The sequence below is a fragment of the Pagrus major genome, chromosome 11, assembly GCF_040436345.1.
Source record: "Pagrus major chromosome 11, Pma_NU_1.0".
NCBI classification, from domain to species: domain Eukaryota; kingdom Metazoa; phylum Chordata; class Actinopteri; order Spariformes; family Sparidae; genus Pagrus; species Pagrus major.
The window spans coordinates 7,416,581-7,973,418 of record NC_133225.1 but is presented as its reverse complement, the minus strand read 5'-3'; the positions used below and the strand labels follow the sequence as shown (position 1 = coordinate 7,973,418).

The 556,838-nt window shown below is 41.7% G+C and overlaps 26 protein-coding genes and 1 long non-coding RNA gene across 35 annotated transcripts; 14 read left to right on the top strand and 13 right to left on the bottom strand.

Moving 5' to 3' along the window:
* The first annotated feature begins 17,610 nt into the window (after positions 1–17,610).
* Positions 17,611–28,565, top strand: ndnf (neuron-derived neurotrophic factor). Its single transcript, XM_073476838.1, has 4 exons — positions 17,611–17,862; positions 24,115–24,309; positions 24,738–24,862; positions 26,466–28,565. The coding sequence occupies exons 2-4, from the start codon at positions 24,116–24,118 to the stop codon at positions 27,860–27,862; spliced, it is 1,716 nt and encodes a 571-aa protein (XP_073332939.1). The 5' UTR covers positions 17,611–17,862; position 24,115; the 3' UTR covers positions 27,863–28,565.
* A 10,214-nt stretch (positions 28,566–38,779) lies between these two features.
* Positions 38,780–72,351, top strand: prdm5 (PR domain containing 5). Of its 4 annotated transcripts, none has more exons than XM_073476823.1 (16): positions 38,780–38,933; positions 39,631–39,714; positions 40,906–41,028; positions 42,886–43,054; positions 43,180–43,357; positions 44,188–44,280; positions 44,407–44,528; positions 45,198–45,277; positions 47,398–47,482; positions 47,576–47,733; positions 48,240–48,333; positions 51,880–52,040; positions 55,681–55,774; positions 64,824–64,909; positions 68,988–69,092; positions 71,652–72,351. In XM_073476823.1, exons 1-16 carry the CDS (start codon positions 38,835–38,837, stop codon positions 71,814–71,816), a joined length of 1,896 nt encoding a protein of 631 aa, XP_073332924.1. In that variant the 5' UTR covers positions 38,780–38,834; the 3' UTR covers positions 71,817–72,351. The 4 variants fall into 4 exon arrangements, with proteins under 4 accessions (XP_073332924.1, XP_073332925.1, XP_073332926.1 ...); XM_073476824.1 differs by having other exon boundaries at positions 42,886–43,059; positions 43,194–43,357; XM_073476825.1 differs by lacking the exon at positions 44,188–44,280 and having other exon boundaries at positions 42,886–43,059; positions 43,194–43,357.
* A 69,154-nt stretch (positions 72,352–141,505) lies between these two features.
* On the top strand, positions 141,506–144,131 carry LOC141004434 (proproteinase E-like). Its single transcript, XM_073475918.1, has 8 exons — positions 141,506–141,645; positions 141,764–141,855; positions 141,952–142,049; positions 142,134–142,262; positions 142,340–142,476; positions 143,448–143,590; positions 143,682–143,834; positions 143,942–144,131. Exons 1-8 carry the CDS (start codon positions 141,600–141,602, stop codon positions 143,957–143,959), a joined length of 816 nt encoding a protein of 271 aa, XP_073332019.1. The 5' UTR covers positions 141,506–141,599; the 3' UTR covers positions 143,960–144,131.
* Positions 144,132–152,165: 8,034 nt separating this feature from the next.
* slc34a2b (solute carrier family 34 member 2b) lies at positions 152,166–157,960 on the top strand. The gene is made up of 13 exons (XM_073476724.1): positions 152,166–152,203; positions 152,600–152,651; positions 152,742–152,885; positions 152,982–153,110; positions 153,273–153,416; positions 153,502–153,613; positions 154,127–154,322; positions 154,416–154,511; positions 154,809–154,908; positions 155,469–155,636; positions 155,914–156,030; positions 156,236–156,360; positions 156,954–157,960. The coding sequence occupies exons 2-13, from the start codon at positions 152,606–152,608 to the stop codon at positions 157,500–157,502; spliced, it is 1,926 nt and encodes a 641-aa protein (XP_073332825.1). The 5' UTR covers positions 152,166–152,203; positions 152,600–152,605; the 3' UTR covers positions 157,503–157,960.
* Positions 157,961–169,396: 11,436 nt separating this feature from the next.
* Positions 169,397–181,010, bottom strand: LOC141004738 (protein sel-1 homolog 3). Its single transcript, XM_073476396.1, has 24 exons — positions 180,957–181,010; positions 179,717–180,251; positions 179,484–179,610; positions 178,826–178,947; positions 178,528–178,643; positions 178,190–178,239; positions 177,902–178,025; positions 177,684–177,810; positions 176,453–176,593; positions 176,156–176,361; positions 175,876–176,055; positions 173,711–173,833; positions 173,473–173,613; positions 173,286–173,348; positions 173,037–173,213; positions 172,822–172,949; positions 172,373–172,456; positions 172,181–172,262; positions 171,858–171,933; positions 171,651–171,769; positions 171,347–171,468; positions 170,141–170,255; positions 169,840–169,903; positions 169,397–169,644 (listed from the first exon to the last, which is right to left on the bottom strand). Exons 1-24 carry the CDS (start codon positions 181,008–181,010, stop codon positions 169,397–169,399), a joined length of 3,324 nt encoding a protein of 1,107 aa, XP_073332497.1.
* Positions 181,011–181,656: 646 nt separating this feature from the next.
* Positions 181,657–182,808, top strand: LOC141004737 (proteasome subunit beta type-11-like). Its single transcript, XM_073476395.1, has 2 exons — positions 181,657–182,300; positions 182,478–182,808. The coding sequence occupies exons 1-2, from the start codon at positions 181,657–181,659 to the stop codon at positions 182,806–182,808; spliced, it is 975 nt and encodes a 324-aa protein (XP_073332496.1).
* A 3,911-nt stretch (positions 182,809–186,719) lies between these two features.
* cdh24a (cadherin 24, type 2a) lies at positions 186,720–207,153 on the top strand. Its single transcript, XM_073476394.1, has 15 exons — positions 186,720–186,814; positions 190,368–190,614; positions 195,076–195,370; positions 196,280–196,399; positions 196,735–196,902; positions 200,082–200,263; positions 200,865–201,121; positions 201,211–201,347; positions 201,512–201,633; positions 203,372–203,489; positions 203,608–203,916; positions 204,061–204,253; positions 204,369–204,768; positions 206,134–206,844; positions 207,127–207,153. The coding sequence occupies exons 1-15, from the start codon at positions 186,720–186,722 to the stop codon at positions 207,151–207,153; spliced, it is 3,381 nt and encodes a 1,126-aa protein (XP_073332495.1).
* A 2,911-nt stretch (positions 207,154–210,064) lies between these two features.
* cltrn (collectrin, amino acid transport regulator) lies at positions 210,065–214,115 on the bottom strand. Its single transcript, XM_073476556.1, has 6 exons — positions 214,049–214,115; positions 213,645–213,706; positions 213,312–213,397; positions 213,045–213,161; positions 211,394–211,588; positions 210,065–211,305 (listed from the first exon to the last, which is right to left on the bottom strand). The coding sequence occupies exons 1-6, from the start codon at positions 214,113–214,115 to the stop codon at positions 211,173–211,175; spliced, it is 660 nt and encodes a 219-aa protein (XP_073332657.1). The 3' UTR covers positions 210,065–211,172.
* Positions 214,116–217,570: 3,455 nt separating this feature from the next.
* Positions 217,571–239,127, top strand: reps2 (RALBP1 associated Eps domain containing 2). 2 transcript variants are annotated; one of them, XM_073476741.1, is made up of 19 exons: positions 217,571–217,944; positions 222,928–223,051; positions 223,506–223,675; positions 225,858–225,966; positions 226,323–226,429; positions 226,506–226,647; positions 226,740–226,803; positions 227,926–228,094; positions 228,182–228,235; positions 228,509–228,587; positions 228,796–228,864; positions 229,264–229,312; positions 229,412–229,548; positions 229,852–229,913; positions 230,022–230,111; positions 233,388–233,474; positions 233,597–233,730; positions 235,376–235,481; positions 237,975–239,127. In XM_073476741.1, the coding sequence occupies exons 1-19, from the start codon at positions 217,765–217,767 to the stop codon at positions 238,041–238,043; spliced, it is 2,001 nt and encodes a 666-aa protein (XP_073332842.1). In that variant the 5' UTR covers positions 217,571–217,764; the 3' UTR covers positions 238,044–239,127. The 2 variants fall into 2 exon arrangements, with proteins under 2 accessions (XP_073332842.1, XP_073332841.1); XM_073476740.1 differs by having other exon boundaries at positions 228,790–228,864.
* Positions 239,128–243,715: 4,588 nt separating this feature from the next.
* On the top strand, positions 243,716–300,573 carry nhsa (Nance-Horan syndrome a (congenital cataracts and dental anomalies)). The gene is made up of 9 exons (XM_073476814.1): positions 243,716–243,995; positions 289,242–289,394; positions 290,544–290,677; positions 291,296–291,358; positions 293,165–293,357; positions 295,279–295,410; positions 295,997–298,804; positions 299,445–299,568; positions 299,645–300,573. Exons 1-9 carry the CDS (start codon positions 243,716–243,718, stop codon positions 300,264–300,266), a joined length of 4,509 nt encoding a protein of 1,502 aa, XP_073332915.1. The 3' UTR covers positions 300,267–300,573.
* Positions 300,574–315,991: 15,418 nt separating this feature from the next.
* Positions 315,992–317,693, top strand: rai2 (retinoic acid induced 2). The gene has a single exon (XM_073476836.1). The coding sequence runs from the start codon at positions 315,992–315,994 to the stop codon at positions 317,615–317,617; it is 1,626 nt and encodes a 541-aa protein (XP_073332937.1). The 3' UTR covers positions 317,618–317,693.
* A 3,372-nt stretch (positions 317,694–321,065) lies between these two features.
* On the bottom strand, positions 321,066–332,886 carry LOC141005445 (sex comb on midleg-like protein 2). 2 transcript variants are annotated; one of them, XM_073477302.1, is made up of 15 exons: positions 332,802–332,886; positions 330,742–330,844; positions 329,781–329,831; positions 329,467–329,537; positions 328,782–329,016; positions 328,344–328,432; positions 327,991–328,234; positions 325,394–325,659; positions 325,204–325,297; positions 324,910–325,113; positions 324,646–324,807; positions 324,004–324,132; positions 323,172–323,393; positions 322,918–323,081; positions 321,066–322,750 (listed from the first exon to the last, which is right to left on the bottom strand). In XM_073477302.1, exons 2-15 carry the CDS (start codon positions 330,761–330,763, stop codon positions 322,625–322,627), a joined length of 2,079 nt encoding a protein of 692 aa, XP_073333403.1. In that variant the 5' UTR covers positions 330,764–330,844; positions 332,802–332,886; the 3' UTR covers positions 321,066–322,624. The 2 variants fall into 2 exon arrangements, with proteins under 2 accessions (XP_073333403.1, XP_073333401.1); XM_073477300.1 differs by having other exon boundaries at positions 329,757–329,831; positions 332,802–332,866.
* A 4,098-nt stretch (positions 332,887–336,984) lies between these two features.
* LOC141005444 (cyclin-dependent kinase-like 5) lies at positions 336,985–383,280 on the top strand. Of its 2 annotated transcripts, none has more exons than XM_073477299.1 (19): positions 336,985–337,153; positions 340,142–340,363; positions 343,089–343,123; positions 364,271–364,316; positions 364,437–364,573; positions 364,672–364,792; positions 365,310–365,369; positions 367,402–367,492; positions 367,609–367,798; positions 370,093–370,173; positions 371,005–371,171; positions 372,766–373,807; positions 374,223–374,324; positions 374,730–374,835; positions 376,534–376,618; positions 376,856–376,961; positions 377,176–377,298; positions 379,579–379,746; positions 379,839–383,280. In XM_073477299.1, the coding sequence occupies exons 2-19, from the start codon at positions 340,300–340,302 to the stop codon at positions 380,196–380,198; spliced, it is 3,084 nt and encodes a 1,027-aa protein (XP_073333400.1). In that variant the 5' UTR covers positions 336,985–337,153; positions 340,142–340,299; the 3' UTR covers positions 380,199–383,280. The 2 variants fall into 2 exon arrangements, with proteins under 2 accessions (XP_073333400.1, XP_073333399.1); XM_073477298.1 differs by having other exon boundaries at positions 336,998–337,153; positions 376,516–376,618.
* Positions 383,281–383,657: 377 nt separating this feature from the next.
* Positions 383,658–387,911, bottom strand: LOC141004269 (retinoschisin-like). The gene is made up of 6 exons (XM_073475693.1): positions 387,857–387,911; positions 387,513–387,538; positions 387,197–387,392; positions 385,469–385,610; positions 385,189–385,384; positions 383,658–383,810 (listed from the first exon to the last, which is right to left on the bottom strand). The coding sequence occupies exons 1-6, from the start codon at positions 387,909–387,911 to the stop codon at positions 383,658–383,660; spliced, it is 768 nt and encodes a 255-aa protein (XP_073331794.1).
* A 1,914-nt stretch (positions 387,912–389,825) lies between these two features.
* LOC141005024 (AP-1 complex subunit sigma-2-like) lies at positions 389,826–402,229 on the top strand. Its single transcript, XM_073476757.1, has 5 exons — positions 389,826–389,867; positions 390,551–390,729; positions 393,482–393,590; positions 393,726–393,863; positions 400,870–402,229. Exons 2-5 carry the CDS (start codon positions 390,551–390,553, stop codon positions 400,903–400,905), a joined length of 462 nt encoding a protein of 153 aa, XP_073332858.1. The 5' UTR covers positions 389,826–389,867; the 3' UTR covers positions 400,906–402,229.
* A 6,115-nt stretch (positions 402,230–408,344) lies between these two features.
* LOC141005392 (synapse-associated protein 1-like) lies at positions 408,345–412,676 on the bottom strand. The gene is made up of 9 exons (XM_073477232.1): positions 412,375–412,676; positions 412,133–412,251; positions 411,980–412,046; positions 411,817–411,890; positions 411,555–411,694; positions 411,256–411,407; positions 410,292–410,350; positions 410,015–410,162; positions 408,345–409,939 (listed from the first exon to the last, which is right to left on the bottom strand). The coding sequence occupies exons 1-9, from the start codon at positions 412,547–412,549 to the stop codon at positions 409,812–409,814; spliced, it is 1,062 nt and encodes a 353-aa protein (XP_073333333.1). The 5' UTR covers positions 412,550–412,676; the 3' UTR covers positions 408,345–409,811.
* Positions 412,677–413,080: 404 nt separating this feature from the next.
* Positions 413,081–452,026, top strand: shroom2a (shroom family member 2a). Of its 2 annotated transcripts, XM_073475814.1 has the most exons (11): positions 413,081–413,331; positions 415,218–415,428; positions 427,197–427,345; positions 437,444–437,566; positions 438,252–440,688; positions 441,528–441,610; positions 446,544–447,110; positions 447,654–448,214; positions 449,964–450,129; positions 450,255–450,527; positions 450,615–452,026. In XM_073475814.1, the coding sequence occupies exons 2-11, from the start codon at positions 415,222–415,224 to the stop codon at positions 450,885–450,887; spliced, it is 4,839 nt and encodes a 1,612-aa protein (XP_073331915.1). In that variant the 5' UTR covers positions 413,081–413,331; positions 415,218–415,221; the 3' UTR covers positions 450,888–452,026. The 2 variants fall into 2 exon arrangements, with proteins under 2 accessions (XP_073331915.1, XP_073331916.1); XM_073475815.1 differs by lacking the exons at positions 413,081–413,331; positions 415,218–415,428 and adding an exon at positions 417,414–417,713.
* Positions 452,027–454,264: 2,238 nt separating this feature from the next.
* cldn34a (claudin 34a) lies at positions 454,265–455,020 on the top strand. The gene has a single exon (XM_073475776.1). The coding sequence runs from the start codon at positions 454,265–454,267 to the stop codon at positions 455,018–455,020; it is 756 nt and encodes a 251-aa protein (XP_073331877.1).
* A 5,232-nt stretch (positions 455,021–460,252) lies between these two features.
* Positions 460,253–460,906, bottom strand: LOC141005433 (putative claudin-24). The gene has a single exon (XM_073477286.1). The coding sequence runs from the start codon at positions 460,904–460,906 to the stop codon at positions 460,253–460,255; it is 654 nt and encodes a 217-aa protein (XP_073333387.1).
* A 3,441-nt stretch (positions 460,907–464,347) lies between these two features.
* On the top strand, positions 464,348–498,056 carry wwc3 (WWC family member 3). Of its 2 annotated transcripts, XM_073476635.1 has the most exons (23): positions 464,350–464,784; positions 476,361–476,470; positions 476,642–476,842; positions 477,285–477,361; positions 478,879–478,958; positions 482,172–482,301; positions 482,818–482,967; positions 483,859–483,932; positions 486,683–486,931; positions 488,521–488,610; positions 488,989–489,560; positions 489,639–489,759; positions 490,116–490,196; positions 490,283–490,369; positions 491,110–491,305; positions 491,487–491,657; positions 493,303–493,433; positions 493,552–493,699; positions 495,184–495,348; positions 495,455–495,547; positions 495,646–495,876; positions 495,964–496,091; positions 497,240–498,056. In XM_073476635.1, exons 1-23 carry the CDS (start codon positions 464,639–464,641, stop codon positions 497,304–497,306), a joined length of 3,498 nt encoding a protein of 1,165 aa, XP_073332736.1. In that variant the 5' UTR covers positions 464,350–464,638; the 3' UTR covers positions 497,307–498,056. The 2 variants fall into 2 exon arrangements, with proteins under 2 accessions (XP_073332735.1, XP_073332736.1); XM_073476634.1 differs by having other exon boundaries at positions 464,348–464,784; positions 495,646–496,091.
* Positions 498,057–499,827: 1,771 nt separating this feature from the next.
* traf3ip2l (TRAF3 interacting protein 2-like) lies at positions 499,828–504,937 on the bottom strand. Its single transcript, XM_073476529.1, has 10 exons — positions 504,801–504,937; positions 503,634–503,722; positions 502,848–503,527; positions 502,672–502,714; positions 502,522–502,586; positions 502,337–502,434; positions 501,365–501,433; positions 501,052–501,168; positions 500,881–500,955; positions 499,828–500,724 (listed from the first exon to the last, which is right to left on the bottom strand). Exons 2-10 carry the CDS (start codon positions 503,687–503,689, stop codon positions 500,578–500,580), a joined length of 1,350 nt encoding a protein of 449 aa, XP_073332630.1. The 5' UTR covers positions 503,690–503,722; positions 504,801–504,937; the 3' UTR covers positions 499,828–500,577.
* Positions 504,938–507,052: 2,115 nt separating this feature from the next.
* On the bottom strand, positions 507,053–518,040 carry chd1l (chromodomain helicase DNA binding protein 1-like). Its single transcript, XM_073476899.1, has 25 exons — positions 517,915–518,040; positions 517,600–517,712; positions 516,129–516,235; positions 515,909–516,020; positions 515,790–515,821; positions 515,603–515,684; positions 515,338–515,500; positions 514,903–515,058; positions 514,414–514,500; positions 514,191–514,287; positions 513,982–514,055; positions 513,780–513,890; positions 513,002–513,116; positions 511,993–512,146; positions 511,652–511,838; positions 511,347–511,492; positions 510,642–510,805; positions 510,340–510,548; positions 510,125–510,223; positions 509,939–510,009; positions 509,595–509,709; positions 508,359–508,467; positions 508,012–508,266; positions 507,597–507,681; positions 507,053–507,348 (listed from the first exon to the last, which is right to left on the bottom strand). The coding sequence occupies exons 1-25, from the start codon at positions 518,006–518,008 to the stop codon at positions 507,226–507,228; spliced, it is 3,060 nt and encodes a 1,019-aa protein (XP_073333000.1). The 5' UTR covers positions 518,009–518,040; the 3' UTR covers positions 507,053–507,225.
* A 695-nt stretch (positions 518,041–518,735) lies between these two features.
* Positions 518,736–524,704, bottom strand: LOC141005084 (uncharacterized). The gene is made up of 20 exons (XM_073476840.1): positions 524,649–524,704; positions 524,457–524,546; positions 523,548–523,633; positions 523,316–523,397; positions 523,115–523,150; positions 522,959–523,017; positions 522,856–522,885; positions 522,720–522,755; positions 522,192–522,279; positions 521,996–522,031; positions 521,828–521,889; positions 521,719–521,748; positions 521,579–521,614; positions 520,605–520,692; positions 520,363–520,398; positions 520,198–520,256; positions 519,689–519,776; positions 519,551–519,586; positions 519,132–519,190; positions 518,736–519,046 (listed from the first exon to the last, which is right to left on the bottom strand). The coding sequence occupies exons 1-20, from the start codon at positions 524,673–524,675 to the stop codon at positions 519,043–519,045; spliced, it is 1,068 nt and encodes a 355-aa protein (XP_073332941.1). The 5' UTR covers positions 524,676–524,704; the 3' UTR covers positions 518,736–519,042.
* Positions 524,705–526,002: 1,298 nt separating this feature from the next.
* Positions 526,003–526,464, bottom strand: LOC141005085 (uncharacterized). Its single transcript, XR_012179842.1, has 3 exons — positions 526,410–526,464; positions 526,174–526,209; positions 526,003–526,067 (listed from the first exon to the last, which is right to left on the bottom strand). It is a non-coding gene; the product is annotated as an uncharacterized lncRNA (long non-coding RNA).
* Positions 526,465–536,789: 10,325 nt separating this feature from the next.
* On the bottom strand, positions 536,790–539,403 carry LOC141005279 (vesicle transport protein SFT2B-like). The gene is made up of 8 exons (XM_073477086.1): positions 539,208–539,403; positions 539,032–539,121; positions 538,676–538,761; positions 538,453–538,534; positions 537,497–537,532; positions 537,330–537,388; positions 537,222–537,251; positions 536,790–537,123 (listed from the first exon to the last, which is right to left on the bottom strand). Exons 1-8 carry the CDS (start codon positions 539,271–539,273, stop codon positions 537,084–537,086), a joined length of 489 nt encoding a protein of 162 aa, XP_073333187.1. The 5' UTR covers positions 539,274–539,403; the 3' UTR covers positions 536,790–537,083.
* A 962-nt stretch (positions 539,404–540,365) lies between these two features.
* Positions 540,366–545,116, bottom strand: tmem45a (transmembrane protein 45a). The gene is made up of 6 exons (XM_073476783.1): positions 544,983–545,116; positions 542,057–542,264; positions 541,695–541,907; positions 541,420–541,604; positions 541,194–541,336; positions 540,366–541,057 (listed from the first exon to the last, which is right to left on the bottom strand). The coding sequence occupies exons 2-6, from the start codon at positions 542,250–542,252 to the stop codon at positions 540,961–540,963; spliced, it is 834 nt and encodes a 277-aa protein (XP_073332884.1). The 5' UTR covers positions 542,253–542,264; positions 544,983–545,116; the 3' UTR covers positions 540,366–540,960.
* Positions 545,117–551,110: 5,994 nt separating this feature from the next.
* lnp1 (leukemia NUP98 fusion partner 1) lies at positions 551,111–555,863 on the bottom strand. The gene is made up of 4 exons (XM_073476393.1): positions 555,678–555,863; positions 552,863–553,105; positions 551,581–551,679; positions 551,111–551,278 (listed from the first exon to the last, which is right to left on the bottom strand). Exons 1-4 carry the CDS (start codon positions 555,861–555,863, stop codon positions 551,111–551,113), a joined length of 696 nt encoding a protein of 231 aa, XP_073332494.1.
* Positions 555,864–556,838: the final 975 nt, after the last annotated feature.

Below are 556,838 nucleotides of genomic sequence, written 5' to 3'. Positions count from 1 at the left end.
CAGTATAGTGTCATATGCGGAGAACCGAGCCATTATGTGGGCGAGAAATCTTGAATAATTGTGTTTATGCTGTCCATTTGGGACAGTTAATGTAAAGTTAAGTATTTCATGAATCCATTTAAGACATTTCCTGATTTTTTCCCCTATCAAACTCGTAGATCACTTCAGAAAACCAGAGGCAATCCAGGCCCTCCAAACTGGAAAAGAAAAGAAAAGAAAAGAAAAGAAAAGAAAAGAAAAGAAAAGAAAAGAAAAGAGAAAAATAATTAAAAATTAAATCATTGACTTCGTATTCAAGATCATAATGAATACATCTGAAAAAAAAATGCTTCCTCAAAAACTCTCACATCACCAGACTACACAACGTGGCACAGTTTGCTTCGCCTTGTGCCCATCAGTATTCAGTCCACAACTCGTCGTGCGTGCGTCTGCGCCGGCGTCACTTTACGCACAGACGCCAACAGCTAAATATAGTTTTTTTTATGTCAGCGCGTGTCAGGGGAGATGAATCTTCATCGCCTGTTCTGAACTCAAAGCTGACAAGCCAGCCTACCATATGATCTGCCACCAGCAGCACTGTATGGCTGCTGGCAAATTATATCATTTATAGTGGGAAAGGGTGAGTGTGTGTGTGTGTGTGTGTGTGTGTGTGTGTGTGTGTGTGTGTGTGTGTCAGTCCTCTGTACGTCACCATCTGACTGTGCTCATTGGAGAATTGAAGAGGGGTTGAGGCAGATGGACAGAAGATGTCTTTTATCACTTTTAAACAACACAAAACAAGCATCCGCTGGGAATTAGGGAGATATTATATGAGCAACCTCCAGCTTCACTCTCTTGTTTGTACAAATAGGCCCAGTTAAAGCTGCAGTTATAGATTTTTAGTGTGTTAGTCCAGTGCCTTTGGTGTGAACCAGTGTTTGTTGTGTAACATAAACAGACACGGGTCATTTCTCTTCCTCCAGATTGAGGCTGAATAAATCATCACAGTCTCTCTCTGTGTGTGAATGTGGCCTCTAATGAGGAAGACAGATACCAGAGAAGCAAAGCAATGTGCATGATCAACCTACCATCTGGTCGCTGCTAATGATGAGGGCTTATCACGGCACATACTACACAGCAGCTTTCCGGTCTGCATTGTCACCTATACAATACCTATTTTAAACCATAAGCACCAGATTACACAACACGGCAATTTCATAACCCCACCTAAAACTCAGGAAATATTGTTGGACTGTATGTTAGGAAGTTGGTTATGTTATACACATATACATTATTGTTATCATTGTTTTGTTAATTAGTGCAACAAAACATTTCCTGCACGTACAAAAGTTTGAGCGATGAGAACTTGAACACAACAGGAAGCTCATCAATGTCAATCTGACTCCAATCACTGACGTCTTGATTTTCTCCTCGCTTTTCACAGCACCTTTTTGGGAAGTAAGACGACACCCCCCCCTCCACCCCTCCCCAGAAATGCCCCCATCATAAGGTCCCAGATGGGACAGTCCCACCAGCGAGGGGGCAGGTGTGGTGGCCACGGATGGTGCTGAGCACCAGTGATTACCCAGGCCCAGTAAGTGCTGGAGGGAGTTAAATGGGGCAGGCTGCCAGCTGCTGGTGTCTGATGATGATGGGCTGGGGGGAGGGGGTCAGCCGGGGTGGTTGGGGTGGTGGTGGGGGTGGTGTTAAGGGTATGGAGGGGTTGGAGGGGGGGTACATTCTCTGATTCCCAGCTGCCCTGCACCATTCAGAAAGTGTCACATCAATCCAAACTTGAGCATAGTTCTGCACATATTCACCTTTACATTTAGCCGTATCCTCTGCACACTGGGGCAAAGGGTGCACATGGAGAACAAATGTAAACACGAGAACATAAATATCAGTATTAATCATGTGATCATGCATGTGGCTGTATCATATTAAACTGAATATGAGCACCGCAGCACACACAGCCCCTTATTTAACCAGGTTAAGTTGCTACTGTTGGTTATTAGGAAGCACCTGGCCCACTAAGCAATATCAAATTTCACTGTGCTTGTAGAGCTCGCTCTATTTAGGTCTCTGTCAGAGTGGCTGTCACACACTGCAGCTGCAGTCGTCATAGCAACAGGTAATCTGCATTTCCTTTTGTGTGGCTGATTACTCTGTTTGACTCAGGGCTCAGTCTCGCCCAGTGTATGTTTGAAGGGGTAGGCGGAGAGGATTGATCAGCTCGTACTGTTTGACAGACCCATCCATCAGTTGTGATGACTGTATTCTGGGATTTGCGGGGTGTGTTCCATCTCTTTTTAATCCCATCACAGCACACAGGAAGTGTGCCTCCTCTGTGCCACTTGACAGTGGTTTCGTATTTCAAAGATGTCATCGGGCAGAGGTGGCATCGACCTTTTGCCAGTGGAAACTAAATGATTCAGACGTAATAAAATCAGATATGTACAGTCGATCATGTTTCCTTTTGATTAAAGGGCCAGTTCACCCTGATTATTAAAAACATATTTTGTCATGTACCTACAGTGGTATTAACCTATGCAGACAGAGATAACTGTCTTTGAGATTTCTGCATCTATGAAGTTAAGTGGAATTAAGTTTGTTCAGAAACAAACGGTCTAGAGAGCTCAGGAAGTTCAAACAACATGTGATGAAGGTGCTCGTTTGTAGGGGAGAAATTCAAAAAAAGAGAACAATCCATGGCACTCTTCAAGTGAAAAGGTTAAAAAGCCTTTATTCAGATGGCTATTTCATGCTGAAATTCTTCACTGGAACTACTTTCTACCTTAGAAATAGTCCCTAAGAAAACATTTTATGCAGGGCGATGCCGCACTGATTCTGGAGAGAGATATATTTCTAAGTACTACTTGTCATTTCATGTCTCCAAACCCAGGCAAGCACAACCAAAGCATTTCTAGATGTCACTCGAGGAACAAACATGTTATTTTTTTGTACTCTGAGTGCTCTGACCGCTTCCATAACTGAATAAACAAGCTGTTCTCAGAGGAAAATAAGGTCCCCAGAACACTGTTTGAAGCTATAAACGTGGCAGGGTCCGCCACATATAAACTAAGTACAACAGTATGAAATTGCATTATCCTTTAAAGGGGCAATATGTAGTTTTGGGGAAGAAATTGTAATCAGAAGAGAAAGATCCTCATTGACTGATTTATTATGCCTAAACAAACTAAATAAACAACCTTTACTCTAATCATACTGTTTTACTTCTCTTCTTCTCTAAAACTACACAGTGCCCCTTTGAGGTCAGTTTGTTTATTCAGTCATGAAAACAAAGAGTTTGTTTATTTAGTTTGTTCAGACATAAAAAAAAAAAAAATCAATCAAGGAAGATCTCTTGAGATTAAAATTTCTTCCCCAAAACTACATAGTGCTCCTTTAACTTTGCCATCGTTCACCATATAACAAGGAGCTATGGACACCGAGGCTCGTGCCACCTGAGGTTATGATTTTGCATGGCGGTCTGCGGTTTCTAATTCCAGCTCATCGGATGGTTTTTGTTCCGATTTGCACCCAGCATGGCCTCCAGGACGGAGGTGTCTTTGTTGCTCTAAATTGTCCCTTTGTTGTGTCTCTCTGGGAGACTGAATAGCTCTTTGTGTTGCTGACTGATAAAGCTTCTGCAAACAGTCATCTCACTCACACAGATGCACACACACAAACACAAACTAGAAGTGTTGGTAACGATGTTATACCCACATTAGATCACAAACTTAGAAACGGATTGAAATACAGTTCGACAGGACGACGCCTGGATGAGCTTATCTCTTATCTCTAATCTCCGGTCACACCTACCGGTCACACTTTAGGACACTACTGCTTCAGAATCAATCAAAAGGGCCCTCCCATCTATGATTGGTATTATTCTGTGAGACTGAATGAGCATAGGTCGGTATCAGAGTGGCACATATTTGCATTTTATGGCCCACTGCAGACGGCTTCGGAGGACTGATTAGGTGGTCGCTTTCTCCGAGGCTGGAGGCACATCTGTCACGCTTCACACATCTTGAAAAGTGTGTCAGGGTTTGATTCTCCTCATCAGACTGAGCTGTATGTGGCCTTACAGCGGTACAGTTAACCCAAAGCATCAACCCTCTGCATGACTTACATTATCTCTCATCATCTTTGATCAACCCGTTGTCTTTGTCTTAGAGCTCTCCTGACTAGTGCTCTTACCGCTAATCCCATTCCCAATATTCCCATGAGTGCTCTCCAGTGATTGTGTCCACATTACATCTGTCTACTCTCTTAGCTTCAGCCCATGTGTGTGTATGTGTGTGTGTGTGTGAGGGAGAGAGAGATGGCGTTATCTTAATGTCAGAGTAAATCCTCCGTGGTTGTTGCACAGAAGCCAGGGCTCTGTTGTTACAGCAAACAGTCACATGAACAGATAACAGCCTGCAGCCTCCTGCTTTCCATAGGACGTTTATTTACACACAAATATATGAATGGCACACACACACACACACACACACACACACACACACACACACACACAGACCATAATGTCGGGCAACGACAGGGATCTCAGACATATGGGGATGCATTTAATGCTGTTTAAAGGAGAAACAAAGAGAAAACTCGCTTAGCCACACACACACACACACACACACACACACACACACACACACACACACACACACACACACACACACAGGCAGTGTGTTCTCTGATTCAGTCTGCGGGAGCACCTGTCTGTCACTGTATTGCATTATTGCAGGTAATGCAATTAGGTGTGTGTCTCGCCGTGTGTGTACATGTGTGCCTGTTTGTTTGTGTGTGTGCATCTGCATGTGTGCTCCAGACATTGTCAGAGGGCATCTCAAGTGTCCCCCAGCACAGAGCTGCAGCTGGGGGTCAGAGGTCAACGATGACAGGTGTCCCTGGCCCTCCAGATGCCTTGTGGGAAGCCAGCAGGTGTGGGAAGAACATGAATGTTAATGAGAATGATCATTTCTACTTCTGTTTACTTCCTTCATGAAAACTGATCATTAGTTTAAACATCTTCGGGCGGACTCCTCTCTTAAATCTTGTCGTGTGTAATTCTCCAGCTCTTCTTATTCCTCAGATGCTCCTAAAATGCTAAAGGCAAATTCATAACCTTCATTGCTGCATATAATAATATTCTATAAAAACACTCAATCATTGATCAAACTAGGATCACTATAAATTACAATCAATCACACCAACCCACCATTGTTCCTTTCTTGTTTGTTAAACTTCCAATAAAATGTGATAAAGGCCAAACTTGCTGTCTCTCAGTTTGCTGGGGGCTCCCTACAACCCACTCAACGGCCCTGTTGGTCCCCTAAACCCAGTTTAAATAAAGTGTATGAACTGAAATAACCAATATGAGAATCCCTGATCATGAATCATTCAGATCTCTGCGTATCATACGTATCTTCATGAGTATGTTTATGCAGACATTCTTTTCCTTTTTTAAAAAAGCTGATTGTGTGGAGATCATCGTTGTGGGGAGCTTTTGTTTTTGCTCGTATGGACAAAATTGCATTCCTATTCATGTCTCTTTACTGTGAATCCTGCCAGCATAGAGGATGTGAACCCAAGTGACTTCTGTTCTACCCACAGGACAACACTACATCTACTTTGAACAGTGCATGTTACACATTACTGCCGCTCAGTGGTGAGAACAGCACCTGCATGACATCTTGAGAATAAGACTCTTCTTATCTCAATGTTTGTTTTTTTGTTTTTTAATGAATGCAACATGAAAAAAAGGCTTCAATTAACAGATTTAACAGGTTCACATCATATTTTTTCTTGAGCAGCACATTCCTGGTAAAGTGCAATCACCCTGAGTGGATAAAAAGTTTTTAAAATATCGTATATATCCAATTCAGTTTGGTTTAAGCTGCGTGAACCAGTGATTAATACAGGAGTATAAGAATCCTCTGTATAATATGAAAAATATAAGATCTGTTTAAGAGTCCTGCGAGGTTTATTCACACGAGCTCTCTTATTCAACCATAACTTGAATAAGCTCCCAGGTAGGAGGGGAGGCATCATTTGCAAACACCAGATTCTCTTCAGTACTAACAAACTCACTTGAATGTAATATTTCTGAACTGCCCAAAATTTAAATATCCTCCATCCAGGTGACGGTAATGGAAGAACAAACACACTAAACAGGCCTTATCTGACATATAGTAAACAGTCCCTTCCCCCGGCCGGGCCGACCCTCCTCTGGCTTTGTTGACTCGTCTGCAGCTCAGCTTGACAGTTTGTCCATTGAGAAGGTTGGAGAAGGTGAATGGAGGCAGGCAGCTGGTCCAGATGGCGCCCTGAGCAGGTTTATGGAAGGGTTTGTTTAAGATGCTGACAAAGGAAGTGAAAACTACCTTAGTGATACAGTGATTAAACCTTTGTCAGGTGAGCCAGTCTTGGGTTTTAGGTTTGTCCATCACTGACATACATGAACAGCCATTCTAGTCCTTCAGCAAGAATTGCTAATACTGCACGATAAAGTTTGATTCATCGTTCATAATATCATTTTCCCTCGTGTTGCATAAATTGAATGTGTATGAACTTGGTGATTACAGCCAATGCTACATCCTAGCTTATCCTTAAAATGAGACAGGAACAAGCTTCTTAAACATGATACAGTCTTTAAAAACAGTTGAATCAGTCGCTCGATAGTTACTGTAAATGTGAAGTTAAAAGATAGGTTCACATTTATACAGTATTATATATCACAGTCTTCATGTACATTGAAAGCAATGTTTGGTTGCAGTAATCACTCCTCCTGCCATAATGGTTGTGAAGAGATTCCTTCTTAAAGGAACAGTTCACCCAAAAATGAAAATTCAGTCTTTAACTACTTGCCTCCATGCTGATGGAGAGTCGGGTTAAGTTTCATAGTCGACATAACACGTCTGCAACTTAGCAAAGCAGCATTCTAGTAGTAGATGGGGACCGTTTTTAAAATGTAAAAAAAACAAAAACAAAACATAAAATGGCTTCAAACAGCTAGTCCAGCATTATCCAAGTCTCCAGAGGCCCCGGTAGCTTTAATTGATTTGAAAATATATGATATTTACACCATTTTTAAAGCCGAAATCTTCACTGCTGAGCTAAAAGCGTTTGCGTGCACACCTTCTGAAGTGGGTTAAATTACGCTGGACAAGTTTCATGGAGCTGTTCTATGTTTGTGTCTTTGTTTTTGTTGAAAGATAGAAATAAAAGCATCCTCTCTGATAAATGTCTCTGGTTTGAATTTATTTATTACATATTTCATTTTAAACTCATGAAGATGGTCATCATCATTAATTTAATAAACCTGGTGTTACACACAATTATGTACAAGTGCACTAACTTAAGATACGATAGTTTACTTATCGGCATATTTAATCATATTTGTAGGAGACAAGTCAAACTCTTCTTCAGCCTTCACAGTATCCAATTCTTGGTTTTTGCAATGTTAAGGTAAATATGTGAAAGTAGTCTTTATTGGTTTACCAGATGTAAATGAAAGTTTCAAAAATAAGTTATTAAGATAGGTGCTATTATTATATTTACTTTACTGTTATTCATATGGATTTCAGACTATTTTTTCCATGAACTGAAACAGATAAATGAAGCTTTAACTGACATTAGTTATGTGTCCAAACTTTGTATCAAATTAGACAAAAACTAGATTAAATGTTCTTTATTAGACAATAAACAAACACAGTTATTATATTATATTATTATTATAAACCATACACCCAAATCATGCTTTAATTAGATACCACATATTGTGCCTTATTAGACCTAAAATATAATACAGTATACTGATGGAGTTAATTTAAAAAAAAAAACTAATAGAAGATCCTAATATACCATAAAACACAATTTTACAAGATCATTCAATAAGAAATCAAATACAATGTCATATATTGGACACTGACAACATTAATATCGATATAATGTACATTATTACTGGAAATGTCACATTCAATACTACTCTCAGTATCAGGTGCAACATATCTGATATCATATGCAATATCACCTTTCATTACTTCTCAATATCATTATATATACTACCTTTTATATTTAATTATTTAGTAGTTGTAGTTATTTACTTATTTCATATTTATTGTTATGATTCTATTGTGTTTTTTGTGTATTTTATTCTGATTTTACTGTATTTCTGGGCACCAAGAATTTCCTTAGTTATATATTATCTTACATCAGATCAAAAACATGAATTCAAGACTATTTTACCATTGTCTACCAAACAATACTGTAATGTGACACCACATTTAGTGCATTCTTTATGTGGTTACAATTCTGACACTGCCTACACACCAGAGTATTGTGTTGCAAAGCTAGATGTGACAGACTGAGGACTATTTTTTATGTTGCAGTGCACCTCTCTGGCCAGCAGGGCGCAGTGTTTCCATTCCTAATGCCTCATTAGTCCCAGATAGCCTAAACAGACCTGACACTTGGGAGTGAAGCACTGAATTCTTGGAACCGCTCTAATACCACTCTGACTCTCATGTGCTCGTAATAAAGTCGATGAAAAATCTTTTTATTATAATACATTTAATTTATATGTGTTTCAGTCCAGTAAACTGGGGTTTCATGTCCCTGAATGTCTCTCCAGGGCTGTGTGTGTGTGTGTGTGTGTGTGTGTGTGTGTGTGTGTGTCGGTGTGTGTGTGTGTGTGTGTGTGTGTGTGTGCTGGGTAAATTCGTTCATCTCCCACATTTCATATCAGAGCTATAAACTTGGCTTGCTCCAGCAGACTGTGATATTGTTGCTGGAATGTTCTCTGAAAGGATTTTATGGTCTTTTCCTGTAAAGTCTCTTTTGGGACCGACTGAAAATCTTCCTCAACAGACAGTCAGGACGTTCCAGTATTTTTGTAGAAATTCCCCCTGACAACCACAGAACAAATCTAATAAAGTCTGAGCACCTCGCTGGGCTTTCTCAAGTCTCTGTGATGATTGCAACACTCTCTCCTCCGCGTGATGGAAACTCTTAATCTGTTTGACACTGTGGTTCTTGCATTAATAGACCTTTTGCATCATCATCATTATTATGTGCTCAACGTTATGATGCGTTCAAAAGTTCAAGTTGGATGTATCTGCATTGTATTTTTCTTTATATACGGCTGTTATGCTCCAAATGTATCCACTTTTGGAGTTTATGATTTACATTTCATGTTAGTTTCCAGTTTGATCTTTTGCTGTATCATAAAATATCACAGTAAATCCTGTGTCTTTGAAACTCTGGCAGAGAAATGAGAAACACAGGCTGTACATTGCAATGTCACACGAAGGATCGACCCTCTGTTTACCAGATTATCGTGAGAAAGCTGGAAATGCAAAACTATTCTGTCCATGTCATTGTCTATTAAAGATCAAATGTTTGTATCATTAGTATAAATATTAACAGACACAAACTCTGTGTCTGGATAAAAGCAGGAGCGGTTTAGTTCACAACCTCAGTCTTTTTTGTGTGAAATAAGAAACAATCTGTTCACTAAAGCCTGAAATACAGTAGAGGAGTGTCTGTGGATTTGTGCCACAGGCTAAATTTATTGTGTGAATTCTTTCACGTAGATGAATTGAATCAAATACAGGCAAATGTATTATGCATTATGATTTATTACCAGTATAATATAAGATAATGACATTTCTGTAGAGAGAAAATTTGCTGTAAAAAAACGCATTCTGAAAGGAAATTGGACTGAATTTATGTTTGATCTGAAGGGAATGAATTGAATTTAATGAATCTGTGGAGTGAATCAAATAAAGTTGTGTTGGCCTTTGGAAGGAATGCATGACATTATAGATGTGGACTAATGAATTGTAATCCTGGTTAAAGATATAAAATGTAATGCTCTGTCTTTAAACGACTAGACTTTATATTTTGTTGAGGTGTGTACTTATATTATCCCAAATGTTTCCCTTCAAAACCAGAGAAATCCATGATTGAAACATTGTGAGGAAGAAAGTTGGCAAATGTAACTAAATGTAACATGAATAAAACTGTAATACATTATCTTTCCTGCAAATAATTCAAAGTCTTCTCATCTTTTTATCAGAGAGACGCCAAGAAATGACATACTGTGTGTTTAATCCTGTAATAACTCAGTTTTTTGGCCACTTGGGGGCAGTAGAGACAAGCTGAGAACACAACATTGACCTTTTCACTCATCAAGTTAATATGATACAGCAAACAAATGCTTATTAACACATCCAGTGGTTACAAGGCAACATTATCATTTACTTGGAGTCCAATATTTACTCTCTTTATGCTCTGGTTTTGGTCTCCGCCAGCTCCTGAGGGAAATATCTGGTTCTTTAGTGGCTTTTTTCATTGAACTCATAAATCTAAGCAAAAAAAAAAAAGGTTGTTTGTTGTGTCACAGAAATGTCATGTGAGGAATCTTTTCTTCACACATGAATTAGACTTTTCACATATGGAAACAAAACATGACTCAGAAAATCACATGAGATTTTGCTTCGTCACATGAAGACATTTTCACATTTTCACTAAATTTGAACCAAAATTTTATCATAAGAAAATAACATAAGTGTGTGTTTTTTCCACACATGAATGAAAATTACCACATAAGAAAGGTGTGTTCTGTTTTCACTTGTGTATTACATGCGTTCCTAAAGATTGGCTTTTTTTTCCACATGTGGGAATCTTGTTAGACAGATGTTTTTTGGTAGAACATACAGAACCTTGGGGTTCTATAGAAGCTTGATGTTTTATACAGAACCCAACAGAGTCTTTTTTTCTGTTGGTGTACTAAATGCTTTACTCTGGTATGAGAACGATGACAGTGAACCAAAACAGTAAAGTTTCTCAGCTAAACATTGAGCTAAAGTTAAAGCCTTGAAAAAAGTGTCTGTGATGGCAGCACATAATAAAACATTTTTAAGAGAGAGCTCATTGGTTTTGCCTCATTCTCAGCAACTTTATGTAGCTGTAATTTTATATAATTGTGATAAGTGGTCTCAGTTTTCAATGTGTTTTGTCTTCTTTATGTATTTAAATGTGAGATTCTATAAATTATAGGTCAAACACATGTTTTGTCCCTTCAGACTTGCTCATGGTTTGACATCTTTTAGCTCTGCAGCATCTGCCGAAGCATAAACATGCTCCTAACTGTCAAAGGTGGATAAGCATGTGTTGAGGCCGTTTGTTACACTGTCATGTGCAGTATGAACTGAGCTTCATGCTTCATGTAGGTGCAGCTGTTACATGCTGGAGCGCACCTCCTTGTCTCACAACAGGACAAATCCCAAAGATAGAGTCACATTATAAAACCATCAGGCCATAACTGTCACAGCAATAACAAGTGGTAATATAACTCCATCTATTTATGCGTTTGTAGCTAACCTGTCATTTGTAAGATTGCAGTCCTGGTTGATTTAGCAACTCTTGCGGTTACTGTCAACAACAGCAAGTGCTGTTAAATACTGTGGCCAACGCTAATGTAGCAGCTAATGTGTGAGAAATCAAACAGAAGAGCAACAGTATGTGTTAACGATGAAAACAAACATAAATGGCGGACCCCGCCACTAAAAATGAAAACAACCATCTAGAAAAGTCATAACAGAATGCAAATACATTGCTTGGCTAATACAGAAAAAATTATTACCTTACAAAGCCTCAAAAATTGGGGTTTGATGTGCTGAAAATCTCAAATATCATCACCTTAAATGTCTGTTTGGATAGTTTATGTGTGAATGTCAGCTGTGCAATATGTTACAGATGATGTAATGCTTCTGCTAGTTTGTTGTTAAGACAGACGGCAGTGTGGGGAGGGAGAGCAGATCCTCCTCTCCTTGTCTCCTCGCGGCTGTGTTTACAATCGGCATACCACGCCTGGAGCTGCAGCGCTCTAGAGTTTCACTAAAAAGGCCTGGGACAGACTCCTGTTTGAATCTGCCCGTGTGTGTGTGTGTGCGATCGTGAATCCAAACTTTGCTCTTTGTTTACGTCTCCCTGTCCCCTGAGTATTTCGGGCACCACCGACATGCCGCTCCCTGGCTGGATAAGAGGATGAAGTTGGACGCTGACACTGCTGCTCTCTTATTGGATAATGAGAGGAAGTTAGACGCTGACACGACATGCGCTCTTCACTCGTGCCCTCTTTCATCTGGTTTCAATTGTGGCTTTTAGACTTTTTTTTTCTTCCCCCTATCAAGAGCCAAAGGAGCTTTTGAAGAAAAAGTGCGGATGAGCGGATGAGTTAAAGGATAGCCTATAGAGTAATTTTAGAAAGGCTGAACCGCTCACATCACCGCTGTATGTTTGCCTGTATTTATCTCAAATCTCTCAACAAAACAGCAAAAACCTTTAAAGATGGTTTGAAGTAACAAACCCTTCAGGCCTGCCTTATCTCCACTCACAGGTTCATTTTGTATTAGCTGACAGGGGGAATCTGTTGGAGGCCAGGTGGGCACACGATGGGATGAAACTCGCACAGGATGTCCTGAACCACATCCTTCCCTCCCTCATTCTTTCCCTTGAACTGTAACCTTCTGCCCGTCCTCCCACTTTATTTTGCTTTTTTTTCCATCTGGGATGATGCCTTCATAGTCCGATCGGTGATATTCTGACCAGTGTATCTATTTGAGAAGACCGTTCCATCTCTATAGGTCAGAGGTCACACATTGTTTCTCCTCCCTTCCCCCGTCCATGAAGAGACAACAGGAAAAGAAAATGATGGGGAGAGATGTTTACAGAGTGGATGTTTGCCTGGAGGACGCTCTTAGCTCCGCCGAGTTAATGATGAACTCGGTATTAGCAGGCAGGCCCGCTAAAAGGCAGAACCTCATCCTCCTCTCCTGTAGCAGTGAAGGAAAGCCTCTCAGCGCAGCAGCGTTAAATGGATGTGAAGTGAGTGATGAAGATTACACCTCCCAGGCTCCGCTCAGCGTCGTATGAATGCATCCCGGCCCAATGACATATTACTTTCCATCCTCCCTGCATTAATGGATTACCTGAGCCGTCGGGGAAGTGTAAGGAGATCAGTTAGGTGAGGCCACAGTCAGCGACAGAGTTATTCCCCGAAGCAAACAGGCTGAGGCCGGCGGAGAATGACTCTCAGCCTGCATCCGCTGGCTAATTCTCATAAATCATAAACTCAAAAAAGGAGTTAGCTATTTTTCCTCACACATCACCGATATGATACGTGTAGCCCGAAATGCAAGAGAACACCAACCACTGACCTTTTCACTTCGAGCTGATGTTACATGCGAACAATCAGGAAGGAAAACAAGGTCAGTGAAACAAACGGGCGGCCTGTTATCCAAAAGGCAAACAAGTCATGCCCACGATCGGCGTGTTTCACACTGATAATAAACCATTAATCATTGCTGCGGTTCACTGGGTTAAATCCTCATAAGCTCACTTAGATAAAGGGCTGCTTCACACAAACCACTAAAAGCATTTTTCTTACTTACCACCAGAGCTGAGGCAGAGACACATGTTCTGTCTCATCTGAAGATTAAAGGATGTTAAAATGATGGTTAATTAAACTTTAGTTACAGTTATTACAATGAAATGCTTTATGAACCATTTATTAAGCAAATGATTATTGTAAAGTTGATACTAGTGTTTATAATGCTTGTAAAAGGTCAATAAACACTGTGTAGTTCATCTATAAACTTTAATGTGTGACCGTTATACAGCTGCAGCTGATGTTTAAATACCTTTACAATTGTTTAATCAATAAAAATAAAGGAGTTAAAAAAATAGTTTTATTAACTATGAATTTAACATCTATTAAAGGTGCAATATTAAGTGTCACCTTTACTTACTCAGGTTTTGGGCCATTCATGCAAACACTCATATAAAATGAAGATGGAGCTAATACATGATGAATTAATCCATGAATTCATGCAGGATGAATTCCTGTTGAATTGATCAATTCACTTTGGCTTTGATGACTGTGATTAGTTCATGCCTAATGGGCCATCAAACTATCAATGAATGTTCGCAGAGACTTCATACAGTAATTTACATAGAAAAGGGGCGTTTCAGTTGCTTGTGTCAGATCAGCCTCGCTGAAAAGTCCTATTCTCGTGGATATATGAAACTTTTTAAAGCAACACTGTGTAACTTTCTGCAGACTAGCTGACTGAGTCTCATCCATCCATCCAAGTCCACTTCACCTTTGCAGGGTCGCGGGGGGCTAACATTAGGCAAGTGGCGGGGTACGCCAGTCTCATGCCCAGATCGTCAAATACCAAACAAAATCAAAGAGCAAATCAGGTCTTCGGCATCAGACCCAAACCAGAGCGTTGGTATTTGACGATCTGGGAATGAGGCTCAACAACTAACCGTCTTTCTCCAGAAATACTTTAAAAGTTACATAGTGTTGCTTTAAATATAAAAATGAACTGGTTGTCAGATGCAAACATCTACGTGTTGCTGCATGGTCTACATTTAAAGCTAGGTTTGGGACAGTGTTACCTATGAAGACCATCTCTTGCCAGATACAGTGTCTGGGTAATCAACACACTGGTCATTTGAACTATTTCAGCGGCAGAGAGTAGTTGCTTTATGTTTGATATAACATTTGGCAGCTATCGTGATGCCACTGAGCAAGGCAGTTAGCTCAGTGAGCAACAGCAGAAACAAGCAGATGTGGATGTATGTAACCGTGAGAAGCAGGGCGTTGCTAGAAAAAGAGCATGTGTGACTCTCTCAAAAAGAAAAAAGGTCAACAATGTGGCTTTTGTGTCAATTTTCTGCAGTAAATGCGTTAAAATGAGATTTTATTTTGTCTCTGCAGTGGAGCTGAAATAGAGCAGAGGGATTATCGTTACAGGAGCGTTTTCCACCTCCTCCCTCCATCTGTACTAAACTGTCCCTGGTGTGGATACATTTTCAAGAATCTGGCATTTAGCTGCCGGGTCAGTGCATGTGTGGGTATGTGTGCATGTGTGTGTGTGTGTGGGCGTGTGCGGGTTATTGTGAGTATACACGTCCCCAGAGTGGATTCGTTTTCACAGCTTGGTGGTGTGGCTAATAGCAGATTCAATTTGGCATCTATTTTAATCCCAAGGATGTGAAAGTCACAGCAGCGCTAATCATGAACCCCGGACATCAATAACCCCAACACACACACACACATGCACCTGTGTGTAGGTTACATCTGGAAATACACCAGTAGTTCTTCTATGTTATAGAAAAATATAAACACTTCCACAGGCTCTGTGTTAAACAGATGTGCGATCTGCGATTCTGCTTCCAAACATCCTTGAAACTAGCAGAAGCATTACATCATCTGTAGCATATTGCACAGCTGACATTCACAAGTATATTATCCAGACAGACATTTAAAGTGAAGATCTTTAAGATTTTCATGAAATCTAACCCAGATTGTTGATACTATTTATGATTAGAATGCTTTCTGCATTAGCCACTGAATGAATTTACTTTCTGTAATTACTTTTCTATATGATGGTTTTCATACCTCAACACCAAACATATCAAAAATAAAGACAAGACAAAGTAAATATCAGTAAGGTGACTTCTATTTAATCTTAATATTGAGTGTGTCTTCTGGAAGAGTACACATTTGTGTTCCTGTAATCTAATTACATCTTTTATTGATGTAACCTTGTTACCTTCTCTGTATCCTAATTACGTAATCCAGTTACATGTACTCCTCCAACCCTCCAAACCTGTTTAAGTATTAAAGGTGCACTCTGTAGTTTTGGGGAAGAAATTTTAATCAGAAGAAAAAGATCTTTATTGACTGATTATTTTAATCCCTAAACAAACTAAATAAACAAACTGTTTTCGTGTCTGAATAAACAAACTGACTTTAAAGGTGCACTACGTAAGAATCGTCCACCTGTCAACTTCATACTCAAAACAGAGAGCAACATATCAGTAGAGTAACTGCTAACTGCTAATGAATGTAGCTGCCCTCAGCTAGTTAGCTCAGTTAGCCGCGCAGCTAACACAGTTTACACAGCTACCACAGGAGCTTTGGACTGGGACGGGATGGGGCTAGCTGGTTAGCATGCTAACTTCAGTAGTTATCTCTGCAATACAATACATAGATATCAACTTAAATTCTTACATATTGCCCCTTTAAAGGACAACACAACTTCATACTGTTTCACTTTGTTTATGTGTGGCGGACCCTGCCACCTTTCTAGCTTCAAACAGTGCTCTGGGTCCTTATTTTCCTCTGAGAACAGCTTATTTATTCACTTATGGAAAAGATAAATATTTCTGAGTTTGTATTATTACCTCATTAATATTGTAAATATTAAAATTCTGAGTTTGAATTTTTTTCTCCAAAACTACATACTGCCCCTTTAAGTGACCTTTTTTTTTCAAAATAAAACCTGAATGTTCTCAGTGAACATTACAAACTGTGTCCTCTAGATGACGCTGTTGTACCAACACTCTGTGCACCTTCTCACTCCAGCAGTCTGCTTTCCAACAAATCTGATATTACTGATAATGAATGTCCAGTCTCAGGCTTGTACATTTAAAACGACACATTTACTAAAAATCTCCTGAGATCAGGTAATCCATATTTGTCCCTCCCTGCTCTCTGTAGTCATCATGTCATGACTGAATGAATAACTTATCTTCAGTGTCAGTGTGAATGTATCCTGTAAGAAAACGAGCTGCCTGCTTTCTCTTGTAAATGAACATGTCATCTTGTCTCCAGCTCCTGCAGGAAGCTCAACCTGCAGCCGTTCATGCGTGAAAACCTGCAGCCCAGTGACATGAAAGAAAACACGGTCCTCCTGGGGAGGAAACGGCAGCATCCTCTAGATCTAGATTGCATGGGCCCCCCCTCCATCAAGCCATAAATTTAGGGGCAATTCAGCTCGGGAGACAGTCACTGGCTCTTATCTTGGATAAATATTTGCTTCCTCCAGGAATAGACAACAACACTGATGTCTCACTGGGAATTCCCACAGTTGATCAGCAACTTTTTGCACTTCACGGTGCCATCATCAAAGCTTCCCTGCAGATGGGGTGTATTATGATGGTTTTTGCGCACACCCAGGCACCAGGGCCCGTGATAAAACTTGCCTACACATTTAGCCCCGAGGGTTGCGTGACTCCCACCAGGCGCTGCTGCCCAAAGTAATAATTTCCAGGGAGCATCAGAGTAAACAGCTAGGAAATAAAACAAAGTAAGAGAGGGGGAACCCCGCTGTGTCGAGATTTATGACATCTCACTGTCTGTTTCATCAGCTGTGATTTAAAGTTTGAAATCAGCTCAAAACACAAAAGCATTCAGGAGATTCCTGCTCCAGATCTGCTCTCCTGGAGTCGATGCTCAGAGTTTAAGGGTTTGAGTCAATCTGTCTGGTCCCTGTTTAGTTTTTTTTTTTTTTTTTTTCCTCTCTCCTTGTGGTGTGCTGAAGCAGTGGGCTGGTTCTGTGTCTTGGAGTCTTCCTACGGAGAGCGCAGGGGAAGAAGTTCGCACCAGCTTTGCCTCCAATCCAGTGGAGGTTTCAATAGCAGCGGCGCGGCAGGGGAGGGACGCACTGCCAGAGCTCAGGATACCCACTCACTCACTCACTCACTCACTCACACACACACACACTCACACTCACAGACACTCCTGCCCACCAGAGACCAGTTAAATCCGCAAGAAAACTGCAAACACGCACCAGAGCAGCAGTCTGCCTAATCCGATTGATAGGCACCAACACTGAGGGAACTACTGGACACTGCAGAGGACAAACTTTTCATTTTCCTTTTTTTTTTCAATCGCTTTAGTTGTCAGCCACTTTTTTTTTTCTTTCTTTTTTTTGGTTTGAAAACCTTGGTGATATCAGAGTGGCTGTGAGAGCGAGAATCATCCCTCCAGAGAAACTTCGCCGTTGCGTATTCTTGAAGGTAAGACCGCCTCATGTTAAAGATCCGCTTCCTCGCATGCTCTTTCCTCCGGCGCGTCTCATCCAAAGCTTCCCTTTCTTTTTCTAACTTTTTCTTGTATTTTTTTTTATTTTTTAAATGTGCATACAAGCTCCATATAAATTCAGAGCCGGACTCCTTCGAGTTAAAGTGGTGCCTTTGAAACGTCTGCCAGCGGAGGGGAAAGAGAGGGGAAGAGGTTTTTGCGGTTTACAACTCCGGGAAGTTAAAAGTTTTCAAACACATTTCAATCAAGCCTCAACTCGCATGTTCTTTGAATCTCAGCTTATTTTGGTTTTGTTGGGATTGTATACGTGCATGCATATGGAGCCGTCAAAACGGATGAACTTTGGAGAAATCCTCTTTGCTTTTGTGCCTCTGAAGGGTTCCCATGCTCCCAGGGGTGACACAGCAGCACCCAGTAAAGGCGATTTATCAATACGAGCCTGTGCGCTAAAGTGTGCTGTTGTCTCCATCACACATTTTCATTTTCATTTAATACAAGAGTGCAATTTGGAGATATGTTTGGGTGCTTTTACGCACCTGTGAGAAGCCCGGACGCACACGAGAGGAGCGCTTTATTCTACCAAGAATTCACATTTAAATGATTTTTCCACTCACCGACGCGTCAGATGTCTAAAAAGTAAATGATTCAAGGCAGATTAATGACACTTTAGCTCATGTTGGGAGTTGTTTTTTTTCTCCCTCAGAGCCGTGCTTTTCTTTTAATGAGAGACATACCCGGAGTGGAGGATCTGAATAACTGTATTTAGCAGCCGGCTGAAGCCACACTGACTGCCTCCCTTCTCTCTTACTTTCTCAAGAGAATGAATCATGAACAAAAAAAAAAAGTCTTAAAATGGGAAGGTCTGCGTCGCATACCGTAACTAAACCGTGATTTGCATATGAAAACTCTCCGGCTGAAAGAATTCCGCCAGTGTTGCTCCAGCCGTCCTGCGTCCAGAGAGCAGTGACAGGCTGCGGTGTGTTATGTACTGTCCCCTCCTCTCTTGTGTCACACATCCAGAGTCACTGGTGGAAGATTAAGGACAAGTTTTTATTTCCTTGTTAAATTATTCATCATATCCACACACACCCCCCTCTGCCTGCTCACACTCCCACCCCTCCACCACCTCCTCCCCCCCCCCCCCCCCCCCCCCCGGGCGGGCACATCCATTTTGCAAAGCCCCCCATTATGCTCCCCTCAGATGGACAGACAGAAGCAGGGAGGCTCACACTTGCTGCTGAACAGGCTCCTTTTCTGTGTCCCTGCTTCCCCGAGCACAACATAACTGAGCATGATTGACTCATTTCCCACGATGCAGCCCCGGCCAGGCCTGGTGCATGATGGGCAGTGGGTGGATGACTTTCCCATGGGGGCATTTTCTCTTCTAATCTTTAATCACCCTTGCAGCCACAATGCCAGCGCATCAGTCAGAGCCACCACCACCACCACCACCACCACTCCCTCCCACCCTCACTCACTCCCATCTGAATGGGCGACCTGACCCTCCTCATAGAGACATTCCAGGATGCAGCTCAAGCTAAATGCAAGCTCCAGAGATGTGGACTATAAAGAGGCACGAGGGGAGGGGAATCGGGAATGGGAAGGGAGGGTGAGAAGGGAAAGGAAACTGGGCTCTCCTTCCCATCTTTGCTATTGTGCCAGCTTTCGTGGTTCTGGTGATGTGGAGGGTTCAGAAACTCAAACTGTGAGTGATGTTGTGGATGGCGAGGAGACAGCTCCTGCGTGATAGTTCACACACACATACACACACGTGGACATACACACGGCAGATAAAAATCTCCGTTATTGGACCCGAGCCCTCGCCACAGGCTCAACCAATCCATTAATGAGCTGTTTAGCTGTCCAAAAACACCAGACCTGCTTTAGTTTGGCCCGCCTATAGCGCAGGTCCAGGTCCTGTGCGGTTCCATCCTTGGCTCGGAGCCCCCCGCCCCTCATATACACTCCACTCACTCCAATCCCCCCACATTGGCCCTGAAGTGACAGCGGTGATGGAGCTCGCTACCGAGGGCCCACCATAAATCTGCCTTCAGACTCCCTTAAAGAAAACACACAGAGGCTTCAGGTCCCCGGCGGCGAGCGCTGCCTGCCAGGCGTCTTGTTGGGTGGAATCCGAAATGTCTCTTTATTTGTGTTGAAATTAAACTGTCTTTTTATTCCCCTCCCGTTCTGTTAATGAGCTCCATGTGGCAGCAGGCAGGAGGCTTATCCGTCCTGACAAGGAGCTGGAGGGGAGGAGGAGGAGGAGGAGAGGGAGAGCGGTTAAACAAAGTGAGGAGAGAGGAGAGAGGAGAGAGGAGAGGGGAGGTCAGGGGCAGTTTGGTGCACACATACATGCATGTGTCCTGCTCCACCTCCATGCATGGAAACACTGATAATCAGTGTGTGATCCTGCTGGAAAAGCTCGCTCACACACACGCAGGTGCCTAAATTGTTGCATGTTATGCGCTTTTTGCTTTAATCATGAGTGGATTGTGAATAATCTCGCAGTTGATGGATGTCAGTGAAAACGCCGCGTCCCTCGGGAGATGTAAAACATAGTGTGAACATTTTGTTTTGGCTTCGCACACGATTTGCTTGTAATGACCCCAAATTAGAGCGGGGTCGAAGCTGTTAGAGCTGTAATTCAAATGAGGGGATGACATTCCTCAGATCACACAGGAATAGAGAGCTGGGTCATTTTCTCGATACTGTACATGGGAAAATAAAATCATCACTATTTCTCCATTTTCGTGAAACCACTGCAGGCTGCATTCGTCCTTTAAAGGGGCAGTGTGCAGTTTTGGAGAAGAAATTCAAACTCAGAATTTTAATATTTACAATATTAGTGAAGTAATAATACAAACTCAGAAAAATGTATTTAGTCCATAACTGAATAAACAAGCTGTTCTCGGAGGAAAACACTGTTTGAAGCTAGAAAGGTGGCAGGGTCCGCCAAATAAACAAAGCGAAACAGCGTGAAGTTGTGTTGTCTTTTAAAGTCAGCTTGTTTATTTAGTTTAGTCAATGAAGATCTTTCTCTTCTGATGAAAACGTCTCCCGCAAAACTACTTAGTGCGGCTTTAATCCCGTCCCACAGCTTCCACAGCTCGCAAATTAGAAAACGCGTGATGTTTTCCACCCAAAAACGCTCAGCAGAATCCACTAAAAGTGAAACAAAAAACGACGAATGTAAAAATACGCTGATAAAAAGCACCAGCAAAACAAAGTTGACACGATTGCGGGTGACCTTGCCTTGAAATTATCCCTTCCTCAAATTGCGATCATACATTCTTCCCCGTTCTAATTAAACATCGGGGTTTATTTGTTCCAGATGCAGCCCGTTTTTGATGTGTTATTTTGGTGAGGGAACTCTGTGGCATGAGAATGGCGCGGGGCCCCGCATGTAAAAGCGGATCCAGCGAAGCCCTGTGTGACCATGTTGACTCTGCGCCGGTCCGTGCAACCGCGGTGACCCCAGCCGGCACCGCTGCTCTAATATTCAGATGTCATCTCTACTGCAATATATATGCTGTCAATACAGACTGAGTGGTTCTGGTGCTGGGGTTTAAATCAGTCGGTGTCACATGTGAGGAGCACTCTGAAGGCACACATCAAATGTGCTAATGACGGTGGTGATAAAACCCTTACTGTATGAGTGATAGCAGACATTATGTGTAATGACATCAGTGTGGTGGACAGAGCCGGTCGGGGGCCGGGGCCCTCACTGCGTCTGCGAAGTGTTTGGGGGGATGTTGGAATGAAAGACAGCTCTGAACGGCTCTGTACATACCACCTCAGCGCTGTCTTGAGTATTAATAGACATGTCTTTGTTCCAAGTGACACGCTTCTGAAGTGGAATGAGACAAGCCGAGGCGATAAGGATCTCCTCTCTCTGTGTGAGTCAAACCTCAAAGTACCACTTAGGCGGCTTTCCTTCTGCTCTCTGAAGTTTGGCGGTACGGCGGGAGGCTGGGCTCAGACAACGGCGGAGACGGAGACACTGACAGGAGCTGTCAAGGGCTTTTCCCCCCTGCTCATGTTCTTAGAGGAAGATAATGCAGAGATGAAGTTTGGTAGCGAGGAGGTTTGACTCTGAGTCCTCTGGTTCTACTTATCCGCCCTCTGTTGAGGAAAGCAAACGAGAGAGGAGGAAGCAGAGGGACAGAGAGCAAAGTGAAAAAGGCTATATTGTTTGTGTACAAGTGTGAAAGAGAGCGTCTGTGGATGAAAAAAGTGTGATCAAGAGAAAAGAGGCAGACAAGGGAGGGTGAGTGGAGAAGGGGGGAGAGGGAGAGGGGTCATTAAAAGGACACCATCTCGCTTGCAGTAAATGGCAGTAAAGTATCTGGCTAATCTGCCATCATTACACTGATTAAATCACCAGGGATTTGGCGTTCCCATCAGCTGCAATCAATGGGGCAAAATCAATAGACAGGGGATACGTGAGAGGCACTCAGCCACGGTCAGCTGCACCTCGTCCCGAAGCCACAGCTCCGTCTGTGCACTGCACCACTAAACATTTTTATAGTAGCATCAATAAAACTTAAATGACATGGATTTGGGGATTTTTATATTAAGCGTTTGATGAAATAGCGCGGTTCCCCGGAGTTTTCTCGCAATGTCTTTTCCCTCACACGTCTGTGTGTTTGAACCTAATCCCCTCTTTCCTCTTCTGTGGCCCGCGATACTCATTCACTCTCTTTTTTAGCCTCATTGATTGACTCAAAGCTGGTGCCTGCGCTGTCACACAGTTTTAATGTTAAATGTTAATTAAGGCTCAAACTAAAAGGAAGCGAAGGCAAGAAAACACATTTTAAACACAAAATAAAATATGTAGTGGAAAAAAGAGCCCACTGAAAACACTGTTAACGTCCGCTGCCAGAGCTCAGTGTTGCCAAATGGAACTCATTAAGAACAGTTTTGTGTTTTAAGCTAATGCCAGATTGCAGGAAAAAAGCCATTCAGAACTTCCATGGTAAAAATAGACATTTTGGCCACAGCTTGACTGCTGTGAGCCACCAACACTGATTGATAATGTGCATTAAAGAAACAGAGTTATAGGAGAAGATTTATACCAGTCTCATGTTTGTATGCAAAATATTAGCTTATGTTAACATAGCGTAAAGACTGGAACAGCTAATGTGGCTTAGTCCAAAGTTAACAAAATTCACCCACAAGCCCCTCTTTTCTTTTATCGTAAACTTATTTTTGGTTTTATTGGAAGTAATGTCTGTACATTAGCTAAATAAATGAAACCAGCAGTTTATTAGTTTAACTTAACATAGCATTTGCGCTAGAAACGAGGCAACAGCTTCCTTTGCTGTGTCCAAAGGCAAAAAAAAAGTCCCTTTTCATCAAGTTATGTTTAATTTTAAAGAAATAGTTTGACATTTCGGAAAATAAGCTTATTGGCTTTCTTGCTAAATGTTAGATGAGAAAATTGGCACCACTTTCAAGTTAAATATGAAGCAGGAGAAATTAGTTGATTAGCCTAGCATAAAGACTGGAAGTAGTGCAAAACAGCTAGGTCACCTACCAGCCAGACTAAAGTCTTCCTTTCATCACACATTTATGTTTGGTTTTACTCTGAGTAATATTTCGACATTTTGGGAACTAGGCTAATGGCAGATGAAAACTATTCTCATGTCTGTAGATAAGATAAATATTTAACTACAACCAGCAGTTGATTAGCTTAGCTTAACATAGCATAAAAAACAGAAACAAGGCAACAGCTACCCTTGCTAAAGTGTTTTACCATCGAGTTATGTTTAATTATAAAGAAATTGTTTGACATTTTGAAAAAATATGCTTACTGGCTTTCTTTCTGAGAGTTTGATGACAAAATTGATACCACTTTCATATTTTTTGTTCAATAAAAAAGCCAGAGACAGGAGTTGATTAGCTTAGCCTAGCAAATGGACTGGAACCGGGGGTAGCTAGCACCTCTTCAACACGTTATATCTCATTTGTTTTATTCACACAAGAAGTTAATGTAGAAATTGTTGTAAAGTTTTCTATTTCTTGAGCCGGGCTGGATGTTTTTGAGCTAAGCTAATCAAGTCTGCTGCTGGCTGTAGCTTAATATTCACTGCACCGACGTGACAGAGGAAAGAAGGGGGGGGAAAGCGTGTTTCCTCAACTATTCCTCTAAAAATCAAAAATAACTCAATGTTTCCAGGATGCACCGCACTATAAATTAAACACTATTTCCCCGTGTCTTTCAGAATGAGGCAGTGTAAAGGCGGGAGCGTGGTGCTGCTGGTGCTGCTGGGGCTGGGAGCTTTGGCGCAGAAGCTGCCCACGAGAGACGAAGGTCTCTTCCAGATGCAGATCAGAGACAAGTCGCTGTTCCACGACTCCTCCGTCATCCCGGACGGAGCTGAGATCAGCGGCTACCTGTTCAGGGACACTCCCAAAAGGTAAGACAAACAATGCATGAATTACATAATCCTAGTGATTCGAACTGTCTGCACGTTGTTACGAGCACAAAAAGGAGCCCGTTTCCACCTTCCGCTGCTGACTGAGCCGAAACAATCACCAAGGCAAACATTCACTCGCAGATGGCCGCTCACTGTAAATAGATAGGAAACATCAGATGTTGCTCTGTAACGTGATCTATTGTGTTGATGCAAAAACTAAATAATAGATGAGAAAGTCGTGTTTGTGTAATTGAGTGTCTGTTAGCCTCGAGCCAGACAGCCCAAGGTCAGTAGTACAATAATATCACGTTGTGCCTCGGTCTCAGTCTGCTCACGCATCTACCCGACACATTATTTTGGATAACGTCAAAACTGTGATGAAGCAATGTCAATATGAGTTCCCCTTTAACCTGTTATTTTTTTCCCAGGTACTACTTTGTGGTGGAGGAAGACAACACACCCCTGTCTGTGACTGTGACACCTTGTGACGCTCCTCTGGAGTGGAAACTCACCCTGCAGGAGCTGCCAGAAGAGGCCAGTGGAGAGGGATCAGGTATAATTGACATCAGAAAGCAGTGGAAGAGGTTAATGACACGTTATGTGGAAATATCACTATCCTCCACACACAATTAACCAAGGCAGTGATGTTAGGCTTTGTGTTTTTGGTGGGTTTTAATTAAGTCACAGTCGTAGCGTCTAGTCTGACCACTTATGATGTCTGACTCGGCCCAGGCTGACGTCTATAATTTCAGAGGAGGGCTCCACTCTACTGTAGTCGCCCCACTGAATCAAAGCCATTACATCCCTTTACTTAGGCTGTCTTGGTCTTCTTAAGGTAAATCCTTCTGTCTGTCTGTCCTCCTTCCTTCCTCTTTTCCTTTCCTTCTTTTTCACTCTTCATTTTTCTGCCCCACATTAAAACTTTCTCCATCTGGAAGTCGTCCTTTCAGCGCAGGAGAATCTCGCCAGATGACCAAAAGCTGTGGTTTGAGAGCGTAGACGTGTGATGTGAGCATATATTTGAATATAAATACACGAGCACCTGTGTCTGTGTCTGCGCTCCTGTCGGATCACATATCGCAAAATGATTTATTGGGTTGTCACACTGTTGTAGACGTGCACCTTGCCTCAAGAGAAAAGAATTCATCTGGAAGTAGAAGAATTATAACAGATTTGGACCCATTACCGGTGTCATTACTTTTTCGAGGCAGCTGGATGTGCGAGAAATCATGCGATCTCGCCAGGCTCCGAGCTGTGAGGACGACCAGCGTGAGAAGCGACTGCACGCTTGAAAACATCGGCGCCGCCTCAAGGGGTTAGCGTAGCTGCTAAAGCATCTGGTTTATCACAACTGGAGATTGTTCTTAATTGAAAGAAGAGCAAAAAACGGGACTGAAGTTTTCTCACTTTTCTCAGTGGAAAGGATATTTTTGTTCTTGTCTCGACTGGCTTAGGACTTTGATTGACGAACTGGCTCTGCTGGTGGTAGCGCTCCCCTACTGTTGATCTGAAGTTAGCCGTGATAGACGCTGATAGACAGAAGGTTTGTCCAATCACCTGCTGAGTATTTTTTGAAAGTGTCTGCCCCTTTTCCAAACAGTTTCTCAGGGATACTTCCCAGATGGTTTTTGAAAGTCTGACATCACAAGATGTGTCGGAGCAACAGTTCAACCCATGAACGTCTTCCTGTCTTTGCAGCTCTTTCTGCTAAACGTCTCTAGTGGGAGTAGATCTTTGAGCATTAATTTTTAGTACACCGCTGAGCACACTCTCTGGTTGACAAACATAATATTATGCTTGGGCTGTCTCTCTCACGTAGAAGCTACAAGGCGCCTCTTTGTAGCACAGCTTCCCCTGGAAAGGGAGAGTGAATGCTGGCCTGTGATCTTTGGGGATGTTTGGAGTGAAAACATGGCTGCCATGTGAGGGGCTAATCGTCCGTGAGGCTTGCGGAGCTTCATCATAAGCTCGCAGCGTCGACACGTTAAACATTTTTAGTAGGGGTGGAAATTATTTTTCATCAAAGCCAAAAATAAAGGAGGAGGAAAATACTGTAAAGGTCATGACAACAGATCTCTGTCAGAACTTGTAATATAAATTCGGATACTGTGTCAATCAAAGAGCTCACGTGGTGCCTATTTGTTTTTGACTTCCAGGAGAGCCTGAACCTCTGGACCAGCAGAAACAGCAGGTGACCGTCGACGAGGGGACGGAGCTTTTCACCTACAAGGGCAATGATGTGGAGTCCTACGTGGCCACCAGCACGCCTTCTGGCCTCTACCAGCTGGAGCTCCTGTCCACAGAGAAAGACAGCAACTTCAAGTTGTACGCCACCACGACTCCAGAGTCTGACCAGCCCTACCCGGAGCTGCCCTACGACCCTCGTGTGGATGTGACCGCGCTGGGCCGTACCACCATCACCCTGGCCTGGAAGCCGACACCAACGGGCTCTCTGATGGGCCAGCCCGTCCAGTACTGCGTAGTGATCAACAAAGAGCACAATTTCAAGAGCATGTGTGCAGCCGAGGCTAAGATAAGCGCTGATGATGCCTTCATGCTGGCTCCAAAACCTGGCAGAGACTTCAGCCCGTTTGACTTTGCGCACTTTGGCTTTGTTCCCTCTGACATTGGTTTTGGCAAAGACAGAGGCCTCACAAGTAACAAGATTTCACGGGCATACACAGCCAAGCCCAGAGCATCAGACATTCAGAAGGTGTGCATCGGCAATAAAAACATTTTCACCGTGTCAGACCTGAAGCCAGACACACAGTACTACTTCGACGTGTTCGCTGTGAATTCTGCAACCAACACCAGCACGGCATATGTGGGAACATTCGCCCGCACTAAAGAGGAAGCTCGTCAGAAGACAGTAGAGCTGAAGGACGGCAAAGTATCAGATGTTTTCATCAAGAGAAAGGGCAGCAAGTTTCTGCGATTTGCTCCGGTGTCTTCCCATCAGAGGGTCACTCTTTTTGTCCACACATGTCTGGACGCCGTGCAGGTGCAGGTGAGGCGCGACGGCAAGCTGCTGCTCTCCCAGAATGTGGAGGGGGTACGGCAGTTCCAGCTGCGGGGAAAGCCAAAAGCCAAGTATCTGATCCGCTTGCGGGGCAGCAGGAAAGGGGCCTCCACTTTGAAGGTGCTCGCCACCACACGACCCAGCAGCAAGCAGCCCTTCCCCTCGCTTCCGGAGGACACGCGCATCAAGGCCTTCGACAAGCTGCGCACCTGCTCCTCCGTCACCGTGGCCTGGCTGGGCACGCAGGACCGCAACAAATACTGCATTTACCGCAAGGAGGTGGCCGACAATTACGGCGAGGAGCAGCGACGCAGGGAACAAAACCAGTGTGCCGGGCCAGAGACCCGCAGGAAGTCAGAAAAGGTCCTGTGCAAGTACTTCCACAGCCCGAACCTGCAGAAAGCTGTGACCACAGAGACCATCACGGGTCTGGAGCCGGGCAAGACCTACCTGCTGGACGTTTACGTGGTGGGACACAGTGGTCACTCAGTGAAATACCAGAGCAAACTGGTGAAAACAAGGAAATACTGCTAAATGACTCTGCAAAGAATAAATCTATTATAAATATATATATTAAATAAGTTTATTTAACTCTAAGTGATATTCTACTAAGGAGTGTATACAGACTGACTACTCACACAGCGGATGGGCCTGTGGCAGTGACTGAACTGTTTGTAGAGAGAGATATCAACCTGTATATTTATGTTTACATTTCATCGAGCACCTCTGGGTGGCCCACAGCGTGAGGTGCTTCGTTACCAGGCGTGTCGTCTTGACATCATGTTGCCACTGGGGAGGCAGAACTACAAAGAAGATCATCTTTCATCTTGTACGTTTCTTTGTTGCTGCATGACAATTTTTGCGTTTTTGTCCGTCATATTTGTGTGTTTGCTTCAGTTTCAAAATCACGCCGTACCGGAGGAGATACAGTCGCTTCCCGCATTGTATAGATCTCTCACTGCATATTCACTACATGTTTTTAGGAGGAATTTAAATTATTTTATACTTTTGGTCTCTCTTTTTTGATTGTCTGTTTTTATTGATGACAATAATAACTGTTACGAGGAAAATTCCAGTTTTACGAGGAAGCTGTCGTAGTCCAGACATTCCCTTATGTATCTCAGCCAGTGTTTGCTCTAGAGCCCATCTTGTAAATGTGTTCTGTGCTGGAGATCTGTGTTATTATCACTGTATCGCTGTGTGTGTGTGTCACATGTACAGAGTTGTCCTGCCAATATTCATGTACATAAACACTAAATATAGAACAAGTAATCCCTCTGTCACCCCGGGTGTCATGTTCTTTTGCCAAGCAGTTAACATCACAGTCGTGGCTCCGAGATGAAAGAGAGCACTGCGCATTGTGTTTATGGACTCGGACACTTAAATTAGGGTCGCGTAAGCAGAACTCGATACTTGCGATAAGAAACGATAACGTGGTAGTAAAAGTGATTTGTGACCAGTGAAGCTCAACAGAGGATGAATTATTTGCTGGAAATAACTTTTAAGACTTCTTTTTCCCAGATGGTGCCTGAGCTCCACTGGAAAAATATCACCTCTTGACCATCGCTCGCCGTCAAACCGGCGTCTCTTTGACCTACATTCTCGTAGATGTGCAGGAATAAATCAGTGCATCTTAGCACACGTATGAGTGTTTTTCTTTGACTCTGTTGAAGAACCATTCACGAGGATTTTTTAAAAAAAACAAACAAACACAAAAGCACATTAAAGTCTGAGCAAAAATATAGTTTGAGGGAGTGCAGACCATCTACTTCACATGTTCATGTTGTAATCTTTGTTCTTGTATAAAAACACTTACTCTGCTGTTGCCGCTCTGTTCACTGATCTCCTCGATGATGAAATACAAATGTGGCCACACAGGATGTTGTCGATTAGGAAAATTTTAATTTCGTTCATGAAATTATTTATGATATCGACGGGTGAAGAACAGGCCTGATAAAATTCAGATTTCTGACTTAGGATTCAACGGCTAATACTCATATAACTCTCACCAGGATTTGTTGACATAATTTGTGTTTCTTCGATTTTGTGTTAGTTTGTGTGACACTAAATAATTTAATCCTCATTTTTAACCTGCAAATTAAACATTGTAAGCAATTAAACACATCGTTATTACTCATTTTAATACAGTCAGAGGTGTTGCTTGGTCTGTTTATATCTGTTAGCAGTGTCACATTAAAACGTGAAAAGTTTATAGTTGTAACAAGATGGTTTTTCATGTTATAATACGATTTTTCATGTTATTACGACAAAATTATCACATTAACAAGACATTTTTCTTGTTATTACAATTACTTGTTCTTTCTCTGGCATGGCGGCAACAAGCTTCTGCAGTACATAACTGACTCTATACTCTGTAATATTCTTGACTGCCATGCTAGCCTATGTTTTTAGCTTGTCACTGATAAACATTTAACACAGTTTGCTTACTTTTTGTTTTATCTTGCAGCAACAGCCTGTCCTTTATCCTCTAACATTAGCTAACATTAGCCACCATAAGCTACTGGCCGTACCAAACCAAGTATGATTGTAGCAGTGAAACCTCTGAGTGTATTAAAGTGAGCAATGATGTGTTTTATTGCTTAGGAATAAAACATTAAGAAGAGAACAAAATATTCTACTTTGAAAGTTACATAGTCTTAGAATAATACACATCAAATGGCACAGTTTTGCACTCGACTTAAGGATATTTTCTTTAAATGAATCTATTAAAAATATATATATATCAGATGATACTGAACATGCCGCCATCTTTACAGCAATCTTCCTGTTCACCTGCCCTCATTTAAGTGTACGCACTTAAAAAAACAGACTCCAAATTTGGGAGAATTGGGTGACTTGCAATACTATTTAACCATTAGACAGAGTTAACCACATGTATGCAAAGAGAAAAGCCAGACACACATCAGTGAACATATCCACACGTTCCAATTAAGAGTAGTCTCAGGTGAATGGAAATGCTCTCTCTTTTGTGGCCAAGAAAAGCAGCTGTTGCTCTTGAATTGCCATGTTTCCATCGCGACCCTGATTCTGGGTAGCTGCACTCCGATTCATCGCCACAACTCACTGTCAATCAGGCGCTCCTGGTCGGAGGAAATGCAGGGGAGGCTCCACCTGGCTTCCATTAACCTGCCGTTGCCCTGGAATAATGCGGAGGAGCTTCCAGAGAGCTGTGGGAGTGTCACGGATATCCCTGTAAACCGCCACTAATAAAAGCTGGCCAGCTCTGCTCTAATGTTATCGTGCACGTGTGAATAAAGATCCACCTTGAAGTCCTTGAAAGAATCTCCTGCTCTCTGGTCAGCTCAAGAGGTCTGAGGATGGAAAAAATGTACAGACACGTCTATTTTACAAGCATGCTTCTGGAGAGCTCCTCACAAACACTCGGGCAAACATACATATACAGAGAAACCTCTATCCGAGAGCTAACCATCTGCAGGGCTGCTCATGTTTATCTTCTGCGTGGTAATGAGCGCAGGGCTTTGATGTATGAGTTTTGTATATATGTGAGTACACGGAGCAGGGTAAGGAGTGGAGACAGACATGTAGTGCTCGGGTAAGTGGTGTAGTAATCACAGCAGCGCACGGAAGACCTGGCTCTGATTCCTGGTTTGGCTAGTTTGACTTTGACTCATGTGAGCTGTCAGTTAAAAACCAGTCTAAGCAAATAAAACAATCTCATAAAATCTCAATTGTCTGCTGTGGTTGACTAACTTACAGGGTCGGAAAATCTAAGTTGAGTTTTATACATTTTGCATGAATACTAGACCCCTGTTTTTCTGAAAAGTCAGATTTGTCTGGCCTCAGAGGGTCTTAAACAGTTCAACATTTTGGGATGTATTCACTTTCTTGCCGATAATGAGATGAAAAGTTTGCTACCACTCTCATATGGCAAAGACATCCTCCATCTAAGCTTAACATAAAGGCTGGAAACATGGGGAAACAGCTAGCCTGGCTCTGCCTGAAGGGAACCAAATCTGCCTGCTAGCACCAATAAAGACCATTAATAAACATATTTTAAAGAGGTCATATTATGCTTTTTGGGTTTTTGCCTTTCCTTTATTGTGTTATGTAGCATTTTTGTGCAAGTAAAAGGTCTGCAAAGTAAAACAAGGCCAAAGGGAGTTACTCTCTCCCACAGAAAACACGCCTGGTTTGGAGTCGAGCCTTTACCTCCGTAACTTATGTGCGTCACTATGTAACAGGCGTTATAAATATATATTTTTATATTTATTATAACATATATAAACTCCAGTCAGTCAGCAGAAATACAGTTGCTACTGCTGTAGCGGCGTTATTTTAGATCACACTACCTTGCTCGGCATGAGATTGAACAGAGGCAAGATGTCTCACTCTGTAGCTAAAACGGTGTGTTCAAGACACTGTGTGAAAAGGGCTGCTGCAGCAATGCACCACCGCTAATCAGAGAAGTGACTCATGAATATCATTATTAAAGGAATAGTTCAACATTTTATGAAATACACTTACTCACTTTCTTTCTGACAGTGGGGTAAAAAGACTGAAACACGGCATGTCCATATGTGAATAGTCAATTAGCTTAGCTTAGCATAAAGACTTAAAATAGGCAGACACAGCACTCTAAAGCTCCCTTACTAAGTGTTTACATTTTTAGGTTTATAGTTGCTGGTAGGCTGATTATTCTCTTCCTACAGAGCCAAGTTGTTTCCTACACCTTCCATTCTTCATGCTAAGCTAAGCTAACCTTCTCCTGATGCTAAATTCACAATTCACAGACAGATATGAGAATGATATCTTCTCATCTAACTCTCAGCAAGAATGCAAGGGTATTTCCCAAAAGTTTTATGACACTCACGCTGCCAGTTTCACTGAAGAAGTTGTGGAGCACTGTAAAAAAAATAGCTTTTGGTGAAACTGAACATGTTTTGGGGTAAATAATGTCACAAATGTGCTTCATAAACTTGCGGCATTTGCAATTTATAACAAAAGTAGAACTCCCACCACCAGCATCCCTTCATGAAGGACTTTAGAAAGTTGGCATGTGTGATTTTTTTGTGTTTGAATGCACTTGCTGCTCAACTTAGAGGTGAGTGACACTTTTGGACAGAGATCATGAAAAGGGAGGAGAGGCTCGAACATAATCCAAACAGAGACCGACAGCAAACAGACGGACCCGCTGAGAGGGCTTTAAGTGTAACTCTACTACGGCAGAGTAAAGCAGTGAAACATTGTTCTGTGGTAAAAGCTTCGTGCTGAATGAAAGGCTACTGCCATCTCTGGGGTTGGTACTATACTAGAGAGCAGTTAAATTAAATGATTCGGCCCTACACTGGTGCCACTGTCTTGGAAATCTCCAAAGTAAACAGTGTGAAATGAAATTATGGCGCTTTGAAATCTCACACACTCATACAGAGAGGGAGCCCCAGCTGCGAGGTAAAAAAGAGTCGGCCATGATGAAAATGATTCCACTTCAGCGGCTCCGGGGATAGATCATTGTTAAGGGCTCGGGTCCAAACCAGCTCTACATAACTCTGATTTAGCAGAGGGCCAGGCAGAAATCGGAGGCTTCCTTCCAAACCCATCCTGACCGAGAGCCCATTCCCAGTAAGGGTGGAGAGGGACCAGTGGCCCTTGGGCATTGCCCGTCTCAGCCGATCTCCATTAGGATAACTCAAGTAGTGAAAAAAAACAACCACTGGCTCCTGAACACGACTTTCATTTAATCCCACTGGATATTTAACTCTAATGTTAGTTTTATCATCGCACACAGATATGAGCAATACTGTACACATGATATGCATTTAAGGATCCTTGGATGGGGATTCTCTTATGGCTCTGATCTGCACTTGATTCTCTCTCTGAGTGTGTGTTTGGGTGTCTATTTGTGTGCAAGCATTAGCCGTGTGCACATGAAAAGCCTTGTGTGTTTGTGTGTTTGTGTACTCACTGCCATCGCTCCCTCTCTGCATAGGGGTGGTCCCCCTGCTCTCTTGTGCTCATGAAATCACTTCTAAGTGCCTGTAATTTCTCACGCTTCATCAGTACTGTAATTTCAAAAGGCTGCCTCTGAAGACCCTCCTTTAGTGGCAACCCGGGGTTGTCAAATGAAAACATCATTTATCCAGTGACCTCGGAGCTTCAGGAAATGGTTTGCTGGCTATTCAGCGACAGCCTTGAAATAGGGAGCTGTGGTGAGGGACTGCGGGGGTTTGTGAAACATGAAACAAAAGGTGGTCTGGCCCCTCAATCTACAGTATCAGGTTTGAGAGATTTGAGAAAAATGCACACATCCATTTGGAAAATCTTGTATGGAACCATTTGTATGTTTGCCAAACTGAGGTTTTCCTCCAGTGAAAATATTTACTTAGAAAAAAAGAAACTCAAAGTATTTATTTCAATGCAATCCTTTCCTTCACCATGTCCTAAATGTGGTTTCTGTAGTTTTTGGCCCTCGGAGATTCAACTGGCAGTCCAGCCACTGAGTGGCTCAGTTCCTTGGCTGGGTACTTTCAGGTCTAAAGTCTTGGTCCTGTGGGATTGATGATTCAAATTTCTTTGTTTAGTTAGAAAAAAACAAATCTTTATCAGGGTAGATCTTCAGGTTCTCAATGCATCTTTGTCTGCGAGGGCTGCTTTGCTCATGCGTAGGCTTTGTCATCACTTCATGAGGCCATTCATGGGAAGCTTCTTTCACTCAGACATGTCTGCATTAGTCAGAACTGATGAAAGACGTTTGGGAAGAAAGACTTCATGATCTGTGCTCCCACTGCATTGAATAGTCAGACTTTAGAATAATAGAGCTGGTGATGATTTTAAAGATTTTAAGATCTTACTTATAGTGTGTTCAAATGCCAAAGGAGATGCTGTCGATTAGTGTTGGTGGATCGGACACAGACCTTTAGCTGTGATGACGTTACTCTCTGAATGGCAATGTTAGTCTGTCAGTTGGTCGTCTTTGGTTGAGACTGAAATATCTCAACGAATAACGAATAGATTGCCATGATGTTCGGTAAAGACAGTCGCGATCCGCCTCAGGCTGAATTGTAACATCTTTATCAATTCCTTAACAGTTCATTGAGTTGATTTGTCAAATGCTTTGGTTTATGATGCCTGAAAACTGATGACATTCCCAGAAACCTACCCAGCTGTATTTCGTTTAAGTGCTAATTAGAAAATATTAGCATGCCATCATGCTAAACTAATAAGCTAAACATTTTCAATATTATATTATGGAATTATATTAGAACTATATTCTGAATCCATGATGGGGCCTATTCTGGCCAATAAGATAGCACTAGCATAGTTATAGTGAACATTTTAGAGTGCTAACATTAGCATTTTGCTCAAAACACCACCAAAACCTCACAGAACTGCTAGCATGGCTGTTGACTCTTAATTAATAATACATACATTTTGTTGTATTGTGTTTCTAGTTTCACAAGATTCCCAGTAAACTTCATGGAAAGTAATCATCTGTGTCCTGGAGTTTTAGGGGGTGTTTAAACTGAAATGGAAACTTAGCCCATGACAGTCGTAGTTGAATCCCATCCAACTGCAAACTTCTTTGCATCACACAGACTCTCTAAGATTAAAATCACAATAAAGCCTTCATTGATAACAAGCTCAAACTACAGGACTGTGTTGAGATTGTCAAAAATGTGAAGCCCCAGTTCGTCTCAATAATGAGCGAAAAGTCTTAATCCCCCACACCCAACAAAAGGTAGTGAGTCATCTGTGCAGACCAGCACAGACTGTCCATGATCTTAAAATGGCCGTATAGGGATTATCATCTTACTCGCTATCATCTTATTATGGGTCCCCAGCATTCGCAGAAGAGCTCCGTGTGTGCGTTTCTTTGTGTCTTTTGTGCAGGTGTTGGAGATCAGAGCTGGTGGGGATAACCCTGGGATCTTAGTGAAAGCTGAGTGAAAGTTAATGGGATGGAGGGTCCTCAGAGGGCAGGCAGGAAAAAAAAGGGGTCATGACATTTAATCGTCCTGCCCCGACAGGCCAAGGCCCTGACAGAGAGGTCAGGGGCGACAGAAATGGACCAGGGAGGACATGGGTGGGGCAGACGCACACAAAGGCCCTCTCAGTGCAGTGATCAGGCCTGTCACCCAATAAGTCTCTCCTATGGCTTAACTCTCTGAAAGACACCTGGAACATGACCCCAGGCCTCTGTTGACACCATCACAACTACAATACAGATCTAGGGGAAAAAAATCCCCATTGGACGACATGTTTACTTCAACTGTAAACGCTTTAAACAGTAAAGTCTGAGAAAACAGTCGAGCACCAGCTCATTGAGTCTGAGGTAAACATGTTCATCATGTATCAGTCACTGCTGTAATTCCCAAACCAACGCCGGTCGCCTGCACCAATCATGAAGCACACTGGCTCAGAGCCGCAACACAACAGGAAGGCATCGGCATAAACACGAGCTATACACACAGTAAACAAAACCAACATAACACTGACACACTGCTGATTAAAGGGGGAAGACGTTTGCTGAAGAGGTGTTCAAAAACAGAACATACACAAACAGTCAGTGATTAGAGATGATGCTAATCGCTGTGCAGGGTGAAAGTCAACAAATCAAGGTGAGATATAAAAAGAACATAATGTAGGTAATGTGAGGTCTGGTTGCACTTTCACACAAGTGTATCCGACAGTTCAGTGCAGTTGAAACCACATCCACTGCTCAGCGAAGGGTAAGTTGTTAGTCAGCGAGGAAAAGAAAGAAGTCATCTGGCTTTACTTTGGGAACTTTTATTTTGAAATTTCAAGTTTTTTTTTTAGCTTGAATCTATCTTCTCAGCCTTAACAACCAACTCCATGAGTCCATTTGAATATATAATGTATAAAAATAAGTTATCCAGTTCAGGTACATATCTAAACGTGAGCTCGGAGTACTTTTTCCAACTTCTTGGAGAAAAAGTAGTTTGTATGGATAACGATATAGGACTAAAGTGGCAATAATCATTATTGTGTAATACTACATTATGTCACTAACATAACAATAGCATTACACACACATTACAAAGATACGTAATCCTTCAAAGGTCTAAAAAGAAAATTGAAAAACATGAAAATGAAAATGTATTTGTAAAATGATGTGACCATTTTAAAGCAACATTATGTAGGAATTTGTATTTTGAGCGATTTGGTGCCACCACTTTTTCTAACACAACTGTTGTTAATGCAAATCCTAGCTTTCTGCAACAATCTGTCAGATGAAATATAACGTTACGTGCTACAATATACAAAACTCGGAACGTCATAACAATGTTACGTCTTGAAAACATGCGCCTTGAAGAAAATATGCATGCTCGCGCATTTTTGCAATACGACAGTGAATATTTGCACAAGCCTTGCACACAACTCAGAACAGTAACAGCTCGCCAAGCTAACGTAACGGACAACTGGAAGTAATCTACAACTGGCTAAACCTCTGCTGAAATGTGCTGACTTGGCTTGTGGTCAACAAACTAGCGAGCTGACAACTTTGCTAACACAGCCGATCATCAATCAAGTACAACAACAGACAAGCTTGAACTTGCCAGCTAATGTTACATACTATCAAACAGTCTAGCTCTGCGTCTGTCATGCAGCCTTTTATTTAGTGAAGCTGTCGCTAGTGGCTAAAAGCCAGTGGTGTCCATTCCCGCCCTGGACCTCCATCTCCCAGCAGTCCAGTCCGGTGCTTCTCTTAACAGAGTCAGCTAGCAGAGCTAACTTGCAGCTACAGTACGCAGTTGCTTTCAGGAAACTCCGTAAATCACAGAGAGTTGAGGCACAGCGGAGGGAAAACCACATTTTCTCCATAAAATTTTAATTCAGTTTCAAGAGTCTTCAAGTTCTTCCGAGTTACTAAACAAAAGTTTGGTAACAGACTTGTATAAGTTTAAATACCAGCAATGTGAAAGTAGTAATTATATAATCAATATGGTACCAGTCATCATTACCAGGGTTGGTATGATCATACTTGTGATTTTTGTTTCAGCCCGGAGGTTTTGATTGTTTGCGCAGTCGGCTTCGGGCCAGAGGAACCATCCGTCCCAGCAGCCTTTCACTGTTGGTAAATTGTGGTTGCTGGCGCGCTACGCTGACTGTTTTAAGCTGAAAGGGTCAGTCATACCTCTGGTCTGCTGCTTGTTGGTGCAGTGCGGTTTCCGAATTACAGACAACACAAGTTCAAGCCAAAACACACATCCATCACAATAATTTGTGGTTTGTTAGAGGTTAATGGTGAATGAAGAAAAAGAAACCTTAGTGTGTTTTCTGAGCCATGGGAAAAGCATGTGTATCAGCATAGTGTGGATAATGTCGCTCATGCAACAATTTACTGTGTAACAACCTTTAAAGGTGCAATATGTAAGAGTTTTAGTTGGAAATACAAAAGTGGAGTAAAATGATCAACAGACTGTAAAGAAATTATGATTTTGATGTTACGTAGATGTATTAGAGATAGAGATATCGACGTAAGTTAGCATGCTCACCAGCTAGCCCCAAGTGAAAGCACCTACACTCCCCCCTTCCCCTAGCTCATCGCACGGACAGCTAACTGCACTGCTAACCGAGCTAACTAGCTAATGGCAGCTACAGTTTTGAGTTACTCTGGTAATATGCTGCCCCCTATTTGTTCGTCCCTTTTTTGTCAACTATTTAATCAACAGTATCAAAGTATTTCATAATTAATTATCAGTTTGATGTATTTTTAAGAAGAGAAAGTTAAAATTCTTTGATTGCAGCTTCTTAAATTTGAATATTTTCTGGTTTCTCTTCTTTTCTACGAGTTTACTGAATATTTTATATATTTTTAAAATTCAAATCGCAAGGACAAGAAGGTAAAACGTGTCACAAAACAGGAGAAATGCCGTATTATCATTATTTTACAAGTTTTTCCAATGATAATGAAAATTGTGATGTAAAATCTAATCATCCATAATAATCATGAATATATAATAATAATATAATAAAAAATAATCGCAATACCACTTTTGACCATATCGTGCAGCCCTACATTAGAAGTTTACACAGAAGGTAGAGGCTCACAGAGTATATATAAACATTTTACTGCAACATATCACACATAAAACCATTTCCAGCAGCTCTCAGGTGAAGGCTTTTATGTTATTTATAATATGTTTTGTGGGGATTAATCACAAAGTCACAATGATGCATTGTGAGTTCATACAGTGGTGAAAAGCAGCAGTTGTCCATGCATTAGCAGTGTGTGCACAGTGTGGGCAGCCTGACTGGAAACAGGCTGCAGGACTGAAACAGGCTGCAGTGCTCACACACCACAGAGAAAAGGTAGCTTCTGGTTACAAACTTTGGACCAATCAGAGCGCCGCTTTGCTTTCCTGCAGCAGGAGCGACAGAAGTTCAACCTGGAGCTCTCCACGGAGAAACTATCTGCTCTGAATTCAAACTGACAATGATTATCCACTTCCGCTGACATATCTGGTAGCCAACAAGTTGTCATTGAAGGAAACGTTTCCGAGAAATGACAATGTTGGGCATGTACGTGCCAGACAGATTTTCCCTGAAATCGTCAAAGGTCCAGGATGGAATCGGTCTGTACACGGCGAGGCGAGTGAAAAAGGTTTGTTGTTTTCTGACTGCGCAGCTTTGTCACCGAGTTTACATGGCGGGAAGCGTCTTCTGTTACTTTTTAAAGTGTTCACACGGTTGTAGGGAAGTTTTTCTGTTCGCCTTTTATTCCTCCTAGTCTCTTGTCAAGAGTCTCAGCCTCAACCCAAGGCTGCTCTGACGTGAAGTGCCACGTAGCTACAGTGACTCTCCACTCGTCTCTCTACGCAACAATGTATTCATGTCGGCGAGGAAAAGACTCACATACTGTAACTGTGCGTGCGTGTGTTGTTCAGCTTTGTCGTGTCCAGCAAGAGTTTATGTTGGATGTTTCAGAGGATGTATTCACGTTCAGGAGGGATGTAGCTCTCTTTAAATCTGTGCTACTGTAGTGGAGCTGCTGGCTGAGGATGAACATGAACGCATCATGAAGACCACTTGGGCCACGCCCCCTGGATTTATTTTTTGGCACTTGTGTGAAGGTCAGAAGGAAAGAAATGTCCAGGATGCGTTCACATGTCACATTAAACAGCAGGCGTGCCCCTCTGCTACTGTAGCTATCCAACATTTACTCCACACAATGCAAAATGTCACAGGTTTGGACGCTCCACTGTGGCGCATAATGTTTTTCATGTAATTCATCTCGGCCGCCAGCGCGTTGTACGATGATGGTTTGACAAATGATCCTTGTGTTTTCTGCTTTTCTAAAGGGAGAAAAGTTTGGCCCCTTCGCAGGTGAGAAAAAGCTGCCCAACGAGCTGGATGAAAGCTCGGACACCAGGCTCATGTGGGAGGTGAATGCACGAACATCCTCATGTTTTTTTCCACCACTCTTACACAACTGATGATTACTGTCAGTGTTATACATTATTTTTATGATTAACTGAGGAAGAAATATGTTAAATGCTCATCATAATTTCCCCTGACCTATTCAAATTGATTTGTCTGTCCAACCAAATGTCAAAAAACCCAAAGACTCTTTATTTACAATCATTTATGACAAAGAAAAGCAGCAGATTCTTACATTTAAGAAGCTGGAACAAGCAAATGTTTAACATTTTTGCTTGAAAAATGACTTAAACGATCAATCGACTAAAGGTCTTGTCTTAAAGGTGCAATATGTAGGAATGTTTGTTGAAAACAGTCAAAAATAAACTAAAATCAACAATGAATGTGAATAAATAACAGTTTTGACATCTGTTGCAGACATATCTGATGAAGTTAGCATGCTAACGAGCTAGCCCCAGCGTGTCCTGGTCCAAAGCTCCTGTGCCAGCGATGTAAACACTAACCCTCCCTGTTGGTCCCTGAGCTCCCAGTCCGAACCACTAGCTGCACGGCTAACTGAGCTAACTAGCCGAGGGTAGCTACAATTAGCAGCAGTTAGCGGTGACTCTGGTGATATGCTGACCACTAATTGTTTTGAGCATGAATCTGACCGGTGGCCAACTCTTACATATTTCACCCTTAAAAGGTTTCAAGACTTGATGCTGTTTTGAGTAAAGAGGTGCGTGCAGCACAATGACACTAGCCTCACATCTGTAACAGCTGCATTAAATATGTAATGCAGTTATTAACAGAGTGCAGTAAATAATCTCCTTGCAGCCTGCAGTTCAACAAAAAAACACAAGCTTTTATCTCAGGACAGCTGTGAAAGAAAGACACAGCTGCCTGCAGTTCTGTCTAAATACGTTCGCAGTGTTTCTGTGATAAAGAGAACATTTAATTACACTGCAGATCCATTAACCATACTGGCTGATTTAAACCGTCTCACATCTCACATCGTGAGGAAGCCATTGATGGTAACCATTGAACTAAACGCTGTGATGTAGTTATCTGGAGCCGCCACATTGCGAGGTACAAGCCCGCACGTGATTCTGCGTGTATACGAAAGGCCAACACACTTTGATGCACAGAAGACAAACCGTGAAGAAGAATCAGTCTTTCTCTTCTGTCAACTCATGTGGTTACTGTTTTCTTTCCAGGTCCGTGGCAGTAAAGGAGATGTGCTGTATATTCTGGATGCTAGTAACCCGCGCTATGCCAACTGGCTGCGGTTTGTCCATCAGGCGCCTTCACAGGAGCAGAAGAACTTGGCAGCCATACAGGTACATTTCCTCTCAGTGGACACGAATCCCTCAGACATACCTAAAAAGACAGACTAGAAAGACAATGATACATTTTACAGGCAGTACAGATGTGATGGGACGGGGATAATGATTTAAGAGAAGGATTTTTCGACTAAGACAAGTCGAAGATGTTTGAATTTAGTAACAATCCTTTAAATTTAAAGTCTGAGGAGCGGACAGACTGTTTTCAGCCTGGAAAGTCTTCAAAGTAAGATCTGATCTTTTTTAAGTGCAGGTCAAATATGCCAGCGTTTTATTGTGTTTGTTCCAAGGTTACCACATGAGATATTAGTTTTACAGATGACATAAGTAATAGATATGTTACAATACGATGATCAGTGGAAGGAGTGAACATGATGAATAAAGCATGGAAAAGAAGGCTTCGAACTGAACCTTATAAGGAAGCTTTGTTGAGAATCATGATTTTTTTGAACAGATTAAAGATGTGAAGTGAAAAATCAACGTGATCAAATGTAGGGCTCAAGCCTTTACTTCAAAGATTATAAGCTTTTGCCATTACCGTAATATTTGATGTCCAAATCCTTAATCGAAAGTTTCTGGGTTTTTATTTCTTTTGAGAGGAAGGGGACGTTGCGTAGGCTGCACCGAAAAAAAGACTGATGAAGAAACGGAGCTCCTTTTGTCATAAAAACACACAAAACACAGAAACGTATCTCTGATTGGAAAACCATCCAACCTGGGAGAAAGCGCAGTCTCCCATTAGGCTCTTAATTTAGCAAAAGGTGTTCGGGACAGCCCGAGGTACATGCATGTTTGATATTTACATTATAAAAACAAATGTCTTTGGCTTAAACTCTCTAAAAAGTAGTGTAAATTGCATGTAAAACTGGACAAGAAGAGATGCATTCTTATTCAGTTTTCTGAATATGTTTCCGTACGTTAAGATCCAACGAGTTTATGCTGGTAAATCCAGATGTAAGACTACATGCGAGTGAAATGTGCTGAGCTGGAAAAGGGTTTAACAATAGCAGCCTCTCTCATGATTCTGCTGAGGGAATATTTCTCTGATTGCTGTTGAGTTATTGCAGCCACAGGGAACGATTCTTAGTCAATTTGTTATTTCCAAAAGACTCCAAGAACATTTTTTAAAGTTATTATATTGAAAAATTATGCATCAACAACAGTAGTGCGGCCTACAAACACAAAAACATCTGAAGAATTTGGAAAACACAACCATAGAAACACACATTCACACACACACACACACTTGTGAACTTAGCGCAGTGCATCTGGGAAACGTCACCTCTTACACTCCTGTGTAAAAGATAAAAACGATTGGTCTCTTCTGATGGAAGAAAAATAGAAGTTGAATGAAGAGGAGACTAACATTTCAGGTCTAAGGGCCAAGTTCCTGCCATTAATACACAAATGTCCACAGTGGTTTGGTCGTTTTAAGGTCATCCATGTGTGTTAAAGCTCTGTGTTCCATCAGCGGTGACATTTATTGTGTAGCTTTCCTCTTCTTAATCATTATTTATGTATATTTAGAATCCCATGGTTAAAACAGAATGACGCTTTGAGTTTATTAGCGTGACCTCTGAGGACAAGAAAGTTAATGACGTTTTTAAGGGGTTTGAGGTTCTGACCTGTGGCCTCAATCAGGCTTAACAGACTGTTGTCTTGGTGTAATGAGTTCAGCCGTCAGCCAGGCTCAACAGTTACTCACTGTTCATGACCATAAATGGTTATAAGTTTCGTTTAGCAGGAATGCTTTTCTCATTAGCGTCATTCTTCTCAAATTCAGGTACGATTCTGTTAGCGCTCCATGGCGTCGTTACTATCGTGTGAGGTTATAACCATGTTATTGTCTCCTAGGATGGAGAGAACATCTTCTACCTGGCTGTGGACGACATAGAGACGGACACAGAGCTCCTGATAGGCTACCTGGACAGCGATATGGAGGAGGAGGAGGAAGAAGAGGAGGAGGAGGACGTCAAAGATGAAGATGAAAACAGCAAAGACGCCAAACGTATAGTTGAAATGGGTACAGTGTTACAGAGTTATGTTTGTCATCCCAAACATATACATTTCAAAGAAAGTCACACAGAATTGGCCGAACATGTGCCTCTTAGATCATCCTCTCATTGTGTGTGTGCCACATCTTTACAGAACTGGTAATAAAGAAGGAGGACCACCCCTGCTTGCTGTGTGAGAGCAGTTTTCCCAGTGAGGAGATCCTGGCCGCCCACCTCCAGAGTCTGCACCAGAGGCCCTGCACGGAGGAGAAGGACTTCAAATGCAGAAACTGTGGCAAGAAGTTCCCCATCAAACAGGCTCTGCAGCGCCAGTGGGTTTTCTGTTCCATCACTTAACTGGTTATAGTGTAGTTTCATTTAACATTTTACTGTTTTAACAATGACTCTGCAGGTAATTAAAAAGTATCAAAGAGCATTAAATCATTTTGAGAGAAATCTTGGTTTTAGATTAAACGTTATGGGAAAGAAATGTTTCGTAACTTCCAATGTGAAAAAACATCGATTAATTCAGAATGAAGATGTTGCTGGTTCCACAAAAAAGAATACAGTTTTTAAAAAAAAGTAGTCACAGTCGACATCCTGGGAAATCCGCTTAATTGCTTTCTCGCTGCGAGTTAGATGAGAAGATTGGTACCACTCCCATGTCTGCCTGTTCAATGTGAAGCTGGAGCCAGCTGTCATTTAGCTTAGCTTAGCTTAAAGACTGAGAACAAGGGGAAACGGCTAACCCCGAACCCTGACCACAAATTGTTGCTTTTACACTACGTAATAAAAAAAGATACGATTTTAATTTGTGAGCTTTAGAGGTGATGGTGGGGTAAAGAGCAAGGCTACTTGTTTCCCTTTGCCTCCAGTGTTTATGCTGAGCTAAGCTAACTCTCTGCTGCTTGTGGCTTTATACTTAAATAACTTATAACGCACAGAAATGAGAGTGAGAGTGTAAGTCTCCTCATATAACTCTGGGCTAGAAATTGAATACAATTATTTCCCAAAATATGCAAATTAAATATATTCTTAAAATTAATTGATCCTGTATAGCTGCTCTTGACGATTTAGCCATCTAAGTTTGTTTAGCCATCACCCTGACATGTTTCATTTCTTATTTGGTGCCTAATTTGTTTTTTTTTCGACTCCTCCGCAGCGTTTTGCATTGTTCGGAGTCACTGGATCCTTCAGGTGACTCTAAAGTGCACCAGTGCTCCCTCTGCCACAACACATTCATCTCAGAGTCCAGGTAACATAAGGGAAAGTATAACCTGTATACAGTACAATGTACACAAGGTCACATGCCATTTATTTCCTAAGATGCACAGTCACATAGAGTCCTTTCTTCCTCTTCTTCTATATCCTTTGTTCACAGCTTTGAACAGCATAAGGAAGCCTGCAAAGGAGACGCCAGGTTCATCTGTAAAGCAGAGAGCTGCGGCAAAAGATTCAAAAGCAAGGACGCTCTGAAGAAGCATAAAGGAAATGTTCACACAGGTTGGCATCTCCGTCTCTCCCTGTACTGTGTGTCTCTTTCTTTCTTCAGCACACAAATTCACACGTGTAGCACTTTTTTTTTTCCAAACGTCATGTAATGAAGTTAATTGTCCATTAGCAGCCTCAGCACTCAAGGAACTGCAGTTACAGTACTTGACCTCGATCAGTTAAAAATCCCTGCAATGTTGAGACACATCTCTAATTACTTGTGCTACATAATTGCTGACCTGTGTGTTCTGGGGCGGCTCACTCCTTCGGATAATTGGACTTCCATAGCTATTTATGATGGGATGTAGGGCAGCGGGGATCTGCGCAGCCCTACATGTGAATCAAGTATCAACCCGAGATTAAGACTTTCATCTTCTCAGGCTGACGGAGTCGAGATCTGGGGCCTTTATGTTTTACCAACGTGGCCAGGACAAGTGGTGTGTGTGTGTGTGTGTGTGTGTGTGTGTGTGTGTGTGTGTGTGTGGGCGAGGGGGGAAGTGGATCAGACTCGTCAGATGTGGGGCATGATGTGATTCAGACGGGGATAAGGGGTTGGGTCCCAAAATGGTGGGATCGTCCGGCCTGTGATGATGTGACTGTGTGATGATTGTCTTGAAATTGTTGTCATGATTGCCCACTTTTGTCGGTTATTTTTCATCCACTTTTTCTTTTTCTTTACAGGAAGTGCACGTCGGAAACTCACGTGCACCATATGCAACAGAAAGTGCTCCTCCTCTCTGAATCTACAAGAACACAGAAAGGTGAGGCTCTACATCATCGACTGCACAGCTCAAAATATCCCAACCAGATACTTTCGCATCGGATCTGAAAGGATTAATTCAGCTTACTCAGTTTTGCATGATCCACTTCTACAGTGATGTCTCTTTTTAGCTGTTCCTCGCTGTACAGTGGGATCCATCACACTCTCCCTGTAACCCAGTCTAACCTCTTAATCGTGCAGTCGTCTCCACTTCCCCGAGCTTCTTGAGTTCACTTTGTGCGGTTCTTCCCTCTCCACGTGACGGTGTCTTTATGATCAAGTTGTTACAAATTTATCCTGGTGACAAAGAGCTGAGGGGTGGTTTCTTTTTCACTAGCTCATCCCACAGCTCCTTGTGAAATTTAAGAGGCTCTGTTGGCAGACAACAAGGTTTTAACCTTGGCGTCAGGATTCTCCCTCAAACTGATGGATTACAGATCTGAACTGGCCTGTTTAAATACTAATCTGAAATGTTTTCATACAAAATGGGTGTTTGTTTTGGTTCTGTGTATCGTCAGGACCGGCTTATGTGCAGACGTTTATGAGGTTATGCTAGTCTGTTGCGCACAAAGTAGGCTAACATGTCTTACAGTTAGAGATGTAATGTCAGTGTAAGTACATACATTGGTTTTAATTAAATGCAGAGCAGATGTATGTATTGGTATCAGCATATATGACAACTATTTTTTTCTACAGAGCATAAAGCAGAAAAGGATGGCTTCGGTAATTTATAACTTTGTCACATAGTAACCATATTTGAGGGATAATTACAAAAAATGTGTGTTCATGTACATAGTGTGTGTATCTATGTACTGTATATGTAATGTAAATAGGCCAATATATCTATATCAGAATTTTTTTTATCTGTATCAGCTTCAAAAATACAGTATCTGTTGGTCTGTAATTAAATAATCAGACATGAGACTGGTGAAGGAAAGTTCACAGATGCTCTCTCTGCCAGCAAACTGAAGCCGTTTTTGTATTTTCACATGAACAAGTAGCACATGTGTGATAGATATAGATTATTTGCAGTTATTTTTATTATTTTGTCATTCTAAGTCCTCATGGCTGAGTCACTTTGCTGAAAGGGTTGTTCCAGGTCAGGACAGCGTTTTTCGATGTTGTTGGGTGCTGGAGTATTAATCAAGTTGCCTCAAACAAATCGTCTTATTGGTTGTCATTCATTAACTAACACTCCTCATTAATTATCCCAGCTGGTAACTGTGACATTTCATTTTCTCTCGTCAACATCTATCATGCAGATTAATCAGCGGGCATTAATACACCGCAGCTGCCTTATTCATCACGGAGCCACTTCCCAACTGTCCAACATCTAAAGTCACCTGGAAGTTGTGACATAGTTCTGCTGCAGTGCATCATTTAACCTACTTCACCTGTCTATGAGTCAGTACTCTCCAGTTTCAGATCTCCCTGGGATTTTAAAATAGGCGTATGTAACGTGTGTGTAATGTGGCCTCCTTATGTGTGTATGTGCCAGTTCTGCCATTAAGTGGCTCATGGTAGCAGAAAGGATTTCCAATCATGCAGCGCCGTCTAAACCTTTGTCTGTTGTAAAATCGGAGAATATGTTTCTATAAATGTAGGTCAGGATTACATTAGTTTTTGACTTTTTCTCACATTTAATAAAGATGTCCTACTTAAACACAAACAATTCTGGCATAACAATATGTATTGTATTCTTATAGCTTCAATCGAATACTTGGGGGGCATTATTCTTGCAGAGGAGCAATCAAACTTTCCATAATGACACGTTAGCTCCAAAGCAGCTTAAAACTACCATTATCATCATTTAGCTGAACAAGCTTTTGCAGTAGCAGCTGTGACAAGAGGAGCCGCCTCGCATTAGCATATGCTATTGTAGCTGTACGCCGGGGAACTATTGAGTGTGCAATTATTGGAGCGATGCTCTGAAGCAGAAAAAGGATTGAAACTTTTCATCACTTTAATTGCTTTTCTGTCGGTAGACATCAGTCTAATGAAAACGGACAAGATTTAGCTTCAGTTGACCATCGCCGGCCGTGATCCTTCAACTTTAAGTTTTTAAGAGTTATCAGCAAGACCGAAAACTTAAACGCTCCCTTTTTAACTCTTCTGTCGCAGGTTCATGAAATATTCGACTGCCACGCGTGTGACAAGAAGTTCATCTCTACGAATCAGCTCAAGCGCCACATGATCACACACTCAGGTAAGAGAATGGTGCATTAAACACAGCGCTCCTCAACTTTCTGCATCATCTCTGTTTACCAAAATGCGTCTGTGTCAATATTTCAACGATCAGAGAAGCGACCGTATACCTGCGAGATCTGCAGTCGCTCGTTCAAGCGTCTGGACCAGGTGACGGCTCACAAGATCATCCACAGCGAGGACAAACCGTACAAATGTAAGCTGTGTGGGAAAGAGTTCGCTCACCGCAACGTCTACAAGAATCACAAGAAGGTGAGCAGATGTGGTGTTGCACATGATTATCAATTGTAATCAGGCTTTCACAGGAATGATTATTGTCTTTATACCGTTATATGTAGCTGATTGGTGTTTGCTGAGAGGCGATATTAATTGAAAGGCAGAGTCACTTCAAAGCCGGTGTTATTAGCGAGGCTGTAATCAATCAGGTCCTCGTTGGTGGCTGTTATCTGTGGGGTCTCTGGCCTGCTCCACCCCTGAGCTCCCCTGTGTTTACTTTTGGGATTGAGGTGTCACTCAGACAGATCGGTCGGGCACGGAGAGGAGAGGTGAGGTGGGGGGGGCCAGAAAAACAGAAGCACTTTGAACTTAAAGCCCCTCAAGCTGCTTGTCTTCATCAAGTCAACAAACCGGATTGGCTGCGGAGCCTTTTTTGCATGATCCTCTCGCATCGGTTTAGGAAGCTTCATCAACATCCTGACTGAGGCAGCCCTCTGCCCACACATGATAAACATGCTGATGCTGCTCTGCTCTCTCTGCAGACCCACTCGGAGGAAAGACCCTTCCAGTGTGAGGAGTGCAAAGCTCTGTTCCGCACCCCCTTCTCTCTACAGCGCCACTTACTTATACACAACAGTAAGTATGAGTGTTTGACTGTGTGCTCGTGTGACCCTGCCTACAACAGATACATACGCCCATGAGAAGAGCTGTAACGATCAGTCGATGTACCCATAAGATAAAGGTGCTACAAGGAACTTTCTTTTGTGTATATTCAGGCAGCCCATGTGGCTAACATGTGCATTTCTTTCCGAAGCAAGTGAAAGAAAGACGCAACATATTTTAAACTCAGCTAGGTTACGTTTAATCCTACAGCTGGAAGGTTCGGTTGCTTGGTAGTAGTAGTTTAGCTGTGAAAGTTTTGAAAAAGTTACCAACATTCCCTAAATGCCATGTCTTCATAATAATGAGCCAACAGTGAGAAATAGCTTGATAGATTAGGATGCATTTAAATGCTTCTGAATTCAACTTTTCACTGTTAGAGGATGAATCAGGATTAACTTTATTGGCCAAACATGTGAACACACACAAGAGATTACACTCTGATGTTTCCATCACTTTCAAATCAAATAGGAAAGAATTCAAAAAGACAAAACTAAAGACAAGAACACCAAAGCTGAACAAAGATAAGTCAGAATAAACAAGGAACCCTTATGTTCATACAAGTATGTGAAAACAAAGGTGTATGTATTAAAATATACATAACAAGAAACAAACAACATACTCAATACAATCGTTCATCTATGTTGTGTATATAGTGTGCAGGATTGTGTCTTACAGTTGCAGCCCTAACCATACATTTAAAGAGAGAGAAAGTCAAGAAAGCTAATCTTATTTTTTGTCCTCATTGTTTTGTATTGAATTTAGGGTTTTCACTAATTAGATTTCATGTTAGAATTCTGAAAACAAATCAAGTTATTGTTATACTTTATAGATTAAGTGCATTTACCAAATGAGCCCTGCGAAATGTGAGGTCGCTTTTTAGGAGAAATGACCTTGGAATAGATTATTTCATCTAGAATTGTAACCATCTTATTATCTCCTGAAAGAAAAGTTTTTAAGCAAAAAACACTATATTTTCCAATATTTTCTTGGCCTTCAGTTCATCCTTACCCCAGTGGATATAACCATTACGAATGGTAATCATAACCCTTTCTATATTTCTCTATAACATCACTAAGGAGATATTAGATTGTGTGTTCTGGGCACACGGTGGTCCCCGGGTGCTGCGGCCCAGCAGACAGTCAGCGCCGCTCCGCCAATTGAGCCAGATAACAAAGAGATTGTAAAGCTCAAGGCATTTCCTGCCGCTGTCTCAGGAGGCAGGCCATATAATACCAGGGCTCGTATTATGTATCAAGTTCTAGACAGTATGTGGGGCAGGAGGATCGAGTGTGTGATTTCACTGCAGGTGAGAGAATAGACGTGCCAGCGAATAAACGTGTCTGTCGTTGTGAGTTAACGTTCGGGCACCACGTCAGCTTCGTAGCGATTGTCTCACAGGGAGAAAATGAAGCACAGCTGTCGTAGCGTTTTCAGGTGAAATCAAATTTTTATTCAAACTCGATGGGCCTCGTGCAGGAACATTTTCAGGTTCTTATCCTGAATCTCTTGTGCTTTTTTCTGTGCACGAGTGTTCCAGGTTCACCAAACTCTCTCGATTGGACGAGTCGTAAATCGCTTGTTTCAATTTGATGAATGCCACCTGGTCTTGAGAAGGTGCAGGATTATTAGCGTAGTGGATTATAAGGCTACCTGCTCTGCTCTCGAGTAAAAACAAGACTTTCACACTGCAGCGCTCCGAGTCCTGCTGTCACAAATAATCAGAAGACAACAAGACACAACGTAACAGTGTCACTAATTGAATTAGAGGACCTTAAACCATTAGCAGCAAAATATGAAGACAGCTGCCGTCATACAGTAGATAATGTTACACTGTCAGGTGTTGTAACTGAGGATGATCCTGGAAAGCGATTCAGACTTACATATAGACCCTCAGGCAGCTGTCAGAGTGAGAGAACAGCTGCTGAACTTAAAAAAAAAAACAATGTAATGCCTGTCAGTGAATTTGCGAGCCAAGATGAATTTTGGATTATGTTTATATGAGGTAATTATTTTTATTTTAGTTGATTTCTGGAACATTTTTATACTCCAAATTCATTTAATTTAAGGCTTTTATGATTCTTACGTCCAACAATATTTTTTTCCCCATGCGGGCAATTAAAAGAGACATTTGATGCTCATTTTCAGGTTCATTATTTTAGTTTGGGTTTCTACTAGAACAGGTTTTCACACTTTAATGCTCAGTGCCCATCTGTCTGAAATGCTCTGTTTTAGCTCCCCTGAATAGTCTGCTCTGATTGGTCAGCTCACACATGCCTGAGCCAGGAACAACAAAGCAGCTGTGCTAAATCTATTCTTACATGCCAAACTAGCTGCTAACCATAAATTATGCAAATGTCTGACATGGTGATGTCACAAAGTCACAGAATTAAAGTTGGGACAACTGAGGAGGCGTTTCAGGAGCAGTGTTTTCTGTCGGAGAGAGGAGCTTCTTTTGGTGTTGACTTTGACCTTTTTAACTTTTAAGACTTAACATGCACAAGAAGATGTGAAACACTGAAAGAAAGGGAAAAAAGTATAAAAGGTTTTCTTTAAGAACAAATCTGTTAATCTTGAGTTATGCTTTCCACATGGATGGTCACACGGAGCTGAGGTGATATACTCCATGTGGGTTTCTCCTTGCGGCAAACCAATACTTTGGTAAACGACCAGCAGCTCTTCTAAGTTCTCCATTTTCTCCGTCCATACGCGTCCACGTCCAAATATCAGTTAACTACTATCTGTCCATGTCTGTGTTGGTTCACGCGTGGTTTCATACCAGACTGAAGCCGTGCTCCAAGTAGTAATGAAATCTTCATGCGAGGGTGTCGTTGACATTAATTATCATCAAGTGAACGGTTCGATTTGATTAAAAACACAATGGACCTCGGCTTTCACTGGTGTTCCGTTTTATTGAGCTGACCATCATCGGCCTTGGTAATCGGAGAATGAGCACAAGCTTGTAAGTGTTTGCTCGCCAAACACGCACACATACACACACTCACACTCTCTCTCCAAACTGCTCTGTGGAAATTGAATGATCTCCATATAATGGAAACAACTACACTTCAACAATAGAGGCTGTTGTATGGAGGCAGAGAGCAGAAGCGTGAAGGAAAACATCAGGCTGCACTCGGTGAACAGCTGAGATTGTGTCTGAGTACTGTCTGTCTGGAGTGGAGTGATTATTAAAATAAGGCATGTTTTTTTCACAGAGCCATTTGACGTTCAGATGAAACATATGGTGGAGTAGTTTGATTTACTGTTTCCCCTGAGATGACAGCTACAGATTCACAATAAAAGCCGACTTCTGTTAAGAAAAAAACAGAACCAGACCTTTCTAAAGACCATTGTTTGGGTTTGCCTGGTGCAGTGAAATGCCGCTCTTTTATTTTTCTGCCCACACAATCGCCCCGGTGAAATTGGTTCCCCTCTTGCTGTGCGTAAAGACCGTGTGTTTACAGGCACAACAATAGATAACTGGAAATGGCTCTCACAAATGTTCCTCTGTCCTTGCTGCAGGTGAGAGGACATTCAAGTGCGACCAGTGCGACAGCACCTTCAAGAGAAAGGACACGCTCAACGTCCATATCCAGGTGGTGCACGACGGCCATAAGAAGTACAAGTGTGACCTGTGTGAGAAGGCCTTTGTCACTCCGTCAGTCCTCAAGAGCCACAAGAAGGTGAATGAAAAGAGCTTGAGCCAGACAAACCTTAATCATAGATGCGGCTTGTGTGTCTGCAAGAGCTGTCACTTTGTCCCTGAATTGAGTTCAAGCTGCATTTTTGTTGTATTTATTTGAACATAACTCATGAAATCATCTGCATTTTGACTTAAAGGTAAAAGTAGTGGAAAAATACGCTTTTAAATCAGATTTTCCATCATCAGTCTTCTGCCCTCACACTGAATTTGAAAGGGAAGAAATGACAGCCGGGGCCATCTATTTCACCGAAATGTTTCCATTGTTTCAAATCCAGTCCGTCTCCTCGTCTCATGAATGTTACGCAGCTAACTCCACTAATATCTAAGACTGTCAAACCTGGCGGAGACATCCATGTTGACCGTTGCTGCCCATGAAGGCTTGCAAATCAATTCCTATGTTGATTAGAAATGGCAGTTAGTCCATTAGCTCCGCAGGGTTTCAAAGCCCCAAACAGATCTCGCTGCAGATTATGAGCCCTAAATCTGACAACGTCCGGTGTGGTTATGGATCAAGATTGAAACCAAACAGATTCTTGGCACGCGGCAAAAGAAAATGTCTCGGAGATTGTCTCTGAACAGTAGGGCCGAACACTGGCATGTTGAACTGTCTCGCTGCTTTCGGGGTCTGCAGGCTGCACAGCGATCTGGCCTTGATCAAAGCCAGGTTGCCGAGGAGACGACAACTTGCTGGCTGTGTTTACATGCGCAGAGTAACCCTGCTTCTGGCCATGCTATTGTTGAGGTCTTATTTTATGTACACCTTGATACTTTGGCCCCTAAAATAATCACAAATAGTTCTCGCAGCCATGTTTTGTTAGTATCAAAATCTAACTGTAGCTCTGTGCACCGTGTCTGACTCTAAACAGATGATGAAAATCAGAAGTAAATTGAGCAAGATAAGAAACTTTTTGAACATCATGAAGGCCAAAAATGCGATACAGGTTTCCATTATTCGAACAAAATGTTGATGCTTATAAACAGTTGCTTTTAATTATAGATCAATCTGCTGTTTACTTTTAGATCAATTAATCGTTAAGTCTTTCAGTTCAATGGCAAAGCAAGGAAATGTATTTATATCGCACATTTCATACGAAAATACAACCCAAAGTGCTTTACAGATTACACAAGCAAAACAAAAGAAAGAAACCATAAAAACAGTAAAAGCAAGCTAACAAAATAGTTACAGATGTACTGCAGATGATCTACTTTCGAACGACCAGGTTGCTCCTCTGTCAGCACATATACAGTTGCAGATGTAGCAACTGAGCCTGAATGGCTTTACTCCTTGACTGACAACGTTAGTGGAGGCTTTGTTGTCAAACCAAAAAGCAAAAGTGCCTTTTTGTCAATATTTTGGATTTAAACCTGATGCTAATAAGGAACCTGATAACGCTAATGAGAGAAAAGGAGTTGGTTACCTTACTGAGAAGTTGAAGGTGTGCAGCGTGTCGCCTACAACTCTTCATCTAAACAGCTCCTTCTTGTTCCTGAATAAAACTACTCCTTGACATATTTAAAACTGATCCGCTGTCAACTAATGCAGAAAATGACATTTCTTTGGTCGGTAGATGCATTTTTGATGAACGATAGCGGTGCTAAACTCAGTGAACACATTGTATTTCCTGTGACAAGCCTACTTCAAAGTAAAAGTCATCTTGCGTTGCCTTAATGTGAAGCTGCAGCTGTAGGAAATGTTCAGTTTTCATTAGCATTAAATAAACACAGTGCTCTACAGATAGTGAGCAGCTTTTCTTGTAAAAAACTGGTGTACTGGTTATTTCTGATGTTGTCACAAGCTTATTAGCAGCAACATTTTGTCACCGCAGCAACCTTGAACAACACTGAATGACTTCCTTCTGGAAGTGATAAAGAATCAACTTTCTTTCTTCTTCGACAGAATGGATGGACAGCACATGTTCGTGTCTGTCTTTGTTTCCCTGAGCTTCAGTCATATGTGCTGTCGCAGCACTTGCTTATGTAAATGAACAGTAATGCTGTCCATATCTGGCAGAACAGGCCTGTGTTATTGTGTTACAGTCGATGCCTTTCTCCTCAGTGAGCCTGGATTTGTGTTACATGATAGGGCATGTGTGTCAGCATGTATGTGCATGTATTGTATGTTTTTGCGCATTGTACAAGATAGTCTCACCTCTGTCAGTGCCATTCGGGAAGAATTCACTCCTGAATGAAAATTACAGGGTTGGCTTTGAGTGGTTATACAGACATGCCGATCATTTATATGTGAAAATGTTGGATAATTACCTACCAATAAATTCCACACTTATAATTTGAAACGTTCCCGAGAGAAATGGCTCACGTTCCCCTGTGGCTGTCTGCTCATGAAGGTAGAAAACAAGCGATGTTTTCTCTGCTATGCAAACAACAATCTAAATAATGCAGCATGTGTCCATCTGGGACACATGTGTTCATATATGTGGATTTGTTTGTGCACAGTTGTGTGTGAGTGAGCGTGTGCATGTGTTTTGTAATGTGCATGTGCGCATGTGTGTGTGTGTGTGTGTGTGAGAGAGTGTGTGTGTGTGTGTTGATGGAGCCTTTGTAACGAAACACCCGAGGTGTCAGAGGGACACAGTGGGGTGATGGAGGAAAGGATGGGGGCCCAGAGAGGAGGTGTTCCTGTATTGTTGTACTGCTGTTGAAACTGTCGCTCTGAGTTTGAGCCTTTCATACTCACGATTATTCTCGGGGAATTTACAGCAGGCCGGGAGCAGGAACTCAGAGCGATACTTTTCAACAAGGAGAGAGTGAAGGAGAGAGGAGCGAGGGGAGGAGGGGCGGAGAGAAAGGTAGAGGAGGTGGTACGCTCTTTCCACATGCTCTTCTTCCCCCATCTGCATGTGCAGCCCTTATGAGCCCGCAGAGCTCAACACTGTGGACTGCTGGGAGGTGAAGGGAGAGGAAGAGGAGGGAGGAGAAGGAGATGAATGCATACGTGCACCCTGGCCTTTAGTCCCCCGGGCTTTGGACCCTGGCAAATCTGCATCGTCTGTGTTCTTTGATCCGGCCTTCGGGGCAGCTCAGTGGATCCACTGTCAAGTGAACATGTGCATCTCCATTCTCTGAGTCTACTGCATGTTAGTGGTGCACTTCAGGAGGAAAATACATTTGGTAACGCTTTATGTTATGGTCCTTGTGCTATACTTGTACAACTAATAAGCATTATAGGTCCTTCTGAGATGCTTATTATCATTAATAACACAATGTAAATGTTAATAATAGCATCATAACCATGTTATGTTAGATAATAAGACATCAACACAAGAAGAAAACACATTCTTCAAACTGAGGGGGATTTTAAGTAAACTTTAGTTAATAGTTATTTCACTGTTACGAACAATAAACTGCTTTACAAACCATTGATTAAGAGATTGTTTATTGTAAAGTTACAACTGATGTGTACTGTATAAACCATTACAATTGCTTAATAAATTATTTCCAGAGCATTGCTTATTTGTTAACAGTGAAATAACTATTAACTTTAATCCAGCTTTCACCGTCGATCACATTTCACTTTGAAATGTAGGAAGGATGTGAGGATGAATGCTACAAATGTTTTTCATAACATCAACCACATGTCTGTGTTGTCATGTCTCTGCCAGACACACACGGGGGAGAAAGAGAAGATCTGCCCGTACTGCGGACAGAAGTTCGCCAGCAACGGCACGCTGAGGGTCCACATCCGCAGCCACACAGGTCAGTGGCCCTCCACGCTTCAACACATCAGCCGCCATTAAGGTCACAAACTATAGTAAAAGATGTATCGACTGTCAACTGTATGATGTTGCATCAGAAGCAGAAATGTGCAGATTTAAGAGTTGTTATTGATGTAAGTCACCTCGTTGTCAGGTAGCTAACTTAAGTGATGTAAAAAGATGACGTCCCCACTTTTAATCGTGCATGAAAAAGCTCTGATTGGTCGCCTGTTTCTCCAACTGGAGGAGCGAGCTGTCAATGAGATCAACAACCACCCTTTTTGAATTTAAAATCAAAAATGTGTGTGGTGATTAGAGGTTTGGAAGCAGCGCACCAAACACCAGCATATTTTAATAAGAGAAAATTCCAACATGATGGAGCTCTGCTCGCTCCAGTCTTTGCACTGCCACAGAAATAGAGCCCTGGATGTTCATTAAACTGCCTTAAACTGGAAAGCTACACATTCCTGTGCGTCTCCTTACCAACAGACTGGTGCAGAGACCTGGCACGGCCACACACACACTTCTTGGCCTCCAAACTCCTTCACTCACTCTCCCTTTTTCTCTGTCTCTCTGCCCGCTCCTGGCTGTCTCCGACTGAACTTCATCTCCTCCTCTCTCTCATGTTGTCTTCTCGTTGTCCTCTTGTTTTTTTGAATACGTCACTTTGCTTGCTTTAGCGCTTCAGACCGGCCTGCTGAAAGCCACTTAAAATCAGTAGATTTCACAAAAATGGCAGTTACAATCTTCCCCATGTATCTGCTTCTGATCTTCCTGAATCCAGGTAGAGCCATGTAGTCATCACCATCAGAGCTTGTGAAACCTAGAGAACTGGAGGCCTGAGTTTTTCTATCTTGACGATTGCCTCTTGAGGTATAGTTGGTATTATGCTAGCTGGTTCGCACGCTTACTTAGTTATCTCAGCATCACACTACCTAGAATAATTTCAAGATAGTTTTTGAATGTTTTGAATCAAAATTCTTAAGTATTGCACCTTTATTAAGCAAAAAAATAACTAAAGGTGCACTATGTAGTTTAGAGGAAGAGATTCTGATCAGAAGAGAAAGATTTTCATTGACTGAATTGAACTGAATAAACAAACTGACCTTAAAGGACAACACAAGTTTATATGTGGCGGACCCTGCCACCTTTCTAGCTTCAAACAGTGTTCTGGGGACCTTATTTTCCTCTGAGAGCAGCTTTTATTTTATTCATTTTTGGAAGAAATAAATATTTCTTTGTAGACTTTGTATTATTACCTCATTAATATGTAAATATACATTTTTTGGGGGAATTTCATCTCCAAAACTACAAAGTGCCCCTTTAATTTAATCAGTGTTTAAATCATGCTTCAGTCTGCTTTTTCTCCTGGTTTTCTTTGCTGTTGGATCCCTACCACACATTAAATCAAAATGTGTTCTGCATAAATCATACGTCTAACTTTTCAAACAATCCCTGCAGATTTTGACAAGACTATAGTGTGTCAAAATGTGTGTGTGTGTGTTTCAATGGTGGCAGGACGACGGTCGTTTGACAAGCCTACCACACTTTGTCAACAGCTCCCTTTGTATCCGTGTGTGCGCGAGCTGTGTATGTGTGTGTTTTCGTACATGTGTATGTGTGAAGGACAAACCAACAGAGAGAAAGAGAATGTATATGTGTGTGTGCGGCGGCCTGGTCTGATTGTATTTATATAGAATAAACAAAAGAGAGGAATGCTGGGGGAGGGGTGGGAGCCGAGGGGACACCTCAAAGAAAGAAAGGAGGGGAGAAAGAAAAGACCACTCCAAGAAAGCATCCAGCCGGATGACCCTTGACCCTGACTGGCTGTAAATCTGTCCCCTCATTCTATAGACTGGGTGTTTTTTTTTTGTTTGTTGTGTTTTTGTGTGAGGGGGAAAAAATAAGCTTTGGTGAGAAGTGAGAGTCGTTCCCCGAGCGACAATCCCGACAAGACTCATCTTGTTCTCAGACAGTGAGGAGTAATTTCGTGGGCACACAAGGCTCATGTAAACCATCTGTGGATGATGTGTGATGAATGAGGAATGTGTAAATCATAAAACAGCACTGTTAATGTAAGTAAAACTTTAAAGGCGGCTAGTTTTTCTGTAAGTAATGTCTTAAAGAAGAACTCCAGCTGGGGGTAAAGACCTTTAAATCGACGGTTTTTCTGGATGGCAGACAGGAAAGCCTCATCTTGTTTGTCTTCCTGCTTCACAGGAACAAGTCAGCATTGATTATTTACCTGCTAAACACAGAGGACTTTGTAAGGATTCCTTGGAGATTTCCTTCCCCTATCACTTTACCAGCAAACACTGGGGAGCATTATGGGAGAAAGGGCTAAAGTGAGAAGCGGATAAAAGAGAAATTCAAAAAGAGAGTGTTAAGTAGCTGGCAGGACATGTACTGTATATTTGGCTTGGATTTTGTTTCAGTTTGATTTGGTTAAAACATCGTGTCGAGCTCAAAGGAATTAGTTGTAGCACCACAGAGGCAGGCGTCTTCTCCGAGAGCAGACTTTATGAGATCACAGACGACCAATAAAAATGTGAGCTGTCAAAAAACTTGGACGGGGATGTTGAAGACGTCGTGGAACTCGGTAGTCATGATGGATGTTTCTATCATTTTCAAAAAATTATTCTCTTTGGCCCCGTTCTGGTACAAATGTGTCCTTCTCCACATCACAGCTCAGTGAGAGTACATTTTCCCACCATGCGCGCCATGATGTGGTAAATAACCAGAGTGGGGTCATGAAAATTATTCGTGCCAGGGGAAACGTTGACAGAACGCAGTGCCTCGCTGTCACACTGACATCATAGGACGTGTCATGTTGGGCACAGGGATCAGTGTAAGCCCATGAGCTGTGTATCGACTAATTGCTGTGGCATTTTAACCCATTTTAAAGTGCTGATTTAGTGTTTATGTTGGATTATGAATCAAGCTTCAATATTTGGTCTTTTTCTCGCATACTCAGTCAGGCTAACTGTGTTTGCACATGATCATTCCTAACAAATTAAAGCCTTTTCTGCTCTAAATTTAAACAAATAATAACACGAGACAGCATGAAAACAAAAAGCAGCTACCACTACAATGTGACAACTCTACACAGCTGTCTGAGATGGACTATATTAAAGCCAGGGATTCAGTTGAATGGTTTGAAAGGAACACACAAACCACGCCAGTTTTCAGATACATCTTGATTCTCTCTTGAAAGATTGTGCCTCGATGCAGAAAATTCAATAGTGGGACATTTAAAACCCAGTTCTCAACATTATAATCACCTGTAACAGTTTTGTAAGACTGAGCGGGATGTTGCTTTTGCCTGAAACTATCGGACTGGGAAACATAATGGACGTAAACGTGTGTTGTGTTTACATTGTAAGCGAGGCTCCTTTTGTTTGAGTTTTGGTGAGGATGGCTGAGATTAAGCAGAGATAAAGAGAAGTAAATTCATCTGTTTCGTTTCATTTTGGATCATTCATCATAAACACACTGTTTTAAAGTAGCAAGTAGTCACACAGTGAGAAAAAAATCAAACATGTCTAGAAACAGGGCTCCAGGGTCCGACTGTTTTGGTTGCACATGTACCCAAAGATCTGTCAAGTACGACTAAACACTTTCATCGGTCGCACTGCTGCCCCTGAGGTTTAGTTTAACAATTGAGGTTATTGCAGTTCTTTGTTGTTTTATGGGGTGCAACTATATTATGAGCTGTGCATTTAAATGAAAAAGTTAGGAAGACTGGGCAAATCTCTATGGCAGTGCAAACAGGTAGGGAGAGATATCCTCACTTTTAGGCTTTGTTCAGCTTGAATGGCTGCAGCAAACACACACAAGCTCACATTCCAGATAGCTTACTTTTTAACGAGAATGCTGTATTTGCCTCTTTGCCGCTGTGCAGCATTTTGGCATCTGATAAGCTTTTAAACTCATGGATCTGCCAGTTAAACTGGGATTGCTGGATCAACATTGATTCATGTCTCATCAGTACAGCCCCCAGTGCATTGTTTTGGTTTGACTGGTCTGAATGCCCACCAAGTCAAAAATCCCCCAAAACACTGGTGGATACAAAACAGTGTTTTTTTGTTCGACTCTCCCTGTTTAAATGCTCACGTCTTTTTAAGTTTATAGTCTCCAGACTGAGATAAGTATGACGAATCAACAAGCACAAGTTCTCACTAGTCCAAACCACTGGGTATTCATTATTGTCAAACCCTATATTCTGTTATTATCAGGCTATATGCATACATACATACATACAGGCCAAAACCCAGTGTCTGGTTTTCCTCAGAGACTTGGAGTGAGGAGTGGTCACTCTCACTGTTGGACTTCAGATGACAAGAAAAGTAGAGCTGCCTCACTGAACTGTGAGCTTGTGTTACAGTTGTGTAACACGTGAACATATTTTCACAAATTACATATTTGTATAATTCATTTTTATTTAATTGTTTTATGTTGAATAGCGGTAATATGTGTTTCTCAATCAAAATTTTTGTAGTGACGTAAAAGAGAGACAAAAACATGTGAGGTGACTTGTTCTTGTTGAAACACTCACTGGATACAAACGCTGGCACTGGACAGAGGTTACTAATTGTGTCGATCATTTGTTATGGTAATTATACACAGCTATATTTTGATGTTTTAAAGAGCTGCACATTGCAGCTTTAAGTGATCTCACGACAGAACAACTGGCCTCAGACGGACATCTGGCAGAACTCTGGAATCACTGAGCCTATTTACGTACAGATGATTTTGTTTGTCTTGACTGTGGCCATGGTTACAATCTTGTAAAGTCAAATCACCCTGTACTGAATTATTATCTGTCGCTCTGATTAACAGAGCCTCGCTATCACGGCTTTTTGGTTGCCATGCAGATGCTTGATTTGGATTGAGGATTGTGTTTTGGAGACCTGTGTGCGGCGAGTCGTGTCTGTCTGATACACCTTCACATTTGGCAAGTTCAAGAGAATTGTTTGAGGAAGTGGAGAAATCTGTGGAGACCTCGGTTTTAATGGAAAGGTCAAGTGTAAAAGTTGTCGGGGCGTTCCAGCTGCTCATCAAAGGCAATTTCTTATCATCTCCAACACACTGATATCACATTACCTCCGTGGCCCCTGTCGGCATGTGACACGGGGCAGGGAGAAGGACAGTGGAGGGCCACTGTCTGGCTGAACCGGAGGAAGCCAGGAATTAATTTCTGACGGACAGGGCTAATGTCTTTCAGACCGGAGCCCCGAAGCTACAAAGCGTTCTCCATAACACGAAGGCTGCGCGGCAGGCAAGACGACAAAGCCGACCATCTGCTAACCAGACACGCGGCCGTACGCACACAACACACGAGGGGTGCCAAACGGATCGATTAGCAGACAAGGAGTGTGAGGGCCACAGCAGGGGCCGGGAGAGACACCCAGGGTCAAAGAGATGGTGTACTGTTTCAGCACATGCTAAATCAGTTACCATCTCCACACACGTAAAGCCCCGGCTCAGTGGTGCAGCCACCCCTCATAATCCCCAAACAATCTGGCTCAATCCGGAGAATAAGTGGAGGGTTTCTAGTTACAGTAACACTCAGTAGAACAGACACCGAGCCTCTCGCACGGATAACACAGAGCAGCGTCGCAAGAATGTTACTACTTATGTTTCCAAGTAGCGTTTGTTTATTTCCTGTTTCGCTATGGGATTGAGTTACTCTTGTTTCGCTCTGAGCAGGTCCAACATGTGGAGAAGCTGTGACTGTTGGATGTAATTATGTGATCTATAAGTGACCGTATTTAAGAACGACCTCTTTTAAAATATCGAATACCATCATTTTCTCTGTGTGCATTTTCCAGATGAGGCCCACATGTCCAGAACCGTAGAGAGTATAGGTTAAGTAGGTGAATTGGTGGCTTATTGCCTCCGTGTTCGCAGGGTGTGGTTGTCTGTGCCGTGTATTAACTGACAATAGCCAGCTCCTGGGAGGGATGTGATCCAAGCCGCAGAAGTACACTGGCACACTGTGCTCCAGTGCTATTAGCACACTAATGCCTTCCCCAGGACTCCCCAAGGCTAGCGCCGGGCCTTAACCCGATACCACACATGCTACATAAGCCATAGGATCTGCTCTCCTCTTTCTCAAAACACATCTGGGATTCAGATTTTCTTGTTTGTCAACAAAAGGCCTCCTATAGGCTGACACTGAACCAGAGGGGGAGTTTGGGACCGAGTGGCAAGCTGCCCTGTCGCACATGTTTCAGTATGTATTCACATATGTCACATTAACCCTCTCCACGCCAACGCGAGGTCACATATTTTATTACTGGGTGTCGCGCCGCTCCTCCTTGTGCACCTCTGAAGCCCTCTTGTGGGGGGTTTATGGTTGGTTCGGAGCCCGACTCGTACATCTGCCACATGACAGCTGTCGCAGCTTCTCTGTTGACAGACGCAGGATTTGTGGGATGTGAACGATTTATGTTTAACCATTGTAGTCTTCTGACAACCGACAGTTGGAATAATAAAAATGTGCAAAGACAAAGTACCAGTCGGACCCCACAAACTGATACAAATGAGTTAAAGGACAAGTTCACCCTAAAATGACAATTCAGTCATAACTTCTCTCTCCTATGCTGATGGAAAGTCAGTCCACAAAACATTTCTGGAGCTTCACAACAAAACAGAGTTGCAGCATTTTCTTAAACAACTGAAGTAGATCGGGACTTTGTTGTTGCTTCTACGGCAGCCCTGAGGTACCAAATTGGTTTGTCAAGACAGTATTTACACCCTGAATGTGCAGTCGAACTCATGCATCCACCTCAAACAGGGTACGCTAATGATTTAAGCTTAGCAGCTACAGTGAAGACTTCAGCTTTAAAAATGGTAGATATGGTTAATAATGTCTTTTCAAATCAATTTGGGATCATGGGGGCTTCCAGAGACTTGGATTACGCTGGACGAGCTGAATGGAGCCATTTTCTAGTAGTCCCCATCTACTTCAGTTGTTTAGGAAAATGCTGCAACTCTGTTTTGCTGTGAAGCTCCAGAAATGTTTTGTGGACTACAACACTTCACCTGACTTTCCATCAGCATGAGGGTGAGTAGATAGTGACTGGATGTTCTGTTTTTGTTGAACGTATCCTTTAATCTTTCTAGTCTCTTGAGTCAGGAAAAAAAAGGCATTAAAATCAAATGAAATCATATAGATATACATTTCCTCAAAAAGCATTTGTCTCTTGAAGGCCCTTGAACATTTACTTCTTGTAAATGACCATTAAATATTTCCTGCGCATCTCAATCAAGCCGTCTTCACTCACTGTAAGGACCAGAGGAGAAACGTTCCTTCAGCACAGTCGTGTTTATAGCAGTGGGATAATATTACTCTTCTGATATATTCCCGAGATGGATTTTCTGATTTAATAAGCATCTTTGCATTTTGAATCCCAAGGAAACACAGCTAATTAACCTTATTACTTAAAGGGGCAAACCATCTCCCCCATCAATAAAATTACTTGCTTGCCTGTCCAACACATAGTCACTAAAGAGAGATTACTACGAAGCCGATAAGAAATGAGATCGTACTGAAGGAGCCGACACATGTGTAGCTGTAGGTATCTATTTTTAGCCGTGTTTCATTAAGATGTGCTGTGTACACTCGCAGGCATTTGTATTAATTCGGAAAAGAAAATATAGACCTGTTTAAGATTTATTCCTTGCTCTATTTTCAGTTTTCTGAACAGGAGATGTCGTTTTCACTACTTCCAGATTAAGGGCACATTTATGAATTAAATCAAGCTAATACTGAACCCAGAATTCCTTCTCATCAGTTTCATACTGTATTTTCCTGTCGGAGACTTTAATTTCAGTGCGGTTCTATAGGTTACCTCATATCCCTTCTATAGATTAGTAATCAGCTCTGGTGCTCCTATCTGGCCTGTGGATCAGTAGCGGTAAACAGATCCATGTGTCAGCAGACTGTTTGACTGACAGCCTGTCACTTTCTCTTTGTCATCATCGCTGTGTGCCCAGATAGGATCTGCACGAGTTTGGCTGGACTGCTTTTGATCCAACTAGGATAAGCCACACTGCCTCTGATGTGCTCCTAAACTGTTGGCCAGTTGTGGCTCAGATAGCGAGCCATGAAGTATAGCCAATATAAGCTTTGCAGTGGAAAGTCAACGTGCATCAGGAGTGAATGCGTCTGAGTGGAAGATATCTATCTAGTGATAGAGCAGATCAGGAGGGGACAGGCCACAGGCAGCAATACAGATACCCAAACTAGAGCCTGACCGATATTAGTGAGTAAAATGTCCAGGCCAATATCGGACAATTATATCGGTCAACCAGTACATCGATCAGACTCTGAACCCTCTGTGAATAACCACATTTGTTTTGTCTAGAGCTGTACTGAATGTCATTTTTGTACATTTGAAGCTTGTGTTACTGTGGCACACAGTTCTCACAGTCATGTTCTCTGTAGATGACACATGAGGTGACTGAACTCAACCCAAAACTGGACATCATTTCTAAATTGTTGTCCGTCGGGTCGTGTATCCATGCTCTAGTACATATATACATACATATGTTTACATTTAGACTACTTGTTCTTGAAAGGTGTTAGGACCAGGGCCTATGGGAAACCCTGACTCCCCTCTTCCCATCTCCCAAGCACCACCAGCAGTAAAGTATTTTTAAAGGTTTTATTTCAAAACAGATCCAGCACACAAACAGACCTGCTGGCATTCTGGCTGAGAGTGGAGACCAGAGAGAGCGGGAGGAGCCGGCCTTTAAACTTCTGGCTTCGAGGCAGGAACCAATCAGCTCCCTCGGACAACCTACACCCACACGTCATTCACTCAATTAACCAAACACACCTGCTACCAATCACGCACACACTCAGGTAACACAACAGAGGGGCATTACAGCACAGAGGGAAATTAAAGCACATACAATAGAAAGGTTTACACGACCTCTGGGGCCGTAACAAAAGGCTCAACGCCAACTGAAGAATACATTATTCGATAATAACATGTCATTCATATGTGAATGACGTTGTCTGATGCTTTTTTGTTCTCTAGGTGAGCGTCCATACCAGTGTCCCTACTGTGACAAAGCATTCAGCAAGAACGACGGCCTGAAGATGCACATCCGCACACACACACGAGTAAGTGTCCCCTCCTTTGAAAGGACTTTTCAAACTTGTCTGTGTATAGAATATTTTGTATTCTCCACTGCTACTAACTGCTACTCTGTACAATCATAAATGTGTTAGTTGAACTTGATTGGATACATATTGATGGTTCGGATGGCTCTAGTGCCAAACAACGAGTGTGAATAGAAGCAGAAAGAGAGAAAGGGATGCTAACCCAGTGTCAGGTGTCCTGTCCCACTGACTTTATCATCCAATCTGTAGCACTACGCTTCAGGTTCTCTGTTTAACCTTTGTCTGAACCGCAGAGTGCTCATAAAGAACTTCTCACACATCTCGCCTGGTGAGAAAAGTCCCGTCTCCTCTGTGTCTAACATACGTGACACTCCCTGCCCATTTAATCGTGAGGTAATTTGCAGGTTGTTTCATAAATCATGCAGTAATGTCCACAGACACAAAAGGTGCGGCTTGGTACTGCAGCACACTCAAGACGCAGACATGGGAAACATTGTTTTGATGGTCTGAACATGTAAATGTTAAGTGAGTCAAAGGTGGGTTTCTCACTGCACGTCATGAGGTCATTTCCTGGGTTGGGACAGCGCTCATGTCCTTGCGTCACGTCTCGACACGTTGAAGTTCTTTCCATGAGCTCTTTGTGAGCATCTGGCTCCTGTGTTAGTGCCACTTTTGATAAATGAGACTTAATATGTGTTTCATCATAGATCTCCATCGTCAGTTTATACAGCTATGACTATGACAGTTGTAGCCTGTCAACACAGTTAATTTCAAAGATTTGTCCTCGTGTAATGCAGTCCAGAGCACAGCGCTCTGCCGGTACAGTGTGTTGATAATGGAGGTATCCTGCCCAGGTCGACGTCTCTCAATAGAAACAGGCAGGTATAATTTTCTAGTGATGTGAGCGACTGATTAAACTGACTGATGTTTGGTTACTAATGTTCCCAGATCTGCCTTTGCTCACAGTGCTCTGAAATATGGGCTGAACAGTTACAAACAGCAGAGCCAGATGAAGTCACTGTCGAGCAAAACAAATGTCATTTGGCAGAGAGAGCTGCAGCTCACTGTTAATGTACAGACGAGCTGAGATGGATGTTTGTGTGTTTGTACCACAAACCACATCAGCGGCACGCTAAAAAGAAACACATTTGATGGCGATATGAACTGCTGACATTCTGGATATTAAGAGATTTTTTATAATATTGTTTTGATGTCTGATGTAAATGGATGTGGCTGCGCGTTGTGCGATTACAAACACACTTTTTATGTGAAAGGTTCCATGTTGTGTTCTCTGGCATGAAGGAAGGCTGTTTCATTTTTTAATTAGGGCAATTAAAAAACCCAGAAAGGGTATCAAGGTTAAACTTTTCTTTCCATGAGGAAATTAAAGTGGAATATTAGTGGTAGTGCTGTAACTTAAAAAAAAAACAAAAGCAATAAAAACCCCATCGAATGAACTGACATGCACTCTGATTTTTTTAATAAAGGGACGTACTGAATCAACTTTTCCTCTCCTGATACTGGGCCTGCAACTGATGATTATTTTCATTATCGATTATTCTGCAGATTATTTTCACACTTTATTGATAAATTGTTTTGTCTAGAAAATATCAAAAATTGCAGCTTTTGTCCAACCCAGTTTGAAACACAAAGACTCGTCATTTCATCATTAAAGCAGCGACTGTTTAACGTTTCTGCCCGAGAATCGACTGAAACAATGAATCGATTATCAAAGCAGTTGGCAACTAATTTCGTTTTGATCAAATAATTAAATAATCAACTAATCTTTACAGCTCTACCCAATACAGATTACTGTGTTGTGTGTGCTCTCAAGTAGAAGATGAGACGGCCACACTCCAACATTAGATATCATGTTCAACTCATCTAACACACACACACACACACACACACACACACACACACACCTTTCAAAATAATCTCTTGACCAAAAAAAATGCCGAAACCTTCTGAATCTAGTGTTTCAAAAACTAAATGGAGTAATATGTGTTAGTTTGTTAGCAAACAAAAATGCATTTTTATTGTGAAAGGAGGCAGCTTATTACTCACGCATTACTCGCGCATTAACTCACCAAAGCAAATGAACAGACACAGAAAACTGTTTAATGCGGATCTGTCACGTCTTTTTGACCTCAGTTAATGAGGTCGCAATCAATGCTGATACGATCCAGTGGATCAAATCTGTGCACGATTAATTTGTTGGAATATTTCAAATGCAACCCATTTGTCTCTGTGGCCTCCTTCTGCTGGCGAGCTGACAGGTGACTCAGATTTGTGGCAGTCGTAACCAGCCTTAGTTTTATGCACCATTTTTCCAGCGATGGTTTTGCATCGCCAGTGTTTCCATTTATTTATTCTTGGATGATCTGGTGTCGTGATTTTTCAGTCACCATAGCTTTCTGGTTCTATTATGAGCCCAAGTGGATTGTAGGAACGCTACCACATTCTGACATTAGCTAAGATTTCCAAACAGAAGGTCCCAGCCATCGTTAGCGGTGAGTTGGTAGCTCTTTGCATGATTCACACTATATGTTTCAGACCGTGTTGACATGAGTCGTTTGTTGATTCCTAGCTGCACCCTGAAGCCAAATAGCGCACCCTGACTTCCTGTCAGCGTGCTGCTTTACAAAATACCAACATATTTAACATGACACATGAGACGAGAGGCTCTTTTGGAGTAAATAAACCGAACTACATCTCTGCACTCGAGAGTGGTCAGACTCAGAGGAAAGATCGGGTCAAAGGTCAGTGGGTGAACAGCTGCTGGAGAATGAAGGTCACCAGGTACAGATGTTCGATGTTACCGGGGTCACAGTGATGCATTCTGGGTACACCGCATCACCTAAGCCCATCCATGTGTTTCCTGACCTCTGAGCCTTGACCTCTCATAGATTTTTTTTTCCCTTTTTCATACAAGAACATGCCTTACGGAAAAAGACGTGATCCTCGTTAAAGCCGAAGATTTAAGTGGAAATTTGCATTACACACATCATCACAGTCACAGAGGGTTTCACACACACACACCCACACACACACACACGCTGCTTTATTTCCATTCTCATTGAGCCGCATGCACACAAACAGTTGCATACTTAAACACGCGCACATGCAGTGAACCTGATCTTTACCTCCTTTTGTATCCTGTGTCAGTGGGCACTCCTTGCCCCGCCCACATGATAGCGCCTTTCCCAGGACCCTTACTTCCTGCATTCACCCTGTTCCCATGACAACTAAGCTTTAAATGGGTAGAGCCTTTTGCTATCAGGCCGACTTGTCAAAAGCAGCTTCCCAAAGAGTGACACTGGGAACGGGGCTGCCACTATCTCCACCCTTCTCACTTCTCCTTGAGTCTTTTAGGTGTCACCGCTGTTTCCCCTCAGACTGTACGACACGCCTTCTCTTCAAGGCTGTCCACCCTGCTGTACATGCACACACACACACACTCACACACTTGGAGTTTTTTTTTTTGCACAAACACACCCACAGTGAGATAGCTGCTTTGACTGACACTGAGACAGGCCTCCAAAAGGCACAGAGGAAATGTTCTTTGGTAAACTGATGAGGTGTGGAGACGGAGGAGTGATATTCTACAGCCCCACAGTGCCAGGGCACTGATACATGTTCAAAGGGATTTTCTGTGCCATGTTTTCCTTTCTCTTTTGAGGGATCCATGTGTTTTTGATGGCCCCTACGCCGGTCATTTCCTCCCTTACTGCAGGGGCTGTACAATCTTTCATTTCATATCTTCATAAACTCACAGGGAGAACGCACAGGGGTGTGAGGAGAGAGGGTATCAGTGTGTGAACATGTGTGTGTGTGTGTTACTGGGATATTTCCACATCTTCTTGTGTTTTCCACTCTGCTGTGTCTGTTTGTCTTTCTGTGTGTGTGTGTGCGTGCGTGCCCATGTGTGTGTCATTACACTCGTGTACACCATAATGGACACGAATCCCTCTCCAGGTTTCGGCCATATGTGTCCAACCTGGGGAAGTATTGTTTTATGTATTGTTCTGCCCTCTTTAATTTCAATGTGTGTGTGTGTGTGTGTGTGTTGTTGCAGGAGAAGCCGTATAAGTGCAGCGAGTGCAACAAGGCCTTCAGCCAGAAAAGAGGACTGGACGAGCACATGAGGACCCACACAGGAGAGAAACCTTTCCAATGTGACGTGAGTGTCCCCTCTACCTCCTGAACCAACCGCTGCCGTCTCCTGATGTGTTTGTCTGCGTGTGATGGAACAAGGCCAGATGTGGGGAAGAGTTGGGGGGATGGGGGGGGGGGGCCTCAGTAAGAGGCAGATAGCGATCTTGCTTCTCTGGAGGGGCCGAGTGGGCTGATCTCACGTAAACACATTGAGAGGATCAGAGGGAGAAATTACCCTCTGCTTATAATACCGTAGGAATAATAATTATCCTCAGAGACTGGGGAGGGAACACGCTACAGAAGATGTTGTCCGTGTTAGGAAGAAAACTTTTTGGATGCTCCGTTTTATTACTGAAAGTTGGAAACATATAATGATTTACTCTATACAGAAAGTATAGAGCTTTTTGTTTAGAAAGCCACAACTGTATCTTGGGAATCTCTTCAATTCAAAATTCTATCTTATTCTCAAAACTTTTTAATGTGACTGGATAAAAATGAAGCCCAAAGATTCAGGGACACAAGACACCAAACAGAAATAAGATCATGTTTTTTTTTTTTTAAATATTATTTTATTAGTATTGTTGTAAGGCAAAGATGCTTTGTGAGGGGATAGGTGCACATCGGTGGTCTAAAAACAGCAAAAGTTAGTTCATGTAGTTTGGCCCTCTCAAGCTACTTCTTCCTCCGACTATATCTCGGTCAAACATGATACACATATTTTTATATCATGAATCAAAGTCCATAAATCAGCTTTGAAATCATAGAAAAAAGACAAATGTTATAATACAGAATTGGCCTGAAAAGATAAGATAAGATAAGTACACAACTCAGCAAACTATATAACAAAGGTCTCGTCATTTTTAGACATTTTAATGCAGAAATGTTGCATATTGTATCTTCTTTTATGATGCCCTGTGTTGAAAACTCGTGGACAATTTAAAAATGGGGGATGTGCAGTTGATTTTGTCATAGGGGGGTCCACAGCCTCAGACTTTGTTCTAGACAGCTCTGTCATGAACAGTACTCGTAAGTAAGATCCAAATATCTCTTAATTCTTTGATGAACATCCAAAATCAATCTTGCCTCTAATCCATCACCCAACTCTGGATTCTCAGATTCTCTTTTGAGCTTTAACACCCTAATAAGCCTCAATCCGTGGTATCGCCTTCAGTTCTAAACCCAGAAAATATACCGCGGAGAAGACGCTATAGCTGTTGTTGAAGAACCGCAGACTCAGTATCCTATTCATCGTCAGCGGAGCATCACCAGAAAAGTGTCTCCCACCGACATCCAACATTCATCTGGATTCTTTTTCCCAGCTGTGGAAGAGCGATTTTCATGTAAATAATTCTATACATAACTATTAAGGATAATAGAAATAACATGTGGATTTTATTTCGGGGTGGATTTTCGAGGCAGACAAAAGGATCGCTCGGTTCCAGGAACATTTTCCAGACAAGCTGGAGGGGCTCTGTAAGCAGCGTCTGTCATAACAGCATTAAAAATGTTGTAGAAGCATCCAGTAACATCTGGGTTACGATGAGACGAGGAGGCCCCTCTCTCATCAACTCCCGTCACCGCTTCACTTTATAAAATTCCTAATATTATACTGACACTGGATCAGATTTGTAGATTGTTTGAAGGATATTTAATTCCACTTGGACAGTAAAGCTAGAACATGATCAATAAGCTGCCTGATGAACTAATGATAGACTGTGTGATTATGAACATATAACCACACAATAGCTGGAAAACAGAAATGCTTTGACTGAATACATATTAAAATGACAGGAATCTCCTGACCCAAAATGAATTTTATCATATCTCTTCGCGCTTTTTTTGCCATTTAGCCACAGATGTAAACTGTCTGTGAGATTTTCTGAATGTAATTCATCGCTCTGAAGTTCTTCACAGATGGATTGAGGAGGACACATGCTGTGATTCTCGAAGCAGTATGTTAAACTGCAGCTGAACGCCAGCCAGTGGTGGATTATCATGATTGATAGAGGACGATGGAGTCATTTGTACAGTGTAAAATGGCTCATTTATGATGGATGTTAAGTTGCATGCATTCCCTCTCGCTACTGGTGGGAAAAAAAAGGATTTCTGTCGCCAATGTCCGCCGCGTGTGATTTACAAATCACTCTCTGTGTCTCCGGCTGCGTCTGTGTAGAGACTGAACTCTACAGAGAAGAAACAAAAACTTAAAGGAGACCTGTCGTGCTTCTTGTGCATGTAAAAGATCTTGAAAGTTAAAAAGGTCAAAGTCACAGTAGCTATTTTGGCATGTAAGAATTAATTTAGCACAGCTGCTCTGCTGTTGTTAGCTCAGGTGTGTGTGAGCTGACCAATCAGAGGAGACTGGGTGTTCAGGAGGGGCGGCCTTAAAGAGACAGGGGCTAAAACAGAGCGTCTTCAATTTCATGACAGAATAAACGGAATAAACAAACTGACCTTAAAGGACAACACAATTTTGTCAAACAGTGTTCTGGAGACAAAAAAAAAAAACAGCATTGAATTGCTTCTCCAAAACTACATAGTGCCCCTTTAATCATTAAGTTTCTTTTCTCTGTGTGTGTCCTAGGTGTGTGACCTGTCATTCAGCTTGAAGAAGATGCTCAGCAGGCACAAGCTCACGCACAACCCGAACCGGCCCATGGCAGAGTGCCAGCTGTGCCATAAGAAGTTCACCAGGAACGACTACCTCAAAGTACATATGGAGAATGTCCACGGGGAGACGGAGAGCTAGAGCCAATTATGGAACCACTGGCTACATGAAAATGATATCTGATTCCTCAGATAAAGTTCGGCCTCATGCTTCATGCAAGCAGCATGGCCTTTACATACTGTACTGTATACACAGATGGATAGATAGCAGGAATGTTGTTATTAAAGATACATACATGTAGGATATGGGGAACATTTGGCCGAGTGTTTTGAACACAGGATGTACATTTGTATCTTTTCTGTCATACTGTTTAGATATTGTTCTGGATATCTGAACATACAAAATCCTTCCAGAGCCGCCATGTTTGATATTTCAGTTCTAGTTTCTTGGACTTCTAAGCAGTGTTACTGTTCATACTGTTACAGCCTGACCTCTGACCAACTGTCTGAACACCTTACTGTACGTCTCTGACCAGTCGCCATGACTAAGAGAACACTTGTGACCAAAGACCTGTTGGTGCACTTTTTTAAAGGGTAACTCCACCATTTTTTGTTTGTTTACAGGTCCTGGGGAGTAATACTGCATATGTGAAAAAATTAGTATCAAGCCTTTTGTGGCTCCAGAGGAAGCTGCATGTAATCTAATAATTGCCTCCAGTGATGTCACTTAGTGGCTAAGTTGCATTGTGGGTAATGTAGGCAAAGGGTTTTGAAAATCAGTCCATTGGTCTCGCATTGCACTGCTAAAACACTGTTGGACTCATAGAGAATTTAAAAACATATGACTGAAATCGATACAGCAGAACCAGATATCACCTTTCTTCATGCATTCTCGTGGTGCCTATGTTACCCACAATGCAGCTTAGCCACTGAGTGACATCCCTGGAGGAAATTAAATGTAGTTTCCTCTGGAGCCACAAAAGACATTATAGGACTTTTTCCACATATACAGTCTTACCTGTAAACACACTTTAATGTGTAAAATTGTCGGAGTTACCCTTTAAGTCTTACCTGCACGTTTTTCTACTTGTTTACACCTTTCTCTTACACTTTGCACCTGCTCTTTGATGTCTTAATATTTAGACTCTGTCCGGCCTCAGAGCTGACGTCAAAAACCATGTTGCTTTATTTATTTTTTTCAAAATAAAACGTATTGAAACAGGATGGGCCGGACAGGAGACAGAGAAGCGGAGCTCTGAAAAACAGAAATCCGACCAGCAACAAAATGTGAAACAGCTCACAAGTGGAGGTTTTTATTTACATGATAGCCAGAGAGTATAAACAAACTGTCGTCGGTCTTTCATGCACCTTCTTCTGATGTACTCGGGCCCTCATTTTTAAAAAAAGTTATAAACGGCCCCGAGAAAACTGGCTGGTTGGATCGACGTCGTACAAGACCTCCATTTCATATTTTCTCCTAATTTGAAGATCCTGTTAAACCAGTTTTCTGTTTCTAGGTATAAACTTTAAAACTGTTGGATTGTCATTATTAACTGAAGATGAATGAGCTCCTTCCTTTCCCACGGCCTCTTGGTGCTTCAAGTGTTACTGTTTCTGCGTCCCAAACTGTATTAGGGACAACCAGAAAATCCAAAGTACTGTGTGTGCCTTCACTCCTCGTAATGAATTATTTTCATATGAACGGCCCAGGGTTATTGTGCCTTACAGTATGTTTACGTTGTTCTTTATTAATCATTGTTCAATACAGTATTTGTAGAAGTGCGCTTCTGTCCTGTTTCATTTTCACACTCATTTGCTTCCTCGTTCACCTTGATGAATGCACATTTCCCTGCTGTTCGCTCTGCATCTGTAGACTGTGAATTGTCACTTCACACGTTTGTATTTTGAAATGTATAAAACCTCATCACCTACTAAACATCCATTTCCTCCGCTCCATCTAATTATGTGTTTGTGAACTGTTGACGTTAGGAGGGGGGTAGATGGTGGTACGAGGAAACACTTTGAGAGTTGATTAAAAGTGTTCGGTTCTCGTTGTTAATCTAACCCCTATTCTTGGGTTGGCAGTCTGCTGGGAGCGAAGGCTAATTAAGGCTCTTTTTTTCCCCCCCTTCTTTCTGAGGCCACAGTCACCGCTCGCCTGATCTGTAAAGCCACACACCAAAGAGCGCCTCTGATGGTTTCTCTTTGTGGATGCGGAGACTCTTTCTCACGTCCGTCCCCTGCAGAGGCGCTCTGGTATCTCAGGATTGAGCTGCGAGTCCTTCTCATCATCCTCCGGGCGGCTGTTCAAACTCAATAAATCTTGCCGTGTGTGGTTTTGGCTTAAAAACACATAACTGTTACAGTATGTCTATCTTCACGTCTTTGAGTGTGCGCTGTTTATTTAACAATTAACTAATTACTGGTGTTCACGTTGGACTGCAGTTTGGCCCACAGGAGGGAAATCAGAATGTGTAGGATGTGTCAGGGCACCTATCTGCCTCTGTCAGGCTTCCTGAGGAGTGTGGTTAACCTGCCCTCCCCCTGGAGTTCGGTTCACCGCCTGGCCATGCAGGGCGTAGTTCGAGGTAGCCCGGGCCACGCCGAGGACCACGCTGCCCGCCGAGCTTGCGCTGCCCTCCGCCTGCTTGTTAGTGGTGAGGCCTCCAGGGCCATACTGACGCACTCTCAAATACGCTGGCATTTATGCTGCATCTTGTAAACAGTCGTAGTAGAAGGTGGAGAATTATTGTCTGCCGAGTGTTTTGTCTGGCTGACGGGTCAGACTGGGTGTTGAGATCTCCCTGCTTCTGATTATCTCGATGTCTCCCGTCTGTCAACGTCCGTGTTTCTGCTTTTCCATTTTCGTCTTACAACCTTTGATTTTTCTCATGGGATTTTCCCAGTGACCCACTGATCTTGTCCTCCACTTCACTCAAAACTTTTTTTTTTTTTTTCCTCCCGTGCATCCCTGCCTGCATGTGTCTCTCCCTTCCTGCTGGGTGTATCATGCAAGAGCTCCCAGTCAATGTGTTTCTAATTACATGTTTTTACTGGAAGCCCCAGTTTCCTGTGTTGCCTCCCCATTTGTGAGTGCGGCCAGACTGGGCCCCGACCAGCGTCCACAGAGCCGAACGCCAGCCCCGCCCACTGCGCAGGAGTATCATTACCACGCCGGCCCGGGTTTATGGCAAACCGCTGTCACGTTAGGAATGACACGGACACGCTTGTCTGACCTCTGTGTTTTGGCCAGCGTTGCCACAGCAACAGGTAGCCGTCCCCTCCACCTCCCCTGACCGGAGTAAAGTGTGTGTGCCCAGCGGAGAGTGCCATGCCGAGGAATTTTAATACGAGTGGGCAGGGTGTGTTTGGGTATTCTGGGTCGGCCTTTCAGCAGTGATGGATGTTCCTTTACAGCCACATTTCCATGGAAACAGACTGTGGCACTTGGGCACCTAAAGAGCCTTGACACTGAAAACCAGCCAGAGGTCAAATGCTTGACACAAGGCCACAGGGCTCGAGTCAGAAAACTGGCCTGTCTGAGGAAAACACACACACGCACACACACACACACACACATGCCATTCTCACGATATTTCTGTCTCGCTCGCTGATTCACAAGGTGGTTCTAATTTAATCTGTGGACTCGACTGTGGGCAGGAGAGCGGTGCATCAGGTCGGGTCGACAGGCATTATTTCATTAGGAGGAAATTGGGAGAGGAACTATCATTAAACTGCACACAGCTACTCCCCACCCCCAAAACTTTATTAATACACAATCATTTAAGAGAGACAACACAACATGTAAGCATTATTTTTTATAAACTGGAATGGTACTCAGTAGATTGATACCACTGCTAAGGCACAACAGTCATCTTTATTTGCATCAAATCTCACTCAGAGATGCCAAACAACCTAATCCGCCGGCGTGTTTTCATCAGGATCTGTGCATTATTCCCTGAGAAAGGTCCCTATCTCCCAAAGAAAATGTTAAACTCACATCTTTTGGACTGTCGTAGAAAATCCGACCCGACTCCTTCACAAAGAAATCCACAGTCCAGTAGCAATAAACAACTAAAACAATCATCGTCCACAGGCTTGTATAGACAACCGAGAGAGACGGGGAAGGTCTCATTTATCACGTCACATTACAATCCGCTCACATACGGCCAATATAAAAAATGATTAGTATGTTAATTGCTACAAATTGTTACACAGAGCCTCTTTAAAGAAAGTGGGAAACAATTCCTGGATCCGTCTCCTGCACCAGAAGTTAATGGAGTATTATTCTGGCCATCCTCCATCCAGGTTTCGTGGAAATCTGTTGTGTAGTTTTTGTGTAATACCCCTGCGACTTGACATTAGTCATGCATGAAAATTTAAAGCTGGTATAATCGCTAAAAGGAGAGTGAGTACTGGACTTATTTTCACGAGGTGATCAGAAACAGGACTCCAAATTAATGCTAATGTTGCCACATGTCTGCTAGATGTCTACACAGCCGACTGTTTGCTAACAAATTTTCAAAAATCAACTTCAGAAGTTGTCAATATACGTCAATGTCGTGTTGACAGCTTCTTTCCGCTGCCTGCAATCTGGTTTGAATAACAATAGCATGCCTCAAACCAAAAGTTGTTTCGCTTCTAGCCAAAAAAAAAAAAAAAAAATTGGAAGTACATCTTGCCATTTTACATCAAATTTCGTTTCCCTTGTGGAAAGACCCTTCAGAATCAAAATAGATGTATATTGATGGGGAAACAGCGTGCCCCGATTGTTTATGTTTAAAGTGCTTGCAGGAAATGGAACCACATTTGAAGCACTGGAGCACAATGGTGCCTTGGACACAGACTCGTGAGAAAGACGAGAACACGACGCTATACAGAGGCTAGAAAAGCTGGCCAGGAAGCGCTCCAGAAGAATGATGGAGGATTGTCTCCTTTTCCCAGTTTTGTCCTCTTTGGGGAGGTTAAACCCTGTACGAATGGCTCAGCTGATGCCAAGTATAGCTGCTAATTCCAATAAACAAGACTTTTTTTTTTTAACGGTGAAGAAATACAGGAGATGAAAGGCCCCTGGAGTGGAGGGTATTTCTGAGAGGCTGGAGGGTTAAAGACGTCAGTCAGTGTGCCGGTCCGCCTCTGGAGCTTTGGCGTTGGTCAGTTCTGTCAGCACGTTGTTGCTGTGTGCCGTCACTCCTCAGCCTCATTAGGAACTACAGCGCTGTCCTCACTTCACTCGCGCCGGGTCGACGTCTCGTGTCTCTTTTTGTGAACAGATACGAGTCAGACAATGTGGGATCCTAGAAAAATGCGCCACAACAGCAGCTTGTAAAAGAAACAATGCCGATGTTGTGCTCAAGTTCATCCCTCGAAACGGAAATTCAACTCGGCAGAAAACATCAACAAACTTTTAACCTTTGCAATGAGACCCACAACAGGGAAAATATCTATGATGAGCTGCCAGGAAACCAAATTCAACCCATCCTTTTTTATTAGCCTGAATATTTTTGGAGATGCTGCGTTTAAGGCTGCCTCTCCTGCAACCAGACTTTCTGGTTCGTTCCTCCTTCTGCTGCTCAGGGATTTATTGTTAGGTGATTAGTGATGACAGAGAAGACTCAACCGGTCTAGCCAAAACATTTGTGCGAGTGTGATGATAGACACGCCATAATTCCTCCTCTTTTCTCTTTGGGTGAGTGTTGCTCATCCTCCCCCCTCCCTGTGCTGTTATTGTGTCAGCCCCCATAATCTTGGTGTTGTGGGAGAGCTGCGTTAACGCACACGGCCCGACGCAAATAACACCAAAACTCCTGCTGGGTCTGCCGGTGGAGCCAGGGGTAACGACTGCAAATGTTTCCCTGCGAGGACACACACAGAGACGACACCAAGAGGAGGATTTACTCTGCATCGAGCGAAGCAGAGCAAAATTAAATTATTAAAACCGTGCTTAGAAGTAAATACGAAACATCGGTGCGTTTGGACGAAGGCTGATTTCAATACGTGCATAATATCTTGATTTTTTTCACTCACGCTAAATTGATATATTTGGAACAGCAGTGAGCAATCTGTGGAATTAAACTTAACTAGTGACATAACATTGGCCTTATTGTCCCCACTCATGCTACATTTCTGTTTCGAATTTTGTCCCATGTTTGAAATCGAGTCCTGTGTGAGTTTGGAGAAACCAAATACCACAGCCAGGGTCTGTTTCCTGTCAGAGAAGCAGGAGAAGCAACACTGAGATACACACCTTTCATGTGCTGATTTAGGTTTCGGTCCAACGAACAGTCCAACACACACATACACACAGTGAGACGCACACATATGTGCGCAGCTGAACATGCACAGGGGCGCTAACTTCATGGAGAAAGGCCTCCAGTGTCTGTGGCCCTTCTGAAAAGTGTGAGGTGGGACCGGGTTTTCTGTCTGGGCCCTGTGAATTAGCCACGCTGAACCTGTTAACCCAGACCACACACACGCACAGGCAGACACACACACATATGTACGTGCACTGAATGATAATTCCTCTGCCATACAGGGACATCATGCGAGGGGAGTGACTGTTGTCAGAGCGAACAGCTGCTCGGGCCAAAACACATCTATCTTCCACAGGAAGTTATTGGTCAAACAAATGTAATGAATCTGTTGTTCTTGTCTTGTTGACCGTGACCATATCTGTCTCCTCCTCTCTCACACACACAGACACACACGATGTACATACACTGGGAAACAAGCGCACATGTTTGTGTGTTCACTTTCCCCACACAGACACAGTAGAGTTGAAAGAGAATCGAGGTCATGGACCTTTTGAATAAAAGAAGGCTGGTTCACTCCCCACCCACCCCTGTGGTTTAGTGGTTAAATTAAATGAAAATCCAAGAACGTCACACAAATGAAATGTTCATGTATTACTTGAAAAATGTAACTCTTTTTGTATCTAACATTTGAAAAGTGTAGAGAAGAGAGAAAAGGATCCAACTTAACTCTGACTTCAAAGGTTTTTTTTCAAGATTAGCTTGATGAGTTTGTTAATGTTGTGATGTTTCTGTTTTATCCTGAGCAGAGTTAAAAATACTGAAATATGTTTTATTTTCTATGTTATGTATGACACCGACATTATATTATATGAGCCTAGCAACCTGTCTCACATTAGGGCTAACTCAAATGTTAGCTTTTCCAGCAGGAGGTTTGTTTTTCTTGTTTTTTTTTTCTGGTGATTTAGCAGGGATCATCCCTATGTTCCCCGGGTCCTATGTTCCCCGCTTTGTATGTGACCGGGGAACATAGGACCCTTTTTTAGAAAAAGGGTCCTATGTTCCCCGCTTTCCCCCAAAAGGGTTAGGGTTAGGGTTACTTACTTAGGACCCTTTCTTAGAAAAAAGGTCCTATGTTCCCCGGCAACAGTACACAACAGAATACTCACCTAGCGAGAGCTGAAGCTAAAAAAGCCGCTAATCGTAGCACAGCTAATGCGCAGTCATTTAGTCCTCACACTCTGCAGGTGTAGGCTGCTACACCCACACAGGAGGCACGAGGAGAGCCCAGTCTGTCATGCTACATTTCTTCCAAGAGAAGAAGAAAGATGGCACACATGTACGACATCAGACGATGCTCTGCCTTGCTGCCTCTGGGCTGTCATCAGAAGCAAATGATTTATAGGGGCCCTTGTTCATGTTCACTTGTTGGAGAGCTGATAAAATAAGGAAGTGCAGATACCTGTTCCCCAGAGCGGTGTTCTGTAAGACATCAGCCTTGATCCCATAACTCCAGGAGCCCGGCCCTGTCAGGCTGAAGAATGAGTGAGTCTGACCTGGGTTATGGAGCAGTCAGGGCCTTCAGATTCTCATAAATTACACCCTTGTTATAAATAAAATCCTGTCCGCAGAGGGAATCAGGGGGAAGAAGTGGTGAGATCCAGCTGCTATTCACTACGATGAAAATCGAGGCAGGGTACGCTCCAGAAAATAATGCTTTTGTTTCAGATACAGTACGGTCATATTGACTTTTCAAAACAAAAAGAGGAGGAAAAAAAAGCAGCTTTTCTTTGTTTAAAATGAAAATAACCACATTGTGATTGCAGAAAGACCTCATTCTCAAGTTTCAGCCTGTGTCGGGTCTGAGACAGTTTACCTCCATGTCCTTCAATGAGTCTTTGATGCACTATCCCTTAGTCTTTGTGCCTCAGTAGCAGACAATGATGTTTGTGTAGGACTTTCCGCTTGTTTCTCCTGGCAAATGTGGGCAACCCGTATATTTAACCTCTGCTCCAAACCTTTACAGTCGTCGCTCTCACATCTCCCTTTTTTTTCATGGTTTAAACTGATACCATCTCAAGGTTATCCATGCACACCAGAGCTGCAGACCGCTCACACTACGAAGCGCTATTGTGCTATAAGTCATTTCAAACCTTCTGTTCATTGCAGTAAATGAGCGAGGCCACTCTTAAGCTCCATTAAGCAGAGAGGCAGTTATGTACCGCACTTATTTTCTTTTCCTCAGCTGTGGACGTACTGTAGCCGGCCACAGGTGCAGGCTGAGCTCAGAGACCTCAGGGCAGTGGACCACCAAACATCGCGGTCTCTGCGGGGAAAAGTAATGAACCTTCCCCCTGGTCTGACTTCAGATCACCTCTGGGACGTTGATATGGACCATTTGAATGAGATTTGTGTGCTCAGTGTAGTCCTGTGTGCAGAGTTGTTGTACAAAGGATGAAGCAATTTTCAGAAACGGTTTTAATTCCACAAATAGCAGCATTACACTGTTGGATGGAAGCGTTTTTAGGTTGACGTCAACAGGCTTTGCTCTTTCGGGATGAGCATGTCTGTAGAAAGAAATCTACTGCCAGTATTCAGCTAGCTTAGCTTACCACAAAGAGTGGAAACAGCCACGTTATTGTTTATTTCCTACAAAAAACAGAAATGTAACGGTAAACACAACTAATTGCTGTTTTATTGGGCTTCGTGTGTGAGAGTATTTTTCTAGACCTGATTTCAACTTCCCATGAAATGGCTCATGGAGAGCTGTGTAGTTAGGTGTTTCCTGTAAAAACAGACAGCTCAGGAGGGACGTGTCGAGAATATTAATTGGCGTTTACTGTAGGCTACAGCCAACAGCGCTAAATATGTGTTACGCCCCTCCACCATGGGGCTAATGGTCCACCGACTCTGGTGAATGGCCAGATAATCTCTGGCTAAGTTAGTCGGACCTTGACGGAACAACGCAACCTCCAAGACGACGGATCCCAGTTTGATGACGGGGAATACAGCACCGAGGTTTTTTTCTTGGAGTCAGCAAATAGGACCGCTAGCCTAGCTGCATGGCTAACAGAGCTGGCGTTAGCTAATGACAGCTACATTTAGCAGCAGTTAGCGGTTACTTTAGAAATAAAGCTATCAGGAAACTCATTACTGAGGTGCTCATTATTGGGCTGTTAGCAGTAGTTAGCAGTTACTTTAGCAACACGTAGCTAAAGCTAACTGTTCAATGTTGAGTCAGAGCACAGGGAAAGTCAGAACATATTTTCTCTTGAAGTATGTTACAGTTTCACTAAAATCCGTGATGTTAGCTATTAGCATTTTTTTCCAGTCTTTATGCTAAGCTAAGCTAACTTAGCTAATGTAGCTTGTGTGCAGACTGACGTTAGTTTCCAGGCTTGCTGTAGATGTATGTTGACCACACAGACATGAGAGTGGTGTCAATGTTTTTATTTAACTTTTGGCAAGAAAACGTGTATTTCCCAAAATGTCAAACTATTTAGAAATCTTTCACTTCATATCTTACATGTATAAAATTGGTTTAACCTTATTTAAAATCTGCTTGAAGAATTTCTTATGAGCAAAAAAAACAGTCTTTTATTCATGATGTGTGCTTTTCACGAATGTGCTGCGCGAGGCGACATGTGTTTGAGATTGCTGTTCATTCGACTGGTTTCTGAAATGTTTCTCGTCTTCAAAGCTTCCCGAGGTTTCAGTAGCCTCAGCTTTTGGCCTTTACATCTCTGGAAGTCATAAGCAACCTAAATTGTAGTTTATCCATGTGTCACAGAGTTTTCAAAACAAACTGTAATTCTAGATAGCAGCGGTATCAAGTCTGGCTCCGTTTGTCAGGCGTTACAGGAACAGGATGCTCAGGAGGGGCCTTGTTTGGAGTTGCCGTTTTTTGCGCGGAGCTGGTGTTTAGAGCTGTGAGCACGCTTTAGCCCAGGTCACCTCTGCAACAGCTTTTGATTCTCGCCCTTTGTTCTCCAATCAGAAACGTGTTTCAGTTTGAGTTTCATTAAAAGCATGTCCTGAAATTGGATCCATCTCTTTGTACACTCGCCGAACAGGAACAGTGTGCGACCTAACTGGAAGCAGATCATCCTACCCTTCATCAATGGACTGGGCTACATGTGTGTGTGTGTGTGTGTGTGTTTGAGTGCGTGTGGTGTGTGGGTACACCTACGTTGTTGTGTGCAGTGTATGTTACAGTGTGTAACGTATCTGTGCTTGTGAAACAATATAGCCCAAAGTGTCACTCTCTCTGCAGACGTCTCATATCACCCGACAGCTACATTTATTCACTGTGTATGACATCATTTACCCTTCAGACGTATTAATGATTATTTCATTTTCTCCTCCTGCCAAGAGAACACCCTCGCCTGTAACAGAGCACAGCAGCACACTTAGCATATATTTTCCACAGGAAACAGTGGCCTGAAGTGGCTCCGTTGCCTCCTGCTGAGCCAACAAGTGTCGAGTGTCCAACAACACATGTAAAGGAGACCTACTATGCGTTCTTCTTTTACTTAAGTGTTTTATAAAGTTTCTTCTGCATGTGAAAGATCTTGAAAGTCAAAAAAGCCGAAGTCCAAACCAACAGGAGCTCCTCTCTCCCACAGAAAACACTGCTCCTGAAACGCCTCGTCAGTAGTCCCACCTTTAATTCCGTGACTTTGTGACATCACACTACATCACCATGTCACACATTTGTGTAATTTATGCCTCGCAGCCAGTTTGCCACGTAAGAATTGATGTAGCACGGCTGCTCTGGTATTGTAAACGGGGCTGGCTCAGGCATGTTTGAGCTAACCAATCAGTGGAGACTCTTAAAGAGACAGGAGCTAAAACAGAGCATTTCAGACAGAGGGGGAATACAGAGCTGCAGTGTTGTTTTTAACATTAAAGCATGTAAACCTGTTCTAGTAGGAACCCAAAATAATATTATGAACTTGAAAATGAGCATAATGTCTCCTTTAACATTTCATGCTTTGTTTACAGATGCTAGTATGCTATCACACAAACCACAAAGCGTCTCATCCCAATTTAAAAATAGGTTTCACTTCTCTGACCTGACGCCACGAGCCCCTCAGAGCAAACAAGGTGTTAAAGACTCCGAAGCAGCAAATTGCTCCCATTTCTCCTTTTATTCTCCACCTATTGAGGAAACCGATCCGGTAACACCGGAGGAAGGAATGTGTCCAGAATGCATTCATTAGCCCAGAGCTGTTGTTGAGGAATCTCAGTCTCCTTTTTCACATCGTTACAGGAGCTTCACAATCAGGCCTCCTGGGAAAGGGAAAGTGAGTAGAGAAATGTCTATGCAGCACATGTAGGGAAGAGCTTCCAGATGTGACATGTCAGCATCAACGACACTCAGTGACGAGGTGGGGATGTATGCAGGGGTGGGTGAGGGGGGGGGGGGGGGTTTGACTGACTGACAGGCTCTCAGCGTGAATGAGAATATCACTCAAGGAGAGAAGGAGAAAAATAATCAGCTCTTCAATGGCGACCTGTGTTTGTATCTCCAGATGCTGCTGGGGAAGGTTATGTTTACATGGCAGTGACTGCACTCAGGTTTGTGTGCATGTTTCGGTGACAACAAACGCCTTGTAGTCAGTGTGGGAGTGTGAAGAAGAAAGACAGAGAAACACACGCACAGCGATGCATCCTTAAGACACAGAGGAGCTGCGAGTTTATGAGCCTGGCTGTACATGTTTTTCGATGTGTATGTAAAATATGGTTTTGGCAAAGGAAACGTAGGTATCACTTTATAATAACGGTGCAAATCATATGCTTACTGTAAGCAATGCCGAACTAAGACAAAGACGTATGTGATGTATTGTGTTGCAGATATATGTATGAAGGTTAACATGCTAACCAGCTAGCCCTGGGCCCGAAAACCTCTTTTTTTCCCAGCAGTCCAAATCTCCTGTGCTAGCAGTGTAATCCAGCTAGCTGCATGGCTAACAAGCTAACAGTAGCTACATGCATGGATGTTACTCTGGTGAAACGCTGCCCTTTGTTGGGAGTATAACTTCATGAGGTGGCCAATTCTTACATATTGCATCTTTAAAGCAACATTATGTAGAAATTGGCCCCCACAGTTTCTGTTAATACAGTTTTTCTAAATACAAATCCATGTCTGTAACAGTTTGTAGGATGTAATGTAGGTGCTAACTACAAACAAAACTCATGACATCATAACAACGTTATGTGTCTAAAACTTGTATGTTGAAGTAAACGTGTGTAACGCTGTGATCCGACCCTCTCACTGAAGTTACATAGTGCAACACAAACAAGTGATAGGAGGGTGGAGTGGCTGAGACAGAGACACTGTACCATCAGCATGGTTTTGAAGCTGTTATTTTAATATGAAAAAAGTTACATAATGTCGCTTTGACTGATGATCTATGAAGTGTGAATTAATAACGTCATGGTTACTTCACAGCATCAGGGATTCATGATACATCCCACATTGATTCATGTGTGAAATCATCATGAGTCATGCATGAGTTAAAGATTACCGTTAACTCTAGCGGATCATTGCTGTTTTTGTGCAAAGGAGTAATGTAATAAGACGGAGCAGCCACAGTAAGCTTCACTCCACACCTTCAGCTTTCATGTTGTTGCATAAAGGGCGCACTTTTTCCTGCACTGGCACTGAACGTTTGGCAGCAGATGTAAGCAGAGAGGTGCAGAATCATCCATAATGAAGGTAATTCTGTGGATTCTGGCCCATGAGAGTGTGTGTATCTTTGTGCGTTCATTACCGCACAGCTAAAGTAAAGTGCAGTATGTGTGTTTGTGCATACCTTCACAGGTCTGTAGGCCATATGGACTGTACAGTGCAACCAGAAGGGGGAAGCCCAGCTGGACAAGAAGAGGCTGCTGAGCTACTAAAGAGAAGAACATTTGCCAAACCTGGCGACGGCACACCTTGAGAGCGGTTCAAACACATGCACTTAGACACCTCGTCCGGCTCAGTCACGGGGTCGGCTTCATTTACCTCAGAAGCACGGGCTTGGACTCAGGCTCATTCGGGCTAAATGGACGATAGAGAGCCGATAGCGCCCACGCTTTCCTGCTGGGCACAAAGTCGCTCTCTCAAGCATCGAGCCATATGTCAGCCAGATGCTGCCGGCCTCGGTCCCCTTCAAAGAAACAATTAGGCACAATTATCGCAACATATAAATGAATTTCATCCATGATTAAAATGTTTAGGGTAGGGGGCGAGCAGGACGCACAGCCAGGTGGTTGTAATCTCGACGGCGGTCGCAGTGGGGCTTCGCTCAAAGAGGGCGAAAGAAAGAAAAACCTGCCGAGCTGTTTATTCAGGCACTTGTACGTCTGGTCAAGTGCTCCCACCCCCCTCTTGCTGCATGTTCAACCCCACCAGCGAAAGCATCTGTCCCTTAATACCGCTTTAATGAAGGTCATTCATTTTAATGGAGCCTCATTTCAAACTCCAGTAATTAAAGCTTGCGGTGCACTTGACTGGGAGGTTGTTGAGACAGTGCGAGTGCCAGTTCTGCAAATAAACAGTCCCGCTTGCAAACCGACGGGCATCTGAGCACCATAATCCACTTCACAGTGGGCCGGCTCACAGTCATGGAGCGGAGTAGAAATCTAAACCATGTTAGAGAGATGAAAACCACATTTAGTTAAGTGGAGAGGAGGATGACAGGTGGCTCGAGCCCGTTCAGAGGATAACAGAACAATCACAGATAATCGGGTTTGAGAGGTTGAGAACACAAGGAGGCAACTGAGGAGCGATACAGTCACATTCTGATGTCAAGTGTTTGTCAGACCGCGACTGAAAACTGCTCCGGATCAAACTCGGTGCAACTGTGAGCTATAATGTGTGTGTTTACGGCGTTCAGGGGGGAGAAATGAAGATACAGAATCTGCAGAGAAAGAGAAAAATGGCGTCCTAAGCCACGGTGAAAGATGAAGACCTTTACTGCAATTCTTCTGCGTCTCCTCCGCGCAGGTCATCAAGGTTTCTTGATAAATCACCGCACAGTCGATCTTACAGAGATTTTCCCCTCGCAGGGCCCTGCAGAATCCAGGAGAGACACGAGGATGATGTGTTTCCACTCCCAGATGAAGAGTGTGACGATGTAAGCTGCTATAGATGGTACGTGTCAGGCTCTACAGCCCCGGAGGGAGAGTGAGGCAGCGCCATGTCACTGTCAAACACACCAGCATGAATTTCAACAAGGTTAAAAGATGATCTGACATTTATCTTTTGAAGTTCGCCATAGAATAAAATCAAAATACATTTTTCAAACATGGGATAAAAATCTCTCTCAACTTCCCATGCACATGCTTAAATATACCCCAGGATAATTTATGTGTTTACTCCACAGATTAGAGAGATCCATCTTTCTAGGTGTGTCATCTACCCGGCATGCTTTGCTGCATCCTGGCGTCAGATGGTATAATGTTGATGTATGATCTGTGAAGAGGAGCCTTGTTTTATCTCATGCGCGGTGACATGGGACGGTTGTTTTATCTCCCGCGCCGAGGCACGGGATGCTCGCCCCGCTCCTCCGGCCTATCTGCCTGCCTGCCTGCTGAGGGCCTGATGAAAGCGCAGGGACACCTTGTCCAGATGGCAAACATCCATCAGAGGAGCAACATGTCAAACGGCGAGGGCAGAGGAGAGTCATCCGCAGGGCGGAGGAAGGGTATCGGCTCGGTCAGACTGGGTTCGAGCCTGACAAACACATCAGCGTGGGTCCTGTCGGTAAAGACGTTTGGTTGGCAGCAGTCACTTTTTATGTATTAGTAGGCAGATGTATAATGATGCAAACACAACAGTGATTCAGGGTTTGAGCCAAATGGCGCCACTGACCTCTTTAAAACAGAAAATGTCCTATCACAACAACTGCCCAGCACCAAGTGTAGGATCAATGTTAGCAGGCTTATCATGTTTAAATGTTATAAGCTTTATCAACATTTATTTTTGTGCGTTAGTAAAGTCCAACTTAACACATACTACTTTATGCTGCAGAGGTTTTCTCCCCTTTTCCAGAGAAAACCTGATCATTCTGTCCTTTTGACCCCCCAAAAACTAACATGACCTTCACCTGCCCATCCCAAACATGATATCTAAGTGCAGCAGCCAACTGTCAGTGATGTGGACAGCATGGATTATGAAAGACTGTGAGCATGAAACTGAGATTAGCAGTGGTAGTAAAAAGTGTTCACTATTTGTAAGCTAGTGTATCACTCTCAGCCTCCGCTTCCTCTGCTAACATTCATTCCTGCATCGTCATTAGGTGGTCGAAACGGCTCTGGATGCAGCACTGGATGCAAGGCCCCATTCGTCCGTAAAGTTAAGTACAGTTGCCGGCCGAGCTGGCAAACGTCCAGTTTAGCCGTCTGCTAACTTAAATGGGGACAAAATTATTTAACTGTGCAGCCCTTTTAGATTGCGATAAGTTTTAGGAATGAAAGGGTCAAATCATGAGAGAATTTGCGACGATTTCACAGCAGCTTCTTTCACAACGTAAACTAATGGCTTTTTACGCCTGTGTCCATGTTGGTTGGTTTATAGGCAGGATTACACAAAAACAAGTGAACAGATTTCCTGAAACTTTGACGGAGGATGGGTCTCGGCCCAGAAGAGTTCAAGGAATATTTTCTAACTAAACATATTTAGGTGGCTAAGTGAGTAGAAAAGAGGATCGTTGTGCCTTGGCAGAGGTATGCGCTCTCACAGTACTGTGTATTGTCTTCTCCGATGGAGCACCAACCTGTTAGAGAAGCACAGGCCTATCTGACCCTCTAACCAGGCAATGCTGGCTCAAACACTGGTGATCATGACACAGCACGGAAAGTCTGGCTCCTCTTTCTGTCCCTTGATTCCCAACACAGCTAAAGACACACGACAGCACAACAAAAACATGACTGAACGAGCAACAACACTATTAAAATGTATAAATGCCTGCAGCAAGGCGGGATAATTTCAGGCACATGGTAGTGAGACAACACTTGATAAATGAAACCAAACGGATACAAAGACACGAGAACGATCTGAGCTTTTTCTTGTATTTCTGTGCTCAGCAGCTGACAGGCCGGTTCTTTGAAGTGGCTTTTGAGGGCTAATGATCGGCATGTTGCCTGGTCTCGAACCGAACATGTCTATTTCTACAGTTTGACCCTCTCTTTAGCAAATAAAAACAAAATGCGACATCCATTTGGAGGCAATTGCCCGAGCAGTCTGATCAGAACTCGTCTCAATGGGGTCTTTATACATTTCTGCACTTTATCCTCGAGGCTTAGTGACATTTGAATCTGTGAACATAATTTCTCTCTCTCTCTCTCTCTCTCTCTCTCTCTCTCGCTCTGTGTGTTTCCTGATTGCTTCCACACACTCGAAGCACGTCCAGCTGGAGACTGTAAAAATAAACTTCATGTTTAAAAATGGGTAGATTAGCCCTTTTAAATTGGTTTCTTTTCATGTTTTTCGCGTCCCTGTGTGTCCAACCTGGCAGGAGCCGGCAGGTTGAGAACAGAGACTGAGAATGTGTGTGTGTGTGTGTGCTGCATGGGAACCTAGAGGAGTGCAGAGAAACTCTAATTGGCAGGAGAGTGGAGAATAAGACCTGTCGCCCGCCAGATGTTTCTGTAAAAGCCGTTAGCGCGTTGCAGGTCCACAGCGAGGTGTCGGAGGCCTACACATGCATCAGAGGGAGCCGTCAGGATCCTGGACCGCTCTCCTGCTGGACACCTGGCTTCCTGCCTCAGCGCACAGCTGTGCACCTCCACATGCTACATCATGTTCGGCTCGTTCCATCTCGCTCTTCAGGTTTGCATGTTGTCAGATTCTGTTTACTGTTAAACAAAAATACCGTGCAGGATCTCTCTTGTGGTCGAGTCAAACAAAAGAGCAATAAGTCAGAGCGAAACCTTTATCTTGTTCCCAGTTCTGTTACATAATGATTGTGCCTTTGGAGATCCTGTTTGCACGTTGACTTTGTATGGATAAAGAGATAAACACTCTGGAAGATGGTATTTTCAGTCTTTATGTGCAGACAGAGCTGTAATTAGATTGTGTAACCCGCTGGTTACGTTATATTGTGTTTGGAACTGGATTTTCGACTCGCGGCACTCGAGGGGGGGTAAGTTCAGGACACTTACTTGGGTTTTTCGGGCACACGCTCTCACGGCCGCCTCTCGTTTTTCAACAGTCTGTCATTTTTCTACGGCAATATGACTCTTCACTCATCAGTTTTTCGGGGGACAGACGGAGAGAGAGAGAGGCTGGAAGTGAACCTCAAGCAAAACCCATCTGGGAGGCTTAATTACAAGTAAGCTCTGTTTAATAAGCACTGGATCATATATCCCAGCTCAGCGTGTGGAGGAGAGAGGAACCTCCAGAGGCTCAGGAATGTCAGTGTTTGTGTATGAACGTACACGGTCGCATGCCAGCACTGCTGCACCGAGGAGCTGTTTCAGGCTGGCACTGTAATCGACTCTGGCGGGGGAAATTTGGCTGCGGAAAGTGAATGAGTAACTCTCTCCCTGCCCTCGGTGGCTGCTGATGAGGTGCTCATGGGCAAGGCACTTAACCTTTGACTCACCGACACAGCACACAGGAATGTGTGGAACTGAGAGAATGAGAAGTCTCGCCACAAAGAAATACGTTTATACGTTAATTTGACTTGACTACAGCCATCTATCCAGCTAATGTTCCTGGGAGATTACTTTGTGACGGAGGCCTAAATGGCTTTCTTCTACATTTTACCATGACTGCAAAAGATGATATAATTCCCGATATTAAATCCTGGGTCAGAGTATATGAGCCGTTGTGAGGAGTTTTGGTGTCTGACTAGCCTTTAAAGTCACACATCTGTGACTGTTTTCAGTCTGAACCTCTGTTAATGTTTACATGTTAGTTAAACATTAACATGTAAGTTAAGTTAATCACCAAAGTTATTACAATTCATCATGAGGGGAGACGACTGGAATGAATGTCTGGAACAATTTTCATAGTAATCCATCCGACACGTGAGACGTTACAGTCTGGAGCAGAGCGTTGGTCCGACCCGCAGACCAACAGACACTGCCACGACCCTAACCCAAAAGTGGGCGGTGCTTATGCCAGATGTGGGGCTAACAGGTAATTCCTAATATAAAGGAGAAATACGGTATTTTCTCAACCTGGGCCCTATATTTACATGTATTGGTAAGCAAATAATTCATACTTACAGACATTATTGGAATCCGTCTGGTAGATCACCTCAGCTTGCAGCCACGACACGGCTGCAATGTAATCCTTCGGGGCAACTCTGTCTGACAATGTTGTGTCCATGAAAAGTGCTTGTTTTTAACTAACTAACTAACTGGCCGAGGTCGTGTTTCTAGTAACAAAACGGATCTTATTATTCAACAAACAGGTCTATCTCCACAGGAATTGTTTTGCGTAATGTTGCTAGACACTTAGAATAACAACCATAGCCTGTCAATGGCAAAAACACTTTCAGCGGACGTAGCTTTGACAGTTGCAGTTGCCCCAAAGGATTGCATTGCAGCCATGTTGTCGCTGCCAGCTGAGGCGATCTAATGGACCGATTCCAAAACTTTTGGAAAGTATTAATCATTTACACACCCAAACATGGAAATATAGGTCCCAGAATTTTCCTTTCAACCTGAAATTGATATGAGTTAATGAGAAGTTGCTGCATTTCTTGTTTACTGGAAAACTATTTAGACGGCAGAACAACCTCAGATTTGAGCTTCAGTTCAAAGATTTTGATCACAAGAGTATGAGAACTGTTTACAGAACAAGTTTTTATAATCTTGAATGAATAAACTTCAGTCCGCTTCCCAATGAGGATTTTCCTTCGGTACAGATATTGACACACTTTAGTCCGATCATACTTTGAGCCGTGTACTCGCACAAACACCTGATAAATGTTAAGTACAACAAATATGAGACAACTGTTTTCCTGTTTCCACCTCAGATTCTGTTCCTTAAATCTACTTGGCCACCTTCACACTGTGGATCACACTTCCGTCTCAGATGAAGCTGTTAAAAGAGATTTCCAAACCGGTATTGGCTCCTCCAGCAAATCGTCAAGTTACACAATAAAATCCTCCTCAGAGAGAAGCTGCATTTACAAGTGTCACCGGAGTGCAACCTATAAATACATAACGTAGGTGATGTCACTTTCTTCAAAATTCCCTCCAAGCTCCAGCCAAAGGATCTGCAAAAACTGAGCTCTGCAATCTGACAATAGGAATCACATGTGCACGTTCAGCCCGACACTCCACCTCACTCTCCACCTCACTGTCTTACATGGAGGTTGTTAGTTTATGCTCCAAACCACCTTTGTTTTCAAAGACAATCAAAATAATCGAGTGAAATCTGACTTCCCTTGATTATTTAGTTTGTGTGGACACAGATATGGTTCCTGTGGTCGTGGCTGCTGCGATGACATCATCCACACGGTGGTTTAGCGGTGCACCCAGCGAAACACGAATGTTTTGAGTCACTCTTCCTCACAATCATACCTCCGCTGACAATTACAGAGGTCGCGAACGTCACATTACTCTGACACGAGCGAGATAAAGCCTTTCTACAACCACCAGCATGAAGTCAGAGCAAAACATGGGAACCATCTAATCTGGCGGTCAGATTAAACTACTGAGGGCTGAAATGCAGCGTAGCAATCACAGAGGGGGAATTACCCAGGAAAACAAAAGCATGGAGGTTTTATAAACTTTAGAGGATGTGATGTGTGACAAGATGAGAGAATCACCTCTTCTGTCAAATGACATCACCCTCGTCTTCTCTTTCTCTGTGTGTCTTTCTCACTCATCTGATTCAGTAGTAAGACAGAACACCAGTTCGAGGCTGTAGACTTCACCTTCTTTCAGGACCGGAGACAACCATGACTGCCCTACAAAAGTACTGAATGGTAATTCATTCATTCAGTCTCTACTCCATGGCTGTCAGTCTCTTAAGAGAGGCAAGTCTTGGCACTTGTATAAAAACACCTGGTGTATGGCAGCGTGGATCCCAGAGAGTCTCAGGAGAATCACTGAAGACAGTCAGACATCGAGAGCAGCACACAGACCAGATGTTTATCACAGCAACCAAACCATCTCATTGTCCTGATTTTATCCCAGACGAAACACAAAGGGACCCAAATGTCATTGTTTACACATGCAAAACAAATAAAAGATTCAAGTAACTGATTTTTTACCATTGACAATCCTTCCTGCCAAAGCTAGAGTCTGTGTTTAGTGCTAATCAGCAAATGTTTGCAAACGAACACTAAACTAAGATGGTTGACATGACAAACATTTTAGAGCTTGGCGATCAGAGTCACTGCACAGTGCATTATGGGGGTAATATGGGAAAGAACCGCCACATTGTGAGGCCACAGACTTCAACAAACCAACAGGCAATGCTGGCATTACTTTGTGTTCTGCTCGCACTAATTATGCTCCGAAGTGGTTTGAAAGAAAGTTGGTCGTAAAGAGGCAAAGTCCTCCCAGACGCAAAGAAACACTTTATGGAAAAACTGTGGAAACATCGTGATTCAAACAAAGGTATGTAATGGTATGTTATCACAGCCCAAGCTTTCTTTTAACATTAGCTAAACATCTGGATGATCATAAAGTTAGCACTGTCAATGTGAGCTTGTCAGCATGCTGATGTTAGCATTTTAGCTATAATTCAAAGTGTGTTTAGCCAGGTTAGCCTCCAACTCGTCATTTTGAGTCGGACATTTTGGGAATTTCTGACAATTTCACTCCAGTGGTGAAAATAACTACATGTTTACACCAAAATGAATTTTTTTAAACATGGCTAATTTACAGTGGTTACCACTTTATATCTTTTACTTCAGTCTTTCTTTCAATCTCAACACCGACTGCAGGACGTTTGAGTGCTGCTTGAACGTAGACCGATGGAAAAGTATTTATGCACCAATGTCCATCATTTCAATGCACTGGAAAAGGGGCTAAAATTAGCGTGTCCACCCGGGACTCCCATTTTAATCACAGCCGATTGCGGAGTCATTTGACCTGGGAATGAATGCCAACTGTACTGCACCCTGTCCCAGTCGAGACAAATGCCAGATGTTAGTGGGGTTTTTTGTCCAGTGAAAAAGCGGTATTAGTGTCAACAATCCTGGGCCGAAATGGCGACCTACACTGGCTGTTACATCTTGATAAAATCCAATATTATCACAAATATAATCTAAAGCTAATTTTAAAGGAGCTATTCACTGCATGTTCGTATTTGACCAAACTGTGACTACCCCTGTATAAATATTCTGTCATCATCCACTCGGTGCAGTGATGGCTGTGAAAGTAAAGGCTATCTGCTCGGCCTTGGCCTGCTCTCTGCTGAGCGCTTTCTTGTTAAAACTTTTATCTCAAAGTTGTTTCAGCTCTACATCACCAGTGTCTCTGATAATCTGTCATAATTCAGGAGTTATCACTTTGTCGTCTGCGGGTCAATTCAGTCCGCCGACGCTTCAATTAGTGCGCCGAAGTTCTGTTGAAGGAGAGATGAAGGATTTCTGACTTGACTAATAGCCCGAGCTCTAATCTGGGGTGTTGATTGACACTGTCTTCAATGGGCGTGTTTACACAAGGTCCCGCCGTGAGCGTCTGTCATCCAGTCACCTCTCATACATGTCATGAGGTGCCCCGTGTCCCTCGCTGTCTCGCCCTGAGTCAGAGTCAGTTACACAAACACAGCTTCTGTCGTCGCTAACTAAATTTCCACGTGCTCCTAAAGTCAAAGGCAATAACATCGTGTACGTACTTCAGATTCTTTCTCCAGTTTGTGTCTGTTGTCCCCCTCTGCTTTACATTAGGCTCTTCTAACAGTGTCTGCGCTTTGTCCACATTGTTAAAGACAGGTGGGCTTGTTTTTCCTCTGTAACCTTTCAATCTTGTCAGTATGAAAACTTAAAGAGGCTTAGACGCTGTATTTATGAGCCAAATAAACCTTCACATTTAACACAAAGCCTTGATTTTGTTTCCCCAAAGTTTCTGTTTTATCTTTATTGTGCCTTTTTGAGTCCCATTATGTCACTCAGCTCATTTTATCACAAACATGCAGACGTAATATTTAAGAATGTAACCAGAAATTAAAGTGTAACTGTCTTTTATGCCTCATAATTCCCCCCCTATTTTTTTCCTATGACCTCATTTGTTTTCTCCCAGACTCCTTTGGTCTCGCCTTCGCTCATCTCTGCACAAATCAACACAGACTGACAAAGTGAAACACACACACACACACTCGTCTAGGCCAACATGTGTAAATCAACTCATTTCCTAATATTAATCTTAAGTCTTATGTAACGATTGAATAAAGTTGTCACTGCATTCAGAATTTAACTAGTCTTGCACGACAATAGGAGGAGCTGTGTGACTGACAGTGGTCCGGAGGAAGAGGTGTAGCTAGCACTAGGTACCTGGCCCTAGTGGGTCCCGCTGCAGTGATGGTAAACGAACAAACACCAATGATATATTCTGTGTACTGATTTCTAGTCAAAACTGAATTTTCTCTTCAGTTCAGGTTAATAGCTATTTCTCTTGTCCTTCAAAGTAAATGAACTAAAAATGACACTGCTGTACATTTCAAAATTGATTTACCTCCATGTGTATTTTAGAATGAACGTTAAAAATCTAATGAGTGTACACATGGTTTGTATTACAAACTGACTAAGGAACATGTTCTCTAGAAATACTGTAACTGTGAATGACACCTGTGTTGCTGTCCAGTAACAAACGTCAAACACACTCATGAATATAACACACAGTCAGATCCATTCACCTTCACAGTCTGCAGCTATTTTACAAATACTTCCTTCATTTGTCATTCACGATAAACGTCTCACGTTCTCATGTCTGTGGTGACTCTGATACAGTGTGTGGGGTCTGAGCCGTATAATGAACTCTGTATTTCAGTCCAGTAATTACACACCAGGAGGTGCTCCCTGCAACCCTCAGGATACATCGCCAGGCCTTTCTGACGAGATGGGAATTTCCCATTCCTTTACTCTGACTGCTATTTCAGGTGTTCAGACAAGCTTTAATATGGAATATCTCCCAGAAGCCTTTGCCTCAACTTTGCTTGTGTATTGTTCAGGATAGGTTATGGTTCTGCTGGAGGTCTTTGATGAATTATCGGAGCCCCCGAGAGACAATCACTGGCGCGGTTTGCTTCTGGCATCAAAGATGTTGTGCAGCAGAACCAGGAGGTGTACTTTATTACGGCTGTTTATGTGCGATACAGGAAAGCTTTCAAAGAGAAGGACTTTAAACTGAGTTGGCAGGATCAAATAAGACCGAACCGGAGTGACGATAGGGGAATAGATTGAGTTTCGTGCAGGAATAATTTAACACTTCTGGAACATTTCACGTCGAGCACACGGCCCGGGCAGCGCTCCTCCAGGGGAGAGTTTCATTTCACTGCCCTGTACCTGCGCTCAGAGCTCTGCCATCACTGTTTCCCTACTTCAACACCACACACGCCACAGGTTCAGTTCACCTTTGGGCACCACAAAATGCCTTTGTGCACTGTATATATTTTAGTCATAACGTTGGCAGGATATCCAGAAAGTCCCAGCTTTTTCCATGCTGGGGACCACGGCTGTGTCAAAGCTCACAGACGTGACATCATGCGGCAGACGGATGCGTGTAACCGGCAACACTTGGTGACAGCATTTTTCATCTCAGCCATCACGTTAAGTGTCTTTCACATTACCTGAGTTTTGGATTACTTCGACTCAATTTCTTGAATTCAAGCTCTCAGCACGACCGACCGAGCACAGGAGGGCTGTGTTCGAAGCATTTTCAGGAGTAGAGTGATGAGAAGTGCTGCGCCACTGCGAGGCAGTCGCAGGGAGAGTCAAAGGCTAAATGTTTGCCAAGTTATAGCGAGGCTTTTGGCGAGGGAATGTTACTTTCAGACGATTATGCCATTGCCATCAGCATTTTCCATGCCGGCGCTCTTATCAAAGCCTGATCAGTGTGATGATTCACAACGTCGAATTGTTTTTACAAGTACATGAAAGACAAATGCCTCCAACCATTCTGAGAGAAAGAGAGAGAAAAAATGTGATGATAGCAAGGAAGAAGTGTGGGTTTTGTTCTCCCGACTGGTGGATGGAAAACTTATTTTGCTGTTGAAGGCCTAATTGATGAGCATTGTGAGTGCAAGTGACACGGAAATTGTTTTTTTAGATTGATTTGGATGTGAGGAGTTTGATCTCTTCAACAATGTATACTCAGCTCTTTAATGTGAATTCAGTCGAGCAATGTCGAAAGTGATATACAACCGTTACCTGGTCTGATCCAATAAGACTGCCATCAAGACATTAGGACATGAGACATACTGGACGTACTGGATGAATGAATTTTTTTATCTGCTGGTGGCCCCAGAAGAAAGTCCAGACAGTCAACAAAGTTTGTAGGTTTTATTCTTTGTATAATATGAATATTTGTGCAAATTAATACAGTATCTGTTGGGAAACTTCAGTCTGGACAAGTGGCAGACTGACAACAAACTCACGTCACCATCTGGGATCTGAATATAGGTCTAAAAATGAGATGTTTTTGAAAAGAAAACCTGCAAAGTTGAGATTAAGTGCTACTTTTGAAAAATGGTTAATGGTTAGCTTTGAATCATGCAGATTCTGGGAGATGACGAGATGGAGTACAGTTGGCAGTAATCCCACTTGAAAACATTTCAAAGTCGCTCCAAAGAGAAAAACAGATTGAACGAGTGGGTCAGAGACGGAAACACAGACAGACAGAAGAGATGTACTTTTATCTTGATGAGTATAATTAATATCCAGAGCTTTCTTTAAAAGGAAATTGCATGTTTGTTCACTATACTTGAGAAATAAATAAACTCCTCTGTGTTTTTTTTTTTTTTTTACCATAATCTGCTTTCAGATTCGGCTTTGTGCTTCTTTTCTAACACGACTTTATTTAATACATTTGCTTCAGTTTTAAAGGTTGACACCTGATGACACCGTAAACTTTCTATCTTTTCTAATATCCTCTCTGCTCACCGTGAGTGATAGTTAAACTTCTTCTCCTCTTCCTCCACCAAAGTTCCTTTGGAGAGTCGCCCTCTCAGCCGTGAAAATCATTCCTATGTTTAGACGCAGCCCCTGTGACATGGGCTTTTAGCACTGTGAGGCCGATGAAGCGTTATCGACCGTCCAGCGTGGTCTTGGAGTTCACAGCTATTCAACGAAGACCACATTCGAAAGGAAGAAAATCAACAGAGATCGGTGAAATAAAGCAGTGATTAAACACAAAGCCTTTCTGGCAAAATTCTGGAGAGCACATTACGTCTCCACGAGTCCCTAGAGGACATGGGATGAAGGACGTGCTATGTAGCAGAGGCCGATCTCTCACAGAGCAGGTCATGATCCAAAATTCTTCTTCTTTTGAACACTGATCTCTCGTATAAAACTCCAGAAAGCCTCCAGACGAGAAGTAAAAGTGACTAAGTGTTTCTCTTTGAGTGCATGTGTCTTTGTGTGAGTCAGCAAGCGTCCCCAGGCTTTACAGTAGATAAGAAAGGGCAGCGAGAGCCACGAGGGTATCCATTACTCACTGGATGCCTATGGAGAGCACAAGAGGCAGCACCTGAATCCGGTTTAATGGTGGAAATGGATGCACAGTCTCCCTGCGGAGTAATCCACTTTATGGCCAGCGCTCACCTGTGATATATGGAAAGAAGACAGATGCCAGCGATGGAGGCAGTGGGACACAAAGGCGATTGGACAGATTCTTCTGGGTGATGCGGAGGCTGTGCATGGCTTTGAACTCATGCCATAGTCCAGGGTCACGCTGGAGGTGATTGAGTGCTGCGCTGCTCCCATAGGAGAGAAAAAGAACGAGGACTTATTTTCAGAGAGCCGACTGGAAGAAGATGATCTTAATGGCCGTACCTCCAGTTTGTTACAGTGTATTCAGACGCTGACTCGAGCTTATAAAAAACTCCAATGAGTCACACAGATCCATACAACTTTTGTAAAGTTTTATCAGAGTCAGTACTGGAATTGGAAAAATTTTACCTTTTTGATAATAGTGCGTGTACTGACAGGAATCAATCAATATTTATTACATTAAGAAATAAAATAAAGAGACCAAAGATAAGACATTTTCAAACATAAGTGTTTATAGCCACGCTAGCAGCTCTCTGAGGCAGTATAGTGGTGCTTTGAGCTAAATGCTAATGTAAGCAAGCTAACTGCTCATATGAACGTATTGATTTTTAGTCATGTTTACCCTATACACCATGTTAGTTAGGTGTGTTAGCATGCTAATTACCACCTAGAACAAAATACTTAGCCTGATGAGAATGACATTAGTTTGACAGTGACAGGTAATCAAAAGTATTACAAATTAAAGGTGCAGTATGTAAGAATTTTAGTTGAAACATTAAAAAAATCACTAAAATTATCAAATGAATGACAAGAAATAACAGTTTTCTAAGTTATGACAATGTAGTGACGATGGTTGGAAACATCACAGCCTGGTACGGCAGCTGCACTGCCCTCAAATGAAAAGTCCTGCAGACGGTGGTCAAATCAGCTCAGGGCATCACCAGGTCTGAGCTGCCAACCATCCAACACCTCTACAGTAAACGCCGCAGGAGGAAGGCACAGCGGATCCTCCATGACCCCAGTCAACCCCTGCCGACCAGCAGGTTCAGAGACAACTTCTAATCACAAGCCATCAGGCTACTGAACTGCTAACCCCCCTAGAAGAAATAAACCAGAAGCAGAAAAAGCAGTTCAGTCCAGGTAATAAACACATAAACAATGACACGAGGATAATGAATGTTTTGTTTTTTGAATAAATCCACAGTGTTTGGCCTCGGTGTCACACCTCTCCGTTACCTTAATAAACGCAGAAATGAATAAAACAGAGCTGCCTCCAGTTGTTTATATCAGTGTGTTTGTCAGTGTTTAAGCATTTCTGATCATATTATCTCATAAAGAATTTATAACAAAGCGATTAGATATCACAAGGCCAAGTGACTGTAAAGATATTTGCCTCCACACTTATTACACAATGAAAGACAGCAATAAAGACACAAAGGTAATATCGAAAGTGAGCGGCAGAGGTCCTACAGGCCAATTCCAATACTGTATATAATGAAGGCTGATGTCCACAGTCGGGCATTCACGTCTGTGTTGGCTTGTGTGTGTGTGTGTGCGCTGATGACACACGAGCCTGTTTAATAATTGATATGTTTATGCCATACCTGCTTTGCATTTGCGTCATGAAAAGCCTAAAAACTTCAATATTGGAGTTTCGCTCTGGGGATGTGATAATGTGTGAATTCTCAGCAGCACAGACGTGAATGAAACGCTCCTGCACACACAAACACACACACAGGCCCAGTTGTTGTTTGCGGTTATGATCTGTCACAGGGCCCCTTCTTTCACGCTGGAGCGTAGGGGGAGTCAGAGCACAGAGGACTCAACTACCAAGGCTTTTTTTTATTGCTTTATTGCTTCCTCCCAAAGAAAAGGGAGCACAAAGGACTGTAGAGCCCCCTCCCCGACCTCCCCGCAGCCCCCCCACGGACCCCCTCCTGCTGGGAAGAACAGGCCTGCGGTGGGCAGGAGGCCTCCCCCCTTTTGAAGGCCGGCCTCTGAATAGTTGGCTGCGGTCATCGTTATCCTCCCAATTAACACTCGTTTGTCTCCAGTGAATTCAATTAGAGCCATATTCATGAGTGACCAGCAGGGGAGGCGTGCGCGTGGGAGGGAGGGTCACTTCCCGACACCACATCAGAGCGTCGTAGGTCAGCTCTTGTTCAACCGAGGCAGCCATACATATGCGAGGTAGCTCCTTTTCTCTGGAGAACAGAACAGAGCAGTGAGGAGCAAAGGATCATGCAGAGTTTATGACCAATATGGATTAAAGAACATGAAAATACGCCTTTTTTACTACTTCCTTCTTTCTTTTACTAATGGCAATTGTTATTTTTATAAATGGCAGTGGACGAAAGGGGGATGGGAAATGTTTTCACCTAGAATCAGACTGACGTTACCATCTCCGTGGAGTCATGCTGTTAGTGTGGCTAAACATTTCACTTTTCAACCAGATTTGGTGAAAACCTAGACATTTTTTTGAGTGGAAAATGAGGCCTTGGTCAGTAAACACACTTTTTCAGAGAGGAAACACTCCTGAGGTGTTTTGCCTCTTCACGCTGAGTGATGTTACTGACTGTGGTGCAAGATGTCAGTGCAGAGGAAAATGTTCCTGGTTGTAGTTCGGGTTTCAGTCTGGTGTCTCAGCTTCTGCCTTTCGGTGCTGCTGTGTAATGCTGTCCTCGCATGCAACGCAGACAGGATGTGTCAACAGATAAAGCCAAATGAAACACATCTGTCCGGTAGTCTGGAGCGACTTCGCTGCGGTCAGCGCCATGTCAGCACGGGGGCACGCTGATCGCGCTAGCAGCTCCAACTCTAGACCTCCGTCTCCACAGGGAGAAGATGAGGACGTCTCAGCAGAATGAGTGAGGGGCTTCTCCCTCTGACACAGAAATCAGATAAGATGTCACTGATGTTGAGCCACTCTGACGGTTTAATTGGGAGGCCTGGGCTGCTGCTGCTGCTCTACATGATCCGTGAGACGGGATTGAGTTATGAGTTTTCACTTTCTGCTAAAATCTGCACTGCAGATGAGTAACATGGATTAAAACATGCAGGCAGTCGTGTTTTTGTGGGTTTGACCACTTCCTCAACTTCAACACCTCTTCTACAGCACCATATTTCTTTGCGTATGTGCCTTCTGTAAGATTATGTGTGGATGAACCAACACTTCTTTACTTTAAAGCTGCAGCTCCTGATTGTTTGGCCACAAAAAGAGTAATTTCAAAACTTTGCTTCAAATTCCCTTCACGGTTAGATGGAAACGAGGCTCCTGACACACTGAGCATACACAGGGGTTCACCTGGAGTTGTGTTTCCGACCACCTGGTGAATTCAACACTAATGTTTACTCTCCTTTTAGCTTGTTTTTGGTCTCCACCACTTCCTGAGGGAAATATCTGTCTCTGTAGCAGCTGAATGCTTTGCTACGTTCACCAACTTGCTGACCTTCTCTGACTGCTTGGTGCTCAGCAGGGTTCCTAAAGCTTTTTTGCTGGAAAACAGCTTCCTGCGGCTTAAAGCTATGGGAGGCGATTCTTGAGAAAGATAGTTGATTGTTGAATCTCATCCATAGATCGTCAAGTACCAATATTTTGGATCAGTATTTGGGCAAAAACTCTAACCCCAAAACGTCAGTATTTGACGACCTGGGAATGAGACTCCGCAATCAACTATCTTTCTCAAGAAACACCATAAAAAACACACTGATGAGAGGGTAAAAGTGACCCCGAATAGTAAAACTGCGAGCCAGAAAGTTAAAAAGTGCTAAAAAATCAAATCTGTTTTAAATCTCCATAGAGCCGTGATGAACTGCAGAGCTGGATGGTAATTCTCTGTGGGATATTGATTGTAGCAGCTTCAAACTGGATCCATTCGTCAGAAATCAGGCTGCAGAACAAGGGTGTGGTCACACTGTAAGGGCTGCTGGCTGAAGTGCTCCTCTCTGCTCAGCCACGCATTACTCCAGCACCTAACAGCACTTTCCTGTGCAGTGCATGTATGTGTGTGTGTGTGTGTGTGTCGAGGAGCAGGACCACGGGAATGATGTGTGGTGGTGTGGTGACTGGATCGAGCCTGGTGGCATTCTCTTTCCCAGCCCTCTCTGGGAGCTGTTATAGTGATCATCATGAATTTTACTCTATATTTCAATCGCATAATTTTAACCTTGTGACTGATCCATTGCCAAGTCATGTTTTCTCCAGTAACATGGGAAAAATACAAAAAATATTTTTAACTTTTTCGGGTTGGGTCTTGTTGTGCATCTGTCACTTTTTCTTTGCGTGATCGCTGTCGAACTTGAACTCGAAGCTGCATCTTCCAATGTAATTTGTAACTTTTAAGTTGTGAGTATTAAAATGCAGAGCTGTGTGCATGGTGTGTTTGGGCTACTGCCTAATGCCCTCATTCAGAGTGAAGGATAAGCGAGTTCACTTAATGTGACACTGAACCAAATCATCATGCTTCGCAAATCCTGAAGAGATGATGCACTAGTCTGCGATGTGTGTGTGCGGTCATGTCGTGTGTGTATTTAACCGCCTGTACATGTATCCATGCTTGAATGTTAAGCAGCCTTGGTGCACATTCATGTCATTAGCCCTCAGAGTTTCAGTGTGTGTGTGTGTGTGTGTGAGGTCCGCCCGCTTGGAGACCCCATCGGCCTGCAGCCAGGGCACACAGGCCCTTGCGTCTCCTGAAATCACCTTCATGTGGAGTGACTTTTTTGCTCCAACAGCGACAGGGCAATCCCACTCTTCATTTAATGGCTCATAATTACTTCAGAATAGTTTAACGGTTGCACTAAATTCAAGCTGAAGTGTTTAGGCCTCTTGTCTCCAGGATACAGGGCAAGCCTGGCGCTGAAGTGTCCCCACCGCGTCCAACACAACAGGCTGACGATCAAGAACGGGTCCTCGCCGGTGGAAATTATCTCAGCAAGAAGAAAAATCTGAAGAAATGATATTGATTTCGATGCTTATTTTGTTTTCCAGCAAAGGCCAAAATAAAGAAGATTGTTTTCCAGAAATGGGATCAGTTTGGCTTCGTTGCACTTGTGGCATTGAAAATCAGGACTTGCATCCAAAAAATGAAATAATTTTGCCCAGTGGAATATAACTGCCCACAGTCAGACAGTTTTAAGAGGCTGGAAAGTTTTATATTACGGCTCTTTTTATGAAAACAAATGTATTTCACTCTATGAGACGGGCCTCCTGTGATGTGTTTTTTTATCCTATAACCCCTGTATTCTTCTGCTCCTCAGATGTAACAAGGCCAGGAGGTTTTGTAAAAAAAGAAATAAGGAGAGAAACAGAGCAAAAGAATATTCTTACGATGTTATGCAACCCCTCTTGATGCTGAACATGCTGTTTCAAACTACCAGATGTGATTCTGCAGCAGAGAAAAGCCAGTCACGGTGTAAGGACTAAAGCCTGTCCTCTTGAACAATAGAGTTACACTGAGCTTTAATAAGCTCCGCTGATGAGTTCATTTATGTAAAAGAATGAGCTCACTCCATAGCTGGCACACATGCAGCCCAGTCAAAACACGAGGAAAACGGGGTCCGAAAAACAAAAACAAGCTTGTGCTCTGACTTTTGGGGGTGTTCATGGGATCACACACCGTTGCCGCTTTCTAAAGGTCACAAGGTTTTGGGAAAAAAAGTCCATCTGGAGGAACCTATGACACCGGGGTGCAGAATATCAGGTAACACTTAGGCTGTATTTTTTCCACAAGTGTCAACTTTGGAAATGTTAAGCTCTTGTACGTGCGTATGTGTCCGACAGGGTTTCATTTCTTAAAGTTCCCAACAGGGACGTCTTTGACTCTAACAACTCACTTTGCGGCTCCACTAGCGTCACACTAAAGAAAGTATTAGTATAATCTGCAGCTACCGTTGTTTTTTAAATGTTTTACGTCTTTCTGTCTTTCCTAAAAATGTCTTAAAAGGAGCACTATGTAGTTTTGGAGAAGAAATTCAAACTCAGAATTTTAATATTCACAATATTAATGAGGTAATAACACAAACTCGGAAGTATTTCCATATTTTCCATAACTGAATAAACAAGCTGTTCTTAGAGGAAAGTAACACTGTCAGAACACTGTTTGAAGCTAAAAAGGTGGCAGGGTCCGCCACATATAAACAAAGTAAAACAGCATGAATTGTGTTGTCCTTTAAGATCAGTTTGTTTATTCAGTTTATTCAGTCATGAAAACAAAGAAAGTTTGTTTATTTAGTTTGTTTAGGTATAAAAAAAAGGATCTTCCTTTTCTACAATTTCTTCCCCAAAACTACAGAGTGCACCTTTAACTCAGTGACACAACACGAGCAGTATCCTCACTGCTCATAAATGTTTCTTTTTATCTCTGTTGTGACAAATAGCTTTGGTAGCTGTGACAGCGAGCAGGGGAACAGGACACTTTGATTGTATGGAATTAAACGCAAGCAGCTGCGGGGCTAATCGAGGGGATATGCCATTTGGCTTTAATTACGGAAATGTCATGAAAGAAACAGTACCAACACGGCGGAGTTGAAAGAAAAAGGGAAAATAAAAGAGAACCTCGCAGAGGTCGTCTTATGGAGATTTGTAGGATGTAGGAAAAGAACAGAAATATATGACTGGAAATGAAAGAAACCATTCCTCTTATCTTTGACCCCAAACACACATGTTTTACGAGGTTACTGCATTCATTGTTCTCAGATATAAACCCTGCAATGTTTCACTTACAGCTTAGAAACATATAAGTATATTTTCATGAATCATTTCACTGAGCGATGGCCCTCACAGGAGAGACAGATCAGTTTTTGAAAAGTGCCGTGGGAAGGAACGCTTGAGGCTGGCCACAAATAAAAAAGCTCAGATATGAAACATTATAAATGTAGCGGCGTTCCTGTTCTGTGTTCCTGTGTTACCCCGAGATCCCCTCTCCATCAGAAGCTGATCAAACCCCTCAATTTCCTCCAATCTCTGCCAAAACACAGGATAGAATGATAGAAAAATTGTATGGGAAAGACAAAAAAAAACAACGTTTGGCGTGTGAAGTCAAACAAGCGAGGTTGTGGAATTACCCTTAAAAAGATGCAGTGGATCAGGGGTGGAGCGGGCCACACCCAGCCAGGCACAGACTCATTACACTTGATTGATTAGTGTGTAATTAAATTGGTCGCCAAGCGCCGGTTGACAAAAATAAGCATCGCATCCAGAGCGCAGTGCACCAGAGGGGCCGCAACAACAAATCCACACAGTAGCCTGCCGAACAGTTCAAGTCATCGCTCTAAACTTTCCCCTTTCCAGACGTGACATTTAAGCACGGGGGAATTCCATGTGGTTTTCTGTTGACAGCCTTTAAGTGGGCATGGATCACATAATGCCAAACAAAGCTGCTCACTGTTTCACGATGGTGACGCCAAAGGTAAAAGGGGTGTCAGATAGTAGATAGGGACTTCCACCGAGCTGGTCCGCAGATGAAAAGTATACGGAGGCTTGAATGCCCAGGTCAGGACACCACACCGAAAGTGATGCTGGAGTGTCAAGTGTAGGCAGCTGCGTCACAGCTGGTCACGGTTTCCTCTATAAGAGCTGCGGCTTTGGCAGCCACTTCTCCAGAATGGTTATTGCGAGGGGGGAAGTAGGAGGAAAGGTTGACCACCCTTCCCAGGCTGAAGCACAGAGCTCTTTTCTTACAAAATCAGCTTCTTTTTTCTTCTGCCGGTACTTACACGCCCAAGTCATCCCTCCTCTCTCGGCATTCACACGAAACCGAGCTGTCGTCACCAGCGTGAGTGTTCTTTCCTTTTTCCGTCCGTAACACATGGCCAGAGGTTAGCCGGTCTGGTCTGAGGGTTCCTGCTGAACCCAGACGGCAGGTGAGGTCCTGGTGGGCGCTGAAACCCTGGAATCCAACGTCATAAATAACAAAGTGTTTAAATGTGTTGGACTAACAAGACCACGTGACCAACTGGAGTTTTCCACATTCCTCCGCATAAACTGAATCCATATTTGCCATGAACAGGTCTCTCGCTTTTTACTGCTCAACATAAACCACAGTAATGGCAAACCGTTTTACGATACATTATATCCCCGATTTAAACATCTTCAAAATAAAGCTGTGTATATGTCTTTCATTGGATCCACCGGGCTAAAGTTACAAAAATGTTTCCATGAGTAGATTAAACTGTCAGCATCCACTCTCAGACTCTGGTGTGTTCAGAGTAAATGTTAGCCTGATGTTCAAAGGAAGACGTTCTTTACCTACTGTGAGCACAAATGTTGAAAAATATTGATTTAAAATATTTTGTCTTCATTTTATATATTAAAGGGGCAACGTGCAAGAAATCCAGTTGAAGACGAAAAATAATGTGAATAAATAGCAGTTTTGATCTTATGAGGTCTGTGTATTGTGTTGCTAAGAAGTTAGCATGCTTACCAGCTAGTAGCGGCTTGTCCTGGTCCGAAGCTCCCGTGCAACGCTCCACCGGCCTCCAAGCACCCAGTCCAAACTGCTAGCTGCACGGCTAACTGAGCTAACTAGCTAAGGGCAGCTACAGTTGGCAGCATGTTGCAGTTTGAGCATGTATTTGACAGGTGGCCAATTCCTACATATTGCACCTTTAAAAAAAAATCTGTTATTAATACTGGTCTTGTAAATGTAATGCACATCCCAGGACTCCCGGGGTACAGAAACCACTTCAAACTGTAGGTGTTCAGCAGCCAATCTGGAAGCTCTTAAGAAGCTCTATTACTGTGAATTTATAAGAATAGTTGCAGATTATTACTTCAACAGAAGTAACGCAAAGAACCAAAAGGTGCACAGAGGCTCATACATCTTTAATGTGCAGCTCTAGGTGGAGGAGCTTTGCGGCTTAAGTGTAAGAAGATAAAAGGAAAGGGGGCATAAGCCAAGCTCACAGTTCATCACGGGAAACCTCCGTTAATAGTTTCCTCCTTTCACGGGCCCGAAAGTCTCATCACCCTCCTGCACAACAGCAGCATCCCATAGTTAACATTATTTTTCTTGTGCATCGTGTGGCCAAAAAGTCCCATCTCAAATACCTTCATTCTCCCCAGCCTGAAGTTTGTAAATCTATCAGTGAACTATTTCAAGTGCATGCTTTGTTTTATGGCAGACGTATTCGAGAAGGCTCCCCGAGCTAACCTCACGCTCACTTCCTGTCAACCTCTAAAGCCCCCGTCTTCAGGTTTACAGACATTCCTCGTAACCCAAGGGGGTCCTGCTGCTGACACCGGCAGCACCTAACACACACAGGTCTGCACACAATGAGATCACATCAGTTGTGATGGGCATGTTGCTTAAAGACATAACATGTGGGAATTCTGCATTATGATGTCTAAAACGACGAGTTTACTTACTTTGTGTACCCGAAATCCACAAGTTTACTCAACGCGTTTTATGTGGCGGCCTGGCGCTGCTTCCGGGGATAGGGAAGTCGGTGAACGAGACTAAACTTAACGCGGATAAAACATTACTTCATCCGTGACCATGTGCCTGAGTCACATCAGATATATTTTCATCAGCAGCGGTGGTCGTTTAATTATGTATACATCAACGGTGAAGCGAGTTTGACGGCAGGAACTTTTGTGTTTATTTGTGTTACTCATGCGGTGTTTGTCTGCCCTAAACAGCCATCTTACGTTACTGTACACTAGCCATAAGCTAATGTTAGCGAGCAACAGCAACAAGGGTGTGTGTGTGTGTGTGTGTGTGTGGTTAAACTCAGGACAACTCTCAGTAAATCCAGTACTCACTAGCTACTCTGGTTCTCTCTCGTCTCTGTAACGTTATTTTCATGAGGTTAAGTGCTCAACTTACGCGTTACTCATTAAAGACATATATACATTACTTTGCTAATTACTCAAAAGCAAAAGTAACTAGGTAAATTACTTGTAACCTTACTTTGGTTACTCTATCCGTCTTGTCAAAGCCTTTAAACTCCAAAGACCCTCCAAATTTGAACAAAATGAGGTGATTTCTAAGTGTAGGCTTACCGACAGCAAATGTTAGCAAGCCAGCTAAAACCATATACAGTATGTACATATAGAGCATCTTTGGAGCTGCTGGGGGTCGTGTTTCTCCTCCTTTGGTATGCTAGCTGGCTCTAAACCAAACACCAAACAGAAGACGCCTCCACGAAGACGGCGAACAAGCCGACACCAAATTGCTGAAGTGTTACTGGGATTAGGATCCTTCAGACATTGCTGATACAACATATCTCACAGTTGCTTTACATGCGGTCAGGGCAGATACAAAAGCATTATAATACACCCAGTGGACAGTCAGCACATACTGAGTCAGTCAAACACGCAGATACACACATTCTCATGCACACACACACAAACACAACTGTCTGGAGGCTTTTTTTTGGCAGTAATTCAACAAATATGTTCCCTAATTCCAGCCTTAAATTGTTTCTAAGCCAGGAGTCAGCGTCTATAATGTTGAACCTCTTTGGTCATGCAGCCTATGGATGTAGATAAAAAAAACAGGGGGGATAAATCCACTGCATGTACTTCACCCTGCACATGTCCCGCGAGAAATACGATACTCACAAATCTCAGAGAGAAACAATGTGACACACGACTTTAATATCCACTCAGTGACAGCGCATGCGAGCGTGAGCCTCAGCGAGCCCCTTGCAACCCTGCACACTTTGCCACTGAAACCTTTGGCGGCTATTCTTGTCTCCGGCACCATGTAATTAAGTTCCTGTCGTTCTCCACTCTCAAACATTGCTTAACATAAACGGAGGCCTAGCTCGTTAATTAGTTCCAGTGTGCGATCACGAGCCGCTTGCTCTCAGACGCTGAGATGAACCCACTCCCTCTCTATGTACAGCGCGGCGGTGGAGAAGAGGAGGGCCGTAAATGAAAGTGGAACATCAATCCTGACGATGCGACGGGAGGGAGCCCGTGTCACGTTAATGAAGAGAGCGAGGCGAGATAGTTGTAACGCTGGACTTGACCGTGGACGTGGTTAGTCCCTCCCTTCAGTCTTTTATCTCTTCTTCTCTTTTTCTACAGTACAGATTTCATTTATTTATTAGTAATCCAGTGCAAAGGATTTCTATGATCGCTCCTTTGAATTTCTTAAATTCTAACACCAATAAAAGCAATGCAACATAATGTAATTTATCTAAAAGGGCTCCAAGCTTTAATACATTGTTGTGCTAACTAGTGCTAACGTTATCCCACGTGCCACTGCATGATACCACTAATGAGTAAGTAAGGTTGTAAAGTGTTATCTGTTCTCTCTCTCCATATATGGATGTCAGGAGGAGGATAGACGCCGTGTTGTTTCCATATTTGACATGAATCATATGTGACAAATCTGCGATGCGATGTACGGTACAGGTGGAAAGATGAAGTTCCTCGCCTTTCATCTTCAGATGCAATTACGGCGCTATGGATGGGCAGCGCTGATTAATGCAGCCCGGTGATGTACGGCGCCGCAAAATGGAAGGGCATATTTATGAAGTCCTTTAATCTCCCTTGACAACAGCCTCACATGAGCCAACAGGCTCATCTCCGATGGCCACATTAGGCCAACTGTTCTCCTCTCTGCCATGAATTACTGCTGTCACCTGTCGGAGATTTCACAGGACAGCGCCTCATTTGAGGTCAATTTCTGTCTTTTCCCAGCAGATCAGCGGGTCCAGCGGAGAGGCAAGCCGATAAAGTTTGGGATTTTGAGGAGTGCGGATTATAGGATCAAAAGGCAATGGTGCTAATCCCTCCCCGTTATTAAAGATGATAGCGCTATAAATGACAACACATGCAAAACTTCTCCCAACTCCAAAATCTTGCTAGCGTATGTAAGTACTTAACGGAACCAGGCTCAAGGGATGGGGCCGCCTCCGAGCTGGATTAACCAGGAGAGATGGGATGTTGATCCTATAGTTGCTCTCCCAGTTCCCTAAGTTTCTCTGTGAGGAAGTGCATGACTGTGTGTGGAATGGAGACAGGAATGCAGAAGCGGCAGCAGCGAGGTTTTTCGGAAGCTCCTGTCTCTGCACTGTACACTGCAATTATCTCCAGAAGCTCAGGAAGCTAATTGGAAGAGATGTGGGATAAATCCCAGCCTGGGGGAATTGTGCTAATTTTCCACTTTCAGCTGACCTAATAAGAGGGCCATCCACTGCCACTGGAATGATGGTGTAGTGGAGGAGAGAGGAGGAGAAGAGAGAAAGCAATGCCACTCTCATTCTCTGTTAACATGCATACTTAATGACCCTCACGCTGGGATCCGACTACACGGCACAGATTAAATTACATCTTCTTTCCCTTATACATGCATTCTGGTAATATCCATGTGCACGAGTGTGTTATTTCTGGGAATTGAGCCCAGTACCTCTCCAGCTGACACTGCCCTCATATTACTTTGTCCGATTGAACATCCCAAACAGCACGGACACTCGCTTCACGGATTCCTCCCGAGCAGTGAAGTGTGCACAACCACAGTCAGGGCTCCTCTGTGCATATGACAAACCTAATCCTCCTCCTTCCAACTTCTAACAGGGAAGTCTCTATTCAGACACGACCTTAATCACATTAACCCCCTTCTTTCCACTGTGTGCCAGACCTGCAGCTTGAACCGAGTTCCAGGGTTCCTGATAGTTTGGATGGCGGTCGGGTGAAGCCCACGCAGCGCTCGTCCAAGAATTTTCAAGTCCTGCTATACCCGCCAAGTTTATAAACCGCAGTGTGTCACAGGCGACCTTTGTTTGACGGACAGATAAAAGAGAAATAACAGTAAAGAGAAAGACTCGCCTTGTAAACTGACAATCATGCAGTAAATATAGAAAAACGTTTATATTTTGTGGTAACGCACACACAGTCCAAAGCCATATGTATTTGAAATCAATGTCCTGCTGTTATTTTACACGCACCAGTTGGTTTGTGGTTGTGTGGCAGACTAATGTTGTCCCCAGTAATGCGACTGGGGCGGAGCAACGGACCCGTTCAAACGCACATGCACACAAATGTCACAGAACTGGTTGCAGTCCTGCATCCACTTTAGGCTTATTAATCTTTTCCATGATTTGATTCCAGCCAGATGTTGGTCGTTGAAACTAAGCCTCGTTATGACACAAGTAAAAAGTAAGTTCAGGATTACGTTTCATTAGACCGGACAGCACAGCATGTAGAACTTTTTTCGTCAGCAGCTACCACACGGCTCGCTCCATCAGCGTTACGAGCGGTGTTGACTCAGGTGTGAGGGGATGTGTGATTATGAATTTAGAAAGTTGAGGACAGATTAATAGTTAATAATGAAGTTTTGAGACTGAAGTTGGTTTTGAATCCCAAATACATTCATTACACTGTCTGATTTTTACATGATGTCATTTTTTTCCTACGAGTACTTAGGAAAATGAGGTTTGCTAGCGGCAGTAAAGTTAAAATATTACCAGCCATCCATCTATATGTCAACTCCATCCACCTGTTTTAATGTACATAGGTGGAGCAACACTTAGTAGGAATATTGCTTTTGGCTGAGCTAGGAAAGTTTATCTATGTAAATTGCCATACCTGCTTCTGCTCTGCACTGATACAGGCCTCTGCTACACCAGGAAGAGCCCCTGCCCCAAATGTTTTGGGGCAGGGGCTTCATTTAGCATTAACATCATTGTTGAGAATAAGGCGAGCTAGGCCAGGGCTCGCCAGCACGGTGCAGGGAGCATATGAGTCGCCCGCGGTGAACCTTAAGCCTAGACTGTCCCCTAATACATGTAGATGTATAACAGTGTTTATATGATATGATTGGATGAAACAGCAGCTTCTTCATAGAAACTCAGGACTTCACTACGTGCAGCGATCCTTACAAGCGAGAAGTAGCTAAATGCCTGTTTAAAACTAACTAGTTATCTCTGAAAACATTCACTCAGGCTGAAGAACGTATCTACAAACACATTAAGCTGGAGAAACTCTGTCCGGAGTGCTTGACCCATAAAGGAACTGCACTGTGAGGCCACCAGACCCCTCCTCACCACTTGAACCTTAATCCCACCAGTGTAACCTGGAAAACATGTGATTATAGTCGGAGGTCTGACATGGCTTTGGATAGCTCAGATCATGGGATGTGGTGCATGTATGCAGACAGGAGCTTTGAAGTTTTTTCTCGTGTGTCACTTTTGATCATTTCTTTCCAGCCTTTGTTGAGTTGACACAGTTATGTTTTTATGAAGAGGCTTAAAACCTTCAGATTACTCCTTGTAGCGCTGCTGTGTACCATCGGAGTCCAACAGGAAAGCTTCGCTAATGCCGAGGACGCTTCATGTAGGTTGGACTGACTGATACGTGTCGTCCCCTCTTCACCGTTAGCCTCAGTGTCTCCACCAACTTCTCAGACACTTTGGAGCAGAATTATTATATTTTGGAATAATCAAAAGCAACAAGAGAGCCCAGAAACACCCTCGAACAGATGCAAGCAATGACACGCAAAAGCCTTTCCAGAGGCCAGCTCATAATGCCTTTTAATGGTCTTGTTTAACAAGCAAGGGAAGTGGTTTCCCCCCATTACCCACAAAACCCAGAAATCTTGCCCAGCCAAAGACAGGGATATCCCAGAGTTCAGTGGGAGCAGCATCAATCTTCTTGTCTCCAAAGACATGTGCTTATTCAATAGAGAAGGATCAACCGAGATCTGGACCGTGTCAGAACGCACTAAACACGCATCACACTGCCTTTGCTGTGCTGGTTTAGCCAAACCACTCGCACTAAACTGAAATGCCAACAGAACAATCTACTGTAATTGATGTTTTCTCGAGAGCAGTCTGAATAAATTCAACGAATCGTCTGCGTGCTGTCTGGATTACCACAAAGAAACTTCAAAACACTCGGATGGCATTGTTCCCATAATGTCGTCTGAATTTTCTCCACAGTCTGACAGCAAAATTTCACACTGTCATAGACTCAAAGCAACAAAAATGTCCGATGGAGTTATAAAAACATTTAGAAGAGCGGCAATCATATAGTTTTTTACGGGGTAGTGTTTTGAGTCCAAACTACAACTGTAAAAGCCTCCACAGACAAACTGAATCGCATGAGACGCTGGTAAGGAACGTGAGGTGAAGTGATTTATATTCATCCTGCATTGATACACTGGGTTCGATAGCGTTTCCACAGGTCAAAATACAGGCTGATTCACATATTCTCTCCAGCTACCTTTCAATACATATTTAGAGAAAATCCACCTGAATGCAGGTTTCTACCCACGACCATTATGACATTATTAGCAGGTGGTTCGTCGAGATAAACAGTTGGTGGCACTAATTTTCCAGCCGGGTGCCACTGGACCATTGCAGAAGAAGTAGTCTCTTCGATGGAGTGGAAGCTTCAGTGGAGGTTTAAGTCACATGTTTCATATGTCATGGTTTATTTGCTAATTATGTCTCCATCGCTCAGATCTTTTTTTTCTGTGCAAATGCTCGTAAAAACAGGTAATTGGAGACCCACCTTCTAACTGATAATGCAGCTTAACTTGCAACCTTCAATGCTGCTTGTGAACAGACACTCTGCAACCCCATTTACACCCGCTATTAAAATGCAATCTGTATTCGACGCTATCTGGATAATAAACAATCCCATCTTGCCTTTGCGTTTACACCTGCTATTTTCAATGCGTTATCATTTTCTTCATTAAGATCGGATCTCTGTGAGAAGTTTGAGGTGGTGGGAAATAATGCTAACAAGCACGATCTTGTTATGATAGTAGCCCAGTTACATTTTAATGTATGCGTTAGCAGGATTACTCTCATCATTTAAAGATGAGTTGTCAGTCCCTGGCTCCGCACCGTCTAACTTTGAAGCAGGTTGATACGTTGGATGGTCGGGTAGTATCTTGTCCAACTCCTTGACCAGCCTCTTTTCTTGTTATTATCTTCAGCTTTGTGATAAATGACTTTTAAATGCTCTACTTTCCGTTAGCATTGCGGCCATATCCGCTGCCAGGGATCCAAGTCCTCCATTTCTATGGGGTCCAATGTATCCAAATTTCAGTACAAGCTTCATAATACTTGTTTGATAAAATAATCCCAACTCACTGGCTACGAAGGCTCTGCAAAAAACGTTTTCGTTTCATTCGGTCAAACTTCATCAAGGTTTCACAAAACTTTTATTTTTACTGTACATTTTGCCACCCTTACACACATACACACTCACACAGACACACAGACACACAGTGTCAGACCTCGGCACATCAGATAAGGTCTGCCTGTAAGCAGACAGCCTCAGTTTGATCTCAGAGGTTCAGGTAGGGATGGTATTTTACTGTATCTGCACTTCAAAGATGGTTTTATAAAATTCCTCTGCTTCGTGCTAATCCTCCCTCAGCAGTGTTCTGACTAGACTGAGAGTTTAAGAAAAGAAGTCGAATAAAAAAACTCAACTGTCTAACCCCAGACTACCTTCACAGACAGGACACAGCAGCTCGGGTTTGAACTTCAACACTAACATTATGATAATACCTTGTTTTTTTTAGACCAAGCGTGTACTTCACTCTGCAAATACTACAAATACTACATGTAGTGAGATAATTCAGTGTCACAGGCAGGTGGGGCTGGCACCACACCACAGCACACCGTGGATACGCTTTGATGCTGACTGGCATTTATGAGTTCATACATTAAATGCTTGTGAGCACAAATCCTCCTGCTCATGTCCTGCCTGGCCCATCAGCTCCTTGCTCCGGGTCACGGTGCTAAAGTACATAAAGAAAATCCACCTGGAGAATCAGGGTGAAAAGGTCAATTCTGTTTCTTCACAGGTTTGTATTCCCCACTCTTAAAGCAACAGTGCACCAAAACGCTTCATGTAAGTTCCCCTCAGCTCTACATTTTAGCATCTTTCAGCTCATTGTTTTGCTTTTGTTTTGATTCACTCTCACCACCCTCATAGTGTCGTCTATCAACAGCAGGAAGCTGTTTTCAGTGTGTAAGCTCTAAAACTCAAAACGTGCCACACCCCAAGTCTCACAAGACGGACTGACAAACCTGGCAACAACCTGTCGAACACTGGAGCGTTATTACATACAACGACCTGATCAACTTTGTAGGGTTTTGTCAATGTTGCATCACAGCTCGTTTCTACTGCCCCCAAGTGGTCAAAAATCAATTATTGCAGATTTAAAGGAATAGTGCGACATTGTGGGAAAAAACACTTACAGTAAATATTTTCTACAGTCATTAGCTAATTAGCTTAGCTTAGCATTAAGACTTACCAGCACCTCAAATCTCACCAATTAATCTCACCAGTGCTAGGCTAACTGTTTCCCCCTGTTTCCAGTCGTAATGCTAAGCTAACTGGCTACTGACTGTAGCTGTCTGTTTACAATACAGACAGAGAGTGGAATCAATCTTCTCGTTTAACTCTCAAATCCGCCCAGTCGCCAGGATATAATGTAAGTGTTTAACGTTTCTGTAAACCACAGATACGTCCAAGGTTGACGTCACCTGGTTGTAAGTTTTTCTCACAAGAAGTCGGACCATCTCCATGCATGATTGTGGCGTCCAAAGCAAGTATTTAAAACCAAACCATGATTTTTTCCTAACCCCAACACGAGTACAAGCACAACATTGTGACGAGAGAGAAATATAAAGTTCGACCTGAACAAACGTAAAGTTGCTACATAAAGAAACGTTCACTTTTAACATATGTGTTGTTCTGCAGAAACGTACTCAGCATTATTAACAGTTATTCTGGTGATTGGGTTGCTCAAATAATCTTATTTCATTAAAAATGCCACACTATTGCTTTAAAGGCTTTGAGGCCTAATGAGTGACTGGAGATGGGAAAGTTGTTTTTGTGTGAATCAGCACCAGAGGCTGCTGCTCTGTTATTTTGGAGCCGGTGGCAGCAGCAAAGCAGTGAAGCCAAACCCAGCGTTCAATGCTTTGTCCCAAACTTAAACGTCCTGGATCAGCCTCACTGAACAAAATAATTTGAAAGCCAAGGGCTCACACTGCTCATAATCAGTGTGAGATTATATAAACTCGCTATATGCTCCAATCTGTAATATCCGCTCTGCTCCAAGAACGCAGAGGGAAGGAAACATTAAAGCAACCCCCTGAGGTTTCCTATAGGGTGCAGAGACACTCTGGACATTATTGCATTGTGTAACGTTTTTCTAGAGAAACTACTTAAATATGATCTAAGAGAAGCCGCACACACCCTCCCTTTGAAATTCCCATTTGAATATAAATTAAAAATGTTTTTTTTACTATTTGTGTACTGCTGTTTTATTTATGCGTGTCATTTTTATCAGGATATTTGGTAATTACAGCACCAGTGTGTTATTATTGCCACTATGCATGCTAATGCTAACACATTTTGTGGTTTTAAGTCATTTCCCGCTTGCTTTATTTTCCTCACTTTTTAACGAGTTGTTCTCTGACGTTGGAAAATGGATCCAGAGGATAAAATTCTGCTGAGCACCGAAAATGTTTTCAAGAAAACACTATTCTTCCATTACACCTGTGCGTTTCACATTTCACACGGGTAACAGCTCCCTCCTCTCCCCCTCTATCTGTCATGTTAACGATCCTCCCATTTGGGGTTCCTGATATCCCAGCTCCTCTCAGAGGATCCTGCTTGGCAGAAATAGAGTTTAGAGCAGCAGAGCTGTTTCCTCATTGATTTTGGATCTGACCTTCCTGTAACCTCGCGTAAAACAATCGCCTGTGTGCCCCCAAGTCCCCCCGCGGCAGGAGGAGACCGACGGGGCCGACTGCAGAGACAGTCAAACATAGAAGCAAGGGGGAAAGAAAAGGCCGACTTTATCACACTTCCCCTCCTGACAGCAGTGAAAACACAAGGGAGACAATAGGGTCACACAACCTGAGAATACTGAGGGCTGCTGCGTCCCAGGGCGGATGGATCGCTGTTAGGCATCAGTGAAAAACAGTCAGGGACAAGTTGAGTAGTTTTCTTCATTACATGGAGTCAAGATGTCCTGTATCCTCAAAGGAAATAGATAAATTAAGCAGCGGGTAAAGAGGTGAGCCAGGAATACCCAGCTGTGAATTGGCCTGAAAAGCGTGACTGTGCCACAGCAAAGATGACAGACAACCTGAGGGTCATTACTCTGTGATTAAATACTGTAGTGCTAGAAGTCAAATCTGGAGGGGACGAGGGTGGGGTGAATATAACTGTAGTTTAGTTGCAGTGTAGCTCTGCAGTGTGACCAGTGATTGCCCTTCCTCCTAAACTTCAAAAGTCCTCCTCTTCATGAAAACCCTGCGTGATAAATAAAGGTGTTTGTTCACCTTTTCCCATGTGCGGCGTGCACTCGGCTCACCTTTACACACATCTGTTTCTGCGCTGTCTTGTTATCACGGTCCTTGACCACGGTAGGGAGCTCGCTCCGTAATAGAGATCACAGTGATGGATGGGCTGGAGTTTGGAGAGACCTCTGGAAAGAACTCCCGCTCATGAAGCCTGACAGGACTCCAAAAAGTCCTGGAGAGAGGCGGGAAAGGTGAAAATCTCAGACACAAAGGTTATAATCACAACACTGCTAACTGCTCATTTTCCAAAACTTTTTAGGCATTAAGTACCGTCTCCTGCTATCCATGACCTATACTGTGATAGTCACTGAGCTTAGAGGAAGAACTACAACTACACGGGTGTGTCTTCGTAGAAAGTGCTTCAATTATACGTGATCACAAGGACAAAGCTTCCCTTTAAAAAAAAAAACAACACTCCTAAACTTAACTTTACTATCCTGTTGCTGAGGTGAGACATTTTTTCCTCCTAAACTTCTCCTCTGTGTGTTCACTTTAAGCTCGAGTGTGTGAGTGTGTGTGACATTCCTCTGGTTCAGCTCCGCTATTGTTGCAGTTTGTGGTTGTATGAACAGCAGTGAGACAATGAATGAGGCAGCTGTTCAGACTGTCAGCGGCGAAACAGCAGACGAGGCCCGCTACCTACTCGTTACCCACAGAGATGCTTTATTACAGTTATTATCGCTGAGTGTCATGTGTTGCCAGATACTGTCTTATTGAAATTGCATTAAGATGCATTAAGGATGCTGATGTACAATCTCTCATAAGGTCCAGTGGGGCTCACAGTAAATGGCGGTGCTTCACTTCTCTATAGGTGCAAATTAAAGTACTGATGGACAGTTTTGCACAGAACCTGGTGACGTAGAAATTCTTGTTTCACACTGTCACTATGTGTTTCTGTCAGGGTCTTTGGTCTGGTGATCAGTTTGACGAGAGATTAAAGTTTCAGTGTGACTGACAGAGATGCAGACTGACGTCTTTGGATAGAAGATCCATCATGTTTTTATGCTTCGTGAAGATTGGAGAAATAAATCAAACAGGTCTTTTTTCACGACCTTGTTTGGCTGATTATACAAGTTCACACAGTATGCTAACGTTTCTTTATGTTTCTAAGTTTCGCTAATGCTAATGTTACGTTTTCAGGCTAACATTCTTTTTTTAATGCGTTACACTTTAAGATACTTACGATACTTTCTAAAATGCTAACGTTAATTTTAACGTGCTAACATTACCTTCTTCAGTGCTAATGTTATTTTTCTAGACTTCTAATGTTACTTTCTAAATGCAAACATTTCTTTCTAAAGTGCAATCGTTACTTTCTAAAACGCTAACATCACCAGTATGACAGGCTGGACTTCTTGTAACCCGTGCTGGTTGATGTTTTGAAATGTAAGTCAGGTGTGTAGTAAAAACTTTGGAAAATATGGGCCTACAATTGACCTATAACAGTATAGTAACAGTATTTTTGACTGGCTTCCAGCAAGTTGCTTCATTTCTAAATATTGAAAAATGTCCATAATTATGCGATCATGAACTTATGGCTTTGTGTTTTCTACCTTTGTGCTGCGTGTGCATCCTGGATTATTTGTAAATGGAAAAGCTGTCTAATGCAAACTGGTGCAACAAAATCACAAACCACAGCCTCAGAACGACCAGAAATGAACACCTCACTGTCACAGGCTCGACAAAAAAGCCCACAGTCGTAGTATTTATTGCGTGGATATTGTGTTAGACTGCATTATATTTTACAGGTGTGCTTTTTATTGTGTTCGCGCTCCACAGAAAAGTTAATTTACATTGTAGTAGGTCCATAGACAGATCTGAAATAGCTACATCCTATAGCTGAGGTTCACATTTATTGCCTCTCTTCATCCACCCCAGTATAATTTCTCCTTTTGTACGGTGCTAAGGCTGTCAAAGGTCTGTAATGAGAAGTATTAGCCTCCTCACTGCTTGTTAATTGCTTTCCTTTGTCAAAAATAAAGAGACGGGAAATCGCTCACTCTGCACATTTTAGATAGCATCACCTCCTCCTGGTATGCTGTGCGTGCACTATATTGTCACTCTTTCTCTAAAAAGGACAGAAATGTAAAGATCTGCCCAGCCTGTAACCAGCAGACGGTGAACAACAACAACTACGAGCATTAATAAGGTGGTAAACCAATAACAGCTACACATAACCATGACCTGTCAAGGAGCTGGACAGCTGAGACATGACGGCTGGGAGTGGATCTAAACAAGACATTCCAGCGCTTTATCAAGGGCGGCTGCTCGGCTGTAATGAGTGTGGAGGGAGGGGTTGGACCTCGACACTGAGATGCCCTTACCCGTGGCATGTCGAATGTGAAAGTATGTCTCCAGCCTTATATAATGACAGCTCCGGGGTTAATGATGTCATGGGTGTTCATATCTGTCATAACTGAGTCTTGTCTCATACAGGCTGTATCATTAGTGACGGTGGATCCGTCAGCAGTGTGTTGATAGACGGTAATAAGTAGGTAGATACGTGTTATTAAAGAGAAAAACATACAGTCTGAGTTCAGTGTCTTTACAGTTTGTTTTCCAACCTCTGCTCCTTTAGAGGTATTAGCATGCTATCCTTAATACTTGTTATAAACCAAACTATTGGACAAATTAGTCCTTACAATGGTGCTGAATGACAAGTTGAGGGATCAGCAATGTTATTACAATTCCTGAGGGGAACGTGGACGTCTGTACTAAATTTCAACAGAAGTTATGTCACGACAATATTACACTGGAGCAGGTCTAGACCATTCTTTATTTAACTTACAGGGACCCAACGTTCTCCATGAGCAAGCACTTGGCGACAGTGGTGAGAAAAAACTGCCTTGTCAATTATGATCTTATCAATTTATCGATATATGGGCATGACCTTGGACATGACCTAATAAAAAAGGGCAATAACTGGATGGGCAGTATATTTTCTGTGATGGAATTAATAACTAACCCCTTTGCCAAATGTTTAATATTTAGCTAAGTGCATTTTTTGTTGACAAAAAATGTTGCAGAAGACATTAAATGGACAAAGTGACTCAGGCAGACTGTTGTGCCTGCATATTTGCAGAGACCTCAACCACAACATCTTGGATCAAGCTGTTGCTTGACTACAACATATATTGTCATTGTATCAGTGGCATAAAATGGTCTTAAAATGACAATAATATTCTTTATCGCAACTATTTCTGAGACAATATATCGACAAATTAAAGTAATCATTGTGATAGGCCACGTGGTGTGAAAGGGAAAGTCACGTCTGTACAAAAGTGTAGTAGATATTTCAGTCTGGACTAAAGTGGATCAACGCTGAGATTCCTCGAGCCACGTCGCCAACACGTCTGATATACAAAATATACATTAAAACAAAGTCTCACTGAGTGCATTGCCCTTCAAAATAAGAGTGATCACAGTCACCTAACATTTTTAAATATACACATTTTCAAAAATAAAAGAAGATATCAAGGTCATTTTAAGGTAAGTGACATCAGTCAAATATTAAAGTCAATCATTCTTGGAAGCATTTTATTGGGTTTCAAGTCTTCGAGGTTCATTGTTGGCTTCATTTTCCTTTTTATCTTATCTCTCCTGGGACTTGGAACCACGTCGAGCACTCAGGTGTCTCTGGCAAGAAGAAGATAAATACACTATCAGAGCCAACGATAACAGGTGCTGGCTGAAGCCGAGCTCCTGCTCATGCAGCCAAGCCGTGTCATTGGCTGGGAGTCGTTTGCTGTAGATCACTGATTAAAGGAATAAAGTGTAGTTGTATTTATTGCTGTGCTGTAACATCTGCTGTTACGGAGGCCACACACACACACACACACACACACACAAGGCATAACCGCAGAAGGCAAAGTTAACCAGGCTTTATTTAGAAAAGTGTGTTCTGTAGGTTTTTAGTCATTGGGCAAACAAACCTCAATTTGCTCATCTGAACTGGACCTCCCTGTCTGATGGATGAATTAATGAAAGCTGCTTTTAAATAGGAGCTCTGTGAGGAGCAGTTGCACTCATAATCAGGGGCCAGAAGAGAGGATTGTTCAACAGATTAGAGATGATTCAGTAATAGGACTCATATCCGCAAGTCAAGACCCCCGTGTTCTGCTCCAAATCACGACCAACTCTGGAATTACAAACACATCTCCTCTAATACTTGAATTGCAATAATACACTGAACCAAACCCCATTGTAGAAATCCTAACTTTTGTAAGTAAAACCCTCCGATCTTTCTCATCCTCTGCCATCAACATTACATTTTCTAATCCTTCTAATTCATCCATCTTCTCTTTCCCTTCGCTGCGCCACCACACCGACCTCCCCACCCTCCTGCTTCCTGCCACCCATTCTTTTTCCAGCCCTCCCTCCCTCCCTCCCTCACCCCAATCTGTTTTTCCCTCTCTTCTTACTCACCACCCCCTCTCTCTCTCTCTCTGTCCGGCCTGCTCCCTGTCTTCTTTTCCATCCTTTCCCTCTCTTTTCAAGACCTTTTCCACTGCAGCCGTATCACCTAACGCTAAGGAGGGTTTTAATCATTTATACGGAGGAAGAGAGGGCTCGCACCCGGCGGCACGAGATACTGTGTCTGCAGGAGGAAGAAGAGCGAGAGGCGGAGGGAGGGAAATGTGCAACATACTCATTTGCACTCTAGAAAAATCAGAAATGTACAATCATCTAGCCGCACCCTGTTTATGACTAAATACGCCTTGACACTTCACCTACAAAAGAGAGAAAATACAGCCAACCAAATAGCTGACTTTCAAACAGAACCCTTGCATTACGTAAATTCCCTCTGTCTACTTAGCTTAACAGCTTGCCAAATGAGACGACCTGAGGGCGCGATGGCAGATATCAGTTAAACGAACAGATGTCTGAGTGCAAGCGCAGCACCATGCTGCCGCACAATTTGGCTCTAGCTCGGCCTGGCCTGCACTATTTACACTGGATTGTGTGTGTGTGTGTGTGTGTGTGTGTGTGTGTGTGTGTGTGTGTGTGTGCGTGTGTGTGTGAGGCTCGGGTCCATGGAGTGCATCCAGGCTCAGACGCCATAGATCCAGAGCCAGAGCGGCTCTAGTGGCCCCTGGGCTCTTGTAAAATTAAAAGTAGTTGGAATGTCGATGCTTTGCCGAGCGAAAGCGCTGCGTCTATGAGGCGGCTCAGCTGGGACCGAGCTGTCGGGGAACACCTGTCTCTACGCTGGACGGGCCCACAATATCTGAGCCGACATCGTAAACAAGATTTTCCGCGTGCTATTGTGTGTGTGCATGCTCACTCAAACAGAAATAGATAATAAGCAGGAAAAATAACATCTGTTCAGGGTCATAAACTCTTGACTTGTTCCTGATATCTGGCTCGTTTTGGAGCGGAGGATTAAGATAGTCGAATATTTTTCTGTCTCAATGATGATTCATTTTCAGCACACGGAGCATCTGAGACATTTACTTGACTAAGATTTGGAAGGACTGTTTCTCCACTTGTTTACACCCATTTCAAGCTACTTTATATTTCTACTTACTTACTACAACTTGCAAATTAAGATTTTACACACAAAACATGATCATTTTAAAATCCTTTGACGCAATGTTTTAGATTAAACTACCCAATATTGAAACTAACGAAAATCTTGATCAGCTGATATTTATTTATTATAACAATGTCCATGTTCACGTGTTACGTATGTAATTGACCTTTCTGCATGAGTACTTTTATTTATATTTTACTTAAAGCTGTACCAGTCAACTAACCTGATGTGCCAGATGGTTTGTCACACAGAAACATCTGCAGAGGCACCGCTAGCAACTGTCAAAAAAATACTGGCAGGAGATCACGTACTTTCTATCACGTACTTTCTTCAACCAATCAGATTGACAGTAGGAGAGCGCAACTTAAGTCTCGGCACTTGGCAGCCATCTTAGTAACACACCTGGGCAGTTATTTCGGGCTAACAAGACCCAGCTCCTATATAAATAAATGGGAAGCGACCCAGAAGTTCACTTTGGAAGGTCACCAGGACATAAAAATGGCTTTAAAAGTTCAGTGACTTTGCCCCAAAAATGAAGTGTTTCAAATCAAGTTTTTGAAAAAATGCTATATCAACATCTACGCTAACCTTTAGAGGAGCTGCCATTGTTGTTGTAGTCTCAGTGCTAAACGGCAGACATAGTTAGCGACAAGCTGGTGGGCGCAACGGAGCATTTAGCAGCTAACCAGCCAGATATATTTATCTCAGGAGTTGGTGGAGACCAAAACAGAGCTAAAAGGAGTGCGAATATTGGACTTGACTTGAATCATGACTCCAAACAACTACTTATTTAATTGCTAAGGTGGTCATTTGCCAATCTTTTGCTAAGCACTCTTTTACACTGCGCCCAGGAGGCCGAACAAATCAATGAATACATTCATAAGTACATTTTTTAATGCAAGCCTTTCACATTGTGGTAAAAAAATATTTCTTCCATCCCTCTCTGTCATGATGAATGATAGAGTTATAGTAATGGATGAGCAGACTCAGTATATTGATGATCCCGGAAGCTGTGTAGACACAACTTTATGGGCCACAACAGAATTGACACATTTTCCACAGCTGCTGGGAGCTCTCCTGCCCCTCAGCAATTAATATTGATTCCTGCATCACTGTTTTTACTACTAGAGGGCACAACATTACTTATTAATGTCCCACAAATAATGACATGTGCACTCTGCCAAACGTCCCACACGGCAATCCCCCAATAATGATTTAAAGCTGTAACCAGGGCAGCAAATATTTAAACCTGGGTTTACGTCTGTTTTTCATGGAGGGGGGGTGCGGGTTGTGTTTATTATGTCACATTCTTTCACACGAAGTGAAAAGGCGGGAGTTTGGGAGTCCGTGCGTCCATTCAGTGGGGCATTACCATGTTCTTTGATGGACTTCATTGGGCCCAAAGGAGAAGGACGTAACCCTGTTTATTTAAATGCACAGCTTTGTGGGCCCTTAAATGCTGCTCTGTCTTCATTCCTCAGTCACTGTGCCTCCATTCAGTGCAAAAAACAAAAACCTTTGACCCCTTTTGTCTGCTCCATTTGTTGCTCCATTCGATTGCAATCTTTGTCCCTCATAGATTTCTCAATTTAACAATTTTCCAGCAAAACGAGGTTGTCTCTCTTTAGACCTGCCTTTGGCTTTCCTGGCTGGGTCTCTGTGCCTTTCTGTGGGAATCTGCACCTAAAGACCTCTTTCCGCCTTGATGTTCCGATGGGAATGCTCGCCCAAGTGACATTGGCATAATAGATTTCAGTCTTTTTGCAGCTTGTTACAATTAAAACCGTAAGCAAAGACACAAAACAGATTCCCAGCCAAGCAGTCGCTGGGTCTGGCCAGTTGTTCTTATTTCAGATAATAGCAGGATTAGCTAATTCAGAGCAGGCCATTATTGGAGCTTATATTGAGCCTTTGCTCAATACAGTGTGAGCTTGACAGGTCAATCTCAGCGTAGTCTGGAAGATTATAATATTTCATCTCACAAAAGAGGTTTTAAATGTCTTAATTCAGCCGTCCACTTACTCCCTTTTTTGCCAATTTGGAGCTCGCTCTCGGGTGATTCACGGGTCACCTCTTAAAGCAGTTACATTGTAAAAAGCAAAACTTTTTTTTAAAAAGGCAGTTTAATATAAAGTTTTAACGCAGTTAAGTTCAAACGTTTATCAGCGTAAAGCCTCGTTAATCGCGTGCACTCTGATGGCCCACGTTCAGGTGAGGAGTTGTTGCTCTGGACGGTCTATGTATCTGGGCAGAGCCGGCTCTGTTAGTGTCGGTTTATGAGCAGCTTTACGAGCTGGTCGCAGCTCTGCTCACACAGAATGATGGAGAGGCCTTGAACAGTGCCATTGACCGGGCTAACTGCAGTCCGTCTACAGCCGGCTAAAATCAACACCAGTATTATACGCTTTAGTGAAAGAGCTGCCAGTAAAACACTTTTCTGAGAAACAGTTGTGGGCCGTCCCTGTGTGACTTCTAACTTCCTTCTTTCTGCATCAGCAAAACACGCATCTAGTCTGAAACAACAATACGCGATGTGCTGAAAAAACGCCTAAAGAATATACGAACAATAACAGACAACTCCCCGTTTTAATGAGCAATACATCCGACAACTGCGCGTCTCATGCCAGTTTGGAGTTTTGGAAGAAAATATTTCCTCCTGCATGAAAGTGCCTTAAATTCTGACCCACCGCAGAGAGGGTGTAAAAAAAGGCGGCTGCAGGGACAGACAGGGAAGTGTGGTAATATGAGGTGTTTTATGATGCCGCCAGGGATAGCCTGATAATCGTGAAATATTGTAGCAGCGCTGGGGCCAGAAATTCAGCCTTCAAGATCCTGGGCAGTGTTTCTCTTAACTGGATCATAAATTAGTTTGGCAGGTGGGTTCTAAACTGCTGGGCCACACAAGACAAAGACCCGAACTAAAGTTGTGGTTACTTAAAGGAGACATATTATGCTCATTTTCTGGTTCATAATTTCATTTTGGGTTACTGCTAGAACAGGTTTACATGCTTTAATGCTAAAAAAAACCACATCAGTTTCTCATACTGTCCAGTGCTGCAGCTCTGTATTCCCCCTCTGTCTGAAACGCTCTGTTTTAGCTCCTGTCTCTTTAAGGCCCCTCCTGAATACCCAGTCTGCTCTGATTGGTCAGCTCACACACGCCTGACCCAGCACTGCGAACAACAACAGTGTAGCTGTGCTGAATCAATTCTTACGTGCTAAACTAGCCTCTAGGCATAAATTATGCAAATGTATGACATGGTGACGTAGTGTGATGTCACAGAATTAAAGGCGGGACTACTGACGAGGCGTTTCAGGAGCAGTGTTTTCTGTGGGAGAGAGGAGCTTCTGTTGATGCGGACTTTGACATTTTAAACTTAAAAACTTAAGACCTTTAACGTTCACAAGAACATATAAAACACTGAAGGAAAGGAAAAAAAACTAAAAACATAATGGGTCAATTTTTAATCATGCTGCAGCATTTACTCACCATGTTGGTACCAAAGTCTGCTGGTACGCTTTTTATCCTGAGGATCAACCCGTGTGGTGAGAATCTCAAGGTCCACTTGAAGAGAAAAATGTGTCCGTGCAGTGAGTCACTTTTGTGTTTTTTGCACTAAAAGACACATCTGAAGTCTTAAAATAAGGACGAGGTGTGTGACCTTCCCAGTATGGACCTGACTGGGCTGTGTGTGTGTATGTGTGTGCGTGAGTGTGAGTGTGAGTGTGAAGGGGACAGCTTTAGTAAACCAGGGGCTCATAAAACGAGCAGGATTTATATGGAGTGAACAGTATGTCCAAGAACCACTTCTGAGTTATGTGTCCAACAGAGACTTGTCCTCAGACACAGAGCAGGGAGGGGCACCGCCGAAATCCAATAATCCAGTCTGTGTTCACGTTTCCCAGTTAGAGCCTCCTAGTGGCAGTCTGCATCCACTTACAGAACATTTAACACTTAAAAAATGATGAATAGATATGCTCATGGGTTTAGGTCAAATTTTAGATTCACACACACCTTCACACATATATTATTCTGCACAAATATGTGCTGTTGTCAGACCAGACGGATTCATTTGAACTAATTCAGGCTTCAGAAAGAACAAGTTGCTTATTTTCTCCAGGACTGATTGAAATTGCATGAAACATATTGAACTTACACCTGAATAGTTTCGGTCAAAAAGCAGAAGAATGCCACTAGAATTGTACTCAGTAGAGAGCATACCTCCGCCCAGGCCCAACAGTCACCCTTTAATTCAATCAAGCCTGATCCAGCATCAAACTCACAAGCCCACCAAATTTAAACCACCCATAACTAAGCATAGCACATAGACATTAAAATGAATTAGTTAAGATCACGAATGAATGCTTAAATGAATAGATAGGCTACTTAAAATTAAGCTCCAGACATGATGTTTGTAAAACATCCAGATTCATTATAAGGTCTTATTGTGTGTATCAGACCTGTCACTTGTCTGCCTGCTGTCTACCCAACATAAGCTGGGATTCATCTTTAATACCATTAAACAGTCAAATAAAATGATTTAACTTTAACAATCAATAATTGTGATATTTAACCTGTTGTGTGTTTGTAGTTTCATCAATCTTAAAGTTTCCTTTGTCTTAGTGTATCATATTTCTAAAGCATGTAAGTTTTACATGGTCTTTATGTCCGTAAGTCTGCGAGCTGGTTTACATTTACTTTCCAATTATTTTTGTGCATCGATCCATTAATGGATAACATGTTACTGCAGTGATGGCACATGATGGTACATGATGGTACATGATGGTACATGATGGTACATGGAACCTCATGCGTATCTTGACACTTGCGGCTCACCAGTCGGGTTATTTGGGAGAGAGTCATGTTATGCTACAGGACCACTGTGCAGCTGTCAGCTGAAGTCCAGGTGAACTTTGACTTGAGGTCTGAGGCAGTGATGTTGATGCAGATCATGTGTGTGACCATGAATGGAAACACTTTTTATACTACATTATATTATGGAAACTGAGATCTGCTTTTGCATTTCAGTTGGTAAGAAATCAGGGTTCAGAAAGTACAGTCAACAAAAAATCAGGTTTATACCTCTGAACAAATACCATAAGTACAATTAAATCCAAAAAGACCTTTAAAAAATATACATCAACCACCAAAAAACTATTGAGATTAAGCAGACTACACTTGTTTCACCAAGTCACACAGTTAAATGGCTTTAAAAGTTTTACATACAAATGTTTTTGAATGTGATATTTGTATTTATTTTTTGCAGTTGGAGGTTGTGAAACTTTTAAAACATCAATAACAACGTACTAAACATGGATAGAACATTAAACTCACGGTATACGAGCCTGCGTTGGACAGATAGGTGGGTGTGTGGTGAGCAGAGTTCATGACAGTGAGGTGGAGCAGGTCACAGGGAGGTCAGGGGGACTAGCTTGGTGGTCTGCAGATGCCGAGAGTGACAGTTAAGGGCCGGCGATCTCTGAGGCCGAGGTTATCGCAGTCACCATCGCACACTTCTCAGGTTCTGGTGACATGTTATGGCTATCACTGACAGCAGCTTAGAAGCCAGTTACATCAAATAAAGAGCTGCAGCCATGCATGTAAGAGCCCTTTGCTGCAACATATGAGCTAAATTAAATCTCTGCCTGAGAGGCGCTGTGATGTTTTTGCACGCATTAGCGAAGGTTAGCAAAAATTATATGGTTTGCATGAGGTAAGTGATATCTGATCAGGAGTTATGTGATGTTTGGAGGTGAGTGGGCTAAATGAAGAGTTTGGTTTTTGGGGTCTATTCTCATTCAAAATCAGTGTACACACATGCAAATGCACACATACACATCAGCTGAAGCAAATCCAAGAGGTTTGTCCCCACTTTGTGAAATCCCTGGGACTTTTTTAAAGGTTGTTCCACGAGTAAGAATGAGTCATTGGCCTCACAATGGAGCCACAGTGACAGCCCGTCCTCCGCTGAGCTCTGATAGCAGGAGAATGCCACTCTGGGAGGGTTTTAGTCGCTTTATATTCTCTCCACGCCGAGGTCCTAACCCCCTGTGTCGGCCCCCTCACCCCTCACCTCCTGTCTCCTCTAATGTGGCTTTATTGACTGTGACACACTGAGCATGGAGACGATGACCAAACAATTAAAAGCGCCCCCAAAGGAAGGGCCATTAGAGTCACAAACCATTCCACCAGGCTTTGTGTCGCTTGAGTGTGTGTGTGTCTGTGTGTGCACGGGTGTGTGCGTGTCACCCAAAATGTGACAATACATAAGCAGTAGTGGACAAGTCGGGCGGGTAAAATTCCTCTCGCCACACCATCCCCTCCCCACGAGCCCATGAATATGAAGCAGAGTTTCTCCGGCTTCCTAACACCAACCGGAGACGACGCGCACCGCAAACACGTCTCTCATTATGGTTAAATTATCAGCAGAGCGGAAGAGATCAAGAGGATCACATGATCGCACGGCGCTATTGTTAGCTGATAACTGTAACTCAACCCTGAACTCTTTAAACCAGCCATTTCAAAGTGTTCTTTCCTAAGATTACTCCCCGACACATTCTGCTGCACATCTAAGCCTCCACAAACTGGGTTATCGGCGACATCAAGCTCGCTAAAGCTCGAGCAAACATCTCGGAGATCAACTGGATTATGATGAATTGTATGTATTCAGCTGCCACATAAAGCTCGCTCTCTGCAGAGATAGATCTCTAATGAAGTAGGGGGAAATGATGCCAAGTGGCTAATGCTCTTAAAGAAACACACACATGCACACATATAAATACTGGTGTGTTGTCCCCGACAGCTTCGAGGGCCCTAATCTCGCCTTTGTTTCAGTTCTGGCTCTGTCTGCAGCATGTAAATGTGAAGCGAAACCCCATAACGACGCCGCTAATGGCCTGCGTGACCTCTGACCTCTTGTCTCCGTGAGGGTCTTCACAGGGCCACAGGCCAGCCTAATAATCGCTTCCATGAACTACTCAAAGCCCTTTCAAATCTGACTTTTAGCCCCCGTCTGAGAGTTTAAACGTTAATTTTATGAAACGCAGCTAATGCCCCGCCTGTCACTTGTCGTCAGGTTTGATTATGTTCGTGAGCCGTTGTTTGTCCTCCTTTATTAGTTTACGCCGCGATGAAATGATCTGCGTTTCATTACGACCTCCTGGAAACGATCCTGTCGACAATTTAGACACAGGTTGTACACCCACGGACAGACGCACACACCCATACAGACACACGCAGCGGAGACAGTATTGAAAAGGCTAAAAGTTAAAGAGGAAATGGAATAATATCAACATAGTTTTCTTTTTCTGATTCATCCTGAATCCTGCTGTTAAAGGATCATCTGGCAGGAGTATGTTTAATATCTTACCTATTAAAAGGGCTGTTTTTTCATCAGAGGCCATCTGTTCCATAAATTTTTAAACCAGCATCTTTTGTATTCAGTCGGTAAATTTCATCTGTGTTAAACTTTTACCAGATCCCCCCCACTGACACAATTTCATTAGTTAGAGATGACATCAGGCCCAAACAACTGGCTCTTTTATCTTAGTTAGGAACAGTATCAATTAGATCTGCTGCCTTTAAAGAAAATTGGAAGAACATGAGCCTGAACAGGGTTAAGCTCGGAGAGGCATGTGTGCGCGGTAACAGGTATGAAGAATTCAGTTTTCCTGTGCGCGTGTTTTCGTTCACAGAGGAAATCATTAACTTATGAAAACATGCCGCTCTTTAGGTTCTCCACAGGAACATTCACAGGTGAGCCGCGGATATAAAGTCTGAGCTCAGCGAGAGAGGAGTCGTCTTTTGTCAGGCGAACCAAACTATGATTTCTAGTTGTTTTATGTACTTTACGCCAAGATGTTCACATGAAATGTAAAGTTATTCTGAATGCAAGGTTTTCAATTGTTTCTGTAACCAGAACCACTCAGAAACTGTGGGGGGCGCCAAATCGCACAAAATGCCAATTTCTACATAATGTTGCTTTAACTTTATAAGGTGATATAATGTCGGTGTTGCGTTTACAGCTTGTCTGCTGCCCCCTACTGGCCAAAAAAATCAGTCGATGCAGGTTTGAAACACTAATAAAAGTTAAATCGTCATCAGATTGTAGCAGATGGGTTCTGAAATTGCATTTCTGCCTCCACACGGACTGTTTACCTGCATGCAACCAAAATCTTGTTGTCTTGTCAATGATTGCTCTAATGTAGCACACTAACTGATGACTCTAACCTCGTGTAACTCATGCCACCTCGCTGTATGTCAAAATGTTAAGTACCCTACTACAGTTGGGTCACAATTTGTTTTTACAGACTGTTTCTCCACACAGTCATCCTGTGCAACAATGTTTTGTATTAAGTAAAACAAATATATTGTCGTTTTTTAGATTTGGTGTCTCACGTGTTTCAGGAACAAGTTTCACCAGATATGATCATTAATGTGTCACAGTGTGTCCTTCAAAACCAAAGTATTTGAATCACCTTGTTTAATGAATAAACTAACATCCTCTGCAGTGCTGAGACATCACTCAGGCTTACCCACTACTACCATCTACTGGAGACAGCTGTAGTATTTCACCAGTCACAGTCAGTCACAACCACCTGCAATGATGATCGAATAAAAGCAGGGTGACCTTCTTGGGTTTCAAGTGTTGGAACCACAATCTTCTCTAAACAAGAAATAGAAACCCTAAAAACGCAGCACAGACTGCTGAAATTCGGCTGACGTGAAAGAAAACTCCCAATTACATCCTCGACACGCTGCTCAGGAGGATTGTTACTCCGACATCCAAATATGATCTCAGAACACTTGTGTGAGTGCAGGCGGGTTTAGCCAAAAACCGAGCACAGACGGCCTATTAAACAGCAAATGTGAGCCACACGAACACAGGAGCTGCTAACTGTGATGAGGTCAGGCCTCTTTGGACCTTTGCCTATTGCCAATGTCATTAAAACGAAAAACCAAATACAAAAAAAGTCTTTCCTCAAGAGTCATAAATTAGGAATATGTCATTCAGATCAGATTTCTTCTCAGGCGGCAAAAATTAGGAGCTGCAAGGTCAGTGTTGAGACAGAAGTGTTATAAACCAATGGCTCGATATGGCAAATTTGAGGCCCTCGCATGTTAGAGATATACTTTGGTTTTATAAATTAGCTTCAAAATCTTGCAGGAGCACAATCTGTTTGCACCTGTGGTACATTTCAGTTGCTAATTAATTGTAGTCAAGGCTGCCTGTCTTCTCTAAAGTGGGTTTTTATTCTTTAACATGCATTATTTTAGCGATATATCCTGCACAGGGTTTACACAAAGCCACATTACACAGTATAAGTTGGTGGTGCTGTAAATCTTGATGCCCTTTGAGACAGTGCCCCCCTCTGGATCAACTTAGAGAAAACATCCCAAGACCTTCAAGTCCTCACAGGTCACACAAACACACGACACGCAGTCATTTACATGTGCACATGTATGTGGACAGTGTGTGATGGCGTCCGGTTAAACATTAGTGCATTATGACAGGTGCACATCTGTGGCTGGTAAATGTCAGTGCTCTGAATATGAGCAGCTATTAGAGAATGAATAGCTCTAGCTATCATAATAAATCCAGTGTTTTAGTGCAAGTTTCTGTTCGCACCTTCTCCCTCCGTGCTTACACAGAAGATTAATACCGCTCAGTCTGATTTGGAACATCTGCTTAGTGCTAAAGAGGATATGGAGCCTGTCATAACATTCCCCAGACCGACAGCGTGTCATTCACTAATCAGATGACTCCGTGTGCATCCACCGGGATTTGAGGAAATTTCCAGGCTCCTCTCTTCACACCCAGAGACTTACATAAGCTCAGAGGAATCCGACTGAAATTCGGATCTGTGTGCAGACAAATGGGCCACAACAGGTCTTATGTGAATTCTGTCTGGATGAGCCAGACAAACAGCAGAGACGCCTCGAGACAGACGGCAACATCCTGGACTCCAGAGGGCCAAGAGGAAGTCTGCACCTGCTTTCTGTAGTTGTTTAGGAAAACTGACTCATCTGATTGCATGATGGTACTTGAATTATACAGACTGAAATACACTGCAGGATAAAGGGGGGGTTAAAAGCATTAAATCTTTAAGGGGCACTCTGTAGTTTTGGAGAAGAAGAGCTCAGGCTCCTGCACCCACTTGATGGGTTGTTCGCTAGCGCTTTTAGCTCAGCAGCCAAGTTGTTTTTGCTGTGAAGCTCCAGAAAAGTTTTGTGGACTAAGAAACATTACCTGACTGTCCATTGGCATGGGGCTGAGTAAGTAATGACTGAATTTTCATTTTTGGGTAAACTTATCCTTTAAAGTGTGGGCGTTGACGTTTTGGGAAATACTTGGGAAATAATTTTTCCAATAAATATAAAGCATCAGCCAGCAGCTGTGTAGCTTAGCTTAGCATAAAGACCGGGAATCTCTGGCATAAACCTCAACTGGCTCCATTCGAAGGTCTTAAAATCAACCTACCAGCACATCTATAGCTCACTTATTAACACATTACATGGTGTTTGTGAGTCTGATTGGCTTACACTGATATTCTCACCCCATCCCTAACCAGTCTCACATCTCATACCTAAACCTTATAAACCCAACCAACGAATGCAACCAATCAGAGGCAAAGTAGGGCGGGTCTTAACAAGAACAGCAATAGGTTCGATAATAATGTGTCTCCACTGGTTGAACCTCTTGGTGATAGCATGAGTTTAGCTTTAGTTAGCTTTAGAGGTGCTGGTAGGATACCATTTGACAGAACCAGGCTCCTGTTTCCAGTTTGTATGCTAAGCTAAGCTAACCAGCTGCTGGTTATGTCCTATATATGACGAACAAACATAAGAGTGTTCTGGATGTTCTTGCTCACAAAGACTTGACAGAGTTGTCCTCAGCGTAACCTTTTCTGAGTCCGGGGAGAGCATGACGCGCTGTTCAGTGTATCACCTCTGCAAGGACGGCAGCCAATCAGCAACCAGCACACCTTCTCTTTTTCTCAACTGTTTGGGGTCCCTGTTGACAGTGGTGGTGCCGGCACCGGGCCGCCCGGACCTCAGCTCCTGTCAGCCCGGCGTACACAGAGGAGAGTGGTGAAATCACTTGCACATGGGCCCTAACACTCACACTCTCAGCTCGTGTTTGGAAAAATGGCATGCTCGGCGTAACACCGCTGACCCCTGACGCACCCACACGATCCTTTAAAAATAATAAAAATAAATCCACCTGGGAAACATGAGATGAACCTGGAGACATTTAAATATTTAGAGGAGAAATCGAAAGTCTGTTATTCAGATTATTGAAACAGCCATATCAGCATATACCAAATGTTAATGGCAGCGAGACTCTAACACAATGTGCATGTGTTTGTGTGTGTTTGAGTGTGAGAGCATGTGCGAATGCTTACACGCTCCACAGAGAGCTCTTTGTGCATCACCCTAAACTTGCGGAGGCTCCAGCAGTCGGCAGGCTCCAACTTTATGTCAACGACTTCGTGACAATATTTATATAATGTTTGCATAAGACTATAAACATACAGGTGTATTTACCTGTAGGAACGGGGCCTAACTGCTCTTTCCCATGTCGTCTGTGAGACCAGGTACTGTGGAGGCGGCGTTGGACACATCAGGGCAGTGATTTGTATGTATTTGTTTAAGCCTCAGGTTTCAGGTTGAGCTGAGTACGTGTCACTTTCATTAACACGTCGGTGCTGCCGGCCATGTGCCTGCAAGGTCATCTAGAGTTACAGTCTTTTACTTTGTGGTCACCAACAGGCTTTAATTTTACGGACAAGAAAATATATAGGTGTATACAGGATATCTCTGTGCGGAAAAGCCTGACATTTTCTAAATCGCATCGTATATCATGTCACTTCTTAGATTTATTTGCTGTTTTTAATTTGTCGTTCGTTTGGCTGCACCTTTTTTTAAATTAAAAAGTATTTCTGGTATTCTTTCCCTCACTCATCTGTGTATAAGTCTTATATATTTTCCTCATTAAACGCAGGATATGTGATAAATAAAAATATTATTTTTTGTGAGTAAAAAAACAACTGTGTGTCTGGAGAGGACTTGTCTCTTCAGTGGCCTCAAAGCTGCTATTAGCCAGTCTGCACGAGATTTATGAAGTCTTCACAGCTCAGTTTATTAAACCACTGACGCCTGCCAATTTGCAGGGGTGTTGCAGGTGTCAGTGGGAGTGTGAGGTGAGCTCAAGCTGGTCAATGGCCCCATTATGAACCTAACACGTCCAGAAAAAAATATCCTGAACATTAACCTCTTGCCATGATTCAACTATGTGTATTCAAGTGTACATGTATACTTGATAACCACCGAAGATACTGCAGTATACTTGATCTGAAAACCTAAACAAAATGAACAAATGTGCACATTTATTCTTAGATGTCAGCAGCAGTAAGACACTTGCGCATGCATATACAAACTTGCAGTGACAAACAAGGTGGCAGTGCTGTTACTATAATCATTTTTGACAGTTCAGACAGACTAGGATTGTATGTAAGCTTATGAAAATAATGTTTTCTATGGTAACTATCTTAGTTTAGCCTGCTTAATTGGCACCAAAAACAAAGCACAGCTGAAGCTGATGGGAATGTCATCAGTTTTAAATGTGCAATTTGTCAGAAAAATAGCTTAAAACATTAAAAAGTATGTTGTGTCAAATGTGTATGTCGGCCTATTGAGCTGCAGAGCTATCTACTAGCTATAGTTAGCATGCTAACCAGCAAACCTCTGCCAAAGCTCTTGTGCTAGTGGTCGAAACAAGACCAGCATTCCCCCACATGAGCTCCAAGCTCCCTGTCCGTACTGCTAGCTGCACTTCTAACTGAGCTAACTAGCAACGACAGCTACAGTTAGCGGGTTCTCTGGTGATATGCTGTGCCCCTATTAGTTTGGAGTGTGAATTAACAAGGCTCTTACACGTTGCACCTTCATAGTGCCGCTGGATGAAAAGTTAAGGAATCACTGAAGTTACTGCAATTCATCCTGAGAGGACCTTAAATGTGTGTACCACATTTGAAGGCGATTAATTCAACCTTGTGGTGGCGCTAAAGGAAAGGTCAGAGGTCACAAGAGTCGTTAGGGTTCATCATCTTGGAAACATGAATGTCTGTATCGCATTTCAGTAGTTATTGAGATATTTCATTCTGAACCAAAGTGGTGACAGACATTACCAATCCTGGAGCTCCTCTGTTAGCATGGCTCAAAATAAAACTATTCTTAAAAGAAATCTAGTCATAATGAGGTCTGATATCAGCATCTGAGACTTTACGAGAAGAAAAAGAGCACCATGATGACAACACATAACTATGAAATATGGAGGGTGGTGCGTAGGGAGGGCTTCCTTGTTACTGTCCATCAGTCACAGCCAAGAAACCTTAGCCTCTGTGGGAGACGAGACTAAAGAGGAGGACTGTCTCTCAGCTTTCCTAGTCTGGTGTTTCTCTGTCTCTAGCATCTCCAAATTCCTCCCCGACATCCCTTTGAAAGTAAAAAATTCAGTAGCATATTCATTTCAGCTCTGGTAGGTTAGTGTTAAGCACCGAGCGGTCTAATCTAACCCGACAGTCCATTTTGGGGTCATTAGCCATCAGAAAGTTAGCGATTACGCCTTATTATGTCGATTTGCTTTTGATGTCGCAGACCCTGAATTGTGGATCTGTTCGCTTCGATATAATCTCACAATAACCAGGTGGCACTTTGAGAAACCGCCGAACAGTTAGTGCCAGAAAGTGTTACTCCTAAATCTCACACATGAACGCAACTCATTTCCATCTGTCACCACAGTTTTTACTGTTGCATTGTCAAATTATGTTTCGTTGTCTCGCAGCGTCCCCCACAGCGACACAGATCTGTTTGAGATGCTCCTTCAATGTGATAAAATTAAGCTGGTTTCCACAATAAAACACTTGTTTTCACTCTCTTTAATACAACACTGCTATCATATCAAGGCCTGCAGCTGAACCCGCGTTTGATTTGCGAGTTAAAGGAGCAGAGATAATCACAGGGCCCTCCGTCTTACATGACCGAAGCACTCTGTGTTTATGGGCTCGTGATGCAAACCAGTGCAGCGGGCTAAACTGTGTTTAATTTGACCGACAAGGTTTTAGTTAGGCGGTGGTGGGGGGAGAAGAGGAGGTAGTAAGAAGGGGTCGGCAATGAATCAAACTGAAAAGTATCGCCACAGGAGCCTCGAGGTGCCCAAGTGGAGTCGATTACCAGTAAAAAAGTCACTGTTTCTGAACCGGCCGGCGGGGGTCCGAGGTGTTAAAGTAGCCGGATCGTCAGACGAGAGTGTGAAATAAAAGATGATGATGGTTAAAGACGCACACAGAGAAGGTAGATTCTCCTTGTAGAGCTCCAGCTGCAGCAACGTTTATTTTAGGTCTCCTTCATCTATCAATGCCAACTATGAAAATGGGATGTAATTGTTGTGTTATGGTTCTCCTCTTTCCTTCTGCTTTCTTGTTTGGCTGGCTCGAGGGTCAGACAACAAAGAGTTTAACTTTGTCCTTTCTTCTGACAATGACTTCATCGTTATTCTACAATCAGAACAAGACACTTGAGGGGCAAAACAAATCTAGCTTTGACTTCAGCCCTGACTTAAACCTTACAAAAACAGGCTTGGATATCACTTTCCATTTGTTAACAGCCCCGGGTGACCCCAACCTGAGAACTGTGGCCGAGTCGGTCCAAATGTAAAGTGACGTCTCAATCTATAACAGACAGATAACAGCGGTAATGTTTAACATTCTTCTAATTCTTCACGTATAACCTAAGAAATGAATTTGAAATTGGACACTCTGCCTCGTAAAGTCCCATTGAGCAAAGCGCTTAAGCACCGAGAAGCAGCGTCGAAGGGAGAAAGACTGTGCAGCAAAGTGTGAAATAGGCCATTGCTGAAAAAAAGATTACTCACTCAACTTTTCATGGCTGAGTAAATGTTTTAAAAAGTACTCAGAAGCAACATCTGCCGCAATAATTAGATTAAACCCATCCCATCTATCTTGACTGAGAAGTGGAGCAGCTATAAGGAGAGAGCAGACAGTCTCAGTCGTCAGAGAAACGGCTTTGCATGTTAAAAACCCACCTGAAGGCATCAGTTTGTGCAGAGCAACCAGCAGACATGATCGTCTCTGACTGGAGCCTTAAGGCAGACTTCACTCCGCTTCTCTATCACCAGCACCCATCCTCTGCAAACACAGGGAGAGGGGATGGTAACCAAAATAGCCAAAGGGTGCCAAAGAAAGGCATGGGTTTGATTGATCAGATTGAATCAAGACGTTAAGCATCACTGTAAAAAATAGCACCAAACATGTACTTCATTTACATTAAAGGATTACAAGGAGTTCTTATTCACTCTCTTGACAAGAGTTAGATGAGGAGATTGACACCACTCTCATGTTTGTCTGATAAATATGAAGCCTTGTGGTGACTGTTTCCAGGCCTTATGCTAAGCTAACTGGCTGCTGCTATACAGACAGACACACACATTAAGAAAAAAAACAGAATTTGACTGTAAAATTGAATTAAATCACTCAGCATTACTACGATTGATAGGTGTGTATGTGTACCATATCTGCTTTAAAGGGATATTTCAACATTTTGGGACAGAATTAGATGTTTATTTGCTTGTTGCTGGGTGTAAAATGAGGAGATCGATACCACTCACACACCAAATTGCCGTCAATTTCAACACAAAGTTATCTTAAGACAGTTTTCATAAAGAGAAAGTCTAGACTGTACTCTTTAATTTACTGAGACCCAACAATCCTCCATGAGTCAGCACTTGACGACAGCGGAGAGGAAAAACTGCCTTCACAGGCAAAAAACCTTCTCATCTTACCATCAGCAAGAAAGTGAACGAGCCTCCCCGAAATGTCAAACTATTCCGTTAATACAATCAAAATCTGCCCTTTTCCCAAAAAAATTATTAATCACTGGGAGACATATGGTATATTGCGTGCCTTCAACCAAATAATATCATGTTCACGCATCACGTTTTCCCTCTCATGTGGTGAGAGGTGATATCATGCACCAACTCATGAGAAGCTGCATGTGCTATGCATTTATTCAGCCTACTTTTTTTTTTTTTGCCTTCTATTAATGACTGATATTCTTCTTCTCGGTGACTGGAAACAGAATATTGGCCACTTGATGTGACAGAGCAGTAAAGTGTGATTTATGTTTCAAAGGTCTAATTGGCAGCATTTCCTCCGTCTCCAGGCTGCACTAGTCAGATTTTTGACATATCTGAAAACCTTGGGAGATATATACTTGGCCTTAAACGGCGCTGGCTGGTCTCGGATAATTTATCTCTGTCTAGAGCTACCACTGAATAAAGAGCAGGCCTGCTTCTGTGGCGAACTGTATTTCTCTCTGGAAATATCAATTTACGTAGTTCAGCAGAACAATGTCTTGATGGAAATTTTTTTGCAGAGTAAAAAAAAAAAAACAATAAAAAGGTTATAGATGCAGGCAGTTTAGGAAGAGCTCATATAACTTTACACCAAACTATATTTTTTCCAGCCATTTTATCATAAAATCCAAATATATTGTCCCTTAAAATTTTATGTACTGTCATACGATACATACGATCATTTTCCCAGGACAATTTTGATAAAGTAGACGTTGACTGGAGTTGTTTTTGACCGAGCTGTAACGCTGTGGCTCTATGGATGGCGTTGCCTTTTTGGTCTCAAATGTGTCAACAACTGAAATTTGGTCAGGATGAATCGTCACACATGCAAAAACAGGACGCAAATGCAGACACAGGAGCAGATTGAACACAAAAAGTGAGCTTTATCGAAAGCTGATCACCAATCCCCCCCCAAAAAGGAAGACATGGGACAGACTCAGACCTAATGAGGGGATGAGGTGCAGGTGGAGTGAGGGAAATGAACGGAAACAGGGAGAAGGGGCTGGAAAAGCTGGGAAACACTGGAAGGAGGGAAAGGCTAATGAGGGAGATGCAGTGCAGGTGATCAGGGAAATCAGACTGGGGAAGAACTGGGCTGGGCCAATTAATCAGATTGAGCACAGGTGTGGAGGGAAAATCAGGCCACAAGAAAACAGGAGGGAAGACACTGGAAAAGGGCAAAAGTCAACACAAAACCAGAAAACACACATAAAACAAACCCACAATGAACTAAAATGAGAGGACCGTGACAAAGAGGAAACCAAGTCACATTCATTTGATTTGATTCATTTAGATTTCACTGTAAAATGAGAAGAGTTATATAATGTTTGTTGCAATATGTTAAAAACTAAGCGTGTCTCTGTTCTTTCTCCTCCGTGATGACCTTAAACGTCTCTTTGTGATTGACGCTTCTGTAATAAAGTTGCACTGCTGTAAAATCCAATATTTACATTTTAAATAACATTAAAATGATTTAAACCTGATATTGATTTTTTTTCACACTGTTTAACGTTGCAGGATTTACGATGAATGACGACTCCCAGCTGAGTGACCTCCTGTAACCAGCATCGGTGCTTAATTCATTGTGAGCTGTAGCTTTTGCAGATTATTCACAGTTCTGTCACTGCTATGTTATGCAAACATACAGTCCACGCCTGCTTCATAAATCCTCATATAATGTCTGGTGTAGGGAATTATCTTAACAGGGTGAGAGAAACAAGCGAAGCCTTTTAGCTGTTGAGGCAATATTGATTTGATTTGCTCCCTAAAAAGGGGAAATTTATAGATGCACACTGTCATCTCCAGAGAGCGATATTAGTTTCCCTCCGGAGGAAAGGATACTGTCTGAGCGAGGCGTGAAGAACTGGGTCCAGATTCAGCAGGAGCGCGGGCCCCTCTGTGAATGTATAACATGTTATTAAAGGAGAGAAAGTTGTTACAGGACTGTTTTTCTTGAAGGTAACCCAAAGCCATCCCGTTCAGTGGTCGCAGGAAGAGAATTTATTTCTCGCAGTACGCCGAGACAGCTGACGACACTAAACCCTCGTCTCAGCTTCCCCGCCGTCCTCTCCTTCCTCCCTGCTTTTTCTTCTTCGCTCGCTCCGAGTTGCTGCCTCAGCTACTCTCACTTTCACAAACCTCACAGTTTCACTTCAGGAACAGTTTGTTCCGTGTGCTCACGCTGGAGGCTTTCTTCACGGTCAACTGCATTGTTTGTTTGCTAAAAATTGATTAAGCAGCAAACTGGGGAAAAAGCCAGCCGGAAGAGAAAACTAAACTGAAACATAAAATGAACACAGACAAGTCATTCGAATCAGTAGCTGTCGAGTCAAAGTCGAGTCTCAAGTCATTTATTTTCTGTCGAGTCAATCAAAACGGTGATTCAAGTCACTTAAGTCCAGGTTACAGTGACGAGAGTCCACATCTCTGGTCAAAGACGATTTTGCATCATTAGTTTTATCTAAGATTTAAAGGTGCACTCTGTAGTTTTGGGGAAGACATTTTAATCAGAAGAGAAAAAGCTTCATTGGCTCATTTATTATGCCGACACAAAGTAAATAAACAAACTGACCTTAAAGGGCCGACCCGTCCTACATCCCAAAGCGTCAGTTTTTGACGATTTGTGACACGAGACTAAAGAACTTTTCTCACAAATAGCACCTTTAAAGGACGACGCAATTTCATACTGTTTTCATACTGTTACTTTGTTTATATGTGGCGGACCCTGCCACCTCTCTAGCTTCAAACAGTGTTCTGGGGACCTTGTTTTCCTCTGAGAACAGCTTGTTTATTAACTTATGTAAAAAATAAACATTTCTGAGTTTGTTTTATTACCTCATTAATATTGTAAATATTAAAATTCATAGTTCCCCTTTAAGTTATTTTATTCTTTTCTATTTTATTCTGTTCTGTTGCAAAAAGGTGTCCTGGGAAATTTTACAGACACATCACATGTACGTGAGCACATGTATGTTGGCAGTCTTGCAGTAGCTAAGTTTGTCTCGCTCAAGTTTGATCAGTCTCACGTTTTTTTCCATTCGCGGACCGTTGTGTGTCCTGGCAGACCAGCTGATGCATCTGTGGGACAGGAAGTTCTTCCCAGCTACAATCTGCAGTGGACACTGATAACAAAGTTACACATGTTCGACATACTCTGTGCTGGCGGTGACAGACAGACAGACAGAGGAGGTATAAGAGCCCTGAAGTGAGCTGAGACAGTGTGTGTGTATCTACAGTCTGATCATGATGCAGACACTGACCCTCCTCCTGCTGCTTCAGGCAGCATATGGTGAGTAATATGCTGAAGACCAAGTGAGGAAAAATGTATTTATGTTCCAAAAATACAGATGTTTGACATTAAAATTAAGGAATTTAAAGATATCAGATTCATTATTACGTGTTGGTAGTTTTTGGATGTGGTACACCTGCTGTCCAGCCGAACACCAACAACAGGGTGGTGAATGGAGAGGATGCTCGTGCCCACAGCTGGCCATGGCAGGTACTGTAACCTTACTGTCTTATATTCACTTCTCATAGAGTAACTCTTCTCTTATTTAAAGTTATATTCTTTCTATAATTGTGTTTTTCTCCTCAGATCTCCCTGCAGGTGAAGCACGGCAGCCGTTGGCATCACACTTGTGGAGGGACTCTGGTTGGACCTCGCTGGGTGCTGACTGCCGGACACTGCATATGGTGACTAAGAACGAGACATGTTTTGCCACCGTGTGATTGAAGAGTTAACGAGCGGGACCTCAAGGAAAATATTCTGTCTTCCAGGCCAGGAGATGTGTACCGTGTGGTCCTGGGAGAATATGACATGACCCTGCAGGAGGGCACTGAGCAGATCAGAGATGTTCTGCGTATCATTGTCCACCCCAACTGGGACATTGACTTTGTGGCTGATGGGTGAGTTTATTTTGACTTGACAAAATGATGTGCACATACTAACTCAGTAAATCAAATTATTTATAATTCTCTAACAGTAATGATCTTACCCTGCTGAAACTGGATAAGAGCCCCATTATGAATGACAACGTTGGCGTGGCTTGTCTCCCAGCGGCTGGAGAGATCCTCACCCATGGGACATCCTGTTACATCTCCGGCTGGGGCAACCTCTACAGTAATGTCACCCCGTCCTCATCTGTCATCCTGCGTTTGCACTGATCGCTGCAGATCACTCCAGGGTTTCATATGTGTAGAAAAGGAATGAGTGATTTGTATTAGCATTAGCATTTGGGTCACACAGCTAACAATAAGTTTCTCTAAAAACACATAATGTCCTTTGATAATATTTTTATGTCGTTCAGACGACTTTAAGAATCTCCAAAGAATCTTCTAACCAGAATTTTTAAACCTATTTTTTAAAGTTTCTGTTTCCCATCCAGGTAGCGTTAGCCGGCTAGCTCATTGTTTTGATTCAGAAACAGAGTTTGTGTCATCAGTAGACAGAATATTTTTCACCCAGATGGATAGAAACATCTCTTAATGACCCACTGGGTTTTTCAAACGTCACCGGTTAATTATATTTTAGAGAAACTGATGGTTTCTTGATGCTAATGCATGGGAGGCACAAAGTTAGACAGTGTCGGTCAGTCACTTTTCATTTCTGGCAGCTTTTCCAGCGTTTAAAAAAAGAGCCATAGCCACCTAATGTTAGCATGTGGCTACCTAGTGTTGCTAACGGTGATCTATCTGTCTAGATATTCAAGGGTCAAAAATGTTAAAAACACTAATTACAGTAACGAACGGTAAATTATTAACAATATAAAGTGAACTGTGAAAAGTGAAGTATTTTAAGTAAGTTACAGATGAAAAAGCACTGAGATATCTACAGACATACACTGTAGGATCTGCACTACATTGTGCAAGTGGAGAACTTAGTTAGTTGAACAGATGCAGATGATTGTGTGGAGTATTGTGTTGTGTTATATTAAGAGCTTGTCTGAGAAATTTAACAAATAATATAAATACTTTTTAAACGAGTAATATAAGTGACTATAGTTTTCGAGTAAGTTTCCCAACATTGCTCTCTGCCTTGTATATTTAATGTATGTGTGTGTCACTGAGCAGCTGTGTCCTCTCTGTATGTAGCTCACGGTCCTATGCCTGACAAGCTGCAGCAGGCCTTGCTGCCTGTGGTGGAGCACAATGTGTGCAGTCGCAGCGACTGGTGGGGCACCACCGTCAAGAGCACCATGATCTGTGCAGGAGGAGACATCGTATCTGGATGCAATGTGCGTGAGGCAACAACAAATTGAAAACTTGTTCCTGTCAGAAATGAAGAAAGGTCAGCTACTTCATACAATGTTCCTGTCTCTCACTCAGGGTGACTCTGGAGGTCCTCTGAACTGTCTGGGTCAGGATGGTAGGTGGTACATCCACGGTGTAACCAGCTTTGTTTCCTCCCGCGTGTGCAATGAGGTGAAGAAGCCCACCGTCTTCACACGCTTGTCTGCATTCACCGACTGGCTCAGTGACGTGAGTTCATCTATAGACGCTATTTGATCACACAGGAATGTACCCCAACCACATGTTACTGGTGAATAAAACATTTCATGTGTCAATAAGTCATGTTGTCTCCTCAGGTCATGCTGCACTACTGAGGATCTGCTGGACACCGGCTGATCAGCTCCTAAAAAATAATGAGGTCCCAAGTCCCAGAATTTTCTCTGTTCATTTCAGATCAGACGCAGAGCAGCACGTCTGTCATCACTGAAAAACTTAAATAAGACAATAAAAAGATACAAAATATTTAAATCATTTTCATACACTAAAGCTTTGGTGTGTCTTTTATCAATGTGTCTAGTTATACACTGTTGGATGTTAATGTCTTTTAAAGATCAGAGAAATGTATGAAGTGCAAAGACTCACCGGCTCTGTAAAAATGCAGAGCAGCACTTCATATTTCACCCCACCCCCCTGTTGTGTGATAAGAAGAATGAGGAATGGCTGCCCATCAGTGTACGGGAGGACTTATGAATCAGTATTTCCTATCAATCATCACCAAGGTCGGCCAAGTGTCAGCGCCGCTGAAAGTACTGTCTGATACACCAGGTGGGAGCCGAGCTGCAGAGCAGCACTTCACATGAGATAAACTGCAGCAATAGGTTACCTTGATGCACGACCTCAGCTCTCTGCTGCAGCAGATAACACCAGCGTTTTGAGCCACTTTGACAAATATACATCCAGTTTGTGACAACAGACTTTGCTTTTTCTGGCGTAATAAAGTATGATGAACAAAAAGGGAAGATGAAACAACAAGCTCACAACTTTGTTTGAGTCCATCATGTTGAAAGGGTTTAACGATCAGAGTGATCAACGCAACGAAAGCTTAGAAATATCACAGTGAACTCATCAGTGTTCAGGTAAAAGAAGCAAAACCACAGTGTAGAAATACTCCTGTAGAAAAACCTGCATGGAGGACTGAAACGGCCAAAATCAGAAATATTTTACTTTATTAGATAGATTATTTTATACATTTAAACATTTAAAAGTTAATAAATAAAAAGTTAAATTAAATAGGAAAGTCAAAAAATGTGGAATGCAAAGGTAAATAACTACAATGGCAGACATATCAACTCATGTCACATTTTATAAATTAAGTAATGCCAACATGAATTTTCAATATTATTTTTGGTGCATTTAAGGCCATGTTAACTTATTTATTGAGCCATTTAATTGTTTTTTGTTTGTTTGTTTGTTTATGATTTTAGTAGTTTCAGTCCTCCATATACTAAAAGTAAAAGCACAGAAGTATCAGCATCAGACGTACTTAAAGAACCAAAAGTAAAACTTCTCATTTTGCAGAAGAGCCCATGTCAGAGTTGGCTTAAAGTTATTAGTGCGTTAATTTGATTAATGCATCAATTTCTCACACCAATGAATCCTGATGGATTTGGTGATTATATTCTGTATTAAGAAGCTGAATCTGAGTTAATTTCCACTGGAGGGTTTATATTTCTTCTTCTTTTTCTTATTTCTATCCCTGAACAGCTTTCAGTTGAGTATTGTTGTCCAGTGAGATGAGCTGCCTCACACACACACACACACACACACACACACACAGAGCAGAAGTGCAACTTAATCACCCGTCTACCTCATACAGACTCATTAATGCTTGATTTATTACCTTAACTACATTTGACACTTGCATTCATTAACAGCGCAGCAGCTCCAAGACATCAGTGTTTACACAAATAAACATTTGAGAGCTTCTGTTCCTCTTCGATTCTTTATTACCTAAAGGAGCACCGAGGATGGGATTTTAATCAGAAGAGACTGATTGATTATTTTGTATTATTGCTGAACAAACTAAATAAACAAACTCTCTTTGTGTTGTGTGTTTATATGTGGCGGACCCTGCCACCTTTCTGGCTTCAAACCTTATTTTCCTCTGAGAACAGCTTGTTTATTCAGGTATGGACAAAATAAATATTTCTGAGTTTGTATTATTACCTCATTAATATTGTAAATATTAAAATTCAGAGTTTGAATTTCTTTCACAGCGCCCCTTTAAACACTGTGTGAAACCAAGCAACTAGACCACACTGATGTGTGTGTGTACTTCAGGCCGTCACATGAACACAAACCTTTTGACATTTATCTGTCCCCATCTGCTGGTCCGTGTGGGAACCTGCTCGGTGCCGACAGCATCACAGCAGCTCCATCCAGTGGACGGAAAAAAGACGATAGAAAGACCAAAGTGCAACAGTGGCTGCTTGTGATCTGTAACACAAACATAAGGCTTCACAACTCTTGTGTTACATATACAGTATAACATTTAACTTAATGAAAAGAAGCTGTTTAATCTTTGATTAGAGTGAAATAGGGCGGTAATTCCCACTGGGGACTTAACTCCCCCTCGGGGACTGAAATCCTATTTTGTCCAGATGAGAGAAGAGGAGCTTTAAAGGAGACTTGAATTGCCTTCAGTTATTACAGCTTGTTCACAGCAATCAACTGCACAAGCAGAGCAGTGAGCTGACTTTTCTTCATGCCCAGGATTTGCCTCTCAGGCTACATCCAGTGCCTTCTTGCTAGAGGTTGTTGGAGACTAAAGCAAAGACCTGTAGACTCGACTCTGGGCTTAAAACGTTCTGCATCCCTGAACACCAGGAACAGCCACAGCTACAGGTATTATGTTTTCTGGATGTGTTGTATCTCAGGAATGCTTGAGGAATTTCTTCAAATTTGGCATAAACGTCGACTTGGACTCAAGGGTGAACTGATCCGATTTTGGTGTTCAAAGGTCAAAGGTCAAGAATTCATAAGCTGATTATGACAAGAAAATCACACAAAAGTCTGACAGGATAAAATGATGAAGTGACGACTTTTTATATCCAACAGGGTCAAAGGTCAACTTCACTGTGACATTATAATGTTTTGCAAAAACACTTTGCTGGACATTATTCAACACCATAACTAATCTTGGCTGGGCATCTTGAAACTGTGTTGAATGTAGAGAACTGCTGTGTTGCTGGAATGAAGATCTATCTATCTATCTATCTATCTATCTATCTATCTATCTATCTATCTATCTATCTATCTATCTATCTATCTATCTATCTATCTTCTCTTCTATCTGCTCAGGGTGCTCTGTAAATAAAGTTATTTTTATTATCCTGTCCTGCACAAGAAAGCAACAGAGCAGAAAACAAACCAAAACCAAAAAACCTAAAATATTTTTTATTTCAATTTTCAATTTAAAATAAATTAAAAGGATAAATCAAAATATAGGCAAGAAAACAAAACAATTGTAAGTAAATAATACTATACTTCACCTATAGTATAAAATGTATTATTTATTAATAATTCATTATTAAAAAAAGAAAGCTCATCTCTCCATGATACCCATCTCAGTAAATCAAACAACGACATCAGATTTGGCCAAAAAGCAAATTTGCTCATTGATTGATTGAATATTTACAATTATTTTGTTTGCTCAGTCAGACTTGAACAAACAAAATCGTCCATCTTATCTCCTTTGCAGTGATATTTTGCATTAGTCCTCTGTAAGCTAACCAGCTCTTCTGTATATTATCAGCATTCTGCTGCTGCAGTATTACCCCTGAGCTTGTCACTCTGAAAACTAGGTGAGATGCCTCATTGTTAAATTGTTAATGATTATTTCTCCAGTGGTTCAGTGTCTCAGGAGGGTCACGAGACCCCGACTGACACCACCTTTGTGCCTCGGTGCACAATAAACTACAGTACATGTAACATACGCTGCATGGCAGAGTGAGAGGACGCTTCTTCAGGAGCATTTTTCTGTGCTCCATCAATATTGTATGCTTCATATTCTAGCTGCCTTTGGTTAATTGATTGGGTATATTTGAAGTAATGCACTATAGCCTACAGTTTGTGAGATGACACTTTGGCCATGTGGAGGCAGCAGGGTCACACTCAACACGACGGGAGCATTACATCTAGAAGACACTGACACATATTGTCAGTGCACAGGAGCCAGAGGAGGGATTATGTTGCATTTCTCTCAGCAATAATTAACCACACTTTTATGTGAGCTGTGAGGGTATTCCCATGATTTCAACATAAACAAAAGGGGCTTTCTGTGCTGCTTAAGGTCAAGGTGGATGATGTGATATGACAGTTTGAAACATATTTGAGGAACAGGAAAAGTAAAATGCAGTCTTAGTGTTTCTTCTTCTGAAAACAAAGACCAAACCTGCAGAGAGACACACTCTCCATCACACAATCCTGCAGTGTTTGTAACCTTGACACTGTTGCTCCTCCGTCTCACCACCCGTGGAGGATCAATCAGTTTGGGCGAGTTCTAACAGCTGAGTTTTTTATGGTTTTATGGATCACAGCACGGCCTACTCACAGCGTAATACTACAGGGTGGCCCCCGGCTGTAACAAGGGGCCAAACAGTTTGACCCTGCGTGGACTGTGCCAGCATGGCAGGTAGGTGGCATCAACTCAGTGTCCTTCTAGGCAATCATTGACTCTGTTACCATAACAGATCGCTTAAGGACAAGACAACATTACAGATGATTTATAGGAGGCATGGGAGGATACAGTATACATTGGGGGTAAGATTGTGAAGGGGGTTTTGTATATAGCCTATAGGTCAAATAAGAAAAACATGTCACAATGTGTTTTCTTAAAAATAATAAAGGTCACTCTCTAAAGGGAAGACGAAGAATTGCTGCATAATTACAGGCATACGGTTTGATTAGTGTGTGTGTGGGTGGAGAGACAATGAAAGCAGCACTCCAAAGGTTAAAGGTAAGTCTCAGCTGATCTGCCCATCGTATGTGGGTCTCCCGGGTTTATTCCCACTGCTTCAAACCTAATGAGCTAGTCAATAAATAACCAGGAGAATTGTTAAAATAAAGCCACTCTCAGAAGCATCTCCACACTTCGCTGTGTGCCGCACTTGAGTTTCCCCGTGCCGTGGAGAAGTCAAGGTCAGAGCAAGACACACTGTTGGAACCAATGAAATACCTTTCACATGTAATTTCACTGGTCATAACTGCACAGGAGCTGCTGCGAGTCTGTGGGCGTGAGCACACAGAGTTATTTATCAGGACTCACGATAAACAGTTATTTAATCAATAATCAAATCATGTGCTGCGCCTGCTGTTTATGTCTTTTATCTGCAATTAATCAGCGGCTTATAATTACTCCTGCTGAAGTGCACTTATGTAATATCTGAAGAAATGATAACAAATGTAATTATTTTAGATAATTATTATTATTATTATATTTTGATTACAAACATTTAACACAATAAGTATATCGATACATTTTGATACAATACTGATATAAAAAAACTCTTTTGACACCACAGCAAAATAAAAAAAGTTGTAGACACACAAAATAGGATCATTTTTAACTAATTTTATTTAGATTTTTGTTCGCGGCCTGCACACAGACAAGTGACTGAAGTGACTTTTTTAATTATAAATAAAGATCATATCATTTTAAACACATGGTAGCATATATAACTATTTAAGTATTTATACTTTGGACAACCTTTTTTGTTTTAAAAAGACATTTAAGCTTTCAGATACAGAGTAGAAGAAATATGATGAAATACACTGAGAATAGGTACTTAACATATTTACATATTTCTGTAAATGATTTATATACACATACACATCTACACTTTGTTCAGGCACTTTGCCTGAACAAAGTGTAGAAAGAAAGAAAGAAAGAAAGAAAGAAAGAAAGAAAGAAAGAAAGAAAGAAAGAAAGAAAGAAAGAATAATTAATAAATCAAAATCATAAAAAATATGAGTTGAATTTGGAATTAATTTAAATTCTCATCCACATTCAGATTTTTGCAGGTTAATATACAGAAATGCTTCACAGAAAAACAACTTTAAATTTCATTTGTTCTGATGTTGTAGTTACACCCTAAATTGTAAAAGTTGAACTTACTTTTAAAAATCAAGGAATAAAACCTATTACCTCAAAATTACCAAGTAAAGTAGACTATTAGTTTTAAGTTAGCTAAAACAATTTAACAACTTTTTGCTTTTGCTTTTATTATTTGTCTTCTTTACCAGGTAATTTTGAGGTAATCGGTTTCCTCGATTATTTTGAGTAAAGTCAGATTTTCCGGTGTAGAAAGTAAAATTTCTCTAAAAAAATGTGTGAGATTTTGTGAATATTTGACTCTTTTGAGATTCTCATGTGATCAAATAATTACATTTTTAAAAGTATTTATAAATGTGTAAGTAATTATCACTTACAGTAATCATTCACAGATAGATTGTTTCACTATATTATGTTTGCAAATTTTCACACAGTGTTTTTGTGAGTGGGTTTGTTAAATGTGTTTTTGTCGGTGCAGTTGTTTTTGCTGATCGCTGTGTACGTGATCTTGCCTGAGCCGCCTGTGTAGTAAAGTGGTGCAGTGTAATGATTATTGGTTATGACCTGTTGTTTAGAAGCTGGATCAAATACAGCGCAGCTACAGTGTAGAATATCAGGCAGCTCATCCCTCTGAGAAAATATCTGACTTTAATAGAGATGACTGGGATGAGTTAAAGTGATAAAAGCTGGTCGAAGCAGAGTGTGACGGGCTTTTCAGACGTGAGGCTGAAGTCCTTAAAAATGATTTGAGAACATCCAGAGGGATCAAAATCTGAGGAGCAGATCACACATAAAACTGACTTTGGTGAGAAAAGTAGATTAAATGCATGATGAGGGACGCTTTAGAGTTGATTTTCAGAGACAGAAGTCATTGGACTTCAATTTCAGAAGATAGATAATGTGTGTGAATGTGTCTTCTGCTGAGACGCCCACACTTACCATAAAAATCAGAGAGCCCTCTCAGGTCTCACGTGGCTAATTGTATCAAGTATTTCATATCAAAGCATCACCATCATCATCACATCAATCACCATACTGTAAATCACTTACTGATCATTTATGTCACAAAAGGTTTAATTTGTATTTTCTTTAACTTGATTATCCTCAACGAACCCACTGAACTCCTTTTTATAAGTACAAGATTAAACCTGCAGTGATTCTTTTATTGCAGTTTGGGAGTAACTGAAAGATCATCACCGGCTTAATCATTTACTTACGATTTAATCTATTCACACCATTTATTTTAGATGTAATAAGCTGTGTTGTTACGGTCATATCACAGCCATATATCGCGCTATAAACCTCCACTATTAAGCAATAAAAAAGTGTGCGCGTACAAGTGGGTGTGTATGTGTTATATCTAAGGAGCTGTAAACGTGTGTGTGCATGTGTGACATGGCGAGAGGGAATGAGTGTTTGCTTGTGTGCAGAAAGAATATGGAATAAGTGTCTTTTCCATATTCCATATTATATGAGCACACAGCACAAAGACCAACAGAGGATCAGTACTATGTAGACCACTAATAATAATAATAATAATAATAATAATAATAATAATAATAATAATAATCAGAAGAAGATGAAAAAGTAGTAGCAGAAGAAAAAAGGCAAAGAAGAAGAGAAAGAAGGAGAAGAAGAAGAAGAAGATGAAGAAGAAGAAGGAGGATGAGGAAGAGAAGGAGAAGAAGAAAAGAGGAAAAGGAAAAAGAAGAAAAAGTAGTAGAAGAAGAAAAAAGACAAAGAAGAAGAAGAAATAAAGAAGAGGAAGAAAACGAAAAAGAAGAAAAAGTAGTAGAAGAAGAAAAAAGACAAATAAGAAGAAGGAGGAGGAGTACGAGGAGAAGAAAGAAGAAGAAGAAGAAGAAGAAGAAGAAAGAAGAATGTAAAGGCTTTTTCTCAGTATCTGATAAGAACATAAATTAAATATAACAGAATGAGAAAACTTGTGATTTCTAACATTGTGTCAACCCAAAGTGTTCCTCTTGTCTCCACTGGGGGGCAGCTTCATGTTCCCATTACTGTATTAAACACTGGTCCTCCACCTGTGGCTCCGACTAAAGCCTGGAGACACAATATGAACTTTATACATACTGAAGGACACTTTTATTTTCCAACCAACACGTCACTGTTCAAATAAGAAGAAGAAGAAGAAGATTTAAGGTGTGAGTCATCAGTATATGATCTGTGGCAGCTGCAGTCAGTCAGTGTATTAAACACTGTGCCACACATACAGGTGAACCTTACGGACACTTGTACTCTGCACATGTGCGACCTTTGAACTGAGAGCAGCACGGAGATGTGTGTGGTGTGAGTGTGTGTGTGTGTGTGTGTGTGTGTGAGTGTGTGTGTGTGTGAGTGTGTGTGAGGGTGGAGGAGGAGGAGGAGGAGGAGGAGGAGGGGTGGGGGTGGAGGGGTTGCTGCCGGTGCGCCGCTATAAAAGCCGCTCTCAGCCGGGAAGTGAGCAACAGGTGACCCAGGTGAAGCCTCCTACTCACCGCTGCTGCAGGTGCGTACACCGCCATCACCGCTCTGTTACAGAGAGGCCACATGGACAGATCACTGTAGCCGAGGATAATTCATTCGGATAATCTCGGACAGCCCTTATTTCTTCTTTATCTTCCGCTTTTTACGCCGTTTTTACTTTTTATGACTTTAGTTTGGAGATTTACTTTTACTTGATCAGCCATGAAAGTGGTCAAAACGAGGTTACTGTCGATGTAGAATTTCTTTATGTTATAATTAAGATGTTTACAAAATAAAATCTTTGCATTGAAAGAGACATTTTATTTTGAAAAGGTAACACAAGGAGATCATTTCCAGCTTGCTCCTTCTAATTGTATACATATTATAATTGCATGTATATATCGTGTAATGATCTTTGCTGTCACTGTTCCTCCCTCAGATCATCATGGCTCCAAGACCACAAGCGGGGACCGATTCCTCCCCGGCTCTCGGTATGTCTCCTCTCCCTCAAACCTCCTCATGCTGTGTGTGTGTCGTTGTCACCTTTCCTAACCATTCCTTCCTTACCTGCCCTCCGTCAGATGACAAAAACTCGAATAAAGATGTGGAAATCCCGCCGGCCTACTCCACCATGGATCTGGTGAATGAGGAGAACGAGGAGAAAGAGCAGGAGGAGGACCCGTGGGATCTGCCAGAGCTCACAGACACCGGGGTCAAGTGGTCAGGTGAGGCAGCAGGCCCTCTTCACCCTTGCACTGCACAGAGTGGATACCTTTTTCAGAAAACCTGACTCTGATTCAGCACTTTGTTTTTCTTTGCAGAGCTGGACACAAAAGGAAAGATTATAAGAGTCCTGACTGGTATTGTGAAGTTCTTCCTGCTGCTCGGACTCCTCTATCTGTTCATCTGCTCGCTGGATGTTCTCAGCTCTGCTTTCCAGCTGGTCGGAGGTAAAAAAAAAAAATCAATCACTGCACATTTACTTTACTGACTTTATAATGCCAGGCCTTATGTAACGTGTATGGAGTGCTGTGTTTTTGACCTAAGGCTGTTTTTGTGTGTGTGTGTGTGTGTGTGTGTGTGTGTGTGTGTGTGTGTGTGTGTGTGCGCAGGCAAAGCTGCCGGTGACATCTTCCAGGACAATGCTGTGTTGGGTAACCCTGTGGCTGGGCTGGTGATCGGGGTGTTAGTCACAGTGCTGGTGCAGAGCTCCAGCACCTCCTCCTCTATTGTGGTCAGCATGGTGTCCTCTGGATGTGAGTAGACACACACATGGCAGCAGCAGATGCATTCATTCATACGCTTTATTACACATTCAGTTTCACTACTTTTATTCTTCAGTGCTGGATGTTCAGTCTGCGGTGCCGATCATCATGGGCGCCAACATTGGGACGTCTGTCACCAACACTATTGTGGCTATGATGCAGGCAGGAGACCGAAATGAGTTCCGCAGGTGAGCTTCAAGGTTCATTTATTAGTCATTCTGGTATTAATGGACTTCCTGTCCCGGGCCGTACACGAACCACACCAGTTTTTGTCGTTTCCAGTCAGAATACTTTCTACTGCTCCTCGTAAAAATTGACGAGAACTTACTTAACAGGAATTTAACGTTCTTAAAGGTGCATTATGTAAGAATTGGCCCCCTGTGGACTTCATCAGAGTAACCGCTAACTGCTGCTAACTGTAGTTGACATTAGCTAGTCAGCTAATTAATCGTGGAGTTAGTTGTATTGGCTAAATCTGCACTGGGGGAGTGTTGGTGTTGTTTACTATCGGACTGTGGCCTCTTGATGTACAATGTGGCTAGCTTGTTAGCATGCTCACTTTAATAGATATCCCTGCAACACAATACATCTTTTAGATAATGTCACAACTATTATTCCTTCACATCCTTCACACAAAATAATGCTGCAGTCGAATAATAACGTCTGGTACATGTTCAAAACTGTGTTCCTTCCTTTCACAGGGCATTTGCCGGCGCCACGGTCCACGACTTCTTCAACTGGCTGTCTGTGCTGGTTCTTCTGCCCCTGGAAGTTGCCACAGGTGTTCTGTACAAACTCACCCAAGTTCTGATCGACTCCTTCAACATCCAGACTGGCGAGGACGCCCCCGACCTGCTCAACGTCATCACGGACCCTCTCACCGACTCCATCGTCGAGGTAGAGTCGGCGACATCGAAAAATCAAAAGCTTAATTAAACATTAAGTCTTTTGTAATTTGCTAAATGTGTTTAAATATGTGTTTTGTTGTAGTTGGACAAATCTGTCATCACTGGCATCGCCACTGGTGACCCAGCCGCCAGAAACATGAGCCTGATCAAAAGATGGTGCAAGAAAGAGGAAAACACGGTAAGAAATCAACAAGAGCTGCATGACATGCATAAATTATTAGTTTGCCGCACAGTGAACAGTGAAAACAGATGATAAAGCTATGGTTACCTCTGCTTATTCCTCTTAATGACTGATATTGTCCTTCTATTGTGACCACAGTCATTCTGTTGTTAGCTCATACTTTGAAGGTGTGTTATTTCATAAAAGGTGGAATCTAACATGTGATTATTAAAAGATTATCATTGGCTGCATTGAATTCTTAATTATCACACTTGCATTTAAAGTTGTTTTTGCCTTTGGTCTTTTTCCTCTCAGACCTTGTGGAATAACACGCTGGCGAGCTGCCCTACTGGTGCCGTATGCTTTGTGGAAGGAAACCAGACCTGGATAACTTTGACCGATTACCAACAGAAATGTAAGCGTGCCTCCATCAGTGAATGTCTGTGGTCGAAAAAAAAAAGAGTACATTTACAAAGCAATTAGGATTACCCGATCCACTGAAGCTCAGTGAAACATGAGACACAACAACCTCCTTCATCCAGACCCTCTGATGTCCGGACAATGACTACCTTTGAGCATTAACGGTGACTCAGCTCATACCCTCCCCTGACCCGTCTACCTGCTCAATAAGTCCATTCACGCTGTCTCGTTGAAGCACCTGAGGGCCATAAAATGGATCAGTTCTTCAAAGTATTCTGCCCCTAGCTTAACTAAATGTTTTTGTGCTTGGTTTTAAAAGTTAAAAACATTCAATTTTTACTTTAATCGGATCAGAAAGTGGTCTTGAGGGACAGACCTCAGTTTGTTTCCAAATTACAGGGAAAGACACCACAAAATGCTGCTTTATCAGCTCCATTTATCAAAGACAGTTTGCTCTAAAGTGAGTCATCAGCACAGGCTATTTTTAGCTGTCATATAATGCAAGCGTAGAGCCGACACTTAAATGCCAATCATCTCTTTGACCGTCCGTTGCAGGCAAACACATCTTCGCCAACACTTCTTTGTCAGACCTGGCAGTGGGCCTCATTCTGCTGGCTATGTCCCTGCTCGTCCTCTGCACCTGCCTCATCCTCATCGTCAAGCTGCTCAACTCCATGCTGAAGGGGCAGGTGGCCGTGGTCATCAAGAAGGTGCTCAACACAGGTGAGAGACTTTTCCTATTAAAACGGTCTCTGCAGCCTGTTTGATAGTCAGCACATCTGCCTCCGTGGTGATGCTTGATGAGCAACACAGGTACAGCCTCCCTGTTGCTTCCAGCTCACCTCCAGGTCCACCAGTCCTGTTGCGTGACAGAGAAAGCTCAGGAACAATCAACGCTTTGATAAAACTGCTCGCTTGCTCCGGGTATTATGTGTGCAGTCACACTGAGCTCCCTTCGTCAGGTTTATTGCTCACCCCCTGTCTTTATGTTTGACTACAGACTTTCCCTTCCCCTTCGGTTGGGTGACTGGCTACATTGCGATCTTGGTGGGAGCAGGGATGACCTTCATCGTTCAGAGCAGCTCCGTCTTCACCTCAGCTATAACTCCTCTTGTTGGTAAGTCGTCATTGACATTATAATTTGGCTGTTTTCTTTTTTCAATTTGACTTTTGAGTTTCATTCCGAACTCGTCAAAAGTTGCTGCTTTGAGGTTTTACGTCGGGTCATCCCAAAGCTTCAAAGAGACTCAAAGGTCAACTTTCTGACAAATTGGACCTTTAATCAAACCATGATTTTCATCCTATGAATTGTGTTTCACCAGGTATCGGTGTCATTAGCCTCGAGAGAGCCTATCCTCTGACACTGGGCTCAAATATTGGTACGACAACCACTGCCATACTTGCTGCTATGGCTAGTCCTGGAGAAACACTGGCCAACTCGCTGCAGGTAAGATTGCATAAAAAGTTTCTCTAGTGCGTTTTATCAGCTACGTTAGTGACGTGGCTCAAATGGATGGCAATGTTGGTCTCGATGTACCACTTTGATCCAAACTGAAATACCTCAGGAACTTTTGGATCGATTGCAATAAAAACATTCAAACATGGATGGATTGACATGAAACACAATGCAGATATTCATGGTCCCCAGAGGATCAATCCTGTTGACTTTGGTGATCACCATGCGGTTGAAGTTTGGGGTTTTTAGTGAAATATTTCAACCACTAATTGATGCATTGCCATGAAATTCATTCATGGTCCCCTTTAGGATAAAGTTTGATCCCCTTTTAGGGCACATACACAGTCTTCACTGATGTTTAAGCAGCGGTACCAGGTGCAGCAACTTTTTTATATTTTAGGTGTCACATGCCATCAAAGGGGGGATGAAACATTTAAATACGTAAAAACAAAAGCTGGACTGTCATGCAGAAATCAGCAATATCAATGTAACGTATCTAGCTAGCTACATTATTACTGATTGATAATGTCTTTGGGATCAAACGGTAATAACCTTGTCTGAATGTCATCTGTGTTTTTTTCTAGATTGCGCTCTGCCATTTCTTCTTCAACATCATGGGTATCTTACTGTGGTATCCAATCCCCTTCATGCGAGTGCCCATCAGGTTGGCCAGAGGGCTGGGGAACCATACGGCTAAATACCGTTGGTTCGCCGCCCTCTACCTCTTCCTGTGCTTCTTAGTTTTGCCTCTGTCTGTGTTCGGCCTGTCGCTGGCCGGCTGGAAGGTCCTGGTCGGCGTCGGCGTGCCCATCGTAGTGTTGGTCGTCTTTGTGATCATTGTCAACGTGATGCAGGCTCGCTGTCCCCGCTTCCTGCCCAAGATCCTGCGCACCTGGAACTTCTTGCCCCGGCCCCTGCACTCCATGGCGCCCTGGGACGCCGTGGTGACTTCGGGCATGGGCTTCTGTCGCAAACGCTGCTGCTGCTGCTGCAAGTGCTGCAAGTGCTGCCGAAAGCATGGCGAGGACGAAAAGATCAGGAGGAGCAGCGTGAAGAGTCTGGAGATGTACGATAATCCGGCCATGGCAAGAGATGAGGACACAAAGGGGTCTGATAGAGCGACACACTTTTAAATTATTAAGTTAAATTTGTATCTGTGGGCGATTCTCAATGCAATAATGTATTTGAAACACACTCGTAATTGTTCATCACTTCTCAGGTTGTGGTGTGTTGATCATTTCCCTTTGCCGGATGATGTACTGAGCACTGTCGTAAACACTGTATCACCATAATGCTGAAGAATATGAACAGAAGTGTTGGACATGTTATTATAAACCTGCTGTTTCTGGGCATGTGATGTTTATTTTATGATGTTTATTGCTCAGACTCACTATCTGCGTGAGTTAACAATGGGTGGTTCCCAATTTATTTTTGTATTTTTTATGTTATATGTAAGAGGCCTTCGGTTCTTCTTTCGACTTTGAACACTTTAAATTTTCAAATGTTTAATGTAGCATTTAAACTATATGTTATCCTTCAGTATTTAAGACTCTTGATTATTTGTAAATAAAAACAATTTACTATTTTTAAAGAGCGGTGTTGTCACTTTTTTTCACAGATTTCCATCTGTATTATGCACTCAGCACAGCCTTGCTATGTAGGGACATTAGTCAGAGTTATTTATAATTACTGACGAGTCTTTTTAATCAATTCATTTGATATTCAGCTCAGATATTGCTGCTCATGGATATGTTTCGCATGATCGATCAGATGACTCACTGGTTCCATGTGGGTGAACTTCCTGCAGCAAATAGATCCTCGCTTTCATATCTGATCTGCCTTTAAACACTTTCAGATTGATGCGCCAGGCAAAATCCAGTTTATAGTTAGAGCAATAATATCTGGATTGCTCTTCATTCCATTTGATGAACACTTTCTGAGAAGTTTGTGTGAAGAAAATGTTTGAATAAAATGTTTTGAAGTGGAAACGAACGACTAGATTCTGAAATACTTTATGCAGTTGGGGGTTGAGGGTAAAAATTACACTAGTGAGGGCCTTAATACAGCCTGTAACGGTTCAGCTTGTACTTCTCTGATCTTGTGAGTCCCATCAAAGTATCCTCCCACACCACCACCCACACTGCTGTCCGTGAACACTGCCCTTCCTGAGTTTATGAGGCCCGGGGGCACCGGTGGATTTCATGTACTGAACATTCAGATCAAAGGGAGACATTAACTTTTACTGTTATATTACTTAATTCATAATCACCATCATCATGGTGGACATGGTGGCTCAGTGGTCAATGCTGATACAGTAATGGAACTGAGTTCAGGGCCATACTTTCAGCCATAGTAGCTGAATAGAGTTTTTCCTTTTCCATGTCAAATGTCATCTTTATGATTTGTCACATTAGTAAAACATAATCCCAGCATTCGAGCTTCCCAGCCTGAGAATGATGTCAGAGGAAAGTGGCCGCTGTGTGAATACGGTCTATTGATCAGCAACTGAAAAGATGATGGATTGTGAAAATCTAGAGGCCCGTTCGCCCATATTTCAAGGTAAAACAACATATTTGATGTCACGTTAGCAGATGTTAGCATTCAACCACTTTCAAGCTTACATTACATTTGCTTGCATCCTGTATGTTTCACTTCCAGTTTTAAACAAATGTCTCCAAGATGTGTGTTGATATTCCTGAATTAATTTACGCCATTTCGTATCGCATCGAACAGAAAGAGTAGCTAGAATCTGGCTCAATGCTAACGTTAGCCGTTGTCTAATGGAAGCTAAGTTGTCAAACCTGTTGTTTTTACTTCTTACATTTTCTTTTCAGTTACTAATCATTCAAGAAGCAGTCATGCAGTCATTTAAGCTTATTCACATTATGTTGAACATTTCAATTAGATTTTGACTGTTTTAAAGCCCCATTTAACAGTGTGATAATTTAGTGAGTGCAGTGTCTATAATAAAACATATTAAATTGCAGAAGAAACTTCCGAGTCCTGATATTTTATCTTTCTGAGTCATCAGCTATGAGCAACATTTGAAAACTGAAACCTGACAAATGAGCAGAGACAGTTCTGATCCATGCACCGTACCGACAATGAAAAGAAAATAGTTTTACTCTGTTATCGGACTGTTAGATTCAGGAGTTCATGGAAAGTGTAATCTAGTTTTATCTTCAGTCCTCCTGAGTTTTGTCATATTTTACATCAGCCACAGACACGTAGCAGGAAGTTTCACAACTCTAAAGGCAAAGATGGAGAATAGTGGAGCGCTGGAAAGGTAGATTCTACTGATGATAAAATGCAATTCTGTACAAAACTGGGAATATAAATATTGAACCACGTCGTAGAGCAACACCAGTCTTTGGTTTAAGGCCTGTGTAGGTATGTTTAATTTCAGTTGTTCATTATGTATATGGAAGAAACTACGCCTCCAGTTTCACCATCCATCATAATCCTTCACCTACGAACCTTCACCCACAAAAGCGACAAAATGGCTCAGGATAGTTCACAAAGATATCGACAGCGTAAGAACAGCTGACTGGGCTTCGGCTTCCACTGGCTTACCACGGAGAAACTATTCTGGAGAAACTTTTATACACACAAGCCGAATAAAATGAAAACTAATATCTGTATGGGGAGCACGTCTTAGCTGTTTCAAGACCACTGAGCGTGCATGAGTTATTATTCTATTCCAGCATTTCTGAACAGAGTTCTATGTGAAGATTATTTCCCTCCACAGCAAAGTCCATTATCTGGCAATAACATTAAATTATTTTCACCTGCTCTACTTCAACTCTTTAGGCAAGTGTGCAAGTGCGATTATGGATTTGGTCGTGGTTGAATAAGAGAGTAAGAAAACTTCACTCCCCATAGAAATAAAGAAAAAAGAAGAAAAAATAAACTCTCACATTCAAAATGTAAATCTTATTATCTGGGAAAACAACAAATATTCATGAGTTTAAAACCTTTCTCTGTGGGCCTGCAAGCAATCTGTTGCTACACTCAACCTGCAATAAAGTGAATTACCCCACATTCAAGGTTTTATCAGTTATTATGCTATCAACTCATCTAAATCTTCACATGGCGACTCGAGGGATTAGCCAAGGATAATAAAAACATTCCAGCTCTAACTGTTGATTGCCGATCACAATGATTTTACTGTGAAATAAAAGCTTTGGAACAGATCCAAGTTCAGATGATGAACTGTCTTTTGTGTGTTTGGTGTGTATTATCTATGTGGTGACTGACATGACATGATAAAATTTAAACTTATCAGATTTCCATGAGACAAGATGAATGTTTCATGTTTGTTCCAAGAAGCAACTCATGACGAAAGTAACTACTGTTGATGATCTACTAGATCTAAGATTGGAGTGTCCATGCCAAACAAATGTGTATTTAGTTTCACAACCAAGTCGGCAAGGGGTGCACCTTTAATTTAAACCTGCTGTAGCTGATATTTTGGCCAGTTGCATGAAGGAACAAGGTGTAAACTTAAAGGGTAACACCGCCAATTTCACGTATTAAAGTGTGTTTACAGGTGTTGGGGAGTACTTCTGCACATGTGGAAAAAGTAGTACTGCATAAAGCCTTTTGTGGCTCCGGAAGAAGCTGCATGTAATCTGAAATAAATTGCCTCCGGTGATGTCACTCAGTGGCCAAGTTGCATTGTGGGTGCAAGGTTTTGGAAAGCAGTCAATTTTTCCAATAACAGTGTTGTAAAGTTTAAAAACAAGTGATCTAATTGTTACATCAGAACCACAGATCAGCTTTTTTATTCCACGCATTCTTCTTCTTATTCAAAACCTGGAGCCTACATTACCCACAATGCAACTTAGCAACTGAGTGACATCATTGGAGGCAGTTTATCAGATTACATGCAGCTTCCGAAGAAGCCTCAAAAGACTTTATACTACTTTTTTCACATATGCAGTAGTACTCCCCAAGACCTGTAGGCACACTTTAATGTGTAAAATTGGTGGAGTTACCTTTTAACACTGACATGTTTCACCTTTTAGCGCAGAAACATTAGTTTGATTCATTTGACATGAAAGGTTGTGTTTCTTTTGCCTTTTCTCAGCTCAGCTCTGGCAGTCACAAGGTTGCCATCAAAATGGCGCAGTAATATCTTTAGCGATGACTCAGGTGTGCTGTCGTGCTGATTTCAGCGCCTTCTAATTGTCTCGTTAACTAATCAGATTGCGCCCGCAAACTACTTGTTGTATAATTGAGTTTTAAGCACGAGGGAGCTCAGGGGAACAAACAAACACTTCACAGAGCTGAAGAGCTGGTTTGTCCTCAGCGTGATCTGCAGCATCGACCATTTTGCATCACACAGGGAGTCAATATCAAACGGACGCTTTAAAGTGACGGGGCCGCTGCTGGTTTGAATATGTGTGACAGCGGGACACTCAAACTGTCTATTTAGATGTATTTTCATAAAAATATGGCTCCATACGCAGCATAGTGGGCTTTTTTTGTTTAGTGGTCTGTCACACAAACAAATATAGTTGAAACACGACCCTATTATACTATCTGCAAATGGAAAATATATATAACCGTTTTCTGGCATATTTTGAGAAAAATATGGGTGTTTGTAACATATGCAGCACGTCAATGGAGGGAGGGGAAGTGGATTATTCTGCAGCAGTGGTTCCTATGGACATTTTGATGACTCCAGTCAATGTTCTCTATGAAGAATGAGACTGGACACTTCTTAAGCATACAGGAAGTGAGCATTTTCATACTAAAAACATTAATTTCGGGGTTTTTTTTATACTAAATGTGTTCCTAAAAGTTTATATTACTATGACTATAAATGATCTAATAAATAGCTCATTCAGCATGGAACAATGAAGAACAATGAACAGTGTCAGCATTGTCCACTGCACTGATAAATATCATCTGGTGACTGTTTAATAATTAAGTACTAAATAAAACAATAAAAGTCAAGGTTAAAGTTTCCCTTTGTACTTTGTGAGTGTGCAGAATGGACCTACCAACTTTTATTGACCACTTTTTTAAGCCGACAGAAGCATTTTCACACGTAAAACATTTCCTTGTCAGCTTTTCTTGGTCAAGAGTATCAGTTGAGCTTTGTTGCATAATAATTAAAGTCAAAAAGAGTCTTTATCAGACTTTTCATAGCAAAAAAAACACACGTTTTTAACATCAGTGATGGCTCTTTTTCATTAAAGTGTCCCTGTACGTCATATCAGTGACCCAACTTGCACAATACAAATGAAGTGGAACTGGAAAACCTAAACTGAATGCTGTCATTATTAATTCAAGATGGAGAAGCACTAAAAACACCACCGTGTGCTGCAAACTGAGCCACTGCTCAAGCTTAAATACAGACTTCACTCTGCATTCCAGCTGAAAAAAAGGGAGAGAGATTGAAGATCTGATTGCGTCCAACCGCACTCGCTCTGTGTCCTCACTTGTCGGTTGGCCGCTGTGGACCTTCACCCGTCAGCAGCCGGTAATTACACACTACCTGCCTCCTGCTGTAAAACCAATAATCAGATAATAATAGACAATGATAATCAGATTAACTGGGCCTTCAAACAAGCTGGTGGTGATGTGACTGTTAATGTTATACACTGTGTCAGCTGAGAGACACTTGTAGCTGCGCGTTCACGTGAAACCAACGCAGAAACGTAACAAATCCATTTATCTTTTAGACATGTCTGCTGAGGTTCCGTCTGACCTGCCTGACTCAAAAACATTGAAACTGAAACTGCAAATACTCAGTATGTGTGAAGACGGCAAGAGAATAACAAGGCTGCATCATCTGACCATCAGTATTTATTAAACTTCTAGGCTCTTGCATATTTTTGTATTGTCTCTGCTATTTCTATCTAATACTTTGTTTTGTATGAATATGAGAAGTTTCCCCTTAATTCTTATATTATTGGTTCTTGAAGTTTGGCGGCCAGATAATTACATCAGAGCTCCACCTGAGCAGCGGTCTAATCAGACCTCCAGTGGAAAGTTCTGCGTGGGTGTGCAGGACCTTTAATATGTGGTCATATATCTGGTTTATTGTACATCAGTATGCATCGGGTAGCACTGTTAATTATTGGTACAGTAGTTATAAAACAGAGGAGGCTGTTTTAACACACAGGGTAATTGCTATGGTGCGGCAACACAGAGCTGCTACAAATGGGAGAAGCTACAATGCATAGTGACCATACAGCGAACCTAAACATTTTATATTACGAGTAACTTAGATAAAAAGGTTTAATGTGAAACGGGTTGCTCATAGCGGCTAACTTAGAGATAATTATCACCTGCAAAGCTCCGTGAAGCTCCACGATGGTCTTCGGATTGTTTTAGTGTCTTTCAGCACATTGTTTTGGTTTCAAGCCCCTCTGTTTTTCAGTGTTTTGGTTAGTTCACCGGCTAGTTGGCGACTAGCTGGTGTACATAGTGGAGCATTTAGCAGCTAAAGAAACAAGACGATATCTCCATGAAGAGTTGGTGGCAAACTAAAAAAAAAAAATTTTTTTTAAATGCTCATGTTGCTCTGTGTCTGCTCCATGTGTAAATACAGTAACAGTTTGCAAACAAGTTCACAAACTTAATTAGCTTTAGAGAATAACTTAATACCAGGCTGAGAATTTGAATTTCACAAGCTCTTCTGGTCGACAGTTTCAAGGTTGCTGCGTCGCACTCGTAGCCAAACCCAACAGCGACGACGACCCCTGGAGTACACGTCTGCATCACTAAGTTAAATCTGTGGAGGTCATCCAAAACAAGAAATCACCATGTGTTGAGTTGCTCCTGGAAGCATTTTTTATTTCTTGAGCACATTTTTTAACAAATCTTTGACACCCAATCATAAAGATGACCTGAGTACACTGAATCATCACCGATTCACACCGAATCAGTACTTACTGTGCTTAGTTTAGGGAACAAGCTTATGAGAGACTACAAATCTTTGAACTGAACTGAAACAACTTGAATCAGTAAAGTAATTTAATATAATAGTCATTTTCACCACAGTGCCCCAGAGCTTGTTGGTATTGTGGGAACGTAAGATACAATATGTTAATGGTTAAAGTGGCAGTAAGCAACATCAACAGTCTATTGTAAATCCTTTTGCCTCTGTGATTGGCTGGATAGATGCTGGCTAACTAGCTGATTGGTTGGTTGAGGCAGACCTGACCTGCAGGCGCTTGCAGACAACAGAGAGCAAACATTTTTTTCAAAGGAAGCCTTCAGTTAAATATGTCTGTGACATGCAGCAGGGACACTTTATTTATAATGAATTACTGCACCTTAAAGGGGCTTTATGTAACTTCTGTGTTGTGCTGGAAGCCGGTTGTTTATGTTAAAGACTCCATAACTATCCACAGTTTAGCAGCATTAAAATTAAACAAATTGTCCACGGGGAAGGTCTCATTTTTCACATCATGTTACACTCTGCTCACATATGGCCAATAAAAAGAGTGATTAATACATGTAAATTGTTACACATTGTAACATAACGCCCCTTTAATATGTGATCATGGGTATTGTTATATCATATATATATATATTTTTTTTTTTTATTGTGAAATACAACCTTCAGTTGGTGCTTTCTTATGATTCCACTGATATCCTTACCTGACAGAAATGACATGAATATCCACACTTTTAATTTTGTGAAATGACAGAAGAGTGAAAATGAATGCAGGCTACAGTATTGTCAACACATTACCCAAAATAAGCAACCTCCTGTATCTACCAAGAAAGCTACATAATCCTTTGCTCACCAAACCCTGCAGGTACCATAAATGCAGGCTGTCATGACAAAATTACCAAGAATACTGAATCACAAAACAAAAAGAACAACACCTGAAGACGTACCAGCCCTGCGCTGGCACGTACTGGTTCCAGTTATTAAACACAGCCTCCCACTGTGTCCGGGAATAACTCTCCCTGACTAGTTGCCCAATACTCATTTTTTTTTATATTTCCATGTAAGATAATTACTGTGCGCAGTGCAGTGGAGGCATTACAACTTCAGTGTGGACAAAATCACTCTCAGTGGATGAGTTACTGTGACAAAGTGTAGCTTACTTTTAGGAATGTGGGTGGTGACATGTTTCCCCCTCGAGGTTTCCCGGACATACTCAGATGCTCAGATGCACTCAGTCTCAGCACAGTGCATCCTGACTGTGAGCGCTGCGAGAACATTCAGTACTTTTATTAGCTGATGACATTTTTAGGCTAAGTGGTATTCTGACCTTGAGTCAGTCATGGCTCAAGGTTTTTATCTTTTAAACTGTTGATATTGCGTAAAAGGAGCTTGTTCCACAGGACAACAGAAACCATGATAACAGTCCTGCTTCTTTTTTCATACACATTTGAGATTCATGATATTCAGCAGCCTCTGACCAGCCCTCTGGCTTCCTACCAAGGCAGAGGGCTCTTGGGCGTCTACCCCGTTGGCTGGCAGTGGACAATAATGCAATGTTGTTTATTAACATGGTCAGTGTGTGTGTGTGTGTGTGTGTGTGTGTGTTAAGCCCAGTACTGTGATTCCAATTATAAACACAGGAATAATAAAACAGCAGCATATCGGTGCATTACTGCTGACTGCGCCTGTAGCTGGTGTCACGTGAAGTGATCTTCACATTCATCACGTTCATTTAAAAAAAAAAAAAAATGTTTATGAATATCTGAAACTAAAATAAAAAAAAAACTAAAAATGCCCCTCAGCTATTAGGGTCACTTAGCTCCATGGCTAACTCGCTAATGGCAGTTTATCACTACAGCCGAAGAGAAGCTCGTCCAGTAAAGTGAGCAGCAGTTAGCGGTTATGCTGACCCTATAGTTTTGGAGCTACTGTCGAATTCTGTCGATTTCTTACAAATTGCACTCTAGTAGAATCAAATATGGATTATTTCATCAAAGACGGCTGTTTCATCACCTATCTTTTGTGCAACTTTTCCAAAAAAAAAAAAAAAAAAGTGATGAATTATGAAGTAGATAAACCTGAGCTCAAGGGAAAGTTTTTTACAATGTTACATCAGTAGCTGCTTGTTATATTTATGATTTGTTTTTTATTTTCCTTTTATCACCTTGGCAAGGTATCATTCCCCAGGTCATTAAATACAGATGCTGCCAAAGTCCAGCTGAGATACAAGTAAGGCGTTACTGAATACATGTCATCCCTTTATCTTGTCTCTTCAATTCTTCAGAGACTGGACAGCAGGTGGAAACTGATCCCATTTATTAACCGAATCACAAAAAAAATTATTTAGCCGCTGTTGTCTCTAGTTTCACTCATCAAGAAGCTGCGTGGCGCTAGATAGTCATGTCACTACAGGACCTCAAAAGCCTTATTGGGATGTGTGTGTGCATGTGTTTAAAGGTATCTGAGGTATAAAACCACAGACTAACAAAACTTCAAGTTCAAGTGTCAGGCTTCATGCAGCTATGTGCGCACACTTTGCTCAACTAACATGAAAAGGCCCTAATTAGGTTGTTGCAATGTTCATTGTGAACAGTGCAGAGTTTTTGAGTGAATTGTCGGTGTGGAGCTGAATTTAATTGCATGTTACAGCAGCCATTAGAAAAGAAGTGAAATTAAATTAGCTGACTGCAGCAGTATCATCAAACCCTTTGATTTACAATTGCTGCAGGGCAACTCAAATCGCACTCTACAGTTGTGGAAAATTAATAGTGTTAAGTCTGTCATGATTGTGTGTTTTTGTGACATTTGTGCACATGCCATGATCATGTGAGGCAAGACTTTGACACATCTGCAGATCAAATATTGGCTGTTTTAATCAAATACTCTGGGGAGTTCAGTGAGAGTTAAATTCAACCTGAACAGAAGGAATAGTGTGACACTTGAAAGTCAATTTGGAGCGTGTAGTAACGCTGGTCAAAGTCTGTTCATCATGACCTTAAGTATAGTAGGCTGTAATACAACATTTCAAGGTTGCATAAATCAAAGTGTTATCAACCCATTAAACAGTCCAATTAAAATCAAGGCTGTTAACAACATAATTTAAAACCACTTGAATAATTTCTACCGACTTCAGACATGTTCAGACATACAGCTTGTTGTACTGTTAGAGTGAGAATACTGAAGTCTGCCTGTGAGGTGTCCTGTAACAGACTAGTGAGTAGATGAGTCTCTGCAGGACGACGTTCAATGTCCCTGACAACTTGTAGTCTCATTTAGCAACCACCTTTTTTGAGACACATAAATATTTATAATTCAGACGCGTGGTATTTACTGGCATATTTTATGTTGTCGAACAACAAATCTCTTAAGCTTGTGTTAACCACAGATCTTATTTCAGGCATTTATCTGAAAACCCATTGACTTCAAGATGTGGGAACTGGAAGTGCAAAAATGTACTTATTTCTGGGTTTTATAACTCATTCCTGTGGCACAAAAAAGTTGTGTCCAGTCTTTATCCTTTTTTAAGCTAACCAGCTGATGGCTGTAGCTTTGCAGTTAGCATACAAGCAACTCCCAGCAATAAACTATTCCTTTCAAACGAAGCTTACCACATTGATAATTGTTTTAATACACTTTAAACATATCAGTGAAATGTATCAACTTTTATGTTGGGTAACAATATGGGTAATTCTCAAAGAGGTTGGAAGTCAGCCTGGACAAACAACGTTATCAAGTGTTGACACAGATTATGGTATCTAAAATGTTCATTCCATTTTCACAATCAGGATTCAGTGTTGAGCAATTTAAAACAGCAATAACAATAAAATGCTGCCGCATAAACTGCAGAAAACATCTAAAAAATGTGTGTAGGAGTAGGCAATGTGTTTTTTGTTCTGGTGAGCTGTCCCTTTAAAGAAAGAGCCAGACACAGACGACATAAGAGACAGAGATAGAAGAAGGAAGAGGGAGATCATTATTCCATCCCCAAATTATACACCGACATCACTTTAAACTGAAGGAGCTCCACATGGGGCTGTTTACACTGTGAAACTCCTTATTTAACTAATGACAGCTCCATGAATACCAGGCAACAACACTCACTGCTATAAACTGCACATCATTATAAGTCACCCAGAGCTGTAAATAACTGTTAAGAACTGAGTGACACCACCTATTCCTCATATTTGTTGGCGGCCATAGAAACAAAATCCCTCAAAGTTATTGCCCATTATGTTATCTTGAACACGGTGACAAAAGCAACACAAGAAGCAATATTTTCTAACTAATAGCCCGGCAAAGACTCTAAAGATGTGTTTGAGGTGTCTTCTATTTCTATAGCAACTTATCCCTCCGAGCCAAACTTTTCTTGTTGTCGTTTCCAAAAAAGCGATGGCTAAAGCTGATATGGTCTTATCTGATGTATCGACCGGGAGCAGAGACTGAGTCAATAATTTGTGAGCTTGCATTGCTCTGGCCTTGGACAAAATGTTTAAGAGCCCCTGCATGCTGCCGTTGCATGTCCAGTCTCCTGTGTGACACTTATCATCGACATGTCACTGATAGGGCATGGAACAAGTCTTAATAGTTGACCTATTAGCTTCTGGTATGACATCTTCCAATACATCCATCACTGAGGCTTTATGGCTTTTAATGGGCAGCCATCAGAGTATGTCTTTGTCAGTTTTACAAGATTTTTTTTGAATGAATAACTGAATTATCAGGAAAACACTCACTGTTGAAATATGCTTTACTGGACTTACGCATTGCATAAGAGAAGCTTCACTCCCCCCACTTGGCACCACATCCCCCAGACAATATAAACTGTGGCTCGGACTCAGCATTAATTAAATGAACCGCGTGATAATTTTTTTTTTATCTCCCACAAACAAAACTATTGAATAATGGTTGCTGAGGAAACATTATCACCTCTCTGATAAAGCAGAACACTCACATTCTCATCAGCACTTCACTTAAAAAATGACTCACATGCCTCGGAAACACAACTGTGTCACATGAATAGCTCCAACTCATCCGCTAAATGTATGCTCTTACAATGTGTAGTGTCTGGGGCTTTTGCTGTGGCTATTGGATCACTGTGCTGGGCATTTTATGTCATAAGAGATGATAGAGGAGTGTGGTCCAGAAAGCACACAGGCACACGCCCGACAGAGTCACAGCAAAATCTCCCGTCTGCCGGAGCCACTGCTTGCCATTCAGGATGGTAAGCCATTGATTCCCTGCTACTCTGTAGGTCTCTCCCATGATGCCATCTTGCTCTCTATTCAAGTTGACACCATCTTGGCTGACAGATGATGCCCTCGCCCTCAGTGCAACCGCACGCTGACGGGGAGGCCTTTGTTCTGTGTTAATTTGCAGGTGAAGAGGATGAAAAGAAGTAACTTGTCATGGCAAACAAACATGATTACATAGATTATCTTTTAATGTGCAAGTCAGAGCAAGAGGGATATGTAAGAGAGCTAATATGTGGGGAAATTGCACCATCTTGTGGCAAAAACATGCAAGTAGGTGCAGATGAAAAGAGCACAATTACTCACCGAGACAGCTCTGCAAAGCCACAATGACACTAACGACACTGACAGAGAGAAGAGATGCATATGCCTACGGAGAATTACAAAGAATGGTTTGAATTAATCATCACATTTTCTTTTAAAAATAGCAGCTTATAGTGCCTTTAATGTCTTATTGATGATCAAAACCCAATTATTATTTTCACATATTTCAATTATTAAAGGGCTGGTAGATCAAATAATCAAAGGGGGATAATAAACTGGAAGAGTGCAGCTTGCGTGTTGAAATTTTCTCAGACTACATACAGTAGTATTGCCTTATGCCTACCAAGAGGAGCTGTGCACCGTTCTGAGTCATTCTCCTCAAGGCTTTTCCCATCTGAACTCCGAGCAGAGCTAAAGAGCAAGGCATCGCTGCTCCTTCATCCTTAGTCTCCAGACATCTAAGGATATAATAAAACAACTGTGTTATACAGTCATAGTGTATACTTATATATACATATATATATATACTAATACTTAAATAACGGTAGAGGCACATCATTGAAATGATGTGAACATGAGGGTCGAACATATTGTAGATGTTTTTAGCAACAACAACAGCTGACATCAGCTAACTGACTTTGCCATTCCCTTTCTTGCCGAGGGTTAGAAGAGAGGATTGATATATGGAGCAGGCAGCGAGACTGGAAACAGGGGAAAACAGCTGGTCTGGCTCTGTCCAAAATGGGGTTGCAAAGGTATGAGATTTTCACGTTTGGAAAATCGTGTCAGAAAATGTTGGTGTAACTGTATCATGGTCTACGGATTGCCACAAAACTTGATGGAGGATGGTCTGAGCCTAAAGTAGATCACATTAAAGGTGTAATATGTAAGAATTCTAAAAATTAACTCAAATTATCAACAGAATGTGTAGAAAGAAAACTGCTTTGACAATCTGAGGTCTGTGTATTGTGTTGCAGAGATATCTACTGAAGATTGCATGCAAACCAACTAGCCCCGACCCATCCTGATCTAAAGCTCCTGTGCTCGTGTAAACACCAACACTGCCCCAGTTTTCCAAACTCCCAGTCCCAACCGCTAGCTGCATGGCTAACTGAGCTAACTTGCTAGTCAGCAGGAGGTATGCGCTCTACTGAGTGCCATTCTAGCTGTTCTGATAGACATGAAACTTGATATACACTTCAGTTTTTTAAATAATACTAGAATACAACCATCAATTATCAAACACGGTAAACCAGTATAGCCCACTGCTGCAACCCTAGTTCAAAGGTAACAATTCCACCTTCCAAACCCTCTGAAGTTCACTCATTAACACGTTAAATCTTTAAAAAACACACGCAAACACAAAAAAAAGAACAACCTGTTTCCACCTGTTCCTAGGCTTTTTGCTCAGGTAAGCTAACAGGCTGCTGGTAGAACTTTCGTATTCACACAAAGATCAGTGTTACAAATCTTCTCTTCTACGTCTTGGCAGAAAAGCTAATAAAAAAAAAAACAGTCATTATTCATGTCATAGGATTTTAAAAAGTACCTTTTTAAGATCTTCTCCACCACAGCGTCCTGCTCTTCATGATGTGACACATTAAACAAGTCGTAGATGCTCAATGGAAGAATGTGCCCTTGTTGTGCCAAAACGACCAGGTTGTACATTCCCTGCGAGTCCGTGTGAAAATAAAATCATAACAGGGGCTGATGGGTTATTCACTGAGAAAGTCTCCATATAATATCACTGCATAATGCTGTTTGTTGTTTTTATTGCAGTGGGCCTGAGCCCGTGGAAGTTTAATTAAGTTTATCAAAGGATGATGAGATTACAGCCCAAGTAAATCTGTCACCTGAGGGCTGCCTGCTACAGCTGCTCTGCCATACATCGATATGGCCCGAACGACCAAGGATAATGAGTCTTCTCGGGTGCTGGAGGAAAGGTAGTAGTAGTCTCCCATTTTCAGCAGAGCTATAAAAGAAGATAAATACTTCTGTTTATCGACCAGATTGACAGGCAGAGGGAGAGGTTAAAGCAAAATGAAATGAGAGGAACTCACCGGACGGATGGGGATCGTAGTTTAATATAGAGTAGTTGTGATATCTCCACTGACAATCATGACTGAGATTCAGTTCCTTCATTTAGGAGACAGAGTGCAGGGTGAGGAAAAGCAGAACAGTGATGAAGGTTATGTTATCACCTGCTTACAATTTCCCTCTGGCTTGGTTGTCTTATTTTAGTGTGTGACTGGAATTACGTGCAGTTTGTTCATCAGAACTCCAATTATGAGACATTGATTTTAGACTGGTGCTGAAAATCAGATTAAAAGAATGGTTATTGTCTCGTTGTAAGGGTTCAAACTAGATACACAACATCATTTACCTCACACAGGTGTGCAACGTTGCTCTGGGCAAAACCCAGACCGCTTTCAGCTGCCAAAACATACTTCACAAATGCCTCCTGCCTGTTTGCAACACAATGAAACAAATGTGAAGAAGCATGGACAAATAGTAAAGAGCAGAGAAAATGATTAAATGAGGACAATTGAAAAGTAATTGAAATTAATGTCCCCACCGAGAGCCCTGGAGGTAGGCCTGGAGCGCCTCTCTGATCATAAATCCAAGGTGTCCGTTCTGTTCACAGACCTTTTTTAGCATTCTGCACAGACAGTAAAGAATGGCTGATGAATTATGGAAGATAATTTTCTCCACATAAACGGAAAATATTTTAACATGATCTAAAAATAGTTACTGATTTGTTGAGGTCATTCTAAAAAAAAAGCGTCTTTGGCTGCAGCAGGAGCTTCTTTAAATTCATAAGATACCAGAGGAACAATGGTAAGCAGAATCTCTGTGTGCCAGACAATAATGCAGTGACAGGGACTCTTATTTTTAGATATGCAAATACTAGGTTCTGACCTTGAATTAGCCACTGTCATTGAAATTAGATGCCACTGAGCTGCAGGCTACAGTGCAACAGCCCATAACAAAGCTTTCTTCACCAAGCTAATGAAAGCCTCTTACATCACAGCCCTTTCCACATCCTGAGACACCCCTTCCAGGCTTCCTGTTGAAAGGTACCAAGCTGCCTCCACGGATGCAGCTATATGACCGAGCCGGGATGCATTCAGAAACTGCTGGAATGCAGCCGTCTGTGGATCATACAGAAAATATCTCAGTTCATCGATCCTGCCAGATCAGTGAGAAAATTAAATGTTGACAATGTGTGGGACTCAAACCTGATTCCTCCGAGGGCTGCCAGGGATTTGCCCATAGAGATGATAAATTCCCAGGTTAAACATGCCATCATAACTCCCATTCAGTGCGGCTTGTTGAAAATATTTCACTGCGCTTTCGTGGTCGTTCAGTTTAATCCCATGGTACCATCCCAAACCATTCAAGGCGTTAATTGAGCCCTAAAGCAAGAAATGCACACTGGTATAGTGAAGGCACGCACTGTAAACACACGGGCTGATTACTACACGTACCATTGCTGCAGCCTTCTTCAGCAGCCGAAAACCTCGAGTATAGTTTCTTTTCACTCCGTGGCCCTGGAGGAATCAACATCAATCAGTGAATCGATAACTGTCAAAACACAGACACACACGCACACACAACATATCCAGCATTCAATCTGATCATGAAATAGGCTGAGTATATAGAATCTCACAGAACCTTCATCAATAGGATGGAGTAGTCGTACATCGCTGAAGGATCCTTCATCTGCAGAGCACTTCTTTCAAGCCACTTCACCGCGCTCACTGTGTCTTTCACAAGTCCCCGTTGTCCCCAGTAAAGCATTGTTCCCAGAGTTTTCTTAAGATGAGAGAGTTTTTAATTGCCCTGCTCTGAGCACTGAGTACATCTATTGATCATGACGGAGGAATAAAAGTAGGATTTAACTCAAACGTACCTGAGACTCTATGTCTCCTCGCTCTGCGGTGTATTTCAGGTACTGGATGACGTCACTTGTGTCGTGTATGAGGCTATTTAAATCCTCTGGATTGCTTAGATAGACGGCTTCAGGTTGGTATTGCTTTAAGAAAGACAAATAGAAACATTATTATTATCATTATTATTATAAACTCTTAGTTCTTCTACTATAGAGAGCCAATCCTGCGCCTTCCAGTTTCCCTCATGGGACCTTATTTTGGAAAAAAAAATATGTATGGTAGTGAATGGAGAAGGACAAATAGTTTTTAGATATCATTTGAATTGTGCCATGAAACACACATTTGATGTTTGTCAATATAAAAGATAATTCTCAACTTGTGAAAGTCGCAGTTTGTCTTATAACTAATGAAATATAAGACTGTGATATGAAGACTACACCCCAACAGTCAGGTTAGTGACGTCTCACTGAACGGTCACCAAAACCCGTAACTTAAACTTTGTAGAACTGGTCCTGTATATTAGCTGGCTCGCAGAAGTGACAAACTCCCCCTTCACATAACTGTAGTTGTCAATATGGCCAGTGTAATTGTGATTTCCCTTAGAAACGTTAACTGAACTCCTGTTTCATAATGTAACTGTCTGCAAACCATTGCTTCTTTGTGGAACATTTCTGACTCCAACTGAGAAGTTAAAGGGTAATGGTGCAACACAGCTAATAAGCTTCAATAATGTCCTTTATTTTGGACTCCGGCTATCGGTAAGCATCACTAATTTGCATTTTAAAGTTCACCAAAGTTGAACTCTACATGCAACATTTGCATGGAGTCATTTCTGAAAATATGAATAAATAAATTCCCTTGGACTTGGTCAATTTACAGAACATTTCTGTACAGTCATGTAGGACCCTATCGCTTATAATAATAAGCTGACTGAGGAAATAGGTTTTCAGGGCCTTTAATTAAGATTGGATCCAGATGGATTACTGTGCTGTCATCTACTCAGAAAGTGTCCAAGATGGTAAAAATGCAGCACTGTAGCCAGACTTTTCTCTAATATACTTCCCCACAATTGTTTTGTCACTGCACTGGCTGCCTATTCAGACTGGAACGGACAGTACAGTCTCTCTGTTGTCTTTTTGAACCTCTATTCATTTGATGCAGCTTATTTAAATGTTCAAAGAATAAACAGGAAATCAGTCTGAAGTAGAATTTGGTCAGCGCGTGCTCCTTATCTTTGGAATGCTCTTTATCTATTCATCATGACAGCTAACTCATTCACATTTTTAAATTAAGATTTAAGACCCACCTTTTTCTCCATGAGTGGACCAACAAACACACTATTAATCATGTTTTGCCAACAGACTCTTTTGTATCACTGCTGTCATTTGCTGTGTATGAATTTCTGTGTCTATGAGCATGTGTATGTCCAGGTTTAAACTACTTTTGGGTTTACTCATTTTCCTTACATCTGTTTTACTGTACGTACTGTGCATTGGTATATTTATATGTGAGATTGACTGATATACAGTTCCTATTAATTTCATCATGTTATCATGCATCGATTGTTATTGTTTACTTATGGTCCTCATTTTCTTAACTTTTTAAAAAGTTATAGTTTGACAATCATGGAAACTCACAATCTTGCTGAGAATTAAAGAACAACACCATTCTTGCATCTGTCTGGTTAAACATTAGCCTGTTTGTGTCTCTAGCAAGTAACAAAATCTGCCTGAACCAACATCTCGTTTCTTTAATCCATATAAAATAAAAACGACAATGTGTTGTTTTCCGTGCCAGACTCATTCTTGGCCAGGTGCAGTGGTTACCAGACAGGGTCAAGCTAACAATTTCCACACAATTCCAGTATTTTTTGCTAACGAGCTTACCAGCTGTCAGCTCTAGTTTTTCTTTTTTCTAATGAGGAAGGCAATATGCATATTTCCTTAAATGTAAATGTCAACTATTCCTTTCAATTCCTTTCTACCACTTCCCCCATTAATACTACCACTATTTCTAGTTTAATAAAACTAATATTAATAAACAAGTCGAACCATGCTAGTGACACTGTGATGTCCTTTAGATTTAGGTACACTTCAGTCTGCACTGAAAGACTGACTGACACACCAATATTGCCATTCCTAAAAATAATAACATTTTCAAGTGATTTTTAGTTATTTAAACTTACATTATGTTCATATATCCTTAAACTGTCCATGCTAGTCTGTGCCCCAGCGTTGGAGTAGTAGCTGTAAGCCATGTCCAAGTCTTTTGGAAACCCATCAATTCCTTGTGAGTGCTTGTACCCTGCATGCATCAGGGCGAAACGGTTATCACCCGCTGCGCCAATCAAACTATAGACATGACCCTGAAACACAGTAGGAGTCAGTATTATCAGTCATCATTACACAGGTGGTGTTACATGTGATAAAGCAAGAATTAAGGGACAAGGAATGCATTGACTCTACCTGTTGTTTATCCACTGTGTGTCCAAGGCCAGAGAGGTGGATAGTGGCCAACAAGAGAGACGCTTTGTGATTTCCAAAGCAGGAGGATACTTGTAGTAGAGCTGTTGACTCAGAAGTGATATTATTTTCTGCCTGAATCACAGCGAACATTGTACTAACTGCCTGCTCAAACAAAGCACTCCTGAGGTCCTTCAAGCCCAAAGATCCTACAGAAAATGATACAAAAAAATGGTCAAAAACTGAAAATAATGATGCATTTGTACATATGTAGTCAAATACTGCAACAGTCTTTGACACCTGTTCTGATTTCCTCCTCATGTTTTTGCAAGAAATGAAAAAGTGTGCTGTATTTCAGTTGCTTTTCCCAGGTCCATGTCTGTGTGCTGATTTTCTCTCCAAACTGACAACACAGTCTTATGAAATGAGGGGTACAGACACCTGAAATAAAACAGAACCTGTCAACAGCAATCTTCCCATACTTAGTAGGCATGCAGTTTTTGTACTGACATCCCATATAAGAGGACAAGATCCATGGATGCAACAATTAAAATCTGGATACAGCTTCGGAGGCGGAGCCCCATTCATTCTATGAAAGCTGCTCAGTGGTGCATCAAGACAAAAATGCTCGATATAAAGTCCAATATAAAATTACCGGGATTCCGCGCTGTGGGCCCCATAGAGCGTGCGCACTAGAGACTTCCACCGACCAAGCTTGGATGGGAATAAAAGGATTTAATTGTGCGACTCTAATGATGGCAAAACAAGTAATTTCACAGGAGGTGTGGCCCCTAAAAAAACTGATTCATTGTTTCACAGCTGTTTCTTTAACAATGTAAGCTTATGGGAAAAAAGTATTTTTGGGCCCCAGTGCATCACGTGACATTCTGATTACACGGTTTGGCCACTGCAAAAGTTGGCTTCGAAGCCTTGTGCTCTTCCTGATGGCTTGGTATAGACATGGTAAAGACATCCCTCTCAATCACCACTTATGACCCACTAATAGTGTGTGGCAGCATCTGTATCTATTTCTTATTTTCTTAGTATTTTGCTGTTTGGTACATTTCTAGGTGTCAACCTCTGGGCAAAGGTGTGTCTCTCTAGACTCTATAGAAACATAGCGACCAGGTAACATCAGTGACTCCGTCTCAGGAGCTGCAGGCCTGTGTTTCGGTTTGACCGGGGACGGGGCTACACATGAACACACAGGTGGCAGAGCATGCACTTTAGCTGAATTCACTCAAAATCCAAAGGGCTATGCTTAGGTGTGAGCTGCTGAGAAACAATCAGAAAATAACGCCTTACTTCTCTGATTCACTGCTTTGTTATTGCCAATGCCGCTCCCTCTCTAGCTTGCTCTACCAGCTGCTCTCTCTCTCTGTCTAAACAGTTCAGCCAGGGAGGTGGGGCCAACTTTGAATGGTATGTTTACAAACAGCAACCGAAAAAAATCCTGCATAGCATGGCTCTAAGGAGGATCCCAGTAGAATGGTTGCGCTGCTTTAAAGGACTTGTCAAAATAACATTTCACCTTTGATCGTTGACGAGGGGTGACTCTCAGTTGCTTGCTTGAGGAACGCTCTTGCAAATGCTTTTATTTTCTGACACTCCTGATGAGTCTCATCCAGCTCATGTAATGTTGTCTTGGGGTTTTCTACCTGTGACACAGATAACATCGTATTTCAGTACACAGTAGCAAAACAACATGCAACACAATGAAATGAAACGTATGAGTTGAAATCACTTCACCTTTTCAGTCCCTAAACGATAGTATCTGATTGGCCCAAAATACCCATGGATGCCTGGCATGTACCTGCTTCCTCCGATCTCAAAGTATCCATCAGCATCATCGTAATGGATACTGTTGTGAAATCTATAAAATATTCAATACAACTCAAACCAGCTCTCATGATCATTGTGCATGTATCAGTTATTCCTTTTTTTTTGTTGGTAGTAACTGGACTGACAGGTGTTTTTAATGGCAACAGTTGTGTTTTTCTCATTTCACAACATATAAAATAGAAACATTAAGCATACTCATATACATATCTGCTGGTTTCATCATCCCACGTTGTATCCAGCAGCACCTGAAAGTCACACATAATGATGCATGAGATCATGACACAGAAAAAAACCCCACTCAGCTGTGAACGGCTCCAAATTGCAGTACACTGCAAACGCCTGGAGTTTCCCAGCTGGAAAGGAACCATCTTTCAGGATCTTACAGCTGTTCCGAAAGGAAATCAAACAATGCAAAGCAAGGGCACCAAACGAAACTCAGAAGAGAAAGGAGGACTATAAGATTTTGCCCCAAGCTGTATTTTAATTTCAATTCCTTATCCGACCTCCCAGTAGCACACACTGTGGTTTTTTACCTTTGAGTCCTGTATGTAACAGTCTAATCTAATCCATTTCCGCAGGGGCAACATGACAGTTGCTCGGAAAGCTTCATCTTTTCCTGTCTTCACACGTGCCTGAATTATGACGTCCCCTACACAGGAGATATGACACTCATATATTTCACCACAAGAGATCCAACACTCTTTATTAATACATAACACAGTCTGTTCCACAGTCTCATGAACACACATCATCACACACAATCATCTCATGATACCTCAATCAAATCCCCTAAACTGGTATCAGGTGTACCCACAAGCTGCTGTGACCCACCTGTGTCTGTTAGCTGTATCAGAATGGAGTCGTATGAATTGTTCTGGTTGATGTGATGGATGATCCCACAGTGCTCCTGGTGACACCATTTCAGTAGGTAGATCCACACAGATAAGGTGACGCTGAAAACCAAGCCACGAAACATGATTTGACAAATCATTTCCTCGGCCGCTGAAGCGTGTGGCTGACTTTAAAATGCAGCGCAATCTGCTAAAAATGACTGACCTCGCTGTCTGTCACTGACCGTAAATGAAAAGCTTATACATGCTCGGGTGAAGAGGCTTCGTGAAGCTTCTAAAGTCATTTGTAATGACAGTGAAGTAAAACTAAAAGTGGAGCGTGTTGTAACCGCTGCCAGCACTGAAAGGGAAACAATCACTGACCTGTAACCTGTTAATCTGCTGATATCAACACAAGCCACTGGTGTTATATCGCCTCATTTGAGGCAATATGTTGAAGTTTGTCAGGATTATTTGTTTTTATTGTACACCTTTATAGAATGTAACATCTGAAAACGCTGCTATTCTTATGTATTCGATACAACATTTGGAGTCCCTGCTGGAAATTCTTTTCATGCTGTGTCGTTGAACTTCACACAGAATGAGCTTCAGCTAAAATGAACTTAATGAGAAGTCAGTGAGTGAAGTTTATGTCCAACCTGGGCTGTGTCACAGCATGAAGACGGGCTCTCTCCAGGGTTCTGTCGATAAAAGGCTGGAACCTGCGGACAATTCCAAAGTGCTCACCGGTACTTGCCAGTGGGAACTTTAGCATATCGATTCTGTCTATGTACGAGGAAAACAGCAAAAGATCAGACACACAAACCACTAAAAGTTTTGTTCATAAAGCTGAAACATGGACAGTGCGAATAAATGTGATTAAGGTTCTGACCTGACTCATGTGGACAATGATTAATTCTGTCGCTGGTCAGCTGCCACATCAGTTGAGTGGACCATGAAGGACACTCAGCAGGAGGTTTAGTTGGACGCTCAGAGAGTGGCTTTATCTGCAGCACTTTATAAATCCTCAACATGGAGGCATGGTAAGTCCCCGGTTCACTGCCGTTATTAAGATGGTCTAACCAAGCACGAACTGTCACATTCTGGGCATCCAAAATGCGCCTGTTGAAAAAGTCATGTTGATATAAAATGGACGGAGGCCACCTGAGCAGCACCTGGTGGATCCTGTAAACTCCTGTTGTGTTGCCAATCCATTTCCTCCTGAAGACCACAAAATCTGTCTTCTTTAATGTAGACACCACCGCCTCCACTGCGAGCTGACACGGCCTGGAGCAGCGATACCGCACACGGACCAGTGAGCCATCCACCACTTTGTCAGGGGCTGAGTCAAACCCTATGAAATTGTCAGGCAGGCTCTCACCAGCCTCGGATGGGGATGGTGAAATGGCTTGTAACACACAGTGTCCCTGGGTGAAGTGAAAGATGTGTAAATAAAATTGAGTGAAAGTAAAGAGAGCATGCAGTCGTTTTCGCTCAAACAAATTAGGCCGGAAACAGAATATGTTGCCAGGGGTAACATTTTTAAGTGGATATTCATTTGCCTAAACGTGCATGATTTTTTTAGCCAGTAGAAAAATGTTATGAACACAACATTGACATATCATCACCTAGTCTCATTGGTAAGATCCCATAGAAAAGTTATTTTTAAATATGCCATCTCCTTCAGCTCATTGTGGTGCGCTTCTTCACTGCCCCCTGAAGCTAAAATATTTGTATCAGTGTAATGTTGTCTACGGATTCCAGCACGTTTTACGGATTGCATTTACATCTACTGTACCTAAAATCCCAACATGATCCCAATGTATTTACACCTTGCTTTAACATGGATTTTCCTTATCTGGATAACGTGTCCAGATTACAGATTGCAACAAATACAGTTCGCTTAAACTCAGTAGAAAGCTCTGTAAAGTCAAGGGGAAATGTCAGATTCAGGTGGTTATTATCTTCTTCTTCACGTTGAACGACCTCCTTCACATCAATGAATACATTGTAATCATAAAAATATTGAATTAAAGAACAAACAGATTATTAAAAATCAAAGGCCATGCTTCAGCCATTATTACAGTCAAGTACTGTAATGCAGTAACTGCAGCAGTGTAGTAGTTTCTTACCATTATAATAGCAGCAGTGAAGACGTATCCAAAACTGGCTTGCGACACAATCATTTTGAGGTTTTTGACTTATGATGAATTAAAATGTAAACATATAATCCTTGAATTCCTTATCAATCCATTCGACACATTAAACTAGTAACGTGTAAAGTAGTGTTGACAACTTAAAGCGTACTTCCCACTGGCAGCTGTGGGTATACACCCTGTGTAATGCAGGATTTCCTGATATTCTGGTGTAGCAAGTTCAGCAATTTGCATGAGTGGCCTTTTAACTGCTACCTAAGGGTTTGGCTACAATGACTCTGTTGTGTAACAAAAATATTGTTTTTCTTATTCTTTTAGGGAACCTTCCATGGGAGTGATGCATCAAAGCTCAGAGTCTACCCTAACTTAATTTAATGTGCTCGAGCCAAGGCCTTGCCATCACCCAGTGTCCTCGGTGGCTTTCGCCCACACAAGACTTTGAAGAAATCTGATATGAAAAACAAACTGATATCACAGCCAAAACTAATTACCCATGGGCTACTGGCTGTTCATGCTTCAAAGTCAAAGGAAGAGGCATCGGTAACTGTTGCTGATCAGACGTTTTTAGGTGAGTCTTGTTGCTATATAAAGGTGTGTCATGCTCCTAAAATACACAATCTAGAAAATCTTAATAGCATACAGACAACCAGTGGGAGAAAAAAGCTCATCATATTCAATGGCTCTACAGGACCTGTGCAATACCCAGGACTACTTTCTGGACAGCATAACCACTGAATGCCCTTCACTGCCTTTTGGAAAAAAGACTGGTCGCAACAATATGAGTGGTTTGCCCTTTAGAAATAGTACAAGTCAGTTTAATTTTTATATACCAGTTGCAGAGTACCTGGGTGAAAGTCCGATACAGTTTGGGCAAATCAGCACCGTCCAGAGCTCCAGCACCATCTCATCTGAAGACCCCATCTTATCTTCCCTTGCCTTGCCCACAAATTTTCCTTTGGCCTCCTCTCAGTCTGTCCCTCTGCCTTTTCCCATGTCTCATGGCACCACCACCTTGGCTTTCATTTTTCAGGGAGGTGTGTTGGCTGCAGCGGACACTCGTTCCAGTTGCTCTGGGCTTGTGGCGTGCCCAGCCGCCCAGAAGATCCTGCCCATTCACAGTCACCTGGTGGGGACCACTTCCGGTACTTCAGCCGACTGTGCCCTTTGGAAAAGGATCCTGGCTCGAGAGCTGCGGCTCTACCAGCTCCGTCACGGCCGACGGTTGTCCACATGTGGAGCTGCCAAATTGCTTTCACACATGCTTCACCCTTTTAAGGGGACTGAGCTGTGTGTGGCTGCCACGTTGTGTGGGTGGGATGGAGGAGAGGCAGATGGAGGTGCAGAGATTGATCTCAGTGGCCGTAGAGAAACAGCAAAGAGTCAAATGACTGATCTTGGAACGTCTGTGGATGCCACTCTCGAACAGGCATGTCTGGCAAAGAGCTCCTCTTCAGCAATTGGTAGTCAACAGTGCTTCACCAGAAAGACACTGAGTTTCTCTGGACCTAGTCTGTACTATGTGTGCAGTGATGGCACTCGCCTGCAGGGGAAGCTCTTCTCTGTAGGCTCAGGATCGCCGTACGCCTACTCAATCTTGGACCAAGGGGTTCAGTGGGGACTGACTGTGGACGAGGCCACATCAATAGCCAGAGAGGCTGTGTACAGAGCCACACACAGGGATGCATACTCAGGAAACTGTGTAGACGTCTTTCACATCTCTTCTAAAGGTTGGACTCGCAGGAGCAGGGAGGATTTGAAAGAGGAATATTATAGAGAAAAGGAAAGAGAAGAGAGAAGGAAGAGACAGGACAGGAATCTGTCTGGGTAAAAACATGAAACAAACAAGAACTGCACGAGAAAAGGAAAGCAAACATCGGGGAGTATTTTGGATAGACGTGATGGCAATCTTTGCAGCAGATACTAAATTAATGAACAGGACAGGCAGTTGTATCCTCCAGGCTATTTCTCAAATGACTTGGGCATGCATATCGTTCCCTCTAATAAACAGCTGATGTTTTGTTTGCGCTGATGATAAAAATGTATTATAACAGCACAGTGCTGCCTGGCATTTTGATTTAGATGTTAAGACATTATGAATCGTTTCAAGTATGAGAGTTAATTACAAGCCAGCCCTGCATGTATTTGAATCACATAAACACAGAGAGAAGCAGAAAAAAAGGAGCAGGGTGAACAAAACTCTAAATGCCTGGAGTCTGAAGGTCATAATGTACTGCTCAGTATAAGGGAACTAATTTAGCCATAGTAATAAACAGTAAGGAGTTGAAAAAACTGATTTGTGTCTGCTGTGGGAGTTCGCCTGACATTTCTTTGACACTTCAATAAATTAATGAATGAATGAAATTTTGCTGAACTTGCCTGTTCATTCTGTTTGAGCAGTCTGGTAGTAAATTAAGCATACTGGTAATTATTGAAGTGACAATGGCTACAAAGGATTTTTAGGCAAAAAGGTATAGAAGCTGTTCATCCTCCTCCTCACTGCATTTTTCAAACTTCAGTTAAGGCAGCCGAAGTATTGTGGTGAAAGTTTTCAAGGGTGAGACAATTCACCATATGTGAGGAAACTTTATAGCATATGGACTGTGCTACAACATGTCAAAATGCTGGAGTGCTGCTTTGGGATGTGATCTTACATGCTGATATGATGAGCTTATTTTCTTTAAAGTGACAGTTTTTCAAGGCTAATGTGTGCATTTGTGTAGCTGCCTGGATATGTATGTGTTATTCACTGTATGAATAAATTACAACAGATTTGCATGATGATGTTCCACACATCCCCAATGCTCCATCAGAGAGCCGAGTTTCTTCTTGAATCCACAATCGTACAACTGTACGACTGACTGTAGCCGTGATACTTAGAGGGGAAAGCCTCCCTTCTTCCCCAGCCTCATCCATAATTCCCATCTTCGGAAATTCATTAATGACAGAATTATTGAGAGGGTGGGAAACCGAAAAGAATGAGAGGAAACCAATTTGGTGGTCCGGATTTGAAAGCTTGCAGGGACAGACTTGTAAGTGCAGTTGTGAGAGTGAGCGAGGACAGAATCGAGATTGTAATCAAAGTTTGGAGCCTGTGAGAGAAGCTGTGACTCAGTGGGCGTTGGGGCTGCCTGTGCTTGCCCTCTTCAAATCTTTTTGTTCAGTTTTGACAGTTACTATTCCTTGCATGCAAACTCCAGCTGAGAGATGAGTGAACTCCACTGGATTTGACCAAGAAATGAAATGTCAGCGACCTTGCTTTCTAAGTTACATCAGTACATCTGTTTTTTTTTATTTCATTCGTGTAAAAGAACTTTGAAAACATATGACCCCCCACAGCTAGAAATTTGCCAAAAATTGTCTGACAGCCCCCTCTCACAGTCAGAACTCTGAAGATGTTTTGCACTTGTAAACACTGTGTGTGCTCTCACATCCTAACGAGTGTATTGATTACAGCTTGGCTTTGTTTTGTGCTTGCACAGTAGTTTTGGCATTAATAAACCTCCATACTGTAACCCACCCAGTTGGATACAAGGGATCTGAGGAGCGACCTTAGGGTTGCAATTTTTTGCTTTCTAGTCATGTCAGTGAACATTTGTCTCACCACCACTCGTTTAAAGGGCTCTCTTGTTTCTCTGCGAAGAGGCAGATCTCAAGACTGATCAAGAAGCATCGACGCACAAAGCAGGACTGCACTCTGTAGGCTCGATGAATGATCACTTTAGTTTTTACAGCACTGAGATGTTCAAAGCGTGCAAGTCTGCAGCTGTGCTGAAAGTACTGTTTTCATCAAAAAGATCAAATTCTCTTTTTTTTTTTCAAATTAAAAATATCCAAAACATTTGGTTGAGAAACAAACACATTCTACTCCAGGAGGCAAAGTCAAAATGGAAAAATATCCCATTACTTAAAGGTGCTCTATGTAACAATTTGTTGCAATTTACATGTGTTAATCACTTTTTTGGCCGTATGTGACATATATAGGCCATATGATATGTAACAAGAAGTGAAAAATTAGACCTTCCCCATCTCTCGGGTTGTCTATACAAGCCTGTGGATGATTTGTTTAAGGTGTTTAATGCTGCTGGACTGTGAAGGACTTTCTGCAAAAGTCCAAAGGATGTAACTTTATGCATGTCCTTGAGTGCCTCGTCTCAGAGCCTCTCTCTGCATCGCTAACAAAGAGCAAGAGTAGTTAACGTTAGTTTAGAAAAAAGGTCTGCTACCATAAACTAATGATTTAACGACACAGAGCCCCTTTACAGTAATATGTTTAGGGCAATGTCAGTGGTATACCCCATTTCCCCAACAGAAAAATGGGCTAAATACATCGGTGCCCCCATGTTCAAAAAATACAGTGAAAGTGCCCCTCTTGGATGCTTCTATGCCCTCTAGGGTGTCCTTCCAGTGTAGAAAATGTGATAAATTGCCATCTTGGATGCCCCTATGATAGATAAAACATGACAAAGTGTCCTCTACGGTGTCCTTCCAGTGGAGAAAACATGATAAAGTGCCGTCTTGGATGCCCCTATGGTAAATAAACATGATAAAATGCCGTTTTAGATGCCCTTATTGTAGATAAAACATGATAAAGTGCCCTCTAGGGTGCCCTTCTAGTGGAGAAAACATGATAAAGTGCCATTTTGGATGCCTCAATGGTAGATAAAACATGATAAAGTGCCCTCTAAGGTGCTCTTCCAGTGGAGAAAACAAGATAAAGTGCTGTCTTGGATGCCCCTATGGTAGATAAAACATGATAAAACAAGTTGCCATGTAGGGTGTCCTTCCAGTACCTCTCTGCGTGCTGGTGCCCCACCACCTACAGCCCATTTTATTTCTCCCACCCCGGCCCCTCAAACATCCTGAGTCAGCCACTGGCTAATATTTAGATGTTTGGCATCCAAATGACTTTACAACTATTTACAAACTATGAAACAATGCTGGGTTTGAGCATTCATCCTTGAAATGTGGATTAGCGGGTCCAAATATATATATTTTTTGAAGTCGTGTTTATTTCCTGAGACAAAGAATCGAAATTACTCATTAAAATCAGCTTAAAGTCGAGACTTAATGAGAGACTGCACTGCATAAACGTCCTGTATATTAAACTGATCATCAATTTCCCAGAAAAACCCATCACGATTCAACTCACTGGAGAAAATATCCTATCAAAGTGGGTGGGAAGAGGAGGAGGAGGGGGGGTAATTATAGTCATACATTGTAGACATGTTTTTATAGCTGGAGAACACTAATGGCAAAATTTCATCTCCTAATGCAGCAATTTTCTGGTCCGGCTTCAATCTGAGTGGAATAACTGGGGGAAAACATATTGAGGATGATTACGCAGACCGGCTATGTTTAAGCAGATTACAAAAACACTGCTTCGAGGGAATGATACAGCCTATAACAAGAAAATACTGAAGGGGCTTAAACGATTCGTGTGTTGTGTTGGACACAAACTGTGGTAAAAAAAAATGTGATGATGAGAAGAAGCCAGAGCTGTGATTCTGATTCATGTAAAAAAAAAAAAAAAAAATGGTGATTATCATTAATATCAATGTGGATATTACAGTATATTGTCACTGTGTATCCTTAAAAATAGTAGGCTTTTAGGGTGACCCTCGTCTACAAACTAATGGAGAGAGGGGAGGAGAAGGAGGGAGACAGAGAGGGAGGGAGGAGAGAGGAGAGAGGAGAGAGAGAGAGACTGGGCTAAGTGGACAGACCTCATGTTGAGCTCAGATGAACCTCGGCATCCTTTTCTTTCCCACGTTGGATCATTTCAGCTCCGTTAAACCAGAGGACCGGCGGAGCGGAGCGGAGCGGCAAAGCACACGGTAAGCTTTATTCTACTCTACTAAAGCACTTTTTTTATTTAATCTTCACGAGTCACTAGTTTATCGAAGTGAAGCCTCTTTACAGTCTCCCTCTCACACACACACACGGACGTGACAAGTTTCCTCTCCCCGGCTACCTAGCTTACTTTAACGGTTCAGTTTGTGGACGCGGCGCGGCGGTTTTCCAACTATTTCACCGGCACAGTTTGAAGGAAAACAAAAAATAACCTTTCGCCCCTTTTTGTCACCGAGAGAGAGGGGTGAGACAACATCAAGAGAGGAAACCTGACTGAAGCTGAAGCGCCGGGTTTTCTCTGACAGATGGTGCTTCGCATTTTTTGGCTATCGGTGCCGTTGGTGTGTGTGTGCGCGAGCGCTCGCTTTTGCGCGCCATCCTCACCTGCCGCGTGCGGGGAGGAGGGAGGGGGGTGGGGGGTCGCTGGACAACGGTTACTAGCCGACAGCCATGTTTTGTTTTTTTTGGGACGCTGCATTCATTATAATAGTTAGCCCAAGTGTGTAAATCACATTAATATACATCAACTAGGTCATTTTTCCTGCTTCCTCCAACAAGGCAAGGTCACGCTCCGGGCTGTTTAGTGTATCTCCACTGGATGGGCTAATAAGCAGTCCAGATGTGAGTCTGTGTTTGTGTGTGTGTGTGTGTGTGTGTGTTTGTGTGTCTGCACAGAGCCATCATGTGCTTGCTTTGAGAAATGTAATGTCTCTGTGTTTACAATGTTATGTGATGTCTAAGAGGGCATTATCATCTCATACATTTTATAGATAGATGAAGGAGCACCTTGTAGCCAACAGAGGCATTTTTCTCATGACATGGCCAAACACTTGCTCAGCGCAGTGCTTGTGCTGTTGAATCACTTAAGGTTAAGCTGTCTGGGTGTCAAACCTTGGCTACAGCGAGGTGACTGATGTGCTGAGTACAGTTGGCCTCTCCTGGCCAGTCCGATTCGGAGAGACTTCAGAGATTTCTAGTCGCAGGAGAGAATGGATGAGGGGTCTATAAGCATTAAGACGAATGGCAGGAGGAGAGAAAGCCAGAGGAGATCTGTCCACGTCTGTAAGGAGGAGGCTGCCCTCCTCTCAATGCAGTCCCACCACCTCCCCCCCTCAACCCATTCCCTCCCTGCCTCCATCTCCCATTTTTCCCTATGTAAAAGGCCTGACATGCACGGGCTATTTTTAATAAAAAACGAAGTAGCCTTGTTGCAGCAGAGCGACTCGATGCAGAGTGAAGTGAGACTGAAACAGCGATTTGCAATTTAGAGCTATGTCACCGCACATCATTCCATTCTGAGCCGGCAACAGCAAATCGTCCTCACGCTTTCATCCTCTATCCCTGCCTTACATTTCACACATATCTCATACGCACTCACACTCTAAAGACTTCAAACAACAGTGAATGACATGTACTGCTGGCAACGTGGTTTCAGAGCAAAGCTAGCAGGGGAGAAATGTAAGCTCAGAGCTCGGTCGATGCTAATACACAAGGAAGGAAGACAAAAGTGTTTTGGCTGAACCGCTGTCTTGTATTCTGCAAGATTTAAGATGAAGGCAAACAGATGCAAATGTTGAACATGAAGCATTACGCACAGAGAGCTGGAATTGGTGTAATTGGGGTGCTAAAGAAAAACATTTCAAGGATGAATTTCTTTTTAAGAAATAATGCCATGAAGATTAGTAATTACTATTACTTTTAACTGTGATCAAATGCTTAAATTCAGTTCTAAAGCCTACTTTTTAGAAAGTAGGTCAGTATCTGAAGTGTAAAAGAACATTGGTTTCATTTTCATGTGTCCTTCCTTTCATATGAAGCATATCAATTTGGATGTATCAGAAAATTTTATGGTCCATATTATTCAGTGCCATCAAAGGCTCTGTGCATTTCTACAGAGTAGGCCCACTCTGCTTATTTGCATCTAAATTAATCAAAGCATACGTTTCACTTTAGTTAGTCAGATATGAGGCCATGCACATTGTCACGGATGTCATAGCCACACAATATTGATCATCTGCACATAGCAGCTCACGCACTTAAATCTTTTCAAAAGAGATTCATGAAAACTTTATTTAAAAATGTGTGAAGAAGACCGCATCCATGCATATCTATGACTCATGCACTGTGTGCATGTGGGAGATAATGTGTGCCTCCATGCGTGCATAAAGGTGAAAAACAGATGTCAGGGAATCTACTCTCATTGCAGGCAGAGTGATGGATGCAGGTGAAACGTGCATGGAGATTACACAGTTTGAGTCTTGTTAAGCCGCTGACACTTTTCAGTACATCAAATTTCAAAGATCAATGGCCAGGATCTGACTCAAATACTAACGAAACTCAAGATCATTAAACTTTTGGGAAATGAGGACAAGTCATTGATTGAATTATTTATGAGTCTAATTAATCTCTTAAGGGGAACTTCTTTCACTACTGGGCATTGAGGCATGGGGAGACCATCTTTAGGGGTGACATCAATCACCTGATGTCCAGGCAATTGTGTGTGACGAGGAACAGTAAAGTACCCGAGCTCCACCTCATCGCCAGACCCTCAGGCTCTAAATTAATTGAAAAATTTTAGGACCAGACTTAACTGTCTGAGAATGCCTGAGTGATCAATAATAGGATTCACACATCACAGCGATGACAAAAGCAATGAGGATGATATGAATAACAACATCTGGTATAGAGGGAATTCTAGGTAATTTCTTATCAGACCGTGATGTTCATAATTTCAGAACAAAACTCACAGCTATTTTTACAGCCGCTGGCAGAGAGCTCAGATTAGCAAACAAAGCTGTTCGACAAACAGTAGAAAAAGACTCAATGTATCAAATTTCCTCTTTGTAAGATAATGAGTAAAATGTCAACTTATCTTTGTTTTTCACTTCTGTGTCTTGAAGCACTGAATTGATAATAAGTGTGTCTTCTCTCAGGTGATCCTGTGCAGCATGTGTGCTGCATGGGGTGACAAAATGAAGACTTGGGAGAAAAAACCTGAAGCAGGAGGTGACACACAGAACAACAGCACAAGATGGACCATCATGAAAACCTACTTCTGATCAACCTTTCTTCAGTTATTCTTTGAAACAGCCTGATCAGTTATATCCTAGCGATGGCAGCACATGTCGTGCTTCTTTTTCTTTTATTCTGTAAAGGGGGAAGAAGTGGCATTTCAGTGGCTGTTGGACTTTTAGAGGAAGAGCGGGACTTGCAAGCAGTATCAAGCAAAAAACAAGTTTTACCTCATCCAGAGTCTGCAAAAAACTTTTTTGTGAGTTTCAAAGAATCGCAGAGCCCGCTTCAGAATGCAAAGGATGGTGTAAGAACCCTGCCAAATGTGGCTTTTAGTCAAAATGACAGAAAAACGAATGATTTTGACTTGAAGGAAGAAATATCGAGGCAAAAAGACATGCTTAGTTATCCTATATCAGCTGCCAAATCCTTAATACCTAAACATAGCCCTGAACTCAGTCTGAACCACACGAAAAGAACCAATTTGACTAATGGAGAGGTTGAAGGTGTAATTAATGCTCACAGTCTAGAGCTGAGTTCAGAGGAGGAGTACGCTCTCCAGCCTGAGCTCCATTTGGAGACAGGTGTCGCTGACGTTCTGCCTGAGAGGACATGGGGCCAATCTAAATGGGTCACGGAGTCTGAAGACATCCGGCCTGGGCCTTACCTGCTGGGAACGGAGCCTCGTGCCCGTCGCCGGAGGAGCTGGCTCTGGAACCAGTTCTTTGTGATCGAGGAGTACAGAGGGCCAGAGCCTGTGCTTATTGGACGGGTAAGCTGTTGTCAGCCAATCAGCATGTGAATAACCTGTACCTTATTGTGTGGAGTTATATTTGTGCCTCATTGCTGAGAGCAAAATGGGATATTTTGAACATAGGAAAATGTTTTTTACAAGCACATGAACATTTTTTGTAGACAGAGTAATTTAATTCTGAGAAAACAAATTTGTTTTCTGCACAATATATTTATTTACGTGTTTCGTAAATGAATGTATTCGTGAGCCATAATCCAAAGAAGTACACAGTGAACCTCCTATAACTCAGTCAGGCTCATTTCCTCTCTCTATTTCCTGCACATTCCACAAATGTATTATAAAAACTAGATACCAGACTCAATGATAGCGCCCACTCATTTGAATTAAAATGACTTGCTGTGCGCATGAGACAAAGAAGTTTTATGGATTTCAAGTTCTCATGGCATTGTGCGGCTCGCTGCACATTCACACAAGTGTTTCTCTCACTGGCTGCTTGGCCCCACTTGTCCTGTAGGCTTTGCAATGGGACAGCCACATGCAAACAAAAATAGCTTTTCTTGGCTCTTTGAAAGTTTTACAAACATTCAAACCTCCATGGATTTGAAATCCATAATACAAAGAGTAACAGTTGACCGTGTATGTAGTTGAAGGTGTCCTGTCAAGTGTTTTGTCTCTCTTATGAAGGGTGCCCTATGGGGCAAATGTGGCACAATTCCAGCCAATCTGAATATTATAGTTGGTACTTTCTAAATGGCTGTTTTGTGTCCAATAGGATTGCTAGTAAAATTGTTTGTTATTAGGGGAGTAGCGAAGCACCGGAACAATGGAGAGACAAAGTCACTCCCCGACAAGTGGACCATCATGGGTCCATGAGTTTGTCAATTCAAAAAATAATTTTTCAACTCAAGAAACTCGCAGTTTGTCAGTATAAAGTACAGTATATACGTAAATATAAAGACTGAACACCCAACAGTTGCATTAGGGACACTCAACAAAACCCATACCGAAACTCTGTTGAACAGGTCAGAGGCTCAATCATCATTGTGTTACCTCATTCAGCAATAGATAGTGACTCAACAGATATTTATATACCTGAAAATCTTCGAGATTATTACTTTAACAAACCTAGTTTTGTGAAACTTAAATTGTATTTGTCAGTCTGTCTGTACTTTAATTAGTCTATTAGCAGGCTGACATATGTAATAGCTAATTAAGCTCTTTGGCTACCTTGACGATTGCCACAGTCAAGGCATTACAATCATCAATGAAGTTCCTTTTAAAAAAGTAACTGTTCCTTTAACTTTCTTAACTGAACCGAACCAGAAGTTAGCTGTCTCAGCCAACAGAAGTCTCTAGTGCACACGCTCTATGGGCCTCAACGTGGAAGATCTGTGTCACTCTGTACCTGTGTAGCTGAGCTTTTGCAGCTTTCATTGAATGAATGAACCAGGCCCTCCTCCTACGCTGTATCCAGATTGCCCTTGTTAGATCTATGATTTGACCCCGGGATCTTCTTGCTGTGAGGCAACAGTGGTTAGCATGAGATGTAACATGCTCTGTCCAACAAAATATCCTTGTTTTCAGATTTATTTAGTTATAGGCACAGTTTAAGCAAAATGTAGATTAATGATTGTAATGCCAGCAAGCATAAAGCTGGAATCATCAAGTTTGCTTACTATTTTAGACTATTTATTAGTTAGCTTTTGCTCTCAGGCTAATAGTACAGATAAAAAAAGCATGTGCAAATTTTCACTCAAATTGAAACATTTTAACTTGCCTCAGCCTCTGACTTACTTCAGAACTCAGCTTTACTTCCTGTTATTTTCCTCCAGTTTCTCTCTTTTTTTCCTTTGGTCTCCATGTCTATAAGGCAGATTCAAAAAGCAAGCAAATTCCCACTCCATTTTAAACTTCTGCAACTTAAATTCCATTATTTCAATTGTAATATATTATTTACATATCTTTATTGACTTTGAATGCCTCTGAAATTCACTCCATGTTCTGCCTGAACAAGTCCAGTTGAGTGTGCAAACTCGAGAGCGCAGCTGAGATGTAAAGAGCAAGAGAGATACTGTGAACACGCAGATCAATTTCTTGAAGACCAAATAGATTTATTTTGTTTGCCCGATAACGGTTTCTCTAAAAATCAAATGTATGTGCTTGCGGAAACTCTTCAGTTGTATCATTAATGAGGCACAAATATAACTCTGTGTAATTGCAGTGTTTGTGCAGCAGTCCCCCCACTTGTCGTGTCACATACTTGAGTCTTTACAGTCGCCACACCAGCAACCTTCAACTGCTGTCGGTGTCGCAACTCGAAATGTGTCTGAGATGATTTAATCCACTGCACACCTGAACCGTTGGGATCCCTGGGGTTTACTTGTAGCATTTCACAGTCAGGCGCGCCACACTAATGCAGCTGCTGGCAGCTACTGTATACTCAGAGTAGGATTATATCAGCTGTAACGCTAACATGGAATGCTGCCAGCCACTTTGTAGCTAGCAGTATACTTTATAGTGACAGTCTAGATTGGATTCTTACCAGTGCAGTATACACCTCATAAATGTTTAATCTTCTTCTCTGGTTGTTATTGGTACGGTCAGGGAGGGGTGTTAAAGCAATCAGGAGAGGCACGAGGCTGCTCATTTCTCGGCAAGCATAGTGTTGATGTTGATATTCATGTAATAAAGCAACCCTGCATTGCGAGGGGGTTGGAAGCATGTTTTCTCTCAGAGGCAGCCCAGTTTCTTTGCCAAAAATAGAGAGATTATCTTTTCAAACCCTTTGCCGGTACAAGGTTCGAGGTGAGTTATCAACTGTTCGAATCACAGGTGCTTCAACCCATGCAAAGGAGGAAGATTTTGGCTGCCAAAGAAAGCAGTAAAAACCCCAGAGGTGGATGCGCCGCATGAGCGAGAGGAGGGGAAAATTCAGATTACAGAGTAGGAGAGAAAGTGACAAAGCAATTGGAAGAGACAATTTCCTCTTTTTCCAGCTTTGTTTTGTACGGGGCGGATAAATTTCTTCCCCACCATGAGAGTGTTTTTCCATGCTGACTGAAGCACAGCGGGACTGAGCCAGCAATTAGACAGTGAGGAGAAGAGGACTAGAAGGATAGAAAGAGAGAGGATGGAGCGGAGGGGGTGAGCGGAGGGGGAGAGCAAAGAGCAGGGGAGCGAGATAGGAGCAGACTCTGACAAAGATGTCTCTCGTGGTGAAGTGTGGGCTCAAAATCGAAGCACGCTTTAAGGAAGAAAGGAAGGGAGAGGGATGTGGGTGGAGGGATGAATAAAAAACCCTGAGTCCCTTATCTAGCAATTTGTAGGGTATGCTATCATGAGTTTCTATAATCCCCAACTTTATCCTCCAAGACACACGCGCAGAATATACACTAATCTTATATGGTTTCCTGGTCTCTGCCTGCATGCCGTGCAGTGTGCACGATCATGTCGTTAACATGCATCATACTGGAATCCTATCCTAAACATCTGTCTTAAGCGCACAAATGATTCGACTAATTATACACATATCATTATGCAGGCAATTACATTTCTCTATTTCTCTGCGACAAAATTACTTCAAAAATCATTTTCTGTAAAATTGTAAACTGTCATTGTTGCAGCTGAATAAAAATTGAGGCTTTAGTTCTCATGAGTATCTGAGGTCCGCAGCAGAGGTTGTGAGTAAGCCTTATGGATTACGAACATGTGCAGATGCGCCTTAAGGGTAGAGAGATGTGAAGGTTCCTGGTCAGAAAGCTCAGTGTGATGAAGGCTGAGTAATCTCTTTAGCTTTCTATTTCTGTGTGTTTGGCCTTTTACCTACCTCGCTCGCACTAATATCCACTCTGCCATTAAATACCAAACGTGTATTCTGCACCAGAGAGCAAAACAGACAGTCAGAGAGAGAGAGGGGGGATGTGGTGATGGTGGTGGAGCTGGAGAAATGTGAGCAGATGGGCATTCTGTGTAACTGAGGTAACTTGATGAAAAGAGAGACACACAAGGACTGGAGAAAGAGGTGGTTTAAAAGGTACAGGAGAGTCTAGGCAGATGGATTTACAAGACGGGGAAGAAAGGGACAGATGGATAGAAGAGACAGAAGAGATTTGCAGCCTGTCTTAGCAGAATGCATCTGTGAACATACATGTAGGACATGTGCAGGACCACTGTCCACGTTGAAGTGGTTTTAACCTCAACAAACCCCCAATGGCATGTTTGGTCCAGTGAGTTAATTAGCTGTATGCATCAGTACTCATCCCGGTCCCATATGTATCTTCCACACCTGGTGCCATTCATTTCAGATTCACTGAGCGCATCCCTTCTTAACATAAATCACCCATTTCACACAGTCATGTTTGCGCTGCTTGCCAGACAAATAGATGAGTGTTAATGAGCGATACCTGCAAACTGTGTGTGAACTTGATGTTGCCTGTAGGCGTTGCAGTCATTTACTCCGCATGTTTTTTTATTTTCCAGCTGCACACAGATATGGACAAAGGAGACGGCCGCACTAAGTATCTGTTGGAGGGAGAGGGAGTGGGCTCTGTGTTTGTTATTGACAGCAACACGGGAAACATACATGTCACCAAGTCTTTAGACCGGGAGGAGAAGGACGAGTACCGTCTCATCGCAACAGCTACAGACCGTCAGACCGGCCGAGCCCTGGAGCCCTCCTCCGAGTTCATCATCAGGGTGCAGGACATCAATGACAACCCGCCCATCTTTCCCGATGAACCCTATGTTGCCATGGTGCCGGAAATGGCCAACATAGGTAGAGCATTTTTATAACATGAAAGTGATTCTCCACCCGGAACCTCTTGAAAGGGGTCGAGATGTGCTGTCCTTAATGCGGAGATGCAGCTGTGGTCTGTTTGAAATTAGGTTACACAAGATTCCAATAACGATGAGTTTTCACAGCAGAACTGGCAATTCATGCTGTAGTTGAGATATTTCAGTCTGGACCAAACTGACCAGGCAGACCAGCAACGGTCTCAGCAGAGCGACGCGGTTCACTAGACTGAAATAATTTAATGAAAAGAAAAAAACTTTGAGCATAATCTTTTTTTCAGAAAATAGTCAAAAATGCGCATCACAACTTCCCAGAGCCTGAGGAGAGTAAGTATTTAGATGTTTGTTTGTTTTTTAACAACAGAACAATCCCCCCCCCCTCATATATGTTAAAGAAAACCTTGACATCTTTGCTCGACAGTGACAGGCACCAGTAATTGATTATCAAAATAGATCCCATGATCCCCATCCCGTGTCAGTTATCAGGCAAATCACTGCAGTTCTAAGCCATTGTCAGAAGCGTAATCGACTTCCCTCTTGTCCAAACACATTCTTGGTATCTTGCAAACAATCATAGTTTTGCCAGAATGAGGCTAAACACGCTGCTTCTGGCACAGCTCCAGAGATTCAAGGGCAATTGCTCAACATGAAAACAGGCTGTTTAGTCATATTTTGTCTAAAAGATGAACGTTTTATAGATGCGGCACATACAGATAGACAGTGGAGGAGTGCATTATGCTTTTAATCCTACAGCTGTAAGTACTTGGTATTCAATAGACAGACATTGGGTGGAGTATCACTTAAAGCTTATGAACCAGCCACCAGCTTTAAGTGCTATACTTTCAAAAGGGCTGTTTGACTTATCACCTTTGTCGTCACTTCTCTTTCACAGGGACGTCGATAATCCAAGTCACAGCCAGAGATGCTGATGATCCGACATATGGAAACAGCGCCCGGCTGGTCTATGCGATTACACACGGCCAGGACTATTTCTCTGTGGACCCTCAAACAGGTTTGTGCCATACATCCCCTCACAGCTGTTTACCATAAAACACCTCGCCAGCTCATGATTACACTTTATACATAAATCCCAGTGGTGTGGTTAGAAATGATATGTTATATCTTTGCTACCATATGTCAAATGTAGATAAGAACATTTAACTTGCGTTTCATATGATCTGCTGAGAGACGGAAAGTAGCCTGGAGTCGTATGTTTTTTCGATGTCCTAATTCCAAAATGTATGCATCTGGCTCGCTTTGATGGTGATTTCCAGAGACGTTGTGTCACTGTGAAATCTGTTGCAGTTGTGATTTTTGCTCCGCGTCACGCTCTCCCCCCTCTACCAGGCGTCCTGCGGACAGCAGTACCTGACATGGACCGTGAGACTCGGGATGAATATCTGGTCGTCCTCCAGGCCAAAGACATGGGAGGTCATTTGGGTGGATTATCAGGCACTACAACCATCACCGTGCAGCTGACTGATGTCAACGACAACCCCCCTCACTTCAGAAGGAGTAAGCGCTGCTGTTATCAGATCACCACTTTACTGCTGGCTGCTTTCTATCTCTGCAGCAGTAGAATGTGTATGCGTGTGTGTGTGAGTAAGTAAAGATTAAAGTGATTAAACATCCTGTAACGGCGTTTGTGACAGCAGTCTGATATTTTTTGCCTCCTCTGGGTCCTGGTCGTCTTGACAGGTGAAAGATAAGATATAAGCTGTAAAGTAGCTTGTCAGTCGGGTATTCCACTTTTCATTTGACTCACTCACCCTAATCATTGTTGTTAACGTCAGTCTGAAGAACATAACCTTTGCCAGGATGAGTGGCATTAACATTCACTCCCGTTTGGTCCCTTAGATTCAAATGGACTGTGCCTTGACGAAAAGTGAAAGATCATGTCTGCTTTTTTCTTATCCAAGCTTTTCCCTGTTCCATGCTATTAATATTTCATCTTAAAGTTCAGTGCTTTCTGCTTCAATAGACAGTAAAATCACTGCAGAATGTGTCTAACACTTTGAGACATATACTGCATTTCTCTATATACTACCTCTCTCCCCTGTTCGCTTTTTCCCCCTCCTCGTCTCTACTTCTTCTTCTCCCTGACAGTCTCTGTTTACTGCCATTCATCTTCATGTTTAAAGCCCCCTTTCCTCCCGTTGATATATTGTGCTGCAATACAGAGCTTTATAGAAGCAATTTAATATTTCCAAATGCCAGCAGTGCGTTATTTATTTACTGATACCTGACCATATCTTTTCTACCTCTATTCAAGGTCATTATTTTCTGTTTGACAATAATGCCACAATTTAAGCAAATGGTTCATTTAGTATGCTCTTTGAATGCGAGGGGAGGGGCGGTGTGTTTTCAAATGATCTTCATAATGTGGAGGATTTAAATGATTAATAATCAGCGAGGTAGCGCTGCTCTGATTAAATGAAAGCATTTCTCTGAATTTGCAGCATCACAAGTGATCATGTGATGCCAAGTAAGTGACAGGACCCGCCACAGATCACTGACTTAAGAACAGATTAACTCAGCAAGCTTTAAGTAATAATCTGAAAGATGTTTATTGAAATACATTGCTGATAAGTCACTATCTATTGCCGATGAGTGACTGAGCCTTTGGCCTACTGATTAAAACCCTTGCATTTGCAGTATTACAGACAACGGGACTCCCTAAAAACCTTGTATTTCACCTGGGGTCGGCGCCTTACGTCCTGCCTCACACAGTGTGTTGTGTGCCTGATGTGTGTTCTCACCAGCTTGCATTGGGTGTCTCGTCACTTGTATCATCAAACAGAGATGATTTTCATTTTTTGTGATCGTTGCTGCTGTGAAACACCGAACCTAACCAAATCTTTTAAATACCACAGGACAAGAACCTTGACTGCAGCAATAGAGCATTTTATACTATATCACCAAAAGACAGTTTTCCAAAAGGTTTTCAGGCAGAAAACTTCTCAGAAACCACCCAAACAGTTTTACAACCCAGATTATCAACTCCATGCACATAGATCTGAGGTCAAATACATAAATTATTGAAAAACAAAGTGCACTCAGGGCACGAGCTGAGACTGTCACGGAGCTCGCTGAAGCGTGCACTGCCCTGTCCTACAAAACCACGCCCATCTGGGTGTAATTCAAAGTTTTAGTGAGACCCATTTGGCAACATTCCTGGAAAAAATCACAAGCAGCGCAAAGGTGGTGATGCTTTTGACATTACCCAGCAGTGGTTGGTCCACCAGACAGGGTAGGCTAAGCTAACGCAGTATACTCACTCTTCAGCTCACTTGTGTGTAAAGCAGCTTACTGTTTTTTACCGGCCTCTGTTAGCATTGCGAGTAAATTGATACTATGGCCGAACAAAAAAAAGATAAGATCGATGACCATAGACGATGAAACTTCAGAAACAAGTGCAAATCTAGAGACGAGGCAACAGTGTTTGAAGCGAGTACCACCAAAGAGAATGAAACGGAGATCTTCAAGATTGTTACTTTGAATTCACAGTTTAATGGCAGTTCCATTGAACAACTAATTATTGAGAAAATGTATCCTATAATAATAATAACTACCATTTTTATATTTAGCAGGTATAATATTGACCATGTTCACCACCTCTTTTTAGTGTGTAAGCATGCTAACATATACTAATTAGCGCTAAACACAGAATATAGCTGAGGCTGATGGGAATAAAGTTAGTTTTGTACACCAAAGTACTGGACAAAGTTTGGGCTGATGGTGGCGCTAGATGAAAGATCAGGGGATCAGAAAAGTCAGTAGGCTTTATCTTCCGAATGTCTATATTAAATGTCATGCCATATTTTAGTCTAGACCAAAGTAGTGAAACAGTGGACCAAATGCCATGCCACCAGCAATAAAATTATGACTGTAACTTATGAATACTTTCATTATCAGTTGTTTGGTTGATAAAATGGTAGAAAAATAGTGAGTAAAACCAATCCCAAGTTCCAGGAGACCAAAGTGATATCTTCAAATACCTTTTTTTGTCTGACCAACACTTCAAAACCCACAGATATTCAGTTTACAAATGATATATTCCTTTGATTCAGCTCAAAAAAATTTGAAAATGTCTAAAATAGACAGTATGTGGACAAAGTAATTTACAAATGCATTAGATTTGTAAAGAGAGGTGTTAATGAAAGACACTGAAAGGATGTTTTCACATTTTTATCTGTCTTAAAACATGCAAACGTTCCTCGTCTCTCTACTCGCTTACTTCCTGGCACAGTTCCAGTGTAAGGCGCGGGGTACAAACCCACAGTCCATATTATGTGCAAAAGTGCATTTAAAAGTTATCCAAATTTAATGTGAGGCTTCAACAGTCTGAGTTATTTATATTAAGTGGGTATCTTCAAAAGTCACAGTTTATTTTAGTAAAAAAAATCCCTCTTTGTGTTTCTGTCTTTACGCTGCAGCTCAACAAGGAAAAAATGTACATTCACGCAAATTTCCGATATGGAAAACACTTGATTTTATACTGAACAGTAGATGAAATTTACTATACGCTGACGTCTGCAGATGTAATCCATCATCTCTTACATTTGAATTGCGTTATGAGGGATCTTTTTAAAGCCAGTTTGGACAGGTGGAATGATTACTATGACCAAAAACTGAGAGTTTATTTTTTGCACCGAGCTCAGAACCATTATATTCATTGTTTTTCTTCTCTGCAGGTGCGTGGTCATTCTCTATATCTGAGCTCGCAGCACCAGGTGTGGAGGTGGGCCGCCTCACTGCCACCGATCCCGATCTGGGAGAAAACGCACTGCTGGAGTTTACGATCCTGGACAGTGAGGAGGCTGAGATATTCAATCTAACAGGGAGAGACAAGGAGGCTGTCATTGTTCTGAACAAGGTGAGCGACAAGAAGTCGTTCATTAAAAGTTTTCATAATAGCCAAGGTTGAAGCTACACGTAGGTGGTCCGATAATGAGAAAAAAACATCTAATGTGAGATGTTTCCAGAGATTAGATGAATTTGCTTTTGTCGAGTGTTGCAAATTAATTTGAGTAACGTTTCATTACGCCGCTCAAACGGGCTCTGTTGTCGACAGGTTCAGACTCCCAAGGCTCCACACGAGCAATTAATGAGTAACAATGAACTAATAAGCAGCTGGTGTGAAAAATTGTAGCTCGTTTGAAGTGATTTGGTCGCGTTAAAGGCAGCCGGTGTGAACTTTTCTTTTTGCTTTTAAGCATGGGGCATTCAAAAATAATTATTGCTCAGTGAAATCTTAAATTAAGAGGATGTGGAGGGTGAAGCAAGAAGAGGCTGATGATTAATAACTGAAATTTTAAAAGAGGAATAACTTCAAAATTGAATATTGTTCGTGAGTTATATAAAGAGTGAGACAAGTATCTAAAATGAATAATGAAACACTGCATGTGGGAAGATATATACAGCACATATACAGTATATATGAATCGTATATTGAAGCTTTATTCTTCACCCGGCAGCTGCTGGATTATGAGACCTGCAATTCTTACACTTTCTCTGTGGAAGTTGCCAACCCTTTCGTGGACGCCCGCTACATAAGGAAAGGCCCCTTTAAGGACCAGACGACAGTCCGGGTCATGGTCCTCAACGCTGATGAGCCTCCACAATTCTCTCAGGCTCGGTACCATCTGGACGTGTCCGAGAACTGCCCCCCTGTCTGCTCTGTTGGCCGGGTCTACGCTGTAGACCCAGACACAGGACAGAGCACCAACATCAGGTGGTTATTACACCATCACTCACTCATGTAGTCACCCACTCAGGGCTCTCTTCACTGTCCCTCTCCACATGTTACTTTCTGTATCCCAGGTACTCCATCGATCCCCAGTCAGACCCCGAGGCTCTGTTCCGCATCGCCTCTGACACAGGCTTTATCAGCACAGTGATGGAGTTGGACCGTGAGGAGGAGCAGTGGCATAATATCACAGTCATCGCCACACAGAGGGGTATGTCAGCCCCTCTGCCCTTGGGTGCAATGAGCAGCAGACCTTACCAGAGTCATATCTCAACGAGAGCACCGCCTTGAGTCGGAAATACAAAACTGGGAGTAAAAAAATGACTGAAAGTCAGTGGTAATTTCTCCATTAGTGTCGGTTTCCTTTTCTTTCAGACAATCCAAATCTTGTGTCAAGGGTTGTGGTTGCCATAGAGACACTAGACCAGAATGACAATGCACCGGAGTTGGACAGGCAGTACACAACGTCTGTATGTGACTCCAGTGGCCCCGGTCAGGTCTGTTCTTCTTTTGGTTTTGGGATGTTAAAATTTAAAACAGTAATGTTGGAATAAATTAATTATTGTTAACAGTTAAACTACTATACAGAGAGCAGTGTTGGGTAGCCTTACCTTTGAAAGTAACTTGTTATATTACAAGATTACTGCCATTTAAAAGTAACTCGCCACATTACAGCTTTACTGAGAAAAGTAACTCGTAAGAGTACTTTTGCATTATGAAAATCCCTTTAAGATTCCCAGCACATGTTGCTGTTTATATTTTATACTTTAAAGGTACAATATGTAAGAATTGTCCACCTGTCACATTCCTACTCCAAACCAATAGGGGGCAGCATATCACCAGGTCAACTGCTAACTGCTGCTTACTGTAATTGCCTCAAAGTACTTTGCTCAGTTAGCTGTGCAGCTAGCGATATTTATATATTTTTGTTTTGATATTTTCAGCAAAAGTTCTTACAAATTGCCCCTTTAAATATATTGACTCTACCTCAACTTTTATGTTTTATCACAAAACGTAAAATCGAGCAGGTAAAGGGGCACATACAGCCTGACAAGTTCATGTAGCATGTAATTTTGTTTTACAGTTCAGCTGCAATGAAAAAGGTAGAATTATTTTAAGTAGCAGATGTGCAGACTTTTGGCTGCTAATGATCAGACAGCCAACTTAGCCGAGCAGCTGCTTCTATGAAAACAAGAAAAACGCACATATATAGCCACAGTACATCACATTTCTACATGCGACTAATAAACCAGTTAATTAGGTCAGGGATTGCAGAATATAACAGTGCATGATGCAGAGGCCGTGTCCTGTCCACTCTGCTCTGCTCTGGCCGTCTTGCCAGCTACAGTTACACTGACACAACACAACCGCACTCAGGGCGATCACACAGAGACGAATTGCTAGAAAAGCATCTCCAGCAAAACTATTGTTTTTCTACGGTACATTGCACCTGGCAGGTGCTCCTCTCCTGCACTGCGGGTCGCTTATTTCTTAGAAGTTTAAATATGTTCAACTTTAAAGTGCAAGGCAGAGGCCTCGCATTTCCCAGTAATTACATATGATGGCAGGGTGTCATGCAGCCCTGCTCCACAGGCACTCCACGCTATTTTGTCCAAAACAGGCTTTTCTGTGGTGTCTGAGCCGCACCTGTAGCGACGACTCTGTGTGATCAGCCCCCGATACATCCACAGGTGGCTGCAAACTGCGAGCCAAGAAGTAGGAGAGAAACAGAAACAGTGCAGATGCATTTGGAATTTATTTTTTTGGCAACAAAAGAACAGAAAAAGGGAAATACAGCAAAATTCTTACAGTAACTTGTATTACTTGAAAACGTAACTAAATAACGTATAACTGCAAAACTGACCGGTTTACTCACAAAAAAGTAAGCTGAGTACTCTAATGTGTTACTTTGTAATACATTACCCCTAACACTGACAGAGAAGTAATAACAGAATGTATGTACATTGCCTGGCTATTGCATAAAATATAGTATCATAAAGGAGGGTTGGATTTAATTAAAACATAAGGGTTATAACTTTAAATCAGTTCCTGCAGTCAAACAGAGCAGTTTTTCCACTTGCAACTCCTCATCACATGATGCATAATTCAGCAGTTCCACCAAAGAGTGCTTTTCAGATGGCAGATTATTAATAGTGTTTAGATTACTGAAGGGGTAAAAATGAGAGAAATGTCAAAATATTTGAATATAATGCCATCCTGATCTGTGTTCTGCAGGTAGTTCAGGTCCTGCGAGCCATCGACAAGGACCAAGGAGGACAAGACACCCCGGTCCACTTCAGCATCCCTCCAGAGTCCAGCTCTGCACTCAACCTCACCGTCCGGGAAACTGGAGGTTAAACCCATTAGCACTGTTTTGCTTTCAATCCAGAAACACGGCTCCAGCCAAAACTGGTGCAATTCTGTTGTGCACTGACCATGTTTGATGTGTGTTTTTTTTGCTGCGTTATCAGGTGTGACAGCCAGCCTGGTGCTCCAGTCAGCCTTGGAGCCCCTCCCTGGCTTCTCCTCATCCTTACTCACCCTGTATGTGCCAGTTGTGCTGCGCGACGGAGCCTCCGGTCTGACCAACACTGGCACGGTCACCGTGACCATTTGTCCCTGTCTGCGAGGGGGCATGCAGACAGAGGATAGAGGGAGACAAAGGGACAAGAGATGGGAGAGACACATGGTTTGTCTCCCCGTGCCATCTGCCTCTACGTCACTCATTTTCAGTCTGGTCACTTTACTGGCCATGCTGGCGTGTGTCACCACTCTGCTGGGTAGGTTTGATCGGCTCTCAGAAGTCTCTGAAGCTCTATAAATGCAATGTTTATGACTTTTTGAAAGATGCTGAGCAGTTGTGTCAGGTCGCCTCTGTAACATCTGAAGAGTACGTGGTCATGTGTCTCCTCTTTGCCCTTTAGTGGTGTGTGCACTCTCGCTGTCATTGCGCCATCAGAAGCGAGACTCCCACTCACCCTTCGAGGAGGATGATGTCAGGGAGAACATCATATCCTACGATGACGAGGGGGGAGGGGAAGCGGACACCGCCGCCTTTGACATTACAGCGCTGCAGAGCATGCACAGAATACAGCACATGCACAACAACAGAAACATGTGAGCTGTTCCCCAAAATAAATAATACAATTTATCCTTGCGGTGGTGGCTTATGGGAGCGTGTGCATGTGTGTGTGCAACTGTGTGCGTCTCTGACATTTATCTTTTGGCACAGATGGTACACGCAGCCGAATCCGCCAAGGGCCAGGACGTACAGCTGGAGTCGTAACCCGCGCCCCGGTCTGGACCCTCAGCAGCGACCGGGCTCAGCTCCGCTCTACGGACGCCTCTGCTATGGTATCCACACGCTGCCTGTTCTCAGAGATTATCCAGCTGGGCCACTGGAGGCAGGTCTGCAGCTAACGCAGCTGACCCATGGGCTCACCGGAGGTCATATCGGCAATTCCCTTGTCATCCAGAACCAGAGCACCTTTGAGCCCCTGCTACGCTCTCCTGAGATGAGCCCTGGTTGTTACGAAGCGGAACACATGCTGGCGAAGAGCAAAATCACAGAGAGAAATGAAGGCAGTGAAGCAAACGCTGCTGAGAAAGAAGCGGATCAGGATCAGGCCAAGGTCAGATTAAAACACGCACAGATGAAAACAAGCAGCAGTCAGATGGAAGCAAAGAAAGGCCACTAGAATATGAATCGTATAACCAAGTGAATAATAGTATTTCTCTATAGCCTAAAGCAGTCATGACTAAATATGCAACAGTGTGACTCATCAGAAACTCGTGGGTGTGGTTTGGTCAGATTTGATTGACAGTCGCTGTAGCTGCTTCCTGAGTCATGCACATCAAACCAGTGAGAAGAGCTCAGACATAAACACAAATACAATAACCGGTCATGTGAAATAATCAAAACTGTTCCAACTTTGAAAGATAATAGTTATTTTAGGATCCCATCACTCAAAGTAAGAAGGTCATCGAGAAACATTTTAGCGCCTTGATTGCTGAAATTTCACTACTTTTAAATTGAACACATAAAAAGAAAAACAGTAATTTCAATAACTTGATTTAAAGATAATGATTTATGTGATGTTATTTGTCAGTTTGTTTTGTTCACAAATTCGAAAGGTTAGATGGAAAGTGTAAAATATTCCAAAAAGCTTTATTCAGTTTCAAATTAAAGTTGCCACTTCTGGATCCTAAAATTCTTGTTAGTTTAAAGTTAAACAAATAAATCTACAGAGATTGTACAAAGGTTCAGAATGAAAGTATCTCTTTTCCTTACAAAACATCATTATGTTTGTGAATTCCCTGGACAAGAATTCTTGTAGCTTCTAACAAGGTTTGTCGTCCAATAGTGTAACGCTGTTGGTATCACGTCATATCTGTGTTTCGTCAGCATCAAGAGGCTGGTAGTTGCCAGTTTGTGGAGAGAAGAGCGTAAAAGTGGCTGATTTCTACGGTATGCGTCCAGCATATTGTACTGCCCAAACGTTAGCTGACTGGTTAAGTTCAGACACTAATCTTTTTTTTTATTGTCTGTATCTGGTGTAAGTGTATTGATCTTCTGACCTAAAGGTTTCAAATTAATTTAAAAGAGACAACAAAATTTCAAGATGAAACATAAAACTTAACCATCCCGTCTATAGAGGGTATGAAAAGGAGTCGGGATGGAATCAATCAGACCTCAGTCCAACCAGGATAAGAGGAGCATGTTTTAATTTTCTTTGGAAAATTTTCTACTCCTTCAAAAACACTTTTTGCAGTTGCAGAACTTATCTCATTCAAATCACATAATTCAATACAAATGAATACAGTGACTTCATTAAATTTCAGCATTAAGTATTCAGAGGTGATTGAATGTCACGATTAGCAATTTTTTCAGTTGATTAAAAATTTAAATCATTACAGCCTGTCTTTGCTTCCATCCGATTATCTCTTCATGTGTCTGAATCATCTAACATCTCCCTTCTTCATCGTCTCTCTTACAGTTGAACCCAACGGAAACGGAGTCGACACCAGCCAGCAACACTGCTAGACTGACCAACTGTGACCCAACTGAGTCTTCATGCCAAAGTCACTCCAGCTCCTCGTCAAACCAGCAGGAGGGGCGACCGGGGTCATCGCAGACTCAGATCAGCACTGGAGCCACCAGCTGCACATTAGACGACATTGATACTGACTCCTCCATTCCCTCCGTTTCAGAGCAGAATTATTCAAACGGCACACAGATCAGCTCTGTGAACCCTCCTGTTTACCTGACCGGAGACACGTACAGCATTGTTGGCTCGCTGAACAGCAGAGGGACGTGTATGAACGGGACTAGCGGCAGCGGGTTGTACCCAACGGGAGTGCAGCTACTGAACATGTGCAGACTCCAGAGAAAGGATTTGACCCCACAGCCTTTGTCCTTACCTGGGGGGTTGTTTGGTAACAACAGAGGCTGGCTGAGCGGGGCGGAGCCTGCGAGAGCAGAAACCGGCAACCCGCAGCCACTCCGCATGGAAGACCTCCTGAATATCCGTCTGGATCAGGTCACCTTTGACCTGTCTCAACCGCCCTATGACTCACTGCAGACTTATGAATTCGAGGGCCGTGATTCAAGGGCTGAGTCACTGAGTTCTCTGGAGAGCGATGTAGAGAAGGACGATGGGCAAGTGGTGGGAGGGATGGAGGAGCTAAACCAGAAGTTTCAGCGGCTGGTGGAGATCATCAGAGAGAGGGAGAAGGAGAAGGAGAAGGAAGGAGGAGGAGGAGGAGGAGGAGGAGAGACACAAGTGACCGAGGGATGGGAGACTGCAGAGGCTAAGACTCATAAACAAGAGGGCAAAGAAAAAGAACAGCAGAAATGGGATTTCTAGATTGCGATGAAAGAACAGTCAGAGAGAGGAGAACTTTCTTTGACGGTGATGGATTTTAAACACAGCAGGGGTGGAAAAATACACAGCCTCTGACAGAAATCTCCTTGTTTCCCCCCCTGCCAGGAGAAATCCAGGAGGCTGACAGTATAGCTGAGATTTGTGGAATCAGTGCACAGCATATAGTTTTCACCTCCACTATGTTTATAAGATGCATATGGAATCTGTCACTTTTCACACTTCTCTTGTATCTCATATTAATAATGCACTTGGGCTTTCAAAGTGAAAGTTATGAAAAATTAACTTTTATTGAAATATTGATTCTGAGCCCTGAAAGCTGCATTGTTAGAAAATAGGCCTCATCAAATATTGACCAGAGTTGTGATATTTAATATTGATAGTTTAATAGGGGCACGCTCACTAGAAGTACTTGGAGATCTGAATGAGGGATTTGCATTTGAATTGGAGAGTTTTCAGACCACACAAGCGTACAGTAATGTAGGCCTACACTGCCACGAGCTCACTGAGCCTCTCCGACGAGTCTTAAGTATTTATATTCTGTAGGTCTGTAGAGAGAGTCCAACTCCAGCGAGTAGTCAGTAGTAAAAACCCGCTCACTATGCAATTTGCACACAGTTAGAAATGATTAGATTGTCACTGTCAAAGATGTTGTGAAAGTACAGTAAATGATGTCCATATGTAGATAAACATCAACTTCTGCTTTATTGCTCCAGAGTGGACAGTCTTTTGGGAGCGGGTGGGGGCTATTTAATGGAATCCACACAGGAAATTAAGCATCTGATGTTCAGTTATTAAACTGTTGCAGCCTTACAATATACAGTGCTCCACGTAATTTCACCCACACAAGATTATTTATAATTCACTATTGTGTTTGCGTCTGCTCGTCTGGAATTATCTCCAAAGGCTTATTTATCTCCCACGTTTTAAAGAGACAAAATTAGGCAAAAGCCATTATGCGATGCAGTACACACAGGCATTGTTCTCGTGACGAGCCCTGAACACAGAGGCAGCCGCAAAAAAAATCAGTATTTTAAGGACGTGTCATTCAGGCAATCTGTCACTCGACAGTGACTCATTTCTTCAGCTATTTCAAAGTTCATTTATTATTCAGAAGATATCAGGATTAGTTTTAACAACATTATTTTCAATAATATGATAAAATGTGTTTGACTTCCTGCAATTATTCTCACTTTTTGTCTACCTCTTCAGTGGGATTTCAGGTGTTAATCAGCCACCGCTCTAATAAGACTGCGATGCCTTCGAAACTAAATTTGACAGAAAATCTCTCGCGTCCTGACAAAAAAAATGAGGTGTAAAAAAGAGACGGGACTCCTCAGGCAAGAGAATGAAATGCAGAGGAAAAGGAGTGGGATATTACATGAAGTGCCAAATGATAACTAGTCATCAGCGCGCTGCATATTGTCGGCACACAGTGTGTATCCGGCATAATCCAGAAATATCATTGTACAAGTGATTAAGACATGAGACGCAAGACATGTCCTCACCTAGAGATCTGGAACAGATTTAATTTAACAATGAACTAAATATAGAAGCAAGTTAAGAGTGTGAGAATATTACCACTTCAAAAAAAAAAGTTAGACCGAAATAGAATAACAGAAAATTAAAATATGTTTGAAATTCAAATGTCCTAAAAGGCGTATTGCAATTCACACACTTTAAAGACTGCCAAGAAGAGTGCTGTGAAGTGGAGGACAGCAGCGTCTGTTCAGCCAACAACGGCTGACAGTACGATGGTGCCACCTACAGCTCAACAGATAAACTGCAGCTTTGCCTCATCTGTAAATGGTAATAAAAACAACACAGCAGCTGTAAATATTGGTCCAAAAAGCACAACAGAACTCATCTTAAAAATCAGAAAATGTATTTAGATATAGACCATAGTTCATATTGATTCATAGAGAAAAAAACAGTTTGATTCAGTTTGTTTTTTAAAAGGTTTAGTAGGCTTGCTGCTGTGGGACAACGTTCGAATTGCACATCTATTTTAAGACTTAATATGGAGCTAAGGGACAGTGTGAACATCACAGGTGAAAGAGACGAGTGTCAGAAAAGGGTGAGGAGGCGTTTGCTTGTTGATGAAGGGAGCGGGACTTTTTCTCATCCCAGAGTAAATTCTACTGTTTTCTACGAAAAAAACACAACAATCGGTGTCAGTTTCAAGCAACCGAATAGATGTGGATGTTAGTTGAGTGAGCATTACATCTCTGGAGAGCACAATATTTTTAACTAGCTCCTACTTTTACTCTTTTCAGAAAGCAGAACTACAGTGAAATAATGTCAAACATGTCATATAAAGTGACAGTCGCAGCTCTTATAAATACAGAATGGCTGCAGTGTTCTGTAAACAGGATATCACATTTTGTCATGTTTTCCCTCATTTTTGTGATTACGATGACAAAAAGTTATTTTCTAGTTTCTTATTGTCTGATTTGTATTCTGTGTAAACGTTATTATTCTTTTAAGGTTTATAGATGCTAAAAGGAGTTTTCACTGGTGATGAAACAGTCTCACTTTAATGTAATTTTACATGGATAACAAGACCATTATCCAAAATAACCATCACCAAGCAACCAAATCTGTTAGCTGTAGGATTACATGTAACCTAGTTTAATTTACATTGTTTCATAATCGTCATATTAGAGTTATAAATCTTAAATATCACCAATAGTGGCGTATTTTTCTGTATCTCCTTTCAAAACAAATGCAAACGCCAGCCAGATGGAGATCTTTATCATAGGAAGCTCTGGTAGTAATACCACTTTTGTCCACAGGGGTCGCCAGAATAAAAAAAAAATGAAAATCCTTGTAGCTGCTTTAAATTAGAGTGCAGCATCTCAAATCCTTTGTGCACTGTTAGTAATTAATAAGAGAGAGAGTTGTACCAATTCATTAGGGTCATATCATTTTAAAATACTGAAAAAAGTCCCACCTGCAATGGCGCCATGCAAAGACACGGGGCGGCAAGTCGGGATGGCTTTTCTTTTAAGGAATCATGAACAAAAATGTTTAAAAAAAACAAGTGTCACAGTAGAAAACACTTTAATTGCCTTATATGCATAGATAGTGATTCACAACACATCGTCCTCCGTGTGTACATTATGCAAGCAGAAATTCTTTAAGAGAATTAAATCCCCGGACTCATAATGGCCTGCAGGAGGCAGTATAGTCAAACATCAGCTATAAACTGAGCACACTTACACAGCAGTCTGAATATAATCTTGAAACTTTACAGAGTACAGATAAACCCTCATGAGAGCATTTTAATACACGTCACCATGAAACCTCCACCTTCACCAATGGCATATTACCAATGCCATAACTACTCATATAAATGTGTGCAGCCATCCTTATAATGAGCTTAAGCAAAGGAAAAAAAAGTATTTTGGAGCACTTCATTTTGGGATACTGCCACAACAGCTACTACTGACTGCCGGGGTTTTCCGCTGTCTCTCTGTTGTCTCGGAAAAGAAAGAGGATGGCAGCAAACGAGACAGTCGCAGACATGAAGCGACGAGTACAGACATCGCCGCTGGGCTTTTGTTTTCATTTGATCACATCAGAATCAATCAAATGTTGGAGGAAAAAGAAATGCAGGTTAAATATAGTAAGCAACTCGTCTGTAGCCTAGAAATCTTTCCCCATCAGAATAATACACCAATACATCTAGATATGTGTACTCTGTATCAAAGGCTTATAGATATCAAGATCGTTTCGCTATAAATCCCAGTTCTGCATAAACACGTTTGGCCGAGTTGAGCTGAGACTGAGCCTTTGTCTCTTTTCTTGTTTCGTCTCATTGTACTTAGTTAAAAAAAAAAAAGTTTACAGTTTCATTTTACAGGTCTGCAAATTTCATGGTAAGTGAAAATTTGAAATTACAGCTCCACAATAATTACCTCAGAATTGACTGAAAATAACCACATCATTATTTAATAATAATATACAGCTAATTTCTAATAAGCAGTCAATAACTGGTGACTGCTTTACTTCTGCTGATCATGCCATTTTAATATTTTCTAGTTTCTGTCTAACTTCTATGGAAGCCCTGAGGGGCCAATCTGAAATGTTTTATTTATTATTTCCCATCTTATAATCTTATTATACATGCAAGAGTTCTTTGTCGAAGTGTTTTACATCTGTGTGAATCTGTCATCATCTGAGAACGACATGTTGTAAACGCCGTCGCTTCCAGGTCCATTTTCCACCGTCTTCACCTGCGTCTCTTCTTCACTGTCCTCGTCGTCCATTTTCTGGTTCTTTTTGCTAGAACAGGAAGCCAGAGACAGGACTGACTCAGCTCAGTAATCACATGCACAAGCTGATAAATGTACTCCACCTACAGCCTGCTTACCGTTTCTTTTGGATTATGGGCAACACCAGCAGAACGACGATGCCAGCAAACACGGCGCCCATGACCACCCCGAACACAATGAGCCATGGAGGGGTGTCGGGGGCGACCGGTGCTGCCAGGGTGGGAGTGATGCCGATGAACTCCAGAGTTTGATCACTCAGCAGAAAGGCGCTGTTGATGCGATTCCTGGACTTTCTGTTGGAAAAATAAAAAAAGTAGATTATTTTTAGAATACTGACTATTTTCAGGTTAATATTCATCTGTCACAAGTCTGATTTTGCTGCAGTGATTTGCCACAGATGCTCTTATTTTGTGCCAAAACCCCGGGAGATGCAATGACTTCTCAATGTCCCAGGTCCACCCAGCATCAAAGGTAAGAGACCAGGAATCTTCATAAGTGCTCGAATAGTTGAAAGATGTGGCATCTTTAGTGGCATCTAACAATAGCAACCAAATATCCCTCTTTCCAAAAGAAGGGCTCTATTTGACACAAATATTACTAATTTCTTATTAAAACATCATTTTTTGCCAAAAGATCCTCGTAAATCCTGCACACTAAACCTGTAAACTGGCTCGATACCAATGTCCACCATGACATTCGAGATTCTTCATCAGTTTCAGAGATGCCTGAGGAAAACCTGGAAGTTGGCGAAGTAGGTGAGGCTTACAATAAAGATGCCCTACATCGTTTTAATATTTGCTTATAGCTCAGCACACCCTTCATTTAAATCTTTAAAGCAACAATATGTAACTCTATACGACTCTCTTTCCATCCGTCATCTATAAATCCATTTATCCTTTTGCAGGGGTTAGGGTTAGAGTCGATCCAAGATAACACTGGGCGAGTGGTGGGGTGAGCCAGTCATATGCCCGATCATCAAATACCATAGGTGTTTTTTACCTTCCCCTATAAATGTGACCCAAATCTGATCTCACATAGAGCTGATCTCTATAATAACCTTATGACTTTATAACATTTGTCCTGTTACGTGTTCCCTGATGAGCGGGGAAGCGCGTTTCAGCTTCAGCGTGTGCATGTGTGTCCGCTGATCTCTGACAAATAAACAGCCCTATGTTAAAACACAACCACAAACAGCAATGATGCTATTTCTAATAGATCTTCAGTGCGTTTTCTCACGGCACGCGGAATAAATGCTCTGATTGGTCCGCTCACGCATGCCTGAGCCAGCACCACTTACAACAACAGTGCAGCCGTTCTAAATCAATTCTTACGTGCCAAACTCGCCACTAGAAATAAATTATGTAACTGTGTGACATGGTGACGTGGTGTGATGTGACATGGTGACGTGGTGTGATGTCACAAAGTCACAGAATTCACGGCGAGACTACTGACGAGGCGTTTCAGGTGCAGTGTTTTCTGCAGGAGAGACGAGCTTCTGTTGGTTGTGGACTTTATTTGAGATCTTTTACATGCACAAGAATATAAAACACTGAAGGAAAGGGGGGAAAAACAAAAAAACATCATATCTATATACACCAAACAAAATAAAATGGCATCAAAACCAGATAAATGAAAAATAAAACATGGACTCTAAACGTCAGAGCTGAATGTGACCTCTGACCTCATGAGGAGAAATAAAATACGGGGATTTTAAGAAGGAGCTGCAGTCTCACTGTGTCATGTGATTACCTTATAGCCTGCGCCACGTTTCCTTTAGCAACAAGTTGTGAAGGGTCCTCCAGTGATGTCACAACGAACCAGAACGACACTCTGGGAGTCTCATCACAGACGATGATGTTTGACACACTGGTGAAGTTCCACAAGACAATAAAGACAAGTCAGTTTCCCAACCACGTTCATAAACCATGAGTCACTGCTTTCATTACGGTAAAAACAGATTATGTTATAGTTTTATAGCTTTTGGGCCTCTATAAACACACACAGAAGGGTTCTTACTTATATTCCTGGCCGCTGAACTCACTCCTCATGGCAAAGGCCAGAGTTGCTTGGAAAAGGAACATTTCATTATCATTCCAGACGTACTGCAATAACAAGCAGAGATCGTGTGTAGTTTTCAGAAAAAAATGGCTTTTAAGGTTAATTGATCACCAGATGGACCTTGTCCTCGTAGCAAGCAGTCGCACAATATTCAGCATATTAAAGATTAGCTCCAGGCAAGAACACGCAGCATACTATATATAAGTTACAGTATTTGAACATCACATGACGGATAAGACTTCAGTTTATTCATGATCTGATGGTTTGATGAAGATTTAAATATATACGTACAGCTTCATCTCCCAGAGCAGTTTTGATGCTGAGTCGCACATAGTAGGCCTCTGGAGGAGCATCTACACAGATAAAACATATTTCAATTCACTGCATTAAGGATTTAACAGCATTTCATGTTGAGTTTCTTCAGTTATTTCCCCATACAGTTAGAAATCATCGCATATAGGCCAGCATGTTATTCAGAACGGCTGTTGATGTCAAACGGAGGTCATTGTTAGGAGGCAAACATTTGAGTTATGCTTCTAATCCGACTTTGTCAGATTAGAAGCTGCATTCCTCGCCTGAGAGCTCGAACCAGACTCCACAAACACAATGCCTGTGTTTGCTGACAGTATCTTAGTAGAAATAGTATTCAACCACAGGTTTTTCACATTTTAAAGGTATAACATATGGTCACTTACCTTTTGGACAGAGGTCTTCTGCCGAAGCAGATGATAACCAGAGCAGGAATAAGATCTTTCCCAACATTTCCCCCAGAGAGCAGGAAGCAAAATGATGACAAATCCAAGTGGAACCTGCAGTGATCAGTGATTTGAGGAAGTCAGCAGGAACACCACTGGATGCACCCTGAGTTTAATGGTTAAGCCAGGACACGCCTGACTCCTAGACCATCCTCTTTTGTGAAAAAAAAAAAAAGATGTCAGGTGGGCCCTCAGCATGGAAACAGTAAAGTGTGTGCTACAGTGAAAGTCCCACTGTTTGTTCAAGCTTCCAGGGAGCAGGATAGGTTTGCTAATGTGAGAGAGGCAGACCACAACGCCTCAGCCTGCTTCTGTTTACTCAGCACAGTACAGTGTGCCTGGCACCTTTATATCAAGTAAAAAACAACAGGGCGAGAACCACGCTCCTGTTTGTTATTACATTTTAAGTAGTCATTACAGCGTTCCTCCAAAACTGTTCTCACTGTTCAGAACGGTCATTTATTATATCCACATTAAAGCTGCACTGTGTGAGAACTTTGGTTAAAAACATTAAAAACATTTAATTATCACCAGAATAAATAGAAGAAATAGCAAAACAGTTCTGACATTATGACGTCTGTGTGTTGTGTTGCAAACATATAAAGTCCACTTAGGTAACCCAGACCCAACACCCCCCTGGTTCTCTAAACTGAACTCCCAGTCCGGAACCACTAGCTGCACGGCTAACTGTGCTAACTAGGTGGCAGCAAATAATTTGAATTCAGGTGGTCAGTTCTTACATTTTGCCCAAGTACAAATGGTCTATAGATGGATAGATATCTACAACCTGTACTGGTCGAAACTAAATTTAAACTATCTGAAAATCCTTAAAAAGTATAAATGACCCTTTTGACATTTAATAGCCAGACTTGATGTATATTCAATACTTGCGTAATTTAGTTTTTACTAGTCAAAAGGAGCAATTCAGGTTTCCACAATGATATTCTTCCTATAGGATAAACAATGTCACTTTTGAATGTTGTTGCTTATTGAATCATGTGTACTAGAAAATAATAAATAGGTGAACGCACAGAAAATAGTGTCAGTTTTATGTTGAGACAGCAGAATATTTTTTAATTTTCAGAATCTTTCATTTAACTGAACAAGAAAGTGACAAATAAACAAACAACTGAGTAGGTGTTTGTTTTTTTCTTATCACTTTGTAAGGTCAAACGACTAATAAGATGTATACGTAGAGCACAATCTTAAAAGTTTTTATGTCATTTTGACAGTCTTGAACATTTGTGTGGAAAAACTCCCATCTCGGACGTCTACAATCAATTTTTACAAGTCAGAATACCAATCCGGGATATCTGTAGCGACATTTTTACTGGTCCCAATGGATTTATGTACATTCAGTATTAAATTATGGATATCTGGAATTGAAAATCTTCTTGTGGATATCTGAAATGTTCCTTTTGACTGGGAAGAATTGAATTACGGATATCTGCAACAGATTTCCCGTCGAGCTATTAAATGTTCAAACAGCTTTCACAGATTGAATGAAGCCAAACTGACTGGAAAACAGTGAATCATCCGACCATGTCAGCTGATTAGACAAGATAAGATCAGCAGCTGCATTCCTTGAAGGGCAAATGACCAAATTGGTATACAGACTGTAGGATATTGAGGGTATTCACCAAAATCAGCACATAGATTTTGATTTTCATGACTGGTTGTACTTTATTTGCTTCCTCTTCTCTCCTAAACATGGTTATCAGGGTTGACCGGGTCTTGAATGACAGGCAGACAATCAAATCCTCCACAGATCCAGGAAGCTGAGAACATTCCTCTGTCGGACAAAGATGAGAGAAGCTTGACGAGACAATAGAAACCTAGTAGAGAGAGATGTTTAAGGTTAATCATCCATTCTGCCCTGACAATCAGCCAGTGCTGTGGTTAATTGTTCAACCACTGTAACTGTGTGGTGTTTGGATCCTGACAAAGTCGTTTTTATGAGATATTACGTCGACACGGGGCCACTTGAGGCAAAGTCTGTTGCCAAGTTTGCTTTTTAAGTCTCTCCCTCATGATAACAGAGCGTTTCAAACCCACACCAGGGCTGATCACATTAAACTGGGCGCTGGGCCGACACTAAACGATCTTTTGCTCCCATAAAATGTCATAAGTGTTTTTCCATATAAACAGACCAACACCCATGCTGGAACAATATGAAGACGTCTTCATGAGAGGAACAGCACAGAAGACTTAAACCACTCCTCCGTCTCGGCATTTTTGATATAATAAAAGAAAAATAGGATAAAAAATACTATGTTGCTCTGTGTTGTGCTGTTCCTTTCTTCTTTTTCCAAATCAAAAGTCTGGTTGTGTATTAAAACATAAAGCTCTCAGAAGACTTTGGAGTTAACATATAATGTGAAGATGAGTTAATCATACACTAGAGGCTTCAGATCTCTTTCGCTCTTTTGGATTGATCCCAGTCACTTAAGTCGCTGCAAAACACTGATTTACAGAAATTGCTTTTGCTGCAGTAGCACAGACTGCAGGTACTTTACTGAACACATGGTGGCAGCAGAGGTACGACAGTGGAGGGGCATCAGGGCTCAGAATGAAGAAGTAGTATTTTATAAGTATGCATAAACATATCTATACTTGTATAGAAGATCTGCTGCTGACAGATCTCAGGGTTCCCACACCTACTTAAATATCGACTTTAATGACTTTCCTGGCTCAGTTCTCTCAAATTCAAGGACCGAACACTGCATAGTCTGAGACACAGATCAAGGTTAAAGGATCATTATCACCAAAAAATGAAAATCCAGTCATTATCTTCTGTAGAGGGTGAGTAGATAATGACTGAATTTTCCTTTTTGCGTGAACTGTTCCTTTAATTACTGCTACAATTTGTAAAAAGGACAGCACGGCAGTAAGTGCTGTTGTCCCACAAGAAGGTCCTGGGTTGGGCAGGGCCTTTCTGTGTGGAGATTGCATCTTCTCCACAGCTTCCGGCTTCCTCCCTGATTTTTATTCTTGTTCCTTCATCTTGTATTATAAAAAAGATATATGTTTTAAAAATGTTATACTAAGTTTAATTTCATATTAAGCTGTCAGAAAGTGATCCCCTTAAAAAAATTAATATTACAGATGCTCCTTTATTTATTTATTTTTATTTTCAAGAACTTCAAATACATACAAACAATCCGAACAAGTTCAAAATTAAATTAAAAGCAAATTTGAAATATCTACATAATCCAATTGGGGTTTTTTCAATTTCTGTATTTTTTTTTTATTTAAATTTTCAATGGAAGTCAAGTATGATTTCTGATGTGTAACTTTAAACAGACGCTCCTTTATTATGGGCTGCTGAGACAAAGCGGCCCCTCATCTCACAGACAATGCCTCCCTCTTCTTCCTGCGCTCTACCGCCCCCCGCAGGCGCACGTCGGCGCTGCTACAACCAGCTACAACAGGCAGTAGGAGTGGATGAGCCCGAGCCTGAGCCCGAGCCGAGCAGTCAGTCTGCCCTCACAAGGAGCACTCTTGTCGGAGGTGAACCGCCCCTCCGCCTGCCAAAAAAAAAAAAAAAAAAAAACCCTCCGCTTCCGACTGGAAACAGGAGCCGGCCCGGTGTCCGGAGCGGGGATGGATCGATCCGTCGGCTTGTAGCGGAGTCCCTCCATGCGTCAGCCCCGGGAATGGATCAGGAATCCGGTGTGGCGTCTGCGGGGAGTTTCATCCCCCTGAATGAGCACGAGCAGAGGTATTACTCAGGTCTGCACAGCCTGTGCCAAGCTGACACTTCAGGAAAACTGTCGTCCGGCAAAGTGGCGGAGCTGTTCAAGGCGTCTCAGCTACCTCCTGAATCCCTGCATAAAGTGAGTACAGCCGGGCACATCTGCGCCTGCCTGCCCGCCTGCCTGCTCATCACATGTTACCAAGTGTGAAGGAGCTGAGAGCTGCAGGCTGCTGATCACCAGACCTCAGTGATCTGCAGGACACACACACACACACACCATCATCATCAGGCTGTGGTCATCCTCACTATGTGATCATTATATTGTGTGTTGTACATGCATGTGTGTGATGAGAGGTTTTACACACCCCCTCTGCTGTGCTCTGTCTCACAGCAGGGTATTACCCCCCTTTACTCACTGCATTAGCTGTAAAATGTGGCTGTGTGTCTCCTCCCTGCATCTGTAGCCCAGCGTGCTGTGGGTGCTGGATGGTTTCTTCAGTGAGGGGCTCAGGCTTCAGGCTTCGGCTCTCAGAGATTTGATTTTCCACACATGTGGGCAGATGTTTTTCCACATTACAGGCTAAATCATTCTCTGCTCGGTTCAAGTCGTTTGTGTTGACTGTGTTTTTTTTGTACTGTGAGGAGGTCAGATTTTTATGTTTAAAGGGGCAGTATGTAGTAATTCAGACACTCACAAAGGTAATATTTACAATGTTAATAAGGTGGAAAACTCAGAAATGTTTATTTTTCCGTAAGCTGTTCTCAGAGGAAAATAAGGTCCCCAGAACACTGTTTGAAGCTAGAAAAGGTGGCAGGGTCCGCCACATACAAACAAAGTACAACAGCATGAAACTGTGTTGTCCTTTAAGGTCAGTTTGTTTATTTAGTTTGTTTAGACATAAAATAATCAGTCAATGGAGATCTTTCTCTTCTGATTAAAATGTCTTTTTAAATGTCCTTTAAGGGTTTGTATCAAGGTTGATGTTGTGTCACACTTCTTCACCTGCCTGTAAGACTGAGGTCTGCAAAATCTCCTCTATTTAAAGCACCGTGATGTGGCGTGGCATACAAATTACATCACAGCTAACGATTATTTTCATTCTAAGCTAAAGGAGCACGATGTGGTTTTGAGGAGAGAAAAATCTTAATTCTTATTGATTTTCATGACTCGATAACCTTATTCCCTTTGACGACGGCTTAAATAGATATTTCTGAGTTTTCTTTATTACCTTAATAATATTGTAATTGTTAGCTTTCTGAGTTCACAGTGCACCTTTTAAACAACCTTTAATTAATCTTTGTATCGTTTTGTCTATAAAATGTTGGAAAACAACAGTCTAATATCCTTAGAAACTGAATTTACAGAGATTTAAACTGAGTCCTCTCAGTTTACCTGGAACCTGTTTGTAAAAAAGGATCTAAACAATACTTTGATCGGTTATCAAAAGCCTAGTGACTGAATAATTGATTAATTTAGCTCTACAGATAACAATTCTGCAAACCATGCTGCTGTATTTTAAGTTTTGTAGTACTTAACATTATGATACATTAATATTAATAATACGATCTTATTGCAGACTTTTGAAACTTGCTCGAGTTGTGTGATCAGGAAGAAACAACACGGTCTGTTGAGTTCATCAGTAATATAACAAACCTTTGCTCGGCCTCACTTGGTCTGTTATGACCAGGGGTTTGTTTTGGCTAACGTTAGCAACATTAGCAAGATATTGCTGTATACAGGACATTAAAAGGTGCAGTAAGTGATTCTGGAGAAAGACAGCTGATTTTTTAATCTCATTCCCAGGTCGCCAAATACCGACACTGTGAGTTGGCGGGTCGGCCGGCCACCACTCTATCTTACATATTGCACCTTTAATGAGTCAGGTTTTCTTTTTTTCTTACTTTTCTCTCCACTTCTGCTACTTTTACACAATTTTTTAGCATCTATCATTATTCTGTATTTTCCACTCATGGCCACAGTGAACAACAGTTACACACCCTGGTGTGAGGTAATGCTGTGCAGTCTTTTACAAACATTTCAACTGTGTTACCACACAAAAATAACATGACTATGACAAAAATTAGAACAGACTTGATGTTCACTGTGATGGATTACACTCAGGGAATGTACCCTTTCACAGATTCATATTATTTATATTTAAGGGATGATACAACACGCTCACTTTAGCCGTTGTAGTGCTAAACTGTATTTAATTGGCTCCACGGCTCCGTCACTCTGCTGACCCACCGCAGGGATATAAACATATTTTTCCAGCTCAGATGAGCACAGCATGTTGCCGCCTCCATTCACGCCACTCACAGTCCCTTGTGGTCAGCTCCCGGCGATCGCAACCTATTGTGTGTCTGTGTGGGTGTCAGGAAGTTTGGCATTGAGCTCTGCTTCCTTCCTGTCCGGCCTGGATCGCCGCCACCACCAACGCAGGGGTGATTGACACAACAGTCCTGTGAGCTGTGTACGGCCTTGCTGCAGGATGCCTGCAGGATCACTCTTGGACTCAGTGGGTCATTGTGTCAAACAGTATCATGGGATCGTAAATGGTGTATTTCCTCCGTGATCCCCGATAACATAGAAGCTGTGCTGTGATTTGACGTGGTTTCGCTGTAAATGCGCTCTGTGCTATTTGTAAAAACAAGGGGGGGTTTTCCACCAGGCGCTGTGTGTAAAGGTGGGTTTTGTCGAGTCACGATTCGCCAGATTGGCCAAAGTCACAGAGGAAGGATCTTTGTGTCTGGCGTGTGTTGACAGCAGATAAGTAGTAAAAGCACGAGCCCTCTTCCTGCTGAGCTGTCAGTGCTGTTGTCTGTCAGAGAAAGGCTCAGCTTCCCACACATTAGTCTGCAATGAAATCAATTATTATGCTGATTTTATGGACTTGGAGTGCAGCAAATCTTTCCCATAACAATTATCACGGGCGCACGATGAATAGAGATTTTCATTTGGAGTGCACGAGTGTTTGATTGGATCCTTCCCCTGTGTGAGCACCGCACATTTAATTAAAACTCAGACCTTGCATGGATTATCCATTAGTGTCTCTGCCTGAGTCAGTTCTCAGGTTGAAGGTGAGGTCTCTGGTGACAGTGACATGTCGAGTTACATGTGTTGACAGACATTGCTGTGGAACCGGTCTGGTTAAGGTGTGGCCTTGTTCAAGGTAATCTTTCCGGATCTCAGCTCGCTGCTGCTCTCACATCCGGGACCGGTGCTGCCACACTGAGCTACATCAACAACGTGCTTGTGACGAGGCTCTAGCAAATGCAGTACGAGGCTGCTTGTTGACCACGTAGGCCCTGAAATATCTGAACAACTATCAGATGTTTTGTTGTGAACCTTTGTACACACATTCTTGGTCCCCAGAGGATGAATCTTCTTCTTTTTGGTGAAATATCTCTGCAGCTATTGGATGGATTGCTATGAAATTAGCTACATATGTGCATGATCCACAGAGGATGAATCCTTAAGACTTTCCTGGTACCCTGACTCTACTTCCAGTGCCTCCAGCAAGTTGACATTGTCGCCTTTTGGATTGGATGGACTGCTATACACATTTTTACAGACATTCTTGGTCCCCAGAGGAGATACGTGTGTGCTCTTTGCTTGTTTGTTATTTTGAATTCTTTAGTAACAGAAAAGTTTTAGTAATCTGCTACGGAGGAAAAATCTGTCAGACATGAGTGTCAGATATCAAGTATACTAACAGGCTGAAATTCAATCTGGACTTTCTCAGTCACGCTGTCAACAGGACATGTGATTTATTTAATATCCAGAAAGTAATACCAGTGATGACATTATCTGTGCTGAGATGTTTTTGGCATTCGTACATCCTCCTTAAATAACTTTCCCCCCCTCGGGCCGTAGATCAGACCTGCCTATCTGGTTCCTCAAGGCCCTCACTGGGGCTCCTGAAATGATCACGTCATTAATCTTTCTTTGCTGACCTCAGGCACACTCACGAGCACTGCAGACCTGACCTCCACTGTCTGCTCAGCCTCTCGCCGGCCTCCACTTGTTCTGGATCCGCCTGTGAACGCTGTTGAGTGAACACAATGCAGGTCACGCAGAAATAATGGTCTCATAAGGCGATGTGAGCCACATGCACTCCACCCGCCCTTCAACCTCATTAGACAATGGGTTTTACATTAGCAGTCAGTCATATTTCAAAAACACATACCAGCCAGTGTTCCCTTTGTTGTTGGACTTTTGGATCTTGTATGTTTATTTAAAAAAAAAAAAAGATAATCTTTTGTTGCCACAAGAAGAGCTTTTCTCTACAGTCACCTGTCGGTCACACCTTCCATGTTGAAACTAAAATAGTCCCTCAAACTGAGCTAACTAGCTAACGGCAACTACAGTAAGCAGCAGTTCTTATATATATTTAAGTACATTTGATATCACATAATTTAAGACTTTTGCTTAAGGGACTGGCTGATTTTAACTTTTACCAAAGTAATATTTCTGCATGATATCTTCTTTTACTTTTACTCGAGTGTGACGTTTGGGTACTTTTTACAACGCTGGGTTTTGCGTGGATGAGAGGCAACATATACATACAGTTTAAATATCTTCAATAATAAAGTTGATTATTATGTTTACATGCATAGTCTGAAACAAGTGTGCGTTATACCAGATAGCATTAAGACCACATTATTTCCAGTCACAGAGGAGCTCGTGTTCACACCAACACACTTCTGAACTCAGTTATAAACAGTCTCGCTTTTCAAGAACCTCTTTTTTTTCCCCCCAAATATAATTTCTTTCAGTTATATTTTGGAGAATTTTTTTCCTTGATTGTCGCACATAATCCTAATCTCCTTTGCTCCCCCAAAGCAGTCATTGTACCTCTAATCAAAAGAGTGCTGGATAAACAGATCCCACTGTGCTGCTGATCCCTTACATACTGTTTCTTCAAGTAGAGCCTGTAATTTTGTACTACACATTAACTTGATCACGGTGTAAAATAATCACATGGTTAAGATTACTCTGGTGCTGACTAGATTAGGGTTTCTGAATAGAGCAAAAGCAATAATTGAAAGATGAGATGTATCAGTGCAATGTGTTGTTAAAATCTGTCCACAAATTGATTCTGAACTCGTCTTTTTTCAGGTGACCGAGGTGTGTGGAGCGAAGCGTCTCGGCTACTTCGGTACGCCTCAGTTCTACGTGGCCCTGAAGCTGCTCGCGGCCGCCCAGTCTGGCCTGCCCATCCACCTGGAGAGCGTTACAGCCAGTAAGTCTGCTGCTCGGAGAGGAGGCGTCTTATGAGAGCAAAAGGGGATCAGGAGATTATCGTAACATGGCAGGATTTGGTCTAATCTGGATGAAAGGGGAGTCGCGTGGAAAGGGCTAAGTGGGTTTGCCCTTATTACAAGAGCACACAATCAGTCACACCCCGGCCGCAGAGAAAATCTGTTTTCTACACAGCACATTGTAGCATGATGGATTATTAGAAGAAGTATGTTCAGAGTTTTTATATTCACGGCCGTGTGATTCAGTAGCAGCTCAGAGTAAGACGTGTAAAGACGCTCATCCTGATTAATTCCCTCCGTCTGATTCTAGCTTTATCATAGAGGAAGAAAAAAGTCTTCTTTCGACACATGAAATACTTTAGTTCATGACTTATTTCCAAGGAAAATAACAAAAGTGTAGTACTAGAGGAAAAACTAATTTATGTCTCCCTTTAGATCTACCTCTGCCCAGATTTACTGGGCTGAAGAATGAACCAGAGATGCGATACTCAACCGTCCCTGCAGGTGTAGACGGGGCTCAGAGTGGAGCTGCACCTGCTTCAGTCCCCTGGACTCCTGCAGACAGGAGCGCCTTCAGACACCTGGAGGCCAACGCAGAGAAGAAGGTAAGCTCAGGAAGACATTTCCAAAGCCGACAAGTTACTGTCTGACATGTCTGATTTAAATAAATGATTTTGAGTTTAGAAGAGAGTTTATAATCAGGCGTTTATCACTGTTAAGATGTTCGAAGAAGTCGACAAAGAGTGAAGCACTGAGCACAAACATTCCAGTCAGCTGTATTCATCAGAGCAGAAAGGTTATGTTGATGAGAGATTAGAGAATGGCAGGACTCCTTGAAGGCACCAGACCGGCCACAAATCTGCAGACACTCATGCAGAAAGACATCTCAGAACACAAAACTATTTAAAGAATTTAAGATGCACAGAAAATGAACTCGTAGAGCCTCAGTATGAACAGGAGGAATGATAACAGCAGATAAAACCTTTTCCTGAATTCAACTGGGCACCTTGTTATTGCTTTAAAGGTGCAATATGTCAGAATTTTAGTTGAAAACATAAAAGAAATATCAAAAATGATCCACAGAATGTGAAGAAATAACAGTTTTGACGTGATGATGTTTATGTATTATGCTGAAGAGATATTTACTGAAGTTAGCATGCTAACCAGCTAGCCCCGGCCCTTCCCGGGCCAAAGCTCCTGTGCTAGTGGTGCAAACACTAACACACCCCCGGTGCTACCAGCTCGGTTGGTTAGCTGCATGGCTAACTAGCTAACGGCAGTTACAGTTAGCAGCTACTCTGGTGATAAGCTGCCTCCTGTTTGATTTGCATATGACTTTGACAGGTGAGCAGTTCTTTCATATTGCACCTTTAAGAAAGACTGTCATCATTGTAGCACAGTGGTAGCTTTGAGGTTAAAGGCAGCAGGCCATTTTTTGGGGATGAGGGGAGACGCCATCCCTCCTGTTAGCAAAATGACCATATGTGTCCCCCTTGTTAACCTGCAATCCCTCTCCATCCCCCCCGAGATCACTAATAGACGATAAATTATTGAGAAATATTACATTATTACATTTTAGAGCATCTGCCTGCATTGAAAATCAAGTACACGACACGACTCAGCCAATCACGTCATTGTATTTGTCGTGTATTGCATTAGGCATTGTAATTTGAGTCAGACAGATACTCAGAGGAGAGAACAGTTTGAGAAAATGGACAGCGACAACAGAGCTTTTAATCAAGGATGGACTAATCCGTGTTCATTTTTCCCACGGGCACTTTAAGGTCATTATGACTCATATCTGACACCATGCCGATTATTAAGAGCTGCGATGTGGAGCGCCACTACTAGACAGCACAGAGCATGCTCTGAGCAAACAAACCTACTCAAATCTGAGGGCACAGGAAATGAAATATTTTATATGTTACTGCATCATAATGCAAGTTAGAAACGATGATGTTCTGGATGTTCGCTCGACGACTTTGTCTCTAACTGCACCTCTTTAAGTTTAACTGACAGAACAAATCAAATCAAAATAGTGCCTGTTTCTTTAAGGTCCCCCCTCCCCAAAAGCCAGATCTGCTCTAATTGGTCAGCTCTCACAGGCCTGAGCAGGCACCACACACATCAGCTCTGCCGGTGCTTTAGCAACCACGGCTGTGCTGCGGGCGTTGACTGCACAGTTGTGACATCACGACCCTACAGAAGTCGTTTAAAGACACAGTTCATGAATATGAGCTGTGTGCATTTAGGATGGATTGATGGATCAGTGGGTTGAGTGTTTTAATACTTTCATTGTATCTGTTTATCTCCTTCACCTGCTTTGTAATAAAAGAAGACACGGAAATCCATCCTTTTTTACAATATGCGACCTTTAAGGTGCCCACCATGAATCCCACTGTCCCTGGTTTGAGTTCAGCCAGCGATCAAAATGAAATTCAGGAAGTGCGACCAAAAGTATCCTTCCATAATAATGAAATGAAAGAGTTGTACGAGGTCGGTACCACAAAACAGCAGTGCACTGTGTCATGAAAGAAACATTACAACGACTTATGATGAGGTTACATTTGCCTCCAACCTCACCAGACCTCAGTGTTACAGAGGAACGGGATGTTCGTAAAATGAATGTGCCTGTGATTATCTGGATGACCCAGCCACACTCTCATGCTAGTGGGCAACTTTCCAGCAACGTGTAAAAAGCTGTTCAAGGAGTAACTAGAAGTGTAGTCACAGAGGAAACTTATTGATCTGTGTGTGTGTGAAATCACAAATACTGTGTCCCTGAAGGAGCCCTGGTCTCCGCCACGATCGCCGAGCAGTTCACCGCCTCGCTCCCCGCTGACCTACCGCAGTTACACGTACAGCAAGCAGAGGAACGGGGCCGACTCGCAGATTGGTAAGCGAGTTTCTAGTCTTACGACAACAATACACTCTGAAACACTGGAATACTGCAGTGGACTGCAAGAAGCACATATATTGCGCTAGTCATGCATTATGAATTAGTATTGAAATGAGTACGATGAGGTTTTTACTGCATCTCTGACACCTGTTCAGTCCTCCAAGGTGGGAAGCTCTGATTTTCTCCCCTCGTGTTAAGTCTTCTGGTCCTCCTGACCTGTGAATCTCTCACTCTGTCAGGTCACATTGTACATTACACATTACATGGTGTAATCGGTAGGAACTCATCACATGTTTGTCCCAGGTTTCTCCTCCGCTGAAGCTCTGTTTTATTTTTTTTCTCCTGTCCTTCAGCCTATGAAAGCAAACATTCCTCACGCCCGATGGTTCAGCTGGAGCAGCACTCCTCGCCCAGCAACTACGGGACTAAACCCGCTGTGGAGCATCCTGCTATGGCTCGGGTGAATACAGATCCCTCATATCTTAACGATCATGTAAATAGTTCTGTATTATGATCCCTGTGTATCTCTTTCCCAGGCTTCCTCGTCAGAGAGGCTAGAGCAGCAGGGCGTAGTTGACTATTCTGACGATGACCCCTGGAGGATCACAGAGGAACAGCTGGAGTATTACACCAATCAGTTCAAGACCCTGCAGCCTGACCTGGGGGCTCTGATTCTAGGTATGATTGTCCCTCCCTCCCTCCCTCCTGCTGCAGCTATACATAAAAATACAAATTCAAACTATTTCACCACTTCATGACTCTTCTCCTAGGAGCCATTGCAAAGAACTTCTTCACAAAGTCCAAGCTGCCCATACCAGAGCTTTCCCACATTTGGTAAGTGCTGACTCACTGTGTCCTTGTTCTGCTCTGGGGTCAGTTGGATGTTTATCAGCCAAGTACAGAGGCCTCGTTTTAAAGGTGCAGACCTTTTTTTTTTTTTGTCTTCTCATCCCTGAACAAGAAAAGGCCTCGCTGCAGCTGATTTCAGGGCTGATTTATCATCTGTTAACAACAAAGGAGGCTGACTGAGTGGAAGACAGTGTCATTAGGAACATATAACATGGTGATCTGTATAAAAATATAAATGTTTTGATGAGATGTTACTCACAATTTGGAATAAATTGACACTTTGCTCTCCTTGCCAAGAGTTTTATGAGGAGATCAATACCACTCACATGAAGCTACAGCCTGGAGAGTTAGCTTAGCATGAAGGATGAAAATGGATGGAAACAGCGAGCTGTTCAGATGTGATACATACATTTTAATATACATTTTAAGAGTATACATTTTTACACTTTAATTTCTGTATTTTGTTACCTTGGTACAGAGCCAGGCTAGCTGTTACCCAGTGTTTACAGTCTCTGTGCTAAGCTAATCGGCTTCTGGTGGTTAGCTTAGTTAACAAGGCTCAACTGTCCCTTTTAATATTAGTGAGTTAATCAGTGTGCTATATATAGTTTGTTTACTCTTCTCAAAAACTAAGGTGTAAAAGCAACACTGGGGGCTATATGAGCTTCAAGCTGGTGATGCTAGGTGAAGCTAGCTGTTTCCCTCTGTCTTCAGGCAAAGCTGAGCTAACTGAGAATGGAATATGTATATTTTCCGACATGTTGAACTATTCCTTTAATGTTGATAACGCTATAATTAATTATATACCTTTTCACAATGTTTCTATGCTATATGATAATGTGGTATCATGTTGGTAAAATAATGGTAAAACTTTATTTTGTAGGTCTGTAATTTCAGAATAATTTGCCAGTTATTTCCTGTAAGGTTTCTGGAAAAGATCGATGTAATGTGGCATTATTATGAGGGAATTATTTTGAAATTATGGATATTATGGATCTGCAAAAATAAAGTTTATCATTACAGATAATCTGAATGTAATAATCTGGATTTGTAGTTTGAGACATAAGTCTTTTTATATTTTTTTGTTTCTTCATCTTACTCTTTCAGGGAGTTGAGTGACGTGGACAGAGACGGTGCTCTCACCTTCTCTGAGTTCTGCACAGCCTTTCACTTGATAGTGGCGCGCAAGAACGGCTACCCTCTCCCAGAGAGCCTTCCTCCGACCCTGCGACCGGGGTACATGCAGCAGGAAGAGGACATACCGGATACACCTGAGGTGAGGGGAAACGGCCATGAATCTGTGATCAGAGACATTCATCAGACTGCCCGTCAATTTAATCGTGCTTTTTTATTTTTTTTGCAGAGTGCAGGGCCTCTTATCGTCTTTGAGGATGCTGAACTGAGGCCTGGTCAGATGGTAAATCAATTCCTCATGAACTCTAAAACCAGTTGTAAAACAAAGTGAGTGTGGAGTCCCTCTTTGGAGCCTGTAGGGGGCACTGACGAGCTAATCATGACGCTGCTCCGAGTTGCTCCAACAGTCTCCCCATCATCACGTTGAGCTTAGAGCATAACCTTGTACTTTCCTAAAATGCACCAAACATTTGACATTATTTCAGTCTTTCCAGGCAGCGTTGTTGTTGAAATAAAGCAGATAATTCTGTGTTTTTGTTGTTTTTTTCTTTTGTAGGACCGGAGCATCATAGAGAGGCTCCAGCCGAGTCTGGCCACAACAAAGCAAGATTTGAAAGAGGAAGCATGTAAACAAGGTCAAATCAGATATTTATTTTATTTATTTAAGCAATTAAAAATACAGAAAAACAGTATATTCTAAAATTAGATGCAAGGAAAATGTATTTCCTCTGAGCATTTCCTTTGAAACTACACATCAGAACATTTTCTGCTAAACTGAAGTATCGTATTGTCTTTCTTCAAGTCTTCATGTATCTGATCCTGCTGCTGTGTCTGCAGACGTAGGTGTGATGAGGGTGAAGACATCTCAAGAGAAACCGACTCTGCAGCTTGGTGCTTTTCCTGAGAGGCCAGGTGAGGCTCAAAACTCCTCCTTTTTTTAACGTGGGAAAATGACAATGAATCTACGCACCGCAGATACCACGACACCCTCAGCACTTTCACTGTGTCGGGAGTCTTTCCTCTTTTGTCACATTTGCTGAAAATATGCGGTCGAGCTGAGATTTTAGCATTAAAGGAGGTCTAAGATTGAAATCTGCTGCATTCTGTGAGCACACTGCAGCGTTGAGGTGCGTCAGGATATGTTTTGATTCAGAAGATCGACCACAATGAGACTGAAATGATGTGTAGCGCTGATTGAGCTACTTTACACACATGCAATTACAGCTTGGTGGTTCCACAGGGAAGTAGTTGCTTCTCATTTACAACAACTCAAACTACTCTGATGCACATCTAACATATCCTTCCTCACAGAGCCACCTCATGACCTGGACACACAGATGAGGACTAAAACTAGACCCAGGTGAAAAAAAATACTATTATAACACATATTTTAACTCTCACGTTGCTCATTAATCTGATTCTACTTTTTGTTTTTCCACCTGTGTGACCTCCCCTCCAGGTCCTACTCCAGCACTTCTATCGAAGATGCGATGAAGAAAGCGGAGGAGCCCCCCACGCCTCCGCCTCGACCCCAGAAGACCCACTCCAGAGCCTCCTCGCTGGACCTCAACAAGCTCTTCCAGCAGGGCGCTCCAGGTACGAGTCACACAGCCACAAACTCTCCCTGTCTTCATTCTCACAATGCGCCCGGAGCTACGGTGAACTTCACAAGCCAGTTATTGTGTTTTGTTTATGACGGTTCTTCTTTCATGGAAGGACAAAAAGGGGAAATGGAGATCTGTGGGTTTTATTGTTCAGTGTGAAGGTTGAGAGTGTCTGCTTATGAAAATATGGCCGGTTTATTTCTTTGCTTCTTTCAGGAGTCACATCTCTCTCATTAAACCAAAGTAATATAGCCACGCTGGTTTATAGCTCAGTGATGTTTTGTCTGGGTTTCAGGAGTGAAAAGTGGGTGGTTGCCACCTCCTCCAGCCCTCCCGCCGAGACCAACAGCCTCACAGGTGAGCCGGTGAACGAAGCCTTTGTTGTTTCTCTGAACTCAAACTGTACAATAAATTAATGAAGAAAGAAATCTTTACTTGATCAGCGCCGATCGCCTTTCTTCACAGGTTCCTCATTTCATCAACGTCTCAGAGAAAACTCCCCAGACTAAAGTGCTGCAGCCGAACTTTGCTGACTTCAGTCGCTTTAGAGAAGAGGTGAGCATAAAATCTGATTTTCTGCTTCGATTTGTCTTGGTTTGGAGTTTCCTAAAATGTAGCGAGCAGCCGTAGGAATTCTGTCTGAAAAAGGGGGAAGAAAACACAAGAACTCAAAATCCCATCTTCAGACTGTCAGCGTTTTCCACTCCCCCATTTTCTGTCCTCCATCTCAGACATAAATGTGTCACTGAGGTCATGTTCGTCAAATATACGGACCTCTATTTCAAGGCACAAATGAACTTGAAGGGTTTTGACGGCGGCGTACATCAAACTGAGAGCGAGAGGATATATTTATGGCCGAAGTGACACGTGGCTCAACCTCATTCTCGTCGTCCTTCATTTGTCTTTCCTGACACTTTTTATCATTTCATTTTGGCTTATACTCTTATCCTGTTACACATGTTTCTCATTCATCGTCCTCACATGGAAACTACTGATAGAAAGTTGGTAGGAGGGATGTTTTAAAGTGTTCATCTTATATATTCTGATCCAGCATTAAGCGGTTCACTCCCAGTGTCTACGATCCAGGATCATATTATTGTCTCAAGAAGTTCTTCATAGTGTTTCACCAGCTTGACTCGGTCACACAGCCACAGTCCGTCCTCTGATAACAAGCTATGTCGGTCAAAGCGATCCTTGAAAGTTAATAGTTTTATTTCTTTAGCGCCAAATATCAACAGAAGTTATCTCGTGAGACTCTTCGTACAGAGCAGGTCTAGAACATACTCTTTGTATCCTTCTAAATGTATTTAAAGTTATCAAAGTAATGTGAAAAGTACTTTTTCAAACCCTCAATTTCTGTAATAAGCTGTATGCAAACAGAAATGATTAACAAAATGTGCAGATGCTCAACTTTTGTATTAACTGGACTCACGTTTAAGAGTTTCCTGATGATTCAGTGTGAAAGATTATCGGATGTAGTTCTGACGTCAAAGGGGCACTGCAGCTCCTCATTTTATTTGAACAGACTGGCTCAATCCTTCCTCTCTTATCTCGGATCTCTTGTGATCTCTAATCACTCATGGTTTGTACGTGTCGAACCCAGCGGACTCTCACTACTCGCTCGTTTCCTGTGCAGTATCACCATTACTTTGTCTTCCCACAGGATGTTTTACTTACTCTTAATTAAATCCAAAAAGACCGGACGGTCCCAGAGGTGGCCAATACCCTGCATGTTTATTTTTCACTTATACGTGAAACTGAAACTCACACCAGCCCGAATCCCTCAGAGAGACATGAGTGAACTACAGACATAGTTAAAAATAGCTTCCTTAAACATAAAACATGTCAATCTTAAGTTAAGGGTGAATATTTGATACCAGCTTTTACAGAGAACCCCTGGGAGCAGCTCAGTTAGCAGTTATGCAGAAACAGCCTCACATCTGCAGGCACATACTGTTTATTCTTTGTTTCAAATAATTATCTCAGAGTACTTCACTGATCTTCATGTCACTTAACCTCAGTTAACCTAACTTTACTTCACTTGATTTGACTTTACTTAACTCAAACTGGCAATAGACAAGTTTTTTTTTTTTTGCCTTAATGTATCAGAAGAAGAACCTGGCTATCACTATCATATTTAGTTTGATCGCTCTGGAAATGTTGATCCAGTCAGGGGGTTGTCTGTTTCCACTTTAAAGGAGACATATTCTGCTCATTTTCAGGCTCATAATTACATTTTTTATTACAACTAGAACAGGTTTACATGCTTTAATGCTCCAAAAACACATCAGTTTTCTCATACTGTCCAGTGCTGCGGCACCGTATTCGCCCTCTGTCTGAAACGCTCTGTTTTAGCTCCTGTCTCTTTAAGGCCCGCCTCCCGAATACCTAGTTTGCACTGATTCGTCAGCTCACACACGCCTGAGCCAGCACCGCTAACAACAACAGAGCAGCTGTGCTAAATCAATTCTTATGTGCCAGACTAGCTGCTAGGCATAAATTATGCAAATATGTGACATGGTGATGTAGTGTGATGTCACAGAGTCACAGAATTAAAGGCGGGACTACTGATGAGGCGTTTCAGGAGCAGGGTTTTCTGTGGGAGAGAGGAGCTTCTGTCGGTGCGGACTTTGACCTTTTTTTGACTTTCAAGATCTTTTACATGCACAAGAAGATTTATATATAATTTATAAAACACTAAGGGAAAGGAAATAAAGCAAAAAAGCATCATAGGTCTCCTTTAAAACCAACACTTATGCCATATCACGATGAAGATGACATATAGTCTGATATCAGGATAATGATATAATGTTGCCCAGTCCTGACCACAGCAGGGCCTGTAAGAAGAAACCACAATTGCAATCTTATTTACATCAGTTAAATGAGGCCAGTTGTAAAGATCCTGTCGTCTGAAGGTCGGTGTGACAGTGACAGTAACTCTTCAGCTTTCTTTACATTGCTGGAGTGAAACAGCCGTGACCTGCGGCTGATGTTGCCCACACATGCTGCTGATGGAGCTCCTGTGGTTTATTGCCGCTGCAGCAACTACTGCTGTAACCTTTTTTAAATGTTTCCATGCTGCGGTTGTGTTTCACATCAAATGGTGCAGTGAATCTTTGGGTCATTTATTTGTGTCTGCTCGCATGTGAGTTGCGTTGCTCAGCAAAATGGATTTTTAGGTTTCCTGGGTACAATTTACAGCGGTAGCATTAGCCTGTTGAAACGATCAGGAAAGCCCAGGAATTTTCTACTGCCACCACAATGGAGACGGCAGCCCGTAGAAATTAGTAGATCAGATTTACTAAATGCAACATTAACAGATGGGGAAACGGTGTAGCGCAGATAAAGCACAGCAGTAAGAAAATGCCTTCAACTTTCACAAGAGCTAAACTTAAAGAATTGACCTTCTGGTGTTGGACCTGTCTTCACACTCTTGCACTGTTAACCTCTCTGCTGAATGAAAGCAGGTGGTGCTACTTTATGCATTATGTCTAGAAGAGAATAATGGCTGAAATGCAGCAAGAAGATGCAATAAAAGCAAGTTAATCCATCATGACTGCCCCTGAGCAGGCAGGAAGCTGCGCCGGGAGAGCACTAGATCGTGGTCCCTGCAGGGAGGGTACTGATTTATCCTCGGTCAGGGCAGGGCAGGCACATTTCATCCTGCCTCTTTAGCAGATCCTTCACATTATTTAACCTCATCATGACATCTGTACTCTTATGCTTGGCCGTCTGTAGGAAGAGATCTGTTATTGTATAGCTTATGTGACCGATGTCGTACCCATTTTTTAGTGTAATTTAATTTTACTCGTGCTTTTGTCCTTGTTCCAGGAGGAGAGCAGTGTGAAACCTGACGAACAGGGTCCACGCTCCAGATTCGGTCGAAGTACTGAAGACTTGACAAATGCTTCAAAACAGGTCTGCACTGCCAACGTAGAAATGCAAGACCCATGCTGGTTTTATTGTATGAGTGTGTATATCTCTCATTAGGTGAGGAGGAACATTTCTAATTGATTTTTATGTCTGAAACTTTCCTTCAGGACGTGATTGGAGTATCTCACAGTCAGGCCCCACAGAAGCCGGTCCGCAGGAAATACCACCCAGACAGCCAGAACCTGGAGGCTGTACCTCCGCCCACCGTGCCATTTCCTACCCCCGCCAAACCTGCTCAAAAGTCAGTCAAACATGTGCTTCTTTAATTGAGATTTTAAGGTGCAATATGTAAGAATTTTGTTTAAAGCATTCAAAAATGAACTACATTGTCAACAGAATGTGAAGTAACGGGCCTGACGTCTATGTATCGTGTTGCAGAGACATCTATATAAGTTGCATATATATTAGCCAGCCACATTTGTTTGGAGTATGAAATTTGACAGTTGGCCAGTTCTTACATATATTATCATTCAGAAGGTGGTAGACAGCAAAGCAGACCTAAAAAGAGAGTTAATATTTGACTTGAACAGAAAGATGATTTCAAATTAATGCAAATATTGTGCGGCGTCTGTCTGATATATGAATAAGCCACTGTTTGCTGACATGCTAGCCAGGCACGATCTGATATCACCGTGTTGGTGTTGTTCCACAAACATTATAGTGTTGCTCTAGGAGCATCATTGCAACTGACCAATCACTTTTTTTGTAATGTCATATCACAGAAAAAGACCAAAAATAACAGACATGGGAGAAGTTATCCTTTGGGACACTTGGATGTACCTTAACCTAATCCATAAAGTCATTTTTGTTACCTAAATCTTACCAAACATTGACCGAAAACTGAAAAGAAACCAAAATTAATAAGTGAACTTAGTGTAAAAATAAGTGAACAGTATAATGATGTGTCCCAATCAGAATATGAAGCCTGCTCTCCTGGGTGAACGTTCTGTACTCAACCCACTCAACCACAACAACTTTCTCGATATGCAGACTCTGGAGCAACATAAATTATGATGTTCTCGGAACAACACCAACGCGGAAATATCAGGCAGACCCGTTAGCCATATCAACTTTATGGGGAGATATTATGCAAGTGTTGTGTTCCATGAAAAACGCGCAGGTTTAAGACGTTTTTGGACGTAAATACTGGAAGGTGATTATTAACCACTGAAAGCTATCCAGTTGGGGGGATTTAACAGACATTAAGACGCACCCTAACCAGCCATAATGAGTCCAGCATGTGTGTTCCTGTCTCCACTTTGAGCAGACAGCTCACTGAGATGGTCTGTCAGTGCTGGGGGAGGTGACCATCAATAACAGTAGTGACTGCCAGCTTTGGCTGGATGATTGATGAAAACCACTGTGCTTTCATCTGATCACTTCATATTTTCACTTTATCTGAAGGCTTTTTAATATCCAAACAGTGTTTAGACCCAAATAACACTGAAAGTAATGGAGATAGACAGTATGTAAGAATTGGCCACCTGTCAAATTCATACTCCGAACAAATAGAGGGCAGCATCACCAGAGGACCTGCTAACTGCTGCTAAGTGTAGCTGCCATTAGCTTGTTAGCTCAGTTGGCTGTGCAGCTAGCAGTCCTGTCAGTCAGTGCCCACCACCGGAGGCCTGAGCTGTACTGTCAGACTATCGTATCTTGAGGTACCAATGGGTACTTGGTGGTACGCTAGCTGATTAGCATGCTAACTTGAGTAGACATCTTTGACATAATGTCAAAACGGTTATTTCTTCACATTCTGTTGATCATTTTGACTAATTTTAATTCACATATTCCCTTAAGTTGTGCTCTGAATAAGGTTGGTTATGTTATATAATTTTATGTATCTAGAAAATGAATTTAAAGCTATCGATAAAATTCTCTCTCAGGTTGCTGTCCAAACAGAAGAGGGAGATCCAGATGGCGATCCGTAAAAACAAGGAAACCAACGCGGTGTTGACACGTCTCAACAGCGAGCTCCAACAGCAGCTCAAGGTCTGTCCGTCTTCCGTTTCAGAAAACACGACTTGCAGATGTAGCAGTCTGTGTACAGTATTCTGCTGGATGAGGGCGTGTTTGTCTATGTGAGCGGGTGTGGACTCCATTAGTGGCTGGCCGCAGTGACTTTTTGACATTCCCTGCCCTCCTCCTCCTCCTGTGGGACACTGAAATGGGGAAATACACAGCTCAATGAAAGGACGGGGACTTTGTGAGCTACATTGTCACCACAAGCATGAGTGTGTGGTAGTGTTCATGACAACACTGTGTAGAGCGTTCCTGATTGTGTGTCAAAAGTTTAATCGCAGCATTCTCACATGAGTTTGACAACAAATGCTCCTGCTGCTGGTCCAAGTTGGTGAAAAGCTCCGAGCCTCGACTGTCTGCTCGGCTCCCCATCAGTCATAGCTGAGCTAATGGCACAGACTTGGCTGTTTGCTTTGGGGATCTGCCTGTGGCACACGTATTCACATTTGGAACACATGCTGCATGCCTGTCATTCTCCTCGTAAACGATCCAGTAGCGAAACCTTCACGCTCACATGCAGCTACTTTTATAGCTTCCAATGCATCAGAGAGTTGAGGATAAAAAAAGAAAAAAAAGATCACTCAGAGTTCAAGTCGGCAGAATGATTGTAAAGCTACGTTTTCAACTTTGATTATTACATTCTTGCTCATTTAGTGCTTGGTAATTCAAGGTGTTTGCTCTAATTCCACTAGTTCCTCAAAGCATCTGTGGAATTTTGCAGAGAAAGGCATATGTGTCTTTATATAGGCCGAGGCCTTGTTCAAATACCAGATAGCCACTGGCATTCACAACTGTCTTCTTCAAAATAGAGCCTGGGCTGGTCAGCCGTCCAACTGCAACAGGGTGTGTGAGGGAGGACAGGAGGCTGCAGGGAAAGGGGTAGCTCTTCCTTGACTTTTTCGCTAAAGTTCAAGACATTGAATTTACCTTATGAACTTTTTTGTAGTGCAGTGGTAAATTGAAGGGGGGCACAAGATCATTAAATATATAAATGACAGATATAATAGTAATGTTTCTGAATTAAAATGTCTTTAAACAGCTACACCTCTGTTATATACTTGAGTTGAGAAATCCGTAATTGTCAGTTTCATTTGGTCACTATATCGTCCTGGAGAGAGTCAGGCAGTGAGGAAGGAAGTGGCGAGCGAGACTAAAGTAGCATAAATAGATTTTAAAACATTACCATCTGTGGTGACATTTTCTGACTCAGGCAACATTTCTTGCCTGAGTCACAGAGATAGATTTTCATTGGCAATAGTGGTTGTTTAACAATGAAGACAACTCCCATGATCCCACGCTACTTCCATTCTTTGTTTTGTTTTGGATTGAGAGAGCCTCAGTGGCAGAAATTACATACTGTGGGTTAAAAGATTAAAGACCCCAACACCCACCTAGGCCCATAAACTCTATCAAATGAAACAATCACAAATAAAAAACACAATAAGACAAAATGTAGTCACAACTAGCTAAATCCTCACCACAACTGATCTTAACCTTCAAATCTCAGTTGGATAAACCTTTTTAAATAAAGTCTAAATTAAATGAAATTTAAAGAAAATACAGACTTGAGGGGTCCCAAGAAGACATTGCTTAGTTTTAAGTGGTTACAACTCAAAAAGTTTGCAAATCACTAAGAAGAGAATAATCTTGTAATCTTGTATGCTGTTCATTCTGTCCAACTCTTTCATATTTTGGGGTGTAATGAAGATTTGGGGGCCACTTTAGGGCACTGGTCTTGTTATAGACCATAGTAGTTGCCATGGCAAACAAAACAAATAATGGCACAAAGCTTGTGAGCTAGTTAAGGCAGTCAACGTGAGTCTGCCTCAAACTGGCAAACTCTTCTCACCGTGTCAGTATTCCCCAAGAGATGAAGTCAGTACGGTCGCTCCGTCACTCCCCACAAGAAAGCTAAGCACATCAGGGAGTGGGGAGTGACCATACTAACTTCATCTCTTGGGGAATACTGACACAGTGAGAAGAAGTTGCCGGTTTGAGGCAGACACATGTTGAAGTTAGTATGGTCACTCCCCACTCCCTGCTGTGCTTAGCTTTCTTGTGGGGGGTGACGGAGTGCCTAAGAAAAATAATTTACATTCTGGCTCCATTATTGGTAAAACCCAGAGATTTGGGGAATCTTTGTGTGCTGTTCATTCCGTCCAACACCTTCATATTTTGGGGTGTACGAACATTAGGGCCCACTTTGAGGGATTATCTTGCTTTATAGACCATAGTTACCATAGCAAACACAAATAACAACATAGTACTGTATGGTGGGTGGCTTTCATGTGGGGAGTGACAAGGTCAGAGCGTAAATGCCAAATATCAACAAAACTTAGAGAATAGGCACATTAGGGGGATTAATCTGGTTCTAGACCATTGTTACCATGGCAAATAATTTAATTACTGTCTTGTTCAAAGTGTACTGATCTTTTTTTGTATGTTTTTGTTTTTTGACTGCAGGTGGTTCACCAGGAGAGGGTCACCTTGGAGTCCCAAGTGGAGCTTCTGCGGCCTCTGGCCTCAACGTGACTGAAGTCTGGTTAGACTTGCCTGCGTCACGTAAATACATCCCCATCAAACATGAATGTTTGAGCCAGGATGCAGAAAGTTGTTTTCCTTTTGTTATGAATACATAATAAATGTAAAAGGGTCGAGGATGGGGACAATCAGGGATGTGACTCTTGGATTTTCTTTGAACAACTCCGGCCCCACATCCAAATGTTACTGTTCTACTTTTAAAGATGTTTTGCAGGATTAAACCATTCATTTTTTTAACCACTGTATGATATGCATATGTTAAATATCCTGTTATTCACTGTGACATTCTAACTTATTTTTCCCTTTTGATTTTCCATCAATCTTACCTTGATTACAAGACATAACAGTTTGAACACATCTTGCCATGACTCAGTTATGTTCAGTTTCATGTGTATCCACATGTGGTCTAAAGCAGGTGATGGTGCTACAGATTAGTTTCTGAATCTGATTACTTCTTGCACTTCAGGTTTAAAAAAAAAAAAGTTGCACTTAACGCTTGAGAAAGCCACATTAGTTATGAGTTGGATTTAGCAAGATCTTCAGCCTGTATTCAAGATTTGATTGTCTTTTGTCTCAATGTAGCACAGGGACATGAGGCAATCGGGACACTGAGGAATGTGACACTGGATTTGTATGAAATATGGACATTTTACTTGAAAAATTTGCTCCATCCTTAATGTAAGCACTGTCTGACTGTTTCCCCCCTGATGTTTATTATATGCACCGCATCCATTGAAACCATTACAAGCAGTCAGGAAAAGAAAAGAGCACAATATTCTTCTAATGTTTTGCAAGATAGATTTCAAAACAGCTAAATTTCTCTTGACATGGAGATGTGGTTTTGATTTTATCTATGCAAAGATGAAGCTTGCTTTAGACCATTTCCCCCCCACACACACATCCTGATTGTACATGAGGGCAAAAGAAGTGTTTGAAATACATGATGGCATGCTTGATACTGCATGCTGGCTAAAATGATGTGAGCACTGGACTGTAAATTCACCTGAAATAATGCACAACTGAGCTCTGGGCTGAAGACAATAATCAACCTAATCAATAAAGTTGTCTATTTTTATTGATTGTAATTATTTGATCGTAACTATTCACACAAGACTTGTCCACTTTTTTTCTGGTATACTCAGAAAGCATGTTCTTCTCACTTCTAGCACTCGAAAGAAGGTGACATTGACATTCGGATACATGCAGATGTATCAGACGTCGTTATCGTATCGTTGGTATGAGGGGCAAAAGAGATCAAACAGACTGCAGTCAGAACCCTCCGGCTCTCACATAGCAGCTGTGCTTTCTCCGACACAGACATAACAACCAAGGGTCAAGCAGATCACCGCTGATGGCTGTATTCCCAGACCCTCCGCCACTGCCGTCCAAAAATATCCACCGACACGCTTTGCTCCCATTTAGACACCTCACACCTATTTCTTATTCATGTTGTATTCAAAATACACACTCACGTCACATCTTTCAACAAGCTGCTTGGATCACGATAAAGAACTTTGATATTCATCCAGACATTTTTACAACCTGCTAACATGTTATATCAATCCTTCTGATTTCGTTGATCCCCTGACTCTACCTTTAGGGCGACCAGCAGGTCAAACTTTTCACTTAACCTGTGAAATATTGCAACATCTACTGTATGTATTGGCACAAAAGTTGGTACAGACATGCATGGTCCCGTGAGGATGGATCCTAACGACGTTGGCGACCACTTGACTTTTCCTGTAGTGCAACCACGAGGTCGACATTTGTGGTTTTGATTGAAATTCCTTGGAAACTATTGGATAGATCGCCATGGAATGTGACGCAGACATTCACGTTCCCCTCAGGATGAATTGTAATAACTTTATTAATCCTCTGACTCTTCATCACATCACTCTTCACATTCTTCAGCACCAACATTAGAATAAAAGTGTCCATGCAAAAGTATCTGTAATGATATTCCCATCAGCCTCAGCTGCATTTTTAATGCTAATTAGTAAATGTCAACATGCTAGCATGCTATGTGCAAGTTGATAAACGTTACGCCTTACCAACATCAGCATGTTTGCATTGTCAAAGTGAGAATTTTAGCAGGCAAATATTAGCATTTCGCTCAAACCACCTCTTTGCCGAAGCACATCCTCACAAAGCTGCGAGTCTTGTTACAGACTGCACGGATGATTGGCTCTCATTGTTCCTGGAAACAGCAGCATATAACTCATTTTTTCAGGATGTGAAGGATTGTGCAAGACTTAATCGAGCCCAGCAGAGAAACACAGAAAAGTATGACCGAAGCAGTCCTATTAGGTGATTGAAATCGCAGGACGTGTTTTAAAGAAAATGAAACAGGTGATTAAATCCAAGGAAAACAGCGGCACACTGTTCGAGCCTGTGTGAAGGCATCCCTGAATAATGCGGCGCTCCCACATCTGAGAAAACTGAATGGAGAAAATGAATGAGCTGGAGAGAGTGAGTTCAGTCTGGGAGACAGACACAGGATGCCAGACGACAACAAGGCGCTCGCAACTGCTCTGTGCCATAACCAATATTTGGCACGGCCCTGCCTGTCAGTACCTGCTGCATCAACTCACAGTATCTCCTCCCGTGCTGTAGGTCTCATTTCATCTTATGCATCAGGAGAGGGGTGTGCGTATTCATTAAAGCTTAAAGGGGAGCAATTCTCACTGAACTATAAATACTACTTAAAAGTGTTTGGTTTGCATTTCAAGATGACAGCTGCACGTGATGAGGGAACTATATGTGTCAGCCATGTGTCGTCTCTTGAGTAAATGCCAGTTTGATATAATTGCCAACTAGCTATCTCACACAAAGTCAGCAACTGGCTTATTATTATCTACATGGTTAGGACTATTATTGATTCGTCTAGCTGGAGACAGTGATATTTAATGCTCTCATACACAAATAGAAAAAAATCTCTGTACCAGAATTGGGTCTCTGTAGACCTCCATATTAAACCAGGTTTCAGAAAGCATTGTGATGATCAAATCTTCATTGGAAAATAGTACAAACTCGAAGTGAATCTAATGAAATGAACTGACAAAGACATGAAGAGCTGTTTTTCAAGTTCAAACACACTGTAAATGTACAATCGGCTTCTCAATAACTTGTAACGACCCCGGTGGCTTAAAGTTAAAGCTGACCCATCTCACAACAAAGATTACCAGCCTTTGTCCGTTCAAGTTAGCCCTTTGTTTGCAGCACCATTACTCAAAGATGACGGCATACGCCGTTTCTCTCGTCTCCCCTTTGTCCCAGGCCGGGCTTTGCAAAGGTTGCACTTCTGGTGTGGACTTTAGTTAGGCCACAGGAAGGGCTTTTAGGCTGTCACCTCTGCTGATTCTGGCCCCGTCAGCTGGTGGGATTTAGCTAAACACTCATTCAGCAAATGTGAATGAAGCTCGGCGCAGGCTGTCAGGTCTACATACAGAGGTGAGAGCAAAGATTAACCTACACATGGAGACTATAAAACGGGAAACCTCACAGTTGCACCACAAATTAAGAATGAATAAAGCTCTAGTTGCAAAAAATGATGATGTGAAAGCTTTTACCTGGCTTGATACTGAGGGAATATCAGGTACAGACTAATCCTGATCTGAGAAGCTGTCAGTGCCCTCCATTTTCACCTATAACTCACCCATAATAGAGCCAAACCACCACAGTGTAAATAACAGAAGCCGTGTGATGCTTGTCCAGGATTTGTTACATAATCTCTGTGTTATACATTATCTACATTTTTCTCTGTTGTCAACTCTAAAAAATAAGATGACAGTTGAAGTAGGGCTGAAATAGTCATTATTTTCAATAGCTGATAATGTTTTGATTTATCAATGAATCGTTCGAGCTACAAACTAGTGAAAACTGTCCATCATAGTTTCCCAGAGCCCACAGAAACATATTTAAATGTCTTGTTTTGTCTGACCAACGATCTAAAACCCAAAGACATTCAGTTTATTATCATAGTGGACTAAGAAAACCAGCAAATATTCAAACTTCAAACCAGAATGGAGGCTGGAACCCGTAATTTATTTGTATCTTTGGTGGTGAATATTAAAAAGATGACTTAAACGACTAATCATTTGTCACATTTGTACTACATACTGCATTTTCTGCAGTCAATTAATTAACTTGATGATACACTTTGGATCTCCTGTAAGTGCATTTACTCAAGTACTGTACTTAAGTACAAATTCAAGGTACTTATTTCCATTGAATGCTACTTTACACTTCTCCTCCCTTACATTTCTGAGGCAAACATTGCATTTTTTTCCTCCACAACAGAATTAATCAGTAATTTCACAGTAAAAACCATTGTTTGTTTCTTTGTGTTCTCACTGCACAGCCACATGATATATACTGTAAAGTTGTTCAAATGTGCTCAACCCTAAACATCTACAGCAGTAAAATACAACATACACATTAATGCAGCAGTAATATTCATCCAAAAATATCATATTTAATAGTAGAGCACTGACCGGGAGCATTCTACCGCTCAGTGCAGAGTCCTTTTACTTTTGAGTCTACTTTAAAGGTGCAATATGTAAGAATTTTAGTTTATAAGATATATGAAGATATAAGAGTTTTGATGCCATATCAAAGACGTCTTTGTATTTCTAAGTGCTGTATCGTAGGCAACTGGACGTGTTTCAGTTTCTCCAAGACGTCTCACCTCTCATCCAAGAGGCTTCTTCAGTTCTAACTAACTGGAGAGGAGTTGCAGGCTTTTAAACCCTGTGTGGGAGTGTCCTTACAGAGTCTTTGTAATGCGTTAGCTGCATGGCTAACTGGGATAACAGCAGCTACAATTAGCGGCAATTAGCAGCTACAATTAGTGGCAGTTAGCGGTTATTCTGGTCATGTGCTGCCCCATATTTGTTTTGCATATGAATTCAAGAAGTGGCTATAATTCTTGTATATGGAAACCTTAAGTGCATTTTGCTGGTATTAGGCCTACCTACATACTTTTACTTAAATAAGGTTTGGAGTGCAGGACTTTTACTTGTAGTGGAGTATTCTTACAGTGTTATATTGGTACTTTTACTGAAGCAAATGATCAAAATACTTCGTCCACCACTGATATCCATTTGGTTAATTATGCTTCATATACAGACCAAGGAAAGTGTATACATGGTTAAAATATTAAAATGTGTAGTATTTAGTGTGTCATTTTCTCCTTTATGAATTAAACAGAATAATATTATAACAGACGCCTGAACTGAACTCACTTCATCATACACTGTATTTTACATCTATTCTCCTATTATATGATTTTAAAATTACCCATAATACCTTTGGTGTACGCAGTGCCCCTCCTGAGAGGACTGTGAAGCCAACAGGGCAGCTCAACAGTCCGGATCCAGTAAAAAAAAAAATCCTGGTTGATCCGCTCCACGTTTTCGCGCCGCCATTTTTTAAAAACCACCTCTACTCGGGAGCGAGTGAAAAACACACCAGCGTCAGGGGCAGCAGATGACCCGGCGCGGCGGCCAGGAGCACAACAGTCCCGTCTAACAAATGAAAGGATGGGGGGCATCGGCAGCAGCAGCTGAATTCAGAGAAACTGGATCAGGGGCCGAGGGGAGAGAACCGCTTTCTGCCCACTCTCGGGTGACTTTTGTTGGATTTATCCGCCGGTCCGCACCAACATGCCATTTGCCAAACGACTCGTGGAACCTCAGTTGCTTTGCAGGTATGAAATCCCAAACGAGGAGGGTCTGCTTTTCGAGGATCTGGTCTCCATCAGTAACGTGGCTCTGTCTCGGACCTTGCGGCAGCTGTCGGACCTGGCCAAACATGCCTGCTCCATTTTCCAGGAGCTGGAGAGCGAGCTCACGTCCACCAACCAGCGGGTCCGGGGGCTGCAGGGCAAGATCAGCCGGCTCCAGCAGGGCTGCTCCGAGCTGGACCCCAAGCAGGAGGCAGTGCGTGAGTACCACACCGTCCGCTATCGTGGAGGAAGACATCCTCTGAGTGAAGTTAGGCTTCAGTAACGACGTAGATGAAAAAAAAAAGTTAGCTAAGTTTAACACAAAGTTTACAGAAATGACAGAAATGATGCCACACTAGCTTAAAAGCTACCAGAAAGTGCGATAAAGTCGATGTGAAGTTGTAAAGTGTACAGTTGATAGTCAGACGTGTTTTTTCTCACAATATTAAGTTCATTTTTTTTTGTTGTGGAGACATTATTCGTCCTTTTGGGAGACTGAAGGCTGTTTTCATCCTCTTCCCACGCTGAGGGGCGTGTGACAGCCTGGTTGTAGCTTCATGCTAGTAGCCACTTAGCTATTACATCGCTATAAACCGCCCTGTGTGCTGGTTTACTTAACTACAGTGAAGCTACAGGTAACTTTTTATTATTTATTTATGGCGGGATGTGTTTCTTCCTCTAATTCAGTCAAAAGTTAGATTTTTATTTTATTTTTTAAAAGATGAATGAGTGTCAGTGTGTTTTATTTTGAAAAACTGTCAGCTTATATAGTTATAAGCTTGAGTCCTGGGTGTGTCCTCACCTCATGTGTTGAACTTTGCATGGCCATCAGTCAGAATTCATTACCCTGATAACACAGCAGGTGGCCATCGCCTGGCTCCTTTTTAGTCTCCCCCCCTCCCTCCCTCCTCAGTCACTGGGGGGTGATGTGAAATTGGTGTGTGTGTGTGTTTATGTATAAACTCTCCAGGAAGCACTTAACAAACCTGTGCACCCCTCTTTCCAACCTCGACAATTGTCCCGGGCCGGAACTGTTTCTCCAGCTCGGACATACCCCAGTGGATTTAGCCCGCTTTAGTTTGGGTTCAGCAAGTCCCTGCACGTTCCCCAGACCCTGCTTCCTGCGGTCGGTGAATGGGTTGGATTGCCTGAGGGTATTTTTCTGCAGACCCCTCTTAACCTGTGATGCCTGCAGAGATGTTTTGCCGGTGTTTATAACTCTTGTCATAGGTACACTTTGCTTGCTATTTTGTCCCAGTTCATGTTAAGTGCAGTCACAGTCAGCTGACCACTTGCAGTATGTCTTGCAAACCTCCATGAGTCATCTTGGAGGTTTCATATCTAGTTTTAGTAAGTCAAAGGAAACCGGATCTGCTGCTTGGTCTTGCAGACAGTTTGAGCCTGATTTAAAGAGGCTCCATCAGTTCATATTTGCAAGTACGCTCCTCTCTGAGCTGGGATGCAACATGCATTCCTAAGGGATGATGATAAGTGACAGTGTATCTTGTTTCTTTTGAGTTTATCTTAGTTTTCTGTGTCTATCCCGACTCCATGTAAGTTAATCTGGGAAGCTACTTTAAAGAAGAATAGGTTATTACAGCAGAATAAGTCATATTTTATGAATAAAGCACTCACAGCTCAGTTTAAGCTGCTGTAGTAAGTTGACACCAAACGGCAACATTAAAGTCGAATGATTTACTGTCTGATTCCTCCACGTCTGCACCGCTGAGTTAATATATTGGGATGGAGCTATCAAATCCCTTCCTGCTACATGTTGTTGCGCAGGAGGTCTCGCGTGCTTGGTAACCAAATAACCCCCTTTTGCCTGGAAAAGCCTAATTACTCTTAATTGTGCTTTTCACATTAATGGTGTCAGGGGCAGCCTTAAACAACAGAGCCCTCCCTCATCTGAATGACAATTAGTGTAAATGGAGCAGTTCAAGGCAGTGAGGGCTCGGCAGGCGGGGGTGGGCTTTTATGATGTGGCTGCGACTTGTCCCCAGATCGTCTGCCGAGGACCACAGCTGTGGAGATGCCGTGTTGGATTATGCAGAATCAGATATTGACTCATCAGCTGCTGTCCCGTGTGAGCCACCTTGCTGTTTGGAAGAAGGTTGTCTTGTGGTGCAGAAAAGTACCATGGGTGTGTAATCTTGTAGCTGTTTTCCCTCCCTCTCTGGTGATGTTTGTATTTGAGCATATTTTTAAATTCTTTGCGTGACACATTTAGGTCAGAGGACTTGGTTTGCTAGTTTCACTTTTGCTCCAGCTCATACCGAGCCTTTCATCCTCTATCAACAGCACCAGCTGTACAAGAGGCATCCATATATAGACACTCAAGTGATGCTTCCACTGTCTGTGATTGATTGACGTGGTTATTTATACAGTGGAATCCAACGAAATCATACCAGAGATCCTTTTAAACAAACATACAAATGTGTCTCTGAAGATGAAAAATAAAGAAAATCTATGCGAAAAGCACTCTCTGGACTCACACACAAATACACACCGGGAGCCTGGCATCTATCCTTCAGTCCAGTGTTTTGGACCGCTCTCCTGTGACACCCCATCATTGTCTGCGTTTGACTACCGACAGAGCTCCTCAGCCAGGCCGAGTCTCTGTTGTGCAGTCCCATCATGCAAAAGCACTCTGCTTGGTTTTAAGTTACACCAGCTCAATGTGGAGGGGGAGCCGTAATACTTGTGGTGGCAAGTGGCCCTCCGGCTTTTCTGGTCCGAGAGCACATGGCTGGCAGTTCACCCACATTCCTTGTGCAGACTGCACCGGAGACTGTGTCACAATAGCAAACAGAGAAAAGCGCATATCCAAGGAGAGGGACTTTAAACACGGCAGCACACAGGATTTTAATAATGCCTTTAATTCCTGGCGCTGTGTCATGCTCTCCCTGCTCATTATGGACAAAGGAGCAGGGCCTCGTTAAATCCATCATGCATTAGTGTTGATAACTGTGTGCACAGTCTTACATAATCTTGAGACTTGAGCTGAAAGTGATAAGACGTATTATCGGTTGTAGTATTTGCACATAAACTTTCAGCAAAACAGTAATTCAGAGACAACTCAAAAAGTGAGAAGTTTTATTTAACACATGTACACAATTTGGATAATTAAGTGCATAGAAATTAGAATTCAACGTTAAGAAACAGGATCTGTATGTTATCTTTTAGATTAGCACACTGCACTCACAGTTTCTTTATAGGCTATGAGATTTATTCTGAAAGTATCCATTATTTAACCAGCTGACTGATTAAGTTTGCTTTAATATTGAGGTGCAGTCGACTGAAATGATTGAACTCAAAGTAATCAGCTTATATAATACTTTGCCTGACACATACTACATGTGACATAACATTTAAGAAAAGACACGGGCCTGCAGCAGCTATGAATTCTCACTTGCTTAGAGGTGCTTTATGCTTTCCACTGTGCTACTTTCCCTGCTTGCTTAAACAACCCCTTGAGTAAGATTGCACACCATGTATTTATACTCTGCAGTTAGCGTCCTTTCTGTCTCTTGATTTCACTCCGGAGCCAGTCTTCCACTTCAGCTCTGTGAGCCTCGTTGCCTGGAGTGAAATTTTCAGTGGACGGCAGCAGTAGCACATCATCTACTCCACTAGAGAAGCGTAGAGAAGGAAAACACATTAGCCCGCTGACAGTCCGTGCCTTCTGCATTTCATTGACCCAGTCCGGCCATTACCCGGGCTTTGATTTACTAAGTGAGGCCACTACAACGAGTCAGTGCACACTCCATCAGAGGTCAATCCATGTTCGGATTGCACGATAGAATTTCAGATAATGTGGGTATGAAAAGATTTTAGCAGTGAGTGAAATCAAATGTTAGCAGTAGTGATTTCACTTTTAGTAATCATGTAGCTGAGTTAAATATATGTGGTGGGAACAGTTGTGGAAAGAAATAAATGCCACCATCATCAATCTCTTTCCACAAAAGCGAATACACACTTTCAGTCATTCACACAAAAGAAAGTCATCAGTAAATCGTGGATCGCATGCTGGAGGTCTCGAGAGCCTCTACTCGTCTTTCATTATCAGAACCGTGAGCATATTTGTGCAGGTCCAGACAACCTGCCGCTGATATAGTACCCCTGCTAATTATAGAGCAGATTTCAAAGAGTGGCTCATTTATTCCTGCACCTTCCCCCCTCTTCCCAGACAGGCACCGAGAAGGCCCAGACAGCCATGATGCTGTGCCCTGTTGTTTTCATTCAGCTGTCTTATAACTCATATCTTTCTTCTTCATCGCAGCTTTTTATTCAGCACTCTGACTTTGCAGTTTTGGGACCAGAGAATGAAACAAAGTGCCCGACTATGAACAAAACGACAGCTTTGTTCAGTGTTCCTACATTTGTAACTTGATAATGTGGTATAAACACTTCATTGTCAGCGAATTACTTTTACACCAGAGTCATTTTTTGACATTGAAACGAGAAGTGCGGTCTCTGTACCAAGTTGAACTCGAGGCTCCACTCGGCTCCATTAACTATGTGTGTGTCTCAGCACCTCAGCCCCCGGTGGATCGCTCGGCCTGTGTTTGAAGTGGTTTCTGCTGAACCGTTCTGTCAAGTCAAGCATTCCAAAAAGCCAGTGACCAGGAAACCACAGTGCTCGCCTCGCCTGCACTTCTGGGACCTTGCACCCCACACGTGCTCCCTAAATTGGCCCTGGATGGCTGGTGTGATTAGGGGAGATGGAGGGGGGGAAGAAGCAGGAGTGAGAGGTTGAGGCTGTGTTTGTTTATGAAAGGAGACGTTTTGTTAAAATGAAGGTGAAGGTTTTTCATTGCTTCGCTTGAGGGAAATGTGTGAGTGATTACACTTTACATTCCTGCGGTGGGACCCTCCGCGAGAGCAAGTGCTTCTGAGTGTGGGCTTCTATACACCTTAAATCCCTCTGCTGGTTTTCTGTATATTTTCAGGTATATAGAGCAACATTTGTGTTAAGTGTGTTGAGGGCTTCGGCACTGGAATGTATGTGTGTGAAAGATTCCTGTTTTTGTAGCGATAGGCTCCCTGAGAGGAAGTTAAGCTCCAGTTTGTTGTCGGCGAGACTGGATTGTTTCTTCTGCTGCAGGAACTTGGGACCGTGATAAGCTATCTCCCTGCCCTGAGGTGTATGTGCGTCTCTTTATTAAATAACATTCCCCAGCAGCAGCCATTACTCTTTATGGAGTTCTGAGTGTGGGGCTGAGGGGCTAGCAAGACAATTCAAGCCTATCCTGAAGAGGAGGAGGAGGTGGGGGGACAGAGTCATCTACCCCCTGACCTCAAAAGCCTGCTGACCTCGAAACCCCCCTCTCCTACACACCCCTTCAAAAACACAAAAGAGCAAACACAGCCGCCCCCATCTTGCTTATAACTCAGCCTCTAAAGACTTGACCAGCCAATTAGAGTGGATTTAATGTTTGACATGATACTGAATAGCCACAGGTCAGCGGACCGGCGAAAACCTACTGCAGGGCCAGGGATTATTAAACTGTCAAAGTCAACTCAATAACTCCAACAAAGTCTTCCGTCCGGGTCGTCACTCATAGCTGAAGAAGAACTGAGCCGTGAAAAGCTGCACGGCTGCTTCTGAATGTTTTTGCCATTTACTTCCTTCAGCTTCAACAAGGAGTTCTCTCAGTTTGAAATCGTATTTTTGATCTTTGAACACTTGGACTACATATAAAAAACTTTGTGCCACAGTGCCGATTGTATGTTGTAGTTCTTACTCTTCTCTACAAAATAGTGATCTGACTGTTTACTTCATTGTTTCTGCAGCAGTAGGTTGAAGGGTTTGTTGTATCTGGGCGCTCCACGTGTCGGAGTAGTGTCCGAAATTAAGTTTTTGATAATATATCAGGTATGATTTGAATGTAATTATTAAATAATGAAAACTTCGTAGCCATTTGAGGACACATTCCAAGTTTATGAGGACCTGAATGCACCTTGAAGTCCCTGTTTATTTGATTGTCATAAAGTCCTGTCACTGTTCCAGTTGCTCAGCCTCAAAGTGGACAAAGGGCGGATAAAAGTTATTTTTTTATTGCAAGCACTGCTTGTAATATTTGACACTAGGTTGCGACTAACATTTAGAAAGAAAAGCATAAAACCCTCACATTTAAGAAGCTGGAACCAGCAAATGTTTGACATTTTTGCTTGAAAAATTGTTTGAACGATTAATTGTCTATGAAAATAGTTGTCAGTTCATTTTTAGATCAATTAATTGATTCATCCACTAATGATTGCAGCTCTATCCGACAGAGAATACAGATCTGTGTCACCTCACCTTTATTTATTTAGGACAGATGGTGACTGTTCTCATCTCTTCAAAATCTGCTCAGCTCTCCGTCTGAAGCCACATGTGGCTATAATTCTTAATACTGCAGCAGAAACGACAAGGTTTTGCCCAAATATCAAATAAATACGCGTCTGACTTCAAGCTAAACTAACTTTACTGTAGCATGCAGTTTTACAACACCTCACCACATTCCTTTTCCTGGCAACCTGGAGAAATATTGACAGCTCACAGGGCTATAAAACTATTGTCGGCTGCTCTTTGTCTCGCCGCCACTAGCCAGAAGCGTTTCAGGCCACCTGCGTGGGTTTCCTCTCCCAACTCAGAATGTCTTTAAATGATATGATCTCCCACTCTGCTTTTGTGTTCCTCCAAGCTCCCTCCTCCCAGGCCACCACCGCCACAAAGACAGACTTAAATGTTATGCAATGGAATTATTCTTACAGATATGTTAGGACACATCTCGGGATCTTTGCAGGAAGAGAAGATAATAAAAGATGATAACGTCTAGCGAAATTCTCATGAACTCTTCATCTCTTACTCCAGTTTAATGAGTTGCTATCTGGTGAGAGAAATTAGTTGGAAGTGAGAGATAAAGGATCTGAGACACGCAGACTGTGACCTGCTTTTGTAAAAAGAACCTTATATGAACTGCCTCTGCTTTTTAAAAGACAATTGTCATCTCACGTTAAGACAAACGAAAGGTGTGAAAATACTGGGTGGTGGGGAAAATGATGGTATTTTAACAGGAAGGAAACACATGTGAGGCTGTAGTCTTTGCCGTGCAGGTGTTTAGACTGGGATTTGACTGGAATGTGAACTCCCCTCACCTCTCCTCTGTATACGAGCCAGTGGATCAGCCAGGCTGAGTCTTTAAAGTTGAAAGAGCCTTTTCATCAATCATCCCACCATCACACATGTGATGCAAAAAAAAAGCAGAAGCACCTGTGGATATGAGGGCGTGTGCAAACTCACCGGCTCAGGCAGTTAGTCTGTTGGATTTCTCTTCACATGGAAAATTGCTGGTATTGGGTTTTCCTCTCAGTTCGCTGGGACAGTTGGAATAATCTCATCCCCGCTGTGAGATATTCAGCAATATTGTTACAGTTTTTACAACATTATGGCTTTCACCATAACAGAATATTGAAAGCAACCTGGCGGCGGCTACTACTACGAGCTGTCTGTCTGTTGTCTGTTGAGTATACAACTACAGCCAAACAGTTACATTATATTTGCATAAAGACCGGAAACAGAGGCAGACAGCTAGCCTGGTTCTGCCAAAAGGAAGTCACTGCACCTGAGATACTATATACCATGCTGATAGGTGTATTTTTGTAAAAGGTTGGAAAGAGCCAGACTAGCCACCTCCTTATGTTTCCAGTCTTCCAGGCTGTAGATACATATTCAACAAACAGACAAGAGAGTGGTGTCAAAATGTTTTCCCAAAATGTCAAACTGTTACTTTAAAGGTCCCATATCATGCTAATTTTCAGGTTTATACTTGATGCTGTCTATTGCTGCAGCACCTCTATTCACCCTCTCCAGAAAAGCCCAATCTATTCTGATTGGTCAGCTTTCACAGGCCTGAGCAGGCACAACCCACCGTTACTTTCTAAGTGTCATCTCTTAAACTCAACACAAGAACCAGAAACTCAGCCTCCACATAATCAGACATCACTATTGATGAAGCCTCAGTCAGAAAGCCTCATCTGCCATTGTGTGTTTTCTGTGCTGTTTGCATTTCTGCAGTAACAGGCCATCCTCTGCTGTCCTCACAGTCCTGCCATGTTGGGCCAGACTCCCTCTTCATGTTCTTATCTGCTTCCTGCTGTGTTTTGTACCGTGCTGTGGGCCCTCACTTGTCACACTTATTTACACATTGAGTACAAGTGGTTGAAGGCGCCATGTAGCAGGCTGGTGCAGTGTTTGTGAACGAGCATCACTGACCTGGATACAGAGATCTCGGGTGCTCTGCTTCTCGTCACTTCAACACCTTTTTCACTAATGAACAGCGTCACTTTTGACACACAAAGTTTCTTTTCCCAAACATTTATCTTACCAAAACAAGTCCTGCATTAAGGAAGATGCCAAATCTCACCTAGAAAATGATTTATTATAGCAGAAAGGGACTTCTACTTAGTCCTTTCTTTCATTTCTTTCATAGTAAAGATTTCATGCCAGATGTGCTTCATTTTAATGCTCCAGATAGCACTAGTTGTGGCACTGAGAATGACCCGAGGCCTCCACACAGGCTTTCCTGGACAGGTCAGTGTGAGAGGACGGCTCTCCTCCGCCCGGCTCATTGTGCTTTGAAGCACACGCAAGTTCGCCCTCCTGCACTGGCTTTTGTTCCTCCGTCCTTTATACCCTTCTCCTCTGGGATATTTCCTCGCCATCCGGATTCATCTTTTATCCTTGCCAGTAATTTCTGTGCCTGCCCGCTCCCTCAGGCGTTTTGTATACTCCGTTTCCTCTCCTCTGACTGCTTTCTCTGAGCTTCTGGGTCTCTCTCTCGCACTCACTCATCTCTGTATCCCAGTTTCTTATTTTGAGATTCAGCCAGACCCGCTCCCAGCAGCCCCACTGGGGAGAGACCATCCTGCTAGGGCAGCAAAAAAGTGCTTTGCCACAAAAATGGATGACCTGCTCTCCATTATGTTCTGCTTTGTAGTTAAAAATTGTCTGGATTAAACATTTATTGACCACCGATCAACCTAGAATTGACGCTGTGTACTCTGTTCATTTGTATGAGTTAATATTTAATAGAGTTTCTGAATACTAATGTTTAAATCACTGCACTGTGAGTTCTAGTAAATGGCAGTGCTTCATTTATAAAACAAGGACTGGGCTCAATATTCTGTGGGTTTTCTGAACTTCACTACAGTCAAATGAGTAATCAAATATCCCTTGGCTCAGAATGATAGAGAAACAGGGTTCATTTCCAAGTAACTCCTTTTTAAATCCTTTTTATTGTGGACATTGATACAGACTCTACAGATACTTACTTTTGAGAAAACAGGAAATTCCTGCTTACCATCAGTCTTCACAAGAAATGGATTCTCACCCTGAAGAGAGATCCAGTTACCAATCTAAAGGTTGCACCCTCTGAGCTCACTTGGGAGTTTTGACTCGCAGGGAACTTCCACTGACATCCGAGTACTGAAAACATGTATTGAAGGAGACGCTGTATTGTTGCTTTTCCACAAAGAAGACTCAGAAATGGTTAAATCCTCCAACTCCACCTGTTTAGATTCAAACATACCGTGGCATTATGTCCCTGGAGCTCCCTAGTGAAACAATGGTGTAATTCTACCTTAACATGTTGACTGTACACATGAGAGGCCAAAAATAGTACAGCTCATCCAGGAGGGATGTGTTTTAGTGACGCAGTGTAGTCGACAGCTTTAGTGTGGGTCCATGCTCCCACAGCAGTGAACATGTTGGGAGGGAGTGACTTGGAAAAAAAATAATATTTGGGATAAACCCAGTTTTATATCCCCCATCATAGCTGCTGTTGGGCTTTTGTGATGATTTGCCCAGTCTTTTCTTGGCAACCACTCTCTACATCAGGCAGCACGCCATCACAGAGCAACTTACTCGAAGAGTTTAGGCCTCATTTTCAGTTATACAATGTTAGATAAATCAAATTAGCCTTTTCTGTGGTTTTCCACTCTTTTCCACTCAATAATATCGAGACGATTTGTTTGCTCTGTATGCTGTGGAGGACAAACCGAATATTCAGAAGGGACAACCAGAGAGCTACAGTATGGGATGGGAAGAAAATTGTCTGGAAAGCTTCTCGGCTTCCTCAGTTATTTTGGTGAAGTTATGAATGCTGTGGGCGACAGTAAAAACCAGGAATCGGCAGTGAATACCGAAGTGTAAACGCATCCAAAAAGAACAGAGATGACTTTAAACAGGAGGCAGTACTTGAATAATTCACTGATGCCACCATGCAAGGAGTATAACGTCACTATGTTACATCAGTACAGCTGGCACACGTTTAACTTTTGTTTTCATAATAGGAGAAATTTGCTAAACTGGCTTAAGCAAGAGTGTTGTAGTGTTGTTAGTCGCACATATTAATGACAGGATGTTAAAGACTAGTCTTAAACCAGATTTCCAGTTTAAGTGACTACACTTGTGGTTTTGACTTGTTTTCTCTGACAGACCCTGGAGAAATAGTTCCTGGAAATAGCTTTTTACAACGAGTCATTTATGGGAATTGCGAGGGCTTCTGGCCTCTGTTGCATCACAGCGCTGACGGAGGGTCAGCCTGCTGAGCATGTTCATATCAGTTTATCTGAACCGAGTACTTCCTCCTCCAGGCTGTGTATGAAATGGTAGCTGGACGCGACGCACGGGGGAAAGAACCTGAAGGTGCTGCTGTGTTGTTACCAGCTGATAAGCCCCATCTGTTGGACGTCAGCCCCAGAGCCCACAGCGCTGTGGAGAGAAGGCGTCTTTCATTAGAAGCACGGACTTTCATTTTCTCCTCCTGCAGGAACACTGCTAAACTGTAACCAGACATCAGGATTTGTTTGTGTGTGTTTGTGTGTGTGTAACTTTTTCCTTTAGTTGGGAAACTGAGACATTTTCATGTCATGAGTTTCCTTTCCAACTCGCTAACACACCCAAATAATTCCATACAGTGTGAGACGTGTGTTTTACAAGACTGTCTTTATACATTTTATAATAAAAAATATGAAAAACTAAAAGCACTAAACCTAGCATGATGAAGTTTGACTAGGTTTGAACCTGATTTCTTGGACGCTGAATGTTACTGGTGCTTGTTTTGCTTGATTTAGCAGTCAAATGGCTCGGTCTCATCCTCAGTCATGATATGCATCAGTCTGTGGGAAACTGCAACTGCTGAATTATAAGGATAATCACATTTCTTCTCAGTCGCAGAAATAGAGAGGTGGATTGTTGTGGTTGTCTGGTACCATGGCTCAGGTGCAAGCTTGTAAACCTTTTCTGTGGTTTGTCCTGCTGTTCACACGCAACAAATTTGATGAGATAGTCTTTCAAAGCAGCTGGAAAATGCATTCAAACTGGGCTACATATCTGGTCAAATATGTCTCAGACTACCTGCAAATGCAGCTTGACCAGTCCCATACCAGTGTGTCCTCAGTGCGGTCACACTTGTGACTCGAACATTTAAGGTTGATTTTAAGTCCAAAGACATTTATACACCAGGGACGTGAGTATTAAATGACACAGAAATGCAGAATACTCGCTTGCAAATACTTCACATCAGCTTGTTTTGACGGCGATGCAAATTTGCATGTTTGAATAGATTCATATCAGCTCATTCATCAGAGAGAATGATTGCACGCTGTGTTCTTATGACAAAAACAACAGTATTGACGTACCAGTTGATCCCATGAGCAAAATGCCTCCAGTGTGTAAGGTCCTAGGCATGAATGGGACCGGCTAGATCAAAGGCCCGATCCAGTTCTCAGAGTCTCCACCGACCATTAAACAAGAGCAAAGTGGAGGTGAGTCAGGCGATCCCTCTAGAAAAGAGAAACACATAGAGAGAGACACATGTCTGCCTGACATCCAGACATAAAAGCACTTGTGCAAATGAAATGGAAAGCAGGGCTTGAATGGCTGCCATGCTGAAACAGACCGGCGTTGGGCCGAAGGCCTACCCTCGCAGATCTCTTTGTGCAGGCGAGCTGCATGCCAGCTGGCCGGCTGCTGGGAAGTTTTGTGTGACTCATTACCTCTCTATTGAGGGACACAAAGCCGGGCCGCACTCGCCCATCAGAACTCGGAGTCTCCCAGCCTCCCGTTTGCACCTTAACGTGAGGTCAAGGTCACGGCTCCATGCTGGGATAACGCTCGGCAGCTTCATCGTTCAGCAGCCAATCAGCGATAGAGACGTAAGCCACGGGACCTGTTTGAATGAGGCTGTCAGTAGGAAATCTCTCCATTCACTCCGTGTCTGGACAGTTACCTCGGCAGCACTGTGCTTAAAGGAAGAAATGTAGCGGTTGAACCCATTTGGCAGGACACGTTGATGGCTATTGATTTGAATTCTTTCACTACATGTGTCCTTTAAGTGTGCCCCTGTTTCATTCCCTGCTTTATTGCCCGTCTGTTTGCTCACTATAACTAAATGCCACGGTGGCACCAGCTTGTGACAGAAATGTCTCATTTATCACCTTGATGATGTCTGTTCAGTCCTGTCATAAAGGCGTTGCGTTTTTGTTCAGCCAATGGAGCCTCTTGTTAGTTCGAACAGGGTGGACCCAGAGGTGTGGGAGCTTTACTAAGCAGTGTTTGGTTTTGAACATGTGCTGTTAGAGGTGCTGTTGTAAAGGGAGTGCAAAGAGGTGGATCAAAGCAACTTCATTCTGACATAGGAGAATAACACATTGTAATCAAAAGCATATGCACCGTGTTTCAGGAGATCCAGGTTGTAGCCGCAGAGCGATGATATAGGCGTAGATACGGCGTGAAAAATAGCTGCTGTGTTATTCCGGACTTAAAAACATAATAAACTGCATACCAAGGCTTATGGATGTGATGAGTTATGAAAAGCAGCAAGAGTTTCTCTGTTTTTCTTTGCGCTCACTCTCTGTGAGTGTGGATTTGTAAAGTGTATGGCTGGTATCAGGTTAACCCTCTATCTAAATGTGGGAACCTGTGAGACTTTGGACCATCTGTGACTCTGCAGATGGCCCTGCTTGTTAAAGTGGGCCATGGTAGGACCCTGCCGTCTACCCAGGATGGGACAATGGAGATTACGGGTGTCTGATCTCTTGGTTTAAACACAGTCTGAGGACGGCAGGACACGGGGAGGGGCACACTGCCCTGATCTTTGCATCGCACCACTGTTGTTTCATCCACATCAAGGAATTATAAGACGCAGGATTTGTCGGGCAAGGAAGAAGTCATTTAGTCTGTCACTGAGGGTGACATAGATGTGTTTACAGAACACAAGATATCTCGAGTTGAGTTTCTTGTTTGTAGGCCATTTGTCCTTCAATAGCACGCGTGCTGCCTTTTGTTGTGTCTTTTTATGGCCGCTTTAAGAGGAGTATTCAAGGAAATGGTAATCATTGACAGAGGTCAAGAAATGTTGGTTCTTCTACTTCTTTAATTCTTTAAAAGCATTGCTCTTGTCCATATGAATCCCACATTCCCACACCCTTTTTGGTGTGCTTTGTGTCATGATTGTTGTTGATGTTGGTGCCTTGCCAAAGAATGATCTGTGTGCTCAACCTGTAGGGCTGCGAGAGTGAAACCTAGTACTCGGGCAGATGGGGGAGTCTGCAGAAGATACAGTACTCTATAGACAGGAGAAGGAAGGAATTAACATTTCTTTAAGCTTGATTTATGTGGGAGAGTGAACTAAGAATACACACTGTTTTAAGTGACACATTTACATCTAGACAATACAATTTCTTGGCAATGAACAGGTGTCATGACAGTAGATATTGAGGGCGTGTTTCTTTTCTGTAAGTAGTTAAGGGAGTTAAACCAAATATTTGTTTTTGACGTATATGCATGTGTACATACATACTCACCTCCTGTTCTTGTTCCTCAGGGGGTCTACAAGTTAAAGGAGCACTGATCCTGATCTTATTAAAGAGGTGTCGGCCAGCTCACGAGTGAAAGTAACAGGCTGAGTCAGACTCACTTCGCGTGTGCTGCTCTTAATCCTTGGTCATTCATCAGGCTGGAAAGAAGACACTTTAAGTCTGAGAGGGATATAATGTGATCACGGAGTACGGATAATGTTTTGTAAGTGTGTATTTTGGCATTCAGGTTGAATAATGAGTTATTGCGCAACAATCACTTGACTGGTTCGTCTTCCCACAGCTTTTTGTTTTCATGACCTCTGCCATGAGAACGCCTTAGAAACCCGAGACGTTGGGAATGATCCGAGGCAAAGGTATCCAAGAGTGATTTACCTCTCATCCGTGAAACACCTTTAAATTTATGACTTCATGTGAGGGAGTGTAACCATCTCAGAGAACGTCTCTGCCAGATTGACTTTTGACTCTGAATGATGGAGGCTGCTCGTATTGTCTGGACTTGAATCAATGATTCATTCCATTGTCATTCCTGATCTATGTTTTTGTCCTTAGAACAGGATATTCACAATAACAACCAATGAGCATTAGGGTTTAACTGTAAAATATAGTCGAAGAAAATATCTTCAAGATGTTGCGAGGTAGCCTGAACGCTTGACCGAGGCTTTAAAAGCCTTTTGATCGTATAATGTTACATCACGTGCAAAGCCAAGCCAGATTTCATGCCAAGTAGTTGTGACAATGAAAGGCCACATAATTCAGACTATAAGAGAGATAATTCAGGGTTTAGTCCGTCATTCCCTACTCCATCCCTACTCATCCCATCTCAGTGCTTCTATTATGTTAGACTCGAGGCGTCAGACTCCTCTCAACAGACAACAATGTATTTCTAATAGCAATACACAGAGATACATGCCTTTCCGATGATGTCATGCGCAGCCAGTCATGCCATAAGTAAGAACTATGCCGAGCTTCTTCTTTGAAAGGCACTGACTGGGCAGCTGCCTCCTCATTCTCCATCTGTGAAATGTATACGTTCAACACGGGCCTTTGTTGCTCAGCGGCGATGGCACTGACCCAGGGTCAGGGGTTTGAGTCCCACTGTGGCTGCCTATTGTGAAAATATGCACGCTCATTGTATTTTAATTCAGTTTAATTTGGACCAGGTGTCATCCCGACGGCTTTATGAAGGAAGCTGCATTGTGGAAAGGGATTCGAGGGGAAGTGGAGGATGAGATGCAAGTGGAAATGTGGAAAAAAATAAGAAGTGTCGTCAACAAAGCAATCTGTCTGTTTTGAATGTGGGCAGAGGGAGTGTTAAGCACGCAATCTATGTTTTCGTGCTGCCTGTCAGTCTCTTTCACAAGAGTATGCTGGTTGTTTTTCCCTACTTTGCAAGCATCATCAAGCGATGGCTCATAAACATCAGCCTTTCAGTTATTGGTGCAGCCTGTGAAGCAGATTACAGTTATTTGCTTAGTTATAATTACTTTTCGCTACTTTTGACTGCAGAAACTCATAGTGTGAGCAAACCAAAGCCTGGTGAGAATGTTCGGAAAGTATTTTATCTCGTTGATTAGTAGGTTACAGTTGAAACAACATTCAGGTCATAAGTAACATCCACAAAATGGATATAATTTGTTACAAGGTTATGAACAAGTCGAAGAAAAACAAACCAAACTAAGCAGTTTTGCAGGTGAGGAAACTCAAGCTGTCGCTCTTTTCAGTTTTTGTATTTAAGAGTTTGTTCCCAATTGACTGGTGGAACATAACTTTTTAAACTAGAATAGAGCGCATTCCTCCACCAAGGTCCTACAGTCCCCTTTGTAATCACTCATAGATACCTGCCACCTATTTTTTTCATCAAGATCCATGCACTAGCCCCTGAGAAATGAACCCAAATGATGAAAAACACCCTAACTTGCAATGTTAAAGAAAGTGAGAATTCACAGAGTACAGCTTTTGCACACCTTAAGATCAACAGGTGCATAGGAGAAGACCGTAGGCCGACAAAATCAGGAAAAAGACTCCCGCACACTTTCCACTTCACTTGCAAATAAGTTTAATGATGACAGCGTTTCGGTACTTAGATCTTCATCAGGTTATCAGGAAGATAACCTGATGAAGGTTATCAGGTTATCAGGAAGATAACCTGATACCACCCTTCATTCATGTTTTGCAGAAATCCCTTTAGTAGTTTATGTGTAATCCTGCTGACCAACCAACCAACCAACCAACAAACAGAAACAGAAATATGAAAATGTAAATGACAGTTGTTAAGAATAAGAACCAATGATCTGCTGATCTCTACAAACCAAGCCTCGATAGTGGCTTAGCTGTCAGCACTGAAAAAAAGTTTCAATCAATTTAATAAAATCATGACCTTAAAAAGTTAAATTTAATAGGATTGGATTTGGAGAACTTTTGAAGACACAATTTCAAGGTGCTTTCATGTGCAGTATTTCCTCTGCTAGTTTATCACATAGGTTTGAAAGCGTAGGTCAATCTGAGCTGACCCGGAGGTGTCTTGGCTTGGTTGACCGTTACCATGGCAGCAGTAAACTCAGTAAAACTTGGATGCTTACATTATGTGGATCCATTGATCATGCTGCGTCATACAAGCCCAGATGTATGGAGCCGTTGAAGATAAATTGCTTTCTGGCTGAATGTGTGACGGTAATGGGTTTACAGCAGGTTTTATAGCCTCATTTGCTGTATCCCAATGTGGAGAAATACACCCTTCTTTAAAAGATCGAATAAAAACGGGTACGTTTGGCAGCTGCAGAATGATTCATGCAGTCAAAGTCGAGTTTGATTCCAAAGTTTTCCGTTTATTGACTCACATTTGCTGACGGCTGTTGATGGCCGCATAAGCGGAGCAAACTGAACACGACTTACAGTTGTTAATGTTGCATTAACTGGGGGTGTTTTTAGAGGATTTAATTTATAAGTGGTGACAGCGTGGATTGTTGGTGGCTAGTGTTGTAATCGTGTTGCTTGTGTTGACATGGAAGGACGCCTGTGGGAGGGGTGCTGATCGCCGACACAAAGAACCGTTTCACTAGATGTTTACGATAACGTGGAATTTCACATATGACTTAGGAAAATGTGAAGATGGTCCAATGTTTGTACAGGTTGAATCCTTATTTAAATATCAGATTTTTTTTAGCAAGAGGTAGAGCTCCTGGGTAACAGATGAGTCACTGTGATGAATTTGCATATTCCCCTGATCCCCTGGATTATGATGTTGAATTTAATCTGTTTTTTATGACGCCGTGGGATTCATCCACATAAGTAGCTTGAGGTCTGTTTGTATTTTGGGGGTGTGTCATCCTCATTTTTTTCTAATCTCTAATCTAAAACTTGTTTTGTTGTCGCTCACAGGCCTGCTCCTGTCGTTGCACATGGCTTTTGTTGGTCACGGTCATCAGTGCGAGTATAGAAAAACCAGAATGAGGAGTAGAGGGGAGAAAAACCTGACAGTCCTGACATTCCCAAAGCCCTCAGGGTGAAGGAGGATACATTCCTCTGAGCACAGATGTGACCCGTCCATCTGGACTTTTACTTTCTGTGAGGTCACAGAGCTGTAGTGTAACAGAGGAAACTGGAGGTGTGATTCTGTCATCCTCCTCATGTTTCTTGTCGGATATCACACCACAAATACACAGTTTTCACACCAAAAAGAGACTTAACCACCATCCATTGAGACCTCATTTCCCACCATAAACAAACTGTAGAGGAGCCTCCAGAGGGGACGTGTCTAGACCTCCATTACTCAATGTTCGTAATTACACTTGAGGTTCAGCGCTCACTCAACACACACACATCAGATCAGGGCTAGTTAGAGGCCTTACGTCAGTAGTTACGCAAAGGTAAGCCAGAGTAGTAAACCTCACTATGACCTTAAAACATGTCATCTGAGAGTTGTCCCAACAGGCTCCACTACAGATGGAGCAAAGCAGCATGGTGGATTAGACTTCCAACAATGCAATAATCAAATAGTGAAACTTTCCTGTGCTGTCACTCATTATTGTCATTTCAGAACAGGTTGCATCCTGCAGTTCAGCTGTTCAGAAGAGACGCTATTTTACTTTTTGAAACCCTTTGTGGTTGTGGAATAAACACTTGAATGTGACCAATCGCAAAACAGATGAGAGCAGCAGCAGACCGCGTGGTTGCTTGAGGCAGCAACTTGCCAGAACATCTGCAGCTCCACGTTTAACCTCGGCCATACAGATGTCTGATTCTCTGTATATCACTTCCTCCCATCCTGTTGCTCATCGGGATTTTAGGCTGACGGCCAGAGACATTAAAGGTCGCATGAGTTGTTGACCTGTTATTCATTAGCAGTGCTCACCACTTTCACTCTCTGTATTAGTTTTCTGTAAAGAGGAGATTTCTTCATACTTTACTGCTCAAAACCAGCAATTACATACCTTACACAATTCCAGTTTTGCATGATGACAAAAATGAGGTTATTTCAAGTAGATTCATAAGTATGATAATTTTTTTAATGTTATATTATCATTGATAATATCTGTCATACATTTTCTTGTGTGTTGATTTAAATGGACTTGAAGGACACTGAACTCTCCAAACCCTCCTGTAGTGAGATACCATGTCCATAACTGTATCGTAACAACGCTAAACTGCAGCATCATTTGTCATGCAATATTCCCTTTCTATAAATGACAAAAGATAATTTGGTGTATGTACCTGACCTCAGTCTGATCTCTTTAATCTGTGACAGCGCCCCTAATCTCCTGGTTGAAGGGGATCCCGTGTTAGGTGACACACTTCTGTCCCTGTGAAGTTCAGTGTCACTGCTGCTGACCCTTATTGGAGCAAAGACAAAGCATGTGGAAAAGCCTTCTTTCTTTTCATTAATATTCAGTCTCAATCACAGGCTCCTCCCACACAGGCGCAGTGACATCTGGTGCGTTGTGGGCCAATGTCGCTGACCCAAGCTGCCTTTTAATCACATATGTTTTTATTCAAATATCTGCCAACTTGCACTCAGATACAGGCCTGTCCGTGCTTCTGATTCATTTCAAATAGGTGTGGCTCATTTATTTTATCCAAGAGTTAAACGATTTTCAAAATAAGCACACAGGCTTAAAGGAATAGTTCAAGATTTTGGGAAATATGCTTTCTTTCCTTCTTGCTCAGACACACTCTTGTGTCTGTACAGTTAAAAGGAAACTACATTAGCTGGAAATTTCAGCTTAGCGGTAAAATTGGAAACAGAGGGAAAAAGCTACGTGGCTCTGTTAAAAGTAACACAATACACGTACTGACACCTGTAAAGCTCATTGATTAATATAGTATGTCTCACAACTTCCTGGAGGCTCTGCTGGTTCCTTGGAAATTTCACAGTCCAATGACCAAATTACAGGAAATAGTCCCACATAATCCCCCATAAAGCTGCAGCGTGTTGTTTTTACTTTGTTTTTTGTACAGATTTAACAAATGAGATATAATGTGCTAATTTAGTGAGCTTTAGAGGTGCTGGTTGGTGAATTTTGTTAACTTTGGACAGATACAGGCTAGCTGTTTCCAATCTTTGCACTAAGCTAATCTACCTCTCCGAGCTTCAGCTCTACATTTAGTGTACAGACATGAGTGCAGTTTTGTCATCTGACGCTGTCTTTGCAAAATGTTGAACTATCCCTTTATTGTTAAAGATTAGTTCCTCAGTGTCTGAACATACTGTATGACTTACTGTAGGAATAACTTAAATTTTTAATAACCTGGCTGGCGTCAGAAGTGATGTAATGATCCGTTAGCGCTAAGCGGGCCGCTGTTTAACGCCTTCAGCGTATTACTTGATATCTCACAATCCTCTTGTTCGTGATTAGAGGGTCTGCAGAGCTGCAGGGAAGCTTTGGACCCACAGACTGGTTCGTTCCACTGGGGCCTGCCAGTGCGGGATAAACTTGAAGCCTCGCAGTGATGTCACTCTGCCTCAGCTACAAAGTTGATGTGATTACCATCTTAGAAATCACCGTCAGACTGTGGAGAGGCCAAATTGCCATGCATGTTCTCTCGGCTTCTCTCTCTCTCTTTGTCTCTCCCTCGCTGCGTCTTCCTCGTCTCTCTGCGAGTGTTCCTGTTGAGCCAGGTTCACCCTGCTGTGATATCATGCCCAGTGGAGCCAGACTAATCACAGTCACTTCCCTGGATCATTCCCACACTGTGTAAGCCATTCATTTTCTAGACACGGGGTTGTCTCTACCGCTTAGTCAGAAAAGTGGAAAAAAGTTATTGTACTTCTTGCTGAATGTCTGGTTGCATTTTTTCTTCTTCAGTGCGGTTTGTCTTTTCTTTTTCTATTATTCCCACTCACCGAGGTCCTGACCCAACCCTTCAAAGTGACTCCGGAACCTGTGCCAATTAAAATCCCTTATCTCATTGTGCCTCTTCTTCAAAGGGAGATTATTCTGCACACACAGAGACACAGGAACTACACGAGTGGCTTGCGTACAAGATTTCGGTGGCTCTAAAAGCATTGTTGGCTTTCCTCTCTGCTCGCATTCCTGCAGCTCTCTTGAGCAGCCTCCTGACCACACAAGAAGGCTAACGTTCGTACAGTCGAGGAGCCGAGGACAGACTGAGGAGTTTGCCAGTTATCAAATATTTACTGTTTGCACACGCATTCTCGTGTTTGCTCGTTGGCAGAGTGTGAAGATTCGAGACATCGGGAAGCAGATTAATGAACGTCTGACAATCCGTTGGCTCTCGGAAGCAGAGTAATCAGAGTTTAATTCACAGTCGCTGATTAGTGGAGTTAAGATCTCATAGATATTGTTTGGAGGACTGAAGATGGAACCAGCCACACAAACAACCCGATGAGTCTTTTCACAAGATAAAAAGCTCATTTAATGGGAGGGGTTGGTGGTCACGCATAACTGAGTGGCGGCTGCTGAGTCTGGGGTCTTTCACATGTGGAGAAAGGACATCTTTTAACCCCCCCCACCCCACCCCCGCACTCACACACACAGACCAAAACACACACACACATACTCAAACCATATACACTTTTCTCCCTCTACTTAGTATGAAAGAAGCCTAATCCGTGGGTTTGGTAGATCCTTTCTTAAATCAGCCTTTCCCCAGAGTCTGCACCAATGCACTGTAGCTGCCACTTCTTCAAAGTGAGACTGGAGTTACAGATTGAATGGAAAATTTGAAGTCACTTGGCCTCATTTTGCCCACACATGTTGTGACAAAAAGAAAAATACCATGAGAATACAGGGAAACAGCTCTCAAAATAGCAAGATGCTGGTAAAATATGGAAGTGGCTGGTGGATTTGCTTTACTCTAGAGCTGCAATGATTAATTGTTTAATTGATTGGTTGTTGATTAATCATTTGAGGTCATTTTTGGGGGGGTGAAGTGAAACTTCACTGACACCTCGTCTTAAATGTGAATATTTTCTTGTTTCTCCTCGATGACATGAACTGAATATCTTTGGGCTGTGGGCAAAGTTTAGTTGCAGCCCTACTTCACTCACTAGCCAAACCGACAATGGTAATCTACTGAGTGGTTGGTAAAATGTTAACATTATCTAGCAAGTTGGCCAGTAGACAAAAAAGTAAATATTGCATCCTGCATGACCACATGACAATTTTCTCAATGAAGCACACAGTTTGAAAATTAAGCTTTATTCACCAATATAACAGAGTGGTCGACATTCAAAGTGTTTGCAAGATATTGAATCTTTCTTTGTTTCCTTCAAGCAACAGTTCAAACCCAACGGGGTTTAATTTACAATCATATAAAACAAAGAAAAGCAGCAAATCCTCACTTTGGAGAAAGATGATATTGGGGAAAAATCACTTCCAAATATTTGTCATTTATTTTTCTCTCTTATTTTTCTAATAGTTTAGGTAGCTCTAGTCTAGTCTCAATGTCTTGCATTTGGAGGCCCTCAGACAACAGTAGTCAGTGGGTCATATTTCATGGATAGACAGATATGTTCCTGTTGCATTTATATTGATATACATATAGAAAAGAGTCTGATTTTTACAAAAGGGTGTGGAGCACATTGCAAAGAAACTAGGACAAAACTGTAATGCGATACATCCAAGAGGTGAGTTTAAACACTAGATTTTACAGTGGATAAACACTCGATAGGATCCACGCAGCAGACCTTAGCAATCATATCGAGCTGGAAGGTCAGTCAAAATTACAGCTGTCCGTTAAAAAACACTCATTTTGAAATTAAGGTGGGTGTAATTGTACCCAGATTGCCCTAGCTGCTACTTTGGAGAACCTGCCTTTAGTTTAGTCTATAAGGTTGACTCTCTTACACAAGTTGCAGGAGAGTCCATGAGGGGAGAGGAGAGAAGGAAACTCCGGTCAGGATCCACGTGAGATCTGGAGCGGAGCGGAGCAGGAAAATCCTCAGAGCCGTGTGTGTTGCCAGGCAAGTTGAGCTAAAGCTGCCTGCTTGTATTTATACTGGCCAACTATTTGTGCTGAGAGAGGCAGATAATGAGTCTGTAACTGCAGATAGACTGAAACATGAACACTTACGCTGGTCTGTGCACATGAGACAGAAAAAAGTCTTCTGCTCGGCTGAGAAATATGAGAAAAATGTGCTGATTCACATTGTTTTCATCTTTCATAGTATCTGTTACTGTGTATGTGTGTGTGTCCTTCAGTATGTGCATGACAGATGGACACAAGGTTTAGGAGTGAGAGTGTTCATGTGATGTGCCACTGTAGAGGCTGTTTGCTTAACAAATTACATCCCTAAATGGGGAAGGGCAATGAAAGGAGAAGACAATGAAATCATCTTGCTTGGTTGGCTTCAGTATTGAGGTCGGCTCCTCGGCACCCCCCCTGCTCCCCCACACACACATACACACACCCCACAGCAGAAGGACGGGGAGCGCTGAACACACACACGGTAACAATACAGAGCAACGCCATTGGCTAGCAGACCACGCACTTCTGGCCAATGGCAGACATGATACTGTATTTGTACCCCCAGAGAGCATCATTACCTATACAGGCTGTGTTTTATTTGAACTTGTGTGAAGCAGGAGTCATGTTTGAGTGCACACTGTGCACGTGAGGAGCTGCAGTCATGTCTTTGTTCTGCTGGTTTTAAATGTAATCAGTGTGGTCGTGTTGAAATAACAAAACAAACACTATTCTTGGGGTTTTCTTGTCAGTAAAATGGACTTCCAAGTGCAGGAAACGTAATCTTTTGTAGGCAATCAATCAGCTGATAACGAACCGTCGGCTTGTTATTGATAACCTGCTGACATTTCACAGTGAGATCAAAAGAGCAAAGTGTCACCGGGATGTTTAAACTCTGCTGCACATCCGGGCTGATGTCATGTGAGTTTTACTCCAGCTTTTGGTTACATAACGTGAGCGTGTCAGGCAGGGCAGGGCCCGGAATGACTTCATAGTCTCTTGGCAGAGCGTGTCCACTTCTGAGGGGTTTTTTCTGCAAAGTTAAATGTGTGTTTGAAACATGAGAGCCCCTGAGAATGGCCAGCACGGGCTTGTTCGGAAAATATGCCCTAATTGACGAACATAACCCCTAATCCATTTCTTTAGTAACCTCATAGTGTTGAAGAATTCTCGTAATCCTTCACGACCCAGAAATAGAGCGAGGTGCAGCGCTTAAAGACAGAGCAGGGTTCAGTTGAGCCTGAGGGTAATTCAAACGTGCGTGCCTTTGTCCGTGTGGGGTTCACATGAAAATGATTAAATGCTGGTCAAGCTTATGTTCCGCCGTCCCTGGATGAAGCCAAATATGATTTTTATCGGGCGAAAGACGTTATATCAGATGGGATCAGTCTATAGTCGGGTTCACCGACAATGGTAATGTGGAAAGTTAAAAGTAAAAGTAATATAATGTAGTGTTTTTTCTATTTACTTAACTATTTACTAAATGTATGTATAGTATACATGCACATATATTCACATTTTATTTATTTTAGGATGGAGCTTACAATCCTGCATGTTTACTAAACTGCCTGCATAGTTTTTGTTGACATATTTTGCACTCCTCTATGCTGGCACAAACAAAACAATATTTTACCACCCAGATGGCTTGTTAGCTGGCCTTCTGGCATAGCAAGGTAGGTATGAGAGCGCGTCTTTCACATGATATTCCTCAGTACGTGAACACACAGGAGCACCCTGACAAATAAAAACTCGCAGAATAAAAAATCCTTCTGGTATTAATTCCCAAAACTAGAGCGGGCTTTCCAAAAATTCCCGGGAAATAACAGGATTTTTAGTTCCCAGCATCTTACTGCACCACCCCTATATGAAAGTATGGTGGATTGCATCATAACTGTGCATATACAGCTGCCCACAGGCGAGCATATTAAGTTTCCTTCCCGCCCATTATAGAGTCGGGCCATAAGGACCAATTTTCATGGACCTTGTTTGCTGCTTTGTGCAGCTCTCTCAGCCATTCTTATGCTCAGCAGACAAAGGGGGTACTAACCATGAAGCAGCTTGTACTTAAGTGAGGGAAATATTAAAGGAAGCAAGCACTTTGGATGTTTCCAGACCTTTAACAACTATTTTCCTATGTGGTTGTCACCAGGCCTTAAAGAGCTCTAATCTGTGATTCTTCAGTATTGGATGGAAACATTTCATGTATTGCTGCGAGTTTAAATGATCGGAAAGTCACTGTGTGAATATTTGAATGCTGTTATTTTGGGGATTTTATTGTTGATATAATTTTAAATGGATTGTGAGACTACGCAGATAAAATGATGCTGGGTTGTGCTGACATGTGGATTTGTTTTGAAAGTACATGATGCAACAGGATACAGTGATTGTGTGACTGTTGTTGTTTCCTGGCCGCAGCACTGTCTCAGTGTTGTCTCCGTTCCAGTAACAACTGGAATAGTCTGTGATCAGATAGATCAATGGGGAGAGGTCAGAACTCTGTTTCCTTGGCCGGACGTGGACCAGCGTGAATAAAACAGAAACCATCTGGGAAAAGGCTAACATCAACACAGCTCAACCTGAACCACAAGCCACTTGGAGGGTAAACTTTGCTCATCCCTACCTCAGAGGGAGACCATTTGCTGCTTTGCGGCCTCTGTTGTTTATAAAACTGCCCATCTCCGAAGGCTTTCAGGGCTGAACATCTTGAACGATGTTGAAAGCGAATAGCTCAGTGTTGTGACATTGCTTCTAGCAGCCTTGTGGCCTCCTCTCAGTCAGGGTTTGCCCTTTGGCTGGGCTCGTACTGCAGAAACCTGCGGTTAGACTGCTGCTGAGCGGTGCTGGCTCTGCCCAGTTGGCGTTAAATCCCAAGCCAAGGAATTCATTATAACACAGTGTGTGTTTTACGAGAATTCAGCTGTTTGTCAACAAAATGCTGTGTGGTTGAGAAATGCAAATTTACAGTGGTCTAAGTGGCAGTTTACACATTTGGGTTAATGTGTGAACGGGTACGCAGAGCCGCCACACATTGAGCTATGGAGAGTCAGAGAGGTCAGACAAGTGTGGGGACTTTCTTTGAGAGCAAAAAGATAATGCAGAGCAGAGCTTAAGAAGTTGGGGAAAGTAATGAAGAAATTCCACTCTCCCTGCTGATCCCTCCAGTCCTCTGCCTTTTGTAGATGCCCTCCTCCCCCTTTTACTGGCCCCCTGTGCCTAGTTTATCCTAATGCCCGTGTTATGGGAAGGGACAGGCGGGACTGCTGGGAGCGTCCTCCAAGCCAGAGCTCATGTGAAGGCGTGCTCTGAGCGGGCTCGAGTGTTTTCTATATAAGGTAATAAAGCCTCAGATCACAGATAGAGAGGGAGCAACTGATCGGCAGATGAAAAAAAAAAAGAAACATAAACACGAGTTCTGACGCCAATCTTTGATGTGAACATCCACGAATACTCCTCCTGCCCACTGCCTTTGCTGTGCATGAAGGATCATGGATCGGCTGACCTCTGGAGAGGGATTACTATAAAACTCTTTCTCACTGAGAGCAGCGTCTTTTTTTATTACTCCCTTACACACAGCTAGTTCACACACAAAGAAACACACTGTCTCTCCTCTTCATTGGTCTCTTTGAAATCTGGCTGTCCAATGAAATATGGCTGAATGAGTCAACTCTCAGATAACAACAGTCATCTCCATGGTGATGGGTTCACTTGTTCAAACAAGTGTCCTTTTCTTTCCTTTCATGTTCACACTATAATGCTATACAGTAAAATATTTAACAAGTATTTCTTCATTTCTCTCTCGTGAATCAGAGACAGAGACAGAGATAGCTTGAAATGATCATATCTCTTTTAAACAACAGAAGAGTTAGAGACTAGCAGGTGAACTTATTGGAGCATTTGGCTGCTAAAGTGTTTTGTCAGAAGTTGGTAGAGACCAAAAATGGAGCTAAAAGAGAGGCAGTTTTGGATTTAGATTAGTGGGTGTGGCAAATTCAATGTGTAATATTCAATGCTAAAATTGATGTGTGTCTGCTCTGTGTGTAAATAGGTAACCTTTTGCTAAATTTTTAGGATGATAATATAGCCGCGTTTCCACCGCAGGAACTCTCCCCAGGCATTAGGAGCCTTTGGAGGGACCAGGGTCTAAATTAAGTTCCAGGAGTACTTGTAGTACTTTTCAAAAGTACAGGAACCTGAGTACCTGCAGCATTTTATTTCAGTCACAATTTTTAATAACCTGCAGCTGCTAACTAATTAGTTTTCTGTTCAATGTGTGTCGACACATTTACGTGCGGTTACAGAAGAAACCATATGACAGATGGACTGACAACGTTGTTGTTGTATAGTTGCGTGCGAAAATGCCAAATATAAACAGCTGTCACTTTTTCATACGTCAGCGGACTAATTTGCCTAATCTTTGCGGGTCTTTAGACCGCAGTGGAAATGCAGATAACTGTGGGGCTGAAGGAACCTTTCCTTGAAAAGTAGTTCTTGAGACTAAACATTTGGGGTACTTTGGGTGGAAAAGTGACTTAAAGGTTGGTCTGCTTCCCTGAACAGGCCAAAAAATCAGTCAATGCTTCTTTAAATCAGCTAATGGCTATACTTGAATACTACTTAAACTACAATCATGGTGTTTATATGACGGTAATGGTGCATAAAGAGGACTGAGTCCGTTAGTGGATGACAGAGGACTTTCCACTGCAGCTGATGGATTTAGAAATTGATGCTGCCTGTCATGAAGCTCGCATTGGTGTAAAGTGTGATCAGTGCTTGCTAAAGGAAATGGACATGTCCCTCAGCCATACATTTAATTAGATGGAGCTTAACAAGTCACAAATGTAAACAAAAGGCGCAAGAACATGTAACTCCAAATGAAACACGACCCCTATGGGAATAAGCACCTCTGGAAACTCTATCTACTCCCTCTAGAAAGTACAATGCAGCTGCTCAGACAGGTTCACTGCTTCTTGACTCTCAGGCTTCCGGGTGACTTCTGATATTTAGTCAGAAGTCACCCGCCAGCATGCCAGGGGGTATGTCACAAGGATACCCAGTTGTTTGTGGGGGGGATTCAGTTTCACTATATGACAGACTGAACTGACAGCGTCGCTCTCAGCCACCAGAGGCCTGAATGGATCCAAAGTCGCTGCCTCAGCAGCTTCATGGAAATGTCTCCAGCTGAAGCATGTAATTGTAGTAGTGTAGGGAGCTCAGTAACTGAGTTAGTGTTTCCTTTCTGATATGATTTGTACATTTGATGGCAGTCAACTTTCTACACCCTCTGTATCACGGGAGAAGTGTTTGCCACAGCATGAAGCTGGCAGAGTGCCCTTCACATGTTCCCCGAGGGCAGATTTTAATTTAAGTTTCCGTGTAAATTTACCATCAGCCATTAATCAATGTGACCCTAGTGGTATCCATGTTATTCGTAAACAAACAGTAGTCCAGGTGTTGCTTCTGGTAATATCTTGCCTAATATTTGGCACATGTTCCCCTGAGTGCCTTGGGAAGCAGAATCAAATGACTCATCATTGTAAATATAGTTTTCATTCAGAATAATTGCTGTTTTATTGTTTGTATTCAAAACATCATTAAGTATGAACAATTTGTTTGATTTGATTTGAAGTGTGATTTGTTGTTGTTTGACAGATGAGTCAGTTGTGTTACCGATTGGTCCACAAGAATTTCACTTGAATTTGGTAATTTGGCATGAGGGGTCAGGTGTGTTTGGGAAGTTGAAGGTGTGTATCTGTTAATGCCAACTGGCAACAAAGGGGGCGTGGCAGTGCGAGGGGCCTATAACAGAAAGGCGCATAGCTTTTAAACGGATTCACGTAATATGATCAAACCAGCGGTCAGTCAGCTGTTTGTGGGTTGTGTGTGTACTGAATGCGTGGATGCATGTGTTTATAGCTATTGCAAATTTGAGCTTGTTTATTTAATGTTAGTGAATCTCATGAAAACTAAAACCAACAATAAATTATCCTAATAATCCTAATATACACACATTTTTGACACATGACCCTAAACCCCTAAAATACTTACTAAACTCGATATGAAATTAGAATAACGTGTATTAGATTGGTACAACAATCTGAACATATGTATTTTATCCTCCATAGTGTCTATCTGTGTCTGTGTCATATTTGTGTGTTATCAGTGGTGCTGGTATGCTGTAATGCAGAAGGTCAGGTTGAGGCTTACCTCCACACACACACACACACACACACTGTCTGACACACCCTCCCCAAACCTCTATATTGTGCAGGAGCTGTTTGTTCAGCTGCAGAGGGATCCTCCTCTTCTTTCAGCGGAGGAGAAGGGGAAGTTAAATTCCTTAGTTTCACCTAAAAAACTCCCCGGGGTCCAGGGCATCGATAGCTACATCGCACAGCAAACAGATGTTGTATTTTTCGGCCCTGATTTGCTCTTCGGGGGTTGGGACCTCGGGAGCGATGCAGAGCAGATTTAAGGGCTTGTGTGTTTTTATTACTTGGCTGCAGCTCCCACAGGTGCTTTAGGGGAGAGAGCCCAACTTGCTTGTTATGATTATGGCCGCACTCTTCCTGAAAATGAGCCTGTTTTTCTGTCTTTTTCCGCCTCGCTTTTGTTTTGGTTGTGTTTTTGGTCAAGATGAGACCCTGTGTAAAATTACAGGAAATATACTGTGTTTCCACTGCGAGCCCAGAGAGACTCCTGAATCAGTGATAACAGCTCAGCCTTACTCAGGGTCATTTATTATCTTTGCTACACACCCCTGCTTCACAGCTTGCTTTTAGTTTGAATTTCTGTGTCGTTGCTGGAAAATGTAATTGCACAGCTCTGCGTTCATGCTGACTTTGCAGCACTGTGAGTGAGGATGTGAGCTGTTTTGAAAGTGAAGTTTGAAATTTGTTCTCAGTGTGATTTGGGGATTTGTGAAGGCGGGTTTAGCCTCAGTCTGACTCGTCCTGTGGTCTGCAGTTCCTGACTGCAATCTGTTGAGAAAAGCCATCTGGTGGAACTGGGACACCATTAGAAACAGCTTGACTGGATGAAGATAACTTTTCCCTTCGCCACTTCTACTGTGTGCCGGTGGTCTCATGTGTGCAACCACCCAAACTGACAGGAGAGCACACACCCAAAACTCTGAGCAGGGAAGGAAAACAGTCTTCAGTCCACTTCTTACATCTAGAAAAGATACATTCATAAATTAAAAACATGACGGTTTACTGTCAGCTTTTTTAAGCCTGGTGTAAGATGGTTGTACCAGCAGCACAAGTAATAGTATGGTAAATTACTTCAGAGTGATTTCCCCTTAAGGGCCAGATGACTGATGTGTGTATTCATGCATTTAATTTCCTCTGGTGACGTTTGTCAGGTGAGCGGCAGCTTGTGGGTTTTATAAAGTGCTCTTGAATTATGTTGGCCTGCTACTTAGTGTTTGCTTTGGTAAGCGGTCTGTTGTCTTATGTCACTCAAATTGACTTTTACACTGATCCGTTGGTGTTTTCATTCACATCAATCTCTCATGTTTATTTCTAACACTGCTGTATATTTATATATATATTTATATAAAACCTCTGGCATGTGTACAGCGATTGTCCAGCTGTAGTAAGTAGGGCTTGAGCTAAAGATTATTTTCACATTTGATTGAAAGAAAATATCAAGAAAATATTGAGAAATGCTTATCTCAATTTCCCAGAGCACAAAGTGACATCTTAAAAATGTTTCTTTTGTCCGACCAACAGTCTAAAACCCAAAGTCTCATCGTTTACGATTATAAATGACAAAGACAAGCAGCAAATCCTCACAATTAAGAAGCTCCAACCAGTAATTGTTTAACATTTTTACTTGAAAAATGGCTTAAACTATTAATTTTATAACAGTTGGCAACTTGACATAGTAGATCTGTCAAAATTTGGATAATTCCACATGTTGAGTAGTTTTGAGCAGGTTTTCTTTGTTTTGGGGTTTTTTACACTTCCTAGATGAGAAACAGAGGTCCTGAGACTAAGCATTACTTCCAAAGCAAGAGGCACATCATTCACAAACTATTAGTTTGTGGGGATACAGCTGGCTATGTTCAAATCCCTGCTCATGAGCAGCTAATATCTTCACTGTGTGGAAGCCGTCCTTGATGCTATCAGAGCTTAATATTTCCTGCTCACAGTTGGATTTGGGGAAGTTTACGCTCCAGCAAACCCACTGTAGCTCTCCTGATAGTGGTAATTGTGTTTGTCGTATTGTTATAGTATTTCTCCATAACTCTTTTACATGCTGGAGACGAGATGTCCTCCTGTGTCATCAGAGAGAACATTTGCCTACATTCACGTGGGCTCTGACTTGCGTAAAACTGTCACCACATACCCGACCGACTGTGTCATACCCAACCGAGGATGCCATGTCGTTGGCTGCACCCACTAATTTTACATCATGACACAACAACAGGACCCATCATTACCAAAATGCTGCTACTGCAATTTAGTGGAGAGTACAGTTGAGCCTAGAGTCAGGACGTAACAGACACAGCTCCTCAGAAAAGAGAGAGAAAAAAGAGAGGACAAAATACCAAATCTAGAGGGCAGAGCTGCTCTTTATTCACAGTTTTATAAGCCACTAAGAATATTTGCTCTTTCAGCTTGACAACGTCTGTCCCTCGCAGCATTATAACCAGCATCCATCGTGATTTCAATGCTTATTGGCATCCAGTCCTCGGGCCGGTCATTCATGAAGCACTTTACATGAGAGAGCCTTCCAGGAGCCAGGCCTACTTTCTTTCCCTAACCTTTACCCAGAACCATTCCTTTATTTATCTCAGTGTACTCCCTCAGGATAGAGCCGCATTCACAGCGAGGCTGCGGACACGTGAGCTGTGCCCCGTCAGAGTCTGGCATCTGTAAAGTCGTGTCAAAGTGAAACACTCCAGGGAACACGCGTGTAGAGAGATAAGAGTGAGGTGAAGATGTTTGGTTCCTGTTCGGGACAGTCTCACAACATATGGTGGGAGATAAGATTTTTCTCTCAGGAGCAGTAATGTAATGAAAAACAACCCTGCTACTTCCCAGCTAGTGTGCTCTCCAGAGATTCAGCTGCACTGAAAAAAAAGCACAGTATTAAATTATAACAAGATGTTTTTCTGATATCCAGCTGCAATTAACTAATAATGTGTTTTTCTTTCTTTTTCATGTCTCCCCGACTTCCTGCTGAATTCTGCTCATGATCAATAGGTAAGTACACTTAAAACTTACATTTGCAGTACATCTGGAACCAATCTGTGTCTGTAAATTTAACAAAATAATATTTTTTTTTACATTTAGTTAGTTTTTCGCAGTGTTGTTCAGACACACACATCTGCAGAGGGCTTACGGTTCTCTGCGGGTCACACTTGAGTTTTCTTTCCACAGCTGGGGTACGATGAGCTGTGAGAGAGCACACCCTCTCCTGAGCACATGTCTCCCTGCATATGTGCCCATTTCCATGGAGACACCCATTTTAAAATAATACCCACAATGGCGTCCTTTCTGTCATCTGCTGGCATGAGTTGTTACGAGGAGTCAGCGTGACGCTTGACAGCCCAGCTGTGATTGGCTCAGCTTATACGCCCCGGCTTATTGATGCTTTCTACACCGCTGTGCTAACGAGAAAACACACACACCTCTCTGTTTCAGTTCACACACGCACACACACTGGCAGTTTAACAGCAGGTCACCACTGTAGCAGAATCATCTCCAGCAGTGTGTGTTTGTATAGTCGTATTGCAGCGGTGTGCTGACTCAGAGGGGCTAACAATAGAAAGGTACATGTGGTCCTGGGAGGAAGGAGTTTGATTTTGAGCAGGTCTCCTGGTTTGTTTTTTGTCCCCACGGTGACGTATACGCTCCTCATTGACCTTTTCATTCACCCTCCAACACCAACTGAATAAAATTGTCTTCTGGTGATATATTTCCTGCCTAAACTCAAATACCTCATGGACAGTTTGTGTGTTTGGGGGCTATTTGGGTGTGGTGGAACTGTTACGGCCTGATCCTCTCCATTGTTCCCCCTGAAAAGGCTGCTGGGTTAGCTCCCTGCATATCCATCCTTCCTGCCAGCTATCAGTTTGTGTTGAACCAGCCAGGCCTTCAGTTTATTGAATCCCATCAGGCATGTGTGTGAGGGATGGCCAAGGCTCAACTCCCAGCCTAATGCCACTCCCTCCTAATGACTTTCCCACAGACACACACCGGTCACTGGCCTATGAAGCCGACCTCAGTCTCACCATATAATGTCAGTTAAAGAGGGGTTTCCATTGCAGTCGTCCGACGCACATTTTGCCCTTGTTGTCTCTTTCCAAACCACACCTTCCCCTGTGTCTACGTGCTGGGTTTCCTTTTTCCCCTCGTTGTGTTTCTCTCCCATCACAGTCCGTCTGTTCTGCTTATTGTGCTCCATGTGAGTGCTGAGTGATGCCAGTAAACTGGTGAAACCAGAGTCTGAGTCTCACACAGCCCAATGTTTACACAGGAAACTGTGTGGAGAAAACCTTGTGTGATTAAGCTGCTCAGACACTTATATAACAGTCTGCGTATTCTCTTGTACCTTGAGCCAGGTTACAAAGCCATTGTCCAAATGTGAGAGGTTTCTCCTGCACATACACCTGCACACCCACACATTTACACCCATGTATATGCATGTTCACAGTTTCCATAACCTCTGTGGCTTTGTGTGTGACCCGAGACTGGAGTGCCATGCAGACGTTTACCCTCTGACCCCGCAGCCTGCCACGCGCTGAATAACAAGTTGATGAATGAGCGGCTACACAAAACCTGCACGTGCCTCTGTTGTTGAGGTTTTGTTTATGAGGTCGATGATGGTAAACACTGAGCACTGCTGTAAATGACGTCTGACAATGTGTTTGTACAGACAGGCATTGTAGTGATGCCTTTGTCCTCACCTCACCCCCATGCTGTCAAAGCTGGGACAACTTTACTTCTGTTTCCGTCATTTGCTGTTCTCACTTTACGCTAGCAATCGAGTATTGGATGCAGTTATTGAATTGCAGTACTGCTCCTTGCCTGAGATGGAGAGCACTCTGCGAATATCTGCATAAATTATTGAACGTTATAAACTTTATTATCATGCTAATTAAGACGAGTAGTTGTGCAACATCACACCTCAACAACTGCCTGTTTAAATAATGAGGCAGTTGTTTAACCCGTCATCTACTCCATTAACAGTTGAACAGAGAGGTTTCCAAATTCAGCTCAGCAGGTGATTGATTGGCCTTTTACCCTGAAGTAGAAAACAGTAGAAAAACGCACAGGTGAATAAAATAATTCAATTTAACTGCTTGAGTTTAATGTTCCTGGTGCTATTCATACTGCCTCACTGCCACACAAGCCCTCTATACATAGAGATTGTACAATAACGCCACAAAGAAGACCATCCTTTACACCACCTATGTTTATTTACACTGAACAAAACAACAGCCTCAGAGTGTGATTTTGGATAGCATGCCACCGTTCTGCAAGCAAAAGAAGTGACACAACAGTGTCGACATCTAGTGTGACTTTTAACATACACATCTGCAGCGCTTTTCTAAATAATGACATAAGACGGACATAACAATTATTTACCATCCCTGTTTTATGGTGGTTGATCTCTGCTCGGAGGATGAGGAGCTCCTAGATTTTGCATTGTCTCCCAAATTTGCTGTTCTTCTTCTTTGTGTTTGCTGCTAACGGCTGTTCTCTGCAGCTAAATCTCACGCTTGTGGGTTGCAAACATAACACGTTATCAACGTTGTCACACTCCTGTCCTGTCCTGCTGGCTTGCCAACTCACTATTTTTTACATAGACGTTGATTCGTCACTGTTACTACCTGTCAGCTGCCCCCCGTTCTGTCTTCATACCTTTTATACTGAACGACGCGGTGGAATAAACAGTTCGGCCTTGAACAGGCTGTGGAAAGAGGGGCTTCTGTTACAGTTTCCTGGGACACTTGAATACAGCAGAGCCATCATTGATGTCATTAGTCACACCTGTGCTGATCGTACTTTAGATCATCTGCTGTGAAAATTGCTAATTGATCGGTCACATTTTATGTTCGTTTTGCAGTAATTCAGAGCAGCACGTCACGGCGTCAGGTTACAAAGTTGACCTCCTCCTTTACTGTTCAGGCAGCACCATGTGATCTGTGTAGTGTTACTGATGTTTCCCAGTGAGCAAATGTAAACTTTCACACAAAGTTTTACACTATTCCCCCCACGTCTCCATGTCTTATGTTGCCATGTTGTTGTCACGCACATGGTATTGTTTTGACATTACGTAACATCTACAGTACAGAGCGTGCATGATGCACGCTTTATTATAGGAGTGACATTCTGGAACAAAAAGCTCAGTGAAGCATGTTGGTTTGGCAGAGAAACACACTGATGAAAGATTAATCTGCTTTGCTGTTCAATTCTTGTTTTTCTTGGCTTTGATCTCATGGAAAGGTAAATTCAGTCCTGAGCCGCTCATCCTGTCTGGCCACAGAGAAAACACTTTTGTTTCACCTTTTCAAACGCAGCCATATTCCCGTAAGCACTCTGGCTCATGTTGACAGATCTGACCATGCAGACGCTGCTCACATTACTTTTTCCCTTGTTCTGACTCCAACGTTTTTCATTATCCTCCACCTCGTGGTTAACACTACCCTTACTTCCAGTAAAGCCAGATCTCTTTCTCTTTTTTACACTCCTAAAAACGGTTCCCGCCTTTCCCGAGGTGCCTGCGAGACGGGAGCGCAGACTGAACAAAAGCAGGGGGTCAAAGGGCACACATTTTCATTTGTGAGACTAATAGGCCAGGTGTACCTGGAGGGGAAGGAAACCCGGAGAGCTTTTTTTCAGCAGGGACCAGCCCCAGACACACCCCTTCCTCCTGTGCTGAGGCTGGGCCTGAGTGTGTGAGTACTTCAAAGGTCTAGCGAAAGCAGGGACCCGGGCCAAGCTCAGCGGGAGAGCCATTACAGCCCAATAGGAGTCAGCTGTGACCTCAAAGACCGTTAAATGATGTGATATGAGAGGGTGTGCTGCAGCCCCCCAGAGGCATCTACAGTGAAGTAGGAGGACAGAGCTGTAAAATGAACTCCTTGCTGATTTGAGGGCTGAAGGAATTTTAAGTGTACTTAGGAGGTTAGGCTGTTTCTTTCTCTTTTTATAACAGTTTTTTGTTCTCTTTTTTCTATTTGTACTGCATTTACAACCCTAAAGAGCTGCTTTCCTGGTCACTATCAATGTCAAGGAGGAGTTTCCTTTCGTAGTACATTTTCCCGGGGAAGTAATTGCCAAAAATAAGCTCTCACTATCAGCAGCTGTTATTGCCAAAAATCAGTGTGAAAAACAAAAGGGTTCCTTTTATCATCGAGCATCTTAAACCCCAATGTCCGTAGCATTTACTGTGATAGAGAGGAGGGAATGAGTGGCCAATGAGCTGCTGATTTACTTCAGTGTTTACGGATGTGAGCCGACCTCCCAGTCTGTGTGCAGACCTAATAATGAGGTGTTTAGAGGTCAAGAGGTAAAAGGTCGTTGAATGCAGACTCTGACCCCCGCTGACCCCGCTGAGTGCACACGTAAAAGGACAGAAAAATGAAATGACCGCCTCTGTTAGCTGGGAGTCGCTCTCATTCACAGGTTTTTTTTGTCATGCGGCGGCTTTGCTTTTCATTGCTCAGCTCGTGTGAGTCAAAGAGCAGATGCTGGTGAACAAGAGGTCAGGTTGTATTGAGTGGACAGGGGAGCAAACATTTGGAGTACAGACAGGCAGACAGTTTATACAGAAGTGAACTGGTTACAAGGACCATTACATTTTTTCTTAGATTTTAATCAGGGCAGATCTGCTTACAGTAAATTAATGATTTCACCATTGTTTTCACTCTTGCTGATCGGTGTAAACCAAGATTTAATTACAATAAATGGGGATTTACAGTGGAAACTCCCACTTGTCTTGTTTGTTTGGTGTGACTTGTGATTAACTGCATTGCATAACTGCAAGAATGAACTTTTCACTCTGTGCTTGGAGCTGATTCTGACAGCTGCAGTTCAGAAGCTGTGAAGCATTTGATTGATAGATTAATTATTTGATCGCAATAGATTAATTATTATTGCTTTTATCAGTCTTCCATTTTTCGACTTTGTGTGTGTTACATCATTGAAATAGTTGTTGGCAAACAGTTTTTGGACACTTTGGACATTAAACAAAAAAAGATACTGAAAAATCGTTTATCAATAATGAATAATCATTAGTTACAGATTTTATTGGTGGCTCTCAGAGTACTTTGCTAACTCTTGGCTTTTTGTGAACAGTTTATAAACATGATTTTCCAAACATTTTCTAAAGATAACTGACTGTGCTGATGAAGTTAAAGTAGCAATAATTGATGTTTGGTCATTTAAGGCAGCAGAACAAGCTGTGAACACAACAGTGACATGTTGTGCCCTTATAAAGTTGATATAGCGAATGTTTTTAGCTCACATGTGTGTATTTAAACATCTGGTAGACAATGGGGAATTAATTTGGAGTCGTGTGCAGTGCTTAGTGGGCTGGTATTCACAGGTACAAAGCACAGGCACTTGTACATTTTTCTCTTTGGTGTACCTTAAGTTTTTCCCTCACTCCTCGAGCTGTCAGCACTGCCCTCTCCATATCAGTTTTTCCGGGCAATTCACAATAAACTGTATGACCAGGGGACACTATGTAAAGCTTACCTTTCCGTTCTCGCCTGCCTGCTTTTCTCTATCAGTGCTTGAAGTGCTTCGTTTGTGTGACACAATAAAAACAGAGAGGAGAGACAGTGTCCAGGGACGCACAGACCAGCATAGTCAGAGAAAGAGAAAGAGAAAGAGAAAATCCTGGTGGGCCTGTTGCTCTGTGGCGCAACCAACCCAACTCCCTTTCCCCCGACATGCCAACATGTGAATAAGAGGAGTATCGGCACCAGAGGAGGAGCTCATGCACCAGGAGATTTATGTTCCCAAATCTGCTTTCACTTTTTGTTCCTCCAGATCCCACTCCGTCCCCAATCCTATTTATTATACGTACAAACATGACCAAATTAAATGTTACTGTCACATAAATGTGTTATGGCACTCTAACAAAATTGCCTGCCCATTACTGTGCTATAAAACACAACACACACTCTTCACACAGCCTCCTTCTTTGCTGAACCTCCAGAATCTGCTCTCTCTCACTCTCTCTCAAGTCAGAGTGAGAGATCTTCTCGTTGGCATCGTGCCTAACCTGCAATATGTACCACTCTGGAGGGTTCAAAATGGAAAGTATTTCAAAGTCACCGCAGCCTGCTGTTGGACTTTGTAGTGGTAATAAGAAGCAGCTGAGAAAACAGGCCTCAGTCGTACACGCAGCTCCTCCGCTGCAGCTTTGGTTGAACTTCAGGAGGATTTCAGTATCAGGAAATGTCCCATGTGCGTGTTTTCAGATATTATCCCAAATGATTCTTAGTCAGAGTTGTTTAAGCACCGAGCATGTGTTTAGAGAATGGATAAACATTAGAAATCTTATAGCTCTGTTGGAGAGTGTGTGACAGAGGGAAGCTTTGAGGTTCAGCTTCTTAGTGATGTGGTTTGGGTTTTTTTTTTTCCTGCTGTTGAAATGAATTCTTGTCTGTCCACGTCATTTGTGTTGGTACAAGGTTTCAGATACTGTGCTGAATATCTGCACTGCAACAAGTAGCTTATCTTAATGTTTGCCATCAGCAGAACGTTGTCTTTATTGAGAGGAAATGCATTTTTCAATCTTCTATAATGGAAATTGTGATATCTGATGGGATTTCCCCACTCATTCCTCATTTCCACCCTTGCTGTACCTCCCGGCTCACAGACAATTTGGCGGTCCAGGCGCTGATCCAAAATCTGAGGGTAAAGCAACGTCTCCTGAAGCACAAGTATGATTTAATTTCACCACCAGACGAGTTTTCGTGTGTGGGCTTGCGGTAGTGCCAGCGCGTGCTGACATCGTGACCTCATGTCAGGAAATACAACCAGACATTTGGGCACTGCAATTAAACAAAAGCAACTTCTCACACCTGCATTACTTTTCCTGCTGCGGTGATGTCATCCTCTCACATAGGTTTCATTAAAGAATAAGTTAAACTGTCACGCAGTTTACTAGACTATAAATAGATTCGGCTGTCATAATGGGGGCTATTCTTCATTTCTCTACCCGGTATTTAAACGACTGGTGTTGAGGGACAGTAAAGCGCTTCAGGAAATCGACCGGTGGTTTGATTACAGCTTTCCAGCTCTTTGCTGCGGTACCTGCAGGCAGCTGAGAGCAGCACCCGGCTGCAACAATGGCTCATTTAGCCCCCCTGTAGGCCTCCTGGTTCCCAGCATCACATTCCAAGCAGAGGTCACAGGGCCCACCTGCTGCCCCACATCAAAGCAGCTCCAGGTGAGGCGAGGGAAGGTGTGGTGGCATAAACATGCAGAGGTAGAGAAGGAAGGAGTTCTAGTTTCTTGCACTAAAATCATATCTGTAATTGGCCTTCGCATGCCAAAAAGTGCAGTAATCACTGAGGAAACTAATATTTGGTACAGTGGTCGATTTAAAAATGCGATAAATAGTTAGATTTTAATCATCTTGTGCAAATTGAGGTCACTGATTGAGGTCACCGTTTCAGTTTAGTAAGAGCTTTGGACTGAAAATTAATCAGCAACAATGTTGGTAACGGTTTCATTCTTTAAAGGGGCATGCCACCAACTTTACACACACGTTTCAGTTCACAGTTTTTATGTGATCAGTTTTATAACTTGGACTTGGAGACCAATCATTTATAACAAAGAGCCTGAGTTACAAACTTGTGCATTGAGTTTGAAAAACGTGGGCAGGGAGGGTCAAATGAGATGATGCTGCTCATTATTATGGGAAATGTTGTATCCCATCCCTTTTGTAGGCTATGGTCTAAATGCTACTGTAGTTTTGAGTTTAATTGCACTGTGTAGTTTCTGTTATTCTATTCTAATTCGTATTTTACATACTTTCTGATTATGTATTTTTTTAAAGGTCCAGTGTCTAGAGCGCGGTGGCATCTATTGATGTGGCTGCAACCAACTGAACTCTGTCCCAAATTTCCCCTTGGAGGCATCAATAAAGGATTATATTGTCTTATCTCATCCAGACTGACAGAAATACAACTTTTACATGTATCAGTAAGGCATCATGTTATTTTTTCTGTCAGATACAAACTTTTATTGTTTATTTATACGCAAAAACAGCTGCCACGCTGACACTCATCCCCTCTTATCAATGCTATGATTATAATTTCAACAACCTAGCTCCCAAACAAAGTTGTTGCAGTTGTCCCACTCAGGTTTACCTTCAGCGGTGCGTCTCAGCAGGTCCTCAGGCTTTAGTCTCGTCCCTTCTCCTCAATGTAAACAGTCTTGTGCCCCACCTGCTGCAGTGGGTCACCAGCAGCGACATCAGCATCAGCTGGGAGGATGTGCTGTGTGCTCAGAGCGGATTAACGGGGGAGACGGGTATTATTCTGTGCCTGCTGGCTCCGGGACTCTGCTCTTTGTTTTTTACTAATCAGACCTCGGAGGGGACTTTCTCCAGCAGCTGACGGCCGACACGCAGGCGAACGGCAGCGTCGGTTTTCTTCACTGACAGCAAACAGATTTCTGTTTTGAGCTCTTTAGATTTGTGGCAACAGGAAAGATGCAGATAATTCTCTCAGCTATTTGATGAGTATCTGTTGACATGTTGTTTCTCGCCCAATTCAGGTGAGCAGCTTTATATATTCATTTTTTCCATTGCTCTGCAGTGTTTACTGAAATGCATCTGGATTCGTGGGAAATTATGCTTTTAGATTTTGTCTGTTTTGTGTTTTCTTCACTCGCTCTATGATCTACTTTGTTATGCAGCACAATACTGGATTATAATTCAGAGTATGTCAAGAGATTTATCCGCAAACTAAACAACAGTTAAACACCAGTACTTGAACATAATGATGTTTGACTTATGGAGTCAAGTATCCACCATCATGTGCATCATTTGGCATTCCTCTACACCCTCCACGATTCCTCCATTGTGGGTTGAGTGGTCAGTGTTGTTTCAGCGGTTTGGATTAGCACTCCTCCTGTCCTCCAGCACACCATAAAGAGATTAGTGGTCGCCCAAGTCACGGCCTGGCTGGACCATCTGTACCCAGCACTGGTTGGGTGAGGAAGGGGACATGGGGGGAGGAGTGTGAGCAGATGTTGCGGTGGAGCTGTAGGTCAGTGTGACAGTAGAGTCGAGGGACGTCACTGTAAGGACATGAGGCACACAGGGGTTGTGTTGAGGTGACTGAGGGAGAGACTCTGACTGATTTAATGTCTCACTGACGCTTCGAGTTCAAACCACACAGCTGTGTCTGTCATGGCTCTAGGATGCTGTGTTGCACTCACATCCCGAGGTACTGTATAATTTACTGGAGCTTTAATTGAGCTGCATGTCCCGCCTGCTTCTCTTTGCTCTGCATGCACGACTTTGCAACTTCGACCACGGCGGTTAGACGAACGTGTCCGCGCTTTGTTTGAGCGTTGTCACAAGATGTAAGAGTTGACGACATGAAAGTGTTCTTCTTCTCAGCTTCTGTCGGAGGCGTTGGGGTTGTTTTGCTCGGTTAGCTTAACCTGTGTTTACAGAGTGCGAACATAATTCAACTGCGGGGAAGCTCCACGTGCTGTGACACCCAGTAGTTGCTGCATTGTCTGTTTAGTAGGAAAGTTCTGTGCATGCTTAAAAAAAGCTTTTTTTGCATGTCTTCTTGAATAATACCCCTTTCACACCGGACAACAAAACTTAAAAACTCCCACTAACATCTGGCTTTTGTTTTCAATGAGAAAGGGTACAATCGTCAAATAACTCTGCAGTAGTTGAGGGTAAATATTGACTCCAGCTCCAGTTGGCAGTGATAGAAACCTGACACAAGGGTGGACACGCTAATTCTCGCCCCTTTTCGTGCAACGTTTTGACATTGAAGTTAAGGAAGTTGGTGTGTAAATACTTGGCAGTGTGAAAGGAGTCTATCGCCTTCTTTCAGCGGGTTTACCCTCGGTAAAAGCAAATCTGCATATACGCACTAATTTCAATGCAAAAATGCTGTAAGTCTTAAATTTAACACACAAACTTACATCAAGTACACACAGCTGACTGAGCTCAGTCCACCCTACCTGTCTGCATGTTCTATAAAGTTCAGAAAAAGTGTTTCTTATCTACGTGTGACCTAATGACGGACATCTGCGGCTGTGTTTTCCCAGGCCGCCGGCAAATTGTAGGTGTGTGAGAGTGTGAGTGTGGGTGTGAGGGGTTTGGCTTGGCTCCTGTCTGGGCCAATGCTGAGTAAATTACAAGGCAGAGGCAGTCTGACGATGGAGGCTTTCATCCCCCTCTTCTCCTGGCCTGCAGGCCTGCTGGCAGGGCTGATAGCGGTGAGGTTATTGAGGGGATGATCCTCCTGCAGATCAAGTCGAGGAGGAGAGGAGATTGATAGGCTGTGTCAGGGTTTAGAGAATGTAGTGCTTGATTTCAACCCTGCTGAAAAAGTTCACAGGACGACTCTTCAGCCAGGAAGAACGAGAAATGTGTGTGGAGTGGAAATCGAGTGTCAGACTGTCAAAGAATTTTAGCTAAATGTCTTGTTTTTCTTCTCTCCTGCGGCCATGTGGCTCATTTGGCTCATTACTGCCATGTTGACGATCACTCAGCCTGGATGTGAGACAAAAGAGAAAGCTGGCGAGAGGTCAATGAGATGACTGAAGGCTGATGTGTTTTCTTTGGCCTCATTTGGGGTAACAGCTGACCACGGCTCTCCCGTTAAAGGGTTTCCCCATGCGCACCCCTCTCTCCATGAAAACCTCTTAAAAAATGACAATGTGAAGGAAGTACTGATGTGTTTTTAAGCCTGGTGTAAGACAAAAAACGGGGAATGTTAAATGGAGAGCACAGAGTGTGTCCTAGTTGTTGTTATTGTTGTCAAATGGGTTTGTAGTGAGCTGGAGACGTCGAGGGTGTCACAGCGGAGCCAACAGTTCACATCACAGCAGGGGTTCGGGGGGGGTGACAGTGTCAGAGGGCTCATATCTGCCAACACATCCCTGGTTAATCACTCATCTCACCACAACTCAAAGCAGCAGTGCGTCACAATCCACTGTGCTGTTTCAAGTTTGAAATATTGCGGCCTTGTGTTGCATAATTAATTGCCACAGACACATTTCATACATGATGAAGAGTGACAAATCAAAAGAAAACACCGGAATTAATGAAGTTGACGACAGATGCTTCCAAACAGGATATCAATAGTTTGAGGTGTGTCGAAGATGTGAATCATAGCCGACATTTAGCCGACAACAGATCTCCACCCAAAACAAGGGTTAGACATAAGCGGGCCATCAGCAAATAAGAGCATATCCTCGGGAAAATGGTGCTTATAGACCTAGAGAATCTATGCTACAGAGTATAGTCAATATCACAATATTAAAGGAATATTTTTTACATTTTTTGGGAAATGCACTTATTTGCTTTCTTGAAGAAATTTGGATGAGAGGGTTGATACCACTCTCTTATCGTATCATGTACCAGGGGGAAACCGTGAGTCTGGCTCTGTCCAAAGTTTATCAAAAGCACACTGAAAGGTTATTTTTTAACACATTCGATCCTGCTCTCATGATTTGAGTTTAGGGAGAGTAAAATGCTGTAACAACAAGTTTTTGAGGTGTTGGCAGGCGTATTTCTGAACCTCTGTTTTCCCCTGCTCCCAGTCGTTACACTCAATCTCCTGGCTCTAGCTACGTACTTATCACCCAGTCATCAGAGTGAGCTTAATCTTTCCATCTCAAATAAAATCAAATAAGCATGTCTCCTATTCCTTTAATAAGAAAGTCATTATCTGATTTTGATGGTTAGCTTAGCTTAGCATGAAAACTGGAAGCAGGGTAAACAGCTCGCCTGGCTCCGACAACATTTAGAGTGGTATCAATCACCTCACTGAACTGAACTCCCTGAGAGAAAGCCAAAAAAGTTTCCCAACTAGTCCTTTACGTTTTTCCTAACTCAACTAGTTATGATTACAGCCAGACCGATAAATATGTTCACCAGTATAATCTGCTGATATTGGACTATCACAGATATATCAGTTTTGGCGTATGTTGTGGCCAATATGTGCTGATGTGAAAACATTTTCTTGCAGAACATAATGCAGAAAAAGATGCTTGTGGTAATTTATAATTATTAATTGTTCATTGTTTTGGTGAACTGATGTAATTTGCAACAATAATGTAATCCTGCCTCTATTATGTATGTACCTTCGTCACAAGTATTTAATCAACACATTTGAAGGATCATTGCAAAAAGCGATATAGAAATTTCTAACCCTGACCCTTTCTAGTATCGCTTCTAGAAATCCAGTATCGGTCAGGCTTTAATTATGTCAGCCTAATTACAAAAGAAACACATTTTCTATAAAAAGCAGCAAGAAAAGCAGCGCAGCTCCACATACGTGGCTCGACTCTCTGATGAGTTCAGCATCCACAGCTGAGCAGGAGACACAACGCAGAGCTTGTTTTCAGGTCAACAGGGTCACCACAGAGGGCTTTCAGATCACTCCGGGGTGTTTTATGGACAACGTCAAGATAAACACTCTCCTCCTGGGCACTGCATGCATGGCACCACGTTTCTTGGACAGGACTCGTCAGAGTATTCACAGTCGTGATGCTGCTAGAAAATCACTTCACATATGCAACAGCGTGGTGCTGTGCTCGTTGTCTCTGACCTTTGGTAGCAGTCGAACTACGTCTTTTTTTTTGAGTGAAGCAGACTAAAATTAGCTTCTGGCTGATGTACAAAGCAAACTTGGCAGCATGCTTAACCAAAGCTGCCTTCGAACAGACATGGAGGTCAGACAGAGTGTGTTTCAGCAAAGCTGCCAGGTCAAGGACAAGCCCAGAAATGTCCACCAGGTAGGGGAAGACTGACAGAAGTGTTTGTCTGCTAAAGTTAAGGCTTACTGTGATAATCCTCTAGATTTTCTTTGGATTCGCCTTTAGATGTGTAAGATCTTATCTTGCATGTCTACATGTAAAGCTGTTTACTGTCTGACTGCACTGAGCATCAGCACAAAGCGATTGTGTGTTTGTGTGAAAGAGAGACAAAAGGAATAGAGGTTTTTCTTTTGTTTCGGGGGGAGGGGGAGGTGTTTCATTTGTCGATTAGGACATGATAATGGATCAATCTACTCCTGTCCTTATCTTAATTGTCGCACATACATACATATTTCTGTATAGCACACCTCTTCTTGTAGTTAAAGCAGTCAACATCCAATAAATCCTGAAAACATCCTTTATAACGTACACTTTCCCCCTCACCGAACCCCTCATGTACTATGTGTAATGTGAGAGCCTAGCGTCTCCCTCCGTAACGTGAGGAGGTGTGAGGGGGAGCAGTGAGATTAGTCCAGGTACTGGTCAGTGTTTAGAGGATGAAAGTCACAGTATCAGGTTGCATTAATACCTATTGTTCAGCTGCAGATAATAGCATTGCATTAGTAAACAGGCTATTGTCTCGCTCACGTTGGCTCTGATTATCCCGCTCTTCTTTCTCAGAATATGAGACTGGTTATTTTATCTCCACCTTAGATCCCCAAACCTTTTTTTAAAGCTCAGCCGCTCTCAAGGCACCACATTGTCTCTGTAATGGAAAGCTCGTGAGTTGCGTTTGTCTGAGTTCACCTTAATGATCTTAACCAGTGTATCACCGCAAAAATGCCAGAATGGAAATTTAAAGGCCGTCTCACCAGTGCCCGTGGAGCTCAGCAGGCTGGCCCTCGTGATGAAAGCAAGTTGCTTTTCCATTACATCTGTTGGCGTACACAGTGACATGTGCTCTACCTCATTTATCAAGAATGATAAAGACTGTGACTTTTTCCCCTGCTGAACAGAAGCTGGGTGATTGCATTATATTTGCAGCGAACTCCAAGCCAACACATAATACCTGAGGAGAAAACTACAGGTTAAATAAGACTGTGAAGGGATATTTTACCAGTTAACAGTTGTCACAAAGGGGTTAAAAGACCAGAATCGGTTCCAGTTATTCACTCTGTTTGCTCACAGGCTTTATGTCTGTTGGATGTCTGACCTGCTCTGTCTCTCTCTCTCTGACAGCGGTGTCGAACCTGGATGTGGAGAGTAAGCTGACAGCACATTACCGAGCTCCCTGGCACCAGCAGAGGAACGTTTTCCACCCCTCCACGCGGCCAGCATGTGTGGAAGACCTCCACAGGCAAGCCAACTTCAGCCTGTGGGCCCTGCACCGAGGTGAGGCCCCTGACTGTGACCACGCAGGAGTAAAGCCAAACAGCTGCTGTGAACTGGCTTTCATTCTCTCTGTCCCTCTCTCTCTTACACACTCTTTTTTGACATGACATTTAAAAACAGTTCCTTATTTTTTTGTGTTGCCAACTTTATTTTAAAAAGTCACCTCTGGGTTAAATGCTTCCCACTATAAGGGCCTGCGTCTTGTTTTTATGCCTTCAATCTGGGGTTGCTCTGCCCTCTAGTGGGCAAAACGTGTGACTACATCCTGGCTGTCAGAGCAGCAGAGGGTAGTGTGAGCCATTAGATGACATAATCTGAAAAATAAATCTTAACACAATAATATAAACACCTGCGCTATCCAACAAATCATTTTTTGTGAGGCTCATAATGTTATATTTGTTTTTGTTTAACACAAGACTTAATTCATCTCTATTAATTATTTTCATCATTGCTTAGTCTTTGAGTCTATAAAATGTCGAAGTTTTAAGAAATGGTTTCCCAGAGCCCAAAGTGACATCTTCAAAAAGCTTATGTTTGACTAGAACAGTCCAAAACCCAAAGACTCTTCATTTTTGTGAGAAATAACAAAGAAAAGCAGCAGATCCTCACATTTAAGAAGCTTGAACCAGCAAATGTTTGACATGTTTGCCTGAGAAATGACTGAAACGTTTTTTTAATTATCAAAATAGCTGGCTATTTATTTTCTTTAGATCGACTAATTGATTAATCAACTAATTGTTTCAGCTCTAGCTATAATTTAGGTGATAGTTTGGCTTGTGTGGTTGCTGTTCATGACATCGTGTGGAAACAATTTTGTCAATCCCACTGGGTGGACAAATTAGCAGGAACACTTAATGCAATCCAATATAACAGAGCTAAATGCACTGACTATAATGTTAAATCACCACCACTCACCACTTAATGACTGCTCATTATAAGCTTCACAAAGGCAGTATTTATTGTAGGCCTATTGTGTTTCTTGCTTTGTATTTCACTGTGTTCAGCCTCTTAAGGAAAACAAATAAAGTCTATCTTAAAACAACACGTACAGGCCCATATGTACGCTGAAAGAGTTAGTATGCGTTCGTGAGTATGTTGGGAGGTTGCACACTGATTGTCTTCATTGTTTTTACACGATGCTTGTTGCAGATCACCAGAGGAGACAATCTGGCAGCAGGGAGCGGAGAGTGACCATCTCGATCTCGGCGGTGCCCCCGATGCCCATGTACCCCTCCCCACAGATTACCCCAAAGCAAGGACAGCGGGGCATAAATCTGACAACGGTGAGATGATTAACAATATACTGTCTTTAGATTCGTCCAGGTTTTCTTAAAGGAGACTTTCAGGAAGTCAGGGAACCAGTCAGACAGTACATTAAACGGTCACTTGTTTTGTCATTTACTAAAGAGTTATTAGTTGTCTAAATAAATCTTCTAGTTGTGACCATATTAAATCATTTTGCTTGATTAAATTACACAGTTCCTCCTTTGCTCATGTCCCTATTTTTGTCTATATAGCATGTCATATATATGTTTTACTACTTTTAATAAATCGTTTAAAACGGTATCCTTATTTGATTTTATATAAAACACCTGCACAAACTTTTTATGTACTTTTGAAGTGAAATGCACATTTTTCCCTCCAAGCAGCCGGAAAGGCTTGTTAGAGATGCAACAACTCAGTTAGCACAAACGCAGGTAAAGAGGGAATGTGTCCGTAGTGTGTCTGTAATGTGTCTGTGCAGAGCATGGTTGTTAAAACTTCATTTAGACTTATGTTTCATCACCTCAGGAAGGGTATTGTTGTCTTTTTTGTCCATTTGTACATTTGTTGTGAATATCTCCATGCTCATTTCTGTCATTTTGTTTTGTCCTTTTTTTATTTTACGCCCTGTAATTCAGTTTGAATCCACCCGCTCCTCCTCCCCTACCGAATGTTGCCGCTTCTCTCCCTGGAGCAGAAAGGTAGTGGTCCCTCCCTCCCTCCCTCCCTCCCTCCTGGCTCCTGAGTGCTCCTCCTAACACTTTATCTCACATCGCCTCACCTGTTCCCCTTCCTCTGACTCCTTCTGATTTACATCTCTTTTGAAATGCATGCCCACTCAAAGCAGCTCCTCTCCGGCATCCTGGCCCGACGTGTTTGTTGTGAAACTGTAGAAGAGCACTGCTGTAAAGTTTCATCCGCCCTGACACCTCATGCAGTTACAGACAGTTGTTGTTGGAGCTGACGTGAAGGGCCGGGCTCTGAGCGTGCAGTATGTGAGGAATGTGTGTGTGAAGGCCACAGCCTCAGCAGCTCAGGGTTTCTCTAATGATAGGGTTGACTTTTGGAAGCTTGCGCCTGTGATTACCCATGATCCCTCTGTGCTGCGGTTTGCCCGCTGCACCAATCCCTGAGAGAGCCGGCAGCCTCGCGTTTCGCTCTCTGAGCTGTTTTTTCACCAAATATATCGTGCCTGATGCCCGCCGTGAGAAAGAAATGGACAGGGGCAAACACCAAACACTGCCACTCCTTTTTTTCCCCTCTCATCCTGTCCACTCTTCCCTCTCCTCCCTCTCCTTCACCGTCTCTTTCTTTCACTCTGTCGTCTCGCTCATCCTCCTAAAACTGCTTTTTCTGTTCTTGAAACAAATCAGCTGTAAATGTTCTCCTTTTGATTTTTTTCTCCCCTACTAGTCGGAAGAAGTTTCCAAGGAAACCGGTTTCTTTTGTGGCCGGGGTTTTGTCAGGGTCTCATTGGTCTGCTGGGAACAGAGAGCACAAAGGCTTGGAGAGCTGGCTTTAAATGGGGGGTGGGAGGTTGTCTGGGGGTTGTGGAGGTGGGAACCAGTTCAGCCTGAGAATCATTCCCAGTTTCTGTGCTGCTCTGTAGGAATCTCAAGGTAAGAACTTCATAGCTTAAATTAATTTATCACTGAGGCAGATGTAATAAGGGATCTACAGTATTTAGAAAGTCTAAGGAGGCCCGTTCGGAAAAAGGATGTGGAGTTGTGGAGAAGTCCGAGGGGAGGGCCGTGCGGTGATTGATACCGAAGCTGCCGTTCAGAGGAATGCTGCCGTGAAGTATTTCCTCTCGAATGTTTCCGGAGTCTCGTTATTATGCAGGAGAGTCACTTTGGGTGCCTCAGATTGTCGGAGCATGAGCTAAGAGTTTCCAAACCAGCGTGTTGTGACTGGAAATGACTGTTTACGCTGTTTGTCACATCTCTGTCCTGTGCTGAGTGACGGAGACGGTCTGTTTATCTCCAGGCAGAATTAGTGTTTACTGTGACATGTGCTGCACAGTGTCTGCCAGAAGTTTTATTGGTCTGACGTTTTTGCAAGCCTGGATACAGTCAGGCGGTCATTAGCTCTTTTGGCAGGTATTTTAACAGGTTTTAAATTCTACATTTCTTCTTTTTGCATGAGTAGAGTCTTTGAATGGTTCTTGTGCTTTCCATTCTCTTTCGCTGAAGCATGCTCTTTATTTCCATTACTTATTGGATTCTTTGCACTCCACATGGAAACTCAGCTCCTGCAGGGGCACGTGTATTGATTTACTTCTGCTCTGACTCTAAGCAGTCTTTGCTGCAGTTTAATAAGACACTAATCTCCACACGTAGCCTTCAGCTCCCTCCCACATAAACACTTAACCTGACTTAAATTACTGCACTCTACACGTTCCCGTTCCAGAAGCTGAGTTCGATCATTCTTAACTCCGCCGTACCATTTTCTCATGTAATGCTGACTAACCTTAACACCCTAACCATGCAAATATCCATCTGTTGCAGGCTGCGCCCTCTGACCCCGACACTGACGGGGTGGCTCTAGGTCACCGGTCTAAGTTTCCCATCCTTAACATCCCCTCCACCCTGGACAAGCAGACTAACTGGTCTAAAGCCCTGCCGCTGCCCACCCCAGAGGAACGAATGAAAAGCAGTTCCCAAGTCATCAACTCGTGTGTCATCCCCATTAATGTGACTGGTAAATTTAAAGCACTCACTGGTTTATGTATTAATCTGTTTATTGCGACAGGGCTGAGCTGTGGTGTAGACATGTTTAAGGTTTGTCATTCTGTCCCTCAGCAATGTTAACTTTAGCTTTAGCTCTTCTTTAGCTTTTCTTAAAGGAACAGTTTGGGGAGATGCACTTATTTGTGTTCTTGCTTACAGTCAGATACCACTTTTATGTCTGTCTGTTAAAAGTCCAGTGTGCTGGGTTTAGTGGGAAATTAGGGGCATAACTGGAATATATTATTCATAATGATATTTTATTAGCGCATAGTCCCAAGAAACTAAGAATCATCGTGTTTAAGGATTTAATATCTACAGAGGGAGCGGGTCCTCTTCCACATGTCTTATATATTTTTAACGTCCACCATGGGAGACAAGGGGGGTTCAATAGGGTTGGGACGGTAATAGGTTTTATTGCGGATCGCAATAAACAACACTCACAATAAGTTATTAGTGGTGAATTTTCATTATCAGGATAATCATGAATGGAGATAATCGTGAATATCCTCACATGACTGACTTGAAAAGCTGTCTAGCTCGCTGACGTACATTCATACATTGATTTCCTTTTTCATTTTGATTTCCCCAAGCCTGTCACCATGGCTGAAAGCTTTGCTTACACAATATGTCCCCCACAAAAACAACAAACAGATGTGTGTAAATATTACAGATTCCAAACTATGAACCGACAGGAAGATGAGCTCACTGCCGTTTATTTATCCCTCATTTGTGCAGGGAAAACTCATAATTTATCAGCACTTATTTAAGATTCTTTGTTTTTCCCTAAAGCAGATGTGTGTCCTCTCTGTGATGCAGTACATTTTCTTTGTTGTTTGTTTGAAAATGGTCTGCTCAAGACATTTGCAAGGAAAGAAATAGTTACAGCGCCCTACTTCCAATAAAACCCTGTTTCCAATCTTTATGCTAAGCTAAGCTACAATAAGCTGTCAGCTGGCCATAGTTTAGTGCACATATTGAGATATCAATCAAATCATCTAATGCAAAAGAAGTCTTTTAACATGTATTGTTATTGTTAGAAAGCTGTCAGAAGAAACGAGTCACAATGTGTCTTTAGACTACACACTGTACAGCTCTGCTGAGTTTTGTCTCATTAACACTGTACATTTGTTGTGTAGCGTTAACTTTCCCACATCACAAGAAAAAATAGTATTTGCAATAAATACTGAAGTTCTGCCATTAATTATAAAACCTCATCATTATCAAAGACATTAATGTTGCAATCATTCTCAACGTGCAAGTCATGCTTTGTGCCCCGTTAACTTTCTTTCTCATGCTTTAACGCTCTGTGCATGTGATTGCGAGGCGAGATGCCGTGACATGAATGCTAATTAGCTCTGTCCAAATGGTTGAAAAGGCCTGCCGATGTTATTTACTCTCGCTCACAGTGACTCAAAAGAAGAGTTGTACCACAACAGTGGCTGAGTCACAGACAGTTAAGGGGGAAAAAATGCACATTGTAAGCAAAGTCCAGTGATTGCTATGGAGCTGAAAGGCCTGACCTGCTATCACATGATAGTCATAACGAATGGTGAGGGAGAGGCAGGAAAACAAAGAGGAAACAACAAAACTGAAGCAGAAAACAAGATTATTCCCCTTTTTTAGTTGCATGTTTTGGACAAGGGTTTACCTTTCATCGTCTGGCAGCTCAGACATTCATTTAAGTAGTAAATGGCTCCACATTCTTACTCCAGGCACCCACTTTGGTTCACTGTGGTGTGGAGATCCATCAGATAACTGTCCTCAACTCCTGAATGCTATTTTTGTAGTCTTTGATTTAGTTCATCTTACGAGACAGCCTGAGAGAGGTAAAGAAGGAATCGCTGCCGTTGCCACTAAACAAAGATTCCTCAGATGTCCCGTCTCTGTTGCAGGGGTTGGCTTTGACAGAGATGCTAGTGTGCGCTGCTCGCTCGTTCACTCGCAGTCTGTGCTTCAGAGGAGGAGGAAGCTGAGGAGACGGAGGACCGTCGCTGGTGTTCCCAGACAGGTGCAGCAAGATTTAGGTATGTAACTGATTGTATTACATGAATATGTGTGATAATTCAAACTGCCGCAAAGGAAGTTGAATAAAGGTGATGTTTCATTTATGTGCTGTTATGTTTTACACATGCTTACACAAAGGGTTTGGTGTTAAGGGTTTAAATCACATGTATTTTTCCATCACAGAGAAAATGTTGCTACTAGAAATCCAAAGCAGTTCAGTGCATTATGTGTCATGATGTGTTAAAATCCACATCAGTATACAACAGAAGAAACGCTTCATCATATGTCGACATGAATATGAAAGGAGGCGTAGTTTCGTTTGATCTACTTTTTAAGATAATTTTAGGACGTATCGTGCTTTTATTAGCCAGCTGACAGAAGAGAGATGACAGGAAATGAGGTAAGAGAGATGACATGCAACAGAAGTTCTCAGGTGGATTTTAACCAGGATAGAGCTTCATTGTCAGAACCTTAAACTGCGAAGAAATGTCTTTTATATGTTTGTGTTATTGAGACAGACACTGAAACATAGAAATGAAATGTACTTATTAAGAGCAATAACGTGTGCTTATCTCAGTTTTAATCTATAGTTGTTTCTTCTCACAGATTCTGATGACTCTCCTGGCTCCAGAGAGCGGACAGTGATAGTTCATGCCAGTACCGATATCACTCCCTCCAGTGAGGAGCTGGCCAGTCATCTCGGCACCAGAGACTCAGGTTGCCAGACAGAAGACTTTCTGATCTCAGGCGCGCCGTCTCGGAGGAGGATCAGGGCCCAGAGAGGCCAGGGAGTCTCCCTCTCCCTCTCCCACTCTGCAGGCAACATCTTGTGTCTACAGGACAGCACCGACGCCATGTTCACCACCTCTGTGGGCGCGCGCCTGCGCTCCCGGAGTCTACCCCGAGACGGGAACCGGATGATAGACAACGGGCACAATGACAGCGATGATGAGGTGGAGCTCCCCCCCTTCGACACTGTGGACTTCCTGCCTGGACCTGGGGAGTTGATTCTGAAGGATGAAGAGAGCACAGATGACCAGGCCATGTCTGAGCACCAGCTGAGTTTGAAGTACAAGCAGCTCATGGAGAGTCCAGAGCGCAGCTGGATGGAGAGGACCAGATCACAGCTGCCCAGGAAGATCGACATGGGCAGCTGTGAGATCTCATCCAGCTCAGACACGTTCAGCAGCCCTGTTCACTCCGTCTCAGTGGCGGGGGTGCTGGTAGGACAGATGGACCACAAGGACGACCACCAATCCTCAAGCGGGAACTGGAGCGGGAGCAGCTCCACCTGCCCCTCCCAGACCTCAGAGACAATCCCCCCCGCAGCCTCTCCACCGCTGACGGGCTCCTCACACTGTGACTCTGAGCTCTCCCTGAACACCGCCACTCACACCAATGACGACCAGACCAGCTTCATGCTGGACCACTACCAGGGCCTCCGGACCCAGCGGGCAGGCTCCTTCTCCTCCACAGCTATGGACATATTAGAGGAAGTAGGGGGCGGCACTCCCATCGAGCGGGAGTGGAGTTACCCCCACCCAGACCCGCCGCACTCACAGGACTTCAGCCCCGAGCCGAGCAGAGAGGCTGAGAGCAGCCTGGGCTGCCCCAGCTTCACCAGCATGGCCACCTGTGAGAGCAGCTTCTCTGACAAACCTATGTCAGAGAAAGCCGACACCGTCTCACACTACTCTGTAGACACTGAAGGCTACTACACCTCCATGCACTTTGACTGCGGTCTGAAAGGTAGCAAAAGCTTCACGTATAACTATGCAGCCCCAGGCTCTGACTGTAGCCTGTCTGAACTGAGTGGTCTCATGACTTTGGGGAGACGCTGCCTCTCTTTAAGGAAACCAAAGGCGAAGCCGTGTCCGCCTAAGAGGAGCTCATCCTTAAGAAAAATATGCAGTGAGGGACACATCCCTGACAAGAAAGAACCAAAGATTTCATGTGGGCAGCAGCTTCCACTGTCTTCCAAGGAGAGGAACCTGCAGCTGGTGTTGTCTGGCTCTCCAGGTCATTTAGAGAACTCTTCACTAGTCAGAGAGCCTCTCGTGGTCTGGGGGGTGGAGGACTCGGCTGATCTACCTGACTTGGGCGTGTTCAGCTCCACAGATGCACATTCGTTTAAGGACGACGGGGTTGTACAGTCAGACTATGCAGATCTGTGGCTCCTGAACGATTTAAAATCCAACGATCCTTACAGGTCTTTGTCGAACTCCAGCACAGCGACAGGTACGACTGTCATCGAATGCATCAAGTCACAGGAAAGCTCTGAGTCTCAGACATCGCAATCTGGCTCCAGAGCCACCACCCCCTCACTTCCATCAGTGGAGGGAGACTTCAAGCTGACGTCTCCAGAGAAGCTGGCAGCCCTCGCCAGCCCATCCAGCGGCTACTCCAGTCAGTCAGAAACCCCCACCTCCTCATTCCCCTCCGCCTTCTTCCCTGGACCACTGTCACCGTCTAGCGGCAAGAGGAAGCCAAAGGTCCCGGAGAGGAAGTCGTCTCTCTCGTCGCTGTCGCTGCAGTCGCTCTCCTGCAGGGACGGAGCCGCATCAAAGGGAGACCTGGAGCTGCCAATCATCCCTCCCTCTCACCTTGACTTAAGTGCCCTTCACAGCGCCGGAAACAAGTCTTCAGCTTACAGGACGCAGATTCAGATCCTTCACCAAAACAAACAGAAAGCCCCAGTGTCAGCCAAACCTGTAGCTCCACCCAACTCAGAGGTGTTTAACGCCCATCCCATGTCCATCACGCCCACGGTGCTGCACTCAGTACAGCTCCGGCCCATCAGTAAAGACCATGAAGGAAGTCACGAGGACAAAACAGCTCCCAAATGTCCCACTGTGAACTTAACTAGTGTACTTTCCAGTTGTAAATCCTTAGAGCTTAAAAGTCCCCAGCTATACAACTCACATCAACATCACACACCCTCCAAGGGGTCGTGTGAATCAATGTTTACCTCAAACGAAGAGCTCGCAGACGGAGAGGCAGCTTGTCGGAGTGAGACGAGGATCAATCAGGACAGAGAGGCTCCTTTAGAGAGTGTGACAGCAATCAGACTGCAGTCAGAGTCGTTGTTAGACATCACTGAGAGTCATGAAGGAGAGACGTGCAGAGAGTCGGTAGAAACACCTGTCTGCTCGCAGTCGGAGCAAAGAACTGAGCCGTGTGAAGAAGAAGAGCAGATAAAAGCAGGTCCTCCTCTCTCTGTTCAGCACAGTTCACCCAACAGATCCAACGGTCTTGACAAAGTGCCAGCTGCCAACGGCCAATCAGAGACGCCGCAGGGGAGTCCAATCAGTAACGAAACAGAAGCAGAATATGAGACATCAGTTTCAGCCCAGAGTGCCTCTCAGGATGTAAAGGAGGAGTCCACAGCAGAGACAGAGGATCACTTCAGTAAAGGTAGTGTCACTGTCTTTATCATGTCACATTTATCATCAGTTGTCATCAGCAGAGGTTAATGCATGTATGTCATTTTGAATTAAACGTCTTTGTTGGTTGGACAAAACAGGCAATTTGAAGACTTAAACGTAGCCTACGTGGCCTACATAAGCAAAGGAGTCCATCAGCCAGAAGATCGGCTATTTCTAGTTTTCTTGTTGCTTGTCACTGGGTCTGATTCCAACCCATCTGGGTCAAATAAGTCATAAAATGAAGACTATTTTTTATGGGCAGAAAGCTGAGGATGAATTGAGGATTTTAGTGCTGTACTGCAGACCTCAGAGCAACTTCTATGACTTCTCATCATCTCTTGTCCACAGTGGCCGCCAGAATTTAAAAAAAATAAATAAATAAAGAAGAGTTCCTTGTCGTAGCTTCAAGTCTGAGCTCCTAGAATTTGTGACTCTTTTCTGACATTTTATAGAAGAAACAATTAATTGAATAATCAAAAGAATAATGGACTTATTTTTCAATAGTGAAAATAATAGTTAGTTCATCTTCAGTTGTTTTTAATGGGTCGCATGCTGGAAACGTCGTTAACCTCTGGTGTAGAACATTCAGTGTATGCAGTGAATTCTAATGTTGACTGCTTTGTCAGCAGACTCTACGCCCAGTGTTATTACAGCGTCCCCTCAGAGTGACGAGTCAAAGCCGGAGGATGACAGCGTGTTTCTGTCACCCACCAAAGCTCGGACCACTGAGGATCTGTTCGCTATGATACACAGGTAAGCACCTCGGATAGCAGCCTCTTTGCCTTCACTCTAAGTTTACAGAGACTTAACTGGATTTCTTCATGCTCAGGTCCAAAAGGAAAGTGTTGGGCCGGAAGGACTCCAGTGAGTTGGGTGTGAGGAACCGCCTCACTGCTGCATCGGGGAACACACCGCCCAGCAGCACCGTCAGCTCCCCAGTCCCACTGGTGTCACCCTCCTCCCCCATGACCCCACCCGGCCTGCAGAGAGTCACCGGGCCCATCTACAGGAACGCAAAGAGGTCCAGCACCTCCAACGAGGAGTTCAAACTGCTGCTGCTGAAAAAGGGCAGCCGCTCGGACTCAAGTTACCGCATGTCCGCTACAGAGATCCTCAAGAGCCCCATCGCTCCTAAATCTCCTGGAGACTCCCTGACGGAGTCGCCCAGACAGCCTGAAGAGCCCGCCTCCCCCATGCAGCTTCCACCAGGACCAGATCAGCTCTCCAGCCCATATCCTAAAGCCAACGCTGAGGGCTTCTCCCCGAAATCCTTCCACGCGTCTGCTGCTTCCAGGCAGGGCCGCTCCAGAATCCCGCCGCCCGCCAACAGCAGCCGCTACGGCATGCGCAGCAGACTGTTCTCGGCGCCGATGCAGGCGATCTCTGAGGGCGAGACGGAGAACTCGGACGGAAGTCCTCATGACGACCGCTCGTCACAGGGCTCCACGTAGAAACAGTAGAGGTGTCGAGAGGTATGATATGATTTTGTTAGTTTACAGAAAAAAAAACAAATGGACCAGAATGAGTTTTAATATATATGAGATGTGCTGAGGAGGTTTTCAGAACATTAGGGATAAATCATTGTGTTAATTATCATGCATTTACTAACTGTGGCTGAGTTTCATAGCTGTTTCCTTTTGGTTATTGTGTGGATACTTTAAATGATTTTATCTGTGTTCAGAAATGTTTTATACATACAGTATGTCGAAATATTATCCTTATGATATGAATACATTAGCAACAGGGAACCAGATTATTATTATTATTATTATTATTATTATTATTATTATTATTATTATTATTATTATTAATAATGAATAGAAGTGATGAGCAAAACATTAATCCAGTTCAGTTCTACAGAAAACTCCCTCCCTTCAACCCGACTACGGTATATAAATGTTAAATCTTAACTTCTCTGCTGTCAGATTTAGCTTCAGAATTTAAAAAAACACGCTCAGTTCGACATTTCTGTCACTATCTTGTAAAAACAGAGAAATATATTGGATGAACTGTATGTATTCTGTGAATACCTATGCAATTAGACACAATTTTTAACATTTCTTGAAGCCAGTTGTACAGATTATTATGAACCCCGTCATCAGGATCAACACTGTGAGAAACGGCAGTGGGGGAAAAAAAATGTGAAGCCTGGATGCATTTGTATATTTTATTCAGTCCTTTTAAAAGCATATTAAAAAAATAAATAAAATGAATCACTAACTATTTGCAACGTTTTAAAATTCTCATGCAATAAGAAGATTGAGGTGAGACAGGAACCGTCAAAGCCAAGCACTGACTCGACAATCTTAGGAGACGAGAAGAGAGCAGGTGTTAACATGGGAGATGAAAAAGTGAACAAAAAAGTCGGAGGTCGTGAAACAGGTGAGCTGTAAAAGAACAAGGAGGTCAAATGTTTTTTTTAAAACATGTAATAAAAGGTCATTTCTGGTTTGCTGACTTGATGTGTTTACGAATCGTTGAAAGAGGCGAGTGGAAAGTGTTCAGGAGGATCTAATATGCCTTATTTTACTCTGCTCAACAAGAGACAGGAAGTGACGAAGCAGCTTGGGCCTCAGCAAGTTGAGTGTTTTTGTGAGATTTTTTGGGGTTTTGATTGAGGATGGAAATTTGATGATGAAAAGAACAAGTTATGGATTTGGAAATACGGCATTTGCTGCTATTTTGTACCAAATGCTCCTCTATTTTATTCCCCTTCAAAAAATCGAATCTGTCACCGTTTCGTGTTTCCTGTGTGGCAACAATCGAAATATATTTATTTTTGTAACTGACACAGAAACTGTACACTCCCTGATTTGGTTTACACCTTTAGATAACCTAAAAACTGAAGTATGCAATGAATTGCTGGTATTAATAATCACATATTTTATTCAGATACCTATTTTGCTTATGAGAGACACATTTTAAATCTTATTTCAGACACTGGTTTGCAGAGACAAATGGGAAAGCAACTCATTGATGAACATGAACAGTCATAAGCTACAAGTGAGGTTATAGTTGTAACCCTGGCGCTCTGAGTCCCACGCACTCACAATAATGTTATAGATATATGGTGTTTATCGCAGTGATGGATACTCGACCATTGTGCAAAAATAATAGTCTGTGTAGCCATATTACCCGATGGACGACGGTTCTTCTCCACAGGTACACTGTAAATATCAACTTAATTTTGGCCTTAATGATACTCCATACTAATGCAATGTCATGATATAACAGGGTACACATTGGGGTCATGTGTGTGAACCTTCATTCCAACCTTTTTCTTTTTGATTCTTTTTGTTTTTTTGCACTGATAAAGTGACGTTTGTGAAGTTTCATTTGTCTCTTGCTGTACCTGGAGATATTTATAGACCTTTACATGGAGCTGTTTGACTTTCCTTCAATAATATTCACACTCTCGAGTACGCTTTAGGAGCGGACTAGATGCTTCTGCCAAAGGCTAGAACGTGCACGTCAGTGGCATCTAACTGTTTTTTTTCCTCTGCCCGTTTACTTGACTGAAAACATAAAAACCGATACTAAAGAAGAAAATACAGCGTAACTTACTGTATGGTACTAGATGCATTTCACTTCACGTCAGATCAACCTCTGTATACTGTAGGTATCAGCTTTGTAATTTTTTTTTGTACAAACTTGTAAATACGATGACTTTTGGAATCGTCTCAAAGGTTGTTGAATTGTTTCTTATGTAAAAACAAAAAAAAAAGAAATGTTTTCAAAGTTTACATTAATTTCAAACCTTTGTATATTTTTGAGCTGTGGAACACTTTGTCTTGTATTTATTTTTTAGTAAGCATTGTGGAAATCCCATAGTAAATCCTATCGAAGCCAAGTGCTAGCACCACAGGCTGCTTAGCAAATGTGTATAAAAGACAAATAAATGTGACTGCTTTGAAAATGGCTCTCTGGGTCAGTGGTGACTTTTTTTTAAGGGTTTCATAGTTTTTGTATGAGGACAATATGTTGAGATTTACTGTAACAACATATTACATTTGTCTTTACTACAAAATGTACGCTACAAATCAGAGGTACTTTAATTATTTCAATTTCATTCCACTTTATACTTAAAGGTGCAATAGTTGGGAATTGTTCTGCCCCTGGCCGGTGCTGAATCGCTCCCTGAATTACCAAGAACCTCATTCCCCCCTTAGATTGTCAGCCAGAACTCTGGTCTATTTGGGCCCTATTGTGTTTCTGGGCTGCCCACATCTTTAGTGAGGAAACTTTGTTTTTTTGGGAACCCAGGCCCCTTTACACCTTCAGTTTACTATTTTATTTCCCCGGGGCCTGCAGAAGGGGCATTTATTTATTATACCCAAAACCGGCATTTGCTCATTTATGGGTTTATTGTCCTAGTAGTGGACATTGGGCATTCCCCTAGTTATGTTTTTTGTTTATATTTTTATGTAGGTTGAGCTGGCCTGTAGGCAATTTACAGCCAGTACCGCCACATACCTCATGTATTTTGATGTTTCTTAAACAGAATTAGAGGTTTTGAGTAATATTCTGAATCATTAAAAATGTCACAGCAGCTGAACACTAGAGGGCGTTCTTTAGCTGAATGTCCTGTGGGTAATTTAAAGCAAATTGGGGATACATTTAAATTAGGCTTCTTTGTGTCCCAGGCAGAGTCAGATTTTTTTTTATTTTAAATCTTACATCTGAACCGGTTCCCCTCTGGACTCAGGGCTGAGCTGTAGTCATTAGCATGTCATTGCTGCATGTGTTCTGTCACTGTCATGGTCGTGCTGCAGCTCTAAAGACAGTCATGAATTCTCTTTGTCGCTCTGGATAATGTCAAACCGGTTTGTGACGGACAAAAACTCCTTGTTCTCAGTCATTGAATGTCAACTGAGCTCAGATTGTAAGTGAAGAGGGGAAAAAAAGGTAAACAAAGCCCGGGACTGTTTGTCACCCAGTGTGGGTACCGATCAAAGGGCACGCTGACCGTGACCCCTGACCTCGATTATCATTGCAGACAGGAGGGCCTGGCATGAGCGGCAGGTGGTGCAGAAATCAAGTATTTTCATTCTCAAGGGAAAAACATGGAAATAAAATCAGATGGATATTTGCTGATTGCTGCTCTTTATTGTTGCTGCCTAACAATAAAGACCGATTCAATGAGTTGCAAGCCATGGATATTAGACTGACCCTTAGTAGTACTTAGTAGCTTGAAAGTCTATACAGCCGAGAGTGTAAGTCTGTTTGCTTCTATCGTTAAATGCCTGCGACCAGCACAAACTTTCCTACTGATGTGATTTAAAACATTTTACAACACCAGGCTTGTAAGCTGAGTTTGAGTCATTTAATGCAACAGTCACAGAAAGACAAAAACCAAAGCAATCAGTAATCTTTGAGCTCTGTGCAGACACCTCACCTCATCAATGTCACTGGTGCTCTGTAGATGGATGGATCGTCTGCCGCAGAGCTTTCCTGTCCTGCGACGTGCACGATCCAAACAATTATGTTTCCAGTCAGAGTCGATGTCTCTGAGCAGGTGAAACCGTAGTTCACAAAGACCTGAAGGAGTTGTCCTCAAAAAATGTCTGACAGGTGAATTAAATAACATTGATCATCTTGTTCCAATGCCATGTTCTGCTGGGTAACCATGAGTCCTAGCGAGCATCACTCACCCAAACACTGTTGCAGACCAAATACACCTCCTCGTGGCTGCAGCTCTCCTTGATGGCAGTGGCCCCCCAGCAGGACAATGCGCCTGCAACACTACAAAAACTGCTCAGGAACGACCCGAGGAACGTGGCAAAGAGCTCAAGGTGTCAACCTGGCCTCCAGATTCCCCAGATCTCAATCCGACCGAGCATCCACTGAATGTACCGTAACAGGTCTGAGCCAAGAACGATCCACGGGGGCCCCAACATGGATGGGACTTAGCTCTGGCGCATCCCACGGGTGCTCAACTGGATTGGGATCTGGAGAATTAGGAGACCAGTGTGACACCTTGAGTTATGTTATGTTAAATAAAATATAATCGTATTATTTATATTATATATAAATGAAATCAAAAAATGCATTTAGGCGTTGTTAACTGGCTTACTGTTTATATTTCCTAAACAAAACCCATTTGACATGTCGAACTGAAACAAGTCCAGTTGCCTACGATATATAGCACTTACTAAAACCCATTTAAAATACTACTTCTACTTCCTTCTTTTATTTCCCATTGAAGTTACTTGTAAATAGCTTGTTTGCCAATTTGTCTGCTTTTTCAGTTAGATTTTTAAAAGAGGCACCTCCATTGCAGGCACTGACCTTGTTAGACCGGGTATCTCTCCTCTCCGGGTCTGATCATCAGCTGCTTCTTGGTCGGCTTTCTGCACAGATCTGAATACTAAACTCATCCCCCCAGTCGTCACAGGAACACAGCAGACGAGTCCCACTGTTCGCTGAGGGAGAGGAGGAAGCACTTTAACATGACATCATGACTACACGAAGGTCTGAGGAGAGGACTCAGGACACTTTTCTCTCATTTGAGATGAACCTGCACAGTCACACACTTTATAAGCACGCCATCCTGTACAGTATGATCCAAGACGTTATTTATATGTGTTAGCACGGCCTCCTCCTTGTTTGTTTACAACACAAAGCACAAGTATATCTGACTAGCATAGGTTCAGTACTTAAGATGCTGTTTACCTTGTAGTATGAGCGGCAGTGAGACTGTTCGGGACACTGTGGTCCTTTAGTGGTGAAGCTCAGCTCCATCCTGCCTCGGGTAAAGTCCTCAGGTCTCTCAGGGTCCCTCAGCATGTTGGCCAGACTCCTGAAATAGATAAAACATTCATCTTAAGATCATATTTAATATATTTATATATAAATAAACATTATTTCCTTTGCTTTGATCACATAAAACATGTATATTAAAAGTAAATTCAAAGTTCAGAGAGCATATTTAGGCTTGGATTTAATTAGCTGAAACCAAATAGGCGAAAGTGAGAGTGGACTTCAGCATTCAGAGAAAAATCTAAGCTGAGGCCGAGCCTGTAAACTATCTTGACTAAAATGCTTTTTGGATTCATTCCAGGTCCGGTTTTCTATATTAGTAAGTACTCATTTTTTAAAACAAGGTTTCCTTGAGATCTCAATATCTTCAAACAAATAAAACCTCACCTGAGGCTAGTTTACTGATATACAGTAGCACCATTCAGACACAAGGCCAGTGTAAGTGCTTTACAGAGACACAGAAATACATCAAAAATAAAACATTAACACATTAAGAAGATTAGATTAATGCCGATTTTACCGAAACGAGCCACTTGTGTTGTGGTAGTGTCCCAAATTCAATTTACTGAGCATTATTCCTGTAATAAACACGGCAGAGAAAAAACCTTCAAAATCACAATGGAGGTTTGGTGTATCAAACAAAACTTACTGGGTTTAGCGAGAGGTGAATAGTAACCGATCTACACACACCTGAGACTCAGAAATAAATATACCTTCACCTTTACTGAGTCGGTAACTGTACACATAAAGCAGATTCACACAGAACAGTTCACTGACCTTGTTTGTTTCCTCAGAGAAGATCCGCTCAGATCAGAGTAAACATCTGTCAGGGATAATTACAGCGCATCTAAAAGTTTTGGCGCGGAGTCGTGGGCGTGTCTTATTTTACGCGCGAAACGAGCGAGGCAGCAGCTTTTGGCGCGCGGCACCTGCTGTCGTCAGTGGGCGGGACTTATTTTGCACCTGAGTGTTACCTGGATCAAACCAGAGAGTAATAGAACCGAGACAGGACACAGAACACACAGTTATTAATCAGATTAAATGAGGTCATTTTTATTGATATTTCATTTCTCTGGTTCATTATTTGTTATTTTTTGGTATTGAAGTAATCAAAAAGTAACGGAAAGTAATCAAGTTACATTACTTTAATATTGTAATAGGATGAATTCGGATAATCTGGGACACCTCAGCTCAAGTGTTATTGTTTTCTGGTGTGTACTTTTACCATAAATTAACGTTGGATATCATGTCAATTTAATCACATGACTTCATGGGAGTATTTTTTAATTAAACATTTTTTAGTTGTCCCACTTCAATCAAATGTGATTGAGAATGTGGGACTGCATGGTTCAGGTCATTTAGTCTTCATTCGACCAACATATAACATACAAGCACTACCTGGGGCCCAAATAATGAACTCTTGTAAGAAGTTAACTTAATTCCTCTCGAAACGTTATTAGCAGTATAATTATTGTATTCAAATTAAACAGATAATTATTATTTTGCAATTGGAAGTTGCAGCTGATTTGCTTATCATGTGAAAGAAAAAATATACTGAGAGTCTAAATGAAAAATCTAATCAGATCCGATTGGCGGTGCTGGCTCAGTCATGTGTGAGCTGACCAATCAGAGCAGACTGGATATTCAGGAGGGGGGGCCTTAAAGAGACAGGAGCTAAAACAGAGTGAAAAAAAAAAAACTGATGTGTTTTTTGTGCATTAAAGCATGGAAACCTATTGTAGTGTAACCCAAAATAAAATTATGAACGTGAAAATGAGCATAATATGTCTCCTTTAAACACATTTACAATGCCTACAGATTTGCGCACATTTTTCACTCATATCTGTGACAAAAGTGCTTAATTTATCATTGACCTGCACAGTCACTCCTTTATTCTGCTTCAAAACAGGAAGTAGAGCTGCAGCGACGTCAAATATTTCATGAATGGCTCGTAATATCACCCAAATGAAAATATTGCAGTAGTACTCAAACCATACAGAACCAACAAAGCAAGTAAGTAAACACACTCTGTGGCTTTAAATAAACTGTTTATTTAACTGATCTTCATTCAAAAGAATAAGAGAGTGACGATATTTTACCATTTGGTTGTGTCTGTCATAAATGTGTTGTTTTCTGATATTGGGAGGAAAAGGGTGGAGCAGCTTTTTTTTCTGAAGATTATTTGATAACCCTGGGGAGGGTCTTGCTTTTTTATTCAATCAAATAGGATATTCAGCCCCCCTCCCCAGCCCAGCAAGACTCATTTATATGTAAGTGGTGATTCAAATTGTACGTGCCTGTGTCCAGCTCATGGGAAAAGACTCAGAGGGTAAGATTGAGGATCATTCAGCCTCTGTGTTTAGATCTGTAATGTCTTCTCCATCATGTGCAGCCTCACTGTACCGGAAACAGTCGTTAGATGATCCACACAGAATGAATGGGTATTGACGTGTGCCGTGTGAGTAATACTGACTGTAGACGGGGTGGGGGGAGGAGCACCGAGGAGGTAACCACACCAAAGTCACCACCAGGCCACCAGGGTGTACTGCGAGGCTCATTATATTGCATTAAACAGACTCCCCCCGGAACAATGCGAGGCCCCGGGGCCCCCGCAGCAGAGCCCGAGGCTGGCTGGGACTGATATGGAGACCCAGGGGATCGTGCTCGCCCGGGCCTGTCACTACCAGACTTTCATCAGCAGCTGCCAAACTCCATTCTCCTGTGCTGCTGTCATCAGACCCTCGGCAGGCTCATACTATCAAAAGTACTGTGTTAAATGAAGGAACAAAAATACTGTCCAGCGCTCAAAAATCATACACTGCTCCTGTATTGTTGACTTTGGGCGTATCCTACTTCATTTCCTTCAGTTGAGGTTTTTGGACTTTTTTGTGCTTATTATCTGGGTTGCTTTATTCATATCTTGATTTATGACAAATTACAGGCTGGTTAAGTCGACACAGTCCACACAACAGTTTATCATATCTGTCTGTAACTTGGTACTAATGTGAGGGGAAATAAGGAGGTCCCAGAAAGAAAATCTATCTCCATTTAAAGGGGCACTGTGTCGTTTTGGAGAAGAAATTCAAACTCAAGGAGTTAATAGGTCCCCAGAACACTGTTTGAAGCTAGAAAGGTGGCAGGGTCCGCCACATATAAACAGTAAAAGTAAAACAGTATGAAATTGTGTTGTCCTTTAAGGTCAGTTTGTTTATTTAGTTTGTTTACATTTTTTTGTTTTACATAGTGCACCTTTAAACCTGATTAATATTTGATTTATTATTGAAAACTTGATTCTCCATATATTGTAAGTTGCTTACATACTTTCCTGTAGACAAATGTCCCACTTCTAGGTTTCAACTGCACAAAACTATTCACTTATTCACAAGAAAAAATGGGAAGATTTGAGAAAAGTCTGAGAAAATGAACAGAATTATCATCGAAATGGTTTGTTTCTGTTTTGTTTTTTTTAATTTTTCCTGTTCCTTATAATCTCACAGCCCCTTTCATTTGCTTTAAATTAACTGAACTTATTAGAAGTGTACCAATTAAACACAGTATTGATTTGCTTTGAGTAAGTGCCAGATTACATGCTTTCTTTCCGGAAACGTTTATTTTTTTATTATTATTTTCACGTCACATGAAGAGAACATGTTTTACACTATATTTATTATATTGAATGTTTAACCTTGTGTATTTATTTTTACATTTTAAGATCTGAAATGTATTTAGGGAAAAAAAATAAACATAAAAATAATTAAATAAATGTCTTAGAGAGGAGGAGGAGGAGGAGGAGGAGGAGGACCTGCTGACGGGGCTGCGTGCGCAGCTTCAGTCTGGAGTCGCTACGACGGGACCGCAATGAGGAGATAAATACAAGCCTTATCTATTTATTTTGTGATTATTCCAGGTCTCATTCATTGATAAGTGAGCGGGGCGGCTGCTGCGGGACGCTGCCGACGCGCTCGTCCGCTTGTGAGGTGAGTAAATGTCGCTTGTTCGCCGCAGAAGTGTGATTTAATAGGAGAGTCAGAGCGGAGGAGAGGAGATGAAACAGGGTGAGCCGAGGCTTTTCTGATCACTACGTCACTCACACGCTCGCACATTAATTTTCGTTTTAACATTTAGCGCGTGCGGATTAGCCGGATTATTAAACTCGCCGCGCGGACTCGGTGTTTCAGCCTTTTCTCACATTTCAGGGACGTTTTTGCGCAGCTAGCTTGTTCCGCGAGACGCTGCCTGTCAACGCCAGCTCGTTTTTAATTTAAATACACGCCATTTGAGCAGGAACTTTAAAAATAACATGTCTCTCATTTATTTTTATTTACCCCCCTCTCCTCCCTCCCTCCTCCTCTCTGTGTGTATTACTGTGTTTATGGCCGCGGAGCGTCACGCGCCCCCCAGACGTTCATGTTATTGCCGCGAGACGTGCGCAGACACGACGCTCAGCCTCTCCGCTCTTCATGGCGACCCGTCCGCGGACCGGACACATCAGTGCGCGGCTCACGAAGCTCGTATCTGTCCGCGGAGGACGGTCACGGTGTCTGCAGGGGAATAAAAATGTCCCCGGTGGAGGAGTAAGGAGCGTATCCTCGGATGAACCCGCGCAGGGCCTCGGCTTGAACAGCCCGTGCGTTATGCTCGTGTTGGGGTCCTGTCACATGTGCTAATACAGAAGTGCTTTAAGAAAATAGCGAATTTTAGGCAACGGTGTGAATATCTGTATATCCGTACATATATCTCATAGCAGGAACACACAAGCCCTTTAATTTCTAATGTTTATAATCTAATTTTCTAATTTGTATAAAGGAAATTGTGTGGACCTCTTATTGTTGTCTATAAACACATATATTTGCCTTTGCCTTGGTATAAGTGTGTACTGAAATATGATTCAACGGATAAATATTCTCACTGTTTCACACAATGAAGACTAAACCAATTGTATTAATTAGAAGTGTTCAATTATTCATCGATCATCAGTATTACTGAGGGATTTAGAGGATCAGCTGTGCCAGCTGAATAAAGGAAAAATCAGCCCTGATGTGAGAGCAGCCTGCATCAGTCTAAAAAGGATGCAAAGCTCATCAATGTGTCTGGCTAATGAGATGTAATTGGCTATTGGAGCGGAGGGGTGTTGGGGGCGATGACCTTTAGATCATCAGCCATGCTCCATCCATCATCCATCCATCAGCCGTCCATCCCCGGTGCTTTGTTCTGTCTGAACTCTAAAGCAAAACCAGAACACATAATTTGAGCAAAGACAGAAAGAGAGTCATTGTTTGTAATGTGTTTGGACTCCAGTGCTCTTTAATGCAATTGAAGTCAAGGCGTTGTTGTTTTCTCCCTGGTATTGACTTAGTAAAGCATACATTCCATCAATGAGGCGAGGAGGAAAAAAAAAGGGGAAATGTGGAAATCATTACAGTAACGGGGACAGGGGAGGGATTTCATTTGGCTCTCTGTTAGGTCTCTTCTTGCCTATTTACTCAATTAGCTGTTGCTGGCTGGTGAACGCAAACCTCTTACAGATGATTTCAGACGTGTTGCTGTTCTTATCGGCTTTTAAAAAACACACCGTGCGTTCATTCAACAACGAGATTAGGGGTTTTGTTTGTGTTGCATGTTTCTTCCGTTAGCTCATATTAAATGAAAACTGCATTACTCTGGTGCTATTTTTACCAGCCTAATCTACAAACCGTCTCATCGTGTGGAAATAGGAAAGTCTAACTCTGTTAACAAGCTGGATTTAGGGGAGATTAATGAGTTTAACCTACAGCTATTTATGGAAGGAAGGTTGTATTTCATTTTTCTGACAATTGCCAGACCCTATACTCCGAATTTGTGAAGCTTTACACAGGTCTGACTGGGCTGTTTGAGAGGGGTTAGATTTAACCAGAGGAGATGACTTCAGTTCATCATTGACCACAAGGAGGAGGGTTTTTCAAGTCGAATTTAACTTAGTAGGAGCAACTAAAGATATAGATTTAGCTGACTTGTTGACAGTCACATGACGTCTTTCTTTGACCTTCCCTCTCTGTGATAACACGGAGACAAAGCAAAGTCACAGAGTCAGATAATGTAGCAGGAAAAAAAAACAGAGATGAGTATGGTCTCTATGTACTTTGGCCCACTCTGGACTGCGCTGGCGAAACTTCCTCCTGCAGAGTTTGACATTGTACTCACATGATTCAAGTGAAGACAGGTTGGAGCAGTGAGCTGTGAACCACAGCATGTCACCCTGCTGGTGATTACTGCTCAGCATCAGGTCACCTGATCTAAAAAGGCTCAGAATAAATGCTCACTAACGCTATTTTTATTTCTCCTCATAAAACATAGAGCTGAAGCCTAAAAAGATATTTCAGCCTGACAGCCAAATCTAAGAGGAACCGTTAAATTGAGTTTATTGTGCAGGCCATTTTTCTCACTTTGTGCACCATTGGGCCGAACCACTGGAGTCTGTGACAGTAGGGGAGTCTTAACCAAGAAAGACTTCTTTCATATTGGTCAGTGAGGCTTAATCGCGTCATAGACCTCATGACCGCGTTATCAAGCAGGAAATGTCTTGCCACAAACTTCCTGGAATGCAACTGAGAATGTGGCATCAAAAAAGAGGAAAAATAGAAAAGTTTTCAATTCAGGCTTTATTTAGAAAATCAGAAGTACATTTTTTTTATATATATTTTTTTTCTTCTAGAATGAGGAACAAGTGAGGGTTTAAGGATATTAAGAAAATATTAATATTCCTTTTCTGGGGTATTGTACAGCGGTACCAGCTCTGCTTTCACGCTCTCTCTTCTCTCTGACAGGGAGCCTGATATTTCTAAAAACTTGGGCTATTTAAAGGAGACATATTATGCTCATTTTCAGATTCATACTTTTATTTTGGGTTACTACAGGAATAGGTTTACATGCTTTAATGCTCAAAAAACACATCAGTTTTCTCATACAGTCTTACTCAGTGTTACTGTCTGAAACACTGTTTTTTGCTCCTGTCTCTTTAAGACCCCCCTGAAATGATATGCAATCAATGTTGTGGCATTGAAAATGATATTGAATATTGATATTTTTCAAGGTTTTATGGGCTTACCAGGAAGTTAACATCGCTAACATAAAGCCTATGGCATTTTTCAATTGGATTTTAGGATTTTTTTAATGTCACCACCACTAAGTGTACAATACTATGCACACTTTACTATAAATTGATCAATCTACTAGTTTTAAAGCCCGCCTGTAAAGATAGACTAGCGAGTAGATGACTCTCCATGTTCAGCGTGATGAAGTTTAATGTCCCTGATGACCTCTGTAGTCTCATTTAGCCACTTGTTAGCAACCATCCTTTTAAAGACACATAAACACTTTATATTTCAAGCGTTGGGTTTTTTACTGCTGTGTTTTGTGCCGTAGGACAAAACGTGGAAATCTCTTAAGCTTGTGTTAACCACAGACCTTATTTCAGGCCTTTAACCCATTCAAAAAAAACCATCGACTTCGAACCAGAACCAGAAGTGCAGAAATTGCTAACTTAATTACAGGTTTTAGGACTCATTCCTGCGGCGCTATTGTATCACATTTAGAAACTCCAGTATCATGATGACACTAGTTGGAAGAGTCTTGCTCATGCCTTTGCTTGGATTCGCATGTCAGCAATTTGTCCTTTTTGTTCGGCCTGTGATCTCCTGACGACAAGCAGCGTGTGTGGTTCGTAAGTCATTCATTACATGCATATAGACAACCATGACCAGTGACCATCACTCAGAGACCTGACCCTAAAACACCCACCAACCCTAGACTGAGTTGGGAAAACACGAGAGAACAGCAGCCTCAAGCTATAAGTGCACAAGAGCATTTATTGGGTTCTTATAGTTCATGTTTGAGCATGTTTATGTATTCCCGAGACGCACACACTTCCCAGGCCTTCCCCATGTGTAAAACAGCAACAAGGTTATCTGCCGACCGTCTGGCCGTAGAATCCCCTGTGTAATCCATCAGAGCCTTATTACAATGTCTCATCTATGTTACAGAACAATATAAAACGAGCCTGGGGGCACGGAGAGCTCCTCATCGCTGCTCAGTGAGGCAACCCAACACCACATGAAGGCCACTCGGAAAAAAAATCGTCACGCTTTTTAGAAAACTCCAACTGCATGTGTGCATTTAATTGAGTTTTTCACTTAAAAGGTACAGCGTACTTAGCTGTTACATTTAAGGTTGTTTAAAGTGTTCCCCTTCCAGAGACCTGAACGTATTATCTCTGCTGCTCCATCAGTATGAATTATTGACCGTGCTGACATTGGATGCATTGTATCTCAACGCACCCAGGGGATGTTTTATCACTACAGATGGATGAGGGCTGACAGCCAGTGCAGGCGAGACATGTGTCATGTGGAAGTGCCGTGTAGCGAGGAGGAGAGCCGACGCACAGTATGATTATAAAAGCATGACTACGGGATGCTGTCCTTGAATGATAGATTGATACATGGATGGATAGTTTGATTATAAACTGTGTAATGTATTCCACTGTAACCTTTTCTGTGTAGATAGTGTAGCTCGGGGGTCCTTGCTCTTGCATGCAAAACACTTCTGTCCCTTCAGCTGCATGTGGCCCATTACCCCAGGCTTCAATTGAGACCTGAAGCAAGAGAGATGAGTGGAGGATGGAAAGAATGGAAACAAATGAAAAGTGTAAAGCCTTTAAAGATCCAGTGGGTAAAAATAATGATAACAGAAAATATATATTGGCCAATACACAAGGTTAAGGTATCAGAAAGGATAAAATGGTATCGGGACATCTCTAGTGATGTGTATTTGTGGAGCACCTGAACAAAGGCGATCCAAAGAGCTTTACATGGAGGGAGTTCAGCTGGAAAAGCCGGATTAGATATTTTATTACACCTTGTCAGAAATTCCACTACGATGGAAACCCCCTTGTGTGTTGGAGGAACTGTGGTAACCAAAATGCAAACCACTACCACATTCTCTGGGACTGCCCCGTTATCAAGGACTACAGGATATTTTCAAAGGTGTAATGCCCCTCGAGATTAAGATGATATTTTTTGGGTGTACATATATATAAATATTTTAATGAATGTTTTGCGGGTCACCACTAAAAAGGCTCTTACTAGGAAGTGGTTATCAGAGGAGAGCCCAAATTTAAATACATGGATGGACATCACAGTGGACATTTACAATAGATGATGAGCAAACGCTGTGTCTGAAATATATACCACAAAAATGTTTGAAACTATAAAAGTCAATAAAAAATAAATTAGAAGAAACAAAGGGCTTTACACGACACATATAACAGCCATGTTGGACTGTGTCTGTTTACCTTTTAATTTTCTATGACAGTAACAGCTGGGGATAATTGGGCTCTGGGACAAACAACAGACAGCCTCAGTCCTGCATCCAGTCTCAATTTCCTGTCTTAGATTACAGTGGCTCAGCTCTAACGTGGTTACTGGTGATGATACAAAATGAGCTGTAAAATCCCCTCATTCCCCCTCAGCTTACAGTAATCATTTGTTTGTGAGGAGTTGTAAGGCCCAACAATGCATTTTAATTGTATATTTTGTTTTTCCTACAGTGGGAGAGATTTTCCAGCTACAGAGTACATGTGTAGGAACCTGGGGCAGATTGTTGGACATTATTAAAGGGCCGTGCACCAATTTTATATGCCAGTGTCACATTTTATAATGCCTACAGCCTGTGTTACAAACTGGAGGTGCAGAGTTTCAGGGAGGGCAGAGCTGGTTGCATTATGGGAAATATCTCAATCTCAATTTTGTGGATTATTTTGCTGTAAACTCATAAAATGCTAAATAGAAATAACAGAGTTGTATTAGACACAAGATGGAGCAGGTGTCCCTCAAACAGCTTAAAGGACAAATTCCAGTGAATTCCAGTGAATTCAACACTGGGCAGTTTGGGGTACATGTATAAGATTTTAACACTGACTTTAAGTTTTTTATACATGTACATTTTAAATTAGATTTATTACAGGACACAGAATAAACAACTTAAAACATATTACTTTGATCTAAAATACTTGAATAATAAACATTTGAAAAACACATTGTGTTTATGTAGAAGTTCCTCTTAAAGTTATATGTAATAAAGGAATAAACACAAATGGTTTGTGTCCCAAGTTTGCATCAGTTTAATTTAATTATACAAAGTAATTTAATTTATTCACATTGACTCAACATGATAGAGAAACCTTACATTAAATGTGACACTTCACATTGAACTTATGTAATAGATGGAAACTTAACATGAATTTAAAATACTTAAAGTGGCAATTTTAGTGTAACTAATCACTAAACATTGTGTTTCCTGTGTTTCAGGGCTGCCTAGAAGAATAATGGATGAGACCTGTCAGTAGCACTTGATGAAGATTTGGGTTGCTTCTTCAGACTGAACTATGGAGAGTAGTGATGATGTGTCTGTAACCATGACACAGTCTCAGACTGACGAGGTGGGGGGAGGAGAAATCCCCGGTAAAGTGGAGGATGGAGTAAACCCACCTGTTCCTGCTGATTCCTGCGTCAGCAACGTGACAGAACTGAGCAAAGGAGGGCTCTCCAACCTGGTGGAGCCTCCTGTACCGTCAGTGGTGAGCCCCGCTACTGAATCACCAGGAGGCGTGGCGCTTAAAGTCGCCACAACTGTCCTACACCCGATGTGCCTGGGAGAGAGCCCGCTGATGCTGCCCATTCACCTCCAGATGGCTGGAGCAGCTGCGCCTCAGCTCGGCCAAATGGGGGCAGCACCATACTTGATAACGAGCCAAAGCCCGGTTTCACTTCCTCTCGTCTTGGATCAGCAGGTCATCCAGCACATGAGCCCCTCTGTGATTCCTCAGACCGCTAACTGCCCCCAGCTCCAGAGCAACGTCTTGTGTCAGAATCCTTTGACGTTTGGTTTACCTCCAGCTGTGGACCAGAAGTCAGCGGGACAAACGCAGGATGCTAACCTGCTCTCTCTCCTGCAGAATCCGGCTTTTGTAGCCCTCATGCAGGATCTCTTCCCCTCCCAGGCAGCAGGTTCATCAACCTGTCAGTCGCCAGGCTCTACCTTCTTCCCTCTTCCTCCCCTCACGCCTCCCTACACCTCCCCTCTGGCCCCGTTAGTCCCTCCTGCCACCCTTCTAGTCCCCTACCCTGTGATCATCCCCCTGCCAGTGCCTCTGCCCATCCCTCTTCCCATCCCCATTCCTGTCCCTCAGACCGAGGACTCGAAGGGGAACATGCCAAAACCAGTTTGTACTGTGAGTAAAAGCACTCAGACTTCTCCAAAAGATACTACCTCTCCAATGTTGTCTTCGAGCAGATGCATGCCATCATTCCAGCCACAAAACGTGAACCCATCATCGCTTCCTGTAGATGAAGGACAGGCTCTGGACCTTTCTGTCAAAGCATGTCCAGTTGAACTAAAACAGGAATATCCCAGTCCGCAGCAAGACAGTGTGCTGGACTTGTCGGTGCCTGGCATGAGGAAAAAGTGTGTTCAGGCAGACAAAGAAGTAGCTTTCCATTCTGGTCAAGATACCGGCGGTACTTCTGTATCTCTGGGGGTTGAATGCACTCAGAGTTTAGATTCCAAACTCCTGGGCAGCCTGGCTTCACTGGAGTTCAGCCGGCAGCACAAGTGGGTGGTTGACAGCAGTGCGGGTGGGTCTAGCTCTCGGAGTCAGGAGGCGTCTCTCAGCACAGCCGGAAACCTTGAGATAGTCAGCACCTCGCAGACGGCCAAAGTCATCGTCGCGGTGAAGGACGCCATCCCCGCCATCCTCTGCGGGAAGATCAAAGGCCTTTCAGGAGTCTCCACCAAGAACTTTTCCATCAAACGGGACGGCAGCCAGGGGGCATCTCTGCAGCAACTGTACGGGGTGTCGACGGCGTCCCAGCTGGAGCAGCACGACCCCAACAACCCACTGAAAAAGGTCCCGAAGAGCCGAGCGATCAAACTGAAGAAGGTCAGCTCACAAGAGATCCATTTCCTCCCCATGAAGAAGCAGAGACTCGCAGCGCTGCTACCCAGGAAGTGAAAGTGTTCAGCAGAGGGGGATTAATAGTCGGACCGCTCTCTGGTAATCCCTCCAGAGTGTGTAACATAAAACACATGTGGGGACATTCTGTAATCAAACTCATACACTTAAAAAATGTCCAATCAGAGCTCAGACTTTGGCTCCAAATGTTGCGTAAACTGAAGCTCATGAATGTCTGACAGTGTGACACAGTAGTTACAGAAATGGTTTCCATCGGACTTCTCTGCCTCGCTGTGTTTTATTGTACTGCACTACTCTCCAGTGTTATGCTAAACCATAAATGTTTGTGTGTATGGCAGCTTAATGGGCTCTCCATGTGGCTTTGGAGATTGTCTCTTTGAATGGAAGATGTTGAAGAACATTTTTTTGACTTTATAATTACAGCAGAGACACATGGGTTCCATTTCTCCAATTTAGAGACACAGTTTGTTTCCACATGTAATTTTTATTTAAGTGCACTGAAGAAGAAAAAAAACCTGGTAGTTGAGGTTCTCACTGTTCAGAGCAGAGCAGTATGTACTGGCAGGACGTGACTGAGACTGTTAAAACATGTCCCATCGTCGGAAATTCCCATAGTCATCAGTGGCTCAGTGGAGCGATTCATTCTCCTCTGATTGGTAAGGGTTTAACATGACAGGCTAATAATCACTTGGCAAGGCCAGAGCCAAAATTTCACTCTAATGAACGTTGGCGACAGCCGTCTGTTGCGACAAAATACATTCTCGTTTTGTTTAACAGCAGGAGAAAAGGGATGTCTGAATTGTTTTCACATTTAAACAGAACTTTCTAACAGCCTGACAGAAATAAGGAAAGTATTTCTGGAAAAAGAGACGTTTTTGTTGCTGGCTGAATGAGCCCTTTTTAATCCAAGATAGAAGAGTAAACACTTGAGAGCAAGTGTGTAAAACACCAGAACCCGCTGCTGTTTCCATTAACAGACTAATGAAGTGAAGCTAGGTGGAAGTTTGAATATTGATTTGTTAAACCTGTTGAAAATGTGAATTGGAGTTGAGGTGAAGGGAACAGCCAGATTAAAGAAGAAACAATGATCGTTTTCTTCTTTCTGCTTCAGTGAGAGAAAATACTGTTTGTATATTTGTTAAGTGTGTTATTAGTCTGTTATTAGAACTAGTATTGATTGATGAGACTCCCCCCCCCTTCTCTATTTATAAAACTTGTCTATGTAAAACATTAGCTAAGTGGTTTGGTATCATTAGGACTCTTCCTCCTCCTCCTTCTTGTGCCCTAAAAGTATCTTGGTCTCAGAAACTGTGACAGCTACAGTTCACAAACTTTGCAGAAAAGGTCAGAAATTTCACCCACTACCAAAACAAAAAAATCATACAGACTGGTGGCGCTACAACAACAAACTTTACACTGTAGCCTATAACTTTTTCGACTGTAAGTCTCAGAGACGAAATCCTTTCCTGGATTGTGTGGATCCAGACAAATCTATCCACATAGGCCACGCCCATTTTAGCCTAGAAAGATTTTCTGCCATTTTCAAATTGTATCTTAATCTGTTTTTACGCTGCTATTCCTTTTTCTAGCAGAAAAAGAAAAATGTGTTTTTTCCATCTAATTGCAGTGAACATCAAGTTTCTCCTGCTGTGGAATCAACAATATGTTTAATATGCCTACTCTTATTGTGACGGCCCGCTGACAGATACAGACTTTTCTAAATGTACAAATACACGGGGCAAAAAAAAGAAAACTACCTAGCGGTTTAAATCATGTCCGCACAATCAAAGCGTCCTCAGAATGTCATATTGGTTCATTTCAGGCTGATGATATGTCATTTGAAAGCCTTTACGGGCTGATACTCCCTAGTAATGGTCAATTAAAGTGGACATGGCTTATTACAACAGAAATTCTGTTTCTCCACAAGTCTTCAATCAAATGCTACCTAAACTGACAGACATTGTGTAGATGGTGGATATCGAGTGTTTCGAGTGAAGTTCAGATCAGTCAAACGGTGAGTCTGCAGTTATATTTAATACCTTGCTGTAATTTGTACTGTATCCACAACATTTTCTTTTTGCTCAGTCTTGGATCAAATGTTAGCAAAATATTTGACAATACACCTGAAACCAGTGTGACTTTTCCTCAGACTTTTGCTGTTTTAACCATTTTAAATTTAAATATTAAAAAAGAAAAAAAACGAGTCTGGCACATGTGATGTCACTGCCTCATGTTGTAAGAAGCTGCTGAACATTTTGTTGACTTATTACTTAACAGTATAACATCACACGAGTCTTGTTCAACTAGGGGATTACATAATTTCTAACTTCACAAAATACTTCTGTCCCTGCCTGAACCCACCGTGTCTTTATCCGTCCCTGGAGTCACAGCTCTTGTTGGGGATACTTTAGTGGTCCTGGTCAGTTCTCTGGGAGGCGGCTGAGTTTGGTTCCATTTCCCAGTTGCCCAGGTCCAGTTGCTCATTCTGGCACCACTTCCCGTAAGCATCCACTGGTCTGAAAACCTCCTCTAAGCAGTCCAAAGCTCCTGGTTAAATATTAAAACTTGAGTTATCATTTGTTATCGGTGTCACAACAGAGAGTCAGAGGACTTTCTGTAGAACAAATGGGAAGTTAAGAGTGAAGGAGTCAGCCTGTCTGCAGTAAATCTAATCTACCACAAGATGGTGATAAGGAACCATTACTAACTCTGCACACTCTATTCCCACTGTGGCTCACACAAGCTGAACTTACAGGTGTTCATTATTTTGGAAATCATGGACGGCATGTCCTCCAGGCTGGGATACTTGAAAAATCACAAATCAAATACTGGTTTTGGGTGTGGCAACAGGGTCCAGCAGCGTCCCTGAAAGAGCAGCCCTCACAGCAAATTTAACTGTTGTTTAAAAACTGGCGAGCATGTGTATCATATCTAGTTCTCCAAAAAAAAACCTCTTAGTGCCATAGGACAAAGGAAGGATAAGATTAAAGGATAAGTTCACCCAAAAATGAAAATTTGAAGTGGTGTAATTGGTGTAATCTAAGTCTCTGGGAGCCCCAAGATTCCAAATTGATTTAAAAGATGTTATTGTTAAATTTAGATGATTGTTATTTACACCCTCGATGTGTAGTCGAGCTTGTGCACCCACTCCACTGCTTTTAACTTAGCAGATACAGTGAAGATTTTGGCTTTAAAAAGGATGTAAATAACCCTAATCCTTTCAAAATAATTTCAGATCTCAGGGCCTCCAGAGAATTGGGTTCCACTGGACACGCTGTATGAAGCCTGTTGGGTTTTTTTTGATGTTTTAAATGTTTTCTGCACTACAAAAGTTCACCTGACTTTCCATTCTCATTGGAGGTTGAGTAGACAGTTGGAATTTCCATTTTTGGGTGAACTTATCCTTTAGCAACCCTCTTCACCTCCGTGCAGATACCTCCTCAGTCTAAATAGTTTGTTGTAATCAGTAACAACACATGTGCATCTGTTTGTTTTTGGTAGGTTTATTTTAACAAAAAAAAAAAGGAAATACACAACATCATAAACACATATTGTTTATCTGGTGTGACATAATGGACAAGTGACATATTTTTCAAGTACTTAAAAAGAAGATGCAAGACAGGGAAACTCAACAGTACTTCGATCCTGTGTTGAATATCATATGGCACAAGTCTTTTAAATCAAGGAAGGGAATAACAGGAAAATTCTGTTAAGTATATTATAAACAGTATGCTACAAAAGCTTGTACTAACAAAGACCACATAAACCTGAGAAATGTCGTAGGTAAAGCAAGGCAGAGTCTATTACTGGGAGTATTGGAACTAAAAGCGCAGTGTTAAGTATTAAAAAGCAGAATGGAACCCACTGTGAAATATTCACCACGTCCCCATCCCCTTTATCTTCACATTTCTAACTTATGTATATGATTTCCTTAAAATATTAAGTTTCTACAAAATGTACATTCTGTCGCTGATATTCATGGTTAAACCCATAAAACTGTACACATCTGTTTTCATTGCTAACAGTGATCGGAACGGTCGAGAGTGACAACACTGAGGTCACAGGTGGACGAGCTTACATGATTATTATGACCGATAAAAAATATTACATCAAAACTAAACATAGAAAGCCCTTAGAAAATATCGGATTTGCACTGTCTTCACGATCTGTCCGTTGAAATTGATAAACCAAGAACTTCTCAGTGGAGTCGGAGCTTGGGATTCAGTTTGACACTGATATGAACTGCGTGTGGACCAGTGGGAGGCAGCGTAGGGCCCGCTAAGACACAATAATACATAATGTCACACAGCAGATGATGATCCTGCAGGACACTCGTGGAAAAAGTTCAATCAAAATGTCAGAAAACAACATGATCCCTAACGTGACGTTCAAGCAAAGAAATACGTCGAGCGTTGTGTGAACGAAATGGAATGCGCTGACTTTAGCATTCTCCGGGCAGGCGGATACACCCATACTTGAGGCATACATGTGAAGAGTAAAACAGCTATACAACAGCACAGACGAGAGGGCATCCAAATCCTCTTGAAGGGCATGGGGAAGAACATTTGATGGGTTTTTTTTTTGTTTGTTTTCAGTATATCAACCCTTCCTTATTAACTGGAAATTCAACAATAATAAAAAACATTATATAAGAAGAAACATTCTCCATCTTTGGGGATCCAAAACCAGGATCAAAAGATTTCATCTCCGTAAAAAAATGTGTCCACGTGTGCACATGTGCTATGCGATGTAAACACTACAGGGATTCTTTTCCTTTGGGATTTCAGAAAGTCAAATAGCGCCTTGTTAGACTCGAACAGCTTCTTCTTCACTGATGAGGGGATGAGGTAATGTGTCAGCAATGCACGGCACACTTTCTCCACTCTAGAAGTCAGGATGAAGTTGTAACATCTATTCAGTCCCTGGAGGTTGAGTCTAGAGTAACATGTCGCCCTTGCGTGCCCCATGAGTCAGTGTTCGACCGCTGGCTCTCTCAGCGCTTATTGCTCGTGGGTCTGGCAGGGAACAGGGCTGCCCCGGCTCCTCTTACAGTTTGCCTTGTTTCAGCCTCTCTATGTGATGGCATAGCTTCAGTGCAGGCCCCAGTTTCAGACCCATGTACTTCATGATCATGTCGCTCCGTAGCAGCATCAGAGCTTTCCCATCAATTTCCTGTTGAAACAAAAAAAAAAGGACTCATTATATTAAAATACCATGTAGGGAAACAAATGATTTACAGCAGCCAAAGTTAGTAACAGACTGAGAAAACAACTTGCGGCTTTGGAATAAAAATTTTAAGCCATCTGTCCCACATTATGAAATAGTAAAAGTTAGCTTACATGTTTCCTGAACAGTTCAGCATGGGGAGCTAACGCTGTGGGGTCAGCGTCCCTCACAAACTGCATCACCTCTTCAATGGACCAGGAGGAGGGGTTTTTACTGGGCAGCAGCAAACTGTCCCGCTCAGACCCTATCGCCTCAGGACCTGTGGTGGAGCTGGCTGCTACCAAACACAAACACACAAACACATTGAGCACGTGAGGCACAAATGACGAATTTAAAACACATTCAGTTCGACAGATTCTTACTGTACCTTCAACTCGTCTGAGAGGCTGTGTGGAGCTAAGCTCTGCTGGGTTTGAAGAGAGGCGGCGCATGGGCGTGCTGTTTCCAGGGTGGTAGAGGCTGCTGGCCGCGGAGTGGTACTCTGAGGAACTGCGCACTGTTTGTGGTCGAGGGTTCATGGAGTTGGACGCTGAGTCCATGTAGCGCTGCTCCTTTATGAGGCCATTCTCTTCATGGGGCAGGGTCTCTGCTGGAAGGAGAGAAACACAACCGACATTCAGATGTGATTCTTTAAAACAGGTGAGCCTAATTTCCTTCCCATTGGAGGGCCAAAAATTGAGACTAAATGGTGGGCCACGGGCCGAAAGCAGGCATCTGTTGTGTTGTATTGTTAAGATGCAAAATGGTACTAGGATCCCAAGTTCCCTTGATCAACTGACTTCTTGCTAAAAATGTGTCTCATAATAAAAAAAAACAACTTTTTTTTCACACTTGAAATGTGTGTTGGGCCAAATTCAACCTTATGGCAGGCCAACTTTGGCTTGTGGGCCTCACTTTGGGCAACCATGGTCTAGAGATTAACAGTTAGGCTGCATCCAATAGGCATAGAGTATAGCTGCTGATGTTGGATCTGCTGCTGGTATAAAGTGTGACGGGATTAATTAACATCTAAAAAGCACACTTGCTGGAAATGGAGGCAGTGTAAAGGTTAAGATGCACTAAAGCATTTGACACAGAAGTGAGTGCTTGAAGTCTCCAGCACAGACAGATTAGTCTGAAAAATGAAAAGTCCTTAGTCAGATGTGCAGTCATTACTCTGATGGATTACAATAAGCAAAACATTAATTAAGGAGCTTTACCTTCTGATGGATGAGCTTCAGTACGTAAATGTTTAGGTGACAGAGGGGCTGCATATGGCGGGGAGACTCCAGACAGACTCCGTTTACTCCCCCGAGCCAGAGATGGAGCGTCCAATGCCTCTTCTTTCACTGAAACAAGGAAGAAAATGGCTTTTAGCAAACAGTCATACACACTATAAACACTATAACACAAAGAAAAACAGATGTGTAATGAAGCCCATAATATTAAAAGTCCCACTTTGTAGAAAGTGAGGCTTCCATGTCTTTTTTGATTATAAAGAAGGTCCAGGTGCCATATAAATCAAAACTCTTTAATTCACTGTGAAAATGCGAACAGCCTATATTGAGAAACTGTGCCTTCAAACAAGCAGTCAGGACTTCTGTGAGCACGGCTGTTGTTGCAAAAACACAATCAGAGCTGATGACAAAACATGATAGACGATGGTTGCACAGGCCTGATAATAATGTTACATTAAAACATGTAAACACTTTCTAGTAGACACCATAAATAAAAAATGGACCTGAAAATATGGGACCTTTAAGATCTTTAGCTCCCACAAGAGATACAAAACATCACTTAAAAAAAATAAATGTTTCATTGAGGAAACAAGTATGTCATCTGTCACTGAGTGCAGCGTTTACCTGACTTGGTCCTGTCATAGGCAGTGTAGTGGCTGAACGGCTGGCTGCTGAACAGGTTGTCACATTGCAGGTGACGACACATGGTCTCTAAGAACCGCAGCACAAAAGAAGCACTGGAGGCTGCTGGTAGTTTGACCACACGAACTCCACCGTCTGTTCTCACTGGGATGAAAGACAGCATGTTATATTGGTCATACTTCTGTCTCAATTAGTATTTCAGAGCTAAGATGCTTCCAATAACTTTTTTTGTCTGTGTGTGTCTACCTCTGACAATCTCCCCTCCTCCTGAATGAGTCTGCAGAGCACTGAGCAGGACTTTAGGCTGGTATGCGCAGTCTATACATGACTGGACCACCTGCTGGAGCACAGCGTTCACTGGCCCCGGTCCAAAGTGGTCTGGCAGATGCTGCATCTGCTTCCTGTCCAGGTGGAGGCCACAGTTTCCATGCTTGTTCACGTACACACACACTGAAACAACACACAAGAGAAACAGTGACCAGATTAGATCTTCTATGAGAGCTTTAAGTTGGTGCAAAACAAATAAGCATTAATCGTTACCTGTTGAAACAACAGAGTTGAGGCTGGGAGGACTCTCCTGTGGAACCTGGATGCTGGGTAGCTGTGCCGGGTTCTGGAGAATCTTGGACTTTCTCTGAAAAAATTCATTTGCAGACACACTTTAACATAAAGAATGTGGCAGTAAAGGGTATTCATCCCATGTTTTAACTTCTCAGAGTTTGAGTTTCACCTTGCTTCCAGGTTTGGGGCCTCTCTTCTTGTGGGGCCGGGGTACCAGCTCTGTGTTTTCAGGTACAGTTCCGTTTTGGGCAGCCGCTGCCTCTGCCACAGCTTTGAGCAGAGCAAGGGTCTCGCTTTTGGGTCGACGGCCTCTTACGCCCTTCCTGACGGGCAGAGGGGGCAGCGGGTTGGGGAGTCTGTAGGGGGACTGCATGGAGCGCCTGTTGGGTTTGGAGGGTGACACGGGGAGAATCTGCAGGTTCTTTGGCAGGGTGACTAGAATGAAAAACACAGACATGGATATAAAAAATAAAGAAACACTGTGTTGGCACAGCGTTGACAGTGGCCTGTCAATTCCACAGATTGTGCAACAGCTATATGAGCCTGTCCAAAGAAAGCATTATAACAATGAGTAATGGTTTGCAACTTATCCAATCACCACAGAGTCTCTGGTGGCTGATTAGAGACACTAAGTGTGTGTCATTATCTGTTGACCCAGTGACCACCAGTGTGCCGCTGTTGGTGGCTCAGATTAAAGTCAAAGTAAAGAGACACAGAGACAGTCTGCTGCCAATCTGGGTTTGGAAAGGGTCATCTCATTACTGGAAATAGCAGAGAAGTGCTCCAATTTATGTCATACAGTTCCATAAAACTGTTTTCTGAAGTGCTCTGTGCTTAACTGTTCTGGCGTGGCCTTGTATTGAACGGATTCTTAAAGCTAGAGCAAGAAACTTTCTCGCTCTTTTTTTAAATTCAGGCAGCCCCTTTGGACAATAGATGCCAATGGTCAAACAAAGTAAACTTTATGTGCTGTAATGTACCACCAGACTACAGGGCAGCTTCTTTCCTCAGAAAGTGAGACTCCTCAATTCATCCTCAGCACTCCGTCATAAAAAAATATTTCTAATTTTATGACTTATCCAACCCAGATACGGTGTTAAGAATAACTATCATAACTTAATAAAAAAAGCAAATCTTCTTGCTGATGGTCTTGATTGCTTATGTAGGTCATATAGAGGTATCAGTATGAAACACAGACTGTTACATAAACAGCTGAAGGTCATTGTAGTACATTTAATAACTTCAGCAGTTGTATTACAACAACTAGTTTGCAGTAAGCCCTTCTGCACAAGCTATTATACAGACTAGTTGCAAAACCCTCAAATAATAATGGCCCCAATTTGTTTAGTATGACAACAACAACAACAACAACACTATCTACTATTAAAGAACTACAATGCATTCTGTCTGCTAGCTAATAAACATATTCTTAAAACACAACACGTGTGCAAACTAAAAAAGAATGAACATTATTAATTATTTTAATAATGTATGCATTGTGAATGCTGGTTCCTTCTACAAATCACACAAATGCTTATAGCCAAGACCTGAAACAGAGTAAAAGTGTAACTCACCGAGCTGGAAGGAAAAAACATTTAAACTAACACATACCCACAAAGCAACAGCCCATTTACTCAGCTGGTAAATAATATTATTCACTTTCTGTGTGTACTTGAGATTCCCACACAGAGTCAAATAAATCTTCCTCTAAAGCTCAAAACTAAGCACAAAATGACGGAGGAGTCAGAGAGCTGCCTTATCAGTATGAGATGAGGGAGGCAAAGGGAGAGGGTGTGCGTGTGTGTGTGTGTGTGTGTTATTCATATGCCCTCTCAACTTTTCAAGGGTGTATAAGAGCTCACACATTTAAAAAAAGGAACTAAAGTAGGGATGCAGCAAAAGCAGTTTGTTATTTTTCCCTGTGTTTTGTGGTTGATAAAATAATCCTCTCCATCCACAGTCAAACAGAGCTGAGCAAAAGCCAAAGACTAGCGTGAGAATTTGTATGTAAATATATGTCTTTCTACGTAAACAGGTGTGATGTGAACAACATAAATCCTCCTCCATCTCTCCCTTCCTATTCTTAATCCTGCCTGTTCCACGCCCCCCAGCCAAACACAGGGAAACACAACACTTCAAAAGGACACTATACGGTGTATCGGAGGAGCTTCACGTGCAACACACAGCACGTCTCCAATGACTGCTGGCCCAGTGCTCATCCTTTGTGAAGAGGAACATGTTGAAAACAACGTAGTAAACTTGGTACTAGGCAACCAAACTTTCTGCCAAGAGCAGCCACAGTCAGGATTCAGGAGCACTGAAGAAAATAAATCCTCATCTATCCTGAACGACCATGTTGTGTGTGAAAAGACACAACGTGGTGCATAGGAAAGTTTTACTTAACCAGGGAAATACTAATTTCTGAAAACAGTCACTTTCAGCACAGCTGCAGAATCACCAAAAACCTCTGAAGCCACAAACATCACACTATTCATGTCCATCTCTCTTCAAATACAAAAACTTCGCAATTCAGACTCTACGTTTGGGAGATGTGTTAATGTAGATCACAATGGAGAATCCATGCTTTCTTTTACTCGATATCCAGAACCTGTTAAGAATTAGGCTGTGTATATTTTACTCTGCCGGATGAAGCAACAAGGCCAGATGATTAATGTTCGAACGAAATATTGATTACAAACAACATCATCTGCCTAGAACCTCACTGTGTGTGCAGCGTAGTGCTGCCACCTAGAGGTCAACACTTACCACTGTTGCCTGGTGACTGTAGGCTGTGCTTGGTGAGGGCACACCAGCCCACAGGGAAGATGTCCCGGGAGTCATACTTGCACCAGTAATCGAAGGCACCCCGCCACCCATCGAACATGATAAAGACCTCTTCACCCTTCACCTCTCCTATGGTGGCAGGGCAGATGAGGTATGGGTTCTTCTTGTCCACGGCCTCCAGCTTCATGCCGGGCTTAAAGTTGTTCTGGGTGGGCCTCAGAGGTTCCTGGAACGCATGTATAATCCTCATTACAACATTTGAATAAATGCTAATAAGATGGCATGACACGATTTGAATAACCAAACTTTTCCAAGCATTCTGAAGCATTACGTACCTTTTTAAAGGCTGTTGCTGGTGCCATCTCTGCTCCATTTAAGGTTCTCAACAGAAACATGGGCCATGAGGAGGCGTTCATCCGAAATCCTGGAGGAGAAAATGTAATGACAGTGGGAAAAGATCATTCAGAACACAAAAATTCAGTTTTCTTACCACACAGGGTTTTTTTTTATTTCTGGTTTTCTTTCAGTATAATTTTGGCAGATAAATACGGCACTCACTGCACTCAATTTGCATTTTTTAAGACCAATTATTCACTAGAAAATTATGTTTAACAGGACAAACATACAAAACAAGTCTTATTGTGAATTAAAAAAATCATTTCTGATGAATCTCAACTAACGAGTGAAGATTAAGATATTTGCTTTACGGTCCTGTAATGAGTTTAAGTGTCAACAACAATGTGCCTTCATGCCACCTCGCCTCACTTCCTCACCCAGTGGTGGCTGCAGCATGTCTCCGTTCTTTTCACAGGTGCCGATCGGCTGGATATCAGAAGAGTCGACCAGCCTCCAGAAGTCATTGCTGTTGTCACTTCCGTCCAGGCGGAGACGCAGGCGGACCCCAGTTAAACCCATCACTGTGGCGATACAAACTGATGTGGAATTACGTGGGTCATGGGCTTCGAGTTTCATTCCCACCTTGAAGTCGTTGGAGGGTGGGACTCTAGCCTGCAGATGATGGGAAAATGTGGTGGTACTGTAAACACCACTCAAATACATCGCAAACAAAGAATTATTCCTGGATAACGTCAACTGTTAATTATGTGTAATAGGATTTGGTAAATGTTTGCTAATTGTAGAGGAAATAAAAGTGTGCTTCTGTGTGGTTGTATACTTTCAGGAGGTCAGTGTTGCATTCAAAATCATAAATGCAGAACTTTTGAGTGATGGGACAAATCCAGTTTGTACTACTGGCAGCAATTCACAGAACCATAGTTGTCCAAGTAACACTCAGTACTTCTAGGACAAATTTAGCTCAACTTCAACCGTTTTATCCAAGACACAAGCTCTGCAATTCTTATCCAATTACTTAAAATATATATTTAAGTCTTAGACTCTGTCTTTATGCAACTGGTCACTAGTAAATACTAAGCACCTCCAAAATCCTGAATCACATACCTGACGAAAACAGCTTGCAGGAGCTGGTATGGATGATGTCTCTTTTAGATATTCTTCCCAGCTGAATGCATCTAAAGGACAAAATCATAAAAAGGAAAAGGTTTTGAAATGTAAAAACTGCTGTTAAATGCAACCTATTAAATCTTTAATAGATTACTTTAGGCCTCTTCTGATAATGAACACACCCAACACAGCTCCTCCTGCATCCAACCAAACTTATTAAAAAGCGAATATGACCCACAACTCAAGGCAAACACCATACCAAAAAAATCACATAAGGTTAGGGTCACCTTTAGGTGTCGCAGGGGTTGTACCTGTTATTGGAACTGTCCGTCCAGGTTTCTCCTTTTTGCCATCTTTCTGATCTAAAAATGAACATCATAAAAAGATAATTTCATAAATGTATGAAAATACAAAAATGTTCTTAAAGATATTAATACAAGTAAAATACAGCTTGAATGAATTTATCTGTGCAATACCTTCTTTTCAAACATTACATCTCATCACGGCCCTTCCTCAAAAACTTTGTCCAAACAACTTTTGAACACTGAACATTTTTCACAGTTATAATAAGCCTGTAATAACTTTTCACATTTGCATACTTTATGTGAGTCAGAAATAAGAGTCTGAAAAACTGGTTATAAATGTCAAACTCTGAATTAACTACTGGAATGTATGACACCAATCTGCGAAATACTGTACTGAAGCCTCGAGCACCATCACAGCAGATGACACTAAAAATATCTAATTAAGAAATCTGGAATGCCTTCAGTAACCTCTTGAGGGCAATTGAATGGCACAAATGAAGCTGTATGCTGTCACAGTCCCATTGTACACCCACACAGGTGTTTTCACTTCTTGTGCTTGATTAGATCTCCTCCCAAAGACTGTGTGGAAAATACACATCTTTGTCACTAACACACACCGTACATGTTGAGGACGTCATGTTCCCTGAATAACTTTGCACAGCTCAACCTGAGTGGAGCTCTATAATCAGACAGAATAAGTGAAACACCTGTGTTGGTATGCAGGGCCTTTAAATAGAAAGTAATTTGGGATAATGACATAATAATGACATGATTGCTACTGAGGTTCAAAATTCCCCATTAACAAAGTCTTTAAGAAACCTTCAGAAAAGGTATTTTTACTTTAAGATTCATCAAACAAAGCACGAGCACATCTACTCTGTAATACAGAGCAAATTTCCCAAAAGAAAGAACCTTCAAAGTCACGAACGCTGTCTTTATTCAGCACAGTAAAATGACGTCTTCTTGCCTTTTAGCTGAGTTTTTCCCATGGTGGCTGATGACCAGTGGTGACACTTCTACGATGACGACCACTGGTGACCGAGTTACTTCTGTGTCTCTGTAGTTTTGCTCTACAAATATAGAGGGCAAAAATATTTCACTCAAAATACAACACAAAGAAATGCGCACAGAGGAGTTCCAAGGAGATTCATTAGTTCATTCATATGAGGCACAATTGCAATGTCATTCATTCACTTTTCATATATTAAAAAACAAGGGCTTTAGTGTGCAATGCATGACTTTTAGGGAAACGTGTTGAAATCAGCAGTGTTTTTATATGACTATAGCTTCTTGCAGCATAATATACTCAGGCTGTCTTTTTAAATAGTTTGTACCGTTTTCGTAACATGCTAGGCAACGGTTATACTACACAGTAAGGCTGCAACTAATGATGGTTTTCAATTCATCTCTCAGTTATTATCACTTAGTAAATTAAATGTTTTACAGAGCACGACCGATTTATCAGTTAGCTAATATTATCGGCTGATCCTGGCTAATAAACATACACATGTTTCAGTATTGGCGTATATGTTGTTGTCCCTTATGCACTGATATGAAAACTTTTCTTTACTCCCTAATATTGGTATCGGCATCAACCCCAAAAATTGAGTACTGGTTGGGCTCTGATGTTGTACAATGATGATTTTCAACATTGTAAATGATCAATTACTCTTCTGTTGGTCTAATCATCAGCTAGGTATTTTAGCACTAGTGTATATAACTACAGATGTGGACAACATAAAATGACTATGGGAATATACTAATAATAATATAGGCAGGTGTTCTCACTTGTAACTAACTGTAACTTGTTATTACTTGTTCTAAAATATTTTGTTTATTTTATACAAAATAACAACAGGTGCTGCTATGCTAGGCAGATACTGACTCACTATAATTTGATCTAGAAGCAAAAAAAAAAGAAGTAAAAGTGAAAACAACCTGCAGCTGGAGCCACATGACACCTCAAGGTAACTGAGCTACTACTAGCAATGGAAAAACTGACTTTTTTTTTTATAAAGTAAACTATATCAAAAGCTGAAAGCATCTCTACACATATACAGAAGTGTGGTCTTCCAGTAATGGACACTCCCACAGAGACAGGAAGGCTGTAACATGGTGGGTTTTCTCATGTGGTTCAACACTGTAGCGACGGGGCCTGTGGTGTACAGTCTGGGACAGCCCATGTGACTCTGTATTTATAACTTACTGTACAATTTCCACAATTTCACTTATTCCAAGTGCCGATATGTCACCTACAAAGTTCGTGGGCGAGACACTGGTGAATAAGTGCTACTGGCTCGGGTGAGAAGATGATAAAAACACCCCTCCTAGCTTCATCTTGGGGGTGTAAGACGAAGAAAAAAAAACAGGACTGCGTGTCTTCAACGACAAGTGACCGTTTACAGTAACAACACGGGCTTTACTCATCAACACTAAAGGCGAAATGAGCCATTTTGGATGACTAACGTTATTATGATGAAGCTCGCGTTCACGTTACACTTGTACAACACTTAACATCGTAACTTAGTGAAGATGTTGCTTTTTTTTTTTTTTTTTTTCCCCGGTGGAGATTTATCTGCACACTTTGAAATGTTTTCCTCACCTGCCCTTAAGCTAACATTACCTTATCAACGTTAACTGTTAGCTGGCTGGTTATGTCACCTCACATCAGCCTTTAAATGTTAACTTAGCTGATAACAGCTAGCTAAATACCGAGATGGGTATAACGTCAATTTACTTCGGATAAAACGTCACATAAAAGGTAGTTATTATCCTAAACATTGTATATTTGCTCTCGGACGCTGTACGGTTCCAGGTAATAGTCCGGACCCAATGTTGACAACTGATTTGCTAGCAGCCACCACTGCTGGCTAATAACTAGGTTGGCTAACCTTAGCGTTAACGTTAACCCTCTGAGAGCAGTTTCTTCCTTATTATCGCGGATATTCACAAAGAAGCGGGGTCGTTTAGCTTTTATCCGACACGCTGCCGAAACTCTCTATTATTTAGTGTGAAGAAAAAACTTACAAGTGCCGTTTTTTTTCGAGTGAAGATCTACACACTTTTCTCTAATCGTCAGCTGCCATTTTTTTCACGAATGTAGTGTATGCTTACACGCATGTAATTTATGCCGAAGATAGTATTGCAACAGCGAGCGCGGGCCTACAAAAACAGCGAGAGGAGACTGGGCGTTCGGAGCGAGTGAGCCAATCAATGCGCTTGATACTCACGCTTGCGGCCAATCGGGGAAAGGTTTTCTTATTTTATCCAATCAGCGTCCGGAGTGCTCGGGCTGTGAATTTTGGACTCGAGAAAGTAACACGAGTCAACCATCTTTACTTTCTCTCATCTTTACAAGGTCTTTTTCTCATGAGTCTCCTGCTGTGGTTTAAAACGGATCCAAAATGCTCAATGTCAGAAAAAAACATAAAAAACAACCCCAAAAAATAAATTGTGATATATTTTTTAAAACTATAATAACTCAGGAACATTTCTGCAATTTAAAAAAGAGATTCAAGGGACCAGAAAAAACCCTACCACTGAAATATAGCATCAATACAATAAAACAAATACATAAACAAATTGTATTAAACAGAATAGCTGTGTTTACTTGATACAGAAGACGAGATAACTTGATTATCCATATTAGAATGATAAACTAGAGTTAAACAAAACAGATAATGAAATATTAAAACGTTAAACCCTCAAACTGATGTAACATTTGGAAAATTCAGGGTAAGATAATAGAAAGAAGTGTAGCTTGATTAGAACAAAGCCCCCCAAAAAACAATTACAGTTTCTGTGAAAGTTGGTGTCATTTCCCCTTGTATGCCACCAGGTACTTCACCACATGATTCACTGTCCCACGTCAGTTTGGAGTTTCCTGTGTTTTCCCCCACCCACAATTTCCCTACAATGTGTTGATGTTTCTAATAATATCAAGCAGAATTAGTCACTATTCAAACAGGGCTCAGCACAGGTCACACCTCCGGATGTGGCCTACCTAAAGCAATTTAATATAAATTCAATAAAAGCGACTATATGACTATGATGGGAGAAAATAAGGCAGTCATTTTATTTTAAAATGACTTCAAACACATTTAAGTTCTTTGTACTATACTTCAGTAGCCCCGCATATTTAAGAAACTTGTACGTTCACCATTTTATGCTAATTCAAACTTCTAGTCCCGTACAATTCAGAAGGAAATGTTGTTTTTTGCTCAGTTATATTTATGTGGCATATATACAGTAGTTACCTTTCTAAATAATATTCTGATCGTCTCATAAAATATGAGATTTTTTTTCTTCATAGATTTCGTCTAAGTAAGTAAGTAAAATTCTACTTACACATAAATGCATCATTAATTATAATTCAATAATTTGGTACAGAATCCTATATCCTAAATAATATATTAGCATTTACAGGGGCCACTTTCTGCTTTTAGTACTTTTATTTTTAACATTTTCAGTAGTTTTGCTGATTATAATTCTATAATTTTACTTAAGTAACATTATAATTGCAGTAGCCTTCTTTTACTTGTTATAGAGTTCTTTTTATTTTTTAAAGTATTTTATTGATATTTTGTCTTAATCATGACAAAATCATCATCAATGCTCAAGTAGGCTTTTAAGTTATGTTTTTGATATATAAAACATTAACATGTCATTAACAAATAGATAAACACACATATATGATATTGCAACTAGTCTAAAATAAGTTCATGGATAAGGTGCTTGATTTTATTTATTTATTTATTTATTTAGCAAAAAGCCTATATTTTCCTAGTAACATTTAGTACGAGTGCAGAGGTGTTTGGTGAGATTAATCTCCAGCTTTCAATAGGAAAACATTCTTTCTTTGACATACTGTAGCTCACTCTACAGCCAGTGTTGAGACTTTCTCATCCTTATAATTAAGCAGTATAATCCTCCTCAGTTAGTTTGTTCTCTGCCAAATCAGTGTGAAAGCTGGAGTTTGATGCAGATATTCAAAAGGCATCTAACTTTTCCTACATGAGCTCATACTGTACTTATTTAACGATCTGCATCACAGGCACGAGCAGAACTATACAGAGAATGAGGCGACTGATATCCAGCAAATCAATAACACATTCCAAAACAAAACTACAGTGTCGTATCCAATACAATAACCCCCAGGCAAACAAGACTAAACACAATTTATAGATTTTTTACTCCATATATGTCAGCTTTTCATACAAGGTAGAAGGAATACTTGACATTTACTCTCAAGTAAAATGTGAAAAACAAGCCAATTAGTTTTCAGTGCGATTTCCTTTTGACAAAGCAGTTTGTAACCTCACTGCTCCCCCACATGTGAGTGCCATGACATATAATAGAGGATTACTAACCTGGCACAAAAGCAATGACAACACAAAATTGGTTGAAATGTGGAACACAGATTTTAGTCATTCGGCTTATAAAACCGACACCTGATCTGACCTTTCATAACCACTCTTCTTCTTAACAAAGGCTTGCTTACTACGCATGTCCTGTGAGGAATGATGGAAGTATGACCTTTTTCAGGTTTTCCTCATCACACTACATCTTCTCAGAGAGTATGTATTTTACCACATGCTTACAGCAGATGTTTGAGCTGCAACGAGTGCTCTCGGATAGGTCGTCTCATTATCGTTCTGAAAAAAACAAACATTATAAGGATATATTCATGAGACGATGGCTCTATTGTTATTGTGATCAGAGTTATTATTGTGTTGTTAACATTTTAATTGATGTTACCTTTACATTCACCAACACATGCTTGCGGCAAGACAATTAAATACACAAACAAACTTTCCATACGTTACAGCATTCATCAGATAAACAGATGTTTGAAGAACTCAGCAGTACTTCATAGTTGTTATAAAAGCCAATTTGATGAAGATGTCCAGCTGATCCAGATCCAGCTGCTCTTGCATTATCAGTGGTGGTTCCAGGGAGCGCATGATGTTTACCAATGAAATTAACAATGAATGATTAACTCCCCCTCCATCAAATATGTGCAATCGATGAGGAAACCACTAAACAATACAGTTAATTTATTCAGTATCTGGTTCATCCTGTGGGTGGCAGCATGGTTTCACGTTCATGTTCCACAATCATGGAAAAAGCTGTATAGATCCAAAGAGTGTTTTGAATGTCAATAGCTCTTATTTGGTCTGAATGAGGTTGGTGTCATGGATAAAGATACACACAAGATGACCCATATGAGCACTTTTCTTTTCTATTCTCCTTTGTGATCCTTTGAAATTGTTCAAGATTGAGGTGAAGGCTACAGCTTTTCATTATCTACCCATCCATGATGATAATGTGGGAAAAATATGATCGTTATTGGCGAAAAATCACATTTATAATCACAGAGTTTTATGGCATTTACGGCATTTGCACTAGTTCAGTAGATATTTGGTGTAATTGGTGTAAGCCCTACTTAACAGAGAAAAACATTTCATGAGAGTTCATTTTTAGCTGTTAAATCTGGGCTGTACTTTCACGTCATCAAATCAAATCAAATCAAACTCATGAGCTGGAGAAAATGATTTTGAGCATCTGTAGGTTTATCATGTGTGAAATCATCTGCACACTGGACAAACATTGTTGTCAGGGGGGGCACTTTTAGCTTCCAGTCTCTTCTTTTATTGCACATTTTATGCAGAGAAAGCAGAAAAATTGCAAGGAAAAAGTAATAAATAAATAAATAAATAAATAAATATAAAATCATGAACTCCTCCCACAGCAACCTGTAGCCAATGGCGAGGTGTAAATTGCAACATGCTACCTCTGAGCAAGGCAGATTTTTAAATGTTTCCAGTCCAGTTATTTTTTTTATTTGCTTCACATCATCTTTGCAATGTGAAGTTTGCTTGTGTGAGTGCTTTGACGTGGCCTTGAGGTAAACTATGCTATCACGCTGAAAGCAGGGTGTGAGCCTGTGAATTATGTAATTGAGAAATTAGAACAATAATATCCCACCTCATACGAAACACCCTCAGACCGCAACACAGCTTTCTTCCCCCTGATTGCCGTTCCGCTCTCTGATTGGCCCAAACGAAGGGGGCGTTGGAATAAACAAGCGCTCCGAGCGTTCTCATTGGCTGGCTGTCACGTCACTCGAGCTGTTGCCTGGTGATCTTGCTTGCAGCTTGTCAACCGCACGATCCAGTTACTGTAGCTGCCTGCTGCAATGAAAATATCTCCGTTGGTGGGTGGATATATCGGCCCGGTTCCATCATTTTTTCCCCCCCAAACAGAGACTGAGTGAGTAGTTTATTTTCTGATTATAAAGATAAGAAGTGTGAGCTTTCACGTATCATGTGAATATCTTCACCGGGCTCCCGTGAAAAGAGACGTTACCAAAGCTTGAGGTTTGTTTTTGTTGTTGTTTTTTTTTAAGCTAATTTCGTGTGTTTTGTAGAATCAGAAGGCAACTATGTTAGCTTAATTATTACCGTAACTAAGCGGAGTCCGGTCCGCGCTAGAAACACTGTCAATGTGAGACTATTTGCACTAAGTTGTGTTGAGTGTAGCCATATGTTTGACTTGTTGGATTTATTGCTGCTCTGCATTGAAAATGTGGGAGCTACATTCAATCTGTGGGCAGTCGTAGCTGACACACACACACACACTCACACACTCACACAGCACAGCCTCGCCAGGGTCTGTGTTAAAAACAATCATTTTAGAGCAACATTTTTCGCCCTCGCATGTGTGTTGGCTGCTGCCATGAGAAGTTACAGGACAATTGCATTGCAGATATTTATGTGAAGGCAATTATTTTTCTCATGTTTTATCACAATGAGTCATTTTTTTTTTTTTACATAAATGTAAGTGTTTGCTGGTTGTTGTTGTTGTTGCTGTTGCTGTTTTCATTTTGTGTAGTGCCCAGAAATGTGTACTCCACTTACCTCAAATGGCAGTGACGTTTGTAAGCTGGATCCCATGTTTTTGCAAAAAAAATCTTTTCTAATGTTCCTAATTTTTATGATCATAAACCCAATTCAGAAAATAATGATAGCGCGTTGATCATAAGAGGAGGTTTCAAGGTGCCGTGTTTTAGATTTCACAGACTCCAGTCCATTACCACGCATGAGTCATTCTGTTGATAGAGACAAAATATATGATCCACACAGCAATGCACACTGCATTCCTGATCATATTAGCCTTCTAGGTCTGGGCCTGGAGAGTAGCTGGCTTAAAAAAAATCTGCCCCTCGAAAAACAAAAAGGCTGCATGCCATTGCATGTAGGCTGTGAAATGAGGAGGAGATGGAGGAAGCACATTAACACACTCATCTGACCAGAGGCATTTTCTCTGTAGCCATCAGCGTTAATGTTTAAGCTTGTATCATACTCCTCAAGTTTACCGACAGTTGCCATCAGTTCACCTGTGTTGACGGCGCTCGGCTGAGTAAGATAGGGGAGTAATAGACCACACAGCGGTGTTTAGTGCTCTGGGAGACAGAGTTTATTTTGGTGCTGAGGTTTTGCATACTGATGAGCAGCTCCTGTGCCCACAGCACCGTAGGAGACTGGGAGTGTGAGTAGGCTACGCAAGTCCTTGGTATCTGGAGTCTTATCTGATTCAATAAGAGTAAAAGAGTGTGTGGATACCAGAGGAGATGCTTTGATCGCATATCGAGATTATGTGGTACTGTTTCACTCTCCAGAAAAGGTAGGATTACAGCCAGAGCTTTGGCACTGATTCGTGGTATCTTTATCCATCATTTTCATAAGGTAGAGCAAACTATGTAAGAAACATGACACCTTAGTATTTACTTATTTATGTTAAAGGAGCACTGATTTTAGATCTGTTTACTGATTCAGAGTACTACTCAGAAGGGAATGACCAATATTGTTTTTTGTAATACTGATTATTTGTAATCATTATAATCGATATTTGGAACTGATACATTTGAAGGAAAAATGAAAATCTTGGTGTCAAAATTTTACATTTCAAATGAACAATTTTGAGAAACGTTACTCAAGTATTTCCAGTTTCTGCTTCTTTATACTTCCACCCCACTACATTTACTTGACAACTTTAGCTACGAGTTACTTTGCAGATTCACATTATTCAGTGTTTATCGGCCATTACTTGTAATGTGTAACCAATCAGATAGTGGGTGGGACATTGAGTGTGACCGCATAGTGGTGACTACAAGCAAAGAGAGGATGCTGCATCAGAGCCAAAGAAGTGCATTTTAAAAATGTTATCAGCAATCGGAGACAAACAACACTGATAATCGAAAAAATGCTGAATATCTGCCAGAATTTAATCGGTCTACTCAGCCTGGAAGGAGAGAGTTTTCAATATCTTTTGATATTGTAAGGCTTGAGACTTCAAATACTTGACAGAAAACCGGTGTCATAAACTTGGGGCATGGTGCTTGAAGGATGATAAGATAAATTGCCTTCTGGGATTTGTGGGCTACAGCATTTTTGAAGAAACCCATTATGGGGATTAAAAGTCAGGATATCTCAGCATCAGATGCTCTGATTTTGACTGTTTTTTGTTTTAATCTTCAAAATCCCTCAACAAATGGAAGCCCGATATTGAATCTCTGGATTGCCCCTTTAATTCGAGAAGACAGAGCTGTAGAGTACCAGTTCTGTGTCTTTTCTTGTTTGAATTTGCACAGCCTCTCGTCTGCCAATCAAATCAGTGCACATTGCTCTGGGCAGCCTGAGTCTACCATGCTTGCGACCAGCCGACCATGTCAAGGCAGACGGCCATGATGTCACACACGATGAACGCCTTTCAGTGCTCGAAATTCGACAATATTTTTCCGATGAAATCAGAAAAGAAGTCTTTCTGTACAACGTAACAGAGGTGAAAATGCTGTCAATATCAAAATGCTTTATTGCCCAGTTTAAAACATCTGTAAGGAAAGACATCAAAAAGTAATCAAATGTAATAAGTTACATTAAGTAGTTATTAAAATAATTGCATTACTTATTACATTTTTAACAGGGTAACTACTTATCTGTAATAGGGATGTTAATGATTGTTCATTTATCAATGAATTGCTGTTAAACATTTTACAGATTATAAATGAATTAACCAACAATCTCAAATGGGCACAAATACTTTAAAAAAAAGTATCTTGTCACAAATTACAAATACTTGTTCATCAGATATATCAACATAAAATACAAAATACTGGTATGAGATAATCTATTTAAAAAAGATTTAAAAAATACAATGCAATTCTAATCTGTAACCTATTACATTTCAGAAGTAACCGTCCCAACACTGGTGAATCCATTTCTGATTTTGGCATGTGACAGATTCACTTTAAAAGGTAAAGCATATATATATTGTCTATATATATGACTCGGTGCGTTTTTGTGCAGGTAAAAGTGAGCCCCTGGCGAAGGCATGTGTCGGATATTATGGCTCACATCTGGCACACGCCCCTCGGGAGCCAACAGCTGGCCGCCTCTTGCCATCCTGTAGCTGGATCCCCTCCGCCTGAGCTCCATGTGCCTCACGCAACATACCTTTTGACTTCATGAAGATCCTTGACATCGGTGATGTAATGAATAAATTTGAAGTCCTTGGGATCGTGGGTGAAGGTGAGCGTTGTCATTTTATACCACTGCAAAATGTAATGATGTGAAATATAAAAGTACATTCTGTACATTTCATTGCAACAGTGACTATTAGTCTAGTCTAGTCTTCAGCCACAGCTTTTCATGTGAGGTAGCACACTCACAGATTCGTTGTAGGGCTTTTCAGTGAGCAATCATTTGATTGTTTGTATCCAATTTGCCTGTGGAACAAGGCTGTTAAAAGCCTGGTCTGTTCATGATTGTACAACTCAACAAGGTCAAGGACATTTTTAAAAATATTTAATCATCGTGAAGAATTCTAACATGGAAAACCTGAAGCTAGGTACTGTGACTAGAATTCATGCTCTTGTGTTGTTATGGTAGAAATGAAGAGGTGGTTTGGGGGATTTAGTTTCATTGTAAAACACAGTGGGGAGAGGCTGATTTGACACTTAAATTTCTTCCAAAATGCTTCTCATGGTTTTTCTTTCTCCTTGAACCACTTGGTTGATAGAAAGTGGCAGAGGCCTTGAGGTGAAGCCACCCACCTGTCCCAGATTTTACACTCCTACTCCCACATTGTAGAAGTTTTATAATGTGTGTATAATGCATTTCCAGAAGACACAGGGAAACTCTGAGCTGGATTCTGAAGGCTGAACGCCTGTCCAAAGATGAGTCGGTCTGGAAGGATGTCAGCACTTTTAGTTGTAGAAGTTTTTTTCAGTCCAGCTCAACTTACTGCCTGTGCACTCATGGCTGAGTACGCTCCACTTGATCCAGCATCATAGATTTTTCCTCAGTGATCTTGAAGTCAGTCGATTTTGTTAATCATTTAGTGCAGCGTGTAGGCTTAGCCTCGCAATTAAAAGTACCAGTACACAGAATGTTATGCAATTACATCCAGATACTTATCTAAAAAAAGAAAATTAATGGGAGGAATCGTTCTTTTTGCTTTACTCTACAAGTAGTGTTTTTGTTTAATGGCATGTCATCGTCCCTAATGGATGAAGGACAGTTTTAAAAACACTTTTGATGTCTTCAAGTGTCCTTACCAACATCCCAGAATTGAGAGTCAGCTGACAAATGGCAGGTATCTTATTGCAAATTTACATGTCCTTGTCCTTGTCATTGACTTTGCTTTGTTTTTAGGTTTCATTTTCTGATAAGTTAGCTCATGAATCCAGTGCTTTTCAGCAGCCAGTTCTCTATTTTCTGTGCTATAAATTAAATGAATAAGGAAGCCTTTGTAAAACAGTCTATGCTCACAACTGCATCAGCAAGAAATGATAGTAAAAATAGGAAAGATTTGTCTTAATATTCACTGTTATGGATTAGTTACTGAAAACCAATGTACAGATGTAACGGTTGGTCAAATAATCAATGAGTCGTTTGAAGGAAAATTAATCGCCAACTATTTTGATAATCGTTTCAGTCATTTTTCAAGCTGAAACATTTGCCGGTTTCCAGCTTCTTCTGCTGCCCTTCTTTGTAATTTATGACAGTAAACAAATAGTCGTTGGGTTTTGGACTGTTGGTTTGACAAATGAAGCAATTTGAAGATGTAATTTCTGGAAAATTCTTTTCACTTTTTACTCATTAGAAAATTAATCATTTAAAGGTGCAGTATGTAGTTTTGGGGAAGAAATTTTAATCAGAAAAGAGAAAAATCTGATTTTCATGCTTAAATAAACTAAAAAAAAAAATCAATAAAAGAATAAACAAACTGACCTTAAAGGACAACACAATTTCATACTGTTTCACTTTGTTTATATTTGGCGGACCCTGCCATCTTTCTAGCTTCAAACAGTGTTCTGGGGACCTTATTTTCCTCTGAGGTATGGAAATTATGAAAATTTCTCAGTTTGTATTATTGTTCCAGTTTTTTTACCTTATCATTATTGTAAATATTACCTTTTTGAGTTTCTGAATTTCTACATAGTGCACCTTTAATCGTGAAAATAATCATGAGGCCCTAAATCAATGTCCGAAAATCAATCCATAATCATCGGCAATGACGTAAAATACATTCAGTTTTTAGTGAAATTGTTAAAACCACCTGTCTGGTCAAAAGGTTGCACAACCTTCTGTAGGTCAACAATAGACAGAAATATGTTGACAGACAGTAATGTGTCTCAGTTTTTGGCTTGGAGGTATCTAAACTCTAACAGGATGCAAATGCATTAGAGCAGCGTCTTGAAGATGACTTCTTGCAGCACTGATGTGCTTTATGAAGGAGCACGGAGCAGTTTGTCATATGCCTGCTCAGTCCAAGAATTCCTCTTGAACCCTCGGGGGAAGTGTGTGTGTGACTGCCAGGGTCGATAACATCAGAACTACAGTAGCTTGCCAACACTTGTGTCCTACTTTCTGAGCCACCTGTCCTTTTATAGTGGGGGATGTTTTTCCTTAATTCATGTGAACATATGAGAAGCATTAATAAAAGAGGATTTAAAACCCCTTTCACTGTGTAGGAACATGCAGAAATTTAAAGGACTCAGTAGCTTCTGGATTTGTTAGCACTTGTTATCATAGTTTGCCAACTCGCCTTATGTGAGAGTGACAAACTCTTTGTTCACAAATCAACATTTATCAACTGATTTTATGCTGTATTTTTGTTATTATTTCACATGGGTCTGTTTTTAAGTGCAGTAGCTCTACTTGAAATGCAGAAGTAGAATACTATGAATATTCATGAGAAGATTAGCTGTGGTTAATCTAGGTTAAACATGTGGTTTGCTCTCTGTTTCAGGTGCCTATGGTGTTGTTTTGAAGTGCCGACACAAGGTAAGATTTTCATGTAATCACAAATCCCTATCTTGTCATATTATGTGTTTCATGTTATATACTGTTTTTTGCACATAAAAAACTGTTATAGCTGAAAGTCAAAGGTTTTAAAGGATAAGTCCGGTGATATCCTATATTTTTCTTATGTTTTGTGAGTATAAGCAAAGAATGAAATAGCCTGTTTATGTGTCAATTCATGTCCAAAACCTCTCATGAACACATCAATGAGGCACACCATTACCAAATTACTATTAGACAAGTCTTGCTACTCGGCAGCCATCTTGGCAACACCCCTGTGCAGTTATTTCGGGCTAACAAGACCAGGCCCCTGTCTAAGTGAATGGGGACAGAGCGACAACGTGATTGGCTGATGTCTTTCCCAGTTTGGTCGCTATAAAGCAGACGATTGGCTTTTGGGGGGAAGCGGCGGTATATGCGTCATACAATTGACGGCTTTTCTTTTCGAAGTGCCTGAAGTGGTCTATCTCTCTTATAATGTGTCTGCTTTTACACTTGGGGACATGTTCCTTCATTACCATGTTTTTTCTTGATTCAATCCCACATACACCAATCTGGTGCTTTAAATACTCACTAGAGCAACAAATGTGTATTCATCCACTGCTGAAAATAGTCCCTCATGTGCGACTTACTCCTTTTTGAGTCACTTTTGCTGTAAACTACAGTGCCCTGTGCCATTATTTAGCCGTTTTAAAAAAAATATAATTGCGATAAATATATTCATGATACACATAAAGATTTATGTCTTCAGTAGAAACCATTGAGATTCAGGCTGAGAACCACTGACAGGCTCGGAAAAAGTGGGAGTCAGACAAATATGTTGTTGGTTTTGGTCTTTTCATTGTTGACAATAAAAAGTATATAGACATACAAGGACAGGGATTTGAGTGTTCTGTGTGTTTATCTTAGAAAAGATAGTTGACATAATGTGTTTTTCAAAGGAGGTTTGTTTTTTTCATGCACCTGGTCACTCCACTTTAGTTAACTGCAGTGGCCGTGTGCCTTAAAATCACTGTGATGTCTTAAGTGGCTCTCATGGACTGCTTGGTAATTAGTTAAAGTCCTTTTGTCTTCACTCGGGTTCATTAGTGTGAAAGACCTGCTTTGATTGGCAACAACTTTGTCAGATTTAATTCTACCACTACTCAGCCACTTCGTTTGTTTTCATTCACGTAAAAGTGGCTCTCATAGGTTATCTTATCTTTTTTTTGCATAGAAGGATAAGGAACCAAAGCAAAAAAAAAAGAAAATAAAAAAATAGCAGCATGAATAGCAGACGACCCACACTGCAGTAATAGCCCTGTCATCTCAGTCCATTTAAGGAAGAGGCTGCGCCAAGAATTGACGGCAATCCAGCATGAATAAGAGAGACTAACTACCTCCTACTTACAGAGATCTGCAGGAAACAGACAAAACACTTTCTGAGCCTCCCTCGTCAAAATCCTTGATGTTTTTCTTGTTCTGTGATTGCCGTGCATCTGCCTTCATTGCCGTGTTTATTGCAGCAATGACCTTACTCAGTGTATCCATTAGCCAGGTTTCTAATGTGAGCCAGTTAGCTTAAGTGTCAGAATTGTAAAAGACAACAGCACCAGACTTGATGTTGAGCGAGATCTCAGAAGTGAGGGAAAAAAGAAGAAAGGCCTGCTGTAAGCCAGAATCACAGCCTATAATTACTGGGCTTTATTATTCAGACTGATTGATCTCAGGCCTATGCAGCTGCAAATGCCAATGTCTCCATTTTTGTACAACAGAACTCACATCAATAGACCTCAGTTTGTGCCACACAACAGACGGATGCTGTTGCTTTGTCTCTGACACTCTATCACTGTGTTTATTTGTGCGAAAAATCCATCATCGTCACCATAATCTCTAATATTCATCATTTGTGGGGAAAAAACATTTCACAAACACTTGTTCAAAGGCTATTAGGTTTAACAGAACAGTTAACATTAGAGCCGAACGGATACATCAGCTGGTCCGATATTATTTGAGCATAAAAAATAATATCGACTGTTTTTTTTTTATTTTGAAATCGGCTTCAATAATCCAGTTTTAGGCCTTAAAATACAGTCTCAGGAGAGAATGAACACCACATTCTTCACATGGCCACAGTGCATTTGTGATGCTAATGCATAGGACTAAATAAAAAATGAACAGTCCATTTATGTTGTGGCTTCATTTGCAAATCTGTTACTTCGGTTTTCTACCACATCAGTTGATGTTAGCATCTTAATATGCAAGGTTTTGTTTTTTAGCTTGCTTCACTACAGTGGTCAGAAACATCAATTAAAGGTCCGTTATTGTAGAAAGTGAAATTAAGTGTTGGCGTGTTAGAGGCCATTTGAATACTGTATAATTATCGAAACGCTCTATCCACAGAGAAATGCACACAGCCTATTCAGAAACTGTGCCTTCGAACGAGCCGTCAGAACTCATGTAAAGCTGTGATGTCACAATCATATAGTCGCCGTCCCCAGCACGGCTGTGGTTGCAAAAACACCGGCAGAGTTCATGTCCGGTGGTGACTGCTCAGGCCTGTGAGAGCTGGCCAATCAGAGCAGACTGGGCTTTTCAGGAGGAGGGCCTTGAAGAGACAGGAGTTAACACAGAGCATTCAGACAGAGGGTGAATAGAGGTGCTGCAGCAACTGACTGTATGAGAAAAATAATGTGTTTATTGAACATTTAAGCATGTAAACATTTGCGAGTACACAACAAAAGTAATGCAAAGTATGAACCTGAAAATGATCTTCATATAGGACCTTTAATCCAGATTTAAAGCTAAAGTTATCAATATTTTATATTAACAGGTGCTCAGATTACTATGTGTGAGGTGAAAGGAGTCATTCGTAGGAATGAACCCACAAAAAATAATCACTCAACTTTTCTAATTTGCGTTCAGTCTCACCGGTACTATAACCATAAACTTAGCTACAGCAGGAAGCTGTTTTCAGTAAATGCCCCAATAAAACCACTGTGTGCTCTGTCCAGCACCAAACAACAGACAAGGCTTAAAATTTAACAGCTTAAAAGACAGATAATAACATTCATAACATTCATCATATTAATCAGGGTAGAATAAGTGTTGTGTTTTTAAGCTTGGTCTTTTGCCTAAGTGGCCAAAAAAAGCAGCAACATTTGAAGCAGCTTTAAATAATCTACAGTGCAGATGCCAACAAACCAGTTCAAAAGGAAATAATTAACTAATTACTCTGTTAATTGACTTGCAAACTGGAACAAAATGATCAGGATTGTGTGGGAAATGCTACTAATTGAGTTTTATTTCTCTCTCTTACTTCGATTCTACTGTTAACGAATATGCAGGATTTACTTGAAGGAGGTAGTAGCAGGTGAATAGTAGTCATTCTTGATCTCAGAAGGTTTTTACCATCCTAATTGCTATAGTGGAGGAATGAGGTTTGTCACTCCTCAACAACAGTGCTAATTGGTTTGTGTCTGCACCGTAGTCACAGTGCTGTACAAACATTTAAAGAGAGTGTTTGCTAGCTAGTGTTTTTAATACTTGATTTGATACTAATTTTGAATGTCTTTTTAATAAGCTCATTACAGTTCCATTATTTCTCCTGCATGTGACAAAGGAATAACAATCCCCCAACAGCCTGACATTTTGCTACTCTTCTGTGGGCCTGTGTGTGTGTGCTGGCAAATCCATAATATATGCAGTTCTGATAGAATATCTGTTGGTAACTTTATTGCCTGACGTGTGAAAGCACAGGAGGATGAATTCTCTGGCTGCAGATCAATATGGACCAGTGCCATCTGGAAAATATTGTATTGTTAGTGTGAATGAACCGACATGGTTTTTTTTTTTTTTTTTTTTTTTTTCAAGAGCTAACTCACAGATCTATGCTGCATAATTATGTGTGCATAACATAACTGGGCACACAGTCAAGCACAGACACACATACACACACACGCATGTGTTGACACTTGCAAAGCAGAATAACACATAGCTTACCAGGGGTTTGATGGTGCTGTGTGACTATGGGCCGTGGAAGTGCGCTGGCCAGAGAAAATGGCTGTAACAACTGCTGCTTAGTCGCAGCTGCTTGTGCTTACAGAACGTACTTATTTCACCAGTGACACGCCCCTCAAATTTGGTTCATACAGTACGTGTATTTAACGGGAGTAATTAGATCCCAGAAAGATCTGGGGACAGATATAGAAAGGATGGAAATACATTCTATGCACTGTCAATTTCCCCCCGTTTACAGCCTAATCTGAATCCGTTTAAGAGGCTGCTGGATTACTGTGTGTGTACCCCCACGTACGGTGTACAATATCTGAACAGATTTAAGAGTCAGCTGGGTTTAGTGTGACATAAGGAAGTGACAGAGAGACGGATAATATCAAAGACATGTTTTGATGATACTGTTTGGATGTTTCAGGTATAATCTTTTCATTGTCACTGTTGTTGCCTTTATGGTCTAAGAAGATTTGGATGATTATTGTAATTTTTTACAAGCGCAACTATTTTTCAAGAAAGAGTTATTCTATTTATTTTTGATATCCAATTATATATTAAGACTTGAATGAGAATAAGTCTGTGCATTCTCGCCATCATAATGTCATAATGGCATTTATTAGGAATGTTTGTTGAAAAGGTGCCTCTTTTTAACTCTTCATGGCAGAACATTGGTCCAAAATAGTTTTCACAATGCAGTATGTAAGACCTGGATTCCTGTCAAAGTCATATTTAAAACAAAAAATAGGGGAAAAAATAGAAAAATAGGGGACAGCATATCACCAGAATTGCTGCTAGTGTCTTTGTTTACACCACTAGCACAGGACCTTTGGACCGGGACAAGCCCAGGGCTAGCTGATTTCCCTGCTAATTTTACTAGATACACTAGAACACAATAGACAGACATCATTATGTCAAATCTGGTATTTCTTGACATTCAATATATTTTTTATTCAAATGTAAGTTCATTTTTGAATTATTTTTGATAAAAATCATCAGTAATGATATTACGACTCATTAGGTAAAGACAAGTATTAGAGTGGAGATTAAGTAGAACAGTCTGGTAAGTACGTCTCTTTACTGTAATGCAGTCTTTAAAACCAGGAGAAGACAACACAACACTACCATATCGCAATATAACAATATTCAGTAGTCTCATATCACAATAATGATATCAATATATTGCCCATATGATGATTTACATCTAGAAGCCAGACCCATGCATGAGCACAGTGTAGGCAGAGTTTAAAAACAGACAGAATACAGACTAAAGTTGATATAGAAAATGGTGCTTGATGTTGCAGCCGTACACTAAAGTTCAGCTATTGTTGTCACCTGGAGAGACTTTGGTGCCATCTTGCCCAATTTTGCCGCAGCTGTTTGATAAAGAGAGCAGCCAGAAGAAAACTGCTAAATGCTGTTATGTCAAAAGGGTTGAGTACACGGAGACACAGAGGAGCACTTGTCTTGTTGGTCTGGCCCATCTTTTATTAATTTCTTTTCCATCTAAATGAATCATAAAAAAAAGAACAAAAGAACATGTTTGGGTTCACTAATTTCTTTTTCTAATGGGAATACAGTGTTCCATTGTAGTGTGATGACAGAAAATAAAGTGAAAACTACAGTAGATTCAAGGACACTGCAGCTGCGTATGCCAACTGAGCCGCAGGGATGCTCCAGTTCCGTTTCTCTCGTCTGTTGATGTTTGATAAAAAAAACATGAATTATGATGATTTATTTATAAGTTAATTAAGAGGCTTTTGTCCCTGAACTTCATCATACTAGTGGAGCACCAGTTTGGATATTTGTAAAGTCAATTTGCACCTGTTCAAAAATCTAAATTTTTAAGCTTAATCAGATCTTACAAATCAAAATCCATTGATTTTTAGCCACACCCAGCAGTGTGGGATCAGGGATGGTAATGATGAACAGTCGGCTGTTCCACTACTTTGGACCAGACTGAAGACAGACCAGGCTCAATAGCTACTGGATGGATTGGCATGAAATTTGGTGCACACATTCATGTCAATGAAATTTGTAATCCCTTGCTTATCCCGTAAGTGTCCATATAGCACCATCATCAAGTCAGAATTTCAGTTTGTCCAATACTTTGGTTCATGACCAAATACCTGCAAAACTAATGCCATTCCCATCATCCTCAGCTTTGTTGTATTTAGTTTAATAAGCAATGCTAGCATGCCAACATGCTTAGTAGGCAGTAACTATTTTTTCGGGGCTTCATACCTTCCTGGCTTTAAGCGGTACAAATTATATGACGATATTTGTGTAATGAACAAACAAACAAACAAACGAAAAATGCAAAAGCTGAGCTGCTCGTAATAGAAGTCATTGTAGCATGTATGTTGTATGCAATTAGCCGACTAAGACAAGTCTGCTGGGTTTAAATATGTGTGGCCAGTTGACTAATGAATATAGTAAACAATCTATAGATTCTTGCTGTAGACACCCGACATCAGTTGTCGCAGCAGATACTGAAATATCAGTTGGCAGAGCAGAGATGGTGAGCGAGTGGTTGTGGCGGACTGGCAGGTGAATAAAATCAATGTGTAGCTAAAAGACTCACCTTTATGCTCTGTTAGCTGTAATGTTCTAGCTTTGTTAGCTTTGTTAGTTGCTTGCTCCGTTAGCCAAACACACCGCAGGACTCAGCTAACAGCTAACTAGCTCTCCTCCAGCCTGGGGAAAAAAACATTTTCTATCATCTTCTATCATCTCCATCCCGCAAACTTTGCAATATGGTGCAGGCGTTTCACTTGTTAATTCATTGTGTTGACGAAACTGAGAGTATCAGTACTGAGAGGGGAAACCACCCTCTTGCTTATTCCAGGTTACCCACGAGGTCATTGACACATAAGACATGTTTGCTCATGTTAGATTACAGAGCAAGCTAACCTATGTTTGGCTCTCCGTTGACCCAGAAAAATGTTTGTAGACTATAACTGGACATTTTTGCACATGTTCTTCACATGTTGTAGTAATACAGCGAATTCAGAACTAGAATCTGCTAATATAAATGAGTACTGTATATACACTTTGTGTGGGCTGGGGTGGCTCATTGTTCAGGAGTTTATCTTGTGTTTCGTTGTGTATTTACCAAAAAACCTCACCTTTCCTGCAAATGAAACAGAAATGATATTGTTGAATTCACTGAAAAACAAATAAGAAAGAAACAACGGAAGTGGTAAATTGAGTTGTTGCTTTTTCAGGGTCCTTGGATGTACGTCACATTTTCTGTTTATCAGCAGTTTCACTGCTGTTGTAAGACCTCCCACCCAGCTCTGGGATCTGTTGATTTACAAACCAAACATTGTGTGTCTAAGTTGAAACTTACCTCTGAAGTGAGTCAAATACAAAGGTTTCTCTCTAGCAGCTAATCTAAATCCTGGATAAGGCTTGTGCATGGCTATTGGCAGGTTTTTGGCATACAACGGTTTGGGAAATGTAGAAGACTATAGGGTAAACATAGCTGCGGTGAGTATTTATTTAAGCGTGGAGCGCCTCGTAGGAATGCACATTACACTGAGTGGCTTATCATCTCATGAACTGGTTTCCCCAGCCACTCTGACGACAGAGAGGTAAAACATTGACAGCATCGGGCCCCTGTCCCCTCAGTTGTGCTTAAATGATTCAGTTTGGGAGATCTGAAGCATTGAATTATCTGTCATGTGTTTTCATTAACCGTGGGAGATTTATAGAATTAAGCCTCTTTATGAAAAGCCCTGGCCCTGGCTGCGGAGGTGTTCTGGCTCCATATTATCACTGGATCTCAGCCAGAGTGTAAATGCACTGCTTGAAGTAGTTTGCATCAATGAGAAAGTATCTGCCCATAGAGGAGAAAAGTCATGAGTGCAGATGTCATAAACCTCCAGGACAACATGAAAGGACCCTCAAGTCACTAAGAAAATCATTGTTTCATAGTAGTATGTGATGACTGCTACACAAAGACTTCTTGGAGGAGATTTCTGAGCAGGTGTGTGTGACGACTCATCTTCTACTACTTTTTTCTTCTTTTCCATATCAAAAGAAAAAGTACAGGCTGTACACTCACATTGTTTTCGATAAACATACACCTGCTATGTTTGTTTTTGTTGACGGTATTTAGGCTCGTTACCTCCTTACCTAATTGCCTGCTTGACTCACTGCACGTATAATATGAGATCCCATTACAGTGTTGACAGAAAGCATATAGAAGCAGCAGGTGTCAATGCAGGGCTGTGAACATGTTTATCATCCGGATAGCCACATTCATGTCGCGTTTTGCATTTGCTTTCCCTTACTTTTCACAACAGAATTTCAATATGCAAAATGCTCTGGCTGAAAGTCTCAGAGCACTCAAGATCCCATGAGGCAGTGCATCATGCATCATGCATGCTGCATTGTATTATATTTAGATTACATTATGAATAGCAACGAGAGAAAGGCTTGTAACCTGCAGCACACCGAAGTCAGCATCTTACATTTTGGCGTCTGACTACGGCAAAATACGTTCTAAATATTGTACAAAGCAACATTATGATTTAAGAAACATTATGGATTTGTATTTTTACACTGTGACAACAAATATGTATGAGACGTGAATGTATAAAAATTAATTGAAAACCAAAAGTGATCAGTTGAACACATTTACCTTTTAAATAAAGTGTAGCTTTTGATATAGAGCTGAAACTCATCACTCAAATATATTTAATTTCAACATAAAGTATCATTTCATCATTTAAGTTGAGATATTTCAATCAGAACTTCTTTCTGTGGAAATATCAATTGGGACAAGCTTTTTATTTTAGCGCCTTGCGGTTTCATTAGGGTCATTTTCATTTATGGCCCATCAGTGAGATCTGGGCTCATGCGGGCACCATTACGTGTATCACGTCCAATAAAACATGGTCACTGTGGCCATGACAACGTGGTGTGTAGTCCATGAAATTCACTAGAAGATGTAAAAAAATTGCATAAGTTATCAATAATAGAAGAAGGACCGAGAAGACGAAGAAACAAGGCGAAGATAATCAAACCCAGATGTCAATGATGGGCGTGGTGAATGATTGACAGGTAGAGGCAGCTCTCTAAACTAAAATCAAATACTTCTTAAAACAAAATGGCAGTGAATTGAACTGCAAGATGCCAAAATAAAAGCTCTTCCCAATTGAAATGTCAGCAGAAAGAAGCTCTAATTGTAATACATCAACTTAAATGATTCAATGATACTTATTTTAAGATTGAATACTTTTAATTAATGAGTTAAAGTTTTGTATAGAAATGACATTGCATTTAATTCCAGTGCATTGATACTCTATTTCATAATTAAATATATTTAATTGATAAGTAACCGTCTTATATTAATAGTTACACTATATTCCCATGAAATTTTATTTAATTTGATAAGTAAATATATTTAATTGATCCCTATTAGTTTTCAGCTGGTGGCTGTGTTCTGAAAAGTGTGATTTAAGTGTAGCATTTTGTCTTTGAACTTAGAATTTAGCAAAATAGAGGTTTGATATGACATTTATGCATCCCGTGTCAGATTTTCATTGGCATTGTGGCTCCCATGATCCTCCCTACTTCATGACCATCCTTGATTTATTTTTATTTTGTTTCGATTGAGAGCTGCGTTTAAGAGTTGTGGAAATTTTAACTTGGTGTGTGTGAAAACTGAGGCAGCCTGATCGCATATTTACTGTAATAGCAGGTTGAAGTTAAGCTGATCGGAACAGAAAAGAACGACTGCTGACCCTAATGTTCCTTCACAGAAGCTAATGTGATGTTGGCCTGAAAATCTAAGTGAAAGACGTCAGCTTGAGTTGATTGTAGATAGAAATACCTCCTGACAGGGATGTGCTTGCATTAGTTGACATGCTAGTCAAAACAGTCAGCTAAGTTAACAAGCAGAGTGTATCAGCATTTTCATTAATTACAGAGAACGCACACTGACAATCCCATTCTTAAAGGTAAACAAAAAAATTGTGAGTCGAGAGCAAAGAGCACAGCAAGTGTTCCTCCGAGCTGCAGAAGCCTTCACGTGATCACATCAGTCATCCTATTATTAGCAAGTGAGTGAGAACATATGTGGCACATGCCAAGAGGAGTCTACAGGCACAATGCTAGCCTCTTATGGTGAAGGCTCCTGGCAGCTCTAGTATGGCACGGGCTCGTTTTTTCCTGGCATGGTTCAGGTTCACAGAACCCCTGAGCGCTAAAGACAGATGCCAACACAGAGCCGCTCTTAGTGTGTTCAATGTTCAGCCAATGGAGAAGCAGCATGTACAATCCAGGCCGTGGTATTTTAAGTATGATAAGGCCACTATGAATCCATATATCATGGCCTGTTAACACACCAAACACCATCCTACTAGTGTTAATTTAAGATAGACAGGCACTATAATGTTTATACACCTTCCTCTCATGGTGTATGGCTCTCAGCCTTAAGCACATATCTTATGTGCCAGCTGAAATGGTGCTGTGGGTGCCTCTGCTACCAATTAAAACGATGGATAGTGCACACATAAAATTTTAATCAAATTTGTACTTCAGCAGGGTTACATCCATCTGCTCTCTGTCTTTTATTAAGACTAATTAAATCACCAAAATATCTCCTTCGCTTTCACTTTGAACGCTCAGAAAACTGCTAAAATTCCCTAGAATTAATCTTTTAATTGAACATCCACATTTAGTGAGGGCAACAGATAACAGTCTATTGACCTGTGCCTGTATTTCTTTCTTCCATTTCTGCTTTTGCTTCTTAACCTCCGGCTGCTATTTCGAGACACAAGTCAAATGTCTTGGCCTTAAACGCTTCACACGGCCTACTTGACATTCCTCAAAATGTGGAACACATGTCCACATTAATGAGAAGATGTGACTTATCACCACCGCATGTGTCTGATTTAAAAGACGATCTTCTTAAGACAATCTGAGCAGTTGGCTTCAGCGTGAACTAGCTTACTTTGTGTTGTAGCAGTAGCTTGATTTTCCACTGGTGAAGGCTGGAGTATCCATATTGCTTTTCTTGCCGTGAGTTAGATAAGAAGGTTGATACCACTCGTGTCTGTAAGGTAAATGTGAAGCCACTGTGACCAGCCGGTTAGCTTAGCTTAGCACAATGGCTGAAATCAGAGGGAAACAGCTAGCCTGGCTCTGTGTATAAGCACAAAATCCATCTTCCAGCAACACTAAAGCTCTCCAAGTAACATGTCATATGTTGTCTGTACAGTAGTATTTGCCGGACTGTTTCTTGGCAGGGACAAGTCACCCCTTTGAGTCTCCATCGGTTGCCTGGCAACTGGTCCCATCAGAGCCAGGTTAGATATTTTTGTGTAGAACCAATCACAATCTTAAAGGTCATATTGATAACATTTTTATGTAGATAAATCATTTTCAAAAAATAGTACATCTGCAGAGCTTGTGCAGAGAGGATCTCTTTTCGTTTAAAACATTCCTACGGCTGTGAATTAATAATTTTAAAATGTTTGTCAGGTCCAAAGTGATGTTATGTTAAGAATTATAACGGTTGGTTCCAGCATCTAAAAAAAGTTTGTCAGCCAATAGTATAACGCCATTGGTATCACGTGGTATCTGAGTTTCGTCAACGATTAAGAGTAGTTGGTAGTGTTTGCAATGTCAGTCAGCGTTAGCAATGTTAGCGGTTAGCGGTGTTGTAAAATGAATGCCATATTTACTGGTTTAATGTTATTAATAAAATGTTTCATGGAAAATTGGATTGCATAGTGTGATAATGAAATTAAAAGTGAGTCTTTATTGCGAACCTTTGGCTACACTTGTCTAGACAACCTTTGATCTGAATCATTTTGTTAGACACACATAAGTAAAACACAAATGCTGTCAGGTTCCTGTTTTTGATTCTGTGATTTCCTGTTCCTGTATTTTGAAGTTTTGCCCTCATGTGTCGTGTGTTTTTCTGTGTTCACCTGTGTCTTGTTTGTTAGTCAGCCCTTGTGTGTGTATATTGTCTGTGCCTCATGTTTTTATCAGTTCGTCCTGTGTGATTCACCTGTTTGTTCACCTGTGCCTGACCCGTGTTTTCCAGTGACTCGCCGTGTCTCCTCATGATATGTTTTCTGGTTTTTGTTTCTCACTTTATTCCTTGACTTTTTCCTGATTTGTACTTTGCTTTTTGTTGCACTTCGTTTGAGCTTTTGTGTTACTACTTAGTATTTTTGGGATTTACACTTCTTGGTGGTTTTTGTATTTATGGTTTTTGTATTATTCAGCTTTTGTTAAACAAAGCCTTTGTTCCTCATCCTGTTTGCATCCCTGTGTGTTCTTGCGTTTGGGTCCTCGCCTATTTTTACCACAACATGACAAATACATACACATTCTCATCAGTCACCATGGCTATTAGCTATAATAACGTGTTTCGCTGATCACTGAGCTGTGCAAGAGAAATCAGCCCCATAAGAGCCGCTACAACTGCTAAAAGCAGTCAGTGGATGATGTCAGAGCTCTGAGAAAGAAAGTCTTTCTCTTTCTACTCTGTATGTACCGTAAAACTAGTCACATCAGGACACCAGGATGAAACATTTTGGTCGCACATGCAATTGAGGTTATCACTATTTCTTGTTGCATGTACTGTGATTGTAATGAAGAAAAGCATGTACTGGCACATTGTTAGCTCAACAGAGACTGGGATTTTGCATTTCTGACAACATGCTAATCATGAGAGTCAACAAAGGAATAAGCAACACCTGCTGTGACGTCACTAATTACGGTGTGTAAGGGTAGATGTGCTCAAAAATGTAAATGTTTTCTTCAGTTCTGCTCGGTGTGATCCACGGATAATTGTCTCTTTATGCTGTGTCACTTTGCCCACTGAGAAGAAATCTATTATCTGCTGGAAATGATTCCTTTAATCTTGGCATGGCTTTTGCCTGTGACTTTGAGTTGTTAAATGGAGATGGCACACAGTGATCTCAAATGTGAGTAATTAGTGTATTGACTAGATCTATTAAGCCTATCACTGTTTTAAGAGCTACATGTACCATCAAGTGAGTCAGCGCTGCTCTGCAGTTATCTGTTGTTTGTCCTGTCCTAATCATAAATGTTCCTTTTTTACATTATCTTTTATTTTGGCATTGCTTCAGCTTCATTTTTTTAGGGTGTGTAACCAATGGCGCCTTTACCACAGATAATGGAATTGATGCGGTAGGCTTAAATTTTTATTCCTCCTAAATAAGCTGAGTGGCTGTCAGTAACATCGAGATTTATTAAGTGGTGAGAAAAAAAAAAGTCCATCCGCCCCCTTTGAAGGGAACAGTTATTTTTGCACCCAGTGAACGGAAACTGGGACAGGAGTGGAAAAAAAGGACTTTCACATCGAGCATTAAATGGGTCACCTTGAGTGGAGCACTTGTCTGTGTGGTCCTATCAGGAGCCAGAGCGAGAGAGACAGAAGGATGTAGAGGGGACACACGTTTCCTGTCTGAATGTTAAAGTCGACATTGTCCCCTGATAGACGAAGGCTATTTCAAGTCTAATGCTGAAGCATTGTACGATGCAGACTGTCAGGCCCAGCCCACCTGTTGATGTACCCTCTGTGACGGGATTTGGTCTTTTTTCTTCCAGTTAAATACATTATCATGCAAACAATACATTTAAAGCACTACATTACAATACTGTGTACTTGTCTAGCATTCAGGTCGGCTTATTGATTCATACATTCAGAGTTCCTCTTTGGCTTTCGCTTTTACCCCAGTCGCTGTCCATGCCTGACTGATTTGTGTCTGTGGTTGGTACTTGTCAAAGCAGCCCACTCCATAATCAATCAACACATGTGCATGTTACTGTAAATAGCCCAACAAGACTGATGCTGCAGATTGAGATTTTGTTTGTGTAAAAGTCTGCATGGATGGATGAAGACATTGATGAAAAATTAATTCTTAGATGCATCGCAGTTCTCTCTCGAAAGATTTTGTCTCGATGCAGAAAATTCATTAATCATTAATTAATTGTGATGTGACAGTTTTGTAAGAACGGGCTCCAGGCTCCTTACTGCTGAACCAGTTTGATGGTAAAACATAAGAGATGTAAACATGTGCGTCCTCTTTACGTTCTAAGCTAGGCTACTTTGTTTGCCTTGATGAAGGCATGTTTCTTAAAAAGGCAGCCCGTCGATGAAGTGTGTCTTCAAATACACAGATTTTATCCACTTAGAAATACATAAAAGTGTAATTTAAGATAGTAGCACCATTAAATCCATAGTTCGGAGCTGAATGTCTTGGAGACATCATGACAGATGTGTTACACGCACGCCATCTTGGCTCTCTGTCCCAGTTTTAGTGAGGACGGCTTAGCGTGAGCAAAGATAGCACAAATACACAATGTGAAAAAATATACCATGTATAGAAATAGGTGTCGTTCTATCTAGTCTAGGACATGATTGTGGCGTGCACATACGAAGCGGCCTTGCTCTTTGATGACCACTGAGGAGTTGCACCGAAATGTAGTTGTACTCTCTGCAATGACAATAAAGGCTTGAATTGAATTGAACTCATGCTGGGGACATGTCCCTGGAGGTCTTCTAGATTGGCAATGTGCTCTTTTTATTCTCATCCCACCATAATTAAAAATATAAGCGTATATGTAGTGCATCTTTGAAAGCATAATCTGTTAAGAAGATTACATATGTTGAAGACCATTTAACAATATATTTTTCATCTGGCCCTATCGTCCATCCAAATTTTCATGCATCAAGAGTCATCAAAAATGGATTAATAATCACATCATAGCCCTCTGAATTCAAATCGAATTGAAATGAATCTTAAGCTTTGAGATTCCCACCCCAGTTAGCAACAGCTGGCATACTTGGCCATTCTTATTCTCTTTATGCCCAATATTTTGGCTCCTGACTGGCCAATTAGTGAGAACATTTTTGTTTAGTTTGTAAAACCAACACATAGGAAGTAAAACCTATGTAATAAAGGGCATGTTGCACAGTAATAAAAATTCATACACCTTCACAAAATAGAAAACTTTTCACAAATGTGCTTCTCATTACAAATAAAGGTCACTGGCACCAGCTACTCCACACACAGTGCACAGGGTCTGTCTCCGGTGACTCGTGGGGTCTTTTGTTGCTGCCATGTTGAACATCACCTGCAGTCCTCTGCACAACCTGAAGTGCTGGTTCAGCAACCTGCTGTCGAGAGATGCTCAGTGGGGCAGAAGAGACGCAGCTGTCAATACACAGAGTGCTGTGTGTATGTGTCAAGAAATGTACAGAGTTGCAACAGGAATTAATATGCCGTCCCTTCTCCTGTGTTTTGTTTGAGGTAATTTCCCTGCTACCAACTTAACTTTCTGATGGCTTTCCACTCTAAGCGTTCATCATCCCAGAGATCCACCAGGCTGTTATTAACGGATGTCACAGCCGAGCCGCCCGTGTTTGATCTCCTTATTTGGACAGCGTAAATAATGGCATACCATGGGATGTTGGCAATTTGATCATGTTGCGCTCTGTGCAGAAGCAAGCCTTTGACACACAATTGATGCCCTTAATGCTCGGTTCACTGTGGCAGTTTGGCAGCATGTGCTTCAGACCAAATTAAATATATGACGGCATGATGCACAAAGGAATGTTACACAACCCAGGCATGACTGCATCCTCCACTGACTAATTGTGCCTTGAGATGACTGAAGGTTACGAACAATGAACATCTTAATAATTAATTATATGCCTTTTGTCATTTCCAGTGGGTGATATTAGAGAGTTACAAAACTGACGTCTCAGTGGTTGGGCGATTTCTTTTGAATGGGCATATGATGATGTCCACAGTGAAACATCCTGATGGACGCTGACATCGTTGTTGGAGTGGTGTTTCTGAAATTGAGGTCGTGTGTCCCCTCAGAGTTGCCTTAAGGCAGGAATTACTGGTTAGCATACCACTGTAGTCACTGCCGTTTCCCACCATCGCTCTGACCCACCCATCTCACCCAGCCGGGGCTACTGTCTATCGTCAGCACCGACATACATCCATTTAAAAGGCTCTTCGTCTCGACAACACATGCCTGTAATTTAATCAGTACGTTTCGTTTATAATCCTTTCGGACTTTTTGTGTCTGTGGCAATTGGAAAACAGAAACAACATTATAACAATTACAGTCAAAGACAGACATTTAACACCAAAGTGTTTCACATCGTCACCAACAAAAAAGAATATAGATATACAAAAATGCAACTGAGACACACCACATGTCACAAGGGTTTGTTTAACAGAGCTATACTCGGAGGTGTAAAGGATCTCTGTTCGGCCGGTGTGATAAATCACTGAGGACTGCCCGTTCTTTTCCTGCGACTCGGGTCTCACAAAGCAGTGACATACTGTGTTGTTGCCGACCCGCAGTCTTACTAGATTAACAGTGCTACAGAGTTTGTTCTTGTTAATTACAGACAGTTAAAAATACAAGGCAATGAAGCAGAAAGTTAAAATACGCTCCACAAATGAACTATAGAACAGAATCAGTATTGTCTGTCCACTCCAGACTGATGAATCTTCCATGAGAAATACAATTGTTGTAATCCTCTTCTGTACTCAGCTGTGTTCAGCCTCTGAAGCTTGAAACAAAGTTAGCCTGTTTGCTATACAGAGGAGGTTAAGCTCAAGCAAACGCAAGTAACAATGGGATATGTAGCACAACAAACTTACTCTGAATAAGTAACGCAACTCTGAGGGGACACACTACTTTTTTCGTGCTCTCTGGTGGGTTGGCCTTTAAAATCACAATGTTACAATGGTACAGGGCTCAGTAGTCGATGACGGTCGGCCATTGGCGATGGAGGATGGCATCGTCAGTCGGCCCAACCCTGCGTCTCACTGTCTCCACGTTTCCAAGAAATGACTTGGAAAAGATTCTAGCAGCGTCACAGCAGATGTTCGCTCAGATGTTTTGCAGTGTTACTAATTTAGGTGTGGTCATAAATGAAAGTTTCAACCCTCAGAGGAGTGCAGCAGCAGATTGCTGCTGAATAACTGTTTCAATAGGTTTGAGCAGTTTGTAGGATTTTTCAACTTAATAATTATTTCACAGCTTTATACATAACTTTACAAGTTATACATAGCTTTACAAAAATAGATTAGATTTTTTTTATATGTGCTGCTGCATATTTTTTGTCTCACTTTCACTGAAGAATTCTTTTGTCTGATAAAACATGCTTAACTCTTTTCCTCTCCTGTTTCGGATACCTGTTTTTGGGTGCCCTACGTTCGCAGGTATCGAAAAGGTGGTCTTGTTTGACCCAAGACCGTAATCTGTGCTGTTCAGGTCGTGGGAGAGGGACAGCATGTTCATAGTAAACAGTTTACCCTGCTCGGTTTCTCTCCCACACAAATAAGCCTCGCAGTCCATCGCCACATGGGAATTCCTAAAGAGCTTAAAATAAAACGTTACACAAAAAGGGTGAGAGCAGCTGGCGTGCTGCACTGATCCCTCCAACGTGAGCATAATATACTGTAAAACTTACTTAAACAAATAAGAGATCAATGTGTGACTAAGTGTGATATCGTTGGTTTTGTCGTGTTGGTTTCCAGGAGCTCTAACCAGTCAGACTGCAGTGCTTTCTGTGGTTTGTACTTGAAGCAGAAATAACATGAAATGACTGATGTTATGTGCTGTGAACTGGAGCAAAGAATTTCTAACAGGTTAACTTGGGTCTCTGGAGTGGAGTGACACTGGGTGGTTGTGTTGGTGTTTAGTGAAGGTGGGGATGATGGGAGTGCTCTATGTGAGGACTCTCTTGTACGCCCTTCACAACTCCAATCACTGCTGTTGGCACTGGTGAAGTCCGAAGTTGTGCCGCACCTCATTTGTTCATCTGACAAATCACTGCTTTCTTCACCCTCTGAAGGAATGTGTTTGCTTGCGTGCTGCTGCGCCCACTTCATAGAACTGGAGTGTAGAAAAATGTTTTCTAGTGTCTGTCATGTCAACAATTGGTTTCCAGAGGGATGTTTTGAAGCCTGGATGTAGGTATACTGCTTTTTGGCGAATGGGTGGTGGAAACTGGATGGGACTGAAGTGAGACAAGCGAGCACCAAGTAAACCTGTCAATCAAGTAGACGAGACTTCATTGATACTCAAAGTTCATACTGGTGACATTTTTATGTTGATGATTCATTAAAAAAAGATAATACATCTACAAAGCTTGTAGAAAGGTGCAGAATAGATTTAATGATAAAAGATAGAATAATAGACATTATTATGGTCGTGAATCAATCATTTTAAAATGTGTCGGGTCCAAAACTATTGTTTTATTTATCTCTGTGTAAGAGTTCTGACAGTTGGTTACAATTTCTAACAAGGTTTGTGAGCCAGTAGTGTAATGTGTCACATGGTGTCTGTTTTTTGTCAGCATCAACAGTCTTGGTAGATGCGAGTTAGTGGAAAAAAACTTTAAAATGTCTGGCGCATTCTGTACTGCCCTAACATTAGGTAGCTAGCGTTAGCAACATTAGGTAGCTAACAGTAACTTGAGGGGGCAGATGATTTGAACAGCGATGTTGTATTGTTAATCCAATGGAAGGAGGGGATGGAAAGCCACAGTTAGTGGCTGAATGTTATCAATAACTCGTTTAATTCCTTTTAGAATAAATCTTCACCATCAAGAACCCCGTTGGGAATTAGCCATTGAGACTATAATGTCTTGACTCTGTAGGACCACTTCAACTCCACTCTTGTGTCTGTAAATATCAAGCTACAGGCAGCAGGTCGTTGGCTTAGCTTAGCACAAAGACTGGAAACATAGGAAACAGTGTTATTGATTCATTGTCTATTATTTTCTCAATTCATTGGTTAGTTGTTTGGTAAATGTCAGAAGCCTAAGATGATGCCATCAAATGTCTTGTTTTGTCCACAACCCAAAGATAGCCAGCTAATCGACATATCGCTGCAACTCTAATTAACATATTATATCTAATTTGTTTAATCTGTACAGAGATATAAAAATGACAAATTGTAATTTTATGGGGAATGGCAGAACAATTTTTTGGCCAGGCCCTAGAGTGTTGTTATCGCTGTGAGGGTGCCAGGCGCTAGTGTGCAGATTTATGGGGTTTTTCCACTTGCACATTTGACCACGCCAAGTCAAACCGAGCCGCACCGATTTGCATTTCTCATTACCAGTTTTACGGCACAGAGTTGAGCCAAGCCGCACCCAGAATTTACCTTTCCTGGAGACTTCTACAGTACAAAAGTAAAGAGTTAGATGTAAAGTAGAGCTGCAACAATTACTTAATAAGTTGTCAACTATTGATTAATCGGTGGAGTCATTTTTTAAAGAAAGAAAAAGTCATAATTCTCTGACTGCAGCTTCTTAAATGTGAACATTTTCTGGTTGCTTTACTCCTTTGTGACACTAAATTTAATATGTTTGAGTTGTGGTCAAAAAAAGACGTCATCCTGGACGTCAACCATTTAAAAAAATATATTTCCTGGTTATTTGAAATCACTGTAGCCACTGATCGTGCTTTATTTTCTCTATTACTGAACAGCATTCAGACGTATAACAGATGATTGTACCCTACAGCACATCGTCTCCCTTCACTCAGGCTACCTGTGCATGTGCACAGTACAGTGATGCTCATGAAGCTGACCCTGCTGTGAGTCATCTTGCATTACTCCGAGCTGGGAGGAGGGCTCACTGTTCACTGTGATCCATGTTGGAGTGGCGCGATGCTGCCTTTGGCTTACTGAGGGGGGGAAACTGGAGCACGGCTCTGAGCCATAGGCAGAAAATACCAGGCCTATCTAGGACATGTCGAGAAACGGGGCTAGCAGTGGGGCGTCTCTCGCAGAGAACTAACTTCATGGAGGGATGATGAGAAGTGTCTGAGAAAAACAGTGACTCAGTGCTGATAAGTTCAGCTCAAGTTCTTTGTTCCATGCATAGTTGGTTACTTTATGTCACTGATGCCTGTAGACAAATTTCTTATGCATGTAAAGCAAAGTCTACTTTTGACCGTTCTCATTGGGTGCATATCCATATATGTGACTGGATTTACCCCTCAGTCCAGGGCTGTAACTAACTAACTAACTACTCTTACTTAATTGGTCTTTAAAACATCAGAAAACAGTGTAAAAGGTCCATCCCAGTCCCCGGACTACATGGTGACCCTTAAAATGCCTTGTTTTGTCCAACCAACAGTCAAAAACCCAAAGATATTCAATGAAGGTTTAATGAGAGAAAAAGAAAGGCAGGAAATTCTCACATTTAGAACCTGTGACCATCAAATTTACGGTTTATCATTTTCCAAGCAAAAATGATAAACCGTAAATGGATTAATACTTGCACAATATTTTTCGCATTAATTCACTTTGTGTCACGCTGACATTAACGAAAGGCAGACCAAAATGGGGTAACACGACAGGCAACTTGACAAAGACTGAACTAATGACCGGACTTAAATACAACTAACAAGGGGATGAGGTGCAGGTGGAGAGAGGCAGAGAAACACATTGGAGAGGAATCAGTTGAGGAAAGAAGAGAGCAGGGAAGGAGATGATAAACTGGGACAAACACTGGAAACAGGGCAGGGCAAATAAGGCTGATGCAGGGCAGGTGTGGAGGGAAAGCGGTCTGGGGAAGAACACAGGTGAGCAGGAAACGGGGCGGGAAAACAGAAGGAGACATGCTAATTTAGATGCAAATTGTTTTTTGATAATGTGTGTGCTATTTTTTAAGTATTTTTTGGGGCCTTATTTGATAGGACATCTTGAGATATGACAGGAAATGGGATGAGAGAGAGGGGGGTGATGACATGCAGTAAAGGGCCACCGGTCGGACTTGTACCCTGGGCCGCTGCAGCGAGGACGCAGCCTCTGCACATGGGGCACACGCTCTACCAACTGAGCTACTGTGGCGTCCCATGTGTGTGCAAATTTGAACTCAAACGTGTTTCTACAGATTAAACCAATTATATCTTTTGAGCTAAAGCCCACATACCTGAATGTAAAACTGTGTTGTACCCGTTTGTCACACTGGCAGTAGTAAAAGCAGCAATCCTGTCATCGTGTTTTCATCTCCGCTGCTGTGTGTTTTGTGATGATGTATTAACAGCAGCAATGAACAGTAAGATTGATTTCTCACTTGCTGCTCTGTGTTTTTTATTGCAGGAGACAAATGAAATTGTGGCCATTAAGAAATTCAAGGACAGTGAAGGTAAGAGGGGAACACATCAGTGTTTTTTTTATTGTCGAACCATTCCATGTCTTTATTTCTGTTGGGGTGCATCCCATTCCAACATGATCCTGATTTCTTCTTTGTCTCACCTCCATGCAGAAAATGAAGAGGTTAAAGAAACGACGCTACGGGAGCTCAAGATGCTCCGCACCCTCAAGCAGGAGAATATTGTGGAGTTGAAGGAGGCCTTCCGCAGAAGAGGAAAGCTGTATCTTGTCTTTGAGTATGTGGAGAAGGTAAGGCTCTTCTACAGACTGGTCCATTATGAGGTTGAGACTGTTTTTTTTTGTGTGTGGTCACCTTCATTTTCTTGTGGTGTTTGTTTCTCTTTCAGAACATGCTCGAGCTGCTTGAGGAGTTACCCAACGGTGTGCCGACTGACAAAGCGCGCAGCTACATCTACCAGTTAATCCGAGCAATTCACTGGTGCCACAAGCATGACATAGTGCACCGGGGTAAAATCTCCCTTTTCTTGCTTATTCTTCTTTACTCCAATAAAACTGGGCACCATCCGTGCTTCGATTTTGAGAATATAAATGTATGAATGGATGCTCACTACTCTTATGAAACAGTGACTAAATAGGTTGTCTGACATGTTTTAACCGACCATTCCATTGTCACAAGATGTGAGCTTTTGGGCAATTCACTAGCAGCAGAGCAGGAAAGCAGATGGCCCATGTGAGCTTTTGGCACACTGAATGCACCAGAGCAGGCATCCAAATGGCCCGTGGTATACATATGACAGTGGTATCCAGGGATTTGATGTATAAGTTATGGTATGTCTTTACAATCTGTGGACTTTCACTGCTAGCATTCAATTTCTTGGACTATTCGTTTGCTGCTTTTTACAAAGACGGTGTCAGATGAAAAGATTCTAATGGTTTCGGTAAGACAGATAAATATGTGGTGGCAGGAATGATGGTAATGATGATGTAAGTGTGAAGCGTGATTATGTGTGTTCTTCCTCCTCAGACATAAAGCCAGAAAACCTTCTCATCAGCTCTGATGACGTCCTCAAGTTATGTGACTTTGGTGAGCGCATCTATCAAATACTCACACTGCAAGAGCTGTAAGGAAGGTGGCCAAACATACAAAGCTGTGATGTAAAAGGAGTATTTTCAACAGAGACTATATTTGGCTGAAACCAGTGCTTCAGAGGGGCAGCAGGCAGGCTTCATCCGGTTATCTAAAGCTTTGCGCGCAGCCCTCTCTCCTGGTTCTCAGGCTGCCGCTGTGCATTCTTCCCTCATCTCAATTGATGAAACGTGTTGGAAAACAAGAGGGTGATCACGCTTTGATTCAATCTGGTAGCGCCACAACAAAACGGGGGGGAAACGGAAAACATGGCACAGCCAACATCGTGTAGGCAATCTGGAGTGAGAGACTGAAGACCTGCTGTTTGATCTGTGTCAGCCAAAGGCATTGAGAGAGGAGACATAGGCCAAACAAACGCCGCTCTCAAGGTTTACCTTTGGGACTGTGTCTTACTGCACATTTATCTTTATTGTGTTGTTTTGATTTTGGATGTCGCGGCAAGCCATTTTGAGAAATGTCGAAAATGAAAAGCGTAAATAACTTCATCAGTGTATTTCAGATTGGCAATTTTTCCTTTCCATTAAGCATTTTATTTAAAATACATATTTTCTGTTTTTAAGGACATAGCAGGAAAACAAACAAAGAAACAGAAAAAAAGACACAAACGGACATAGCACATCCTGATAATAATAAAACAGTAACCACAGCTGTGATTGAATTAAATACAGTGCAGTTTTTTCTTTAAAAAGTACAAATGTACTGTTCCAAACAAAAGACATTTTTTTCAAACTTATTGGCAAAAGATAGTTAATCCAAGAATAGCTGTAAGTGGATGAGGTTCCAAACTCATCCCAAAACCTTCTGAGATATAAAATAAAATACTTTTCCAGTATTTCTAAAGTTCACCACATGACCAGAAAGAATGTGTTAAAGGTCCCATATTGTAGAAAGTGAGAATTCTCTCTCTTTGATTATAAAGCAGGTCTAGGTGCTTTATAGATACTGTGAAAAAATCAAAACGCTCAATCATCGGAGAACTGCATGCATACTATATTCAAAAAACTGTGCCTTTAAATGAGCTGCAGCAAATTACGTAAAGTTATGATGTCACAACCATTCAGTCCCTGCATGCTTGCAAAAACACCGTCAGAGCTGATGTAAAACTCAGGCCTGCGAGAGCTGACCAATCAGAGCAGGCTGGGCTTTAAGAGACAGGAGCATGAGAAAAATAATGTGTGTTTTGAACATTAAAGCATGTAAACATTTATAATAGAATGAACCTAAAAATGAGCATAATATGGGACATTTGTGATCATATACTTACATTGCTTACAAACATGAAACATTTTGACAAAGCATTTGTTAATGCAGAAAACTTAAAGTGACAGAAAATGTTCCTGAGCGGCCAGTTAGTTTAGCTTAGCACAAAGACTGGAAACAAGGGGAAACAGCTACCTCTGTCGAGGTAAAAAAAAAAAAAATGGTGCGTAAAAATGCGTAAAAAAGTAGAAAAACCTAAAGTGCAATAAATAACACATTATATCTTGTTTGTTTAATGCATACAAACCCCAAAGTGTTAATTGGTGAGCTTTAGATTGAAGTGCTGGTTGACTTTTTCTTAGCTTTAGACCATTGCCTTTTGTATTTATGCTTGCTAACTTGACAGGCTTTCTGTATCCATTTCACTTCACTTGACTTCAACTGCAGAAATACATCCATCAGACTAGGATTATGAAAATGTATTCAGAGTTTTACACATCATTTAATATATAAAATCTATGACTGGATATGTGTTAAACAGCATTAATATGGCCCCTTTTACAAGTACAATGTTTCACACAAGGTCTCCTCGTCTCTCCTATACGAGTGCAGCTTCTCCCTTCCTCAACTACTGCATCACTTCCACCTCTGAATCATAATGAGCGTCCACAGAGGTGCCTGGCTGAAGTCATTTTTAGGTGTCTCAGCATGTAGAGCATATCAAAAAGCTCCTCATTATACTCTATTGCTTCCTGTCTTCTCTTGCCAGGCTTTGCACGTAATCTCTCTGAGGGGACTGATGCCAATTACACCGAGTATGTGGCCACTAGATGGTACCGCTCTCCAGAGCTCCTGCTCGGGTACGTCCGGTGTTTTTTAACCTCTTCCAGGTTTCAGTCACCACACTGACATGTACCTACAAAAGCTATTTTTATGCCTGGCCTCAATCACCAACCCCATAAATGTGTGTTCCCAGGGCTCCTTACGGGAAGGCGGTGGACATGTGGTCAGTGGGCTGCATCTTAGGAGAGCTTAGCGATGGGCAGCCTCTGTTCCCGGGAGAGAGTGAGATCGACCAGCTCTTCACCATCCAGAAAGTGTTGGGACCCCTGCCACCAGAACAGATGAAGCTCTTCTATAACAACCCCCGCTTCCACGGGCTGCGGGTAACACTCTTTACCCCAATCCTGACTGCACTTCACACTGCTGACCCATGCTGCTCCTTTCTTCTCTTCCATCGCTCTCGACTGTCTCTTTCTGCCTCCTCCTCTTCTTCTTCCCTTATTTATTTTCTCCCCGTTATGTCTCTGCACTCTCTGCTTGTTTTTTTTTTCTCCTGGCTGAGTTTGCTGTGCCGTGACTGATTGGATCACAATGACTCATCGTGTATCATGTATCCTGTATGCTCTGTGAAGGAAGGCTGTGATAAGTCTTCTGTGGCAGGCTGGTGGTACAACAGACCCGGGTCGTCATTCCCTTCCCCTGTGCCCACGCTTCAGGTTATAATTATTGGTTTGCAAACTGCCCCTCTGTGAATACCTGACAGTGAATAGGACCCTGCTTGAGAATACTGCATTTAAAAAAAAAATTGTGGCGAATGGGTGTAGGGAAAGCCTAATTTCTTCTCTGGATTCCTGCTCAGAAATATATGCCAGTTGTTTTTCTACAGTGAAGACAGTCACATGTTGGACAGGGATGCCTCTTGAGTAACCATCTAGTGCCTGCTATTGTTAGTATTTGCTCAAGAAAAAAGAAAAATCCTCTTTTCTCCACAACATTTTTATGCTTGTTGTCATTTAAATGAGTAGAGAATGTCACCCTTCCAACAAACCTCACCGATGGACATTCCCATTTAAGACCCTCTCTCACCGTCAAATTATCTTAATGAGATCATAGAAGACCGTGAAAAAAGAGAATTGTGTTTGAAGCAACCACGCAAACTGTTTTTATTAAAATACTAATGCATCAGAAAACAAGAAACCACACAACACTTGTGAGTGAACACAGGATGTTTGATCGTTGTTTTATCACGTTGGCCACCTACGGTGTGCTTTCAGCAACACTTGGAAATGTGTGATGTAAAAAGAACAGCTTCTGGACGTTTTTTGGCAAACAGCAGATCCACAATAGTCAGATGAAAAATGCTGTCAAAATGAAAGGTTGACATAGGAAGATTGAATGTGGAAGAAAGCACATGCAACAGTGCTCTTGTGAATCAGAACAGCGTTTGCGAAAATGTAATTTCAGCAGTAGCAGTGTCTGTCTAGATGAGGAAAAAATGGCCTGTTGTCATAGTCTTGGCCTGATACATGCAATATATTTTATGAGAGCATCATCATACTTACATGATATTTCATGCTAATTTAGATTGGATTATTAGATATTTATTCACAGAGTGATGACAAAAAATAAGAGATACAAGTCAGACAGGTCACTGCATACAACACATGAAAGACATACCTTATAAATCATTCTTCGGAGCATCTTGGCATCCTCAAGTGGTCACTCAACACACTTTTTAGACTTCTATAAACAGGGGAGTGATCTTTCTTCCTGTTTTTTCCTCTTAAACCTTTTCTAATGAATCAGAAGTGTGGACCCTCCAAAGACTAGCAACCACTTTTTGCAAGCTAATGCCTTTTATTAGGATTTAGATATTTTAATGCCAGGATTTACCTCCCCATTTGCAAATGTTACACCACAAAAGGTTGCCCTAACGCTATCGTCACAGAGGCACTGTCGCTACATGATGGGCTTTTGTGCTGAATAACACCATTGTCACTGGTTTAAAGAAATACAAACAAACCAGAGTTTTTTTTTCCCCCATGCACCAGAATGATAATGGGTGCAGCCGGACCAGTTCTCCAGTGCTGACATAGCACTGTGGAGATAGGTATGACTATACCAGACAATTAGGATCAGGAAATAGGAAATCCCACTGATACTGCCAAAAATGCTGGCTCATGGAGTCTATGTACCAGTCCAATACCACATACCCTGCTATTTCCCAGCAGTGTCCCAGACACCTTTATACAACTTAACAGAATAACTGTTACTGCACAATTATCCACTTGTTATTGGATTTGTACATGGTATAGGCCCATACACAAAGTTCAGGTATCAGAATCGGAAAAAATGGTATCGGTATATCTCTAGTTCAGTTTCATACACGTTGTATAAAACAATTATAATTTGCTGATTTTTAATGAGAATTGGCCATGCTCCATTGTCCCCTTTCCTTCTGAAGGTCAATAACAAGCCCTTTTTTTTACCTATATTAAAGTTCAGGTGCTTAATATCATTTATGAAAGCCTGGTGATTATACATGCCCCTCTACTCCACATTCACACTGATATTGCTGGTCTTTCTACAAATTTGTGATTATTCGTTCATTTATCACTTGGACATTTGTTGTGGCTACATTTTTGGCTCTACTATTATCCACTGTTTCTTGTTATAGTTCCCTGCTGTGAACCACCCCCAGACCTTGGAGCGGAGATACCTGGGAATCATCGGCGGAGCCCTGCTGGACCTCTTGAAGGTAGGGATCACAGGTCTGGCAAAGCTGGCAAAGCTGCTGAGATGTTTCTATTTCTACCTTTTATCCTGTTTCAGTCTACTCCTTACACGCCATGAGAAAGAGAACCATAAAAATTCCCATTTTCCGAAACACGACATGTGATAATTGCATCATTAACACAGTGTTTACGTCGTGACTGCATGATGCCTATTCACTGCTTCAGCATCTCTCAGCTCATATCCCGGTTCCAGCACTGCTGTTATTGCTGTGTCTGCACTGTAAACAGGAGCTCCATGTCAAGAATGTGGGCTGTGCTTGTGCACTTGCGCTTTTCCCAGTAGATAATGACTCACTGCTAACATAATGTCATCTCAGGACTGACTTCAGCAAGGACAGACTTCTCCCTTATTACTAATCAGGCTTTCTTGAGTTGAGTTTGGAAATTAATTTAATAAAGTGTGTTTGCCAATTGATAATGCAAAAGTAGTCGTCTGTCTTATTTGTTCTATTGTTGTCCTGACAAAGCAAGAGAAGCTGCCACTACATTTTAGTTATATAACCTCACAGTTCACAAACTGTCTTCAGTTCACAGGTTTTATTTCGGGTCTATCGAGACAGGTTATTGATCCTATTTATTTGAACAAGCAAGAAGCAAATGTCACAAATCATATTTCACATCGTTGTTTGGCTTGTTTGGTGACTGTAAGACACAATTAAAAGCAGCAGCAGCCTGACTTTTATGATAATGGCGATGACTCATCAAAGCATGACTGTTTCAGTTTGCTTGCAAGGTCTGGATGTTCGGGCTGTCTCGAGGACTCAGTGGCTCCCTCTGTGTGTTTCTTGCGTTAGAACCTGCTGCTGCTCAACCCGACAGAACGCTTTCTCACGGAGCAGAGCCTGAACCACCACGCCTTCCAGACCCTGCGGCTGGTGGAGCGGCCCGGCCCACCCACACCTACACCTGTACGCTCTTCCAAGAGAAAACCGCACCATGGAGACAACACCACCCCCAGCAGGTCAGCAGTGAGCACTATTGCTAGTCTAAGCTTGTCAGTGTCTCCCTGTTGTTCAGATTATTAAGTCAATGTGTTTTTCTTATGCAAATGTGACCGGTTATTTTTCAGTCAACAGGACCATTACCTGCACTGTCTGCGCCAGTCACTGTGTAGTGACAGTTATGCAGATTGTGCTGCCCTTTGTGAGAGGTGGTTGGTTTGGTTTTTATTCTGTCATGAAACATAAAATTACTCACATTTATCCACCAAAAAGTAAACAAACACACAAAAAGACTCAATCCAACGTGAAGCATGAACATAGAAACACTAAATGACACAAAATATAAAGCAAACAAGGTGTTTATGCATAAAAGCATCAGAAGCATGACACCAGAATAAAAGTTTAAATATATATTATTTCTATGTGGTCCTAGTCCTCCCCCTAATCATGGTAACAACCAAGACAGCTTTGCCCCTGCTACATTACCACTAACTACAGTAGATACAACAGTACTCATTATGCAAATTGTATTTTTTTTTTACTATAATACTAAATACTGCACAATTAGCCATCCTTACTCTGCTTTTGACACCTGTTTTTAAAAATTGTATTGCATTCCAACAATCTCGGCTCATCTGGGAAGTCTGTTCCAAATTTTAGCTCCCACACATTGACATTGACAATTTAGATCCAAAATAGCCTTGAAGCTGCTGTGAGTGATATATTTTTATTAAAATAAGTGTTAAACAGTGTTTGGTCAGTAACACATGTCTCTCCTCCTCCTGCTCATGCAGTAAAAGAGAAAATACATTTTCTGGTATCCCTGCCCACTTCATCCAATCAGGATAGAGTTGGATGCGCAGAGAGCCGGATCTTCCAGTTTGCTATTATGTCTGGCGACTACTGCTCTGCATTCATGTGGTGACGTAGAGAGGAGGGAGGGGATTGCTAACTGCAAAATGGACAGAAAGTTGGCAAAAACAACAGCAACACTTTGAGCTTTAACTCAGACTTTTGAATCTATCCTGCAAAATCCTTTGAATTAACCTAATCTTGCTGCTTGTTTAGAACTATTAGCTTACCTTTGTGATTTGAAAAGGACAGCTGCTTGAAATACAACAAGGCTTGTGTACTGTGTGTTAAGCACAACAGCATCTAAATGAATTAACTATGGGACTATGTGGGCAGTAAGTTGAGATCACGATGTCTCAACTTGCTGTTGGAGAGGAGAGCACAAAAAAAACAGCTAGTACTGGAGTATCGATACTGTGGAAAATGAGTATTGAAACCATGTCAAATATTACTAATTATACTAATTCCAACACAAATTGCAGGTAACTTATAGAAATTTGGGTTGAGCAAGTTTAATATTTGTGGCACAAAATGTGACGTGAGTCTAGTTTCCACTAGCCATTCACTTGATTTTGACACTTTTGGGTCAACGACACATTTTGAACTCACTAACAAAGCTGAGTCATCAGCATAGAGAAAAGGCTCACAATCAAGGAAGAGTAGGTGTCCGAGAATTGATCCCTGTGGAACACCACATATTGCTTAATATGAATGTTTGGTCTACTGTATGTTGATGTTTCATTTCTTTCTGCACTTGCTCAGGAGCCATGGGGGTAAGAGCTCAGGAAGCCACCGCTCCAGCAGCAGAGAGTGCTCCAGCTTACCCCGGCACGAAGACCTCCACCCCAACAACGATGGCTTTCTCAACGGCAACATGCCTGCAGCGATAAACCTCAGTCCCACTCTGCATCCCAAGAACTACCAGCCGCAGATCTACAACCACTCCACCTCGTGCAACATGGACCTGGCCAGCAGCAACCTCCCTCATCTGCTCAGCCCTGGTGAAGCCAAGAGCAAGGGCGACTTTGAGATGAACCTGGGGTCCAAGGTGTCCGACGGCCCTGGAGCCAAGTACCTCAAATCCAACTTCCGCTCGCAGCAGAACCGCCATTCTTTTGTGGAGGGGAAGACCAACACGCTTCAATCTGGGGAGAAACACAGTCGACACAGCTACATGGAGGCCCACAGCTCAACGCCCTCCTCCTCCAAGTTCGCCTACCTGAATTTGTCCAAGAGCTATGGCACGCTTAGCGATGCCAAGTCGGTGGGGAACTTAAATGATGTGCATCTTTATGCTGATGAGCCTACATCTCGATATTTTCCCTCAAGCTGCCTGGACCTCACAGCCCCGAGCAGCCCAGCACCCCGCCGGGTGGACAGGCTGGGACCTGGCGCAGCTGGCAGAGGAAGCATGCGGGAGAGAGAGAGCAACACCCTGGACTCATCCTATAGGCGCTCCTCCACCCGCCACAAGGCCTCAGAGGAGGCCAAGTCACCAGATTCCCTAGACCCTGGGGACAGTGGCGTTGAGAGGAGCCACGCTCACTCTCTTTCCGCCCCACATGACCCTCTAGCTTACGGTCAGGGATACACCAGCCCCTTCTCCTCCCAGCAGCGACCGCACCGCCACTCCATGTACGTACGGAGGGACCACCAGAGGACACACGGGGCGGATGAGGGGCTGGTGGTAGGGCAGGGCGTCCCCACCAGAGCCAGCAGCCTCCAGCTCCTGTCTCCGCAGCTGCAGCACCGCACACTGCCTCGCCACTCTGGGGGCTCCTCCAGAGAGGAAGACATGAGTAGGGTCAGTCATCAGCCCACATCAAACCTCACCAACTTTAAGGAAAGCCTAGGCCTACATGATCTAATCATATCATAAATGCCTACACCAGGTTGTGTTGGATAACTGTGCCTCAGTCTCAGTTTCTACAACAATGCAGCCAGGATTTATTCTGGTGGCATCTGAAAATATCATGATCTGTGTTTAGGTTTCCAGCCAGATCTTGTTAGTCAGTTTCCCATATTTGATGGACTGGCAGGATTAACATAACTGCAGCTTCGTGGCTTTCTTGTTAGTATATACAGTAAACCATGTTACCTGTATATTTATATATACTGTATATGCACATATAGTATATATAGTGTGTGCGTGTGTGTATTTGTATGTGCGCGCTGCAATGCTGAGCTCACATCATGCTTCATCATGTCTCCATTAACAGAGCGAACAGGCACCCACTGAGGTCACCCACAGCAGACCCCCAATAAGGGACTCCACAAGGGACAACACCGCATCTTTTCACACACAGCGGCAAAAAAGCGAGGTCCGACATTCTGCCTGCACCCACCATTCCCCACCCACATCCGCACTCTCGGTAGACTGGATGTGGGTGGATACTGCTGTCATGAACTGCTCTTTCTCTCTCTCTCTCTTTCTCTGTCTCTGCGCATCAGATGCCTCTTCATTTTCTCTGTGTGCTTTGCTTCCCTTTAATGTGACTACTTATGATAGCACAGTCAGGCTTGTCATCGGAGCACATTTCAGCTTGATTCTGGAATACATTTATAGCCTCTACAGATGTTGTTTTATTGTAATGACCACTTGTAAGTCAATACGCCTTCTCCTTCTTTCTGTTCTTTCAGGTAAATAAAAATAGATCACATGGTGAGGTATGCAAAGCAGTGTAGCCCTTAGTTTTTGTGTGACTAGGTCTTCTGTTGTGACTCAGGTTGGCTTATATCATGACCAGCAAACAGAAGACGGGGGCTCTTCCAAAGAGAACCGCAACATCTACAGTGAATCCATGCCCAGGAGGGTGGGCAGCTTCTACCGAGGTTGGTTTAGTCACACTGATTTCACTGGCCATGTTTTTCTTTCTTTCTTCCTTTCACTGCACTGTGGAGATCAGGATGTCAGTTCAGTTTTAAGGTTCAGATACTTGACTGCTTTTTACTGCAGTTGACAAAATCATTTCTTCAAATCAGTGTTCATTGATCAGGTCCTTCTTAAACTCACTATGGGTAGATTTTTAATGTCAAAACAGCACCTTTCCAATACTGTATATTCAGACACATACAAGATTTTCTAAATCTTTCAAAATCTGAACACAAAACAAACAGTTTTGACAAAGATTTATTGTATTTGGTTATGGAACAAGACTGAAGGTCTGCAGCCATGCTAGTGGTCCTGTGAGGCTGTACTTAAAGGAACAGTTCACCCTAAAATTTGTCATTATCTACTCAGCCCCATGTCAGTGGAAAATCAGGTGATGTTTTGTAGTCCACAAAACATTTGTGGAGCTTCACAGCAAAACAGTGTTGCAGCATTCTCCTAAACAACTGAGGTAGCTGGGGTCTTGTTTTAAAACATAAAAAAAACAACCAAAAAATAAAACATAAAATGGCTCCATACAGCTCATCTGGAATAATCCAAGTCTCTGGAAGCCCCAAGATCCCAAATTAACTTGAAAAGACGTCATTTAAAACTGAAATCTTTACTCTTTTGTTCCGTAAGTGCTGAGCTTAATCGCACATTGAAATAACATGTTTTTTAAATCAGTTTGGGATCTCAGGGCTTCCAGAGACTTGGATTAAGTTAGATGGAGCCCTTTATTTGGTTGTCTTTTTTTACATTTTAAAACTGTCCTCATCTACTTGCAGAATGCTGCAACAACAGTTGTGCCGGTATCATAAACCAAAGTATTAGACAAACTACATGTTTGACCTCATGATGATGATGGTGCTAAAAAGCTGAGGGATATCCAAAGGTATTATAATTTATGTGTTTTTTATTGTTGGCTGTATGAATCTTAGTGCCATATTTCAAAGCAATAAATTGGAAAGGAGGAGGAGGACCGACCAACTGAGATTGCCAACCTTAATGCTACATAGCTAAAAATTGACATTTGTTTTTTAGCATAAACATTTCTGATTAGGATCAAACTTGGCCAGAATTTAAACAATAGAAAAATACTGTATATCGACTTTTTTTTAGTGTGCTACTAATGTACCCGTAGCTGTTTTTTTTAATTATTCTGCTGGCATGAGGACAATTCAGGTGAAAATTGGAACTTGCCTCTATTGCTTTGAGTCCATTGATGTCAGTGCCCTAGATACACAGGGGTACTTTAGTACACTGGCTGTCTGCCACATCCTCTTTGATATTATCATAAAACACACCATAGAGCTTCCATAGTCTACACAGTGGCTTTAATGAACCGGAGTTAATTGTTGACTGTTGCTGTTGCAGAGATATCTGCTGAACTTAGCATGCTAACCAGTTAGCGCCTTCCCATTCCGGTCAAGAATTCCAGCTCTAGCTGTGTTAACACAAAACAGTCAAGGCTAACTGAGCTAATTAGCTAAGGGCAGCTGCAGCTAGCAGCAGTAGCTGCTTGGACAGATGGCCAATTCTTACATAATGCAGCTTAAGTTAATACAATACATTAAATGCCAGAACATATACCTCTGTACATCAAAAATTGAATGGAAATATTTGTTGTGTGTGTTGAACAGTCCCTTCTCCCCGGCCAGACAACTCCTTCCACGACAGCAGAGGTCAGAGCCGGGCCGGGGATGGAACGAACCACTCCAAACGTCAGCCGGCATTTGACCCCTGGTAATTATCCCCACTTACTCAAACAGATCCTAGGTTTTTTTGTTGTTGTTGTTTTTTTTTTAACCAAAGAATAGCATCTCCAAATGAGGTTACCTTGACAACAACACATATTTGTTCATTGTACATTGGTGTGTGAAACAATTATCTGGTGGATTAAATTTACACTGGTCACATAACATGGTCAGTGGCCAGTTCTCTTTGGGACATCACGCTCAGCATCCTTTGTTTTATTTTCAGGACTGGCCCAGATACCGTCGTGTTGAACTCCTCTGAGCCATCCAAAGAAAAGGAGAAGCAGGGTTTCTTCAGAGCAATAAAGAAGAAAAAGAAAAAAACTCAACTGGTAACTTGCATGTTAAGTACTTGTGAGGATGTACAGCCATGTCTGGATGCACTATTTTCATGCATATGTCCTTTGACATCTGTCTACATACTGTATCTCCTCCTCTGCTTTTCAAATGTTTCTAGCACCTTTACACAGATGTAAAATCATTTCTCCTTGTTGTCGTGTGCATCATGTTTCCCTGTGCCACCATTCATGTGCCTCTATATTCCAGATGCAAGTCCCTGAAGGAAGGCCTCCTGTCATCAAGAAATGTCTTTTCCCTCTGTTTAGCCCAAAGAATAACAAAAAGCATAGTTCCTCTGTGAGAGTCCTCCCTGTAGTGTCCTCTTCCATGGTACATGCTGTTTTACACTATCCTACTCACCTCCTAACTCCACCCATCTGACACTGCATGTACGCACAACAATAATCAAGACTACTACATTCACTTTAAGCTTGTTTTCTGTGGATTTCTTGATCATTATGTAAAAATCATTCATGTTATAATAAGTTGTCAACATGGACCAGTCAGATCCATCGATGTAGGTTAGGGGTGTCAGGATTTTGAAATTGAAATCAAACGAAATTAGCTTTTGATTTCAGTGATTGCAATAAAAAGCTAATTTCGATTGATTTCAATCAGTGATTCTCCCAGTTTCTTTTCTCCACCCATGTCTACTTTCGCTCGTCTGGGTCACGTTCTAGATAAAACAAAATATCTTCAGACAGCATTGGAGAAGTAGAGTTTATTTTCTTTTTCAGAGATCCTTAATTGATTTGTTTTTGGAAGAGGGTTAACTTGGGACAAATTTAAGAAACCGAACTTTGTAACAAACTGAATGTCAATCTGGAGTTTTTATTTTTGGTGATTATTATTTGAATTTGCCTAAACCTTCTGGGATAAAGTCCTACTGTTGTAAAATTATATAAATTATTTTAAAGAAGAATTTAAAAAAACAATGATCTATTGATCTTCACAAATCCAGTTGCAACAGTCTAACAAAGTCAAAGCTGTCAGTGCTTAAATATTTTTTTAAAGGAGACATATTATGCTTATTTTCAGGTTCTTAAAATTATTGTGGGTTACTACTAGAACATGTTTACATGTTTTAATGCTCACACTGTCCAGTGCTGCAGCTCTGTACTCCCCCTCTCACACACGCCTGAGCCAGCACCACTAACAACAGCAGAGCAGCTGTGCTAAATCAAACAAATGTGTGACATGGTGATGTAGTGTGATGTCACAAAGTCACAGAATTAAAGGCAGGACTACTGACGAGGCTTTCAGGAGCAGTGTTTTCTGTGGGAGAGAGGCGCTTCTGTTGGTGCGGACTTTGACCTTTTTTTAACTTTCAAGATCTTTTACAAGCACAAGAACAAATATAGAATAATGTAGGAAAGGAAACAAATAGAAAGGCATAATAGGTCTCCTTTAAATGATGCAAATGCAAAATGATGCATGAATGTTTACATTATTGATAACTTTTCATTATATTGATTAGAAAAAATGGATCTTACTTCCGGAAATTTCACTTAAATGAAGCATCAGGCTATTCACAAGTCTTTGTCCAGTTAAGTGAATGGATCTGGCTGGTCGTCTCTGTGTTCGTTGCATTTGATTCTGATCAGTCGACGCTGATTTCAGCCGCAGCCCTAACAGCATGTCTCTGGCTATGAGCTGAGGATGAACGAGAGCACTCAGGCTTTTGGTTAAGCACATGAGATTTTTGTGTGCCTGGTTACCCTCACGTGAAGCTTTACTGTTTACCCACATCACACAGCACCATTTGATCTACTCCTCTGCCACTCCAAGTGTATCTGAACCTGCCTGTGGCTTGATTATAGAGAATAGATCAGTAAGGAGGAGGGAGGGAGGGAGGAAATTAGTTTCTAAATATAAAGGCAACAACATTTTGACATGTTAAACTGACTGCTGTCTCAGTGGTAGTAATGGTTCAGCAGACACAGGTGTTTGGACTCTTTCTCTTCCCCTCACATTTCTATTTATATGTGACAGACTGTTCAGATGCTGAGAGGGGGTTAAAGCTGATGACAGAGCACAAATAAACGCAATCTGGCCAGGAGGAAGCAGGCAGTCAGACTCAGAGTTGTTGGAAAATAGTGTTTGCTGCATAAACAGGAGATCATTTGAAAAATCACCCAAAATCTTCTTTTTTCAATCATAGACAAGAGGAGTCGTCTCTTTTCTTCCTCAGATCAGTGAATGTTTAGGGTTTCTGGCAACAGATGCATGTCATGTTTTTTTAATTTGTATGACTTAACTGCACAACGGCCTATTAGCAAACACAACTTCAGACTTATGACCAGAGTAAATTAACACATGTGAAGGACAACATGAAACACATGATTTCTTAAGGACATTTTTGAGGTCTTTCTAATAAACCGTGTTTCTGTAAATAGGTGAATAATTGAATAGGTGAATAGCTGAAAATTTTCAGCATGTGGTGGAAACATTCATTTTGATTTCACCTCAGGAAAAAAATTGAATTAGCACATTTATGTTTCTTGTCCTTTACATTGTGTTGACCCACCTTGGTCATATAGTTAAAGTGATAAAGTTTGAAATTGTTAGTTTGGACAGGTTACATGATATTTTCTAAACGATGTGTGAAAGGTTCCTAATGAAGGGGTGGACACAGTCATCCAGAAGTCCTCCAGGTCCTCCAGCCACCAGAGCAGCCGCCACAGGAGCCGTGACAAGAGCAGAGACCGGGACCAAGAGCGAGACCGAGACAGGGACAAGGACTGGCCTCCTGAGAAACTGTCCGATTCACACTCGCCGGTACGTCCCTAATGAAAAATGAAACTATTTTCTTGATACGGGTTGTTTTAAAACGTTTGATTAAAAATGTGATGTGTCATGTCCCTTCTCAGAGTCAGCCACTCAAGTCTCTGCGCAAGCTCCTGCACCTTTCGTCCTCATCCTCCAACCAGACCGCACAGTCTGACATGCGCTACCAGCCGCTGCCTAATTCAGCCTCCGCTCAAGGTGGATTCACAGAAAGCCGGGGTCACTCAGGGGTCAGCACGCCCCAGCTGAAGAGCCGACAGGCAGCCTACCCGATGCCCGGACAGCTCGAGTCTGGCTGGCACACGTCTGCCCTCGGCCGCCCGGAGGGGAACCCTTACCCGGAGCAAATGAGCATCAAGGGCGGCCAGAACGGGCACGGCTTCGGACGCCCCTCCAGGTCTCGTATGCCAAACCTCAACGACCTGAAAGAGACGGCTCTGTGATCTCGGTCACCCTGCAGCTCTCAGATCCACTTCAGACTCCTCCGTTTCCCCCTCTGTTGCTCCTACATGTCCCTTGCGTAACAGTACACCTGCTGAAAACACACACACACACACATACACACACACACAAAAAAAACCCACAGATACCAAACGTTCAGTTTTAAACATTGCTTGCAAACAGGCCAAAAGCCTTTTTATGTCTTCATTTTTTTAAAGCTTCCATGTTTGATAGACTTTATATTATTACTTCTGTAATTCTGACTATAATTTGTATTATAAAGTAAATATATTACAAATTAAATATATATAAATGGATAGATAAAGTGTAGATTTTAAGTGTAAGTATTTTTGTTTCTATTCGATATAGAAATCTAGTACATTTTACTGCGTAGTATTTCCTTAAGACTATCTAAGGCATTCTAAACAAATAAAGTTTTATCAGTTGTTACAATAGAGATTGGTAACGTCAGTAACTTTGCATTGTGTTCATCTCACCCAGGATTGTAAACTCTTCGTCTGAGCTGTCTTCGCCTCTGGATGTGCTCTGTCACTTTGGTTACAGATGCTCAAACGTGCAACTGCGAGTCCAGGCAGTCTTGTTCTTGAGAATTATAGCTGTAGTGCAATTTCTTCTGAGTTGGCACTGACAATCTATGAAGCTTAAATCTATTTGTTCCTTTTTTTTTTAGGATATTTAGGTTTTTATGTCCTTTTGTAATGCAGCCATTTTAGACACTATGGTGCCATAAAACAGACAGAAATCTTAACTTACGCCGCCCTCTGTAGGAGATAACGAAGCACTGCATCTGCTGAGATTAACATGCACTAATAACTAACATTTAGGCACTGACTCGTCATGCATAATACGTATGAATCATCATTTTCATATATATTATTAACAGATGTTATACAAGTGAAGCTATGGTTAAACCTCAATCATTTCAAAGACCACACATATAATAACTGCTCCTTACACAGACTATACCCACGATCCTTTTGGTAGTAATATGATCTGAAACTACATTTACTGACATGTTAATAGATGTGAACGTGTTATCACACACCCTTGTGGATGAATTAAACAGTAATAAAACCTTGATATAGATCCAGTTAAGGGAAAGCTTATACTGAAGGATGCTTCACTCTGATGACTTCTACCAGGACTCAAAGAGGTCTGTTTGTTGCGTATTTCTTACTTAAAAGATTTCACAAACAACTTCCAAATGGTTGTACTTGTCGAATCAGTTAAAGAAAATGTACAAAATGCATCCAAAATATTGTACAAAGTTTAACTGCTGTAAAAATTTGATTTTTTTATAACATTATTTGCTTTTTGTTTTGTGAGAAAGTAATTCTTACAGCAGCTAGAGGAACACAAAAGCCATTCTGGGTGTACGAGTGCAGTGATTCTCAACCTTTTTATGTGTGATGTACGCTCACAGTCCCCTTTATCAACACCACCCATCATGTCCCGATGTGTTCGTTTGAATTTATCATAAACTACATCATATTTAACACTATTCGCTATTTGAAAGTGTGTATTATTAGTGTTTTTTATACAGTTGAACTGTCAATGTCGGTCGGTGTGGTCAAGTTTACATTTGTATCGCTCCCACTTGGAGGGGCAGAAGTTTTAACCATCCAGTACTTTTAGCTGGTTAGCTAGCTTTAGCTGTCTGATCCATTTCTCAAATTATTATTAGCTATTTCAACCATTTTCCTTTTAACTAACAATTTCCATTGTTCATCCATTCCTTTCAGCTTTTTTACCATTTGCACATTACTTTTATGGTAGCTAACATTTTAACCTTTGTCCATTACTTTTAGCTAACGCTTTTAACTGTTGAACCATTTGAACTATTTATTTATTACTGTTAGCTATTATAACCATTTATCGATTATATTTTTAGCTGTTTCATCCATGTACCTTTTACTTTTAAGCTAATTGAATAATCTCCCCGCTAGCCTATTTTTAGCTTTTCACCATTTGTCCATTACTTTTATGCTAGCTAACTATTTCCAGTGTTACTTTTAGCTATTAATTTCAGCTGTTCATCCATTTCTTTAAGCTTTTTCATCATATCTCCATTTCTTTTATGCTAGCTAACAGACTACTTGTCCGTTGCTTTTAGCTGGATATTTAAACCATTTGCTTTTGACCAACTGTTTCAACTGTTTATTCATTACTGTTAGCTATTTCAACCATTCGTCTAATACTTTAGGTAACTTCCAAGACTTGTCTGCCTGCTTGCTGACTTTTCACACACTCTTAATAACAACGAGTAACAAATATTCAGGTATTACAGCTTACTCAATATGTTCAGCTACTCTGCAGCTTTCCCATGTAACCCCATGCAGCTGTACCCCCCTGGGCTTCACGTACCCCTGGTTGGGAATCACTGTACTAGTGTATTTTTAACTGATTGAACACACTGAGTCACTTGGGACAAGCTTTGAGAAATCTTAAACCACATTGGGAGCCGAAGCTCTGTACTGTAACATTGTTTTCTGTCTGGGATAATGTGCCATGAAAGTAGCTTGGCAGGAACACTGTAAGCTTTTTAAATGTTGCACTTTGAAGAGACGTTGTGGCTCAGCAATATTGCTCTGACTCTGTAAATTCTTCCTCACTTCATGTTCATCATGTGCGCAGTGTGTGAAGACTGAAAAGACCCACAGTAACACACTGAGTCCAAACATGACCGTATCGTATTGTGTACTGTGCATCTGTAGGGACTCTGCACACTCTGTATTTGACACAATACATTTCTCTCTTTGGATTATTGTTTTGCTGAAGGAGCACTGTGTATTATATTAATACTGACGTGTGACTACTTGTTTGGTAATATTTATAACAGAAGATGTTTATCAACTGTTTAAATTAAATCAAGTATTACGTTTCTGCTTTTATTACAGACACAAATTGGTAGCATAGTCAGTGTTTATCTGCTTTTTTTTTCAACAGAGCATTTACATGAGAACATAAACCCACAAATGAATGCTTAACAATTTTAGAATATTCATGTTTACATATGTAATAGTAAATCTCAAATAAAACAAACTCATTTGATTTGACTCTTAACCTGTCGAATATTTTTTTATGTGATTTTGATTCAAAGACGATCAAATCTTGACTTTACTCCTGTAACTTTATTGAAGGTAACATTGCCTCGAAATTGGATTTTTGAACTGGAAATCCCCTGTATGCTTCAAGAAAGGTGTCCAATTTTTGTTCTTACACAGTAAAACAATTACTTTATACAGACTTTAAGACAAATAAATAGTGCATCAAAGGACACCAAAAATGTCCTCCTGCCCAGGCTTAGTTTGCCTCCAGCATCACCAAATAAGACAGACATGATTGATCTTCCAGTGTTGGACCAAATGTCCCCCGTTTGGCAAGCGGCAGGTTGGCAGGGGAAGGATGGAAAGTGAGGGAAAGAGTCGGCCGAGTGCACTTCAGGAACACTTGTTCATGCACATCAGCAGCTCCATCCGCATGGCGATGCGGGTGTGCCAGCCCAGCGGCAGCAGGCGGATGTAACGAGCTACGATGGGCGGGCGCAGCAGGTTCTGTACGGTGGAGGAGCGGTCAGAGTTCCCATAGAAGACCTGAAGAGTAGAAAGTAAACCACATGTAAAGATACGTGAGATCACTCTATCATCATGTCTGTAGGGATCAGTTCCCTCAGTCATGTGTGCTGTTGTAATGAGTTTCCTTTCTGGTTTATACTTAAAACACTCTTGTCCTTTTTTCCTTTTTTTTGTCTTTTCATTAATGTCCAAACTTAAAGATATTCACTTTACAATGATAAAACAGAAAACAAGCAAGCCTTCATATTGGACAAGCTGTAACCAAGGACTGTTTATCCTATCCGGCTAAAATATAACATGATTATTTTTCTCTTGTCCCTTGTTAAACTCTGAAAACTGTAAAACCAAACCTGTGTTAAACTCTGTCATGTCGTGTTGCCTTTTCCCTCAAGCGCAGTAAAACAAAATATTTTTTTTGAAAAGTGCCCGGCCGACCCTTCAGCCTGACATGTTCATCCGTTTATTTCATTTTCTCATACAAGCTGGGACCACTGAGTCAGCGTGAAGCAAGTAAGCATGATTAACAGAAGTTGACAAGTCTAAAATATTACTATCAAGCGGAAAACTTTATCCGATCTGAAGGTCAGTGACGGTGATAAGTTGCACTGAATCTGTTCGGATCAGAGAATATCAAAGACAACTTATTCTTTTGACAAAGGAAACAATTCATTTGGAAATTGAACTCCAGTACTGAGGCAGGATTATTTAATTTCAAGAGAAATATAACTGAGGAAACAGGGAGTGATATACAGTATGGTGAGGTTTTGTTCTGGATCATTAGTTTTAATAGAGGACTGACACCAACAGAAGATTTATGTGTCAGTGTTAGGGTTCCCCTTTAGACTGACAACAGGGCTGAATGTTGCTATAACACCTTCATTAACATTATATGCGTCCGACTCTGTGTGGTGTATTTTCATGTATTCAAACTCTCCCACACAGAAGCCTACTGTAATGCAGGTAAAAGCTTAGCGTGAGGCGAGTTGTGACCTTGACCTCGATCTGCTGCACAAAAGAAGGCATTGTGAGGTTTCCATTGCTGTATTTCCTTAATAAAGTAGTGTGGGTAAAATGATCCATGTGTGCTGCTGTGGTGGTGAAACAAGACAGATCAGAGAGGATGAAACGAACCCTGAACACAAGGTCAGTGTTTCAGTTTCTCGTGATAGTCACGATGTACAGTAGAATGAGTGAACGCCCTCAAGGTCGTCTTAGGAAGTCTGTGCGGCAGCATCAATGACTCCGCAATTATGTAACATCAACGACTTTTGAAAGAGTCAAACTGACTCAGCAGTCACGAATGTGCTGCGAAACTATTCATATTAATAAAGTGTATCAAGAGTCACAAAGTTTTACTGCACGAGAGCCCAACACTGATGCTACTCTGTGTGCTTACCCTGTTGTTTCCTGTCTGGTCTTTATAATAGATCCAGTTGAGGGTTTCCACAGTGCGATACTGGATGCTGTATTTGGTAATCCACTCATCAGCGTCACAGCGACCCTGGGTCAGGATGCCAGACACCACACCCACCTCCTTCAGGTCAATCTGGATCCACTGATACTGGTCGTTAAACTTGGAGAGCCACGCACACCTAACAGAAACAACACATATTTAGTATAAGCTTTTAGTTATATTCACTGATGATAACAAGAAGAAGTAGGTTTTCAGGACCTACCCAAAGCCTTGGTTGTTAAGGCGAGCCTTGGTGGGCATCCAGGAGGAGTACCAGCCAGCGTACTGTTCCTCATTGGAGCAGCTGATCTGGTCTGATGTCACAGATCCAGATTCAAAGCCCAGGGCTTTGTGGTAAGGGCATTCTGTGGAGGACAGACGTGCAGTTTACTGTGGCATTCAAACCTTTTAATGGGGAAGATTCAGCCAAGATTTGATCTGACATTTGTTTGTGTTCCACTTTTGCATTAAATCATTTTTAAAAAATGTTGAAACCGATCGGTTGTTGCGAGACTCTTGACTAACTTGCAAACCGAGCAATGTCGACTTCCTCTGTTACCATTTATGAGCCACTCAGAGTCACCGCAGTATGTGAATACGGACATTATGCCATGGCTATGTTCACGTCTAATTCATTAAAGGATAAGTTCACCCAAAAATGACGATTCAGTCATATCCACTCTGTACCCTACTCTAAGTTTCGCAGTCTACAAAACATTTCTGGAGCATTCTCCTAAACAGCTGAAGTAGATGGGGACATGTTTTAAAACATAAAAAAACAACTGATAATAAAACATAAAATGTCTCCAAACAGTTAGTATGGCGTAATCCAAGTATCAGGACGCCCCAGATCCCAAAATTGATTTAAAAAGACGTTATTTTCACTGTTTTTAAAGCTGAAATCTTCATTGTAGCTGCTAGGCTAAAAGTGTTAGCATGCACCCGTCTGAATTGAATGCAAGCGCTCGACCATGCACCAAGGGTGTAAATAACGTCTTTTCAAATCAATGTGGACAGACTTGGATTAAGTCTGACGAGCTGTATGGAGCCGTTTATGTTTTTTCAGTTGTTTTTTAACGTTTTAAAAAAGTCCCCATCTACTTTAGTAGTTTAGGAAAATGCTGCATCACGGTTTTACAGTGGAGCTCCAAAAATGTTTCCTAGACTACCATCAGCACGAGGGTGAGTATATGATGACTGAATTTTAATTTTGAATGAACTTATCCTTTAAAAAGTTTGACGCATGTTTTAAGTGGAAATACAAAAGAAATCCAGTTCACAGAGCCTCGACTGAGCAACAACAACATGCTGTATATTCCCCCATGAAATGTTCTGACCGGCCTTCCTGCTCGTGGTGTTCTAGCTCAAACTAAAATCCGATACTCCGAAGGATTGCGTGATAAGGCGGAAGATGACGATGGGGACATCATCTGATGTGTGCTGCTTTGCCCAGTATCATGCAATTAGGTGAAGGGCACGCCCTATTTTTGGCTCCCTAATCTGCTCATCACATTCTTTGCACAGGTAATAAGATTATCCAGCAGAGTTTGCCCTTCCAGGCGTCTTTCTCACAGTTGTTCATTTCTGCAAACCAAACTGTCACTATCTCTGTAACAGATCCGAGCCCCCTTTAACACTGAGGTTGAAAAATGTCAGGATCATAGAAGGTGAATCGTGCAACCACTGCGAAGACTGAGCCAAGATTAGACAGAGTGCATATGAGGACAGAGCCAACAGCACCAGCTGTGTGATCCATCACACCAGCTGGAGCTCTCTTTGTCCACGAGACACCTCAAAAATCCACAGGAAACAGCTCTGCCTGTCATTTATCTTTACATGTGTCGTGTTCCCTACCATGTCATTGTCCTTCACATACTGTTCACCCCCATTTATCACTTTTTTAAAAAAGCTTACTGGCCCATCATTAATAACCTTTAACATGTGACCTCACCTGGCATGCAGTTCAGTAGGTGAGCCTGAGGTGGCGGCGGAGGTGGCAGCGATGTTGACAGGATAGTCGGGATGATGGAGGGGAGTCGTGTGGGTGAATCAGCAGATTCACAGTCACAGGTGCAGGCTTTCATGTTCCGCGTCAGCGTCTCCATCACCTGCTGGTCTTCCTCCTGCAGCTCCTCATCCTGGACAACCTCCTGGGCAGCCTCCTCCTCCTCCTCAAGGACACGCAGGGAAGAGTAAAACCTGAGTTTGCTCACCAATCAAGATCACATTTTAAACTTCACTTAGGGGGTTTATTATTGGGCTCTTACCTCCTGGGAGTGGACAGTGATCAGGGCTGTGCCACATCAATAGATGCATGAAATGTAGAAGTAGATGGGTAAATTAAATGTGAAAGCTAAAGTTTGCAGAAGGAACTAGAAGAAATTAACAAAAATTAAGATGATTGACAATTTAATTTATGAATCATTTGCAGGTAATTTAGTGTGATTTACATGACGTACAAATATCTCAGATCATTCTGCATGATTTGTGTGTACATAACCAGAATATAGTTGCAAAAAAGACACAATAAACAAGGCAGAACAGTGAGTATATTCCTGATTTGGCATTATGATGTAATAATATCCCCCCTTGCAGGTGCACAGTGACTTACCCTGAGTTAGAAGCAGGAGGAACAGCACAGCAGCACATCGAACAGTGGCCTCCATCTTCCTCGTCAACTGTGCTGGAATGAGTGTGTGATACCCAACGCCTGTGGATAGGATTAGAGTAATCCACGTGCCCGTGATGGCCTTCTCTAATACTCTTTATTGGCCCAGACACCTCCCTCAGGCTTGTCTTATTGTACCGCACCTGTATTGAACACTATCACTTGATAAATCAAGAGTGAGCTATTACAACCTACTGGTGTGTTTGAATACGTGGATGACATGTTAGACGTCTCGGTTGACACCAATGGCAGTTGATCCCATTGACGATGGCCTGGTTCTCCCATTTGTGCCGTCATCTGTACATAAGCTGTCACCATCATCTGTTACTCATCCGTTACTATATAATATACTTATTCTAAAAAGTATAGTTTGGGTAATACCATTATTTTTTCTCCAAATGCCCATGTCATGGTCTTCAGCACCACAGGTGTTCAATTCTCTTAAATGGGAATGAGTCCATCTTACGATCGATGGATCAACAATGTGCATGTAAAGCTGGAAATACTGAAGAACTTTGATAAAATATGTAGACCATTTTTATCTCTCATAGACTTTCTAGATATTATGCCTGAAAAGAGTCCTTTTGAATTATATTATTATCTTACTTTTCTTCCCTTCTTTAATTACATTTTTCTTTTTCTGTTTTGTTTGTTGCCAGCGGTTGAGGTCGGTCAACCTTTTTTATGTTTTCATGACAGAACAGCTTTTTGTTGATGCTCAGCAAAAAATATATTTAAAAAACAAATATTATTTTCTCACTGAAAAATGAAAAGATAGATGCAACATTTGTATTTGTACACTAAATATGAGCCAGAAGCTCATCTTAGTTTAGTTTAGCTTAGTTTAGCTTAGCTTAGCATAGCATAGGTAGCCAGGTTCTGTCCAAAGGTACCAAAATCAACAAAACACCACTTTAACGTTTACTAACAGGCTCGTTGTAACTTCATACTCATGGTACAGACAGGGACGGTACAAAAAGGATATCAAGGTATGAATCCCCTCATCCAGCTCTGGGCAAGGAAAAGAATGAGCTTATGTTTAGTCAAACTATCCCTTTAAGTAACAGGGTGCTTGATAACTCAACTCAACTGAGAAACCACTTGGTTCTCCATTGCTGTGATGTACACTAATGATTAGTTAGTGAGTGCAGTAATTTTACTGTGAAGAAACAATAACACGGTTCATAAAACATTTATTAAGTAATTGTAAAGGTTAAAAACATCAGTTGCAACTCACCCAAATAATGTTTATAAATGAACCACACAGCATTTATTATTATGAACATCAATTGCAACTTTCCAATAAACAATTGCCAATAAGTCGTTTATAAAGCATCTCACTGCTTGTCAACTGTTAAATAATGTTTAATTAACTATAAATTTGCCTTTTTAATTATATATAATTGTTTATTTCGATGATATGATAGATATTATAAAGTCTTACCAAACATATATATGTATTAAGATATGAAAGACCCAGAAGACAACACTGAGGACATGACCTCAGTGGCCTCAATGGTAGCTACAGCTCTGCCTCTAGCTATGATAAACCTACAAATAACTCTTGGTTGTTACACCTATAATTAAACTTTGTAACTGACAGAAGGATAACATACAAAAACACAGTTAAACGCATATAAATCAAATATAAATCACAGTAAACACATGAAAAAACACACAGCCTCTACTTCAATACTCAGCTGAACGTGTTTTAATGGGCGTAACCAGCCGGCAGCTTTGTGGTTTGACTGATGTAAAGACAAGCCAATCACATCCGCGATATCCAGTTAAAGGGTCGGATGGGCGGGGACTAACATAAAGTGTTAGCCAACCAACGGCGTCGCGAGTGCTCGATTGACCAATCAGCGTGCTTGATGCCAAGTGGCCGTGTGTGCTTCAGGGGTGGCGTTGTGAGGCTCGTTTCTTCAGAGGGGAATACAGTGTTGTTTTCAAGGTAAGTAGTTTTAGAGAGTGTATTATTTCATGGTTTTACATCACAATGTGCGGATATTCTTGGTCGCATGTCGTGTTTTTAAAACAGGCTCGTCGGCGGCTCGACAAGCTAATGCTAAGCGCTAAATAACGGTTGTTGAGGGTACTTCCGTTACACAGAGGTGGTCGTTTAATCACGTTGAGGGTTCAACCGGCTTTTGAATTGGTTATTAAAATGGCAGTCGTGTTTTGTTGTTGTTTTTTTGTTGTTGTTTCAAAGTGTCTTGAATTTAAAGACACGGGATATGTTGTCTCTGGTAAACAGGCTGAACATGAAGTAAAACAGTGCGCTGTTTATCTTGGACACATGGCTGCAGACCACACTGAGCCTCACGACCAACTCACTACTCCATATCCACCTGACGTTCAGTGATTAAACAGAGTGTTATCCTTTTATTAATGTCCTGTGATTGATTCACCTGATGACATTTAAATTATCTTCAGCCCCTCCCACACTAATAATTTCCTCAATTTGGCTCAAGTTGTCAGAATCAAGTCAAACTCTTGATATCTCCACAGTAAAAGTGATGAGATGTCTTCTTTTAAATCCTTTTTTTTTTTTTTGTGCCTCTTTCTGCGGATGCCTTTAACCACCCACTCCTTCCTCAGCTCATCATCTGTTTTCCTCTCATCTCCTAATTCCAGATGCAGTTCATGCTCCTATTCAGTCGACAAGGCAAGCTCAGGCTCCAGAAGTGGTACGTGCCTTTGTCTGATAAGGAGAAAAAGAAGATCACCAGAGAATTGGTGCAGACGGTCCTGGCTCGAAAGCCCAAAATGTGCAGCTTTCTGGAGTGGAGAGACCTCAAGATTGTGTATAAGAGGTGGGTAGGAATGGGACCCGGTTATGAATAAAATGTTTTCTGGTTGAACGCTCGCAGAAAATAATTTTTCACTCTTCCCTGGGCAATTCATAGACCCGTCATTCAGAGGCACGGCCCAGTTAGTGGATCCAGAGAGAGGGTGTTGTCAAAGAGACAACGACATCATGACTATGACAAGAAAGAGCATTAATTTTGCCTCATTATATCCTGTTGCTGTGCCAACGGACCGGCAGGCAGACTAAGGGTGAACCCGTGTGACCCAACAGGGACAGACAAACACTGCAAGCACTCGAAGTGCAGACAAGTCAGCGACTTTGCACTATTGCCTAACCACACTAATGTTTCTTTACCTCTAAAACTTAAGTAATTTAAAGTAATTATTCTGCCATTTTCACAAATATGTATATGTTTTTGTGTGTGTTTTCTTGCTTGCAACAATTCAGAGCACTGATTGCATCCTATTAAGGCATTACAGTGTAATTAAATAAGCAATTAGCGTTGCTGCCTCAGGATCTTGTTTTGCTGCAGTAGTCAGAATATATCTCTTTGCACCGTAGCTTTGTGTAGCTTCCAGCTTTCTAACTGTCACTCACATGCCAAGCAAGCAAGAGCTCTTGGATACAGCTGTGTGAGAGTTGATACAAATAAGTCTTTGCTAAAAATTAACAAAACCTTTGCTGAAGGTGAAAAGAAAGAGGTCCAAGAGTAGTAATTCATTTGAGAACATGATTCATAATTGGCTGACGCATTATGATTTTAAGTAGGCGAGAAGGGCCACAAATCCTGTTTCTTTATTGTTTTATTTTTTGGACACGTTAACTCTAGTGAGAAGAAATGAAAATGATAAGCTGTCAGGTCAGATCCACGGGAACAAGCTCTGACCCGGAGCCAGCTGAGTCATATGACACCCAGTGGAAATAGCTTTTAATACAACAAAGACAATAACTGTTGCTGCTGTTTGATGTTAAGACTGTTGAAGACTGAAATGGGATCTGGAAATATGAGATCTGGAGCACATAGTTACAGTAAGGTGTAACGTAACTTGCGTTTGTTGAAAGGAAACACACAGTTACGGTAGGAGCTTTTAATTATGTGCAGCCATCTCATGTTTCAACATACAGCCTGTCTTCTTGAAGGCATACAGCACGTCTAGAGCTGCAACTAATAGTAGTTTTCATTACCAGTTAATTTGCGGCAAATTTGAGTTAATTGATGAATCATTTAGTCAAGGTAATGTCAGAAAAAAGCATTGCACAACTGCCCGTTGTATTTTCCCACAGTTCAAGGTGATGTATCCGATTGGCTTGTTTTATTTGACAGTAAGTCCAAAACCCAAATATATTAATTATACTTTCAAATATGACAAAGAAAAGCAGGAAATCCTCACATTTGAGAAGCTGGAAGCAGTGAATGTTTGGCATATTTAATCATTCGACTAATCAATTAATCATCTTATTGTTTCAGCTCAAACATGTCCTCATGAAGACAGGTTTTAGCAATCCAAGTCCTCATAATGTGTACTGTATCTTATCTGGCTGTGTGTCAGAATCCATCTGGGATCAGAGATAAGGCTGAATCCATTCCCAGTCCCAGACATTTTTGCCAAATCAGACTGCTCTAGTATTTGGAAACAGAGAATTTCCCTCCCATTAAGGCTCTGAGCTCCCTGCCATTAAAACAAATGATATAACCCCTAAAAAGTCATAAACAACATTATGAAAAAAGCCTCTTTTTTTTTAACAGGCTGCTGAATGCATCATGGAGAAGTGAATTATATCAGGGACTTTCTCCACATGCATTTGCTTTGAAAGGTTTGATCCTGAACACCCTCTTGCTGTATGATTCAGCTCCAGTAAAAGTGCTGTATCATTTCTCTGTGCCACAACAACTAAACAACTGAACTGAACCCTTTGTGTTTCCTGAGCTTGGCTGTGCCTTGCATTGGCTCGCACACAGCAGACAATGATGGAGTGGATCAGGAAAAGATTCAAGAATATAAAAGAAACATCACTATCGAATGACGGTATTCGATAATGCCAACAAATTCCAGTCCTGTCTGGTTTGAGACTTGTTACTTGTCTGTTTGAAATCTCCAACCTTGTCCATTGTGCCCTCCTGCCCTGCTGGCTCTGGGGGATCAACTGACCAGCTCCTTTATTAGCCAATCATCACATGCTTAAAGAGTGCCTTAGGGATTATCAGGGATAAGGAACCATGGCAGAATGAGGCTTAACTCTTACAGCCTTCTGCATCCGGCTTCTGGCTTTTAAATGAATACCCTGTGCACAGTAAACAGCGATTTTTAATAATAACACAGAAGTGCCAACTCAGCACTATTGCAGCCAGCTTGGAGACACTATATATTACTTGGAGATCCTGTCTAAGTGATAAAAATGCACAAAGTCAGCTCTTCTTTTACGTACAACCCTGATTCCTAAAAGAGCTGTGACACTGTGTAAAACATCAATAAAAATAGAATACAATGATTTGCAAATCCTTTTCGAGCTATATTTATCTGAATAAAATACAAAGACAAGATATTTAATGTCCAGACTCATGAACTTTATTGGTTTTTATAAATACACACTCATTCTGGATTTGATTTCTGCAACAGATTCCTAAAGAGTTGGGACAGTGGCATGTTTACCACCCTTGTCTTTTAGCAACACTCAGTAAGCATTTGGAAACTGAGGACACTAATAGTTGATTTCTCATTCTTGGTTGATATTTGACTTTTGTCATCGTGTTGCAGATATGCCAGCCTTTACTTCTGCTGTGCCATAGAGGACCAGGACAACGAGCTCATCACACTGGAGATCATCCACAGATATGTGGAGCTGCTGGACAAATACTTTGGCAGCGTAGGTTTCTGCTTGTTCTTTCAAATGTTGTGTATCCATGATGCCATAGTTAATCATATGTTTTGCCAAATGTTGAAACTAGATGTAAGATACTAGTCATTTTTAATGAGTGTTTGTATATTTTCATTTCAACAGGTTTGTGAGCTGGACATTATTTTCAACTTTGAGAAGGCTTACTTCATCCTGGATGAGTTCCTGCTGGGTGGGGAAGCTCAGGAGACGTCCAAAAAGAACGTTTTGAAGGCCATTGAGCAGGCTGACTTGCTACAGGAGGTAAGTCCCCTTATGAACTCAATTTGGAGAATAAAAGTGATTTTATATTGCTGCTACTGTTCACTTTCCGTTGTAACTATGTTGACATTTGTGATTTTTCAGATCAAAGTCAGGTGGAATAGAATAAGTTAGAGGAGTTGTTTCAGTTACTGGCGGTAACATCAAGTACAGTTTAACTTGTATTGCACTTAGTTTTTATCCATTCAAACAACAACTCGGCCAAACATAAACTTTTTTTGTACATTTGTTGGGTTTTTGAACTTTTTTCTTTTTTTAAAAAAACTCTTATTTTTCCATGATTTAATTTGCAAATTGAAAACTCACAAATTAAAGGTTGGTGGGAACACATTTACTGAGGCTGCTCCCTCGTCTTCCAATACTTGCTGCAATATTTAGAATTAATGGACTGATAAGACTGTTGTCTTGTTTGACATATTTTTGATGAACGGTCGCGGTCAGCACTAATCTTAGTGTCAATTACGTTGTGTTTCGCTAGTTGAATGTTTTTAATGTGAAGTAACAGCAGTATGAAATGTTGGGTTAGCGTTAGCGGTTCACCTGTAAAGGAGCGAACAGTAAACAGTGAGGCTGACATCACGTAGATAAAACAGTGGAAAACTGAAAAACGTGCTGAATCATTTGTGAATCCCTCTAGCATCTGAATCTAGCACAGGAATGTCAGACTCCACCACTAACAATGAAAACTAATATATTGAGAGGTTATCAATTAATTCCAATGCATTGAGTGGCTATTGCAGAAAAAAAGCAGACCACAATACATAGGTTAAAGGTGCAATATGTAAGAATTGGCCACCTGTTGAATTCATATCAACTGCTGCTAACTGTAGCTGCCTATAGCTAGTAAGCTCAGTTCACTCAGCTAGCAGCCATATTAGCTGTTTCTACCTGGGGTGAGTTGGTGTTGTTTACTATATGACTATTACCTCTTGAGATATAAACTTGCTGGAGGCTAAAAAAAAAACATAGACATCTTTAACGTAATGTTTGTTGATGATTTTACGTCATTTTTCAATGTTTTGGACTAAAAGTCTTACACGTTGCACCTTTAAGTCAGACCAAAGTCACTTGAAGAAATGTGGACCTTGTTACTACAAATGAACTTCACCACCTTAACTAGAGTAGCTATAACTACTTTACCCTCTGCTTATAGGGCGTCTTGGCTGTTGAATTTGTCTTTCTTACTCGCCTCAGGGCTCTATTGAGTGGAGGGAGGTCACCTGGCACTGCCGGTGCACCATGGTGTTCCTTTCTTGCAATTATTTATCTCCCTGGTCAGTGTTGTCCTAAATGTATCTTTGATTTCATTTTCTCCGATGCATGAATACTCTTGATTTATGCAGCCTTTTTTCACCAATGTTTGACATTTTATTTCTTGAGATCCTCTTTTCATTGGCTTCACGATGCTTCACTGTTTTCCATTCTGTTTGCTCAATCCGATCTTGATTTCAGCTGACATATTTTCTCTCTTTGCCTGTGTGTTCTTTACTATTGTAATTTGCAGAATATAGACTTTCAGATGCGCCTGTTTGCAGGTACAGTTTGTAAAAACCCAGATAATCTTTGCTGTAGTGTTAGATTAGTAGCCTTAGATGTACCTTAGACTCACGAACACACTAAAACCAGCAGAAACAACATACCTGCAACATTTCAAGTGTCAGGAATAGATTTTAAAGTTGCGGGTGTGTTTTTTCTGCTTTCGTATTGACTTCAACCATGATTCCTCTGATTCCTTTTCAGTGTCACTAAAACATTGATTTTGTTTCTCCACCCTGAAATTTCCAACATTCTTTACAGTCTTTTCTGACTGGATTGATGGTTGAAGTGAGGGGAGCTCAAGTTTCTGCCCACAAACAAAGCCTCATTGTCTGCACAGCTGAGACCACACAAACACTTCTGGCCTACATTAGCATTTCATGTAGAGGGAGCATAATTACAGTAGCAAAAAAAAAAAACACAGTGTCACTGCAATTATGATGCTGACCGAAAGCATACTTGGGAGTGCACCAATAAACGCAAGTCACAGCACTGCAGCTGTGTTACAGCTTCAGTACACAAGGAGCTCTCTGTCGCTTAAATCTCTTAAAGACACATATCAAAACTAAAAGCTTAAACATATCATAATTCAGATATTTCTACTTTGTGTTCCTAGAATAACAGGAAATCTTGAATCTGTTCCAGTAGGCATATTTAAGTGAATTACTACTTTTTAATTCTTAAAACCAACACACTGAAAAAGATCTGGTAAAGCCAGTTTTTAATCTTGAATACACATAAAATAGGCAGAAACACATATGGTATTTGTCATTGCACAGTAGTCTTGTATACACAGATCTAATCTGTTTCACCAGGCTGATTGGTTTGTTGGACTTGTTTTGCTCAACATTTAGTGTTTATTGAGCCAAAAGGCCACTGCTAATGAGTTCTGGGAAGCAAAATCAGGCCACTGATGACAAACCATTAACATCCATTGAAGAAAGATGCTGTGAACTATGGAGAACGACCGATATTGGATATCTGAAGAATTATTATTTTTCATTTTTTTACATTTAACACAAAAGAATTTGGCAGAGATTCCTCAAACTTTGTGGTAAAGATACAAACAAATGCAGGATATTTAGCAGTTTAGCAACTATGGATCAAATGTTCTTTAAAATATATAATTTTGTACATTTCCTAATGTGGTCACTGATACAGATATTCTGGCATAAGCCAATCCACCTTATTCTTCGCCCCCATGATACCTTGCACGTAATAACTTAACGAAACCTGCATTTAACAGGACACGAGTCCACGTTCCTAGAGCAACTGGTAAGGTTTATCATTTATTCATGAAGATTAAGGTTAGCAACTTTATCCAGCGAATATTACAAACACTATTAGAATTGCTCAGCCCACTTAGCTCTATTGCTTCTAAAGCCTTGAAAGTGCAGCTGGTGCGTCAGTTATTATCATACCCATAGTATCACCCATTACCGTTTCTCCCCAGAAAACGTGTGGATATCGCCAATAATATTCTGTTGTTTTGTTCAGTGAACTCTGTATAAATCTAAAGATAAATTCAACCTTTAAAAAAAAGCTACCTCGCTTCACACGGTCGTGCATTTCTCTTTTTCCTGCTGCATTATAGACAGTATGACGTCAGATTAATATTTCCACTGCAGCTATCAGATAGTTTAATTTTGCAGAACTCCACCTTAAGTCCCATCAGTTTGCTTCATTTTTATGTTCAATCATAAAACTATTACTTTGCCTTTCTCATTTCTTGATGTGTGATAAATCTGTCTTTATTATTTCTCTCGGTAGCCTATGCAGTACTTATGGAAAAGAAGTCATATGTGAGTTTAATAACCCTCGTGACTTTGAAATTTTACTCATGTTACCAAACTTGGAACACAAGCAACCCGAAAGTAAGTAATGAAATGAGCAATAAAGTCGCAGAGCAGAAGGATATCCAAGTGTGGCCATTAACTGTGAGGCAGCTGCTGCCCGGCCAAGTCCATAATCTCTGAGGACAAACTGTGAAGCTTTTCGTTGATTTACAGTCAACAGGACCATCAGGTAGCTGTACTTTACAGAACACACTGTACTGTGATCCTAAAAGGCTTATGGTAAGTTCCTAATGTAGCTTTTTAGTCTTCAAATGTGTGCAGTTGTGAAGTGAGGAGCCGTTTTAGTTCATATTCTCACTTTGAAGAAATGGGGTCAAAACCCTCAAGAGTGCCAATCCACGTTTACCCCGAGAGGGAGAGAGAAAGAGGTCTCTGATTGGCTCAATTCTGTATTTGTAGAGCCAGAATGAAGACTGGGGAAGTTTGCCAAATGAGGAGATCTTGTAATGGGCCTAGAGTCCATCCGTGCCTCCGTCCAGGCAATTGGTAACTACTAGACTGGTAAAGTCAGTCAGTCGGCATGGGTTGCCAGTTCTGCGTGCCGTGGACTTCTACCTGCATGTATTACTGTCAGTGTAACTCTCTCTTAACTCTGAGTGAAAAATACATGACACCATGTAAAGGGTCATCACAGGCATGAACTCAAACTTGAATGTTTAGAACATGTCTGAATATGCTCACTTTCACTAACAGGCGGTATAATCCAACACTTTATATTTACATCATATTACATTGAAAGATATATTTGAATTTTCTTTGCAACTTATCATTTTGTAATCACAAAGGTCCAGTGTGTAGTTTTTAGGGGGATCTACTGGCAGAAGCATATTTTGATATTCATAATTGTGATTTCACTAGTGTGTAATCACCTGAAATTCAGAATCGTTGCTGTTTTCGTCACCTTGGAATGAGCCTTTTAAACTGTATCTACAGAGGCCATGATGCACTGGCATGTTTCTACAGTAGCCCAGAACAGACAAACTTAACACTGGTTTGAGAGAGGGACTTTTGCGTTTCTTGAAAGCCATCGTAGGTTCTCTTGCATGCATGTAAAGGGTGGGATGAGCTGAGGGGTATTTAGTTGGTTGCAGCCTGCAACATCACCACAAGATGCTGCTAAATTCTACACATTGGTCCTTTAATTGGAATTTCACTTGAATTTTCAAGTAAAAATGTCAAATTTGGATTGTAACTGTTTTCATGTATAAGTGAAAGAGCTATGCTGCCTGTGTGAAGACGAGCCTGTCGTTTTACTAACAGCACTGAATGAAAACGATTCATTATTCTGTATGTTGGATTGAATTGGTGGAAACTTTTTAATGAGTGTTGAATCAGTATTTTGCATTTATTAATATTTATTTTGCAGGTTTTTGTACATGGTACATTGTTTGACCCAAAACGACAATTTTACACAACTATCATCTATCTATTAAGATATTGAACAAGAAGGATACTCAAAGCCGATTAAAACACCAAAACAAAGAATGTGTTAATCTGCCTCTCAGTACTATCCCACTCCACTATCACGTTACCCAGACAAGAGTAAATAGTGTTAAATAGTGTTTGGGACTACTTACCGTCATTTTATAATCAACAATCAAATCAAATTCAAAAAAGCCTACATGTGACTCAGGGAGAAACAATGTAGTAAATTATTTATACTTTTAAACGCAACAAAACAATGGTAAGATGTTGAATTTCCACATGTTTAGTCAATTTTTCAACATGTGTGAAAGACAAACACACATATTACCTGATTTTTAGGATTAGAGTCAAAAGATGTCATCATTTAAAAGATCTAAACATAACGAACATATAAGTTAGAGAAAGTAATGCTGTAGGTTGAGTTGGGGGCACATTTGGAATGAGTGCCTCTGACTTGAAGGCATTAGTAGGTGCATAGTGCTGTGATTACATGGAAAACATGCCACAGGGGATTTGGTCCAAGTTATTTTAATAAGCCTTTAATGAAACACTTCTCAGGAGCTGGCCATTACTTTGGTGCCAGTAAGCAAATCTTCTTTTAGAATAATGATGCCTCCGAAGACCTCCTGCTCAGCTCATCTCAGCAGAGATAAATTGAACATAGACGTCCCAATGAAGAGGGCTTTGTGTTATTGTGTTGGTGCACAGGTGACCTCCTGCTCCCCGAGCACATACTGTAGATGTGTAGATGCTGTAGGTTCCTGCGAGATTTCCCCTTCATCCAAGTTGACCACTGGTGCTTTGCTCTTTTTTTTATTGTTGTCCTTATAAAAGTGTTTACCTCACAGGTGTCATGGTCCCAAATATGGTCTCTGAGTCCTCTGGTCTTTTCCAGAACTAGGCCGGCTGAGGTGATTACTCTGTGTCTGTGGATTTAGGCCGTTCATACCACTAGAGCCCTTTAGTCAGAACTAGTCTCAGTCCTCTAACTGTAAATAACAGTCCGTCTGGTTCTCAGTTCCTGCTTGTTACGCCAGTTTTCCTGGTGTCGTGTCACTAGTTAGTCTCTCCACAGCTGACAATACATGTTTGTGTTGAAAACAAAGCCTGTCGTAGTCTGTTTGTCTTTGTTTTCCATTTATGTGTCACATTTCATCGACCCTGTCCGTTACCAGATGTTTATATGTTTGGATAGTTGACACTTTGACTGTGTGCCCGCAGATAGACTGAATTAGCAGCGAACATTAAACTGTATCCATGTCTGTTAATTGTTCATACACGGTTAATCAAAAATGAAATATTTTACTTTTTTAGTGGAATTTTATATTTTTTTCCCTTTACTTATGTAAAACAGACATATGGAAGTCATTTTGAGACATTTAAGATATGAGCTTTATTAAGCTAACCTCTTTTTTTCAGCTAATTGTCAAACTGAACAGGTAAAAATAACCACTGTGAATTTGTTTGACTTTGGCTAAGTAGAAAAGGCACCTTAAAGACATAGTTTGACATTTTGAAATATATGTTTATTCTTCCTTCTTGTTGAGCGGTAGGGGAGAAGAGTGATACCACTCTCATGTCTGAATGCTAAATATGAACCTACAGCCAGGAGACAGTTAACTTAGCTTAGCATAAAGACTATAAACAGGGGGAAGTAGCTAGCCTGGCTCTGTCCAGATGTGAAGAAGCTCACAAATTGACATATAGACCTTAGTCACATGGCGGCCATTTTCACGCTCAGGGTGGGAAGCTCAAATGCTGGTAAATTGTCATGCAACAAAATGTTAACATGTTAATTAGTGAGCTTTAGAGGTGCTGATAGGTCTTTTTAATCTTTAGACAGAGCCAGACTAGCGGTGTCCCCCTATTTCCAGTCTGTATGCTAAGCTAAGCTAAGCTAAGCAACTCCTGTCACTAGGTTCATATTTCTGATACAGACATGAGAATGATATGCATCTTCTGGTCTAACTCTTGGCAAGAAAGTGAATAAGTGTATCCCCACCTAAAATGATTATAGATAAAGGTGGAACAGTGGTGAAAATAGTTAGTCTGAAGTGATCCCTCCAGTTTGCTGCACTGTCTCCTGCATGTCCTGTGAACGTCTGTATGAGGTGGCTGTAACGACTCAATGTTGCCTTGTTTTCTAAGCTGTATGCGTTTCTCTCCCCCAGCCCCGTCATGAGTACTTTACTGTGCCTGTGTACTGATTGGCTGCCATCGCTGCTGCTGCTGCTGCTGCTGCTGCTGCTGCTATCCACCCTGCATGCTGAGCTCCTCAGTGCTGCCTGGCACCTTTCTTTCTGCCCTCTGAGCACCTGTCATTGTCATTGGTCACGGGGTGTAACAGTACTCTCAGCTCACTATTCAATTCGATAAATGACAGTCATGATAAGATATTGTCACAATATTAAAAATAAACCAAAAACTGCGGCAAACAATGATAACATTTATGCTTGATTAGGCATTTTCTTAAAAGTTTAAGTGATTTAAATTTAACTGAATTTGGTCATTAGTATGTTTATTTATAATATATAATTTATTTAACGGTGAAATATTGTTACATGCCTGTCATTCATCCATTTATTATTGGTTTCAATGCACCAGTTGAACACCTCTTTATTATTACCACTGTAAGGTTGCATCAGTGCCATCATGAGCCAAAAGTATGCAGAATATCTTTAACTCAAGGTCCACTTATTAGATTTTCTCCAGACCTTTCAACGACATGGCCTTCATCAGAGAAGGGACACGATGTTCGTACAAACTCTCATACTATGTGCGGATAGTCTTCCCCATGTCGTGCACAAATGTGTCCGACTGTCTGAGTATTTAAGTGTAAGCACTAAAAATTCTTGTATTACTTATCACAGATATCAGGCTCATTACCTCCACATTTTTTAAAGTTATTATTATGTCCAAGAGGTGTTCATCCAGTCATTTATATTTTTTATCTTTATTGGTTCCCTCACTGGTCTTTGTTTTTGTGACTGAATTCCCATTACGTCAGCCATGGGTGGGGAGTGAATTCATTTGAAGTCATGTGTTTCCTGTTCTGGTGGATTTGTTTTTTATCTTTTCACTTCAAATAACAATAACAAATAACAATATATGTATTTGAATCTTAGGTGTTGCTGTGATTTCTAGGAGTTGTTGTCATACTTATTAAAACTAGAACTAACCCGTGTTCAGACCATAGCGCCATAGACCATTTTTAAATCTTTTAAATTATTTATAGATCCTGGTTATTTCCTATTAGAAATAAATAAAAAGCAAAAAGCCTGTTCTCAAGGTAAGTGGTGTTCGTGGGATTAATGCTGAATAAATATTAGTTTGCACTGATTAACTAAGGGCTCTGATTATAGACATTTAAACTCACTTTAAATAATGAGCCTTACAAATTCTTCATGTATTTTAAATGCACACTGAGCACTTAAAATGTTTTATATGATCTGTTGCTGTTTATCTGTGTCCTACTAAGAAATATAGACCGTTCTGATAAATAGAGGATATTTTTTATCAATGTATATAATAGATACAATGAATAAACTGTTTGTGATTCTTTGTGAATCGAGCACACTGGTGTTTCTTCTTTACTATAACTGATGGATTATTGTGTTTTTCCCACGTGACACCTTCAAGGTTCAGACTGACATGTACTAATTTAGTTTTTACTGCAGCTGTTTTCTTCCATGTTGCAATCAACCCCTCACTACCGAATGGTGCTAAGCTCCATTTGCTTTGCAGATGAAGATGTTTAGACCACATAATAGGCAACAAGGGATTCAGCAAAATGTACCCCGAGAGCGAAAAGTCTATAATTGGTGAATAATACATAGTTTATATTTTAAGATTGGGGCAGAACATCTTGTACTGGAAATGAAATGACACTTCTGGAGTTACTGTGTGGATGTGGGTTGTTTTTCTCCTCTTACATAAAAAAAGATTTTTGTCTCACTGCTCTGATGCAACTCCTCTCTTTACTTTGTGCTGAACCTTGTTTTAGGATGCCAAAGTAAGTGCTTCTCTTTCTTTCTGCCACATGCCACCCGCCCTGATGTGTTTCTTGTATAATGTTTTTTTTATGATTTGTGACACATTAGCTAAGTGCGCCATGAACAAAAAAAGATATATCAGACAATAGGTTAAAGTATGCAGCAAAAAGACACTCTTCTCACAGCTGACATTGTGACATTAATGATGGCTGCATTCCATTCCGGTGACCCAGTTCCAGGCCTCTGGTATTGTACATGCTCGATCACTGATGATGGGTAGCTAGGACTAAATTGCATGAAGCCGTCATTAATGTTAATACACTGTTCAAAAAAATGAAGGGAACACTTAATCGTCACAGTATAACACCAAGTCAGTTAAACTTCAGGGATATCAAGTGATTGTGAATCAATTCCAGCTGCTTTGGTGCAATGAAAGTGACAACAGGTGCAATGGAGAGGCACAAGCAAGACAACCCCCCAAAAAGGGAATGGTTCTGCATGTAGTGGCCACAGACAGTTGCTCTCTCCTCATCCTTCCTCACTGATTCTTCTCTAGTTTTGTGTTCTGCTATTGTTCTCGTCACTACTGGTAGCATGAGGCGGTACCTGCAGCCCAATCAGGTTGCACAGGTAGTCCAGCTCCTCCAGGACCGCACATCCACACGTGCGGTCGCAAGAAGGTTTGCTGTGTTTCCCAGCACAGTCTCAAGAGCACATAAGAGATACCAGGAGACGGGCCGTTACAGGAGGAGAGCTGGACAGGGCCAGAGAAGGGCATCAACCCAGCAGCAGGACCAGTATCTGCTAGAGCCCTACAAAATGACCTCCAGCAGGCTACTGGTGTGCATGTTTCTGACCAAACTGTCAGAAACAGACTCCATGAAGGTGGCATGAGGGCCCGACGTCCTCTTGTGGGACCTGTTCCCACAGCCCAGCACCGTGCAGCTCGATTGGCATTTGCAAGAGAACACCAGAATTGGCAGGTCCGCCATTGGCGTCTCGTTCTCTTCACAGATGAGAGAAGGTTCACACTGAGCACATGTGACAGGCGTAAAAGAGTCTGGAGATGCCATGGTGGACATTATGATGCCTGTAACATCATCCAGCATGACCAGTTGGGTCAGTGATGGTCTGGGGAGGCATATCCTTGGAGGGTCGCACAAACCTCCATGTCATAACCAACGGTACCCTGACTACCGGGATGAAATCCTCAGAGCAATCATCAGGCTTTACGCTGGTGCAGTGGCACCTGGGTTCCTCCTTGTGCAGGGCAATGCCCGGCCTTATGTGGCCAGAGTGTGCAAGCAGTTCCTAGATGACGAAGGCATTGATGCCATTGACTGGCCCTCTCGTTTACCTGACCAAAATCCAATTGAGCACCTATGGGATGTTATATATGTATGCCACCAAGTACCGCCACAGACTTTCCAGGATCTCACTGATGCCCTGATGCAGGTCTGGGAGGAGGTCCTCCATGACACCATCAGCAGAGTCATCAGGAGCATGCGCAGATGTTGTCGGGAGTGCATACAGGCAGGCGGGGGCCATAAACACTACTGAGTCACATTATGAGCTGCCGTTATAAAATTCACTCAAGTCGGATCAACCTGTGATTTCAACTTTTTACTTTGATTTCTGCTGTTATTTTGAATCCAGCCCTCAGTGGGTTGATGATTTTGGTTTCCATTGACCATTGTTATGTAATTTTGTTCTCAGCAATGTGCATCAGTAAAGATGTTCAACTTGAATAATTCGCTCATCAAGATCTGATGTGTGATTAGTGTTCCCTTGATTTTTTGAGCAGTTTATTTACACCTGCACTTTTTTTTACTTTGACAAGACAAAACGTCTGCTGTGAATATTGTCAGTTGATGCACTTCAGGTCATCTGTCTTTCATTTGGTTTTAATCTGTTAGCACATATACGAAAATATAATAAATATTGATTAATACAGCTTTAACAACTAATTGCATTATCGTATCCCAAAATATTCATGTAGAATTTGGAGGGTGACCTGAACTACAGAGTTGTAGTTTCTCACTAACAAGCACCCCTTTCATTTTACTTCCATTAAGATTTCATTTGAACATAAATTTCTTCAAAGGTACCCTGTGGAGCTTTTATCCACCAGTAGCACCATAGAGCAATGTAATTACTAGGAGAGTCCCTGTTTTGTTTTTACAATACACAAGAGCATTTGGCAGGTGTATTACACTCCGGCATCAGTTTCATGCTAGTCCACTGCTCAACACCAAAAGTTTCAAAAGGGAGAAAATGCATTCAACACAAAGGCCTCAAAGACACACACAATTGTGTTTTGGTGAGAAATGTAAACAAATTTTGTTTACAAGAAAACAACACAGGGCACCTTTATATTTAACATTTCATTGCATATAAAACATTTCACATAATGTAGTTTTATGTTTGCAAAAAAAATTAAAGTATCTGATATTAAATGTACTGCATTTTTCTAATGATCAAAATTATTTATTTATTTATTTTAAATCTGATCGCTGATAAAATTTACAAATGCACTACTTTGGCTCTAAAGCAGCGTGCAATCTGCAAGTAACTAGTAACTAAAGTTATCAGATAAATATAGGGGAGTAAAAGTACAATATTTGCCTCCAAAATGTAGTGGAGTGGAAGTATTAAGTACCAGAAACTGGAAATACTCAAAGTACAAGTACCTCAAAAGTGTACTGAAGAACAGCAATTGAGTAAATGTACTCAATATGTTATCATATAAATGTATTTTAATGTATTAATTTTATTCAGTGTTAGGTGGACTTTTGGACTGAATGGTTAAACATGTCTGTGAACTACAACTACAACTACTGCTGCTGAAGCAGTTCTGACATTACATCAGTTCAAACGTGACCTCCCTCTGTGTGAGTGTGTGTGTGTGTGTGTGTGTGTGTGTGTGTGTGTGTGTGTGTGTGTGTGTGTGCATATTTGAGTAATGCTGTCATTGTTAAAATCTGCTGTAATCAGTGCGTGGTGTGTAGCTGGTGTGTAGCTCGCCGAGCTCTTCACTGGAGCTGTGGTTCCTCTCTCTCCAGGATGCAGAGACCCCGCGCAGCGTGCTGGAGGAAATTGGACTGACATAAACATACACCACCTCCTCCTCCTCCTCATCCTCATCATCATCATCATCATCCACTTGCCACAAACTCCTTCATCTGCCAGCTACTCTGCTGTATGTAGCTGCTAACAACTCCAGTTCACCTTTGAGCACACTCAATCTCACAATCACACACACACACACTGTGTAACACAACTCTGCCTTTGTTTTCTACTTTCTTTCTGAGACAAACAATGTAGCACTGTTTTGGTATTTCCTACCAAGTTATTTATTTATTCATGTGTGTGATGACGTTAACTGTTACCAAGGAAAACAGGAAGACAGCATCACAATTAAGGGTTTTTTTAAAATATTTTTGCTGCTTATCAGTCCACACAAAGATGCTGTACTGAGTGAACTGCTTGTTTTTCGATTTGACCAAAGCTGATGAGATCACTCTATTCTGTAAAGTATATTTAGTGAACTTTAATGACCTGTATTACAAATGTCCTATACAAGAGTTATAGAATAGAATATATTGTAAAGGGAAGTCAAAAGTATTACATTAACAACACCAAAGAGTCTATTAGTTTCTAATGGCAGGATCCCACTTAATGTTGAATGCCTTAAATGCTGCCGGATGTTGAATCATTTTAAATGCATTGAACGCCACTGCAATGTAGTGGGTAAATACACTGGATTTATTTTATTTATGTAGTGTGTGGAAGAACTAAATCACTTCCTTTTCTTCGTGTGTACTACTGTGCTTCTCTATTAATTTATTTGGGATTAAAGTATTTTACTAGAACAAAGATAATCTAGTCTCTTAACATAAACATAAAATCAGTGCTGTCTAGGCTAAATTAAAAGGTGTTAATGACAACATTCAGCCACTAAATGTAGCATCCCATCTCCCCCCTTCAATTGCATTCATGCCACAGCACTGCTGTGCCAAGATGGCAGAAAAACTCCAAAGCAGGCTGATAAACACACTGCCGTTAAAATGTATCGCCTTACGAAGTTATTATCAACACCACGTTAGCAAACAGTCAACTACTCACGCATCATTATCATCCCATCTCCACCTGCAGAAGTGCACTATTCCCTCTCCTGTAGCTCTGGTTGTGATCTCCATCGACATCTGAGAAACATCTGGATCTTTACCTGCTAAATGTGTGAAGCCACAGCTTTCAATTAATCTGAACTAATACCTGTAGGTGTAATATGTAAGAATTGGCCATGTGCCGAATTCCGACTCAAAACAAACAGAGGGCAACGTATCACTGTAGTTACTGCTAACTGCTGCTGACAACTGTAGCTGTCGTTAGCTATTTAGCTCAGTTAGCAATGCAGCTAGCGGTCTGGAATGTAAGCTCAGAGCACCAGGACAACACAATACATAGACATCATATAACAAAACTATTATTCCTTCACATTTTGTTGGTAATTACAATTTTTTAATGGTTTCAGCTAAAATTCTTAAATATTGCACCTTTAAAAAATACTGATAAATACAGCTTTAACTGTAGATCAGAGATTCATTGAAATATGTGTGATTGACTTAAGAATATGGGAGATGCGAGACAGATAAAACAGGAGCATACTGCTGGAAAAAAAACACTGTTTCTCTCTTTGTATATAGTGTTGATATCTAGTAAAAAACCAGTGCTAATCATACAGATCTCTGACCATTGTGACAATTTAAAGCTGAGGCACTTCAGCATTTAAAGTATTTACAACAACACACTCTACTCTTTTAAAGCCGTTTCACTGTCTAACCCACACTGATTGTGTTTTAATATTAAAAAGACAAAAACAAGGAAGATTTGGCCTTTGACAGCCACACGTGACAAACTGTACAGCATGTAAACTTCCTATTTACTACTGTGACTCTGGAAAAAAAGACTAAATAGCAATAGTGTCATAAACTGTAGCAGAGTATTAACATTTTTTTTCTTATTTATTTTTAGACTACAAGAGGTTTCCAGACACGTAAAATGCCTTTGACACAGAACTGTACAAACACCATAAAATGGCAATCTTTTGTGTATTTTTACTTTCATGTTAAATATTTTTTCTTCTTTTTGTGGATTTTCCTTTTTGCAACTACTTATATATATCACTGTTGTTTGACATGTTGAAATCTGTTCCTATTAACACTTTTATATAACTTAAAACAAGCATTTTCATGTATTATTCATTCTGTATGATATACTGTGACTCAGAGGTGTGACTGATGGAATCTGTGGCATTCTCTGCTGTGTATTGTTGGGCACAGTACTGCTGCAGTGTCTAAAGAAATAAAGGAGGAAGGTTATGTTTTCCTGTTAAGTTCAGCAATAAAGAGTACTCTAGTGGCAGAGAGGCTGTACTGTCACAAGCAACTTGTTTCCTCTCCTTCTATTCTCCGCTGGTCACACAAAGCACATGAGGAGGAGGGATCTGCCCAGTTTTAGTGACGTAAAGAGTAAATGTGTCTCAAAGTGTTTTTATACATTGACTGGGACATGTAAAAGTAAGCTCAGTGTGCATTAACAGAAACCTGTATCCAAACTTAACAACATCACAAGAAAAAGGAAAAGACAACACGTTTCAGATAATAAATGTTAAGGTTTAATATAAATGTAGAAACACCACACTGAAGTTCTGCGGCAAGTATAAACACAAAGACGAAGACAGCTGATTTTTGAGTCGATTTTCCTGAATCATTCGTGGTGTAAACAGGAAGAGCACAAGGTTGGTTCAGACTGGCACGTCTCCGCAAACTAGTAAACAGGATCAGCATCTACAGTATATGTGTGCATGTGCAGACAATGCATTTGAAAATATACATATATATGTTCAGTCATCTATTTTATCATCTAACTAAAAATTAAGTAATCTCTGTTGAGCAATCCTGCAGGAAGTCATTTGAATGAGTTGCAGGCAGCATTACTGGAGGTATTTATGTCTATTACATGTATGACATAGACTTTATATTACAGATCTAGATTCTATTCCATAATGCACTGTTAACAGATTTTTCAAAGTTGTATTAAAACAGGCAGCCACATTATCTGCAGGCAGCACAGCATCATTTCCATGTATAAAAAAAGATTTGGCTCAGTCGTAGGAAACATTTTCTTCAAAAATATACTTTTCTGTCATGAAATCCTCCCCCGAAGGAAAACATCACCCGACTTGGTTCAGACAACTGACATCAGTGAGGCGAAAAACAATGATTACGATTATGTAACATTTCTGCATTAAAATGTCTAAAAATGACTTGACCTTTAATATATATTTTATTGAGTTGTGTATTTACATTATTCCAGATGTTTCGAATAATGTTTAAACCACGAGAAAAATCTGTGATTTTAGTCGAGCTAACGGAGTTTCAGTTGAACGCCGGTTGTTATAATTTCCGGGAAAACACCACATGATACGTCAGAGAATGAGAAAGTAATTCGCCGACCTGACGACACATAACATGAATAAAACTTTAACACATCGCCTCTTCTGTGAACATTTCTGCACATATATTTTTATTGGCATGGGTGGTTGTTCTGATGTTAGCTAACTATAGCAAAATTAAGGTCTTTAGTGATGTGTAGCAGACAAAGCTGAGTCAGTTTGATAAACTTGTGACTCTTGTCTATTTATGCTACTACTGTGCTTTAGCTTGACTGTGTTTTAGGCATTTACTATCGGTGTGTAATTTCCACTTTTGGCAACAGAGGCAGTCATTCAGCAAAAAACAGTCTCGCTTTAATTCTTGAGGCCTGAGTCTGACGCTACTTTTCTGTGTTCACATTATCACAATCTGAACTCGAGATGCAGGACGACATCTCCTTTTCCTTTACCCGCTGGAGACATTACTAAATATTTACTCATAAACCTTTAAACAGAAACAGCTCACTGAAATGTAAATGATTATCAGCGGTATTTCTCTGTCTTGAGAGTTATTCGAGGACACGTATTGTAATGAATTACTTCCGTGGGAGCAATTTAATCTGTAGTCATGTGCTGTTTCTGACCTTCAAACAATTAAGCCTGGAGGAGCTGATGGAGGTGCGTCCTAACTGTCCTCCTTTAGCATATCTTCAATCTCCTTGTCCCAGTTGTCATCGCGGTTCTCATTATCATCCAACACGTCGTATTCCTGAAGTTCCTCCTGCAGCTCCCTCTCCCAGTCAGGAGTCTCCTCTGAAAAACACAATGTTGAGTCACTCATTGAACTCCACTCATTACATAACAACCCAGTGAAATCAAAAGACTTACCCTGGTGTGCGTTGGGATCTTCCCTCTTCTTGTCCAGCACCAGCTGTTCCATTTCTTTGCGTAGGTCGTCCTCATTTATCTTGCATGAGTCAAAAGCATCACTCACAAATTCAGACACAGGCGGGCTGGTGGAGATCTCCTCCTCATCCTTCATAACAGGAACAGAAGGAGGTCAGACTCTAACTACACCCATTTTAGTACGATTACTGCTTTATGATGAATTTATTATGGTTTTTTATTTATTTATGGATTTTATTCTTTAAGTGCAGAGTCTTACCTCGCTTGTCTTTGGTTTGGTGCTGCGGATGGCTGGGGGAGTTTTCTGTTTCACTACATCTGCAGAAATAATTTTATTTGATATATATATTCAAAGAACATTGGTCAATTATATATTGGTGGTATTTTTGGAAGCTCCAGGGAGATATCTGAGAAATATAAAATCCCTCAATCTCATTTGTTCCGTTATTTCCCGGGGAGACATTTCCAGGTACTATTTTGCAAAATATCCCGACAAAATCCAAAGGGTTAATATCTCAAATATACCTAATTATAATCTTAATAGCTGAAACTACCATTACAAAAATCAAAGCTGGTTTGGAAAAAGAACTTAATTTAAACATACCGGATTTACTTTGGAGTCAGGCCTTAATTAGGATGAATAAAAGTTAATCATGCACCAGATTAAGTCTATTACAATTCAAGGTATTACATGGCTTACACTATTCTAACTCTAAAATGTATCCAAATGTATTGGATGTCTGTAAGAGATGTCACAACACGCCAGCAGTCATCTGTATGTTGCATGATTGTGCTTTTCTGAGAATAAACATAATATACCAGAAGTATATTGAAAAAAAGATCAAAAATGGTGATATTCACACTTTCTTAATAACATTAATAGTGCAGACTAGAGTAATCATGATATTTTTCTGACTCTTGGTATTAACTCTGCTATCAATATGGATGAACTGAAACATCATATATATGTTTTAATTAACAATTTGACTGATAGCCGATATAATTGTTTTTTTTTGTGTTGCTGTTTATTTTGTTTTGGTTGTTATTCAGTCGCCTTTTTGTACCAGAGAAACAAAGAAATCTGAATTCTAAACACAAATAACTGAACCGTCTTAAAGTCATCTTTGAAGAGCACGATCGTACAAATGTATGACACGGCCCACTATCTATGAATGCTTTTGTGTGTGACATTGAAATAAAAAACACAGGCATCATAGTCGTACCCTTTTGGTGAACACCCTCAGGACCGGTGCCAGTTTTCTCCACGTCTCTCCGCTCAGCAGCCTGCTGTGCTGCCAGAGCTGTGAGCTGAGCCGACTGTTTTATTAAGGACACGCGGTAGAAGTAATTCTTCCAGAAAACTTCTTCTTTCACCCTAAAAATTAATGACACAGAGGAACGGGCAGTCATCTCTGCAGTGGAATAAAATATTTCTGTTTTTTAATAAACCCGCTCTCGTGCGGGGATGCTCGTGATGAAAACACAGGACAAAGTATTATGTGAGTGTCAAAAACAGTCTCACTGTTTGGGGACCAGATGGAAGCGCATCTTCCGAAGGAGCTCATCTTCCTCCAACATCACCATGGCGACTGGATACATTTGCTCGCAGTCAAATTGAAATTGCACCCCAGCAGGAGGATCTCGCAAAAAATTTCTCTTGTCCTGTCGCCAAATAAAGCAAAAACAATGAAGCCACATTTGTCATGAAAAAATATTATTGATGCGCACTATCTTTCTATATATAAAGAAACATTTTATAAAAAAAAAAAAGGAGCCAAACTCACAGCTGAGAGAGCTAAAATCTGTTGCTGTATGGTCTCCTCTCCGTTATAACCAACCCATGGTGGCACAGCAGCACCTGCAAACAATGCAAACTAGCCTGTAGTTACTGTATTGTACTTACATACCATGCATACATATATAAAAAACAGACTATTCAGTACTTACCAGGCTTTCTCGCTTTGTTCTCCTGAACAAACCTTTCTTGTTCTTTCTGGAAATCACCCAAAATGGTCTGAAGGAAGAAAAACATATCAACTAAGAAGAACTTAGAAGAAGGTGAAAGCAAGTATATTAAGACAGACATCATCATATATCTACCTTATCAATAATTCCGTTTATCTTGCCCTCCTCCACAGTTTTCTTTAGGGTTTGTGCTGTTTCAACGACGGACTCGGACAGTTTCTTCGAGGCGCTGCTGGCGAAATTATAAATGTAACCTGCAAAGAAGCAAAGTGTAGCAGAGATTACTGACGTCACACGGATCATATAGCTGCAGTAAAGCCACCAAACAAAGTCTTCTGTTACAACTACACTACTTTATCAACTTTAACCAGACTTACCACTGAAGCCCTTAGCTTTTTGAAGCAGTTGAGTCGGTTGAGCATCTCCCTCAGCAGCACAGGCCTGTTTGTTTATGTCTTGATTCTGGTCTTCACCAACAACAGACTCGCCTTCCTGTTTAACTTGGCCATTTTCGTTTTCTCCTCCAAGCCAGGTGCCCCAGTTCTTAAACATACTTATAATAATATAACTCACAGGAACTTATTTAACATGCTCTAATCGCGACTTACTCCGCTTTGTTTGTCAGTTTTTCTGAGAGCTTGAAACTAAAAAAACTACACTGGTAGCTGGTGACGTTTTCAACATTTAAACCACTTCCGCGAATCGGTTAAGTTTGACCCTCTCGTACACCCCGTCTAACCCTGAGGGTTGTCATGGAAACGCACGCGCTCCCCCATTCGAAACTTCAGTTAGCTAAATTAATAGTTAGCTTACTAAATAGCGAATATCTGTGGTTAAGCTACGTCTACCGCTCCACGTAATATTGTTAAAGTGTCACCCATGAGGTGAGGATACATAACTCTCAGCAGGTAGTTAAAAGTTTTTTGTTTTTTTAGGGGGAAATATGACCTTACTCGCTAGCTAACGGTAGGTGGCGCGCTTGCGCTGCGTTTCCCTCCACTTGTTATCCCTGTTGTCCAGGGATGGAGCTAGCTTAGCTTAGCTTAGCTAATTTAAACTCTCCTGAGTGTGTCAGTGTGTCGTTCTCGGCTTGTGTCATGAAGTAGGATACGGACTTGAAGTGCTGCGTTGAAAACACTGGAAACTCTCAGTTCTTTCCACCACCCTCCCCGAAGCCACTCGCACAACTAGCGAATTATTAAAAAAAGTGATTCATTGGAGGAAGAAACGGGTTCAAAAGATGAAGTATGTGTAACGTAAACCTGGGATATAGCTGCGTGCCACCCGGACGAAGCTCTCTTGTTCACCGGTTTATCCAGAAGTTGGATTCCCAGGTAAGGTCAGCCTTTTAAGATGAGTTTGTAATTATTTTTTGAGAAAGCTAAGGCCCGCGCTGAGGTAAGCGGTTAATTTCATGTTAAAGTGCTGGTTTTACACGATGATTCGGTCACATAGTTAAACCAGCAAGTCTGTTGAACTGAGCTCAGTTTTGCTTATTTGTTGGTTCAGGCGAAGATGGTTTCCATTGTGCTGCTCGACATTGTTAGTGTTTAATTCTCTCTCACGCATAAGAGCATTAAGTTTAAGTCAGCTTGTCTGGAGTATGACAACAGGTGCTTACGCATCGTTACAGATTTTCTAAATTAGTGACACAAGGAGGCAAAACAGCTTTCATGACCAGCGAAGTTACTCTTCTCTTACTACTCATTTTGTGTTCCTTTCAAATTAAGAGCACATGTGTAATTTAAGTCTCAGTCAGCTATAATAAGAAATTATAACCACGAAAAAAAAAATCAGAAATCTATGGAAAGGTTACATCTTATATTTAAGCCCCTCGTAATGTTAATTTACAAATTTGCCTCGAGCTGTAAAACGTTAAATTAATGCAGAAATCTTAAGATGACAGGCATTTGTCTTTAAATAGTTTTTAATAAATGCTGGTGAAATGTTAGTATAAAGTGTAAAAGCACATTTTTCTAGAGGAAAACGAATTCATTTGATCAGATTCTCCACATAATATACACTTTACGTATTTGATCCTAAAGGATAACTGTCAAGAAGCTTATTTGAATGCTGCTGGGATCCCATGCAATGACATCATACAATGGTATTTAGGTTATTGCCAAAATAAATGTACAGTCAGGGATATAGTTATAGTGTTCAAAATTGGCACAATCTTTTAGCTTTTTTAGCCATTTTTTTGCTAGCTTTTGTTTATTATAATGGTGGTGCCATGTTTGAATGTGAACTTAGTGTATTACTCAGCACATACATGCTCTAATCGCTTTCCTTTTGTCCTGCCTTTTGTAATTACAAACATTATTGTCAGTGATGCCAGTTAAATCCCACACAGTGTAAAAGACAAAAGGCTACTAATAAGCCAGCAACAAGTGTAGTACACATCGTAATCAAAGTCAATTTTTATGTATTTGTATTTTTGTAATCGTGTTTAACTTTAATGATGAAGGTTTTTTATTTCATGCATCAAGCAATGACACAATAATCTGTCGCAGTAATGTTTAATATTGAAACGGTTTGGTCTAAAGCAGACTACAATACCTAAAAAATGTAGGGAATTGAAACAAGTACATACAAATAAAAAACACATGGTACAAAACAAGGTCAGCTGTAAAAAGTATATTTTTTTAAAAAAACATAAAATATACAAAGAGAAAACGATTAACAGTTTAAAAGAGAATATTTGAAATTGAATATTTTCTGAGTCATGAAATATCTTTTTAGCCTCTCCAGCCACTGGCAAATGCTTTGTTAGCTTTGTTCATCAATCATGATTGTAGAACATTCAGTCTTTTCCGGTCACGCTCAGGTTCAGGAAGGCTTAAAAGATCAGCAGTATAGCAGCAGTATATATGTGGCCAGACAATGCTGAGCTGTGAAAGTGATCAGTAAAATCTTGATCATATCTAGAATGCTCTGACAACCAGAGTACAGATGGTGAAATTGGGATAATGTTGTTTCGTTATTCACCAGTACCGATAAAGATCTAGTTAAAACTTTCTGCTCTTGCAAGGCTATTTGGACACAGTTCATCATCAGCATAGCACTGGGACAGAACATGCTCGCAGATGATGTGCATGATAGTTTTATGAATAGTAGATTAGGACCAAAATTGAGCCTTTTTAAACACGTTAATGTATTTTAGAAAAAGATCTTATATTTTGTTTGGATGTTCTTTCATGCTGTCTCTACTTTATAACAGTACCATGGATACTGAGGGATATAAAAATGATCCACACTACACAGAAGCGGAGAACCTTTGGCATGTGATGCAGAAATCAGGAGATCTGGATCCAAGGAGCAGAGATGGTGAGGGCTGGAAGCTGGTGGAGGTATATCTATCAGGAGGAGCACCATGGGGATTTACACTCAGAGGGGGACTGGAGCATCGAGAACCTCTGCTCATAACCAAGGTAAAGACTCCAATAAAATAACTCTTTTGATGTCAAAGACAGCTGTCCACTGAAAGACAAAGTCATACATGTACAAGATTCATTTCTCCGCAGTGGCAGTAAACACAACCCACGGGCTCACTGATAACTGTGCTATATTCAGAGCTTATCAACATGTTTAGCGTGACGAACAATAGCGTTAGCCGCGATAACCAGCAGGGCTGTGACTATGCAGTGACACTCCTTCAAGGACACACACACTGAAGAGCCTCTTGTAGCAGAGATGCTAAGTTGGCTAAATCACAGGTACCCACACAGTAACTTTGTCAGAGGCCATAAATGAGCTTCTAGTGAGTGTCGAAGCTCCACCAGACTCTCGTTCCTACAGAAAATCTGATATTAGCTTTTCATGGCTGGCTAGCTCAAAACTACCAGCTCTGTGTTGCTCTCCATGCTAAACTGACTGGAGGTCAGTTACTGTTGCCATTTTCCCCTGATCCTCCATGTCACAAACTCCGTAGCCATGAGGCTACACCTCTTACAGTGTGTGTGTCCTGTGTTGCATTTTTTCTTATTTTATCTTGTCTGATACTAGAGCTTGAAATGAAATGTAGAGGAGGACAGAGGATGATATGAGAGAAATTTTAATATTGTGAACACAAAGTACTGACTTTTCTTGTTTGTAACTATGCTATTGCGTACTGTGTTGGTTTGTTGGATAGATTGCCATGACATCCAGAGGATGAATCCTCCCTACTGTGGTGATTATCTACCTTTTCCTCCAGCGTCACCAGCTTTTCCCATGACTTAGCATATTTCACTTATTCAGTGAAATATGCTAAGTCATGGGAACATGCTAACATTTACGTGCTAAGATTGTGAACATGGCAAATATTACACCTACTTAACATTCGTATGTTAGCATTGTCCCTTTGAGCTTATTAGCATGCTGACGTTAGTATTTAGCTCAAAGCACTGCTATGCCTGAGTATAGCCGCATGAGCTACCGGCATGGCTGTAGACTGTTATTCTTGTGTTAGTGCAGTCACTCATCTTTGAAATTCATACATGCATTTGGACATTTTAAATGGACTGTTAAATGTGCAATATTTTTGTAATTGTTGTTTAAAACATTAAAAAAATGATACATTTTCAGCAGAATGATAGTTTTGATGACATTGAAGACTTTCACGGATTGTGTTGCAGATATATCCACTGAAGTTAGCGTGCTAACCGTCTAGCCTTGGCCCGTCCTGTCTCATAATATCAGTTTGTACAAGGGCCTGAATCCATCTTGTCTTGGTACAAAATCACCCTGGTACTGTCCCTATCATAAAACTCGCCAGTCATAGAGGCTGTGTTATGTCCTGATTCAGCTGTGTTTGCCGAGAGGCTGCTGAGCACAGGTTTTGTTGCCTGCTCGCCCAGCTCCACTTATGCCCGGCTCCCTCCGTGTCAGTTAATGGGAGCCCTAATGGCAGCTACAGTTAACGATTACTCTTGTGACAAGCTGCCCCCTATTTGTTTGGAGGTTAAATTTAACAGGGGGCCACTTCTTACATATTGCACTTTTAACACCATTCAAGTGGGATCTGTGCAGTCTTGTGTCTTGTGGCTAGATGAAGCCGTGATGTAGAGCCGTATTTATTTGACACATTTTTGCTGAATGTGTTGTAAAATCATAGTTCTCTAAAGTCAGTATTTTATATCAAGCTTCTCCAGAAAATAAACATTCAAAACACGTACTGTAGCTGCCATGACTTTGTTAAACGGGATGTATGAGAGGGAGAGTATCTAAACATAGTGCAGCCCAAGCAGCTCTGAAATCACACCGTTACCTCACTTCTCTGTTGACTGTGTAATGATTTACTACAAAAGACCTTGCTTGTTAATTTGACGTGGTACAATACCAGCACCTGTTTGTCGGGAGCCATGTCCCTGCCTGATTTTCATCTGTTGTTTCAGTATTTACCCAAACGGGGTCCAGAGTCCAACTCAGACGGATGAAACTCAGGATCTCAGGCACCACATGGGCTTAGAGCGATACTGTTGGGATCATCTCCACCCTATTAACGCAGGTTTTACAAGAATGTAATTCAGATGACTAGAATTCAGAGCATTTTAAGTCTTTAAGCTGTAAGAATAAATGGCGTGGTCACATTGCTGAAGTGTGGCTGAACCATTACCCAGTTGGATCACCGTTCTTTGGTTTGATATTGACAGCATTTCATCGTTAATGTTTTGTCACTCAACGCCACGTCCTCACTGCAAGGACCAACGAAAATTGGACCTGTTTGCCACTAATGGTGAGATTGCTCAGAACTTTTTAAAAGCCTTTACTTTTAACCTTTTGCCTATATAATCACAACCCAGAGTGTACCTGGCTGACACAAAGAAATGTTTCAGTAACCTCATAAAGTAAATTGGCCACGGAGTAGACTTAACACATGTTTGTCAAGCTGTCTTGAAGTGCGTCAGAGTTTAGCTTTCTGTCACTTAGGCTCTGGTGTGTGTTATTAGATCCCACCTGGACCTTTGCTTTCTCATATTTTTGCGCTGGGTTGAATTTCAGTTCGGAGGGTAGCCATGTGGTACCAGGAGCAGGGGAGGAATGTTGGAGCTTTGTTTGATTTTCTAAATACTGTGAATTATCTGTGACAGCCTGAAGCCCGTTGGAATGGCACGATGGGATAAGTGAAGTCAGGATTAGTGATTTGTTCTCTTTTGGAGTGGCTCTCAGATTATAGCCATTGCTTTACAAAGGTATTTTGGTGAATTATGTCTGTTCACTAGATAAAGGTGCAAGTAAACCCTTGCAAAATAACAACATTACATTGTAGCCTCTAGAAAGGTCTTTATTGTGTCTACAAACCACTGTCTGCTTAAATGAAAAAAATATTTGAGGCCTCTTTTACCCAACATTCATCTGTCTAATGACATAAATGTGTGGAGATACTGCAGACATAGTATGCACATAAGCCTATATGCACTACCTGAAGCACTTTGCTCTCTTTCTGGCACATTTTTTTTACATGATGATTTCACTTGAACAATATTGTTGGCTGTTCTTTCACCCATATGTTCATGTATTTTTTCTGAGTGCAGTTTTAAAATAACAAATCCTGCCTGAACAGGTACGGATTGCAGAGATGCAGGAGCTGAGCCCTGGTCATAATGGTTGTCAGACTTGATCTAATCTTATCAAAATACAACCATTTTGTATTATGCAATTAAACATTGTACCAAAACCACCAACGTCTACCTACGTATACTTCAGCCACAATCCACTTTGTCAGACTACATCTTTTTAGTAATCATCAGAGATGGAATGTAACTAATAGTAATAGTAGTAGTAGTACCATTTTCTCTACTTCACATTTCTACCCCATGACATTTTGGAGGCAAATATTGTGCTTTTACTCCACTACATTTATTTCAGACCTTTAGTTACTAGTTACTTTGTAGATTAGATTACATTTTTTATCAGAGCCAAAGTAGGGCATTTCTCATATATATATTTTTATCTGTATTCAGGATATAAAAAACCCACTGAATCCATTTATTAGAAAAATGCTGAATATCAGATCCAGTAATCGGCCCATTATACACAGTGTATACATACATGTAAATATGTGTACAGTTTTATTTTTGCTTGTACTTTTGATACTTTTTACCAGAAAATTTTGATTCTTAAAGGGGCTCTGTGGAAATCCTGTGTTGTGCTGGAAGTCGGTCGTTGGTTTATGTTAGCGGACTCCATTTCTAAACTATCGTTAGCTACTCTTGCCCTGAGGCACTGAGACAAGGCACTCGAGAACGTGCATAAAGTCCCATCCTTTGGACTGTCTTGGAAAATCCGACCCGAGTCCTTCACAAAGAAATGCACAGTTCGGCAACATTAAACAACTTAAACAAATCGTCCACAGGCTTGTATAGACAACCGAGAGAGAAGGAGAAAGTCTTATTTTTCACGTCATGTTACAGTCTGCTCACATACTGCCAATAAAAGTGATTAACACATGTAAATTACTACAAATTGTAACATACAGCCTTGTGCTTACTTTTTACAACACTCACTAGTAATCATAAAAGTCCACTTGGCATTGACTTTTGTTTTTTTTTTGTTACATCTTATTATTAGTTTCACGTCTTTGTGTTTGATTTTGGTACTCACGTCTGCATTTTATTTATTAGCCTGAAATACGCAGTGTTAAAAAGGGCCTAAATTAATGGATTTTGTTGGCAGTTTTCTCATCTAAGTGCATCCTCACTAATTGCTAAAATGAAACATAGACTTTTAAAAGGGCCCACAGTTTGATGAGAGGTCCAAAGTATCAAAGTAAGTAAGTAAGAAAAAAAAAAAAGGTCCTGGATCTAATTAAAATTCTTAACATTCCACTCATAACTCAGGTTATGCTCGAGGTCTTCATGGACTTAAAGTCCTTAGTCTCAATAAACTTATATAATCCTGTTTTACACAACACAGCTGGGCATGCATCTCATACATATGTTTCCTCTGCCAGGATCACATTTTATATGGATGAAAATATTGTTTGCTCTTAAAGAGCCGGTGCCAGACACAGTGCAAAAATGTTCTGTTCTTACATGCTGTGATAAATTGCCTTCAGGTAAACAGGTTTTACCAATTATTGAATCCTTTTGTGTGACAAAACTGTGGGCTTGATTTGACTATTTTAGGATTGCCCAACCACTGGAGCCAAGATGATTTATAACAGAGAAGGGCTATGGCTCTTGTATGGAAAAAAGTTTCAAGGTCCAGATAGTTTTCTATTTGTAGAAGTCAGGATTTTGGAGGTTGGAATGTGGAATGCTAGAATGATTATTGATCAGGCAGAGGAGAAGGAATGGGTCACTGAGTGCTCTTGTATGTACTGTAAATGCCTAATATTTACATAAGATATTAAATGTAGTTTTGTAGTATTGTAAATGTTCTGTAGCCTTATCTTAATGTTAGGGTGCTCAAAGTTATTTCCATATATATCTCATCTGGTATTTAGGAAACAGAGGGTCACTGTCTTTTGTAAAAAAAAAAACCAAACAAATAACACCCTTTTCTGCTACCTTACAAAGGTGTTTTTAACTATTTTTGACAGTTTGCACAATCTCTACAACATGTTTTTCTGTTATGAAACGGGCCAGTTGTTTTTGCACTTCCTATCTTTGTGACTGAACAGGCTGTACTGGGGACAGCTGTGCTTTGGGCTTAATGCTAAGTTGCTCACAATGATGTGCTGAAGTTTAGCAGGTAGGTGTTTACTGTTGCACTTGGTGCTCAGCATCTTAATATAGCATGTTGGCAGGCTTATATTTGCTAACTAGACATAACACAAAGTATAGCTGAGGCAGATGGGGATGTTGTCTTTTTTCCAGCTATTTGGTTATAAATCAAAGTATTGGAAAAATTGAAATTCACCTGTCCATTGTGCTACATGACAAGTTGAGGGAATGCAGCAGTGGTTTCAGATTGCCCTGGTAATAGAGAAAAAGTCAGAAGATCAGCACAATTCATCCTCTGGGCTTTATGGATTTCTGGACAAAACCTCATGCAAATCTTTCAAATAGTTGTTGAAATATTTGAATCTTAACCACTAATGGAATAGTTGTTATATTTCAGTCTGGACCAAAGTGATGGACAGACCAACATTGTTGAGCCAAAATACTAGCTTGGCTCAAAAATTTCACCTCTTGGGAACGATGCTTAAACTTCAACCCCACGGATTTGGCAAACCCAGTTATTGCTTGCCACAACCATTTTAGTGAGCAGCAAGAAGTTCTCCAAAGGGCACAGATGCTTAAAACATCTGTCTCACTTAGAGAGACACATTAAACTAAGAGCAAAAACAACTGCGCAGAGGTCAAATTTGGGTTAGTTTGTTTATGTGGTTACTGGGGCCTTGTCAAACAGCAATGAACATCGTCAGTGATGTGTGCAGGCAGTGCGTAAAACCATACAAGAGGTCTGAGTTCAGTGCCCTGTCAGCTCGCTGCACAGGACATCTGTCAGCAGAAAAGACACATTCCTTACCCTCATCGCCACCACATCCTTCCCTCCGTGTCCCACAGAGAGACATGAGGCTATTTTTGAGGATACTCAGGCATCCAGGATGGCTGCAGTTTGACTGATTATAGCCTGGAGGAAGATGGTAAACAAAGGACATGGTATTGCTCATGCTGATTGGGTTGACAAGGTGAAAAAAGTTTGAAAAATGTTGATGTTGTGTGAACTCTGCCTTTATTTGCCCTCTGTTTTCTTTTATGCAGCTGCTTGACACTGTTTATTGTTTTTATTTACATTCTTAAGATATTTTCTTATTGTGGAGCAATGTTTCATTTTAGGTTGTATTGAATAAAAGCCACACTATCACCACCTATGATGTGGGATGCATACAAAGTGGTACTGAGGGGGAAAATAATTTCATATTGCTCATTTCTAAAGAAGCATAAACAGGAGAATATATATATATATATATTTATACAGCCAACTTAAAGTATTACAATGAGATCATAAGGACAGAGCAGAACCAAATAAAGGAGTAGCAATTAAAAAGTGCAAAATGAGATAGATGATCTATTCAGAGGAAGTTAAAAAGAAATTGGTATTTCTAAAACAGGGATATTATGAGGCAGGAAGTTAGGCAGTGAAATTAATGGCCTATAAATTGAGGAAGCAGCAGGCAGATAATAAAAATAAGATGCTCTCAAACAAAGAAAAGACAATATACACTAGAAGAGATCCAACATAGTTTTGAAGAATATTATAAAGAACTATACTTGCAACCAAAACTACATAATGAAAATGAAATAGAAAGGTTTCTTAAACCTTTGAATTTGCCTATAATCACAAGAACAAAATAAAGCCCTGGTTACTGACGTCACTGGTAACGAAGTGAAGGCGGCAATATCCAGACTCGAGCCATATAAGAGCCGAGGCTCGGACAGCTTCACGGCCGAATGGTATAAATCTTTCAGTGAACAGATAACTCCAAGGCTGCGTCAGATATGTAATTGGGCACTTAAAAAGGGAGAGATCCCCCCCTCATGGAGTGAAGCCATAATTTCAGTAATATCAAAAGAAGGTAAAGACAAACTAGATTGTAAACAATACCGACCCATTTCAGTGTTAAATGTGGATTACACAACATTAACATTTTCATGCCAATATTAGCTAGATGAATAACAAAGCCTTACCATCTCTTATTCTCTTATTGACCTTTTCAGTCCTAGATAAATGTGATTAAAACAAGTTTTGGTTTTTGCTTTCCCTATATAATTAAGTTTTTTTTTTCTCCCCTGTTGACTTGAACTGTTGTTGACCTTCTCTGATTCTTTGGAGCCACAGTTTACCATTCCTATCTGCTTAGTCTGAACTACTGACATGCTCTCCTGCCTGGTCTGGTCCCAAATACTGTCTAATCAAATATATTCTAGAGTTTGCAACTGCCTAAAAAGGTTGTTCATGTATGCTACAGCTCTGCAAAATATAGTTGAGAAGAATCTTTCAAACAGAGCAGCCAGGTGAAACGTAGTCCATCTATGAGTGTTTTAGAGCTGTATATCTGATTATATGTCACACAGTTTGTAGTTGCAAAGTTTAATTTTCCCCACAATGCCTTAAAGGATCATTTCACCAAAAAAAAAAAAAACTTCACTTACAATGGCACCAAACAGCTTGTTCAGCGTAATCCAAGTCTCCAGAAGCTCAAAGAGTCCAAATTGATATGAACAGACGTTATCAACACCCTTAATGTGCAGTTGAGCCTGTGCAGCTCCAGGGCAGATTTTGGCTTTTAAAGAGTGTAAATAACGTCTTTTCAAATCAATTTGGGGTCTCAGGGCTTCCAGAGACTTGAATTATGCCAGACGAACTGAATGGAGCCATTTTATGTTGTTTTTGTTGTTGTTTTCAGTTGTATTTGACATTTTAAAACATGACCAAATCTACTTCTACTTAAAGTCCGGTGTTATTCTATATTTTTTCTTATTGGCAACAATTTCCGTAAAAAAACCAAAACTAACAATTGATACATCCTTTTAATACATGCAAGCATTGTTTGTGTAGCCAAACCCTGATAAATCTCTTTCCTCTGAGCCACAGAGCTCCATTGTTCTCCATAACCAATAAAGACACATCAATTAGCCACAACATTGCACTGTGTGACGCGTTCTTCATTCCCATGAACATTAGTCAAGAAGTCATTTTAGGTCGGTCTCACATACGCCGTCCTGTTACCTCAAATATTCACTAAAGATTAACGTCTTCAGCGTGAACCAATGGCTCTTGGGCTGATTGCCCCACTGCCATTGGTCAGAATGTCAAAAAAGCTGCTGTATGTGTTATTGTCGTTTTAGCAAACTTCTGTCCGTTGATTGCAGTTAGCAATCCCCTCCCTCCTCTCTACGTCACCACACTTGCACAACTCCTTTCTTTTCTTCAAGCATTTTTCATCGTTTGGACTGTTTGGTAGTACAAGCTGTCACCGGTAGCACTGGAATGGGAAGCTTTCCATGTTACGCCACCAGTGCCGGTGAACAGGAAGATCCTGCTCTCTGCATGTTCACAAGCAGAATCCTGATTGGATAAAGTGGGCAGGGATACCAGGAAATTTATTTTCTCTTTTGCCACATAAGCAGGGGGAGGAGAGACATAGGTTACTGACCAAACACTCTGTAACAGTGATTTTGAACATACAGTACTGCCGCATTAACCCTGTAATACAGTTTATGACCTGGCCTCCAACACCCCAAGACCATACTTTAATCTTGCATAACCCATAACCACTAATTTTCCCTTGTGAAAGACAACCAGTTTGCCTATGCGATGTCCATTTGGTGCTTGTGGACCTCAGTAAATATATTCAACTAGTGTTACCTCGTGAGAATGATCTTCCAGTTTCAGTGGAACGGGGGTGTTCTGTGTCCATTTTAAACATTGTAACTTACTGTAAATGCATCAGCCAGTGATTCATTTTCTCTAGAAAACATGACCATATCAGGAGCAACTCAGGAATCCAGCCAGCCATCATAAAAATCCTCAGTCCACCCTGCCTTAACCCTGCCTTCAAATTGGTATTATAGAAAAATGAACAAGGGCTTTGATCGGAGCTCTCTGGGCTCTGGTTTTCTGTTTTAAGGATAAATGCCATATAACACGTAATGGTCTGTAAATGTACACATACCTCTGTAGTTGAGTCATATAACCCCCTCTCACAGGTTGAGGGGAGAACTGATAATCAGCTGCAGAGCTTGACTTTTGTGTGTTAATGTGCCAACTGCCAAGCACGTTCTCCCTGCTTTTCTTTGCACACTGAGCCGTGCTGTCTCGCTGATTTTTATCAGACTTTATGCGTCAGTGTGAGGACAGCACTGACCTTAACACTGCGTACATCTGACACTTCAGAGACCTTGGCTATAGCTGTGGTTCTGTTAAACTAATGTCTTATATTTGGTAGGTCCTCCCTGGAGGTATCAGTAGACTGTACTCTGTTCACTATACTTCCCTTTGACATATAGTTTGTGTTATTGCAGGTGTCTGCCCTCAAACAAACACAACCGTTTGTTTTTACATCATCTGCTTCAGCTGCTTTTTGAAGTATTTTTATAGCCTTTCATCCTTTTCTTTAGAGACCGGCCTACCTGCTGTTAACTTTGATAAACACTGTGTTTCTTCTGTCACTGTTACCCTATAACATACCTCAAGAATGTAAACAAAAGACTGGTGGCTTTTGGTGCATTTCTCTCATGAGTCCCCAAAGCATTTTTTTGTTTGTAGTTTTGCAGCCTTTGGTTGCGATAACTCGACTGCCATAAAGATTCGCTCAGATCATAATTGCAAGTCATAGTTTCTCTCAATAGTCCACACATTAGAGAATATTTAGCTGTCAGATCCAAATTTAGCATTTGTGTCTGACAAATAGAAAGTAATGTAGGTGACAAGACAAGAAGTGAGAAAAGATGTTCTTGTTTACCTCGGTACCTTACCATGCAGACAGTTTAGGCTTTATTTCTCCAGGTCCCCTAATATTTCTTTTGTCAAATTTTGTCATGGTGGAGAAAGTCGTCTAATAAAGAAAGGCAGCCAGGACTCAGTTTCATTTTCATAAATTCATCTAAAAATAAATAAATTGATATACAAGCTTATCGTTTGCCAGAACTGCCAAAATCAAAACTAAATGAAGGCTCAATAAATAAATAAATATTCTGTGAAATGCACCCATTGTAATATTGAACATAAATGTAGACATTAAACAATTTATAAAATGTGACATAGACTGATACTTCTGCTTTTCCCTTGTTTGGACCACAGCCATTTTCAAACTCGGCCTTAATTTTGACGTGAACTGCACACCTGTGAAGTTTCTTCACAGTATCTTGCAATGTTGTGATGCTATTGTGCTGACAAAAATCTGTCCACAGGCAGACAAATAAAAAATCAAATATCAAAATACTTAAAATCCCCTCTTTGTTAGTTTCAGCTACAAAAGGTGTCTCCAGGAGCATATTTTTCCATGATGACACACAAGCACAGACTCCCAAACTAAAAAAACACTTTACTGGCCGCCGCTGTTGTGTCTGGTAAACAGACACAGTATGGAAGCTACTACATAGGGTCTAATTACAAGAATCTGCACCACTGTAAGGTTTAAACATCAGGGTTTTGCTTATCACAAGTTTTAAAGTGCTGAGAAACAATAAATAGCACCAAGGTTAGGTCATTTGAGGTCTCTTTGACACACTGTAGTGGGAAGCCACTGGACATATGAAGTCTTTCAGCTATGCAGATGCGGATATTCAAAATTTGGCCGATAGTTGATAATTGAAGCAGATATATATTTTTTTGTTGTTTGTTTGTTATGTATTGCCCCACTTGTACCAAGAAAACAAATAAAAGTTCAATATCAAAAAGGTTACTAAACTGTCTTTCAGACCTTTGTTACACATCTTTGAAATAGCACAAATTTATGAAATGGCCTATAATTTGACCTTCTTACAACTCCCTCCTCAATAAGAACAATTTTCAGTAATTACATAGTCTGACAAACTGAGGGAACGGATGTCACAAGCCTGTGCCTCATGAATGCGCCAGTGCAAAATGTATGCCATAAAACAGATAAACATTGGTCACTGCCATCCATAAAAGTCTTTTTATTTGCAGATCGATATACTATAGCAGTCAACCAGGAGAATATCAGCCAATAAAATGTTCAGCCTGTGGGTCGTGTACTGTCTTTGCAGTGGTGGCCTTCCTGATAAATGCAAATGTTTTGCACATGGTACATTGAAAGGCGCAATTCACAATTGCTGTGCAGCACCTGCTCTGCCCCCAGTTCACATCGTGGTCACGTCCACCTTCCAATTGCATTCATAAAGACGGTTTAATATCTAGAGTCATTTTTGTCTCATATTAATTCAAACAGGAACAGAACAGTATGTAATGTGTGCAGCAAACAAATTAGTAAGCTAACATTAGCTAATGCTGCTACCTCAACTCAGTCAGCTAACATTTGTCTATTTATGACTTGATTTTTGTAGCATGTTATATCCTTAGTAAACTCTTTATAGAGCTTCCTAAGTTCGATTCAGAGGCCCGTTATATTCTTGTCATAGAAACAGATTGGCTGGCGGAAGCTTCGTTGCCACAGCCTCCTGTATCATGCCTACTCTAATTAGCAAACTTGGCGGCAGGAGTTGGCTTCCTAAAATATTTTTGGTGTCTCTGTAAAAGATTGTGTTTAATTCTCAATTTTCCATCTGTTGTGTTTATGTTTCAGGTGGAGGAGGGCAGCAAGGCAGCAGCTGTGAGTCTCCAGGTGGGAGACGAGCTTGTCAACATCAACGAGATTCCCCTGAGTGGCTACAGACAGGAGGCGATCTGCCTAGTGAAAGGCTCCCACAAGACCCTCAGTCTGGTGGTGAAAAGGTAGGTAACCAATCCCCAGTCCCCTCCTCTGCCCTCTCCTCCTACATCTGCCACTGTCACAAGTGCACCACCCCCTCAGTGTAACAGGTCGCCATGGTAACATTTCCAACAAACCAAGGTGACAGAGGAGTGGAGGCCGAGGATTGTGGCCCTCGCAGCTGTTTGTCTACGTAACGTGTCTCTAGCCCAGCCTGTACTTTTTGGGACTGTTGGTAGCTGGATGGTCCTGTTTAGCCAGGTTGTTCTGGGTTGCAGTCACTAAGAGTTCATGGTTTACGACACAGTTTTTCATGATCAAGGTGAAAGAAGGAAGTGCCGTTGAAGGTGACATCATTTAGATCCCACACAGGCAGTTGTAGGAAGGACAAACGAGGGGAAGTTTTGATGCAAATGATACTATTTGTCACTGAGATTCTTTTTTTATCAGTCACAACCACAAAAGATGGATAACATTGTCTCTTTTTGTCATAAGCCAGTCTTTGTGACCTATTGACTCCAGGGTATTGTTTAGGCTTCATATCTTGTTTAACTGAGGAATCATTTGTCAACATAGTGCTGGAGGCCGTCTTATAAATGGCCTTGTTGTGTATGAAACACTGCTCGCATTGTCTCTCTTAGCCATCCGCATTTCTTTCTGTATTGTATCATATCATAACGTAATCCCTGAACAAATCCCACCGTACAAGGAAGTTCACTCACCATTTATCCTTCCACAAGGAAGGATAAATGGTGAGTCTCACTCATTGTTTTGTATTCTCAATAGACGTGTCTATTATAGGATCTGGGAACAAGGATGCATACTGTCTATAACAATCTGTGTCTATTTGATTACTTGTGCTATTGTTGGACAACTTAAAGGCCTTGAAAACATATCTGCTCAATCAGCCTCTTACTAAGAGTAATACAGTCCTACATAAACAGCAATTTACTGCCAAAGTTGGAACAGTTTTGGTCACCACACGTGCAAGATTTCTGTATTTCTGATTGTGTCATTGCTTTTCACACTGGTCTGAAGTGGGCTAGGCTCAGTTGGAAAACTATGACGGGACATTCTTCTTAGCACCATTCACGATCTAGCAAACGTTTGAATCACAATCTGATGACTGTTTGGTGTACTTATCCTTTAAGATATGAAAAAGACTGTGGGATTGTTTGCTCATATTGCCACAGCCACCGTCAATCAAATTCAATCACACCATACTCATACAGAATTGATACAGAGTCCAAACCCACTCATACAGAACCAGACAATCATTTTTGATTTTGATATTTAAGGATGTTTTTTTTCTTTACTTATAATGCAAGCAATAAAGAGTTGTAGAGAATGAGAACTATTTGCCACACCTCCCTTTAAAGTTGTCAATTTAACCTTCATGAACGTAAGATTTACTGCAGGACTGTTGTCTTAGACTGCGTTAGTGCTAACTAGATGTACCTAATATACTGCCAGCTGAACTCACTTTTAGTTAAATTACTCCTCGCTTATTCCATCATGGATGCCGAGATAGAAATGACCTAATATATTAATAAATATTTCCAAAGTCTCCTGCGACATGGCTAATCACTTGCTAGCTTACTTGCACAGCCACTAAAACAGAGAAACATACAGATGTAGACAGTACACAAATTAAATCCCAGCTCACAGCAGTGTCAGTGAGGCAGTTTATTCAGGACTGCTACATATAAGGGACAAATCTCCATTTTATAGTCCTGTGTCTCTAGCCAGAGGCTTTAAAATGGAGAAACAGAGTGAGAAAGGAAGTAAATACTGGGTAGATGAAACCACAGGAGGATAACTAAAGGATCTGGCCATTGTCATTTCAGTAGGTTTGTAATTGTAAATGGAGAAAGACATTTCCTTACAAGGACAGGTCCTATTGTTCATATTGCATTTTACGCAGACTTCCAGTCCCATGGGACGCTCTTTTCCTTCTGCTTGTCCATGTTGAAGAATTTAGTTTGTTCTGACTGTCTCAAATAGCATCTCCAGTCAGTCATTTTGCAGGGCTACAATAACAAGCCTGTGTCTGATTTAGAGCACAGCATAGTGATAGTGGTTCATTACAGAACCCCAGAGCTTTAACTGCAGTCTTGTTCTTTTTCTGTGTGCTGTGTGCAGAAAGCTCTGGTGTCTGGGTTTTGAAGCGTTTCACACTGTAGCATCACACGTCACTACCTGTACCCGCACTGAGCCCTTGTGTTTGACTGTAGCTTAATCTGTGCCCGAGCATGTGAGGTGTCAACTGTAAAACACCTTTCTTTTTATCTCAGGGATAATGTTGGATAGTTAAACGAGGATCAGGAAGCTGTCAGAACCTGCTCCACTCTACAGGTGTGGTCTCTTTACAGACAGCACAAGGGAGGAGCTTGATTTATTTTGCATGCAGTGACTAATGTGAAATCGTAGGTGTAATGTCATTTGGGAGAGGGGAAGGGGAGAGGCTTGTCACACTGCACACAGAGAGAAGAGAAAGGTGTGGTTATCTGTGGGAAAGCATCTCGGCCTCTTTGCACAAGCCTCGACAAAACTACTGCACACTCTGTGTCTCCACTTCAGTCTGTCAGATGAGGGAATCTTAAAAGTTGTACAGATATTTTTACACTTTAAATATCACTTTATCAAACTGATTGAAAATATCTCGGTACCAAGCAAAACCAGGGTGTAGGCTAAAGTGAAATTGCACGTTTTATATAAAATTTGTTTAACACTTGCCAACACTAACTACTGCATACAGTCAAACACTACAATTGTCCCACATCTACACATTGTATTTTCATGCATTCCAGCTTGCTATTGTTACGCTTTGCTCACTATAAAATCCAAAAGCTGTAATTTGGCTAAATGCGGCAAATCTTCAATTTAATTCTAGTTAGCAATGTGTCATTTTGAAAGCACATTTACTGAAATCAAAGAAACAAACAGCACAATCGACACATATTTTCACCCCTGCAACTATAAATCACAAAAACACAGATAACAGAAACACCAACAAGAGCTATATCCGTCTATATTAAGTCAAGCTCTTGATTTTAGCGCAGGTTGGTTTTTATTTAGCATCAGGACACCCGTAGTCTGGTTTACCTTCCTTTCCCTTTCCCTTTCCTTGAGGCACCAACAGCACAGTGAATGATTAAATTTTACAACATAAAGATTGAATTGTGTTGTAGCGTTTGGTTTCCCCCTTCTGGCATTGTTACAGAAGTACCACACTTACTAACATACTTCATTACTTTGCATTGGAAGAGACGTCTACTGCAGCAGATGGCTTCTGTGTGTCTATGTTTTAGCATCAAAAACACTGTTGCCATTACCATAACACATTCATGTAGCTATTTCAGATGAGTTAGGCCTGCACAGAGGTTTGCTGCAAAATCCAATTATACCTGGAAAAGCTTATTGGCCTAACTTACAGAGTAAGCATTCAGCAGGGGTTGCAGAGCAGCGGCTTACATTTACCGGCCTTTGTTTTTCTAAATAAGCCTACGTAGTATGTTTGGAATGCAGAGCACTGAATTCTTGTCGTAAGTAGATTTCTTAAAATTGTTTTGGACTCAGCTGAGGAAATCATTGTTTAGAGATTTCATTGTAGCCCTGTCTTAACTGCACCCCCCATCTGTTTCTTTTTGGTTTGTTCCATTGCCAAGGTAAGTTGACAGAGAGTCACTGAAGTAGCTGTCACTACAGGAAGAAGATATCATTCAAATCTTTTTGTTTTTTTGGAAACTGTGCAGTCTAATCAAAGAAAAAGTACACTTGCTTTGAGCTGTGATGGGTTTTTTTTCGCAACGTGACATGAAAAATGTTTGTTCTTAATCTTAACCAACATTTCATGAGGTACGTATGTGAGTCTGGGGGAATTAATTATTGTTGGACGTTTTTTTTTTTGGCAGTATTATTTTACCTCATAGGCCAGGCTTTACAGTACATATATGTATATATACTGTTTATGTCAGTGCAAACTACAATGTAATATCTATCTTTTATGGTACTTGCCTCTTATTTTTTGAGGCAAACCTCTCATCTTGTTAACATGAGAAATGTTTTGTCTCACCATGGCAGGGATCAGGTTTGTTGTTGTAGGAATGTACAATCAGATTAGGGCTGCACAATTAATCAATATATTATGGATATTGCAATATAGCCAAGTGCAATATCCAAATCCCAGAAACTGCAAAAAAATAATTAAAAAATAAACTGCTGCAGGGTTGCCCCAGCATACAATCTTATTCTCCAGATGTAAGAAAACACGTTTGTTTGGTAAAGACTCCAACTAAAAAAAAAAACAATTAAAATTATCATGTTGTGACATGTTGACACATTTTGGTTTTTTTTACCTTACCATATTGTGCAGCCTAAATCAGCACATCATGGCTGACATAACATAATCTTTTAATCAACTCACAACAGGTTTGACTGTCCTGTGCAGGTTTGCTTGTGCAATTATATTGCAATTATTGCAGTATGTCATTGTGAAGGACTACAGCTAATCCCCTAATTATTTGTTGTTGTTGCTGGGCTTGTGATCTGCTGTATTTCACACTTAAGCTGTGATAGTGTTACAACAGGTAACAGACAGGCCTAACAGACAGGTTGTTGATTGCTCATGAACTGTAATAAACGACTGTGTTTAAGACACAGAACGTGGAGGACTTGGTTATGGTGATGTTGTTCAGACGTTCACCCTCAGACAAAAGCTTTCCAGGTGTTTTGGGCTGTGGGTCAGTGCAGACAGCCGGTGACTTGACAGCTGGTATGCCACTCAGCCCAGGAATGTGCTGGTCATTACATGCTGCTCACGGTTCACCTCTCTCACCCGAAACATGACTGGTTTGATTGTAGGGTCTGCTGAAGAGGGCCTTTGTCAGACCCTCAGGGACCAAATGGAATCCACCGGCTCACCTGCAAAGTGCAGGTTGGGTGCATACAACCTCAGCATCTTTCTGCCCTGTACTGTACATGATGCTGCACTGCATTTAGCCAGATGTCATACAGTAGTAGATGCATCTACCTTTTGAAGTCACATGTTGGATATCTTGTTGTCACATGTCTTTTCATTAGAAAAAACTCACACTTTGGTCAGATATGGTTAACGTTCCATACTATATGGGATGGAGTTGTTAATCTAGTAAATATTGCTCAAGTTGAAAACAATGAAAACCTTGTTTGGGCTGTATGCTTGATTGCTTCTCTCACAATAGATCACTGTGAATTTTATTGCCTTCCTATCAGCTTTAGGTTGCAACCATTCGTTGCTAATCTTCTTGCCTGTCACCAGACCTCTTGCTGGTGTGCCAGAGCACGTTTCAAGAACAGAACACTTGTTTGTCACTCAAATAGGAGTGTTTTCTCTCATTTATGCCACTTAGCATGGTCATTATCAAAAGCAACTGTTGATACAACTGCAATCTGTACAGCTGTAACTATCTGTACAATTAAATTGGCAAACAATTGGACATATAGATTTGGATTACTTGGATTTCCATATTGCAAAGATGTAGTTTTTGCATAAGAAATGTGTTGCAGACAACTTTACTTAACATTGTATTCTGGTGTATTAAGTCCCTGAAAATTTAGAAATTAAAGTGCTTCTTGGGCCATTCAATTCAAACTGCCCAGCACCTGGCACACCTCTATCTTCAATTATTTCCTAAACGAAACCAGATATGTGATAGATTTTTATTATAGAAGTCGTTAGAGATTTGGAGCATGAGTATCCAGCCTGTACTGTAAAATCCCAGGCACCGGGCGTCAGCTTTGTTGACAAGAAATACAATTTCAAAACAAGTTCAAAAAAATGTGTACATTTTTATATATTAGGCTATCAAATATAAGGCACTTATCTGCAAGAGGGGGCACGGTCTGTTAATGTTGTCACTTTATATCTTAATTTTTCATTTTATTAGTTTTCCAAATGTCTCACTAAATAACAGAAGTTGAAACTTAGCCCCCTGGCAAACATTGGTACATTTACGCAAATGCTGATAAATGTTCATATGCTTAGCTAAAGGGCATAGTTTAGGCCCTTTCTAAAAGGAAAGAGGAAAATCACACTGCTAACTGAGCTGAAATTGTTCTTCAATTAAAGGTGCAGTATATAAGAACATTTATTGAAAAGATTTGAAAAGTATGCATATGAAACATACCCTTTAAAGCACCTTTAAAATAAGCAGAGCCCACTTAGTCTTAACACTGAGTCACAGTGCATTTTGTTGTCTCAACGTCCTCTATGCAATCACAATAAAGTTGAAGTTAACCTTTTAATCTTTTCAATCTAATCACCTAATACAGTGTAAATATTATATTTGAGTAACAGCTATTTAAATAGAAAGAATGCTACTGAGGCAATCTAAGCCCAATGAGCATGTGGCTTAATTATTAGGTATTAATGTATGTTCTCATTCATTGGACCACAGCTAAGACGCCTAACTAACCATAACCTGAAATAATGAGTACAGCCAAAATGTTTGAATGCTAAGTTGTATCTGCCATGTGTTGCTGACACCCCTGCTTGGGCAGTTCCAACTCTCATTACCCAGGGCTCTCAGGAAACGGGGTGCCCTTCCACCCTAGAGAGCAACCTGTTGCCATAGTAATGCTGGAAATGCATGTCTGCCGCACAAGAGGGGAGATGGGAAGAGTCCGGCATTTCATCCTGTGATTAGCATATTAGCCCCTTAGAGCCAATGAGACAAGGCAGGTTACGGGAATACTCCAAAGGGACTGGCTGTGGCGATGGCCCTCCTCCTTCTCTTACACTCTTCCACCCCCCTCTCACGGGTAAAACCCCCGTAATCCTGAAGGAAATCTCCCCTCCGGTCAAACTAATTCTACCCACAGAACTTTTTAGCCAGGCCCCTCTCTGTGTTGAATGTTGTGTTTTTGGGTTGTGGGCTTGGAGGTGGTTGATTAGTGTTGTGCGATGATGCTCAGCGGCCTGCATGTCTCTTTATTTTGGCTTGTCTTTGAAGTGTCTGTGGAATGTGGTGCCTGACCAGCATGCGGGTACAACTGGTCTCACCTCCAGTGTAATATCGTTGTATGGTCTTTGGGATTACACATTTCTTCTTTGTGTCCATTTTGAGTCCCTTCATCCAGATGTTTGGTGAGTCAAAATGAACATTATTTTATTTTTTAATCACTTTTTGGATTTTAAACCTGCGACTTCTGTGTTTGAAGGCCGTCATACCTGCTGCCTTTTGTCAGTGATTCACTGGGGGACATATTGGGGCCTTCTTTGGTTGGTTTTATGACCCTAATACTCTGTTATTGTTCCGATTGTTTTTGTCTTATCATTCGGTATGAGGTCATCCATCATTTAGGTTAAGCCATGATCAGCGAGACTTAGCATTGCAAAACCAAATGCAAATTAATCTTTGAGGGAAAAGGCTTATAGGTAAAACAAAATCATCGGTGAATATAATGACCTAAAGTGTTATTAATTAATTACCTGTGAGTTTGTCCTTAAGTTTAACGGGTCTAGTACACATATGCGAGCTGTTTATTTTTGAACGTGGACTGGTTGGTACCGGATACATTTGAAGTGAAATGGGGCTCCGAAGTGATCACTCAGAAAACAGTCTCTCCCCCTGCCCCCATTCCAGCCAACTGATTCACTTTCCTAGCATATCTGTGCCGGCCCAGCTGTAGCCCTGACGATAGGCCTAATAAAACCAGCTTCATTTGCATACCAATAGCAGGCGCCATGTGTGGCTAGCTCCCAGTGCCCTAGAAACACGGACTGTGAGGAGACAAGGAAGACTGAGCTCCATGTTGGCTTTTCTTTGTCCTCTAAATAGGCCTAAACTTTAATCCACAATTAATTTTGTGGAATCGTCCCACTTTATCGAGCTTAACCAAATCTCTGTCTCAATCTGAAAATTCTCAATCTATTAAATTAGTGTCGGGTGCGAAAAAATAGAAAAGCTCATGTTATTCGTTTCACCCAATAGTTTGTTTTCAGGTCTCCATCTGAAGGAAGCTGTTGTTTGGACCTCATGTCATCAGATCATTGAAGGCCTTTAGACAAGGTGACTGAAGGGGCAGGACCTCCTGACCTCATGGCTTTGTAGGGCAAGTCCTGAGCCCAATGAGAACGTAAGCAAGCAAAGCTTTGTCTCAAATTCTTGACCAGTATAAAGCTAAAACTATGATAAATGATTAATTGTTTAAGTCATTTTCAAGCATTAATATAAGAATTTGCTGCTTTTCTTTGTCACTTATGATAGTAAATGAAGAGTCTTTCGGTTTTGGACTATTGGTTTGACTGATCGATAATGAAAATAATCATTAGTTACAGTCCTAGACCAGTATAACGGCATTGTTTTTCAGTTACGTGTCAGTAAACCAGTTACCGATGTCTAACATACAATGCTAGAATAAAAACAGAGTATATAAAGGATATTTTCAGATGTTATTGAAATGTTTTTAAAATGTCTTCCATTTAGATTAGTTTATTTGATAGATGTCAGAAGCTGATGCGTAAAATCTTACCAAAGGTCTAAAGAGAAATTATCAAGTAATATAAACTTTGGAGAAGAAATGTTTGCAATATTAATGAGGTAATAATACAAACTCAGAAATATTTATTTTTCTTCATAACTAAATAAACAAGTTCTGAGAGGAAAATAAGGTCCCCAGAGCACCGTTTGAAGCTAGAAAAATGGCAGGGTCTGCCAAATATAAACAAAGTAAAACAGTAAAAAATTGTGATGTCCTTGGAAAGGAGTTGGAAATGTATAATTATAACCTTCCCCACTGAAAAATCCTACATATGGAATGACATTAATATCACTACAGGTTGGTGATGTAAGTTTTGCGCCCCGTAGAGGATAGAAAGGTTGTCTGGGAGGCAGACGACAGCTTGGATCGAGGGGTGATGTGGCTGATCTGATTGTGTAAGAGATTCTCTGTTCTGTTAAGCCCTCTGCCCCATGCTGGGCTTCTGTTCCCCCTGGGACCATATGGCAAAGTCTGAGCACGGGCAGTTCACCTCATCTACGAACTGTTTAGATAATGAGCCTAATGACAGATGAGTCAAACTGTGTCTGTTTCCCTCTGGTATTGTCTTCGGTGTTGCAGGTCATTCATACAGGGGTTTTCTCATATTTCTTAACCTCTTTGACACTCAAAACTGTATGACATCATGATCATATGTCAGTTTGACCAGAAGAGGGGGCTATAACACCATGTATCCACAGAGAGTTACACTTCTGTAGACTGCATATTTGTGTCCTGTGAATTAAACCTCTGTGATAATTAATTTGGATCAGAGGAGATTTAGAGAACCTTTGTCCTAGTGAGTTCTTGAGTTTCCTCTAGTTCTATAGTGTGCACAAACTAAATGTCAGGTGGTCATTGTCCTGTCTTCTACTGTGAGTCCGATCAATTGTTGGTGAGCTCTTAGTGTGTGTGTTCCTCCCCCTGCTGCCCAGGAATATGAAAATGGATATTGTAACTCAGAAAATGCCCTCAGAGAATGACGTGCATGTGGCAAGAAGCTTTCTTACGAAGATTTTGCGAAGTTCCATGAGGTACGCTCCCGTCTGTGGCTTCATCGTAATGAGTAGTACCTGTCCCCTTTGTTCCACTCCCTGTGCCCATAATCATGTTAATCATTCGTCTAGTAATGATATCATCTTCATTCCTCTCAAAGCAACTGTCCCTCTTCCATGGTTTATCACCTGTGCTCATTGGCATGTCTCTTTTTGGATTGTCTTGTGGTTTATGTCATTAGATGAATGATATGCATCCCATTGTACTGCATGCAATACACTGTCTGTTCATGACATGCATACACATGTTTTTGTGGCTACATTGATAAGGAAATTAATTATGTGTGCATTATGCATAACTGACAACTGCACGAAGTTTTTGATTAATCACAGGCGTAGATACAAACCATCAAAAACGGTTTCCATCTGTGAATGCATGAGTAAAACAGAATTGTGGCAAATCACGGCCTAGAAGTAGCAAAACAAGTAAATGTCCTGGGTGAGTTGTAGTACTAGCTGTAGCAGAAAACGGTATGTGCAATAGCATACTGTTTTCCATAAGGGGCTGGTCTCTAACCCAGTCTGTGCTTTTTGCCCTCTCTGCAGGCGGAATGAACCCATAAGCAGGCCTCACTCCTGGCACTCCACCAAGTTCAACGAAAGCCAATCAGAGACTGCCAAAACGCAGTCTCCACCCATGCCAGTCTGGCACACCAGATATGATGCAAGGTAACTCTTGGATCTTGAAGTTTGCCTCTTGAGTCTCAGTGTTGGATATCAAGAACTTTAAATTAAAAGTAGTGTTTAGGATTATGCTTTATGCTCATGAAAGGGTTGATGAAGTATATTAAAAACACTCAACATAGCTATCAACCTTAACCCTCAAACAGCCTTGATCTGAGTCATTCTACTACAGAGACTGTACATCTTTGTTGGGTCTAACTATTCTGTCGGTGAGAAAGAAAAGTTTTCCTTGTAATATGACTTATGTTGTATGTTGAGTTGTCATTGTGAAGAAAACAAAAGTCTACAAAAAAGGTTTTGTAGATTTGAATTTGAAAGTCTTTGCAAATGTTGCTGTATTCTCCGGTGACCAAAATGCTGATAATGAATTGCATCTAAATGCAATAAATCAGCCATGAGACTGTACTGAATTAGATACCACAATTCATAACTTCAGCAAGAGCAATGCTCATCACAATTTCCCAGAGCTCAAAGTGATGTTTTCAAATTGCTTCTTTTGTCCAACCAACAGTCCAAAACCAAAGACTCTTCATATACTGTCATAAATGAAAATCCTTACATTTATAAAGCTGGAACCAGCCTATGTATAACATTTTGTCTTGGAAAAAATGACTTCAACGATTCAATGAAGTTTGTATTTTCACACTTGGTCCTTTGCTTTACCCTCCAGCTCATCCTCGACTGACCTTTCCTCTGGCTGGGAGCAGACAAACCTGCGCAGAGTGTCCGACCAGTTCAGCTCTCACGGCAGTATGGACAGTCTAGAACATGTCTCACACCCGTACTCTGCCGGTCAGCTGTCACCTGCCAAGTCCAACAACAGCATGGAGCATCTCGGAGGAGGGAAACGTGACTCAGCCTACAGCTCCTTCTCCACCAGCTCTGGCACCCCAGACTATACCCTCTCAAAGAGCAATGCTGCCTCGACAGAGAACATGCTCTATAAATTCAGTCAGTGGGATGCCGGAGGAAAGCACAACAATGGCAGAAACAGCCAGGGTGTGAATGAGGGAGTCAAACAGGATGACAGGGTGGCGTACTTCCAGATGCCAGGAGTTGGCACAGGCTGTGAGGGTCCACAGACTGAGGACTTGGCTGGCTCCCGCCATTCCACTTCAAGCAGAATCAGCTATGGACCTGTTTGGCATGTCCCTGAAAAGAAGAAGACAGCTTCCCCCTCTCCTCCCCCACCCCCTCCACCTGCACGCAGTGACAGTTTTGCTGCAACTAAGGTACATGAAAGGGGGCTCGTTATAGCTCAGCCTGAAGGACCTGAATTACATGTTTCCAGCAAGGCTTCCACTGAAAGTCGCCGCAGCCACAACTTATCCCCGAAAAATGACAGTGATGGTTTTTATGCTTCATCCGATAAATCAAATCATAACCAGTTCAACTCAAACAAGCAGTACTCCCTGTCCAGCAGTGATGTTCGGCAAGGCCAGCCCTCCCATCAGAGACACCATAGTGACAAAAGCACTTTTTATTCTCAGCCCTGGGCTACATCCGTACCAAAGCCACAGAATGTAGGTGGCTACTATTGTAGCATGCAGGAACTGCCTACTAACGGTTCTGGACAACACTTTGGTCAGAACCAGAGAAAGAACTTAAGCACCTCCCTGTCTACGGCTGCCAGTGACCAAAACACTGACAGTAGTGGACATAGCCGATACTACTGTGTCACAACATGTCAGCCTAACCCACAGCCTATGTCAGGAAAATCAGAGGACAGGAGGAGTGTCACAGGTGTAGACCTGGCACAGACTGGGAATGAGCAGAACTCTCTGAGCCCGCAGACAGTCAACAAAGTGAAGTATCATCTGCCCCAACAGCAGCAACACTCCTCACACATTAAAGACAGCAATGGATACAGCAAGCACCAAGTTACTACTGTACTAGAAACCCATGTACCTAAACCCAGCTCTGATGATAGGGGAAACCAGAGAGGACACAACACACAAAATCCAGATGCTCACTTCACGAGTTATCCTTCTAACAGACAGGCTGAACAGCGGAGGTCACTGCCACTCCAACATAGAGAATTACCCCAAGACGTCAGACATTACAGCCAAGTGAGCAACAAGATCTGCCCCCAGGCGACCCCCATGCTTCACTCTCTATCTATGGATGCCGCAGGCCAGGAGGCAAGAGGTCCAAACTCTGAGGAGTCCATTGAAAGCAAGCAGGCGAGACGCAGTGACCGCTTCGCCACCACGTTAAGGAATGAAATCCAGATGAGAAAAGCCAAGCTGCAGAAAAGTAAGAGTGCAGCAGCCCTTCCTGGTAGCGAGGGTGAGACTGAGGACGATCAGGATATCTGGAAGTCCGCTGAACACACCACCCCCACCTCTGCGGATGGCTCCTTCACCAACACCTACAAGGTTAATCTGAAGGAAGCACAAGCAAGGGTGCTCAAGGCGACGTCTTTCAGGAGAAAAGACCTCGAGCCGGTCTTACTTGAGCATCCTGTGGCTGAGGCCTTGCCTAACTACCCATCCTCAGCGCTGACCCGTAAAGATGTCACCCCTCTGCCAACTGTTTCGGAGTCTGTAATGAGTAAGCCAGGGCCTGCCGGAGGTCAAGTGACACGCATTGGTGGTCGAAAGCGTTTTCCTGCAGAAAAGAAGGGAAGGTCTTTCTCTGAACCAGACAAAATCCATGAAGTTGGGGTGAAGGAAGATCTCCCTCACAATGAAAATGCAAGTTCCTCACTAGACAAACCGAGGCGGGTAAAACAAAGGGGGAAGCCCTCTTTTCCCAATCAGATTCCCCCTCAGAGCTATACCGAGAACCCCAGAGAGACCAAGGCCAGAGGTCTTTCCACAACCAGTGAAACAGAGGACACAATGAAAGGCAGAGAATACACTGAAGAGGTCCAGGGAGGTCCTTACTCGGCACACAAGCTGTCCATCCTGGACCAGCAAAGACTGGGCACCTTCGCTGAGTATGAGGCAAAGTGGAATATACAGAAGAAAAACCCAGAAACAAGAGCCTCCGGGCGGTACCGATCAGCTGATAACATCCTGGATCCAGGACCAGAGGAGAGGACCAAAACCACCTGTTTCCACGAGAGATCCCGATCGTCTCCTTCAGCTGACATCTATGGACAGGTGAGGCACAAAGTTTGTTTATGATCTCAAAATTATCACAGAAAGTATACAAAGATGGACGGCTTGTCTCCACTTCCTCCCACTGTAAAAAAAAATTAAGCCAAAATATTCTAATACGGGTCTGTCATCTTGTGCTGGTGATATCTTTATGATTTTGTGGTCCTACACATATACATGTCTGACTTAATCATGAGCAGGACTTATCTGTCAATCATTCAATCATGATGTCATAACCCTTTTATAGCATCAAATAACTAAATAAAACCAAACTTACCAGAAAAAATGAACAACATAAAATGACAGTAGCCATCTTTGGGAAAGATATATTTGATGTGTACTGGGATTTTTTAGTTTGGCCCATATAACAGTCACTTGGGGAGCTGTCATGTTGTCCATCTTTATATACAGCCAATGACTTGAATAAACATTTTATTTGAATAACCAAAAAGAAGGAGAGATCTCTTGTCTCTTGTATCTCTTGTTGTAACTTTGCTTCAGTTACTTAAATGTCGCAACTCTACCAAGCCCTCGAGGCGGCTTCATGTCTCATTAAGACAAACACACTGGCTGAAGTGAAAGGAACAAAGGAAAGAGCCAAGTCAAATATTAATCCATGTTTGTTCATATGACACACCCTCAGCGTAAGGAAAAGAGAGGGGCATCAACCCGCGGATTTCTTTTTTCACTATTGTAAAACCAGGAAGCTGCAACATGAGTTGGTTGAGATAATTAACAGAAGACAAGAACTTTCGCTTTGGATAAACTGGAAGCCTCTTTTCTGTGGATTGTTTGGATGCTTTTGCATAAAAGACATTGTGTTTGTTTAACCTTATTTACAGAAGATTCAAGTTCCTGCAAGAAAGTCTGAGACAGAATATTCCCAGACGGAGAAACCTGCTGAACCGCTCAACGCTGCCACAGGGTGAGTAAATTTCGTTTGATGTTACCTGCTAGTACACCAGTGTCGGGATTGCCTTTTAGGAAGTATTAAATGATCTAAGAGGGAGTAATCAAGTATTATTATTTGTCAGCAATAGTAATATTGTAACTGAATGCCAACAAAACAATGACTCTATTTGACCTTTTTATTTATTGTTTTTGCACCGGTGTCTGTATGTCGGTATCATACTGTCAGCATGTTCAGGGTGATATGTTATTGTGTTTCTGCTTCTGAGCCTTATCAGTGAAAGAGGGCAGTAATCTTGTAGAGGAACAGTGAAGTCTTTATAATCTGTCAAGGCATACCAGTCGTACTGCCTTGGCGCAGCTGTGACAACATAAGTCGTCTGTCTGGCTGGGCTTTGTGTCATTTAGTGGAGGCTTGCTGGTGTAGGCGAGGCATCTGACCATGTGTGACAGTGAGGAAGTGTTTCTTCAGCCCTCTATCAGAGTGTAATGGGGACCCGAGTTCAGGGGGCCAGCCCCAAGGCATGAATTTATCATCAGTAAGATCTGTTACTTTGCATAATTGGATTTTGTATTCACGCTAGCACTGTGGCTTTATGGATGGCAACATCAGGCTGCTGATGGGTAAAGACTAAAATATCTCAACAGCTATTTGAAATTTTTATACAGACATTCACAGTTCTTGGGGAGTACTACTGGATATGTGGGGGAAAAAAAATAATATAAAGCCTTTTGTGGCTCCAGAGGAAGCTGCATATAATCTGAAAAAATTTCATCCAGAAATGTCACTCAGTGGCTAAGTTGCATTATGAGTAATTTAAGTGCCAAGATTTGAAGAGGAAGAAGAATGTGTGGAATAAAAAAAGGTGATGTATCCCACAGTAGGGTTTTCCCACAGTAGGTGGAACTAACTAAACACAGGCTAACCTATAATCATATATTGTAAAAGAAACTTATTCTTACTTACTTTTAATTAGCTGGGAAAAAGTATAGAAATATTCACTCCATCTTTGTCAGGAATTGTCTATAAGCCTGGAAGAAGGTTTAAAAAAACCCTCATTATAATATGAAGCTGTCTGTGTATATGAAGTGGTTTGAACCTCCCTCCTCAGTGACTGTTTGTTTTGTGGGCAGGGTAGAAGTGTTTACAGGTAATGTTGATGATTTCATGTGATCCTTTGATGATCCCGTATGAGCTCCTGTTTTATGATAACAGTGTGATATTGTTTGGACACCTGTTGTTCCTGTTCGCCTCTCTTATGTTGCGTCCTTTATTTAAAAACGCTGTCACTTAAATTATTCTGATTAATTTCACCGTTACCAGCTGTGTCCGGCCTTCTGTTTAAGGGGCAATCCAGTTCGGTTTACTCCTCATGGAGAGTACGACTCCAGGCTGAGAAAATAGTTGTATAATGTCATCTGTGGCTGTGGAGGAGCTTTCCAAATTTGGAAAAGTAACTCTGATGATGTCATCGGGGTTATCATGGCTTGGGTTTAAGACTGGGTTTTTCGAACAGAACACTTGAGTCACAAATTTGAGTAGAGCAGTTTTAAAGAAGTGGGTATCTACCAGACAGGGAATGAAAGATGTAATGTTAATAATGTTATGTTAATAGTAATGTTAATGAAAGATGCTACAGCTTTACATTGTGGGAAGTGAAGCATCCAGAATTTTTGGGGCTTGACCTATAGCCAGAGACCAAAGCCAGGATGTCTTGCCCTCTTTAACTTGGCACTTGGACCCTCATTTTTTATTCTGTCTCTTGTTAGTCCCCTAACTTTAAGGAAGTACAAATTGCTGGAGTATCCATTTAATGCTTCAGTTCCATGCTTTGTAATGCAGGTTTACGCAGTAATATACAGTATTGATCTATGTGTTGTGAGCATATTTTCCTGATTCCAGTTTTAAAAGAACAATAACATTATTCTCTGACTACTCAGAATCATCCATAAACTATGTACAGTGACGGGCGCTGTTTAGCTCAGTTGGTAGAGCAGGCGTCCCATGTACAGAGGCTTTGTCCTCGCTGCAGCGGCCCTGGGTTCGAGTCCCGGCCTGGGGCCCTTTGCTGTGTGTCACTCCCCCTCTCTCTCATCCTGATTCCTGTCTATCTTCAGCTGTTCTGTCAATAAAGCCATGAAAAGGCCAAAAAAAAGTAATTTAAAAAAAAAAAAAAAAACTATGTACAGTGACGTGGTCAAGATGACTTCATGGTCTGTAACCAGTTATTCAGGAGTCCTTGTGCCTTATCTAAACTTCCCAAAGGTGAAACTCTTTTAAGGGTGTAGAGTATCTGATCTTGAGCAATCTCATTGTAGGAGCCACACCATCTGACACTCACGTTTGGATTACAACAACAGTGCAGAGGATGTTATTGTCTGAAAAGCCGGGGAGATGAGCTAAGTGAGGCGTGCTCCACCCAGATAGGGTTATATTGATACAAGTGTAAAGAGATACCAACAGGTGGCTTCTGTCACAGAGAACCAGCAGACACACAGCAGCAGGCACACTCGCTTTACACTCTCTTCTATGGAAATGACACTAGTGAAACATCTCATAGGGTGAGTTCATACATTGATTTCTTTTTCATAATTATTGAAATATATACTGTATTTGATCAAAGTCTACCCATATTAAAGCTATTTTGAAAAAAAAAAAACATTGCTCAGAGACAAAAGCTATTGAATGCCTAAAAAAGCTGTATCATAACGCACACGTGTTACTTTTGTGTTGTGTATTCTTGTTGATAACTAAATAGTCTCTTCTTACATTAATATATGTCATTGGTTAAATGCCTACATCATGTTAACATGACTCATATTCCGCCTATCGGACACTGAAGTCACATCCCTGGCATCATATTTCACGTCTCCATGAGGTAACTTTCTCACACTCTATGTAGAGTTGAGGCTGAGGCACGAGGGAGGGCGCAAGCCGCAGCAACAGTTGTTCATTGGGTGACTTGTCACAGCTTGTAAGAATTCTTATTGGGAGTTTTGAGTTATGGCATCCGTCTGTCACAGCGCTGTGTCTTGTGACTGCAGAGTCAATACAGTTTCGTCCTGTGTGATTTATCTGTTAACGTTCTCTGAGCGCTCTTAATTGAATTTGTATCTGAGGATGCCTGGAAATGTAATCTGTGCGTGTGAAACCACAGTTTGGCAGATTGTCATTAGATCCAGACAAAAGAATGCAAGTCAGCATTCCACTGTGTTGTTTTGTAATGGTTAAATTATGTCAAGACACAGCACACATACTGCCACAAGTGTTTGTACTGGAGAAAATGCAACTTCAAAACTAAGTTAAAATAGAAACAAACAAAAATGATGAATACAAGGTGTTTCTCACTTGTAATACGTAAAGCTGCTCTAAGTGATTTATTTTTATTAAAACAAGTGTTAAATAGCTCTGTATTCCAATAGTAATCACTGTTATAGCGTATTTGGTCAGTAACACATTTCTCTCCTCCCCCTGCTCGTGCAGTCAAGGAGAAAATAGATTTTCTGGTGTCCCTGCCCACTTTATCCAGTCAGGAAGGAGACCTCAACAAAGAGGCGGTCCTGTCTGCTTGTTAAGACGTAGAGAGCAGGATTCTCCGGTTTGCTGCTGATTTTGGTGATTACGGATGCACATTCATGATCATGTACGTCATGTTCATGCAGAGAAGAGGGACAGGATTCCTAACCTGCAAAATGAAAGTTGGCACTTACAGCAGCTTTAAAATATCTGCCAATGAAACGAGTGAAAAGTTCCCATGACTCACTGAAATGTTTCTTTCTAGGTGATTGTGCCTTATATTAAAGGTGCAATGTGTAATATGTATTTTAAAGAATGTAAAGACATGTTAAAGTTAAAGACATCTATGTATGGTGTTGCAGAGATATCTACTGAAGTTAGCATGCTAACCAGCTATACCGCGCCTGAAAACCAGTCCAAGGGTCGTGCGCTAACAATATAAACACCAACACTTCTACTAGCTACACGGCTAATTGAGCTAACAAGCTAAGAGTATCAGCAGTCATAAACAGAATACAGTTTGCAGCAGTTAACTACTCTGGTGATATGTTGCCCCTATTTTTGGGGGGCTATGAGTTCAACAGATGGCCAATTCTTACATACTGAACCTTTTTAAGAAGAGAATATATTTTGACTAGAAATTGGACAAATATATTTGGTAAGACTTTGGAATTTTTGCAGTGAATTCGCTCTCAAGCCTGTAATGATTCCTGTGATCTCCAAATATTAAAGCAGCATTATGTAGAAATTGGCATTTTTGTGCGATTTGGCGCCCCCCACAGTTTCTGAGTGCAACACCACTGTCATAAATTCAGATCCCAGGTCTGTAACAAGTTGTGAGACGTAATGTAGGTGCTAAATACAAACAAAGCTCATTACGTCATAACAATGTTATATATTGAAAACTTGTATGTTGAGGTAAACATATATGTAACACTGTGATCCTACCCTCTCACTGAAGTTACATAGTGCAGAAATGAGTAATAGGGGGGTGCAGTGACCCTGTACCATCACAATGATTTTGAAGCAGTTATTTTAACATAAAAAAGTTACATAATATTGCTTTAAACTCTTGTTCCCCTTCAGTGTCAAACTTGCCTACAAACAGTTAAAAGCTTAGATGTGAATCAGGCAGGAAAAAGTGATCCAGTCTTGATGCTTTGCACTGGAGGATTATTTATTCCTCTTTGCTGACTTGTGGGAACTGAAATATTCCTCTTCAGGCTGCCAGCTGAACAGTTACCAGGGAGGAGGCCTGCAGCAGCAGAGAGGGAGACGTGTGTCTTGTCATGGTGGCATAATCATAGTGGCTGCTGGAGAGACGAGCAGGGCCTCTGCCACAGTGTGTTATTTGATTGAGCTGCAGATGATAGTCCGTGCTGCCTGGCTGTTGCTCAGTGTGTAATTAAAAGCTTTCTATTGTGTTCCTCAGGTTCTCTGACAGAGGGCCCGCTGACTGTAAAGTGAGAGAAAAGCCTGGTGAGTTCGAACATTACTCAGCGCCACCCCCACCGCCCATGACAGGAACCAACCCTGACAGCAGAGACAGAGCTGCCCCGGCTACCGTGAACCACAGACCCACATCTATCTCCCACAGTGTCACAGAGTCTGTCGGACCTCAGCCTGAGGGCCACACCGAGACTCCGTCTGGGCTGAGGAGGAAGCCCCCTGTGCTGGAGAACCCACCCAGATGCCCAGAGGTCGACACTGGTTCCCAGAGCGAAATCTTCACCCACAGCTCTCTTAACTCCGCCTCTGCCCCCACCCACGCTGCAAAGGGAGATTCTGAGCAGGGCAAAGGACTTGTGGACAAAGGACAAGGGGCAGTACATCATCTGTCAACATCCAATCCTCAGCCTGCCTCCTCTCCCCCAGCTTCCTCCCACAGACCCTCAGGGCCGGCCACTATGGAGAGACAGCGCTCTCCATCTCCACAGTTTTCCCCTCAGAGACTCAGTGACAAGCCGCCGGTCTCTCTTCAGGATGAAGATTCAAACAGGTAAACTTTTTTTTAAATTTACTCAAACTGTGCTTAGTATTGCACTGAGTTAAGTCAGAGTACAGTGACTGAAACTCCTCCACTCATCGTGTCTTTATGCTGCCTTTACAAAGGAGCTTATTGAGAGTCCGTGTATTTGTAGAATAAGCATGTGAGTGCTATCAAGCCGCAGTAAATTAGAGGGATTCTCTACATTTTTATAAAAGCCACTGGTGGTTTGGGGATAATTGGGCTAACTGCTGAAAATGTAAAATGTAGTCTAAATGCCCCTGTTGTGAAGCTGCTTATTCATCCTCTTGATCCAGAAACTAATTGATATCATCTGTAGTGAACTTATGACTGTGCAGAAGGATTATTACAGCTAGCAGAAACCAAAGTGGTGGGAGGAGTCCACATGTCTGGGATATTCCGGCGTGCTGGCCATGGAAAAAATCCCAGTTGCCATCATGCAGTGAAACTTTAAATCAGCGTTTTTCTCCTTTTTAGAGAGAAATTCTTGGTGCTTCTGTTTGTAAGTTTCTCTCTCTTTCTCTGATATTTCAGGATGGAGCATGTGATAGAAAACCAAACTTCTGCAGTGAAGAAAGTGCCCATCAGGATTGTCCACTCAGAGGGAGTCACAGAGAAGGAGAAGAGCCCGTTTTTGCAGCACACCGACCCTCCTGCTGTTGAGGCTGAGGGTCCTGGTGGAACCAGGCTGGGCAGTCTGGGAGCTGCAGGGCAGGACTCGGTCTTCTGCGCCTTTACGCGGCAGAAGGAGCCCGACAGTACGCCGGCCGCTCAGACGGACCCAAAGCACCAGACAGAGGCATACATGAGCACCGTTGGAGATCGCATCAACTCTACCAGTCAGCAGCCTGCAGACGAGCCCAGCAGGGTGACAGTTACCACAGGACTGTCTGAGGATCAGAAGAGAGAGGAGCTGGCCAGGGACATCATGGGGAAGGATAAGTCACTGGCTGATATTCTGGACCAGAGCAAGATGAAGACCACCATGGACTTGATGGAGGGGATCTTCCCTCAGGAGGAGCAGCTGTTGGAAGGAGCTCACCAGCGCAGGAAGGTGTCCCCGAAACAGACAGCCCCCCGGCCTGCCGAGGAAAGGTCAGCCTCGCACTTGAGCTTTTATATCTGTTTATATCTGTGATCTTCTGGAGTTCTTAACTTGTTTCTGACATGCATCCAAGTGCATCATTCAAAAGCTCTTAATTGTACATATAGCAGCTCACCTGCTCATCTTAGCTTGTTTTACCTGTAGTGTGTGCGTTTACTCTCAGCATATGCAGTTAGTTAGATATGTGCAAAGCTGACATGTAAAGTGACTCCTGGAAAATCAAATCGTAAAGCTCTTTTAGTCATCTGTGTGTGTGTGTTTGAGGTAGGGCTGCACGATGTTGGAAAAAAATGACAATAACAGATGAGTTGAATTGCTCTATTTGGAAGGAATGAATCATTTTAGGAGGATTTTGTAGGGGAGTGTATTTTTGCCAAACAACCAAATTAGGGCCTATTTTGTTGAAAGAATTCATACAGTGTGCATGGCATCAGTCATAGTCTGCTAATTTAGTCTAATTGACTAAATTAGCAAACTTCTTTTGTAAATTAGTGATAGAAAATGAGAACCTTGCAAGTTTTACTTTTATATCAAGCAGCAAAAAAGTAGTTGCATGACGCCTTTGAGTTAAATTTCCTCACTTGACATTGCACGTCCTGCGATCTGACTATTACGCAGGCGCACATTGCAATGACGATGCTGAAACAACATATTGTGCAGCCCTAGTATGAGGTGAAACTCATTCAGACATTTATACAGACTTGTGCAATATTTTATGGGCACTTCTGAAAAAGTCTTCAGACCACATGCAACATTAACTTTTTATATTCTTCCTAAATCTCTTTTTACAGACTTCTTAGCTTTCAAGTCAGATTCACCAAAGTCTTTCACGTTATCAAAGCAGCAGCACCGCATGGTATCAAAAATAAAGAGAGAAGTGTGTGACATGAATAAACATTTAAAAAAATCAAAGTGGTTCATAATGGACGATATGACAGTCAGTATAATATGGAGATTGCGATGGGATATCATACAAGATGTGATTCCCAACCAGACTTCTCAAGTTGCCAGTGGGTACATGGAAAGAGTCTAGAGAAGGCTGCAACTACTCATTATTTTCATTGCCGGTTAATCTTTCAGTTATTTTCTCAATTAATTGATAAGTTGTTTGGTCTATAAAGTGTCAGAAAATGGTGAAAAATGTCGACTGAGTTTACTGTCACAGAGGAGTGAAGAAACCAGAAAATACTCACATTTAAGACTCTGGAATCAGAGACTTTCGACTTTCTTGTTTTTCCTTAGAAAATTTACTTAAGTTCAGTTCAGTTCAGTTCATTATCTACCGCTTTTTCCGTGAGGGTCGCGGAGATGTTGCCGCTTTATCCCCCCTTTCAGGGGATTGCGGGGGTTACTGGGGCCAAATCCAGTTGTCATAGGGCGGAGGCCAGGGTATATCCCTGGACGAGTCGCCAGCTCATCGCAGGGCCCTCTGACGGCAGAGGCTGCCACACAAGGTGCCAACTGCGCGCCAGGAGCAGTTTTGGGGTTCAGTATCTTGCTCAAGGATACTTCGGCATGTAGCTCAGTTCCGCCCAGGGGAGCCGGGGTTCGAACCAGCAACCTTCTGGTCACCTGCTCTACCCACTGAGCTACAGCCGCCCCCAATATGAATCGATTATTAAAATAATTGCAGATTAGTTTAATCGTTGACAACTACTTGATTAATCATTGCAGCTCTACCTGTGTGTTCTTATTTGGTTTGCTGATGTAAAAAACATTATTTGTTTCTTGTATTTCAGGGAAAAGGAGGACAGTATGGCGGCAGCTGTCACCATGGTGACCAGCTCTACATATTACAGTACATCTGCTCCCAAAGCTGAGCTCCTTCTTCAGATGAAGGACATGCAGGAGCAGGAGGAGGAGGACTCTGAAGAGGAACTGGACATTGACCTGGCCAACAAGAAGGTACCACATACTCACAGAAGGAACCCATTCATATTTAGTGTTGCTCAGAACGTGTAAACAGACGAGAAAGATGAGATTACAGTCCTGTTTCATGTGAGTTTTGGTTTTGTATTCTGTTTTCTCAGCAAGAGCTGATCGACAGCCTTAGCAAGAAGCTTCAGGTGTTGCGGGATGCGCGGGAGAGTCTTCAGGAGGACATCCTCGACAACAACGCTCTGGGAGACGAGGTGGAGGCCCGAGTCCAGGAGGTCTGCAAACCCAACGAGCTGGACAAGTTCAGGATGTTTGTCGGGGACTTGGACAAGGTGGTGAGCCTGCTGCTGTCCCTGTCGGGCCGCCTGGCCAGAGTGGAGAACGCCCTCAACAGTCTGGAGGAGGACGCTACTCCTGAGGAGAGGGTGAGTAAATAGAGTAGATAGTTTAAAAATTCCCTATGTGGGCTTTTTTTCATCCCAAAAAAATCCTAATGTTTCTTTCATCCGCAGCGTACATTGGTTGAGAAGAGGAAGCTGCTGATTCGACAGCACGAGGACGCAAAGGAGCTGAAGGAGAACCTGGACCGTCGGGAACGCGCGGTTTACGAGATCCTGGGCAACTACCTGCAGGAGGACAGCCTTACGGACTACGAGCACTTTGTCAAGATGAAGTCTGCGCTCATCATCGAGCAGCGCAAGCTTGAGGATAAAATCAAACTGGGCGAGGAGCAGCTCAAGTGTCTGATGGACAGTCTGCCCATAGAGCAGAGGCTGGCCTTTTGAAGCAGTGGACACTGATGAACTCTGATTAATAAGACTAGTCATGTTGCTCCGAGTTGTCCAGCAGAGGGAGACAGAGATGAGGAATCTGCAGAAACAACCTGTTGGGACTTTTTTTCTTTACTTAGTTCTGTGAAGCCTCATCTGAGCACATCTTACTACTTCATGGACTTCTATAACATCACCTGGACTGACAGCATCCTAAGGTGCTGCTTTTCCTGGCATCAACCAACCACTGTATCTAAAGTCTTTCACGCCATTTTTGCTTTGTTTTTATTTTTACGATTTTGTTTTTTGTTTTTTTTTAGTAATTTATTGTAGCCTTTTGAATCCGCGCAGGAGGGGACAGTATTTTATCTTCAACTGATTTGCAGCAATGCTACCTGATGTGTGTTACACGCTGAGCAACTAGTATTTATCATGTTTAATTTCTAAAAAAAAAAATTTTCACATAATCCACAAAATCTGGCCGAATATTTCAATAAACACAAAGGTTTTTGTTAACATTTATATATAAACTAGTGGCCTTTTTACTAAGAGTTTCCTGCCCGCTGAAGAACCTTTTTTCCTCTGTGGGATGTTAGTGAATGTACCTGAAGGAAAGGTGTGCAGATAAATTTTAAAGAGCACTTGTTCAACTTCACTAAACAGAAGAACGGTAGCACTTCACATCCAGACTTTAACTCAAGTGAAATCCACATTTGAAGTGCCTGGAGAGTCACTGCCAACACTGTCCGGTCTTTTCACCCACTTCTGCACGTTTCATCCGTTAGTGCTGCTCTGAAAATAAAACTTGTTTAGATGATGCCACGTATAAGTTGACCAAGTGTTTCTGTATTTTGTTTTATTATTTCACTGTGTTTTTGTTATTCACGGTGCAGATGGTGAATGCATAGTTACCACAGTTGTTACTAAAAAATTGCTCTGGTTGATGAATCATTGCATTTTGACCAGCTTGAACTTCAGTTATCAAATGTCTAAATTTCAGACTGTAAGGATTAAATAAGTCTCCCTATTGGAGGATGTTTGTTCTGCACATTTGAGAATATGACTTTCACACGCTTCATGCACTGCTACAGCCCGACTCTTAACACTTTATCAGCTGTGCTCCTTTATATCAAATAAAGAGTCTGCTGGAATCACGCAGTGTTCGTGTTTGATTGATTTTTCTCTTCAGCGATCGGCTCGTTCTTCCTCGTCATTCATTAACTCCACCACACCCTCCTCTCTCCTGATTGTGTGGAGGCTGAAGACTTTGATATGAAAAGGATTATCTTTAACAGTCAGGTGTGACAGCCTTCCTCTCACATAACCAAAGCAACATGTGGACCGTCAATTAGAATTGTTCTCTTGTGGTAAATCCGGCATCTGTGGAAGCAATCAGTGGATACTGACAACAAGGAATCTGAACTTGAAACGCATCAAAGTGAGTGAAATGACAAGACTTTACAGAGGGTTGTTTTATTTTACTGCGTGAGCTGCAGACATTTAAATGGACAATCATTAACGACAGTATGCTACAGTAAAGCTTGAGTGCGGGTGTAGCAACAGTTACAATAAAACAACCTTTCTCGTCACTTCCACTGCAAGAGTTTTACTCTCTACATGACTGATCAACATTTGAATTTTCATCTAAAACTTGCTAAGGTGATTTCTTCTTCGAGGTATTGTATTTGTTGATTTTATATCTTTACGCTATTTGTTTGTATCCTTGATAATGTAGGAGAAACTTGGAATATACTAGCTGGCTCTCAGTGCTGTCTTAGTTTGTGCCAAAGGAATCCTGCGACAGAACAGGCAGAAAATGAGTGCAGATATTGTCTGAAGAAATTTAAGGATTAAGTGTTAAGAAGTTCTTCCTCCATGGAATAAATCTGAGTTTATTAATGTATACTTATAAAAACAATCACAACAAACAACTAGTGTATGTATAGCATATCCTGGAAAATGAGTAGAATAACTGCAGGTACAGATTAGTATGAGGGTTCTTGTGTTGTCACGATACTGGATTTTCAAACTTCAACACAATACCTTGAAAAATATTGATATTCAATACCATTTTTGATACCACAGAAAAAAATTGGCTCAACTTTGATGGCTTAAAATATTATATTATTACAATATGACAACAAGTTAGGACTGTTCTCAGCTGGTAGCAGAGAACAGCAGAAAGACTAATTAAGATTTAATATCACACTTTTTTCTTTTTAGATTAAGCATTATAAAAAAATAATGTGTGTGTGTGAGAGAGAGAGAGGGTTATTGGTACTGCAGAAAATGAGTATTAAACGTTTCAACCATTCAGAGTCGTTGCGTAGCGATATATATTGATATCATATATTATTATTATCACAGTCTATGGTAATGTATATACTGAGAAGCAAACATCCTTACATCCTTCTCGCCACCGTGGGCTCTGTAACGTGTGTACACAGGGGCAATAGTAAAACCTGATTTATTGACCTTTTCGTACATGTTGATTAGTAGTACAATATTTTTATATTGCGGTTTCAAACACTTATTTGTACATGAGTAAATATGATATAGCCTACTGAACATTTCCAACTCGGCAAAGAAGGCAACTGTCCAAGAGCCCAAAACCCAAAACCCTAGTGAGTGCCATTGAGGGTCGCTAATTGTATCAGTGGCAAATTTGTTATCGACTTCACTCGACTAAAGTTCACGTTTGTAGAGGAGCTTGAGTTTCTAGATGTAGTTCTAACGCCTTGTTTTTGTTTACAGTCTGCTCACATGATGCATATTCCCAAATAACTTTGTGTTTAATCAAATTGCTTCAACCTTATTGACACCCTGAAAACCTGGCTCACATAGGCTTATGTATTTGTTTATGTATTAGTTGTTTTTAGGGGTCTTTGTGTGGGGGGCAGTTGGGCTCGTAAATATTGTTTTGCTGCCTGGTAAATACAACAGTTTTTCATATCTCATTTTTTTTATTGGTATTGGTCTGGAGGCAAAATGTCTGAGGTACTTATCTCAAAACCTCAGCTGATAAAATTATCTACATTGCTAGATATCACAAGCAGTGAGTGTCTAAGTGAGGAAATCTGTATTATTATTATTTTTTTTTTACCCTTTCAAGGTTCCTCTTGATGTGTATCACAGAGTACCTTTGTACCGTTATACACTAAGGAAAAGATAAATATGAATGTTATATTCCATTTCTGCCCCTTAATTCCTTCAAAGCCTACACTACACACTGTACCTAGGGTCAACAAACCTCTGAGAAGTTCTGAATTTCAGCCATTTTAATGCAGTTGTGTTTTTTCAGCAGGTGTGATGGGGGTCAGGCACAATGTCTGAGCTCAACAATGATTGAGTCATCGATCAGTCTCTGAGCATTAGCGGTCAAACTGGGCAGGATGATCTACTTGGCTCACACAGCTCACCAGCAGTTCCTGGGCCTGATGGCCGGGTTTGTGGCATGGATCCTCATCATGGCCACGGCTGGCCTCAACGAGTGGCGGCTGTGGCAGGTGGAAGACGTGTCAGTCATCACCTCGGGCGTGGCCTGGGTGGGTATCTGGAGGGCCTGTTTCTACAGTCAAGTCCTTCCCCAATTCGAGAACTGTCAGAGCCTCAGCGTCTCGGACGACTTCCTTCCTACAGAGATCCCCGTGGCTCAGGTGCTGGTCATGCTGGCGGTGATCTGCGGCCTGGCAGGGAACATCATCGCTGCATTGGCCATGAGGATGGCCTACTTCTCTGTGGAGAATCGTGGGAGCATACGTCTGATGTTTTTGCTGGCGGGGACCCTGTATGTGCTGACAGGGACGTTCTCCTTGGTGCCGTTGGTGTGGAACATGAGCTCTGTGCTGAACAACAGCACCATAGACTTTCCTCCTGAGTACCTCCTCCCCGCTGCTCCTGTCAAGCAGCATATCGGCTCAGCCATCGCATTGGGCATCTTCGCCTCCACATTGATGCTCATCAGCGGGTTTCTTTTCCTTAGCTACCGCTACGCTTGGCAGGCCCTGAGCTCAGAGGCCCCCAGAGAAACCAGGGACCCTCTCCATGGTCCCTGGACAGAAACGACACTGGCACAGAAGAATGCTTTGCCAAATGGAGACAGCCATGGCATGGATAATCCTGCATTTCACAGCGAAGAAGCCTCATGATGGCGAGAACAGAATACTAATTTATAATCTGGGATTTTCATCTTTTTCATCCATGGGAAAGAGACTCGGACCATTACAAAGCATAAAATGACATTTAAAGAACACTGCTGCTGAATCGCAAAAGTTGAAATGGACTACAGTAAAACACAGCATCATCCAGAGTAACAGTCAAGAATTCATTGTCACCGAATCACAATCTGAAAAATAAAATCTGATTCAACTATTACTACTAGAAACATTCTTGTATTAAATTGAGTTGTGTTCTCCCTTTTACCTGACGATGCCTCTTTCAAATGTCGCCATCTCGTCAACACTGAACAACATTCCTGATTCATTGTTGGCACTGAAGTTAGCTACTTAGCTGCTAAATGCTCCATGCTTAACAAGCTTGTTGTCTGCCATTTGTGATGGGAAGCTAACATGGGTGTTTAGCAGAAATACAGCAACATTAGCATTTATTTGGAGTTATGTTTACGTCCACCTGATGAATGTAAGTTAAATTTTAACTCTCATTTCAGCTCCATTTTAACTCCTGAAGGAAGTTTTTTTAGATTAAGTTAGCTCTTTAGCTTCTAAATGCTCCACTATGTTAACAAGCTTGATGTCGCTAACTTTTTCTGCCTGCCACTTTTTCTGGGACGCTAATGTACAGTGGGGGGTTTAGCAGATATGGAGCAACATTAACATTTATTCTGAGCTGTGTTTGTGTCCACCTGATGAAAAAATACTAACTCTTATTTTAGCCCTGTTTTGGTTTTCACGAACTCCTGAAGGAAAGCATTTAGCTTATGTTAGCTCTTTGGCAACTATATGCTCCACTCTTCACCGGCGCCTCTGTCATCCATTTTGTGCTGGCTTTTTTAATTGGAAATAGTTGCCTGGCCTCAAACAATGCTGTGACTGCGCTGAAAGTGAACAAGAAATCAGTAAGGTTGTGGGCCAGAAAACCAAAACAAGGAGCTGAAAGAAGCTAAAAAAGTCCGCTGACAGAGTTGGTGATAATATTTGGGGTTTTCACTATAAGCGACATGTCATTCAAATATGTGATCCAAATGATAATGTGAAATATTGATTATAGCTGCTTTAATTTTGTACTGTAACACAACATGTTGTATAATGATATGATATGGGTTCCTGCTGTTCTATTAATAAAACCTACACAGCTAGACTCTATTTTAACTTCGTGTGGCTGCTGTGAAGTGATTACAGCTATAATAGATTTACATTGCCAGAGTTCAGGGACAGGTGTTATAATAATAAAGTTTATCTCTCCAGTGTTATCCAATAGTGTTGTCTAGAGTACGCGATCCTAGGATTTCCTGTAATGACTGATCAGCATTATCACCACACAGGCCGGGGGAGGAGACATGACATGCCAAGGTGTGGGCTTCTAACGGGCCCCATGTGAGGAGGGATCTCAGCAGGTCAGGTTGACTGGGGGCCCTGCTCATGTGACCTGGGTAGGAGGCTGACGAGAGCAGGCATGTGAGTATGGAGAGGGGGCCGCCTCACAGTAGTGATTGTTGCCAGGGAGCTGGACACACACATGCACATGCACACACACACACACACACACGCTGTGGCCCGCTGCACCTCTCTGGAGGCGGAACAAAAGGCCCTCTTCAGCCGAGCACAGCTCTCTGTCAAAAACACAAGTCCCAGAAGTGGATGAAAGGTAGATCTGCTCTGACCACTCCTGCAAGACTGTTTATCACACACAGACATAAACTGCACACTTGGTGCCAGTAATCTGTAGCAGGGGGAACCACTGATATTAATTAGCTGAGTATAACTGGATCTTATTAAACAACATTCCTCTAGATAAGACTTTTGGGGAAGGTATTTAATTTTAAAATAATTCTCAGTCCGTCCTTCATGTCTGTCTTCACCCTCCTCCCACTCGTTTGTACATTCCCCTCCACAGATAAGCCTGACATAATCGCCTGTGATGGTTATTTTTTTTATCTAATCTGTTGAGCTAAGTCACTGATCTACTCTATCAGCTATAATGTCAAATGTAGCAACACTGATAAGACTGCTCTGAGAAAGTGATCATCATAGTTTAAGAAAGGTGACATTTTTAGCTCAACTGAAGACATTTTTGTTTTCACTGAAGTAGATTTAAGAGAGCTGATCGGTGGTGAAGTCCCAAACACATTAGCTTTATCACCTCATTTATGTTCTTCTATCTTCTTTGGAGGTTCCTGCAATCAATCGCAGACATGAAGATCAGATACAGATTAACACTACACTTGCTCAGGTACTGTACTTAAAGGGTAAATCCGCCAATTATACACATTAAAGTGTGTGTACAGGTCTTGGGGAGTACTACTGCATATGTGAAAAATGCAATTTAAAGCCTTTTGTGGCTCCAGTGATGTCACTCAGTTGCATTGTGGGTAATGTAGGTGCCAGGCATAGAAAAGCAGTCCATTAATCCAGAAGTGCACTTCAATAACACTGTTGGACTCATTATGGACAGTCACCTACATTACCCACAATGCAATTTAGCAACTGAGTGACAATACTGGAGGCAGTTTATCAGATTATATGCAGCTTCCTCTGGAGCCACAAAAGGCTTAATACTACTTTTTAGTACTCACTCTGCTTGAGGCTGGACCCTCAAGGCTACATTAGCTGCTACTAGCACAACACGCCTGAATCGCCAACTGAACTGTTGGTAGTTAGAGTTGCACTGTGGGTAATGTAGGCACAGAAGAAGAAGAAATCATAGAATAAAAAGACAATATTTCTGTTACTGCTGCATCAATTTTGATACCTTTTTTTAAAATGTCCAACATAAATCTGACCCTTTTAACTTCTTACATGATTTGATTTAAATAACTGTTGGAAGCCCCAAAAGATACAATTATCCTCAAAAAGTAAGGATTAAAGAAAAGTAGCGAGAAAACACCTGAACCCTAAGTTGGACACCGCTGGACTAAACCATCTAGTTGGATATAAAGTAGTTCAAACACAGTACAGTATGAGCACTTTGACTTTTTGATACTTTCGGTGCATTTTGCTGATAACAGTTTAATTGCAGTGCAGTATTTTGACATTGTTGTATCGGTTCTTGTACTCTCAGTTTGTTCTCGTCCTTGCCTGTCAGATAAGACAGATAAGGCGATGTGGTCAACATATGGCATTTGTTAGCGTGTTGCTTTATCTTGATGGTTTATCAGTTATGAGGGTGATGAGCAGTGGAAGATGTATTGCACAAAACTATAATTCCCATCATGTTGCATATCTTATCGAAAAATCTGAACTCAGGATTGGTTCATGTCCATCAGTGTGGAGGGTCATATTACAGTCAGTCATTTCTCAAAGACAGTAAATCATTCGACAATATTCGCTGCCTCTTGAGCAGTTAACTCATCAACCCCTCAGAGAGAGTACGTTTGTTTGTTTTCAATCGGATGCATTTAAAACATAATTTTCTCATTAGCAGACAACGTCCCATTTCCCTTGTGCTGCCACATTTCCTGGAGTCACAGCACTCGGCGTCTTACGATGATCAGAAAGAACATCTCTGCAGTTGTTTTCACTGCCTCCCCTGCTGAGAGACGCCCTCGCACTGAAAGACACCAGGCAGCCCCTGGCAGCCTGCGTGGCATCAGAGAGTAGGAGGGTGTGTTCCTCTAAATCCGCTCTGTGAGGCCTGACAGAACCACTTTTTATATCCTCAAAGGCAAAGTCTGTCATGTCTCGGGCCTCTTAGGCAACATATGCTTCTGTGGTAACATCATTATCTCTCATTAACTTCATTCTATAAGCGCTGCACAAAGTATTATCATTAGGATGTGGAGGTTTAGAAGTCATCCTCCTCCCATGCAAGAACACGTTCATGTCACTGTACCTGTGTCTATGTAAATGATACAGACAGTTTTGGAGTGCAGAGAGCGGCGGCGCCCTCTGACCTTGGCAAATTTGTGTAATTATGTCAAAGCGAGAGCCGCAAGGGCAACCTGTTCTACATTCTTCACAGTACACGCTGCCCATTAGAGCATTCATTAAACACAGCTTAGCTCAGCAAGTGACCAGGAAATCTGATGGAATTAGTCTCAAGCTGTGTTTCCACCACCGCAGACACACCTGATGGACCAAGACGGCTGTTTTCAGTCCAGCCCTCCACCCCTGCTCAGCTTGACGTTTGGTTACAGAGCGACCAGGGACCACTTTGGACCAAAATAGGCTCCAGGTTTATGTGGGGAAAGAGCACAAGAGCGGACATGTTTCCACCTCTGACATAACCGAGTAAAAATATGCTCATTGTTTCATACAGATTCATGCCACGGCTCCTCATTTTATCAACATAAACGATCATATTCAGGATATTCTGACACAGAAACAAAGAGACAACTTTTGAATAGAATTTCAATATAATTCTTTATGTGAATCATCTGGAGGTGCTGCACAATACAGCACATAAGTAAACATAATCAGGCACACAATTGCTTGTGCTTTCTATGCTTTAGTCTCAAGAATAACTTACAATCACAGCATTGTAAAAGCTAAGGTGTCCCGTAAAAACAGACTTCAAATAGTATTTTCTTCTCTGTTGGCACTGATAAAAGAAATATTCTGAAGTCACCCCAGAATACAGAATATAAAGCATTTTATAAAACATCTCTTTAAAAAAAAATATTCATTTATACTGGTCACAGCTGGTTCCTTAAAATGTGCACTATGTAGTTTCGGGGAATATATTTTAATCAGAAGAGAAAGACCTTCATTGACTGATTATTGTTTATGTCTAAACAGACTAAATGAACTCTTTTCATGACTGAATAAACTGAATAAACAAACTGACCTTAAAGGAGAACACAGTTTGGCGGACCCTGCCACCTTTCTAGCTTCAAACAGTGTTCTGGGGACCTTATTTTCCTCTGAGAACAGCTTGTTTACTCAGTTATGTGGGGAAAAAAACTACATAGTGCCCCTTTAAATTGAAATGTTGGATTGTGCAGGTGAATCATTTAAAAACAGTTGCAACACATACTAACTGAGGGTTTGGTGTGTTTCTGTGCTGTATAAGGTCTCATTTTCACCGTTGTACAAAACAGTAGATCAAGATCTATGAATGATAAAGCAACCTAGACACAGGATGATGTCTTTGATATAAAACCGCATATTTACATCATTATTTCAAAGCAGTTCGCAGTGCAATTCTACATGTGATTGTGTTGTGCTGTCAGTCTATATGCAGGTAATTATTTTATGATTGGTCCCTTAAACATACTCTGAGCGCTTCCTGAAGGAAACATCTGTACTCATGACCTGGTATCTCCGCTGCAGCACAGGCTGAGGCTCCACCTGTGAACACAAGCAAGAGGTGACCAGCAGGAGCCCGGCCACTATGAGAAGAAATCCTCCGGCCCAGCCGCAGAACAGGGCATCGCCAAACTCCCACCGTGGCACAACATCAGGCACTTTATCATCAAAGAAATGAATCACTGCTAAATGGGCCATGTAGGACACGGGGATCAGACACAGCACTCCAGAAATCATCCCCAGCACCCCTCCTGTGATGGTCAAAGTCCTCTTGGTGCGAAAGCCTCCGTGACAGCTGTTCACCAGGTAAAGTCCAGGTATGGCCACCAGCATTCCCAGCATCCCCACAGCAAGGGAGGCGCACATGAGGATGCGGGCCAGCTTGAGGTCACTGGAAAGACCCAGCAGGCTGTCATAAGCTCTGCACTCCATGCCCCCGACATCCTGGACCACGCACGTCTCCCACAGGCCCAGCTCGTAGCTCTCCACCGGCAGCAGGGCGGTGGACATGGTCAGCCACTGTGGTGAGATAGTGGTGGCTAAAGCGCACAGCCACGCTCCGAGAAACACCAGCATCCCCAGCAGCTCCAAAGCGCAGGCGCACGTGTCCATCTCTCTCCCTCTCTCTCTCTTTCTGGCCTCCACGCTTGACAGAGCCACAAGAGTTCTTCTTCAGACGGAGAGGGCCGGCGGACGTCCAGAGCTGCTCACAACACCTGATAATTAGACTTGACCGCTCAGGCTTTGGACTCTGAGCTCTTTCACAAACAGTTGCCACTCAGAGGAGCACACATCTTCAGCTGTAGGGAGGAGAGGGGGGCCCGCTCGGCCCTCCCCCTTTGCGGCCCTCCTGCTCCGGCTGCTGTGCCAATGGGCAGCAGGGGCAGAGGCAGAGATGATCGGCCACATGGGATGACATTACATGTAGAAAGGTTATTATATGGTGCATTTTTATGTAAGATATTAACTCCCTCATGCCCATTTGTGTGCATCCTGTGTGGGATCAGAGAGACAGCACTGTCACTGAATAAATAAGCAAACGAATGACTACGGGCCAACCCAAAAGAGCACAGTCGAGATATTCAGAAGAGCCAAACAAAGATAAGTTTAGCATAAACTGAGCTGCCTTTGTAGATAAAATCTCCAGTTTTAAATCTGTGGGATTAAGACTAGAACTCCTTTCTACAGCACTCAAAGCCGTCCACTGTGTTCATCTTGTTAACTTATGAGTTTACAGCCATTAAAACACAATTATTAATGTATCATGGAGGCTATCTCCCTCCATTTATTGTCCTTATAATAAAATCACCCAAGGGAAATAAATTCTGCTCCCTGGATAGTGAGATGCATTCATGAGGGTTCATATTTCTAGATGATAAAGTGCATCACATTTTTTAGAATTTATGATAATCATAAGTGTGTGACAGCTGGTGTCACAGTCAGGCTCTTTAAACTGCATGTGACTGAAAGAGAAACAACAGTGCCACTTATTGTGCGCTCTCGTATGAACACTACACAGCCTGTGGGAAATGATCGTAGGAGGCAACAGATCAAAGCCGTGATGTGAGTAAAATGTTTCCCAGCCGTAAACACACACAGCGCAGAAACAAACACGCAAACAAAAATGCACAGATAAGATCCCCAGGCTGCTAAACTCCTCCTCCTCTGGAGAACAAAACGCTCAGCTGACTGCACTGACGTCTGCAGCAGAGTGCGAGTTTGCTTGGCTGCACACACACACACACACGCACACACACACACACACACACACACACACACACACACACACACACACAGAGAGAGAGAGAGAGAGAGTCAAGTGTACTGCACCAGGGGCTTCAATCACTGGCAATACCAAACCCCAACTGTAAAAGACAATATTTTCTTTCACTGTCTCAGAAACACAACTTTACATGACTTTCTCCTCAGTGACAAAGATTAAACTGTGTGGAAAATACACTTATCCTAACGACGACCTGTTGCCCTGGCAACAGAAATTCCCACTTACGGGAAAATCCCTTGAATTTCATGTCACACTGAATTTGCACAAATGTCACTGAACTAAAAACCTGAAGAAATAAGTTTTTGTTAGTGTTGTTGTAGTTCCTGCTGGTCACAGATAGAGGTCAGCAAAGCCCCCAGATGACCTAAAGAAACAAAAAACTGAATCCAACTCAAACTCACACACATAAACACCATAATCCATTATCCAACTCCATTATCTACAACCGCTTGTCCTTGAGAGGGTAGCAGGGAGCCGGGAGCCAATCCAGGACAAGTGAGTTATCTTTTTATATAATTGTGTTATATGGTATGGTATATTCTGCTCTTACTTAATGCTTTTCTTCTCATTGATTAGTGAGCATGATGATAAAGATCACTGTGGCACTAGCAGGTCAACACTGCTAAATCAAATTGTATTTATTCAGTTTAAACTGGAAGAATAAGAAAAGATACACAGCATCAATAACCATCAACACACACCTCAGGGCCACAACTTGAGTTACTTGAGTTGAGTTGTAAGCACAATAAACAATGTTAGCAATTCATTATATCACCACTCAATGAACCTGGTGCCTTCAGGCAGCTCAGGATCTGGGGTCCTGGGACGGTTGCCAGGTTTGATAATAAGCCTTTTCCACGGCAGACAGGTTGACTTGTCATAGCAGGAAAAGCACAGGTGAAACCAATTTTGTTCACGATGACTCAGTGCTGTTAAGTGTCCTAGAGGAATATGACAGAGGGTGTAGCCATTTTTTTTACTGTAATGTTATATATTAGTGATTATCCTGCTACGACAAGCCAAAATGTCTGCTGTCAAAAAGGTCTTGCTGATCCGCAGTGCAGGTAAACGATGAGGGGAAAAGTGTTGTAGCACACACAGTACACACAAGACATGCTTTAGTAAAAGTCAAGATATCGTGCATTAAATATAACTTAAGTAAAGTGAAATTGGCTGCAGGTGTGTTTGATTAATTAAGTGAGTGTAGGTCGTCCACAGGGAGCCGACTGGTCCCTGACTCGAAGCCGGAGAAGTTTAAAGGCGTGTGTGTGCTCTCCTCTCTCCACTCTCAGCCAGCATGTTCAATTGTGTACTAGATGTGTTTTTAATTTAAAAAAAAAACCTTTAAAAATGCTTCTCATTTACATGTTGCACCAGGGGGTTTCCCCTCGGCCTCGGTCATAACAAGTAGCAGAAAAAATAAATAATTGAGTATAAGTACCTTCAAATTGTAACTATTTTTAATTATGTGCTGTTCTGTATGGTTGTCTGCCATTAATCTTTTATGCACCTCTGTTTTATCTGTTTTGTCATATTGCTTCTTATCTGATATCATTTTTATGTACCCTTTCTATTTACTCGCTCTGTGATTATGTTCGTTGTTTGTTTGTTATCACATTTTTACACCTATTCTGTTTTATTATTATTATTATTTGTGTTCTCTCTCTCTGAGGGTTTTGCTTTCAATGATTTTTCGAGATTTAAATAAAGGTTGAATGAATGAAATTGTACTTTAATACAGTACTTGAGTAAATGAGTTCCCTCTCACTGCTCTCTGCTAACAGGCTGCAGTGGCAGTAACCTACCACTCACCCTCCGGACACCAGGGGGCGCTGCTGCACCACTTAATCAACCCCGCAGTCAACAACAAACTTCTCTCTGCGCTCCGGGGGGAGTTTAAATTACAGTTAAACTCCTGTTAAACTATTTACCTTTTTCTTTTTTCTTTTACATAATATAATAATTCTTGATAATAATGTATTTTATTGAATTAAATCACAGTCATGTCGCGCGAATCCACTGAGGCTGAACGTTAAAGTAAGCTAACTTTTCTTTAGCTAACTTTCTTTAGCTAACTAGCTTAAACTTATCCACCAACGGCTGCTGACTTTAGGCGCTTAAAAATATTAAAATTAATTTTTTAATAAACGTTGTTGTCACCGCAGTTGACTTTTTAATGAACGCGTTGAAGTTTCCCTATTGGACGGAGGAGTCGCTCAGTCGTACGTCCGATCGTTTATGCAAATCCGCTCAGCCCGAATATGGACACGGAGGAATGAAATATGGTGGAGGAGGCGAACATGGAGGACCGAGGACCGTGAGAGCGCTGCGGTAGTGTTTTTTTTTTTTAGGGGGGGTTAGCGAGAAGAAAACGTGGATGTACCTCCAGCGGGACGTTTTCTGCGGACAACCTCGGTGGAAAGTTTTGTATTTGCGTCTCCATTCTTTGCGCCGACAAGTGCGTCGAGGTCGAGTTTTGTTGTAATGCAGTGAAGAGCGACTTTTTCGGGGGGGATAAAAAGCAGGGCAGAGGGCTTCAGCCCTCTCACCATCCCGACGCTATGCCGTGGGTCAGCGGCGGTAAGCGGAGAGAGAGCTCGGAGCTGCCGCTGCCCGCGGGCTGGGAGGAAGCCCGGGATTACGATGGCAGAGTGTTTTTTATCGACCACAACACCCGGCAAACTTCATGGATTGACCCCAGAGATAGGTATGCTAAAGGCCTGGGAGCACACACACTCACACAAAAGTAGTTTTAATTCAACAAGTCGTCCCGACAAACTAGCAGAAGTTGCTGGAGGAGATGCCAGGGCGGCCGGACGGAGGAGGAGGCAGGAGGAGAAGAGACTAGAAGTGAAGGCAGATTGTGTTTTTGTTTTTGGCTGTAAATTCCCTCCATTCCCTTTAATGTGACATAAGGCTGCGGTGGATATTGTCGCCACGACCGATGAATCGGATGAGATTTGGCAGCAGTTGTGGCCTCCCCTCCTCTTAAACAAGTTCCCATGCAAACACGGGATGTAAACGCCCATGGTCACCCACTGTGCAGCTGCTCACATTAATACTTCTCCAGTAATATGTATGTTTAAAAGTCTGACAGGTCTTTGACATGGAGTTAGACAGCAGCTCAGTCTTTCCGGTTGGTTGTGTTTCACCGGAGTTGGGTCTCAGCAGACAGCAGCAGAGGCTGTAACTTGCAGCACATAAAGCCTGTCAGTCTGAATGTTTACTAATCTGTCTCTTCTTCACGGAGGAGGATGTCTGTCTCAAACTTCAATCATTCAGAGTCAGCTCAGTAGATTTATGACTTCCAGTGACCTGAAGCATTCCTGCTTCACACACCTAACACAGTGAGCTATTGTTATCCAGACCCCCTTTTCCCTTTTCATGCAAAGACACCTCAACAAGTCCTGCACAGTCTAAACTATAATGCTGTAGTTCAGCAACAAAATGACCCTTAATGTTGTGTGTTTCACTGTTGAGAATGGAGCGTAGTACAGCAGGGGCTTTAAACTCCAACTCCCAGAAATCTTTGTGAAAATATGTGAGGAATGCTAGCTGGGCCACTGGGAAAGCTGCAAGGATGTGCTTTTGTGGGGACTGGGATTTCACCAGCCCAGAAACAGGCTCAATCAGGCATTCAAAGCAGACTTTGTGAGATTACTGGGAATTATAGCAAGTATTTTAACTCTGCTGCATTATGAGGGGAAAGGCAGAAATTCACAGTGCCTGACAAAAACAACACTCAAAGCACGGCCGGAGAGACACTTGGAGAGTTTTGATTTTTCCGTCTTTCTTTTGTAACATTTCAAAGCAGATTTCTTGCAGCTGATTTGAACAGTGGGAATGCAGTAGCTGCATGTAATCTAGATAAGAGAAACCTGATTTCCTCCAAGCCCCCCTCCCCTCCTCCTCCCTGCCAGTTGATTAACCATTGTTGTGTGAAGCTGATAGCAGCCTCACAAGATCTTCTAGTCGTCAGCGTTTGAAGGAGGGGATCTGGGGTTTTACGTTTGCATGACTAAAGAATGTTTTCTGCATTTGTTCTGGTGCTGCTCAGTGATTTATGGGTTATCTCGGCCAGTGGAATGTCTTCTGTCACCACCTGATACAGACTTTCCAATAAATCACATCACTACGTAGCCCTAAAGCTGACTTTCTGCTAACATGCAACAGATACAAAAAGGTGTCAGCTATTCTGTCGGTGTTGCCGCTCTTTAAAAAATGTAGCTCTTGCTTTCCCTTAGCTGCAGATAAAAAGGGCTGTTTGCATGCCGCTCACACATGATGTGGACGGCAGCAGCCGAGAGAAGAATGCAGCAATGATAAGCGTTTCATACTTTTCCTTGTGTTTGACAGCTGCTCTGTTTTAAGTACAACTCAAATCAAAGGCTCATAGTTTGAGTACTGTTGTCAGGTATCTACCACGTTGTTATAGGCCTTCATCAGCATGACTTACTGGCTTAAAGTGAGTTTGACAAACTGATATGTGAGCTGTTGTACAAGCCAGACTTGAAAGACAAAGTGATTGTGATCAGATTGTTCAGCAAAGAGTGATGGTATTTGAGCAGTGAACAATGGTATTGTTGTTTGACGGCAGTTTTCGGATGGTCATATTATTGACTGGTATTTTTAAATGATATGAAGTGAGTAAGTCAATTAAATATTCATCTGTTTACATTTTTTTTAAAAAGTCAGAGCCCTGTTTCTTAGTTTAGTAAGATGGTTATAGGTGATTATTTTAAAGGTGCAATATGTAGGAATTTTGGTTAAAAACATATATATATAAAAAAAAATCAACAGAAAATGAAGAAATAACAGTTCAGACATTATGTCAAAGACATGTATTTGTTTTGTTGCAGAGATATTTACTGAAGGTAGCCTGCTAACAAGCTAGCCCCAGCCTGTCCTATCTGATGCAGTAATACCACCCCAAGCTTCCAGTCTGGACTGGTAGCTGCATGGCTAGCTGAGCTCACTACCAAACTGCAGCCACAGCTAGCAGTAGTTAGCAATTACTCTGGTGATATGCTGCACCAATTTGTTCAGAGTGACCTTGCTCCAAGAGGTGGCCAATTCTGACCAAATAATACTCAGAAAACCATTAAAATATGAAGTGAATTGTTTGCGTTTTTGCTTAAAAACTGAAAAATTATCAATAATCAAACTTGTTGGCATTCAGTTTTTGTCAGTTAACAAACAATTAATGGCAAATTAATTGTCAACTTATAAATAAATCACCAACTATTTGGATGAGCGATTAATCAGTTTGAGAGATCTTGTCAAAATTCTCTGATTACAGCTTCTTAAATGTGAATATTTTTCTTTCCTCCTCAATGACGGTGAACGGAGTATCTTTGAGTTGTGGAAGAAACAAGAATTTTGGGCTTGGCCTGACTGACTTTCGTCACCATTTTCTGACATTTTATAGACCAAACAATTTATAGATTCATCGAGAAAATAGTCAACACTCCTAGAATCTTTTGCTGTGGACTGATTAAAACATGGTACCCAGTCTTAGGGGTCAGTATTTGTTGGAGCGTGGTAGGTTGTGTCAGAGACTGACAGAACAGATGTGACGTTTAGGGGACTGAAAGCCTCCTTATTCGACAAGGATCAAACTTATTCAATCCATATTTTGGGCATAATATGATCTGTGTTCACAGTGTAACAAAGGCCTCAGGAGCTTCTCCTGAACTCCTGATGCTCCAACCAACAAAAAGCTCAGTATAACTGTTTACCAACTCCAAGTTCAGGTTCTGTGATCTGGCAAATGGTGCAGCCTGCAGCGAGGGTCGTACGATGTGTGCCAGCCTTGAGTCTGCTGACCCGCAGAGAGAGTGTGTCGACATCGAATTATCGCCTAATCACTAAAACACAAGAGCCATTGAGCTCAAACATAATTGTCAATGATGATCATGATGTGCTGTGACGGAACTGCGTATCAGCCAGAGTTCATGTTTGTTCCTGCTGGTACATTGGGCGTCTGGATTGGAGCTGTGTTGGTTAGCTGACGGCGTGTAGTGAAAAATAAGATGGATGTGTGAACGCAGTGCACAGATACCTGGGAAACTGACGGAGCATCTGTCAACACAAGAGCAAACTCTGGTGTTGGGCCAAATGAAAACCTGTGAACTACATCTCCATCCCTGGGTAGTCACTGCGTTCACTCTTGATGATTATTAAGAGGACGGTGGATACCTCGAGCAACTCGGGGTGGCCGTGCCAGCTCCTGCAGATAAGCCGAGCAGTTCTGTGGGGCTTTTTTGTTACTTTGGTATGAGCGTTATGTCAGGCATGCCTACACTAATGCCCAGGGGCTCTGCTTGCTCGCGGCCCCAGACAAAGCAGCAGAACAGAGGCAGTTCCCACGTGTCTGCCTCCTCCTCTCCATCCTGGGCCCTGTAGGCCCCCTTTATTAGCTCTGTTATGCAACAGCCATGGCCGGCCTGCCGCTCAGCAAAGGGAGGCCTTTATACTTGGTCACAAAGCACACCAAATTCAATTATTCTGGAAAGGGTGAGCTGTGTTTCCAGCACCGAAAGGTTATTCACATGCGCTGAACCCCGCTGTTATTTTGCTTCCCCCAGTGTTTTCATTATGATGGCTCTTTTTTGTCTTTCGGTGGGGGGAGGTTACGAACATGCCATTGCTTGATCCAGTGTCATTTTGCCCTATGTGTTATCTGTGTTCTTTTTCATCAGCACACAATATGTCTGTCTTCAGCTTTCACCCCACTCCTTGTCCTGGAAGTTCAGACTCATTTTCTTCCAGTTAGTGTGACAGGCGTTTATCCCTTTGATGCTTTGCTCTCCCAACTCGTTACCTACATTTTGGATGATTTACAACTCGTACAAATTACGTAGCTATTGCTCTGCATCAGCTCTGAGGCTGTGTGCTGATGCCTACATTCAGCAGTCAGGCTGTAGGTTGCGTGTGTTTTTTATGTGTATATTGTGAAGAATGCTACCTAAACAGGACATGCCAAACTCAGTGGACCAACCTCGAGCTCTGGGCCACCATTGTTTTTTTTCCTTCCACACATCTGCACAATTCTTATTCAGAAAGAAAGAAAAATGTTGTTGACAACAGTGGCTCTGCCTGTTTGGTGTGCACTCACAACTCGTCGTAGCTTTTTAAAGTCCCAACATTAAATTGCTCTTTTTTTTTTGCTATAATTCAGCAGCTCTTTATGTGCTTGTAGTTGAGTGCACTCACTCTAAATTAAGAGACTTTTCGCAATTTTGGCAACACCTCTTTACAAGCATTTATTAAGTTTATAACTCACTATAATGCAATTGAGAGCAGAGGTAAGGACATTTTAGTGTGCAGTATTGGCTTATTTCGCCTCCTGGCTGACAGATGAGATTTGATACCTCTCTCATGTCTACATAACAGATATGAAGCTATGAGAGGGCTTTGTTTGGTTACACAGGACTACGGTCCGTCTGAACGTGGCTTTAGTGGTGCTGGTTGGACAGAGCCAGGCTTCCCCCTGTTTTCAGTATTGTTTATGCTAAGCTAAGCTAAGTGTCTGCTGGTCGTAGCTTTATATTTACCCTACAGACACAAGAGTGTATCTCCAAAATCTCAAACTGTTATTTTAAACTAAAGTGTTCCCACTTTGTGTTGCGGTTTTGTGATCAGCTTTTCTCAACAAAGTCTAACATTCTGCAACTTTATATTTATTATGCAGCTTATGACACTCATTGTAGAAATGTCAATATTACACAAACAAAGGTGAATGTATTGGCTGTCAACATTTAATCCTGGCGACTGGGCTGCTCTTCTTCCAGTGTTTTAGTGTTTCGTCTTAGATACTTGAACCCTTATTTAAGCAGCAATAAAACTCTGAGAAAGCTTCCTTATAAAGAAAGGATGCTCATTACATTGAAGAGCACGACTTGATTAAATGCAACTGGATGCATGTCGAAATGATTATGGTCAGGATGTTACAGTGGTCCTTTAACAGTGACCATATGTTCTTTACTCAAAGTGGTCTTCAGAAGAGCTGCTTCTACATTTTAAATTAAGCAGTACTCCTGTCTCTGGGTGATAATATGTTTCAGAAACAGCACTTCTACTAGAATAGTCCTTCTAGCTCTGATAGTTTTAAGGCTTTGACTAATTATTATATTCATTATTGATTAATCTGGGACTTAGTTTTCACTATTAATTCATGAATCATTTAGTCCGTAAAGTGTCAAAACGTTGTGAGAAAAGCTCATCACAGTTTCCCAGAGCCCAAAGTGACATCTTGAAATTAATTCTGTTGTCCAACAAAAACTCCAAAACCCAAAGACTCATACTCACATCACATTTACTATCAAAAATGACAAAGAAAAGCAGCAGATCTTTCAATGTAAGAAAATGGAACCAGCCAGTTTGACGTATTTGCTTGAAAATTGACTGAATTAATCGATTATTAAAATAGATGACTTTTAATCTTCCTGATTGACTAACTGATTAATCGACTTATCTTTGCAGCTCTAGACTGTTTCACTTCTGTCACAGTCGATCTGACTCTGCTCCTCTCACAATAAGACAAGCTCCTCCATGTGTCCAGACGCCGTCTAAATGTGTACAGAGACAGAGATGTCAGTCTACTTATAGGAGACCTATTTCTATAAGATTCAACACATAATGGGAGAAGCGGGTGTCTGTCTGTCAGCTGCTTCAGGCCGTGCTCTGAAATGCTGCCGCAGGCCCTCACAGAGGCTGGACATAAATGACATTCCTCCCAAAGTTGTTTTCACATTTCTTTTTTAACACAGAAAGGAATTTGTGAACCCAACAAACACTTGTGGCTTTTTTTTTTCTCACGGACGGTGTCTATCACCCCCTCCAGAGAGGAGCTAACAATATGAGAATGAAAGCAGGTGGTATTTGTGCTGCAAATCGCAGTTAAAATGGGAACATGCAGAATTCTCTGTAATCGCCTCAGGCCCATCTACGACGCTGTGTCAGTGTCATCACATTGTTGTTTTTCTGGTCACATATGCAATGCTTGTCATCCAGAGGTCAAGCCTCAATTCGTATTTGTAGACTTCAGCAGCTGGCTCACTGGGACAATTAAAGACTTTCAGTTGGTGGACAAGTTTGTCATCGTGATTTCTTTAAGAGGCGTGCAGCTCGCTAACGGTTAACTCTGGATGTTTTATCACCCCAGAGTTTGGTTTATTTATGTGGTGAACCATCACACAATTAAACATCAGTGTCAAAAATCCACCCCTGCACTGAGGAGACTACGCTGGGCTATGGCGGCAACTTGTCTAAATTAACACATTTGGTGGAGTAATCAACTACACGTTTTTTAATTTAATATGAACTGAGTAAACTGTTCGAGAGACGATGGCTGTATGAAAACAAGGCTGTATGTTGTCAAGCTAAAAGTTCAAAAGTGTTGAATAAGAGGCTTTTTGCTCCCTAATAAAATCTTACAAGGAACTTCATGTTTTGTCCACTGTTTGGCATGTCTTAATTTGCACATTGTTGTAGCAGAGAAACAAAAGGTTGAGGAGCAGCTTGGGATGACCAGACGAGGTCCAGTGGCCCAGACTCCAGTTTCACATGCCTTTCCCATGCAGCAGCCCGTCGCCAGGCAAAGGCAAGCTGCTACAGATAGAAATATCCTCTGGGATGACCCAGGATGGCACAGATTATTCTAGAATTAGCAAATGTCTTTGACAACTAAATATATTTTTGCTGTTGTGAGAGGCGAGCAGCATTTCATTCCACCACAGCTGAACATGCTTGTCATTCTGTCAGTCGTTCTTTTTTCTATTTCAGATATCTGTCTCATTTTCTGTTTCCGCTCGGATTGAAAGAGGATCCCCGAGAATGTGTACAATTTTGCAACAAAGTTTGGCCATTATTAATAATCATCTTCTTGGTTTCTCTATTCATAAACAGAGTGACAGCTGCTTGAGACACTTATCAATAAGTCCATAAGTGCAGTGAACATTATCTCTGGTGTTCATTTTTGGGTAAGGTTGTAAAGTGAAATGCTAATGGTGACAATGGTACCATGCTGTTGCTAGCAGGTATAATGTTTTCCAATGATCACCATCTTAAGAGCTGTGTTACAGTAGCATGCTATCATTTGCTAATTAGCACTATAGACAACATATAGTTTAATTATGTGAGTGTCATTAGTTCGGCAGGCATTAAAACCAAAGTCACAGACACGATTACTTGATGATGGCGTAAGATGAAACATCACACGATCAAAGTTATTACAATTCATCATGACTGGAACATGAATACCAAATTTCATCCAATTTTGTGCCAGTCCATTCAAAAGTTCAGGACTCAACAGTGAGGATTGTCTGGGGCAAGTAAAATGCCGTATTCAGCAAGTAGATCTAGGTATTAAATAAATTGTTTTTTTCGGGAGTTTATGATGCTAATGGCTAAATAGTCTCGCTTCCTTCTCATCCCTGAGAGTTGCACATTCGCAACAACGATCAAGCACAGTGCAAGTGACATTTCAATGTTCCTGGATGCAGGAGTTTGGTTTGGTGGCGTCATTGCTTCGCATGTATGACACAGTATTAATGTTCAGATTCGTTTACTTAAAGATTAAACATGACAGTTAAATTTGTTGTTGATTGATAACAGCTAATAAATAAAATGATTTGTAGAGGGGCAAGTAGAAATTTAGCCAAAACTTTAGCCAAGTAGATTTCTGGCCCACTGACCCAATTAGCATTTAACACTGTAACTGTTAAGATATTTTACTAAAAACTAGAAATATTAATCCGCTGATGGTACGAGAGGAAAAGTCAGAGGATCACCAAAGTCTGTAGGATTCATCTTCTGGGGACCATGAGTGTCTGCGAAAAATTACATGACAACCCATCCAATGGTTGTTGAAGCATTTCAGTCTTGACCAAAGACGGGCAATAATAGTCACTACCAGAACCTGCTGTTAAGTTACAATTATCCTATAAGAGCTCTGTGATCATCTATAGTAATATACCTATTATATAAATCAGTGCTTTGCCTGACGTACCTGAGCAGAGCAGTGCCAGACCTGCATTAAACTCTGTTGGGTAATCCATGTTGTTGACTGACTGACAGTGTCAGCAAACAGGGGTTTACCCAGGGTCACTGTGTCAGCCTGACAGCAGAATAATGACACAGTTATTTCTCTCTCACAGCCAGCCTGTCTGGGGGAAAAGCTGATTGATGCAAATGACCGTAAAGATGTGTCATAGTTTGCTACAGAGTGCAGATTTCATGCAGTTCAAAGTTTTCTCATAGACCAGGCACAGCTAGTTTTACGACTTTTTTGGCTGAGTCTTCCTCTAAACGTCTGTCATCGCGCCGCTCCTCTCCTCTGTAAGTGTGCTGTGCTGCGGTGGTTAGAGGCTCCCAAGACCCAAGACATGACTTGGAAAAACAGAGGCTGCTGTCACAAGACTGCGTAACAAACCAAACATTCAGATATTCAGATTCAGATCTGTGAGAGGACATGTTTTCTTTTCAGTCTCTCTCTCTCTGTGAGGAGGTCAGAGGGTAGTTCAGGACTTGACTCTCTCTTACGTCACGTTGCCTCCCATCCGTCCCCTGTTTTTACAACCCCTTTAATGATCAAAACATATCAAAAATACTGATTTGATACGCTTTATATTATTGTGATGCTTCTCATCCTTCTCTTCGTGGTTCCTCCTTCATTCGTTCTTTCTGCCCGGTTTGAGTGTTTTTTAAGTATTTACAAGTGCAGTTAGTGTCTCGGCATTTGTTTACCTTTAACAAACACTTGAAGCAGGAGCAGGTGGGGAGTGTGCTTGTGTTTGCTTTGTCCTTGTGTCTGGCTGCATGCACAAGGCTCATGAGAATCCTTTTTACACACCGTCACCAAGCTACCCACTACAGTGTATGTGTAGTTATTGAAGACATGGCTGCTTGTCTAGACAGTAATTATTGGGATTTTGTGGGACTCTTTTGTGGCACTTATAAGTGCTTGTCTGAGCCCAAGGGGGTCAGAAGGATAAATCTGAGGTGTCGGGAGAAGAGTAAGAAGTTAAGAAAGAAGCATAAAACCAGTCTGTTCCAGGAAGTTCTCTGAGCTTTTTAGGGAATTTATAAGGACAAGGGTTTTTTTTGTAAAATAGTGAATAGCTTCAGGCCTCTTGGTTGGACACAACAAGGTATTTGAAGGAGGGAGTGACTTATTTGTTTGTTTCAGAGCCGATACTGATATTGATAGTACAAGAAGACCTATTACGCTTTTTCCCTTTCCTTTGGTGTTTTATATACTGTATGTTCTTCTGCATTTAAAAGGTCTTTAAAGTTAAAAAGGTGAAAGTCCGCACCAGCAGAAGCTCCTCTCTCCCACAGAAATCACTGCTCTTGAAACGCCTCGTCAGTAGTCCAGCCTTTAATTCCGTTTCATTGTGACATCACACTATGTCACCATGTCACACATATGCATGGTTAATACCTAGTGACTAGTTTGGCACACAAGAATGGATTTAGCACACTGCTACTGGTATTGGTGAAATGATAGCTGAGCCAATTTGTTTTATTTATTTCTGGTTTGCCACATAATAAATGCTTTATTAAACGTTTTGAGAAAGCGGGAGCACCTCTGTTTTTCCTACTAATACAAATCATCAGCCTGTATTTCATTCAGCGTTGGTGGTGTTTTGCCTGAAAACCAAGTCACTGCTGCAACCAAAGTGAAGTTAAGATCTAGTGCAGTGAGTTAGTCCTGCGTGCCTGTGTGCACAGAGGAGAACTGCTGCCTCTGTCTCCTGAGGAATGTGGTGCAGAATGCCTCAGCTACCGTCCCTTCGCCGTGTGCATACCTCGCCGCAGAATCAGGCCTCATGCACTGTCTGCATTGTGAGCATACTGTGGTGGAAGGAGGTCAGTGCCACTGGACCCCCTTTTGTCCTCGCTGATTGATGGTAATCAGACAGTTACTGTATGTGCTGCTGTCATCAGACCCACTGGTTCACAACTCGCTGATATGTGTAGATTAGTGGAGTTAGTGTGTATCAGCCTGATGTCATTAGCTTTGCCCTGTTAGAGCCTGCCACAATGTTTATGTGTGTGTGTGTGCTGATGGGGCACATATCCACACACATAATAAATCATTACACTTCGACAGAGTTTTCAAGAAATGTTTCATTAACATAACCTGAATAGCACAGCAAATTTCTTTTCAAATAAAGAAATAGATCAACAATAAAAACTCGCTTACCCAACTGGGCAAGTAGTAAAAGAAATAAAGTAGTAGTAGTAGTAGTAGTAGTAGTAGTAGTAGTAGTAGTAGTAAAAATGGAATATATTGTTTTTTTCCGAAGCTGGTGATGGAAGATGCTCAGGAGTCTCTCTTGAGAGTTGCACATGCCCTGTATCCATCAGGCACTCAAGAAAAAATGGAAAACTTTAGTCTTTGCTGTTCTTTTATTACTGTTAATAAACAAAACCATTTCTGTAGGGGCAAGTAAAAATTGACCTAGACTGAACGCTTGAGACTGTTATTTTTTTAACCGCTGACCACCTGGACTGATCTGCTCCCTGCCCAAGAAGCACTGAACTGAACACCTCTGTAACCTCATAAAAGTCACCAGCTTGTAAATCTGACAATCACCAACATAAGAACAAATAGTTTCAAGCCAAATAAAGGTCTGCCATGATAATATTGATGCGCTTTCTCTGATAAATCAAACACAAATAATTTAAGTCCATTGTAGAAATACATTAACATTATTTACATGCATTACACACTTTAAAACTTCCTTCATTATTTGTATTTGTGCTGTGAAACAAAAGCTGTTTACAGGGACTATATCTTGCAACCAAACAGTCCTAATGTGGCAGATTTTAAAATGATCACTCTGGATAATTGTTAAATTTTGACAGGATTCCTCTTCCATGATGGTGATTAGCATCTCAAAACTTAGATGGTGATCAGTGCTACTACTCTGGTCAACTGATCTGGTGCAAGTCAAGATTCAGTTTTAATGCTGAGGGTCAGGCTGCGGAAAGAGGGAATATTCCTTTGAACAAATGTTGACTTTCTGCTTCTTTCCCCTCGATTAACGCCGAAACACCTTTCATAAACATGATAAATGGAGCGCAGCACCCTGTGGGCCACTTAATGCAAACAGGGAAAATTACTTAATGTCCAAGATCAGATTTCTGTAAGGCAATGTGAAATCCAGTTAACATAGATATTGGCGAGGTCATTATTGCATGGGCTGATATTAAATTGCACAAGTGCATTCCTTGGGGTCACTGTTGCACTAAATAGATTTTAAATCATTTCAGGATCACCAAACCGCTGACGTTTGCCGACTGTGTTGGAGATGAACTGCCTCTCGGGTGGGAGGAAGTTTATGACCAGCAAGTGGGAGTTTACTACATCGACCACATCAACAGTGAGTACTCCCCCACTTTCTTCCAAGCACTTAAAATAACAAAAAAAAAAAAAAAAAGGTGTGAATAAAAATAAAAACATGAACACAGAGCTCGCTTCTGTGATTTATAATATCTCTCATCTTTATCGGATTATTTGCTTACGTGACACCTGTGTTGTGTCCTGGTTTCAGAGACCACCCAGATTGAGAACCCGCGGACTCAATGGCGGCAGGAGCAGGAACGCATGCTGAAGGAGTACCTTGTGGTGGCCCAGGAGGCCCTCAAAGCCAAGAAGGAGATGTACCTGGTCAAGCAGCAGCGTCTGGAGCTGGCTCAGCAGGAAATGTTGCTCTTCCATGAGCTCTCTGAGGACAACCGCTCCATAACCAGCAGTAAGATACACACTAATGTCCAGCTGTGTTTCATAATCAAAACAATATTAGGAAAGAGAGAAGTAAAGGATGAGAGATGTGTGAACTGGAAGGCTCCATGACAACCAAAAACCTGACCTTAGCTGACCTAATTATCTGGCCAGGTGTTGCTATACGGTTGATGTCCCTTCAGGAGCTGGTGGGGGGCAGATCTATAGAATATCTTCCAAATCCCCATTCCTGGTTCATCCCACCCTCCCTTTTATCCACCTCTACCCAGTTTACCCTCAGACTCCAGCCAGCTGTCAGACACAAAGCGTCCAGGGGGCGACCACAGAGAACAAAGGCTGGGAGACGACACTTGATCCCCCTTCAGCTCTTACTAGTGAACTTAAAAATCATCACTATCAACTAACTGCTGACCCCCCCCCCCTCTCTGTCCTTTGTTTTTATGTCTTCACAGCGCTCTCCGGCTCATCCTCAAACACGAAATACGACCCCGACCAAATCAAAGTGGAAATAGCTTGTAGAAGAGAGCGGGTAAGTCATTATCGGAGGAGAACAATGGGCTGCAGCGAGGGGCCCTTTTGGGTAGAAAAGGGGGCTGGGGTGTGGCCCCTACAGGATACTGTGGCTCTGGCCCGGGGCCTCAAAAGGATGAGGATGAGATCATCATCAAAGGGTCAGGCAGAGGCTAGGTCACTGACTCACACTGCCAAGTCGGACATTTCTCTGAGATCAGTCACATGAGTTAGGGTGTTTCTTGGTTCAGGGTGATTTTATACTGAAAAGATGAGTAGGACTTTATTCTAATGTTACTATAGAAACCACAATTACGGATAACAATCTAATTATTTTGTTAGATGAAAAGCTTCAAAGACAGATGTGTTTTTGAGGATTGTAGGAGATGTATGTTACAGTTGTCCCTCATTATCTGATGATGACAAGTTGTTCAGTACATGTTTCATTATTGACTTGTTCACCAACAAATTACACATTTATAATGTGAAGTAACCAGTGAAGCCAAGTGCTTCGTCGACGTGATTTATAGCCAGTCACGTGTTAATAAAAATCACTGCTCATCATTTTTATTCCTGTAAATGTCAGTATGGACATGGTAAATATTATTGCTGGTTGAAATCAATATGACGTTCATGGTCCCCAGAGGATGAATTGTAATAACTTTGATCCTCTTGGCATGATAATTTCACTAAATGAAAAGTCAATTTATGAGCAAACACCTGTAAAATTAATTACATCATCATCATCGGTCTCTGCTGCACTTTGTGTAAAGTGCTAATTAGCAATTAGCAAATGCCAAACTACGATGGTGACCATTGTAAACGTTACTTAAAACGGCCTCACAGAGCTGCTAGCATGGCTGCAGACAATTAGTCTTGTTCCTGATTTACTGATAGTGATATACAGTACATTAAAATATATCAATTATATGCTAAATTAAATTTAACAACAAGATGATGTTTAATAAAGTTTTTGCTGGTATGCATGAGATGAGAGAAAACTCAAAAGACCGTAGTTTTAAAGCAGCAGATGCTGAGATATCCTAACTTTTTGTCTGTAGTTTGGGTCAAAACCCACAAACACTTGGTCCTACATTTCCCATAATGCAATTCAGCGGCATCTTTTTTCAGACATTCCCTGGTAATTGTTCATATCTCTCAAACTCGACATCCCCAGTTTGTAAAGCAGGCTTCAAATTTTATCACCCAAGCTGAGACATCATCAGGATTATTTTTTCAAACTGATGAGAACAGAATGTGACATGTTAAACCGTTGGAGTGCCCTTTTAATGTCGATATACAACAACATTGAATTAATACAAAATAAAGTCGCAGATTTTTCTTATTTTTCCAAAACGAAACCCCAATTGGACACCCTCACGACATGAACCACTGTGTGTGTGTGTAGATGTCTCTCTATAAACATAGCGGAGCGTTCGTGTATGTGAACAGTCATGACTAAGCAGTTTTGGCGGGTGGTGGTGAGAGAAGCCCATTGTTGAGCCATGTTGAGCCATGTTAACCTTGTGTCCGCAGCTCTCCAGACTGAAGCAGGAGCTGGCCCAGGTGAAGCAGGAGCTGCAGTATAAGGAAATGGGAGTGGAGACCCTGCAGGAGTGAGTGTTCCTCTGCCTCTATGTCCCAGGCCCACCCTTCCTCCCACGGCCACCCTTCTCCTTCCTACAACACTCGGCCCCTGCTGCTCCCCACCCAGCAGCCTTTTTCCTTTTTTATTCCCTCCTCTATCTTCTATTAACACAAACTCTCCTTTTCAGTTCCCTCTCTCTTTTCCTTTCCACATGTCTCCTTGTGGTCATACTAACTATTTGATGTGGTTTAGAAACATGTTTCACATGTAGAGGTACAGTTTAATTACATTATTTGACATTATTTAGTTCATCTACATGGTAAATGGTGAGATTTCAAAGATGTGGAGCCATAAAACCCTTTGACCCATATAGAAAATTTGATTTTAAAGGAATAATGAGGAGATACTTTTCTCTAGCTTGTGTTTTAGAGGTAGTTTCCTATTTTCTTTCAGTTTATTTTGGTATTTAAACACATACACATAGTGTCTTTTGTGCTGGAAACATTTCTGAGCAGCTCCAAATTTCATGTTAGAATTAGAAGCTCCACCTCTCACAGGGAAAAAAAAAGAAGAGAGAGCGTTTGAGAAAAGGCAAATGGAGGGAGTTTTTGATGGAAAAGGGGACTCCACCTCAGGAAGAGGATGCACCAGTGGAGTGCAGGGAGCCAAGGCTCAGCCTGGAGAGGAAGTTGCTCCATGGAGAGGGGAGGGGAGGGGAGGTGTGGGCCCGAGAGCAAGTTTCAAAAACACAGAGATATCTGGCAGCAAATTCCTTTGCACTTCCTGAGTCCTGGCAAAGAGTCCCTTATCTCTTAGATAATACACAACTCGAGTGATTCCCAGAATAGCCAGGAGAATACACAGCTTGCAGAAAACATGGACGCATCCTCCCCTTGAGTGTTTTTCTTTTACTTGCGTGTATACGTACTCGCATGTCTGTTTGTGCCTTTGTTTGTCAGTGTGTGCACGCGTCCTATTGTTTCTTCTGGGATGGTTTTTACCCAGTAGGGGTTGAGGCCAGGAGGGACCCTACGGCTGTTGTTTTTCCAATCTCAGCTGTTGTCTGCAATAAAGCTAATTGTTCTCCGTGCTCATGTCGCATCAGATAAAGCAAACTAACGTAGAGCTGCCCCCTCCTTAATCATCACTGCTCCCCTGAAAGAATTCAGGAGTTGGAGTTCGGTGTTTATCTCTTTGGACAAGAATCTTTTCTGCTCATCTGTAGTCCACCTTATCTTGATAATCTTCTCAAATTTTCAAACGCTACACTTGTTTATTTAACTCCGTATCAGTAACCAACATCTGAACTGGTGTTTTTATTGACTTAATCAACCTAAACCTGTTGCTTGCAAAGAAAATGTGTGCATATTTGCTTCTTTACAGTATATACACAGGGTGGGGGGTTCAATACAGGCAGGCACTGAGGGGTGGGTAGGGTTTTTTTTTTTTTTTTTTTTTGCTAAGCATATAAACTCCCAGGCAGTGCCAATGGGGTGGGGGGAACAAAGCAGAGCTTGTTTTGGGAGGAAGAGGCAGGGTCGGGTGGATGAACAGTACCTGCTGTTGAAGGAGAGTGAAGGAAGCGGGCTGCGGTGAGAGCGGGGGCCACGTGCCAGGCCCAGTGATGGAGGAGGCACCGTGCCGCACTCCCTCCTGCTCCCCAACCAACAGGACCAACCAATCCCCCCTCCTCATACCCACACTCAAGAGTACAAGACCAGTCACTTCAAAGCAGGAGAGCAGATTGGTCATGTTCATCATGAGATCTGTTTTTGTTAATCTACAGAATGATTAATGAAATAGTCTCTCAATATATCTTAATTTTCCGATGGTCTTGACTCTTGTAGGGGAGATTTCTCCTCCAAAGCAACACTTGAAAGACTAAAACATTATCTTAGCATGTGGAAACAGCAATTAGTATTTTCACTGGCCTGTCACATATAGTGTTAGTATTTCATAACTGACCACACGCCCACCCTGTTGCTAGATAAATAAATGAGTAAATAGTGAATTATATTGTGTAATGATGCCCATCAGGCACATTTTAGCTTTCCGATGTCGTGTCTAAGTAGGCTTTTTTGTTTTGTTTTTTATGCAACAGCATCTTTTTTTCTCTTATCCTTTACTGAGAAAATTAAGAATGATTTGGATTATGTAAAAAACATTTCAACAAAGCAGTTTTTAACAGATACTACAATAAAAAAAAAACTAACTTAACCTCATGTCATATTAATATAATTCAAAGACTATTCATCTTAAAGGTAGAATCATAAAGATCTGTCCGAACTGTTCCTAAACATACCAGAAAGATAGTAATGTTTGGATATGCTAATACTTTTTAGCACATTGCTGTTGTAGTCAAGTTTAACACAAATGAATTGAATTCCTAATTAAAGCCAAATTATTCAGTTCTAATACTGATTCTAATACTGAGCCCAAAAATGAACAAATGTAATAATGCAATAATATTAATAATAAACTTTATTTATATAGCACTTTTCTAAACAAGGTGCTTCACAGAAAAGGAAAGTAAAAAGGAAGAAAAACAGCAGTTAAAAACAACACAAATGTAGAGCATCAGTTTTAAAAGGAAGCTAAAAACACAATAAAAGGACAACATCTTGGGAAGAAAGGAATGATAAAACCTAGTAACGTCATTCATACATGCTTTCTGGAAGATTTAAAAGATACTAATGATGTAGCCAGCCTGAAATGTAGTAAAAGTAATCAGACAAATCAAAAATATATCAATAAATGTTATCGTCAGTTAAAGAATAAATGTTTCTACCGATGATCAGCTGTTATAATTCTTGTAACTTTTCTATTTAAACGATTTAACTAACAATATTATCAGTCAGTGTATTTAGTTTTTCTTCAGTATGTCAGATTTGAGGCTCTGTAGATCTTGGCCTGGATGAGAATAATGGGTAAAAAAGCCTAAAATACAGCAAGTCAGCCTGTTTATATGCTCAATTACACAAAGTTGGGACATAAAGTATTCTCATGGACGTACAGAAAATCAGTTCCATAATATCGCTTGATTAAACTCATGTATGAGTCGTTTTAGGATCTCAATCCAGTCTTGTGCAACGTCTATTCTAAGAAATCACAAATTTCATTAACCATTGATAATTTGTCTGTGAGCCCATAGATTAAATTAGACTTGTAAGCATTGTGAAACACTGTGAGAAAGACGAGACAGCTCAAGGAAGACATCTTAACGTGTGCGTTTGTGTCACAGGATCGACAGGAAGATGTCCTGCAGTCAGACGAATTACAAGCTGGACGAGGCTCAAGCCATCTTCAACGAGCTGCGGAGCATCAAGAAGGCCATCAGCACAGGCGAGAAGGAGAGGCAGGACCTCATCCAGGTAAAGATTCCCTCCACATCCTGCTATCTGCGCTTCACTTCTGAAATGATTGTTGTTGGGATATTCTTTGCTGACCTCTAGTGTCTATTAACCTCTACTGTCTGATCTGCTGCTTCTCATCATTGTCTCTTAATAAAACACATTTCCAGACATGTGAATCACAGACCACATCACTGATTTTGTCAGCAAAGCAAAAAAAATGTAACGGAGTAAGGAGTGTGTTATGAATAATAGACGGTGATTCAGTCAGATTGTCGGGCCACATTTGCAGAGGCATTTCCTGACCATGTCATAGTTTATTTATGAACACATACCGAAGCCAAATGACACACTTAAAATGTTATAATGGTTTCAAAATGAGGAACAGAGGCATTTTTTTGTTTTTTACAAGAACTTCAGGTTACATTATTATATTATTATTGTTATTATTATTATTATTATTATTATTATTATTATTATTATTATTATTATTATACAGATGATTCCTTTGTCAGTAATCACTATTTCATCCCACAGAGCCTGGCTAAGCTGACGGTGAACTTCCAAAGCAGCTTGTCTATCGGCGACTCGGCCAGCGAGGTGGCGAACAGCACTGGAACCGCGGGTGACTCCTGCAATCTGCAGCAGTACTGTGACACTGGCTGTCAGACTGACATCATGGGAGAGGTAGGTGACGCTGCTACTCCTCCCTGTCTCCCCCGAAAACAAAGGTTTCCGCTCTGTGAGGGAGAGACGTGAGGCGTGATGTACTCATTCTCCGAGTCATATAAGTTCAGTTTAGGGCTGCAACTCACAATTATTGCCATTGTTGTTTTACCTGTCAGTTATTTTCTTGATTAATCGATTAGTTGTTTGGTGCGGGGAATGTCACCATTGTCGTCAACAATGATGATCAGTGTTTCCCAAAGCCCAAGATGACGTCCTCAAATGTATTGTTTTGTCCACAATGCAAAAATATTCAGTTCACTGTCATAGAGGAGTGAAGACACCAGAACATATTCATGTTTAAAGAAGAATTTTGACTTTTTTTCTTAGAAAATTACGCCAGTAAATGTAATAGTTGGAAACTAATCGATTAATTGTTGCAGCTCTAATGCAGTGTGACCCACATTTCTTCATGTAAACATCCATAATTCCTCTTCCAGGACGCTCCTTATAACTACAGAACTTGCCTAAGAATCATCACATTTTTAAGTTTCCTTCAGCATCAGATTAATCCAATGCTGGTTGTCTGAACATCTATGGGGACATTGCAAACAGGACATATATACAGTAGCTAATTTGGTATACTTGTAATGGCTATTTTTCCAAAAGTAAGTACATAAAACTAGGCTAAAAATACAGGTCTCAAGTTGTGGCATATAGGGTAGATGCCCTGCCCTGAAAGTTTTATCAGCTGCCACAATGATGACTACATCAGCTGCAGGAAGCTCCCTACACTCCCCTCATACGTCTGAAATGACTATCCTGTAAGCCATGTCGCAACTGCTATTTGTGATGTAAACTGCTGTGGTTTAAAGGCACTTTAAATCTTTCTATGTTTCTTCTTTTTTTCAGTATGGTTCCCAAGATTCCTCGCATTTAGTGGACAAAGTGAAAGTCAACTGGCAATATGAGGAAGCCAAGAAAAAGTAAGTGTGTCTGTCTGTTTTGTTGTTTATCAGCCATAGTACTATGACACACCGGCATGCAGCACTGACTCACAGGCCCTGTCAGCCCCCTCTCGTTCCTCGGGGCCTGCTCGTAGTCCAGTGGGAGGGCGTGTTATGAATAGTATTTGCGCCCGGTGGCCGTGGCTGCTGAGCGATGTCTGGCCAGCGGAATGAGCTGGGTGGTCACATTCTTCCCTGGCCACGCTGCTGCTGACTGTGTGCTGCCTTTGTGTGCACAGCCAGATAGAGCGCTGCCCACCGCCTGCCTCGGTGTCCACCCTGCTCCTCCACAAGGTGGTTTAATATACACACTGTTTGGTTAAATATATCCCAGCTGACCCTATAGCGCAGGCGAAATTATACACTGTCAAAATCAACATTGAAAGAAGCCTGAGGTTCTGGTAATTTTGATGAGGAGAGTTTATGAATTCAACACTGGTATGACATGAAGTTTGAATGATTGACACTCTCCTGGTTGGACAGTGTATGTTCCAGCTGGGATGATAGCTGCAGCAGCAAGAGTGGCAGTGTTATTACGCTGGCTCCATGCACGCTTTTTTTTTTTTACAAGATTCAAGAGCCCTGACATCAGGGAGGGAGGGAGAGAGAGTGAGTGAGAGGAGAGACCTGTGGAAACTTGCATGCTCTGTCACTGAGTCACCCTGTCTGAAATCCAGCATACATAAACACAGTCATTTCATCAGAGGAGAGAGAGGACTCGCTCTCTCAGATCCCACTTAACTCTGTCTGAATAAATGTGTGGCTGACACACACCTGTAAGACCACTGGCTGATGCAGCAGTAATGGCTCAGCAAAAAAATGACTACGCTGAATGCTGTCATTATAGTCGCAGCATCAAATGTCTGCTTGGCTCAGATTATGTGGTCTTACATTGAGCTGATTCTGCCATATTGCTGTAAACACTTGTGCAGAGTACACAGAGGCTGCACTTAACACTGCAGCTCACATTAACTCAGCAAACACTCATACAAATATTGTTTATATTAAGTAGTCGTCAAATTTTATTATATTAAGTGTTGCAACATAATTCCAACGAAAAATAGTATGTCCTGTGCACATTCTTTGTCTTGAGAAAGGTCTTGGTGACAGAAACGTGGACGTGGACACAAGTGTGTGCAGGAAATACTAATTTCATTGGAATTGAGTTTTTTGGGATTTGATTCTTTGCACCATTAAAAAAGAAAGTGGTGTGCGTTTTGCCTTCGACTCATCTAGTGTTGCAACATAAACCCAAAATTATGTACAGCTTTATCTAAAATCCTAATTTCTTTTGAGAAAGTAAGTTATCATTTGACATTTCTGGAATGTCAAATGATACTTTGACAACAAATTATTGTTAGACCATCAATGAAAATCTTATGAAGAGTATAGTAGTAGATACAGCATGTCAGTGTATTTTTTATGTATCAATCTTCAGTATGTACTTATTAGAGGTTGGACACAAAGACATGACATGACTTTGTGATTCTTTGGCCTGTGAAACATACCGTGGATCTGATATCACTGTGTTGCTGTTGTTGCCAGAACATCATAATTCATGTTGGCCCCAGACCCTCATTTCAACTGAGCAAAAAGTCTGTCTGTCCAGTCTGCATCTGGAGCAAGCTGTTCTGATTGAATGCGATAAGTGCCAGAATCAGGAGACCAGGATTATATCCCGTATCCCATTTCAAATATATTGCTCTGCTATTTACTGATTATCAGACCCAAATGGAATCTGCAGATTTTATTTTATTTTCTTGACAGTTTACACTTTACTTATAAAGTGGTAGACAATATTCATTTAAGAAAACAAAGATCGTTTTTGACCGAAGATAAGCAACCATACTACATTAAAACAACCAAAAATTATCTTGGGCAGGTTGGAATCTATATTTTGTTCCTCAGCAGTAAATATAAAACTTAAAACTAATTGAAAATTACACACGACTGTCGCACACATGCAGAAGGGGGTGGAGATGTGTTAATGTTCTGAGTTATGCGACACCAACACAGTGATATGAGATCGTGCATGTAACCTATAGCAATACATTGTTGGATTTATAATGAGGGAAATGCGTATTGCCATTATCCAGATTTTTTAACAAATCTTGTGCTTCAGACTTAAGATTTAGTTGTTTTTCTTTAGCCTCTGAATGGCAGCTTACATATCGTTGTACATACAAAACTGCATAATTCATTCCATGCAGTTCTATAAGAGAGAAAATATGTTGTAGTGGAATTATTAAATACAGTAAATGAAGAGTTCCTACTTATAATATTAATTTTACCTTGTCAGTGTTTGTTCATAACCAGTTACACTGATTTTTGATAGCTGAATGTCCAACTGACTAAATACTGGCTATTATATTGTGATAATATCCTATCATATTATTCTGAGTACTTAACGGTTCATTACGCCTTTGTGACAATGAAAAAACAAGACATTGTGCATGTGTTGAAAATGATGGATGATATAGTGAAGTGTGTGATCTGAGCTGAGAGAGAGGGCTGTGAGGAGAATGAGGGTGATGATTTTTCATTTTTGATGTTTGTGTTGCCAGGCACATTTTGCTCCAACAGCTAATGTAAACATGTGTTTTCAGTTAGCGCCGCTGATGTGTCAGCTGTACCCGTGGTTTACCCAGTGCCAGAGAGAGAGAAAGAGAGAGAAAATTCAAAATATGCATTTTGAACTACATTGTTCTTCTTCCTTGCTGTCCTCTCAGGGTGCAGAGTATACAGCACCAGCTAGCACAGCTGGACAGTGAGAGCTGGTCGGGGCGGGCCGAGGCGGACCGTGACCGGGACTTCATGCAGCTCCTGCGTGAGAAGGAGGCCCTCCTGCAGGAGATCATCCTGGTCAGCAAGCAGCAGCACTCTTCAGAGACGCTGCTGCAGCTGGAGGAGGAGCGCTCCAGGCTGGAGGAGGAGGTGCAGAGGGCCCACAGCTCCCAGAGCCAGGGAGCCAATCAGAGGTGAGAGAGATGTCAGGGTTTAGGATTTTAGCACCTGCACACTGGACTTCTAGATAACACATTTTTTACTGTTTTTTTTTATGAGTATAAATGTCATGAGGGTCATGTTTACCAATGTGAATCCATTTTAGAAATAAAATGCATGAAAAAATACATAAAATAATAATTAGCCACGTGACACACACATACACAGTGCTTTCATTTATCTGTTTGCGCAAGTTTAAACTTGGCAATAACATAGTAAGAGTCATGAGATAGATAACACTCACAATCAAATGCCCTTTAAATGAATTGCTGCTCTTGATTTTTTAGCCTTTGATTAATGAGCTGTGCAGAACAATCAATCACTTGTGAACAAGATTGCAGGCTAACAACATCAGCATCACATCAGGTATCATAAAGGCATTTTACTGCATGTTAGTACACTGACAGACAGACAAATGATGACTCCATGACATATATGACAAGGGTTTGTTTGCTACTGACATGGTCTTTTTGGTTGGTCCTGTCAGTCAGACAGAGATCTCCCTCCATCACCTCCACCACCACAAACACAGCTTCATAATGTTTCTGACATGTGTGCAGCTTGAATATAGAAACCAGTTGGTTTCTCTTTTTATAACATGGATTAATCATTGCATGCACATGTTCTATGTATTCAGTCACCGTGCTATATTGATACGATGTAACCACAGTCCACTCTGAGGTGACTCTAAGCAGATTTCTTCTTCTTCTTTTTCTTTTTCTTTTTCTTCTTTTTTCTTCTTTTTCATTTTTTTCTTTTTCTGCTCCTTTTTGTTCTTTTTTACTTTTTCTTCAATTTTTAAAAAAAAAATCTTCTGCTCCTTTTTCTTCTCTTTCTTCTTTTTCTATCTTTTTCTTTTTTCTTTTCTGTCTTTTTCTTCTTGTTGTCTTCTTCTTTTTCTTTTTTACTTTTTCTTCAAATTTTTTCTTTTCTTCTTTTTCTTCTTTTTTCTTTTTGTTCTTTTTTACTTTTTCTTCAAATTTAAAAAAAAATATTCTGCTCTTTTTCTTTTTCCTTTTCTTCTATTTCTTTTTTCTTTTTTTTCTTCTTCTGTTTCTTCTTTTTCTACTTCTTTAGGTTTTGAGTATCTGATTTGGTAACACTGAAAATCGCTCAGTATGGATGCTATAACATATATATAGATGCTTGATTTCTGACTGCTGCTCATGTCATGACATTTGGTTAAATTGTAGTTTGTTATGTTTACTATGTTTATTTCTTGTACAGTTAAAACAGTGCATTACAACGTTTAGCACACAGCTCATGCAAATTCTTATCAAGGGCAAATGACTCTTCATTTTATGTAAAATGTGTCATTGTGTGTTCACTGTGAGGTTATCTATTAGTCTTAGTGTCATGCTCCTGTGATTGGAGGGGTAATAAAGCTGCCGTCATAGCCCAGTTAACCCTTTAAGATGGTGTGCTTTCTGATGTGGACCTGCTGTCTGCTGGATTTTACAGTAGAATAAAGACACAAGACGGCAGTATAACCCTTTCGCTAAAAATGACTCGGACTCATTTAACTGGCTAAACTTAACTGAACTTCTTCTGCATTTAATGTCAGGATCCTGCAGCAGGAGAAGAGGAACGTTCTGCTGAGGCAGCTGGAGGAGGCGACACGTATCACCACCTACCTTCACTCCCAGCTGAAGAGGTGCAGCACACACTCACTTTTAAAAGCTTTCCGTTTAGGGATTGACCAATATGGTTTCCTCAGGGCTGTTATGCATACAGATGATTAGTAATCAAGGAGACTGATAAGTGATATTTGGAACTGATTCACATTTGCAGGAAAAAATTACATTTTGATGTCAAACTTTAGATTAACTAGTGTTTGAAATACTTTTGAGGAACTTAACTTGAGTTTGGTTAGTAATTACTTTCTAGATTCATATTATTCAGTATTGAGTGGCTATTGCTGAATTTGGCCCCAATGATTGTTCAATGATTGTTCAGGTCTATCACTATTGCAGTTGTTCCTCAGTGCACCTCTGTGTCTTCTCTCACACGTCTCTGTCCTCTGTGTCTCCAGCCTGTCGGCCAGTTCTCTGACGGTGTCGTCCAGCAGCAGCCGTGGCTCTCTCGCCTCTAGTCGGGGCTCGCTGGCGTCCAGCCGAGGCTCCCTCAGCTCCATCAGTTTCAGTGACATTTACGGCGTCCCCCAGTATGAGCGCCACGACGGGGCTGGGGAGCCGCTCGACCCCCACCTACGCTACCTGCTGCAACCTGAGACTGTGTCCAGAGACTGCTCCATGTATACTCCTGATCCCCTGACCCAGAGCAAAACCAAACGCTCCCACGACACCCCGCAGTCCCTGGCCTCCCTCTCCTCCCGATCCTCGCTCTCCTCCCTGTCGCCCCCCAGCTCTCCCATGGACACACCCTACCACTCCGCCCCTCAGGACTGCCCTCTCACCCAGATGACGGAGGAGTACATGGAGCAGGCGGGTCGTGGCCTGTTAGAGGGGCTGCGGGCGCAGTCTCAAACCCTGTCACACAGCGCCATGTTGAGTGGGGAGGACGCGGTGGGCCCAGCCGCTGTGCATCAACTGGACAGCAAGAGTCACAGAGAGAGCGGGGCTCCGGGGGCTTTCACCTCCACAGGCAAGTGTAAAACATCTGAGCCTTGTCCCAAAGAATGAAGAGTACCTGACATCTAACTGGGTGTGTTTTCCTCCATAGGAGTGACTCTGAGGGGAAACAGCGGCAACAGGAGTGGCAGGAGGGCCAGGAGAGTGTCTGCAGGCGTGTCTGAGGATGCTCTGGCCACTGACAGCGGAGTGTTCGAGGCCTGGGGCAGAAGGTGAGAAGAGGTCCACCGTCACATGAACATCCAGCTGTCTGGAGCAACTGCACCTCCTAGTGACAGAGGAGGCAACTGCAACACCCAAAATACATGGCACTTAAAACTAGGACTGTTGTGGGAATGATATTGTCTTGTTCAAGTGCCATTAAGTGCCATGCAAGCAATGAAAATCAATCTTTTAAATCTTAGAAATTAATAAATGTCATCTTGTCTGGTCAATTACTTAAAATAGCCAAAAGCTATTAGCAAGTCCACAAATATGTCATGTGACATCGCAGGACTATCTTCATTTTGTCTCCAATGAAAGAGGAATACCACGTTTGTTATTTATTTTTTTGTCGTTCCTCCAACAGGGCAGAGGAGTCCGACGAGATGTCCTACATGAAAGAGCTGACCTCTGTGAGCGAGCCCACCCAGATCCAGCTGGGACTGCTGTGAGTAAACTGTCAGTGTAGACTGTATGTGGGTGGCCTAGTTATTAGTTAGTGTCCAACTCCATATTCTACTTTCATCTTTACAGGTGGGAGTCCAGTTCACAGTCTCTCCGGCTACATCTGTTGCAGCTCAAGAATTTGAACAGGTCCACTGTGAGAGACGGCTACAAAGTGTGAGTACGATTAAAGCAATAGTTTGACATTTTTGGCAGTATGCTTATTTGACTTCTTGTTAAGAGTTAGATTGGAAAACTGGTACCACTCTCATGTCTGTATGGTCAGGATGAAGTAGGGAGATGGTTAGCTTAGCTTAGCACAAAGACTGGAAACAAAGGGAAGCAGTTATCCTGTTTGTCTGTCGAAAGGTGAAACAACTTCTGAACACTTGTCAGATTTGGGAGTTTCCCACCAAACTGAGCTATTTTTATTTGATGGGGTGGGTAATGATAGTTTTTGGTGACTAATGAGGATTTTGAGAAATTTGTGAACCACTTTTAAACTCTGATCGAGCTTATTATTTGGACATATGTTTGTGATAAAGCCTGATGAAGAAATTACACATGTTCATTTGAGTAAAGATTTTGACATTTAATTAGCAAGTTTTTCCCAAAAAGTTTTTCATTATTGTAAAAAGCAAAATATTTTGGTTGTCCAGATGCAGGCACATGTGGTCCAGCCTGCTTATCTGTAAACATAAAAACCATACATTTATAAATTCGTAAATAGAAATAATAAAAATAATATTTTTTTAGTGTAGGGCAGCTGCATGGACAGCATGTTTATAGCATCAATATCTGATGCTTGACATGAAGTTTAAATTGATGATGATCATTTTACTAAATCTCCAAAATCATAGCTAAATAGTTGTTGTTTTTAATTAATAGAAATCTTACGCTGTTGCGTTCATTTCCAGGTACGTGAAGGTGCACTTGATTCCACTGGATGCCGGCAGGGCCTGTGTGTTTTACTGTTGTACAGCGTTGGAGCCACAGTCCCAAATGAGTTTCAACGAAGGCTTCTGCATTCCTGTCCCTGCAAACGCCCTGGCGGTGTGTGCTCTGCAGCTGTCCGTCTGCTCGCTGGGACCGCAGGCTCAGGAGGAGCTACTGGTGGGTCTGAAAGGCTGAGAAGCTCCATAGAGATTGTAATAATCGCACTGATGATGATAATGAGTGATACAGCAGCACTGATTTTGTTTATTTTTAAATAATACTTTATTCTTCATGTTGGACATCACTGATCTGCCATTATCTAAATTAAAATGCTGACATTTTCTGTGTGTTCCTGCAGGGTACAGCCCAGGTGAGCCTTGCAGACTGTGAGGGAAGTGCAGAGATGGTTTACCACTGGTTGCGAGTGCAGATGTTGAGCGGGACTGAGTTGCCCAGGCCTGAACACAAGAGCCTTAGCCACCGCAGACACCACGACAGCCAGGAGGACGAGCACAGGCCCAGAGCCATGGTAAACACACATACATATTTTTGTTCTGTAAATAACACCAGTGTCAGTTAACAGAAAATGCTGGTATCTGCCTCAGGGACATGGAGAGAAGCATTACAGGAGGTTGAAAAGTTTTGACTAAAGTGCTTTACAGATACATTTAAAAATACATTAAGATCATTTACATGGAATGAGACAGGTAAATATGTTAACTACCAAAAATAAAATTAATGTTATAGTTACATGCATAAAGATTATTGATAATTGGAAAAATTTACTGTGTCATGCTCCTTTGTAAGGAAAAACAATGTCTGCATGTCATCAGTGTTAATCAGCAAAGTCAGCAGCAAGATAAAGAATATTGTATTTTGTAAATAGGACCTAAAATAGAGCCATGGTAAAATGTTTGTTTAAAAATTTCAATCATGTTGTCTTTCTCTGAAATTGTAAAAATAACACGACAACGCTGTGCTGCGCTTCTTCTTTTCCTTCTTCTTCTTCTTTTCCTTCTTCTTCTTCTTTTCCTTCTTCTCCTTTTCTGTATTTAGTGGCAGATCGCAAACCAATTTAGCTACATACCACTGCCTACTGTATCAGAGTGCGTACATGCTGCGTTTCCACTGATACAGTCAATACCCAATAATATACATTTCCCAGTATGGGGCAGATTTTATATCATGCATCCTTAGTTAACTTAATAATTAAGTTATTAGCTTATTAAGTTATTGGTGAAGTTCTAAACAGTATCAGATTTGAATCAGATTTATAGATGTGAATTAAAACACAATGCAACCTTGGATTTTTACCTGTACTGTAATATACAGTATGATTTATATTTTATGGATACAATTATTTGGAATAATTAACACAGTAATAACTTAACACATGATAAAACACAAGCACCAACAAATAGACCCGTCTCTGTTGATTGTAACAGTAAGCTGACCAGCTGATCCCTGCACTGCGGAGGAGAACTGATCTTACCAGTGTCATTGTGTGAATAGCAGTCGATGTTAGTCAGACTGTTGTGGTAGAAAATCTCTCGTTGTCTTCGAGCTCTCAGTCCTTCCTGCTGTACGTTGCATTATAGAACTGGTCAGATATTTGCTGAAATGAAGTTGCAAAGTGATCACAAGCAGCAGATCTACACCTTCACAATAAAACAAGTTAAATGACAAAACAACAGAGTCGGAGCTAAAACACAAAGAGTGACAGTTTCATTTGAAGGATTTTTCTTTACTGTTGCTTTTATCATCTTGTGACTGCTCGGAGAAGAATGACATGCGGGGGGCTTGGCTGTGTGCCTGCTCGTAGAGAGTTGGGAGATATTATGCACCTGAGTCAGGGCTTGGGAAAACTTCATCTCGTGCCCTCTTGCTGTCACGGTACTAAAGAAATGAGCAATCCTGAGGCATTACTAGGGAGAAATAAGTAGATTGCCCCATTAAATGCATTGAAGTGTAAATCCTGCCTGCCTTGCCTTTGGGAGAAATCTTCATGATACTGTTGTTACGTACCTTGTAGCCTACAGTGTGCAGGTGTGCAGCTCGTAAAAGTGAATAATTGACAAGAATGTGTCTCGCGAGCCAAATGAGCCTTCACACTGTCAGAGCAGGGAGGAGGAATGTTGACAGTGTGTCCGATAGTTTTCTCTGTGACATTACAGGACACTGTGTGCACTCTGCTGTCACGCACCACCAACACCACCACCACCTCCCATCTGGAGGCACGGGAGGGAGAGCTGGAGCTGCAGAGGCTGGAGAAGAAGGATGAGCCGGGGGAGGCGGCGTCTGAGAGGTGTGTTTTTTTTTCTTCTCTTCTCTTTCAGCTCGACCCAAGTTCTGTCATGTCGTGTACAAAATCACTTGTTTTTCCTTCAGCACGTGCGTTAAACTGACAAGGGTATACTTTGCAGGAGTTGGCAGGCGGAGTCCGTGGACAGCGGCTGCAGCAACAGCACAGCGTTCACCGCTGCCTGCTCAGAGGGGCTGTGTGCAGAGGGCATCTGCATCACCACCGGAGGGCGCTGTGAACAGACGACCAGCAAACTCTCTACTATGAAGGTGAAGTCTGCAGCAGTGATGTGTGGAGCTGCATATTCACTGACAATTAAACGCTGCATGCCAAACATACAAGAACGTATTCTGCATCTGGTCCCATTGTAGTCCGCATGCTTTTCTCTCAATTCTGACCCACAATCCTCTGCGTAGCTGAAGATATGTCACATCGCCTGACAGATGACAGCTCATTGGCTGCAATCCAAGTCGCATACTTTTTCTTATTACGCTTTTCTCCACAAATCCTGGAACTGTGCACACTGTTCTGTGAACTTGAAGCTCATGTATCAAAAAACAAAACTACAGAGACATGTGCGCTGTTCTCTGAAAAAACAGACCTGAAAACGACCTGTAGGCAGTCGTATCGACATCATACCAGCACCTCACTACAGTTTTAATGTCTGTATCTGTAGAATATGTCACAGACATGAAGAGAATACACACAGGAGAAGGGCAGTCTTTTTTCCTGTGCAGCTCTTTCCCCCTGCCACTTCCTCACTCTTTCAACAGGGGTGAAGGAAAATCACGTCATCATATTTATTGATTATTATCACAGGCAAACTCCTTGTAAACGGACAGGGCAGACAGGAGCTACGCCGCAGCAGCGACGCTGCCTATGTGGACACACACCACACGAGAGTGAGCAGCAGGGTTCTTAAACATAACTAATTTAAATTCTCTGTACGTTATGTCAGGGGAAAAAAAACAAAAACAATTTTATACAGTTGAGTGCGGAGGAATAATTAAGGAGTCTCACCACCTGAGGATATTTCTGTATCTTTTGTCTGATGGCTACACGGTGAAGAAGACTGTGGTTCGGTTGGGTGTTGTCTTTTAGTATCCTTTGGGCTCCGTGCAGACATCTCACTTCACTGATGTTGCTGATGCTCTGTAGATCGGTACCGTTGATGTTCTGGGCGGTTTTAATCACCCGCTGAAGAGCCTTCCTGTCCTGGGCCGTGCACAAAACATGCCAGTTTGTGGTGTTTCCAGTCAGGATGCTTTCTGTTGCTCCTCTGTAAAGGTTGACCAGAATTTGGCCGACTTTGTTCACCTTATTTACCAATTGGGCTCACCCGCCTCTTCTCACTTGTTCAAAGTCAGTTGGCAAAACACTTAAATCACCTGTCAGAGCATGAAAAAGGCCTCAGGTGACCTCGGCTATGTTGAGGAAAAAGTGTAACACCATGGAGAACTGATAGTAAAAACTCTAAAACTTTTCCAGTTTTCAACTAAAAGTTTACAGTCTGGTGTTGAGTTTAGCCTAATTTCAGCTCATTGGATGGTCAAATGTGTATTGGAACCTATTCTAATAGAATGATTGTGTCAATGCAATATTTATACGACATATTCACAATATTTTATTACAAGCACACAGACAAAAAACCCCGAAATGTTCAAAAAGGAAACAATTTATACAGTTGAATATGTAACCAACTCATGAAGCCAAAACATACACATTAGGGTCATATTGTCACTTGTTGTTGCAGGTGGAGAAGGCCACCATGACGGAGGGCGTGTTCCCGGAGCTGGTGCGAGTCCGGCCCAAAGAGAGGGGAGGTCGCTGGGGTCACGCCTCGCCATTCATGCGCGGCAGCACCATCGTTCGCTCTCAGACCTTCTCTCCTGGCGCTCGGAGTCAATATGTGTGCAGGGTGAGTTTGTGCAAATGTTTGAAAAGAGGTAATTCTGTGTGGACAGTCGGCTGTTGACTTACATTTACGACTCAGTTGTAACTCCTATCTGCATTTAATCTTTCAGTTATATCGCAGCGACAGTGACAGCTCAACTCTACCAAAGAAATCGCCCTTCGTCAGGAACACGTTGGAAAGAAGAACGTTGCGATATAAGCAGGTACAGTCGCATTATAATGTCTCAAGTGTCCACATGTAAAAGTGTTAAGTATCTAGTTTCTGAGGGGTGTGTGTGTGTGTGTGTGTGTGTGTAAGCAGCAGTCGTACCGCTCCTCCCTGGCCGAGCAGCCGACACGTACCTCCCTGGACCTGGAGCTGGATCTCCAGGCCTGCAGGACGCGTCAGAGGCAGCTGATGGAGGAGCTGACCGCACTGAGGGAGCTGAAGCTGCGACTGGAAGAACCACAGGCCAGGGAGGACCCGGAGCTCCCCCACTGGGCCCTGAGGGACGAGCGCTTCCGCTGCCTGCTCAGAGAGGCCCAGAGACAGGTTGGACTGGAAGCACAGCATTACAGTAACTTTACAAACAACGTGAGAGTGGGCCGAGCAGCTGACTCTAGTTTTGTTGTGCTACAGGCCAACCAAAGCAAGCAGGAGCAGCGTCAGGAGGAGGCGGCAGAGAGGAGGCTGAGGAAGGCTTCCAAAGAGGTTCTGCAGATGAGGGGGCAGAGCCAGAAGGAGCCCCTGCCGGTGCAGACGTTCAGGTTGGGATTATGCTGACTCCTGGTCAGCTGTCACACTGTTACTCCTCTGGGAATGTTAACCTCTCACTGAAACAGTCAGAGCGTCTTTAGCTTCAGTAACGTACTGTGAGACATTTTGGTCAAGGGGTGGTTTTACCATGTTTGGCCTCCATGTAACATATTTCATAACACATTTTTGGTCACTGGTAATTCTTGCAGTTCTACATTTTTTCTGTAGTAAGGACATCACAAGAAACTTGACTCATGTTCACTGGTGAGGAAGTTACTTCCTCAGTTGCAGCAAAGCACGTTACGTAAGCTGCCAGAAAGTCCCGTACGTTCAACAGCACTGCAGACTTGAAGAAACTGCTCGCAGCGTTGTTTTTGTTCACAAGGGCTGTGCAGTATGGTAAAAAATCAAATGGTAAAAAACTGCATCATAATTTTCATTTTCACTTTATGCAATTGTATTTATGTAATTGATGTGATATCTTATGAACAAATTTGTAGGCCAGGACATCTCTGCAGCACTACTGTACTAAGAGGTGTAAATCTTCACTGGCCTCACAATCCGATTCTGTTAAGACTCAGCTGTCAGCGATCCAAATGCAAAACGATTCTGGATGCTTCTCAGCGTAAGGCATCGTCAGCGATCTATATCATCATTTAAGTTCCCCTTTTTTTCAGAAAGTCCGTCCAATTATCAGACCAGAGCAGTCGTCAAAAAAAAAGCTGCATCTTTTCAAAAACAAAACATCTGCAGTGCCGTACACGTTTGTTGTACTCTACAATTATATTGTTTTCACATGTCAGCTCTAAGATAAGGCGTTCATTGATTCCGCTGCACACACCTCTCTAAGAGTTGGACGGCAAGGTTGACCGCGCCTCTCCAGATCTTGGCTGATTAGCTGGGCTTGCTGTAACACTTATTATTTATGGCTGCAGATGTTAGTGCCAGGTGAAAATGGCTAACGTTAAGTCTCGTCCAGTTCGTACTTCCAGCAAGTTCATAAAATCAGACATGTGCCCCGAGATGTTCGTTTAAAAAAGTACTCTATTCCTTTTTCATCCAAGACATTTTTTGTTTACCAGTGCTGATTAACGGGCTTTTATTTTGCAAAGTAAACCAGAATGTGTGTGTAAATATGTTTTCTTTTCTCTTCCTGCAGAGAGAAGATGGCTTTTTTTACTAGACCAAGGTTCAACATACCTCCTTTGCCAGCTGACGATGTATGAGAACTTGCCTCTGTATTATTATTATTATTATTATTATTATTATTATTATTATGTGACTAAACATGAAGTATTTGTCAAATTTTCTGAGCTCATGAAGTACAAAGTTCTTTCAACCAAGGATGTGGGCAGGATGACACGCAGATCATGTTGAAGATTAGAAGGTTTCACATTTTCAGAAGTGTTTGTGCGGCTATTATAAACATGAACACAGTAGACACACACACAGTTATCGACAACAGCACGGCCGTTCATCTCCTCTCGGGGGAAGACGTCTCTCATGAGGAAACAGTATCTCTCTATTCCTGTATGAGTTACAGATCCTGTTGTTTGTGCTTACAAAAGGCTGGAAGACGGGAACAAAAGTCGGTTTGGACAAATTCACTGTACTGTAACTTATTTTATAGTACTTTTCCTTGAAGGAAATTAAAAAACGCTTCCTGCTTTTTAAGTGTATTTTGTAGCTTTGAACAAATAGCACTTCGATGTTTTTACATACGGTTAAATGGAACTGTCTGATTTTGTTTTCTGTTACCTAATTCTTAAGAGTTATTTACATAAAATGTCACTTTGTAATCCACTTTTATTACAGATGTCATTGTCCTTTTGTTGTTATGTTATTAAAATTAATATTATTTCATGTACTTTTCAATATATGGATGAATATATGACACATTATTCAGATTTTTTTTATGATGTCTGTATGAACATCTGCAGTGTTACCTCTTGTGAAGATAAAACCATTAAACCACATCGCGACGCTCGGCTTTTTAATCGGTTACCTTCCAGATGCAGCTAATAAACAGGACTTATTGAATCTCTGCGAGGATGAAGAACACACCGTATTCTGCACACACAAACATTTTCTTTAAGTGTGTCACGGTGTTACATGTGATTTCTCTCAAACCGCGAACAGGCTGCAATGACCCATTTGAGTCTGAAGTCGCCGATTCTTAAGAAGCCGTACCACACGGCAGGCAGGCAGGCAGGCAGGCAGCTGTGTCAGCTACTCATCTTGATATGACATCCTGTTTGAGCCTTTCCACACAGCCGAGGAGAAGCCAGAAAGTCACTCAAACACAGCAGCGAGGGCAGAACTGTAATTAATAGAAAAGTACTAAGACCTTCACATTCTCATGCCTCATTCCCAAACAGAAAAATGCAGCTAGTTGTTTGAAAGTATGCCCGCAGCCCTGCAGGCAAACAAGTCCCAGGTCTCTGCTTGTCTTCATTAACTGCCATGTCAGTGTAGGGACAGGTCTTATGCAACCTGCAAACACACCGTGCACTTATACACTTGTATTATTACAACAACCCAGATTATAGAAAAGTAGGCCAGTGTGTGAAATGCAAATAAAAACAGAATGCAGTTATTTGCATGCAGACTGTGTTTACTGACAACAGGTATTGTAGTATTATCTTTTATACCATCATGTGTTTCATAAAGTGGTGAAACTCACCCCGTCTTTGCTCGCGAACGACTTTGGAGGACGTCCCTTTCGTATCCAATCATGATACTACGACCGTGTTTACCTGTGAAATGTTCCACACTGGTGTTTTTTGAAGCTCCCGTCCCAACTTAAGTGTTGCTGACATCAAATTCAGAATGACATGAGTGTATACTTACAAAAATCAATGAAGATGGTGACCCGCGGAGCGAAAACATCTCCAAAAGACATCAATTCAACGTTAAAAAGGAAAGGTGAAAGGTTTTTAGACGTCTTTTCAACGTTCACTAGTGATGACCAAGTGACATCCCTACAATTTAAAGATATCTAAGTTTTTATGACGGCCAAATTTTACTCCATGCAGCAAAATCTACCGGGTGACTTTGAACCCTTGGCCTCAACCTCAGCAGCTTGCGTTACCAGGTGAGCTACTCGTCTGATTTATTAAATGCCATGTTTTGGTCATCCGATCTTAGGAACATTAGCCGACCCGATGAAGGACGGATCACCAAAAAGACTACATTGCAAAAACTTAAAATTTGAACTCTGTAAGGAGGTCACGTGGACATCATTAATGACGTTGAAATGATGTGAAAAGAAATTTGATTCTGGTTCTCCAGTCGGAAAAAGACGCTGAATTGACGTCTTTTGGATGTTTTTGCTCAGTAGGGAGGTAAAACATTAAATATAGTCTTTTTTGACATTTTTATTTTTTACTGTTTTTAATTTGACTATTTTTTTAATCCACAGAGAATGATTTCAGCCCAGAAACAAACTTTAAAATGTCTTTAAAATCGACTTGCATCTCTGAGTTGGACTATTCTAAAATGGAACGTAGCAATTGAGTAACTAAAATGCCTAGTAACATGTTATTCACACGTTGTTCTCGGTCGGTTTCAGTGGTTTTATTTGTTTCAGTTCGCTGTGTAAACCAACTTGGAGACATCGTAAACCTAAATCAGGTCATCTTTTGGTTAAGATCACAGCTGCTCTATGGGTAATCCGTTGGTTTGTAGTAAAAGAGCTCAAATGTGCAAAAACAATGTGGCCCCCATAAGTATTCAGAAAGTCAACGCTTTAAAAACACATTTTTAATTTTTAATGAGAAAAATACATTTCAAATAATGCTGATAATATCTGTCACGTGCCGTAAAGAAAGCAGAGTTTATTCTGTTGTAGTTGCTCGTCAAAATACAACAGTGACTCACTCCAGTTGGCCGGCTGTTTGCGTCAGAATGACGCCACAATGGGAAAACTAACATGGCTGCCAGGTAAGACGTGTCTGTGTTTGCTTCTCATAAATTAAATCTCTCCTGGTTCATTCTGCAAATATACAGTCATCAAACTACTCAATATGTCTGTGGTATATTTAATTACACAACACGTGCGCATGTGGGTTGAAGAACAAATATGATAAATCTCTTTTTACAACCAGAGGTGTTCAAATTCGGGGAACCGTAGATTTTAAATTGTGTTGTCACATAACTAAATGTACTCGTCAGGCTGTAAAAGTAACACATGTAGAGTAGCAGCAGTAAACATCAGGTGGAATACAGAGAGGTTAAAGCGTGCAGTGTGATGCACATTGACAAGCTGCTCATCCTCCTTTTCACATCAACACTGGCACTTTGTCTGTGCAATTAGAGGAACTCATTACACTTATGCAACACTGTTTATCCCAGGAGAATCGTTCATGCAGCACCCTTAAAATGTAAATTGATGTACAGTAAAACATCCGGCTCACATACTGTATGTCCGTATGACCAGTAGTTCTCCAGTTTTTTTCAAACATTTCAGTCCAGTGTGTGTCTTCAGGTCGAAGGTCTCTATATGGGGATAGAAACGATGGTCGGTAGCGGGCCAATAGGAGGTGGATTGTACTTCTCGACCCTCATCAGTCGCCGCAGGATGTCGTCCCGGTCGCGCGGCCAGCTGTAGACGTGTGTGTTTTGAAGCCAGTTGGGGACGTGACACTGTGAACACAACAACAGAGCAGAGAAAGAGTAATCAGACTATTGAGGTTAGAGGTTCATTAGAGGTTAGAGGAAGGTGTCATCTGGTGTGGTATCATACAGGATGTAGAGAAGCAGCAAAAGAAGCGAGCTGACATGCCCTCTCATAAAACTTACCTTTCTAGCCCCGGGGAACACGATGGGAATGAACCTGAAATTCTTGCTTCCATTCTGGATGAACTCATTCTGGAGCTACATGGCACGCAGACAAAAAAACAACACATTGAAATAATAAAAAAGTTCAACTTTAGGTGGATATTGGAGTCATTCGTTGGAGAACCTATGAACCTGTTTGTGTATGTAGACGGTGTTGAAGGTCCTCTCGTCGTTCTCCAGACCAACAGGGGAGGCTGTAACTGTCTCATAGTACTTGGGACTGATGATGATGATGATCAGGTACTCTTTCTGGATGAGGGGACAACAAAAACATGACAGCTTAGCAATCCTGTTTATGCTATATTATTAAACATCTTCATACAATATATTCAGCGTTGCAGACAGAAAAAAGCTCCGCATGGGGCAGATCTTTATATCAAAAGTATTTTGAGGCTACTTCCTCTTTCTATCCATTTTTATTAACTTAGAAAGATCAGATTTTCACCTCGCTGAGGTACCGCTCCATGAAGTCTATCTTGCTTATACTCCTGAACTGCTGCTCAAAGATATCAATCTGAAACAAAGAAAGACATCAGTTAGAAAGTTTCCCCGAACAAGTTACACCCCAACTGCCCTACAAAGCCAAAACACATTAATACACATTTACTACAAATGTATTTAAGACCAAAATCTGATTTCTTTGGACATATAAAATGTTTATGCCATGGAAATGTATAAATCCAAAGAAAACAGCATGTTAAACATGCAGTTACGACTAAAAACATAAAAACTGAACTAAAACTATCAACAGAATATTAAGGCATCACAGTTTTGAAGTTAAGGCCTTTATGTATACTATTGCAAAGCATGTTTAGCATGCTAACCAGCTAGCCCCAGCCCGGCCCTGTCTAAAGCACCTGTGCTAGTGTAAACACCAACACTTCCTGGTGTAAGACTGCTAACTGCACAGCAACTGAGCCACAACTAGCTAATGGCAGCTACAGTTGGCAGCAGTCGGTGGTTACTCTGGTGATATGCTGCCACCTGTCTGAGTTTGAATTTAACAAGTGGCCAATTCTTACATATTGCACCTTTAAAGCTAGCTAAAGGTAACCACAGCTAGCCCTAACTTGAGACTGTTATGACAATTTGTTAATCAAAATAACATCTTGGGAATGAGGTTGGTTGTTAGGGCAGTGATGCAGAAGCTAAACCTAGTCATGAAAATTAAAAACAGATACTAAACGTTAGCTTAGCAGAGTAGCAATGACTGCCAGATCTGTTTTTGACTGGAATTTACAATTTGATTTTATATTTTGATATTTTTTACTGATACTGATACCAAAGGTTTATGTGAAATTTCTCCAAAGTCCAAAAAGACAACAATTAAAATAATTACTCCGTCCTCTCTCTGTCTGTTACAGTTTCACCCTTTTTCCTCAACTTGTGCCAAAACACAACAAAAACCAGTACATACATGCGTATCAAAGCCGTTGTGTCGCAGCAGAGCAACGAAGTTGATGATCTCATTGACGTGCTTGTCGTTGTCCGCTTCATACGTGACAAACACCCTCCCTGTATTCAAGAGCAATAAATCAACAATGAAAGCAGCTCGGTGATTAATAACTCTGATTATCTGCAGACCTGCTGGTCAACACTTACTCTGCTCCAGAGAGAGTGGCGTGCTACAAGGAGGGTTCTTCTCTTTCACAGGAGTGTTGAGGCCGCTGCGTGAAGAAAAAAGTTAATTTTTAATCACAGTTAGAAACATGCAATATAAGTTAAGAGGCGGAAATGTGTCCAGCAACTCACATTTGTGTGTATCCAGCTCCAGGAAGTCTGCAGTCAAGTGGAACTAAAGCAGTAAAGACAGAATAAAGAAAAAAATCCATTACAGGCTTACTGCTTTCTACTGTAAGAGCAATAATTCACTGCTCCTGTCACACAGTATGTGCCTGTGTCGTCGTGATAAACACTTTTAGACTTACAGTATGGACCATAAGCTGGGTGGTACTGAGGCCAGGGGGGGTTGTTGGGCACAGGCCCCCTGTTGAAGGCGTCCGCAGGACACTGAGCACAGCAGGCAGCGCCCTTCGGCGAGCACGAGTACGGAGGCAACGTATGGTGATACAAGTTGGCTGAAGGCGGGTTGGAGCACAGAGAAAACGGCTGCTCTAAACTGCTCATACTGGTGCTGTGTCCAGCAGGCAGGGACAGGGACTTGCACCCTGACAGGCAGCTGTCTCCAGTACAGCTGGAGAAATCTTTGTGGCTCAGAGAGGACGGCAGGCTGTTAGGATACCCCGACCAGCTGCTGGCGAAGCTCGGGTGGAGCCAGGCTCCGTTCGCCTGGCTTGGGAACGGCGTGGGCTGGCTGTACCCGGCAGGCAAGCTGCGGGGAGGATGATACGAGAAGTAGCTCAGGCCAGGATGAGGGAGAGTATGGTTGTGTTTGTATTCCTGCTCTCTGTCCAGCCTCTGTCGGCTGAACAGGGGGTCATCAGGGAAGGTGGCATGCTCTGGAGGAGGGAAGTGGCCATCGGGGTTAGTCGTGGAGTCCGGTTTGTGGACGACGCTGGCTTCTCGCTCTTGCGTACTCATGGTCTCATCGTCCTCTTCAGGCGTGTTGTGGTGGCCGTTGTGGTATCTGCTCAGCTGGCTGACGTGACTGTGGGCGAGAAAAAAAATTATCTGGATGAATTAAGATGAATATTTGTCTGTCTTCCTGTGTTTTGTAACATCTGTAGTAACAGCGTATTTGTTGTCATGGTTACCTATTCAGAGCTGAGACGATTGAAGTTGGCATCATCATTAGGCCTCGTCCTGACATCCATGTGTGACTGGTTTAACGGCACCAGAAGTTCTGTAAGAGGACATGAGTCAAAACAAAACTCGCCAGGCGAAATATCAGATTGAAAGTACAGCAGCTTCCTTTTTTTTTTTTTGCATATTAACACATAACTAAGTTAACATTTAATAGATTCATAATGCAAATTTTTTGTGTATACCAGCCCACACTTCTGCCGGTGTCTTTTTGATTCACATGAAAACACATTTCAGTGTGTGTGTGTGTGTGTGTGTGTGTGTGTGACACAGCGTCTCCCACACAGGGGACTTTTCTCTAAATGTCTGGTGGTTCCAACTCAGGAGAGCGATGAACTCACATGTGGGAATAAGGAAATGATGCCTCGCACCGACAGAAAAAACAGACTCATGATGGAAAAGTCAGAAAACCACAAAACTTCCAGAAGATAAATATTTGTTTCTGGATTTCTGAGTAATGACACGCTTGCTTCACAGCTGTTTGCCTCACTGTACTTTTACAGTGTCACTTCTCACCCACATTCTCAAAATCCTGTGGCCATTCACTGTTTTTTATTTATCTTTTTTAAAGCAATGGGAAATAAAAAAGGTAAATGAGTATAGACTTCACAGAAATGTATCTTTTCATTACAGACTCTCTGCTTCACATCAGTTTAGGTGGGTTTACCCTCCAACACGCACCTGATGGTTCCTGTAAATGTAAATACACACTCATTTAAAGCCTCTGTGGTCACACACACATTGTTGTGTGCACTTTCCACTGAAGCTGACCCAGATACGTCTCCGACTACCTTTTTTTTTTTTTTACTTCGAGCTGACAGGTTAAAAAACCAAAAAAAAAAAAAAGCCCAACAACCTTCCAGTCATTATCTGTACACATCTCTGAGGCCAGCATCGGCGTTTTTAATTAGCAATATCAAGCTAGTAGCATCTTTCCTGCGTCAGTTTTCCCGAAGTTTGACTTTAAAACCTTTAAAAAAAGCCTCTGAAATAAATCTCCCTGTGAACTAGTTGTATTAAAAGCGTCACACGAGCCTTAAACTGGAGGTTTTTTGACTCAAAGTACGTGAGAATAAACATGTTGTGCAAGTCAAGTGTAATTACGTCACGTAACTTACCGTCGGTGGTTCAGGTTCACGAGCCCCCCCGCCCCCCTCCTCCCGACAGGTAACTCCTCCGCGTGCGCTGCTTCACCTTCAAAAGTTTTTAAAAAAACAAACACAACACGCGAGCGGACAGTGAAACATGTCGTCCACCCGAGACAGATGCCAAATGTTGACGCTCTTGATGGATTCGGTCTTAACTTTTGCCGCTGAGCCGCACCGCCCCGCACCGCCCCGCAGACACACAGACTCCACCTTCACCCACACACACACACACACGTACTTGTATTTCTGTAGTTGTGAGGACCCTAATGACGTAATGATCATCCTAGCCCAATGTTGGGGGTTTTACAAAGTCATCTGTGTTACTTTTTTTTTTTGTTGTTACTTCTGCAGTTCAAGTAATCCAAAAGTAATCAGTAACTGGAAAAAAATTGCCGTCTTAAGCAAAATAAAGATCTGTAAATGTTGTATCGCGTTGCCGTTCCTATTATCAGGCTGTGGAGTTACTGATCGTGGGCCGTAAAGGAGGCGGTAGAGTTAATATATTCAAAAGGTACAGCTGGCTTCATGCCGTCTGGACTATGGACCTGTTACTGCCGGACACAGGAGCCCCATTCATTCCTACGAAAGCCCAAAACACTCAGCTTCTAGCAATTGTGCGGCTCGTCTAGACTTTTCAAATTTTAATCGGACCGAATGGCTCAAATTATGATAGTGAAACAAGTCATTTCGCGGGAGTTGTGACACTCAGAAAAATGTGTACACCGTTTTACAAACCCTTCTTTCACAATGTTGGCTTGTGGGGAAAAGTCTTTTCGGGCTCCAGTGCGTCACGTGATGATGTAATTACACGGTTGGCCACTACTTGGTCTGGACAATGTAACCGACATGCCAGACGAGTCGCACAGGGGTTTTACCGTAATATTTGGTAACTCTAAAGTACTCTAACGCGCTCTAATTTGCAAAAAGAACAATTACTGTCGGCTACTTAATTCATAAACAAAAGATGCACAAGGCTGAAAATCTTCGCTGGTTTATTCAAATGACATTATGTGTATTATAAACACAATATCAATATTTCAACTTTCATATTTCAGTAACTGCTGCCAACTTAAGCTGCCGTCTACTAGTTAGCTCAGTTAGCGGAGCAGCTGGCAGTCCGGATTGAGAGCGCCAAGCAGCGGGAAAGTGTTGGTGTTGCTGCTAGCACAGGAGTCGTGGACGGGGATGTGGCTAGCTAGTTAGCATACTAAATATTTAGTGGTGGGACTCGATGAAAAAAATTAATCTAATTAATTAGAGGCTCTGTAATTAATTCATCTCAATTAATCGCATATCAATATTTGACACGAGAAGCATTTTTCAATTTAAATGGATTTTGGTATACGACTGAATCAATGAATAGACACATAAATGAGCTTACGCTTGCTTTTCAGTGTCATAAAGCTGATGAATTTTGTTTGAAATTGTCTTTCTGCATGCTTCTGCTTCTGACGACACTATCTGTAGCACCGCTTCTAGCCCCTGATCTTCTACCACCGAGAGTGGCCGACAGTATTTTAGTATAATTTGTCAGTCGTGGACTCATTTTGGCTCTGAACTCTGTCATCTTGTCGAGTGTGGATTGGCAACACTGCCTGCTTGAACTAGGAGCGTTGTCTGTGCTAGCTGCAACATGTTTGGCATTGAGGTGGTAGCGGAGGCTGGAAGTGCTCCGGTGATAATTTGCACACAACTGTGCTTTTATCCAGGTTTCCACCCCGTAGTTTTTTAACACTAAAATTTCTGCCCACCGAACCCAGCAACGACTTCTCATCGGTTTCCATTTCTCGTGTTGTGTCCTGTGCATCAGTATTACGGGTTTGCCGGGAACTCGTGCACAAGCAACGTTCCGCGCTGTTTGGAGTGCAAAAATAAATTGCGATTAAATGCATTATCTTTTTTGTCGCCTTATTTTTTCTGTAATTAATTAATCGTAATTAACGCGATAAAGTCCCAGCCCTATAAATATTCTTTGACACACAAAACATAGACATCATTCCTTCGCATTTATTGATAATTTTAGATAAGGTGTGAATGTTTTCAACAATAATTCTTACATATTGCACCTTTTACCTTCAAACAGCCCTTTGAAGTTAAGAGAATCAGCCAAAAATGTCCTCAGTATGCGGTTAAAAACATAAAGGTCCTCACTATGTAGCAAATACAAGTACTCACACACTCACTCACTGTTTTTTCTACAGAAGCAAAACTTCAACACAGCGGTAGATACAAGTGTTTTTTTTATTAACTCTTTATGTCAGTTATAAATCAATGTAAGCAAAGTGTTTTCAAATGACTTGACATTTAGTGCATTTGCAAGCAGCCACCCAAGTTCATTCAAGCTTAATATAAAGGATTTTTAAAAAATAAGATTAAAAAACAATTACACATGGTGTTATCTGAGATGATGTGAGAACACTGCAGTGTTGACTTTTCGTTGTTTGGAGAAGCAGGACTCTAGCCAGTCTGTCCGGACGGGGACAGCCTGACTGAACCGGTCCACCAGATCCTGGAGCTCCTATTCACACAGATCACAACATTAAATACAGTTGTTGGGTTGTTTCTCTGTGCTTTGCTTTCTCCTCAGCCTCTGCTCTTTGATAAAGGTCTTGCCCCTTCTAAATTTATCATGGTTTAAATTTTCCTCTACCACAAAAAAGGTCATCGCTTTGAAATATGTATATTAATGGAAACATAGACGTAAGTCAGAAGTCAGATTACTATCAGTGAAGATTCACTATCGGTGAAGTTCAGCGAGACACTAACCTGTGTGTGGATGCTGTTCTCCACCTCTGCAACTATGTGGGTGACCTCCGGACTCATGATCTCCTCCTCTTCTCCATCATAAGTGCACTGCAGCTAAGGAGCCGTGATATTTCAACACTTACTGTAATCATAACACATCTGTGTTTCGCTAGAGGGGTTTTTTTCTTTATCCTTTTCACACATCCACACAAACTGCTGCAGGTGTTCACACACTAAAATCAGGTGCTAATAACATGCCAACTGTTGCTCTTCACACTAAACATGCTCATTAGTGGATGATTCAACACCTCATGATTCAACACCTCATGAAAGATGTCTAAACATTAGAAATACATGTTTTGACATAAACTCAAAGCTATTAATTATATCACAGGTGATAATAAATAGTTTGCAATACTGTTTGAAAGGATATGTGATAAGGTAGCGGGCCAGCCTCTTCCTCTCTGATGCAGGCAGATTGTAGAAAAACACACGGACTCCTCTCATGAAACTTGGGAGCTCTGCAGGGCCGGTGCTCTGCGGAGGAGCTGAGGGGCCGGGGGTTTCTGCTTCTGTGTCGTCACTGGACCTGTCTGAGTTATGTAACTGTGGTTGAGAGGAGGATGTTGATGTCGCAGAGGTGGATGTTTGAGCTAGAGCAGTTTTCTTTGCTGTTCTGCTGTGATAGTATCTGTGTCAGGCAAGTTAAGGGAAAATGACTCCGACCTTTCTTTGAAAAAGATTGCTTTTCAGATTTAATCTGCTGACAACTTTCAAAGATACATGAAAGTGGGGATGCCTCTGGAAGCCAGGTGTTTCCTGATAAGCCTCTCTGTGCCGTACCAGTTGAAGCCTTTGGTGGAGTGTCCGATGCGTGGAAGGTGTACACTTGCTATGTGGGGAAAAACACAGAGATAATTCAGAGAAAATGTCAGTGAGGGGTTTGCATGACTACACCATTTCCCATGTTTAAGATCTGCTCGAGCTGAACTTAAGGAGGAACGGCTCTCACTACTGTTGTAGTTTGAGGTTTGGATCGTGAACCAGAAATATTGCAAGGTGAACAAACATAGAAACAAGCTTGTAATTAGAGCTTGAATCAGTTCCTCCGTTATATGATAATAACCCAAGTGAAATCAAATTCTTCTCATGTTTAGTTTTCAAGAACCTTGTCACCAAGAATTTGTCTGTGCACATGCCGTGACGGCAGCAAGATAAACAGCATGTCAAGAATAGAATATCCCGTCAGTCAGGTCTAACAAAAAGCTCAAACATCATGCCCCTCCTTTCTTTGTCCTCACAGAGGTTCAATTATCAACGTGTGTTATTGGCACGGATAACCTAGGTCTAAAAATGTCCTGATTCACTACAAACAGACTACGCGAAAACAACGGTGTACTTAGTTTTTTGTTTAAATGGACCGTTCACACCCAAAACAAAAATGCATAGTTTTGGAGACAGCAGCCGTAGAGATGTCTGCGTTCACTCAAATAAAATGGAACTAGGTGGAATTTGGCTCGTAGTGGTCAAAGCATAAAAAAAAAAAATACCTTTGAAAAACTCATGACCCGGTTACTCCAAGATAATCCACAGACCTTGTTGTGAGCAGTGTAATGTAGGAAATATTTTCTTGTACCGTATCACCACTATCACCTACTCATGGATGAGAGGCTCATGCTAATGAAAGCACAGAATGTAAACACTGATGGCGTCCTCCATGGCTGAGTTTTAGCTACCTTAGCTAGCTGTCTTTCGCGCGGATGCGGAAAGAAACTAGTTTTTACCTGAAACTGCTCAGTAACTGGGTCACGATGGCAAAGGTGGCAGGGTCTGCCACGTATATACAAAGTACAACAGTATGAAACTGTGTTGTCCTTCAAAATCAGTTTGAGGAGGTTGTTTATTTAGTTTATTTAGGCATAAAATAATCAATGAAGATCTTTGTCTTCTGATTTAAATCTGTTCCAGAAACAACATAGTGCACCTTTAAGGACTGTGATATTCAGTGCTTGGCTGTACCCTTGTTTCTTTTGGCTGCAGTGTAAATCTTCTTCAGACCGTCATCCAGAGCTGTCAGAAAGATCCCTGACAAGTTGTTGGCTCTGTCTCGTTGCTGTGCCACTATCAGGGCCAACTGAGTTCACAGAAAAGAGATGGAAACAGGTTAAAGCTTCTTATCTTATATTAGTTGTCACAGTCATATCAGCTGTCAGGCTGTGTCAGTCACACCTTCACAATTCTGTCACCAAACATAAACCCACACCCAGTATCACACGGCTGATCATTACTACTGCAAAGAAGCGACACATACCACGGAAGAAGGGTGCGTTTCCAGGCAGCAGTTTCATTTCAACAGAACTTACTTGATCCCGGCCGTCTAATCTTGACTGTTTGTCATCTATGGGGAAGAGCAGCACACTTCCAAGGTCCAAATCTGAAAGAAATTATAGGTTCACACTTGATGGGGCTTCATTTTAAAGCAAACTTTACAGAAAAAGGTGTTTAAAGGCATGAGTAATGACTTTCTTTGTAATCATGGCTAATCATACCTTTCATCTTGCCGGCCAGCTCATACTGTTTTCGTGGCTCATCAGATCTCACCTCCAGAGCTGTAAACAAGCCTCCCCTGCCCCACCGGCCTGAGTCATCTACACACAAACAGTTGTAGAAGAAGTGCTGAAGAGTCACTATCCCTCCCTTTATCAGTCTATCAGACTAAGTGACATGTCGCTATGGTAATGACAAGGCAACACATGTTTCTTACCAACACAGTGGACAATGATAGCATCTCCCTGAGCGGTGTGAGGATGAGTAACATCACCCAGAACATAGTGGATGGCGGTACTGTCAGAGTCTGTGGAACACACACTGCTGTCATCCTCCTCCTCCTCTTCTTCTTCTTCTTCTTCTTCTTCACTGTCAAGAGAGGGCAGGCACCGAGATCTGTACCCGCATGACTCCCACCACGCCATTCTGCATGAAGGAAACACATCGAATTAAAGGAAAACTGTTAGTGAGCTCAGTGGGTGAAGACAAAAAAGGAAGGACTGATTGAGAGATCTTTACTTTTTCTTGTATTTCTGCTCTTGTTGCTTCTTCTTCAGGTCCTCCTGCATCTTGGCTCTCTTGGCTGCAGCCTCCTCCCTCTTCTGGCGCCTCAGCTCCAGCTCAGCCTCAGTAAGAAGTTTCCTCTTCCTGGTTGGAAACTGAAGGGCTGCTGACACTGAAACCTGGGAGCACACGGAGGAAATCACACTGTTAGTCACATAGTTAAATATGTAGAGTATATAGAGTACCCTAATATTTCACTAATGATCATTACATAAAGAGGGCTGGTGTCAACCTCTGATAATCTGTTCAATAGAAAAATATTAGTGCATAATAACCATGTTAATGCTTAATCTGATCATCTCTCCCTGGTTGGAATGAATAATTTGTTTCTGCATGTTTGTCTCATGTGGCGGTAAAACGCAACGACACAACAAACAGACATGACAACAGGATTGTTTCTTTTGTGTCCAGAAGTCTGAAAGCTGAGATCATTGAGACCAAGTCCTTTAAAAAGGTGATTAAACAAAATAGTGATCTACATAAAGAATATAATGTGCACATACATCAGTATTGTGCACAAATGTTTTAAATGATTTAATGACCCATCCAGAACTCACCCTCCAGCCCAAAGTACACCCTAGCTTTTACAAATAAATTCAATGTTTGAGCACAATTTAAAAACATGTTCCTGTCAGTCTGGGGTGAAGGAGACAGTCTTACTCCAGCTTTGTGTCGTAGAGCTCGTCCTTCTCCTGCAGCTCTCTGGAACTCATCCAGCTGCTCCTCCAGCAAACAGTCGAAGCTCTTCTGGTCTTCAGTGCTGGGATCCTTACTGTAGTCTTTCCCCTCAAAGTAGTACATGTGGTCTGAGGGATGGGACAACATGAGGGTTAGTAAGCAGAGCGAATTCTACTGATGTTTGGAAAGGTGATGAGGAAATCTGTGGTGTATTTTCATGTGTGGTTAAGTTTCTCACAGGGTGAGAACCAAAAGTAAAAGTGAGATTTTTCCAGTACACGACATACTTTGTCCATCAGATTCAGAGATGCTTTCTTCCTCCTCCACTTCCTCTTTGAGTGAGGTGAAGTCTTCATCATCCACCCACTGACCGTCACATGATGGACCGAGGATCTGCTCCAGTTTCACGTCCTGTACAGAGCTCTCCTCTGATGATAAAAGCTTATCCACCCCAAACTTTAAGATCTCACTCAGCTGTAGGGCAGGAAACATGAGAGGTGACTGATAACAGTGAGAGCAAAGACAGCTGGAAGAGTTTTTTGTATTGAAAGTAGAGCGAGACACTGGGGACTGCAGGAATCAGAGAAGATAGATAATGACTTGGTGTTTCAAGAGTGAGTTGACAAACCTGCAGTCCTGCAGCAGCTGACTGAGCCTGGTCCAGCAAAGAGAAGCGTCCCTCTTCAATAACAGTGTTGGTGAGGTGCAACTTGGACACAGCACGGGAGTACATTATCTCCTCCACAGTGTCTCTAGCCAGAAGGCGGACTACTTTCACAGGCCTGTAATGAGTCACAGTCAATCAGAGATCAAAGGTCTTCTTCACCTTTTTAATATTGTACTTCCATTAAGTCTGTGACACAGATTTTAATAAGCAGGGTCGATGTCAGTGCAGCAGAGGCTGAGATTTAGTCCCTGACACAGCGTCTGAGTCAAGCTTTAAAGCCTTTAATGCAGCTAAATAGCGTCTTTCATTACACCATCCCAGCCTTTTGAATGCCTTATCTTACAAACAATGAGAATCAGCAGGCTTTACAGAAGCTCACGGACAACACTTAAAAAGAGAGAGAGGCTTGAATGTGGGATCATTTTCAATTGTGCTGCTGTGTTACAGTGATGAAAGAAAACTAGCTAACAGATCGTCTATTTAATCATTTAAATAACAAAAAACATCTTAAAGAACTTTTTTCTATTCTATTCTTACACCCAACACAGAAAATCAAGCACTTTTAATGACCTATTTATTATATATTTTTTTTCAAACATTCAATGCTTTGATTTTCCTCCTTCAAATGAACAAACCTTCAAGGACCGTGAGAAACCTGAGGATAATAGCTCAAGGCTACATTAGCTGCTATTAGTTGAACACACCCAATCCCCAACTGAACTGTCTGCAGTTGAATTGCACTGGGTAATCTAGGCGCCAAGTTTTGACAAAGAAGAATGTGTGGAATAAAACAATGATGTGTCATCCTGAGTCTGACAGTTACAGGAGTGAAATGCTACATTAGTGGAGTACTCTTAGTGGTATCATCAGGGTATTCTCCATGCTGTTTAAACTGACATTTATAAGTAAAGTTGCGGCACGCCCCTTTAATTAAGGTGCAATAACCGGCTGGGAATGATTATTCACACACCTGTTCTGACCAATCCTGTGGCAGCGTGCAGCAGCCTGCAGGTCATTTTGAGGGTTGAAGTCACTGTCCATGAAAATGACCGTGTCAGCAGCTGTGAGGTTCAAGCCCACTCCCCCTGCAAAGACAGCTCGTCAGGAAGCCGAAGCACAATGTCTGAAAACCTTGCACTCTGAACTTGCAGTCTTTTTATTTAAATGCTTATTTACTTACACAGCTTCAAACTTTACACACAAAAAGTGACAATCTGTGACAGGAAATTAGGTTTCTCTCATCTTAGTTTCACATTGCGTATGAAACAACCTAAGACAAGACGCTGGCCTTATTTACACCAGCGTCATCCTGCCGCAGCTCTTATCTCTGTGCCATCACTCCCCTTTCCTCTCTCAGCTACTTCTATGAAGCCACCTATAGATTTAGATATGCGGGAACGCTTGCAAGTGCAGCTCAGTCACTGTTGACTTACCAAATTACTCTGGTATCTGCAAACCTGCCACAATTATTTATTGTTATTTAGACGGTTGCAATCAATCACTTCATCTTAAACGATTACTCTTACCACACAAACACGTTTATGAGCCATGTGACAAAAGAGGCTCCAAAATTAAATGTCTCAACATGTTTCTGATGTATAGGAGAAAATAATAGTACAAATTCTGCATCTCTGATACGTTAAAAAGGACAATATGAACATTACTGAAACCTGATAATGTTCAGTTTGATCCTACACATGACACACTTGTCCTTCCTGTTCATGGTTTGGGTTAAAGGTTTCAGTCACCTGCTTTAGTGCTGAGTAGAAACACAAAGACGTCTTTGCTGCTGAAGTTTTTCACCGCTAGATTCCGTTCCTCTCCTCGGACGGACCCATCCAGACGTTCATAGCTATAGCCTGAATAAAAAAGCTCTATTTAGCACTTATATTTGTGGAGAAAAACAAAAAAATATACAGTTAGTCAGAGTAATGTTCTCCCCCCGTTTACCTCTGTACTCCATGTAATCCTGAAGTATGTCCAGCATCCTTGTCATCTGAGAGAACAGCAGGACCCGATGACCCCTTCACCACAAACATAAAGAGAGAAATAAAGTTAAACACTGTTTATGGAAGAGAAAGTGACTTCAAAAACATTTGCAGGAAAAATGAGCCTAAACTGCCACCAGGTGGAGCCCAATGACAAGTAGATCGACTGACCCTTTGTGAAGGTAAGTCAGCATGCTGTCCAAAAGGCACAGTTTCCCACTGGCTTCAATGAGATGCTCCCCCATCTCAAAAGGCTCCGGTTCCAACCCTACACAACAAACAGGAAACCACTTATGGGTATAAAATACTGTATGCTTCTACTGTACGTACATCTCATCTACTATTACTGACATCAGTCTTGTTCAGCCTTCATTCATCAGTGAGCACATCTCACCATCAAACAGGTACGGGTGGTTAACACACTTTCTGAGGTTCATCAAGATGTTCAGCAGCCGCGTCTTCTGCTCGTTTCCAAAAGCCTCTGAAAGCAGAGAGTCATGAGAAGTGAGTTTATGATGATTAAGGCATCACAAAAGTGCATTCTGCAAAGGTTTAGCACCATAGTAGAGCTAGAATGATTTAACTATTTGAATCACTATTCAAATACAAATGTAGCTGAACTACCAGTTAGCTACTGCAAACAGTTTTTCAACTAGAGTGTGAGACTTTAAAATGTACGATTCTTTGTGTTTTTTGGTTACACCTCTTAAAATATATAGACTGTTTATTATGTTAAGTGTTTCTATTTACAAAACAAATGAGTATTGGCTTATATATATCATCATTTTAAACTTTTCACATATCAATACTTTTATCAGCCTAAAAAAACAAAACAGAAAAAACAGTATGGATTGGACTTTAGACCACAGTGCACACGTCTCACCCAGATCCTTCATCAGAAGAGCTTTGTAGTATTTTTTCTGCAGAGCCGACATGCCGTGGTACATCACCAGCTCTGTCTTCTTCGGCAGATCTACGGCCACTTCCGACTTGACTCTACGAAGCAGGAAGGGCTCGAGGACACTCTGCAGCTCAGCAGCTGGAAACCGAAGAACAGTACGAGGGACTCAGTGTGCCAGTGTTCATTTAATGAGCAGTTACCACGACTACTTGCTTAAAAGAGCTTTTCCACAACAAGTGCAATACCTTGAATAAATCACAAATTGTATATTCATATTTTACAGGACCTTATCTTTCAAAATTGCCTTGAATGGGATGCACGTTTGGATACAAATCACCGGAATCCTAAATAATTGCTAAATGTAATCAATACTTAATTATTTCTACATCATTCTAGTAAGATAGAAACTTGTCATACCAAGAGCCGGTTGACTCTGCACACTGGAGTAAGTGTTGAGGAAGTCGTCCACGCCATCAGGTGTGAAGATGCTGGGCTGAATGAAGCTCAGCAGGGAGTAGAGCTCCTGCAGGTTGTTCTGGATGGGGGTTCCTGTCAGCAGGACTCTGAAGCCAACTGAGAACTACACAAAGATAGTACGGGGGGGAAGTTAAAAAACAATCCTAATAGTGTGAAAAATGAAGAAAAAAATATGTCACAACTCAAACCAGGTGCAGCTCCGTACCTGTGTCAAGGTTTTGTGCAATAGTGAATTCTGATTCTTCAGTCGGTGAGCTTCGTCCACCGCAAGCACCTTCCACTTCCACCTGAGGAGCAGAGTGACTCTCTGATTACATGGAAACATTATTAACAACATTATGACGTTACTCCTTATGATGACATCCATAATGTCAATCTGAGAACACACTCACCGTTTCAAGAATGAAACATCTTTGAGACACAGCTGTGAATAACAGAATAATAAAAAACATGTCAATTTCAACCAAGATAAAACTTCAGATCATGTTGTTGTCACAGAGTATCCACAGACCTCGTATGTAGTGAGCAGAACATGAAAATCCTGTGTGCCGGTTTCCTTCTGAAGCTCAGCCCGTCTCTCTTTGTCTCCCTTGTAACACAGCACAGTCAGAGAGGGAGCAAAGCTGTAACCACGTAAAACACAAGTGTAGGATTTTATACATGGATGGTTTTATGGGTAAACAATCAATTTACATATACAGTATGTACGTTTATATGTGATGTGATCATACCCTTCCAGCTCCTTTCTCCAGTTCTCCATGACAGACAGCGGGCTCAGCACCAAGAACGGGCCTTTCTTCCCGAGAGCTCCTGACATGTACACGAGCAGAGAGATCGTCTGAAGGGACAAATTATCATTATGAACAAATTATCATTATGAATTCTTGACATACAGTTAGATGATATATACAGCCCTGTATATATATATATATATATATATATATATATATATATATATATATATATATATATATATATATATATATAAGCATGCCTTCGTCTTATTTGAGGCATGCATTAAAAAACATCAGTCAAGCTGATGAATTTGGTATAACTACTGTGACGTGTCCTGAGTTGTGGAAACAAGTTATTGGTGCATGATAAATCCATCTGTATTAGGCCGTATTTGCTTAAAATATGTTGCTGGTACACAGTTCAAATAAATATCAAAGTTTTGGCCAAAGTTTCTTGTTAAATCTGCGAATTCTGAGTGGGAGTTTTCAACCGTGCCAGTAAGCCATATAAGTGAGCCAGCGTAAACAATGCTCCAAAATGCAGCCATTATTGCTGTAATTCGCCCTGTTCATTTCCTGCTATATAATGTAATAAAAGTTACATCATCACGAGAGACATGAACCAGGTTTCTCGCTTTCTTTAATTGATAGTCAGCTGCCTTAACAATTGATTACCGGTTAATCATTAATAAGATATGAAATATGTTGGACATTTTAAACCATGTTTTAACCACTGACGTGATTTATGTTCGATGCAAAAAAGGGGTAGGATACATTAGTTTTAAAAGAACAGAAAAAGTAAACACCAAGTCACTTGAATATAATCAGAATCCAAATCATTATTACTTTATTGATCCCCGAGGGGAAATTGCTTACGTTACAGCTGCTCCCATTCAAAGTCTTAGAAATATGCAGAAAAATAAAAAATATATATAAGCAAGAATAAAAATAAAATAAAACTAAATTACACAAAATAATAATAATAATTCAATCGCGTAGCTTCTGTCTATTACTATTCAACAACTGGCAAACAGAATCAAACTCACATTAAGGCTACTAAATGGCTAAATGTAATAATTAAAGTAAGTTCAGTATCAGTATCAGTATTAATAAATACATTTGATGCATTTGTGCCCATCTCTGATTGTCAGTTAATACATTTTTTAATTCATTTAAATTCATCACCCCGATCAACCGATTGATGGTTAATCATTAACATCCCCAGCTGCCCTAAAGCCAAAGGTGATCAAGTCGTCATATTGTTTGCTCTGTCCAAATTACCCTCCCAAACCTAAAGATTAGATTACATAAGACAAAAAAATAGCAAATAAATTACTCTACGCAGACAGTAACACAGTAATGTAACAGATTACTTTAAAATGAAGGTAACTAATAATATGTAATATATTGCATTTTTGAAGGTAACTTGCAAAACACTGGTTATAAGGGAGCCTGATGGATCTCATACCTGGCAGGTCTTTCCCAAACCCATCTCATCTCCCAGGATGCATCCCTGCTGGTTCTCCAGGCACTGGGTCAACCACTGCACACCATCCAGCTGGTACTGTCTCAGCTGGATCCCTGCGAGCAGAGGTACCGTCACAGTGCATCATTTGATAACAGGAGGTCGAAAAACTCAAAAATGCTTCAAAAAAATTCAGCTAAAAGTTAAACATTGTCTAAAGCAGCAGGGAGCTAGTTCATGTTAGCTTAACTGCGAATGAAGGCAACTTTAAGCTAGTTGAAGACTTTTCTGTAACTTCGGGTGAAACGCCTCCGTTACCTCTCAAACCCCACGTCTGCACGTCGCTCTGACCCACGGACGTCTTCTTCTTCTCCGCCACGCTGGTTTTTATTTTCAGTAAAATGTCCGACATGTTTCCAGCAGGGTTAGCATGTACACTGGACTCGTCTCTCAGCACGGACATGTACAGACGAGCGACCGCTCAGTGTTGTCATACCAGTGCAGCTCCACTTCCGGGATGGGGGTCACGTGGGGTCGGCGCGTCACGGAGTCGCGCGCTAATTTAAAATTAATATTTCAAAATGATGTTTTCATTGAAAACACGCAGGATAACTTCACATACATTTGTGATATAGCCTTTTATTTTTTTAAGAATCAAAATACTGCAGATTTTTGCCCCATAACTCACCAAAAAAAAATAATATTTGTGTCTTATAATGAAGTAACACAGCCTAAAAAGTCTAAATAAGCCTATCAAGATTATTAATAGACCTAAATGAGCATTCATTAATATTTTCATTGTGCTTATAAGGCATTTATGAAATATATAACTAGCCTACAGTAAATAGAAATAGAGTAGCAATACAGAACTATGTATATATGCAGGCCTACTTAAGTCCTCCCTGTGTTTGTGAAATGTACAAAATAAAAAGTAGCCTCCTTTGATAATAAATGAAACACACAGCGGCAGCCCAGATTTAAAATCAGTAAAAGTAAATTAAAAATAACAAACACAGGACAGTTTTAATTTTATGTTGACTAAAGTCCATTTCGGTGTGAGATAATCCTTCTTCTATCCTCAGCCACGTTACAGTAATCAACCCTCAGGCTTGAGCATAAAACACAATGATATTAGCTCAGGATCGCTCATTTTATTGACAAAATCACAACTTGATAGTACAGATACAATTCTGTGTGTGTAGGCTATGCATGTTTACTGTCGGAGAATGTAACAATCACTGTCGGCCTAAAACAGTGATGATGATAAAAAAAAAAAAAAAAAAACAGCATTCATTTTCATGTTAAATGTCAAAGCCACAGGGAGCCAATGTCGAGGGGTATCAGACGTGCAGATGGGTTACGAATGACATTTTGATTCTGAACATTCTTGCAGCCAATTTTTGTGAATTGTGCTCAAAGGACAAACTTCACAAACAGGATGTCGGTCTACCTGCAAACAAAACACATTTTGTGTCACAATTTAATATATTTACTGTATTTCAGACTAAAATCCATGAGGACAAATTGTGACTCACCAGATAAACAACACGACTGTCAGGACGTAAAATAAAAGAGCAAGTCCAACCCTCCTCCACTGCAAGAAAAGGGATGGATCTTAATCACTACTGTATCATCTTCTTAGTCAATAGAGTGATCATGTATTTTTGTACGCTAACTCGGAAGTTGGCATCGGCCTGGTTCCCCTCGATAAAAAGAGATTTTTGAATGTGATGTATTTTATATCATAGAACAAGACGTGTAAATATCTTAAGCCTGTGGTAACCACAGACCTTATTTCAGGCATTTAACTGAAAACCCATTCAAAAAAAACAATAGACTTTGAGACGAGGGAACCAGAAATGCAAAGATGCTATCTGACTTCTGGGTTTTAGGACTCATTACTACTGATACTACTGTGTCAGAAGTGATGACAAGTCTCTTTAAGCTCACTCACCCAGAAAGCTGCGAGGAGGGTCAACAGAAGACATATCTAGAGTGATGAAGGGACAAATGTGAATACCGCATGGATTTTTGTTTTTTAAAGACATGAAACAGTGAAAGGAAAAATCAGCAGTTTGTTTTGTGCACTCACAATGATGGCCAGCTCTCTGGCTTTGTCCCACATCCATGTCAACTGCTTCAGTAGTCGGGTCCGAAAATTGGTGAAGTAAGACAGGAACCTAGAATAAAAAACATGTTAAAATGTAAATTCTGTATTCGGTTTGTATACGCTGCCCACATCGATGCTAACTACTGGCTATACAATATATAAACTACTCCTTGAGAGAAAATCATCACAGTTCCATCAGCAGCAGCTTCAATCGGATTAGTCCTGACTTTTGTGAGCACTGACCTGCAGAGCACGTTTCCCAAAGTGTTGGTGGGCTGATATCGGTCTATTAATCAGTTATCAGCTTTTTTCTACAAACTACTAACTGTCTTTATTATTATCGGTTGACCTCTAATCGCTATCTACCTTTACTTGACAAACCTCACAAATGGGATGAATGACGGACGGCACCAGCAGACAAAACACATTTTATGTCATAAAGTAATTTTTTTTTATTAAATTAAAATCCATAAAGAGAAATTATGACTAACCAGTAAAGCAACAAGCCTCCAAGGGTGCCAATTAACAAAGCAAGTCCAAAGCCTGACCCCTATAAGAAACAAATACAATTGCTGTCAAAGAGCGATGAGACTTCATCACAAATGTATAAGTTTGTTATAAATGATCATAAATCTCTGTCTGCTGAGCTCACTCACCAAGAAGGCTGCACAGAGAGTCGACACAAGGCCCACCTAGAGCAATGAATGAGACAAATGTAAATAACAACATTATTTACATGAATTTCTTTGAACATGTCGGTTAATGTTTGGTCCTCAGGCTTTATCGATGATGACAGAAAGGTAAGATTCTGAATTGACCCTTTAGTCTGAGGGTTAATCAGGTTGTATGGACATGAAACAGTGAAAGCAGAACTCAGCAGTTCATTTTGTGCACTCACACTGACGGCCAGCGCTGTCAATTCATCACATATGCTTTTCAACTGCTTCAGTAGTCGGGTCAGAATATTGTTGTTGTTAGAAAAGAACCTGGAATAAAAAAACATGTTAAAATGTAAATTATTTTAAGAGTCTGTATTCGGTTTGTATACGCTGCCCACATCGATGCCAACCACTGGCTATACAATATATAAACTACTCCTTGAGAGAAAATCGCCACAGTTCCATCATCAGCAGCTTCAATCTGATTAGTCCTGACTTTTGTGAGCAGTGACCTGCAGAGCACGTTTCCCAAAGTGTTGGTGGGCTGATATCGGCCGATTAATATAATTATTATTACGATATTGTTGGATATAATTGTTTTGTATTTTACTTATGGTTGTGTTAGATGTACAATGGACAAACGATGGAGCATGGACAATATTTAGTTAATATAGTAATATAGACAGTGCTGAGGTGGGTTGTACATTTAGCTGGGGGCGGGGGGGCCAAATCAAATTCTGCTTAGGGCCCCATAAAGCCTTCGACTGGCTCTGCATTATGATGATGAAATAAGTGTGTGATTGGTTTCACTCCTTCTTTAAACTGAATTAATGTAGCTGAGGCGGCTTTGAGAAGCCTGAAACCTGTTCGTTAAGTTTTATTATGTTTTATGAGTGTAATGTCCTGTGTTCATTTACAAAACCACTGACACATTAATTTATCTTTATGTCGTATTACAAACCAAGCACGTACTCATTAAAATTGGTATACGTAGGCCTAATCAATACGTACAGAACTCAGTCAGCTCAGTGAATGAAGCTTCAAGAAGAAAAATAAACATCTTTGGAGATGAAACGTGTAGCATGTGTGTGTGTGCGGCAGGAGGAGTCTGAAGCACGAAGAGGCTGTTTCAATAACTTCAATGAGAGACCTGCCCCTTCCTGAAAAAACCCTTCATTCAGCCAGAACCCTCAGCACAAAGACAAGGCCTTACTTTGAGCAGGTCGCCACCGTCTTCATTACGGCCTCCCTGGAAAGTAATTCACATAGATCAGACGTCCAGACAGGATACAAACGACATCTTGATTCTGAATATTCCAGCTGATTTGAATAAATGGTGTATAAATGACAAACCCCACAGATGGAATGGATGACTGACTGATCCTGCAGACAAAACACATTTTATATCATACGTTTTTTATTTATTTTTCATTAAAATCCATTAAAACAAATTGTGACTCACCCGGTACACAACAAGCCTCCAAGTGCGCCAAATAACAAAAGTCCAAGTCCAAAGCTCAACCACTATAAGAAAAAAACACAACTGCTGTCAAAGAGAGATGAGACTTCATCACAAATGTATTACTTAGTTATAAATGATCATAAATCTCTGTCTGCTGAGCTCACTCACCAAGAAGGCTGCACAGAGAGTCGACACAAGGCCCACCTAGAGCAATGAATGAGACAAATGTAAATAACAACATTAATTATGATGACAGAAAGGTAAGATTCTGAATTTACCCTTTAGAAGTCTGTAGACTGAGGGTTAATCAGGCTGTATAGAAACAGTGAAAAGCAAATATCAGCAGTTCATTTTGTGCACTCACACTGACGGCCAGTGCTGGTGATTTCTCATACATCCCTTTCAGCAGCTTCACTAGCTCCGTCAGAAACTGGATTCTGTCTGACAGGATCCTAGAATAAGAAATATGTTACAATGTAAATTCTTTTAAGAGTCTGTATTCGGTATTTCTCTGTCATCAGAAGTCTCTGAGGTTGTCAGATTCTCAGCAGCAAGGCGACATGGGGCCAGAGATTCGTCCTGAGATGCTGAAGGCTCTGGACCTTGTTGTGTCTTGGTTGATATGTTTAAAGTGGCAGACGAGGGTTGTGGTTCCCATTTTCAAAAATGGGGACCAGAGGGTGTGCTTCAATTACTGGGGTATCACACTACTTAGCCTCTTTAGGAGAGTTTATTGCAGAGTGCTGTGAGAAAGGAGGCTCAAACTTTTAATTCAGGAGGAACGATGTGGATTTTATCCTGATTCACTCTTTTGCAACCACAAATAAGCAAAAGAAGCAACTTTGGATATTAAACATGTGCAGCAACCTTCTGCACAAAGACAAGGCCTTACTTTGAGCAGTTCTCCACCATCTTCATTACGGCCTCCCTGGAAAGTAATTCACATAGATCAGAAGTCCAGTCAGGATACAAACGACATCTTGATTCTGAACATCTGATTTGAATAAAATGATGTATAAACAACAAACCTCCTATTCGGGATGTATGACAGACAGTACCTACAAACAAAACACATGTTATGTCACAATTTAATATTTATTTCAGATTAAATTAAGACAAATTGTGACTCACCAGATAAACGACAAGACTTGTAAGATGCAAAAAAACAAAGCAAGTCCAACGTTCCTCCACTGTAAAAACAAGAGAGATGAGAGATGGGACTTAATTACAACTGTATTAATTATTTGTAAATGATCATAAATCTCTTTTTCTGCTAAGATCACTCACCCAGAAGGCTGCGCAGAGAGTCAACACAAGGCACGTCTAGAGCAATGAATGGAACAAATGTAAATAACAACATAGATGTTTTTTTAACATGCTGGTTTATGTTTGACCCTCATCCTTTATTAATGATGTAGGATTCGAATTTCAGGTTGTGAATTCACACACAGGTCACTTAATCCCATTTAAAGAGTTTCATGCACTCACAAACACTGCTGTAGTGGCATACACTCTCCTTTCATCAAACATCATCGTCTGCTGCTTCTGTGGCTCCATCAGAAACGTGGTGCTGTAAGACAGGATCATAACAAAAGTCTGTATTCAATACGTAAACACTGCTCACAATGATTCTAAGTAATCGTCATATTGATATAAAACCATCATATTTTCCTCATCAGCTGCTTGAATCTGATTGGTTGTCATTGTTGTGGACACTGACCTGCAGACGGCACATATGTTTCCAAAGGTGTAAAACACAGTGAAGAGAGTGAGTCCAATCAGGGGGACAGAGAGCATGTACACTCCCTGCAACACAGACATGGAGACAGGTGACGTGTGGCTTTCTGACACAAACTTCAGGTTTAAAGCAGAACTGGTTGTTGCTGACAAATGAACGAACATCACATCTGGACACATCAGCTCTCCTTGTATTCTTCAGGCTGGGCACACTGGATGTCTGTGTACTGCATGGCGTTTCTTATAGTGCAGGTAATGTGATGTGTTTCTCATTAATGACATGTATTATTTTACCCACCAGCAGCCCATCTGATATTAATCACAATGTTTAGTTTTAGGATCTGGACCGCTCAATCCACAGATTTTCCGCGGTGTCCATGGATCCGCGCATCATCACCGTGATACAAGCAAACGTGGATCTGCAGTTTAAAGTGTTATCAGTTCAGACATTTACGTGATTAAATGTTTCTATTTTAAGGTTAAATGTTTCAGGGTAAACTGAAATGATGTAACATATCAAACCTGTGTCATCCCATAACTATGTAATTCAGACAGGAAGAGGATAAACAATGGGTGAGGGGAAGTTTCTTTCTTGTGCTCTCTGTTTCTTTCACTTTCTCTCCCCCTCGTACCCCCTCCAGTTTTTATCTTTCAGCGGGGTAAAAAGGAAAATCACGTATAATAAATAATAAACATATTTATCAGGTAATTATCAAAGTCAAACTCCATGTAAACAGGTGCAACAGCAGCCTATATGAACACCAACTCGTGGATGAGCCTCGGCATCTCAGTGACGCAGCATGCAGGCATCCTGTGTTGGCCCGTTATAGTCTGCAGCACACATTTATAGATTTACATCTAGATGACCACTGACATTTGTATCGATCCTTACCAAGACTAAGCACACAGCTGCCACCACGGAGCAGGCGATGAATCCCATCATACGTTTACCCCATCCTAAAGTAGAGGCTTCACTGGCAGTCTGCAAAATACACAGTTTAAACACTGATTAATTACTATTTATTATTAATACTTTAGATAGTTTTTACAGTTTTGGCTAAAGTTGGTGTTTAGTTTTTTTTACCTGTGCAACCGATTTTAATTTGTCCATAGCTGAAGATCCTGTATGAGTCGACTGGGTTGGTGAGGGAATCTGTTTCTGTTTCGAGGCTGAGTCAGAACATATCCTCAGATCTGGGAAGATGATAACCACGTCACATGGCTGCTGGCACACCCAATAAAATAACTGTACCGAGTGTATTTGCTGCTGCAATGTGAAGATATGAGCCCCACAAATTAAGAGCCAAAAACTCAGTGGTGTGGTCTATGATTGACAGAGTATCAAATCCAAGTTGATTGTTAGAGCAAAACTGTTTCAAATAAAATGTCAGTAAAGTTTATCAAATCATTTTGTCACTTTATTTTTCAATTCACACACATTTAATCACTTCTATTTTGAATTCATAAGCATTTTAATCACTTTCGTACCAGCTGTGACAGTCCTGGACTCACCAATTAAAGCAGGAACTACCAGAGAAGTTGTTTAAGGTTGTTAGTAACTTTTATTCTAGGTCAAGCAGGAGAAAGATGGCACTTCAGATGCCTTACTGCAGGGCCGAATTTCCACCAAGTGGACAGGCAGTGACCCGTGGCCTCCCCAGGAAGGACTACAGGTTGTGGGGAACCAGCCTCCCTTCACTCCTTGTGTTTCTCCAGTGGACTAACAGGGGCACAAGTGATGTAGTATTGAGAGTGAAAAAGTCATTCATGTGTGCAGGAACTGAATATTCAACCTGGGCATGAAGGCCCGCCCAAAACCAGCTGATTGACAGCTTGTTTGTTCAAGGAATAGCAAAAGCAATTAAGCAAAAGCAAAAATGACGCTGTCTTGTGTTCATTTACAGAAGAAACACATTTATTAATTACAAATATTTAAATATTATTAAAAAGTCCACACTGATTAAAATTGGTATAAGAAGTAATCAATACATAAAAATCAATCAGCTCAATGAATGAAGCATGAAGGAGAAAAGGGAGATAAAAGCAGATAAAACATGTGAGTGTGTGCAGCAGAAGAGTCACAGACTGAAGTAAAATCACGAGGAGGCTGTTTCAGTAACTTCAGTAAGAGATCTGCTTCTTTCTGAAAATCCTTCGTCCAGGTTCAACCTCTCCGGACAGACGGGCCTCACTTCACGCAGAACCGCAACCATCTTCATTACGGCCTCCCTGGAAAGTAATTCACATAGATCAGACGTCCAGACAGGATACAAACGACATCTTGATTCTGAATATTTCAGCTGATTTGAATAAATGGTGTATAAATGACAAACCTCACAAATGGGATGAATGACGGATTGCACCTGCAGACAAAACACATTTTAACTCATAATTTAATATTTATTTCAGATTAAAATTCATAAAGACAAATTGTGACTCACTAGGAACACAACAAGACTCCAAGTGCGCCGAATAACAGAAGTCCAGGTCCAAAGTTCAACCACTATAAGAATAAAATACAACTGCTGTCAAAGAGAGATGAGACTTCATCACAAATGTATAAGTTTGTTATAAATGATCATAAATCTCTGTCTGCTGAGCTCACTCACCAAGAAGGCTGCACAGAGAATCGACACAAGGCCCACCTAGAGCAATGAATGAGACAAATGTAAATAACAACATTAATTACATCAATTTCTTTGAACATGTCGGTTAATGTTTGGTCCTCAGGCTTTATCGATGATGACAGAAAGGTAAGATTCTGAATTTACCCTTTAGACTGAGGGTTAATCAGGTTGTATAGACATGAAACAGCAAAAGGAAAAATCAGCAGTTGTGCACTCACAATGACGGCCAGTGCTGGTGATATCTCATACATCCATTTCAGCAGCTTCACTAGCCCCGTCAGAAACTGAATGCTGGCTGACAGGATCCTAGAATAAGAAATATGTTAAAATGTAAATTCTTTTAAGAGTCTGTATTCAGTGTTTCAGGTCTCTGTCATCAGAGGAGGCTCCAACTTTTAATTCAGGAGGAACGATGTGGATCCTATCTTGATTCACTCTTTTGCAACCACAAAGAAGAAAAAGAAGCAACATGTGAAGCAACCTTCTGCACAAAGACGAGGCCTTACTTTGAGTAGTTCTTCTCCATCCTCATTACGGCCTTACTGGAAAGTAATTCACATAGATCAGACGTCCAGTCAGGATACAAACGACATCTTGATTCTGAACATTTCAGCTGATTTGAATAAAATGGTGTATAAACAACAAACCTCAAATTCGGGATGTATGACAGACAGTACCTACAAACAAAACACATGTTATGTCGCAATTTAATATTTATTTCAGATTAAATTAAGACAAATTGTGACTCACCAGATAAACGACAAGACTTGTAAGATGCCAAAAAACAAAGCAAGTCCAACGCTCCTCCACTGTAAAAACAAGAGAGATGAGAGATGGGACTTAATTACAACTGTATTAATTATTTGTAAATGATCATAAATCTCTTTTTCTGCTAAGCTCACTCACCCAGAAGGCTGCGCAGAGAGTCAACACAAGGCACGTCTAGAGCAATGAATGGAACAAATGTAAATAACAACAAGGATGTTTTTTTAACATGCTGGTGTCACAGTTCAGCTCTGCCTCACCACTCTGCACCTGCCTGCTTCAATCTGCCAATCAGACACACCCCTCTCATCAAGCCAACTCCACTCACCTGTGATCTCTGCTCTGCTCTGGCTGCATTTAAGCTCCAGCTCCACTCTCACTCATTGCCAGATTGTTCTAGATGCTTGCACCAGACTCTCCAGCGATTTTCTGCCTGATCTCCCGGTTCCGACCCTGCTTGCCTCTGACTATCCTGCCTGACCGATCTCCTGGATATTACCTCAGCCTTCTGTCTTCGACCACGAGTTTCGCCTATCCCCTCTTGGTTACACACCTGCTCGGCTCTGCGGCTACACAGCCCACCACTGGACCTGTCTGCCTGCTAGGTAATCCACCTGTTGCCGGCTTTGCCTTCAGTCAGCAACACCAGACTCACTCCTTCACTGATCTCGCAGATCACTGTGAGCAAAGACTTTTCTCCTCATCACTGTATATACTGTTTAAGACTCCGGTGATAAATAAAAGTCATTACCGACTGATATCCTGTCTGCCTGTGCTGCTTTTGGGTCCTCACCATACCCGTGACAGCTGGTTTATGTTTGACCCTCATCCTTTATTAATGATGTAGGATTCGAATTTCATGTTGTGAATTCAGACACAGGTCACTTAATCCCATTTAAATATGGATTTTTATTTACATTAACAATGTCTTCTTTCCAAACTTGTGATTGGGCTTGAGTACATTTTAAAGGAACAAGGAACAAGGAAGATGAAGTCATCTGTTTTACCTCCTCATATTTTCTTTATTAATTTCCCTTTAGCAGCCTGAGGTCACATAGACATGAAAGAGAGCAACAGGAAAAATAAGCGATTAGTTTCATGAACTCACAATCATTATTGTCGTTGCCCGCGCTCTTGTTTTGTCAAACATCATCATCAGCTGCTTCTGTGGCTCTATCAGAAACGTGGTGCTGTAAGACACGATCATAACAAATGTGTACATGTGTAAATTCTAGTAGTGATCATATACAAATTCCTCCTTGATATAAAACCATCATATTTTCCTCACCAGCTGCTTGAATCTGATTGGTTGTCATTGTTGTGAACACTGACCTGTAGACGGCACATATGTTTCCAAAGGTGTAAAACACAGTGAAGAGAGTGAGTCCAATCAGGGGGACACAGAGCATGTACACTCCCTGCAACACAGACAGGAAGACAGGTGATGTGTTTCCTCAGGGCGAGAACAACCAGTAAGGACACATCAGCTCTCCCTGTATTACTCCTTATAGTTTGAAGCACAAACAAAGATTACTATTGAATTCTTTGCGGATCCTTACCCAAATTAAGCACACAACCCCCACCACGGAGCAGGCGATGAATCCCACCGTACGTTTACCCCATCCTAAAGTAGAGGCTTCACTGGCAGTCTGCAAAAACAGTTGGATCATTATTAATACTTCAGTTAAGGTTAGTTTAGACAGTGTAGGCTAAAGTTTGTGTTTAGTTTTTACCTGTGTAGACGATTTTAATTTGTCCATAGCTGAAGAGTCGACTGGGTTGGTGAAGGAATCTGTTTCCTCATTCATTCATACATACATAGCCACTGTCACGTGGCTGCTGGCACGCCCACTAAATGACTGATTGAGATTTTGATTTGCTGCTGCTGTGTCAAGATATAAGCTCACAAATTAAGAGCCAAAAACTCAATCAGTTACTCTGTGAGTGTGGTCTATGATTGACACTTTGGGCGGAAGTAACAAAATAGTTTTGGACAGGCAATGACCCGTGGCCTCCCCCGTAATGACTACTGGTTTTGGGGAACCAGTCTCCCTTCACTCCTCGTGTTTGTTGTCTTTATGTTTCCACATTTATTATTCTAATGTCTCTTTATATTTCATTTTTAATTACGTATTCATTCTTTAAACAATTTCTCTTTATATTTTCACATTTAACTTCTTATTCTTTTATGTATTTATTCTTTTTTACAGCACTCCTATGACTCCAAAGTAAACTGTTTAAACTCCTACCTAATTAGAGAAGACTTTTAAAAATTCAAAATAACTTTAGTGGAAGACTTTTCTTTGGGAGCTGTACAGAAACACAGATTTAGTCAGGACACGTGCATCTTTTCCACATCCGCACAAATGAAACTTCCTCTGGATCAAAAGCAACTTTTAGGCATCAATTCTTATATGAAGAAGAAAAAAAATGCAGGAAAACTGCAGTTTTACATTATGAATTTTAAGTCAGTCTATATATCCATTCACACTTTTAATTGTAGCCCTCTCACTCAAATCTGTTTTATGATTTTCATGAATACCCCTTTTAAGTATCAGACTGCATGGGAGTGAATTGATGAGAGCTACTAAAATGTATAACTTGGGATGTTTTACAATAATTAACACACATTGAAAATGGCTAAATTGCAGAGAGGCCTGGTTAGTTTATTAATTGCAACCATACTGTTATTTAGCATTAATTTTCCCATGCAGTTTACTTTAATCGTAACTATAGCTCTTATTCAATATAAACATCATCAGCATAGCATGAAAAACACCTTCAAACAAGGATTTAGCAATAATAAACAATTTTAATGTCTAAACTTTGTGGCTCGTATCTTTTTCCTTTGTTTTGAACCTTATAATCAAGAAATACACTCAGACTAGAAACCTTCAAAATAGTAATACCCCAGGGTTTTTGTAGTGTTTCAGTTGGTACCAGTGATGGCGGCATGCTGGAGCTCATATAGAAATCCAGGTTGAAACCGCAGGTCAGGAAACTCACACCTGAACCAACCTAGGTCCTGTCCGAGGCTCGGTCCTGTCCCGACTCCTCCATCCTGCAGCAGCACCGGTGTCGTGCCAATGTAGGTGTCCCCGACAGAAACTGTTTCCCCTGGCCGCGGGAGCGTGCATTCATTCAGCGAAGGCGGAAACAGCGCTACGCTTGCTTTCACCCAAGTAAATTAAAACTAACAACAATTGCATTGTTTAATTCAATGTTCTGGTGTTGTAATTATCTACGAGGTTTTGCAACATGGCCCACCCATCAAAATAAATGCTTTTATTCTCTTGTACGTCGTAACGTCGTACTACGTACTGAACGGAAAAACCAAGGCAATATTTTCCTCATGTGATTGACATATAACACGCTGTAATTCAAGTCCTGGTATGGAATTTGTCGAACTAAATAAACGTCGATATCCAAAATCAAGATCACTGTGATTGTTTTCTGGCTTCAATTACATCTATTAAATCTACTTCACTCGAAATGTACTATAATGGACAGATGAGGCCTGACCTTTGAATGATTTATTTTATGTGTACTTCAGATATTACTCTATAACCTCTGTGATTATGAACAAATTTCTTCTCTTCTAGCCAAAGATATGGGGGGGAAACATATTATTTCAGACTGTCAACCTGTCTGCCAGAATTTGTATCCCCCCCTCAAAATGGACATATGAAGCCTGACCATCAAGTGATTTATTTTATGTGTACTTCAGATACTACTCTATAACCTCTGTGATTATGAACAAGTTTCCTCAAGTTTCCTGTTTTCCAAGTTTCCTGAAATAATATGTTTCCCCCCCATATCTTTGGCTAGAAGAGAAGAAACGTTCAGTACATACAAGAGAATAAAAGCATTTATTTTGATGGGTGGGCCATGTTGCAAAACCTCGTAGATAATTACAACACCAGAACATTGAATTAAACAATGCAATTGTTGTTAGTTTTAATTTACTTGGGTGAAAGCAAGCGCAGCGCTGTTTCTTCACTGAATGAATGCGTGCTCCCGCCGCCAGGGGAAACAGTTTCTGTCGGGGACACCTACATTGGCACGACACCGGATACCGTCCAGCATCTCCTGATTAGCAGCTGGCGATGCTAACCGCTAGCAACAGTCCCATCGTGGTCTTCAGCTTGCGCCAGTAACGTCCGCTCACTTCTAAAAACATGCTCGGTTACACTTTTTTTTTTTTTGAGAACTTTATTTATAAAGTTTTTAAGTTTAAACCACATATAGAACAACAGAGACAATATACAATAAAACAAAAAGAAAAGGACAAAACAGAACAAAACAAACTGCCAGATCACAAAGATATAAACACGTACAAGTTAAGGTTATGCATGTCAGCACACACACTGAATCAAAAAAGATTATTGAGTCCAGGAGAGAGTCCAGAAAGTCCAAAGAGCCAGGTCCAAATGAAGACAAGGAGACTGGATGCTTGGCTGTGCAAAGCACAATGTAGACAGTTCAAAACAGAATGAGACAGAATAACAGTGTCCAGTGTAACTAGTCCGGAGAACGATGTCTGTCATTTTGAATATACTCAATAAAGAGTCCCCAGACATCAAGGAATTTGTGATGAGTGTCTGACAGAGTATACCGAATTTCTTCCAGGTAGATACAAGAGACCATGTCGTTCAACCATTTCTTAAAACAGGGAGGAGAAACTGATTTCCAATCTCTAAGAATAACTCGTTTTGCTACAACCAAACCAAACATAAGGGCTTGTTGAAAAGATGAGGGAAGAGTGAGAGAGAAGTTGGAACAGCCCAATAATATCAGATGACAGTCAGGGATCAACTGTTTACTGTATATAACACTATACAAATGAAAAATGTCTTCCCAAAAGTTCTGAAGCTTAGGGCAGGACCAGAAAAGATGACCTAGAGTCCCGTCATGTGATTTACATTTATCACAGGTAGCAGAAACAGAAGGAAAGATCCGGTTCAGTTTGGTCTTGGAGAAATGCAAACGATGAATGACTTTAAATTGAATAAGTTGAAGTCTGGCATTGATAGAGCAAGATTTGATCCTCTTAAGACCCTGGGCCCACAGCTCATCTGAGATCTCAACCCCAGTGTCCGATACCCAGGCTGCTTTAATATGGAGAGAAGGGGCTGCCAAACTAAAAAGATTAACAAACTGAGAGATCAAATGTTTGGAGGTGGGAGGTTTGGTCATAAGCTCATAGAAGCTATGCTGCTCAGGTAACGTTTCAAAGTGAGGGATCGATTGCCTAACAAAATTTCTGACTTGCAAATATCGGAAAAAATGGGTGGAGGGGAGACCAAATTTTTCCTGCAACTGAGCAAAAGATGCAAAGTGGTTATTAATGTAAAGGTCTTTGACGGTGATCAGGCCTTTGTCAGACCACTGTACAAAAGCAGCATCCATCATGCCTGGTTTAAAGCAAGGATTCTGACAAATAGGAGCGTGGGTAGACAGTCCGGGGAGATTCAAAACACTCTTAATCTGTTTCAAAATTCTAAAAGTATTATGCATAACAAAATCATCCTTAAAGCATCTAAAAGGTAGGTTTAATTTTGAGAATAGAATGGCTGCTAATGAGGCACCTGCATGCACAGATGCTGACCAAGTCTCAATTTCAGGCCAGCTGGGGGAGAGGGAAACTCTCTGCTCGGCCGCAGCAGTGGGGTGACTCCAAAAGACCAATGCTCTGGCGTTGCAGGCCCAATAGTAATGACGGAAGACAGGGAGGCCAAGACCTCCCTCAGCTGTGGGTTTGTGTAAATGTGCCTTTGAGATACGAGGAGGTTTATAAGCCCAGATAAAGGGAATAATGATAGAGTCTATCAGCTTGAAGAAAGAGGCTGTGAGATATATGGGTATGTTTTGGAAGAGGTACATAAATTTGGGAAGAACTACCATCTTGACAATATTGACACGGCCAATTAACGAGAGAGGAAGAAGTTTCCATTTGTCTATCATGATTTTGAGTTTACCAATCAGGTCAGAGTAATTCAACTTAAAAAGAAGTTTTGGGTTCCTGGAGATGTTGATCCCAAGATACACAAACGACTCAGTGGAAACTTTAAATGGTAAGTTATTGAGAAAAACAGAGTCGAGCCCATCAGACAGAGGCATGAACAGACTTTTTTCCCAGTTAATGGTAAAACCAGAAAGCAGTCCAAAGTTCTTTATAAGATTTAAAAGTGGTGTAAGGGACATCCTAACATCGTTCAAAGTCAAGATCACATCATCTGCGTACAGACCAATAGGACTATCAGATGCACCATGCCCAATGCCAGTAATCTGAGGGCAAGATCTGATGGAGATAGCGAGGGGCTCTAAAGCGAGTGCAAAGAGCAAGGGAGAGAGGCTGCATCCCTGTCTAGTTCCGCGATGCAATAAGAAAGGAGGAGATCTGTCATGGTTGGTCAAGACCGAGGACTTGGGACAAGCATAAAGCATTTTTAAAAGAGTCATGAATTTATCGCCAAAACCGAAGTTTTTGAGTGTTGCAAACATATATTTCCATTCAATTTGGTCAAATGCTTGCTTAGCATCTAATGAAATAACAGCAGAGTGTGATAAATTTGTGGAATACATAATATTTAGCAAGCGGCGAGTATTGGAGAAGGAGAACCTATCTGGGATAAAGCCTGACTGGTCAGGGTGGATTAACGAGCCCACATGTTCTTTTAATCGGTTAGTCAGAACTTTTGCAACAATCTTTTGGTCGCTGTTTAGGAGACTTAAAGGGCGATAAGACGCGACGTTAGTGCTATCTCTGTCTTTTTTGAGGAGAAGGCAAATATTAGCATCATACACACTGCTGGGAAAAATTCCATCTTTCACAGAACAATTTATCATCCGAAGAAGAAGAGGAGCAATTTTATCTATATGTTTTTTATAGAATTCTATTCCAAAGCCATCAGGGCCACAAGCTTTACCATTGGGAAAGGAACGAATTGCTGTTTTTATTTCCTCCAGTGTGAGGTCAGAATCCAATTCTAGCTTAGCGGCTTCATTAAGAGTTGGAATGTTCAAAGAATTGAAAAAATCATCCAGGTCTGAGTCACTCGGCTTAGCTTTGGAGGTATACAACTGCCTGAAAAAATCTAAGAATCTGTCGTTAATCAATTTTGGATCAGTTATCAATTGTCCAGTGGCAGAGGAAACTTTGTGAATTGCTCTGTCAGCCTGTATGCCTTTTAGCTGCCTAGCAAGTAATTTGTCAGGCTTATCGCCTAGCTCAAAATGTTTCTGCTTAAGTTTGCGGATATAATTTCCAACCTGTTCTCCCAACATCTGATTGTACTCATACTTTATCTTCAGGATGGCGCTAAGAGTATCATCATCGTTTGTATTGCGAAAAGTGTCCTCCAACGCAGCTAACTCATCCTCAATAACTGCAAGACGCCTCAGCCTGGACCTTTTAATGGACGATTGATATGAGATGATATGACCCCGTAGCACTACCTTGAATGACTCCCACAAAACTGAGTCAGAGACTGCCCCGTTATCATTATCAAGCAAAAAATCTGAAATCTTAGCCGAGATATAGTCATTAAATGTTTTATCCGAGTTTAGAGAGGGATTAAATTTCCAAGTATATGAAGGTGTATTGAGGTTGAAATTAATTTGGATTGAAAGGGGCGCGTGATCAGACACTAAAATACTATGATATGCTGAACTGAGCGTGTGCGAGATTAGTTTAGAGTCTACTAAGAAATGATCAATTCTGGTGAAGCTACCATGTACAGGAGAGAAGAAAGAATATTGCCTCTCCAGGGGGTGCTGAAGCCTCCAAATATCAACTAAATCAAACGATTTCACCAAATCATTGAGAACTGGTACAGATTTCAACGATGGGGCAACTTTATTGGAAGACCTGTCCAACTGAGGGTCGAAATAGCAGTTAAAGTCGCCCCCAATGATTATATTATGAGTATTATATTCTGCAACAAGGTCAAAGACTTTACAGAAAAAGTCGGGGCAGTCAAAATTGGGAGCATAGATATTCAAAAGAGCTAACGGGAACGAATTGATTGCACCAGTGACAAGAACGTATCTCCCACCTGGGTCTGTTGTTATAGAGTTGAATACAAACGGAATAGTTTTGCGGATAAGGATGGCAACCCCTCTCGCCTTAGATGAGAAAGTAGATTGGTACACTTGTGACACCCATAGCGATCTCAAACGTCTCTGCTCAGTAGGTTGAATGTGGGTCTCCTGCAAAAAAATGATATCAGATGACAAGGATTTTAAATGCGAGAGTACTTTCCCCCTCTTAAGTGCCTTGCCAAGACCTCTACAATTCCAAGAAGTAAAAGTAATAGGACTCATTCCCTTGGCCGCATGACTAACCTGCATTTAGGAAACAAAAGAACAGAAAATGATGGCTGACACGACAAACATGATGTGAAACTGGCACTTTCAAACACACAAAAGACGAAAAACCCCCCCCCAAAAAAAAACAAAAGCCGCAACAAGAACTAAGCGGCAAAACCCTCTATCCATTGTGGAGGCTGCCGGGTAACAGAGACAGCTAAACCGTACTGCAATAAACTGGCCTATACTAACAGCACCGTGTGCACCTCCAAATTTTAGATTTAACGATAAGGAGCACCTGCAGGAGCATAGTTATAAACAATCGCTTCAGCCTATACTGGGAATGTTTGAGGGAGTGAGTTACAAGTGGGTAAATAGTAGAAGAAAAAAGAAAAAAAAAAAAAAAAAAAAAAAAAATTAATGAAAATCACACCAGGGTAAATCAGGCTTGGCTGAACAAGTAGTGAGTTACAAAATCCCGGTGGAATATCAATACCATGAGAGAAAAAAAAAAGACATATCTCACTCCCGGACTGAAAGCTAGATGCTGAGAATTCAACACTTTTGGCAAAATGCTAAACCACAACAACAGTAGTGAAACTGCATTAAATGCAGAGAGTAGACAACAAGACTACTGTATGGGAAGCTTTAACAGTCATGTTTTGTCAGCTAGTGAAGTGGCAAACCGTTCAGCATCCACTGGTGACTCGAAGATTTTCACTGTGCCGTTGTGGACAACCTGGAGCTTGGCTGGAAAGCGCAGGGAGCATGTAGCGCCGGCATCCATGAGCTTCTTCCTCGCGGTGCTGAAGGCCTGGCGTAGAGATGATACCTCAGCCGTGTAGTCGGGGAATATCGAGACCCTCGCACCGTGGTAGTGTAGCGGGGCTTGTTGGCGACTGAGCCGGAGAATACTGACCAGGTCGCGGTCGTTATGGACTCTGGCGATGATGATGCGCGGTCGCTCGTTAGCGAGTGGCTTGGGCCTCAGGCTGCGGTGGGCCCGGTCAATTTTGACGGGCTTGGGAAAGTTGTCCTGGCCAAGAAGCTCCGGTATCAGCCGCGAGACAAACTCAGTTGGGCGACCATTTTCTTCTCCCTCTTTGATGCCCACGATCCTGACGTTAAGCCTCCGGGAGCGACCCTCCAAATCATTCACTTCTCGGTTACACTTTTAACAAAATAAGCAAACACTCGCATAAACTCCCGGTTAAATAATACTTTTTTCATAAAGTTATTTGAAAGTTTGCTCGGACTTAACGTCTTCCCGCTTCTCGCCTCGTTTCCCTCGCTTTCCCTGTAGTCCCGCCCCTCTAACAATCCGACAGGTTAATCAAACAACAGAGAAAATGATTGACACCTGCCCAAACAAATGAGAACCCAAATAAGAGAAACCTGAGGCGTTCAAAGGCCTTTCAAAACATAGGATATTTTGGATGGCATTAACCATACAAATATTAACAGCAGCAATACATTTATAGGCCCACATCAGAACACTTTACCAAATGAAATAAATGAACTCATTTACAGAAGCAATACAATTATTTATTACAAATATTTACACATATTAACAAAGTCCACGCTGATTAAAACCGGTATAAGATGTAATCCATACATAAAAATCAATCAGCTCAATGAATGAAGCATGAAGGAGAAAAGGGAGGTAAAAGCAGATAAAACATGTGAGTGTGTGCAGCAGAAGAGTCACAGACTCTGAAGTAAAATCACGAGGAGGCTGTTTCAGTAACTTCAGTAAGAGATCTGCTTTCCTTCTAAAAACCCTTCGTCCAGCTTCAGTCTCTCCACACAGACGGGCCTCACTTCAAGCAGACCGCCACCAGCTTCATTATGGCCTCCCTGGAAAGAAATCAGACATCCAGACGGGTTAGAAATTACATATTGAATCTGAACATTTCTGCAGCTGATGTGAATAAAATGGTGTATAAGTGACAAACCTCACAAACGGGATGTATGACAGACTGTACCTGCAAACAAAGCACATTTTGTGTCACAATTCAATATTCATTTCAGACTAAAATCCATGAAGAGAAGTCGTGACTCACCAGCTAAACGACAAGATTTGCAGGATAACAAATAGCAAAGCGAGGCCGAAGTTCTTCCACTGTAAGAGAAACATACAACTGTCGTCTGAGAGAGATTTAATCACAGCTGCATTATGTTCTCAGTTAAAAGTTATCATGAATCTCTGTCATCTGTTCAGCTCACTCACCCAGAAGGCTGCGCAGAGAGTCAACACAAGGCACGTCTAGAACAATGAATGGGACAAATGTGAATAAAATTTTTTTGTTTATGTTTGGTCCTCATACTTTATCAATGATGACAGAAAACGTAGAATTCTGAATTTCAGCTTGTGAACTCAGATAAAGTTCACTTATGAAGATGACGTTGAATTTATCTTCTCTGAATTTTTCATTTACATCGATGACTTTCGTCACATCTTCTTTCCATACATGCGATTGTGCTTGAGTAGAAATTTAAATAAGGAACACAAAGTCCTCAGTTTCTATCCAAGCTACTGTCATCATATCTTCCAAAATAATTTCCCTTTAAATGCCTGAGACTGACAGAAAACGCAACACTGTGTAAAGAAAAACACAAAAATGTTTTAGAAAATGTAACAATGTTTTAGAAAACGCAACAGTGTTTCAGAAAACGCAACAATGTTTCAGAAAACGCAACAGTGTTTCAGAAAACGCAACAATGTTTCAGAAAACGCAACAGTGTTTTAGAAAACGCAACAATGTTTCAAAATATGCAACAATAATTCAGAAAATGCAACACTGTGTTTATCCAAGTCCCTGGCAACAGTCCAGTGTGATTTTCTTGTCTTATATTGTGCACAACTCTGATTCTTTCAATTTTTCAAGTTTTCAGGGTTGCACAGAACATTTTAATTTTATGATACGCTGAAAGCATATTGAGAGAATAAGGTCTTGTCCTTTGGTAACTATTCCCTTACGATATCAATCTCCTCCCTTAAGACTAAGTTTAACATTTGTGCATGGACGCTGCTGAGAATAGTACACAACACAAACAGGAAATTACATTGAGCTGTCTCCAGGGAAACAAGAAGCTCTCATATTTACCCTTGGGGGCCACCACAGTACAGGCATTAAACTGAGTAAAAGGGGGGGAAAAAATCTATTATTAATCTCGTGCACTCACAATCATTATTGTCGTCGCCAGCGCTCTTGTTTTGTCACACATCCTCTTCAGCTGCTTCAGTGGCCCCATCAGAAACATGGTGCTGTTCAGACAGGATCACACAATAAAACACACGTGAAACATAAACGTCTTATATCACACAATCCCTCCTTGATATAAAACCATCACAATTTCATCATCGGCTGCTTGAATCTCATTGGTTGTCTTTGTTGTGGACACTGACCTGCACAGAGCACATATGTTTCCAAAAGTGTAAAACACAATGAAGAGAGTGAGTCCAATCTTGGGGAGAAAGAGCATGCACACTCCCTGCAACACAGACATGAAGACAGGTGACGTGTTGCTGCTGTTTCCACTCTTTAAACTTCAGATTTCATCTCAGAGCTGCAGCTGGCACCTGACAGCAGGGCTGGGTCGTGCTGCCAAATGAATGAACATCACATCTACAACATTCCTCAGGGCGAGAAGAACCAGTAAGACCACATCTGCTCTCCCTGCGCTCTTCCTTATTGTGTCTAACACCACACAACACAACACAACATGACGAGATTATTATAGAAAATCATTACAGATCCTCACCAAAACTGTGCACGCGGCCCCCACCACGAAGCACGCGATGAATCCCTTCACACGTGTGCCCCAGCCCAAAGTGGAGGCTTCATTGACAGTCTGCGTTAACGAGAGTTGTATCAATTAACACTTCAGGTGAGGTTGGTTCAAACAGTGAAGGCTAAAGCTGCTGTTTAGTTTTTTACCTCTAACACGGTCCTGTCATCTCTGCGCGCCTCCTCACCGCTCAGCACAGATTTTAATTTATCCATGGCCCGAAGATCCTTCAGGGTCAGCTGCTGCTGGGCTGGAGAAGAAATCCGGTCGTTTCCTGGAGCGACAGAGAAAATTGGCCGGTTTCCTCAAATCTGGGAGGATGGACAACTTCCGTCACGTGGCTGCTGCCAGTTTGAGGAGCTGTCAGGTTACTTACCTGGCCAGCTGGATGACTACAGGTGAGTCACGTCTGAGCGGAGAAGCAGCAGGGAGGTCTCACTCTGAGCTTTATTTTGCCAACCACGTCAATCAAGCTTAGAGCACAACAAGGAGATGTTGACCAACTTCTGCCAGATTAAATAGTTATAAAATGGATTTATAACTCATACAATACAATATAATATAATATAATAATATTTTAATATGGCATTTTAGTAATCGCCAAAAATGATAATCAGCAACTATTTTGATTATGGATGAAGCCAATCGTTCAAGTAATTTTTTATGCCATGATACAAAACCTTCCTGAAATTTCTGGATGTGAGGATTTCCTTTTTTTCCTCCTCCATGTTGTGATAATTATCTGAATGTCTTGAACATTTCTGGACTGTTGATCAGATAAAACAAATGTCATTTACATTTTTTTTCTTTGCTATTTTCTGACATTTTATATCTCATTTGTTTGTCAAGTAATCGAGAAAATACCTGTCAGATTGATCAATAATGAAAATAATTGTTAGTTGCAGGTCTCATTACTGTGAGTTGCAATACCCGAGCCAACCCTGTCAGACATGGGTCATGTTTTTAAGAACCGAGTGATTGGTCTTCTTCAACACAGACAATCTTTGTTGAAGCCTGTTGATATACAGTATCTGCTGGGATCATTAAGTGATGGCTTCATTATCATTTGGTGTTAATGTGATAAACTGTGATTTAACTGATATAATGAGAAATGGGGAATAACATTTATAGTGAGACATATTTGATTTTTGGTCATCATGCCTCACAAAAGCATAAATTCTGCGAATGTCCTGTTATAACTTTTAAATTCTTATAAACTCTGTGTGACATAATAAACTCTGACACTCTTTTGAGCCACTCGGAATAAATACTGGAGAAAAAAAAGACATCCATAAATAGCCACATCATAACATTTAACCTTTTAATAAAAGTCTTATGTTTTGTTTGGAGTTGTGTTTGATTCAAATGTGTGACCAAACTTCAAAACATCATGAAACCAAAAATACATAACGTTCTTAAAGACATGCTTTCCTATATGCTGTACTGATGATGATGATGATGATGATGACAATGATAATGATAGTTTGACCACGAGATGGCACTACTGAACACCAAAAGGTCTGACAAGAGAAGTTTGGCGAGTCAAATGAAAAGCATGCGATCCATAAAAAAGCGTTCCCCTACGACTTTATGTTCACTCAAACTGTGTGTGCAAATGACCGTGTAAAAAAATGAAAACATGATATGAGAGAGCATATGAAAAGTGTTAGCCACCGTAAAATAAATAGCAATTAACAATAAGAGTAAGGCTTAAAGGGTTTACAGTTGATTAAATAAGGCAGAGGTAGAGACATATTTCTAAAGTAAAGCATCCAGAAACCACGTCCGTCTCCCTTTTCTGTCCGCATGCCTTGCCTCTAGTCGTCCTGCTGCTGGAACATCATATCCCTGATTTAATTGTGATATACATGAGTCACAATGTCGGCATTCATCAGTCCTTTCTCATAAAATCTCATCTTCTGACTCTGGATCCCTCTCTCTGGGCTTCAGAAGTCCCATTTCCATCGGAGGGGTCCTCTTCAATCTGGAGCGAACCACGCTGCAGAGAAAGCAAAATAAACAGGGTCACACATAAGGTAAACTGTTTCTGAGAGAGTTACTTCCAGTGTGGAGGACTCTGCGAGACGTCCAGGACATGTAAACAAGCAGCAGCTTACAGGATGTCTGGTTCTTACCAGCTGACGGTGCAATAGAGCACGCTCACGACGAGCATGGCGAAGGCGAGGTGCCAGGAGTAACACATGGTGATGAACATCATGTTGCTGTGATCCATTAGGTCCCACTCGGGGCCGTGGGGAGGGTACAGTACAAAACCAATCTGCGGCCAAACAGAAAGCAATCTCAGGAATTATTAAGCACCAACAGAAACTTTGTGTCTTTGTTTCACACGTTCAGATTTACCTGCCAGAACCAGCTGCCCTGCAGGATAGTGAGGGTGCAGCGCAGCAGCTCCAGAAGGATGTTGCCTCGGTGGAAGACCTCCAGGAAGGCGACAAGAGCGTCACCAAAGATGGCATAGAGAAGGAGTTGATGTACATGGACGTCCAGCATACTCCTGCCATGGAGGTGGTAGAGGAAAAGAAACCCTGCCAAAACAGAGAAAAGAAAAAGTTGGGAACCACCGATCTAAATAAGTAACGTCAAAGTAAAGGCTGGACGACACATTTTTCTCCTACCTTCATTAAAGAAAGCAATCGCCAGCATTAACCTATCCAGTGCCAGCGGAGCCGCCTCTGTGGTGTGGATGATCAGACACATGGTCCCAGCCAGGCCGAAGAACAGGTACATGGTGGCGTGCTGCCAGTTCATCAGATCTTCCCAGTGCTTCTCTGCTAAGTTGTACAACTGCAGTCTCGGCCCATTTGCCGCAAACTGCTCTAAAAGCATCCCTGGAGGGCACAGCAGAGCAAACACTCAGCAAACACTCAGAGTGAACGCCTATTTGTGGCCTTTATTAAAAATGACACATTTAAACTGCTCCTCAAGTTTCTGTCTTTTCCTAGCAATGTTTTGTAAGTTAACAGACAGACATACGTACCCATAAAAGAGAAGAAGACTATGACGGAGCTCTCGATGATCTCCAGGCGGCGCTGTGAGGCTCTGCTGGCCAGCCGAGTGGAGCCTATATTCTTGTTCCTGCGGGTGGCGTACCAGAGGGAGTGCTTTCCTGTCCACCAGATCCCAGCGACCAGGAAGAAGCTTCCGGGGAGCGCATGGCCCTTGAAGCTTCCCATGACTCACAGCACCTGAATCACAGAAGGAAACAAATCCATTAGCAGTTGTCGGATAACTCTCCTTCGCATGAGTCAGGCTTTTATTAATATTCTATATTACATCAGCGAGTAAAAATATCCTGGTTTCAACACAAAAAAACTATAATTTGGCATTTATTTCAGACAAAGTGTTCTTCCAGCAGCACGGGGATATATTTTTAGCTCGGCTGCCATAAGTGAGGCAATAAGAAATGAGAGGGGGATAAGTGTAGGAGTGCCTGCAATTTCGCTCAACAGCATAATCAGACATAATTAGTGTGTGTGCTGGCAGCAGCCCTTCAGCTGACCTCAGTAGAAGTGTGTCTCGGAAAGGAAAGAAACCTGTTAGCACCTTTACCTTTCAACATTACAGCATTTTTTCTGATGAGGTTATACAAATGCTCATCCCCATTAATTGACAGTGATCCCATGTTGTCCTCGGTAATGATAAGCCATCATTTCCTTCTCAATTAAATCTGCCTGATTGATGTGTGCTGGTGTGTGTGTGTGCATGTGTGTGTGGGTGCAGACCAGGCTGTCACCACCTGCTATTCACCACGAGACGTGTTTATTCTCTCGAGGGAACAAAACACGCGTCCAATAAAAGAAAAATGATCAAAAACAAACAGTCATGTGCTGCCGTGCTCTCTTTTTATCCATTGTGTGCCTCGTCATGGCTTCACTGTAAATAATAAAAAACTTTTAAAGGGTGTAAAGACGCTCCCTAAACCTTGTGTGACTCTGCAATAAATAATGCCGAGAGCAAAACAAGAGCGACATCAATACTGAGAACGCGAAAGAGGTGCACGGCTGCTGCTCTCTTTTGTGATGGAGATGACATATTCTTTCCCCCGGCAACAGGAGGGCTCTAAATAAAACACTGCCTGTTTGAGATGTTAAACCGAGCTCATCTGTGTCCGACGGCCCTTCGCCCAGCGTGACCTCTCCAGACTGAGGTAAACACTTCAGTCGCCATGGCAATCACTCCCTCATGTCGCTCGAGTGTTTTTGGTTGATTTAGTCAAGATATCACCGACAACATCTGTGAAGCCTTGTGTCAAGATTCAGTCTTCATGTCGAGGACTTCAGTGAATAAATACACCGTGTATAATATACTGAGTGGTGGAGAGTAAACAAGCTGGAGGCTACTTAAGTGCGAGTTTGAGGTACTTGTGCTTTACTTGCATGTTTTCATTCCATGCCACTTTATTTCTTTAACTTCAGAGGACAGCACTTATTCTTCTATTACATTCATTTAGCAGCAAGTTAAATACAGTATCAAGGTGCTGGCCTGAAGACACTTTGACATGTGAGGACATGTACTCAGACAGACAAATGGTACTTTCATTACAAGTAAGCTGGACGGTGACTGTTTTAACAGGGGTAGACTGATTATTGGTTATTCTCGGATTATCGGTATCAGAGATTTTTCTGTCAGATTGCCGATAAAATAAACATATTTAAAAATGTGCTACCTTAGCGCTGACGTAACATCCTCTCGCCAATGTCTCGCCCACAACAATATCTGATTGGTAACACGTCACAATTAAAAGCCTATAAACAATGAATAATCTCGTGGAAAGGAAGTGTAAAGTAGCAGAAAATGGAAATAGTCAAGTTAAGTCCATCAAAATTGTATTTAAAAACAGTACTTGAGTAAAAAGCCGTACTGGTCGACCCCGAGTTTTTAACTTCTACTATATAAAACCGCTCCTTTAGCCGCACCTTGACCAACTCCCAGAGGCATCATGCCCGATCGAAGTGATGGGGCACGTGCTCATTGGTAAAATCTGTGGTGTGTTTGTTGGTTTGTGAGCAGGATTCCGCAAATACTACTGAACAGACTTCGACAAGACTTGGCTGAAGGGTGAGTCTCTGCCCAGAATAGAACCCATTAACTTTTGGTGCCGATCCAGATTACATATACAGTAACACAGCAACTCAGTGGGAGATTACCACATCAAAAAAACTGGGTGAGGTTTTAAAAGTCTTTGAATATAAGTCATTCCCCCTCTGCCAATTATTTTATTCGAGTACTACTGTACTACACAAAATAATTAGGTCACTCTACATGATAAGTACTTGCTACTGATACTTTTATTTGAATACAATTTTGGATGCAGGACTTTTGCTTGTAATAGTAGTGTGCGATTCATACTTTACTTAATCAAATCTGAATCCCTAACCCTCCACCAATGATTATACTTTGTTTTTACAGTCCTGCATTTGATTTTCATGTTTAGATAAACTGAATTTAGTGGAATAATTGTTAATGCAAGTGTTTTTTTTTCTTCTGTTTATTGGTGGCACCGTGGAGATCCTTCATGGAGGGATGAAGGATCTGGGAGCTTTTCTGGGATTTAAGACATCGAGACTATAGAAGTAAAAGACCTCAATTGTTTCTGATAGTAACTGAGCTTTAAAACCAGGAGTACATGTATAATAAAAAACATTTTAATGTGACTTTCCTCACCTGCCACAAAATCCTAACTTTGCTATTTGTACTTTGACACAGCAGACAGCAGCTGTTAAGCCTATGAATATAGATTATAAAGCCCACTAAACAGATAAAAGGAGGCCAACTGTGTTACCATGAGATGACTGAGCAAATAATGAGATCATTGAGGGCAAAGACATAAAGATGTGTGCAGTGTTCAGGATCCAGGATCCAGAAGTACTTTACCAGAAGAAGGAAAAAGGAGGGGGTCTTACCCAAGTGTTTGTTCCTGCAGATGAAAAGTTGCCAAGTAAAATCAACCAAAGAAAATCACAACATCCTCATTTTCTCATCACAAAAATCATTTCCTCAGTGGTAAATCAGAGAAGATGTCCCCTCTGTCCCTCGATGAGACACGAAGTAAACATCGGCTGTCTCCTCCAGTCCAGACTCGTTTCACAACCTCTTTTTTTTTTTTTCCAAAATTTTCCGACTCTTAAACAGTTTATGCTGTAAACTCTCCCATTGGATGACTGCGGGGAGCTGTCGTCATCAGCGCGTGCCGCCATTGGCTGGAGTTCACGTCGGTCTCAGGTGTCCACGTGTGCACTTTCACTCCGCCCGCTCGTGCTCGGCTCGGTCCCTCCCTGCTCGGAGGAAACCGCTACTTTCCATCCAGGGAGAAGAGGCCGGGTCCGGGACGAGAGCCCCGGCACGTAGACTGCAGCTGGAAGACCTCCTTATCTCCAGACCGGAGGTTTGGTCTCTCGCCTCAGCACAGTCGCTGTAGGATAAATCCTACAGCTGCAACTTACTGTGAAATTGCGTAAAGTACAAGTCAGGGGCGGATATTTGAGGGGCAGGGGGCGAAAATAAAAAGGGCACCAGGTGTATGTGTTGGGGCACCAGCGTACTAATGCGGGTTTTCCATTGCATCTGCCGGTTTGACGCTGGCAGCGGCTCCGCTAGTTCAGTTACAGACACATTTAATTTACTATAACTTCTTTACAAGCATTGACACTGAGGACGGTAAGCTACTGCTGCTTTTATCATCTTTTGAAGTGTAATTATTTTGCTGGCTAGAATTATTTTTCATAGTCATTAAGTCAACAATTATATTCATATAAGACACGTCGTTGGGTTAGCCAAAATCGAGCACTAACACTTAAACAAATACGGCACAAATAGGCTAACAGTTAACTAATATTAACTTTTGCATTGATTTTTGTTTTGTTTGTTCAGTGTTTTAATCGAACTAAATACTATGCTGGTCGTCCATTTAGGCAGGCTAGGTGGCGCAGTCGCGAAAAACTATCGTGCCAGAACTACGTTCCTGAAATTGCTGCCTCCTCGACTGCAGGAACGTGCTCCTCCATTATTACCCAAAGCTTAAAGTTATTTTTTTGGTAGCCGAGAGCTCGTGAAGTTTTGTAATGCTTGTGTAATGGAGTAATGCTTTTTATGAGTGGGACCTGGTTTTGTTTGTTGAGTATGCACATCTACATGCAGTACATGAGCGTCTGAACACTGGACATTACAATCGACACGGTAGCTACATTTATACTTTTTAAAAACAGGTGTAACTGATGACACTGATGATGACTTGCATTCCAGTTACGTGTGTCAGTGAAAATGCTTTTGATGCTGCTGACTCACTGAGCACACCCAGTTGGAGTGAAGCCATCAATAATATTATTAAGTTACACCTGTGGTTAAGCTGTTAAATCAAAATGTCTGCCTTGAAAATGATCTGTGTTGCCATTGTGATTATGGGATTCGAACACCTTTGAATGCTTGTTATTACCGGCCTTGTTGCAGGCTGCAGTGTTATAATCTGAACAATGAAAGCATGATGAAATAACTACTGTAAATTACATATCAAGACACGGAAAAGTGTATGCTTGTTGACAGAAAACCACATTAAGCGAGGGTGTGTCATGCCAGGCTGTTTTTATTCGAGAGAGCGAGACCACAACAATGGGAAACAGCTGTGTGTCACCAGAAACAGTGAACGTAGCAGCTGAAGGATTGTTGTGTGTCGATCGCAGCGTCACTTCAGGCCTTTAAAGTCTTGGCAGCGCAAAGTTAGCTTTACGCAGCTATTCTGTAAAAATCTTTTAAATGAAGGACAGCAACACATTATTTCGTGTCACGCATGAAAAAACAATCCAAAAACAAATGTATAACTCTCAGAGAGGACGGTAAATACAGCTTACAAAGTAATTCCCCCTTAAAGAGATCAGGAAATGACTTTGTTGCCTTCCAGTTATAATTATACTGATGCAAACAAACATTATCTGTGCTGCAGAGGACAAACAGGTTCATTTTGGTTGGACATCATCCAGGAAAGCAGCACGTCGTTTACACACATAGAATAGAAGTAGTAGTGATATACATCCTATACATTAAAGGGCCACAATGTAGTTGTGGAGAAGAAATTCAAATTCAGAATTTTAATATTTACTAATGAGGTAATAATACAAATTCAGAAATGTTTTCCATAAATGTAAACAAGCTGTTCTCAGAGGAAAATAAGGTCCCAGAACACTGTTTGAAGCTAGAAAGGTGGCAGGGTCCGCCACATATAAACAAAGTAAAACAGCATGAAACTGTGTTGTCCTTTAAGGTCAGTTTGTTTATTCAGTTTATTCAGTCATGAAAACAAAGACAGTTTGTTTATTTAGTTTGTTCAGTCAATCTGATTAAAATGTCTTCCCCCAAAACTACAGACTGCACCTTTAAAACAGAACTATTTGTCAGTAACTAGAAATAAAATCACATTTATGTGGCTACATTTATATACAGGGAGTCCGATTTCGTTGGTGTAACTCTCACGTTGGCTGTTCAAGATACACAGTGTGGAGATGACAGCAGATTTGACCTCACATGCAAAGTGTTTAACAGTATGCAAAGTAAGCCAGGAAGTCTGAGACGATGGAAAATGAGTTGCCGTGTGACAGAGAAGCTCGCTGACTTGCAGGAGGAGTTCACTTTCACAACTTCAGAGTAAATATTAACACAAGTGTGTAACAGGTGGCTGCACTCGCTAACTCTCAGATTAGCAAAACCAGTCATCACGAAGCTGTCGTGACATCGTGATTATTTCTGTCCGTGCCGTAATCAAATACTTCCACAAGTCATCAACATTGACTGAGTCGACATCAAAACAATACTGATCACAGTGAGTTTGACTATGCAAATACTTGTGTGTGTCTGTGTGTGTGTGTGTGTGTGTGTGTGTAACATTTACTTTGTCCTTGTCAGACAACAGAGAGTTGTAAAAAATAATTGCTCTGTTAATAGAATTTGTTTCGAGATGTTTATTTTTCAATGTTAAGGGAAACCTCACGAACTGAACTGTCAGTCAAATGTGTCAGAAGTTAAATGGTTGATTTAAAGGAATAGCTTTGATATTTTGGGAAATACGCTTATTTGCCATCTAGCTAAGAATTAGATGAGAAGATGGATACTACTCATACATCTGTACGCAAAATATGAAGGTAAAGCCAGTAGATGTTTAGCTCAGCTTAGCATAACGATAAGAAACGCAGGAAAACAACGATCATGGCTGAGTCCAGGGGGAACAAGATCCTCCATCACTGATTCAGGGGCTGTTAACAAAACAATGTTTTTGGTTTGGTTGGTTGTATCATGTTTTCAGCCTAATAGCCACGCACGAATAGTGGGACATCGATCAATTCAAGTGCTGCTGACTCGATTGTGTTTATTAATGCTCCTCCAGCTAAGTGTAGATTTGCTGCACCATTACTGTGACGTGATGGCTCACCACTCTGTAGAATAAAGATTTTGTGTGCAGGTTTGTGGTGTTTAATCGCAAAGTTACACCGCCACCTACTGGCCTGGCATGCATACTTCAGTGTTTACAATCGTTTTTACGGATCTGTGTGCTAAGCTAACTGGCTGCTAGCTTTAGCTTCATATTTAAAGGTATAAATTGCAGGATTTTTGTAAAACATAAGTGTAGACTCACAAAAAGGTAATCCCTCTTAATCAGCATTTATAGCCCACGACAAGTGCACAATCTGTGCTGTGTGATTCTGTAGAACGATAGTTGACTGTTGAGTCTAATTCCCAGGTTATCAGCAACCCGAAGCATATTTGAACAGTGTGTTAACAAACAGTAAATCCTGCGTAGTATGGCTTTAACAGACGGGCATGACAGGAGTATCGACCTCCCCGTCTAACTCTCAGCAAGAAAGCAAATCAACATACTTCCCAAAATATCAAAATTATACCTCAAAGGTAAATGAGACGTGCAAAGGTGCAAAAGTAAAAGTAGCAAAAATCGTTTGTAGAGAAATTGATCATTAGAAAAAATATAATAATAATATATAATAATAATAATATTCTTCATAAAACTGCAGGTTCAGTATTTTTTTGTGTGTCTTTGGAAAAATGACAGACAAAACCTCTCATATTTGGGCAGTAATTAGAGAACATGTGATGTATAATCTTATATAAATAAACAGTGTGAGACCTCCACCTTTCTCTTATTGAGGGAGTCTCAAACAGTGTCCATGGTCCTCCCACAGCAGAAGACAATCTTCTGTTTTTAGTAAACCCTCACATGTTGATCAAGGAACGGCAGGTGATCATGCAGAAGGACTGAGGTGTGGTGGAGGTCTGGGGGGGGTCTGTGGGTCACATAGGCATGCAGACATGGCAGGTGCAGGTACAGGACCGTTATGGGACTTTGGTGCGGGATGAAGGACAGTAGAGGGGCTTCAGCATAGACACGTGGTCACGGCATGTGGGACACATCTGTTTGCTCCACAGCCACTGCTCCATGCACTGAAACACAGTTTAAAATACATTATCACATCTGTTGTTGTCCGTTAGGCTGGATGTTTATGATCTCTGCAGGTATTGATTTAGCTCATTGATGCCAGGAGGTAATTTCCAACATGCTGACCTACAGTAAGCATACACACGATACATATGACCCCGAGCTGTGAGGACACGTTATTGTCACACTGTTTACTGTACTGTACATTCACTGTGTTGTTAAAGCAATGCAGTTTTAAAAGAGTTTGAACAGTTTTCTCTGTTATAAAGTTATAAAGCAGGTAGATACTGTAACTTGAGAATTTATTCCATTGGTTATTTATTGACAGGAAACACAAACACTGAAAAAAACCACAACATTTTGGACTTTATTAAAGCAACTTTCATGCAAGTAGTCCTACAAGTCCTCAATCTCTACAGTATATAAGGTAACTGGAAACAGGAAATGGAAAGACGCAGCTAAACCACAGCAGCTGAGACAAATTGATTACATGTATGTGCCATATTAAAGGAGACCTATTATGCTTTTTCATTTTTTTCCACATGTTCTTGTGCATGTTAAAGGTCTTAAAAGTTAAAAAGGTCAAAGTCCACACCAACAGAAGCTCCTCTCTCCCACAGAAAACACTGCTCCTTAAACGCCTCATCAGTAGTCCAGCCTTTAAATCAATGACTTTGTGACATCACACTACTTCACCATGTCACACATTTATATAATTTATGCCCTAGCGACTGGTTTGGCACGTGTTAATTGATTTAGCACAGCTGCTCTGTTGTTGTTAGCGTTGCTGGGTCAGGCGTGTTTTTACGAGGGTGGGGCCTTAAAGAGACAGGCGCTAAAACAGAGCGTTTCAAACAGAGGGGGAACACAGAGCTGCAGCACTGGACAGTACGAGAAAACTGATGTGTTTTTTGAGCATTAAAGCATGTAAACCTGTTCTAGTAGTGACCCAAAATAAAATTATGGACCTGAAAACGAGCATAATATGTCTCCTTTAAATATTTATGTTGCATTTTTTACTTTGTCAACCTGTAACGAGTGCTGTGAGTCATAAAGTTACATAAAGTACCGTTACATGACATCAGAACGTGTTCATGTGCTTTATATACGACTATGAAGACAATATCTTCTACATCTCATTTATAAAAGTGGTATTATATAGAGGCACATGTCCTTTGCCAGTGGTAAAGTAGCATAATATTTCAATATGGCAGCTGTAATTGAAGAAGGAAACCGCAAATTCTGCTAATTTCTTTAACAAATAGTTATACTCAGGTTTTTCCTAATAAGAATATTCACAGCTCCACAAATCCAAGCTTTCCTTTTGGAAAATTCGGACTCTAAAATTATTTTTACAACTTTTAATGATGAGTTATGGATCCTCCTAAATTGGCCTTTAACTCTGAGGAGAAAGTATTGTAAAACCTCCAAATGGGCCCACAGGGCAGGTTTTCAGGCACAGTCAAGCTCCTGAGATTTAATCACTTGAACGTCACGCCATGTAGTAATAAAAGTTCAGGACTCCTGATGCCCAGCCCACGAGTGCATATCTTCCATTTATTCCACCGGTGAGTGACCTCCTTTCAAAGAACTTTATCAACGATGTCTCCGCAGGGAAAGTTTACGGTGGGGTGTGTGCTGCTCCTTCTCCATAGAGATGGGCTCGTCTGCAGACTTCCTCCTCTCATCCGAGAGCCTCCTCACCTGACAAGCCGCCGCTTCACTGCCGTTGCGGGGCCGACACTGCTCTAACCTCCTGGCCGCCTTCAGCACCCACCAAACGGGAGACATCATGATCAGTAAGCATCAAGTCCTCAGACTGGGCGGGAAAACTGTGTGAGGGCGCCATGCTTCCACAGAGATTCGTTTCAGGTGTAGGCAGATTGCTTTCATCCCAGTGCACATCATGCATATCCAGGAATGAGCTGCCTTCATGCACAGTGTGATGATATCTGGCATGCTGGTATTGGAGTAAACAAGTGGGAACTCCTTTGCAATAGGAAGGTCAGGGACGTGTAAACACAGAGGAGACATGCAATGCATCTGACTTGTATAAGGTGTTTTACCTCTTTGTGGAAGCGGTGCATACAGTGCAGCTCTTGAACGCCCCCTCCGTTCTGCCGCATGTCCTCATGACAGATCAGGCACAACTTGTCGTCTTCATTCTGAAAATATAATCAATGTTAGTAAACAACAAACTTTTATTTGTTTACAAGAAAACTCCACAGGGCGCCTTTAAAAAAGTGAATAGTTGAAATTGCGACAACACACAGACATACAACATCTGACTTTTGTTTTGAAAGCTTTGTTGGACACAATACACATTTAGCCACAGATGATAGATAAACTGTGTGTTATTAACAGTAAATATATACAATATTTATTATATTAATGTTACGATGAAGCTCTCTGCTGCTTTGTTGAGCTGTCAAAACTGCAGTTCTTTTTCTTTTTAATTAATTTTTGCTGTCATATCGAATCACAGAAAGCTTCAAAAACTAAAACCGAACATGACCTTGTTTATTCACTTCACAAGATTAAAGGGATAGTTCACAAAAAGTTGCTTGTGAAAGTGTTATTCATCCATCTCGATTGCTTTGGTCAGCCGCATTCTCTCTAATATAATGGAACTAGATGGCGCTCGGCTTGTGGTGCTCAAAACGCCAGAAAAACAACAGTAATGTCTCTTTCCAGAAATCATGACTCATGGCTTGTGCATTAATGGCATCCTTCCTAATTGAGCTGTAACTTTAGATAGCTAAGATATCTTAGATAGATATCTATGAGTGGATGGACGCTTCCCTCTGCACAGTGATAAGGTTAGAAGGTATAGTTCTGTAGAATGACAGAAAGTTCTGTAGTTACGACATGAAACCGCTCACAACAAGGTCCGTGGATTATCTTGAGTAACTGGGTCATGATTTCAGACGCTGCTGTTGAGTTTTTCAGGCGTATTTTTGGCAGACATCTCTCTGGCCGATATCTCTATGCACTGTCTAGATGAATGATTAGCACTACAGGTAAGAGTCAAAATATGTGTTTGATTTTGAGGTGATCTAGTCCTTTCCAGCCCATTTTACAAACATGAGATGTAATATGAGCTTTGTCACATGCCAGGCAGTTCAAACCAGTCTGTGTTCCTGTCAGCACATTAGATAATACACCTCTTAACGTTATCTAAGAACTCTTTAATCCTTAAGGATCACTATGATGAACATAGTGAAAGACAGAGTGCACCAAACCTCATTGACCCTGCAGTTAATCTGGTAATCTACAACACGCTGAGCAACTAGAATAAACTGTAAGAACTGCTTGAATTTTCATTAACTTTACATCACGTCTGCTCACCAGAGACATGATCTTCTTATCACTGAAACAAAGTCTCCTCTCGAATGACTCTGTGAGCTCTGGGATGGGGGTGATGCGGTTCTCCATGGCGCTCTTGGGACGGCTGTTGTCATCTGAGGAGGCGCGACGAGCTCTCTGGTGGGGCCTGACCTCCCCCTTCTCCTCTCGGGTTTTGATGTGGCTCGGGGTGGGTGCCATTGTCGCCACATGGAGCTTGTTTAACTTCATGGCATCTAATTGTGACTGTGGACCGCACAGAGAAGGACAGTTACACAATGTTAAAAACAGATATGCCCATGATTCAATTTCAGCTTGAAGGAAAACAATAGTGTGATATTTTGTGTTTCCCATAATAGCTGTAATGAAGTTAGGAACATTAAACCAGACAGATGATCGTGCTGTTAATCACTCCTAATATTCTTAAGTAACATGTTCAAGCACCTGATTATAGTTTGTGACTCAACTCAGGGCACCAGGTTCGTGGATTATATACCCAATGGCAGTAATCAGATTATTGCACTGATGTGTTGTACAACAGGCAAGTTGAGGATACAAATAAGATAAAGTGAATTTAAAGTTTGTTTTTTTGGTTTGAGGTGAGTATTCAGATTTTGATGAGGTCCACAAGCTCAAAAATAAAACAGTTTCTTATGATGGAGTGCAGAGTTTGATATAAGAGTATCACAGCCTGAGTAAAGAAGCTGCTCTGTGGTCTGGAGATGCGGCAGCGGATACTTCTGTATCTTATGCCAGACGGCAGCAGGGTGAACAGACATATCACTGATGCTGGGTAGATGGCAATGATGTTCTGGGGGGTTTTAATCTCTCTTAAACTTCAGTGCTACTGAAGACAAAATCAACAATTCAGAGTAGTCACCTTTATGCCAAGAGCCCAGTGTGGACTGTGTCATTAAACTCCAACGATTTCTTTTGTCAAACGGGAGGCAGCAGAGCCATAAATATCCCGACTTTAAGTACTGAATTTTGGCCACGCTCCAAAATACTGGATCCTGCACGCAACTCAATAGTGTCTTTTACTTAGATCCACACTTCCTGATATGGTCACCTCTTAACCCTATTTGTGACAAAGGTTTGTGACCCATTTAAGAACCCAAGAACAAGACAAAGCTTAGTGGGTTGAAGCATAATGTGTAATGTCTACATATATATATATATATATATATATATATATATATATATATATATATATATATATATATATATATATATATATATATATATCTACTAATGGATTAGTGAGTACTTTGGCTATTTCCTCGTCTGGTTCTAATGCTCAACTCAATCTTTGTTGGCAAGCAATGACAGGCTTTCACACTTTTAAAAAAAATCTATTTTTCAGCCGTCAGTGCTCCATTTGACACCACTAAGAGGCTGGTCTTTATGAGCGTGTGTTGCCTTGTCTCTCATCAGCTGCTTTTGTTTCACCTGTGAATTAACTCAGAGGATTTTTCTTTGGTTCCCGGTAAATAAAATAAAAGACCTCCAAATGTAATCACAATATCAGTGAAAATCTAATCAGATGATGAATCACCGAAAAATGCCCTCTTATGCAAAGTATATGTCTACGGTTTAATAAAACATCAACCTCACTAAACTGACTAAAACTTGACCGTACCGTATCTACTGTATGAGCCGAACATGAGCTGCTGTGTAGCTGCCATTGACCTCTGACCTCCCTGTGACAGGAGGCAATGAATAGAGCACTACGCTGTTCAATAGGTCACATGTTCTCTGTTTGTGTAAGAGCTCTTACGTGACTTAAAAACATTAGATATTAATTATAAAAGAATATTATTCCCTTCAAGATGATTTGTTTGTTTTAGTTGGACATATATGCTGAGTGATATTTAAAACGTGCAATTACCCACCTACGTATTAGCAGGGAACAGGTTAGACTTACAACCAAGTTTGCACACGGAACAGGAAATTAAATAAACTCATGTTTCCAGGAAGGCGTCAGTATATAATCAGGTCTAAACAACATATCTATCTGTACACGTTTGAGTGTAAGTGTGTGGGGGTGCGTCATAAACTTTTGTGCATCAGCAAACACTACTGATCTGAGACTGGTGGAGGTAAAATTACAGGTCAGGACAACTTCTGCAGTTGCCAAAGGATAATTGGAAAGATTTAAGTGAAGCTCAACTAATTTGTGTGAATATATTCACTAACTGAGAGAGCTGTAACACCTGAACACTACACAGCTAGAAAGCAAGCGGTCTTTAGATCAGACTAGTCATGCGAAATGGTTGAAAAAGTTAGCTTACAGATAACGTTAAGTGATGCATAAACAGCTCAAATAATCAGCTAAAATTAAAGGTTAAAGGGCTGAAATGTCTAGTTACTGTCACTCCTGAGTGTAGTAGAGCAAATGCAAACTTGACCAAGTTGCAGTTTAAAGTTCATCTGTATAAAAGATTGATAACATCCACATGATGGGTGGCATCGATGGAGGGGTACTTTAGTTCATCCGACATAGCTGTGAGAGTACATGAGAGAAAATGCATTTATCTATTGTCATTTTCTGCAAAAATATTAGTAAGCTTGAACTTCAATTTTCAAACCTGTAACTACTTAATTTTTATAGTTTCTACACTGACATCTTTGATTTTGACTGATACGATAACTTATTTCTAACAGTAGTATGAACAGCAAGTTTACATCAGTTTAAAAACATTCTTCATGCTGTGGTCAGTCAGATATAAATGTGTGTTGCTGCTGTTTAAATGTCAATGAAAGTACATACACTGAACACAGTCACATGCATGCATCCATCAATGCTGGCGGTCCTCACCACAGTTGGGAGCGATGCTCTTCGGTCAGCTTGTGTTTTCGCAGGTCTTCTGAAACTGCGTTTTCTTTCTCTGGAGTGTCCGGATTCTGAGCCGTGACCCCAGTAACTGCTCATCCATTTTGTAAAGTTACCATCATCGTCGTCGTCATTGTCCACAGCGAAAGCAGGCAGGAGCCTCAGAGACATGATGGAGCTGTGCAGGGAGCCTCTTGATGCAGCAAGTCCCGATGCAACAGATGAAAGTGAGATCCCGGCCGAGTGGCACAGAGGGGAAGGCTGACCTACTGAGCCTTTAACTGACTGGCTGCTCTACTACACAGCTCTGTCCCACAAGGCAAAGGTACCTTACTTTAATTAGATCCCTGTGGAGCCTATGGCACTGCTGCTGTAGTGGTATTCTTGGATGATCCAGAAATAAACTGCAGAGCTTTCACTCAAGTCTTTAAATAAGTGAATCTTCTATAATCTAGTTATCGCTGCTGGGAGAAAGTAAAAATGGAGGTGATGGGAATAAACAGGGCGGCGGGAGTCAGAGAGGAGCTGTTTCCATTACAGCCAGGGGCCTGGGGGTAGACAAGTGAAACTCCAATTTGCCCATACTTTCCACTCGCTGAGTACATCAAACCTGTCAATAATTATGGAGTGCAGGCTACCGTGTCTGCTGCTGTTGTGTGCTGAGAGCCTGCGGCTTATTAAATACAGGACAGAGGGACCATTTGTTTTCATAGAAGTACTGAATCATATTTCTTGTGCCTTTTATTTGTGTCAAATTCAATTCTGATATGAGATAAAACTGGAAAGCAACTGGATAAGCAACATTTACAAGTCTTCCACTTCACCAAAGCACATATGTTTAGTCCACTCTTGATTTAATGCCATCAACTGTATCATATGGGTTACAGTTTATAACCTGAATATGACTTGTGCAGAAAAAAAACATATATTATAAAACATCATTTTACTGAATCAAGAGAGAGAGAGCATATTATGACCGACATTAAACATGCAGGATGTTATACAGTACAGTCACGGTGGAGTCTAATTGTACCTGGGATGACTGTTGCAGGCTGTATTTAATATGCTATTTAAAGGGGCTCTATGTAGTTTTGGAGAAGAAATTCAGTTTTAATATTTACATAATAATAATACAAACTCAGAAAT

Bases quoted from the DNA above. Each gene is read 5' to 3' on its own strand.
- chd1l (XM_073476899.1), bottom strand. From the start codon at position 518,008: ATGTCGGACATTTTACTGAAAATAAAAACCAGCGTGGCGGAGAAGAAG. The intron at 516,236-517,599 runs GTATGAGATCCA...TTGTCCCTTCAG, and splicing joins GTTTGGGAAAGACCTGCCAG to ACGATCTCTCTGCTCGTGTA. The intron at 516,021-516,128 runs GTATGATCACAT...ACGTGGTTACAG, and splicing joins TGGAGAAAGGAGCTGGAAGG to CTTTGCTCCCTCTCTGACTG.
- LOC141005024 (XM_073476757.1), top strand. From the start codon at position 390,551: ATGCAGTTCATGCTCCTATTCAGTCGACAAGGCAAGCTCAGGCTCCAG. The intron at 390,730-393,481 runs GTGGGTAGGAAT...ATCGTGTTGCAG, and splicing joins CTCAAGATTGTGTATAAGAG to ATATGCCAGCCTTTACTTCT. The intron at 393,591-393,725 runs GTAGGTTTCTGC...TCATTTCAACAG, and splicing joins TGGACAAATACTTTGGCAGC to GTTTGTGAGCTGGACATTAT.
- shroom2a (XM_073475814.1), top strand. From the start codon at position 415,222: ATGGATACTGAGGGATATAAAAATGATCCACACTACACAGAAGCGGAG. The intron at 440,689-441,527 runs GTGAGGCACAAA...CCTTATTTACAG, and splicing joins CAGCTGACATCTATGGACAG to AAGATTCAAGTTCCTGCAAG. The intron at 450,528-450,614 runs GTGAGTAAATAG...TTTCATCCGCAG, and splicing joins ACGCTACTCCTGAGGAGAGG to CGTACATTGGTTGAGAAGAG.
- ndnf (XM_073476838.1), top strand. From the start codon at position 24,116: ATGAGGCAGTGTAAAGGCGGGAGCGTGGTGCTGCTGGTGCTGCTGGGG. The intron at 24,310-24,737 runs GTAAGACAAACA...TTTTTTTCCCAG, and splicing joins TTCAGGGACACTCCCAAAAG to GTACTACTTTGTGGTGGAGG. The intron at 24,863-26,465 runs GTATAATTGACA...TTTGACTTCCAG, and splicing joins GGCCAGTGGAGAGGGATCAG to GAGAGCCTGAACCTCTGGAC.
- cltrn (XM_073476556.1), bottom strand. From the start codon at position 214,115: ATGTTGGGAAAGATCTTATTCCTGCTCTGGTTATCATCTGCTTCGGCA. The intron at 213,707-214,048 runs GTAAGTGACCAT...TTATCTGTGTAG, and splicing joins AGAAGACCTCTGTCCAAAAG to ATGCTCCTCCAGAGGCCTAC. The intron at 211,589-213,044 runs GTAATCACATGA...TTTTTCCAACAG, and splicing joins AACGTGGCGCAGGCTATAAG to AAAGTCCAGGAATCGCATCA.
- nhsa (XM_073476814.1), top strand. From the start codon at position 243,716: ATGCCATTTGCCAAACGACTCGTGGAACCTCAGTTGCTTTGCAGGTAT. The intron at 290,678-291,295 runs GTGAGATGATTA...CCTGTAATTCAG, and splicing joins GGGGCATAAATCTGACAACG to TTTGAATCCACCCGCTCCTC. The intron at 298,805-299,444 runs GTAGTGTCACTG...CTTTGTCAGCAG, and splicing joins AGAGGATCACTTCAGTAAAG to ACTCTACGCCCAGTGTTATT.
- traf3ip2l (XM_073476529.1), bottom strand. From the start codon at position 503,689: ATGTCAGGACGAGGCCTAATGATGATGCCAACTTCAATCGTCTCAGCT. The intron at 502,587-502,671 runs GTGAGTTGCTGG...TTCTTCACGCAG, and splicing joins GGAGCTGGATACACACAAAT to CGGCCTCAACACTCCTGTGA. The intron at 500,725-500,880 runs GTAAGTTTTATG...TTGTGTTCACAG, and splicing joins TGTTCCCCGGGGCTAGAAAG to TGTCACGTCCCCAACTGGCT.
- rai2 (XM_073476836.1), top strand. From the start codon at position 315,992: ATGGAGAGTAGTGATGATGTGTCTGTAACCATGACACAGTCTCAGACT.
- LOC141005392 (XM_073477232.1), bottom strand. From the start codon at position 412,549: ATGTTTAAGAACTGGGGCACCTGGCTTGGAGGAGAAAACGAAAATGGC. The intron at 412,252-412,374 runs GTAAGTCTGGTT...GCTTCTTTGCAG, and splicing joins AAAAGCTAAGGGCTTCAGTG to GTTACATTTATAATTTCGCC. The intron at 411,408-411,554 runs GTGAGACTGTTT...ATTAATTTTTAG, and splicing joins TTCCATCTGGTCCCCAAACA to GGTGAAAGAAGAAGTTTTCT.
- wwc3 (XM_073476634.1), top strand. From the start codon at position 464,639: ATGCCGTGGGTCAGCGGCGGTAAGCGGAGAGAGAGCTCGGAGCTGCCG. The intron at 476,843-477,284 runs GTAAGATACACA...ATGTCTTCACAG, and splicing joins CAACCGCTCCATAACCAGCA to CGCTCTCCGGCTCATCCTCA. The intron at 493,434-493,551 runs GTGTGTTTTTTT...TATACTTTGCAG, and splicing joins GGGGAGGCGGCGTCTGAGAG to GAGTTGGCAGGCGGAGTCCG.
- LOC141004269 (XM_073475693.1), bottom strand. From the start codon at position 387,911: ATGGAGGCCACTGTTCGATGTGCTGCTGTGCTGTTCCTCCTGCTTCTA. The intron at 387,393-387,512 runs GTAAGAGCCCAA...GCTGCCCAGGAG, and splicing joins TCACTGTCCACTCCCAGGAG to GTTGTCCAGGATGAGGAGCT. The intron at 385,385-385,468 runs GTAGGTCCTGAA...TGTTTCTGTTAG, and splicing joins CTTAACAACCAAGGCTTTGG to GTGTGCGTGGCTCTCCAAGT.
- tmem45a (XM_073476783.1), bottom strand. From the start codon at position 542,252: ATGGGAAGCTTCAAGGGCCATGCGCTCCCCGGAAGCTTCTTCCTGGTC. The intron at 541,908-542,056 runs GTACGTATGTCT...TGTGCCCTCCAG, and splicing joins AGTCTTCTTCTCTTTTATGG to GGATGCTTTTAGAGCAGTTT. The intron at 541,058-541,193 runs GTAAGAACCAGA...CTTTCTCTGCAG, and splicing joins CTCTATTGCACCGTCAGCTG to CGTGGTTCGCTCCAGATTGA.
- cldn34a (XM_073475776.1), top strand. From the start codon at position 454,265: ATGATCTACTTGGCTCACACAGCTCACCAGCAGTTCCTGGGCCTGATG.
- LOC141005084 (XM_073476840.1), bottom strand. From the start codon at position 524,675: ATGGACAAATTAAAATCGGTTGCACAG. The intron at 522,032-522,191 runs GTGAGTGCACAA...TCATTGCTCTAG, and splicing joins CACCAGCACTGGCCGTCAGT to GTGGGCCTTGTGTCGACTCT. The intron at 519,777-520,197 runs GTTAGTCATAAT...TTTTTATTCTAG, and splicing joins GGAGGCTTGTTGCTTTACTG to GTTCCTGTCTTACTTCACCA.
- LOC141004434 (XM_073475918.1), top strand. From the start codon at position 141,600: ATGATGCAGACACTGACCCTCCTCCTGCTGCTTCAGGCAGCATATG. The intron at 141,646-141,763 runs GTGAGTAATATG...ACGTGTTGGTAG, and splicing joins GCTGCTTCAGGCAGCATATG to TTTTTGGATGTGGTACACCT. The intron at 142,050-142,133 runs GTGACTAAGAAC...TCTGTCTTCCAG, and splicing joins ACTGCCGGACACTGCATATG to GCCAGGAGATGTGTACCGTG.
- LOC141005444 (XM_073477298.1), top strand. From the start codon at position 340,300: ATGAAGATCCTTGACATCGGTGATGTAATGAATAAATTTGAAGTCCTT. The intron at 364,574-364,671 runs GTAAGGCTCTTC...TTTCTCTTTCAG, and splicing joins TCTTTGAGTATGTGGAGAAG to AACATGCTCGAGCTGCTTGA. The intron at 374,325-374,729 runs GTCCGACATTCT...GTTGTGACTCAG, and splicing joins CACAGCGGCAAAAAAGCGAG to GTTGGCTTATATCATGACCA.
- LOC141005445 (XM_073477300.1), bottom strand. From the start codon at position 330,763: ATGGGAAAAACTCAGCTAAAAG. The intron at 328,433-328,781 runs GTGAGGAAGTGA...TTTCTCCTCCAG, and splicing joins CATGCTGCAGCCACCACTGG to GATTTCGGATGAACGCCTCC. The intron at 322,751-322,917 runs GTAAGCTAACTT...TTGTTTCAACAG, and splicing joins CTGAACTGTTCAGGAAACAT to GAAATTGATGGGAAAGCTCT.
- cdh24a (XM_073476394.1), top strand. From the start codon at position 186,720: ATGAACCTCGGCATCCTTTTCTTTCCCACGTTGGATCATTTCAGCTCC. The intron at 200,264-200,864 runs GTGAGCGACAAG...TTCACCCGGCAG, and splicing joins CTGTCATTGTTCTGAACAAG to CTGCTGGATTATGAGACCTG. The intron at 201,634-203,371 runs GTCTGTTCTTCT...TGTGTTCTGCAG, and splicing joins ACTCCAGTGGCCCCGGTCAG to GTAGTTCAGGTCCTGCGAGC.
- reps2 (XM_073476740.1), top strand. From the start codon at position 217,765: ATGGATCAGGAATCCGGTGTGGCGTCTGCGGGGAGTTTCATCCCCCTG. The intron at 226,804-227,925 runs GTAAGTGCTGAC...TTACTCTTTCAG, and splicing joins CCAGAGCTTTCCCACATTTG to GGAGTTGAGTGACGTGGACA. The intron at 228,865-229,263 runs GTGAGGCTCAAA...CCTTCCTCACAG, and splicing joins TGCTTTTCCTGAGAGGCCAG to AGCCACCTCATGACCTGGAC.
- lnp1 (XM_073476393.1), bottom strand. From the start codon at position 555,863: ATGTCTCTGAGGCTCCTGCCTGCTTTCGCTGTGGACAATGACGACGAC. The intron at 551,680-552,862 runs GTGAGCAGACGT...TTATATTTTCAG, and splicing joins ATAAGAAGATCATGTCTCTG to AATGAAGACGACAAGTTGTG. The intron at 551,279-551,580 runs GTAAAACACCTT...TGGGTGCTGAAG, and splicing joins TGCACCGCTTCCACAAAGAG to GCGGCCAGGAGGTTAGAGCA.
- LOC141004738 (XM_073476396.1), bottom strand. From the start codon at position 181,010: ATGATTGTGTCGCAAGCCAGTTTTGGATACGTCTTCACTGCTGCTATT. The intron at 177,811-177,901 runs GTGAAGTGATTT...TCTGTGTCACAG, and splicing joins ATCGTTTAGGGACTGAAAAG to GTAGAAAACCCCAAGACAAC. The intron at 176,362-176,452 runs GTGTCAAAGACT...CATTTTCTGTAG, and splicing joins TGAGGAGGAAATCAGAACAG to GATCTTTGGGCTTGAAGGAC.
- LOC141005433 (XM_073477286.1), bottom strand. From the start codon at position 460,906: ATGGACACGTGCGCCTGCGCTTTGGAGCTGCTGGGGATGCTGGTGTTT.
- slc34a2b (XM_073476724.1), top strand. From the start codon at position 152,606: ATGGCTCCAAGACCACAAGCGGGGACCGATTCCTCCCCGGCTCTCG. The intron at 152,652-152,741 runs GTATGTCTCCTC...GCCCTCCGTCAG, and splicing joins CGATTCCTCCCCGGCTCTCG to ATGACAAAAACTCGAATAAA. The intron at 153,111-153,272 runs GTAAAAAAAAAA...GTGTGTGCGCAG, and splicing joins TGCTTTCCAGCTGGTCGGAG to GCAAAGCTGCCGGTGACATC.
- LOC141004737 (XM_073476395.1), top strand. From the start codon at position 181,657: ATGGCTCTACAGGACCTGTGCAATACCCAGGACTACTTTCTGGACAGC. The intron at 182,301-182,477 runs AGGAGAGGCAGA...GACACTGAGTTT, and splicing joins ACGTTGTGTGGGTGGGATGG to CTCTGGACCTAGTCTGTACT.
- prdm5 (XM_073476823.1), top strand. From the start codon at position 38,835: ATGACAATGTTGGGCATGTACGTGCCAGACAGATTTTCCCTGAAATCG. The intron at 47,483-47,575 runs GTAAGAGAATGG...TTCAACGATCAG, and splicing joins CCACATGATCACACACTCAG to AGAAGCGACCGTATACCTGC. The intron at 48,334-51,879 runs GTAAGTATGAGT...TCCTTGCTGCAG, and splicing joins CCACTTACTTATACACAACA to GTGAGAGGACATTCAAGTGC.
- LOC141005279 (XM_073477086.1), bottom strand. From the start codon at position 539,273: ATGGATAAATTAAAATCTGTGCTGAGCGGTGAGGAGGCGCGCAGAGAT. The intron at 537,252-537,329 runs GTGAGTCACGAC...CTTTGTTTGCAG, and splicing joins CAAATCTTGTCGTTTAGCTG to GTACAGTCTGTCATACATCC. The intron at 537,124-537,221 runs GTTTGTCACTTA...ATTTCTTTCCAG, and splicing joins TCATACATCCCGTTTGTGAG to GGAGGCCATAATGAAGCTGG.